At 40.2% G+C, this 543,462-nt stretch overlaps 43 protein-coding genes, 2 long non-coding RNA genes, 2 other non-coding genes and 1 pseudogene across 79 annotated transcripts; 26 read left to right on the top strand and 22 right to left on the bottom strand.

Annotated features, from left to right (window-relative positions):
- Positions 1-2,704: 2,704 nt before the first annotated feature.
- acot7 (acyl-CoA thioesterase 7) lies at positions 2,705-56,693 on the bottom strand. Of its 5 annotated transcripts, none has more exons than XM_063891842.1 (10): positions 56,398-56,693; positions 50,608-50,725; positions 49,429-49,585; positions 41,049-41,140; positions 40,773-40,887; positions 40,153-40,167; positions 39,967-40,053; positions 25,606-25,722; positions 14,456-14,640; positions 2,705-3,171 (listed from the first exon to the last, which is right to left on the bottom strand). In XM_063891842.1, exons 1-10 carry the CDS (start codon positions 56,436-56,438, stop codon positions 3,073-3,075), a joined length of 1,026 nt encoding a protein of 341 aa, XP_063747912.1. In that variant the 5' UTR covers positions 56,439-56,693; the 3' UTR covers positions 2,705-3,072. The 5 variants fall into 5 exon arrangements, with proteins under 5 accessions (XP_063747912.1, XP_063747903.1, XP_063747885.1 ...); XM_063891833.1 differs by lacking the exon at positions 56,398-56,693 and adding an exon at positions 55,326-55,536; XM_063891815.1 differs by lacking the exon at positions 56,398-56,693 and adding an exon at positions 52,418-52,676.
- A 710-nt stretch (positions 56,694-57,403) lies between these two features.
- Positions 57,404-58,799, bottom strand: LOC134869749 (transcription factor HES-2-like). Its single transcript, XM_063891635.1, has 4 exons — positions 58,672-58,799; positions 58,472-58,567; positions 58,260-58,347; positions 57,404-58,150 (listed from the first exon to the last, which is right to left on the bottom strand). The coding sequence occupies exons 1-4, from the start codon at positions 58,759-58,761 to the stop codon at positions 57,828-57,830; spliced, it is 597 nt and encodes a 198-aa protein (XP_063747705.1). The 5' UTR covers positions 58,762-58,799; the 3' UTR covers positions 57,404-57,827.
- An 8,727-nt stretch (positions 58,800-67,526) lies between these two features.
- LOC134870115 (transcription factor HES-2-like) lies at positions 67,527-68,678 on the bottom strand. Its single transcript, XM_063892146.1, has 3 exons — positions 68,552-68,678; positions 68,261-68,444; positions 67,527-68,152 (listed from the first exon to the last, which is right to left on the bottom strand). Exons 1-3 carry the CDS (start codon positions 68,639-68,641, stop codon positions 67,821-67,823), a joined length of 606 nt encoding a protein of 201 aa, XP_063748216.1. The 5' UTR covers positions 68,642-68,678; the 3' UTR covers positions 67,527-67,820.
- Positions 68,679-84,435: 15,757 nt separating this feature from the next.
- Positions 84,436-120,443, top strand: espn (espin). 2 transcript variants are annotated; one of them, XM_063892236.1, is made up of 14 exons: positions 84,436-85,208; positions 88,295-88,488; positions 94,219-94,405; positions 94,658-94,840; positions 95,544-95,675; positions 96,623-96,875; positions 97,438-97,712; positions 101,232-101,393; positions 103,767-104,013; positions 107,846-107,991; positions 108,579-108,971; positions 116,635-116,714; positions 117,303-117,323; positions 118,276-120,443. In XM_063892236.1, exons 1-14 carry the CDS (start codon positions 84,909-84,911, stop codon positions 118,421-118,423), a joined length of 2,721 nt encoding a protein of 906 aa, XP_063748306.1. In that variant the 5' UTR covers positions 84,436-84,908; the 3' UTR covers positions 118,424-120,443. The 2 variants fall into 2 exon arrangements, with proteins under 2 accessions (XP_063748306.1, XP_063748314.1); XM_063892244.1 differs by having other exon boundaries at positions 101,235-101,393; positions 118,276-118,495.
- Positions 90,082-117,970, bottom strand: LOC134870181 (uncharacterized). Its single transcript, XR_010166516.1, has 4 exons — positions 117,743-117,970; positions 115,817-115,921; positions 95,511-95,661; positions 90,082-91,753 (listed from the first exon to the last, which is right to left on the bottom strand). It is a non-coding gene; the product is annotated as an uncharacterized LOC134870181 (long non-coding RNA).
- LOC134871084 (espin-like protein) lies at positions 110,643-112,885 on the top strand. The gene is made up of 2 exons (XM_063893680.1): positions 110,643-110,660; positions 110,753-112,885. The coding sequence occupies exons 1-2, from the start codon at positions 110,643-110,645 to the stop codon at positions 112,883-112,885; spliced, it is 2,151 nt and encodes a 716-aa protein (XP_063749750.1).
- A 654-nt stretch (positions 120,444-121,097) lies between the features above and the next one.
- On the top strand, positions 121,098-122,731 carry LOC134868051 (uncharacterized). Its single transcript, XM_063888961.1, has 3 exons — positions 121,098-121,276; positions 121,914-122,567; positions 122,666-122,731. The coding sequence occupies exons 1-3, from the start codon at positions 121,181-121,183 to the stop codon at positions 122,729-122,731; spliced, it is 816 nt and encodes a 271-aa protein (XP_063745031.1). The 5' UTR covers positions 121,098-121,180.
- Positions 122,732-123,855: 1,124 nt separating this feature from the next.
- On the top strand, positions 123,856-136,568 carry arhgef16 (Rho guanine nucleotide exchange factor (GEF) 16). 2 transcript variants are annotated; one of them, XM_063896406.1, is made up of 15 exons: positions 123,856-123,998; positions 124,725-125,330; positions 125,862-125,913; positions 126,764-126,927; positions 127,151-127,207; positions 129,123-129,283; positions 130,734-130,886; positions 130,974-131,103; positions 131,410-131,484; positions 131,559-131,651; positions 131,807-131,958; positions 133,047-133,235; positions 133,692-133,762; positions 135,286-135,387; positions 135,523-136,568. In XM_063896406.1, the coding sequence occupies exons 2-15, from the start codon at positions 124,764-124,766 to the stop codon at positions 135,660-135,662; spliced, it is 2,106 nt and encodes a 701-aa protein (XP_063752476.1). In that variant the 5' UTR covers positions 123,856-123,998; positions 124,725-124,763; the 3' UTR covers positions 135,663-136,568. The 2 variants fall into 2 exon arrangements, with proteins under 2 accessions (XP_063752476.1, XP_063752410.1); XM_063896340.1 differs by having other exon boundaries at positions 124,707-125,330.
- On the bottom strand, positions 136,569-141,240 carry ybx1 (Y box binding protein 1). 4 transcript variants are annotated; one of them, XM_063896520.1, is made up of 8 exons: positions 140,968-141,240; positions 139,053-139,116; positions 138,776-138,809; positions 138,589-138,678; positions 138,114-138,458; positions 137,674-137,771; positions 137,126-137,415; positions 136,569-136,915 (listed from the first exon to the last, which is right to left on the bottom strand). In XM_063896520.1, the coding sequence occupies exons 1-7, from the start codon at positions 141,071-141,073 to the stop codon at positions 137,172-137,174; spliced, it is 981 nt and encodes a 326-aa protein (XP_063752590.1). In that variant the 5' UTR covers positions 141,074-141,240; the 3' UTR covers positions 136,569-136,915; positions 137,126-137,171. The 4 variants fall into 4 exon arrangements, with proteins under 4 accessions (XP_063752590.1, XP_063752669.1, XP_063752745.1 ...); XM_063896599.1 differs by having other exon boundaries at positions 137,686-137,771; XM_063896675.1 differs by having other exon boundaries at positions 138,177-138,458; positions 140,968-141,239.
- A 1,951-nt stretch (positions 141,241-143,191) lies between these two features.
- Positions 143,192-155,207, bottom strand: ppih (peptidylprolyl isomerase H (cyclophilin H)). The gene is made up of 9 exons (XM_063891175.1): positions 155,001-155,207; positions 148,825-148,889; positions 146,915-146,938; positions 145,916-145,960; positions 145,153-145,195; positions 144,512-144,604; positions 144,170-144,257; positions 144,043-144,083; positions 143,192-143,673 (listed from the first exon to the last, which is right to left on the bottom strand). The coding sequence occupies exons 1-9, from the start codon at positions 155,064-155,066 to the stop codon at positions 143,605-143,607; spliced, it is 534 nt and encodes a 177-aa protein (XP_063747245.1). The 5' UTR covers positions 155,067-155,207; the 3' UTR covers positions 143,192-143,604.
- On the top strand, positions 152,029-153,092 carry si:dkeyp-100a1.6 (probable G-protein coupled receptor 160). Its single transcript, XM_063893659.1, is given in 3 exon segments — positions 152,029-152,100; positions 152,102-152,415; positions 152,417-153,092. Coding segments are annotated over 3 exon segments (1,062 nt in total).
- A 492-nt stretch (positions 155,208-155,699) lies between the features above and the next one.
- Positions 155,700-159,271, bottom strand: taf10 (TAF10 RNA polymerase II, TATA box binding protein (TBP)-associated factor). The gene is made up of 5 exons (XM_063893439.1): positions 158,863-159,271; positions 158,376-158,533; positions 156,869-156,933; positions 156,160-156,274; positions 155,700-156,021 (listed from the first exon to the last, which is right to left on the bottom strand). Exons 1-5 carry the CDS (start codon positions 158,993-158,995, stop codon positions 155,932-155,934), a joined length of 561 nt encoding a protein of 186 aa, XP_063749509.1. The 5' UTR covers positions 158,996-159,271; the 3' UTR covers positions 155,700-155,931.
- A 1,104-nt stretch (positions 159,272-160,375) lies between these two features.
- Positions 160,376-165,040, top strand: zgc:154075 (uncharacterized protein LOC556929 homolog). Its single transcript, XM_063878453.1, has 14 exons — positions 160,376-160,561; positions 160,859-160,967; positions 161,308-161,392; positions 161,475-161,548; positions 161,663-161,722; positions 161,884-161,991; positions 162,173-162,229; positions 162,334-162,464; positions 162,690-162,744; positions 163,012-163,104; positions 163,216-163,350; positions 163,769-163,870; positions 164,099-164,263; positions 164,433-165,040. The coding sequence occupies exons 1-14, from the start codon at positions 160,548-160,550 to the stop codon at positions 164,583-164,585; spliced, it is 1,341 nt and encodes a 446-aa protein (XP_063734523.1). The 5' UTR covers positions 160,376-160,547; the 3' UTR covers positions 164,586-165,040.
- A 209-nt stretch (positions 165,041-165,249) lies between these two features.
- LOC134861303 (outer dynein arm-docking complex subunit 1-like) lies at positions 165,250-174,926 on the bottom strand. Of its 5 annotated transcripts, XM_063878416.1 has the most exons (15): positions 170,820-170,902; positions 170,402-170,470; positions 170,109-170,208; positions 169,514-169,703; positions 169,288-169,410; positions 169,003-169,116; positions 168,762-168,829; positions 168,195-168,367; positions 167,416-167,538; positions 167,245-167,327; positions 166,972-167,140; positions 166,226-166,407; positions 166,047-166,141; positions 165,812-165,899; positions 165,250-165,467 (listed from the first exon to the last, which is right to left on the bottom strand). In XM_063878416.1, the coding sequence occupies exons 2-15, from the start codon at positions 170,448-170,450 to the stop codon at positions 165,441-165,443; spliced, it is 1,584 nt and encodes a 527-aa protein (XP_063734486.1). In that variant the 5' UTR covers positions 170,451-170,470; positions 170,820-170,902; the 3' UTR covers positions 165,250-165,440. The 5 variants fall into 5 exon arrangements, with proteins under 5 accessions (XP_063734486.1, XP_063734501.1, XP_063734493.1 ...); XM_063878409.1 differs by lacking the exon at positions 165,250-165,467 and having other exon boundaries at positions 165,556-165,899; XM_063878423.1 differs by lacking the exons at positions 165,250-165,467; positions 170,402-170,470 and having other exon boundaries at positions 165,555-165,899; positions 170,820-170,891.
- Positions 174,927-175,056: 130 nt separating this feature from the next.
- LOC134861335 (ERBB receptor feedback inhibitor 1) lies at positions 175,057-185,314 on the top strand. 3 transcript variants are annotated; one of them, XM_063878481.1, is made up of 5 exons: positions 175,057-175,299; positions 176,426-176,476; positions 181,157-181,292; positions 181,966-182,045; positions 183,181-185,314. In XM_063878481.1, exons 3-5 carry the CDS (start codon positions 181,246-181,248, stop codon positions 184,095-184,097), a joined length of 1,044 nt encoding a protein of 347 aa, XP_063734551.1. In that variant the 5' UTR covers positions 175,057-175,299; positions 176,426-176,476; positions 181,157-181,245; the 3' UTR covers positions 184,098-185,314. The 3 variants fall into 3 exon arrangements, with proteins under 3 accessions (XP_063734551.1, XP_063734544.1, XP_063734536.1); XM_063878474.1 differs by lacking the exon at positions 175,057-175,299 and adding an exon at positions 176,224-176,322; XM_063878466.1 differs by lacking the exons at positions 175,057-175,299; positions 176,426-176,476 and adding an exon at positions 177,144-177,369.
- Positions 185,315-185,361: 47 nt separating this feature from the next.
- emc1 (ER membrane protein complex subunit 1) lies at positions 185,362-195,786 on the bottom strand. Its single transcript, XM_063878399.1, has 22 exons — positions 195,632-195,786; positions 195,041-195,168; positions 194,870-194,935; positions 194,688-194,781; positions 194,476-194,604; positions 194,170-194,296; positions 193,855-194,004; positions 193,548-193,715; positions 193,257-193,328; positions 192,976-193,074; positions 192,751-192,847; positions 192,016-192,132; positions 191,061-191,260; positions 190,793-190,942; positions 190,007-190,168; positions 189,796-189,915; positions 189,247-189,384; positions 187,876-188,049; positions 187,450-187,660; positions 187,253-187,337; positions 187,036-187,165; positions 185,362-186,724 (listed from the first exon to the last, which is right to left on the bottom strand). The coding sequence occupies exons 1-22, from the start codon at positions 195,721-195,723 to the stop codon at positions 186,545-186,547; spliced, it is 2,889 nt and encodes a 962-aa protein (XP_063734469.1). The 5' UTR covers positions 195,724-195,786; the 3' UTR covers positions 185,362-186,544.
- Positions 195,787-196,406: 620 nt separating this feature from the next.
- On the top strand, positions 196,407-237,454 carry ubr4 (ubiquitin protein ligase E3 component n-recognin 4). 11 transcript variants are annotated; one of them, XM_063880766.1, is made up of 105 exons: positions 196,407-196,535; positions 198,226-198,323; positions 198,450-198,553; positions 198,660-198,789; positions 198,968-199,113; positions 199,268-199,367; positions 199,553-199,694; positions 199,867-199,991; positions 200,172-200,296; positions 200,500-200,559; positions 200,679-200,869; positions 201,084-201,183; positions 201,504-201,641; positions 201,881-201,998; positions 205,156-205,343; positions 205,440-205,596; positions 205,732-205,817; positions 205,913-206,082; positions 206,465-206,744; positions 207,101-207,233; positions 207,568-207,647; positions 207,730-207,858; positions 208,312-208,494; positions 208,675-208,797; positions 208,900-209,129; positions 209,359-209,477; positions 209,567-209,664; positions 210,048-210,205; positions 210,311-210,517; positions 210,707-210,808; positions 210,892-210,992; positions 211,194-211,581; positions 211,806-211,869; positions 212,027-212,218; positions 212,546-212,616; positions 212,940-213,087; positions 213,728-213,961; positions 214,100-214,270; positions 214,397-214,579; positions 214,924-215,082; positions 215,302-215,454; positions 215,594-215,821; positions 216,010-216,167; positions 216,275-216,449; positions 216,715-216,916; positions 217,167-217,330; positions 217,458-217,674; positions 217,990-218,206; positions 218,753-218,785; positions 219,052-219,115; positions 219,198-219,332; positions 219,512-219,686; positions 219,863-219,994; positions 220,198-220,319; positions 220,552-220,663; positions 220,755-220,885; positions 220,967-221,144; positions 221,529-221,633; positions 222,026-222,163; positions 222,499-222,667; positions 222,901-223,105; positions 223,181-223,294; positions 223,550-223,759; positions 223,849-223,998; positions 224,080-224,307; positions 224,417-224,495; positions 224,602-224,844; positions 224,955-225,123; positions 225,324-225,468; positions 225,662-225,747; positions 225,851-225,938; positions 226,109-226,302; positions 226,437-226,676; positions 226,767-226,905; positions 227,077-227,202; positions 227,500-227,628; positions 227,717-228,066; positions 228,320-228,410; positions 228,512-228,596; positions 228,762-228,889; positions 229,102-229,231; positions 229,345-229,505; positions 229,644-229,753; positions 230,018-230,159; positions 230,397-230,478; positions 230,646-230,819; positions 231,075-231,196; positions 231,314-231,511; positions 231,646-231,726; positions 231,837-231,924; positions 232,077-232,204; positions 232,356-232,463; positions 232,566-232,682; positions 232,795-232,985; positions 233,167-233,340; positions 233,433-233,532; positions 233,668-233,886; positions 234,027-234,140; positions 234,261-234,403; positions 234,524-234,649; positions 234,834-235,028; positions 235,149-235,373; positions 235,503-235,593; positions 235,830-235,992; positions 236,442-237,454. In XM_063880766.1, the coding sequence occupies exons 1-105, from the start codon at positions 196,411-196,413 to the stop codon at positions 236,504-236,506; spliced, it is 15,510 nt and encodes a 5,169-aa protein (XP_063736836.1). In that variant the 5' UTR covers positions 196,407-196,410; the 3' UTR covers positions 236,507-237,454. The 11 variants fall into 11 exon arrangements, with proteins under 11 accessions (XP_063736836.1, XP_063736854.1, XP_063736802.1 ...); XM_063880784.1 differs by having other exon boundaries at positions 212,940-213,132; XM_063880732.1 differs by having other exon boundaries at positions 201,501-201,641; positions 212,940-213,132.
- Positions 237,455-242,056: 4,602 nt separating this feature from the next.
- LOC134868098 (transcription factor HES-5-like) lies at positions 242,057-243,333 on the top strand. Its single transcript, XM_063888990.1, has 2 exons — positions 242,057-242,134; positions 242,242-243,333. The coding sequence occupies exons 1-2, from the start codon at positions 242,072-242,074 to the stop codon at positions 242,659-242,661; spliced, it is 483 nt and encodes a 160-aa protein (XP_063745060.1). The 5' UTR covers positions 242,057-242,071; the 3' UTR covers positions 242,662-243,333.
- Positions 243,334-246,988: 3,655 nt separating this feature from the next.
- Positions 246,989-248,021, top strand: her12 (hairy-related 12). Its single transcript, XM_063892121.1, has 2 exons — positions 246,989-247,131; positions 247,246-248,021. The coding sequence occupies exons 1-2, from the start codon at positions 247,063-247,065 to the stop codon at positions 247,633-247,635; spliced, it is 459 nt and encodes a 152-aa protein (XP_063748191.1). The 5' UTR covers positions 246,989-247,062; the 3' UTR covers positions 247,636-248,021.
- A 1,247-nt stretch (positions 248,022-249,268) lies between these two features.
- On the bottom strand, positions 249,269-250,117 carry LOC134870457 (transcription factor HES-5-like). The gene is made up of 2 exons (XM_063892630.1): positions 250,015-250,117; positions 249,269-249,910 (listed from the first exon to the last, which is right to left on the bottom strand). The coding sequence occupies exons 1-2, from the start codon at positions 250,081-250,083 to the stop codon at positions 249,557-249,559; spliced, it is 423 nt and encodes a 140-aa protein (XP_063748700.1). The 5' UTR covers positions 250,084-250,117; the 3' UTR covers positions 249,269-249,556.
- A 2,022-nt stretch (positions 250,118-252,139) lies between these two features.
- Positions 252,140-258,336, bottom strand: LOC134868805 (taste receptor type 1 member 1). 2 transcript variants are annotated; one of them, XM_063890112.1, is made up of 6 exons: positions 257,012-258,336; positions 256,305-256,620; positions 255,101-255,859; positions 254,785-255,003; positions 254,371-254,491; positions 252,140-253,471 (listed from the first exon to the last, which is right to left on the bottom strand). In XM_063890112.1, the coding sequence occupies exons 1-6, from the start codon at positions 257,200-257,202 to the stop codon at positions 252,546-252,548; spliced, it is 2,532 nt and encodes an 843-aa protein (XP_063746182.1). In that variant the 5' UTR covers positions 257,203-258,336; the 3' UTR covers positions 252,140-252,545. The 2 variants fall into 2 exon arrangements, with proteins under 2 accessions (XP_063746182.1, XP_063746191.1); XM_063890121.1 differs by having other exon boundaries at positions 254,869-255,003.
- Positions 258,337-258,717: 381 nt separating this feature from the next.
- rprd1b (regulation of nuclear pre-mRNA domain containing 1B) lies at positions 258,718-264,807 on the top strand. 2 transcript variants are annotated; one of them, XM_063890140.1, is made up of 8 exons: positions 258,720-258,817; positions 259,205-259,426; positions 260,664-260,793; positions 261,134-261,267; positions 261,631-261,749; positions 261,997-262,123; positions 262,440-262,615; positions 263,198-264,807. In XM_063890140.1, the coding sequence occupies exons 2-8, from the start codon at positions 259,276-259,278 to the stop codon at positions 263,345-263,347; spliced, it is 987 nt and encodes a 328-aa protein (XP_063746210.1). In that variant the 5' UTR covers positions 258,720-258,817; positions 259,205-259,275; the 3' UTR covers positions 263,348-264,807. The 2 variants fall into 2 exon arrangements, with proteins under 2 accessions (XP_063746202.1, XP_063746210.1); XM_063890132.1 differs by having other exon boundaries at positions 258,718-259,426.
- Positions 264,808-266,087: 1,280 nt separating this feature from the next.
- LOC134867666 (kelch-like protein 10) lies at positions 266,088-270,696 on the top strand. The gene is made up of 5 exons (XM_063888439.1): positions 266,088-266,206; positions 268,531-269,017; positions 269,118-269,735; positions 270,036-270,185; positions 270,349-270,696. Exons 1-5 carry the CDS (start codon positions 266,088-266,090, stop codon positions 270,694-270,696), a joined length of 1,722 nt encoding a protein of 573 aa, XP_063744509.1.
- Positions 270,697-271,104: 408 nt separating this feature from the next.
- Positions 271,105-281,327, bottom strand: LOC134872379 (protein-glutamine gamma-glutamyltransferase 2-like). Its single transcript, XM_063895667.1, has 15 exons — positions 281,219-281,327; positions 280,416-280,601; positions 280,061-280,294; positions 279,804-279,922; positions 279,430-279,558; positions 275,684-275,852; positions 275,186-275,318; positions 274,926-275,029; positions 274,241-274,329; positions 273,997-274,150; positions 273,696-273,784; positions 273,110-273,293; positions 272,857-273,017; positions 272,055-272,191; positions 271,105-271,692 (listed from the first exon to the last, which is right to left on the bottom strand). Exons 1-15 carry the CDS (start codon positions 281,226-281,228, stop codon positions 271,518-271,520), a joined length of 2,073 nt encoding a protein of 690 aa, XP_063751737.1. The 5' UTR covers positions 281,229-281,327; the 3' UTR covers positions 271,105-271,517.
- Positions 281,328-281,595: 268 nt separating this feature from the next.
- On the bottom strand, positions 281,596-300,243 carry LOC134868744 (uncharacterized). Its single transcript, XM_063890050.1, is given in 24 exon segments — positions 281,596-283,573; positions 283,857-283,915; positions 284,156-284,397; positions 284,506-284,790; positions 285,468-285,584; positions 285,691-285,868; positions 286,044-286,214; positions 286,313-286,633; positions 286,985-287,074; positions 287,399-287,648; positions 288,267-288,716; positions 289,234-289,940; positions 294,256-294,453; positions 294,544-294,666; positions 295,040-295,178; positions 295,552-295,634; positions 295,636-295,704; positions 295,916-296,014; positions 296,111-296,227; positions 296,771-296,857; positions 297,280-297,373; positions 297,537-297,657; positions 298,056-298,253; positions 298,907-300,243. Coding segments are annotated over 23 exon segments (5,415 nt in total). The 5' UTR covers positions 300,144-300,243; the 3' UTR covers positions 281,596-283,573; positions 283,857-283,876.
- Positions 283,398-285,904, top strand: LOC134868764 (uncharacterized). Its single transcript, XR_010166311.1, has 3 exons — positions 283,398-284,412; positions 284,590-284,930; positions 285,477-285,904. It is a non-coding gene; the product is annotated as an uncharacterized LOC134868764 (long non-coding RNA).
- Positions 300,242-309,487, bottom strand: LOC134868753 (uncharacterized protein KIAA1755-like). Its single transcript, XM_063890059.1, has 3 exons — positions 309,238-309,487; positions 301,249-301,446; positions 300,242-301,084 (listed from the first exon to the last, which is right to left on the bottom strand). The coding sequence occupies exons 1-3, from the start codon at positions 309,238-309,240 to the stop codon at positions 300,242-300,244; spliced, it is 1,044 nt and encodes a 347-aa protein (XP_063746129.1). The 5' UTR covers positions 309,241-309,487.
- Positions 309,488-318,137: 8,650 nt separating this feature from the next.
- kif5aa (kinesin family member 5A, a) lies at positions 318,138-336,663 on the bottom strand. The gene is made up of 29 exons (XM_063893484.1): positions 336,053-336,663; positions 333,398-333,485; positions 333,235-333,308; positions 332,847-332,951; positions 332,702-332,750; positions 332,520-332,575; positions 331,932-332,019; positions 329,131-329,255; positions 328,921-329,025; positions 327,978-328,126; positions 327,521-327,669; positions 327,242-327,420; positions 326,767-326,835; positions 326,459-326,665; positions 325,855-326,001; positions 325,291-325,479; positions 325,054-325,171; positions 324,850-324,911; positions 324,458-324,567; positions 324,217-324,318; positions 323,641-323,701; positions 323,449-323,520; positions 322,958-323,062; positions 322,215-322,431; positions 321,942-322,116; positions 321,567-321,646; positions 321,301-321,340; positions 321,023-321,108; positions 318,138-320,848 (listed from the first exon to the last, which is right to left on the bottom strand). The coding sequence occupies exons 1-28, from the start codon at positions 336,179-336,181 to the stop codon at positions 321,030-321,032; spliced, it is 3,129 nt and encodes a 1,042-aa protein (XP_063749554.1). The 5' UTR covers positions 336,182-336,663; the 3' UTR covers positions 318,138-320,848; positions 321,023-321,029.
- A 1,034-nt stretch (positions 336,664-337,697) lies between these two features.
- On the bottom strand, positions 337,698-353,497 carry mbd6 (methyl-CpG binding domain protein 6). 3 transcript variants are annotated; one of them, XM_063889000.1, is made up of 13 exons: positions 353,289-353,497; positions 352,106-352,331; positions 351,142-351,281; positions 350,404-350,506; positions 348,286-348,457; positions 343,829-346,165; positions 342,556-343,538; positions 342,152-342,260; positions 341,836-341,981; positions 340,662-341,417; positions 340,133-340,185; positions 339,855-339,921; positions 337,698-339,428 (listed from the first exon to the last, which is right to left on the bottom strand). In XM_063889000.1, exons 3-13 carry the CDS (start codon positions 351,255-351,257, stop codon positions 339,357-339,359), a joined length of 4,914 nt encoding a protein of 1,637 aa, XP_063745070.1. In that variant the 5' UTR covers positions 351,258-351,281; positions 352,106-352,331; positions 353,289-353,497; the 3' UTR covers positions 337,698-339,356. The 3 variants fall into 3 exon arrangements, with proteins under 3 accessions (XP_063745070.1, XP_063745079.1, XP_063745088.1); XM_063889009.1 differs by lacking the exon at positions 353,289-353,497 and adding an exon at positions 352,916-353,261; XM_063889018.1 differs by lacking the exons at positions 348,286-348,457; positions 350,404-350,506; positions 351,142-351,281; positions 352,106-352,331; positions 353,289-353,497 and adding an exon at positions 347,082-347,624.
- A 1,307-nt stretch (positions 353,498-354,804) lies between these two features.
- Positions 354,805-359,655, top strand: stac3 (SH3 and cysteine rich domain 3). The gene is made up of 13 exons (XM_063902727.1): positions 354,805-355,134; positions 355,952-355,992; positions 356,495-356,573; positions 357,145-357,298; positions 357,393-357,490; positions 357,608-357,668; positions 357,803-357,900; positions 358,056-358,125; positions 358,217-358,266; positions 358,368-358,450; positions 358,599-358,650; positions 358,790-358,927; positions 359,081-359,655. Exons 2-13 carry the CDS (start codon positions 355,985-355,987, stop codon positions 359,186-359,188), a joined length of 999 nt encoding a protein of 332 aa, XP_063758797.1. The 5' UTR covers positions 354,805-355,134; positions 355,952-355,984; the 3' UTR covers positions 359,189-359,655.
- A 530-nt stretch (positions 359,656-360,185) lies between these two features.
- Positions 360,186-360,299, bottom strand: LOC134872569 (U5 spliceosomal RNA). The gene has a single exon (XR_010166820.1). It is a non-coding gene; the product is annotated as a U5 spliceosomal RNA (small nuclear RNA).
- Positions 360,300-360,812: 513 nt separating this feature from the next.
- On the bottom strand, positions 360,813-360,926 carry LOC134872600 (U5 spliceosomal RNA). The gene has a single exon (XR_010166828.1). It is a non-coding gene; the product is annotated as a U5 spliceosomal RNA (small nuclear RNA).
- A 1,518-nt stretch (positions 360,927-362,444) lies between these two features.
- LOC134869495 (neurexophilin-2-like) lies at positions 362,445-366,010 on the top strand (annotated as a pseudogene).
- A 462-nt stretch (positions 366,011-366,472) lies between these two features.
- On the top strand, positions 366,473-374,765 carry LOC134869488 (serine hydroxymethyltransferase, mitochondrial-like). The gene is made up of 12 exons (XM_063891150.1): positions 366,473-366,647; positions 367,793-367,987; positions 370,233-370,312; positions 371,377-371,577; positions 372,435-372,516; positions 372,660-372,782; positions 372,897-373,036; positions 373,196-373,358; positions 373,432-373,531; positions 373,669-373,824; positions 373,949-374,056; positions 374,371-374,765. Exons 1-12 carry the CDS (start codon positions 366,615-366,617, stop codon positions 374,496-374,498), a joined length of 1,509 nt encoding a protein of 502 aa, XP_063747220.1. The 5' UTR covers positions 366,473-366,614; the 3' UTR covers positions 374,499-374,765.
- Positions 374,766-377,234: 2,469 nt separating this feature from the next.
- On the bottom strand, positions 377,235-383,764 carry ndufa4l2a (NDUFA4 mitochondrial complex associated like 2a). The gene is made up of 4 exons (XM_063896860.1): positions 383,573-383,764; positions 379,317-379,402; positions 378,347-378,407; positions 377,235-378,218 (listed from the first exon to the last, which is right to left on the bottom strand). The coding sequence occupies exons 1-4, from the start codon at positions 383,615-383,617 to the stop codon at positions 378,162-378,164; spliced, it is 249 nt and encodes an 82-aa protein (XP_063752930.1). The 5' UTR covers positions 383,618-383,764; the 3' UTR covers positions 377,235-378,161.
- A 4,216-nt stretch (positions 383,765-387,980) lies between these two features.
- actr5 (actin related protein 5) lies at positions 387,981-397,356 on the bottom strand. Its single transcript, XM_063900449.1, has 9 exons — positions 396,962-397,356; positions 396,246-396,484; positions 395,888-396,057; positions 392,242-392,459; positions 391,980-392,144; positions 389,906-390,010; positions 389,590-389,729; positions 389,197-389,329; positions 387,981-388,890 (listed from the first exon to the last, which is right to left on the bottom strand). Exons 1-9 carry the CDS (start codon positions 397,337-397,339, stop codon positions 388,573-388,575), a joined length of 1,866 nt encoding a protein of 621 aa, XP_063756519.1. The 5' UTR covers positions 397,340-397,356; the 3' UTR covers positions 387,981-388,572.
- A 6,782-nt stretch (positions 397,357-404,138) lies between these two features.
- On the top strand, positions 404,139-407,760 carry LOC134868365 (vesicular inhibitory amino acid transporter-like). Its single transcript, XM_063889437.1, has 2 exons — positions 404,139-404,959; positions 405,707-407,760. Exons 1-2 carry the CDS (start codon positions 404,579-404,581, stop codon positions 406,892-406,894), a joined length of 1,569 nt encoding a protein of 522 aa, XP_063745507.1. The 5' UTR covers positions 404,139-404,578; the 3' UTR covers positions 406,895-407,760.
- Positions 407,761-408,425: 665 nt separating this feature from the next.
- bpifcl (BPI fold containing family C, like) lies at positions 408,426-414,409 on the top strand. Its single transcript, XM_063889450.1, has 16 exons — positions 408,426-408,708; positions 408,868-408,985; positions 409,162-409,261; positions 409,373-409,504; positions 410,354-410,509; positions 410,593-410,656; positions 410,773-410,833; positions 411,248-411,339; positions 411,468-411,644; positions 411,724-411,783; positions 412,702-412,869; positions 413,318-413,385; positions 413,469-413,511; positions 413,607-413,667; positions 413,864-413,940; positions 414,047-414,409. Exons 2-16 carry the CDS (start codon positions 408,886-408,888, stop codon positions 414,098-414,100), a joined length of 1,413 nt encoding a protein of 470 aa, XP_063745520.1. The 5' UTR covers positions 408,426-408,708; positions 408,868-408,885; the 3' UTR covers positions 414,101-414,409.
- A 451-nt stretch (positions 414,410-414,860) lies between these two features.
- Positions 414,861-420,212, bottom strand: LOC134866362 (PRELI domain containing protein 3B-like). Its single transcript, XM_063886486.1, has 6 exons — positions 419,963-420,212; positions 418,685-418,853; positions 418,029-418,118; positions 417,294-417,364; positions 417,018-417,120; positions 414,861-416,912 (listed from the first exon to the last, which is right to left on the bottom strand). Exons 1-6 carry the CDS (start codon positions 419,992-419,994, stop codon positions 416,796-416,798), a joined length of 582 nt encoding a protein of 193 aa, XP_063742556.1. The 5' UTR covers positions 419,995-420,212; the 3' UTR covers positions 414,861-416,795.
- A 2,589-nt stretch (positions 420,213-422,801) lies between these two features.
- Positions 422,802-424,794, top strand: atp5f1e (ATP synthase F1 subunit epsilon). The gene is made up of 3 exons (XM_063880600.1): positions 422,802-422,954; positions 423,310-423,434; positions 424,613-424,794. Coding segments are annotated over exons 1-3 (159 nt in total). The 5' UTR covers positions 422,802-422,922; the 3' UTR covers positions 424,615-424,794.
- Positions 424,795-425,633: 839 nt separating this feature from the next.
- On the bottom strand, positions 425,634-455,237 carry si:dkey-11f4.7 (piezo-type mechanosensitive ion channel component 2). The gene is made up of 56 exons (XM_063888050.1): positions 455,174-455,237; positions 453,371-453,466; positions 450,700-450,801; positions 450,502-450,547; positions 449,967-450,126; positions 449,664-449,877; positions 448,975-449,188; positions 448,256-448,451; positions 447,802-447,882; positions 447,559-447,600; positions 447,308-447,440; positions 447,046-447,200; positions 446,192-446,458; positions 445,169-445,277; positions 444,824-444,945; positions 444,682-444,741; positions 443,385-443,533; positions 443,108-443,272; positions 442,706-442,747; positions 442,369-442,401; positions 441,994-442,106; positions 441,552-441,727; positions 441,134-441,310; positions 440,894-441,058; positions 440,416-440,616; positions 440,133-440,337; positions 439,417-439,518; positions 439,157-439,322; positions 438,130-438,373; positions 437,927-438,023; positions 437,091-437,250; positions 436,683-436,772; positions 436,462-436,544; positions 436,292-436,357; positions 435,988-436,100; positions 435,735-435,855; positions 435,305-435,379; positions 434,991-435,157; positions 434,442-434,641; positions 434,174-434,335; positions 433,097-433,417; positions 432,716-432,974; positions 432,007-432,195; positions 431,673-431,880; positions 430,773-430,905; positions 430,506-430,653; positions 430,197-430,411; positions 429,910-430,068; positions 429,550-429,697; positions 429,077-429,265; positions 428,727-428,819; positions 428,042-428,211; positions 427,693-427,809; positions 427,438-427,517; positions 426,611-426,830; positions 425,634-425,889 (listed from the first exon to the last, which is right to left on the bottom strand). Exons 1-56 carry the CDS (start codon positions 455,235-455,237, stop codon positions 425,634-425,636), a joined length of 8,238 nt encoding a protein of 2,745 aa, XP_063744120.1.
- Positions 455,238-460,909: 5,672 nt separating this feature from the next.
- Positions 460,910-481,912, top strand: gnas (GNAS complex locus). Its single transcript, XM_063890029.1, has 12 exons — positions 460,910-462,546; positions 465,592-465,664; positions 470,003-470,057; positions 470,176-470,295; positions 473,399-473,496; positions 476,035-476,089; positions 476,496-476,569; positions 476,843-476,901; positions 476,988-477,108; positions 477,932-478,062; positions 478,615-478,682; positions 479,520-481,912. The coding sequence occupies exons 1-12, from the start codon at positions 462,408-462,410 to the stop codon at positions 479,664-479,666; spliced, it is 1,140 nt and encodes a 379-aa protein (XP_063746099.1). The 5' UTR covers positions 460,910-462,407; the 3' UTR covers positions 479,667-481,912.
- A 1,864-nt stretch (positions 481,913-483,776) lies between these two features.
- Positions 483,777-491,487, top strand: LOC134863488 (vesicle-associated membrane protein-associated protein B/C-like). Of its 2 annotated transcripts, none has more exons than XM_063882045.1 (6): positions 483,777-484,079; positions 485,347-485,499; positions 486,502-486,605; positions 487,519-487,599; positions 487,998-488,129; positions 489,501-491,487. In XM_063882045.1, exons 1-6 carry the CDS (start codon positions 484,022-484,024, stop codon positions 489,669-489,671), a joined length of 699 nt encoding a protein of 232 aa, XP_063738115.1. In that variant the 5' UTR covers positions 483,777-484,021; the 3' UTR covers positions 489,672-491,487. The 2 variants fall into 2 exon arrangements, with proteins under 2 accessions (XP_063738115.1, XP_063738108.1); XM_063882038.1 differs by having other exon boundaries at positions 483,780-484,079; positions 487,947-488,129.
- Positions 491,488-495,418: 3,931 nt separating this feature from the next.
- Positions 495,419-500,956, top strand: LOC134867406 (charged multivesicular body protein 4b). Its single transcript, XM_063887950.1, has 5 exons — positions 495,419-495,751; positions 497,483-497,660; positions 498,037-498,151; positions 498,581-498,707; positions 499,614-500,956. Exons 1-5 carry the CDS (start codon positions 495,565-495,567, stop codon positions 499,676-499,678), a joined length of 672 nt encoding a protein of 223 aa, XP_063744020.1. The 5' UTR covers positions 495,419-495,564; the 3' UTR covers positions 499,679-500,956.
- Positions 500,957-502,290: 1,334 nt separating this feature from the next.
- Positions 502,291-507,668, top strand: eif2s2 (eukaryotic translation initiation factor 2, subunit 2 beta). Its single transcript, XM_063886198.1, has 9 exons — positions 502,291-502,449; positions 504,043-504,226; positions 504,323-504,423; positions 504,551-504,677; positions 504,764-504,864; positions 505,556-505,704; positions 505,791-505,847; positions 505,992-506,077; positions 506,323-507,668. The coding sequence occupies exons 1-9, from the start codon at positions 502,435-502,437 to the stop codon at positions 506,496-506,498; spliced, it is 996 nt and encodes a 331-aa protein (XP_063742268.1). The 5' UTR covers positions 502,291-502,434; the 3' UTR covers positions 506,499-507,668.
- A 1,062-nt stretch (positions 507,669-508,730) lies between these two features.
- Positions 508,731-513,562, top strand: LOC134867366 (serine/arginine-rich splicing factor 6-like). Of its 2 annotated transcripts, none has more exons than XM_063887904.1 (6): positions 508,731-508,977; positions 509,334-509,485; positions 511,131-511,249; positions 511,380-511,582; positions 511,697-511,783; positions 511,931-513,562. In XM_063887904.1, exons 1-6 carry the CDS (start codon positions 508,763-508,765, stop codon positions 512,337-512,339), a joined length of 1,185 nt encoding a protein of 394 aa, XP_063743974.1. In that variant the 5' UTR covers positions 508,731-508,762; the 3' UTR covers positions 512,340-513,562. The 2 variants fall into 2 exon arrangements, with proteins under 2 accessions (XP_063743974.1, XP_063743965.1); XM_063887895.1 differs by having other exon boundaries at positions 509,334-509,512.
- Positions 513,563-513,860: 298 nt separating this feature from the next.
- l3mbtl1 (L3MBTL histone methyl-lysine binding protein 1) lies at positions 513,861-530,081 on the top strand. The gene is made up of 22 exons (XM_063887058.1): positions 513,861-513,909; positions 515,889-516,098; positions 516,701-516,882; positions 517,323-517,449; positions 517,964-518,126; positions 518,961-519,099; positions 519,269-519,317; positions 519,796-519,884; positions 520,352-520,456; positions 520,608-520,743; positions 521,345-521,436; positions 521,846-521,997; positions 522,093-522,169; positions 522,451-522,536; positions 523,193-523,303; positions 523,472-523,631; positions 524,121-524,226; positions 524,344-524,532; positions 527,949-527,998; positions 528,347-528,504; positions 528,602-528,664; positions 529,351-530,081. Exons 2-22 carry the CDS (start codon positions 515,918-515,920, stop codon positions 529,483-529,485), a joined length of 2,550 nt encoding a protein of 849 aa, XP_063743128.1. The 5' UTR covers positions 513,861-513,909; positions 515,889-515,917; the 3' UTR covers positions 529,486-530,081.
- Positions 530,082-531,955: 1,874 nt separating this feature from the next.
- sgk2a (serum/glucocorticoid regulated kinase 2a) lies at positions 531,956-543,073 on the top strand. 2 transcript variants are annotated; one of them, XM_063882417.1, is made up of 13 exons: positions 531,956-532,149; positions 534,680-534,744; positions 535,468-535,529; positions 535,751-535,808; positions 536,483-536,566; positions 537,661-537,792; positions 538,173-538,285; positions 538,412-538,448; positions 538,553-538,639; positions 538,803-538,898; positions 539,386-539,541; positions 539,889-539,978; positions 540,805-543,073. In XM_063882417.1, exons 2-13 carry the CDS (start codon positions 534,724-534,726, stop codon positions 540,958-540,960), a joined length of 1,092 nt encoding a protein of 363 aa, XP_063738487.1. In that variant the 5' UTR covers positions 531,956-532,149; positions 534,680-534,723; the 3' UTR covers positions 540,961-543,073. The 2 variants fall into 2 exon arrangements, with proteins under 2 accessions (XP_063738487.1, XP_063738497.1); XM_063882427.1 differs by lacking the exon at positions 537,661-537,792.
- Positions 543,074-543,462: the final 389 nt, after the last annotated feature.

Below are 543,462 nucleotides of genomic sequence, written 5' to 3'. Positions count from 1 at the left end.
GATGAAAGAACAGAAGTTGAAAGTGGGTGCAACTAATATAAGTGTGTGAGAGAGAAACAGAACAAAGGATGGAAAGGTTGTGAAGTCAAATGAGTGAAAATGGTCTTTTTATGATGGTGTATTCACATTTATAAAACAACGTTGAGAGCAAATGGCAAAATTGGATTGTCAGATGTGTCCAAACCGATGAGTTAGTGAACTGTGGCGTTACATTTTAATGTGTCTAACTGCAAGCTGGCTGTATACTGTATTATTACGTTGTAAGTGTAAAGTGAGTCAGGACTGCTTTAGCAAATCAGTCAGAGGGTGGATGAATAAGTGATACATCAGAATTATTAAACAAATCAAACATATTTCTTGGGTATAATGGTGTGTGAATAAAGAAGGTGTTGCAGATGATTCATTTTTGTACCTTTGGACTTAAATAAGTCTATCATTAGAGATACGACAAGAAAAAAAATCTCTATCCTCTCCTGTGTTATGCTAGGTGACCTGGAAGTAAAAAGTAACAGAAGGCATTCCTGCCCACTGGCTGCGCTGGCACCGGGCTGCCCCCACTCTCACCGCCAGCTCCAGCGTGCATGCATGTGTGTGTGTGTGTGTGCGCGCGTACACACGCGCACACAAAGCAGTTGTTAAAAACTTAATACTATTTTGAATGTCCTTCTCATCTGCTCTTTTAAAATCTACTTTCCCACGTCCTCTGTGCCCTTCCACCTCTCTGTGTAGAGGAATTTGTGTGCTTCACATTGCGAGGTATCCCAATTTAGCCATACTCCCAGCAAGGTCCCCCGTGGCTGACAATAAGGGAGGTTCCAGGCCAGACAAAGTACGCCCAATCACCTACTTCTCTGCAAAGGAAAGCCCTCCTGGCTCCGAGCCCAGATAACAGAGGAGGGCTGAATGTAGGATTCACATCGCTGCTCTGTGAAGGTGTTCCAGGAGCACAAACAAAACATTTCAAAATAAAAAAGAGAAAAAACATTGATCTGTTGAACCGTTTACTCTGTGAGTCTGACGTCTTTTTGAACATCTGCAACTTCTGCCAACAAACGAAACAGAAGCATTGCATTGTACGAATATTGGCAGACTTATTTCCACATGTGACCTTGAAGTATAATGTGCACACGGTTCAGGTCCCTGGGTCTCGTCTGATGTTGTGAAGTTTGGTTCCTGCTATCAGAAAATGACTGATGATGGAGACATTTCCAAGCCAAGGAGGATATGCAAAGCGGGTCACTCTGTAATGAAAGCCAGGAGTTTTCTCAACACTGCCTCGCTTTATCGTTTATTCTTCTGTAAGAGTGCTAAATGTTTATTCTCCTGCACCAGAGGATCATTCCTCTTCTAAGTAGCCTTGTCAGTCTCTCCACACTTGGATACAGCAGGGAGGGGGCTGCTAGGCCCCTAATTTAGATGCGAAGACATGAGAAAAAACCTGAGATCAAAACATGTTTTACATTATTGTCTGATAGACATTATCAGTTTGACAGGCCTGGATATATCTAAAGATTTACCTGGAAGAAAACATCTATTTCTGATAGTGTCATCTCTTTCTATTTTAAGTCTTTTCTTCAACATAAGTAACCATGGTTACCATATTGTGTCTTTGTATGAAAGCAAGCTGCTACTAGCTGCAATGGCCGAAGACGGCAACAAGCTTTAATGTGAATGTTGAAAAATAAGGTAAACCTGCGCTGATGGTGGGCATTAGGAAAATGTACTTTTTAAATAAGCTCAAAAGTCTTGCCAATCTGAGACGGCTCGCATCTCCCGTTTCCTTCTCTTACTCCCTGTGCTCTCCTTCTCCCACAAGATATGTCCACTTCATTGGGGTTAAAAATAGATGTATTCCCTTAGGTGCAGATTGAGAATAACTTTATTGTCATGGGGGGAATAAAAAGCAGACATGCTGTGCTGGAGGGAGTGAGGGAGACAACAATAACCTTCAAGATGCAATGACAAATCAGTTTCTGTCTGTGTGAGCAAAACAGTAAGAGGACGAACAAAGGTCCACTCAAAAAGGCTTTTTTTTTATGTTTGGACCGGTGTCGGTCTTTTGTTCTTTACAGAGCTCACTTACAGGGTTTAGTCTTTGTATTTCACTTTGCTTTTGATCTCAAATTAGACTCCTCTATCTGTTGTACAAGAATGAAGCCCACAGACATTAAATACCCAAATGATAAATAACAATAAAATAACGTTATGAGTTTGTATGACAGGTTAATAATCACAGCCTTTTTTTGTCACAGCTTGGCCATATGGAAAATGAGTTCTAATTTGAATAATCTTTCTGATCTTTCTCTGTGCACATATGAACAAAACCTGGTAATGTGCTAGTTCTCATTTGGAGTGAACGAGAGAATGAAGAAATAGACATTGCAAGCGAAAGGAGACACATGATGACGTGATGGTAAGCAGGCGAAGGAAATGAGAGCATGTTAAGGCAGAGCGAACGCTGGAGTCACAGTGTGACAGACAGGCAGAGGAGGAGGAGAGCAGAGCGGAGGGGAGGAGAGGAGAGGGGGAAGGGCGGGCATGGGAGAGATGCGAGTTGAGTCAAAGCCCCCCGAGCGCCCCTGATTTCTCTGTGAAAGACACAGTGCTGAAAAGATGGATAGCGTGTGCCCTCTCTGCCAAGGCATGCCCAAGACAATGACATCATCACCATCAAACTAGCAAAGACACGAGGCGAGCCCCAGACTCACGCTTCGATATTTTATTCATTATTATTCACTTACTTATTTATCATTTTACTTGCGCTCAGACTATCACTTTGCACCGACACCGATGATGAAGTCTTCATACTTACAAATCGTCTTAAAATTAAATAGTACTCTTACAGTCAGACTGTCACTCTGCACTGACAGTGACACATCAATAAAAATATCCCCAGAATAAAATATGTTCTCTTCATTTAAAACACATATACAGCCATATTTGGACACTTTGGTTAACAGGAGGCTACAATTACAGAACCAGAGAGAAGGTTTGAATTTCCTTCATACTGGATGTTTTGTGTGGGGTTGATATACTGTGTTTGTAGATGTTTAACTCCTGTGAGTAGCGGCTCTACTGCTGGCGCTCCTTCTCCGCAAGTCTCTTCGCTTTACTTTGGATGTAACGTGCATTGCCCTCCTCGAAACGTCTCTGCTCCTCCTCTCTGACAATCTGAAGAAAACACACCAAAAAAAGACAAAAGATTTGTTTTCAGACACATTCATCATTTACATATAGTGCACTGGAATGTTTCCCCTGCTGTTATCACATTAACCGTGGGCATGAAGCTCTGATCTAATTTACCGCTCTGGGCTGTTGTAATTGTCATTTATCTTCTTGCTGAAATACAGAAAGAAAGATTAAGACTTGGGGAGGGTATGCATCAGAAAATGAAGAAGTACAGCAAAAACAATAGATGATTTGCAAGAATATTTCAGGACACCGACATCTTGTAAGTTTCTTAAACTGCATGCTTTTCAAAAACATGCAGAGATATGTGTGTGTGATCTACAACAAATGCTATATTTTTGCAATGCTGGAAGCAAGGCTTGGGGCTGTAATGTCAGGCTGTCCATGAGTCCAGTCTTTCGGTGCTAAAATATCAAATTATCAGCCAGTACTACCAGATGGCATGAAACTCGATGTAACTGTAGAGTTAACTGAAGGATTCATCTTATGGTTTTTAGAGACTAATGGTTTAAATATAATACCACAAACACGAGAAATGTATATTCTGTATTTAGTTTAATGACAAGGTAACTTGATGTGGATATGTAATGTTCCATTGTATTGTACTGAAGCACTATTAACTACTTGAAGAACAAGGTGTGATACGTTTATTCTCGATCGCTTTAGTAAACCATGTATCATATATAATCGTATTACACTTTTTTTTGTTTTACCCAGCAAGTACTATAACACCAAGGAATTCTGGGAAGACCTCCTGGATTCACAGCTGCTCGCACTCTCAAGCATGTGAAGAACTAACCATCTCTTCCTCCTTCACTTAGCTCAGTTTAGCTGCTGATTCGTGGGAGGAAGCATTTGCTAGCCTGCACCATTTAATTAGACTGCCCTGCAACCTCGTGACTTAAACAACATTACCACCTCGGGTGACAGTGCCAACACTTTCTCTCTGCCCCATCTGCATCTTTTCTCTGAGATCGTGTTGTAATTGAGCATATACACATTTATGTGTGTGCATGTTTTACTATGTAAAACTGTACAAATGAATACTGTACAAGCGTCAATAACATGTTCAGATGGAAGCTCTTGCTGTGCACACATCGGGCGGTTGGCAGTTTCCAGAGCACCTGCCACTCAGCAGCAAAGCTGACAGATGGCGTCTTAACTTCGTGGAGAGAGAAGGGTGCTAACAGATATGACAAAACATCATGCCAGGGACCGGCCAGGGGTCACAACTCAAATGTGATGAGAATGTTAAAATAGTGACGGTGAGCTATAAACACAACACCGGTGGGAATATTCATCTCTGTGGAACAAGTTCAGTGGTACACAGCTTTAGTTTTGTGTGTTTGTTGTATGCTGGTTATATAACAGTCAATATACTGGACAGTCCATTTTGCTTTAGCCATTCTGATGAATGTAATGGATAATTCCAGTTAATGGACTTTGATAAAAAAAGAAAAGATAGAGGGACAGAGCAAGTTGACCACAGTTCTAATATTTTAAAACATGGGCGTAAACAGAAAGGCTGCTCAGACAATATCATCTTCAAAAAACCTCAGCTAAATGTGTAAAGGACCTCAATCAGGAAGTTTGGAGCCTTGTTTAAGTGAATGAAAGTACCTGATTGTGTACAGTCAGAGTCATTTCAGGAATATTTAATTGATTAACAAATAGTGCATCACACCACCCGGTTGCTGTGTGTTGTTGGGAGAAGCCATTTTTACATAAAAAAAACAAGTATTGCTCTCTGTGCGAACAAATAAATACTATCAAGTGGAAGGGATGTCTTGCTTCTGTGAATTGAAAGAACAAGTAAAAACAGTGAACGAGTCGGATTATGCTTTTCCTATTCCAATGCTGCACAGAAAGCAAATGGTTTTCTTTTTGAAGGGGTCAGAAACAGTTAACAGTGGCTGAGTTGGAAGGCGGACAACTACACAAACAAGGCCTGTATTATTTCTATATCTGATTTGGACCCTGACACCAAACAACAGTTTATAAATCATCTACTTGATACTGCTTCTGGACATACTTGAGGAATCCATCGCTTAACACAGGAAATTGGTATACAATGTTTTCATTACAAGCCCAAAAATAGTTCAGAAAGACTGCAGTCATGCAACCACAACTTAATAAAAAATGGTGTGACTACTTGTCCAGTAGAATCAGTAAAAATAATACAATGGAAATGATTAGTGGTCTGCTGCATCTCTTTGCAGTCACCTAAGATAAACAGATATTTGATTCAAGCTGTCATTGGCTCGTATGGTACGACTAACCATATGTAGGTAAAGAGAGCAGCATTACAATCTCAGGGTATGTGTTAATGGAAGAACATCCAGGGATGTAAATTAGTGTCTGCATTGTAGTAAAATGCAGCCCTTTGGAAATGTAAAGTATATTTGTTAACAATTACCTCAGGCCTTTTGTTTCATTCTCATTGTTTCTTTCCGTCATACCCCTGATATCCCTCCCTTTAACCCATCCCCCCTCTCTGTTACTCAGGCCCCTGAGGACCTAAACATTACCTAATTGCATTTTTAAAACTATAGTCAGCTACAGCTTGAGATGGTTTAATGAGCATGCCAATTAAACAAACTGTACACTTGACAACTGCTAATGAAGAATAACCATTTTTAACAACATAAGATATGGTTTCTGTCCAAAGCAAAGGAAACGTGGGATCCTGGCTGGAGAAAATGTGAGATGGATAAAGGAAAGGTTTGTGTAAGAAGTTACTATTAATACAATGGATTTAGTTTTTTATATCGTGAGGTGATTCAATCTGTCTTTACAAGATCCAATGCTGGTTAAAGCAATTATGAATGATTGAAATGGCTCCTTTACTCTATTGCTGGATGTTCTAAGTGTATCATACCATCAGTGCCATCACACCCACAAAGCTTCACTCGTGCACATTATTTGTGCCGCTTATACTTTGGGTGAAATCCCGCTGTGCTGCACGTGTGTATGCATCTGTTTATGGTCATGTGGATGACATTTGCATAACCCAATGTCACAATTCAATGCTAGGCTATGTCCTTTTGGTGTCCCCACGTAATTGGTATTCCCACAGAGGCTTTGTCTAATAACAATGATTATACAGGATCATCACCTACTCCTGGTGGCTCTGTTTCAGAACCTATCAACCAGGCTAGAAGCAGTCATGCTTGTTTAATGGTGTCTTCAACTGGAGTCTCTCCATTCACATTGCTTTTTCCATTTCAGGCAAAAAATACATTCAGAAGAAAATGCTGTGTGTGTTTTGTGCAAAATGTATTTGAAATCAACTTAATTGTATGTGTAACAATTATTACACAGCAAGACTGTGTAAAGCCCAAAGGCTCTTCTTTGAACAAGACAAGATAATACAGCCATGGTAGCCACTCTGTGAGACTATACAAGAACATTAGCATGCTAATTTACTCTCAGATATAAAACTTAAATGTAGAAATGTAATGTTTACCATTTTCACAAACTTAGTGTAGCACATTAGCTGGCAAACATTTGTTCATGATCAGCACTAAACACAAATTACAGTGAAGGGATGAACCCTAGAACCAAATGTCATTTATCCATTCAATAGTCTTTGAGGCATTTTATAAAACATATTTGTTACAATATTAAAAAAGTACATCAATTATCAGTTACAATAGATCACCGTGTAAACACTGGGAATCAAGTCAAGCCAGACCTCAGAGCCTTGGCTGATTGAGTCAATCGGTCAAGAGAAACAGCTGTTTCACCTGGCGGGTTGTTCGGCCATTAGGTGGACAGTTGAATGGAGTGTGACAAATTATGTAAACTTGGAATGGGGACAAAGCTTGTCCAGCGAAATGCCAGAGGGGTTCCTGTGTGTTGGCACAAGCTGTTGTTAGAGTGGCACGGGACATCAGTGGTACTGCCAAGTGTCTCTAAAGTCACACTAAGCTGTGAGCACCAAAGTAACACAAGTAAAGTAACAGCCATCTGGGCCGGCATGAGTGTGGATACAAACCTGTATTTTCATGTGAGACCGATAGGGAGAGAGGGATATTTATACTAAGGATTACATTTTAGACAATGCTGAAAAGTATTTCATTTGAAGACACAAATCAATCCTTCCAAATACTCCAAGAGGGAGAATCCTAAAGGCCTGTCCATTGATCCATCTGTTCAGTCATGATTAATATTTTATACAATCAGTTTTTTTCTGTTTGTATTTCAGCCTATAAAGCAATCATCTATAACTCCTCAATAATCTGGGCTTCATTAACGTTTCGGCAACAGCTGTGTTGCATAATATCATTCAAGATTCAAGATTCAAGAAGCTTTATTTATCCCGAGGGAAATCATGTAGTCAACCGCAATGGGAAGTTATTTTTTGCATTCTGTTTTTCTTCTTACAAGTTATTTTATTTAATAACTGAAATCCCAAAACAGAAGTAGATTACCTCAAAAGAGACAAAGCTTTAACTTGCAATACTAACGAACAAGATATTCACTATTTCAAGCAAGTTTCCACTGCCAAATAGATTTTCAGAAATGGATGGATTCGGATCACATCTTAGAAAACCTCCTTCAACAATGTTTATATTGCTTTATTTATGCCTAGAGCAATTTGGCAGTGATTTAAGGACTGCATTTTTTGCAGGGCTAAAACAAGACACAGAGATTTATAGCTTTAGCTTAAAGGTCAAATTACAAATAATATAACTCATACTTGTACTGAACTTGGGTTATTAATGTCTCTCCTGTTATTTAGTACTGCTAAGGGTCATTATAGGAAATGTAGTCGATACCGATGTTATCCATACATTTAAAAATACCCAAAAAGGGACATTTCTGTTTTGTCCAACTATGTGTGAAAGGTACAGTGTTTACCAGATAACTGTATATTATTGACTATAAAACACACAACTGATATTACAGTTTGCTATGGTGTTTCTACACAATAATGGAACAAAATTGACTGCTTATTCAGTTTGGGATTTGCATTGAACATTATAGGGTTTGATGCATATTCATGAATAAGGTTTATTAATATACGACTTGCTTTCATAATCAACTAACCGTTGTATGGAGGGGGCTGCATGAGGAAAAATGTCAGTAAGATGTGCGGATAACCAGTCAGAAATATCTCCAACTGCGGCACAAGTGCACCCGTTAACCCATTGCTGATTGTCTTGAATGGGAGGCATCTAAAAATAAATGTGCATCACTTCGTGTGGACTACAGGAGGTTGCCGTGGCAACCGGGCTTGTTTTTGTGTCACGGGAGGCCAGCTGAGCCTCTGCCAGCAAGGAGGGCGAGAGATGGGGGAGAAAGGAGGAAAAGATGAAGACAAGAGAATAAAGGAGGTATGGAAGGAGAGAAGGGGGAGGGGAAATAAATGAAAAGATGAATAGAGGCAGAAAGAGTAAGAGATTAGGAAAGAGATGGATTAGAAGATGCAGGAAGGAGGGATATGATGAGAAGGACCAAACCCTCTGTATTTTTACCCATAATGAATTCACTGACTAACTGTTAACCCTCTGCAGAAGGATTGCTGCATGTGCACACAGTTTTTACTTTTCATTCATACTGTAACACTCAAACACACTTGGGCTTTGCCACAGTACAACCACATCCTTGCACCAGCTGGTATTCAGTGTGCACCGGACAGAGGCTGTGAATTACTGACATTCTGGTAGAAGCCAGTTCTTGTAACCTTTCAGCAACTGTTACCCCATAAAAATCGGCAGATATGCCACATACCCTGGTCAAAGTGGCTTCCAGGCCTTTTTCCATTATTGCTATGCTGGCCCAGTGAGCACATTTATTATTTCAGTAATGTTCAAGGGTACTGCAGCAGAGAGGCAAGGAATCCCTCCGACATCCTCCCTTTTGCTCATGCTGTCCCCTTTCCCAACTTGAGCATCACCCACAGTGTGCTACGCTGGTGACAGCCCATCGACAACACCCCTACCCCCACCCCTGCTGAGCTAAAATGGGAAAATCTAAAAATAGTAGACACAGAGGGCTCACTGAAGAGAAAGTGAGAATGAGAAAATGGGGGAATAAGCACCTGAAGTCAAATATAGCAGAAGCTGTCTTTTTGATCAGGCTATTTTTAGAACACAACTGGAGCAAAGTCTGCCCCGGTGGGAAGAAAATTTCATTTTCACATGGTGGTTGTTTTATGATTCAGAGAAAAAATGATAAGATATTCAGTGACAATATTAATACTTTAAAGAAGAGGGGGAGGAGGAACAATTGATTAACAATCCAGATGATCAATATTAAAGTGTCATATTAATGGCACTGAGATAAATGTCGTAAACCTTCCTCACGAGACTCATACAAAAGCAAAGAATAAGAACCTGAAACAAGTACAAAAAAGGAGTTTGAGTAGTTTGTTTTTTACAAGGCACAATTATGTTTTTGTACAACCAGATCCACTAATCCAACTATCTAACTAATCCATACAAAACTAAAGTGTGAAAATACCCAATTTTGTATTTAAGGTTGCGAGTATTTACTGCTGGTGCTGGAGTCAATCAAATATTTGTATCAGAACAAACTTATAATCTAGAAAAACAAGATGGTGGTAGTGGCCCAGAGTGAAAACAGAACGGCAGGGAGGCCAAAGGTTTGTCACGCACTGTTCAACTCAGCATTATCTGGATTACCAGGCTAATTAATGTCATTGTAACATTTCCATCCCTCACAGTCCATTCTGCAGGTGTTAATTGGATTGACGTGTTAAACCTTACTTTCTGCATGTGACGCGTGCCTTTTATACACCAGGGGACCAAAATGTATTGAATAAGTTTACCGTCATCAGTTAGGTTTAATGGGCACTCCCTGTTTTTGAGTCAATCTCATCTCATGTTTAAGCCCTCTGTAAATAGTGATAAAGCCAGAAATAGCCCTGACTGAGCCTCAGCCCCTTTCTCTCACTCATATAAATAAACATGTACGCATTTGTGCTCCGTGATCAGTTCAAGCACGTGCACCTCCCTACGAAAAGCCCACTCACACACAAACCTGCATGCATCACAGCTTTCTTTGTTTTACACACATAAAGCAAATATATTGTACATCCATCCTATATTTTCATGCACAACTCTTTTTTCTTGCCCTTGTTTATTTGACATGCTACATCACAGCCTTGCCCTCATTTAGATTTCCATTTATAGTGTTGGTGATAAATTATTAAAATCATCATGATATTTTTTTTGCCCTTCTTTTTATAAAAATGAGGTGAAGAGAGAAATTACAATGACTCTAAGCTTGGCTCCACTTCCTCACCATTGAAAAGAAAACCTTGTGTGCAATAGAAAACCAGGTAATAAATTAATTCAGGTAGACAATAGCGCAAACCAAACGTGTGTTTTTGTGAAGTGGAAATAAGGACACTGACTAACATTTGTGTAAAGGCCAAACAGCTGAGACACAAATGTGATGCACATTTCTGTCTGGCAGCGGCAGGGAGACAGGGGTGTGTTTTCAAATAGACCTATCATGGTGTTGACAATGAAGCTGCCATCGTAACTGTGTGTGAATGTTTATGGCGGCATGACAACACTCTTATAACAACCATTTTCTGCCTGTCCTCCACACTTTGGCTTTCTTGCCACAAATTTCCTATTTCACACCTGTATTATTTGAAACACGTCAGGACACGCTGTTGTTCACAACTTTACTTTGAAGATCATCTGGAGAGTAATTTGTAGCAAACATACTATGTTATATATTTCTACGCAAGTAATCAGCTTTGTGCTTGACCTCTGTTACTCTTACTTTTCCTGCTTACTTAGTACTCTGCACATACTTAAAGTTTAATGATTACCCCGGATACAAACACTGAAGTGTGCACTCGAGAAAATAATGACCTGCTGAGCTGCCTACTCGGACCATGCTATACTAAACACCCAAAGTCACTTCTATTATTAGCCAATTCACAAAGAAAAAACACTACCTGGCCAAAAAGAAAGGTCACAAGCCTGTGGGGGCAGTGCTATGATCTGGGGTTGCTGCAGTTGGTCTGGTCTAGGTTCAGCTATGTTATGTGCCCAAAGAATGAGGTCAGCTGACTACCTGAATATACTGAATGACCAGGTTATTCCATCAATGGATTTTTCTTTCCAGATGGCACGGGCATGTTCCAAGATGACAATGCCAGGATCCATCGGGCTCAGATTGTGAAAGAGTGGTTCAGGGAGCATGAGACACCATTTTCACACATGGATTGGCCACCACAGAGTCCAGAACTGAACCCGATTGAGAATCTTTGGGATGTGCTGGAGAAGACTTTGCGCAGTGGTCTGTATCTCCCGTCATCAATACAAGATCTTTGCGAAAAATTAATGCAAGACAGAAATAAATGTTGTGACATTGCAGTATGGGGTCAGATCAGTCCCATAATATACAAATGCACACAAAAGGATTCACACTTGTATTTCAGGATCCGCACAAATGTTTTTCAATGCACACACAAATGTTTTCCGTTTCATATACATGTAAATAAAATCCAAATACCGGAAAAAGTTTTACATATGTATTTTTGATCCACACATATTTGTTTTCCGTTTCAAACCGCTGAACCTGCATACACAAACCGCTCTCTATGCATGGATCGCTGTGCATTCGTGTGTAGGTTTTTTGAGACTCCCCTGATGGTCACACGATGCGTAATGTTTTCTATCGATAGCTAATCAGATGTCTACTCCTTTCTAGGCCAATCACATGAGCGCGCCCCCATGAGGGTATGATTTCTTACTTTCATAACGTAGCGCTTCATATACCCATTCTGCGCTGTCCGGAGCTGACAGGTCAACTTCAACATTGTGTCTAGCACAAGTGTAAGCAGTGTTCGAACTATGCCGAGATTTTCGGGGGGTCCCATTTTTCTCTCGGGGGTGGGGGGGGGGGGCTTGCTCTTGCGCTTGACTCAGAGTGCGGATCTCGAAAACACTATTTTAGAGACCCCCCAACATTTCCCAAATCATGTTTTCGGGGGATCTCGTGTCAGTTTCAGGGGGTCTCGGATCCCCCGAGTCCCCCCGTAGTTCGGACACTGAGTGTAAGTGATAAGTGTCTCTGCGTGAATGATTAAATATGTTTTAGGTATGAATTCTTGTGACGTTAGTGATGTGTTAGTTGTTAGCATGGAAGTAATATGGGTGGCAAGTAATGCTAGTGTTTGCTGTCAAGTTAGCTATATAATGCTAATAGACTACCTAGGACCTTAACCGGTTAAACACATTTAACGTCAGCTCTAAATGTTCAATTCCACTCCATCATTAAACACAATGGAATATATTTTTGACTAATAATTTGAGCAGGAATCTTTGGATTCATTCTTGCTAAGCTGTCCCTAAAAAAGAAAAAAACAGAATGAAAGAAGTTAAAGACATTTATGGCTAATGTTAGCTATTTAAGGTAATAATCCTAGGTAGTCTATTAGCATTATATAGCTAACTGGCCAGCAAACTCTAGCATTACATGCCATCCATATTAGTTCCATGCTAACAGTAACACATCACTAACGTGCAAGAATTCAAACCTAAAACACATTTAATCATTCACGCAGAGTCACTTACACTTGTGCTAGACACAATGTTGAAGTTGACCTGTCAGCTCCGGACAGCACAAAATGCGAAGCGTTACGTCATAAACGCAAGAAATCTTACCCTCGTAGGGGCGCACTCATGTGATTGGTTTAGAATGGAGGAGACTTCTGATTAGCTATCGATAGAAAACATTACAAGTACGAATTGGGTGATCGTCAGGAGAGTCTCAAAAAACCCACACACGAATGCACAGCGATCCATGCATAGAGAGCAGTTTGTGTATGCAGGTTCAGCGGTTTGAAACCATAACCATAATACATATGTAAAACTTTTTTTCTGTATTTGGATTTTATTTACATGTATGTGAAACGGAACACATTTGTGTGTGCATTGAAAAACATTTGTGTTGATCCTGAAATATAAGTGTGAACGAGTGCATTTGTGTATTATGAGACTGATCCGACCCCATACTGCAGAAGCTTGTGGAAACAATGCCACAGCGAATGCGTGCCGTAATCAAAGCTAAAGGCGGTCCAACAAATATTAGTGTGGGACTTTTGCAAACATTTAGCCAGCAACAAATGCCCAAAAACGTCAGACAGAATATAAGTTAAAAATATCAGAATGCAAAGCAATAACCCTATATAAAGATTAAGGGTAAACAATTTAATGTTAAAATGGGATGCAATCCAATCAATCATTTATTCAGAGCTTTATAAGGGATTCTAATGGCTTCACTGTTTTTTAAATGGCCTACAATGAAAAACGGCTTTACCTTGCAGAGTAGCTGGATGACTTTAAAAGGGATGATCACAGAGACAATCAGAGTCTGCGAATGGCGCCAGGAAATCATTTTAATGTGCTATGTTAAACAGATGGCCTGTGCGTACAGTATTTGCATACAAACATGGCTTGGATCATGGTGTACTGGCGAGCCAGAACAAACAGTAGTTAATTTCTCTCTCCTGCCTGCAGGTAAGCGTGCACACTCTACATCCTGACAAATGCTGAGTCAGGCAGACGCACTTGATGTCCAGGGACGTTTAAGGGATATTAGCATTCAGCCTTTTAGGTTTTCAGGCTTATGCGCAGACACAGCAAAGATTTAGTGCACTTAAAAATCACTGACGTGTAAAATCGCCAGATAAAGGGCCATGTCTCTCATGCTGTGAGCTGTCCTTAAGTCACAGATGTCTCTCACTAAAGGAATATGACTATCATCAGGGAAAAAGCTGAGAAACAGAAGATCAAATTGCTGAAGAATACTGTGTGAACGTTAAATTGAAATGTGACGAGGAATCTGTCACTTTTTGCAGTAAGCTCTAGTGCAAAATTCTGGAGAATAACATTTAATTATGCTTGGCAGAAGTGAGTGACAGAGTTGAGTTTCAGAAAAAAAAGACATTTTTTGTTAGCCTGTGAAGTTATCTTATTTTATTTAGTAATTGTCCAAGGACACATTTCCAGATGCTTTTTTTTAGCGCACACAAAACTGAGAAGGGTACAGCACAAAAGCAGAAATCCATGGCCTGATTTGTTGATAATACAACATTGAGGGACAAACTGTTTAAATAAATTGTTTGCAAAGTAGGGTACACATTAAACATCTATGTTTGGCTCAATCTGTGTCAGGCCTGTTTAAATTAAGCCCTTTGAGGATATAAAATAATGTACCATACAGGATCAAATCAATGACTGACTTTCGATAGCAAAGACTGGGTGGTACCAACCTTAAGAGGAGGGACAAGCAGGGGCTTGTTGTCCTTGTCCAGGGAGATGAAGGTGAAGAAGGCAGAGACGGCACGATATTTCTCTTTCCCTGCCTCCATCGGCGAGGAAGCGTCTACCAACACTTCAATTTCCATCGATTTGTTACTGACGAATGTGAGCCGCCCTGTCACCGTCACCACACAACCTGGGGGAGAAAGAGGAGAAACATATGTGTGTCATTCATGTAGCATACAGGTTTTTTAGCAGTATGGTGACATTATAGGTATTTCATTTTCGAAGGGAAACTTCTTTAATCCAGATCTCTTAAAATAGCCCAAAAACAGTCAGATTTTTTTTTAATTCACGCTAATATCCCCTTAAGCCCTTTCTCAAACCAGAATTAAAGAATTTTAAATTCACCTTAAAACTTTGAGGCAAGGCAATGATTTTCAATGTTAGTAATTTACACACGTATAGTTCACTCTAAGGACGGACCCAGAAGGATTCACTGAACATGAGGGATCTTCTCTTGCAATGTACTTCACATTGTTGCATCACAAACTTCAGAGAGAGTCTGCAGAGTGAAGCCGGCCAATGATCTCTGGCTGGAAGAATTTAGTACAGCCAATCACGGCAATCCATCGGTCAACTATTTAGATCAATACAACAAATGATATACTCCTGTGTGTTGTGTTTAAAGTTATATAGAAAAGTTTGAACGTTTTTAAAAATGGATATGCTTTAAAGATAAAACATTTTAAAGATGATCATTTTTACCGACACATTGTGTTCACTGCTGCAGAACATTTGCTCCATTTCCTTTTCATTTCATCCTGAGGCTTGTCTAATCCATGTCGCACATTTGACTCATAAATAGTGGTTGCTCTTTTTCTTTTGTCACTGCAGGAAAGTGGGGAAAAAATAGTCAACTAATAGCTCTGGGTATTTCTGATGTGATTCTTCATGCTTTTTGATGCCTGTACTGTATTATTACTGCTGTTGCCATAGAGACGAGAAAGAGGTCTATGACTGAGATCCTATAAAACAGTCCAAGTGTTGGAAACTAAAAGACGAACATGGAGAATTATAAAAGGATTTATCAAAGCATGCTCTGCAAACTATCTCCTAGAGGACTTTATATTTCAGTGCAGCGTTGTTAAGTAATGAAGCCTTTTACTCATGCAGGCATATCCTTTTCATAAAATAACGAGACAGAAGACCTCATCCACGCAAATAATGGCTATACTGTGCAAGTGGCAGGGCAAGAGTCCTTTTTGCTTGAGTCTGTTCTAAATGATGTAGAAACGTTTAAATCCTCTGTGTAGAGCTGAAATAGCATCTCAAATATAACTGAAATACCTCAGTCATATAAAATGAAGTGTGGGCTGGCAATGGCTCAATATTGATAAACGTACTACTAACTGTGATTTAATTTGATTCGCTTGAAAGCTCTTCCTTCCTGGTTCTGTCTAACCCAGAGGTGTCCAAACTATGGCTCGGGGGCCAAATAGTCATTTTTAATTGGGCCGCTGCAAATTCTAAAAGTATGATTGAATATGGCCCACACATGAACCTTGGGCTTGTCTTATATCTTACTTCGTAAATATGTAAAAATATTTTACACAATATTAGTCAAAATCGTTGATTATAAAAGCCAAGTAACTAATTACACTTCCTATTTTGCCTTCTGACTTCCCAATCTGAGACTTCAGACTTAACTTCTGAGGCAATGTACCTCATCTCTCGAGAGTGGCCATGTCCTTCGTATCTTTTTCTGTATGTGGCCCTCCGTGTAAAATATTTGGACACCTCTGGTCTAACCTCAAAATGTTCCAAATAGACTCCAATTAAAGGAAACTTCAGACAAATATGGTCTTTGTGATGATATGGAGAGAATGAGATATTAACGCAGTGGGCAGCACAACAATTAAGCAAATGAAGTAGGAACATTTGGGGGAATTATGCACCGAGTGAATAACAGGTAAAATCTTGGATACTATTGTCCAATTGTTATTATACATTCTTGCCTTTGCAAACACAGTTTTCCCTACCAATAGTATTTTCCAGAATACAACCATCAATGTGTGGCAGATACAGACCACCCATAAGTTTGCATTTTAAAGCAATTTAAAGTATATTTTATTGTCCAAAGATGCCACGCAACTAAGGCAGTTCAGGGTTGAGGTTCAGCTGGAAAATATCCATCCATCCATCCATCCATCCATCTTCTCCCGCTTTTCCGTCAGGGTCGCGGAGGTAACAGCTCCAGCAGAGAGCCCCAAACTTTCCTTTCCCTGGCCACATCAACCAGCTCTGACTGGGGGATTCCAAGGCGCTCCCAGGCCAGTGAAGAGATATAATCCCTCCACCTGGTCCTAGGTCTACCCCTCGATCTCTTCCCAGCTGGACGTGCCTGGAACACCTCCCTAGGGAGGCGCCCAGGTGGCATCCTCACTAGGTGCCCGAACCACCTCAACTGGCTCCTTTCAACGCGAAGGAGCAGCGGTTCTACTCCGAGTCCCTCCCGGATGACTGAACTTCTCACCTTATCCCTAAGGGAGATGCCAGCCACCCTGCGGAGAAATCCCATTTCGGCCGCTTGTATCCGCGATCTCGTTCTTTCGGTCATGACCCATCCTTCATGACCATAGGTGAGGGTAGGAACGAAGATGGCCCGGTAGACAGAGAGCTTTGCCTTCTGGCTCAGCTCTCTTTTCGTCACAACGGTGCGGCAAAGCGACTGCAGTACCGCTCCCGCTGCTCCGATTCTCCGGCCCATCTCACGCTCCATTGTTCCCTCACTCGAGAACAAGACCCCGAGATACTTGAACTCCTTCACTTGGGGTAAGGCTTCATTCCCTACCTGGAGTGGACAATCCATCGGTTTCCTGCTGAGAACCATGGCCTCAGATTTGGAGGTGCTGATCCTCATCCCAGCCGCTTCACACTCGGCCGCGAACCGATCCAGTGAGTGCTGAAGGTCACAGACCGATGAAGCCATTAGGACCACATCATCTGCAAAAAGCAGTGGTGCAATCCTTAGCCCACCGAACTGCAAACCCCCTCCCCCACGACTACGCCTCGAAATCCTGTCCATGAATATCACAAACAGGATTGGTGACAAAGCGCAGCCCTGGCGGAGGCCAACCCTCACCGGAAAACGGTCCGACGTGCTGCCGAGGACCCGGACACAGCTCTCGCTTTGGGAGTACAGAGATTGGATGGCCCTGAGCAAAGACCCCCTCACCCCATACTCCCGCAGCACCTCCCACAGTATCTCCCTGGGAACCCGGTCATACGCCTTCTCCAAATCCACAAAGCACATGTAGACCGGATGAGCGTACTCCCAGGCCCCCTCCAGGATCCTTGCGAGAGTGAAAAGCTGGTCCGTCGTTCCACGACCAGGACGAAAACCGCATTGTTCCTCTTCAATCTGAGGTTCGACAATCGGCCGGACCCTCCTTTCCAGCACCTTAGAGTAAACTTTCCCGGGGAGGCTGAGTAATGTGATGCCTCTGTAATTGGCACACACCCTCTGATCCCCCTTTTTAAAGAGAGGAACCACCACCCCGGTCTGCCACTCCTTCGGTACTGTTTCCGACTTCCACGCAATGTTGACGAGACGTGTCAACCATGACAGTCCCTCAACACCCAGAGCCTTCAGCATTTCTGGGCGGATCTCATCCACCCCCGGGGCTTTGCCACTGTGGAGCTGTTTAACTACCTCAGTGACTTCCCCCCGTGAGATTGGAATTGATCCCTCTTCATACTCCAGCTCTGCCTCTAACATAGAGTGCGGAGTTGTCGGATTCAGGAGTTCCTCAAAGTGTTCCTTCCACCGCCCTAACACACTATCAGTTGAGGTCAACAACGCCCCATCCTTACTGTACACAGCTTGGATGGTACCCTGCTTCCCCCTCCTGAGGTGTCGGACGGTTTTCCAGAACAACTTTGGTGCCGACCGAAAGTCCTTCTCCATGGCTTCTCCGAACTTCTCCCACACCCGCTGCTTTGCGTCGGCCACGGCTGAGGCTGCTGCCCTTCGGGCCTGTCGATACCTTGCAACTGCGTCAGGAGTACCCAGGGATAACATATCCCGGAAGGCCTCCTTCTTCAGTCGGACGGCTTCCCTAACCACCGGTGTCCACCACGAGGTTCGAGGGTTACCGCCCCTTGAGGCACCTAAGACCTTGAGACCACAGCTCCCCGCCGCAGCTTCGGCAATAGAGGCTTTGAACACCGCCCACTCTGGTTCAATGTCCCCAGCCTCCACAGGGATGCCTGAAAAGCTCCGCCGGAGGTGTGAGTTGAAGGCTTCCTGGACATGGGACTCTTCCAGACGTTCCCAGTTCACCCGCACTACACGTTTGGGCTTACCAGGTCTGTCCAGAGGCTTCCCCCGCCACTCGACCCAACTCACCACCAGATGGTGATCAGTTGACAACTCCGCCCCTCTCTTCACCCGAGTGTCCAAAACATGCGGCCTCAGATCCGATGATACGATTACAAAATCGATCATGGACCTTCTGCCTAGGGTGCTCTGGTACCACGTACACTTATGAGCATCCTTATGTTCAAACATGGTGTTTGTTATGGCCAATCCATGACTAGCACAGAAGTCCAGTAACAAACCACCACTCCGGTTCAGATCAGGGGGGCCGTTCCTCCCAATCACGCCCCTCCAAGTGTCTCCATCATTGCCCACGTGTGCGTTGAAGTCTCCCAGCAAGACTAAGGAGTCCCCTTCAGGAGCCCCATACAGGACTTCTTTCAGGGTCTCCAAGAAGGCCGAATACTCTGAACTGCTGTTTGGTGCATAAGCACACACAACAGTCAGAGTTTTCCCCCCCATGACCCGCAGGCGTAGGGAGGCGACCCTCTCGTCCACTGGGGTAAACTCCAACAAAGCGGCACTCAACCGGGGGCTTGTGAGTATCCCCACACCCGCTCGGCGCCTCACACCTTGGGCAACTCCGGAGAAGAATAGAGTCCAACCCTTATCCAGAAGTAAGGTTCCAGAGCCGACGCTGTGCGTAGAAGTGAGCCCCACCAGATCCAGCTGGTAACGCTCCACCTCCCGCACAAGCTCCGGCTCCTTCCCCCCCAGAGAGGTGACATTCCACGTCCCCAAAGCCAACTTCTGTCGCCTGAGTCTGGTCCGTCGAGACCCTCTGCTTTCACTGCCACCCTTCTGGCAGCGCACCCGACCCCATCGTTGTTTCCCGTAGGTGGTGGGCCCGCGGGACGGAGAAGCGGAGGTGTTGCCCACGTTGCTTTTTCGGGCTGTGCCCGGCCGGGCTCCGTGGCAAGCCCGGCCACCAGACGCTCGCTGATGAGTCCTCCTTCTGGGCCTGGCTCCAGAAGGGGACCCCGGGCTTCCTCCGGGCCGGGTATCCTCACTTCCAATGATGTTCATTCATGAAGTCTTTTTGAACCAATCTTAGTCTGGCCCCTTACCTGAGACCAATTTGCCATGGGAGACCCTACCAGGAACACAAGGTTCCAGACAACACAGCCCCCAGGTTCATCGGGGCACACAAACCTCTCCACCACGATAAGGTGCTGGTTCTCGAAAGGCACTTTTAGCAAGTGATAACATTTATTACTAACCTTATTCTCCACCCTTCAATATGTTGGAAATAACATTATCAACAATAGAGACCTTAAACACTAAGAGATTTTAGCAATGTCATCAAAGAGTAAAGAGATGTGAAAAGGTAATTAAATGCAAAGGTTGTATAAGAAATCATGATGACATGTGACAAAAGAACCATGTATTTCCACTCAGCTGTCTAAAGCAGCACAAACACTGATGATATTTATTCTCTCCCTCACTGCTGAGAGTTGATACGTTTTACTGCCAGCAGCCAGTCCAGTGTTATTCAGGTAAACTATCTCTGTCGCAGATTTATTGGGCTCAGTGAAGCGTGCTCTGCTCACTAATGACATTACATACAAAAAAGAGCCTTAAAAAATCTTTTTTTTAAAGAACTTCACTATTAAAAATTGATTTATGCAGAGAGTAGATATTGGACTTGTGTATCACTGAAGGTCAGCCAACCTGAACATTTGGCAGAGCCTCATCTCTGAGGAGCTGTTTGATACAGCTAATCTGCTGCGAGGACAGTCCATGCCAGGGCCTCGTGTTGTGTGCACAAAGCTGCGATTGTGATGCCTTTAATCCATAAATTTGCAATTTCTGCTACAGCCAGTGTGAGTAGAAAATCTCTTTTCTACTACTCTTTCTAACACAAAGTAAAAATATTCTCAGGTTGTGAAATCTACTCAGGAAGGTATCTGGTTTATTGTTCTCTTTGCGGGGGAGTAGTGACTGACATTCACACATTACTATTACTCTTTTGCATTATTTTTTAAAGTACTAAAACTACACTTCTGGGCCATGTGAAGAGAGAAGGACTCTTTAGTTTTACCATTGCTTTTCTACACTAATTAAATCTCTTTAATTCTGCGTCATCAAGTAAAAGAAAGATTCTTTAGATTAGTGTTTAAACTGTTTATTCTGTCCATAAAGGTGCTCATTAAGGACTGTTTTAGTTGTCAAAATTGTCCAAGTCAGATGTTGGAAAATTACAGGACAGGAAATAGGCCCATGTTTTTCAGAAAAGTGCAGCCAAATGGTCTGAAAAAGAAAAGTAAATATATTGTGTTAGAGTAGTATATTACCCCTTTGTTTTTTTTTTGTCTCTTTACAGGTGTGCACATTGACAAATAATGTTTTTACGGCATCTGATTTTACGTATCGATTGTTTTAGTTTCTTATATTGCTCTTTATAGTAGTCTTAGCTCACAAATCTAGATTTCTACCCAGGCTAGCTTTGCTGCAGTTCAACTTCTTCCAATGCGAAATAATTTGGGCTTGGCTAAACTATTCTCTCTTCAGCGTTCCCATCAGTAAAGAGAGTGTTCCCATTGGTTCCACATTGTCCTCTTTTTATAGTGGGCTTCCTGTAAATTGCATTTGTGAACTAGCAGGTTGCCGGAGACACCTACAAAAGAAGGGAAAGAAGGCAACGCAGGTGATGTTAGACTAAAGGCCGACTATTGTTTCTTTTGTTGCCAGGAATCAAAGAAAGAGTCTCATATTCAGAAACACACTGTTCTGTACCTTCAGTCCACTCTAAGGAACTATTTGATTTATAAAGCCAACTGTCTACCTAAGTTAATTGAGTAAACAGTACAGAAATGTCAAGCTTGTACAAATCATGCTGGATCAATTAAAAGATATTCAATATTGATGTTTGTTGTGCTTTTACAAGCCGATAGTTTTAGGTACACACACAAAAACCCATCTTACTACAACCAAAAGGAAATCCTCCATGTTGTTTAAACTGTTTGCGACCTTAGTGTTTGAACAATTTGTCAAAAAAACAAAAAATGAGGTGAAAAGAACAATGTTAGGTATTCATTATTCAACACCTAACATTGTTCCTTTGTCTTTACTTTTTCTCTTTTACCTTTAGCCCTCCTTTTCCTCACCCTGAAATCCCCTCTAATCCAACACTCATTTTTTCAAGTTTGATCTTTCTTTGTACCTCTGTGCATTCCTGTGGCTCATCAATGGCCAGCCCCTCACTGACTTGTTTTCTTAGTTCCAAATAATACACATTATTGTTCAGTGCGGCATCAAAGTGCAAGTCTGTGAGTATGTGGTCGGGGGGGAAATGAAGCGCTTCTCTGAGTAGGTGAGGAACAAAAGAAGATACTAATAAACAAGTGACTCACATGCTGCAACATCGAGTGCAGCTTTTTCTAAAGTTTAAATTTAGTATCTCAGCTCTACTGAGACTGGAGTTAGTCACTAACTATTCATATCTTTTGGCGAAGGAAAATCCCTCTAAATAAAGATCATTTTGGCGTGACACTGATATTTGGTTAGGACACCTGAGATCTTTTGGCTATCTTTAGTCAGGCATGTCTTCTCTAAGCATGCAGATAAGATAATTAAATGCTCTAAACACAGAAGGGAAAACCTGTCTTCATTGTCAATTAGGTGATAAATGAGGTGTGAGAGGGATTATGATACAAGGATAAATAACTCAAATAAATGCAACACATTATTAAAACATAGTCACTTATTTTAATGCTAATGGCAGATTTATTTAACTATAGTCTTTAATTGCATTAATTTACTGCAAATGTAGGTACCTCCTTAATTGTTTTTAAATGTCAAATAATGAATTAATCAATGTATTAACTCATCGGAGTATACTGTTGGGATGTAGCCAAAATGTAATGCTTCATACTAAACTCAAATAATGCTGCGTTCAAAAGTTTGCTTCATGATCATTTGTTTGCATATTTGGTCCAAATGTTTCTTGATGAAAGGGAAGGTGTTTACTTGTTCTGCTCTTGCATTGATAATGCATAATGTGGTTTTAAACCTTGGTGCCATCTTTCTTTGCATTTTACTGAAGTCATGTTTATTTAAAATAGTATAGCTTAGCTTTCTCACACAGCATGACAGATAAAAAGTGATTGGTGCGGTAAGTTAACACCTGGGAAATAATATTCATTTTGGCCCCCTGCAAATGACGTTTCAAGTGGATTTTCCGTCCTATATATTTTTTATGTTGTTTAACTTGGGTGCTCACTGTAAGCCTGCCTGGCTCTACAGTGATATTTCTACTGTGAACTGTTCACTCTCAACACAGCAGGACCTCCAAAAACAAACAAATCATCGGAGAATCCTCCACATGAGCCATGTGCAGACACAGACCTTAGTCTGCTTTATGTTCTGCGACTATTTCCCACAGTGCTCCATTTAGTGCTTATTTCTCTGTATGCTGGTGTGTGGTCATCAAGTTCATGGAGGTTTGTATGGCATGTAGTGTCCTCAGAGCTTTAAACTGTATTTATATATATTTTCTTAACAATGATTGTGCCTCTTTTTGTAAATATGTTCAAAAAAAATCTCCTCAGATTTATTATTTTAAAGTGTATATCTTTCTTTGAAATAAAAGGTGTAAAAATGGTATTTTTTGATAAATCTTCATTTGTCTTTTTTGAATTCTGAAGAGAAACTTTTACTTTGTCAACATGGAAATATTTAAATGTCATGATGTTGCGCTTTATGCTTCGAGTATGGTGCCCTAGGCTGGTTCTGTCATCTTGTCAAGCAGAATTGGCAAACCTAAAACAGTCCATTTACCTTCATATTTCACATGTATAGATTAAATAAATAAATGCGGTCATTGTGGAAGTACCCTCCCTGTGAGGAAAAGAATCCCTTAAAAGGCACAGTTCAGTATCCAATAATTAATCTAATTTTATTCTTTTAAAAACATGTTTTAACTTCATTCATTTATTTTTCCATGTGTGATTTGATAAATGTTGTTGCAAAATATGACTTGAGAAACATGTATTCCTTTAAGTTTTAAGAACTAAAACACAGAAAGGATGGTTATTACATTGATTATTTAAAATGTTTGATCTCAAAATCAACTGCAGCTGTGTTGTCAAAATCTCAGAGTCGTATCATAATATCTACATTTAGGTTGGAGTAATTAATAAAGAAACGCAGAAAGATAGCATCAAATAAAATTCATTGTATCCAGAGTTACAGCCTAAAATGCCAGTAGCTGTTTTGGGGTGTTTTTTGTTTTGATCTTTGAAAGCTCCTTTTACTCAGCACACCTTTTGAGTTTTAGTCTGATCACCTTAAGCATAATGGGAAATCTACAGGTGACATAACACCTAAGTCAGTGTGGGAGCCAGGGGAAATCATGTCAGCACCACCTAAACTCAGAGGACAGTTGGAGGCAGCTGCTGAAGCGAGAGTGACTGGAAAAAGCTGAAAGACGTGGCAATGGAACTTGACCAATCTTTTCCCTTCAGCTTTCCAGGCCTGAATCCCATAAAGGTGTGTTTTGAATCTTTTAAAAGGTGCAACTCTCAAATCCTTCTCAGCCACTCACACTTTACTCAGGCCCCCTTGAAAACTGCTTTTGGTTTGAGTGAATTATCCTGCTTGAATAAAGGAGCCTGTATTTGAAAATACATGAACTGGTGGGGACTTACAGCTGACCTGGAACACTTTTGCTGAGCTGTGAAGTATATAAAATGTTCTTTCCACTTCATAATTCAACAATGGGGAGAAATGCAGCGGGTGGGTCCATTGTTAACATCATATCCTGAGATAATCATAACATCTGAATGTCAGCACTGGATGTCTGGATCATATCATCTCAGCACATGAACAGATAATAGAGACACTGAGCTGAGGAAAAGTGACACCCATAGATGTTGTAAACTGTCATTCAATACTTTGCTGCTTTCATTCACATCTGGATTCCATAAAAAGACCAATACCAAAGAGAAAGAAACAAAGTAGGCCTCCATAGTTGGTAAGCAAGTCAAATAAAAATAATCAGGAAGCAGGAAATATAGAATTCTTTATAACATTGTGAATCAGTTTGGAAACACAGTAAGTCTATGACTAACACTCCTCTTGTTCTGATGTAATTTGCTTGTGTGTGTATATACATTGGATTTTGATTTATATTTAACTGTCCTGACAAGCACTTCAGATTAACTGCGCTGTCCAAACTGTGCAGCCAATTAACCTTAAATCCAGCATTTCACTTTCAGAAAGGAAAGCAAGTATTAATGTTGTCACCATTCTGAGACTCCTCCCCCTTAGATGTCAAAAGCTAAGTGGATAATGTAGTTGACAGAAAATCCTTGATTCAACTTTACAATGAGAGGCTAAGAGTGTGTCCATATGGAAACCTCGACCTGACATACAGAAGTGTTGTAAATACAGTGTAAAGGATTTCTCACTTTAACAGCGAGGAAACCGCTCAGACACGGAGCTCGGTAATGGAAAATAGTTCAATCATAACAATGGTGTAGTTTTCCAGATGAAGCGGCAGCTCTACAAAACACAACTGGTCATGATTAGCGTCAGTGTGACAGCTGTTAACGCTGCCCAGTCCAATTTAAAACAGCACTGTCTGAGGCTGAATCTACAGGCTGCTGAGTTTTTCCACATTATCGAGCAGTTCATTAATGACAAAGAGGCCAAAGTCAAAGGAGCCTAAAACTTCCTGCAGCCTATCATCAGACATGTTTAGGAGAGGTACATATCCTTTAATCTGTTAGAATATTTATGTATTAGTGACATTAAGGGTTTTCTCTATGTCACCCTCACCTTTGATGATCTTGCGATGGAAGTTGATGGCGTCCACAGAAGCCGTGACGATGTTGGTGCTGCAGTGCCGAGCCGCCACAATGCCGGCGACTTCGTCCATCAGCTTCATGGTCACACCTGTTCCAGACACAAAAATGTATTCAACAACATATTTTTGCATTTTGTTAAACTGATTATTACAATTGTATCATTTATTATAAGTCTTGAGTATGTTGTATGTCACAGTGTTGGAGGAGCTTGGAACTTGGGAGTTTCATTGCTGACAACTACACTTCAGCAGTTGTTCAAATTTACAATAAAACCTTTGTAACTTGAGACTCTTTAAACAACCAGTAAGGGCAATTTGAGTTGAAATTTCTTTGCCAACCTCTGTTTAAAGTAAAGGATGAACTTATGCTGACCTTAAGCTATGATTGTGTACTCCTACAACTTCTGAAATTGCAAATCAACAGTAAGACCTCACACGCTCTCTCCCTTTCAATCCAGCCTTTTAGGGTCCTTAAACCAGGGAAATGTCACAGAAAGATGTTTGTGTTTCACTTGTATGTTTAGCTGTAAATTGACACAATAACAAAAGGTAGGAACTCAATAAGTATAAAGCTAAAAAAAAAGAGCAAATAAGTAGATAAAGCTGCAGCAGAAGGGGCTCAAGAGCCTCAACACATCTGTTCATCTGAATAAGCTGAGATAATTGTTCAAATGAAAGTTGCTGCATAATATTAAAAGTCTTATTAATGACCATGTGCTCGAGATATCACGTTTCTTTGATCATTTATGCTCAAAATAAAATTAATTGTGAGTGAATGTAATGTTCTTTGGTGTGAGAGAGCAAACAAAAAACTCTTACCAGCCACCTTTCAAACTTCCAATAGGGGAGTTTTTGATACTTTTTGGTTGAAGTATCACTTAAGATGTGAGAGCACATCTAATTATCGATCTTCATAACGCTCACAGAGCACATTTCAAGGGCAAGGAAACACTTTGGGCAGGAAATGAAAGTTTTAGATCACTGTAAAGATTTAAAATCCGTATTTTCTTAAAGGAGCAGAGCTTACAAAGTGGACACAGAGGAATTAACCGATCTACTTGCATGTGTTTTTGTGTGACACACATACGGCCATGTCAGCTTGTGTAAATAAAGTGGTTGTTTGTGGCGTTTTCAAAGAAAGTGGGACATCTTGTTAGGAGTGGGTGGGCTGAAAAGGAAAAAATACGAGGAGGGTGGCATCTGTTTCTCATGTCGGAGAAAGTGTGTGCATGTGAAAAATGTGTGTGTTTGTAAAAACATGCTCATTTACAGATATATGCAGAACCTCCACTTATCATTATAGTTGCCCCCACTCGTTTCCATTCGAGTTGCTTTATGCATCTCTCCAGCTACACAAAATCAATAAGTCTGCTTGCTGATGGCTGTTTTGGCTCCTAAAGTCTCCTACCATCTGTACTGTGTGGCTCTATTTATGACAGCCAAATGAGTGGGAGTACAAACAGAATGTGCTGCTTGCTCCCAAATGCAGCATTCCCAGTAAAAGTGGGCCCGCTGAGTTGATTAAGAATTAAACATGCCATTACTTTGACATCCTCTTCTCCCGCATGGCCAGAGCACCACTTCCATTTCATTTTGCTGATGATACTGATATGTAAAACGATTTAAAATGGGAATCAAACATTAGCTTCTGTCCAAGCTGAACCTTTTTCGTGGGTAAAAGAGAAATGCACTCACATTTCCAACACAAAATAGAAAATAGCCTTACAGTACACAAGGAATGATGGTCTAACTTTCAGGCCAGACAGTGTGCTCAATCACAATAAAAGCACCATCATTTCAAACTTAAACTAAAACCCTGATGGTTGGGGAAGTATCAACATTAGAAACGCTCTCTGATAAAGACAATTGACGTGGCTGTAGTTCAACAAAGGGGACAACAGAGTGTCAGTCTTAAAGAGTTTGTGGGCATGGAAAATATATCCCTCACTTCTTTAAGCTTGTTGTGAAGGATTTGCAAAAATCCATTTAGATTTTTTTCCATTTGTGCTATGTTGTGAAAATTGATGGGATCTCACCTAAGATTGAACATTTCCCCTGGGTACAGGGCAAAGCAGGCTGCTGCCAATCAAACCATGGAATAGTCGTGTCTGAGCATGTAACGCTAAACGGAGACGGATCCTGACCTGACAGGAGGATGAAATTGAATGTAAACTTTTGATTACGCTGTAAAGACAACCTACTTTACCTAACAGTTGATTTAAAACTTATCTCTCTTGAATTTGACAACATTGACAAGCTAAGTGTTACTATAATAAATGTGGTATTAAAGCAACTAGTTCATATTTTAAATTAACAAAAGGATCATATGTGAAAGGGGTTTCCTTACTTTGCAGTTCCCCTGGACTCGACAGACTTTAAATTGTTGATTTTTGGGTTTGCAATTTAAATGTTTCAGTTTAATTTCGTGGTTTTTATCAGCATTGTTTGCAAGGAAAAATCTAAGAACCCAAAACCTGCTCAGCTGTAAACTGCAATTTAAGTAAGTAATGTTTGTGAACAACTTTCCTCAGAAGTTGGTGGAGACCAAAAAAAGAGCTAAAAGAAAGTTACTTTTGGACACGACTCCAAATAAATGAAACCGCTGTGAAATTGTTAGATTGTAGATTAGATCATTTAAGAAGGCACATTTTTGCTATCCATGTCAATTAAAATCCATCCATCCATCCATCCATCTTCTCCCGCTTTTCCGTCAGGGTCGCGGAGGTAACAGCTCCAGCAGAGAGCCCCAAACTTTCCTTTCCCTGGCCACATCAACCAGCTCTGACTGGGGGATTCCAAGACGCTCCCAGGCCAGCGATGAGATATATAATCCCTCCACCTGGTCCTAGGTCTACCCCTCGGTCTCTTCCCAGCTGGACGTGCCTGGAACACCTCCCTAGGGAGGCGCCCAGGTGGCATCCTCACTAGGTGCCCGAACCACCTCAACTGGCTCCTTTCAACGCGAAGGAGCAGCGGTTCTACTCCAAGTCCCTCCCGGATGACTGAACTTATCACCTTATCTCCATCTCACGCTCTATTGTTCCCTCACTCGAGAACAAGACCCCGAGATACTTGAACTCCTTCACTTGGGGTAAGGCTTCATTCCCTACCTGGAGTAGACAGTCCATCGGTTTCCTGCTGAGAACCATGGCCTCAGATTTGGAGGTGCTGATCCTCATCCCAGCCGCTTCACACTCGGCCGCGAACCGATACAGTGAGTGCTGAAGGTCACAGACCGATGTAGCCATTAGGACCACATCATCTGCAAAAAGCAGTGGTGCAATCCTTAGCGCAACAAACTGTAGACCCCCTCCCCCACGACTACGCCTAGAAATCCTGTCCATGAATATCACAAACAGGATTGGTGACAAAGCGCAGCCCTGGTGGTGGCCAACCCTCACCGGAAATCGGTCCGACGTGCTGCCGAGGACCCGGACACAGCTCTCGCTTTGAGAGTACAGAGATTGGATGGCCCTGAGTAGAGACCCCCTCACCCCATACTCCCGCAGGACCTCCCACAGTATCTCCCTGGGAACCCGGTCATACGCCTTCTCCAAATCCACAAAGCACATGTAGACCGGATGAGCGTACTCCCAGGCCCCCTTCAGGATCCTTGCGAGAGTGAAAAGCTGTTCCGTCGTTCCACGACCAGGACGAAAACCGCATTGTTCCTCTTCAATCTGAGGTTCGACAATCGGCCGGACCCTCCTTTCCAGTACCTTAGAGTAAACTTTCCCGGGAGGCTGAGTAATGTGATGGGTCTGTAATTGGCACACACCCTCTGATCCCCCTTTTTAAAAAGAGGAACCACCACCCCGTTCTGCCACTCCATCGGTACTGTTTCTGACTTCCACGCAATGTTGATGAGACGTGTCAACCATGACAGTCCCTCAACACCCAGAGCCTTCAGCATTTCTGGGCGGATCTCATCCACCCCCGGGGCTTTGCCACTGTGGAGCTGTTTAACTACCTCAGTGACTTCCCCCCGTGAGATTGGAATTGATCCCCCTTCATACTCCAGCTCCCCCTCTAACATAGAGGGCGGAGTTGTCGGATTCAGGAGTTCCTCAAAGTGCTCCTTCCATCGCTCTAACACACTATCAGTTGAGGTCAACAGCGTCCCATCCTTACTGTACACAGCTTGGATGGTTCCCTGCTTCCCCCTCCTGAGGTGTCGGACGGTTTTCCAGAACAACTTTGGTGCCGACCGAAGGTCCTTCTCCATGGCTTTTCCGAACTTCTCCCACACCAGCTGCTTTGCCTCGGCCACGGCTGAGGCTGCTGCCCTTCGGGCCCGTCGATACCTTGCAGCTGCGTCAGGAGTACCCAGGGATAATATATCCCGGAAGTCCTCCTTCTTCAGTCGGACAGCTTCCCTGACCACCGGTGTCCACCAGGAGGTTCGAGGGTTACCGCCCCTTGAGGCACCTAAAACCTTGAGACCACAGCTCCCTGCCGCAGCTTCGGCAACGGAGGCTTTGAACACCGCCCACTCTGGTTCAATGTCCCCAGCCTCCACAGGGATGCCTGAAAAGCTCCGCCGGAGGTGTGAGTTGAAGGCTTCCTGGACTTGGGACTCCTACAGACGTTCCCAGTTCACCCACACTACACGTTTGGGCTTACCAGGTCTGTCCAGAGGCTTCCCCCGCCACTTGACCTAACTCACCACCAGATGGTGATCAGTTGACAACTCCGCCCCTCTCTTCACCCGAGTGTCCAAAACATGCAGCCTCAGGTCCGATGATACGATAACAAAATCGATCATGGGCCTTCTGCCTAGGGTGCTCTGGTACCACGTACACTTATGAGCATCCTTATGTTCGAACATGGTGTTTGTTATGGCCAATCCATGACTAGCACAGAAGTCCAGTAACAAACCACCACTCCGGTTCAGATCAGGGGGGCCGTTCCTCCCAATCACGCCCCTCCAAGTGTCTCCATCATTGCCCACGTGTGCGTTGAAGTCTCCCAGCAAGACTAAGGAGTCCCCTTCAGGAGCCCCATACAGGACTTCTTTCAGGGTCTCCAAGAAGGCCGAATACTCTGAACTGCTGTTTGGTGCATAAGCACACACAACAGTCAGAGTTTTCCCCCCCATGACCCACAGGCGTAGGGAGGCGACCCTCTCGTCCACTGGGGTAAACTCCAACAAAGCGGCACTCAACCGGGGGCTTGTGAGTATCCCCACACCCGCTCGGCGCCTCACACCTTGGGCAACTCCGGAGAAGAATAGAGTCCAACCCCTATCAAGAAGTAAGGTTCCAGAGCCGACGCTGTGCATAGAAGTGAGCCCCACCAGATCCAACTGGTAACGCTCCACCTCCCGCACAAGCTCCGGCTCCTTCCCCCCCAGAGAGGTGACATTCCACGTCCCCAAAGCCAGCTTCTGTCGCCTGAGTCTGGTCCGTCGAGACCCTCTGCTTTCACTGCCACCCTTCTGGCAGCGCACCCGACCCCATCGTTGTTTCCCGTAGGTGGTCCAAAATATGGAAATGTACTTTAATATTTTAAAGTGCTATAGCATTTCCATTTCTTTAATTAACTTTAAAAGTTAAGGTTGAATGCGGCAAGAATTCCCACTCACAATGGGGGTTCTTGCACATTATTATAATTAAACCTGGTTTCCTATTGCTACTATTAAATCAAACTGTCTGGTTCTCATGGGACAGTAACTTTGCAACTCTGGAAGCCATCCTAAATATAATATACCCAACTACTGTCCCAGTTGGGTCCATGATAGTATTGCTTTAAACAATGCAATTGTAAGAAATAACATAAAGAGAATCTAACTGAAACAGAAAAGCTGCAATACACAATAAATTGCTGTTACCTTTTCTGCACAAAAATCCCTGTGTTGGTTATTATCTTGTGTTATCCCTGGTAGCAGCAGACATGGATCAAGCTGATAAGTACTGATCATAATAATCTTTGAAACTTATTGACATCTGTCTCATTTTATCTTCAATTTGGAAATATCGAAGGGTAAGAATAAGGTAACGGTAATAGCACAAGGGCTCTTATCAGAATCTAAAGATCTCGAGGAGGTCATTTGGGGTGAATAAAGTCATCTTAAGGGACGGAGAGAAAGTCCTGCTCAGCATGCTTTGGTATGAAGTGAATGCTAATGTCCTAAATGGCTAGATTGGAAAACAGAAGAACATCGTCTCATGACATGACAGGAATAGAAATGTACTGCAGACTAGTTATTTGTAGATAGGACTGCGAATATCAGAAGGACTTTGAGACTCAGTGGAGCAGCGAGAGTGGGCTCCCGTTGCCTTTTTCCCTGGCTCCCCGATGTTAGCAGATCTCCAGATGCCTTGTGAAAATGAGACTAGTCAGTGTGGGGGGATAATTACCCCAGTTTGCTCATGTTATTCACTTTACCACACACCCTTAGAGACTTCCCACAGCCTAAAAGTAGCTTTGAGTAGTTAAAAGCTGGGAGTTTGGGTGTTTAGAAAAACTGTTGTATGGTTCTGATGGCAGAGAGGCAAATAGTCACAGTAACTGATAAAGGTCTTCATTGTCTACACTTTTGGAACTGTAGTTGTTTAATTCTCCTCACTTCACACTTTTGGGAGAAGGCTATAGCAATTCTCCAACATCTTTCATTAACATTCAATGATTTTATATAGAAATATTAACATTGAATTAAGATGTTAAAATGTGGTGCATAGAGGTCACAATTCTAGTTAAGTGTACATACCTCCCTACTCTCACTTTGGTTAAAGTCCAAAATCATTGCAAGAACTTGAAACGCCAAGGTTTATTTTTCCTAAAAATGTCTTCACTCCACTATTTTTTCCTACAAATGAGTATTGTCTGGGTAACAATGTTGTCTATATCTTGCACACACTACATCGTACTGGAAATATAAAAAAGTACGTCCATTATGAGGCAGATCAGGGACATCATCATCCACAGCAATTATCGGTACATCTGCGTTGATCATTTGTACTGGGAAAGAGAAGCAATGAGGACAGGATAGGACAGGACAGCATGATGGGAGGAGGGCGGGAAGGATAAGAGTCACACGTGTCATGGTTGCCTTTTTAATTTGGCAAGCTCGCTGAGAAATCTGTCCAATTAAAAAAACAAATGTGGAACAAGCATGCAGGTCATTTATAATACACACACACACACACACACACACACACACACACACACACACACACACACACACACACACACACACACACACACACACACACACACACACACACACACACACACACACACACACACACACACACACACACAATAATTTGTGTTAATAGTTTTGCTCAATAGAAATAAAGCTAAAATAGAATGTGAAGAAGTGACAGTATTGTTATTGTCTTGATAATAAAAGCATAAAAGCAGGTAGTTTAGAAAAAGCTCTATTGTTTCATATAAAAAATGACTATTGCTGTTGTCAGTCTGGTTCTGACCTTGACATACAAATCATAAAAGGTTGTATTGCGGCCCTGATGTTTCATGTGCTATACTGCATCATGTGGACACTGATCATTTATTTATACCAAAAGAAGTATCAATTTATCTGGTGCAAAAGAGACCTGTGACCAGGAAGTGGAGCCAAGTAAAGGACCGAGCTGTCCTTGTGTATCAAAGATCCTTGTCTTCACTAATCACTATCAGACGAACTGTTAATGCAACTCCTGCACCAAAAAAAAACCTCTCCTTCTACAGTCCATGTAAAAGGTTGAAGTAAGGCTCAATGTGAGACTGAAAATGAGGACAAGCGAGGCCAACACAGCCCTGGGCCTCGACGTTACACATTCACAGGGTGACATGGCACACTATGACTCTCCCTTTGCCGTGGGGTGGGAACACGAAAGGCAGAGTTGGGGGGCGGGGGGTGGTGTGTGTGAATAGGAAAGACAGCTCTCTCCAAATGGGGAAAAATATTGCAATTAGTAACCAAGTCCCGAGTGCAGCCCAGTTTGCCACAGGGCAGAATACCTCTGTGATCAGATTTCTTCTGACCATTTTTCCCAAATCTTTGCTCACAATGCTGTCCAACGGCAACAGACGCGAGAACAATGAACAGGGTCTTAAGGGCAGCTCTTGTTGCCCGTCTACGCTGTCGCCCAACTTCAAGCGTTTTTAATTAGAACCAGCTCAGCAACAGCACGCAACAAAGGGCACCCAGTGATGAATGTGTGAGACCGAGAGATGGACAGCGAAACCAGTGTGACCTCAGCCTCCCTCGCATATTCTCTCACCCCTTCCTAAACTTACCCCTTCTATCCTTCTATTTCATCCCTCACTTTCTTGTTATGCCCGGTGCCTTAACCCACAACTGACAATTCCCCATCGCTTTCTGTCCTTCTAATCCCATCCCCAACAAGAGCTTTAATCGTGGACAGTATCAAACGGCTCAAACTGCCTCCTAATGAGCTGTTACTATAGAAACTGCTCCGGTTAACAGGACCGCCACGCAGCAACCCGCCCACATCCTTTTAGAAAGTCCCATAAGCTGCATGTTTTTTTGTTTGCTTTGTCAGCAGCACGGGGGAACTTTTACCAAACACACCTTCGTACATTATGCAGGACTTTACGCGCTGTCAGTGTGAATGTTAAACTGTAAGCTTTATGTGCAAAACAGGTCTAGGAAGATCGCTGAGATACGATTTCTGAAATGGACATTTTGTTGGATAGTGTTCAGATGAGAATGCAACTCTGGCTGTGATGGCAAAATTAATTGGCTCCTGCAAATTACACCTCAGTGTAGACCTTTGTAGAAGTCACAGTTTCATAGCCTACGTTGCTTTGATAAATGGACTCCACTACTTATCCCTTCAACAACCATAATTCATCCATCTGTACCTGGTATACTTATATTTGATTTAATTTACTATTTAAAGTAAATAATATCCTACTTTCAAATGTTTTAAGCTGTAATTTAGTAGTGTAGTGTATAGTGTATATTTGATAGATGGATATATTTATATATATTCACTGACAATATGTATATATTTTACTTTTTAGTTCTGTTTTATTTGCTATTTTGAGATGTTTGTATTCAATGTTTATGCTTGTTTATTTTCTACTCTTTCATTTTCACATTATGTGCAATTACTTGTTTACATGCTGCTTGTTAACATGGCCAATATCTTTTTTTCATAACTGGGTATCACTTAATTTCATCTCTAAACCATCTGCTTTATTTTGTCTTTGAATAATATCCAGCTGGTTCACTCATGCGTAATACTGGGACCAGGCAAGGTACTGTGAATTGGGTTAGTACCCATTACTTTCAAAATTGTAGTCTGTCTCTCTTAAAGTGTTCTCTAACTGTCCAGCTGTGAATTTCAGATAGTAGTCATGTATTGATACACGCATATAAATACTCTTCTACTGAGTCTTCTCCACCGGAGCGACTGATTCAGTAATTTATTTCTGAATCAATATTGGTTTTGGTGGAGAGACGACCAGAGGTGGGGACAGAGGAAGCAACCCCCCAACACACACACATTCAAACACTCTCCTCACAAAGGTCAATCACACAAGCTCCAGTGGACATATCCCTGTCTCCCTGAATTCCTCTGTCTCTGGCAGTGACATGTTTATTTACCCACAGAGCATAGATCAGGGCAGAGGACAGATAATATAGAGCCACAGTGATGGATGTGTTCCTGTTTCCGGGCAGTCCCTGTCTCAACTCTGTCACACACACACACACACACACACACACACACACACACACACACACACACACACACACACACACACACACACACACACACTGCATTCAATCTTTGCACACCAACAACTTTATGGGCAGGCATTTGTATTTCATCCTCTAACTCGAACACACGCAGTTAGTATATACTGTATGTGAGCATATAACTAAAAACAGGAAGTGAAATAAAGTGTGGACATTAATAAAGACCAAGTGCAAACTGAACACCAATAGGTAATCATTTGGGCACAGATGAAAGTATCTTAAACGTCAAATCTTCGATCCATTTGTTTTGATCACACTGCAGTGGTGTCCACCTCTGGCAATCAACTGCTGTTTCCATGGAAACAGGTGGTACACACTTACTTGGAACAGGAAGTAAAAGACCGTGTAGCAAGAGAGGGAGAGAGTATGGATAATGATGGTAAAGAAAAAGCAACAAAGGGGAGAGTAAGAGAAGGAATATCTCGAGTTAATGGTTATTGTGGAGGGTTTGAGTCTATTTTCTGATCCTCTAATGTTTTCCAGCATTTAAGCATTTTCCATGCTTTTCATTACATACCCAGGTGTCTACCATTTGAGGAGCAGCTGTACAGTTGCAGGGCTTGCCCCGTTAACATCTGGCATCACAAACATCTTGGGTATTTATCAGAAATGTTTTTTTGCAGGCTATTCTCCTTTGCAACTGTGATGCCCTTGCCATGTGTGAGCATGAATGTTTAATCAATTGATAAATGTTGATTTTACAATGTCATCCATTTCCCTGTCACATCAAAACTACAAATCACAACAAATCTTCTCACTCACTCCTGGTGGTATGTAGCCCTGCACTTGGTTTTATTTTTGATCAGAAAAGTGACTTGACTCATTTGGTACAGAGATCAAGAAAGTTCAAGAGTAGTTTTTTTTCTTTGGCAAGTTAAGTCAAAGGTTATGTCAGGTCACACCAGACATGTTCAGTTACTCTGGATCTACTGACCTTACTGTAGAGTCTAGAGTAATAGTAGACATTTTTTCACAGGCTCTATTTCTTACATTGAGAAGTTGTTTCAATAAAAACTGTTCATGAATATCATTCAAATTCTTGGTAAACTAGGCTGAACTGAAATTAGGAATGTGATGCCTTCACAACACATGTGACTGTCAAATAAATCCTGAGGAAATACAGTTGAAGGTGTCACGTTCACACAATTGAATTAGCCAACCTTCAGTGGCATCATTTTTGAAATCTCTGGTTAGATGGATGTGGTGTCACATTTTCGCTCTGCTCTTACAATCAGAAATCAGTCAGCAAGGATTTTCCTCAAAAAATTAATTAGATCTAAAGAGATGGTGCTTTATAATTCTAAAAAAAGATTATTTTATAGGGTGTATAATGTCTTGTTTACAACATGAACACAAACGTATGTATCTTGAAGGTTCATGTGTCCACTTTAACACACCCCAAACAGGAAACATATGGTAAGTGAAAAGCCTGGCATTGCCAAGTAGAAGTCAGTTTACTTTTCTCCAACAAGAGTATAGAGAGAAGGGGGAGCGAAAGAGAGTCACAGAGAGTAAGAGTCAGTGAGAGCAAGCACCCTGGCTGCCTGACCTGACTCAGTTATGTAAACAAAATAAGTGTAGTGAAAGCAGCAGCAGTGAACAACAGGGAACATTGCTTAATGAGCAATGGCATGTACAGAGAGCGCGGCGGTGTGTGTGTGTGTGTGTGTGTGTGTGTGTGTGTGTGTGTGTGTGTGTGTGTGTGTGTGTGTGTGTGTGTGTGTGTGTGTGTGTGTGTGTGTGTGTGTGTGTGTGTGTGTGTGTGTGTGTGTTTGTATTATAAATGACCTGCATGCTTGTTCCATATTTGTTTTTTTTTAATTGGACAGATTTCTCAGCGAGCTTGCCAAATTAAAAAGGCAACCATGACACGTGCGACTCTTATCCGTCCCGCCCTCCTCCCATCATGCTGTCCTGTCCTGTTCTCATTGCTTCTCTTTCCCAGTCAGCGTCTCTCTTCTGTTTGTCTTCCTCACTATTTGGTGTCTCTCTGATGGCCTCTTTACATATATGACCTCAATAGAAATGGCAGAACGAGGCAGGAATACACAATACACCTCGACAGATAAAAAGCATCTGTTCTGTGCTGATAGAATGTAGGATTTGTTACAGATGCAGCCATTATGGCTTCAAGTGATTGTTGTTTTGGACATTAGATAAACATTTTCTTTAGTTAAAGGTTGCTAAACCGTCAAATCGGGATACACAATCATTACATTTGTTGTTTATCTATCTCTCAATCATAGTTTGATGAATTCTGAACTGTTCGCTTAGTGTTTGGGTTGTCATTTCTTCTAAAGTACTAAGCGAACTAGTTTTTTAGGAATCTGGATAAAAAGGGAGAAACGACAGAAAGAACGCAGGAAGGATTTTGCTTGAAAAACTTAAAAGTACTACTTATTAAAGATGTTCATGTATACAGTGGTTCGATCGAAGCCTGTTTGAATGTATGCATAGTAAATATTTAAACTTTTTGCAAACGCTTCAAAATGCCTTTTGAAAGCATAAAGAATAAACTTTTTCCATTTAAAGATGATTGAATAGGCCCAGTCAACCATTTTAACAAGGGCAAAAGACGAGTCATAGAGAGACAATTTAAGCCTCTGAGTCGTCTAGCTTGTCAGCTAAGCAGAGAATTGGAAACGGCATCAGCCTCATAACTACTCTGTTACTGAGACCTTCTATTTTCCATTTGTTGTTCTGGTTGTCTTTTCCCTGCTCATCCTGTTCTTCACAATTACCACCATGCTCATAACTGCACAGAGTGCTGTCAATGCAAGTACAATTTGAGCAGTTATTTCAAAATGCGACAGTGCACGCGCACACACACACACACACACACACACACACACACACACACACACACACACACACACACACACACACACACACACACACACACACACACACACACACACACACACACACACACACACACACACACACACACACACAAACACACACACACACACAGTCAAATGCCAAACAATCACTCGCTGCAGCCCACTAGTATTCACACTCACTGAGACATTTATGAACCAAAAAAACATTCAGTCATTCATTCACTTAGTGAGAACATTAGTACTTACAGCCACACAATTCGACTTTAAGGCCATTTCACTTTGGATTAAATTCAGCAGTATTTCATTTTCTAAACTTCCGCTTTGTTGCCAAGGGACACGCTGTACCAACGTTCATACTGGGGGTTATTGCCCAAGGCTATAAAAATTGGAGGAAACCTGTTTGCAATCATAGGAAAGACATTTAGAGTGGAAAAGATGAACAAAATGAAGATACTGTAAATGCATGACAACGAGCAGTGCATTGAGGATGTAAAATGTAAAATCTTTACTCTACTTTACCTACTCTGATATCCATCTTTCATCAACTCTAATCCTACGTATATTTCCCTTCTTTGAATCTCTCTCCTTCCGCTTAAAAATATTGCTCATAACTTTTCTTTGCTGTAGGTGTTTTATTCTCTCCCCTGCAGTTTGTCTATACTGTGCCGAGGACGTGTATTTTTGTTCCTGCCTTGAATACCAAACGTCCTTGTTCCATATGTATGTGTGTGACAAAGAAATCTGATGGATATTGGAGAATAAATGGCAGAGGGCAACTTGAAAACACTGGGCTCTGAAATGGCTTGTCAGCAGCTCATAGTACTGAATCAATCACACAGTATGGTAGTACATCTTAACCTGAATAAAAGTCAAAGCAACATTTTAATTTGCATTGATCTGCAATGGAATATCAAATAGATTTGAATCCTCCCTTTGAGCAACACACATAGCTGTAAAACATCTTCATGTTCAGGTGGTAAAAGCAGAATCAGCCACCGTGTGCTGAAGGGACACAAATATGTATGGAGCCATTGTCATCACCTATATTTCCTGCATGCTTGCTGCAGTGCGGTTTTCCTGCATAGACAATCGCAATTTACATTTAAAAGACAACAAAAGGTTGGGCAATCTGTGACCTCTACAAAGAAAGTTAAATGTAAACGTACGGGTCCAATTAATTTTGATGAGGAATTGCACTTTTCTCTGGGGGAAAAATGTATGACAACACTCTTTTCTTTTCCTTTAGAATAGGGTCAGCTTGTTTCCTGGGTTCAGATTCAAAACACAATTATATTTTAAGTTAGGACTGAGGAAGAGTTCTGCAAGACAGATAGTGTCATACATCTAAAATAATACTACTACTAAAACTACTATTATACAGTATATGCCTATAACAAGAATGAAAAATGTTTTAGGGATTATCTAAATTTGAAGACTTACATTCGGATGAAATATGGGATAATGTTGTTGGTTGTTCATATATTGTCTTATAGCATATTCAAGACGTAGCAAAGACATCAAATGGGACTGGTACCTGACCCATTTCACTCTCAAGAATTGTGTTCTTTTTAACATTTTATAAGGGAATCTCAAGGGGTTTTCAGTGTTTTTGGAAAGGTTATTAATATCCTTGAAATATTAACAGGGGAACAATTACCAATGGACACTGCTGTTTGTCTTTTAATGTTGTTTCCCACAAATCTCCATTACAGACAAAGTCTGCTCAACCTTGAATTTAAAGTAACAGTTTGACTCACCTCCATGAACGTAGTTATCTATCGTGCAGTCAGAAGGGCCCACCAAATGGATCAGACTGGACTGGCTGAAAGCAACTGTGTGTTGTTCTGCAATGAAAGGCACACAGCAAAGCAATGTGAAAAAACTGTTTTTGCATTGAGAAATATACTGTAATGACTTGCAGCCTGCAGAGAACGTTAACATACCTTTTGGTTGATCCTCTACGTTTGAGTGAACATGATAAAATTACAGAATTAGATATCAATGTTACTATCACAACGATTGGATTCATTTTTACTTTGGGTATCTGGATTGCCTACCAACCCACAAACTTTGAAACAACAAAATAGGTAAGGTTTTGTGTGCTACTTCTGTCAGAAAACATATGACTCAAAAAGTTGTTCAGATTTGGTTTCCTTTTTTATGTCACATCCATGCTCATTAAAATATACTGTCTGAGGATCTCCACCAACAGCTTGAGAACTAACTGGGTTTATTTAAGGATGGAAACTTAGAGCTCCTGTTACTACAACAACTACACCTTATTTATATAATTATATAATTCATATAATAATTCGGGCTTCAATTGATCTGAAAAGGGCCTCTATGTTAAGTAATGGTGTTTCAGAACGTGCACCTGCACCTACAGCATAACGCCACTTTCAACAACAACGTTAGCATCAATCGTAAGAGAAAATAATTTCAGCTATTATTTGCGATGTCTATCTGTCCTCATGAGAGCAAAAGCATTATCTACAGCTCAGATTTAAATTGATGGTAACTGCATTTCAGGATTTGATTTGAGGTCTTTAGTGTAGGAGGTTACCTGGGTTGGGTGGAAGTGGCACCACCTCATCAATCCTCGCCTTTGTCTCCAGTCTCTCCAGCTTCTGAACCTCATAGCGCTGCCTGCCCATCTCTTCTTGTTCTGCACTGGCGTACTACAGACAAAGTAAACACATGAATATGTGCACAGGTGGACACACCCACTCAAATACTACATTTAAGTAGAGTTTATCACATCGACATTCAAGACAACTGAAGTGGACTGTTAAAAACGGCAAGAACAAGTGTCAAAGTGAGCAACCAAGGTGCTACGTACTTTGATGGGTGGCACATCCATGATCTTTTCGACGTTCTTCAGAGAGCAGGGGACGTACCACAGCGCTGCCTTGTTGGCCAGCTTTTTGGCACCTGCAATCACAGGTTGAAATGTTTCAAAAAATGTCAATCAGGAATTGTACTAATTCTTCTCCCAAATAAAACAACACACTATTGTCAAGTGACAATAAACCAATGAGAAACCAGTTTGTTTGACATGTCTTTTAAATTAAGTAACAATGGCACAAACAATTTTCAAATGTTGTTGCTAAACACTTTTATTAACTGTCCCATTAAAGTCTATCCATTTTATAACAAATCAGCTAGCACCGCTGAAGATTAGTCTTTCTTCTACAGACAAAGAAGCAGAAAACAAATGAAGACTTTGTTCAGAGACAGTCATTCACGTCTATTCAGAACACAAGCTCACATCCACTAGATGCAGTCCCTCGGTTAGCGCAACGTTTAGCATAATCCCCCCCATCCTGAACTTTCTGCATTTTCACGTTGTCATTATGAAATGAATGAAATACAATGGCAACTGGCTATTTAAAATCTTAGTGAAGATATTTGTCTTTGGCTGTTGACACAAAGATATGTCCCAATAAAGTGTCAACTGCTAAAATATACAGACGCACAAAGTTTTGGTTTCTGAACAATTTTTGGTGATGAAGATGAAAATATTGGATTGAGTCAATTCTATAATAAGTGACTGTTATTATTTCAACCTCTATCCGTAGGTCATCCTCAAAAAATGACCATGTTCTTTACTCAAAACTCATTTGTACTGCTTAAATCCTTTTTTATAGGATTAGGATCCAAGCAAATCTATGGGGCAAACTAAAATGATTGACTATTGGTAACAAGAAAGTCCTTAAGGGCAGTAAACAATGCTTTAATATTTGAGTACTTTCCTCATTTTAATGTTTCAAAATATTGTGAATATCTTGCAAAAACACATTTAATTCCTCACATTTTCCTCTTTTGTGAATAAAAAGCCTCTTCATCATTGAGGGCTGAAGAACATGCATGCCTCTTTCCGAGAAAAGACATATGGTCAGATATTTCCATATGCCTTCATATAGTACATGAAAGGTTGTGTTGGTTGGACGTATTAGCTCTGCCTTCACCCAGAAGATCAGAGGACTAAATTCGTGGAAATCACATCTCATAGCAATCAGGGAGAGAGGTTGCCATAGCAATATCTGTTCTTTTCTGCTTACACTTTTTTCTCTTAACTCGCTAACAGAGGGGGGGAGGGGGGGGGCTATTTTGAGGTTGTGTTGTTATGGCCCACAAGGGAGGCGCACAGATTAAAGAGCGCACTGTGGCCAGCAGGTTCAAATGAAATAACTGTCTTATATTGTTAAAAGCTATTAATGTGGCTGAAACCACTGATGAGTTTGGTGGGTGGGTGTGTCTCTGTTGATGTGGATAAGGCTTATAAACAGATTCATGCATTTAAATTGATATAGAAATAGGACATCTCATAAATGAAGAGAAATGTGTGACTACTGTGTGATCAGCAGTTAAGAATGTGGGGACTTTATAGCAGGAAATGTGAAGTTAAGAGAAGAGAGTGGGAGCAGAGGCTTATAGCAGGCTACTCTTGGGTAATAACATTTGCATTTTACACCAGAGTTAAAACCGTGCAGACAACCAGGCCGCGTTTCCATGCCGACCGTGCTTCTCTCCTCCCCCCTCTCACATTGGCTCCCGCCCTTGCCAGCAACCAGGAAGCTGCCCACAGCAGAAAGGCATATTTACATATCCTTGACTTTACCAAGACAGAGTGACTCCAGTCTATTATTAGCTCCTGGTGGACCTTTTAAGTGTTTAGCATGGAGGGAGGAAGAGGAGGAGTGAGGGAGGGGGAAGCACTGGAATGAACCGGCCGACTAAGAAGCAATCCCAGTCCGACTGACAACCTTTTTGACCAGAATGTAACGAGGGACCTGGCTTTGGGTTTCAAATCCCTCTGCATCAAATGAAGACAATGTCAATGTTTGACCATGTTATTGTTTTGAATGTACGCTTTTTTCCTTCACAGTACTTAAAGCACATATTATTACTTATCTTGTGTGCAGTATCCACATTTTTTCAACAGAAAAGCTACTAAAATAGGCCAAGTCATCTCATTAATTTACTTTCTGTTGTAAATTAGCTGTAGATTCAATGGATCAACACAGAGAGATGGATATACCGTACTGTATGCGTTGATTTCTTTGTGATTATAAAAACTAAATTCAGAGGTTTCAACGAGCAGGGCGGACAGCTGGCTTGATTAGTTAGCATTAAAGAATAAGGGAATACAAAGGTTTGGATGCATCCACCCTAAACACAAGCTCCACAAATCTGCTCCTCAAAAATTCCACACTCGATTGCACAAATCCCAATAAAAACGCTTATTTGCGCAGTGACTTTGTATGTGGTTTTTCAAGATCATTTGACAGCAGCTCTAGCAGCTATGATGACAGCTGAGACAAATGGCACAAATAGTTGAATATGTTTTAAGTGAAGTTGCATTGGTACAGCAGTGCCTGGAGTGTATGCACGTGCAAGAAGACAATTTCCTGTGTCATGTAGGATTTTACAGGAGTATTATGTCAGCAAACTGACAACACTTAAGCATACGCAGTAATAAAACACACAAGCAACAGTGCAAACCACAGCCAGACCTTCAATATCCGACTCATTACGGGACAAACATAGCCAGCCAAGCAGCCTGAGACATCTGACGTACTCTGCTTTTTTATGATAGGCAGTAGGATTCTCAAACACTATGCGCTGTCATATTTAATTATAATCAGAGCATTTTTGGGTACTGATTTGAGTGTTCACATGGGCGCTTAAGTGGGAGAAACATCCCTCCAGCACTACTTATGCATCATCCAATCCTCTTTAATCTAAGTTTAGGCATCAATCACTACTTCAAACCATTCTTGAAATTTCTTAAATGCACATTATCTGTCCTTTAAACAGCCCCCAATTTCAGTCTGAACTCTGATAAGTTCTCTTGTTGTTCCGGTCCTCCTCCTTTTAACTGCTCTTTCTCCACCTGCTCCTTCTCTTTCTGTCCACTTTGCCCTCATCTAGATCTTTTACCTATCACTGTACTACACTGTTACACCCCTCCGTTCCCCCCTTGACTCTTGGCCTCTACCCTTCATTTATCTTCTGAGAAGAAAAAAATGTCCCTTGTTTTCTTTTCTCCTTCCTGAACACAATGTCCCGGAATCAGAGACAGTGCAGTGAGGACTTTTTAGTACTTGATCCTCTTGATCAAAACCACAGATTTTCTGTTGTGCTGAGCCAAGACTCGATTACTTTCAACTTCACTACAGACTCACTGTGGGATCTCACAGCCTGACATGAAGAGATTAAATCATGCCAGGAGTGGAGTTTTGGGAAGGAGCATTTATATTCTAAAAAGGAATATCCAATAGTCGTTGTATGCTTCACAGCATATTTGTGCCACAATTGAAGGATTACTGAGTGATTCTACATAAACACAATTTCCTGTTGTACTCAAATGACCTTTAATCTGTTGCGGTGTTGTCTGTCGTGTTACAGACATCAGTCATGCCCTCAGGAAATTGTTCTGTGCTCTAAAAGTCAAACCCGCCCCATTTGTAATTGTTAAAGGTCTTCCAGTATTTTATTTGAATTCATTCATTTTTATCATTCATTAAATGTTCCAATAATTTTGTTATAGATCATCATCATAAACATGACACATCCTATTTCTCCTGCTGAGGGTGTTAATAATGGGGAAAATGAGTAATGTAAGAAAGCAGGATTGTTCACACCTAAATATTAAACCAGAACAATATTACTGTGTCTGTAGCACTCCTTAGTATATACAGTTGTGTGACCCACCAGGGTCATGGAAGGAACTGTCATGCTTATTTTAAGCCTCATCCCACAATGCATTGCTCTCAGCTCTGTATATGCATGTGTGTGTGTGTGTGTGTGTGTGTGTGTGTGTGTGTGTGTGTGTGTGTGTGTGTGTGTGTGTGTGTGTGTGTGTGTGTGTGTGTGTGTGTGTGTGTGTGTGTGTGTGTGTGTGTGTATGTGTGTATGTGTGTGTATGTGTGTGTGTGTATGTGTGTGTGTAAGTGTCTAAGGGCTCCCTAACCTGGATCCATATTCATCATGCAGGATCTCAGTGTGCTTTGTGCAGTTTGCCAGGTATTAATGTGTATTTATACGCACGTTTTACATACATGGTAAAATGCAAATCTGTGAGTGCTATGTGTGTGGGTCTTTGTGTATTAAAGTGCGCATGTGCAATCCCCCAAGCGGGTACAATCATCACGGCTCGTGCCCACAGTAGGCAGCCTTCCCCTGGGGGGGCGTGACTGAGGCCTGCCTGACAAGATGCTGCCTGACTGACTGTAGAACCTGGGTGCTTGCCTCCTCCCCCAACACACACGTGAAATAAACATGAATGCATAAACACAAAGATTCATGCACACAGAGTGTAATCAACATAGTGTCGCAGTACACACAGCATGCAAGGTTTATTACGTAAAGTTGTAAACATGCATGGCTGCACAAACGCAGACGTTCAAATGTACACAAGGTGCATAATAATATCAATCACAGATGCAAGTCTGCAAACAAACAGTAACATTTCCGCTTCTGCGTTCCTGTCCAAGCCATCTATCAATGTTTTGCCTTGGAAAACATTAAGCCATGAACATATAAAACCCCTTCCTCAGTATGACAGTTGTTTTAGAAAGAAGGGACGTGTGTGTGTTAAGTGTGCGTCTGTGTGGGTGTGAGAACATGTAGGTGTGTGACTTTTCAATGCAGAATATGTGTGCATTTCAGGCTGTGCGTGCACGCTGCTCATCCCTACACAACGCATGTGTGTGTGTCTGTACATGTGTGCAGGTACATCCACTTGGCGTCCGTGTCTGACTGGGCCACAGTGTGTGAGGCCTGACGCTAACCCGACATGACAGAAGCAAATAATGTCTGCTCCCGTTATCTTCTCCTCCCCCTCAGCCCCGCAGGAACCTTTTAAAGGGCCAAACACTGATGAAATCACACTCACATACCCATGCGCACACATGCAAGTATACAGCACAGATGCACCCACTGTGCATTTACATACATGTCACAAATGTGCACCACACAAAATGGAAGAAAAACACACAGATCTAAACTAACCTGGGTAGCAGCTGTGTCAATTCAACCAAACACCGTCAAACACATGACCTACTTCCTATAGCTGTGACCTAATAGACCACCAAGTTGCACCTTCTCAGAATCTCCTTTTAATGTTGGAGCTGCCTGTATTTATTTATTAAAGAAATAAACTGTATCCGCTCCCCCTACACTAGACTGGATAATATTATTTTGTACTGGTATTTGTCAGATTGGGATAGATGTTTAATATTTGATGTAAATAATGGTGTTAAATAGCTAACAGGTCATTTGAGCAGATGTTGTGTTTGGCTCTAGCAGCCTCCAGAGTCTGCTGTCCCAGAGGAACTCACCTGCTCTCGACTTAAGCTGAAGCTACGCTCTTCTACGGGACACCCACACTGCCCTGACACTGAACTACACCAATATTTCTTAAGTATGAAAAGCACTCAAAATCAAACAGAAAGATATGATTGAATTGTGGAGCTGAGAATGAGGCTGCATCACTTTATGCTCACAGAATATATTCATTAGTTTTATTCTTGTTTATTTTTGTTTTTACCTTTTTATTTGTATGTATATTATGGTTTTTGAGCTGAGCTGTTTGACTTTTGACTTTTATTAATGTATTAATTTGCCTGTACACCACTTTTGGTCAGGGAAGTTTAAAGTGATTTACCAATAAAGCTGTATTGTATAATCTACAACCCCTAGTTTACATAAAATGCTAATATGGGGACCATGTATAACCATGACCATGAAAATTAATAAAAAGGAAGTAAAATATGCTTATTAATATGCAAATATCTGATATATATTACAAGTTAATCGGTATATCTTGGGAAATAAAGTGAGGTCTACAAGACAGAATTTTTTTTGGAACATTGTTTTTGCCCATTTCCTAAACAATATAAAACCTAGGAATAAACCCTGGATCAATGAACCATAAATCCGGTTATGTGCAACAAACCAAACACTGACAGTTTTCTGTTCAGCTCTCTCTTCCTGATCTCCCCTCCTCGGGGTCCTTCCCGAGCGGCCCTTTGCTGTAACGGGCTGTCCGGACTGATGCCTGTATGTATGTACGCTGCTCTCCACCTGTCATCTCATATCTCTGCCTCCGCCTCCGTCAACCTGCTTCCAGCCCAGCAACCAGCCAACCAACCAGTACAAGCTTGTTGCTAGGGCAACGGCTGTCTAGGGGATACTTCTTTTGTTTCTCATACCTCCTTTCCTTCATCCTTCTTTCTATCTCTTCCTAGTTTCACTCTTTCTTCCTCTTTTACCCCCTATCGACTATTGTTTTCCCTCTCAATATGTCAGTCCGCCTCACATCTGTCTCTCTTTCTCACTCCCTCATCCTGTCTTTTACTCTCTTGAAGATAGACAGGTTCTTCTGATGCCAAATGATCTCCAAACTACAAAGTCCTTAAAAAAATGAAAACAAACACACAAGCAAGTTTCCTTGTTAAGAAACTCTATTTTGGCTACTAAAACTCATTCACATCAGCATCATCGTGATATATTGTGCTTGTGTGTGTTAATCAGTAAGACATCATCTGTACTGTTGACATGAATTAAAGCAGTTACAGTACGGTCAGCACATCACATGGTTGTTACAGACAGGCTGTGCATCACTGCTGCCACTGGCATTTAAAGGTTCACAGATAGCGCTAGGTCAGCCCAATGTGATCCTCCCTACGTCTTTACACGAGGGACTCTGGTGTGTGTGTGTGTGTGTGTGTGTGTGTGTGTGTGTGTGTGTGTGTGTGTGTGTGTGTGTGTGTGTGTGTGTGTGTGTGTGTGTGTGTGTGTGTGTGTGTGTGTGTGTGCAGATGCTTTTAAGTGTACATAGTGTGCATTTAATGTGCACATACCTTAATAATAAACTAGAATTACAGAGCGCATCGCTTGGCAAACATTCTGAAACTGGAAATCTACATGGCTCTTAGTTTTCTATTCCCCTGTCACAGCAGTAGTGCAGCGCCTCATGAAGGCAGTGTTTCATCTTTCATGCTTCTCAGAGCTGTTACTTTTTGTCTGCTGCCCTCTACATGCCAAACAGCAGAACATCACATGGAGGTCACTGACATTACAGGACTCAGTGTTAAGTGAAATTCACTGCGTTTGGGCAATTTAGACTTTATACAATCATGATTGGGTTTGATTAATGATTATACACTTTTACAGCATTTTTAAAAACTACATATATATCCCACATACATGTTTATCCAAATTCTTGTCAATCACCTATGTTAATTATGTGAAAAATCATTCAAATATTTAAGTCTGGGATGGTGAATGACATTTCGCCATGTGCTGGACTCATGCTGCTGCATTGGAAGAATACATGTTGCTATTAATATATCATTTGAGTTTGTCAGATAGTTACCTGCTCGGTTCAAATTAATTGCAGCAGATGTTTTAAATGTAATTATACAAATGTACATTAGTTTGACACTTATGCTGCCTACATAAGATTGAACATATTTAAACCTTTGGTAATGATTAAAGTGATCTGAGCCTTCTAAAGCCTTAAATCACTGTGAGAACAAGTGTTGAGTTAAAAATGAATCAGCATATGGTTTAACCCCAAACATACTGATGGACATTTGGGTAATTTCTACAGCTAAAACAAGCTGGGTTTTGACTTGACCACATGTGCATTTAATATTGCAGGTTCTGAAGACACAGAAACAGTCTTTAAGAGACCACTTGATTTTGAACAACACAAAATCCTAAACTACAACTAAAAGAACACATAATAGCATCCACCATGTCTCCGGACTTTGATTTGTTTGCCTTTTTTGCCGCTCTAGTTATTATTGCAAATATGGTAGGTATGTGGAAAGTATTTGCTTATGTTTGCATGATTGTGTTTTATCTGTCTTCCTGCATGTGGAGACACGTGGACCTGAATGTCTGTCATTCGTTTTTCTCCTCTGCAGGGATGGGGGTGAAAAAGAGGCTAAAGGTGAACACTGCTGCGTAGGTGAAGTGGCAGGTACAACAAAATCATTTAGATCAAATATAAAATCTCCTTTAAATTCATTATATTCTTACCCGAAGTGCAACAGCATTCATAATAATACTTATATAACCAAAGGCACTTCTATAATTAAGCACCTTTAGGTTCATTAGTCATATAAACATATTGTCGAACAGGTAAAGGAATGCCTGATCTTTACTATGTGGTATGCGTCTGCGGTAAGAGACTCAAATGTCACCTGTGAGGATGTTCTCAGCCATGACTTTGACCTGCACCTCCAGGGAGTGCTTCGAGGTGTAAGTGATCTCAGCAGTGACGTGGGCCACCTCGCCAATGAACACAGGTAACAGGAACTCTGTCTTCTCCACCCGAACCAGAGCAGCCATACAACGGTCCTAGAAAGAAGAAAATGCAAACTTAGACTTCTAAAGAAATTGTACAAACATACAAAATAAAATACATTAGCAATCATTTGACATGTTTTGCGTTTGACTAAAAAAAAACATTCTTACTCTAACTGCCCTAGTTCTAAGTAAGAGTAAAGGTGAAGAAGCAGGAGTGGAAAAATCTAACATTATTTAACATATGTATTATTCTTTTCATTTGAATAGGAGCCAGGTCAGAGAGAAGCTTATCAGGCACCGATAATGATGAATGATAAACTTCCTTCTGGTTTACACAGGTTTGTTTTTAAGTGAAGTGTAATTTCATGGAGTAACTGTTCAAAACAGGCTGAACAGTTATTTGCACTTTATATAGGCTGTAAGAAATGTTTAATATTTCACAATCAAAGAATTGCAGACACCAGATTAAAATCCTGTTGACCCAAACTTTGAACATTTCGTATGGTGTTATTATTGTGAAGAGGGAAGATAGAATTCTGAACATCTTATCTGAACAATGTAGAGCGAGACATCAGCAAGATATAATCACATTGCTCTACGTTTAAAGACAATCGAGATGATGCAATTTAAAAGTCGGTTAAAGTTCGCCAGGTGAAAAGTCAAATCAAGACAAATCTGGGTCATCTAAAACTGAAGAAAAACAAAAGTAATGCTGCCATGCAGTTTGGAAATAAAAGATGCCAGGCAAACAATGAGTTAATTAACATTAAATGTTCCCAAAGGCATTTGTACTGTAGCTTTTAAGCTCTAAATCCCTTAAACCAAAGCAATCTATCCATCACACGCTGGAGAGAGGAACAACCAGAGATTTTTCTCCCTTTGAATGTTCATCATTTGCCTAATTTTCCATACTTATCAAAGAGGGGGTAGATGTAAATAATGATAATAATTTATTTCTTGAGTCTGTCATATTACTGTTTACTCAATTTTTAGAAACAAACTCTTAGTATTGAACATGCACAATACTGTCCACAATAAAACAGTTTAGGGTATGCTCTGCTGTTGTCTCTTACCCCGTTTTGTGTGTTGCAGTGCCGCGTGCCCACGATGCAACCTGCTTCCTCGATCATCTTGAGGATGGTGCCACCGTGGACATTGCCCACAATGTTGGCGTCATCTGGCCGCATGATCCTGCAGTGAAGAGAGGCTTAATTAGCATGACTGTGGATGGGATGGTAGGATTTCAACATTGTTGAAGGAGTTATTGGAATCTTTTCTGAAATAATTGTACTATCATTCCATAAATGTGAAGACAAAATGTGCTAACTGTCCCATATAAATGCACCTTTCACAGTAGTAGAAAAGGAAGAAGCAGTCGTAAAGTGCAACATTGTTGAACTATGGTTCTACGACTCTCATTATCATAAATATATATCCAAAGTAATAGAAGTGAAAGCACTCACTATGTAGTATGGCACATTTAGGAATCCTTTACATTATACATACTAACGTATTATAATTAATGGATCATTAACGCGGTCATCACTTGAGTGTTGCAGCTGGTATTTGTGTTTTTTTTACTATTTTATACACCACCAGGTACCTTAGCCACTAATGATATATCATAATGTATTAGCTTATTCATATTTTGTACAGTGAACTTAATCCTGCACAATAGCTAGTAACTAATTCTGTAAAACAAATGTTGTGCACTAAAAAGTAGAACATTACCCTACAAAATGAAGTGAGGTAAGAGTATAAAATTGCATAATAAGGTCTACCACTCGTTGAAACATTTTCTGAAAAGCCATAATTTAATAAACAGATTATGTTTGTTGCAAATGCCAGGAGAAATATCTAGGAACATATCTAAGGTGATGTGCCTCTGGATAGTCACGCATGGGTTGAAAGGACATCTATGGCTGAAGCATTTTCCATATATTTTGACTCCAGCCTGTACTCTGCAGGTCTATTAGAGGATAACATATTTTAATGTCATTACCAATGACAGCGCAGCATAAGGTCACGTACATCAGCTGTTTCCAATTTCGCAAGGTTTAAACTAGTTTTACCAGTTGTAACATAATCAGTTTACATTCGCAACTGTCACACACACAGAAGGTATGCACTGAGACATACTAATCCTGAGAATCAGATTTTTTACAGGATATGGCCAACAGGACAAAGCAAAAAAATCCAAATGTTGACACCATTAGAAAAGCCTTATTATACAGGAAGATGGCTGTTTGTATTGTGTATTGAGCTATCGTCTCGCTTTATGTTTTGTTTAAGGAAATAATTAACAATCAAAAAATGACTACTCCAGCCAACACGTAATGATTTAAGTTTCTTGTATATATGAGAGAGTAAGGCAGACTTCTTTGGAAAAACGTCCTCAAAAAGTAGTCTGAGTCAGAAGAAAGTTGACAGAGGGGAAATGGTACATTGCTACACAAAATAAGCATTCACTGGTATCAAGCAAAGAGCAAGAGCACGGCAATACACCGTTATATGTCACACATAATGACTGGAACCTTTATTGATAACACTAAAACAGTGTGATAAGTACTACTGTTGAAAACATAGAGAGGCAGCTGTTTATTTAACTTTTTTCAGTTTGTCATGGTATGAGTCAGTAAAATCTAAAATATTTCATTTATTCATATAAATATTATGATTATTAACATTTATGGACGTTTATTGCAATCCAATTAACGGCATCACAAGCTACAACCTCAAAACAGTTCAGGCAAAACATCTCAGACAAAAAAATTAACCAAAAGGAAGTACTAATTATTATTAGTTATTTTAAATAAACTTGTTATGACAACACATTTTCTAGATGGTGTGATTGGTGTGCGTGTGCGTGTGCGTGTGTGCTACCTGCTGAGTTCATATTTAGAGTCCTGCTGAGGACTCACATCTCCCCTGCCTTGCTGACTCTGAATGGCCTGGCGTTTCTCCACCATCGCCGCTGTCTCACTCCTATCCACCTCATCTGCTGGTTTGCTGCTTGAAGGTCTAAAGCAATGCATATTGCCTCCCTCACTGACTCTTTGTCTGTTCAACTTCTCTTTTGTATAATCTCAACATTCACAGCTTCTGACATGTTGGGCCGTGACGTGGTTATCCTGTTAACTGTGACCCCGCCTTAGGTATCGCAACTGGTTAAACAGGATCTCAACACACCCACTGATACAAAAATAGACAGTGTTTGAGCAGAAAAAGTGCCTTCATCACACCTAGGTCTCTGTGTCACATCTGACAGGTAGAATAACAAATACCTCAGGAACCTATCTGGGTAGATGCCAAGAGACACAAACTAGAAGTTGTAGTTTCCTTAAAAGGGTCCTTCATTTTCAGAAACATCCATCCATCCATCTTCTCCCGCTTTTCCGTCAGGGTCGCGGAGGTAACAGCTCCAGCAGAGAGCCCCAAATTTTCCTTTCCCTGGCCACATCAACCAGCTCTGACTGGGGGATTCCAAGGCGCTCCCAGGCCAGCGAAGAGATATAATCCCTCCACCTGGTCCTAGGTCTACCCCTCGGTCTCTTCCCAGCTGGACGTGCCTGGAACACCTCCCTCGGGAGGCGCCCAGGTGGCATCCTCACTAGGTGCCCGAACCACCTCAACTGGCTCCTTTCAACACGAAAGAGCAGCGGTTCTACTCCGAGTCCCTCATGGATGACTGAACTTCTCACCTTATCCCTAAGGCAGATGCCAGCCACCCTGCGGAGAAATCCCATTTCGGCCGCTTGTATCCGCGATCTCGTTCTTTCAGTCATGACCCATCCTTCATGACCATAGGTGAGGGTAGGAACGAAGATGGCCCGGTAGACAGAGAGCTTTGCCTTCTGGCTCTCCCTGGGAACCCGGTCATACGTCTTCTCCTAATCCACAAAGCACATGTAGACCGGATGAGCGTACTCCCAGGCCCCCTCCAGGATCCTTGCGAGAGTGAAAAGCTGTTCCGTCATTCCACGACCAGGACGAAAACTGCATTGTTCCTCTTCAATCTGAGGTTCGACAATCGGCCGGACCCTCCTTTCCAGCACCTTAGAGTAAACTTTCCCGGGGAGGCTGAGTAATGTGATGCCTCTGTAATTGGCACACAAACTCTGATCCCCCTATTAAAAAAGAGGAACCACCACCCCGGTCTGCCACGGTACTGTTTCCGACTTCCACGCAATGTTGATGAGACGTGTCAACCATGACAGTCCCTCAACACCCAGAGCCTTCAGCATTTCTGGGCGGATCTCATCCACCCCCGGGGCTTTGCCACTGTGGAGCTGTTTAACTACCTCAGTGACTTCCCCCCGTGAGATTGGAATTGATCCCCCTTCATACTCCAGCTCCGCCTCTAACATAGAGAGTGGAGTTGTCGGATTCAGGAGTTCCTCAAAGTGTTCCTTCCACCGCCCTAACACACTATCAGTTGAGGTCAACAGCGTCCCATCCTTACTGTACACAGCTTGGATGGTTCCCTGCTTCCCCCTCCTGAGGTGTCGGACAGTTTTCCAGAACAACTTTGGTGCCGACCGAAAGTCCTTCTCCATGGCTTCTCCGAACTTCTCCCACACCCGCTGCTTTGCCTCGGCCACGGCTGAGGCTGCTGCCCTTCGGGCCTGTCGATACCTTGCAACTGCGTCAGGAGTACCCAGGGATAACATATCCCGGAAGGCCTCCTTCTTCAGTCGGACGGCTTCCCTGACCACCGGTGTCCACCACGAGGTTCGAGGGTTACCGCCCCTTGAGGCACCTAAGACCTTGAGACCACAGCTCCCCGCCGCAGCTTCGGCAATAGAGGCTTTGAACACCGCCCACTCTGGTTCAATGTCCCCAGCCTCCACAGGGATGCCTGAAAAGCCCCGCCGGAGGTGTGAGTTGAAGACCTCCTGGACTTGGGACTCCTCCAGACGTTCCCAGTTCACCCGCACTACACGTTTGGGCTTACCAGGTCTGTCCAGAGGCTTCCCCCGCCACTCGACCCAATTCACCACCAGATGGTGATCAGTTGACAACTCCGCCCCTCTCTTCACCCGAGTGTCCAAAACATGCGGCCTCAGGTCCGATGATACAATAACAAAATCGATCATGGACCTTCTGCCTAGGGTGCTCTGGTACCACGTACACTTATGAGCATCCTTATGTTCGAACATTTTCAGAAACAGTGTGCCTTATTTCTCCTTTTTCATAAAACAAATGTCCATACGATTTAAGTTCTACAATAGCTAAGAAATCCAGAATTATAACAACAGTAGAGATAATAGACCAAGACCACAACCCAAACAGCTATACAATCCACAAAACACATCTGTTAAAAGAAATCCACATAAAAACTAGTAATAGGTTTTATAAATACCTAACTGGCGATAAACAAACAAGCTGACATGGACAAAGGCAAAGCCACTGATAATATTTTAAAGAAGGGCAACGGAAAGAACAACAAATACTCAAGTGGTGTTTCCAAAATTGATTTAAAAGTGAGGATTATACAACCCCTAATTTCTGTTCACAACATTCCTTTCCAAAAAGATGGATCATTTCTATTTTATACAGTGTAGCACAAAAAAGTCTTTCATAACGCCGATGTAAACCTCACAAGAGCACTGGGAAAACAATTTATCAATCATGTCACATGAATTCTCATTGTTAAGAATTAATGCCATAAGAACAACAAATGTTAAAGAAGGGCTTACAAATATCTAAAAAAAAAAAAAGAATACTACTACCATGAACAACTGCATAGTACAAACAATTGCATAGCACAGAAAACCAACACCGAATTTACCTCTGTTGCGGAAAAAAGTGCCATAAACTGTGAATTAGTTTCCGAAAAGCACGTCTTGGCATCATTACAGTCCCAGTTCCCATCAGCAAAAACACGAAAAAGCACAAAGAAAGGACACAGGTGTGGGCGATTTTGAATCACACACAGGATCAAGCTGTGTTTTACCCTGGCAATCTTACATTGCCAGGTAAGAAAGGTATTCGTCATACACTCACAACTGATTATACACAGACAGCTCCATCCCAAACCTACGTACAGTATATGCTGCTGGTTAGAGATATTTAAAGCTATTGGGTAAACTGTGGGGATATTTTTTTTATGAATCCAAACAAAATCTTTAGTTCTGACGTTTGTATACTACGACAAAACTAAAACTTTCAGTGAAGAGTAGTTTTCACTGGAATTTACATGGATTTTCTTTGGGAGAAAGCTATCTGGCTCCACCTACAGGTGAGCACAAGAACAACAAACAATGCATGCTGCTGGGAAATGAAGCCGATTCATAGCAAAGGTATTTTCATTGTTAACAGTCATTACCACAGAATTACACACAGTTGACTGCTTCCTCTTCCTTTTACCTTATTTATCTATTGATCATTAAGGCTCAAGGACACGCAATATACCGTCTCTCACCATACAGTCTATTCAGATGAACATCATAATTAAAGCCCACGCCAGTACATACAACTTTTAATAGACTTTCAGTGAAATGATGGCGACCTTAATGTGTCCTTGGGAGTTTAAGCGTGTGTTTTACCGGTGCTAACCGCGTTGAGGTCATCACATATCATACGACATGCGACATAACTGACTGCACCTCTGCTGGGACCACAGCCTAGATAGCCGGAAATCACACCACGTTATTTCAAATTAATCATCCAAAACGGGACATGGTCGAATACCAGCAGAACACAGTACTAATGTAACAGAACACGAAGAGGATTATCTGGTTATCAGCCGGGAGGAAGTACACCGGTAGCCGCGCTGTTTTCGTCATGTGTCGCTCAACACAGCACCGTATTAGCATGTGAAGGCTGCTTGCACATGTAAAGTGTCGTATCAAACGTCCTACCTGCATAATTGAAGGGAGGATGCTGCCTGCACTACCGACATGCTGGTGGAGATGATGACGATGATGATGATGAGGGTGAGCTCTCGGGCTTTGTTAGTCTCGTGTTGCAGCGGGATCCTGTGAGATGTGAAGGGGGTTCAGACTCCTCCGGTGTCTGCCGGCTGCTCTGTCTGCTTGCTTTACAAAATGACTCATCAGTGGGAGAAGTACTTAGACTTCACAGAAACGCAAAGAGCGTGTGTTTGGCTAAATTGTTTTGGAAAATGTATTCAAAGACAACCACTTAGCTAACATGTAGTGGCCAGTGCTTTCCAAAGAGCTAATGGGTAAGACATGAATTGGAAACCGAACTAGACACCATTACCATGTCGATACCTACAAGCGTCAAAAGAGGGCAGCAGAGACCGCATTCACTCCAAGATAATAAGAGCAGGGGCAGTGTCTCGTGATACCAGTTGTGGGCGCGTTTGACCGCAACATCCATCACGAGGTCACAGACTAACGGTTTTTGTTCTGTTCAATCTGCCTCACAGTTGTGTCTAACGGGCTTTTGTATATTAAACAGAGACAGTATCCATATAAGGAAAAATGTTTAGCATGGTCATTCGCTAAGGTCCAGTTTAAATTCTGGAGATGCTTTAATTTCCATGATCCTATTGTTGGAAGGAGGCTCAGTTGCTTTTTAATAAAATGCATCTTATCACACATAGGTTCGTGTGTGCGTTTTGCTGTCTGGTTTTTGTTGTGAATTAGGTCCCTGTAATATACAGAAAAAGGCACATTTTCCTTGTGTTTAAAGTGTGCCAACTATATAATGCTTTCTTGTTCAACATGGCTGTGCATTAAAGATTCCTTACATAAAGACTGATAGTGTCAAATTCAGGAAAATGTGAAGTGTGAAGAAAATACAACACAATTTATTACAACTACATTGTAGTTTTATTTTTCATTATACAACATATTTACAACATTTGCTGCAAATAGCAACAATAAAACATCCCAACAGAGATACTTACATTGACATAATATATGTCTACAGAGTTCATCTGCACAGACTCAGTACTCTTAAGTCTATCGTGCAAATAATTACAGACTGACCCTTTGGGTCTTACAGGGCTGTTTTAATGGCCCTTACTCACTTAGTCCGCGAAGTGGACTAAATATTTACCGTATACATACATGCAGATTTAAAAAAAATACGACTGTCTAAACTTGTCAACTTATACAGGACAAAAGACTCGCGCTAAACGTAAGTATATAATACTCAACCGATTCAATTTAACGATGAATTCTGACTTTTCATCAACGGAAGCGAGGCGGTGAATCACTGTGCATATTTACAAGTGATCTTGACATGCTGCCTACATATGAAAAACTTTACAGTCTTTTCACGGGCTTTAGGGAGACCCGGCCACCTTGACATCAGAAATCTACCAAGGTCTCCACATGGCAGCGCTGACTGCCTGCGAGCCGGGCTGCGCGCGGCAGGGAGCAACTACGCAGCTGGACTGACTCTCCAGTCTGGACTTGAAGCTGGATTTGAGGCTCAAGAGTTTCTGTTGGATCTGAGGGAGAGTCCTGGAGCTCTGAGCGCAGCAGTTCAGGCAGGTTGGGGTGACTGTGGCGGCGGAGGACTGCTGAACAAATTCGTTCACCCGCTGGCATGCGTCTTGATCTAAGCTTGTTTTGGGAAGCAGAGTAGAGACGCGCTGCAGGCAGGTTTTGAAGCCTTGTTTGTAACTGTCTGCGGAATCTGAAAAGACAATGAAACGTTAGTTTCTTTGTTTGAAAATGCCAAGAGTCCATTCTATATTGTTAAACAAATATCAATTAAAGCTTTAATGAGCAGAACCATGACTTACTTTTCGTGCTAACAGGGGGGATTTCGCTGAGGAATCTCACAGTCATTTCCAGGATGTCAGCTTTTTCAAGCTTGGAGTGGCGAGTGTTCTGGAGAAAATAATAATAAAAAGCAAATGTTAAACATATGAGCGTGAACGTTGCCTTCACATAAGCATGTCTGGATTGTTGTTTTTTTTTTAAAACAGGTATTGAAATAAATATAACAACTTACATCTCTGCCAGTGAGGGGAATTATGAGGTTTTTCAAATGGTTCAGACTGTCGTTGATACGAGCGCGCCTTCTTTTTTCCATTAAAGGTTTCATTGTCTGGAAAGAAAAAACAAAACAGTCAGAATCCATTCATTTAAACTGGGGTAGACATCAGAACACATTTTAAAGCTAATGGAACATATTGCAGCGACTTCGCTTACCTTTCTGAGCTCGAGAGCCTCTTTTCTTTTGGCCACAGTGTGCCTTGGAGAAAAAGATGGAAGAGCTTCGCAAGTCATGTTTGGAGACATTTTCAGTTTCGTCTTTGTGCCAGAGAAGTGTTCAAAGCAGGAGCTGGAGAAGATGTGTCTCTAACCACCAAGGGCTGCAGTATATATGCAGGACCGTGGCGTCGGTTTACGTGCATCATGGGTACGCCCCCAAGCCATTTCGACTGTCCGTGTGTTCGATGGAAACATCACAAAACCATCAAATGTATTAAGATAACCATCTGTCTGTTACTCTAATCCACGCATAACAACTGCAGTGCGTGTCTGCGTAATGATCCATAGACAAAATAAAACAAAATCTGCCTCCACAAGCTAAAGAAATGTGTGCGTAAAGATGTTCAAAGTTTGGGCCCTACGAATGCTCATTCACAAGCACCTATTCTGCAAACGTTACATTTTATATCATAGTAGTACACAATAATGTTAATAATGTCACAAATAGTAGACGGATAGGTTGTAAAATAAGCATACATATATAGCTTTTTGTATAAATATAGTGCGTAATTACGCAGTGCTAATACATGGTTGGGAGCCAAATATACGTGTTATAGCATTCATTCATTTTGAGATCCAACAATTTACCAGACGAAACTTCATAAAAATGACATTATTTTCCTCAGAACAAGAATGTCCCTGTTTGAATAATTGAGTGTGTCTGCCTGCTAAATTAGGCACGTTTCTGTTACAAGCTGAGGTTCTACTATATTTTATTGAGTGCAATTGTCCCACGTTTAATAATGTATCCTTAACATAACATATAATTACAAAGAAACAGCAAATATGCACACTTGAAACAACAGGCTGCAATACATACTATATTTGCATAGGGGTCAGGCTTGCGTTTATGAAAAAATGTCCATAGAGACAGACTCTTACTCCAATCTCATACCCAAGCCACGCTACTTTAAAACAACATCTGCTCTGGATTTTGACAACAATAGTTTTGCATATGACGTTTTTCATGCAGTTTCTGCGGGGGGGAGTCTACCTGTAGTATATTTCCCGCTGCTACCGACGCATCATGTAGGGGTGGTGGGGGCTGAAAACAGAGGGTGGGCTGCGAGGGAGCATGCACCTCAATTACAATAGCCACCGTGAAATATAAAAAGCGCTCTTGTTATGGGTTTTTACTTTTTAAGTATTACATTGTTTCTTTGTTGATGTTGTTTATTTAATAACCAACCATCGTGAACGGCGAAGTACGATTCAAAGTCTGAATTATAACTTTGAGATTTCAGATTTTAAATAAAAACTGGAGACATGACAGACCATCAAATGCCACTGCACACAGGGGAACCACGCGCGCAGCACGCGCTACGGAGACCAGATGGCTTTCTGTTACCGAGCCTTCAACTCCATCCCCAACCCCACATCCATCCATCGACCCCACCCCCCACACACTCCTCCTGCAGCACACCAGCATCATAAACAGCCTGCATCCATATCAGCCTTGCACACACACACACACACACACTTGCACACACACACACACACACACACACACACACACACACACACACACACACACACACACATTGTATACTCAAGCTTTTTTTTCAACTTTACACGCACGACACATGATCTCCACGCAGTTTTGGCGTGGGTGCGTGCCCCATCTGCATGTTTCTGATGGGTCCATGTTGTCCAACTGGAATAAAGCACTCTCGTCCCCCTGTTTGGAAACTCTGTTGTAATTGTCTCACTCGGCTTGACTCATAGATATTTTAGCGTCCAAGCTTTCTAGAAATGCTTGTTTATCAATGTGATATGTTGATGACGAGACACAAAGCTCAATCTGTTGGTGGAGATAAAAATACTGCTTTGGAAATGCAGATTGTAGGCTATGACTCCGAGGACACGGTTCTCTTTTACATTAAATATAATCTACACTGGACTGCAAACATTGCATTGAAAATCTTTAAGAACATTAAGCGTTTAATCTGACATCAAACCTCGCAAAACCGAAGCAGAATTACAAAATTAAAATGACTAAAGAGTAAAATAAATTCAAGAATGTATGTAAAGGCAAACTCCTAAGCAAAGGAGTTTCGATTTCACATAGACACTTATTACAAATCTGCAGTCAATGTATATATAATAAATAAATACAAATATTTGTCTCGTATGCTGTCCATTGTCCCCCCCCCCCCCTCCCCCCCGCACTAGATGAAGCTTGATATGTTTTCCCTTTTAATGGGGCAATGGGATATAAATGTTTGAAACCATGGAGTTTAGGGATATTCCGTAGCTTATAATTTAGAGTATGTTTACGACTTGCAAATAAAAGGTCTACACAGTCGAAATGTTAAGGTTATCATCGTGTACATGATCTTGTTTTTCTGCTACAAAAAAAGCCAAGCCCTGTCCTGAAACCGAGAGGCACACTTGCTGCACGCGCCCCTGACGGCCCCACTGGGATGGAAGGATAGTAGTAGGGAGAGAAGGGGGGGGGGATTGGGGGGAGGTACACGTCTCAGTTTTTCTCTTACGGTTAGAGTCCTCTTTTGTCTTTTCAGGCAAATTCGGCGTCGGTAACCCATCTGTGCCGGCCGGATAACAGGGAGCCTTTGTCTGAAAATGTTCCGATTCTTCATGTGAATTAAGAATCACATGTGGGTTATGGGATGGGGGAGAAACAGCGACACAGACTCCACCTGACTTTTGCTTAAGCGTGATGTAAGCTGAGAGAAAACGGGCGGCTTCGAGGTTGTTCTCATGAGTCTCAAACAATGGACGACAGCTTATCCAACTATAACAAATAAACAATCGTTTTCTTCTCGATATGTTATGAAATAACTCGAGCACAACATGAACACAACAAGGCAGTCAAACTTGTGCTAGTAGGAGTATTACATTAAGAAAGTATACTGATTTAAGAAACGTTAATGAAGCCACGTGTGTTTAAAGTGAATATCCTTTGCAATGGTTTTCCCTTTATTTGACACTTTGATTAAGTGTGTTTGCTTCTTACTGGACTTACAGTTGCTGAAACCTGTTACCACTCCTCATGGTCTTTATCTTCAGGTCAGAATGTTTGAAAATTGAAAACCTCCTCCATATTTGTACATCATGCATGCCATAAACAATTAACTATTTGATAAACTAAATAAAAAAGAAATAATTATATAAAATAATTAATTTCTCAATGTATTTACATTTTCTATATAGTTTTTGAATTGTTAATTGTTTGTGTGGTGATGAACCAAACCTATCAAAGAACTTGTTTGTTGGTGTGTAGAAATATAATTGGTTTACACTTTTCAAACATTTTGACCAGAGAAGATCCAAGTCAGGTCCAAATTGTGTTAATAACTTGTGGCATGAATTAAGTGTGCATGCGTCATCTTTTTCCATTCCACGTCTTCTGGTTACAGACCGTAAAGACACTCATAAAAACAAGAATGGTCAAAATCAAAGCAGCAGTGCCCTGTCCTTTTGTGAGCATGCTTCAAAAACTCTGATCCTACAATTTCCATATTGCACTTCAATAGCAATCCCTGCCTCCTAAATAAATGCATGGTTGAACAAACACCTCCAGTGTGTAATGCTGGATTTTCTGAATATCTGGAAGTCTCAGGCCAAGCCAAAGATAACGCTGAAATTATCAGGATGTTTTGAATTGTTTCATATTTTGGAAATGTCCCTTCTGAGCCACAGAATACATTAAACAATGGTTTTGGCAGGCTTCGTAGTATTGCGCTTAACAAGTAAAGAGAACTCGATGTGCACATTAAGCTCACTCAGTTTAACTGTGTGTATAATTTCAATCTATTACCAGATATAAACATCAATATTGGACCATTCCTGCATCACAGGGGATGTTTCCTTTGGTCCAGTGCCAACATTTTCTGTCTATAGTAACTGCAGCACGGTAAAGTCTGGAAGGACACTGTGCAGTAATAGCAGGTCTGTCTCCTGCACAAAGCTCAGACACATGCCCAACCCCCACTGTGACCTCAGTTTGGACAATGAAAACTGAACAATGTGGGTCTCATGTTAGAGTGGTTACTGTATTATAGGACCGTTCCACTTACTTTCATCTTAAGGAACAAATGTCTTTCATCTCTCTCCTTTTCTAAAAGCTACATTAAAAAAAAAAAAGTATTTATTTGAGGTTCATTAGGGTAATATTTTAGGTTTTGTAAATGTTATCTTGGTCATCTGCAACTGATGGCATTTTGCATTACTTATAACACAGCTGGTGTAAATAATAAAACAGTAAACACATAAAGTAATGGAGCAAAGAATTAGCTTTTACTTTGAAAATAAGTCATGCTTTTCTTTGAGTCAAGGAAACACTTTTCGTTCCCGTTTCTGTCTGTTCTGTATTGTGGAGATGGCTACTACAAACACACAGCCAAACGTTTGGCACACCTTCTCTTCATTTATTTTAACTATTTTCTACATTGTAGTTTAATGCTGAAGACATCAAAACTATGAAAGAACACATATGGGAGTATGTAGTATACTAAAAGTCTTAAACAAACCAGAATATGAACTATATTTTAGATTCTTCAAAGTAGCCCCCTTTTGCCTTGATGACAGTTTTGCCCACTCTTGGCATTCTCTCAAAGAGCTTCATGAAGTTGTCCCCTGTAATGGTTTTCCAACAGTGTTGAAGGACTTCCGAGGGGTGCTGAGCACTTATTGACTGCTTTTCCTTCACTCAGCAATCCAACTGATCCAAAACCATTTCAATTGGGTTGAGATCGGGTAATTGTGGGGGCCAGGTCATCTGACGCAGCTCTCCATCATTTTCCTTCCTAGTCAAATAGCCGTTAGCCTGGAGGTGTGTTTGACATTTGTCTAGTTGAAAATATGGTCCACATAAGCGCAAACCAGACGGGATGGTATGGCGTTGCAGAATGCTGTGGTATCCATGCTGGTTAAGTGTGCCTTGAATTTTGAATAAATCACAACAGTGTCACCAGAAAATGTTTCACGGTGGGAACCATACATGGTTTCAAGGTTTCAAGGTTTCAAGGTTTACAGATTTACACTGGTCTAATGTACATGCAGAAACCATCCACTCACCCTCTCTGTGTCTCACAAAGACACAGCGGTTGGAACCAAAAATCTCAAATTTGGACCAAAGTACAGATTTACACTGGTCTAATGTCCATTCCTTGTGTTTCTAGGCTCAAACAATTCGCTTCTTCTTGTTGTCCATCCTTAGTTCTTTGCAGCAATTCGACCATGAAGGTCTGATTCACGCAGTCTCCTCTGAACAGTGGATGTTGAGATTTGTCTACAACTTGAGCTCTGTGAAGAATTGATGTGGGCTCTAATCTGAGGTGCTGTTAATTGCGGTTTCTGAGGTTGGTAACTCTTATGTATTTAGCCTCTGCAGCTGAGGTAACTCTTTGTCTTCCTATCTTGGGGCGATACTCATACGATAAGATACGAGAGCCAGTTTCATCATAGCGTCTTTCAAAGTTCTTGACATTTTCCGGATCGACTTACCTCCTTTTCCCAAAGTAATGATAGACTGTCATTTCTCTTTACTGAGTTGATTGGTTCTTTCCATAATATGGATTACAACAGTATAGGGCTATTCACTGTGCACTAACCCTACTTCTGCACAACACAACTGACGGTCTCAAACACATTTAAAAGGCAAGTAATTCCACAAATTGACTCTCGACAAGGAAAACCTTTTAATTGAAAACCATTCCGAGTGACTACCTCATGAAGCTGATTGAGAGAAGCCAAAAGTGTGGAAAGCTGTCATCAAAGCAAATGGGGGCTACTTTGAAGAATCTAAAAATATAAATAATATTCTGGATTGTTTAACACTTTTTTGTGCATAATTCCGTATGTGTTCTTTCATAGTTTTGATGTCTGCAGTATTAATCTCTAAAAATATAACATAAATAAAAACCATTGAATAAGAAGGTGTGTCCAAACTTTTGACTAGTACTGTATGTTAGGGCCTCATCCACTGATACACTCTGAACTGCATTTTTCAAAGATTGGCACATCAGTGTTGCAGTCTCCGAGTTCTCCTCTAGATACTTTTGCTAGGGTTTTGGACTGTCTCGCTACTCCAGGAAGCTTCCCACTGAAGTGCTTAGGAAAGCTGTAGTGAGTTGTACTTTATCCAAGGTGCGTCAACATTTACCTTCACAATACACATAAGTCAGATTTATGCCAAACTTTGTCTCATGCAGAGAAAGAGCCAAACCTGTGTTTGAAAGCCATCTGAAACTAGGCTAAAATATCAGCAGTGCAATAACATAATATACAGGAGGCTATAGTGCAAGTAGATTTGTGATTTGAGAATATTGTGACTGTATATCCTCATTAAATTACACTTTTTAAATAAATATTATATCTTCATTTTTAACTTGACTTTATTGACCATGAAAATCTTCCCTCAAGTGTGACACTCAACAATTTGGCCTCTTTAGTCTACTCAATGGCTACCCCTTGTAGCTATGTACTTTGAACTTGAGCCAACTCATAGACTGAGTTGTTCAATTTAAGCTTGTATTGAGAGATCAAATCAGAAACCTTCTCTTTGGTTTGCTCGTCTTGAAGCATTTTTGTTTCACTAAATTCTGCAGATACAAACATTGTTGAATCATCTGCATACATAGCGTTGCACACCCTTTTTTTTAACACATGCCGGATCCTTTGTAAATGCAGAATACGGGAAGACAGCTACCCTGCAGAGCTCTGCATTGGTTTGATTTAATGTCTGAAAAATTGTCTTTTGGATAAGTTAATTTCATCCAAATAATTGCTCAAGTTTTAAATAATTAGAAAATACTTAAATGAATAGTACCTGCAGAAGTGCAGTTGTAATGAAATTAATGTCCCTTGGTATAAACCAGTTATCTGTTAATTTTGTTAAAGCATATGTTATATGCATGTTGGAAACCAGGGTTGTTACTGTTTTGAAATAAGTATTGCTTAATCTTTTCAAATACAATTCACTCCATCCGTTTGCTCAAACCAGGCAGCACTAACAGTCAGTATGAATCCCTGCTAGTTTGTGTTAGAGGAGTAAGCTTTGCTATTATATACTTTTGTGAGTACTTTTCTTGGATAAACTTGAATTTGTGCTTTAAAAAGGACTGTGCTTTGGCATGTTCTATGCATTATCAATGACCATTTCCCATAAAATATCATAAGTCTTATATACATTTCTTACCTCATATGGAGCCACTGGTTTTGTCAGCTCACCACAGTTCAGTCTGACAGTCGACCTGGAAAGACATAAAAATGTGCTTGAGAGAGTATAACATTTTCTCCTACCTGAAAAGATTTTTCCTGACACCAAACAGAATACATGTATTAAAGATAACTGAGAAAATATTTTGGATTAGTCCATATCTGACCAATCACAGTGTCATTTGAGGCGGAAAAGCAGTTTCAGCAATGCTTATTATTTGAGACAATGAAAATAAGTTGTTAGATTTAGGTCCTAAATTCAACAGATTGGTCAAATTGCTCTTGAGACTACCAGCAAAAATAAAAATGAACACACATATCTACAGCAAGTTCTTTCTATCACACAGCACTAAAAATCATTATTGCCTCTGGTTTGTATTATTAACCGTTGCCACTGAACTGCAAACTTCGTCTTTTAACCCTAATGATATACATACATCCAGTCCAGAAAAATCCAGCTCTACTTTGATATACACTGACACAAATCCCTTTTTATCTAACGCCTTCAGAGATGACCTTGCAAAACATTTGGTTCCCAAAGTTATCAAAAACATGTGGGATTCTGTTAGAGATGGGGTTCCTTAACTGCAGCACTCGCAGGTTATGCACTTTATCATTTGAAACAAGTTGGCCATCGCATTTGAAGCGTTTATTATATCTTATACAAAGTCATGAGTTTCAAAAGTATGCAATAATACTGAAACAGTTGAAGTTAAAAACGTAATTATTCTGTCCAAGTTTAACAGAATGCAAGAAGTCCTATTAATGTGATATATTCATAATGGCCTGAGAATATTTTTTAAAGCGTCCTGCACATTTTCTTTTGTAACAAAAAAGTGTTTTGTGCACAGCAAACTGCACCAAGAAACATCTACAACTTCCGGTCCAATCATGTGTGCTATACAGTGTAAACACATGAGAAACAGAAGTAGGTTTATGTAGCCTAGAAAAATATTTAGTGAAAGTGGTAAATTCAGGGTATGCCTAGATTTCAGAGAATAACCTGTAATGTGACAATAGTCATATCACGAGTCATAAACAAATAATAAAATGATAAGTCTGCCATTGACAATCACAGGGCTAAACTCACCAAGTGCTCGTATATGGTAAAAGTTCTCAGGAATAAATGTTTTTTGGTGATGTTAAATCTGTCATTGTAATTCACAACTTCAGCCATCTCAGTGTGTGCCCACTCAAACAACCAGTTAAACTTTTTCCCACCAATTTGGCGGTAACTAGAGAGGCGCCTCACATCTGCAACAATAGAGCAGCTGCTGAGCATCAATAGGCTCAGGATGACCTACGGCTTTTTGCGTTTGCGCGCCTTTTCCTTCCTTTCATATTCTGAGATTCCCCTTATTAAGATGGCAGGGTTTAATGATTCATTTCACATCCGCAGACCACCACATAATCAAAGATCCAACATCACAACCAGATTCGACAAATGTAGATTTATTGAAAAGCTTGTGTCAATGACAAAACATTTGAAATGTCGCAAAACATTTTTTTTTTCATAACGTCATAGAAATATACAGTAGGCCTATATAATCCTATTTAACACATAGTGTTTACAGATTATTCTTTTGCACAGACTAAAATACTTTTAAATCCATAGTGCAAACCTCAAACAAAATAACCCTTGGGGTTTTACAAAAGTGTTGTGTACAACCCATGTCTTTGAAACCCCAAAGAGGATTGCATTTTAAAAAGCCCATAGACTTCCGTTTCTTTAAGATCTGTGCTCTTCTGCTCTCTGGCATTGAACGCAAAATGATCCAAATGCTGAATTACATTATTGTACAGCATCTTCAACAATTCTTAATCGCTGGTGCTTATTATATTGGATTACAAATAGCATAAATAACATCACAAAATAAATAACAAGTAACAAGTGTCTATCTAATCTACCAAGGTCTCCACATGGCAGCGCTGACTGTTTGCTGGCTGGGCTGCGCGCAGCTGGGAGCTACTACGCCGCTGCTGCCGCGGGACTGGCTCTCCAGTCTGGAGCTAAAGCTGGATTTGAGGCTCAGGAGTTTCTGTTGGATCTGAGGGAGAGTCCTGGAGCTCTGAGCGCAGCAGTTCAGGCAGGTTGGGGTAACGGTGGTGGAGGAGGACTGCTGAACGAATTCGTTCACCCGCTGGCACGCGTCTTGATCCAAGCTTGTTTTGGGAAGCAGAGTGGAGACGCGCTGGAGGCAGGCTTTGAAACCTTCTCTGTAACTGTCTGCGGAATCTGGAGGGAGAAAACAGTTGCTTAGTGAGTTGAATTTCATGTGCAGACTATATTCTCAAAAACGTTAGTTTTTGCAAAGTACATTATGGTTCAAGGGAAGATGCATACCTTTGACGGGAGTGGAAGGAAGGTCTCTGAGGAAGCGTACGGTCATTTCCAAAATATCAGCTTTCTCCAACTTGGAGTAGCGTGCGTTGTCTTTGCCAACCAGAGGAAGGATGAGACTTTTCAAATGACTCAGACTGTCGTTGATACGAGCACGTCTTCTCTTTTCCAACAAGGGTTTGAGAGTCTGGAAGAAATGATGAAAAATCGTTAATTCAGCTGCACATTTACGAGTCAGATGAGAAAACATTTCCAGTAACTAAACGAGCTATACGGTTTGTGTCCTTCTCTTACCTTTCTCAGTTCGTTGGCTTGTTTTCTCTGGGCCACGGTGGACCTGGCAGGGAGAGGCTGGTCGGCCTCAGTAGTGATGCTGGGACTCATTTTGTTTGTTGAAGGTTGCTTTGCTTATTGAGGGGAGATAGTTGCTCTTGGAGCTGCTGAGCTGAAGTGTGCCTCAGAGCTGGAGAGGCTCCTATTTATGTGGCTTCGGCGCGTCAGAGGGGAGGGAACACAAGCCATCCTGCTGGGGGTCTGACATGAGGGGGGGCGATGCCTTGGGGATCTATCTGAACCATCTGGCCCCGTTGGGACCCTGCGTTCACCGATGGTATGCGAAGTTTCGTGATGATGTTGCGCTTTATTGCGTTTAAAATGTAAAACTTCAACGTTTGTCCAAGATCCAATTACGCATGCAAGCAAGACGACGATGCCGTTTTTCTTAAAGAGGAGGTATCGGATAGCTTTTGTACTTTTTTTGTTTACCGCAACGAATGTTATTTATTTGTCTGTCATTGCTATTGGATTGACAATATTTCAGTTTATTAGGATTTTTGGTTTTTGTCATCGAACATGATACACATTTAAGCGGCAAATGTGGTGAAAGAACATTTTTAGTTTAATGAGATACACAGTTGTTGTACCAAGTTGCACTGCTATAAATAAACAATTCAAAAGTAATAAGTAGTATTATAATAGAGAATAAAGACAGATTTAGTCACTTTACATGCTTTTGGACGATTGGCCAACCGACAACAACACTGAACCAGACGAGTGGTTCTGATGTGACAGGACTAATCTATTCCTACAATTAATAAACCAGATACCCAAGCCACGCTATGTATGGATTAACATCTGCTTGTGGACCCTCAGCAGCTTGTTTCCAATATCAACAACGTAGTGTATACCTGTAGCAGTGGGGGAGGAGACTGAGTGACGTAAAAACCTGCAACACACCCGAAGGGTGCGTATGTGTGCAGATTATGGATGCAGTTTATCAATACAAAGGAGTAATGCAGTAAAAGCAAAGGAGAGGAATAGGCATAGTATTATAGGACAACACTTCAAAACTATTTAAACATATTATGTATATTATTGTGGGATTAAACTTAAACTTACATTGATTGTGTTTTAACTATTTTATCATCTTCAAAGACTCTCTTATATTCTCCGTAGATGAATAACAGCAGACACGGTGCAGTGAGCTGCCAGTATGGATTCACGCGTTCGGCACGCGCCACAACCGCGCAACAGATGGGAACCCCTCCCCCCTCCTCCCTATCTTCCGTCTCTCCACACTACACACACCCTATTTCCCACTGGTGCGCAACTCTGATGCTGCTCCCTTCAGCACCTCTGCTCTGCTCTTTTACCCCCTCATCGTTTATGTGCACCAGCTACGTTTTTTGTCGAGGAGGGGGGATGTTGGGTAGCAGCGCACAGACACGATGCTCCAGTTAGGCTATAGACCAATACATTTGTACGAACAAAACTAAGTACACACTGCAAAACAACATGCTTAAAAGTAATGCTTAAAACTATGAATTCACAAAGGCATAACATAAACTATCTAGATTTAAGATATGGCAAAGCCGGACTTTATGAACAACATTTAGCCTACGCAAGGAATTGTTTACTGAAGCACTGTCAACTTAAAGGCTTTAGGAATTAAAAAGCGCGGGAACATACTTAACACACTGAAATATCAATTTAAGGTCGGTTTATTTGAGAAAGAGATAGTTATAAATGATCGTGTCGTTTTGGCTAAGATTACGCTGCTCTACGGCTGCAAGCTGTCTTTCTGTAGCTTGAGTGTTTTCGTCCCTGTTTTTTCCAACATGAAACAGGCTACGCTATTTTGCACGCGTCCTTCCCCATGGGGCCCCAAATAACTGCCATCAAGTCCAGTCTGGGAACTGCCCTTTGAGATAAAACCCAGAAGAAGTGCATAAGAGGCATCGTTAGGAAACCTTTTTGTCCTGGTTTCAGCGTGGGTATCCATCTGTGCAAGCTGAGAGAACAGTGATCTTTTGTTGTAGCACGTACAGAATATAAAGGACTTTTACAGCAACTTTGTGAGAAATGGATATGATTTGCCCTTTTGTTTTCTTTCACTCAAACCACATTACATTCAATACCTGACTATATATATCAAGTTTTACATAAATATAAGAAATTGAAGCAACCTGTCTCAATACATATGATTAATACTTTTTTATAAAAAAGTAATAAAAATATAATATTGACAATTTAGGATGTACATCTGTAAGGTATATGTTGTATTTTAATTATTCAGTAAAATAAAAACAACTCAAATCCTAAACCTTGAAATAGTGAATGAAATTCTAATAAGGGAGAATGTAATCGTATAAACGGCATGAGACTGACACGAGCCACAGCGATCAGACAGATGGAGCTAGCACGTGCTTAGTGATGCGTAAACAAAAGCAACCACGGACTCTCTGCTGGTGAAGGTGATGGTTTCCAATGCGGCTGCATGGAAGCTTCCAGACTTCTAGGTTCTCCTGACTGGCTGAAAAGATGTCTGGCATCCCAAGCTAAAAACTATGCCAACATTATCCGCATCATACCGAGGCATCGGTAGCTGTTTGTCTACAGCATCGAGACAACAAAGCAAAGTTTGATTGAGTTTCCTGTTGTTCGTAGTTTGTGAATCAATTAACGTTAAGATTAAAATAAATATATATTAATTTACTGTCTATAGATATAAACACATGTTAAAGTGTATTACACGCTGTAACAAAGGAATCATTTGAAAATCAGTTACTGGTAAAAATAAAATAAAAACTTATATACTCAGCTTATATTTCACTTGTTTCACTGAGTAGGTCTGTCTCTCTTGCTATGCATGATGTTTAATCTAATGAAATGATACAGTTATCACATCCATGCCAATAAAGTAAATGTAATTGAAATGTGTTTATTAAATTACATTTGATTAGTCTCTGTTGTTAAACTTTATGTATAATATAGTTAAATAGTTATCAATTCATTGTTCAAATGTAAGGATGAGGCATTTCAACAGCATACATTACATTAAATGCTACCACTGCCTCTATGGGTCAATGTATCAGGCATTTACATTTGTGAGTGTCTGATATGAAAGTCTTCTAAGTTCAGTTGGTAGTAGCTTACAGTCAAACTCATGAATGATTGTTACTTATACAGATTCATTGAGGAGCAGAAACTATACTGAGATCCATATTTGAAAGCCAGTTTTAGATAATATCAAATTATAAAAAACAACTTTCTCAGTCTAATAACATAACTGTATGTCCACCAAGTTGATCAAATTGGAGGTTTGAAGAAATGCAATAATCATAAAGGCTTTACATTTAAGAATTTCCAAATCATCCAGTCTCTATTCAGTAACTCTCCCGTGTCTTGGGGGTCTTAAGTCAGAGACTTGCACAAGCGTGATGGGTAAACAGAGCAGGTAGAAAAAAAAGTCAGCAATGAATAGTTGGGTCCTTGTGATAAAAAAAATAACTTGGGATTTAGACATTGGAAAAGAGTACAATTGAGCAACTCATACAACACTGACAACCAAAATATTAAAAATAATAGAATAAAATATATCTGTACAGTCATCATACAAAGTATAAGGCGTTTCTTTGGCATCTCTTACTGCAGTAATAAAGATAGACACAAATGAGCCTTTCCGAGAACCAGCACCTTATAGTGGTGGAGAGGTTTGTGTGCCCCGATGAACCTGGGGGCTGTGTTGTCTGGAACCTTGTGTTCCTGGTAGGGTCTTCCATGGCAAATTGGTCTCAGGTAAGGCGCCAGACTAAGATTGGTTCAAAAGACCTCATGACAAACAAACATGAAAGCGAGGATACCCGGCCCGGAGGAGGCCCGGAGGAAGCCCGGGGTCCCCTTCTGGAGCCAGGCCCAGAAGGAGGACTCGTCAGCGAGCGTCTGGTGGCCGGGCTTGCCACGGAGCCTGGCTGGGCACAGCCCGAAAAAGCAACATGGGCAACACCTCCGCTTCCCCGTCCCGCGGGCCCACCACCTACGGGAAACAGCGATGGGTGTGCTCTGCCAAAAGGGTGGCAGTGAAAGCAGAGGGTCTCGACGGACCAGACTCAGGCAACAGAAGCTGGCTTTGGGGACGTGGAATGTCACCTCTCTGGGGGGGAAGGAGCCGGAGCTTGTGCGGGAGGTGGAGCGTTACCAGTTGGATCTGGTGGGGCTCACCTCTACGCACAGCGTCGGCTCTGGAACCTTACTTCTGGATAGGGGTTGGACTCTATTCTTCTCCGGAGTTGCCCAAGGTGTGAGGCGCCGAGCGGGTGTGGGGATACTCACAAGCCCCCGGTTGAGTGCCTCTTTGTTGGAGTTTACCCCAGTGGATGAGAGAGTCGCCTCCCTACGCCTGCGGGTCACGGGGGGGGGGTAAAAACTCTGACTGTTGTGTGTGCTTATGCAAACAGCAGTTCAGAGTATTCAGCCTTCTTGGAGACCCTGAAAGAAGTCCTTTATGGGGCTCCTGAAGGGGAATCCTTAGTCTTGCTGGGAGACTTCAACGCACACGTGGGCAATGATGGAGCACTTGGAGGGGCGTGATTGGGAGGAACGGCCCCCCTGATCTGAACCGGAGTGGTGGTTTGTTACTGGACTTCTGTGCTAGTCATGGATTGGCCATAACAAACACCATGTTCGAACATAAGGATGCTCATAAGTGTACGTGGTACCAGAGCACCCTAGGCAGAAGGTCCATGATCGATTTTGTTATCGTATCATCGGACCTGAGGCCGCATGTTTTGGACACTCGGGTGAAGAGAGGGGCGGAGTTGTCAACTGATTGAGTGGCAGGGGAAGCCTCTGGACAGACTTGGTAAGCCCAAACGTGTAGTGCGGGTGAACTGGGAACGTCTGGAGGAGTCCCAAGTCCAGGAGGTCTTCAACTCACACCTCCGGCAGAGCTTTTCAGGCATCCCTGTGGAGGCTGGGGACATTGAACCAGAGTGGGCGGTGTTCAAAGCCTCCCTTGCTGAAGCTGCGGCGGGGAGCTGTGGTCTCAAGGTCTTAGGTGCCTCAAGGGGTGGTAACCCTCGAATCTCCTGGTGGACACCGGTGGTCAGGGAGGCCGTCCGACTGAAGAAGGAGGCCTTCCGGGATATGTTATCCCTGGGTACTCCTGACGCAGTTGCAAGGTATTGACGGGCCCGAAGGGCAGCGGGTGTGGGAGAAGTTCGGAAAAGCCATGGAGAAGGACTTTCGGTCAGCACAAAAGTTGTTCTGGAAAACCGTCCGACACCTCAGGAGGGGGAAGCAGGGAACCATCCAAGCTGTGTACAGTAAGGATGGGACGCTGTTGACCTCAACTGATAGTGTGTTAGGGCGGTGGAAGGAACACTTTGAAGAACTCCTGAATCCGACAACTCCGCCCTCTATGCTAGAGGCGGAGCTGGAGTATGAAGGGGGATCAATTCCAATCTCACGGTGGGAAGTTTCTGAGGTAGTTAAACAGCTCCACAGTGGCAAAGCCCCGGGGGTGGATGAGATCCGCCCAGAAATGCTGAAGGCTCTGGGTGTTGAGGGACTGTCATGGTTGACACGTCTCATCAACATTGCGTGGAAGTCGGAAACAGTACCGTGGCAGACCGGGGTGGTGGTTCCTCTTTTTAAAAAGGGGGATCAGAGGTTGTGTGCCAATTACAGAGGCATCACATTACTCAGCCTCCCCGGGAAAGTTTACTCTAAGGTGCTGGAAAGGAGGGTCCGGCCAATTGTCGAATCTCAGATTGAAGAGGAACAATGCAATTTTCGTCCTGGTCGTGGAACGACGGATCAGCTTTTCACCCTCGCAAGGATCCTGGAGGGGGCCTGGGAGTACGCTCATCTGGTTTACATGTGCTTTGTGGATTTGGAGAAGGCATATGACCGGGTTCCCAGGGAGATACTGTGGGAGGTGCTGCGGGAGTATGGGGTGAGGGGGTCTCTGCTCAGGGCCATCCAATCTCTGTACTCTCAAAGCGAGAGCTGTGCCCGGGTCCTCGGTAGCACGTCGGACCGATTTCCGGTAAGGGTTGGCCTTCGCCAGGGCTGCGCTTTGTCACCAATCCTGTTTGTGATATTCATGGACAGGATTTCGAGGCATAGTCATGGGGGAGGGGGTCTGCAGTTCGGTGGGCTAAGGATTGCACTTCTGCTTTTGCAGATGATGTGGTCCTAATGGCTTCATCGGTCTGTGACCTTCAGCACTCACTGGATCGGTTCGCGGCTGAGTGTGAATCGGCTGGGATGAAGATCAGCACCTCCAAATCTGAGGCCATGGTTCTCAGCAGGAAACCGATTAACTGTTTACTCCAGGTAGGGAATGAAGCCTTACCCCAAGTGAAGGAGTTCATGTGTCTCGGGTCTTGTTCTCGAGTGAGGGAACAATGGAGCGTGAGATGGGCCGGAGAATCGGAGCAGCGGGAGCGGTACTGCAGTCACTTTACCGCACCGTTGTGACGAAAAGAGAGCTGAGCCAGAAGGCAAAGCTCTCTGTCTACTGGGCCATTTTCGTTCCTACCCTCACCTATGGTCATGAAGGATGGGTCATGACCGAAAGAATGAGATTGCGGATACAAGCGGCCGAAATGGGATTTCTCCGCAGGGTGGCTGGCATCTCCCTTAGGGATAAGGTGTGAAGTTCAGTCATCCGGGAGGGACTCGGAGTAGAACCGCTGCTCCTTCGCGTTGAATGGAGCCAGTTGAGGTGGTTCGGGCACCTAGTGAGGACGCCTTGGAATCCCCCAGTCAGAGCAGGTTGATGTGGCCAGGGAAAGGAAAGTTTGGGGCTCTCTGCTGGAGCTGTTACCTCCGCGACCCTGATGGATAAGCGGGAGAAGATAGATGGATGGATGGATGGATGGACAAATAAATAAATACAAGCACTAATAAGCAGAGCAGCATTGACAATGCAATACAATACAGTTCCATGTCAAATGTGCATATTTACACATTTTATTTGTGACTATAAACTTCAAGACTTCAAAACTACACAAATGTAGTGTGTGGAACTGCATGTTCATAGGAATTTATAGTGACTAAAGATGCTAGAGAAATAGCCATAAATATTTATAAATAACTGTGGTTGCAGTATTTGAGGGGTGGATGTGTGTTTGTGTGTGTTCACATTTGTTGTAATGTGCTCTGAGGTTGGATAGGGATGGGAATGATAGACACCACAGCTCTTGGAAAGACGCTGTTCCTCAGTCTGTAAGTGTGTGATTTTATTGTCCGGGGTGTGTGGTGTCTCTGATGATGCTGCTGGCCTTCTTCCTCAGTCAAGTAGTGTAAGACTGGGAGCCTCAGCAGCAGCTACACCACCAAATAAAATGGTGTCAACATTCCAACATTTTCTCTCTGACTATGTCTTGTTTTGAGAAGCACCCGAAGAGGCACACAGGTAAAGATGTGCAGAGAACCCCTTTCCACCATGTGAAACTGGGCTGATCCCTGGACTGTTAGCAGGGATAATGCTTTTCTAAAAAGGCAGCTGCACACGTTCATTACAAATTTACTCCAAAAAAACTGCTATAAAATGCCATTACACATTATGTCTTTCTTTCTGAGAATCTGTCGACTCTCATTTTGGCAGCAGCAAATGGCTGCATTGATATTCAAGGAGTTTGAACAGGGAATTATTAATTAGATGGATTTTGTTTCTCCCAAACAAAGTTATCTTAATTGACTGTTGCAGCTCCAATATCAATAGCCCACCCATCCCCCCACTCTGGTGGATAAGGGCACCCAAACCCGAGCTTTATTCACAGAGCCTTGCCTCTCTCCAATACAGCGACATCATGCATAAGAGAGTTAGCAGTAAAGTCAGGCAGAGATAATAGAACAACAGCCAAGCATTACGGAGAGGAAAACAAGTAAAGAGAAACCTACTAAATATGTATGAATGTTGAAAAAACGAAATAAATTCGGAACAGAGAATTGTATTGTATTGTAATTGTATATGAAATATCTATAAAATGTAACCTAGCAAAAGTCAAGGGTTGTCAGTTAAAGATGGGGACCACTGCTTTATTGCCTGCTTCCCACCCAAGTTAATATAATTTATTTTCAAAATAATGCTGACAACGACAACAATACAATTGAATTGTGATGGCACTAAAAACCCATAAAGGGTGGTCAAGCTGAGCTCAGAAAAAAGCTCAAACTTCTCCTGTAGCTGTCACCCAATTCTTTATCAGAAGATACTTTTTAAATTACATCCTTGAAAGACCATGGAACACAGAACAGGTCATGATTTGAGAAAGCTGTCCGTGGTGCTGAAGTGGGGAGAGGGTGCTTCGACAGGTAAAAGCTGTCTGTGGTGTTACATTTTAGCTCTGGAGTTGAGCATTCAAACCTAACAGAACGTTATGTTGGTCCACCACTACACTACAACTAAAAGAAGCTATGCATTACAGACTTTTCCGTCTCTTCCTTTACGCCCATTACATTTTACTAACCTGGAAATCTGCATGAGATGTATCTTTAGGAGACGAAAATCGCATGTTTAAACCATCCCGAGAGGATCTATCAAACATCCTGGTTCTGATACAACACATTATCTTTATATATATTCTTATATACAAAAAAAATCCTTTAAAATCAAATATAAGAATAATCTTCATGCCCCAAATATATGTTCTTGAGTGACATGCAACAAAAGTGCTAATAACCGTTTTGGCATAAGATCAAACAAATAGGCACTCCCAGTACACCTGTACAACCTTATGCATCCAATGTAAGAGAATTGCCATGAAATTTAGGTGACAATCATTCTTTATGATCATTAGTGAGCATATGTCTGTGCTTTATGTGTTTCTAATATTTCAAGCAAATGTAGAATCTTTCAAAAAGTAGAACTCATGGGAGAGCAGTTGTATCTGATGATTTGGTGGGAGAGTGGGTTCACAAAGGAAGTAAAAAGTTACCCTTAATACAAACATGTGTTATTTCACTTTAAAATATAAAAATAGATACAGTACAGGCTTTTGCATATCCCTGTTTAGAATAGTTTGTCGTTTTGTCAAAGCACTCATGGTGATGGGACACAGTCACTTCTCTCTAGGGATGCACAGAAAGACCTATCAAAATTTACCAAAAAGCTTCCCAAGCTAAAAACAACGCTAGTTTCAAAACGCATCTGCCACACCAGTGACGAAAACCCAAACTTGTTTTTTTTCCTACACGATGACTGCGACGGCATCCCATACAGGTCACGTGCATGAGATGGTAACAAAAGATGCGGATAAATTATTCCTAAAATAAAACACGACAATGCAGCACAAATTATACAAATTCAATAAAGGATATTATACTTTTGGACTTTGACATTTTAAATATTGTATATAAGAATGTATTTAAGCCGCCACATCTCTTTTCAACAACGCTTTTATCAAATGTTTCGTTTGATTGTTTTATTAGACCAAAGGGTTGCTATATTGAATAAACCGAAACAATAAAAACCAAGAACTGAGACTGCGCTGCACGTTTTATGACTTCCTATAATAAGCGGTTCTAAAACCGGAAAAGCAAACGTGTAAATGTGTGGTAAAACATAAAGAGAAAACTAATTAAGCTTCATTTGAAAGTTCTTAATGGTGGTTCTCTTAACATACTGTATACAAGATAGACTGTTAACGTTTCAGAGATGTCATACAAACACTAAATGTGTTTTTATGACTTCATAGACGCCTTTCCTTCCATTGTCACCTTACCCTGATGAAAATGACGTATATTACAGACGGTGCAAAGCATCGAGGCTGGCGTCGTTTTCAGAGAAGCATTTTTGCGTAATTGTGCATTGCCTAAAACAGAATGATGGCTCAGACAGGATTTGAATATCACACCAAGCCTAACAAAGCCAAAAGCCAAGCTGCAGCACACATCTGGTGGCGCACATTTGTTTTGCTCTTCAAAGTTGACAAAGGTAAACTCATAGCGTCTCATGGGCTTCTCAACCAATAGCTGTCCAGCTCTGACAGGCTTCATGCACCTCAGTGTATCCCATGCGCTACAGAAAGCCAGCACTCTAGCACTCTAGTTATGAACAGACATGTATTATAGTGACACAGCGTAAAGCTTTAGGGAAAAGTGCTGTTTATATGTTCGTCTTTTAGTTATATCCTCTTATGTAGTGGATTTTAGGGATTGAAGCTGCCCCAGTACACAGGAGAGGAATTGTACAGGAAGAGCAGGCTTGTTGGCGGGGTTTTTGAATATTGGATTTCTGATTGAGGGGGATCCATTGTGCGGCCATATCAGGGGCACGAGAACAGCACGAGCCAGCAAACAAAGGCACCAGATGGCTTTCCTGCTCCGATAATTATTTTTGAAGGTACAGATACAAGGGTCATTAACAGTTGTCTGGGGGGAAATCAAAGAGTGGGAGGTTAATCACAAAAATACATTAATATGAAAATATTCTCTATTACATCAGTGTCCACTATCGAAGAAAAATATTCAGATAATTATAAAGCTTTTTTTTTTTTTTGTATTACAAAAAGTCCCACCTTTACTAAAGAGTTATACAAAAAAATCAAAAACGAGATGAGCAAATATTAAAAGTTGGTGCTATAAGATATTTATGGCCTATCTCCGCTTGTTTTTGAGCATTGCAAATATATATGGAATATCTTTTGGCCCTTTATACAAGAAAATGTAGTACCTGGTAGAAACAAATAAGAACTAAATTGTTTTGTTTTTTATCCAATATCTCTTGCAAGAACAATTCAATCTTGAAAATACAAAGGCTATGGATTTAAATCAGCTCACACAAAATAAACAAAGAGAATTTAAAAGCTTCACATTTCGTATAGTCTATATTTTCTAGCTGTGCAAGCAGCAGTCTTGCAGGTGTTGTTTGAGGAACGCATGAGAGGGCGTGGCCTGCACGAGGGGTCCGCCCACAGAGGAAACGCGTCTCTGTCATTTGGCCTCAGACCTCGTGCAGTAAAAGGGCGCTCAATACAACTTCAGTCTTCAACCGGCAAAGACCTGAACGCAACTCCGCATGGCCTTTAAACGACTAATCACACCATGGTATGTCATTTTTACATTTTATAAACGCAACATTATGTGTATACCTATTGTGTTTTGGGGATGTCGTTTATGTTTAGAATGTAGGACTTAATTGAATCTCAAGACAACGTGATTTACATGGAATTTCAGCCATTTATCTTGACCTGTATACATTTGCTTTTATTTTATGCTAAATGTTTAAAGATTGATACGTAAAATATAATTTGTGTGTATTTAAGGTAATGCTGTCTGAGCTTGAATAATACGATTTGTCAAACACGTTGAAATGACACCTATAGTTTAACTGTAACACGTGACTGTGAATGTTTACAGTACATGAGATTTTATATTATAGCACAAGGTATAGATAGGATAGTCTACTTTTATTTCTTAATTATTGGATTTTTTTCATGGGGTACAGCTTTTTATGATGTGCAGTTAGGTTACAGTAAGTGTAGGCAACAGTTAAATAACTGCACTGACATTGTCTAACAGAAAGGACATAAATAATCAACTAAAATGTAAACACATTTCCAGTCATTAGTGGTCTAAAACTTTGTGGACCTCTCACTGTGAGCTTCATTGTTAAAATGCCTGTCTTGTCAAATCTCTTGTCCTGATCTGTCAGTCTAATGACCTGAGTGTGAGAAAGTCTGACTGTAGAAATTCTCACTGCAGCTCACAGATGACTGGGTCCCTGTGGGAGACACATCACTCCTGCATGGTGAGTTCAAGGGGACAGAAGACATCTAACTAATGTTGAAAAGGGAAACAACCCCAAAAATCAATTGTTCATTCACAAACATAGCATGTTGTTATAATACTGTCAGATATTTGTGGAATGTTGCATTGTTCAAGAGATAAAAAAGAAACTGTTTCTTCAACTATAGGTTATGCAGAAAACGTGTCTTTGGCTGAATGTTATTTATATACTAATGTATCCTTGAATCTGATTAAAGTGTTTTTGTTTTGCACAACATCCATACCAATTTGCACTTGTAAAAACTGTTTCTTAATTTAAAATAACATCATTAATTTTCTGAATCTGCTCATTTTGTCTATGGCCTGAAATAGCTAACAGATTTTATATTTGTTGGATACAGTTTGTGGTGAAAAACACTCCAATTCGGCAGATTTAAAATAATTGTATACAAAAATGCTAAGTAAGCTCAGTTACAGTATAGACAAAACATAAAGAGGAGTAGGCTAAATGTCAGTATTCAGAAATTATTGACTACAATAGCTGCAGTGATTATTTATTATAAACACCATCCAAGAAGAGTTGGACTTAAACTGACCCTTATGTATGTCCACGTGTCTCAAATGTAAGTCACAAATGTATTACAAAATGTGTTATTGTTATCTAGAATATAAAATGTATTTGTTTAAAATAAAATTCAGTTTCTTATAAGATGTAATCCTTTAAAATAAACTCCTGTAACAAAACCTCAGAGGACATATAGCTAACATGATGAATTTTAAATTGGTTTATAACATAAATTGCAGCCTCAGCTAGAGTATATTTCAATCCAAGACTGTAAGAAAGACAGAAAGAAAGAAAGAAAGACAACAGTTAAGAAAAAAGACAGAAGACCAAGAAAGACAGACAGACAGAAAGACGGACAACAGTTAAAAAAAAAAAAGACAGAAAGACAAAGGAAGACAGAAAGAGGGCAACAGTTAAGAAAAAAAGAAAGAGAGAAAGAAAGATTGATGGAAAGATGAAAAGATGCAACCTTTGGGTGTAGAAGGATGAAAAACGATAATAAAGAAATGTCCTCTTTGTGTGTTGGTCATTTTCAGCCTCTTAATAAAGATTATTTGGTCTGGTCTCCTTTTTTAAACTGTACCTCTTGTAATATATAATGGGGAATGATTATTATTACTACTATTAATATTATAAGAATTGTATTTTATATATTGAGGTAAAGACTTGCTTCACTTTTGTGGTTTAACATACACTCAAGGCATCCTCCCTGCACGCGCCCAGGTTTACTATGCTAAGCAATTACTGCAGAGCACGCGCCAACCAGCTGGGCCGTTGCAGATGGGCGCGAGGAGATGCTCTATACAACTAGTCATTTATGCATATATGATTTTGACATAACCTTGTTTTATTTTAAATATTGTTTAACAACTGTGATTTACTATCAATATTATTATTATTATTATTATTATTATTATTATTATTATTATTATTATTATTATTATTATTATCGACCCAACTAAGACAATTTAAACGACAAAAATGATGAAAATATTTAAATGTGTTTTTTCAACAATATGTCTCTCTGTCAGCCATGAAAATATACTTTTATTGAATTTCTGTGGAAGACGCTTGCACTTACAAAAGCACACGTCAATTATTCACTTTAATCGGTGAACGCTGCGTGTTTCCGCTGGGATGCAACCTGCTGTTCTAATGGCTTCGGGGCATGTAAGGTTGCAAACAAGGCAGTGGGTTTGCATGCGCTATAAGCAGTATGCACTTGAGAAGAACATTTGAATGTTCCCGCGCAGCAGCAGATGTGACCACACAATGGATGAGGCCCAAGCCTGAATAATTGAGTCCAATTTGAATAACTGTCGCATGTCTGACGCGTGCACAAAATCTCCCAGCTTTCCCAGGCTTTGTAGGAAAACCGTTGGCAGCCCCTTTCCAGTTCAATAGGGATTTAGCCTCTCATTGCTTGAAGTTGTGGGAACGTCTTCAACGAAGCCTGGGAAAAGACTCCAGATCTACACATGAGTACATCCTGTGTTAAAGTCTTTATTATAAAGCTGCTGCTGTTAGGCTGCAGGTGCACCAAAAACTGCATAGATCTTATGTCTAGACCTTTATTACAAAACTGGCAAATACATGAGCCTAAATAAACACTGGATAAATAAACATACTTTTTAGACAGTATGTCCGTTAAGTAGTCAATACCCTATTTCATTTAATAATGCTTTTCATAAATGAACATTCTGTTTATGTTAACGTTGAAATAAATTGGCCTTAACATATCGGTCTGTACTTATTGCATTTATTTGGAAGTACGCATATATCTCCTGCATAAATAACTCCTGCAAAAATAAATATATTTTAGGCTATGCTGGCATTGATATAGAGCCCCCCCCCCCCCCCCCCGAATCGTGTTAAGTAGTTATTATTGTCCTTATTCTTTGGGGAATTGTACCATTAGTCAGACTCGTGGGAATTTCCCCCCTCCTCCCCAAAATCGGCGCGTGGTGTCTATGACAGTTGGACCTGTGCAACAGATGGACCAGAGAGGCACGCGCCAAGCACGAGCCCATGAGCCCCCTCCCACTCCGCAGCAAACCCATCAGGCAGGAGCCGCTTAAACGCAAAATCACTCAACCTAATCCGACAGTGAAGACGCAGAAAGTGCAAAAGATGAAGTAAGCCTAGGAGTTTACTTATTATAATAGCAAAACATGCCATGAAAATATAAAAGCATGCCATACAGATATTAACACAAACAAGAACGCATAAACTTTTCGTCTTGCATTTAATAAACTGCACACTGTATTTCAAATGAAGCCTCCAAAGCACTTGGTACTAATACTTTATAAAACGGAACATTACTTCAGTTTTGTTATATATTATTAGTCGTTATTCGGATGTCTGTATTCCTAACGTGTGTGAGATAACAACAGTGATTTGGAGAAGCCAACACAAAATGTACAATTGACACCTGACCATCTCCTCAGGTGCATGTATACCTTTGTCAACATGAAGCTTTCATGCCACCGTTTGGTGACCAAAAGTATTACAGTTCGTGCAACTCATGGTTGTTTACTAAATCCAAATACTCAGTCACAATATCCATAGAACAAGGTCAGTCTTAACCAAACTAAGATCATATTTAGTTTGTTTTATTTTAGCAGTTGACATTACTGCAAGGGAATAGTAAGAGTAAAAGCTGCACAGAAACACATTTGAACTGAATATACTTGTACGCTTTGAATGATTTTGACTGTGTGTTGTCATACAACGTAGTTAATTGTCAAAAGTAAAACATGACATTATAAAAAGATAATAACCATAAAAAACATTATAAAAAAGGTGTCCTTTTTAGTGTTAAATATTGGATTATTGTTATGGATTAATCAACATGGGAGCAAAACATTCGAGTTGGTAGTGTGGAGCTAATATAATCTAGCCTACTTTTAATCTAGCATGCCGTTTATGTACGGGACGTCTTTAATAAACCATCACATTTTAGATCATATGTGTTGTAGGTCCATATACAATCTAAATCTGCAGAGTAACTTCTAACTATTACAATTAAAAATATATAGTGGCTCTGACCACAATGATATTAAACTTAGTACATTAACACATTACACTTCCACTTATAACAAAGAATAAACATTCTACTTTGATATAGACACATTGGATACAAAAAGATAACAATATTGTTTTGTTTTTTTAATAGACCAACTAAGCAGACATATACATATACCTAAAATATCCTAAACAAAAGTTCAATCATTTTTCAGAAGCCTTTCTACTAAAGGCCACCAGATGGAACTCTACTGTGTACAAACTCTGCGTGTCTATTTATGCTGATTTCACTGCCATATGTAAAATTTATGCCGGTGAGGAAGCATGCAAAGAAGACAGGGCTTGAGTTCAAAAAGTCCATTGTTGAGTTAGTATTTATCATTAGGCCTATATTTGAGTGACACTTATCACCACACTTTTATAACTTTCTCTGTCGGACTATACTGAAGAGTTTTATGAGGTATTTTCGTACTGTCCCTTTAACTTCTGAGCGGATTTCCAGAAGGCTACAACCTGTAACAGGCTCAACGATCCTCCCCTTAATGGATTATTTAACAGGGGCTGAGTTCCATGTCGCCATCTGCTATAGGTAGAAAAACACTGTGGACTATTCTCTGAGGCACGCGATACCTACACGTTAGCAAACAGGGTAAATAAACACATTAAACAAAACATATTTTTCTGGAGCTTAACTTGTGCAACAGGTGTTCAGCATCCTGCGGATTTAAGGGCGAAAAGAAGATAACAGACACATCGACGGGCAAAATAAAGAAAGCAGGTTAGTTTATCGCTCAGATAAAGACTAATGGACTAAGTTGTATCTCAACATGTAAAAAGCAATGAACATGTTCATGAACGGAACTTGTTTTTTACCATTTGGCTCTGGGAGGATGTGGAGCGATCACTGAGTTTTCCCACTAAACAAACCGGGTGACTGAGATGATCTGAAGCTGTGTAAATATGATGCTGACCCCATTAGCACGGTGAAGTGATCGGGCTCAAAGCAGGCCACCACAAAAAGGAGTCGCGCTGTCTGCAGCAGAGATGGTGGTGGAGGGGGAGCGGACGCTGCTCGCCGCGAGGCAAGGGGACGTGCCGACCCTGAAGGTGCAGCTGGCGCAGAAAGCGCTCACCAACAACATCAAGGATGGGCTGGGGGCTTCACCCGTCCACCACGCAGCCCGGGCCGGGAAGCTTACCTGCCTGCGCTTCCTAGTGGAGGAGGCAGGGCTGCCAGGGAACTGCCTTGCTAACAACGGGGCAAGCCCGGCGCATGATGCAGCAGCCACCGGCAACCTGGCCTGCTTACAGTGGCTGCTGACCCAGGGGGGATGTGGGCCAGAGGTGAGTGACCGGAGCTTTAGTTGAACACGTTGGAAGTGTAGCAGACTGAAGCCTAATTCTTTCTTTCCTCTGAACTGGCTGTCATTTCTCAGAACTGTGCAGCCTACCTGCCTGTTAATCCTGGGTGGTCTAGTTTCATGCGTAAAACAGCCATGTTCAATGTTCTCTAAAGAATGGTTGCAAAGGAACAAAAAAGCTTCTGTAAAAAAAAATAACTTTCACTCAACCTACTTTAATAAAATGCCCCCCAAGGTAGGGGGGAAATTTGCTCATTTACTTATAGAAGAAACTCTGACATATTAAAATTGTAGGGATTTAACAAGGTGCTTTGCTTCCCTTCGGTTGAACATAATGCCAATAAATATGGTTTGAAAAGGCAACTACACACATTTTCAAAATCTATAGCCTAAGAAAGACCAAAGATATTGTTAACATGAACTCGCTCCCAAATCAATAAACAACCAAAACTCAAATTTGTGATATCATTTTTATATTTGAAACTTTCCTAAAGACCATTTGAGAAGGATGTTAGATGTCAGCCCAATGGGGAATGATCCAAGTATATGTGCCCTGTTGTCACTACTATAATAAAAAGAGCACAATACTTTGTTGGTCCACAACATCAGTTCCCATTCTTTGTGTATGGATAATCTGAATGCTATACTGATGACATCACAAGTTTAAGTCTTTCTTCTCTGGTTTCTTGATTTGAGGAAGAGCATGTTTAAAAATACTGAACTTCCATGAAAATAACATTTGAATTTTATTTATATCGTATCATGCCACCATGAATTTATAACAGAAATCAGCATATAATGGTCGATAATATCGGAACAATGTTATATTGTGGTCAGTCATTCAGTTGAGAAAAACTTCAACTTACTTTAGCATCGAGCCACTATGCGCTGATGTTTCTCTGAAAACGTATGTTGGTGTCCTGACGACAAAATGAAAAAGGCAGCACATGGTAAACATGAGGATTAGAAAACAAATACGCACATGCAAAATAATGTCAGCTGATAAAACATTTTGGGTTTGTCTTTAGCTGCTCTGACTCATGTCTCTCTGGTAATGAAGTATACAAAACTGGATTTGCAAAATGTACATTATTTTACAGCCCATACAGTAACTCACAGAGAGAACACAATGACAGTGTGGCTTGATATGATATCGGGGGAAGATGAAGAGTGTAGTTGAACCTTATGATCTCTTTCGACTCAACCTCAGTTCCATGTCGCTGCTGTTACTAAAATGCAAAGCATAATTCATGCTTGAAGTAAATGATGTACTACTGAGTTTATATATAGAGTCTATATTTAACATTATTTTCAACCATTACTGTCTGGTGTGCCTCTTATTCTATGCAAGCAAGTACATTTCCTTCTGCTTTATACTTCTATTCCACAACCATTCTGAGACGAATATTATACTGTACACTACCACACCACTACATGTATTTGATCATTTAAGTTGCTTTGAATATTCAAATATAGATTAATAACACACAAACAATGACAAAAGAAGTATCTAGCATTGCTATACTTTGTGCATTATTGATCCCTTGGTGAAGTGTGAAGTTTTGAAAGTAAAAGATAATAAGCTCCCCTGCAGCAGCAAATGTAAAGTGTTGCGCACAATAATGCATCACTTTCCATTAATATAACATATCTTATTCTGAAATGGTCCATGGTGTATAAGCGCAAGAATTTGAGTTATATTTTGATGCCGATTTTGATAAACTTTTAAATGTAGGACTTTTTATACTGTGGAGTACTTCTTCCGCAATATCCCAGGATACCTTGGGTGAAAGGGAAAACCTTCTCATCCCCAACACTGTCTTAATCTGAGGCGGCAGTGCTAATGACAAAGGCTGGCTTCATTTATTTTAATCAAAAACTAATTAAGGCTAATTTAACGCAAACACAAGTGCTGCAACCGAGTCAATCGAGCACTCAATCTAACCTTTAGTAATCTTTGTTTCTAAATTTATAACAGAGTAATAAGAGCTCTGTCATTTATTTAGTGTCTCCATTACTTTTGCTACCTGACAGAAGAATTACAGAGGTTTCCCCAAACCACCAACTAGCCGATAAGATATTTGGCTGACATTTTGTAAAACGTATCAATTACCACAAGCAATGCCATCTGCTTTATGGATTATCAATGCTGGCTTTCCCTTTTCATTATTGTGTCTTTTGCTTTGTGTTACTTCACAATGATCCTGATTTTATCTGATCTGGTAATATGCTCATTTGACGCATTCCACATGTCCCTTATCTATCCACATGGATGGATGCGTATGCAAATACATTTGTATGTGTTAGCTGGTGATGCAACTCTTGACACAAAGGATACAAGTGACAGGACGGTGGGTTGGAGGAGAGTTGCAAAAGCTATGATCTGTGTGTCTTTAAAAGCTACTTTGGTCGTGACAGGTATTTTGGATGCAATATCTGGGATCTTTTAGCTCTTTTATTTTTGTGGCTCAGCTGACTAAGTTTGACTGAAATTGACAGCTCAGAAATGCAACATGAGAAGCTCAAGTTTTCTCTCAGAAAGTTGCATGTGGGGGGGATATTTCAATAACAAGGTAAGCATTTATACGCAAGCTAAGCAAGGACTTACTCCCTTGTTCATAAATGCCTGCTACTAAATCACAGCATAAGGAGCTTTTAGGCTTGAAGGAAATGAACCAGCAGAATAATTCAAACCCCCTGTAAACATTGGTTTTCGACATACTATACTATGGTGTTTTTAACTATTTATGTGTATGATATTCATCTCATACAGGACACAGCTATGATTGATTCTCTTTTTCCTTATTTTCACAGTGAACACTAAAATATAATATCAAATAGTAATTCTCAAATTGTTTGTATTTATTCCCCAAATGAACTATGATAGACAGTCTCTCATAGAGGTTGCTAGTTCACAAACCATTGCAGGTTGTAAGGTAGTACAGTTTGCATGTTATTAAAAAGGTCTTCAAAAAGGTCTGCTTTCTCATATCATATTGATTATTAACATTTTTTATGCATTCATAGAACCCATATTTCAACTGTATTTCTTATTTGTTTGATTGACAGGACCGGGATAGTTCTGGTGCCACCATTCTCCACCTTGCGTCCCGCTTTAGTCACCATGAGATCACAGACTGGCTGCTGAAGAGCAGCGAGGTGGACCCCGGGGCGTCCACCGACACAGGCGCCGTCCCTGTTCACTACGCTGCTGCCAAGGGAGACCTGCCCTCTCTCCGACTGCTACTGGGGCACAGCCCAAAGTAAGAGCATATGGTTTTGTATTTGCAATGATTGCTGTTTTCAGAATCTGATGTTAGTGGGATTTAAAAGTTGTTGATTTAATTTGGTAATTTTTCAGATTTTCTGATCTTTTGTTCAGGGAGTGCAGATTGCCTCATTTTGAAAACACTATAAAAGAGGACTGGGTGTTGGTGATAAACAGTGCTCGAAATAAGATTTTCTCTGAACATATACTTTTTCCAGCAAAGCTTGACATTAAGAATAATAACAGGGGTATTGTCATTTCTTCATGGCATTTTGTCAGATTCCTAGTTAGTGTTTGCAACTAAAAACAGGTTGCAGTAGATCGACTGTTCCGATTCCGATTTCTGACTTCTGGCCCTTTAGCAGTCTAACATTAATAAATGATCAAGCATTAGGTCCATTTTTTTTAATAACAGATGAGGACAGACACAGCTGGAGTTTCAGTAGTTCGATCAGCTTTGGTCTCATGCTACACGTACTATTTACAGCACCAATTGGCACCGGTGGGAAACAACCTGGACTTTGCTCTTTTGATACCCATGGAGCAAACAAAATACTTAATGTTCACAATCCCAATTAGAAAAAAACCCTCTTAGTGATATAACTTCCACAAAATACTGCACTCCTATAACAATGTGCTGCTTGTGTAATATATCCAGAATAATTTCTCCTAATGTTCACGAAAGTCACAACAAATAAGTACATGTAATCAAATATTTTCTCACAAACCTTCACGGTTGATTGCAAATCAGGTGTCAGACAAGCAATTATTTTCTTGATCAATAAATCAGTTGAAAAGGGGGCACCCCGGGAGATCTCTCTTTGACTCATAATATAACTTCCTATAAAGAAAAAAACAAGCACATCAAATCTGCAAAAAAATAGCAATTTTGTTGTGTAGTTCCCCAAATGAATCTCAGAGATTTGTGTCTGACATTACCAAGTAGGTGCGTGAGATGTTTATCTGTTAATTGGTGCCACACTAACACGATTAAAGCCACTGGAGTAAACACTGAGGAAAGTTGTATATGTTGCTCGTCCTTTAAATAAACAGCTGAGTGTCTGAGATATTTTGTATACATTGCACTGCAGTACAAATGCAGTGACTAACTTAGTTGCATGGTTAATGATTAATATCGCCTTACAGTGCTCGGTAAAAGGTTTATGCTTGGTAAAGTTAATAAGCAGGTCCCCTGTAATGTAAGATAGGCAAGACTATTTGCTTTTCAGTTTAGCATTATTGATATCAGCACCTGTCTGGTGGTAAAAAAATAAAAAAGGTAAATTTGGAGATAACCCTTGAGCTAACGGATGTTGAATCTGCTAGTGCATAGTTCCATCATCAGAATCAGAAATTCCTTTATTCATTTGTATTTGTTACAGCAAAAAGAGCCAAAGACAGCTTAATGTTAGACCAAGATACAAAAATATATATACAACAATTACACAATTTTACAGAAGACACAAAAATAGAAATCAGAAACCGTTCTGAGGTATAGCAGCCAGGTAAATATTGCACAGTTATTAACTGTATATATACACACACATATATATATATATATATATATATATATATATATATTGCACATTATATTCAACACGGATTACTCACAGCTGCCATAAAGAAATATCATTAATTTACAACCTAGTCTTTATCTAAGCAGCCCAGCGTGATGACATCGATGACCTGATCAGGATGAGCAGCTTGTCAGGCCTAACCTCGTGCTCTGCACCTCCAATAATGTGTGGTTGCACCTCAGACAGGTGCATAGCTGCTGAAAATTTAATGATCCTCAGGGACATGGTAGCTCCCTGATAGCAGGGCCCCATTCACTCTCCTCCACCACCACTCGCACTGTTACTGTTTACCACCATCTCCACGGCGACACGCAGTAGCGCCAACCGGCGATAAGGTAATGAGGAAAACAAATCCTTTTGAATAGACGAGCTGCTTTCTAGTTGCTGCCTCAGGCATTGTTCAGAATTGAACTTTGCAGAGGAGAGATAGCTTTCTTGTTTCAGGGTTTATTACAAGATGCACATTTGTATCCGCTAGTGTTAAGAGGAGATTGGATGTCTCCAAGTTGCGTCTGTTTGAAAAACGACGAGTACTACATGAAACCTCTCCTCCTTATTAACGGTTAACAAACTACAACTACATTTTAAGTCCTTTGCTGCATTACACTAAACCAATGGTTTAAAGTTCTATTTCAGTATCATTCTCCATAAACCATCTATTTCAAGACTTCATACTTTCTGCTTTGACCAATATAGATTTTTAAAGCTGGTGGGGGGATTAAGGCATAGTACAGATATATTTGTGTTGTTTATCTTTATCCAGTATGACCTTTTCATGATAGAAAATGCAAGGATCTACTCAACAAATGTGTTTTCTTTAGAATGACTTGCAAAGGTCAGAAGATGTTAAGTATAAGTACGCACTCATGGGGAGAGGTCTTTCAATAAAATGGCAGCAGTATTCAGCTGTCTGCAGTGTTGGACTCATTGATCAATCGCTGTCTTTTTGTGTTACAACTGGAAATGCACAGATGCGGCTTTGTTTCCCCTGATTTCAGTGTTTGTTAGATTTGTAAGCTACATCTGAATGGGTTGCTCATTTGCCCATCCATCCCAGAGATCCAAAACCAACAGGCTCATGTGCTGCACCGCTGCTGATAGCCTCAGGAAACAAAAGAGTGAATGAATGAAGAGCGAGACAGAACGACAGAGAGCACGAGGCCACAGACAGGTTATGTAATCAATTAGTGTAGATTCAGATCTTTGGCCAAGCCATAATTCAAAGACGCAGTTGAGAAGGGTCAACCTCTGCATTAGGTTGTTCTAGAAAGTTATCCGTCTAAACCTCCAGTAAGAAACTATTATGGCCATTGTAGGTAAAATAATAATAATTAAAGAACCAAATTTGTGATTTAAATCTCTGAATATTACTCCTCTGGCTCCATTACCATTGTTTCTTACTTACCTAGGATACTGACGATGGTCCTTAAACTTTCAAATCTTGTGATTTATAAATAGACATGTTTAGTCTTCAGGGATATATACAGAATAGGAATACTGTATGTACTGTACACCTCCATTCATTCCCTCACCCTTAAAAGAAAAAATAAATGGTGGTTGAAACTGATGCTTGTTGTTGTTCATGTAACAGCATAGAAACGGCTAAAACCAGCGCTCTTTAAAGCTTTGAGTTGTTGTTGTTGTTGTTCTTCAGTCAGAAGCCGTTCAGCGTCAGGTTGAGACCTGGAAAGAAAAGGGTGAATAGATGAGTAGAGTTTTCACTTCAGCCATTCACTGAGTGGCTTTCTTTCAGCACTAATCTTCTTAATAACTACTCGGTACATGTTGGATAAAAACCCTTTCTCTTCTCTTTTACAACAAGAGGTTTATACTGACAACCACAGTGTTAAGTGCCATTTTGAGATCCTTAGGGCAAAGGGCCCTAGGTATTACAATTGTACGCCTGGTTAAGTATAGTTTTCAAGTTAAAAACAAGGGAAAAACTGTTATCAAGTTAAAAACAATTTGTGATATACAGTACATGGTTATGGAGCTGAACAGTGTTGGTTAAATAGTAAACAATTGTAGCTCCTAAAAGATAATATGAACCGTAATTAAAGGTGCATAGTGTGTAATCAGTGAATTCCCATGATGGAATATGTTAAATCTTTCATACACAATACACTTTGGTCACATTAAACCATTAGCATGTCATCAATTACTCTGCTAGTAATGAAGATAACCTTGCTCTTTGTTACCAAGTAGATTGGGGAGGGTAGGGGAGAGTGAACAGATAATTACTGGGGTAAATTACTCATCAGAGCTGAACTGGAAATATATCAGATGACTGCTACTTTAAACATGTGTTTTTTCTCCTTTGACTAACAAAGTGAGGGACGAAGTAGCAGCCCTTGCGCTACTTGTTAGCTCCGTCGTCACACAAGGCTAACCTCTTTCTTAGCTCTTTGAAATATACACCTGTTCTCCAAAAGCACTTCTTTAGTGGAGTGTTCAAGCTTCTTCTCTTTGGAGAGTTGTGACAAAGGCAGCAAATGTTTCGTTAGACGTGCATCCATCGTTCATCGTAACCACTCAACATTGTCACTCAAAGTTTATGGTTAGGAATAAGGACAAGATGAAGCTTCTCCCTAAAACAGACCCCTGTAAGCAGGTGAATGTCCACCCACTTTGGTTACACTCATCAATAATGAACCTGTTTGCCCACTTCCTGATGACAGAACCGTAGATTACTTAATTCTTATTTTGAAATATTTAAAAGTATGCTTTTAAGTTGCTCGTGAAACATTTGCCTTCTTGTCTTTAACAAAGCCAAATTGCTGAATAGATTTATTTGGCATCACACTTTCTGACTATTGTATCATTTGTATTGTTTTAATACATTTGAATAAGAATAGGACTTGATTGATCATAATGACATACAACCTAGCACGGTGCTATTTTAATGCAGGGTCTTTCATCACATTAGGGTTGGCCTCGAGCCACACCTTTTAAGGGAAAGTTTGGCAGGGTCATGTTTATGTCTACAAGATCCACCTGCCGTAAGCCCTGCCTCTCATCTCCCTCACCTCTTCTTCACATGCATGTACTAGCAGCCTTTCGTTAAGCACACAGTTGGGCAAAGCCAGTAAAGTGATAATCCTCTTAGGACACTCATTGCTTATTTGTCAGGGTCCAAATAAAGCTTGCCATTATGGGATTTAGAGGGGAATCGCTGGTTCACTCCCTGACCTCCTGCTGTGGGATGAGGTGGGAAACAGGCACTGGACAGGCTTGGGAGGCGGAGATAAGGCCCTTTGGAAAAACAGGAGCAGGATTTGTGTAAGCGTCACTGCTGTCTGCTATAAAAATAGCCGTATGTTGACACTGACTAAGGGACTACATTCACACACACAAGCTTTCAATAAATGAGTTTCTGTCATCAGATAAATCATATTTCAGGAAAAATAAATAAATAATGATAGCAGTGTTTGAATAGACAGTTTGTGCATGGGAAAGTTAGGAGAAGATTTGAATGTATTGATGTAACGTTGTAGAAGAAGGTCACTAATAAAAAATAAAACTGTTATCATGCTTAAGTTGGCACAAACTGAAGCCTGGTGATACAGAGAAATCCTTTGAATTTTTGATACAATGAAATGGATACTTTACACAGCAAGCAAGCTTATAAATGAAGTGACACAAGTTAGTGAATGTGTCCATTTCTAGGCACAACAACAGAGGCAGTATTATGTTTTCTTTTGTTTGTTTTTTTCACAGACTGCGTGTAATGGTTTTGCATTCAATTCAAATGTTGCATTGTCATTTGCAACCCACGCTCTGAGGCTACTGCACTACTTCTTAATAAATAAATATATATAATGTACAAATTACAATAATTACTGGTTTTGACCACTTAATTTGTTAAGAGCCTTTTGTCCACAACCATTCAATAATGCATGCCCCACAACATTCTGAAGCTGAATCCCCACTACTGAATTTCAAGTGAGTTTAATTTAATGTCCATAATTGTAAATATATTTTTAAGAGTGTCATTATAAAAGTGCAGACCAGATGGTGAGCGTTAGGGTTAAGTGACTTTTCTTTTTGTCTAACCATTTGATTTAAGTGATGAGAAGCTGCAATATACAACTTCATCACTGATATTATGTGTCCTGTTCACTCATTTTTGTTGTTCAATTTTCTTACAGCGTTGTCAACTCCCAAACTAAGAATGGTGCCACACCGCTCTACCTGGCCTGCCAGGAGGGTCACTTGGAAGTCGTCCAATACTTGGTCAAGGATTGTGGGGCAGATCCGAGCATCAGAGCCAATGACGGGATGACACCTCTACACGCTGCTGCCCAGATGGGCCACAACACTGTCATCGTCTGGCTAGTATGTTGGGATGTCAGTCAAAATACCAAAACTTGTAGAATATGTAATAATACATTGATTTAGTGATACAATAACACATCAATGTCTGTGATCAGGCAAATTACATTTTTTTAAATCTTTTTTGATTATCTTATATTAATTAAATATTCAAAAGAACTCCTTATTCACACTAAAATAACTTTGAAACGTGTTCCCAGTCATTCCTAATACAGTGGACGATGACTAACTTGTATCGCTATCTCGCTCCTTTAGATGAGTTTCACAGAGATCAGCCTTACGGGCAGGGATAATGACGGGGCCACAGCTATGCACTTTGCAGCAAGCCGGGGCCACGCCAAGGTGCTCAGCTGGCTGCTGCTGCACGGCGGAGAGATTGTCACCGACAACTGGGGAGGGACCCCGCTTCACGACGCTGCAGAGAACGGTGAACTGGAGGTGTGTTTTTGTGTTGTTTTTCTACTTCTATTGTACAGCCACACTGAAACTAACAACACAAGTAATAACAGATATGATGATGAGTCTCACACTAAACCATCTGTTTTGAATGAAAGGCTCATGCTTACACCCACTCTCATGCTTTGACTAACGTATTGGTGGAACCCAGTCTGGTCAGGCAGATGACCACAATATTTACGTGTTGCATGTAGAGAAAATGACATTTTTTCTCTGGTATTTCCATCACATTAAAGTGGAAAAGACATTGAACTAAAAGGAAAATGGCCCTAACCCTTACTCTAAGGATGCTGGCCTATGAATGATAAGGTCATATTTTGCAGCCTTTATGACCAATTCAAGCATAGGTATGGGTATTTTTAGATCTTGAATCATTATATAATGAATGTAAATATAATATAACAAATGAAAGCAGGTTTTTAGGTACAGTTTGTATATCATACAGTCATCAAATGATTATGACAAAAAAATACAGCACATTGTACTGTTAAGCAAAAACAAAAATGTAAACACTTAGTCCACTTTTTAGTTTCTAAAGAAGTAATCATCTGACAAAGCTTTACGTAAGTTATATTTATTCTGACTGACTGAAGCTGACTCAAGGCACGACTGTAACATTGACTGACACTATCATTTATAACTTAACTTCTACCTCTCTCTGCGTGTCTCTCATGTCCCTCTCCAGTGCTGTCAGATCCTTGTGGTCAATGGGGTGGACCTGGGCGTCAGGGACCAGGACGGCTTCACAGGAGCAGACCTGGCTGAGTACAACGGCCACTCCCAGTGTGCCAAATATCTGTGCACTGTGGAGAACATGGTAAGAGACACAGTTGTGCACAATTACTAACTCGAACCTCCCTAAACCTAGAGGGAATTACCAGTGGGGATCCAAGTCTGTTCTAACAAAAATATAGCATAAGTCAGAAAGAGTTTATCTTTTGCAAAGGCAGCCATCATAAATTACATTCATTGAAAATTGGAACATAACTAGACCCATAAAAATGTACAATATCTGTCTGACAGAAAATGTCCCATTGCTTTATTTGATTAAGTAGCAGCACAATTGCCCAACTTCCTCTTTATCCCACTCTGCATGAAATCATGAGTTGTCATTCCTGCTATAATACTTGTTCCATGACAACACTGTAGTCCAAATGTTGGGTAATATTAGCCAAACACTTCATATAAATATTCTAATTAAAATACATAATTTAAATACTTCCTTTGTTGATGCCGCAACGCCCAAGTGCAAGCATGGAGAAAGAAATCTGTCACTGAGCCAACATGTCCCTTGACTGGCTTCAGTTTTTGCCAATTACCGGAGCTATTAACTCTTGGTATACAGTGTACTCCACGGCTTCAACCACACAATATCCCCAAGTGGCCAGAAGAAAAATAAGCCCTCCCCACTGAACTCCCTCTGGTGTGTGGGAAACATATTCCCATCCCTCTGGGAATCTTTCCATTCAGCGAACTGAATCCCGTGCTGTGGGAAAAGCAGAGGGCCCCAGAGCCTTTTTGATCAGCTGTGAGATGTTTCGTTAGTGTGCAGTAATTAAACTCATGCTGTTCTCCCTGTGTAAATCATCAGGGAATGAGAGGTAGCAGGAACTGATGAATGAATGGGTATATACTTTTTGTATGCATCTCTCATACATGTAATGACACTGTATCCCTTTTATATTAAACACAATTAACCGTACATGTTTTAAAAACAAAACTGATATAATGATGGCTGCCTTCATGAACTGCATCTTTGGACAGAGTGTGGAGCACCGTGTTTTGTCCCGGGACCCCTCAATGGACCTCGAGTACAAGCAGCCGGACTCGGGCCTCTCGTCCCCAAACACCACCATGCCCCCCACCAGCCAGGCGGCACACTTTGACATTAGTTCACCATCCAGCTCTCTGTCCAACTACGACTCCGCCAACTCCAGCCAGTCCAGCACCGGGGAGAAAAGGAGCAGCTTAACCACGACACGCGGCCCAGCTCAGCTGAACACAGTCGCACACACAGGTCCGTGAGAACCTGAGTTATAAAAACATGAACAGACTAAAGTGTCTTTTTTCTTAGGTGAACCAACAAGTTGACATGAAGCTTAGGCTTGTAAATGTTTAAATATTCACCATAGTTCCCACCATTCTGCTTCTTAAATTAAATGAAAGAAATGATGAACTCAACTGTTAAATAGCTGCTAGTTGTAAAATCCACCCAAACTATTTTGATTATCAATTAATTGTTAAACTAATTTCAATTTGTAAACAAGCTTGGCTGTCTTCAGTCATTTACCTATACATTCTCAAATGCCATTTCTCGTGTTTGCAACATATAGTATCTGAGCAATACTGGAACGCCCTACATATTAACTGAAGTAGAGCCACCATGCAGCAGTTTGCACAGGTGTGTGATAAACTGGTGCTGCACCCTAGTGGTCTGCATGCAGATAGTGTGCTTGGATGCGAGGTGGACCATCATTAGAGGAAATCATGTTTCACATTTATGTTTGAATGGTGTATTGAGTAAATGTTTAAAGTTTTATGTAACGCTTTGCTGTAATAAGTGGAATTTGTCTTGACAGGTGCATCAGAGTCAGGCATTTCAGACATGCAGGCATATATGGACATGCTCAACCCAGACGTAGGATCTGAAGCGACCAAGAAGAACGAGACACCTGCTGATGCCGCCTCCAGTCCCCCGCCACCACCGACCTATCCACCCCCGCCTCCCCCACAGGCCCCCCCGTCGCCTCCTCCACCCCCCAACTATCAAGCACCAACGCCCCCCAAGGAGCCGACATCAGAGGAGTTCCTCAAGGTGAAAAGTAACCTGCGACACGTGGAGAGCAGGACGGAGGTGAGGACAGGGTTGGTGTATGACTCCTAAAGTTGTATCCGTTTTTTTGCAGCATATTATATACACTGGGTGAGGTAATTGTTGCTCAAACATGCAAAGATATTCCCAAGTTTGCAAAATCAAATGGAGAAGTATTTGCTGTGACTATTAACTGATGAGCAATATGGAACAACCCTAAAGAAGCAGAAGGTTGGTAGTGTTTGGCCATTAGCTGCCATTTTCCCTTGTGTCTAATCAGTTGGGCTGCTGCTCCAGTCGGGCTAAAGCTTTTGTGTTACAATGTTCCTTGTCTCGGTGCCTACAATGATGTCATTGTGTTCGAATGGCTAAAGGAGGCTAACAAAGATCCTCATTACCGTGGCAGGCCTGACACACACAATGGTTGTTGTGATGGGTCTGATCTTAATTCCAGTAATTAATCTGGCTACAGATCAATCAAAAGTGTGTTTAAAGAGCTGACAGGGAGCAGCAATTAAATTGGCATCAACATTACTTTCAGTGCTGCTGGTGGTTTAGTTCTGCTGTGAAGTACGTTATAATGTGTTGTTTTATTCTTATTGATATGGACAAAGAACACTAAAATTAGGAAGGAAATAACCAATCCAAGAGATCACTTTCCCGTCATGAAGAACGTATTTCGTTACCAAGACTTCCATTGTGATAACAGCACCTTTCCAAATGATTACTGTGCCTAAATCAACCTAATTAAAGGTTTTCTGTTGTTTAGTGTCATCTTAAAGCAGAAATGCAGTATAAGGTCAGGGAATGGCAGAGACAGCAGATTTCTTGGAGAAAATATTTAAGACAGAAAGACGAAGGCTGTGTGTAAAGATCTGCTACGCCAAGTGGTTGTTAGCTGTTCTAAAGTCCACAGGTAGCGACAGTGTCCCGTCTCCAGGGTGATTCGTGTGCATTTGCACGCATGCGCCATCAGCCATATAGGGGAGAGTTTTAATTAGTGCCACCCCATCTCCTACCTGTACCCAGGTGACCAGCCCGGGGCCAGCCCTCATTAACTATTTAACTAAAGCCAGTGCAGATCACATACACAAGTGACTGCACACACACACAAAATTAAGATCAGCGTCTACCATATACATTGGGAAAAACAATCTAGCACGGGCGCCATAGTAACAGGGATCAGTAACTTTATCCAGGGACACCGCTGATCAGAGGACCCAATCTTACAACATGTATTCAGCCTGGTGTGCAGCAAAGTTAATAAAAAGAAATACAGATTTGTGATTAATACAATTATTTTTAAAATATTGTATTAATTTCCGCATAATAATATTTTCTGTACATTGTTTGTCAAAAATGTACATATATATTTTGTTTGTATTGTAACTATATTGCCTTGTTTTTATGCTGCTGCAACATAAACATTTCCCAAATTGGGATCAATAAAGTAATTCTATTCTATTCTATAATACAAAACCAAATGATTGCACCAGCCGGGAAAAAGTGGTACATGGTATCATATTTAAAATCAAGCATCCATTAAAAAAACATTTGACCCTTTCTTGTAAATATAAAAAGGAGCTCTTTGCAGCTGCTCAGCACACCTCATTTGTCTGTAATGCTTTGACTGAAGTAAAATGTTGCCTGTGAAGCAGCCAAACAAATGACTGCTTTGCCTCTCGTTTTTTATACCTACGGTTGGCTCTCCAGAAAACCTGGACTTTGAGATCTCATACTGGATTTCTATATTTTTTTCTGGGAATTAAGGCTAGCATATTAATAATAATCCTGGGAGCAGTGCCTGGGTCTTTGTGTTTTGCATAAAAGTAACCGATAAGAGCCACGAGGACAGGGTTGGGGAGTGGTTGGTCTGAGGGCTGGAGGTGACATCATTGCCACTGCTGTGGCCAGCCTGATAGGTAATTGATGAGGCCTGTGGGTAAAGTGAGAGGGCAGGTAGAGTGACAGATGCAGCACTGAGCAGGGAGGAGGTGACTCTGGATTTGGTGACAGCAACTCTCTGCTCTGCTTGGCTTTGTGGATGATGCTCTGTCCAGACAGGAGGAGAGCAGCAGGAGAGGATTCTTAAAGCTAAGGTAAGGGGTCAAGAGGAGTAAAAGGGCTTTTTTACCTGTGGCCAAAGCGATCACACGTAGAGGAACTGGCTGCAGATACAGAACATATCTTTGTTTTTTGGCTTATTTTGGGGTGCTGACGTTATTGGAGCTGCTTTATTGTTGAACAATAATGCTTTGAATTTTGTCATGTTTTATTGAGTACTATTCCTTGTTTACTTTTTACACATTTCAAAAGGGCTCATACAGTCTACATGGCTACAATGCATACAAATGCACTTGGCTGTGAAAACAAATATATAAAAATGACTTTATGCCGACAGACAGATCTGTATAATGTGGAGAAAGGCGGTCTGGTTGTGTTTGTACGTCTGTGTGAAGGATGGGAGGGAGGGGGGCTAAACTGCTTTGTACATTTTGCTTTTGTTGGCCCACCTCCCTTGAGGATGACAATCAAACCATCTGTAGCGCTCCCCTGCTCACATTTCCCTCCCACCTGATGAGTGCTCAGGGACCATTTCCTGGACAGCAGACATGAGTCAACAACATTAAGCTGGTTTATAAGAACTCAGAAAAATGACACCACAAAAGGGGGAGAGGTCAGAAGCCAGCTTTCAATTGTTTCAGCTTGCCTTAGCATTGGACATCTGCCTGACGTAAATGTAAATGAACACAAGTATAATGCTGATCCTTGATTAGAAAGCAAAGGAACTGTACATTTTGCTATGATGACTCAGTCATGATTATTGACAGCTTTTAAGATTATTCGTAAAATATACAGTGAAAAGTGCATACACATTTAAACACAATGGTTAATGTAAATATTGAATTCATTTTTGAGCAACACACGATGCAAATGCAAGGCCCTTTGCATTATGTAAAGTATGCGCTGATTGACCTGTAGGCTTCTTTATGTTAGTGACTACGATGCTTGAAATACAAGGTGAGCTTACATACTGCACACATGTCGAACAGCAGCATACAGTAAAATCAGAAAAGATTAAAGGAAGTTTGATATTCTGCCTGCTAGGTCCTGTTGCCGGAGACAGATGTTACGTAAAAAGTGACAGCTAAAGCTTTGTTATGTTATTCAAATCAGGCTGCTTTGGTCACGCGAGAGAGCTAATCTGAAAACACTATGTCTTACAGTATGTCGGTTCACAAACAAAAAAGCAGGTTATAGCCATATTTAAAAATCGGCCATTGTATAATGTTGCCGACTCATTTTAGAATCATAGTTTAATCACCTTTCTTTAACCCAGATTAGCGTTCACAATTTAACTGAACTATGTTGAAAATGAAATGAATGAATGCTTTTCCAGTGAAGTATCGCAAAGTGCTATTCAAATGTTCCATTTCCTGTAACGAGAACAAATGTATTTCAGTGTATATTATTTGAACTCGGCTGAAAACAAGGAGTAGTTTTTTTTCACAGTTTAATAAGGGTAATGGCTAATGAAAACTCTGTGTTTTTTTTCTAAAGCAGCTGACTCCTGGCGAAAAACACGACAAATTGCGGCGCGTGGATTCAAACAGGAAGTCAAGGTGTTTCAGTAAGCAGCCCAGCACTGGGGACTACTACAAGAGCCTGGGCAGTGACACAGCCGAGCCCCGAGGGAGCAAAGGGATGGCGCCCAACGAGGAAGTAAGCTACATCTCTGCAGTTGATTGCATAAATATGTTAGAAATATTAGGGAGTATTCTGCCACCATTGATACTTCAAAAACATTTGTCAAAAATGTTTAATTACCTACATACCTTTGCCATGTGATACTGTAAAATGCTGTATGTGGATAGGTTACCACAACAGAGTCTGTATTATTGTTTGCTCTGTATTCACATTTATTTCCATAAGCCAACGGGCACTGGCCTGAGGACTGAAAGGAAAATGCCACCATTATAATATTATATTACCCGTGGGTGGATGGAAACACGCTTTCACACACATTAAGATAACAAAGCTAACATTTTTCCTTTAAAATGGAATTTTCTTCAATTATTTTCATCCGTATCATATTTTTTTTTTAAATCACACAGTGATGATGTGACATTGTGTTAATGCCACTCATTGGGAAATAATCTCTTAATCCAATCAAATGTCCTTTTGAAAGGGCACAGCCTCCCTATGCCAGCAGCTTAATTCAGACAACGTTCGATATGATTTGATAGATTTGATTATAATTTACAATGTTATAATGTATTTGTATGTAATGAAACATGCTTTACAACGTTTTAAAAGAATAGCTGTAACGCTGTTATGGGTAAAAGGCTGATACTTGTGCCTTGGTTGTATTGTTTAAGGTTGTTAGTGCTTCTTATAAGGTCCTGTTCAGGGCGAGGTTGAGCTGAGTGATGGTGTGTTGGCATTAGGTTACCACAATGACTGCACTATTTGCCTGTGCATTATGCTACTCAGCGTGTTACATAGTCTTATGTCCCCCTGAGCTTTTGTTTGCCTCCTGATGCAAACGTTTCCCTCATTTCCATTTTCTCCTGTCTCCACCCTGTTGTGTAAACTGTCCAAGAACCAACAATAGAAAAGAATCTGGACAATAGAGCACTTAGTACGAAGTCACAAATCACCTAGAGTCAATACCACAGAATCTGTTGTTTCAACTTGAGTTGTTTTTTATGACCAATAATAGGTTGCATGTTGTTTTATTGACCATTTGTAATACCTTTGTGGTTTTTTGTATATGAATTAATAAATGGAAGTTATTTTCTTTTCCAAAAAGCTACACAATCAAGTCTGTAAGAAAACACATAAAATATGACAGGCTTTGTAATTGTTCCATTCATTCAGGTATTACTGGTTACTCTGGGTGTTTTGGCTCAACATACAAATTGAAACAGAACAGTGGTCATAAAGCACCTGTTTGTGGCCACATACCGGCACAGGCAGCTTATGAATAGAGTCTATTGGACTCTCATCAATGTCCCTGGAGAGGTGTTCTTTTAATCCCCTGGGTATCAGTCGTGGGGCGATACAGGGCTCAATCCGCGTTGAGCCAATTAAGGTCTCAGTGGGGCCCCTCCCGGTCTCAGAGGCACCATAGCAGATGGGCGGCTAATCATCAGGAGCAATGGCACGTGCCGCCAAGACCCATCTGGACACACCCTTCCCCCAACTCTCTGGGGGGATTGAAAAGTAAAGGGGGCAACAATGATGAGCACGCGTATGAAGAACTAAGGAGGGGCGGGGTCAAATGAAATGTCACGCCCCATTAAGTTGCTTCCAGCTGAGTTATGGCATGCTTTCAGAGCGTGTCAGACGCATGCATGCTGGGGGGCGCAGGGTGGGGGGGTTAAAGTACTATCACTTGCAGTGGCAGATGGCTTCTTCCCACTGTTCATTGACTCAGTTTCCCCAAGAGATTATCTTTTATTAGCTCTGTTATTAGCAACAGGGTGTGATGTCTTTATGAGTTGATTAAAGATGGCAGGAAGCAGAGGGAGGGCACATCTAATAGAGCAGCATACATCTGTCACTGACGGCAGACTCTATGAAAGAAGGTGTTGCTCAGTCACAGCAGGAGTTTTAAACGGCATGCCAGTTCAAACAGGGAAAGCAAATTCACTGTCACAGTTTCAGTTTTAATGAATTATTTTAATGAATTCATAAATCATATTTTCAGTTTTGGTTTGTTAAGCATGGGTTCAAAACGGTGCTTGAAAGCATTGCGTGTTTTTATAGTTTGACATGTTTATTTTTTCTTATTATAGTCTCAATTATTTAATAGGTTTTAAGAATACAACAACTTCAAACGCAATGCAATAACAAATACAAGACTCACACTAATTACCGGAGGCAAAAAAAGGATTTGGGATTTGAATCATCAACATTGAAGTGGTATTTAAATTGGAGTGAAGTATCACTTTATGGGCCACTGGTCACAGTCCTGTTATCAGTGACTAAATATTGACTAACAATAATACAACATGTGGTTGCTAGGAGAAAGTTAATGTGGGTAAAACATGACTTGACTGATATCTGTGTCCCTCCCTCTTCTCCTATCAGGGCTCTGTGTTATTGGAGGAGCCGACCGACGGACCGGCCCACAGCTCAGAGAACGGCACCACAGAAGAATCAGCTGCACCCCCTCCTCCTCCTCCACCTCCGCCTCCTCCGCCTCCTCTACCTCCAAACAACCCCACGCCAACACCCCCTCCACCTCCTCCATTGCCCCCGGAGACGTCAACCACCTCTCATCACTCTTCCAGTAGCACCTCCAACAACCAACGACGCCTATCTTCCTCATCAGGAAGTGAGTGTCACTTTACTCTTTTTTGTCCCTATATCCTTTCTTTCTTTTTACATTTTCTCCATGTCAGACTTTTTCCTGCCACTACACAAATGTTAAAGTTCTTTAAAAAAAAGAAAAAGAATTGGCAATACATTTATGCAAATAATTTCACTACCCAGACCACATAGCTTCCAGTACTAATGGTCACAATGTAATCACACTGGGTTGGGATGAATTGAGTCTGACCCCAGCATCCTAAATAACAGATTATAAATTAATGATGTAGGGCTACCATTACCCTGAGAACTGGTTTAGTGTTCGTCCATTTCCTTAAGTGCCCCACACTGCCCTGTATGCAGCTGTCTGACAGTCAACAGGGACATTTTACCTGTTCCGACCATGGTTACCATGAATTTTGATGCACAAAAATGCAGGATTGGAAGGAATAAGTTCTTTGGCAATGCGTTGTCTTTCTCCAAAATACTTTATTACAAAATTGCATGTGATATCCCTGTAAAATATCAAGATAATTTAATGGACTATCATCCTTTGTCAGAGGCATGCATAAGAAAGGTTTAACTCATTAGGAATAAACCCGAAGACAATTAGTATTTATTATATAACACTACAAACTTAAGAGGAAAATGTCCTATGAATAATCATTATTAGGGATCCAAGATATCTGGTCATGCAATATTGGCTCAGTGGTGAGACAGCAGTATGAACAGTAACAAGATAAAGCATACAGGAAATACCTATTTTGGTTATAAATAAAGTACAAATGCTGTCCATTTTATTTTTCTAATTGGAAAACATCGTTCTTCTGCTAATATTGATTTTTCTCCGCATTAGCCCCTTAATGTACATGACTTTGTATCCACTCTGTGTTTGTTATTCACAGCGGGTCACCACTGAATGTTTAGGTAACTAACAGAGTAAGCAACAATAAGGCTATTTATTCTCAACTATATCATTCTCATCAACAGAGTCAAAACCATATTTTTAACATGCACTATGATTTAGAATATACTCACAAAACAGCAATTTAGTCATTTTAGGTACTAAACACTAACTAAAGAGTTAGCTACAATGTGACAAAATTAGAGCTAAACTTGTATTAAAATGAGTACAGTATACCAGGAAGCTCATTTAAAACAAAGGAGATTTTAGTTTAAGCTGGCAAGCACGTCACAGGGCAATATAACCGACAGGTTTTTTATAAACCAGTAATGTTAACAACATCAATTAAGCCGTAAACTTAATTAATTGCTCTATTTAGGCACCTTTTTACAATCTATGCATTTTATCTTTACTCTTTGTTCAACAAATATCCAATTGTCTCATCTCTTTATGCTCCACCTGCTGCCTAAACCAATAAAACACTTAAAGCTAAAGAGCAGAGTGTGCCCACTAATGGCATGATTTGTGCTTCAGCGTTAATCATGTAATAAACAGACAGTTAGGGGGTCATACAATCAAAAGCCACCACCACATCTGAGAGCTCAGGCTGATTTTACCGCTCAGATAGCTGTCGAGACGACGGCAACAAAACAGGTGGCTGATGGAAAGTGCTGCTACAACAATTGAAATGGATTGACGTTTAATTGTTGTCTATTGATCAACAGGAAGGAGAGGATGATACTTTTTACAGGACACATCTGAGGTGCTAAAGAGCAGTGTTTGCTCCCTAATGATATGATTTGTTCAACAGCGTTAATCAGGTAATAAACCGGCAGTTAGGGAGTCATAAAATGAAAAGCCACCAATGCATCTGAGAGCTTAAGATGAATTTACTGCTCGGATACTTCAGACGACGGCAACAAAACAGGTGGCTGTTTGAAAATGCTGCTGGAACATTGTACACTTTGTTTGTATATTACAGGAAACATCTCTATCTAAAGTGCTTTGCGACAGCGCTGCTATGAACAGATGCAGCTGCCTGACTGATTTCTTACCCGGAGCAGAAAAGTTTTTGTACTGTGATCATAAGAGGACATTTATCAAATGTTCTTTACCTGTCACAGCTCCACCCTCCTTACACTCACTTAGTCCACACCTTTAAGCCTAAACAGAATATAGCAAACGCACACAACTTGACTCAAACCTACTATGGCTACTTCGTTCTAGCCAAACATATACACCAAGTTAAGTCCAGTGAAATTGCTCATTCTTCAAAGCCACCTGATAATTAAGAGTTCATGGTGCTCTGCAATGAAGACTTGTCAGGGAAAATGGATAAAGGTAGGCTGCAAATATAATCTGTTGACTTTTAAATAAGAGCTGTCATGTGTGAAAGTGTGTCCGGGTTCAGTCTCTCCTCTTTACCATACGCTTTCTAAAGACCACAGTTTGACCCTTGTCTGGAATCAGTAAACAAGAGGAGAAAAAGAGGTAAATGAGAGGTGCAAATATTTGCTGCAGTAAAGATTGGTCTGGGAGGCTGGACTAACAAACTTTGTGTATGTGTGTTCGCCAAACTGCATCTGTCCATGTGTGCATGCGTGTTAATTCCTGGCCGGCTTGCCAATGGCTTGCTGTCACTTTCAGTTACTGGTGATTCCTTTAGACTTCCCCCAACTGTGATGATGGGTCTTTAATGGAGAGCTGCTCTCTACTCCCCCAGCGACAGAGAGAGAGAGAGAGACGGGAAGGGAGAGCAGGGGGAGAGTGAGGAGGGTTTCGGGCTAGCGAGGCTTTGAGTCCAGCTACACCATTGAGTTGTTGCCTCTACAGGGAACATTTAACGGGAGGACTATTCTTTTTATGAAAATGAGTGATCAATGACGAACTGAGGATTCATAATTTATTGGAGGTTTACATTCACTGAAACAGGTGAGGTAGCTGACGCCTCATGGTGTGTTTGGGACAATACTTGTTACCTAAATGTTTATAAATAATAGTTAGTATAATACTTAGCTTTACAGTATACAAGTAGTTTGTTAGTCTGATGGTCAGACATTTTCCAGCTACATTTTCAAAGTTTGTTGTATAAATATAACCTAAATAATAACACACATGTTTTTGTTTCATGTTTGGATCTCTCCCATTGGCAATAGAGTTTACTGTCAGTATATAATTGTAATTGGTTATTCATTTCAAAACATTTGCATATAAATCCGCATATGTACAACATATGGTCTATCCCAGGCTTCTTTGATGTTTCCCGCTTGAAACCAGTTTTCTTTCATTTTGTCTATACTTAAAAAGTTGTCTGTAATCGCATTTGAAGTGTATAGGAACATTTGTTCACTATAAGCAGATTAGTGGCCATTGAAGCTGGTTGTATATGTATTTTCCCCCAAACCTACTTTTTGAGAAGCTAAAGGTTCAGCAGGAGCTTAGCTGTGTATACATCAGGTGACAAGAGATTGTGTGCCTCGTCTCTTTGGGTTCACTGTAGTGAAATAATGTTCAATGGCTCCTCCCCATCTAATCCCAGCTCGCTGAAACTGTTGATTAGTGCCACAGTTGACTTATGTTTTGAATATTGTGTATTTGCAAAGTCTTTAAAATGGAGTTGGGTTGCTGGGAAGCCATTTGAATTATACAAACTGTGTTTCAGAGAGACATGTCTTTAGCACGAAATAAAGAAGCTTATTAAGCTTTTCTATGCGAGACAGTGGCACAGTACACCAAAATGACCTCCCATCACCATGCAACACGCTCCAGGTCAGCATTGTTACCTGCCTAATCAGATGAAATATTTAACACTGAAATGCCACCCAACCCTTCTCTCTCTCCCCCTCCTCTTCAGGGCATCTCTCTCACTCTCTCCATTTCTCGCTCTCTCACACTCTATTCTGTCTTTCTCTCTGACCGGTTTCACTTTTCTGCTCCATCCTTTTGTCTGTAGGCACAAAATCTTTCAACATGATGTCCCCCACTGGCGACAACTCAGAGCTGCTGGCAGAGATCAAAGCAGGGAAGAGCCTGAAGCCAACACCTCACAGTAAAGGCTATACCACCGTCTACTCCAGCAGCGGACCCACAGGCAATAATGTAGGTCTACAGCCTTCCATCATTACTGATGACACATTGGTGTAACACTAACAGATAAATACAGAATTGTTCATTTTAGAAATTCAGCCTTAGACTTATGCCTGTTACACCACTCCACAACATTGTCGACCAGTGAACCCAAGTGATTCTTCCTAATTTATCACATCAATCCAGCTTTATAAATCAAATGTAATAACATGCAAACCAATAACATTGATACACAGTACTTTGATTTGTCTTGTTTCAAATATACAATTCCACATTGCAATGCTTCTTCTAAAAGATGTCGTCATTGGTCCCTAAAGGTTAGAAGGAACTGAGAACTTCACGCATATTACAATTTCCTCTTTTATACTGATTAAAAAAGCAGATACAATAATGTATATAAGCATATTAGGTATCAGCAGGAAAGGCTTTAAACTACCGGCATTGACCAAAAATGTCAATATTCTTGGATACGATACAATTACCCTTAAGCACAAGTAATGCAAATCGAACACCATTTGGGTACTATAACAAATGTTTTTGTGGTGTGTACGCTTGAACATTGCACTGCCTTACACATTTTGGTGTCTTCTTGTCTCCAGGAGAACCCATCTCCACCAGAGACACGCACACCTAGCCCATTAGGCAAGCAGCCTTCCACTCCTGTCTCCAATGCATCCGTCACCTCCCCACCTGCCACCCCTAGCCCCAGGTCCAGCCCCAGTCCCACTGGCTCTGGATCTGCCAGGACCATGTCGACCTCTGGAAGCTTCGAGCGACTGTCCTCTAACGCTGTGGTCAATGGTAATGGTAATGGTAATGGCAGTAGCAGCACAGCAGGAGCTGAGTCGGGGCGGAAGATGAGCCTTGCAGATGTGGAGGCGCTGGTTCCCACCCATGACGAACAGGGAAAAGCAATTCCTGAATGGAAGAGGCAGGTCATGGTGCGGAAGCTTCAGGTCAAGATGCAAGATGAGGAGGAGCACAAGCGCAAGGTAGGCTTAATGCTGCAAGGCTGCAGAAAGAAGTTGTATCTTCTCTAAGCTATCCCATTTGTGATCCGATAAATTCAAAATTCTTGTGATTACAAATGTCCTCAGTTTGAAATTCATTTTATTTATTAACAACACAAAGGGAATAGCTGTTGCATGGATTGGAGTGTTGATTTTTGTGAATTTGAACAGTGAGGTTGTAGAAATGTAATTTTAATAATCATGACTTGTCTTTTTGATTTGAACAGTGAGTGAGAATCATTGAGGTGGAAATCAGACTATAAGTTCATTTAGCATCAATGCTTTCTTCACAGTTTAAGGAGAGTCTATACATCAAAAGTCTTGCAGTTGCTTTGAATGGCCCTCAGCTGCCTTGTACTTATCTTCAAAGCAAATCAAATGGCAGTGTTTATGGCAGCATGTTGGTCTTGTTTCACAGACAAGCCTTGTTTCTCATTTTGATTATTTGGCTTTAACCATATTCATGCAGTAATAGTATATGCATTTACACCAGTTATTGATTAGTTATTCATACTGTAACAATCTCTACACGTGTTAGTCCTTAGTAATACAAGAAGGCCACTATGTAGTATGTGATTGGATTGAATACATTTGACTGATTAATAATTCATTGTAATCAAGGATTGCTATCTCATATTCTTAAAGGATCTAGTAAGTAGACATTGTCTCTAATGTCCCTTAGTGATGGTGATATGTAGTTCTTTTATTGAGATGCAGTGGCATTATAATATCTACCTGGCTTTGGTGCTTTAAAAGTAGCCAACTATTCTATAGCCACAAAGTATTTAAGTTATACATTTCCCACTGTACGTAACTTACTGAAGGGTAACTTTATGTAATGCATGAAACGGCATTGGTCACATCCATGTTCTCACTTGTTTCTGGAAAAATCCTTTAACTTTGTGCATATGCATGCTTTCCTTTTTCTTATACACAGTCTTTATTAATAGTAAGAGACTCTTTGGGGTGCAGTGCATTGAATACTTGGCTGCAATGCCCATCACAACATTAACACACTGGACAGATGGAGTTTCAATGTGAGCTGGTGTTTGATGATGGAGTTTGGTGGCTCCAAGTTGTTACATGCTGATTCAGTGGTGTGATGACGAGCCCATTCACACTACAGATTTTCTTGGAGGAAGATGATGATACATTAAAAATTAACTCAATACCAAGTCCCTTAATCAGATAATCCTTTGTTGCACTGACCTCTTTGGGTTGACAGTTTCAACTTTGCTGCACCTTTAGCCACACCCAATGTGTTTTCCTGCCACTGTTGGGTGTGGACTGAAGTGTATCTGTTCCACTGGTGCCAGTCCCCAACAGTGATGCAACACTGCACTTTAGAGTCATGTTACATCATATATGAGATGCAGACAGATACAAAAACTCACCTGCTGGATGGCAGTAAAAGCAGAATATTCAGCATTTCTGTAGTTACTCTTTAAACTAACAAAAAAACATAAATAACCTAAAAACTTTAGCAAGTTACCGTTACAAAGGCTTTGAATAGTTAAGTTAAATATGTTGTAGTCCTTAACTTAAGAACTAAAGCTCTCTCTGTTCTGTCTGAAACATTAAAAAGGAAGTTGCGTGCTTGTAATGAGGCAGTGCCATTGCACCACTAAATCCATGTAAATTCTGTGTGTCAAGATGGATTTGCATCCAAGCGTGTGTTCACACCAGGAACATCAAGCTGAAGGAATGCCCCCCCCCCCTTCCCTTTTTTCTTGTCTTCTGGTCTCCTTTGACTTCTGATTTAGTTTGCGGCAAGCGGACACTACCAGCCTCAAGAATGGCACTACTCCCACGTCCACAATGCCATTTTGGGCCCATTTGGAGAATTGATGACGGAGGATGACCTTAACCGTATTGAGAAGCAAATTGAGAACCTGCAGGTTATGCACAAGGTCTCGGAAGTCGAGAAGGAGCTGGAAGAACTGGAACGGGAGCTTCATCAGCTTCTACCAGTTTCTGCGGCTCTCAATCAAGGGCACTTTTCTGTCAATCCAAAGCAGGTTCACGGCCAAGCTGAAGACCTTCCAGACTGGTGCAGCAAGATTTCTACCCTGCTCAAGAGTATGGCCATTCTTCTCGCCACACTGGGAGGACAAGAGATAGAAATCTTGGACCTAATATGTCCTGGATATTCTCAAGAAGAGGCAAGGAATGTGAATACGGGTCCGTCTGAATCAGAAGGAACCAACGGCACAGGTGTTATTGGAAGGTCTCAGTCGTTCTCAACAAGAGAAGATGTGGAGAAGGAAATAAAGCAGTGTGGGGTTTCGGTGAAGAACCTCAAGGCCAATTATGAAATTCAAAACCAGCAGTCTGCAGATAACAATGCTAATAGGGTTTACAAACGGAAGAGGTCACTCCCTGTGGTAAGTGAGTCTAGCTACCAGACTCAAGAGTCCATTTGCGAAAATCAGGTCCCTTCCTCCGCAGAGCTCCTTCAGTCCCATACCAATGGTGATTTACCTTCATTGGAGGAAGCAGTCTTACCCCTTGTTGAAGAGCCAGTTATAACTGCATCTCATGTTCCTCAGACGTATGCAGCTTCTGAGGTAATGGCTCCCAACAACATTGAACAGTTCAATCAGGTTCTTTCTGCAGACCCCATTTTAAATAATGATCAATTAACAAGAAGCTTGGAGGTGCAGACAGATATAAGCTATGTCCAGGAATGCATTGAAATGAGGAAGGAAAGAATCGTCTTCCTGTTTCTTGAACACTGGCGGAAGTACACCATCTCTGAATCTTTTCGGACTAAACTTACTGTCAGGAAAGGAAATTATTTAGACGTGGGCTGGGAGGACTACAATGATTTTAGTGCAGAGTTTACTGGGGAGATGCAGAGCGAAGATGACAAGCTCTTTCTTTTCATGAAGTCAAAGCAGGTAGTAGGGAATCTTATTGGCCACTGGAGAACAATCATGAGTCAAGTGCCCACACGCCAGATCCGCAGGCTGAGTCGTGCCCAGATGATATACTGGCCAGAGCACTTTTTGCCACACATCAACGGGTCTCCTGTGAGCTACGAAAGCCTTACTCTTGACCTCTTCATGCTTGGATACTTTCAGTTGCTGGAAATGAGCATGTCTCGCAGTGAGCGCAAATTCCGCCACCTCTTGTGCTATGAAATGTTTGACCGTCTTGGCAGTCATAAATGGGAGGCCATTAGGCAGTTTCACAAGGAGGTTATGGAGGGTATTGAGAGAGGGAAGCGAGACTGGGCAGATGGTTTTGAAGACATAAAACTCAAGTATTTTGGAGACTCAAATGATGGGGGAGGTATGATGACGGCTTCCCTACATTCTATGTCATCTGACATGTCCATTATGCAGGAGCCACTTCCTCCTCCACCTCCTCATCCTCCACCTCCTCCACCAACAGCACCACCAGCCCCCCAACAGTCAACCATATCTCCATCATCATTGCCTGCTGTATCCCAGAATGCCATATCTGACAAAGGCCAGTGTATGGAGCAGGGAACTCTGAAGAAGCCATTGGAGGAAAATGTTCAGAGGGATGTAAAAAGCAGTGAGCCTATGTCATCAAATAAGGCAGTGGCTTCTAATGGAAACATTGCCGAGCAGAACCATGTGCAGAGTTTGACAACTGAAACTGTACCACACATGGATGCAGTAGCAATAGCTGGAACGTCGCTGGACACAAATAGAAGCTCAGGACCAGTAAAAGATGTTCCGCCTGTTACTGTTAAAATCATAGAGGAACCTCAGGTTGATAAACCTCTACCCAGGGATGGTCATAATGAGGACTCAATAAAAGTAATTTATGAGCTGAAAGAATTCAGCAATGAGGAGATCATTAGATACATTGACAGAAGCTTCGCTTTTTGGAAAGAAAAGGAAGCAGAGCTATTTGATATCTAACAACAACCATGTGAACTAAGGGTGCGATAAAAACCCATTACCGCCGTACAATCCGAGAGGAAAGGTCAGGGAAACTTGGCAGAAAAGTCAACTAATCTGGTGTGTTAGATTTAAGGTCATGTATCATAAGAGACTTTACTGCAGCATGCAAGCTTTACCATATGCATTAATGCTGAAGTGGATGAAAAGAAAGCCTGTGATATCGAAGACAACTACAGACCCGCTACAACCATCTAAAGTTGAATTGTGTTGAACTTGAACCCAGAGCCTTTTTGAATGGAGTATTGATTGCCATGGCCCACTACTTATAGGACAAGTTTAATATGTTTTTAAAAAAGAAGATTTGCCATAAAGTCATGTAGTTAAGTTCAGGTCATTTTTGCAGGACAAAACAGAAATATTCTTTACATTGTATTGAATATATTGAATGCCCAGAAAATCCCTCTCTCTGAATAGTAAGGGACTCACTTCAAAACTAGAAATTAAATACAGAAAGTGTAACAAAACTTTACAAATCATTCTTTAAAGACAGAAAGACCAAGAAACAAGGTCTTCAGTGGTTTTGCAGGGGATCAAGGTTTCAAGTTCATAAATGGCCCTTGTATTTAAGCCTTTGACCTCATGGTTTTTATTTAAACAATGTGTGCCTTTCAGTATAGATTACAAAGATTAGCAAGTATGTTAAATTCAAAGCCTGGAGAAACAGCAAGCTTTTTCATACGTATCTTAATTCAGACGTAAAATTGCACATTTCTGTCAGCAAAGGAAGGCATTTACATGACAAGCTTATTATCATCTGAACAAAACATCAAATTGAGGATTTGCTATTTTTCCATAAAGCTTGTTAGGTTTTTTTGTTACTCTATTTATAACTTGAGTGTTTGAGAGATTTGTTCAAACTTTCCATTATTTCTATTTGTGTTCCCTCATTATTTGCTTTCTACATTGTTGTTAAAAATAAAGTTTGCAGACATTTTTGTGATTTTACAATATTTAAGCCATTATTTCCTAACAGATTTAACTTGAACCTAAACACACATCCAACATAATATTTTAATATCTGAATACAGATCAGACATTTTAAATAAACAAACTGCAAAACGTACCATTGAAGGAGTCTAAGACAGAGCAGTGTAAAACTACACTACTCTCATTGCATCTCTTCTTTGGCATCAAGGTTACCTTCCAGTAACCCTCTTAGTGCCACCCGCTGTCATGCTATCCGTGGCTTACAGCAGCCATAAGGAGGTTACGATGAAACTTGGTCAACTCACAGCCCAAAGGGGAGGCAGTCAGCTTGTGAACTTTACAAAATAGAGGCATATGTTTTAATGTACAGTATTAAGAGTGTGCGGTCATGTTTTTAATACCTCAATTGAAGTTTTACAGTGCAAGTCATTTACACAACTATAATTTTTTTCACTGTTAATATGCCCAGCTTGAAACTCCACAAGGTCAAACATGTTTACTGCCAGTACTGTTTCACGTGTGCAATTGACTATAAAGTCAACATTTTACACATTTTATGTGCTAAATTAAACTATTAGCACACAAAACAAACAACAAAAACTTTCATTTTCTATTTAAAGTCACTTTCACACAATGTGTCCACAGGTTTATGAATTACATGTCTACAAAATCATAAGGAGGGATTTTACTAAATATAAAAATATGCATTTCAAAACTGGTAACATGTTATGCAATTGTTTATAGTTGACATGAAACGGACTCCCCAGTCCAGCCTGTACCTACATCAAGAATCAATCCAAAACACACTGCTTACTAAATGATCCACGGCAAGCCACGAGCACAAAATACAAGATAAGCCAATAAGCTATTCCTTTAAGAAGTTAAGTTGAAGTAAATAATGATTTCTTTGATATCATAATACTGACGTTTCTGCCTTAACTGTAAGCAGATCTCAAGGTCAACCTGCCCTTTTACTAACAGTCGCCACGTATGCAAACGACTGATAAAGGTGAATTCAGAACATACAGAACAATGAACAAGTACAAAAGTAAATGAAGTTTAAATGAATCATTAGGAACTTTCTTGTTAATAATTTACAATGCATATGGTATCTTTTACTGATTGTAATGGATGTTTTTCAGTGCAATATTTTGTACTCTTTGGCTCACATGGATAAAGTATGTTGGCGCAAACAACGAGATGAACCTGCCCCAAAAGTTGTTACACAGACTAGCAAAACATTATTACAACCGGTTCGATACCTTTGCTGAGTTTGCATGTGCATCCGGACTACAGTCACTGCTAGTTAGCTCTCAAAGACAGTTTTGTGCACAAAGGATTGTGCTAAATATCTTAATGTTAATGTGATTTATTGCAAGTTAAATTATGCAATGCATAGCCATAAGTTTGTTTAGGTGTTTAAGAAATCACAGATGAACTCGAAGTTGGGATGCACCATCTCATGACCACATCCTCTTATCAATTCTGCAAGTAACTTTTCTACCGTTCATACTAAATACGTTTATCAGCCGATTATACGCTCCAAACTCTAAAATATGCAACACATTGTTAAAGCAAGTACAATTCATAAGATATTTGAATACTATTTTTTTTGTAATCAAGTCATTTTCTAAATATTTTGTCAACAATGTAAGGGGAAAATGTAGCATTTATTGGATATGACATAGCTAAAAACAAATATTCAGAAATTCACTGAATTATAGCTGGCCTACATTACTCATTGTAAAGTACCAAGCACAAATACAACTGTAATTTGTGGATGAGAAGTTGGATGTTTTATTTCAGTAAAAATGAAACACACATTTAATTCTGTGAATTAATTACCAATGCAGAGGAGCACTTCATAGCAAATCCCTCCTCTTATTTTCATTTTGATTTTTTTTTTCTTGCTCCAATATTCCCAGGGGATTCATAAAACATTCACTGTGTAGATAATCTTACCTTGAATAAGGTCTGCCAGGGCAAGTGAAATGCTTCATTCAGAGGAATTGGAAATCCAAGATGGCTGCCCTCTATCTCTTCCCCTTTTCCTACTCCGATTACAGCCTGAAGGAGAGAAAAGGATCCAGTTACCATTTGTGTGCGCGTCTGCGAGAACATCCTGTAACACAGAGTCCTGTCCATTTAAAATACTTTATTTTATTTTAAAGAAACAGGAGAAGAGTAGCTATTGTGTATGTCCAAGCTCTATTTGCTTTTGAAGTTACACAGTAGTTTACACAGCATGCTATATGCTCTATATGCTCTTCCATTAAGCCCATTGTCAAACATTTAACATCGGAGCATGTGGAACAATAGGTTGGACCAAAATATTGTTTTTCTATGCAGGTGTTTTCCCGCACTCTCCAGCAAGAGAGGCATATTATGAGACTGCAGGCATGAAACATTAATACCAGCTTACATTGATTTGATCATGGTTTTCAAAGTGTGTGACAACCACATAGACATTTCAGTTAAGTTCAGTTAGCGCAGCTTTATTAGGTGAGTAACTTTGCAGAGTAAGGTGTTGGAAATGCCAAAAAACTGCAACAATATTTGAAGTAAGTATTTAAAAGTAAAACTACTTTTTATTAACTTTGTTATAAACATTTGGAGTGTTTGATGGAAGGGACAATTTACTGTATTGAACATCAATGCAAATGTGTTTGATGTGATCTGCATACATGTTGTGACTGACGCATTAAGGACATGAATGTTTCCATGTGAAAATGTTATGGGCCCCTTTCTCTGTCTACCCTGACCCCTCTGTCCCTCCACAGGTGGAGGAGGAGGCTGCACGCCTGGCATCGATGCCGGCCTGGAGGAGAGACATGATGAAGAAGAAAATGGACGAAGAGAGGTGAATAAAAGCTGCGTTGCTATGCATGTCTTTTTGTTTTGTTTTTCCTTATATCTTGGGCTAATAGGGGGAGACTAAGTTGGCTTTGACTATGTGCCATGTGTTAGCTTTTTGTATCTTTGGGTAGGTCTTCACAATGATATCCTTTGAAAAAAGGACAGGAAGTTGTTTCTACAAATCACCAAAGTTTATACCGTATGCTGTTTTTTCAACATTAAGACACTGGGGGCATTTTATCAGGAAGACTTAGTCGAAGTACAGCATAAGTGCAAAGAAAGGAATCTGAAGGCTTTCCATGATTCTTTAGTAAACCTAAAATGCCTAAGACATTACATTGTAAGATGGCACAATATCTTTAAAAAGTAGACTTTTTCTCACTGTTTGGATTATCAATTGCACCTCTTTTCGGCAGCCTTTGCTATACAAGCGTTAAACTACAGTCATCTCCACTTAATATCAATAACATAACATTCCCTTGATTTATCATTTGTTTTCATTAATAATGTCCTACTTTCTTTGACTTATTGAATAACTGTGTTGTTGCTGTTTAAGGTATTTACACTTTTTCTTTGTGCTTATCTCCTCCTGATGTGACAGGGAACAGAAAAGGTAAGAAATCATTACACAGTTACGCTTACATGCAACTGTAACTGTGTAAAAGGATAAGAAAAGACTACAGATTATACATTTTAGATCAATGCTTCCACCTTGTGGCCATCCAAATGTGACCACTGAATATCCCATGTTGATAAGGCATTATAATGGAATGAATCAAACCTGAAGCAGTGGAAAACAACGTAAGTAACTTGGCCATATGTGTACGCAGTATTCTCAACTGCAAAACACTGGAAGGTAGCAAAAGCAGTGTAAAAATTCAACGGGGAAACTTAAAAGAGCACGGAGTTAGAGGTGTGATAGTTTTGTACTCATAATGTGCCCCCACAGATAAGCTAACACACATTAGCTCATGCTAACGCCAGAAGCTAGCTTAAGTCCACCAGACCACTCATAGGACCACCCACACTCACCTGTCGTTTTGGGTCCCTAAACTCTTCCCGTGGGCTGAATCAGGTCACACAGTGGAATAAGTACAATAGTCCTGCAAAAAGGAACCAACATATTTTCCTAACTTTGCACTGTTTTAGTAGCCTAAATAAAAGGGAGAGAGTCACTTTTTCAATAACTTTTTAGCACTGACGTTACTTCACTCAGAGTTCAGAGTTCATCAGAGAGCAGCTGCACACAGGTGTTTTGAGTTCTCCTTATTATCACCACGTGGGCTGAGCAGCCAATCCCAATCCCGTCACGCAATTGTTTTTATTTTTTCTGGTTGACCTGAGTGCTAAAATACACCAACACTTTATGTAACAGTTAAGTAGGCTACATTGATATGACTTTTTACTGCTCTGACAAAATCAACATTTCATGAATGCATACTATGTTAACATATCATTTCAATTTTCTTATACACTTACTGATATATCGTTCATTTTAACTTTTGGAATGACTAAACTATTTTGTTTCTGGGCCTTTGTCCACCTTTCCTTGTGGATGTATCTAGAAAAGAGCAGCAGCAGGCCAACCAGGTGAAGGAGATGGAGGAGAAGACGGAGCTAGAGCGACTACGGAACCTGGGCTACGATGAGACCAAGCTGGCCCCCTGGCAGCGACAGATCATTCTGAAGAAAGGGGATATAGCCAAACAGTGAACTAAGCCGTCTGCCCCTTCTCTGACCCGCAGCACTCCTCCCACCCTCAGCCACCCACCCCCAAAGCCTTCACTGAACACCTCCCCATCCCTGATCCTCGCACTGTACACGGGAGAGCTTCAATCTTCGACCTTCAGAACCACAGGACCATGCAATGGCTCATCTTGGGAGGGGTGACCCGCCTCCTCCCATTGAAAGTCTCTTGGACAAACACTATTGGTGTGTTAGTGCTAACAATAGTTGTGACATGCACTGATTCTCCTTACTGAATACATTTGCTATGAATGCATGTGTCTTCAGTAAATTATGATTATCTGTTGTATTTGCTTTCCTGCAAATCAATAGAAGCTATTTCACATAACAGATTTACTCAAAAGAGGTTAGTGTGGGAAAGCGACTTACTTACTTGTGAGCATTCATTGCATGTATATTTTCTGTCCATTAGCAGTGCACTGTTATGTAAGGAATGTTAAAGTAACTCCATAACAGTCGTGTCATGTGACAATGGCATTGACGTACTCAGCAAAGTCTTATTAAACCCTGAAGCAGCTAATCCATTCTGTATGTAGAAAATCACATCTTTATTATGCTATATTAGTCATGAGATTTTGTATCATGCTCATAGAAGCAATTTCTAAATGGCTTCAATTTACTGCCAGAGTTGTTATCCTAACACTGCTCAAACTAATCTGTTTCTTTAGATAAGCTTGTTGTAATTTCTCTGTGGATTTGAAATATTGATATATATGATATTTTAAACAAGGTAAAGATTATGTAGCTGTGCAAATTGAATTTGACTAATAATCATTTGAGAAAAAGTTGAATGTTCTAATGTTATTGTTTTATGTGGACCTAAATTTTAGACTGTTATGATCATGAATGTGAATGTTGCGTGTGTGTGTGTGTGTGTGTGTGTGTGTGTGTGTGTGTGTGTTGCATAATGTGGATCGAGCATGTAGTTATGAAAATGTATGCCCATTTGCCTCAAGGACCCTAGAATTTCTTTGAAAAAAACAAACAAAAAACAAAGACAGTACAATCTTACTAGGTTTCTAATTCAACATGACTTTACTTAAAAATAATAATAATATGCACATCTTAGGAGCAGCTTCTTACATCAGACGTCTCATTCGCACGCTGAATATTGCACAAGTAAAGAAAATACATCAGTTTATCCAGTGTCCTGATCCGGCCTTCGTCCCAGTAACCTGGAGCATACATTTTTGATGAGCAAATCTGCTTACAGATTACAAAGTGCTCTCTGTCTGCCAGCAATAATGTCAGGAATCTAATCTAATAGTACTTAGACGCTAGAGTGTAACGTCCAGTTACAATATTTTTGGCTCAAACATCGGATTATGAACATTAAGAAGAACAACAGTATACAATATATGATTACATTCAGAAAATACTTTTTATTTGACAGAAGCGACACACAAATGTCAGGTTCATACTTTCACAGCTAATTTCTGAACAGTTGACACATTTGTTTTGCATGGGTCTATACATTTGGGACTAAATATGAACATGTGAAGCTGTGTTGAATGTTTTTGGCTGAACTGAAAAGACAGATTTGAAATGGTTAGTAGAGCAATAGTCTGTGACATTTAAGAGCAACTGAACCTCCCTTATAATGTCAGATGAATTGTCCCAACACAATGGAAAAATATTCTCTATGTTTACTACATTTCTGTATGTACATTTTTTAATGTGTAGGGTATTGAAGGTACAGGTCATGAAAGACTTGCTCCTGGTTGAGGAAACATTTGGAACTTCTCTAATTCACTTTCATCGGATGCCATATGATGTTGAAATTGAGAAAATGATGTTAACGTCATTGCCATTTGAATTTCTATACATATTTAAACTCTGTATATAGTGACCCTCAGATGTTTGTTGTTTCCATATTGCATTACATTACATGTCTCAGCCTTGCTTGAATAGAATGTGGCTAATTCATGTGTAATTATATTTTCAGACTGTTAAAGATGAAGACAATAAATCTTTAATCACCAAATAACATTCGCTCTGTGCTTTTGTGGCCTCCAATAGAAACACATGTTCAATAAAATCCATTCGACTAGTGCAACAGTAAAAGATCTCTAGTAAATCTGACCTGAAGCTTATTATCTTTACTTTTGGTTGAGGTTGATTAACGTAAAGTAAGCTTGAACAAAAGGCAGGAATATTACAACAACAACAAAATATTTGGAATAATAATAAGGTTTAAAAGACACTGGTATGCCTTCAAATAACTAATAAATTAAATGAATCAAATGTTACATTTTACAGTAATTTCGATGTGGTTTAGACATTCCTGAATTTAATAATAACTTTCAAGAACCTTTCAAATAAGAAATCTCAAACTAAAAATCCATATTTTTAGCAATATTTATATTCATATTCACAGACGTGCAAACAGACAGATGGACAGACAAACAGACACACAGACAGAGGTACTGTCTACACAGCACAGAAAATGTTAAGCCTATATCCACAAACAAATATAATCGATAGATAATGGCCATTCTCCTTCTTCAGTATCTGAACTTTTACAAACAAACGCTCCCTTTGGATGCTCTTTTGTAAAAACAGCATTAATGTGTTACTTAAAGTTGTTTGGATTCGTAACAGTTTGAATCATCACATTCTGAACCCCTTGTCGTTATGGAAACATACAGGTTGTTGTGACAATCCTCCAGTGAGTAACAACCTGACAGCCAAGAGAGAAACATCTCTTCGAGGAAAACTGCAATTATGGAAAGTACAACAGAACTACAATCAAATAGCAAAACTCCAATACCACCACAGTGTTTAGCAGTCATGAAGAAATGTGACAACTTAGAACACAAGGTAAGCTTCTTTGTAAACAGGAGAAACACTTATGCATTGTTTTTTCGTGCTACATTTATTTAATCATCCTTGTTTTTGTGTTATTCCTTAATTCTTTGTCGAAAGCTTCAACACATCTGTGAATCATTTTAAGAGAGAGGAATACACTAGCTTTATACCCAGACTGAAAGCCCACTTCTTTTCCCCATTTCATTTACATTAACAGTATTCAAACAATGTGGGCAGTGAGAAAATTGTGTGAAATAGCTTTAGTTTTATTTCCACAATTGTTTATATTTTTTATGAATGAATATTGTTAACTATACAATGTTCAGATGTTTTGACTCTTACAACACAACCGTAGTAATGTGCACACTGTGGTTAGAAGACACACGGTCACATAGATTTTTTTGTGTTGATGTAGCTTACATGAAAGTAGTTTTTGTGGATGACTTTTGAGGATATTTACGTTGCTATTAAGTGATGGTATTTAGGTGAAATGTAGAAAAAAAAAATTTAAATTATAAACCATCAATCAATATTAAACGTAGAATCTGAATATGTAGGCTGAAGCAATGAATGTGGTGGCAGTTATGCAAGGCTCCTTTACAACACCTGCACATTTCATTCACTTCTCTATTGCATGTATATTTTTCAGTACTCCCAATGGATTCTCAGCAGAATTCTACATGCAGGGAGTTCTTCTGGACTACAAAGCAGTTATAAAAGAGTTGGAAGAGACAGCCTGCAGGGAGCTGCCGGAGGACCTTTTCGTGTCAACTTTGACGCTTTAGAGTTTGCAAGAGCCAGTCTTAGAATGTTTCACACTCAGCACATGAAGATAAACAGACAATCTGAAGAACAAGAAGAGGAAATCCACTTTCTGACAGAAAGTCTGCCCTCCAAGAGAATGGAATTAGAGATGGTCAAAAAATACAGGAACATGGAGCAAGACCAGTTCAATGACATGAAACGTTACTTCAACAAAACTTTGACAATGCTCAAAGCAGATGTGTGTGTTATACAGCAGGAAATAGCCAAGCTGAAAACTGTGCAGCAGGAAATAATGAGGAAGGTGAGCCAGGTCATCCAGGAAAAGGAGGATGAGATCGCCAGAGTCAGACAGGAAATGATTGCGCTGGTTGAGAGAAATCTGGAGAGCTTGGCGAACGTGAGAGAAATAAACACACAGATCCGCCAGATTGAGGCATTGAAGAAGGAGGAGAACTTGAGGAAAACACAGGAGCTGCAGAAACAGATCAGAGAGTTGGAGGAAGAGTGGCTCACCAAGGAGAGCATGATGGAGAAGAAGGTAAAGCTCCTGATCCTAGAAAAATACATACGCTGATCATTTTGTTATAACCTTTCAAAGAAAAAATACTAAATGATATGCTCCCTCTGGCTTTCCAGGAGCTGGTCTTTAAAACAGACAAGGTCAAGGAGAAGAGACGAATGATATACCTTTTCCCTATCTAACCATTAGCACCTGATTATCCCATGAACACCCTTCCACTTACCGTGTTTTTGAATTATCATAAATCATAAAAAGTTCTTGATTTGGTGTTTTTCTTTCTTCTTACAACATTGACTGACTCCTTTTACAATATGTGCATAAACTTCCTGCTGATATAGAAATACTAAAACTTTGGAACATCTGCACACACCCATGACTTATCACGAGAGGGCACAGTAATCCTGCTGTGGCCTCTGTTGGTTGATAAACCTTGTCCTCATAAAGAGTCAACATTGTAAATGTTGTGGAAAGTAACAAAGTATTTTACATTTACAATAAATTAAACTATAGATGCCAAATTGTAGCCAGTGGCGTAAAGTGGCCCCATTCAGAATTCCTCCAACCATACATCCATCCACCTTGCTTAGAGCAGGCCCACCTTCAAACTCAGCCTTCGTTTTGATTTCACTTCCACATCTTTATACTATTTTACTGGCCTTTGTTGTGACACTTTTGCAATTAAAAGTATCTTTCTACAGAAAGAAAGAATATAAACTTGTGGAAAATGATTCCAAACAGCTGTGTGGTTGTTCCCGTCACAGGAAGAGCCTCGAGAACATTTTGGCTCGATGACACACTTGTTGACTCACAAGGTGAACACTGGCATGGAAATAATTAATGCAAACATGTAATGACTCCAGTTGGACACCAGATGACGCCCTTGAGCTGTTTGCAGCCAATCAATCCAATTTCAGTTGTCAACAAACAGAAGGAACCTGTAGAAAAGTGTACAAAGATAACATTTTTTAAAAATGTTTTAAACATGAGCTTCGTGGGAATTAAATTAAAACGACATGTACGGGTCCAATTCAAACTCTACCTAACATTTTAAATGCCTTTGATGGAAATCTTGCCATTTTATGTAGCCAAACCGGATTATTAAGTGATCAAGCGACACAGAAACACCATCTTAATTTAAATATTAAAGATGCTTATCTGTGAATGGATGCTTCTGCAGATGCAAGCCCCTACATGCTTCGTATAATTGTCATTTGGGATGATTGATTGACACTTACCTGTGGTGACGTAGGCGGCGGGGCTTAATAGGCGCCTGCAAACAGAAGAGGAAGTGAGTGAGTAAGAAGAAATAGTGACAGAGTGCAGCGGAGGACTATTTCTGCTACTAAAAGCCGCACTTCTCCACGCTCCAGACAGCAGCCCTCTGAGGACGGACGGAGACGGTCAATCATTGAATAAGAAGGCTGGTGTTTGTATGGTCACCTTGCACAGGTAAGACAGCCTGTTCACAATCTCAGTGTTTGCTGAACTGCGTTTCACCTCGCTGTTATGATCCATGGGAATGTGAGGCAGACATTTTTTTCTCCCACCCTAATCCTTTTTACAGGCAGCGAAGTTATTTGACAATCGGAGTGTGACTGAACAGAAAGAGCAAGCAACCTTGTATATTTCTCTTTAGGCGCGACTGTATTTAAAAACTGCTGTTAAAGCTTTGACTTTATGTTGTGAATGTATGTAATATTGACACTGATGAAATATTAATGGTGACTGAATAATAACTTTATTACACCTGAGATATAGGCTGCTCTTTGCGCAGGTTATGGGTATTAATTAGGCAGAAAGTGTGAATAAGTTTCTGTGGCGCACAGATTTGCTGTTTTGTCTGGACAAGTGCAGTGTAGGACTGAGTGGTGAGTCACGGGTTGAGTCCCTTGATATGAGTTTTAGGACTGAGACCCAACCGTCTGACTAGGATTGTGTGACTTGGGAATTGGATTAAAGGTTCTGTTCTCTGATGGGAAGAGATCTTGGAGCCCCACTGTAGGTCACTGGTGGTATTTTAGGGTCATCAAGACAAGAGAGACTTGTATCACTCCTGCTGATTTCTCATGTTTCCATTTAAGGGGCTGGTTTGTACATGTTGGCTGCATGTAGTTTGAACTTCTCCAGCAAGTCAACTCATTTTACCCTCCTCCTCAGACTCCTTCCATGTTGTAGGTGCTGAAGAGCTCTATAGACCGGAACGTGGGAGGCACCATGTCTGACAGCCAGTCAGACAGCTGCATGGGCCACCAGGCCCCTCTAATTCTGGAGAGCGTCTTCTCCACAGAACTCCATATATCTGAGCCTGGAGATGATTGCTACCAGTCACAAAGCTCCCCGACACCCCAATCTGAAACTCCCCAACCTCAGGAAGATGTAGTAGACAGGCTGGTGGTGCCTCAGCAGGTTGTTTTGAGCACCCAGAGTCCTGCAGCACGGAAGGTTGGCAAAAACCAGCTCATCCCCAAGAATTTGGCCAGCCGGCATAAGGTCCGCCACCACACCACCGTGGTGACGTTCCCTGTGGGACTGGAAAACTCCACCAGTGTGACCCGGAGCCGCCACTCAACTCAGGGGCCAGATTTGTCCTGGGAGGATTATGACAGTGATGGAGACGGCTTTGCTTTGAGGAGGAACCGCAGGAACAAGTCATACAGAGCGGCTGTGACCAGCCTGGACATTGAAGCCATGGCGTCGGGACAGGGGACTGCATCCACGCTGAAACCTGTCAAAGAGGACAGAGCAGCCAGTCCTAGTCCAGCTCGCAGCCCTGGGCGCAAGGTACACAGGGAGAGGGGTTTGGGGTCAAAGTATTGTACTATGTCCCTTTTATCATAAACTCATTTCATGGAATTTATCTTGTAAAAAATACTGTAGAAAGTAAATTATGATTATTGTAATAGAGGACTAGCAGAAACAACATTCTAGATGAAAGTGCCAAGTTTGATGCCAGTTATGTTCTTTACTTTAAGACAGAGTATAGCTGATTCAGTTTTGTTTTTCCAATATCCTCATATGTCACAGTCAGCATACCCATTACCATTGGCAGTGACTTCTGTCCAATTCTCCTTTAGTCATAGTAATGTTTCCGTCTTCCCACAACTGTTTCCTATCTTCCACACCAGTGCATGTGGGGAAAGTCCCCAGGAGTTTAACAGGAGCATAATTTAAAAAATGTCTTCATTTTGGGATTAAAAGAAGTGCTGAAGAGAATATGAGATTTTTGAGGAAAAAAGTTCTAATAAAAACCCAGTGCTATTGAGACGCATGCATTCCACAGTGTTCAACTCTTCACTGCTGTCTCCCCTTTAGAGAACCCTGGGGAGAAAGAGGAACCAGAACAAGCGTGGGTCCTTCAAAGATGGTATGTTCACTAATGTGTCACACTGTACATTTCTCTAATTTTGCTATGAGAACAAAAATAGGTTGGAAATAGTAAAGCTGTTAGGTGTTTTTGGTGATGTACTGTATGTGTTCTCAATTCAAAATGTAAAAACAAAAACTGAGCTTGATAACTGGATGCAATACAGTCTGTGTCATAGCTTAGAAAAGATCCCTTGAGGCAACAGGAGAGGACAGAACAGGAAATCCTTCACTCTGAATGTTCCCAGCATGCTAAATGTCAGATAGCTGGGTTTTGTTGAATGTTGAAACTTAACGCTTTACCTTCAACACACTGCCACTTCTGCTGTTTTGCTTTGAGTAGTTTTTGATGAAGGATTGGTCATCTTAGAAAAACAAGTGGACCAATTTCCATCTCAAATCATCATCAGCTTCACATCCACATTATACACTGTGAGAATAAAACCTGTGACCTTTCACTAACTAACACCCACTGCTGGCATAAATCTGCATTTAAATCTAACTACCCATCAGCTTTGGTCCTCACCTCCCACGCTGTAATTCGCAAAGTTACTCTTTGTCATATTAAACACTTAACAAAATAAAGAATTTTATCTAAATTCAAAGCACCTGACAGATTTATGGCTGAATTACATCAACATCATTCATGCAATAGCCTCTTGTGGGAGAAATGTCTCAGTTAAGAAGTCATGTTCTGTATTTTCACCCTTTCAAACTATGCTTTTTTGGAATTTGCCGTGTTTTTCCTGCTTCTCTAATCATGAAAATAGCTTTTTGCATGACTTTAAATTGTGATATAATGCACACTAAGACTTAACTTGAGTGTTTGTTGATGATGGTGTGATCCTCAGCTACACCGCGCCTCTACCAGGAGATCCGAGAGCGAGGGCTGCACTCCACTAACCAGGACGAGCTGCTGGACGACTTTGTGGTGGTGGAGCCTCCCGTGGAGGACCAGGGCATCGTGGTGAAGAGCTACCGGCCAGTACAGCTCACATGGAGCCAGCTGCCACAGGTCAACACCCCCCACTGCACTGACAAACAAAATACACATTAAGGGAGTCAAAGAAGGCTGATTACAAGTCTGTTTATTTGTTTGCTCTAGATGTCAGAATACCCACTAAGCTTGTCAGACAGGATAGAAACTTGACAATTTCACCATTTTCTAAATGAGCTTAATCTCAAATATACAGCGGCATGAAAAGTTTAAGATTGTTTTTCTTGTATCTCTTACAAAGGTGAGGGACACGGATATCCTGACATTGATCTCACCTCAGGAGAGAAAGAGACAAGAGGTAAGTGTGTTTGTGTGTGGGTTCAGGTATGCATTTAAAGTATGCCTAAAGAATTGTCACAAAAAGAGAAAAGAAAGTTCATATAAGAGTACAAATACAGACAATTCTATAAACAATATGCTAGACATAGAACACATACTTTGGGTGTCAAAAGGCAGTTATATTTCATCACAAAATAGGTTTCAAGGTTTTATTGGTCATATGCACAGCATATACAACGTATATGTTGGCAATGAAAATCTTATATCCCATGCTCCTCCAACAACTCAACATACATGGTGCAAATAACATAAATAAAATTGTGCAAAAAGAGAGAAGAATATTTACAATAACAACAATAAGGATTTAAGGATGTGAAATATATACATATGTGGAATACATTGAAAGTATTTAAATACTTTACACTGTTGAATGAGGAGGTATGGACAGATGCATATATTACGTATAAACAGATGTATATGGCAGATATGTATAATATATAGATATGTGTACTATAACCAGATATGTATGGCAGATGTGTATAATATATATATATATGTATATGTGTACTATAAACAGATATGTATGGCAGATGTGTATAATATATATATATATATATATATATATATATATGTATGTGTGTGTACTATAAACAGATGTGAGTAGACATTCACAGAGCTCAGGAGTTCAGCAGTCTTATAGCCTGTGGTATAAAACTGTCCCTGAGTCTGGTGGTCTTGGTCCGGATGCTTATGGAAAGCAAACAACACAGACTGGCACCGTTTCTGCAGTGTAAAACTATCTGAGGGTGGATTTCCCCTTCAGTCTAACAACAGATGTGTCAATATCAAAGGTCCACCCTGTGTGCACTGCAGGTCCTGAATAAAGCCACACCCTGCCCGTGTGATCGCACTCAGTCCGTCTGCTGAGCAGGTGCTCGTCTCACTCTGTACCTTTAGTCCCTTAATGTCTAGCCTTAGAACTTGAGTACTTGACTTTACTGTTACTTTAACGGGCATAAAATCATTTTGTTAAAGTTCAGGGCTAACTGAAATGAACTAAACATACTGCTTTTCTAGTGGACATGTTGTTAAATCAGGAAAATGGAAGCAGGAAAACAAATCTCCCCACTATTTTTCAGACAGAGCAGAGCTTTACCAGGTCAACCCGACAGACTATCGTTTACTGCTATTTCTGGGAAACATCAACATTAATGTTGGTGTAAGAGTTTTCGAGATATGTGTTCTGGATTTAGCTTAGCTGATGCCCTTTGGTCCTGTCTGAAGGCACTTAACTTTTACAGGAGGTGATGTGTCATCAACACATCACGGCTCAACTATTAAATCCTGACCACAAACAACAGAGGTTACCTCAGCCCTCCATTTCAATGTATTCATACATACTGTCACACAGTAAAAACTACCTTGAATACTGCTACTATATTCAACCACTGCTGATGTTTTGAACTCTGCTGTTGTATGCAGCTGAAGTCCTTCGATAATCAAGTCTCAGTTCATTCTAAAACATGTACGATTTTTAGGAAACTTGAAATACAATTTTAGATTCACCATTGTGCTCCAATATTCACAAACTAGATAAACATATGTCACAGAGGAGAGCAGAGATAAGGATTTTCCACCATTGATAAAGAACCTTAAAGACCAGAAAGCATTTTGTCCACAGCATATGGATTATTTTGTGTAAGATGCATGACTGTTGCACGTTCTGATTTGATTGTAAATCTTACATTTGACTGTATTAGGATCTCGTTCAAATGAATTATGGGAAAAGTAGGAAATCTAAAAATGACCCAGAATTGCCAAAATTGAAGTAAATCAAAACAGTGGTTAACAGTTTGAGCAGAAAGAAGGTACAATTTGTATTGTTTGTAGATCCATCACATGCTTATTTCCCTACATATATGGTCTTCCTACAGGCCATTTTCGAGATCATCACATCAGAGCATTCGTATCTGCACAGCCTGGGCATCCTGGTGCGTCACTTTAAGAATAGTGAACCTCTGAAGAAAACAATGACAGCCACAGAACACCATCACCTCTTCTCCAACATCTCTGTTATTCACCAAGTCAGCAAAAGGTGGGCACAACATGGGCTTACTGTTCTGTGTGTGTGAGTGTGTGTGGTGGAAAACCAATGCTAGGGGAGGCTTACTGCCAAAAAAAAAAAGGTTCTGATGATGTTATCAGTGTGTGAAGCGGTGTAATGGACTGATTATCTGTATACAGTATCTACAGATGTTAAAAAGTGCTGCACATTGAGTTCTTTGTCACACAGTTAATGGTTTTTCCCACTGAAATGTTCTTTCAAGCAGAACATTAGATGATTTAAAGTTTCAGGTAGAGTATTTGACCTCAGTATGTTTCTGTATCCTGTAGGCCCCATCAACGTGTTGAAACACGCTAGCCAAACAGGTTCTGCTGCCTTCGCTACTCTTCCCGGCCTTTAAAGTGTTAATGTACCTGAGAGTGGCCTGTGTTGCTGTGTGCATTGTTGGCTACATTATTTTGAATGGAAATAGATCCAGTTTGAGCAGAAAGAAAATAACTATCCTTCTATCTTTAATCCTCTAGTTCTACAACTCCAAGTAAAACAACTAGACTAGTGAAACTAGAAGGCAAAAAGTGTCCCACTATGCTATGTGATCTGACTCGCAGTGTCTGTGTGTGAATGTTTGTGAATCGTTCCTTAGTTTGCTTCCTGGGTTGGGCTGCTTTCCAGGTGTCATTTTACTACTTTTTGTTAGAAAGGTCCTCGGCAAGGGTTGGGCTGTAAGTCATGTATCCTTTTCTAATAATGCCGATGATGGAAAGCCTTTACAATGCTTACAGACAGAAAGCTTCACTTGGATATTATAGTGGAGTAGTGTTTAGTATTTTAGTGCATTGACAGCATGAGACTATCAGCCTGTGTGCTTTCAGGGTTTTTCAGAAGTGCACATTTTTTAGAATCCAGTGAGTTAAATGAAGAAGGACGTCTTTTGTTTTCAGAATTTCCGGCTTGAATAACTTCTTCATGTGATACAACACAAACCTTACTAAACATTACTTTTAGACTTGATATCATCTTAGATTGTGTACATTTCAATATGGCTTGCATGTGGTCTTTTCCTGGTTGCATTGCGGTAAAATTGTTTAAACTTTAAAAACTGTGCACGTTATTGTATCATTCAAAAATCTCATATTTTTACTACTAATCGTTGTCGTATTGATATTAGGGTATTTTTTTTTTTCTATATCTCCTAGCCCTAACAAAAACTAAAGTAGTATACAGTACAACACCACCTTTTAGTTTTTACAAAGTCAGATGGAACCTTATAACCTAAAGGTGACTTTGTATTGTAACTTCCTATTAGACTGTTATACCTGTTTTAGAATGTTGCTACAACAAAATGAGACACAGTATTGATCACATTAAGTTGTGCCCTTGAGCAGCTGTGTGTAACCTGCTCAGGTAATTATTCTGTGGGAGGGAACACACAGTATTTTCACTTCTTTACTAACCTCCACCTCTCTCTCTCCATTTTCAGGTTTTTTGAGGATCTTGAACGGCGTCACTATGACAACCCAGTGATCAGGGACATTAGCGATATAGTTCAGAACCACGCTGCCCACCACTTTGAGCCCTACATCGTGTACTGCTCCAACGAGACCTTCCAGCAGAGGACGCTGCAGAAGCTGCTGTGAGGGGTGCAACAAACTGTAACCGCTGAGTTTTTGCTGTATAGTCAGAATGAGCTGAACTTCCCTTTTTATGTTTCCATCTATAGGACCACTAACACTGCGTTCAAAGACACCCTGAAGAAGATTGAAGGGAGCAGTGAATGTGGAGCCCTGCCCATGATCTCTTTCCTCATCCTTCCCATGCAGCGAGTCACCAGACTGCCACTGCTGCTGGACGTCAGTTTAACATTCGCTTACTTAATGAGTGACATATTTGAAGACAGTGTAGGAGCTTGAGAGCCACTATAGCTATTTCTTCTTTCTTTTTAAGTTTGTATTCACCACATTATCACCCTGCCACACATTTATGCATCATAGAGACATTTTTGACGGTAATATATCCACATTACTATATGGGCATCTACACTAGGGTTAATGTAACATAATGGATGGTTTTGAGTTGTATGTTAACAGGTAGTTTTGCCCACAGCAAATTAATCAGTGGTATGTTAAAGGTTTCATAACTGTGGTTTCTCCTCACAGACAATCTGCCAGAAAACTCCAGACAAGACGGCGGAGTACTTCGCTGCTGTCTGGTCGCTGCATGCCATCAGCAAGGTACAGTAGAGATGTTGTGAATTTGTTTATTTTGGTTTGTGATTATCATTGATGTTTGATTGTTATTTCAATAGTTGGTCGCTAGCTGCAATGATGGAGCTCAGCGAATGGAGAGAACAGAGCAGATGTACACCATGCAGAAACTGATGGACTTTGGTAAAATCAAAGTAAGTTGTGTTTCTGCAACAAAACATCTTCAAAGAAAAGAAACATATTGGAACTTGAACAAGCTTTGTATCATTTCCTCATCCAGTTATGATGAATGATGGAGATTCAGTTTTCTAATCTGCGCCGCTAACTATTGTGTGTCCCCCCCACGCAGCCATTTCCTCTGGTGTCGTCGTCGCGGTGGCTGAAGAAGCGTGGTGAGCTGGCCCTCTGCAGCGAGGAGCTCAGCATCTGGAGGGCATTCAGCAACCGGAGCTACTACCTGTTTCTCTTCAATGACGTATTGATTGTCACAAAAAAGAAGAGGTCAGTGGGAATCAAATACACAGAGTACTCTATGCACACGTCTGAAATAATAATTAGAGGAAAGAAACTGACAGACAGATATATCCTAACATAATTTATATAAATTCATGCAAATCTGTGCAGATGTTTTCCAGTAGGACTGTCAGGATTACTCTTGCTTCATGATAAATTGGTACAGAATTAATTTTAATGAACAATATTAATTTCATTTTATGACTATTTCATGCCACAAGACAATATAATTGCATAACAATGCATGTTCACTTTTTATTTCTTAACAAAATTCAGACATTTGAAAGGGAATTTGTAATAAATTAAAAATTAAGAAAATAAAACTACACAACAATAACTACACAGGAGTTGTGGATAATAAGTCTATAATGTTATGAAAATGAGAAACCTATTCTCCAGCGTGTTTTAATTTTAATAGGATCATTTGATATTCATTCAGCCTCCTATAATAAAACACTAGGACAGGAAGTGATGTAATCGATATGTAAAGCTTCCTTCACACTTCTAATTGCTCTCACTTTAGATTAAAAAAAAGAGACCAGTTTCTAAAATGCAGACTGAGACCATATTTTGAAGCATTTCATGAGCTTTGTGTTTCTCCTGCCGGGCCCTGTGGACACTGACTGGGTCCAGCTGCAGGCAGGCAGGGAACATAAGGAACCGAGTGGAATGAGTGGAAGGGGACAGAGAAAGGAGAGAGCATGGATGTTGTGCGTGCATACTTGAGATTCTTCAATCTTGCATTCAGCGTGTCAGCTCGACAGACTGCAGCTCACTGTTTTGAGTTAGGGAGAAACAAAACAATGTCAGCACCGAGGAAGACGCTTCCCACAACACTGCAGTCATTTTCAGCTTATTAAGTAGAGACTGTGAGCTAGTCTTCAGGTGATAATAGCTAGGAAATGCTATACGCATATAGTCAAGGAATGTAGTTTGAATGTGTTAATAGTACATGCATACTTTTTTAAATATCTGCTAGGGCTTAGCTATGTACAAACATTTAAATTCACATTATAGATGTGGATGATCCTGCAAATTTATAAGGAAATATGTGTCAAATAAATGTGTTTTTTCAGTGAGGAGAGCTTTGTGGTGATGGACTATGCCACTTTGGAGAATGTAGAGGTGGAGGTGGTAGAGGATCCAGAAGGACGAATGTCTCCACCCTCCAAAAACAGCTCTAGCCACTATCTTTCCTTCAAGCTGCTGATGAGCAAGAACAGCGACGGCAGAGCGGAGCAGATCTCCCTGGTGGCGGAGTCCAGGTACAGCCACTATCCTCTCCCATCAGCCAAGAACTGTACATAATAAGTGCTGCTGTTAACCCTATATCTTTGAAATTTGAGGTTTAAGTATTAGGAGTATTTACAGGTATTATTTAATAATTAGGTCTGGAGAGGGAATATCTGGTCACAAACTGGCTCTTACATATATGCAAATACAATTTTGCTTGCATTAAATATTGGTAGATATGATAAAGGTGGCAAACTATATTGATTATTTAGTTTTATATCACATTCTCATGCTATCATGGCTCATGAAAATCCCTAAGGCAACCATGTCTGATGTTTTGTGCTTGTCTCCCTCTACTGACTGAAGTTTTACTTGCAACTTAAAATGCTCATTTTCATAAAGAACTCATAAAGATCTGATTTTTTTGTGTTATCAGATGAACAATACGTTAAACATATTTAACAGTATGTTTTATCTCTGTTTCCAAGGGTGGATCGAGCACGTTGGATAGTTGCTCTCACAGAACACAAGCAGGCAGAAGTCTTCACTTGCAAAGATGGTCAGTCAGCACGTTTTGTTTACCAAGGGAGGATTACCTTTGGAACACAGCATTCCTTAAGCCTAGCCAGTTTCAGTGTTTGAAAAGTGGCAAATAGTAAAAATCTGTTTCTTACCTTTCATGAGTAAGTTATTAATTGATCTTGTCTCTCCAGAGATTTAAACTATTAACTAAAATGTTTGATCTATTTGAATCCTGACTCAGGGTTTACAAGGTTCTTACAATGTAGTATATTTACATAAAAAGCATAATTACTCCCATTTGACTCTCACTCTGCATATATGAAACAGATGCCGGCTTATTTAATCCTACACTATGTGCCAAATGTGACTTGGACATCCACAGAACCATTTTAACACAGAACAGATGTGAAGCAATCATTCAGAATTATCCATATTGGTCTACAGTGTCCTTTTATGTCTGAAGGCAAATGCTCAGAATTTTGGATATATAACTACAATTTTTAATTAAATAAACAGTCAGTGAGCACAGACCAATGATAACTGCACTATTAAGAAAAGTGTGTATCTACTCTATGAATCAGATCTGTTCCTAAATGTAATGGGTCCTTCCTTGGCCCATGCTAAATCTTCCAAGTTGCACAAACATCTGGTCAAACCAAACTGAAAACCTAAACTCCTTAAAGAATGAATACTTTGTTTATAGATCTACAAGCCCATTTGATATTCGGTTACTTGCATATTTTAAACAAACCTTCACAATCACCATTCACGGTGGCTGTTTGTCTGTAGTTTAACATGAGTGTTTCAGTCCTTCATATCTGATTTCACGATCAAAGGGTGTGTCATTCCAAGGTCCATTGTACATTCCAGGAAGTGATGTACTGTAGACATCTAGATACGTATCTAACATTGTTTTCAGAGTACAAACAATATGGTTTTAAGTTCGTATCCACAAAATAGTCATTTGTCTTGATTACTCAACATGTTATCTTTTAACCTTTTCTTAAACGGGAAACAAAAAATCAAACAATTGAGAAACACCTTGATGATTTGAAGATGGATTCAATAACAGCAAACTTAATCAAAACATCTTTTCACAGAATCTTGTACAAACAATGCAGTAAAATACATTTTCCTTTTGTCAGTAGTTTGCTAACTACTCCTTAAACACATGCATTTTCCCTGAGCCTTACGATTTAGAAAAACGTCAGGACTCGCAGACGTGTAGATCGCCTGTGAAAGCTTGAGGCTGTTTATGTGTTTTTTAAATGGTATGGTTTTTAGTGTAAATGCATGTTTGAGAATTAGTATACAAATGACCGATATACAATACTAGGATTTCAGTGCACAAGTTGTGATAGTGTGTAAATCAGGTTATAAGGGTTTACTGTTTTTAACATAAGAAGGTAATTTATGCTGATGAAGCATTATGTTAGGTCTCCAAGAGCCATGAACAATATGCTATAACACAAGGACTTTAAATACAGGAAAATGTGATGTACATTCAACAAAAGGCTTTGATTTTGTTAAATCACATTGCATTATGGGAATGTGTTTCAGGTCTTCCACAGTACGAGGCCAACAAATCTTACATGCCAAAGGAGCTGGATGAGTTGGGGCTGAAACAAGCGGAGCTTGTCATCTTGTTGCAGAAAGAGGAAGGTGAGTGTGTGCACATACTCGCATAGCATCATCATTTTCAGACCTCCGTGCTCATCAGTGAGCCTGATACTACAATTCATATAAAAACTTGGAAGAGTGCTCAGATGGTAACTTTGAACTGTCTGCTCTTCCTAGCATGGTGCTATGGGGAGAGAATGCGCGATGGAGTGAGAGGCTGGTTTCCTGCTACCTGTGCCACAGAGATCACGGACCCCATGGCCATTGAAAACAACATGCAACGCATGAAGCGCCTGCGCAAAGAGACCAATGTTTGAAAGATGGACAAAATAACTACATTAGAAGAAGTTCAGATATTTAAGACTGCATAGCTTCTGTTTCCTCATGAACAGTCCGTATACTACATGCTGAAAGCTGTTAACCGGGATATGAAAAGCTAAAATAATAGCGACTTATGTTGTCCTGGTTCCAAGGTGGTCTAGGTTGAATACAGTGTGACCATGAGGGTCCCAGGTTAATTCCAGCAAGTTTCATGTTACCCTTACTATCAGACTGTCCAAGCCAATTATTTTAAAATATGATCTTCAGGTTGAATTGACAGTGAAATCTCAAGCTGACTGTTTAAAGGTGTTCTTGTTCACCTTGTATGTATGCAACCATTAAAGAAAGGACTTCAGTAGGACTTACCACTTGTACAGCACAACCCTTTTATTTGATTTAAATTTAAGACCTACCTGCTTTCCTAAACAATTAACCTGAGATGCAGCCTGGAATTTTGATTGATAAATCTGAGGGCACCAACGGTTATCTCGAATGTCTACATAGACTGTAGTATGAGCTTGCATGCAAAAAACATTCCGGTATGACCTAAACTTTGCTGAGTGCCATCACCTAACATGTTGGGGAACTCGATATAGTACTAAATGTGGGTTGCATTACTTGTATCATTGTGATGGTGCAACATGTGTGTGGGTTTCTTTGTTAATGTAATATTAAATGTGACTACAGGGTTATCAGTTTATGTAAAAAAACATTTACAAATATAAGTGCAGTTTATGACACTGCGTTGTTGTATCATTCTTTTGTCTGAAGGTATCGATATTTGAAATGCTAACACACTCCTAACCTAACCCCGTAATGTGTAACATGAAGCTAAATTAAGTTGGTCGATGTTTAGAGCCCATATACTTGAAATATAAGAATAAATCAAACACTTGAGACAATTGTCCTGGTTTCTGGACTTTTATTTGAGCTTGCATTTTGTTAAAATGTTTGAATACATAAAAAGTTATTTAAAAATGTCAAACTGACCAGATATCAAATTCTATTTTTTCTTTAAAAACCATTTGGTGTAAAAACTTAGGACAGATTTAGAAAAACATTTGCTGTTTCCCCAAAACTTTTTGTAGCTGTCACATAAAAATAATGGAAAAAAAAAACAAGTCTGCATAGATTCTGCAGGCAATCGGTGGTAATCTGGTCAAATGCATGGTGCAAGCTTGTGACGATCGTCAAGTCAAATCTTTATTGCTCAGATCTTGTTTGATGTTTCTTCTTGTTGACAAAAAAACTGAAAAGAAGAAAAATAGTAGATTAGTTGATTGTTCATCAGTATGCCGTTTTTCAGATAGCAGAGAATGAATCAAAGCCTAAAGTTGCTGCTATGTAGTGAGGGCTCTATGGTGCCCAGAGGTTATCTTTTGATTCTACACTAAATCAACTTAACGTCAACTTTCCTGGTATTTAATGTTGGCTTTTATTTGAGAGACTATAAACTCACCCGGACGATGGAAAAAGATGGTAGGTGCCGGTGGGCAGGTTCTTTCCTACTCAGCCCCACCCTGCTGGGCCTCGGGAGCGGACGTTTTCTCTGCAGGTGGGTCACCTCCTGTCTTGGCCTCCTTGGTTTCCGGGCCGGGTTTGTCGCCAGCCTGTGGGCGTCTGCGGCGGTAGTTGAAGTTACGGCGGTAGCGACGCTGACGGGGCTGTTGGTTTTGACCACCTTCTTCGCCGCCCTGATTCTCCTTGTCCTCCTCGCCGTCCCGCACCGGTCTGGGACGGGGTGGACCCCTGAAGTGAAGAGGCAAATGTTACTTTGATGAATTATACATTAACTCATAACTCGAAAAATAAATGTACATAAACAAAATTTGAATGCACAGCTGCAATTTGAGGTTAGGCTTCAATAAAGGGAGAGCTTTTCCATCCAAAACAGGTGGCATTTCTTTTTTTAAGAGGTCAATTGAAATTGAAATTTTAAATTGAGACAGTTCATGGCTTTACTCTCCCGTTGTTAAAGCATTTCATCAATGAAGCCAACACGCAAACCTTGGGCTGAACCTTGGTCGGAAGCCTCTGTAGTAGCTCTGCCTCGCTGGTTTGTTGCCTTGATCAGGACCTCCCTGGCTCTCGTCGCCCTCGCCTCCCTGAAATCAAAAAAGGTCAAACCACTTACAGGCAGCTTTTATCAACGCCAACGCTGGGCTAACTGAATATTTGTTGTGTAGAGTACAGGCCTTTGTAATGAAACTGGCCAGATTTCCATTTAATGTTGAGGCTGATAGAAAAACATCAGGTAGCTCCAGCATAGCTGAGATTATTTTGGTAAATTTGCACATATTGGCCAGACCCCCGATACACCAAGATTCTTTGCTCACAACCACGTGAATGTTGAAATGAGAGGGTGTTGTGTATGACATCAACATATCAAGTGTCCCGAGTGGGACTGCTGGGTGCCTGCTTCAGGATGAAGCCCTGTGACGGCGTACCTCAAGCATTTCTCCACGTGGTGCGTTGGTGTACGGGGGCCGGCGGCCGTAGCGTCTACGTACAAAGTATGGAGGGTAGCGCCGTCTGCCAGGATAAGCGGGTCTGCGCTGCTGTGGCTGGGATTCTCCTTCAGGGGCGCTGTCTCCCCCATCTCGGTTGCCTTTTTCACGACTTCCGTTGCTCGGCTCACCCTCTCCGTCACTCTGGTAGTTGTCTGGATATTCTCCAGCGCGAGGAGGGCCCCTTCTTCGGGGATAGCGCCTGAAGCGGTTCCGGTCAGCAGCGTACTTACTTCCCTGGACTGCACTGCCTCCGGGACCGGTGACATTTGCTGCCTCTGCTCCCTTTTGGAAAAAAGAAAATGGAATAACCAAAATCACAATCTAGGAAAATAATTTATAAAGAATGTAAAAGCTGAATACTAAAATCATGCATTAGAGCATAGCCAAAATTCTTAAACAAAGCTAGGCTTACCTTTTCTCCCTCAACTACGTCAAACTCCACAGTTTCTCCATCTCCAACACTGCGAAGGTATTTTCTCGGGTTGTTCTTTTTGATGGCTGTCTAAAAATCATGAAAGGTTCAGTTGTTAGATTTTATATTAATGATAATTTAAAATTATAATTTAATGATCGTTTAAGAAACACTACCTAAAACTTACCTGGTGTACAAAAACGTCCTCTTTTGTATCATTCCTAAAAGATAAAAAAGGAAGAAACCCCTCAGTTACTTGAAGTTAGCAGTGTCTCGCTACATAAAGCAACACTGTATCTGCTTAGGGTTAAGTACTATGCAACAACAGCCTGGAGACAAGCAGACAAATGGTCTGGTCAGCTCTGTAAGCAAATCAAAGCCATAATAGGATTGAGAGTGTTCCTTCACACAAGAGATAATATCAGGGTCTTTAGGACATTGGGATAGGGGTGGAGTCTACTTACCTATTGATGAAACCATATCCATTCCTGACGTTGAACCATTTGACTGTACCCAAGACTTTAGTTGCTGCAATGAAGCACAAAAAAACCCCCACAATTATTAACAATGCTATAGTAAGATATTTTACAATGTGAACATACTCCGAGTGTAAATGCAGTGCACCAAACATGCCAATTCCTGTTTCACAGGACCTCTACCAACGAGTAACAGTAAGGAATCAAATAACGACAGATGCAAAAAAACTAATGGCCAAATAATGTAGGAGTTATATTTAACTACCAACTGTCAATCTTTTTATAGATGGTGATACTTGTGCGTGTTTTGTGCCAGCTGCACTTGGTGTGAGGTATGAACCCAGAGCATTATGACCCAGAAATGACTGTGCGATTTTTAACATGCAGAACTTCAAATGTCTCAGTCAAATGATAAGTGCTTCTGTTTTATAAATGGTGAAATATAGCATTTCAAAATATATGTGCAACATAAACTAGAAGCTAGCACGTTGAATTACTACAGACCTACTGCCCCATTTTTAATCCGCACTGCTCAGTATGTGAGCGTTCACACGTGGTAGAGTCGCACCCGGATACGTTAGCAAGAAGCAAGCCCAGCTGGCTGGTTAGCATAGTTGCTAACAGGGTCTCAACCATGTGCTTGGATTAAAGCCAGCAAGCGGAAACTACTGTAGCACACCATATACCATCTATTTAAACCAAACCATACGGTTGACTACAAATAAATATGGCGGTGTTATGGTAGTTTATGTTTTTCATTGAACAGGCTACTTAATGTCCCAAAAAAATCCGTGGAATCCTGCGGCGGACATTTTGGGTTCCTCTTCAGCCATGTAAATAGCTAATGTAGCTTCGTTAGCCGACGAGCTAACGCTGCCATCCTGATAAGTAGGTAACTCTAGGCCCCTGCATTTGAGCGAAATTCGACAAACGTTGAGTTATATTCCAATGTAGTTATTAACCATACTGGCTATGATCAGCTTGCCAGGTCACGTTGGCCAACAGTTTGCTGATGTATTATGTCATTGTATGAGAGAAATCCACCAACACGGAACCATCCCTTTCGTGTGAACAAAGGGACGGCCAGGAGCTAACGTTAGCTTGCTTTCTACGACAGTAGTCGTGGCCGGCTAAATTAGCATTACGAAATAACTTCGTGTGCCTCCATGATGCTTGATATTATCGCTGGCGTATAACGCTGTAACGTCTCGACGTCAACTGATTTTGCCTGATTTTTTTTGTTAGGAATGGCACTAACGTTGGCGTGGAGACAAGGAGTCCTTAAACAACCTCAATGGTCGTTCCTGTGGCGACCAGTCGGCAACATATATTTCTGAGGCGGCTGTATGAGGTTAGAAGGCCGGTGATCAGGAGAGATTAACCGGTTGAAATGGAGGATTACATCTAAAATCACTGTTCTGGTCTAAAATTAATGTCAGTTTTGACAACACTTCATTGTATTTAATCAGCTATTTAATGGATTACCAAGCGTTGGATATGTACACCTAGCTTTTATAACCAACGACCTATATTCCAAACTGTCATTTTTTGTTTGTCAGGACCAACATCTCTCTTCTAAACAGCAAACATATTTGGTTTCCCTTGATATAGAAAAACTGCTCATCGTCAATATCACATTTAAACACTAACGTTTCTTTAACATACATTTGACAGGTTGTACATAATCAGTATAAATAAATAAAAAATGCTATTTGCAGAAAATAACGTGTGTATCTGCAGATTTCCCGCATGACAGTTAATGGCTTTATTAGAATGTTAGCGTGGTTTTTCAACTATAAACGGAGGCAGTGATCGGTTGGTAACGTTTGCAACTGCCGCTTTTGCGCATTGCCTCTACGGTGTCCCAAACCACGTTAGCTAACTAGCTCATTTCCAGTCTTACCGATGACCTTCTTATCCCCCGCGGAAGCTTCGGCTGCCGGGCTGGATGGGCTCTCCGCATCGGCAGCGGCATCAGGCGGCTGCTGTGTCTCGGCCTCGCTGCTCATGGTTACTACTGGTTGGTAATGGCTTCTGCCGGCGGCGGCTCTCTGCTATGTTTCCCGGTGCTAGATGGTAACCTGGGCCGGCGGTGGTGGGGGCTACTGCCTTGGGGCTCTCTGCTTTCCTCTTTCCGCTCCCGTTGCCGATCGAACTGGGCAGAATGAGATGGTGTGCGGGGGAATGTTCCTGCTCAGGGACCCGCCCAACTGGTTTTGCATTGGCTACTTACAACTCAACTCGTTTCTGTTGGCCGAAGCAACTGTCAATAACGGTTGAGGAGAATGTGATTGGCTAAAGGAGAATGTACCTGTCCCTTCTCACCGCCCCACAGTGATGTCAAAGCCAGACAAGTCGGACAGATAACCGTGACACTTTTGGAACAGAGTGTCTGCAGGGCTGATGGTCTTTTTACCGGATTTTTACAAATTGTTCAAATACTGCAAACTGTAATAACTAGAAACATGTTTACACCGAAAATATGGTAGGGGTCACTGACCTAATTTAAATAAAATACAACATACATGATTTATTTGCGGATCATGATTTAAATTGTATATTTCTAATCATTTTCAATAGTGATTAGTATCAGTTGCCGTACTATTACCCCTAAGAAATACATCATACCTCGGAAGATTTACAAGAAAAGATCATTTTGGTCTGCGGCAAAGAACATAAAGTTCTCACCAGCCTTCACACAACCTGTCAATGGCGATATAGCTGTATTATACTGTAACACATAACATAATTCCCTGCTTTGTACAACAGGGATTTTTTGGGAAATAACCACTATTATAGTCGAAAGGTTTTACTATTTTGTAAAAGATTAGCCACAACTCATCAGTTGACAGTATTGAATAAAGGTCACTTCAGGACACACGAAACCCACGATGAACAATAACCAAAATATTCCTTTATAATTTATTAACCAAGCACATTTGATTGTTACTTTTATATTACTTACATGGATGACATTTAAAATGTTGTCCGGTGTGCTGATTTTTTTTTTAATTTGACGATTACATTTATTACATTTTAAAGGCAAGCTGACATCCTGGTGTTACAATATATGATTTGATAATTTCTCATTGCCCTGCTCAATAAACTGGTGAAATGCGGTCATTATACCTACTCCATTTCCAGTAGCGCAGAACAGACGGACCCAGGCTGAGTGTGAGACACCCCCACCGCAGCCCCCCCAACCCATTGTCATGTTAATGCTCCACTGGCACTGTTTATGAGCACTGGCTGATGTGTGAAGAGCTCGCTGTTAATGGCTAAACCCAGTTCTCCCACACAAAGATGGGCTTTAGCATTGACCCAAGAGAGCCTCCCCACGAAGACAACCCCCCCCCCCCAAAAAAAAAAACCTTCTTCCTGCCTCCATAAGAACAGAGTATCCATCTGAAAGGATTCTTTTGTGCCTTGGGAACGAGGTCCAAGGCAGAAGAGGGAGAGCGTGGATGGGGGAGGGGGTCTGGTGGCTTGTATTTGTATGGATAGCTGGGATGCGAAGAGGAGGTAGCCATAAGTTCAGCGGAGGATTGCTTGGCACAGTAGTGTGTGCCTTAGAGGACCCTCGTGTCTTTCACTGTATAGTGTTTCCCTTCTTTGCTTCCTGGCAATAAAGCTGAAATTGATTTTGACCTATTCAGAGTCCAAGTATTCCTCCTTGCACAATTCCCGATTGATCATTTATCTCTATTACCAAGCCCAATAATAAAGAAGAAAACATGTCAAGGGGACAGTAAGCAAATAAACCTACCAAAATCAATGCATATATCAATGGGTATAGTGTGATAACATTATTAAATGAAATGTTGAATTTCAAAACATGGAACTGCATCTAGGATTTGCAATACACATTAAATGAGGGATTTCTCATCTAAAATGAAAAGAGTCTGATAAATTAATAATACTGCTAAGCTTTAAGTTAATTGGTCTCCTCTGCTATTATATGATATACATTTTCTAAATCTTGTGCAATAAAAAAAAAGGTTACTACTAAAGAAATTACACATGCACACTTTAACTAGCATATTCAGTTTGAAGAGGGGTTAAGATAACACAAAAAAGATAATGCCTTTTACAGATGTAAACAGCTTATTTTCAAACACACAAAATGGTTTATAAAAATGTAAAACATTTTATTGATCATAAATGATACACAGTGTGATTGAGATAAGAATTGAATAATCGAGCCAGTATTCCTTTAGGATTCATAAAGTCACATCTTATCTGCCTTTTTAAAACAAGATGCAAAAATTGTCTCTGTTTGGACTGGGAAAAACAGTATTGAACATAAAGTTTTGCTGAATTCATTTCAAACCCTTATGTAAAGCAAGTCTTAACCTGGAATCATGTGTGTTAAAAAAGAAATGCTGTTATGTACTGCTGAACTTGATCCTGCTCTTCAATGTGCATTATGGGAGCAGTCACGGGCACAGAAAAGCCTATATGGTTTGATGTTAGCTGAGGACAATCAAGTGACTATGAGACCCTCCTTCATGTGTACAGACATTGTGTAGTTCACGCTGGATCACATCTCTCCACACTGTCCAATAAGGATGGGCAGCTTGGGCTTGTTGTTTGGTCCTGTAGTAACATTCTGTTGGCGGGAAGAAGCATGAATAGTCAAGTAAACACTAAAATCAACTGAGATAATGCACTTCGGTATTTTTAGAGTATATAAAGATTTAATTAGTAAAAAATTGCAATTTAAATGATGCTATCATTTTTTTTTTACTTAAGCTCTTAGTTTTCAGTTTAGTGTTCAATAAAAGATGATGTATTGTGGGTGTCTATTTTTGGGTTTCACAGGTTGGGTGCATGCTTTGAGATAGTCATGTCTGAAGTTTTAAACATTACTGTAAAGATTCCATTGTTCAGGAAAGTGAACGGGAAACAATTCAACATTTTACACAGTCTGAAACACTTAATAGAAATTATTCTAGAAATTATTAATAGGTTTTCTTACCTCAATTTTTCTCATGATCAGCAAACCATCGACCACTTTTCCTAAAACAGAAAACAAGAGTGTTACTCCGGCACATCAAGGTTGCGCTTTAACATAAATGCAAAATAAATATCATGGGCTTACTCACCGAATACAACATGCTTGCCATCTAACCAGTCGCATTTAGTGCAGGTGATGAAAAATTGACAACCATTGGTCCCTGGCCCACTGTTTGCCTGAGTAAGACACATTATTCAGAGAGAATGACAGTGTTATTTCTTTGATTATGTTGATCAGGGTTCATTTTATTCAAATTAATCATTCAGATCCTATTGTCTATAGAGGTTAAGGTCAATCCACTTTGAGTGGATTCATCAAACCTTAAACAACTTGTTACTTCAGGCAGTATAAAAGAAGATACACAAAATGTTGATATGGATGAAGTTAAAGTAAAAAGACAGTGTCCTTAAGCACTGATCTACATACATACCATGGACAGAAGACCAGGCGCGCTGTGCTTCATCCGGAAGTTTTCATCTGCAAATGGACCTCTGTAGATGCTGCAAATACCAGTTCCATCACCCTTCACAAAAAAATACAAAACACTGTACATAAGATAAAGCCCACAGAATAGAAAAAGGAAGCCGTCAAAGTTTAGATGTGCTGTAAGTCACCACATGCCCGCCAGGGGGCGGAATACTACAGTTTGACCTGCTCAATCCAAAATTCAGAGATAGAAGTTAGTTTCAATAAAAGATACTCAACTACTTCACCAGCAGTTAAAATATGTTTTCTTTATGCTTAAATCATTTAAATTCAGGTCTATTTGACATTGTTTCACAGCAATAACCCTATCAAAGATTGCTGTTAATCTCCATACAGATGTACGCTTCTTTATCAATTGAGGTCAATTTTAGCACTCAGAGTAAGCACAATTGTATTGGGTTTATTTCTGCTGAGAAAAGCTAAATGAAAAGATTGAAGAGAAGATACTGAAAACAATAATTTCACCTTAAGATAAGAACATTAATTTTGATGGTGCCAATGTTCACTGTGGCCTCAAGTCATAAATGCAAATACGATGTAATCTTAAAAGTGCAGGCACGGCAGAAGTGAACTGCATTTACTTACATTTACAAAGTCCCCTCCTTGTATCATGAAGTCTTTGATCACCCTGCCAAATGAGCAATTAAAAAATATCAGTACAGTCAGATTTGCTGGGGTAAGAGCTGTTTTACAAAAAAATTATATATAGTTCCTGTAAAAAGAGTTCAGATCATTTTCCCGTTAACGTGTCAAAAAAGACCGTACTTTGACACCTTATCAAGCAACACAAGGGGGTGAAGAGGTTTTATCCACACCAGTAGCCATAAAACACTCCACGTTAAACACGCCGAGTCATTTCATTTTACTTTATGTATTCCAAATTATGTAAATGTAAGAACAATGAGCATGGGCAGTTCGGGCTTGTTTTGGGGTTCGTAGTAACATTCTAAACAATACACTTAATACATGTGAAATAATACCCATGAGGATGTAGTTTAATATGATTCTAGACACTATGATGCTACCAATGGGATTTGCTGCTGTAGACTTTAAAAGCAAATATTACTTTCCATTCCTGGATTTAACTGCTCAGCAGAACTGGAATAATTTTCAAACCTCAAACGGCTCCTCTTAGAGTTATTATTTCATTTTGTTTCCAGGACCATTCTTTTGCATGTTGAATTAGCTCTAGAACTATAAATATAAAAGACAAACAGGAACACACTTTGCTTGCAGTGGATACCCAGCAAGCTGTTCCAGAAGAACAGCAGGTTAAATAATATTTCTAAAATAATTTAAAGTGGAAGAATAATGTGTGCTTTACAAATCAAGCAACCACGTTGTGTACCTGTGGAAGGTGCAACCTTTGAAACCAATAGGGACTCCATCCTTCCTGCAGGACAGAAGTTTGAAAACAAAATTAGGCTGTCAGTAAAGACAATCATGCTACTACAAATAATCACTTCACACCGAGCAGTCCTGTCCATGTTTGTGATTTTCACAGTAAATGGGCAATCACTAAACATTGTTGAAATTGCGCTTGCACTGGGATGCATATTAATGCTTTTTAATTGAATTATTAGTGTGTATGGAGAGCATGGGAACACCATGAAAACAATGTTGGTTGCATAAGTAGCACCTGGTCCTGTTAGTGAGTTTAATATATTCCTCCTGCACCAGATATTGCAGGTTAAAATATTCGTTTGAAAATAGAGTTGTATCATTTAGTTTTTTACCCTTTAGTCGAAATTGCTATTATGTTGTCTTAACCAAATCATGTACAATTATTAAAATGATAATAAATAAAGAATGTATTGAGAAAAAATAATAAAGACTGTACAACTCACTTCTTTTTCTTTGTACAGGTCTTTTGCTTTTTACTTCAGGTTATGACCCAAGGTGCTATTTTGTCGGAAATCTGTTCTAAGCTACACACGATATATCAGCTGAAGGAATGTGCAGAGAGAATGCATTAAGAAGACCGAGCAGAGCAGACAGCTTTTCACAATGTACATGAGATGGAAATAAGGCGTCCTTCGGAATGAAAGAACTATTCATGACATGATAGATTACTTTTATATACGCTTTGTGTCATGCACATGTAAATAGCCTTTAGAAACCGGTTTGAGCAAATACGTGACCAAATAAGGAAGTTCCTCCAGCAGAACCCTTTTGTGTTAATCAGGTTTCTCCTCAGACTGCTTTCCTTTTTTCTCTGATTGAGGGATACTGATAAAAAAGGGTTTACTGTTCAATGATTATGTTGCTGCTGAGTGCACGTGAAGACAAAGTGAGCAGGATGGTGAAGTTGTGTACCATCAAAGAACACAAACTTTTACGTTCTTACCTAAACTCTCCAGTGCAAAACTGCCTGTAAAAGAAAATGAAAGTGTAAGGAACATGTTATATAATGGTGTCATAATAGTACTTTGCCTTATATAATAGAAACTGTCCTATCGGTGTTCACATATGCAGTACACATAGGGCATAGGGATACACTTGCATGACGTGGACATTTTAAATAAGGATATCATATTAGAAATACAGAATAATTATAGTTTGGGAAGATGTTCACCTTCTGATTGCCTTTCCACTATCCATTAGTGTTGTTTTATCATGCTTTTTTACAGTTTGTTTAACAGACATGTACGCTTTAATAATTTGTGCGCACGAGATGTAATTCGAGGCCGTGATTTAATCAAAGCGTTTGCAATTTTTAATCAAAAGTGTGATGAGAATGGAAGGTGTCGAAAGTTTGTAAAGAAAAACATAATTATATAAATATAATATATTAGGAAGGTACTGACAGAGAACTTCGCAGATCATTAACTCATGAACATAAAAATACAAACACTGTGACTTTACAACCATAGCAAGGTAGACAACGAGCTACAGAGTACTGTTTTTCACAACAGTTCGATATAGGCCGTCCTTAGAGCTAAACATCAAGAATTAGTCACAATCTGCGACTGGAGGAGAGCCGAGTGCTCAGGGACCGTCTACAAGCTGCAACACATTTTTTAAAGATGTAGCGATACCAAAATCTCTTAACCTATCAATGGTTATGTCGTTGTTACAGTATAACACTTTTGAATAAATATGCTTTTGAATATACATTGTTGCTTTTTTATTTCAAACTATTTACTTACATAATAATGTAATGCAACCAAACCCTTTCACACATCGCTGTTACATTCCTGCTCATACTACAGGAATAGTTTTATAGAAATCTACTTTGAAAACATTGTGGGGATTTTTTTGTGTAAGCTTTTTTTTATTGAATAACTTTGCACCAATATCATATTGCAACCAGACTTGTTTCAAACATCAGTAGTCTCCTGCTGGTGGCACTAAACCAGTAATTTTGAAGGAATAGAACATTTGACTTTGAAGTGTAACCAGACTCATTACACACATTATTAGACTCCTCTCGTGGACTTGACCAAAAGGTTTGGTAAAATATACATTTTGGTGAATCTTTATTTGGAAATATTTTGCATAGCCTCACTGCTTTACCGTGTAGTGCAAACAAAGTCATTTCACACATTAAGGGTATCTTGCTGTATATATGTGGGGAAAAAAATGTGGCGTTGCAATTTGTTGACGGTCACTACGCACTCTTCTCATCTGGCCACATATAGAAACCAATGTAAATTAACTCGCATGGAGTACGGCCCATATCGAACTGTTCTGAGAAAAAAATACTCTGTAGCTCGTTGTCTACCTTGCTATGGTTGTAAAATCACATTGTTTGTATTTTTACAACATTATGTTCACGAGTTATTGATCCGCGAAGTTCGAAATCTGTCAACTTTCAACAACTTCCTTTCACATCACTCCCCAGCAGCTGTCTATTCTTTGATTTAATTAAACGTGTTAACCGAGGCCTCGAATTACATCTTGTGCTCACAACTTAGAAAAACGTTGCCTTGTTTTATTTATTTTTTCTCTCTATGGCCCCTCCCGGGCTCTGTAGACTTGCTCTACATCTCTATACACTCATATTTGGATTGTTGTTTATTTGCCAAAATGAGATAAAATCCACAATAAAACAAAGTTAAATATGAATTTGACTGGAGCCATTACCATCTCACCCTATTGTTTTTTATTGATTTTGCAATAATAAAAGTACCCTTAACTAATTTGGCCACGATTGTAATCGTGTAGTTGAAATCTGATACTGTGATAACCCTACCTGTGATATCTCTTTTCTAAAATCTGAGAAACCAGACCATGTGAGGCACACTTTCTCCTTACCGGAAGTTCTCAGCTGTCTTTGGAACCATATCAGCAAACAACTCAATCTTCATCCGGCCAACATCCTGACAAAAAGATTCAGAAAAAAATGGACATGAGCAGGTAAAACACAAAAAACCAAGATCTTAACAATGGAAACAGAAACCCCCTGTTTTTGCCTCAGGCCAACCAACATTGTATAGAAACAGGTTGTTTTTTGACCTGATGCTCCTCTCTATGACAAAGGTGGTCTCATCTCGACCAGTTACACCAATGGGACTTGACAACATCACCTCACACCACCACTTCCCTTCAATGATTTAAGGTTTTTACCTCTACTCACTTTAAACAACATTTCCTTTCTGAAACCATAGAGTAGATTTAGCTCATCTCAACAATACAAGCTATTCTGTCTCGGTTATCTCAATTACCAATGGTTTAAGCATACGTAATAGAAATATGTAAATGAGAAGACAATCTGAATGCATCACTTTAAATCCTCTATAAGCTTTGTGTGCATGTGTTTAGCTGCGAGGGTGTCTGTCCACCCGGGCCTCCCACAACCCTGAAGGACATGCAAGAGGCCGACTGTTACCCACAATGTCTGCGTGTCAAAATCTGCATAAGAACAAACATTGTGCTGTTGTAAATTGAGCAGAAGTCCCCATGACATCAATGCACAACTGTCCCTTCAATGCAAACAACCCACTGCCAAACAAGCTGCCATTGGACCTCCTGCCTTTGCCCTTCAGACAATACAATATGTTAATAGTCTCTAAGCAATGACATGAAATACTAAAGTATTGATGCAGAACAAACAGAAATCTGCTGCAGTTTTCTCTGTTGTGCCTCAGACAGGTGAGAGCTACTAATATATATATATATACATTTTATACTGTAAAGATAAAAAATAAACTGAAATGTTAAAAGGACATACTTTTACTTAATGAGGAATTGTTAATAGTGATGGGGATCATTTGGCTCAGCTCACCATGAAGAGCCGGCTCTTTCAGCTCCCAAATGGCTCTTCATTTTACCACATATACCTTTTATAATTAAATCAAATGTAGCCCTGTTTTGCCTAATGATTTATATGTTTACACATAAATCACTTCATTTATTCAATAATTCCTTTATACTGAAGTATTCAAAAGTTAAAATGACATTTTAATATAAATGAATTGCTGTGGCCAATTGTTTTCATTGAATGTTCTTTTTTTTTTTTACTTTCTACGGTGTCCGTGAGTGCTGAGAAAGGCGCCTTCAAATAAAAAATATTATTATTATTATTATTTACAGACCCTTGTAACTCTCCGATACCACCCAATGAATGCACTGACTTGTTTGTAGAACCACGCTACACAAAAGCAAACACCTATGTTCTGTCTTGCTGGGGTCATTGCCTTTGACATAAATTGGCTAATTGAGCTCTGTGTTTCTGTTGGTTGTTGTGTATCTGACGCATGGGGGGTAGATCCTGTAGCAGCAGCAACAACAGGTGGAGTAGAAGCACTGGCAGAAGCAGGCACGCTGGCCTGCCGTTTTTCTTCCAACTGAACTGTTGGATGCACAGTTCTCATGTGCCTGTGGAGGTTGTTTGTAGACCCTGCTTTATACGAGAGCTTAATTTAGCTAATTCTGCATTCAGCATTTGTGTTTGCACAATTGTTAAAATGCTGCTGTCACTCATGATCGTGTTAGCGTGGCGCAAACTGACACTCCTCCACGCAATCCACTCCCTCTGTTCAGTTACAGCAGCGCACCCCACTCCTTCCTGCTTTGTGGCATTGTCTCCGTTTTTCCTCACATGATGCACAGCATGCACGGGACATTGAGTCACTGCATGCATTACTTTTTTTTTTAACTCCCGCCGTTCGCGACCGACACATCACTAATTGTTACACTGCTTTACAACTTGTACCCCAAAGCACGTTTCTGTACACGTAATTAAAACTGTAGCCTGAGGCCAGGTATAGCGGGTCAAAACCTTGACCTTTTACATTTTCAACAGACTGAGGAATTCAGTAAATGTATGGTGTACATGTGTTTTAGAACTACACACAAGTTTATCTAAAAAGCAACATCAGGCCTCCAACATTGAACATTGGTTGTAATTTCCTTCTATGCAATCTATTTGACTTGTATCTGTAAGGGGAACCATCCAGTCTTGTGGTGCGGTTTCACCTGAAGTATTGTTTGTAAAAGCTGTGTTTCCAGTTTACAAAAGTAAGGGGGAGCCAGAGAGTGCTGCCTGAAAAAGGAACAGACATCTGATGGGCATGCAGGGCCGCTGACAGGATCTCTACTGAAACTCACGGGACTGCACAGAGGTACCAACATCTGAGGGTCACACTGATTGTTTCAACTTGTTTAGTTGATGCTAGGTGCTTCAAATGGCAGAAATTGCTTCTCCTGTCACGGATGTTTTAAAACGAATGGGTGGCAATTTATTATGGTTTCTGAAGCTGGAATGAATACCATGGCTGTAGGACGTTGACTACATGTGCGAAAAAGGGATTTCAGATTTGTTAGGTGAGATGATATGTTTATTTATGATATGCCTGAATACAACATGTTTGAGAAACGAACAGTGTATTCAATCTATTCAATGGAAACGAGTCAAAATGAATTCATTTTGAAAGGAGAAACCGGGAAAAAGATGTTGCAAAAGTACAATTGTCAGGGTACTGAATTGTGCTTGATTGGTTTCTTGTTTATCATCTTTGGAAGAAATGGGTCAAAGAAGTAATCAATTATTAGAAAATCTGTCGTGGAGGTTGTGATAATGATTGGGACTAATAGGTAACTGTTTACTAAAGTTGGAGACCGGATCAACGCACGCATTCACAAATCCAACGCAACTGTTGCCGTTTCTGTTGCCGAATTTCATTAAGTACTTCATTACAAGTGATAAAATGTTTTAATCTACACCAATAAATGATGGATGATTCATAACTTTAAACGGGTACACCATGAATTTTGTCTGATTTAAGTTTAGAGCAAGAGCACAGATTAAAAGGAGGAGTAAACACACCTCTACACGTCTAATAACTTTTTGTATTTCTATCCTTGTATGGAGTGTTGACTGATACGGACAATTGTATAAGTTCTTAACCAATACTATCTTTTCATCTACAGCATCGTGAAACTGAATGGCGGACTGGTGCAATAACATAGATGCTGCTGGACTAGGCAAAGTCTCTGAAAACTCACAAAACCTGCAAAATGTTGACCGTTATCACGTAACCGGGTTCAGACAACGCTGGGATGTTTCTTATGCTTTTGCTTCTAAAGATCAGGACTGGACACAGCAGTGATGTATTTATGCACCAGGAAGCTGTATACCTCCTTTCTAAGCCTGTGCAGCCTGTCCATCTTCTTGGCTGACTTTGTCATGGTGTTTTTAGTAGCAAGCCTGTTGTTTCTTGGGCCTGAAACATGTCATCGGTCCCTCCGTTTCATCTTCGCCAATGCCTCAGCGACATATGGAGCACTGCCGCTTCCCATGATGTGCCTGGGTTTATTGGACTACTGTTTAGAAGGTACCTACCTCGGCAAGCAGAGCACCGCATGTAAATTCCTAAGGAACTCGGTTTGGTTATTGCTGATTACCTTACCTCTCCTTTGGTTCAGTGGATTCTAATCTGAAGGAAATAGATTTTGAGTCAGAGACAAAGGCTCTAGTGTGTGAAGTAGAGGAGTCTGTGCTGATCACCTTTTCCGTTTTAGTTCTTTTCTCAGCTGTCTTTTTTACATTGCTGCCATTTTGGCCAAAAATTCCCCAGTGGGTGAAACAGGCACATGGGTTATCTGAAGCGAGGGGTGAATCAGACAACCAGAGCAGCGACTTGTTGTTCACCTCAACTACCTACGCGGAGACAAAAAGCAACGAGGAGTATTATCCAGAGGAACCCATCCAACCGGGCCCACCTCTGTGGCTCAGCTTCACACTGGGCTTTGCTCTATGTTGGATGCCTTATCTCATCTTGTCTGTGGTGTGTCTGATCTTGGAATTTGCATTACCGGCCTACATCGCTGTAAACCTTCTGTGGTTGGAGTGTATCAACAGTTTACTGGTTGGTTTGGTGATCTGGATAAATAGCAAGACGCAAGGACCATACAACAAACTCCCACAAAATATTTGCTTGTGGCAAGTTTATTGGCATCCAAGCAAAGGAACACAACAGCAGAAACTCCAAGTAGCTGTGTGTAACCCATCAAAATTAAAAGAGAACCGGGCAGCCCGCTCAGTGGTTAGAGCTGGCCTATATGTGTTAACTGCTGCCTAATAAGCCAGTCCGAATGCCGAGCTGGCTGAACATTCATTCCTCCCTTTTGAACTCTGTTCATTTTCTAATAAAAGGCCCCCTCTGGCCCAACAGCAACTGTAAAAACTTGACATGAACATGCGACTGGATTTACAAATATGTATGTTTTCTGAAGAGTTGGGAAAAGTTTTGATGAAAATAGTGATGATCATTTAGATAAACTTTCCCAAATTGGATTTACATAAATGTTTTCAAAGATTATTTTATACTAGATTTAAATGCTATGTTGGCTTGTTTATATTCATTCATTTTTCGCTTACTAACTGATACATAGTATAGTAGGTAGTGGGTATAAATGCTTCTCAATAAATATCCTAAAACTATTTAATTTAACATTGACTACTTCTTTCTACCTTTGGTTAAAAACATATATAAAACATGCATTTCATGTTTAGCGATCTACTTAAGGACAGTCCAAACTGTATTCTTGACCTTACAGATGCCATATGATCGAAAGCTTCTAGACTTTGTGATCAGATTGTTTTCAAGCTGCAGTTTCAAGGTAATGAACTTCAAACCTCCTCTCCTAATCTAGCATGGATTAAGAACCCTAAATGTGTACCAAATGTCAAATCTAGAAGTTACATAAACTACTGCTGATGAAGAACACATGTTTAATTGAAAGCTACAGAATAGCTACATCAACCTTGTAGGAATACTTCTTATTGTGTCGTTATTAATATAAAAGGTCTGTTATACTACAAGTAACTTGGAGTAAATACATGTAGTTTACATGATTCTTCTCACAGGTTTCAGGGGAGAGAGGCTAGGTTGGAAAAGGGGGCATTTTCTGCTAAAATCCCCTGACGTTATACATAAATGTATCCTAATGATAGCATATGTTCAGAAAAACTAAAGGAATATTAAGTTAAACATTTCTTAACAGAGGTTTGGTTATTACACCTCACCTTCCATTTGGATTGCAAGTACTACAACAAACCAGAGGAGGGCCATGACCAAACAGAAAAAGTTAAGATAGAGAAGGCAACGGAGGAAGTAAATGGTAAAAAAAATGTGTCTTTCTAGACCTGTATAAAACTGCATGAATGGAATAAAATGTAATTTCTGTGGGTTTACGAATTCTGTGGGTTTACGTTATGGAGTCACCTGCCAAAAGGCTAGTTATTCTAACTGTTTGTATTAGTCTTATATTCCGTTATTAAATAAATTTAACAAAACATTTCAGCCACGCGAGTTAAAAAGTACATTCATACTGAAGTTAGACAATTGAAATAATCTTATATCATAGCTGATAACATATCAATTAGTAAGTAAATAACTGAACGAATAAACAATTTGATAGTAAATTAACAAACGACAATTCGAAGAATTAAAAATAGATTGCTTGTTCACAGAGGGTCGTGTATAGTATTTTTCTCCAGAAAACTATTACGTAGTTTAAGCCTCATCCCACCCACTGTTTTCAAAACCTCACCAGCACCACCTGCGTCCCATGTATCATAGCACGTTTCGGGGACATACTGGGTCTGAGACCAATATTAGAATATTTATGATCAGTTCAGATCAAAGATTAAGGTTGTATTTCCACGCACTGAACGACATCTTGATATCGAACACCTTAGCAATAGCATCATATCTCAAACAGGTTCTTTTCACAGTGTTAAGCAAAGTACATTTCCTATACTCAAAGTCCGTCAACACAATAAAAACAGCAAGAGATAAATGTAGTATTTGCACAATGTTTTGTGTATCAGATAAATGTAAAGTATTGCGGTTAAACACCTCCAAATTAGCTAACAAGCTCAAAACTTTGAACCAAAACACGACAGCAAGGCGAGCTAACGTGGGTTCAACGTTGGTTAGCTGGGAAACAAAACCGATGTTAGCACATTTCTTTCTTCTACTCACCTGTCCTCCAATAGTTATGTCGAAGAAGACAATCGGGTTGTTAGGATTTGTTATTTGGACAGACATTGTGACACTTTCCTTGCTCGTTAAGACGAGAAAAAAGATTCTTTTTAGCAGGACAACACGATAATAATTTGAACAGACAGCATATGCGCTATTTCAACCTACGGTGGCTCAGGAGGGACATGTGACGGTCCGCATTTGGGGACAAAATACTGCCAACGCGAAAAGGGTTTGAAAAATCCGCCACGGTGTTGTGTGATGGTATCCTAACGTTAATCACGTAAATGTAGAAAAATAATAAAACAGCTTTATTAATTAGTTTGTTTCGTGAGTAATTGTGCTTTAAGTCCTAATTTATACAATTATTGCTTCCTGTTGAAGAGATTCATCAACTCCTCTTGGACCAATTTAATTATCAGTTAAGTTTAACAGAATACATACGTTTGTAAATAAGGCCCATTCAAATATGAGTACACTTTCATTCATTTTTACAAGATACAAAGGACATTGAGATCATACCGACTTAATGTGTTTTGGGAATTTGTCTTACTTACCAATCATTATATGTTTATGGGTTTATGTTAATAACTATTAAGTTAGCAGCTATGTTCCTAATTGTACGTTCACATATCTTTGGTTCAAATAATATAAAAAGGGGCTGTATTTGAACATATCCAAAATCTCACACACAAAGGGTTTCTGTTAAAGGTTTTATTTTCACAATAAAACATAATCATACAATTAAACATAATGCAAAGGTGGCTCCACAAAAAAATAACAAATGGCAGAGTGACTACAAAGATTTGTCAAAGCTGTACTAAAGCACCAAGATAAAAAAAACATTTAGCAATAAAGGTGTTGACAGACTGTAGTTGGTCAGCAGGGAGATAAACCTAGCAAAAGCAAAATGGCTTAAAGAAAGACAGTTCTATGTAAAGTAATATGGTTTCTTGACATTCACGCCATATTCTGTAAGGGCTGGAGTCAGGTCCTCCATAGTCAGAGTGTACTTCTTATCCTATAAGTAGAGTAGAACAAATACAAAACCTTAATACCCATCAGGAAGAACATATTATTTCAAACGTATAGCCAAATCAAATTAATGAATTTGTGTATTAGATTTAAAGCACATATTACAAATAAAAGTAGCACTGACCTTTGTCTTACTCCTCGAGCTTCCTGAGGCAGTGCCCTTCATTTTACAGTACTGCAGCGCATCATTGGCAATGTCTGAGATAAACTTCTGAGAAGCAAGGGAGATCAAACGGATTCTAAAGAAATAAAAAAGAAAATCATTGTTGTGCTTTTCACTCAGATTCAAAAGTTCCCCTGATTGCATCTTCCCTTCTCATGTCCAAAATACCATCATAAAGTTGGCAATACAGGGAACACTAAGCTTACGAGTCTGTACTTTATGTTCATACAAAAATAATTATGGAATATAGGTTGCGGTATTGACATATACTAAATACAGTTCACAGGTAAACAACAGCTTCTTGGTGTCCATTTGATAAAAGTCACTCAGTCAGTTTTTCTTAGTTTGTAAGATAGGTTTACAATAGAGTTATAATCTCAGCTTTCTTTAAAAAATACACAAGTAAATTATTTTAAAAAGCTGAATAGACTGATACATTGATTGCTTATATGTAGTGTTTTTAACTAAAGGGTTTTACAATGGTCCTCTTATTCATATGTTGTAAAGGATTCCACCTGCAGTTGCTAAGATTTATTTTTTGCCTGCCCTTCAACTCGAAAAACAGCCCTGTAATTTGTGTCTTTTTGTTCTAAGAGATATCTAGACAAACCAATCAACTCAAGCTTTGACGTAGCCTTTTTTGCATAGAGTCAGACCTCGTGCCACTTACATTCTTGGATCGGAAGCCTCAAAGCCAGCTCGGTTAAGATAGTAACCTGTAACTGCATCAGGAATCTGAGGGGAAAAAGTTAGAAGAAAAAAAGAGCAGACTTCAGCTTGTGGCCAAGATTCACATAGCCCACTTTAACTGCAGCTGACACTTATCTGTGAAGATCATTATTACTGTATGTTGATCATGCAGAGTTGTTCAGCACAATTGCCTTTAGCTAGAACACAGGTACAGTCTCTGGCCACTGAAGAAACTCACTTAGTTACTGTCTAAGGAAGGCATGGCCAGTTAAAATAAGATGTTTACTAAAGCTAGGAACATATGAATTTGTCTCAATTGTCAATTCAATATTGACAACTACTTTAATATTTCATTATGTCTGGTAGAGATAATGTGATATTGTGTGTGCTTATGTTAGTGAACGTGCATCCGTCCTCAGCTCAGATTGCATCCCACTTAACACACCGCCTAATATAGTTACTGCTTATTTACGACTTTCCGCTTAAGGACGTCTTAATGTTTCAGAAAATTACACATTTGAAATAACTTTTCTATTGACCATTTTGTACCGTTGCTGACACCTGACTCTTAATGTTTGACCAACAGATAGGGGCTGTGTTGAGATCAACAACTACTTCAGTTGGGAAAATATGTAATTAAAAAATTCAGCTAGGCTAAAAACATGCCTTAGCTTTTTGATTGCAGTTCACATTTTCATCTTTAATTTGGTATAAAATGATATAAATAAAAAACAAGGTTCTTATTTGAAACAGGAACATTTGCGGATTTATTGCATACCTGATATTTCATGATCAACTAAAGTTAGGTCAAAATCGTTCATCCCCTCTGCACTCAAGCCTTTCAATTCTTGATAAGTCTTTCAACTTGACTTTTATTTACTTATTTATTGTAATGATATGAACTATTTATCGTTTAAATTGGAATGATCCACATCCATGCTCCCGGGTGTATCTGTGTGCTTTCTTCCTGTATGTTCCTGTCTGAGTACATGACATAAGCTGCCCATAACCATTCGCCCCTTGCGGGATTTGATTGATTGATTGAGTGGTATGAGATGAATAAATCCCTATTTTAGTTAATCATTGCCACCATCTTGGCTGAAAAACTGCCTGGAGGAACAGCAGAGTGAGATGTGCTCTCTACTGAGCAACATTTTTTAAGGATACCATTTGAACAGATGCAAAATATTCAGGGCTGCTTTATGGCAATATAGGATTTACAGGGTTAATGTATCAATGTGATTGAATGTGTTGCTTTTTCAGTTATTCAACTAATTGGATAAGTCAGAAACAGACACCCATATGGATATGTTATTATCACAGAATATCTATTTAACATGGTTGATGATGATCAGTATCCGTGGCTTGCAAAAAAGACAAACTCAACATGAAAATTTGAAATAATTTAAAATTCTGGACTCATCTCAGACCTCACCCTTTTCAGTGAGTGCAGCATTCAGTAAGCTGACTGACACAATTCGACTTACTGTGGGAGTATACTCCTCCAGCTGCATTAGGAAGTCTGCCAGCGGCATGGTCGCAAGGGCAGGCTTCACATCTCCATTGGTGATGCCGCCAGGAACATACACGCCGTTGGAGACGGATGAGTCTGCTGATGGTGTCACCATGGCCGGTGCGGGTGGAGCTGCAATACAGGTGTTTGGGATGAGTTCATTCAAAACGAAGGCATCAACATGATATACATATCGTGTGCATTGTTAAAATAATTGGATGATATGGTCTTTATTTCTAGAAAAAGTTGTTTATCAGTATCACCCTAAGAAAGGTTTGGGCAAAAGTAGTGCTTCAAATAAAACAACTGGAAACATGACAACGCATAACTCGAAACACGATATTAGTTACATGGAACCATCTTTTGTAGAAATAAAGAAGTTATCCTGCCTTAAATTAACATAGGTGGTGTGCACAATCACACGGACGATAACATTGAGCTAGTAAAAGTCAAATAATTACCATTACTCGTGACCGACGGGATGCTGCTGACGTTGGTTGTTGCATTATCATTTGCGATACAGTTACTTGAAGTTGAAGAAGTCGTGGATGACACTCCAGTTGTGACAGATTGATTAACGTTGTCAATATTCATGTTGATGTTACCGTTAGCTGCAGCGCTAACCTTGGCTAGCTAGCACAGAGAAAACGTCTTAATATGGCCAACAGCACAACCCCGTACTATGTAGCTCTAAGATTAGTCTATCAGAAAATACTTTTTGGGAAGTTAATATATTAAGTTGAATCAGAGGTAATACAAATCACCGGAATAGGCGCTAGCTAGCATCCGAAATGTTTGTAGCTGCAGAAAGCTGAGCTCACCCTGGCTGCAGGGCTAATCGCGTCACGTGACCCGGATCTGACGAAGGTGGTCGAAGATTCCCGAAGACCCTCTAAAGTTAAATTTGAGTTTTGGGGGGCAAATACTCAGTCTCTCTTCTTTTGTTGCATTATGTTCTCAGGATTTAGTTGTAGCAGCACTTAACTAGGTAGGCAACTGTATAGCTAAAGCTCAACGAGTGATAGAGGTTTAGTAGTATTAGTAAAAACCACTTGAAGAAAAACTGTGATAAGTAAAGAGAATAAAGAGGTTAAAAATAAACACTCTTACAATCAATATCTCTATTTTCATTAAGTGTTTATATTAAGTGGGAAATACTTTACCCATTATACCGTTATTAGAATGTATGTCTTTGTGGAAGTGAAAAGGTAAGAAAGTGCAGGTCATATGGATTTAAAAGTTTTTTGCGGGGGTCAAGCCGGGGTGACCAATGAGTTTTGATGTATTATTAATAATAATAATAATAATAATAATAATAATAATAATAATAATACCGTTTGAATAGTTAAAAGAAATAAAGTAAAGCAAGAAGAGAAAATGTTTGAATCCAATACATTTAAAGCGTCTGGCATTTTGAAATACTAATCTCAAATATGTGTTGGCTTCGGCTGCTGTCGGAAATGTTTGATGCATCAGCCAAGGGGCGAAGTGTTGTGCTCTATATGGTGAACCATTGAGTTAGTAATTACGTGAAAGTTTCTTGTTATAACAAGAAACTTTCACGTAATTACTTGATACTGAGCCTTATTTTTTTTTTTAGTGTGATAGCAATACACCACCGTAAGTTAGCCTGCGTGTTGAACAAACAAATTAATGGCCATGAAGCAAATTATCGTATAGTAAACAACACAGTTTAAAAGACGTGGAGAACGTGACATGGCCACGCGTTTGTGGCATGACTGCTGTGACCTCAACGACCCCGACGGGTTTCCCGACTCAAATAAAACAGCCACTCCAGCTGCGTGGTTTGTTCAGATATTGTATCATATTGATGTTTGAATAATATCCACTCGTATATATTCAATATTTGGAATTTCATCATTTTAACGTTCCTAAAACATGAAATAAATGTTTACGATATACAGTCTATATTTACGAGCAGCATTGAATGCAACATAACATCATCCTCGTGCACACTGCAGGGGGCGTTACGCAACTTTGTGGGTGATATACGGTCGGATTTGTTTGTCCGAAGAAGTGAACCAGCGTCGTTGTAGTCAAATGCTGACCAGACTCCGATGTGTTTGTAGTCGTGTCTCTGTATAACATTTGGACCAACACGGAAACAGAGGGATTTGACAGTTGAATGGGACAAAACAGGTATTGCGTGAAATGTCATAAACCGAGAAATGTGTATATATTTAACCATAACTGTTTTAATGAGCTAGATGTCCACCTTTGATTGTGTTGAAGTGTTTCATCAGCGTATTTTTTAAATAATTGGTTTACATACTTAACTTTAGTCCACCTTTACATGCTGATTGGTCTATTTCTAAAGAGCTGTGTAGGGAATAATAACCCTATCAGGAAGTATGATGTTGCACACAGGGAGTGTAGACTGGGACTGGTGAGTGTGTGTTACCTTACAACCATTAAAAGCTTTGATTTGTTGTAAAGTTCACAGGCTGCCAACATGACTTCCCCCGTCCGTATCATCGTGGTGGGAGCTGGCTGTCGGGGAGAGATCTACTCCAACTTTGGAGCCATCCACCCGGAACGCCTTAAGGTCAGGAGAGGACGCACTGCTGTCTTATCTTGTTTAACGAGCTGTCATTTTCTTGGATTGTTTTCTTTATTGATTAAAAAACACAACGTTGCACCATAATATATATATGGGACATATAACGAAAGATGAGATCATGGACAATATATTCATGTAATAAACATTGTAATTAAATTACAAATAAATCCATTATATGCTGTCTGTTAGGCTACTAAAAGTACAATTTGATACAGAAGTTTTTCCTACTGTATGACTGCTTAACTTTACTAAATATCTGAATATTTGTTTTTTATATAAGTTGTAATGAACTTTATGTCCAGTTCATTAACTTAAACTCTTTCAGGTTGTTGGAGTAGCTGATCCAAGGAAATTTGCTCGCACTAAACTTCAACAGCAACACCACATTGTAGATGAAAACATATTTGAAGGTGAGCATCAAAAGAAAAAAAAAAGCATTTCATTGTTCATAATAACCTACATTATACTAAATTAGTGAATGGTATTTTTCAGATTGGCACACTATGGTTGAAAGAGAAAAGTTTGCAGATGCGGTGGCGATTTGTACTCCAGACCGCCTACATAAGGTACACTAGATAATATATATGTGCAAATCTCAGTTTTTGTTACCTCTCTGAATTATCTGGAAATGTTGTTATGGTATTTTGCTATTCTTACTAATAAACCAGTTTTTTCCCAAGGAACCTGCAGTAGCTTTTGCAAAGAAGGGCTACCATGTTCTTCTGGAGAAACCAATGGCAGTGAGTGTCCTGTAAATAAACTCGAAGCACAACTTTAACCTAAACATGGGTGTTGTGTTTGTACAGAATGATTTCTAGATGTCTAAAAACACCTTTTCAAATACGAATCTTTTTCCTGCCTCATTTCTGTGATTTCATTTGTGTTCATGTGACAACATTAGACGACTGCTGAAGACTGCACGGCGATCGTGGAGGCTTGCACTCAGAGTTGCGTGATGTTATCAGTGGGACACGTTCTCCGGTATGATCCCGTCACGCACAAGATAAAGGTGAACATATTTCTGTTTCTAAAAAATATTTGTTGGGTACATTTGGGTACCTTAAAAAACCTGTAATAGAGTTTTAATAAGCTTTTAAATAATGTGTTTCAATTAGAACACACAGAAACAGAAAGTTAAGGGGTGAAGAAAGTTCAAATTAGAATTTTAACTTCATTGTTTTTCTTTGTAGGAGCTGATCGATGCTGGAGCCATAGGTGATGTGATGCACATTCAGCACCTTGAGCCGGTCTGCCCATTCATTAAATATGAACCATTCCTGATTTCATAATAAACATGATTACCATCAAGGCATAACTCTTAACGATGAGTCTTGTCAACTTCTCGTTCCAGGTTGGGTTTTACCACTTTGCTCACTCATTTGTCCGAGGGAACTGGAGGAATGAAGCAGAGAGCTCTTTTGCTCTTTTGGCTAAATCGTGCCATGACATCGACTTAATACATCACTGGGCAGGAGCACGCAGGTAACCCATCAACTCCATGCTCATCTGATATTCACAAGTAATATGTAGTAACAGTTGTTTGTGTAATGCAATAGATGTGAAAAATCAATAAAAACATGTTTTAAAAAATAGAAGAAGATGTAATAACACTTTTATTCAACATGTGAACAAGGTTGCTTTCTGTGGGGTCATTCTTACTTTTCTTGTCATTCATGAATTATTAACTTTGTTGTTTGTACTTGGCAGGTGTGTGAAAGTTACATCATTTGGATCTGTCAGCCACTTCAGAAAAAAAGACAAGGTCTGTGGTCTCTTCCTAGAATGTGGATACAAAGAAATGATCACTATAACAATAGAAACCAGTAGCCACTGCACATTTGAACACACTTTTTATTAAAGCTCTATAAACATTATGGGAAAAAGCAAATGCCATTGCACATTTTAAATGCTTTTTAAAGTTGCTGCTATTTGTGTCATTCAGATGTATAACATCTATGACAGTTCTTTGGATTATTTCAGTATCTACACTATGCGTGAATATAAAATGTGATTTTGTTTTCTTTCGCAGCCAGCAGGAGCTGGGAATCGTTGCCTGGATTGTTCAATAGAAGCAGACTGTCCATACTCGGCAAGCAAAATCTACATGGATAGAGTGAAACAGGTTTCAACCATGTTATTCCCACAAACTCATTACATGGGCTGCTTTACCACATGTGAACATCATACTTTATTTGCTAAGCATGTTTTCATATGTTCTGTGTGTGTGTTTTAGGGTAACACTGGATGGCCTGTATCAGTCATTTGTCCGAACTCATTCCCAGACATTGAGTCAGTAACTGAGGCCCTGAAGACTGGACCGTATGGCCGCTGTGTCTACGAGTGTGACAATGATGTCTGCAGTAACCAGGTTAGAAAACACTCGACACTCACTCTTAATCTACATAGCAATCCATACTCAATCATACCCATATTAACATTAAGCTTTGATGAAGATTAAATGAAACTTGGTGGTATCAACAGGGTTAGTAATTATTCTTCATCGGGTGAAGAATTGAATTTTCATTTCATATAAAGCAAAAATCGTTAACTCTTTAAATAAATTAAGTGACACTATTTATTGATTGCTATGGGTATAAAGAAATCCTCAAAACTTTTTCTCAACTGTATTTAAAGTAACAATTAAGATGTGATGAAGGAGTCTGTACCTTTCTGGGTTAATGTAACCTGAAACTTCTGGAATGAAAATCTTTAGAATCCAAAAAATCTGGATTAAACCAGCTAACATGTTCTAATGTGGCGTCTTTTCTCATGTTCTGTCTGCCTAGGTTGTTAACATGGAGTTTGAAGGGGGTCTGACGGCAGCCTTTTCCATGGTGGCTTTCACTGAGGAAATATGCAAACGAAAAACAACTATCTATGGCAGCAAGGTGGGACTGGCAGGAATGAGAAAAGGGAATAAATGCTAATACTGAAGATAAAAGAATTGCTAAAAAATAATAGAAGTCAGCGAGAAAAAGATAAATCATCTGCTGCCTCACAGAGTCATTCTACTTAACCAAACGTATTAAACAAGGGGATTATAATGAAAACAATCACTAGTGTTGACCACAAATGAATTGGTGTATGACATTGTATAATGATCTGTGTCTTCTCAGGGGGAGCTGTCATGTGACGGCCATGAGGTACGTGTGTTTGACTTCCTGACCCAAAGATCCACAAAGCACACGCCTCACAGTGGAACCCCCAGGCGCTTCATGTCCATGAGTGGTCATGGTGGAGCAGACTACTACCTTATGGATGCCTTTGTTTCTGCTGTGGCTGTGAGTTATACTATATTTATTATATATAGTCTTGGCTTGGTATTGATTTGAATCTTGCCTGTACCTGCAGGTGTTTTGGCAGATTAAGTGTCTACTGTATTGACATTAAAATCCTGTTTAGGACTTGGAAACACTGACTGAGGTGGTTTATGTGTTTTTGTGAGAGCAGAACAATGATCCGTCCCTGATTCGCTCTGGTCCCGAAGAGACGCTTCTGAGCCACCTGCTGGTGTTTGAAGCTGAGCGCTCGCGGCTGGATGGCAGAGTGGTGTACTGTGGGGACGTGGGCCACAGCTCGACGACCAAAAACACGTTGCCATGAAACTGATGTCACCTTAAAATCAACAGCATAATGAAGCGTAGCAACAGGTGTAATTCTTTATTGCTTCTACCCAATCAGCTTACTACAGCTGTTCAGTCTTTAAAGTTAGACCAATCATCTGAACCGAGGGCCAAATTGTGGAGTGTAATGGGGCTGATTGATTACTGTATTGTTTGTGTGTGTGTGTGTGTGTGTGTGTGTGTGTGTGTGTGTGTGTGTGTGTGTGTGTGTGTGTGTGTGTGTGTGTGTGTGTGTGTGTGTGTGTGTGTGTGTGTGTGTGTGTGTGTGTGTGTGAGAAATTGAATAAACAGGTCAACCTGTTTATCTTTTAAATATGAAGTTTTATGCCAATATTATAATTTGTTCAGCATGTTTTCTTCTATGTGATTAAATTATGTTAATGTAAAGTATTCTTATACTTTCTAGTAAAAATGTGAAAATCTGTGCAATTTAAATTGCCTTTGAGTCATTGTTTCCTCTAAGTCGTACGGCTTTGTCAGAGTGTTTAAAAATCTCACGGTTTTCTACTTTGTCACCCGTTTATCTGTCACTTTAAATAATATCTTATCATGCTTTGGGCTTTAATGTCCGAAAACAAGAATTAAGAAAAGTAAAGAATACATTACTAAACTGAATTACATTTATTTAATTCACAAGACTGTTAAGAAATGCACATTGATATACATAAATGCCACTACTTCTCACTCTTCTTTCAAGTCAATAACTGATGAACAACATATTATGTCCATCTAAACATTCACTGGAAAAGCATACAATATAATAAAGCTTTTAGAAAATATAAAACCCAGCATAGACTTTTTTCCGCTGACTCAGGAGCAGCATCGACTGTCCACATCAGTCAGTCTTCTTTTTCCTCTGAGCCTGAGGGAAAAATAATGATATAATTTCCTTTTTGTCATTAACATTCAATAACCCTAATACAATCAGCTATTGGATGAGAGCTTTAATATGGAAATATCAACCTACATAGACGGGTTACACTTTGTGACAGATAATATTCTTAATGTTGGAGCAGGTAAAACAAGATTTTCTCCTCCCTGCTCCTTTCCACCATAACCTACATGTTTTTAGTTTTTAAAAAAAAATAACAGCCATGTGGGGAATAAACAAAAAAAGAAATACATGTGGGTAACAAGAGCTTCATATCAACAATTTCCTCATTTTTAAATGTTACGTTTCGAAGAAATTATTTTAGTTACTCTAACCCTGTTATTGACCAGTGTCAGTAGATCATCTCTCCTCACTGGCTCCTTTGCCTCCAACAGCACCGACTCCACCAGGTCTGGATCAGCACTGAGAATGTAAATTCATACATCAAAACGTACATAATGTGTTTATGGTGTCGCTATTGGTCTGCCTTTGATTAATAATTCTGTATCGTGAATTTTTGAGCCTGATGTCTGATACTTGCACCCTTATCTAGATTAAAACAACACCTACACAGGTGCAGGGGTCTCAGCAGCAGAGGGGAGGTTCACAGCTGTGGGGGTCTTTCCCAGGAGCTGCCCAGCAATGGTGCTCAGACTGTCCATGTCCTGGAGAGGAGAAACTATATTAATTTGCAGCATAAAACAAGTGACCGGTTAACAGAACATTTACATTTCTTCATGTTCACTTACCCACTGGCTATTAATGTTGTCCTGGAAGTAAAGAAAGGACTGCAGTGAGAGAAGCTCATTGACTCTGTTCTCCACCTTTCTCAGGTACTCTGGGATGTTTTCATCCTGGACTCCATCAGAGGAGCCCAACTGGGGGCAGATCTCAAAGCTGTCACAGCTGATCTGAAGCAATGACTCAACACCTAGTAAAAGGAGTTATGTGATTTAAAAAAGGACAATATATCTATGAGACTGTTATGTTCATTTGAACTTCCACTGGTAGATGAAAGTTTCATTGTAATACATTTTATGTAATGCTATTTACTATTTGTCTATACTTATTCACATGTGATGATGACTGGCATGACAGGTGTTTGCTGGTGCTGTTGTCAAGATTACATCTACATTTAAGACCTAACACAGAGCACATTGACATGAATAAAAAAATAAACTTAAATGTACATGAATTCTGAGTCAGGTTGTGTAATCCCAATTTTCTTTATTTCAACAATACATGTGTTTCCTAGCGAGAAAATACACACACAAATAGCTAAACTCTAGCAGCAGGGGGCAGCATTAGCTGCGCTAAACTTGTCAAAATGTTTTAGGGCAATTTACTGAACTCCAATTCATCTCCATACCCGTTTGTGAATGTTAATCTCTCCTGGAGAGTACTTTCTGTTTCTGTGTGGGTGAATGCTAACACTAGGAAAGCACTCTATACATTTCTGTTAGATATTGTTTTGCAGGGTTGCCCTATGCAGTACCTTCTTTGAGCTGATCTAGGAGCTTTTCCATGAAGTCAACACGCATTTGGAAACCTGCCAGCTGCTGCTCCATAGCCTCTTGCCTGATGGAGACTTTAACCTGAAGAGCCTGGTGCTGGTCTTGCTGCCGTTGTTTCTCAGCTACAAACATCTCTCTCTCAATGCAACGCTTTCAGTCCAAGACATAAAGGAGTGTACAACCGCAATTACTTTTATTTTCTTCTTTTCTCCCTCTTAACACAGTCCCACACAAACACACAGAGAAAAACCAACCTGAGAGATCTGCCTTCGAAGGGTCTCTGCTTCATTTTGCTGATAGTTGACACATTTCAGTAAAGTGAAGTTGTGCTCCTCCACTATTGGAAATAAATCACAACATATTTCAATTGCTGTTAATGAGGCGCAACTTCCATTGACCCTCTACTTGTTTTAATAAGGACTTACTTTGTAGGAAGTTCCTGACAAGTTTGTCCATGTCCTTTTCTTCTGTTACTTCGAGGATCTTTTTGATAGCATCCTCAAAATCTTGTGGAGCCAATTCCTTAGAATCCAATTGCTTGCGCTTCACTGTAGGGACAAATATGAAACTTAAGTGAAACGTATATTAAAATGTCCTTGCTTAACTATAATACCCAATGGATAAATAATAAATAACTACATTTACTAAAGTTACTCTATAAAAGGAATAATGTAAAGCACACAAAATAAGTATTGGGTTACAGATACATGTATTGAAATACTAAAAGCATATTTTATTTCAAATGTAAAAAAATGATTCAAAATGGTTTGATAATAAAAGAAAATCCATGAGCCAAAGAAGAAGAGAAAAAACAATAATCGGATGTGTGTGCTCAGTAATAATACTAAGTTCTGTCCGTTATTTGCGGGTCATGCAGTAACATATTCCGAACACAAGGTGTCATTGTTTCATTTTATTTGTAGATTTTTTTTAATGGTCTCATTAACAGTGATAATCAGAATGTCTGTTAGCACTGAAAAAGTATCACATTGCGATGCAATATCAGAGTCATATTGATGAGGCATTTTTGTTTGCCAAACTGTAAATGTTTATTTCATAATAATACAATCGTGATTCTAATTTTTCTCAAAAACACCAAAAAGTGGATTGTGATCCATTCAAATGCATGACACACTGTAATTCGGTCTCAGGTAAGAAAGGTGGCCTAACACATTTTTGTTCAAATAATGAGATAATGAATTACCTTTGTCTCCGGTGTCCGGGATGTTGCGTACAATGTCCTTTATGTCAAGGAAAACCTCAAATTTGCAGTTTCGAGAAATGTCTTGTTCCAGGCTGCTACTCTGTTTGATGAACTGAGCCACATCCTTAGAATTCTGCTCCATTAGAATTCTGTGTCTTTCCTGACACTTCACACTAGATGTAACAATAAATATACAACACATTGGAGAGTTATACATTGTACCTGTGCTATCTTAATGTAAGATGTTAGCTATCAAAAGAATATTAGAGTAAAATGTAAGCAGACACTTGTAAGTGTGCCTCAATAACTTTTGCAAATGAAGTCTGAGTCATGCATTTTTGGTTTCCTTCATAAACCAAGACATGGAAGAAGCTTTAAGGCTCAGCTGAATGAAAGTGGGACTGCTTCTTTGAAAGTATGATAGTCACTTTCAAAACAAATGCCTTTTCTTTCCTCTCCTCGATAAGTACAAATACGAATATGCACACCTAACACAGCAGGTCATAATAAAGGAAAAATATATTAAATATACATAAAATACATTTAGGGTGCTGCTAAATTGTTTACCTGGCATTTAAGGCTTCAGTGCATTTAGCCATCAGGTTACCAATATCCTTGCGAAGTGCATGCAGCTCCTGGAAGACATAAAACAGAGTTAGATGTCTACATTCTCAACTTTTTATTAAGACCCCATCACTGGCCCTCCCACAGTAAACCATCTCAACAATTAACAGCCACATCTTGTATGCCGCTATATAAAAATGAAAAAAAGCTCATTAAGGAACTGACAAATGTTAAGTGAATGTACCTTTCCCAGGCGAGATTGAACATGTAGGAACTGTTTCTTCTCAACCTGCATTGTCTTTAGCTCATCCCTCAACTCTCCATTCCTGGTCATCGTTGTATTGAAGCATTTGGTAGCCTAGAAAAGAAATATACCTTAGTTAAAGTTTGAGTTTTTTAGTAACAGGTGTCACGGTGGAGTACACAAAACAGAAGCTTTAATGTTTAAGGTAAACAGATCAAATGGAAATAGGACATATTGGTGAAACATTGCATTTGCAGTCAAGTGAAGTTGTTGTGTATCACTAACTCTGTGCAGTTTGCTTTCCATGAAAAAAGTGTTTTTCAGTAAGTATCTCCAAGGTTTTATACTGCACTGCGAAGTTCCTCCACCAGTCTTCTGTTCTGCCAACTTCCTCTCCCATTTTACGATCTTAAAACATTTCAAAACAATGTCAGGTGTATTGTGGTAAGAAAAAAAAGGGAAGTTCACTGTTTGGCATTGTATTAGTCTACTGAAAAAAAAACCACTTCACCTGTTCTTTCAAAGACGCCCCTTTGCCCTTTTCTGCTTGCAAGTCCTGGTCTATTTTGTCCCCAGAGACCAACATGTCAGTGAGGTCTTGAACAACACTAGCATCACTCCAACGTGTAAATCTACTCTGAGAGAACCTTAGACTGCGTACATGCTTTTCACGTTCGTCCTGGAGCCTCTGGATCTCTTGTCTGATGACACAGATACACAAACATATCATTTTACACAGTGTTTGTAAAAAACATGTGAAACAAATTACACAAAGAATTGGTGCCTCAAACATCTAAATAAGTATGTTTTTTTTTTAATTATTACAAACTTCTGTTTTTACTTCTTACTCTTACTATTTAGGATCTACAGGGCACACTAGGCTTTACTGACAAGGTTGACTTATCAAGTGGGTTGCTTTGGTTTTAATCTGCCAGAGTTGTTGAACATCCCTTCCTCTTTAATCTAGTCTGCAGACACAATATGATTAACTCTTTCTTTAATGATTAAAAGAACACCACATTTAAAGACGATTTTCATTAGCATGTGACATCATATCTTTGTTAAATATATTTGGCACAAATTGGTCAATAAAGGACACCATTTACCTGTCTCTGCATATAAGGACCTGGGTTTTCTCAGTATATGCTTTCTTTGTTCCTTCTGCTTTGCGATACTGCTGCTGCAGTTTGTTCAGATCTGTTTCAGCTGAAATTATTTTTACAATGATTTGTGTGAGATAACTGGCTTATCTAGAAACTGTTATTTATTATGTGCAACATAACCATCAGTAGCCTAACGTGCTTGTATCACAAAAAGTGCTTTATTGTTTACCACCGAAAATTGACACTTGAAAGTTACAGTTACAAGATGTAAAATCATAATGACGAGCGTAATTTACAGTAATCCACCAGTGATAGACTCCTGCCAGCAGATGATCGCCGACTCATGTTGAATTACAGCTATGAGTCTGAAGAACAAAAATAACATTAAAGATTGACCAGACTCATCACTTCTTAAACGAGTTAGCATATCACTGATCGAGTTCACCTGGGTAGTTTATTTGTAAGTGAGCCTAACAAACACTGAAGTAAATTGCCTCAAATACTTGTGTTACTAGTGTTAAAATGGTAAACATTACACAACTAGCGTTAGCTTACTAACTAGCATTAACAGAATTAGCGTTAGCATTATTTGGTCCATTTGTTTTACCCTTGATTTGGCAGTGAGCTAAATTAAATAACTAAAGATGGGTAAAGGTTCAAACGAATTCAAATTACTTGATGGGGGACAAGATATGTCAAGAAGTTGTTATTTACCGTCCATGTTGGGTAGGTAAATGAGCGACGCGTAATCATGTGAAGCCCAAATTTACAACCGTTAGTATTTTGAATGATGTCACACTGCCGTAATGTGTTTACACGTCAGCAGTAAAATCAGACATAAAATAAAATACATCTTATTAATTATGAATTAAATGAAACACCATTTTGACAGTTCAAAAAAAGAAGAAGCACTGGCTGAGTTAGTAATCTATAGTATATATTTAAATATGTACATTCGGTTAACTGAACGCATTTCAGTTTCTAAAATGATGCTCTGAATTGATTATAGTGTACAGTATATTAGAAAACTTCCTTTTGCAGGATTTAATTGTAGGCACCCATTTGGATATTTTATTGCAGGTCTGAACTGGCTGAAGAAGATGCCTGCAGGTATCTTGTAAGAAGCAACTGCCACTAATTTTTAAAAATTTCAATATGTTTTAAGTTTGTATTAAAATTGAACAGATTACGAAGTGTTTTAAATAGAGTATTACTAGCAATGCATCACACTCAGGTAAAAGACCTGTAGAATTTGATCAGAATATCACATTCCATAATGGAGGGAGGTGTCCTTCTTAATTACCCTCTGAACATAATAATGTCCACATTAGCAAGCCATTCTTGGACGTTGCAACACATCCAGGATGATGAGTAATTCTGGAGTATGTCCCAGAGTCCATACTCTCAAATGGATCACGTTGTGTTGATTGTTTGACCCACACATTGTAAGACTGCTGTGGCAAGAAGGGTGTGTAAAGAAAACTGAAGAAATGACGAAATGATTGAATCACAGAAAAACTTTGACCTGCTGCCAGGATGGGATCATTGGTGTGCATAGGCACTCCTTCATAGCTTCATATTCCATTTGATGTCATTTCCCCTGAAATTTCTTAAACAAACCACAAGTATGTAGTTTATGATAGGATGAATCCTAAATGAATAATATTAGCTTCTGTCTATATTTTTAAAATCATTTTCAGAGTTCTAACAACCAGCCTGGAGGATTTCCCTTATCCTGTCTCTAATAGGTTTGGTCCTCACAAGTACAGATCAAACACACACACACACACACACACACACACACACACACACACACACACACACACACACACACACACACACACACACACACACACACACACACACACACACACACACACACACACACACACACACACAATATGCCAGATAGACTGGCGACATGCTCTTGAAGACAAGTTTGCAAACTGAGTCAGCAGCAGCATTTTTGAATGACTCAACCAGTCCACCACAGAGCCCTTTCGTTTCTCAGAGCCCTGCCCTCAACCCTCCCTCACACACAGGCACGCACTGCCTTCATATACGTGCTGCCTTACCTCACCACAGCATCACTTCCTCAAATTTTATTAGGGTACAGCTGCAAAAAGCCAACAGAAATCCAGGAACATTTTCCAAGTAGTTGATTTCCATTGATACAGTTTTTCCTCACTTTATCTTTTACCCTTGAAGCTCTTTATTTCCTGATAAAGCTTTAGACTGATGACATGTCATGGCAAGTTTTATGGTTAGTTTTCTGCAAAGTTAATAATCCTACGATACTCAGAGTCATTTACTGCATGTACAGTATCAGTCATGTTGCCAGGGGGAGTCTCCTACGTCTGCTTTGACATTTCTCGTATTCTACTTTCTTTAAAATATGCTGGAGGGCTATGATATGTCACACTGCATTATTATCCCTTACAAGACAGGCATCTGTGAACAAGGAAGTGGAGGAGGAAAGCAAAGAGGGGAGCAGTAAAACGTAAAACATGTTGCAGTCTGGCTCTGCCTGTGACTCAACAGGAAATGATGGAGCGGGAGTAAGTAAGGTGAGAGAAGGATGGTGGGCGTGAGAGGAGAGATTGAAAGGAAAAAAGCTGATTCATTTTGTGATGCCACAGTACTCTGGGCTGTTTTCTAAGGAAAGGGCATCATTCCATAGTTTTCTAAGGAAATCTGTAAACCATGAAAACACTTATGGCCCTCCTCATTTCTCCGCTACGCTCCACAATTGAGTCACGAAACGTGGAAACACACATACTGTAAATAATCAGCAGTTGAACAGCAATTATTCCAAACATACTATCATACACTAGGTTCCATTTCTCTGCTGAAAGGTGACCCTATATCGTATGTGGTGATTCAAAAAGACTTTGACCTCTGAACAAGATGTGAACACGGTGAAGACAAGCAAATATTGACAGTGTCATCCAGTGACATCTGTTTACCAAAATTGATAAAGACACTCCCCCAATTGGTTAGTGCAAACAAATAATATTTTTTACTTAGCGAGTTGCTTCTGAGAAGCGAAGAATCCCTCCCTCTAATAATGTTTCCTTATTTTGAACTTAAAAGCCTTTTTTCTCATGTTTTCATTCACTTATTTCAATTGAAACTTTTAATGAATGGGAGATTAACATCACAGGGCTGCGGAAGGCCTCCTGCTGGGCCTGCAGGCCCTCTCTCTACACTGAAATCACAGGAAGGGAAGCTGCCTGCGCCTGCAGTGCTGCATCCTGGGTAAAGAATCGCTCTTTTCATGCCCGGGTCTCTGCCGTTTATTGTAGCTGTCACCATGAAATCTGATGTCACAGGGTTTAAATTACATTATTCCTTGCCACTTCCTCTCACTGACTCTCTTTTGTTTTTCTCAGCTGGTACCCTGGGAAAAAAAAGTATTTTGCTTTCTTGTCTGTTATAGGGGTAGCATCACAACACAACTTTGCTTGAGTATTTATTTGTGTGTTTTTAACTCTCATCCCCTAATTTGCTGTAGCTACGTTTGCTGGAAACATCAGTAATCTGTACTGTTATTTTTGTCACTAATATCAATCAATTTAGCATAAGAGAACATTTCACAGAAACTAGTTTCTTTTGGCCCTTAGTGCAGCTCCTAATCTACCAGACAATCAAAGGCAGCACAGACATCTTTCTTCAGCCCATCCTCCTCTTCTCCCCGGTGGTTCTTTGATAACTGAGCTGTCTCCTCACGGAATGAGGTCAAAGGTCATGGTACGAAGCCCACTCAGACATTTGAGGAGCCTAATTTTTCCCTGACGCCTCCAACATGTCAGACCAAACTGCAGATCCATTGAATTTGAAAAGATTAAATGAAGGGTGTGTTTTTCAAATTACACACAACCCTGCAGACAGTAGTGATAAAGTCTGAATGAATGGCAGTGATTCAGAACTTAATCATACCTTTTCTAAACCTATTTATCCCTTATTTCTTAAAATGGTTCATACAAAATATGTATAGACCATACCCTCTGTATTCCAGTCTCCTTTGAAATAAAAACATCAAACATGACCGTTCCATGTCAGGCTGCAGGAAGTGGTGGGTGGTAACAAAGAGGTGCAATTAAATATTTTTCATAAGAATTTCTCTTTGTTTCAAGGATTTTCAAAACATCCTATTATAAGGTAGCCTATACAGATTTTTCTCATCTACTTTAAAACTCTTTATTTATTGGACACAATTTCCAACGTCTTGCACAAGTAGCAGCTTTAACTGAGATTAAACTAATTGTCCTTTTTCTTTTTTTTTTTATGATACAAATACTTTTTTTGTTACAACCTCTAACATTGAATCTCAGGAAGGACGATTAAGCGGGATGTGAAACTCAAACATGAGACAGGTCGACCATGACTTTGAAAACAGCAGCAGGATTATCTGTCTGCAGTCTAACGGGGCTCTAATTACTATTACATGTTTGTACACAGCTGGTTCCTCCATAAGAGAATTCCCTGTGTCACCATGTCAGCACATCAACCTACACAAATGTAGTTACCATAGGACACGTATGTTAACACCTACTTACCTTATTTCCTTTTTCCAGCTAGAGACGTTGTTAGACGAGTGGTGGGCAGACATTTATCTTCCTTAATATTTCATATTTCAGGGTTTATCTACTTTTCACAGCATGTTGAAAGAAAACAATCTTGCTTGATATTCCAGAAGTTATCATCGCTGTTTGTCATCAGATTTTTCTCTCTATTGATTCCTGATTTAACTTTGCTGTTTCTTGTCTCCCAGGTCACATACAAATCTAACAGGAGGCCTTGATTCCGGTCAGACTTTGATCATCCATCTTTAATTTTGCCTCAGCGTGAGGGAGTTCCTTCAGAGCAATCCATCACATCTTTGAAAAAGGAGGTGGGTGGGGGCTACAGATGTGGGAGGTGGGTTTCTGACTGCACTGACAGCTGTGAGGGACGGCAGTTTCTCAGAGCAGGAAATGACTTGACCTCCCCTGTGGGAGACTGGCTCACCCTGACAACAACCCCCACGGCTTTAAGCATCCTGGGTCATCCACCAGCGCCCACAGAGGACCAGGGAGCAACAGCAGAGCAGAAAGGCTGCTGGTCCAGGTGGAAGAAACGTTGACATTTGGATAGCGCTTTCACCCCTACACAAGAAAACAGAACACATCAAAGGGATTGAGAGTATTAAGATGTGAGTTTCACTATTATTGTCTCTTTGTATTTCGCTGCTGCAACGCAAAAATTTCCCAGTTTGGGATAAATAAAGTACTTCTGATTCTGATTCTGATTCTCCAAGGAAAAGGCTAACATGTGCAGGAGTTTCACCTCTTTATGCCACACTGAAGTCCTATGTGATACCAGTCACTTTGCATGTTGCACAACAGGAAGTTGATCAAGCAGCTATTTGCTAAAAAGTATGAGTATTCCTTTAAGCAAACAAGTTACGCTGGTGGAAGAGGAACAGTGGATGATTGCAGCAATAGAGGCACATCACTGTGGTGTATTTATTTTGTGGGTTTGTGATTTACAGAAAGTATATAGGTTTAAGGCACTCCTCAATATATGGCCCTATGAGGATATAATTAGAACATTTAAACAGTGGATTTTTTTAGATCTATAGGACAGAAGGAGGGGAGGTCATAGGGTCATTGGGCATCTGTCTTATACTTTTATGAGCTGGTTATTTTATTCAGCATTTTACAATATGTAATGTGATATTTGACTGAAGATTTATTTGGATTGTTACCACGGTAAAAGATAATGTGGCAGTCTGGAGAAACACTGTAGGCTCAGTGGCCTGTGCTCTAGTAAAAAAGAAGAATGACTTGCACTCACTTCCCTGTTATTTTCTGGTAAATGGCCTCCTGTATTGTTCTTCTGCCCCTCGGCGTGGGTGAAGACAAACACAGACATTGAACTCTTCTGTGACATCCAGGCTTCAAAACAAGTCCTGATCCTCCATAACCGGGCTGCCAATCTTCTACTTGTTCTTCTCTATCAGTCAGATATTGTACTCATGCCAAGAGCCACCCACACACTGTCCGACTCCCACACAGGTCACACCAAAATTGTTTACTGCCTGATGAAGGGCAATTTCCCATACAGTCATCACACAAGGCAGATAAAAAATATTATTATTCGAATTGTGGACGTGTCGGCAATGTGGCTCTTTCACCTGAGGTTTCTTTGTGTATGCAGAACATTGTTTGTAAAAGTGAGAAACTGTTTGTCAGATTTATTATCACTAACATGCATTATCCATTACTTAAGTGCTAAAAAAAAGATTTTTGCTGATTCTTGGTTTCCACTTTTTCTAGGACAGTGAGTGAGGACACATGTTAATAGCGGCAGCTTGAGGGAGTTACTGTGTGAGTATGAATTCCACTTCTTCGTTTACACCAGTGGAAGAAGAATTCAGATCTAATGCCCTAATGTAGAAACAGCATTTTAATGATGCGCCTGATTTGATATCTGTATATCGATGTGTATCTGCTATATGAACATACAAAACATTTAATCATTATTATTGTTGTTTTGTATTTGTGTATTTTCATTTTCAGGATGTTATCAGTTTTTATTTTATTTGTACCGGCTACTTTTTAAAACTTGCTTAGTTTGTGTTTATAGTCTTTATTTATCTATTTAAAAAAATAAATAATTATATATATATATTAATCTGTAAAACGCATTGGACTGCTTTTTTGGATGTCTGGACGTAAACAATACAAATCCTATTTTTTTAAAAAAGCTGATTTTAACAATACATATAGTCCTACACAATATGACATGTTTTGTTTTTCATTTTCAATATGCAAAGAAACAAAATGTCTCTAAATATAGTGAATTAAATACAAAGTCAACTAAAAACAATATGTCCATATAAATAAAAGTGATATTAATAGTAAAGCCTAAAGTACAACAACCCCAGACAATGTGGTTATTTTGCACCACTGCAGGTTTGCACGCCATTAAATCCTTGTCCTAATGGTGTTTAGTTTTTCTTAATGGTTTTCCGGCTTCAAGGTTTTTTTCCTTTAAGAGGGAGTTGGGTGGAGTTACAGTAGGCTGAAGTGCTTGGTGCATTTATAAGGAGATGTGGAAATGCGCGTCACGCTGACAAAAACGAGTTCAGTTGTTGTGAGAGGAGGGATGTTGCACATGGTTACTTTCTGACTGGCAAAGAGACTGTACGGATTCCCTTTTCACTTCGGACAGCAACAAGGCCACCTTACGTGATGGACAAGTGATCAGCATGTTCATGGTAAGACTTCCTTTCCTTTAGCTATTAACATTACAAGTTATTGGATGTACGGGGCTTTAAATCCACTCAGCGACCAGGGTCAGTGTTTCGTGTTAGCGGAGGAGCCTGTTTATTTATAATATTTGTTCTAACAATAAATCTCTCTGTATTGTATTCCTCCGGAGGAATTTAACTCACGTTAAAGGTAAAACGAATCGGGACGGGGTAGTTAATCCAGAGATACCGTGACGTTTGTTTCTTCATAAAAAACATAATGTTGAATTCATTTCTCTCGGTTATTTGTACATGAGCAGCGGGACAGGGTGGTCACTTTACCCGCTGCTCGGTTTCTGGATGTCCGCCCGTCCGCCGAGTGAAGCACCATCGAGGCGGGATGAGTGAGTCTGCCCAGCCCGCCCCGGTCAGCCGCTAGTGGGCGCCGCAAACGGGGAACAAATAGGGGGGTTGCTGTGTGAATATCTGTCTATCTACTAAACTAGCCTACATTATGTTTAGTATACTTTAATCTGTAATATTATAATTTTAAATCAACCTAACAATGCTGTTAACTAAGTTAGGATAGCACTAATCGACTAATCTGTACTCACCCATGTTACCAATTGTTGATCATTATTGAACTTAAGTTTTTAATTGTTGCTTCACCAGATTGTCTGACTTCGTTTTACATTCATGAATGGCTCTCTTAACCTATTTAATTCCCTTTTATTTCTTTATTTAAATGTATTTTCATATGAGGTCATCACAAATCAAAGCTGGATATGTATTAGAGGAAATGCTATTTGGGTTGGATAATTAGCCTATAAAGCTTGTTGTTCCTGCACTCTTGCTCTTTTCTAACCTTCAGAAATGTTGGATTTTAGGCATTGTTATATTAACCTAATATTAATAGGATAAATATAAACGTTTCATTTATTTAATGTAAAGCATAACTAAATCAAAATGACAGCTGTCACTGACCCTTACCTCTTTCCTATGGCCTAACTTAACTTGACACCTCCAGGTGAGCAAACGAGACTCAGCTCAGCTGTCATCTTTGTCTTTTCTACCAATTACACCTATTGAATCCACTTATTAAATATGGGTCTTCATTATCAGAAATGTGTTGAAATTAGTCATATTATTTCAGATCATTACTGTGTAACCTACAATATAGTTTATAAGTTAAATGTGTCAATCCCAGAAATATAATGATTCATCAGTATTCTTTCCCTTTTCTAATTCAAGTCTAGATTAAAGGTTTTATTTTTCAGATTCAATACCTTACGTTTTTAAAACAATAATAGGTAGAGTAAGAGTAAAAGAAGAAATTAGAACAAAAAATCCAAACATATAATTATACATTTATCTCAATCAGTTGATCAATGGTACATTATGTTGGCATGTGGCATATATTAGCCAGGTGGGAGGAGCAATTTTTCCATTAGTTGACTTTCCTTTATTGAAACCAACTGCAGTTGTCTAATTTTAAACGATTTGGTAAAGTAGACTTGTATCTAGTCCGCAAATATATGTGTTGAGAAATAAAACCCACATACAGCTGCATTATTTATTATTATAAAACAGTTATTAAGGCATTTGGTAAGATTTCTGTCCAGTCTGTTAAGCTGTGAGTGTTTCTCAGCCAGTAGCAATTTCTAATCAGGTGATGTGAAGCTCATACTTTATGCCAGCTCCATAATGAAATCATCTGTAAATGTCCAGTATGTGAATGGCCTATTTCCTGAAACAAGCTAAGTGGGCACGGCCAAGGACAACACATCAAGGCTCCTGCATGAGATGAACAAATTGTTTTCCAGCCTCTGGCTTCTCTTTTTTAACAGTGCCCAGTATGCACAGTCGTCCTGCAGGGGATTTGCTGCACAGGCTCATAGTTTGGCCATGTGTGCTTGTCTCCATGGCGTATCTTCAGTCCTAACCTCATGGGAGAGTTCACTTGTATTTTCAGGCTTGCTTTACTGCGCACCAAAGTGACACAAAGCCCCATTCATGCCTTAGAGTGGCTCCATTCATGGACGCTGAGTACTTGCCGGTAGAATTCATAATTGTTCAGCGTCTTCCATCTCCGAGGATCACTGGCGGAAATGACGCCACAGTCGGTTGTTTTAAGGATGACATAAATATTCAAATAGACGCATGGGTCATTGTTTTGTTTGTGGTGGTTTTGTGTTGCATTATGCATGCTCTGCATTGTTTGCTACCCACATGGAGTGTAGGCCCGCCAGTGACATTAAACAATGCAGGACTTTGAAGAATAAGATTGCAGTGTGATAAGAAAGTCAAGACCTTGCATTTTGGAGTAGGAGGGAAGGGTTGCTAATTAATAGTTTGCAGGTGAATTCATACATGGTTCAATCAGACACGAACGTATACTTTCAACGGATTTTTCCATTTTATTTTGAAATGGTGACAGGACAGGAGTACTTTGGTTATGGAGGGGCTTCACTAAGTTTAAAACTCCCAGAGTTGTCAAATGGATTGTTTAACATTTTGACCTCCCACTTTGTTAGGCAAGCAATAACAGCAAAGCTACCTTGGACTAAGGATGCACTTCTTTATAAATTGAGATACGATCAGATAAGATATACTTTTATTGATCACAGTTTTGGGATGTTATTTTGTCACAGCAACATGTATACAAGCATTTCACATTGATTAGAAATAAAATTAAAATAAACAGCAAATATACATTATTTGTATAAACAGTAAAAGATAAATATGTGCTGCCAATATATTACTGGCTGATTAAACTTTGGTATAATGGTATTTCAGGGCCTTTTTGCATGTCCTTTTAACAATATGTCAATCCTCTATCTATAATAAAACCAAAAAAGTATTGGAATTCCAGCTGATGATTACATCTGATATGGCTGCTGACAGAGGGTCGCATTTATATCCTGGTTCAGTATGGGGATTTTTCTGTAGATAGTGACATATTTTACACGATACCTAAAATCCTTTTTCTTATTTGAGTCCCAATCCTCTAGTCTCTGCTAGAACACCTAAATACAGACTTGTATTGTCATTATTATTACACATGTTGGTGGTGAAGACTGTCGGGCAGCATCAAAGGAATGCTGCACAATTAGCCCCTGTTGTAAGGGCGGATACTGCAAGGTTTCATGGTCACCGAGAGGAAGGAGGGCGAGGAGCGCTGCTGCCCTCCCACATCTGACCCAGAGGTTTTGCAATAAGCCATCAGACAAATGGCTTTAAGCTGCAACCACAAAGACATACTAATGGCAGCTGCCCGACTAGGTTGAAGCCATTTACTGGGTTGCAAGAATGTACACTAGACAAACTCAAGAAAAAATGTCATGCCTACTTCTCTCACTAAATGCTTTGTCATGTGCTCGACTCTCTTCTTTAAATGGGAGTGATGTCAGAGAGAGTAATATAGGTGTGTTATAATTGTCATGCTGTATTAATGATATACATTATTTATCAATAGGTGACATGTGTTTGTGTTTCGAGCCTCTAAGCATTTGTTCTGTCCCGACCTTTGACCTGCCTGCTAGGGTGAATGCGTGCAGCTGGTTTGGCTCCAGATGTGCGCTGTTTATATGCCCGGGCTGTTTATGGACATTTCACACTGACGAGGTGTGACCAGAACAAATGAAGGGAGTGATGTAATGCAAAAGCCAAATGTGGAGGATTTTTTCACCTTTTTTTCCTTCTGTATAGCCTATTCTGACACGCCTGCAACAGCCAGATCTGAATTTACACGTTTTCCTGTTACACATGCACCGAAGGCCTCGTATTTCATAGTTTCTGTTTTTTTCTCCAACAGCTTTCTGCTGGCTAGAATGAAGCCGTGATGGGTTTGATGGATACGAAACAGACCTGCCTGCTTTTTAAAACTACAATACATGCCACAACATGGCCGGGAGTCAGAATAACTACTGGGGACAACATGACCTGAATAGGTACGTAAACAGCCCTCTATTACTGATAGAAACAACATGTAAACATTAGTTTTTATTACTACGTTCGACGATACTATCACTACTTTATCTTTCATCAAACAATGTCAGGAGAATAATTCTGGCACTTTGCATATTAAATACTTTAAATACTTACAACTAATAACAAGATGCTATACATATAAAACAAAACATTCACCATCATAAATGTCAAATTCTTCCTTGAGTTATCTAATTGTTTCTATGTGTCTGCTCTAGAATCCATCAGATTTTTTTATAATATACATTTTCTATAAGTAGCAAAAACTTTCTACATTAACGATCTGTAATCTTTAAAGGGATCCAGATCCCTCATCCAGGATGGACAAACATGTAATATGTGATGTACATACAGTGTAGACAGTATTAGAAAATAGTTTAAGAGAGGTAGGTAAAGGTAAGGTAAAGGTAAAAACATTCATGAAGACCATGGCTCATGAAGGATGTCAAGCAAGCTTCAATAGTGTTGCATAATGTAAATACATGAAGGAGAACAGAACATATGTTCTTTTTTGAGCATATGTCATGCTTGTTATTTACTATGTGTAATGACTTACTCATGGCAGGTTATGTGTAGGAATGATTTACACACATGCAAAGCTCTGTATGGATTTCTCAACGCACTCTTGTTTTTTAGAGAGTGCTTTGGCCTGAGTGCAGACATGGAACAAAACTTGACGCAGCTTCAACAACAGCAAATGGCCAAGGAGTTAAACGGTGAGTTTATTGTATACTTGTTTATTATCTTCCTTAATATAAGCTATTATTTAATGGTTTTACTACTAAGAAAACTATATATCAAAAACTGTAAACAACTAGTGCAGTTTCAGTAAACTTGGATACATGTGAGACTTACTGTACAGAGTATTAATCTGATCACTGCTGGAATTTTTTTGGATAAATAATTGCTACTATGACCCGTTTTAGACTAATTGAGTTGAGCTACATTAGATGTAACTGTTCAACCTTGATATAGAAAGGAAAGTCGAACATTAGTGACACATAAAGCTTGTTTAATTGTGAAATTCAATTAAAATAGGGCAACAAAACACTGTAAACAAAATACAGCCACTGCCATTTCTTAAAAGCCAGTTATATTTTGACCATATTTTATACCTTTTTTAATTGTTGTGAAACACTAGCAATGTTTGACAAGTGCTGTACAGTTTTTGCTACTTAATCCTAAATTAATAAATCAAGTTCTGCCCTATAAATCTTGTTTCGGAAGTCCGTCTTGTCTTTCTCGGATTTACAAACTTAAGTTAATTCCTGCTTGACCAATAAAAGGCGTGTAGACAGGGTTTAGATGAGCTGTGTACCAGAGAAGAGAGCGCAGTAACGGAGGAGGGGAAGATATTGCTCCCTGGTCACCAGCTGTTCCCGCAGTCTGGGGCACGTTGGATGTTTTCACAGAGAAGGTTATGGGAAGCTGCGTTAAGATTATGGCCTGCCCCACAGATAATGACGATGCCTGTGTTAATCAGGGTGTTGTGGCTGATGTTTGACGAAGAGGGTGATAGGTTAAGCGGTTGTTTTCGACATGTGTTTTACTCCTGTTTCCTGTACGATACCTTCAGCTAAACATGGGCTTTTTTTCGCCTTAGTTGAGTGGGTAGCCCACTCCCCCTGGTATTCTGTCCCTCCTACACCACCACTACACACTAGTTAAAGTTCCTCTCATTGGAAGTTGTTTTTAATGTTTCTTCCTCTGAGAATTGGTCCTGCACTAAAGGAACCAACAGTGATAGCAAAACCATGTATTACATAGCCGCAGGTTCTGGGTGGACAGTTTAATTTATTCTTTATTTAAGAAGCCAGGTGTTTAATACATGATTGTTTTTCCCTTTCCCAGGCAACATCTCCCTCTCCCAGTCTCCTTTCTACTCCTATACGCACCGCCTTGCGTCTGATAACATACTGCGTCCCCATGACGGAGACCAGGTGGTCCCTTCTTCCCAGAGACAGACAGTGTTTGAGGGCCACCAGAGAGAAGCCAAACCCCTGCCGCCTCTGCCCGACTCCGAAGAGCTCATGTCTGATGAGGCGGCCGACAGTGAGGTGGAGTTTTTCACTAGTGACCGACGGCGTCTTTTGCCCAAAAGTTGCCCCAAGGCCATGTGCAGGGGCATGAACAAAGACTTTGGGCAAGTGAATCACGCCTACCAGGAGAGCTCCCGGGCTGGGTCAGGCTCCATGGCTTTCTCCTGGCCGGGCAGAGAGAACAGACCAACAGGTAGAGGAAGTGGGTTTTGGTCGCTAGCTGTCCAGAGAGAAGACCACCAGCAGGTAGTGTATTCAGGCCCTCCTTCCATCCCTCCCCAAAGCAGCACCACTGACCGGCCACAAATCCCTCCTCGTATTCCCATCCGGCCAAAACCTCCCACTCTCTCAAAGACTGCGAGTGGCAACGAGGAAGACAAACCTCCCAAAATACCTCCAAGGGTCCCCTTAGTCCCACCCTGCCCACCGCGCACCCCGAGTCCCAAAAGCCTTCCGATCTATATTAATGGTGTTATGCCTGCCACACAGAGTTTTGCTGCTAACCCGAAATATGTGAGTAAAGCATTACAGAGACACCAAAGTGAAAGGGTGCCACCTGCAGCTCAGTTTTCTCCCTGCATTGTGCCCATTTTGAAGGATGGCAGACAGGCTAGCGCTACGCACTACATCCTCCTGCCGCCCGGCCGCCCACCGTATTCGGACAGGCGAGAAAGACTCCTGAGTGAACCGGTCCGGACAGGAAACAGCAGCATCTGGCAGAACCGATAGAAAGCTTCGCTTTCGTCACCGACTGAAACTTAATGAGAAACTGTGATTGGCTCATTAATAACCACGTGGTTAGATGTTGTAGGAACATCTACATGCTACATTCATACGTCTAATGTCGTATTGGTGTTATTTTCAATGACTACAACACTGTGAGGTTTTTGTCTGTTTTAAACTGAACATTTTACCCATCAGTATTTTAGCAAAGTGGAAATCATCATAACATTCCAGTATTTCCACTAATAGTGGAGAAATATTTATATTACCTTTTTCAATTGTGGTTTTCTGAGATGCTGCAGTTTTTTCAAAGGTGTCATTGTTAATTCTGACAACTTTTTGCTCAGATAACTAATACTAGAGAAAATAATTACTGTATGTACAAGCTGGGCTTGTACTAAACCCTTCATCCCATGTTCAACCATTTTTTATGACAATGCTGCTTGAAATCTTAGGTATGATGTATGGATGGATTAAATGTTTTGCTCAATCATTTTCACATTAAGATGTATGGTAAATTGAACAATGAAGCAAATAATGGAACAACACAATGAACCAAAAAAGGTTTGAACTACACCTGAAAAAAAAACAACTCTTAACTGCTGTGTTTAATTTAGTGCACATGCCTGTTGCACGTTATTTGTGCAAGTGCACTTCATTTTTTCCTATTTTGCTTTGCAATCAATTTACAACCTGCTAAATCCTACCTGCAAAATACTCAACATGATGATTCAAGCACCCTCTGTTGAATGATAGTCTATGCTAATGTTCACAAAGTAGAATAGAAGGTAAAATTCTATCCACCACCAGTTTGTGACTGAAACCTGCAACCACACTCATCGATTGACAGGCTCTTTAATACATGAAGAACACACTTTTGTTTTCAGTTTTCTAAAGCTGTTTTTTCAGGTTTTCCATCATTAATGTTAGGAGTAAAAAGCCTTAATTAACAGTTATGTTCATGGTTTTATTGTGTAAATGCATTTAGCTCAAACAATGTATATATGGTCTGTGTGTGAGGGCATGGAAGTCATGTTACGTTTACACTGTTGAGGTTTACAGCCTCTGTTACGTCAACAGGTTGGAAGTTCTCATGAAGATTCTGTGTCAGTTTTGGCCCAAGCTAAGGCTGTATGTATGTTAATAATGTGCTTTTGTCGATAGTAAATCATTGTAAAATTGTTTTAATCTATTTATAGAAATAAAATAACTTATTCACTCTATGATACAATGTATTTTTTTTCTGCACCACAACTATAACATATACACCTGACACCTAAATCTTTTATTTTACCATTCAAAGCTCATACATTTAGCCTTCCTTCCAAAAGCGAGGTAACATATCACCTCCTCATTTTGCCAGTGTTGCCCACTAAAATCATTGAAGAATTCCATAACTGGGAAGGAGCAGAGACTGTTGAAGAAAAAAATAATTACAAAATCTGATGAACTGCTAATGAGTCCTGCTTTTATGAGATCAACAAATAATCCAGATAACAATTTAAAAAAAGAGTAGCAATAGTTAAATCACCAATATATATGCCGAGATTTAGATGAAAATCTTACAATTTATTTCTGACCTAAATTGAACATTTTGAAAGAAACAAAAAAAAAAATGTTGCACTTGGTCTGAAAACTTGGGAAAAACACAAACCAGATTTCTGAAACAAATTTTAATGGAGCATGAAAAACTAGCCGAGATTGGATCAAAGCTTCTCACTTGCGCATAAGCTTCGGGATGTATGTAAAACAAAAGCTGCTCATGGTCATTTTCTTTTGTGAAGCATGTGATGGTGACACCAGTAGGACAGTGCCATACGGGATAGTCTTCAGAACAGGACAATTGACTATTCTGTCCTTTCTGCATTATCTGCTAACATTTCATACAGTTCACAGTTCATTTGTCAACAACAAGTAACTTTTGGGTATCACGATCATTCCGCAGGCTAAAACAAATCATGCTCACGTCTTCGTTCCCTCTTATCTTTGACCTCCACTTTCATTAATCCTCTTCTTTAGAGCAATATCATGAAGCAGAAACGTCACAAACGTAATCTTAAAAAAAAAAAAAAAACTAACATTGCTTAGGCATCTAAATTTCACAGTGTTGGAATTTCCAAACTCCACAATTTATTCAATTCAACTCTGATTCATTCAAAATAATTAGTTATTTGTTAAACATTTAATCAAAATGACATGGCACAAAAACAGTTATTCTTACTATGAAATTTCATGTGCTTGCAAAATAAGTTAAAAAATAAACAAATAAAACCTATATTAATCCCTCGTTCCACCCCTCGTTCCACCCCCCCGCCCCTTCCCTGCAGTTCTTATGGGCATCGTTGATCTCTGGCCCGTGTTTTTCTTCAGGCACAGCCTCAGCGTCTCATCTCTGCGGGCTGAGGTCCTTCGAGCAGCCTCGGGCTATAAGAGATGGGATTGTGACGAATGCTTTACCGCCAGGCCCGGTTGAGCAGTTTAACTTCTGCCAGGCGTTTGCTGATCATGGTGGCGAAGAAAAGGGCTAAGAGAACGCTGCTGATCAGCATGTAGTCGTAATCGTCTTTTAGTACGTCAAACTGCTTTGAGGGATACACACGTGTCTGGTATATGTCCAGTCCATATGCCACCACCTACAAGGGAAAACAGAACATGGCGTATTTAGGTTGAAATTACCCAAATGGAGGTTTGGTGTTAAAATAAAATTCTTCCCTTGGCTTTCAAACGCAGTAATAAAGCACTAATAAGGAAGCACTGTCAATAGAGACTAAGGTAAGATTAGAAAAGATAAACACCGCTAAATCATTTAAATTCAGGCACTCATTGGCAGTTCAGGAAAATCAATATTTTTTTAAAAGGTTAAACAATTCCAAAAACAAGGAATGCCTACCTACCGTGGTTATCACCATTCATATGTTTGTTAGCATTATAATGGCCAACTCACCAGGCAGGTGGACTCCAGTCCAGAGGGGGCGGTGTAAATTCCTCGCACTCTTGTCACCGTCTGATTGTAGTTGATGAACCACTCTGAGCGGATCAGCAGCTCTGGTGCGTACGGAATCAGGTTCTCTTCTCTGGAAAGGTCAACTCAACAAGTTAGACAGAAGAATTAAAATAAAGTAATTGAAATGTTTGAAACCATGCCTGACTGAGGGACGTACCGGCTCTGCTCCGTTACTTTTTCTGGCCTCCGAGGGTCCAGGAACATCTTGGGTAATGACAAAATCCCTCCAGATGGCAAACCAACTATAACAAAGAAACATATTTAAAAAAGGATGAAAATGTATAAAGAGGGTTTATAACTCTGAAACAGTGACACGTTGCAGCCCATAAGCCTGGGCCTCTCGCTGTAACTCACTGAGCAGGTGGCGGCTGGTGATGCCCTTCTCAGTCAGTGTGGCCTCCATGGTAGAAATGGAGGAGGGAAAAATGTAAGACTGCTGAAGCACCTGAGGAGCGTGGGGTCGGTCCAGTGAGCTGAACACGGTGCTGTTGTAGAGCTCCATGCCTTCATACAGCTCAATTACAGAGAACTCGTTCCTGCGAAACTTGGTGCTCCAGTATTCGTACTGCAGTCAAACAGACACAAAAAAAGAAGACATGACCCTAAAGATACCACCATCTCACACATTTTTCTATTTTTCCAGTGTTTGACTAAAGTGTGGCTGTTTAACCTTAAGAGTGACTTTAGCTGTCAATCTAATCCATTTCGTGTTGAATAATAGTGATGTCAATATGGAGTGAAATAATTGAGATTATACCAAAATGCACCAGCTCTACTCACCACCACCCAGTTTTCAGAGTGCACAACATGCACAGGTCCTTTGGCCTTCCTCTGAATGGCCTCATGGATGATGCGTCCGGTTACCCCGTCGATCAGGAGGATTCCCATGAAGCTTCGCTCCTGATGCGTGTCTGTGCTCTCAGTCACCACCGCCAGGAGATTGGGATTCAGGTACTGTAAGAAATGACATGAAACACAGTTCAGCATCTGAATCACGGTTGAGAAATACACATTTTATGCCTGTCTCTCATATTGTCAATCACTGTAAGGCTACCGACAAAGCTCTAAGAATGGAAAAGAGATGAGTACGATGTGTGTCACAGACATGTTGTGTATTGCGGGTTGTATTTAACTTCGTAGTAGCATGAATCTGTGACAAAGCTTTAGAGTTTTGTATTGTTCATTTTTAAAATTACGCAGGAACTACAGGAGGGAGGTTAAGCACCGTAACACAATAACAAAAGTTGTGTTATTGTTACTCAGAGTCAGTGGTGGGGAGAGGATATGATTCACCGGGGAAAGAGTGACAAGAGGTGCAGTATTTCTTGGAACGATTAGTTTTCAGTCTATGTCAAATAACAAGGAGGGGCTGTGTTCCATTTTCCAGTGTTGTAGTACTCGAGTCGACTCGTGAGATAAATTTAGAGACTCCTGACTTGAGCACTAATTAATTGAAATCGGACTTGGACTCGTGCATTCGGACTTGCGATGACTCGAAAGGACTCGACTTTGTCATTAAAACCCTGATGTCGACGAACGCCCCGGCGCGTTTTCGCAACGTTTTCGATATGTTTCTATTCATATTTGTGCCATAATACGGCGTAGAAATGTTGCCGGAATCGGTAGACTCTTCTTTCCGATGCATTCTCCTGCGAGATCCTAAGTGATTCACAGCCGGAGCTAGGGGGCCAATAATAGAGCTTGACGCATACATCTTTGTGAATGACGTGTGTGCCAAGCTCTCTTATTTGCCCTTTCAATGCATATGAAAGCTCATAGTGCCTGCCACCAGGGCACGCCTATGAGCTGCGGGACCACAGTTATGTTTTTTTTTTAAGTTTAACAACACAGGGTTTCCCACACATAGATTTTACTTGGGCGGGCCGCCCAGGTATATTAATGGCCGCCCACGTGTATTTCGCGACCCATTTAGTTAAAAAATCCGTCCACGAGCACGACGCCATCCGCAATCGATTAACTAGTGGACAATGATCTTGGACTTGGACTTGACTCGGACTTGAACACTGGAGACTTGAACCTGGACTTGGACTCAAGGCATAGTGATTTGACTACAACACTGCCAGTTTCAAACCCTCTCAACATTCCTTCCAAACCACAGTGTACGTAAGTTTTCAGGGGAAGTTATCTTACCTTATAGAGGACACTACGGTCTCCCATTACTCTGCCCTGGGAGTGTACATGCTCATTGGGCCTTTTCCCTTTGACTGACACAATCTTCTGCACCTCTGTTGGGACGACCACCTCCCAGATCAGCTCGGTCGACAAGTCCTGAGAACAAAAAAAGATCCAGTTTTATTATTTTTACCAGTTATCTGTGATTTAGTAAAATGTCATGGTATATCACCGTAACAGACGGAACGGTAGAAGGAAATCTCCAGCTATAGAGCACATTTTAGTTCAATATATCTTTCAAACAGACACAAGGTCGAATAAAAGAAGGCTCTTATTCGATTAGTTATTTCTTATGTTATTTTTTATTTGATCGTTTTCAACATTACCTAAATATAAAGTAAAGTCACTGCAATTATTAACAATATAAATATGGCAGTCAATAGCTGAAAGCTAGTGGTGGTTTGATGCTTTTTAAAAACCTGTCCAAACCGTCTGAGTTGTCATGTGAATTTCTTTTACAAATCATTTAGCAAAAGGATATTAAAAAAAAAACAAGATTCAACTTGCCGTTCTCAGCCTGTAGCCAGAAAGTCTTCCCTGGCTGGAGTCAACAAGATAAAAGAAAACGGAGGAGGCTATCTCCTGAAGCTGCTGCAGGACATTTTTTGTAGAGGGGAAAGCAGACACCTGTGGGAAGAATGAATAAAGTCACCTGTCGGCCATTGTCTGTATCTCGGTTAATCTGGCGAGTAAGGTTGTTTAGAATTTTGCCACTCACCTTGTACTGGTCATCAACAAGCAGAAGGACCTTTGCGTAATCCTGATCCATGACAGGCAGCATGAGGGACTGGAGAATCGGCTGTGGCATAGCAGGGGGGGTGACGTGACTCTTCTTCCCAAAGATGGGATTAAATACATGGAGTGTGGCCAGGCCTGTGTCCTGATGGAAGTAAATCACAAACAAATAAATACTAAAAATGGCATGAATAAATACAAAACGCAGTTTTCATCCTTTGCCTGCCTAAAAACCAACTTGGGTTATTCCTGGTAAAATGCATGCCCAATATAAATGTAAAGTGATATCTCTTGAAGTCTCTCAAGTCTTCTGATTTCACTGTGATGCAATTTGCTTTATTTATTTATCTCTCTCCCACAAGATAATACGGTACTACCTTACAATAAGACTACCCTTAGAAAGGGTTTATGAAACGTTTGTAATTAATTTATTAATTAGGTTGTGAACACTTCATTAATCATTAATAAGCTTTTATAAACATCAAGATGGACGGGGGGAAGTATCAACTCAGTGAACAACAGATACCAAGGATGTTGGCTGAGGAAGAAGACGAAGTAAGCTATGTAGCCAATATAAGGCTTAGTCATCTTGCCAAATAGTGAGCCTGTGTTGATGTATGAAAACTATGTTAGAACTGGTTTATAAATGGTTTTTAATGATTAATAAAGTGTTTACAACCTAATTATAAACCCTTTATAAAAAGGGAAGTCTTATTGTAAAGTGGTACCGATAATACAAATGACCCACAGAGCTCTTGTTATTAGATACCTTGTCTTTGATGAGCAGAGTGCACTGTGGCGGATGAGGGAAGTGTGCAGTGGTTCGTTGCACCATCAGTTTGAAAGCTGCATTAGCTGGGATGTTGTCCAGGTAGTGCCTCCATAAAATAGTGCCCGTCTTGCTGTCAATCCCGAACAGCTTAACAGAAAACAGCGAAAAGGGAAACATTAGGATTTTTATATACTTTGTATTAGTTTGAGCACAAATGTAAAACAAAGCTCAACTTTTGTGAAAAATAGTAGTTTTAGTCCTGTACCTTCCCAGATGCAGTAACCATGACCATCATCTTCTGCAGGTTGAACTCGTCTCTGGAGAGGTTCTCAATGGTCACTTCGTTTTTGACTTGACTGCGAGGTTTTCGTGCATCGTAGAAGAGCTTCCAGAGGTGGCTGATCCAGGCCTGCAGCAGGATGAGCTGAGAGGAGAGCCTCTTGAGCACCATGGAGAACAGGCCATCTAGACGAATAACACAGACAACAGAGGCTGCTTAATGACTTTCTGTGGACTGAGAATCACAGCTTGACATTGCAGGCAAAGCACAGGCGAATTGCAATTACAATAACAGTAGTATGTAGCTCAATAAAACACTAAAACACTGTAAAAGAAAAGTTCAGCAGCTTATTTCTTACATCAATAATAAACAATGTGCCTTTGTAAACCTTATATGACTCAAATAAATGATTAGTAGATATGGAGAGGTGCAACAGTACAACAAAAGCCAAAGACTCATTAATACATTGTACTTAAGAAAAGCAGTGAAGCGGGTTACCTTGAATAGCTGAATCCAAGCGAAGCGATACAAACAGGACAAAGACAAAAGAAAATGAAGCAAATAGCAACCAAATGAACACACCAAAGAGACCTGCGTTTACCAGGCCACCAAGCCTGTAGCAACAAAACTACAACATGGATTATTAAATGGCAGGAGCAGAGCAGTTGAAGTGAGGAAAAAGTAAAAGCAACAATTCAATTAAACATAACCATTTAGTTTTATATTAGTGGAATATCTCAAAATGATAAACCAACTGGCATCAAATCCCTCAGATTAGGAATTGCACAGCTGCCTTAAGCTTCTGGGACATGGAAGACACAAGAATGACTTAAACAGTGAAAACTTACAAATAATTAAAATAACAATACGCAGCACAGATTTGATCTTAAAGCAGAAAATCAGGAGTAAAATATGACAGCGGTTCTGGTTTGACATTTACCAGCCTTTTTGCCAAACTCGCCCTCCAGCTCTGCCTGCGTTCCTGTGAGAGGCAGATCCACCATTTCCATTGTTACCACATCTGACAGGGCCTCCTCTCTCGTCCACATCACACGCCCTGGAAAACAGGACTCATTATTGTTCTGTAATCATTCATTCCACCTTACACACCCTGCCGCTGTATGCCGTTTGCGTTGACGCTTTCAGTGAATGATGACACTAGACATTTTCTTTCCCCTCATGCTTGTGGAAAGGATACGTTTGGGTGTACATTATGAGGACTGACAGACAGCTGGACGTTGGCAGTATTTATGATGATTAAGAGGTATAATTTACCCAAATGTTATCATAAATCAAAGCTTGGATTTACTAGTCTCTTTTTGCTATTGGAAAAAAACAATGTATCTAAACAGTAAAAATATTGAAGGGAAGACTTGTTAAAAACGATACAACCCAGCTCCTGATGACAGCTGTATTGAAAAGCAATGCCTTGATTGTCATAAATATTAAAAAGTAAAAAAGGCTCAAGAAATGCGTATCTGTGGGATCTGGCCAAAAAACGTCCTGAAAAAAATTCTGCTTATTTCAAGTCAAAGTTGTTCAGGCTTTGGTGCCTCTTAGCGGTAGAATCTAAACACACACATTGGCCGACACCTGTGCAGGTTAACACCTCAGGTAACATTTTTCTGCAGTTTTTTTTAACACTTAGAAAGCTTCCTGGTGTTAACATCCATACCTGGCTGCTGAATGAACGTGAGTGTGTGGTCTTCTGTCTGCACCATGACCCTGTATCCAACAGAGTCGTCTTTCTTAAGGAATACTTGTACGTACAGCTGAAACAAAAGAACCACAAATGTTTGGAATTATAAAAAGAAAAGAAGCAAATATGGATCCTCAATGAATTGCTCACTCAGATATAAAAAGATACTGGAGAATCACCAAGATTAAAATGTTGACTCACCTTCTCCGGTTTCCCACCGTTGGGATCCAAAGGAAAAATCAGTGTTGTGTCTAGTAGTCTGCGCCCTGTTTCTGCACTGAACAAGTTAAGACTGCAAGCCTGTATAGAGGAAAAAAGATACTAACATGAATAATTAAATACTTTTTAGCTTTATGGCAAGCACACAGAGATAAATAAGACTTTGGTAAATCCGCTGATATATATACACACACACCATAGTTTGCTAAGCGAGCATGATGGTAAACCCAAGCTTAAGAAGTCTGTATTTCACATTAACTCACAGTTGCATTCTTGGGTGACATGACAGCAGCAACAGTCTTCTCTCCAGTGGTCGCAAACGAAACCAACAAGGCCTGTGAATCAAGACAAATTAGTAAACAACAACAACACCACTGTTTTTTAGATTAATAATTGTAATACATCCGAAGTTCCATTGAGATCAGCCCATTAATATAACAAAACAATGACATCAATGGACAGAACAGTACAACATAAGAAACTGTGACTTTGGTCAACTACGAAAAATGATACACAACGTCTTTGAAGTGCAAGGTAGAGAAACAGTTACTTACAGGATTGAAATCCCTCAGAGTAACTATCTGACCATCATTGAGCTGCAGAAGCAGGTGTTGTTCTGGGCCAACTTGAAGGAAAAACTCAGACAGTGGAGGACGAGCTGCGTTGGGCTGAGTGGACGTCAGTACTGGCTGGAATCCAGGAGTGACTTCAAGTCCCAGTGACTAGAAGAAGATAAATTTAAATAATTTACACAGAAGAAGAAAAGTTCTATGGAAAGGTAGATAAATACAGAGAAATTAGAGAGGAAAGGAAACGCATGCTAATTCTAAAAAATAGAATGCTTTTTTTTCTTGTAGTTACCTGCAAGGGGATCTGGGTCATCTCTATCTGTGACTCCAAGTCCAGCATGTACAGGGATACAGTCGCAGAGTCTGTGCACGTCAACATGCCCTCGCCGATCACTGCACAGCTGGCCTGTATGTTGGAGAGCCATGGAGCTTCCACTGAGATCTGGAGACACACAAGCAAAAGACGTCAGGCAAACACATGCAAAGAAGTCAGAAAAGGGGACTGGATTAAGCATACTGCAACAGTACAGCTTCCCTCGTATTATAAACATTATATTCTACTAATTCTGCAAAAGTGTTTATATACTGTAACTAATGTCAAGATTACCTGTTTGATTATCTCTCCGTCATCCAAACTGTAAACAACAATTGCAATGTGGGAGTGGGGAACAACTCCCAGTACATACACTTCACCATTTCCACCAGAATACACAGCCTGGTAATCTACAGTTTCACTGTTGAGATAGAAAGAAAGACGGACAGTTTAACATTGTTAATAATGCAAATACATTTTGCTTGTTTATACCAGATACTTTTACTGCTGAATTACAACCGTTTCTACTTTCTGCATCATGTGAATGCTTGAATTCATATGCTTGAACCAACCACAATATAAAGAAACAGGTCAACTTGCCTTTCTGGTAGATTTTCAATCCATTTTTGATGACCATTAGAAAGATAATGGAGAGAGATGGCAGTTTTCTTTAAAACTGCAACATGCTTCACAATGTCTTGCTGTCCAATTAAACAAGCCGACTGGAAACTAAAATGCAGAATAAAAGCAGTTATTATCTGATCAAAACAAAGACAATTTTCAGAACTACAAGTGAAAAATCAAGGAATCACCTGCCAGAATCCAGCACAATCTCCCAGTTCAAACCACCAATATTTATCTCCCAGGAGCGCAGCAGACGGCCATTACCAACAACCAGCAATGCATCTAGGAGACAAGAACAGTTAAATTAGTTAGTTGTTTTCAATAGGGTAACTAAAAGCTCTGTAAGCTTAACTGCCTAGACAAAAATCACCTTGTCCATGCTGCAAAAGAGCGTCTATGTTTCCCTCTGGCCCAATCGTATCTACATGTCGCCAGACTGTAACAGACAATACAAAAGTATTATTATAGTAACACAGGGTATTTCCACTGAGGGGCAGATCGTCTTTCTGTATTTTCTATTGCCCAAATAGATAATACTCACAGAGTTCTCCAGTTCTGATGTTAAGGGAAGCAAACACATTGTTCTCTGTGGCCACGAGAACCTTTTTGGATGACTGCACCTGTGCGTCAAACTTAGAAAAACGAACATTGCCAACATACTGCTGCCTCCTGGAAATCAAACGACAGAAAACAACCAGTCAGAAGGTCAACAATGTAAATAATAATAGTAGCAAAAGCAATGTTTGTGTCCCAACATGGATCAAATCCCATTGGATTTACAAAGGAAAGAAAGGAAAACCGAATTTTTGTTGGATTTTATAATGGTTACTATCAGATTGATTAGAAGCTTTTTAATACATATAGATCAATATCTAACACATTCACTACAAGTACTTTAGCATACTTGACCTCAGATTTACCTGTCAAAAATTGGGAATGAGCACACAGCATCTGCAGCTGGTAAATAACATTTATTGTATGATTTTTAAAAAAAGGGCCTTTCACACAAAGTCCACCCTAAACAAGCCGGGTAGCAGCTTGTGGCTGTGACAGGTGTTAGCATTAGCATTTATTCATTAAAACATGGCTCAAAATAGCACACATATTTGATCATTTTGTAGATTACTCTTACCAGTCAAATTTCCCTACTTGATCCTCAAACACAGCCTCGACAGTGCTGCATAATATGATACATTTCAGGCACAACAAAATTAGCTTTGCCATTGCAGCAGTAGCATTAGCTTGCTCTTCAAGAGGGGGAGCAAACGAGAAAGTCGGAAATGGACTTGCTTCCTTCAAGTCTCTCGAGTGAGACGTGCTGCCCCCTGTAGGGTGGATGATACACAGCTTCAATGAATGTAATGCAGTGACCATAAACATTTTTACATTTCATCTGATGTATTCATCTGTTATCAATCAACTGCCTTATGATTCAAAATAACATGTCTTATGCAGATATGCACTGGAATTGATTTGGACTTCTGTGATCAATACAATTTATAAGTAATGGAATAAATTTTCGAAACAAAAGTGCTGTCTTAAAAATGATTATGATGAAAACACATTCAATAGACATGTTTAATGATGTTCAAATATCCATATAGTCTACCTTTAATTTGCTTTAATCAAACAATAAAATAAGAAAAACTGTAGTGTAGTTCAATGGGATCACATAAATGACCTGTTTGTGATTTGGATATGGATAAAGGCAATATTTAATTATAATGTGCATATTTGGAAGCGTGTATTACGAGTATTATAATCCTTTACTAACACTGGGATTAAAACTGTTTATTGTATACACTGTGTAAATGTTGGGATGGGATGTTGGGTTGACAGTTGACAGCGCCCCCTCTGATTTACTTTCACCGTGTCTTGCACAAGCAGCTAGTTTTTACATGGGATTTCAAGATGGCGTCGAGCGGAGGAGATGGGGAACACGAATGGACAGCGGCAGTGCGGCCGCTTTTATCAGCTTCGTACACCGCTTTTGAAACGAAGGAGTTACCTCAGCTTATCGGGTCTATCATTAACAGGTAACCGGTTGCATGTCAATGAACTGCTGGTCTCTATTTGCTCAAATTCCTTCCGTGTCCATCCATGAGAGAGCTGGCTGGCTAACATGCTAACTTAGCTTGTTTGGTAGAGTTCGATAGGAAACGTTACCAGTTGAGCTAGCATTAGCAGCTAACAAGCGACTTGAGCTTAACTTGTACGGGCATCGAATATGCTAACGTTAGCTAATTTACTCAAATTGCTATTAAGCTCTCACTGGCTGGTCATCCATAAACAGTTTGAAACCAAGCTGGGCTAATGGCCGGTGTACGACAGTCTTTATTGTGACATTATACAAGTGCAGTCGTCATTTGCCGTCGCAGTGTAACGTTTGGAAAATCTGCTTCATCATTAGCTAGCTAACACAAACATTAGCCAGCAAGCTACCTAAGGGGCCTTCCAAAGGAACTGGTACGTAACGTTGAAATGGCCACAGTGATATTTATCTACGTCAGCTAACTTAAGTTGGCTTTATTTGATTCGCGTTGTTTGCTGAGCTTGCAATATCAAGTGTGCTTTGTGCATGTCAACAAGCAATTTATACATTTACTAATAAAGGTAGCAAGTGTTAAACGTTGTCTGCTGTGTGTCTTTGGCTGGGCTGGAAGTAGGCGTGGACCATGTATTACACTCACGTTTGATGAGGTGGTGGTGCGTCGCCGTGAATGTTATTTTCAATAACCTGGCGATATTGCTGCTTGGTAACAAAACGTATAGGTAAAACTAGAAGGTAGCTTGTGCAGTGTCTTTCAAGCCGGGGAACGTATAATTGACGTTAACAAGACGTTAGCTTTTGTATGTGAACATTCCGTCTGGCAAATTACCCCACATGTATCGTCACCTTGAAGTGAATAACAAATCCGTAGTACCAACACAGTAAATAGTATGGTGTCACTTGACACTCCATTAGTAGTGCCATCAGCTGATCACACTGCATTCAAATGAAGAGCTTCCTGGTATTTGTATCGGTTTCATTTTCCCAAATGCTGCCAAAAAGCATTTAAGTTTTGTTTTCTAATGAAACGCCTGGTTGGGGTTTGAAGCACGTTGATTTAACAATTCAAATGCTTACAGTGGACTATAGTAAATTAAGTTTCAAATAAAATTCCAGCTATATGTCACCATTGCAAGTATTTTCTACATTGTGAGCCTGAAATTCAGATTATGCCAAATTGTAGTGTTTACATTTTGTAACATAATTGTTGGTGTTTTTGTAAAAGTTTAGTGATTCCCTCCAATAATATTGCACTTTCTGAGAGTTTTTTGAGAAATTTGTATAGATTTAGTTCTATGGGGGGTTCACTTACTGGGTGTTAGCATATAGACCAAGAGTTTCTTTCCTCCTGATGTGCTGTTTGGAATGAGTAGAGGATTAAAGGTTCTGTGTATTTGGTTGTATATGTGATTGTGAATACTAAGAACTTAAATGTAGTGGACATATTGTGCTGTCAATTGATTACATTGATGTTCTGGACACTGTAGAATGCTATTATATATAGATAAGGAATCCTTGTGAAGGATTGAAGCTCACATGCAGCTAGCCACACAGGTGTGTCCCCAGCTGTCCATGTCCACCAACAAAGGCTGCCCCCCTCTTTTCTTGAAGTATGCTATTAGAACACAGAAACAAAATATCAGAGTTTAATGAGATATTTCACTTGTCATTTGCAGTGAATCAGACATCCTTCACCATGACAAACAGTATGAGCCATTCTACTCATCATTCGTGGCACTCTCTGCACACTACATCACCACAGTATGCGGTCAAAGTAAGTATCTTTCTTTCCTCTATGATTGATACATAACATATTGCTACTCATGTCAGGCACTATATTCAAGTGCTACCAGGTTGTGTTTTGTACAACCACCAAATCAATTTTGTTCTATCTCTCTAGTACCGAGAAATCAGCTGCTGTCGGTTGCTGCAGCGTGCAAAGTATTGATTGAATTCTCTTTGCTGCGCTTGGAGAACCCAGATGAGGCATGTGCGGTATCACAAGTAAGGGAACAAACTGCATTCTACTTACTGCTAATGTTTGCCAGTTTTCTCTTTTGAATTAACATTGTTAACTATATAAACCCACGTGTTGCATTTCGTTCTTCAGAAACACCTGATTCTTCTAATAAAAGGACTTTGCACCGGCTGCAGCAGACTGGATCGCACAGAAATCATTACTTTTACTGCTATGATGAAATCTGCCAAGTTGCCTCAAACCGTCAAGACCCTTTCAGATGGTAAGTGTCCATTAAGGGAAGGATCAAAAGGGAGCAATATTAAGATGATAACGATACATTACTAAATTATTTATTTATTGCAAAACAGAAGAAAAATCAACTGAGAAATAAAGTGACCTAAGGTACTGACTCAGGGCTTTTGATTGACAAAAACTGTCCTTCCTTATTCATTCTATAGTGGAAGATCAGAAGGAGTTGCCCAGTGCTGTGAACCCAGAGCTTCGTCAAAAAGAAGTGCAAATGAACTTCTTCAATCAACTGACTTCAGTTTTTAACCCGGACCTTACCACCATCTTGGCCTCCCCGTCAGCAGCACACATGCAGGCAAGTGTTCCAGAGATTGAGTTAACCAACCTTCTTACTGTTAATGTTATATGTTGCTTGTATGTTATATCATTTGCCTCATCAAAAATTGAAATGATCATACTGTCTTGAGTCATCATGAGTGTTTTGTTTTTCCCTCTCTCTCCAACTATAGGCTGAGAGTGATTGCGATGACCAAACCACAGAACAAGCTATTCAGGCCAAAATGAAAAATGCCTTTGTCTCTCAGAATGTGTCTAGCTTACAGGAACTTGGTGAGGATTGTTTTCTTATAGAAAGTCAATTTTAAGTGTGAAGCATCATCTTCCTGAAGTCTCTTTCTTGTAATATAACAGAATCTTTTGCCGGTTTCCCTCAACCTTTTCACATGCCAAATGACTGTCATCCCTTTTTTCTTACCAGAGTTATTAGTAGTTCTTTAAAAAATGTGTATTTCCAGGTGGGTCTGAGAAGTTGCTACGCGTGTGCCTCAACCTGCCCTACTTTCTGCGTTACATCAACCGTTTCCAGGATGCTGTATCAGCTAACTCTTTCTTTATCATGCCTGCCACGGTGGCTGATGCCACTGCTGTCCGCAATGGGTAACATTTATTTTTAAATTGATTTATAAAACAAATTCTAGTAGAATTAATATTGTTGTATTATGAGTTGTTAATAAGGGTCAATATCAGCTGTGTATGTTTCTGCCTGTGTATTTGATAACTAGTGTTCTCTACTGTTGAATAAACGTTAATGGTTTAACCCCAAACCCAGATTCCATTCGCTGGTAATTGACGTAACCATGGCTTTGGACACACTCTCCCTGCCTGTACTGGAGCCCTTGACACCGGGGAGATTACTGGATATGACCGTGCTGGCTTTGAGCTGTCTCTATGCTGGTAGGTGAAAACTTAGTTATAGATGGGACCGCAATAGCAGTTTCCTTTGTAACAAAAATGAAGCAATATAGCACTATAGCATGCTTAAATGTACTTCCCTTATTTATCCATCTTTGAGCTTGTTAAATTATTGAATTAAATTTGTACACGAAAAATAAACGTTTATTTTACCCCTTTTAGGTGTGAGTGTTGCCACCTGCATGGCCATTCTGCAGGTCGGCAGCGGCCTGCAGCTGCGCTCAGCCTCCACTGGGACTAAAGAGGAAGACTATGAAAACGACGCAGCCACAATTGTCCAGAAATGTGTGAGTGTTATGAATTCTCAATGTATTCTCACAAAAGAAATAATCTGCTGCTACGTTGAAACTTTATTCAGTTACTTCTGTTTTTCAAAAAATGTCTCTTCACATTTTTTGTTTCACGTAATTACTTCCTTGTCAGCATGCAAACCTTTTTATACACAGCACATTTAAAATGCTAACAAGTACAACATTTGTGTTGGCAACAGCTGGAGATCTACGAAATGATTGGACAAGCCATCAGCAACTCTCGCAGAGCTGGAGGAGAGGTGAGTGCTAGAACTAGATGCTAGTATTGTAATAGAAAAACAAAAGTTCCTAAATTCCTAAAGTTAGGAATTGTGCTCAAAAAATCCATTCATCTGTTTTACTTATTTCTTGACTGCAGCATTATCAGAACTTCCAGCTGCTTGGAGCCTGGTGCCTTCTAAACAGCCTGTACCTGATTCTTAACCTGAGCCCGACGGCCCTGGCAGATAAAGGGAAAGAGAAGGATCCCCTGGCCGCCCTGCGGGTCCGTGATATTGCCGCTCGCACCAAGGACGGCGCAGGATCGCCTAAACTTGGGCCTGGCAAAGGGTAATTTCCAAAGAATATGAAACAAGTCATTAAAAATATTTGTAGTGTCATGCTGGCTCCTTCTTTTGATCATCATCAGTAGATAGTGGCAAGTGCAAAGAAATCTCTGAAATCTGTAACTGTTATTTTAGTAATATATCTCCAATAAAAGATTGCTGCTCTTAAAGTGATATGTGTGCATTAATGCCTTTTTCTCTTTGATGTCTTCCCATAGACACCAAGGCTTTGGTGTTTTGTCTGTTATCCTAGCAAACCACGCCATCAAACTTCTGACTTCACTTTTCCAGGATCTCCAAGTTGAAGCTCTGCACCGAGTAAGTTAAACAAACAAAATATAATTTGTGTTATGTTTATGAGCTTTTTAGCCACATAATGCCCCATGCCATACTGTTAACTAAAGCAAACACACAGGTTTGCAATTCAGTCAAACTTGATTATTTATTACTCTTTAGATTTGTATGTAAGCAGTTCTTCAAAAAAATAGCCAAGAAAAAATATAATTATGCTAAATGGAAGTTAGTCTAGTTTAATTTTTAAAATAATAATTCAAAAAACGATCTAAGCTGGCAAGAACGTTTTTTTTTTAAAGGATACAAAAAACCGTTCTCTTTCTTGATGCCCCTGTTTGCAGCAGGGCTGGGCGAGTGACGGACCGCCAGCAGAACTCAACATCATGGCACAGAGTACTTCCATCCAGAGGGTCCAGAGGCTCATCGACTCCGTGCCCCTCACCAATCTGCTCTTCACCCTTCTCTCCACTTCGTACAAAAAGGTATTTACAAACCTGTAATTTGCACAATTTCAAGTGATTACTTACTCAATTTGACTTTCTGTGCAATGTAATATAGGATAAGCCCTTTGTAACATTCTGTAATTTAGAATATACACTGAGACAAAACAAATATTGTGTGCCAGCTGTTTTTGTCCTCTTCTTACAGTTGTGTTGAAATGTAATTGAAAGATGAGAAACTTGTCGTTATTAAGGCTGTTTGTTATTTTTGATTCCATCAGGCTTGTGTTCTCCAACGTCAGAGGAAGGGCTCGGTCAGCAGCGATGCCAGCGCTTCTACAGATTCTAACACCTACTACGAGGATGATTTCAGCAGTACAGAGGAAGACAGCAGTCAAGGTACTTGATTTTTTCTGGATTTAAGTGTTGCATCTTCACTTTGTTAAAACTGAAATTTCACACCAAATAATACCTATTGTCAGGACGTAATTTTTGCTTCTATCCTGGCATGGATGACACAACACAATGCACATTTTGTTCTGCACTTCATTATACATTTGGGGTTAGTAGTATTTGATAATACAAGGATTACAAACTTTATTGATTCAAATATGTTCTTATAATCAACATTTAAAGGATGTGCCACATAATGAAGTGAGAAAATTCAGTTGTTATTGTTCAGATGATGTCATTTCCCCTGATAATTACAGCCAATTATGTGGGGCATTAGACAGCACTCAAAGTCCCTGCTGAATGGTGACTTTAGCTCTCTGTTTTTCTATTGGTCTACACAAACTGATCATTTTGAAGTATAATTAACTGTAAAGAGTTATAATACATTCACATACCTTCTTATTGTTTTTAAACAAAGGTATGATCAGGGCATCCTGTAACTGTAGGTGTGATGGAGGCACACTGTCATCACTAAATGAGTAAAAAAGCTCTTAGCCTAGAAGCGTTATGTAGTGCTTTCAAGGTCTGCCTCAGATTTCTCTCCATGACCGTGCATAAGAAATGGGTGCTGAAAGCCGAGTCATGTTTGTGTTTAGATCTCTGAGCTAGTGTCAGTGAGGCACTGAAACAGGTGTGCTGTCAGTGTCAGGTTATGGCAGCAGTGAGGGGAAAATGCATTCACACACACACACACACACAGTAATGTCATTTAATCTTTTGTCCCTTCATCACACAATGTGAACAGTGTAGTTGACAGTGTCTACTATTTCAGCAGAGAGAAGACAGGAGAAGACAAGTGCAGCTTGTGTCTCAGGTCAGCAGTTTTCTGTCCTCAGGTCAAAGACTTGGTGTCCACTTCACTGTCCTAGATTCATTGTGTTGTTGTTTGTCTCACAATTGTAGGCTCTGAGCTGTGGCCCCACTAGCTTAGAAAATGGCAGAGCCACAGATGAAGGGTGTTGGCAAAACAGCTCCTAATCTGAAACTTGCCCTTCTCTGGGATTGAAAATAAAGATGGATAATGTTTTTTCAAAGCGATTCATCTGTGGCTCAGTGTGGTTTGAAGGATAATACCAGCAGTGTTGACATGTGGCTGCAAATGATTGTTTTCACACCCATCACAACCTTGTATGGCTGATGAATGGAAGAGTGGAACATGTACAATAACTAACTAAGTTTTGCTCTTCTGTTGAGTCAACCTTTTCCCATGTGCTTTCAAGAGCTGTGTCCTAGAAATACAACATTTACAATGGTTTTATCTGACACAGAAAACTTAAAAATAGAGCTTATTTGATCCATTTACACACACGACAAACACTGAGCAAAGAAGCGATGTACTCCTAAGTCACATATCAGAACATTTACTGGAAAGTACACACACATGAATTTCATACACAAGTCATAAAGAGTCATGGTCCATTGGATGATTGATAGTTGTTTGTCTGTGCCCTGCCTTATCCTGCCAAACTTTGATGCCAGTTGTAGTTGTCAGATAGATCAGATTGGTGTGAACCTTTTCTATATAATGTGATGTATCATTACTTAGGTAAATATTTGAAATGATTTACATTTTGTTTTTGAAAATGACATCAATCTTATTTTTGTACTTCGATCATCATGGTCACTTTACTTGTCATTGCATTTCTCGTCAGTCGCACGTTTTTGGAAATAATAATAACGTACATCCCATGTCAAAACAGTGGTATTATTCCTAAAAACGATAAGTTGTAGTTATGCTTCTAAACGTTTGACTTAAACACACTTTGCCACCACTCGCTGTCACCTGAAACATTATGAGCTTTCTATGTTGCATGCAGATGCGAATATCAACGAAAATTAAAACACCTGAAGCATTTCAATTTTTGTATTCAAATGAGTCTTAAGTTCTCTGGATGTCTGCCGTGAGGTGCTTTCAATGTCTTGCTTTGTTTAAATATATCTGATTGATTAGTAGCTGCTAAAAAAAGTCCTTGTGCGGCCATCACGCGGAAGGATAGGCGTGTAAGTTCAAAGTGTTCCCAGGCGGCTGCCAACCCCTGGCTTTAAGATCTATATATTAGGACCAGTGGAATAACTAGTTGTAATTAGGCTCCACTTTTACACACAGAATGTGTACTGGAGACATAAAGGCAATAATTGTTCCTGTCCTGGAGTTATCTAGGATGAGATGTGTTGAGTGGGCGAAGGAAAGCTCTAAACCAAGCAGCTGAGCGTAGATTTTTGAATGGGTCAGTTCTATACAGCTGCCTGTGGAGGAAGGCTCTCATAGTCTTCTGTGCCCACGCCACTGTATTTGGCTGGTCTAGGATTTCCTGGGTAGGATCCTGGATAGGGCACTGCTGATTTATAGTTTTACATGTAATTTATAGGAGGGAAACTTGAATGCACTTGTGGGAAATGGAAAACACTAAATGGGTTTACATCGAAAGATAATGTGAAGGGATCATGTTTGAACTTAAATGCATTTTTGTTGTGGCTAATGCATGTTGGTAGTGCATTAAACCTAATTCCAAATGCCTGTGACCTGTTGATTTGAACATTGTAAATGATTTCTACTATGGAATAATGCAGCAGGGTTGTGTTCTCAGTTCAGCAGTAACAACACGTGCTTTGCTTCAAGTGTCAGCCTGACACATATCGCCTGTCTGTCACTGTTGCAAGTAGCATGTATATTTACACACACAGATAGCCATGATCATTGCATGCTATTTTAATGCTAATATATTAATGTAAATACACCAACTTTAATTCACTTGTATGTCCATTGTCCAAAATGATAGAATTATGTTCTACACACACATATACAAAGCCTTTAGTTTAAATTCCAGGTTCATTTAGGAAGGATAGGAGCTATGACTGCATGGAACATTATTTAAAACATCTCAGAATAAAGATTATGTAGGTTTCTTCCTTATGTGGATAATCACCAACATGTTGTCACTATATGTTCACTACTTACTGCAGTCCATCTCCTGCACAGTGTCACAAGAACCTTTTCACATTTGTCTGACGGTCACACCACTCCACACACATCTTGAAAGTCTTGGCACATTTCTCTCCTTCACTCTCAGAAATGTATATAAATGGTTGTCTTTCTCTGCAGATGATGACAGTGAACCGATCTTGGGGCTTTGGTTTGAAGAGACAATTTCCCCTACCAAAGACAAAGTTGCTCCCCCGCCCCCTCCACCACCCCCACCTCTGGAAACCTCTCCCAGACTGAAGAGCCCCAGTAAGCAGAATCCAAGCGAGAATGGCAACATTTTAGCTGGACGAAAAGACCCAGAACTGGTGAGGAGGGAATTCTTTGTAGCGTACCAGCTGTTATAGCTCTCTCTACTAACAGCTTATACAAGCATTTAACTCTTCGTACTTTTCTTCCTATAGTTCCTCAGTTTAGCCTCCAGTATTCTGAACTTCATCACCACCTCAATGCTCAAGTCCAGAAACAACTTTATCCGCAACTACCTGAGCGTGTCTCTCACAGAGCAGCACATGGCTACACTTGCCAGCATCATCAAGGACGTGGACAAAGATGTCAAAGGTACGGTTGGAAAATGACTGCTTATCAGGAATGTTATCTCAGTTTTACCCTGACTTACTTTTGTTGGCTTGGTAGCTAATGAAGGGGTTTTGCCCAAAATAGATAAATGGTAACGATGCATTTTGTTGCCCTCAGGCTCTTCAGACGAAGCGTTTTCTTTAGCGCTGTATCACTTCAACCACACCCTGGTCACATCAGATCTTCCATCCCCGGCCCTGCAGGTAATTTCATTGTTATTCCAGTATCAACTCTGGGAGTAATTCATTACTTGTTAATTCCATGTACAAACGTAATGTTGTTTGTCTTGTATTCACAGAGCACCCTCCTTCAGCAGTTAGGTGTTGCACCCTTTTCAGAGGGGCCCTGGCCGCTCTACATTCACCCTCAATCACTGTCGGTGCTCTCTAGACTCCTCCTCATATGGCAGCACAAAGCAAGTGTGCAAGGAGAGCCAGATGTACCGGAGTGCATGAAAGTCTGGGAAAGGTATGACAACCATTTCAATTCTCATACGTTAGGACTCTTTTAGATGTTCCTTAGCTGCTATCACTTTAATGTGAGAGTGCTCACAGGAAATGCTTCGCTTCACGTTGGAAATGCTTCGCTTCACGTTGGAAATGCTTCGCTTCACGTTGGAAATGCTTGTTACGTTTCTAGAGTCAACTAACAGCCATTTTAAATTAAAGTATTTTTCAAAATACATCAATGTTCGAGAACAGAGGGGACACCCCTTTTATAAAGTGCTGTGTTTTTCAAGGCTATGAAAATAATCTAGAAAATGTCCTTGTTGAAATGCATCCTAAATTATTTTAAAATATTTAATTGAATTTTTTGAACCAACTTCTACCTTTCTTTCCTGTTCTTATAGATTTTTGGGAACTTTGAAGCAGCATACTATCCAGAGCTCTGTGCAAGGAGAAGACGACCTGAACGTGGAGCACCTCCAGCTCCTGCTGCTCCTTTTCCACAATCTGTCGGAGCGCGGCCGGCGGTCAGTCCTGACCCTCGTCACCCAGGCCATCGCTGAAGTGGCACAGAGCAAAGACTCCCAGCTGAAGGCCGTGCCCCTCAACCTGGCCCGGCTCTGCCTGGTTTTCGACTACCTGCTGCGCCACTACTCCCAAGCGCCCGTGTACCTCTTTGAACAGGTTAATTTCCTATTATCTTAGGAGTTTTATCTTAAACCCTGGGGTTAAATGCATGGTCTATTAGAAAATATTAATGAACAAATCTATAACAACCTTTAAGATCCCAAACTGAATATTGCACAAGGCTGATTCAGTAAGAATGTCTTCAGTCACTTTACCAGTGATTTCCTCTGGAGAAGCTATTGGTTTTACATCTTGAAGGTTCCACAGATCCATATAGATCTATAGTTTCAGGATTCTGCCAAGTGGTGTTTGGAGCTATTTGGATTTGTTAACCCCGCCTGTAGGAGTAACAGGACACCCAAACAAAATGCTTGTGAAATTAAGTTTCTCTCTGTCATGATTATGATTTATAGGTGCAGTATAACCTCCTGACCCCACCCTCCACCGGGCCGGGCTCTGTTCAGGACGGTGGCAAACGCAGCGGCCTGCCCCTTTACTACGGATTCAAAGAGGTGGAGGAGAACTGGGCCAAGCACTGTTCAGGAGGTAAGACGAATGAAGGAAATTCTCTTTTTTACCAACTGGGTTGAGAGGGACAATGGGTACAAGATTGCAAATCGCTGGATGTTTTAAGTATTCAGCTTGTTGTTTAGTGTAATTTGATTCTTGTATATCATCAGAAATGCATTGCACATATTGTATTTACCCATGTGATTGTTCCTGGGCTTTTGTATTGATCTAACTAACTGATCCTGCGTCTGCATCACTGGCTGAACACTGTCAGTGATGCTAGGTATAGGAAAAAACCCAAACATTTAAGAAATTAATTCATAAAGATACAGAAAGAATATTATGTTGTGTATTTTCCAACCTTTCTTAGATCCAAATGTTCAGCCGAAGTTCTACTGCGTTCTGTCCCCTGAGGCGTCTGAAGATGACATCAGCAGACTGGACAGCAAGGTGAGACTGTGACCACTAAAAGAAGAAGAATAGAACGATACATACTTAATTGTATTGAACGTAACCTCTTTTTCCCTGCTAGGTCTTTCCAAAGCTGTTCAATGGAGCGGTTAAATATGATGAGCTTTATGCGTGGCTCATCTCTCTCCTGGTTGCCGGCTCTCAGTTTGACACAGCGAGACGACAGGAGAGCAAGCCAATCACTCCCATGGTGAGTACTCATCCCATAAACTATTAACTGCGTAACAAGTCTATGATGCAGGGGGCATTTTAATTGCCATTATATTTATTATTCACCTACAATATTTGAAGGTGCAACTGCTAACCTTTATGACAACATCTTAAAATGCTTACGAACTGGAAACTTTTATAAACATCTGTCTAGATTACTGTAAACTTTGCTGAACGTAATACAAATGTTGTTTTTGAAATGTTAAATCCACCACATATAGGTTGGAACTGAGTATTTTGTTTAATAAAAATGTGGATTTGAATGTCAATATTATGAATACAGTTTATAATATTTGGTACAGCTTTTTTATGTGTAGCTCCACTAGGATGTGTTACATTTCAATCAATAATAACTCAATAGCCAAATTTCAGCCCTGACATTAACTGAGTGGGGTTTGGAAAACAGGGCATGTTCATTTATCGCCCTGCACAGGAGGCATGCTCCCTTCAGTACTACTTCCTCATACTGTGGAGGATCCTGGGAGTTTTACCACCGTCCAAGGCATACATGGAGCAGCTGAAGACGGGCTGCAGTGATCCCAGTGAGAGCGACATCCTGCACACACTGCGATGGTCCTCACGTCTCCGGGTGCCCACATACGTGAACTGGATCAAGGTCTGTTAACTATGTCCTACAGAACGCTGATTAGCACAACAGATGACACAAATGAATTGATAAAAGATATTACATTTGAGTTATAATTCATGAAAATCTACTACAATTATTGACATTTGATTGGACATGCGTTTCTGTGTCCCTAACAATGTTTAACTCTGCTTTTGTCATCACTGACAGGAACATCTGGTGAAGCAGGGGATGAAAGCAGACCAAGCAGCTGCTCTGGTCGACACTACGGCTGCTAAGTGCAGCACTGTGAAATACGATGTGGATCTAGCAGAGGAGTACATCGCCAGACAGGTGATGATTACAACATAGTCTTTGTTGACCTTTATATCGACTGTTATCCAAACTTATTTTTTGAGCACAAGTGTCCCTCTTGACGACTTGATTCTGTTACAGATTTCCACCTTCTCAAGTGTAGACCCGAACGCAATCCTTCCACTTGATCAGTTACCCTCTCTACAAGCCATCTACACGCTGGATGCAGTCATCTCTAAGGTGCAGGTGTCCTTGGACGAGCATATGTCAAAGGTTGCCATTGAAGCCGACGCCCACAAGTCATCTGAGATCACAAAGAACCTACTGCCTGCAACGCTGCAGCTCACTGATGTCTACACAGCCTTCACAAGGTGAGAGAGGAATCCTTCTCACTGCTGCTCTCTGGTTAACACTAAGCATCACACACACTTTGGTCTCGGTCATACCTGCACCATACCAAACAGTAATTATTAAAGAGATACATTCAAAGCATATAGGGTGTGTTAAGATGTTTTTTCTTCATGCAAAAATAAGGCTTTACCAGTAAATCTTTGATCTGTTTATCTGATAAGATGAATAAATAAATCTTGTTGTGACCAGGTCTTACCTGCTGATGAACATCCCAGAGGAAGGGGAGAACAAGCTCACTGATGCCAAGCTCAGAGGTTATGCTGCAGTTCTGTCTATTGGCTCTACCCGCTGCAAGGCCAACCTGTTAGGTATGTGAAAGAATTAGTGTAAATACAGCTCTCGCAGCATCTTGCACACTCATTGTTTTAACCTGAGCTTTTGAAATGAAACTTCACAGGTAACAGCATTATGCAGAACTTGCCATCAGCTGTTCAGACACTCTGTGAGACTTGGAACGGCATCAACACCAATGAATTCCCAAACATTGGCTCATGGGTACGTCATTTCATTGTGTGCCTATGGTTCAGTTCGACGTTGTCTGTCTTTGTATAAACTTGATAAATGACAGTACGCAATCTAATCTCTGTTTAGGGTTGTTTTTCCTTTATTATGTACTAAACCATTGACCGTTAAGTCTGCCTTGAAGGACAATGTGTTCAATTAATATAGGCAGTTAATTTTTTATAAGAATATTATCTCAAATATAAACCTTTTTTAAAGGATTAAAAACAAATAATCTTTTATCATTAAAAGTATAAACATATCAAGGTATATTCTTTATCTAGATGCCCAGCCTTACTCTGTATATCTATTTGAAAAATAATATTGTTCTGGCAATTGTGAAAATAATGTTTGTGTTTTTCTTTTTTTTTCCACAGCGAAATGCATTTGCCAATGATACCATCCCATCAGAAAGCTACATCAGTGCCATCCAAGCCGCTCACCTGGGCACACTCAGTTGTCAGTCCTTGCCTCTGGCCTCGTCTCTCAAACACATACTGCTCTCTTTGGTCCGCCTGACTGGCGACCTCATTGTGTAAGTTGAGTCATTTAGAATACGACAAAGTATGTGATGAGGGAAATATATTGATGTAAGAACACTAAATCCTGTGTTAATACTGCTGCATATTTGTCTCCTCAGCACAGAGGAGTTGAATCCCTCCCAGGTGGTGCGCACCCTGCTGCCCCTCCTGCTGGAGAGCAGCACGGAGAGCGTGGCTGAGATCAGCAGCACCTCACTGGAGCGCATCCTCGGCCCGGCAGAGTCAGACGCCTTCCTCGCCCGAATCTACGAGCGCTTGGTGACTGGCTGTTACAACATCATCGCCCATCACTCAGACCCCAGCAGGTATGCCTTGTGACCTGATAATTAAGTAAAGCTACATAACAAATACACTTTTTTTGTAGTGCTGAAACTCACTGTGCAGCTCTTTTAGCCTTTGTATTCATACTGGCTTGGTTTACTTGCCTGCACCTTTATTGTTTGGTTTGAGTCTCACTGCATCTTTTAATCTCTTTAATCTCTATTCCTCTTTAGTGGTTTGGATGAGTCTGTCCTTGAGGAATGCCTTCAGTACCTTGAAAAGCAGCTTGAAAGCACTCAAGTCCGCAAGGCCATGGAAGAGTTCTTTTCATTCAGGTATTTGCTCAACTGATGTCACAGGCTGAATTATTACACATGTAGAGTTACCTGGCTTATCTTGTTCTCCTTTTTTTTGCCAGTGGGGAGCTTGTCCAGATTATGATGGCGACCGCCAACGAGAGTCTGTCAGCAAAGTTCTGCAACAGGGTGCTGAAATTCTTCACCAAGCTTTTCCAGCTCAGTAAGTTTATTTCAATCAAGAAAGACATTAAAAGAGTGCTTCAAATGGGATGTTTCCAATAAAAGCCCACCTTCATAGAGGGGGGTATTCCCCCAAAATATTTTGTCATCTCTGTTCACAAGGCAAATAGTTGTGTAAGGTTTTTAGCTAAAAAGGTAAGTTTCCAATAATACTAAACATCATGTTGCTGCTCGTTCACAGCGGAGAAGAGCCCAAACCCCAGCCTGTTGACTCTGTGTGGCTCTCTGGCCCAGCTGGCCTGCGTGGAGCCCCCTCGGCTGCATTCCTGGCTGACGCGCATGACTGCGACGCCACCAAAGGACTCGGAGCAGATGGAGATAGTGCAGGAGAACAGACAGCTCCTGCAGGTGCTCACCACTCATATTGTGCGTGACAACAGCCAGGTGGGCGAAGGAGTGTGCACTGTCCTCCTCAGCACTCTCATTCCCATGGCAACAGACATGCTTGCTAATGGTGATGGGACAGGCTTCCCTGAGCTCATGGTCATCATGGCAACCCTCGCCAGCGCGGGACAGGGGGCCGGTCACCTGCAGCTGCACAGGGCAGCCATCGACTGGCTGACCAGATGGTAAGGATCAAGTCTCAGGAACATGCTGTCTCCTCATTTCTTGAACATCAGGGAACCGCACAATGATTTCAACATCAGTGCGAGGATTCTCAGATAACCATGAAATCAAAAAGTACTTTGCATTGGCTGCCCTCATCACTTTTTTTATTAGCCATTATCAATCAGTGATAACATCTAAACTATACTGATATTGATTTTAAAATGAATCCCCTTTTTCTTTACAGCAAAAAGTATTTAACCCAGAAGAATGTCGTGGAAAAAGTAAGCACGAACTTATCCCAAGGAAAGGTAAGTTTCAATGTTTCTCAGTATAATTCACCAGCCTATACAAGTCACTTATTTTGTCTCTATGTTAAACTCACACCTAACATGTTTCCAAATGGCGCTATTAGCATTTAACCATTTGCTGTCCAGTAACTGATGTGCACCTGCTCCGTGATTTCAGCACGCCAGCATGCTGGAATGCTCATGCCACATCATCTCCTACCTGGCTGATGTAATGAATGCCTTGAGGCAAAGCAGTGGCCAAGGCACCTCAGCGATGCTGATGGAGGGAGAAGAGAAGGCTATGGAAGTGGACTCAGACTGGGTGGAGGAACTTGCAGTAGAAGAGGATGATTCCCAGGCAGAGGACTCTGTAAGATCTTGATGTCTCCCTTAATGTCTTTCCTGTTGGAATAGGGCCATGTTGTAACTACAAAAATGAAAAAACATTATACTTAAGCCTGCTCACCAAGCTAGGGAACAAACAAACACAGCAACATATTGAACATCTCTCTGGTTGATGTGCTTACTATGTTCCCCAGTTAGTATCTAATCTAATGGCACTGTCCAGCAGGATATAAATAAAACAACAAAGATAACAAAATAGATATTCACATTAATGTCCTTTAACCAGATCCAAGGAATGCAGCTTGAGCTAAATCGAACATCACGTGTTAATATTTTTGTCTTTGCTTAACAGGATGAAGACTCCCTGTGCAACAAACTGTGCACCTTCACCATTACTCAGAAGGAGTTCATGAACCAGCACTGGTAAAGACAAGTTTATTGCTCCCTGTGATTTTTGTTTTATTCCTTGATGAGACCAGACTCTCTTTAATCATGATCATGGTGAGATATTTTAAGCAGCTTATAGGTGTTTTGGTACAGACTGTAAGGCCGTTGCACCTGGAAGTAGATTGGTCTTGAACCCTACATAACTTGGATTAAATAGGGCTCTAAAGCATACTTATATCAATCCGAATAGGCGTTTGTATTTGTGAAATTCCTTTATGTAGAATTATGCCGGCAAAACTGCCACAACTCAATTGTTTGTGCACTATAAACAGCCCTGTGGTGCCTTCTTTATTCTGCAGGTACCACTGTCACACCTGTAAGATGGTGGATGGGGTAGGTGTGTGCACAGTGTGCGCCAAGGTCTGTCACAAAGACCATGAGATCTCCTATGCCAAATATGGCTCTTTCTTCTGTGACTGCGGTGCCAAAGAGGATGGCAGCTGCCAGGTGAGACCGAATACATCAGGTCATCATGGGAAGAGAACAACAGCGGTAACTTGGCTTGCAAGTCATTCCCCCATTGACTTCCATCCCGTCATTTCATTCTGTCAGGGTTATAGCTAGCCCACACATGTGGCCAGAACATGAAGAGTCATGTAACACATGTCTGTCAACCTTTTGTGTACTGAAAAGGCCAGCTAGTTATTTTTAAGTAATGCATGTGATGACAAAACAAACCATCAACATCATTCTACCTTCAGTTTACTGTTAGTTTAAAGTATCCTTTCTTTGTGTTTTGGTAATCGGTCAGTCAGTGTTTACAGTACAGTGGCTCATTAGAGTTGTGTTCAGTACAATTAATAAGTAATCAAGATTCATGTCAATCTATGATTTTTGTTTACCTTTGGAGGCAATTAAGATATAGTGTGTCTTCAACAAACACAATATCTCTGCCTCCTTTTGAATAACTATATACTCCACAATGCGGAGGAGCTAGCAAAGTGAAAACAAAAGCAGGTTATTGTAATTGTAATTGTACAGAAGCTAAACAAAGATGATGTTAGCTGCCATATTAAGTTGTATAAGCATGCACATGTTAACAATGTTGCTGTTCTCACTGCTCTACTCTGTGTTGTATCATCCTCAGGCACTGGTGAAGCGCAGCCCCAGCAGCGGCATGGGCTCCACCCTCAAAGAGTCTTCTGCATTCCAGAGTGACCTGCGAATGCCTGACAGTGCGATCCGCCATCAGAACGCCTCACCCTCCGACAAAGGCAAGGTCACAATCTGTGACGGCAAACCCGGTGATGAAGACAGACCTAAGAAGAGCAGCGTGTGCAAGAGCATTGAGGGCTGCCAGGAAGAGCTGGTGACACAAGTGGTGAGAGAAAATGGGTTTCTCTTCTAAATGTATCAGTGTCTCTTTCCGTTATACGACTAAGATGAATGCACATTATTGCATTCCTAACAGCACTGACATTTTGTGGCTTAAGAATTTTGCTGTTTTTCTCCACAACAGATGGGATCTTCTACCGCGGCAGTCATACTGGAGATGCTCATGTTCCTCATGGAAGCCATCCAGACAAACTTCCAGCAGGCGTCAGCCGTGGGAAGCAGCAGCCGGGCTCAGCAGGCACTCAATGAACTGCACACTCAGGACAAAGCTGTGGAGATGACCGACCAGTTAATGGTGAGAAGCGGCACACTTTGGAGTGGTTAGAAAAACACGTAACTCCTTAAATATAGATTAATTCTGTAAATTATTTCAGAAACATCATTTATTGTAATAAATCTAAATTGCTGCACTTTTCTTCAGGTGCCCACGCTCGGCTCTCAGGAAGGGGCTTTTGAGAATGTGAGGATGAACTACAGTGGTGACCAGGGACAAACTATCCGTCAGCTCATCAGTGCACACGTCCTGCGTCGTGTGGCTATGTGTGTCCTGTCTTCCCCCCACGGCCGCCGCCAGCACCTTGCAGTCAGCCATGAAAAGGGCAAGGTAAGCTACACAACCCAAACACTTTTTTACAATAAAACTAATAATGAAAAAATGCTGGATTGGACAATTTTATTGAGATCTTGATTTGAAAACCAGAGCTTTTTGTACAACAGAACAAGATGATTCAAAGACACTTTCAAGTGAAAATAGACATTGATTTAATATTTAGCATAGCACTTCTGTTTCTGTCATCATATAAGTGTCAATGTATTTATTTTAATATATAAATACATTTATAATAGAAAATGCATCACTACCCCCTTCCAAGTGCAATTCAGTTTTTTTCATCAGCAGTCTGTTGTATTTGCTTAATCACCCATTAAAACCATTTTCTCTCGTTACAGATAACGGTTCTGCAGCTGTCCACCCTCCTGAAACAGGCCGACTCAAGCAAGAGGAAGCTCACTCTGACCCGTCTGGCCTCTGCCCCAGTCCCGTTCACTGTCCTCAGTCTCACCGGAAACCCTTGTAATGAGGATTACCTGGCTGTGTGCGGCCTCAAGGTCAGAAACAAGCTTCTTTATCATTTAAGACTCTTCTATTGTGTGCCTCTCCTGTAAAAAACGAAACGTGTATGAGAGAAGACCATTGCCAAATGATCCTAAATCATAATCATGGTACATTTCTGAGTAACTGTTGGCTATGCTAATCTTAGCCAACAAGTAAGTATTTGTAATATTAAATGCTGCTTTGTTTGACTGTTCTGCCTATTTTCCCCACAGGACTGCCATGTGCTAACGTTCAGCAGCACAGGCTCTGTGTCAGACCATCTGGTGCTGCACCCCCAACTGGCGACTGGCAACTTCATCATCAAAGCCATTTGGTTACCGGGCTCACAGACAGAACTCGCCATCATCACCGCAGACTTTGTCAAGGTATATTTTAAAGAAAATAGACAGTTTTAAAACATTTTTAATTATTCCACAATTATTGGTAGATATTGAATCAGGGTGAGACTTACAAAAAACACTTAATATTTCTTGTGTCTTTCTATTTCTCTGCCTTGCCAAACAGATTTATGACCTATCAGTGGATGCCCTGAGTCCCATGTACTACTTCCTGCTCCCGAGCTCCAAGATCCGCGATGCTACCTTCCTGTTCAATGAAGAGGGGAAGAACATCATCGTCATCATGTCTTCAGCCGGTTACATGTACACCCAGCTCATGGACGAATCCAGCAGCGCCCAGCATGGCCCTTTCTATGTCACCAATGTGTTGGAGATAAACCACGAAGACTTGAAGGTTAGCAGGATGATAACTTGAGTGTTTTGCACACAATCTTTGATTGTTTGTTTAAAGGGTTTACGCAATATTCCTTTTGGGAATGTTCCATTTACTATGTGTTTCCATAAATCTTTCAAATCAGTTTTTGAAGTTCTTTGAAAATGCATGAAGGTAATAACAAAGTACTTTTTTTTCTGTGACTCTAGGATAGCAACGGGCAAGTAGCTGGCGGTGGCGTGTCGGTCTATTACTCCCACGTGCTTCAGATGCTTTTCTTCAGCTATAGCCAGGGAAAGTCCTTCGCTGCCACAGTGAGCCGCAGCACCACCGAAGTGCAGAGGCTCTTCCCCATCAACGTCAAAGGGTAACCCTTCTTCCACATTTTACACGCGTTCTCCACCTCCCTGCCACCGCACTATGTCTGGGATATGTTATCAGTATCAGAGCTAACTGTCTCCTCGCTATCTTCAGCTCTAATGGCGGCAGCAGTAAGATCTCGCCTGCTCTGTGCCAGTGGTCTGAAGTCATGAACCACCCAGGCCTGGTGTGCTGCGTGCAGCAGACTACAGGCATACCGCTGGTCATCATGGTCAAGCCAGACACCTTTCTCATCCAAGAGATTAAAACTCTGCCAGCCAAAGCTAAGGTAGGAGCTGCTTACTGTACCATTCAGAGCTGAAGAAAACGCTAGAAAGAGCATGTATGAAATAAAAATGCTGCAAGCAAGTCCAAAGCTTGATGTCCCTGTTGAAGTTTGAAAAGACCTATTTAAAAAGCTTTTGTTCTTATAAGAAATACTTTTATATACACTACATACCATGTCATAACAGTCCTTCATTACAGTTAACAAGTACTTTGTTAAGTCGTTGCATTTCTCAGGTTTACATATACAAATGTTCTCTCTTCCCCAGATTCAAGATATGGTTGCTATCCGCCACACTGCCAGTAATGAGCAACAGCGTACAACCATGATTCTTCTCTGTGAAGACGGAAGCCTGCGGATCTACATGGCCAATGTGGACAACACCTCCTACTGGCTCCAGCCCTCACTGCAGCCCAGCTGTGGCATCAGCATCATGAAGCCGGTCCGCAAACGCAAAGCTGCTGCTACTAGTGAGTAGGAAGGTCAAATATATGATATATAAACACATCTCTGAGCATACAGGTGTGATCACCACACAGGACGATAGATGGTTATATGCTAAAATAACTGCTTTACCACAGTTGTCATTTACATTTTTAACTTACTCCAAGGCTATTATACCAGATAACATGAGCATTCCCTAAAAATCTGAACTGTGAGGGGCCATATTTGCCAAGAAATGTGTGCCTACACCATTTTAATGCACGGATTTACTTTCAGCCACCCGGACCTCCAGTCAGGTGACCTTCCCTGTGGACTTCTTTGAACACAACCAGCAGCTGACAGAGGTGGAGTTTGGTGGCAATGACTTGCTGCAGGTCTACAACGGACAGCAGATCAAACACAGGCTCAACTCCACTGGGATGTATGTGGCCAACACAAAGGTAGGCACATTTAATGCAATAATTCTGCCATGCACGTATCTGTTTTATGCTCGTTTAGATTACTTGTGGTAGTTTTGCTGTTTTAACTGTTAGACAAATTACTCTAACCAATAATGTTTCCGTCTAGCCTGGGGGGTTCTCTGTGGAAGCGGTCAACAACAACAGTTCGATGGTGATGACGGGCATGCGGGTGCAGGTGGGCACTCAAGCCATTGAGAGGGCTCCTTCCTATGTGGAGGTCTTCGGCCGCACCATGCAGATCAACCTGACGAGAGCCCGCTGGTTTGATTTCCCCTTCACCAGAGAGGAGGCCCTGCAGGCGGACAAGAAGCTGTCCATCTTCAGTGAGTGAACGCAACTGTTGACAATTATATTGATTATAACTGGTTACTTGTTCTTAGTAACCTCATCTCTGTTGATGATAAATGCTTTTAGCAGAAGTAAGATGTTTTTTCATCAGCCAAAAGGACCATCCTCTCTCTCTGAACTTGCAGAACATTAACAAAATGAATTATCCTAAAGCAATCTTGCAATAGCTTACTTCTAAGTGTGACAAAATAAAGAATATTTATTTTGCTCAGAGCTGTACCTCTATCTTGTTTTACATGATAACTGCTGCATTCTGCTAATGCACTTTCATCTTTCTGTTCTTTTCAAAGTTGGAGCATCAGTTGACCCAGCCGGAGTCACAATGCTCGATTCGATCAAGATCTACGGAAAAACCAAGGAGCAGTTCGGCTGGCCGGAGGATGCACCAGAGGATTTCTCCTCCGCCTCGGTTAACAACGTCTGCAGTCCCAACCTTAACCAGGGCAATGGCACTGTTGACGGAGACATCGCCACCCCGACCACCACCAGCGGCACAGTGCTGGAGAGGTATGAGCTTTCACTTCACGGTTTACAGTCAACACTAGATGTTGCTGTTTACAATTCTCAATCAATGCCCTAGTTTTTCTCACTTTAACCCAAAACAATGTTTTATCTACACTGTTAGATATTACGTTTAGTACTTCTTTCTGTTTAAGTCCCTCTGGGTATTATTGCTTAATGATAATATTAGGTTTTTGTGATTTAAGTTCATCGTTCTAACAATAATTATAATTTTGTTTCTGAATCTGCTATCCAGAAAATGAATAAATCATAATATTAATAAATGTTAAGATAGCAAAATACTGTTATTGATGTTGTAGATGTGACCTGTTTCTTCCACTAGCATATCTTTATCCTTCATGAGCTCTGTAGTCTTAACAAGGGGGGTTGGGTTCTCCTAGGAGTATCTAGTGCATGGCTATAGTGATGTCATCTTTTCTTGCATGCTTCTCTTTTGTTCAATGAATCATTTAATTCCACTTGTTTCTTTCTGTGATCCTCACACTTTTGTTTTTGTTCTTTTTCTTTTGCTCCCAAAAATACAATAAAAAGTTGTGAAACTGAGTCCTTATCAACCTTGGACCGGTTAGTAACTGCCCTTTCTCTGCTTGTTTGTATGGTTTGTGCATGTGTGCCAGTTTGTGTGTCCATGCCTGAGACTGTGAACATGCCATGCACCATCTTCTCACTTGTACAACAACACAAATATTTATTTTTCGTGCCAAAATTCTTGCATTCAGTGTTTTAGCCTTCAGATCAGCGCAGAATGCAACAGGCTGATATGTTATATATTGTTTATTTAAGGCCATATCACAGTAGGAGATGTGTTGATCATTGTTTTTATGTTTCAGGTTGGTGGTCAACTCCCTTGAGGCTTTAGAAAGCTGCTTTGCTGTAGGCTCCTCCAGTGAAAAGGTGAATGGTCTTTCCTCTAAAAGTAATAATTAGTTTTAAAGAAAGTCCTGGCAGTGTTGTTGACTATATGAACTCTGTGTAGGAGAAGAATAAGGTAGCAGCACTCGAGTTGGCCACTCTACTCCTGTCCATGCCAACCCCTGCCGGTGTGCAGCAGCAAACTAAGGGACTTCTTGCCAGCCTGCACACCAGTAGAACTGCCTACCACAACCACAAGGTAAACAAAGTCCCATACACCAAAACCATTTTCATTTCCCATTTGCATGATGTGGTAACCTGTCCTGCTAAATGGTTCAATACTTAATCCAATAAAAATGTGAATTATAAATGTGTTTAGTTCTAAATGTTTTGCTCATCCTCTACATCACTAATGAAACTCTGCCTCCCTCTCCTCAGGATCAGTCCTTGCTGAGTAACGCTGTGCAGTGTCTGAACAGCTGCAGCCGGGAGGGCAGGGAGCTCGACCCTGATGTCTTTCAGAGGCTCGTGATCACCGCCCGCTCCATCGCCATCATGAGACCCAACAACTTGGTGCATTTCACAGAAACAAAGTTATTACAGCATGAGACTGGTAAGATGTTATACTGTTTGTGAAATGTTCACAGGCTACTAAATGGCAAAGTATGAGTTCAATATTTCTACATGTTGCACGATTACACTATTGCACTCAAGATGACAGAGAACGCTCTGCTGGTTAGACCATTTTAAGTGAGCTAAATAATTCATTTTCCGTTCTTCTAAATCTAGAAATGACAGAAGATGGGCATAAACTCATGGATGGTGAAAGCGGTAATTTCATCACACAGCTGATAAATAACTTCTGGAAGCTCCATGCCCTAAAGCCAAAGAACGCCTTTCTTGCTCCTGCCTGCCTGCCTGGTAAGTTCCGACTTTTGGAATACCCATCATTTAGCGAGGAGTCTTAAGTAAAAGATATCGAGATCATCTTAATAAGGGATGTGATTGTGAGGATGAATTGTCAACTCGCATTTAAATGTTGTCAAGTATACATTTGATTTTGGTAAAGTATTGAAAAAAAGTTCCCCAGTATGTGAACCTTTGTTTCCCTCTCTCTTTCTAAGGCCTGACTCATGTGGAAGCAACAGTAAATGCCTTGGTGGACATCATCCATGCATACTGCACATGTGAACTGGACTACATAAACGTGGCATCGAAAATCTACATGCAAATGCTTCTGTGCCCAGTAAGTCTAGCACTTAATTTCATTACAAGAATCATAATAAATAAGAAAGGTTTGATTCCAGGTTGTTGAGCACAAACATTTCAGCTGTGGTATTTCCGACGTGATACACTGTTATTATTGCATTTGTTAATGCAAGGCAATACAATGATATCATAGACAAGATTTTGAGGAAACAGGAAATAACTTATTGCCATTTTATCAATTTACTATTTTGGCTTTGATCAAATCTCAGGACACATCTGTGAGCTTTGCATGTAAGCAGGCTCTGATCAGAGTGCTTCGACCAAGAAACAAACGGCGACATGTGACCCTTCCCTCGCCCCCACGCTCCAACACACCGATGGGTACGTTTTCACAGCCTTGTCTTATACCGTGCTTTATGCATATACCCTATCTGTTGATTCAGCTCTCTAAAACTTGATTTCCTTATTTCAGGAGACAAGGATGATGATGACGACGACGATGCGGATGACAAAATGCAGTCATCAGTGCTGACTGGAGGAGATGAGGGCAGACGGGAGAGTCAGGAGCAGAGCGAGGTGGATCATGGCGACTTTGAGATGGTGGTGAGCAAAGACCTCACTGAATTTTGTGAGCCGCAGGTCGAGCAAGTCCCTAACACACTTTGTATTTTTCTTCCTCTTCAGTCAGAGTCCATGGTCCTGGAGACATCAGATAATCTCAACAATGGAAATCCATCTCCTCTGGAGGCTCTGCTGGCTGGAGCCGAAGGTTTCCCGCCCATGCTGGACATCCCTCCTGATGCAGACGATGAAACTATGGTAGAGCTGGCCATCGCTCTCAGCCTTCAGCAGGACCAGCAAGGTAAGCTGCCACACAACCAAAAATACATTATTAACTGACACCGCCTCGGAGTCCCATATAAATCACATCTCGGTGACAGACTCAACGGTCCAGAAGCTAAAAATGAAAGCCTAATGAAAACAGGGAAACACTGAGCTGTAGATAGCAGATAAGGGAGATAAAACTACACAATGAACACTTTTTTAGGTCAAAAGTTCTAATTTTGATTTCCTATAGCTGATTCCTGCTTGGCAAAATGTCATTTATCACTCTTATATTTACACCAGATTTAGCGTAATTAACCTAGTTTTAGCCATTGTTTACCTCAAATGGTAAACCAACTATTTATCAGCTGAAGCATCACTTTTTGGTGAGTGCTTCTAACATATCTTTTCACGTTTTTAGGCAGTAGCAGTAGCGCCCTTGGCCTTCAGAGCCTTGGCTTGTCTGGCCAGGCCCCAAGCTCCTCTTCACTGGATGCTGGCACCCTTTCAGACACCACCGCATCAGGTAAAAAAAAAACAGCTATGTGATCAAAACGAAGCTTTATATTTATATCTGCAAGGTCACAGTGGCTAATAAACCCTTAACATCAGACATTAAACCAATTTCTCTTAGCTAGCATTTGAAATACAGTTGCCAAAATCTTAGTGTGCATCGTGACCACATATGATATTCCAAAATCAGGCACATAACCCAATGTTTGGCACATGGTGTTGTCTTAATTCAGTATTTAAATAGTCATTGTTAGTATGATAATGCCCAACTGGTAAGGAAGCATACATGGCAGTTTGAATGCACTGAATGCTTTATTACATTGCTGCACAGCTATAACTGATATCCTGTATCCTTGCCAGAAGACTGCACTGTATTTACTGTTACAGCCATTGCTATGATTTCAGCCCCGGCGTCTGACGATGAGGGGAGCACGGCTGCCACTGACGGATCCACGCTGCGGACCTCCCCGGCAGAGCATGGCGGCAGCGTGGGCTCAGAGAGCGGAGGCTCTGCCATCGACTCTGTGGCGGGGGAGCACAGTGGTGGGTGACACAACACAACTGCACATTTTCAATGCCAGCCTGATATTCCAAATGTTTATGCATGTCGGAAATCAGAACATAAAGTATCAATAAACCAAAAGGACATCGGTCTGTATAAGATTTTCCATTTGACAAGATTTGACCCATTTTACAGTCGTTTAAAGAGGTCTTTTATCGTGACAATCATCTGATAAAACTCCAACCTCTATCAACATTCTGAATACAGTATTTGAGATCATCACACATGGCACATTGTCCAACACTTCCTTCCCTCGCACCTCAATTTGACGTTTTGATGACTTGAAACTAAAGTGTGTATGTGTGTGTCTGTACAGTGTCAGGACGCAGTAGTGCATACGGGGACACAACAGTAGAGGGCCACCCTGCAGGTCCAGGCAGTGTGAGCTCCAGCACCGGAGCCATCAGCACCACCACAGCCCAGCAGGAGGGCGAAGGCTCTGAGGGAGAAGGAGAGACAGAGGGAGACATCCACACAAGCAACAGGTCAGACATCCTGATTGCCAAGCACAGCTCACCATTAAAAAGGACGTCTGTTGACAGCCTATCTGTCCGATCCAAAGACACTACCATGACCGCAGGAGAAAATAGATTGGGGAATATTTTGGCTTTTGGGGTAGAATAAATTGTCACAGAAAACACCACATGAAGCTGAAAGTGGTCTTCCCAGTTGTGAAGGAAACATTTTTTTCACCGTCTTATTTTATGTTTCTTGTCAGGCTTCACATGGTTCGTCTTATGCTACTGGAGCGCTTGCTTCAGCACCTTTCTCAGCTCCACAACGTAGGGGGAGTCCAAGCCATCCCTTACATGCAGGTTATCCTCATGTTGACCTCTGACCTGGATGGTGAGGATGAAAAGGATAAGGGCGCCTTGGATGACCTTCTAGCACAGCTCATTGCTGAGCTCTGCATGAACAAGAAGGTAACCAAAGTCTCCTTGGGATGAATCCTCTTTAACATGTCGTTGTTTTACTCAATCCATATTATTCCTCTGCAGGACGTTTCCAAGAAGAATGAGCGCAGTGCCATCAACGAAGTTCACCTGGTCATCATGAGGCTGCTCAGCGTCTTCATGTCTCGAACCAAGTCTGGCTCCAAATCCTCATCTGAGGTACATCCTCTTCATTTTCTTAAAGCCTTTCTGATTTCACTTAAGGCTATCAGTTACATGTCTATTGGAATATACACAGTAATGTTAACAAGAAGTCCATTTAAAATAATTAAAGGTATTTGCATGACTGGAATATCATTTTCTATGCGTCTGAATGTATTTTCCTCACAGCCTTTTGTTACTTCTTCATAATAACTGAAAACTAAATTGCTTGTTCATTGTACTTCATATTTGCGTCTTCCTTCTCTCTTCCAGTCATCCTCGCTTATTTCCAACGCCACAGCGACTGCCCTGCTCAGCCTTGGTTCCATTGATTACTGTCTCCATGTGCTCAAATCGCTCCTGGAGTTCTGGAAGAGCCAACAGGGTGAAGAAGAGCCAGCGACGACCAGCCAGCTACTCCGCCCACACACAGCCGCCTCTCCTCCCGACATGAGCCCTTTCTTCCTGCGCCAATACGTCAAGGTACCAGATTATGACAGTTAAAACCTGAAAAAGTAATTGTTTTGTACAATGAATGTTATATGAACTTGTTCTTTTGCGCTTCCCTTTAGGGACATGCAGCTGATGTGTTTGAAGCGTACTCCCAGCTATTGACTGAAATGGTGCTCCGGCTGCCGTATCAGATCAAGAAGATTGCTGACACCAACCCACGCATCCCGCCTCCTGTCTTTGACCATTCCTGGTTCTACTATCTGTCGGAAGTAAGCAATTGAGTGAAAATCATTTGTCTTCACTAAAGACACCGATACACCCTCTAATTCTGTCTCCCTTTCCCCTTTCAGTATCTAATGATTCAACAGACACCATTCGTCAGGAGGCAAGTCAGAAAGCTGCTTCTGTTTATCTGCGGCTCAAAGGAAAAGTATCGTCAGCTGCGGGATCTGCACACTCTTGACTCCCATGTGCGCAGCATCAAGAAGCTCCTGGAGGAGCAGGGCATCTTCCTCCGCGCTGGCGTGGTCACAGCCACATCTGGCTCCGCTCTGCAGTACGACACACTCATCAATCTGGTAAGTGATCTCCAAATGTAATTAAGATACCTCAAAGAGAGCTTCTTTTGTATCATGCAGATTTATTTTTGACTTTCTGTGCTTAAGTTTAACTCTTTTCTTGGTGCAGATGGAACATCTGAAAGCTTGTGCTGAAATTGCCACTCAGAGGACGATCAACTGGCAGAAGTTCTGCATGAAGGATGACTGTAAGTGTTTTCAGATCAGATTTTGTAACTACAAACAGCTTTTTCAGGGAAGTGGTTTTAAGGTTGTTTCTCCTCCCTCCTTTTGTTGGTTTCTCCTTCTGTCCAGCTGTGTTGTACTTCCTGCTCCAAGTCAGCTTCCTAGTGGACGAGGGAGTTTCCCCTGTCCTTTTGCAACTGCTCTCCTGCGCACTGTGTGGCAGTAAGGTGCTGGCCAGCTCCTCCTCCTCATCTTCATCATTCTCAGGAGGAGGCTCTGGTAGTGCTGGACAGGCAGGAGCGTCTCAGTCCTCTCAGAGCAAGTCCTCCAGTAAAAAGAGCAAAAAGGAGGACAAGGAGAAAGACAAAGAGGGTAAGAGACTTTCACAGACTCTCATATTTAATTCCAGATGCCTTATGCTCGATCACCCCCCAATGGTTCTGTCTGTTTCTTGACTGTGTTCTCTGTTGGATTAACCCCAGGTGAAGGAGTTGGCAGCCAGGAGGATCAGCTGTGCATGGCTCTGGTCAGTCAGCTTAACAAATTTGCAGACAAGGAGACACTGATCCAGTTCCTGCGCTGCTTCCTGCTGGAGTCAAACTCATCTGCTGTGCGCTGGCAAGCACACTGCTTGGCTCTTCATATCTACAGGTGATTTACATATCTAGATAAACCTGCTAGGTTTAGTCCCAAGCTTAAGCAAACCTAGTTTACACAAGACAGCCTCTTTATTTGCCTTTTAGACTATTGTGATTAAACGTTAGCACCTATGAACATACAATGGAAAGATGTAATATTCACTTTTTCTTTAAAATGGTGACATAACCTCCTTGATGTGAATCTCCCTGTAGGAACTCCAGTAAATCTCAGCAGGAGCTGCTGCTCGAACTGACCTGGGCCATCTGGCCTGAGCTGCCTGCATATGGCCGCAAAGCTGCTCAGTTTGTTGACTTGCTTGGCTACTTCTCACTAAAAACCCCACAGACCGAAAAAAAGGTTTGTCAGAAGTTCCCATTTTTCACAATAGTTGTTTTTCTACTTAGGAAATCAATTGTTTGCAGACTGTATCCATGATATATTGTTTAAGATTTATTATCCTAGCTATGTAAACGTTTTTGAAATTCAGCAAAACAGGCTATGACATTTGTGAAGCTGCACAGTCTATAAAATAGATATATTTTTTCCCCAGCTGAAAGAGTATTCCCAAAAGGCTGTGGAAATCCTGAGGGCACAGAACCATATACTGACGAATCACCCTAACTCCAACATTTACACGTAAGTCTTAATAAACATGCTATCATTTTGCAAGGAAAATCAAGTTGACGTAGTGGACATCGCATGCATACTAACGTAATGATTTGATGTTTTCCTCCTGCAGCACTCTGTCTGGTTTAGTGGAGTTTGACGGATTCTTTCTGGAGAGCGACCCCTGCTTGGTGTGCAACAATCCAGAAGTTCCCTTCTCGGTATGTGCAACACAGCTTCACTCAACGAACATATTCTCTAGCATAGAAGTTTAGTAAATATTATTCCAGTGCAAGTTTTTACACACTTAAAAGATCGCAAAGTCTTTAATTTGAACCTAAACAGTCTATTATTGTTTTAAACATTGCCTTGTTTATTCGGTTTCCTCCAGAATATAAAACTGTCATCAATCAAAGTGGACACCCGCTACACCACCACACAGCAGGTTGTCAAGCTCATTGGCAGCCACACCATCAGCAAAGTCACCGTGAAGATCGGTGACCTGAAACGCACCAAAATGGTCCGCACCATCAACCTCTACTACAACAACAGAACTGTCCAGGCTATCGTGGAGCTAAAAAACAAGTACGTTTCAAAAAAGATCTGCCAGCCTTCCTCTCTCTCATTTAAAATACAAAGAATACAGAGTGGTCACAGTTTCACTTTCATTGGATTGCCTGTATAGAGTAAGATCTCTTAACCTCCCTGTCTGTTCGTAGGCCGGCTCGTTGGCACAAAGCCAAGAAAGTTCAGCTGACCCCGGGACAGACGGAGGTGAAGATCGACCTTCCTCTACCCATCGTCGCATCTAACCTGATGATCGAGTTCTCTGATTTTTACGAGAACTACCAGGCATCCACCGAGACCCTGCAGTGTCCCCGCTGCAGTGCCTCTGTGCCGGCCAACCCTGGGGTGTGTGGCAACTGCGGAGAGAATGTGTATCAGTGCCACAAGTGCAGGTGAGCAGCAGGGGGTCCTCTGCACATCTGAAAATATTTGGGAAGTATTGTAGATGGTTTGTATTTTAATTATTTATTTTTGTCTTTTAGGTCGATCAACTACGATGAAAAAGACCCCTTCCTGTGCAACGCCTGTGGCTTCTGCAAATACGCCAGATTTGACTTCATGCTATATGCTAGACCATGCTGTGCTGTGGATCCAATTGAGAATGAGGAAGACAGGAAAAAGGTAAGCATACACTCATGTGAATTAGAAAGCACTCCACAAAAGGCCTGCCATTCTATAAAATCAGCTTGTACGGTAAAATATAAGCTCTCTCCTCTGTTTGCTGAGGAAAGCAGCTCTGCATCACCTCTGCGCTCTGCATCATTCAATCTTTAATGTATCATGTTCCTGCAGGCTGTGACCAACATCAACACCCTGCTGGACAAAGCTGACCGGGTCTACCACCAGCTGATGGGCCACCGGCCCCAGCTAGAGAGCCTCCTGTCTAAAGTCAACGAGGCGGCACCAGAAAAACCACAGGTAAGCCACAAGAGGCCTGACCAGTACAGTTAGATCTATGACCATACCTTTGACCATGCAAGGCACAGTTTCTACTAATGCATCACGGCTGGGTTATATTGAGATTAGTCTTTCCCAAAAATAATTCACCAAAAATGAATCTTTGAAAGCCTTTGATTCCAGTAGACCAACAGTATTACATCAGAAAAGCAACATGTCCTTTTTTTGAACAGTGTTTTTTTAAGACTTTTTGTTGTTGTGTTATTTTCAAAGTATTATCTGAGGATGTTCTTTTCTTTTCCCCTGCGTTGCCCTCAGGACGACTCTGGAGCAGGTGCAGGACTTGGTACGTCCTCTGCTAATGTGAACAGATACATTCAGCAGCTGGCGCAAGAGTACAGCGGAGACTGCAAGACGTCATTTGATGAACTCTCCAAGATTATACAGGTTAGAGGAAAATAACTCTCCTATTTATTTTCCAAGTAACAGTAGTTTCCCCTGCTCACCTGTAACTCTTGCTTCTCTTTGCTTACAGAAAGTGCTTGCATCTCGTAAAGAGCTCCTGGAGTATGATCTGCAGCAGAGAGAAGCGGCCACCAAGTCATCCCGCAGCAGCAGCACCCACCAGCCCACCATCACCGCCAGTCAGTACCGGGCCCTCTCGGTGCTGGGCTGCGGCCACACCTCCTCAAACAAGTGCTATGGCTGTGCCTCAGCTGTCACGGGTCACTGTATCACACTGCTTAGGGCTCTGGCCACCAACCCAGCCCTCCGGCAGATCCTGGTCCTCCAGGGTCTCATCCGTGAACTGTTTGAGTATAACCTGCGGCGAGGTACAGCTGCCATGAGGGAGGAGGTGCGGCAGTTGGTCTGTCTCCTCACCAGGTAGGTCCCTTCCTCTCCTTCAGGTTTATTACAATTTAGTAAAAGTTGATACGTTTGCATAACTTTTACTTAGTAGCTGAAGCGTGCTACTCGAGATTTACTGAAACAAAACGTTCAAAGTTGACCCCTACTCCCGCTGAACAACCGCAGATTCACATTTGGTTTGAACGAGCGTTGTCCGCATGGCGTTTGTATGTAAACAGTGTATTGCAGTGATAATTTAACATAATTCTTGTCTATTATCCTGCTTCAGAGATCATCCAGAGGCCACCCAACAGATGAATGACCTCATTATCGCCAAAGTGTCCGCTGCTCTCAAAGGCCACTGGGCCAATCCTGACCTGGTATGTCCTCTCACATTTCTTCTCGGAGTTAAATGACATTTATTGAAGTACTTTCTTTTGGTGACCCTTTTATCTATTATATCATGTTTTGTTTCTAACAGGTTAGTAATCTGCAGTATGAAATGCTGCTGCTCACAGACTCTATTTCTAAAGAGGGAGGATGCTGGGAGCTACGGTTACGTTGTGGTAAGCCTGATTTCCTTTACCATACCAGCCTATCCTCACACTGATTCTCTGATGTGTGTTTGTTTTCATTTAGCTATCATAAACCTTAATTGTTTTATCAAAGTCATTATGGCTGGTTGCATTTTGGGTCTTTGTCTGACAGCATTGTGTTTTTTCTCCTTGTAGCCCTCAGTCTGTTCTTGATGTCGGTGAACATAAAGACGCCTGTAGTCGTGGAGAACATCACTCTCATGTGCCTGAGAATCCTGCAAAAGCTAATCAAGCCCCCGGCTCCCACTAGCAAGAAGAACAAGGTAAATATGCCCTGACTCTGCCATTCAGCTGCTGCTCACTCATAGCTCCACAGTGCTTGCTCAAAGGACTTTGGACCAGTTAAATCATGGAAATAGCAGTCCATTATGAAAACATTTGTAATATTGCTTAAATTGTTGTAACTACAGCAGTGAGTGACCACTCTGTTGTTTCATGTTTCGTTACACAACACTATGTTTGCTTTTGGTTATAGGATGCTGCTATCGAGTCTCTAACCACGGTCAGGCCCTACAGCAATGAAATCCATGCCCAGGCCCAACTCTGGCTCAAGAAGGACCCCAAAGCATCTTATGAAGCCTGGAAAAAGTGTCTCCCAGCAAGATGTAAGTGCCGTGTCTGAACAAACATATCAGTGTTAAAGGATGGTTCTCTAATAGTTTTCCCCTAATAAACCAAATGTCACGATGATAACTGTGGATTTGACTTAATAACACAGGCCAGGAAAGTGTGTCGAAGCCTCAGGGGAAGACTGAGCTGCGCAGGCAGTACCTGTTGGAGAAGTATGTTTGGAAATGGAAGCAGTTCATGAGGTCCAAAAAAGGCGAAGGCCTCTTCCCTCGCCTGCTCAAACTCAGCCACAACAACTGGCTGCGACAGGTAATTAAAACAATGATTTACAGTTTTGTTTGTCCAGCCATAAATCTGTTTAAAATTGAAAAGATGTATTATATATATCTTTATATTTTACTAACATGTTAAAATACAGTAGTTTTACTCAAGTTTTGTTTGTTGCAGGTTCTTTTCACTCCTGCCACTCAGGCAGCCAGACAGGCAGCCTGCACTATTGTGGAGGCCCTAACCACCATCCCCAGCCGCAAGCAGCAAGTGCTGGACCTTCTCACCAGGTAGGAGCCTCATACAAATAACAACTAGCAAAACAAACATGTCAATATGCAGTATCCAGAAAAATCCTTAGCTGTTGCTGGATTACTTTTAAGATGTTCTTATCATTGAAAGTCTTTCTAATCAGTATGATGGTGGCTGAAAGATATTACGAAATGATTATCCAGCTGTGCTATTTTCAGTCGGATGCTTCTGAGCCTTATGAAAAGCGGTTCAAATTATAAACTAATATCAACATCCTAAATGACTCTTTGTGTTTCTGTCAGTTACCTGGACGAGTTGAGTGTAGCTGGAGAGTGTGCGGTGGAGTACCTGGGTCTGTACCAGAAGCTGATCAAGCCGACACATTGGAAAGTTTACCTGGCAGCCCGAGGGGTCCTGCCGTACATCGGTAACCTCATCACCAAGGTATTTGCCTGAGAGTTCAAAACCAAATGATTCTACAGTACGATAAAGTCAGTGTTATGTGCCACTGGGTTCCAAAAGATAATTTTTTTAGTTACAAGGAAATATATAAAAATGTGATCTTTCTTTTTAAGACCATAACATTCATCCTCTTATCAAATATGGCTTTAGAGTTACCGCTATATTCACTAAATCTAGCAAATAACACTGGAGCTCGACTCTCTTTGGTTCTGTTTGCAGGAAATCGCCAACCTGCTGGCTCTGGAGGAGGCCACACTGAGCACAGACTTGCAGCAAGGCTACGCCCTCAAGAGCTTGACTGGTATGTTGAATAAAGACATGGCAATATATTTTGTGGTTTAGATGACACTTTTAATGAAGTTTACTTTTATTTATTTTTTAGTTTGAGTCTGATTGTTTTATGAATGTTGTATTTATGACCTTTTTCTGAATAGTCAAATGATTCGTGTGTGTTTGGTGCCACTGCAGGGTTGCTCTCTTCTTTCGTGGAAGTGGAGTCCATCAAGAGGCATTTCAAGAGCAGGTTGGTCGGCACGGTGTTGAACGGCTACCTGTGTCTGAGGAAACTGGTGGTGCAGCGCACTAAGCTCATCGACGAGACTCAGGACATGCTGCTGGAGATGCTGGAAGACATGACAACAGGTCTGACTCAAGTTCAACTCACCTGATTATCTAACCATAACTGTGGTTCTACTGCTGCGTCGTGCTGCTTTTAGGGATGATTATTCCAGCATAACAGATTAAATAAATCCAATCCGAGTATTTCATTGCTGCTAAGGTAAAGCATACATTATAAATCTGGTTTTTTAACGAGGAAAACATCTAGTGAAAGGACTTTGTTTGGTATCATGTCCGTTTTAATAACATGACCATAATGCATCTTGTTGTGCTGTACAGGTACTGAGTCTGAAACCAAGGCCTTCATGGCAGTGTGCATAGAGACTGCAAAGCGGTACAACCTGGATGACTACAGGACACCTGTCTTCATTTTTGAGCGACTGTGCAGCATCATCTATCCTGTGAGTTAACTCTCCCTTGGTGCATTTCTATTGCACACTTCATGCAGAAAGGAAATGTTCTAGTTCAGTGTTGCTGTGAATGTATCTTCATCTGGAGCTTTTGTTTCGTTTGTTTAGGAGGAGAATGAGGTGACAGAGTTCTTTGTGACCCTGGAAAAAGATCCTCAGCAGGAGGACTTCCTGCAGGGCCGCATGCCAGGAAACCCCTACAGCAGCAACGAGCCCGGCATCGGCCCCCTGATGAGGGACATCAAGAACAAAATCTGCCAGGACTGCGACCTGGTGGCGCTTCTTGAAGACGACAGTGGCATGGAGGTAAAATGTGTATTTTAAGGGTGCTATTTTCTTTAAAACATTGATTGCTGGCATACATAAAATACAGCTATTCTAGTTTTAATATGAGCTTTTATCAATATTGAATTCTAAAGGCTGACCTGTTGTTTCCACAGCTTCTGGTAAACAACAAAATCATTAGCCTGGATCTGTCAGTGGCAGAAGTGTACAAGAAGGTCTGGTGCCCTACAAATGAGGTGAAATTGGTCATTTTTTAATTCTTTTGCATACTGCAGATTGTCATTAAATGCTTGCAGTATTCTGGATAGTAATGTAATAATGCGATTCCTGCTTTTTACCCCCTAAGGGTGAGCCAATGAGAATCATCTATCGAATGAGAGGGCTGCTGGGAGACGCCACTGAGGAGTTCATAGAGTCACTGGACTCAACCACAGGTTAGATTTACATTTAACTTACTGTATAATAGTCAAATATCACATATGAGTGCTGTAAACCTATGAGAGGAATATGCTCCAAACCAACTTTATAGAGTGATATAAAAGATGTATCTGAAATGTCTTAAATTGTTTACGTGGCCTTATTACAGATGAAGAGGAGGATGATGAAGAGGTGTACAAGATGGCAGGAGTGATGGCACAGTGTGGAGGACTGGAGTGTATGCTCAACCGGCTGTCTGGAATCAAAGATTTTAAACAAGGACGACATCTGCTCACTGTAAGCATACGGGAACCTGTTGGGAACTTCAAAAGAAAATGTGTACATGAAAAATAATTAGAGTTTGAGATTCAGCAATCCCTCGTGCAGTTTTCATAAATTCCAACAGTGGAGCAGCAGATTGACAACAGAGCATTTGTTTCCTTCACAGGTTCTGCTGAAGTTGTTCAGTTACTGTGTGAAGGTGAAGATCAACAGGCAGCAGCTGGTCAAACCAGAGATGAACACACTCAACGTCATGCTGGGAACTCTCAACCTGGTGAGCATCACTGACCGTAACAATGTGTTGCTTATTTAATGGAGAGCAATCTAAACCAGGAGTTTATAATACCGTTTACCAATGACTGTATTATCCTCTCAGGCTTTAGTGGCAGAACAGGAGAGTAAGGACAGCGGTGGAGCCTCCATAGCAGAGCAAGTTCTGAGCATCATGGAAATCATTCTGGACGAAGCCAACGCTGAGATTTCAGAGGACAAGGTGAGACTCTAAAGCAGATTTATCTTTGGAGTAAACATTTCAGCCACTAACATATGAAAGCCTGTACAAATGTGTGCTTGTCATTCTAACGGGAACTATTTCTTCCCTGCAGGGCAACCTCCTGCTGACGGGAGACAAAGATCAGCTGGTCATGTTGTTGGATCAGATCAACACCCTGTTCGTGCGCTCCAACCCCAGCGTGCTGCAGGGGCTGCTGCGCATCATCCCATACCTGTCCTTCGGGGAACTGGAGAAGATGAGGATCCTGGTGGAGCGCTTCAAACCGTGTTGCAGCTTTGACAAGTGGGCACCGACCTAAGTTTATCTCAATTTTAACAATGGATAATGTTTAGGTGTTGATGGATAGAAACATCAGCCGTTACAAAGATGTGTTACGTTATCAAACGAGGCTGATTCCAGACAAAGTGTCTTCGATTACTGCTTGTGATGAAGTAGTACTGACCTCTTGATTTTTCTCCCTAAGGTACGACGAGGAGCACAGTGCAGATGACAAGGTGTTTTTGGACTGCTTCTGTAAAATCGCTGCTGGGATCAAAAATAACAGCAACGGCCATCAGCTGAAAGATCTTATCCTCCAGAAAGGAATCACACAGAGTGCACTGGACTACATGAAGAAACATATCCCCAATGCCAAAAAGTAGGTCTCCTCACATCTTCAACTTAGCTTGGAGTCTGTCAATGCCTTTGATCAAATTAATCATATGTGCTGGTTTGTCTTGCTCTCTTCAGTCTGGATGCAGATGTCTGGAAGAAGTTCCTCTCCAGACCAGCTCTACCTTTCATTCTCAGATTGCTCCGAGGTTTGGCTACCCAGCATCCCCCCACACAGGTACTCACTATTGTTGATGTTTGTGTGTACGGTGGAGCTACTACACGATAAAGTGTTTATTTGACCCAGCTCTGTCACAGTGCATTCACACATTGTTTGGACTGTTTGACTAAATGTCTTCTTATCTTTTGTCAGGTGCTGATAGGCACAGATTCAATAACCAACTTGCACAAGCTGGAGCAGGTTTCCAGTGACGAAGGCATTGGCACTTTGGCAGAAAACCTTCTGGAGGCACTGAGGGAGCACAGTGATGTCAACCTGAAGATTGACGCAGCCCGCAGGGAGACCCGATCTGAAAAGAAGCGAATGGCTATGGCCATGAGACAGAAGGCCCTGGGAACCCTGGGAATGACGGTACTTGTTTCCTTTTTTTTAACACATTTCCCCCTATTTTTCTCCAATTCCTTTTTTTCCACTTTGTTTAAAGCTGTTTGTTTGTTTTTTATCTCTACTTTTGTCACTATTTTAAATGGTGTGGTTTATTTGCCTTTCAGACCAATGAGAAGGGTCAGGTGGTGACTAAGACCTCCCTGCTGAAGCAGATGGAGGAGCTGATCGAGGAGCCGGGCTTGACCTGCTGCATCTGCAGAGAGGGTTACAAGTTCCAGGTATATATATCTAGCATCATGAAAACTGATTTGAATCTTTACTCATAAGGACTTCCTGTACACTGACACTCTTTCTGGTGTTTTATATTAATGTTTCTCTCTTTGTTTTTCTTTTCCCAGCCAACCAAAGTCCTGGGCATTTACACTTTCACAAAGCGTGTGGCCTTGGAGGACTTTGAAAACAAGCCTCGGAAGCAGCAGGGCTACAGCACTGTGTCGCACTTTAACATAGTCCACTATGACTGCCATCTGGCAGCGGTCAGGTAGCAACCGACGCCATTATGAACCTGCCAAAGTGTTAAATGCCCTTATAAATGTTCTGGGGCAACCTCACTTCTTTCATTCTAATTTGATGTGTTTATTGTTCCTTTTCTCGGGGGCAGGCTGGCTCGTGGGCGAGAGGAGTGGGAGAGTGCTGCTCTCCAGAACGCCAACACCAAGTGCAATGGGCTGCTTCCTGTGTGGGGGCCACATGTGCCAGAGTCAGCATTCGCTACATGCTTAGCAAGGTAAAGACATGCATTAGCGCACACACACACACACACACACACACACACACACACACACACACACACACACACACACACACACACACACACACACACACACACACACACACACACACACACACAGAGTAACACTCTCCTTTGTGTTGCCCAGGGTAACCCATTCTGATTTTTCTCTCTGTTGCAGACACAACACATATCTGCAGGAGTGCACGGGCCAGCGGGAGCCAACCTACCAACTCAACATCCACGACACCAAATTGCTGTTCCTCCGCTTTGCTACCGAACAATCGTTCAGCGTGGACACGGGAGGAGGAGGACGAGAGAGCAACATCCACCTCATCCCCTACATCATCCACACTGTGCTCTACGTCCTCAACACGTAAGTATCTGACTCCTCTGTCCCAAGACCCAACTGCCGGACACACAGACAGTAAGTCAGCCTATATTTTTTTTATAATGTTTCGCTGATCTCCTATCTCATCTCCCTCTGTCCCTGAAGTACAAGGGCTACATCCCGGGAGGACAAGAACCTGCAGAGTTTCCAGGAGCAGCCGTGTGAGAAATGGGTGGAGAGCTCATACGAGGTTGAAGGTCCGCACTATTACACCATCCTGGCCATGCACATCATGCCGCCTGAACGCTGGAGGATTTCACGTCTGTACTTCCTACGGAGGCTCCTGGTCAACGCACATGCCCGCAAGGTCTCGGCAGTCTGCACCAACAAGTACGACTTTGTTTTATTTTTATATATTTTCCTTTCCGTCATTTTTTACAACTGACGCAGGATTGCTAGCAACGACATAACTGAGATCAGTTTTTATGTTTTTAAGATCTTTTCCTTTCTTATTGCCAGACTCACAGATAAAGCACCAAAGGAATATGCAGTGTACCGCTCGCCTCTCCTGTTCTGGGGCCTGGTGGATCTTGTCTACGACATGTTCAGGGTAATATAAATGCGTTACAGTTTCAGATCTACAAACATTATTCACATAATATTCTGCTATGTGTATGTTATGTTTTACGATCAATTGGGCCATAGCTATGATAGCTTAGAAAAGTTGCTAATAGTAACGGCAACAGCAAACTTCGATGTTGACAGTCCGCTTTGTAGACTTGGACTGCAGTGATTACTCTCCCTGGCCTTCACTTCACCTTCCTTTTCTTCTCTTTGGCTGAACAGAAAGTCCCCACCAGTAACACAGAGGGGGGCTGGTCCTTCTCACTGGCAGAATATGTCCGTCACAACGACATGCCCATCTACGAGGCCTCAGAGCGTGTGCTCAGGGCCTTCCAGGATGAACTCATGCCCGCCGAGTCCTTGTCAGAGTTCTGTGATGTCGTAGGTCAGTATACAAACATACCTGAGAACTTTATAACTGCCTCCGTCAACATTTAAAGCTTCAGGGATGATTCTGTAAGTTACACTCCTGGGACTCTATAAGTGAATACTGGAGCCTGATACATTTTTTAAGATATGAATTATGATGTTAGAAAGGGATTAGTATCACAATCTTGATATTTATTTATTTATTTTACATTTATTTACAACTGTTTTTTATTCACAAAGTTGCATGTCCTTTATTTGATGATACAAATGTGTTCCCTCAGATAATGTATGGTAAAGGTTTTAAGTGACATTTCAAAAATCGCGGGACAGTTTTAAAACGTAAGCCTTTATTTGGATAACATCTTCATTTATTTATATTTTTGCCAGACTAACGGTGACATGCACTTTCCAACCGGTCCCTTCATGGCGTAAGTTCTTGTGGTGTGACTTCATTTTCTCTTCCAGGTCTTCTCGCTGAAATCCCAGACCCGGACCTCTTCCTGCAGGATTTGTTGAACTCTTTGCCCTGAAGGCCAACCTCAACCCACACCCCTCCAAAACAACCCTGCAAATAAAGTTGGAACACCTACCAACTGAAAAAAAAAGAAAAGATTTTCTCTTTTTACACACTGACACAAATGCTGAGGACACACACAGAGTACACACCATGCCTCTTACTCATTTTCCCTCCCCCATAAGGCATCTTCAAATTAACTGTAAGCAGAAACTATGTGTAGTCTAAAAAAAATCATCCACTTGGAAACATCTCTGTAACGTTTAACACAAAACACAATGCTGTTAAAGGGAAGGGGGAACACACTTGAACAGAATTGACGTGTTCCCCTCTGATTCAGACTCGTTTGGTTGAAAATGTATTAAAAGATTGGAACAAGAGATGGGGACGCTTCTCCATTAACGTTAATGCAAATCACTTGTGAATTCTGTTTTAGGGTGGACATTATTTTGGCTTTAAAACCCCTCTCCCTCTCCCCTAATGTTTGGGTGCATTGTTAAGGTAACTAAAGACTTTGGAATTGGACCCACCACGTGTTAAGAGTGGCATTTGATTTTATCTTGTTTTACTTTTTCTTTGTTTGGTTGAAGTTTGGTTTTGGTCAGGCTTTTTAAAATGGCAAACGGTTTCAGTGTCTCATGGTTGCTAAGCTAACCTGTCCTTTTCTTCGGGGCTCTTGCTGTTTGTTCTTCATGTAGGTTCAAACTGGAATTTGAGTGATGGACAGAAAAAAAGTTGGTCTGTCTGTGTGTGTGTGTGTGTGTGTGTGTGTAAGGTTTCTTTTATCAACCTCCGAAGCAAGAAGAAAAAACGACGAGTAAAAGTGTTTTTTTTGTTTTTTTTCCATAAAGCTATGCCTTTGTGACAAAGTGAATTTTGGACTTGTGAAAGATTCCATCTGTTGCAATGATCTATGACACCTGTCTAAATGAATAATAAAACAGACCTACATTATATCCTTAAACACTTTTCTTTGAATAATTGCTTTGTCGTCCTCTTGGACTTCTTCCCCAACAGTTTCTTCTTTTTTCAGGCCAACACTCTTGTGTCAATCCCAAAAAACAGACTGTTGAGACGGCCCCTTACCTGAGAGCTGAATGCATGGTGTGGACTTCCCCCAGTTTATTGTTCATCCACCTTTTCCCGCTGCTACAATGTTCAACTGATGCTGAATGTCTGCTTTTTGAATTTAGATTATGATTAATAAAGCTGTAATAATTACAAATAAGACCCAGGGTAGCCTCTTCTGTTCACAGACTTTCTACAATAAAACTGCACATTTTTTACACTGACACTTCAGTTCAGGTGCACGCTGTCTCGCTGCCTTAGTTTACTGGGACATTTGAATAGAAAAGATAAATTGTTAATGTTGAGCAACAACTTAGCTTTTCCTATCATGTCAAAATTATGCTTTGAAAGAAAGCCAATGTAAGACAATGTCGTGTTTGGATTATAAGCCTCGATTTAAGGAACCTTGGCAGATTGAAGTTGCGATAGGCCATTTGACAGATTTGGAAAATCCAGGATTATTAGGCTACCATCCAGACATGGCTGTTTAAAATGTGCTGTCAAGGTGCACAACATGTTTGACATGCAGGTTTTATTTGGGTAGTCACTATTTTATTCTGTTCTAACTATATTTAATTAGAAATTCACTGCATTTTATTATTTTAGGCTTTATTAATAGCTTTAAAACATATTTCTTAAAAATAAATGTCATGAATTTATTTGGAACGGCCACTAGAGGGCGACACGCATTGAGACATGAACTTGTAACTCCCTATTTGCTATTTCCTACCTATAAACCAAATATAAACTCTTATGTATGCACGTAAACTGAACTCAATCATTGTTAGTTTATGTATTTTCATTATTCTTAGAAAATGATTTCCCACTGAAACAGCAAAAGTGAAAACAATATCACTTTATTTTGAATTTACGTATGAGAGCACATATTGCACAAGTCAATAATGGCTTGCTGCAACACATTTAATAAATGACTACTTTATATAACATCAGTCAACACAATGTAACAACATTTACAAAACAAAGTATGCATTGGCATACAAATTTCCCCTTTATACAAAGGATTATGGTTTTAGTTTAACAAAACCTTGTCAACTCGTCTTAAGGAGTATTAGGTCTTAAGGCAAAGAATGCACAATGTATGGCTTTTTTGTGGACCAATAACATCACAGTGTTTCTGGTATACATCTCCCATCTTTTCCACTAACTGTGGAGTGAAAACAACCCAACAAGAAAATAAATATATTTGTGGGGGTTATTTAAAGTCCTCTTCCCATCTGAAACATACTCTCCATTTGGAGCACCTTTGAAGACACACAAACACATAGTCCTACATCTCATTTCATCTTCCTGTGTGTGTCTACTTCTTTTCACTGGCAGCACAGCGGGGCCACGTCCTCGGCAGGTGAGGGAAACAGCCGTAGGGCCTCTCTGGAGGATTTGCTGTAGCCGTTTTGGAAGATCAAGGCCTTCTTCACTGTGAAGAAAGAGACCGTCTTGTCCCACACGTCAGCACTGGAGACCCCAGTGTTGAGCTGACTCTCCAGGGCTGTACGCAGCCTCACCGCTCGGTCTGTGCACTTCCTCTCCAAAACCATCATCTTGCACATGCTGATGATAAAAAGAGGAAACATCAGGTTAATGCTGGAAACATAGAGTAGGTTTACAAAATGTTAAAACATTTTCTTACTTCCCAAATGAGTCTATTAATACTTTAAATAATTGTAAAAATATTTCCAATAACAGTTCTCTATTCCATAGTCTTTTGCGTGGAGAAAAACATGGTAAATTGGGGTGAACTATTCCTTTAATTGATCATCTGCCTCAAAGCTTCTTCTTTCAATATTAATACATGTTTTTGGTCAGTGAAAAAAACAACAACTAAGAAAACATCCCCATGACCCCAGAGTGACCTTGAGTGAGACAAGGGAAACAAATGCGTCAATTAACTTCTTCTACAGATGAGTTTGGTGGATCTGAGCTTACGTTGTGTGCTGGTCCCTCATGGTGAATACCAGATAGTGTTCAGTCAGTCCGGAGCAGTTGGAGTTATGATTTTTCCCACCACGACCTCCTTCCTTTTTATACTAATACCAACTTTCCCATCGATTTAATGTGATGCTGGTTCTCACACTGTTTGGCCAATCACAAAGCAGTGTTATGACAATAGGATGTGAATGAATTAGTTGAATTCATGGGGTACAATGGCCCCGATCCAAACAAACAGGTGGGAGGGGCCCTTCGTTGTCCTGTTGTCGCTCAGCTGATGCTCCACAACGATGGAGATATCCTTGTCATTGAGTCGACTGGTAGTGATATGTGGTGGGAACACGGAGTGGAAATGTCAGCCCGAGGTCGTCCTACATGGAGGAGAAGTTTGCTCATTCATCAACATGGTGGACAGACATGTTGTGAATGACACATTGACAATCAACTTACATTTTTGGTCAACAATTGGATGAAATGTATGCCTTTCAAAAATCAGGTTCATGTATTATTATCATTTTTCCTTAGGCTCATATTTGTATCCTTACTGTGTGTCTTTTTTTCCCCACCTATTCCGCTTTTTACAACTTTTTATCTCATACAAATTGAGATTTTCAGGCCCTTACTGTAAAATAAAACTTCATCAAACTATCCACAACTTTCCCACACACACTCCCTTTTATTCTTTTTAACTTTCTGTCTCTATTTCATCCTCTCCGATTCTCACGGTGAGCGTCTCCCATGCTTGATTGGCTGACAAAAGCGTACGATCTGTCCAGATGGTGTGCCTGGAAGCCCTGTTGACAGAACTGTGTTCCTGGGTGTGTGTGTGTGTGTGTGTGTGTGTGTGTGTGTGTGTGTGTGTGTGTGTGTGTGTGTGTGTGTGTGTGTGTGTGTGTGAGTGTGGAAGGGAGGGAGGGGGTTGGTCACTCAATCTTTGTTCGATGGGGCACACTTCCTTTGTGCAGCCGGCCTCAGTGTCATTAACACTGAAGTGTGGGAAGCCTGGGACCACAGCGGCTCCCACGTTCCACACAGGCAGGAAGGGAGCGTGTGACTGAGACGTGGCCAGCGGCAGGCGGGTCAGCCAGCTGTGTGTGTGTGTGTGAGGGAGAGAAGGGGAATGAGGGGTTGTCTGTAAGAGTATGTGAGGGTCTGCCTGATGTGTGAACATGTGCTGGGAGTGTGGAGGCTGTTAGGATGTTTATGGTTGAAGCACTCTTCTTCTCCCACGGTTCAAATCATCGCACCTACCGTCAAATCAAACTGGACAGACTGAACTTCAAAAGCATGCCAGCCTCTTTTGAGTCCTTTAGTCAAGCAAAATATCCAGTGTCAGTATTGATTTTCTTGAGGGACACATCTTTAAAAGTAGAGTTTACAAAGTGCTTTGAAAGATGAAAAACAGGGTACAATGTATTACAAGAACAGCAAGCTTAACAGTAGGGCCTCCAAAGCACGACCAAATTAAGATCAAGATGCAGAGACATACAAGAGAAATGACTAATGATGGTGAAAGATGATAGATAGATAGATAGATAGATAGATAGATAGATAGATAGATAGATAGATAGATAGATAGATAGATAGATAGATAGATAGATAGAGAGAGAGAGAGATAGATAGATAGATAGATAGATAGATAGATAGAGAGAGAGAGAGAGAGAGAGAGAGAGAGAGAGAGAGAGATAGATAGATAGATAGATAGATAGATAGATAGATAGATAGATAGATAGATAGATAGATAGAATGTTCTAGATCATTGAGACTGTTCAAACATAAGTGTATACATTTAACAGTTTTAATAATTATGACCTCTAACATTCACCTTGCCCCACAGGAAACCAAAAAGAAAGAAACATAAAAAAACCTGAAACTGATCATGTGAAAGAACCAATAAATAATGAAACTGTATGTGGATTAATTTAAAAGTCCATATATTGTTATTTTCCTTATGAAGTTCATTTTATTTGAGTAACAAAACCTACATAGAGTCGCTTTTTCTTTTCATCTCTAAGACATCTCAACTGTTGCACAGCTCCACGAGAAAGTCTGCCGTGTCAAACTCGTGGAAGTGGCTGCGTGTTGGCCTTTTCTAATGCTTGGCCCTCTGTAACACCCACGTGTGCCTGGTGGCAGAGGCACTTTGTGTTCAATTACGTGGCGGTTGAGATGACATGAGCCAGCGGCGTGCTTCCCTCTGGGGTCACCACTTTCCCATATCAACACAAGTACTGGGTCAGTCTCCCAGCTACGCCCCCCCCCCCCCCCCCATCCCACCACCCCACCCCAGGCTCTTTCTCTCGCAGTCTATTCCTCCACCTGCTCCCCGGAGACACACTCATTGTCCCCACGGCTATAAACACTTCATTGAGCATGTGGCAGCCCTGCGTTCCTCAAAGCCCTTCCCAGCGCTCTCATTGGCCCAGGGACTGTGAGAAACTCCAACAAGCCCAAGACCCACACATTCATATGGAGATTTGGGAGTATAAATACAGGGCAGAGGGAGAAGGTAGTTTAGATTCAACTGGCTCTTCACAGTGAGCAGGAAAGCTCTTACTCTACAACTATGGCACCCACTGTTTTTGGACAAGCAACCTACCCTAAGGAACACCTGGCTCCTTCTCATAAGGTAAATTGATTTCTATAAAATCACATAACCTCCTTGTTGAAAAGTTTTCATACGATATAAAACAAGTTGTATTCTGTATTTTAAATGATTTCCTTTTCTTTCTTCAGCTGAGAAAGCCAATGGTGGAGAAGCTGCGCAGAGATCGCATCAACACCAGCATCGAGCAGCTAAAGTCCCTTTTGGGTCCTGAGTTTGTTCGGCAACATCCCGACTCCAAGCAGGAGAAAGCAGACATCTTGGAGATGGCTGTGTCCTATCTGAGAGTCTGGCAAAAGCAGAAGTCCAGCAAGACCTCTGGCATGATGCCAACCGGCGACGGCTACTCCCACTGTGTGCAGGAGGCAGTCAGCTTCCTGTCCCACTGCGAGGTGCAGACCCAGGCCCACCAACGGCTGCTCAACCACTTCCAGGGCCTGCAGGGATCCAGCCACAGCGCCCGCAACCTCTCCCCTCCTGGCTCCCCGCTCCATCAGGTCAACTCCAAGGGTGTGAGCCAGGCCAGCAGTGCCCTATGGAGGCCATGGTAGGATGGAGGCTGCATCCCTTCCACCCTGAGAGATCTACGTCTGTGAACGTCATGGACAGAAAGTTAAAGACTCACTGAAGTCTAATCCCTTCTGCTCTGGCAGGAGTTTTAATATTGTTGATTGTTTGAGGCAAAATGGGCACAATGTGCCGGTACTCCTTTGGAAAGACCGAACATACACCATGTGTATACACATTATGCGCTTTATTATTTAAAGCGCTTATTAATCTGAAATTGTGTTAATTGTCCCCATGGGGAAACAATACTTTTGTTTGTTTGTTTTGCAAACATCACTGAATGATCTTGTTGTAAAACCCACATTGGGTTGTAACTCTTAGTGTCTGAGACACTTTGTGATGAATATGTTTAAACTGTCTCCCTCTGATACTGAGTATCATTGACTGATCATTTTCATCAGCTTGTTTTGATGAATCAACGACATCCCATAAATGGATCCCATGGATCCACTTTTATAGTAAATCTTTTTATGATTATACTTGATTATGACTATGTGTAACCATCATTTGGCCTATGTGTGAAGGAGTGTTTTAACTGTTCTTGATAGATGTTTTTTCATCTTCAAGTGAATACCTTTTATAAAGGCATGTTATGTTGATCAATCTTTTTACTAAAAGAATCGGTTGAATTGCTTCCTTGAGAAGTATTATTGTGAAACTGAAAAATAAATTGAAAACTTCACATGAAGTTTTGCAAACATAAACAATTGTTGTGGCCTTTGTTTTCTGTTACAAAATGGAACTGGAAAGACGACAACATTCACGAAAATGTCGTTCATAAAACTGTTGTGCGCTGCTGAAGTGTTTACTAGCTGAATTAATAATTACTGAATTCCTGTTTAAAAGTCAGAGTTTGTGAGCACAGATTCACCTAACAGCAGGATTACTTAAGTGCCTTGCTCAAGGGAAAAACAGCATATAAATCAAGATTTGGTTCCTGTAGCAGTATTCTTAGATAATAATAATAATAATATAATAATGTGCAACTTTGACAGGTAATCATAGTTTATTTTAACTCTAGCATTTAGTTGCCATCAGGCCCCATACGTCAGTGTTCATATATCAACACACTTTGCTTTAAAAATATCAAGAATTAAAGAAAATGTTCAGTACACTTGTGCAAAAAAGAAGAAAATATCTATTTATTGTGGAACCAAGGCGAAAATGTACAAAATTATATCTTACAGTTCTGGACACACTGCAAATTTAAATGGAATTGAAAGTATAGTCTTACAAAACATAAAAAGGTTTGACATGATTGACTGATTTGATAGTGTTGTGGGTTATTTATTTTTGTTCAATATATTTTTATGCCCTGATTTTACTTAACATACAAGTTTTATTTATTTAAGAAGGGACAATAAGCATGACAACATTTAGCCAAAGGCTCTAAAATCAGCATTCCCTCTCAGATTGATGGTATTAAAACACCTAGGGAAAGTTTTAACCTACTGTTAATCTTACTCTTTCCCCCCATATTTCCCATGGGATCATTAAAGTTTCATCTTTTCTGACCTACTGGTGCACAGGTGTTCAAAAAATAGAAAAAACTTGGGCGTGGAGGGACACCCCCTCACATGCCCCACTTCTGTTGTGGTGGTCGTGGCATGCTGTCTAGTGCTTGAATTATGTCTGAAGTGCCACAAAAGTCTTTCACAACTATTTGTGTGTGCAGAAGTTGTGGAGAATGTGGCATGCCTGGGACTTTCTCAGGGTCTAGTTGGCCAGGCCAGATGGTCTGGCTGAAGCTGCCTCCCCTCCCCCTTCAACAGGAGATCAAACACCGTAGCTAATGTGATGTGTAACAAGACACACTTCTTTTGTTCCTGTCTCTGGGCCAGTGAATAGGCACAGAGTGTGGGAAACGGGAGATATCACACTCACAGAGAGATGGCTGACGGGAAGCCGCTCTGTGCCGCCGCAGGTCTGTGCAATGGTCGAGACTTTATGGCAGGAATTCAGGCTGCTGGTGGGAGGGGAACTCGTCTTCACACACACTTGTAGACAAAGACCCCCAGCAGCCGTGTAGTGCACACCGACTCTGAGAAGATGCACAAATTCACACAAACATGTATACAGTACAAAGAAAGCAATCGAGAGGAGAGGAAAATAACACCAAACATTGACATGACTTGAGGCCATTTTTATGATTTTAAATTTGGCTGCAAATATGACAGAGATATGTTAATTAAGTATACCTGAGCATGCAAATGGAGAACAAGAAGTATAAGCATTCAAAATAAAAGCTCCTAATGTAAAAAAAACAATACAATCAACAGTTCACCAACCTGCTCAGAAGGGTACACGAGGAAAGTTAGGATGTACAGTATGTTCATTAACTAAAGTGCTGTTGTATGATTACAAGATTATCGTTTTTCAGTTAAATTTGCAACTGTATTCTTTGTTATTCTAATTTGTGTATGTTTGTTTTCTCTCTCATTGTCTTTTAACTGTTTCAAATCACTTGAGAACTTTGAAATACCCTCTTTTTCACAACAGAGTAGTCTTTCGGTTTTTGCATTACTACTTTGACTTAATACAACTCTGAGTACTTATTTCAGCATTGCAAATAAGCTTAAATTAAAAGAATCAACACAGACTACAGGCAGACAGACCAATCTTTGCCAGGCAGTGAAGACAGTTGACTTGATTTTTCCCAGATGGACCGAGACACAGAGTTTCTGTTTTGTCCTGCAACAAAAGATCAATTAACATTCCCAGTGGAGAATTGAGGAGCGGCGCTGCTTTTGTTGCTCATTTACGCTGATGTTGGGGACTGGTGGGAAACTGCGAAGACAGGACTACTCACACTGCTCCCACAAGGCCGGCTTCACATCTGGGGCCAGCAGTGATGGAGGCCCTCAGAGGCACACTGCCAGCTCGCTCATAATGCCATTAACTTGACAGTAATTTGACACAGTTCATATATAACAGGGTCTGCAGACCCTCAGGGGATGTAAGACAAAAGCTTATGATTAAATATGGCCTATAGTTGTTCAGCAGTGACTAATATGTGACTAAAAACAACAATATCATAAATGTGATGTGTTTCAACACATATTTGAACATGCAGTACACAGTGTTTGAAACATGTTTTCTTATCAAACACATTCACAGTTTACAATCCTACTTTTAGAAATGTTTGTAGTAATTGTGAAAATATAAGTATATATACAGTATAATGTCCTTGAAATAACACTGTCACGTATGCTTAAGACCACCCTATAGTAGGCTAACCTATATTTTGGTAAAGGAGCCTAATGTAGAATCATACTCACGTTTTCGTTTCAGGCAAATGTAGGTAACCTGTCAGTTCTTCTCATCTAAGGCTTCATTTAATAGGTTTTACATGTTCTGTCTATATTCCTTTCTTTCTTTCTTTCTTTCTTTCTTTGTGTGGATTGTACTTTTTGGAGGGAAACTATTTCAACTGAACTCAGATTACAACATTGCTAAAATACACCCCGGTCAATGTGTTCGTAATGAGGAAGGGGTACTTACAAACTTAAAAAGTCATGGTGTGCACATGACACGAGCCACTAACTGCAACACGACAGCACGCGGTCTTCGACTCGCGTCGGCGATAACGTGCGACCCTCGCCTGCCTTCACACCTTGTACACGAGCCAGCGGCAGCCTTTGATCAGCGTGTCCTCACATTATGGTAGTTTCTTCACATTTTACTACTGTGGGAAACTCACGCGTGTTCAAGACAATGTGTGAACTGTGGACGTTAAGCAGCGCGTGATTGTAAAAGCAACAGGTGGGTAATGAAATGTTTCCACTGCAGACAGTTGTCCCCGCTATTTAATCACCTCTTTACCTGCTCCTTCCTTCCTCTTTCAGTTAATGTTCCTCATTTAAACAGTATTTAGACTAAATGCAGGGAGCCCATGATAAAACATGTCAAATGTTCTCCTTAATAGAAGATTTAGCTGTGTAAAAATACTCCTGTCTGTAAGAGGAAATGAAAGCGTTCAGTTTGTATTGTTTTATTGAGTGAAGCATTTGGTTCTAATTGCAGTAAGACCCCTTTGAAGATGTTCACTTTGGTGTGTATCTCGTCCCCTATTTTATCTCTAAAAATGTAATTTGGCCCTTGAATTCATGATAAATGTTTAGATGAACGCTATGATAACATGTTAATTACCTGTTGCTTATCTTGGGAAACATTCCCCACACAGATAAATGCTCTCTGAGTTATTGACATGTTCTCCATTGTTGTACTGGGAGTCCCACTGGTCAGAGTGTGGGAACCCCAGCCCTTCCTCAGCCACATGGCTTTGTTATGCTAATCCCTCAGTATAAAATGAGGAGCAGCCCCTCCAGGGACATCAGAGCTTACACTGCACTCCAGAAGAAGCAGCTACCTTTACCTACACAGACATGGCTCCCTGCTCCACCAACTACTCCTCTATTCATCACATCAGGATCTCTGAGAAAGACAACATTAAAGTAAGAACTGGATTGGATTTTAATGCTCATGAATTTTTCCCTCATGTACATTCAACATTTTGATTGTTTATTTTTGTGTATCATGAACTAACCTTTCTGTCTTCTCTTCCCCAGATGAGAAAACCTGTTGTGGAGAAAATGCGCAGAGATCGCATCAACACTTGCATTGAGCAGCTCAAAGCCATCCTGGAAAAGGAGTTCCACCAGCAGGAGCCCAACTCCAAGTTGGAGAAAGCTGACATCCTGGAGATGACTGTGAGCTTCCTGAGACAGCAGCTTCAGCCGGGCCTCTGTCAGAGCGACTACAGCCAAGGCTTCCCTCACTGCTGGAGGGACTCAGTGCACTTCTTGTCTGCAAGATCCGACTCCCCGGTCGCTCCTCTCCAGCAGCAGCAGCAGCAGCTGCACAGATCCAGCAGTTCCTCCTCAGTCTGCTCCACCCTCAGGCCCACAATGCTGCAGGACAGCAGCAGCAGTGGAGGCCCAGTGTGGAGGCCTTGGTAGAGACTCTGAAACACAGACACTCCGACACCTGAGGGGCTCTCCCTCACTATGTAGGAAATATATTTCCAGCCTGCTCACTTATGGTGGGTTTCCTTATTGTCTCATCACATTGATGGACAAGTAGTAAAAAGCAAAGGCTCTCACTTATTTGAAAGTTTTCCCTGCTTTGACTTTAATTCACCTTTGATGTTTGCTTTTCCTTTCCCTGAAAGCTGGAGGTTGATGATGGTTCTGTCAAATCTTGACAGTTTACTCCAGTGGAGTTTATCTTAGGTCTGCTTGATGTAACAGTATCTGCCATACTGTGCTAAACTGACAGCTGCTGTTGAGAATATTTCTCTTATGTTTTGATTTAACCACGCCAAATGTTAATGGTGTGTGTGTGTGTTGTGTGTGCAAATGGATGCACATATTAACATTGGTGTTGATATTGCTGGTTTGCTATCACATTTAGGCTCTTAAAACAGATGTTTAACAGTTGTATGACAATTAATAATAAAAAGATACAATCATTTAAAAAACGCTGATTCAATATTTGTTATTCCATGAAGCAAGTGTAAATATTTGTATTGTCATTTGATAATTCCAGTGATGTAAAGTTACTAAGTACATTTACTCATGTACTGTCTTTAAGTACAATTGTGAGATACTTGTACTTTATTTGAGTATTTCTATTTTATGCTACTTTGTACTTCTACTCCACTACAATTCAGAGGTAAATCGTGTACTTTCACTCCACTTCATTTATTTAATACCTTGAGTTACTTTGCAGATGATTAGTGATATATCAAAACAAAATCAACACTCAAATTAGACTTTAGTTTGGACCTGGACTAAATTCACAAATTCGCCTGCAGTATACAAAGGAATTCAAACTAGCTGCACCTTCACTGACTTTGATAACACTTTAATGGATCAATAATTATAATCTAAACATATAATATATATTATTCTGAAATGGACCAATATTCATAATTGGTATTTTAAGTATATTTTGAAACTAATACTTTTGTACTTTTACTTGAGTAACATTTTGAATGCAGGACTTTTATTTAACAGAGTATTCATACACTCTGGTACTTTTACTCAATGTACTTCTCCCACCTTTGGATAATTCAAAGGTAACTGATACTGTTTTGGGCCAGTTTTCATCATGAACACTGGCGCTGGAAAAATCATCTAGTTAATAAAATCAAGTGAAATATCTAATAGTCAAAACAATATTTAAAAACTAAACCAACACACACATACACACACACACACACACACACACACACACACACACACACACACACACACACACACACACACACACACACACACACACACACACACACACACACACACACACAAAATACAGTTGTGTATTCACAATCCAATGTGAATAAATGAATTCCAATTCCAAGTAGATCACAAAATGTTTATTAAATCCTAATGTTCAACACTTTCAAACATAACAATATGTTTCACAATAAATCAAATTTCCAATACTTAGTATTTACTTACAGTGAAATGTATTACAAAAGAATACACAGCACAAATGAGCTGCATTTAGGCAGATACATTCTTCCTTTATTAAAGGCAAATAGGTCACAACAGTATAGCACTGTATTTTCCAAGACAATGTGACATGCCTCTTAAACTTTAGAACAAGTTTAACTTCATATATTAAATACGTTACATCAAGTAACAACACACCAATAATAACCTCACTGCGATGCAGGTTGATTCGGAGAAATGTTGCACATATTGATTGATCTCCAGTGTGAATTTTGGATTAGGAGGATAGAGTCCTCCTTACGTATCTTATCATCAATATGATGAAACACTAAAAACACCATGAGTGAGCAGGCTGGAAATATATTTCCTACATAGTGAGGGAGAGCCCCTCAGGGGTCGGTGTGTCTGTGTTTCAGAGTCTCTACCAAGGCCTCCACACTGGGCTTCTGCCGCTGCTGCTGCTGCTGCTGTCCTGCAGCATGGTGGGCCTGAGGGTGGAGCAGACTGAGGAGGAACTGCTGGATCTGTGCAGCTGCTGCTGCTGCTGGAGGCCTTGCAGATGTGAAAAGGGGAAGCCTTGGCTGTAGTCGCTCTGACACAGGCCTGGCTGAAACTGCTGCTTTAGGAGACTCACAGTCATCTCCAGGATGTCGGCTTTCTCCAGCTTGGAGTTGGGCTCCTGCTGGTGGAACTCCTTTTCCAGGATGGCTTTGAGCTGTTCAATGCAAGTGTTGATGCGATCTCTGCGCATTTTCTCCACAACAGGTTTTCTCATCTGGGGAAGGGAAGACAGAAAGGTAAGTTCATGTTTCCAATAATAAACAATCAAAATGTTAAATGTACATGAAAAAAAGCATTAAAATCCAATCCAGTTCTTACTTTAATGTTGTCTTTCTCAGAGATCCTGATGTGATGAATAGAGGAGTAGTTGGTCGAGCAGGGAGCCATGTCTGTGCAGGAGAAGGTAGCTGCTTCTTCTGGAGTGCAGTGTAAGCTGTGATCTCTCTTCAGGAGCCAATCTTCATTTTATAGGGACCCATTAGCATAAAAAGGCCATGTGACTCCGGCAGGGCTGGGGTTTGTAACAATGGGACACACAACAATAACTCAGTGTTGAAGCAATCACAGGCTGACCAGTAGAGATAAAACCATTCCCAGGATATATATCAGACTGAGAATGATGCGCTGTCAGTTTCTGTTGCTTATCTCACACTCCAGTTACACATGGGACCACAAGCAGTATCTCCTGATGTGCTCCCAGGGAATAATTAAACAGGATTTAATGCATTGGTGCAACAGGGGAATAAGGTATTGAAAGTAAGCATGTTATTATTGATTTAAATCATAGTGTGCAAAAAAGGGAGTTCTTCAAGCTATATTAGAAAATTAAGCTCCATCCAACCAATACAAGTTTACGTAAACTAAACATAACGTGAGGACTTTAATAACAAATGCAATTTAATAAAATAAACAACAAATTATGCACTGCTGCGCTGCAGATTTAAATGAAACTAGATTTTCTTAAATTGGAGAAAGAAAGTATGCTGGTACAAAGCAGCAGGTATACATGGATTAACATGTTTCTGCATTAATTGTTATCTTTAGTTTTTTTTGTGAGACATCTTGGATATGCATAGTTTTAAGAGCAACATTTGGACCATTGTTACTGTCCAACAAACGGAAAAATAATGGCCTGAAAGATGATTTAGTCTTCTTATCTCCAGACAATACATCTGTTAAATATTTTGTGGTGTTGAACACTTTTTTTTTCTTAAATGCAATGTAGCCGAAAGCTTGGTAAATAAAACTAAAATCTTCCCCCCAGCACATTGCTTATGTCCTTGTCTGTTCACAATAAAACTCCTGCTTGTTCACCCATGGCACACTTCTATTGTTGGCCGAGGGTATTAAGCCGTGAGTGGACAGAGAGACTGTGGGAAAACTGAGCTCGGACTCTACTCACACATCTACCGGTCAATGGGCTGACCTCCCAGCCACAAAAGGCCTTTTCATCTCTTCTCTCAAACAACAGCCAACAGCAGCACTGTGTGTGTGTGTGTGTGTGTGTGTGTGTGTGTGTGTGTGTGTGTGTGTGTGTGTGTGTGTGTGTGTGTGTGTGTGTGTGTGTGTGTGTGTGTGTGTGTGTTGCACATACACACTGAAGCAATTTTTTGCATTTTTTGATGTGCACTGTTACGTCATGCTGCCAAGCTGAAACTTTTTTATGTGAGCAGCTGCCACTTGTTGTCAGATCCCTAGAAATGTGATCATATAACTTGTTTTGTTGACTCGAGCCAACATTTATAAACTTTAAGAGATTCAAAGGTCACTAAATCTAATGTAAATATATTTTTTAAACGGATAAATGTTTTTTCTCCAACACATAAACTTGATTTTTAGATCTAAAGAAATGTAAACTTTTTTAGAAACATAAAAGGCTCTCACATTATTGTTTCTATTCTCAGAAAAATGACATTTCAACCACAAGTGTTATTATGTTAGTCCTACAGTACCGTCGCTGGGGGGCGTTATAGATTCCCTCCAACAGCACACAGGGCTTACTGAAGGGCTTACTGACTCCTGGGTTTTAATTGGCTTATCTGGTATAGCACACAGTTTTATTCACAATATTTCAGCTAAACAACAAATGATGGGAACTTTAATGATTAATTTAAATACGATATTTGTTTTTGATTGATGTTTTTCTCTGTTTGCCTTCACTTTTTATAGGCTGAAGTCTTTGGGACATCAAAACATTTTAAACAAATAATTGTGTTCTAGCAGCCAATCATAAATGGTGTGGTTGCTACACATTTCCTTTACATAAAACAATCATTCTGATTGGTCTGAGCTAGGATTGGAGGAGCAAAAATGGAAAAAAATCACTGGTCCCAGCTCTGGCAAGGTAAGCCATGTGGCATGTGGATTTTCTCTCTTTAGTACAAACAAACAGATGTCAACACCAAAAATAGTTGTTACATGCTGCATTTTATTAATTGTTGGACTTGTAATCAAAGCACTTTCATTATACACTTACGTTTGTATAGTTAAAGGGTTTGGAGCAGCTGAGTATATTAATATGATAATGGAAAAGGTTGTCCCATTTTGACCATGTCATCCGAGGTAGACAGGGGTTATAAATGCATTTTAAAGTCCTCCCCAACATTTTGTTAACAGCTGTCATCCTTTATTGATATTAATAGCACCATAAGTTGGATTTTACAAATGTGAGCACAGCTACATAAAGCCCTTTTTAGTTATTTTCTTTTCCCCTATAGAGATTCTCGTACACATACAATTAATGTTTTACATTTAGTTCTAAAATACATTTAAAACTGACACTTAACCTGTGATGTCCCAATTTTACTACCCCATATACCTGCCACATACAACTCAAATATTTACATGCTTCATTGTTTGTTCATGGTATACATTTGAATACAGTTCTGGAAATGTGCGGGTGTGTTCATTTGGGGCTTCAGGGCAATAATATAGATTTTGGGAAAGAAGTAGCCCATGAGGAAGGCCAGGACACTGAAGAGTATGGCGAAAACATGTGCAGCAATGGTGAACGGGCCTCTGCTGACGAGGTAGAGGGTGAAGAAGCTCATCCAGGACATCATGTACACCATGAGGCTGAAGGTCACACTCTTGGCCTCGTTGTAGTTGGCTGGCAGGTCTTTGCCCATGTAGCTGAAAGAGAAGCAGAGGACGCTGAGCAGTGATACATAAGCCAGCTCACTGGCCGCACCAGGAGAGAGGGTGTTACTGCACTCCAACACAATGCTGTCCTCGTAGAAGTTCAGATCCTTTGAGGGCTTGGGGGGGTTAAGGGCCACACGGAGTACAGAAATTAGCAAGATGGTGACAGACACCACAAAAATGGTAAACTCTGGCCCATGGTTTTTAGCCCATTTGTCATAGGCCGGTGGCAGCTTGGATGCAAATTTGAAAATGCAGACAACCTGAACAGAGCGCACGGTGATGCAGGCCAGGCACACAGTGAAGCTGAAGATGAATAGAGGCTGCTTGAGGATGCAGGCCAGAGGAGAAGGCTGGCCAAAATGGCACAAAGTGCTCATGGCACTTGCAGTCAAGGCTGCCAGCATCAGGAGGCAGGTGCGGCCTCCAGCAGATTTGGCCACAGGCGTGTTCAGGTTGAGCAGGAGGATTACTGCAGAACTGGAGGTCATGAGAAGACAGGTGGCCAGAAAAACCAGTAGGGCAATGGAGAGGGGGTCGTCCCAGGGGAGCAGCAGGACAGTCCTTTCCAGACACTGCTGGCTCTTCGGGGGTGCCCACTCCTCTGGGAGACATGGCTGGCATGTAGTGGGTTCTGAGGAAAGAGAGTTGTTTCTTTTTAAAACGGACTGGGTGAAAAGGTATTATGAGCACTCAGCGCCATCTGTTGGCCAACCCAAATACACACAACAGTTTACAGATAATGCTGTGTTGGGGAGATCACTTTGTTAAACTATACCAAAATGAAAAAAATATAAAAAAGAAAATAATTTAGTTTTATTTAGACTTTAAAATAATAGGATGACTATGTGAGTCAGTGTGATCTTTGTCCTGACTGGTGGGGTGGAGCAGCTGTGTACTGCCTTCATCCAGCACTTAAATGTTGTGTTTTTCTCATTAACTAAGAAAATGTTTTCAACTTTAAATTATGGGATTTATTTGAAGGGGCTTATTAATACATGAATACTACTGTGTAAAAATATTTGTCTATATAAATTTAAGAAGTACATTTTAAAACAAGCACAAGTTTCATGTGTGGGCCATATTCTATAATACTTTTTGAATTTTCTGAGGGCCGATTCAAATGGACAACGGGCCACATTTGGCCCCCTAGGCCGTAGTATGGACACCCCTGCATTACACAATAACTCCATTTATGAGGCTAAAAGCTAGGCTTGGCTTAACTTTGGAGCAGGGCTAAGCTAGATTTTGAAAGTATCCAACCAGAAAAAAGGTTCATCCCTTCAAGCCTCCCTCTAAAGCCACTAACCCCAAAACACTTGAAAACACACTGCTTGAAAGACTTGATTAGTCCAGAGAGCACATCAAACTACCTTATGTTTCAATCAAGGGGTAAGAATACGATGATATTTTGTAAATGTTTCCAATACAGAGAGCAACGATCTTATCCCAAATCACATTTCCATCCCTATCCCCTGAATATTAGTCTTTTGAATTTGAATCTTTTGAACACTATGTGTGTGTTTATGTTACCACTAGCATTTAGAAATGTAGCAGAGGGGCAGGCCTTGCAGTCGAAGCAGCATACGTGTTGCCCTATCTGCAGCCTCTTGTGGCCAAACAGGCACGGTGGAGAGCAGATTGACAGCGGCACCTGGACAGAAAAACAAGGCATGACAAAGGTAATGTTTTTAATTTAAATGGATAGACTTCAAATGTTCAGTCCTGTTAATATTTCCCTTTAAAAATACATTGAGTTGGCAGCTAAAAAAAAAGGATACTGTTGAGGGGAACGTGTTCATATCTTGTTATGTCCATTTTATATTTTCACAAGCCCTTTTGCTGACTTTACTTATAATCGCACCATATTTGCAGTTATTTGGATCTGAGACGTGTTTAAGCCTCACACACAGACACTTGACTCATAGAGACAGCAATAGTTCGTACCGATCTTGAATCTCCTGTGTCGTGCCAGTCAATCAGATCAGCATAAATTGTGAGCGTAATGGGATGTGGGTTGAAAGAGCCCACCTCTTTGAGCGACCACTCAGTGCCCCTCCAAACCCAGAACACAATGTCATATCCTGTTGGCGGGTCACCATTACTGTCAAAGTGCACAGAGGTGTTGTCCACAGAGAATTGCACATCCTTTATCAACCAGAGTAGCTGAGGAAGAGAGGAATAAGAAAACATCAGTTCCTAGCAAGCAAAGTACAGAGAGAGATGTTCTTCTTTGCATAAAAACAAGGTAACCTCTGCTTACCTCCCATGGATCCACGTTCCTCTTTTGGCATTCTCCAGAATCACAACCAAGTGCTTTGTGCAGAGCATGAGCCACAGCGTACACCGCCTTGTACACATTGAAGGAGGAAGTGATGTCGTATTTCTCTAAATAAAACTTCTTCCTGGCGAGGCTGTACAGGTCTGTGCCCTGTAGACAGTCATTTGTATTATTAAAGACCTCCTGTGTGTCACTCAGTTGCATTGCAGCCTTCATTTCCTTTATAGTAAACTCCTCAAAACTAGGCATGGCTGTATATTTGATAGACACACCAAGAACAGTCCCAATAGTGTGGATCCGAGGAATCCCTGATATGAGAGAAGACGCTGACCAGTCCTCCGTCCCGATCCACACCTTACCTGTCACGTTCCGCTCAAGGACAAACGGGAAGAATTCTTTGAGTTTTGACTTGCTGGAGAAAACCACAATGGTGTTGACTTTAGTGTTCAGTAATTTATCCACCACAGTCCTCATGGTCTGGACGGTGTCTTTATAGTACGCAGGGATAACTCCCTGGTAGGCAATGCAGATGCCGTATTGTGATGCTTGCTCTGACAGGCTCTTCATGCCCTCCAGACCATAGTTGTTGTCACTGCCCAAGATTGCAACCCAGGTCCAGTTGAAATGGACCAGAATCTGGATCATAGCTGCCACCTGGTTCTTGTCGCTGGGAATTGTGCGGAGAAAGGATGGATAGCGGAACTTGTTGCCTAGCATTTCATTTGAGGCTTCATAGGATATCTAAAATGAGGCAAAAAGCGTGTGAAAAATGATTGATTATTGTATGGACAAGCAATATCTGGAATTAGACCAATACCAGCTCAAGAAACTGGGATCAGTAGGGCTGGGCAGTGGTACTTTGAATCAGCAAGATACTGAGAGAAATGACCCAGTGCCAAGTGGTATTGAAACTTTTTGCATTCAACTTTTTTCATACTCAAATCTCCCAGAAATACTAGTAAAATACTAGTTTTACTCGTAGCCTCACTGCATGCGTTGCTTGATGATGAAACATGTGGTTGGCGAAGTACTGCATCAGCTAAAACCTTAACAGTCAGTTGTTTGATGAAGTAAAGGAGCAGTGTTGATCAGATCAGTGCATCACTGATCTGGAGGCCTTTAAATGTAATGGGGGATATTCAATAATTCAAGAGCCATGTTTAAAGTTTTCCATGGGAGAACTTACTTGTGGTATAAGATGGGCACCCAGTAAAGCAGCGGGGCCAAACGAGTTGCTGCTGCTGTCTGGCCCAATCAAAGCCACTGCATGTTGACTATTGTTGTAGTTTATGTCCGCCTCAGTCTCAGAGGGGCTTTGATACTGCTGCTTCAGCAGGTCCAGTGTGCCCAGGATGCTGGCCTCTGTGGAGCATATGTCATACATCTGGTAGCCCAGCGTCACTCCTGGTAAAAGAGGCTGGGGTCCTGTGCTGTTGTTGATTTCTTCCACAGCAAATCTCATTGCTTGCAAAAGATAATATCCATGTTTGTTGGCTGTACCTCTAGAAAGGGTTACATGTAAGACATTAAAACCCTAAAACTCAACCTTAATGAGAATAAAGGTCCATTTAAAAAAGGTGTAACTTGTAAGTGGCTAAAGCCCAGCACTCGCTTGGTTGAAGACTACAAATACAAAGTTCAACAGATGTTAAAGATGGCTGTTTGATGATGAAGAATAATTTATTTGAAACTGAATGTTTTTTGTTGTTGATATAAAATGTGACATATCTATAATATCCATCTGTAAATGATCTTACTGCTGTTAAAACAAAACGTATAAACAAACAAAAACATAAAAACTTCAGATTCTAAAGACAAACAACAATATTGGGATTGATTTTATAACCAGACCACCATACATTTGATCAGTAGGAACTGTCCAGTAAAACTCACTCATTGCATGGTACCAAAGCAGGCAGACCATTGCTTTGTCCATCTGGGTAGTGGAGAGGAAAGAATCCAGCGAGGGTGAAGTTGCCTTGCAGCCGCATCCCCTGCCTATAAGAAATGTAATCCAGTTCTCCGCAGGCAAACCGCAACATCAGCCAACCCAAGGAGAGGAACACAGCAGCAGAAAGGTCCATGCTTCACCTCCAACTCACACACACTGCTGCTGGTGAAGCTCTGGGTGTTTGAATAAAAGGGAGGGATGAGAGGATCACGTTTGCGTCTTTCCGGGGAGATTTGGTTGAGTAAAGAGTATTTGCATGTCAGATTTGATTGTTTGACTGTAGAGTTTCCCTCCATTTAAAATGAAAATATCCAATAAAATTATAATTCAAATCATTGATATGTTGTTTGCTTTTTATCAAAGCAGATACTCGATAACAGGAGGCAGTTTTAAAGGTTTTCTGAAAAAGCACTCTTGTTTATTTGAGAATTGCAGTATCTGCATAATAACTTGATACAGCTTTAAAGCGGGTTTTTTTTGCCTGGTTTTTCTTGCCATTTACACACACACACACACACACACACACACACACACACACACACACACACACACACACACACACACACACACACACACACACACACACACACACACACACACACACACACACTTTAACTGGTTAAACATATGTGAAGGTACACAGGCAAGAGTAAAAAGCAGCGCCTTTAATAATAAAAGTTAGAAGTAACGTGTGTTTGCTGTTTTTTTAATGTACTTCAGGAAAATAAGTTTGTGCAGGTGGAACTAAATTTACATTTTGGTTGAAATTTGAGACTCATATTGGTTAACACACCTGTTGTTACTAAACATACAATTTGACTGATACTCACCTGCGTGCAGTTCCCAAACCCAATGTTTTGACAAGAATATTGTGCATTATGTAAACAGTGGTATTATGGAGGCAAATGGACATGGACATTTCGCGTGCCTGAACAGAAAGGTTTGAGTGAAACTATTTGCATTCTGTAAGCTTTCCCGATTTCAACTGAAAAAAGTACATGCCAATAGTTTTTATGAATATTTCAGTTCAAACATGTATGCTGATTTAACAGAATATTTCAGAAAGTTTTCCAAAAACAAAGGTTTGAGATTAACTACTGTACACATATTTCTTTTGGGTAAGCTACCATCATAATAGCAGGAAATAGAAACATCTAACAATGATTGGTGTAAAGTAAATTAAAATTAAAATCCATAAATATAAAAGATAGGAAAAGTTTGCACCATTAAAATGTACAGAAGAGTTAAACATTACAGCCCCGTTAATACAATATTAATATCAATTTTCCCCTTCAGTTATCATTTTGATACTTTTAACGATGTATAATATAAAATAAATATGTGTTAAATTTGTTTTTACAAAATGCTTTGAAATATCTTTGCCCACAATTGTAACAGCATACTTGAAATTGAGGTTTATCAAAATAATTTATTTTAAATTAGCTAAAGAATAGAAATATGGTCGTGGTCAAACTATTGATTATGAATGTTTATTATTTTTTGATTTAGTCATTAAAGAAAAATGGAGTGTAATGCCCTGAACAATATACCTTTTCCAATACAATCAAATAGTAGTAGATTTCTAAGTATATTATCTTATCGTTGTTATGAATCGATTACTATGATTTGAAAAAAACTGACGCCAGGCACTGCCTACGTCACTACTGTGCGACGCACATGTCGAGGTGAAAGTGCATACGGCCGTTTTTTCGAAGGAATCTTCCTAATTAGACAAGCAAAGACAAACTGTGAGTCTCACCGTCACTAGCGCTTTTGTTTTATCTTATTTCACCACTGAAGAAGTTTTCAGTGCAAGAATATTACAGAAACTGGTGTTTTTAAACCCGGGTTAAAGACTCGGCTCAGCGCTGCAGATGGCTGCTTAGCTCGGCTAGCTAACGTTAGCTTTGGCTGTAAACAAACACAACAAACTGTGAAGAAACGGTAGCTCAAAAATTCAATTTGAACTTTTATATTTGTTCAGTAGATGTGGTTCATAATACAGTCAGGTAAAGTGCTTTAAAAAAAGTATAGAAATATATCGTGAGGTTAAGCAGGGGCAGTTTGATAGTGCATGTTTGCAGGTTAGCGACTCAACTTCAGTTTTGATGACACCGCGAGTTTCTCCAAACTAGGTCGGAGCTCTGTCGCTTTAGAGCGGGTCGGGGTCGGTTGGGTCACGGGGGAATCACACACTTAGACCGGCATGTCGTCGTTTTCCGAGTCGGCTCTGGAGAAGAAGCTGACGGAGCTGAGCAGCTCGCAGCAGAGCGTGCAGACTCTGTCTCTGTGGATCATCCACCACCGAAAACACTCGGGCCTCATCGTCAAAGTGTGGCACCGAGAGCTGAAGAAAGGTGAGAGCTGGGACCAATCACTGTGCTGCAAAGTGTATTGATGCATGTTGTTGTTTCTGTGCAACTTAACGCGATATTGGCAACGTACAACTTCATAGATGAAGAAAAATGATGCAGGAAAGCGTTTAAATGTGTGAAAGTAGCAATGCCTCATAAACGTACTGCGTTACAATGTTTACTAATGTAACAGTAAAATAAAGTACTCCCCATGCATTCTGCACAATTTCTAATTTCAAAAGTACAAAGCATTTTTCCTGTCAGAGTTTTACTTATATTTAACGTTTTTGGATTAATATTTGCTGCGTTATGTTTACATTGCATGGTTTATACTGGACAGGAAAGGTATGAACAACTGTAATCCTGAAAGTAATTGAAGCTGTCAGACAAACGCAGTGGAGTAAGCACGGTACTATTTGTCTCTTAAAGGTAGTGGAGTGAAAGTAAAGTTGTTTTACTCAATGACATTAGTTGGGTCAATGTTCTTAGTTACATTTCACCAGTGATTAACCAAATTCCTGTTAGTAAAGTTATTTTTTTAACAGGTTGAAATAGTCAGAAAGTGAATTCCAACCCTTATTGTGATAACATATCCTCACATGTTAAACTTCTCTGAAACTTCTCAAATGTAAGGAGTCCAGGAGGAGGAGTATGTGTTTTAACCTTTTAAAGAAAATTACATTTAGTTTCTGAAATGGAATAATGTCTTAAAAACGTCAATAAAACACGTTAGCATAACTTTGGCTTAGGGGCCGCTCTGTAAAGCAGCTCTATAAATGCAATATAATCCCCTTTGAATGAGTTTATAATGCATTATAGACATGCCCTTCATACAAAGTTCTGACAAATATTCTTTATTATTGAAACTATTAGAGTAAAAAGGCAACATAAATCAAAACATATCGTCAAAAAATATGCAGCCTTTATAGAGAGAAATGTGAGGATTCAGAGAGGTTTAACCTAGCTAGATAAGGATGGAGTAAACCCAGAGAACCGGTTGATTGTGCTTTAACTTTAGAGACTCAACCTTATCTCAAAACCAGAACTGCCTGTTGAAACAATGACAAAATATCTAGAAAAATAGTTGCTGAAGTAAAGCATATGTTGAAGATAATTACAGTAGGTTATACCGTTATTAAGTAAACTTAATTAAAGAATGTTCAGTGCATGTCCTCCACAGATTGACCATAGTGTAAAGGTGAGTTTGAATCTCAAAAAAATGATTTTATGTGACTTCCAGCTAAAAGCTCCAGGAAGCTGACGTTCTTGTATCTAGCCAACGACGTCATCCAGAACAGTAAGAAGAAAGGACCCGAGTTCACCAAAGACTTTGAGACTGTCCTCGTGGACGCCTGCTCCCATGTTGCCAGGTAGATGTTCTTTGACCACTGTTTACTTCAGACGGCTTCAATGGTCTGTGTTATAGGTGTTTGTGTAGCTGTAATAGATGAAGTGGCCCAGTTGGGGCTCTTTGAGAAACAGTTCATTATGTTCTCCTACTTAGAAACCTGCTCCTACATTTACAGTGTGTTACAGTGTATTTCTTTGCCTTTTTCTTTTTCTATTTTCCAATAAATAATTCTACTAAATGGGTCTCGGGTGTCTTTCAAACTAAATATGGAGCTAAACACTGTCTTTATTATGTTTTATGCTGTAAAAATGATCTTTTCTATCAATAATCTCTTCTTCTTCCTTTCCCGTTCTCTGCAGAGAAGCGGATGACGGCTGTAAAAGGCCCATGGAGAGACTGCTGAACATCTGGAAAGAGAGAGCCCTCTACAGAGCAGACTTCATTCAGCAGCTCAAACTGGCCATAGAAGACTCAAACAGCCCCCGGCCTTCAGGTTAGAGGACTGCTGGACCTTTTGTTTGTGACATCAGTGCAGGAACACAAACCATATTTGTCAATAGTGGGGGCCATCCAAAAATTATCTGAGAACACGAAAAAACCCGGAGACAGGATCCCTAAAAAATGATACAGATAATTTGACTTATTGAAATCAGCTGATGTAATATGAAGAGGGGGGAAGTATATCTTGATATATGAGGACAATGCTTCATAAATAGGCTGCTAAGTTGAATGTCATTTAACATTCAAATCATCACAAGAGTTGCATTGTATTATTGAATGTCGTTCTATCCTTTTAGAGTATAATTACATAATCAAGTGATTTTATATATGTGTTCTTCTGTTCTGGACTCTGCAGAAGAGAAGAAGGCTGTGAAACGAAGCTATCAGAAGATCCAGGAAGAAGAAGATGAAGAAGATGACGACTACAGATGCCAACTTTCCCCTCACAACGCAGACATCTCTGCATCTCAACTGGTAAGAGGACAGATTTCACTTGGATGGCACAACATGCAGAGGAAAATAAAACCTAATGCACAAGTACAGTGTTGCTAGTCTCTCTGTATTTTACTCTTGCAAAATGTCCTTTGTCCTCCTCGTTTTCATTTTGTACCCTTCTTTCCTACCTCCTTATTTTTCTGTTATTTCTGTCCTGGTCTCCTCTGATCCTGTTCCCCTGCTTCCTGGCTCCTGTTAACTCCCTCTGTTCCCTTCACACTTTTAGACAGAAGAGCTTGTGAAGGCCCTACAGGATTTGGAGAACGCAGCATCAGGCGACGCAGCAGTTCGTCAGAAGATCGCCTCTCTGCCGCAGGAGGTCCAGGACGTTTCGCTGCTGGAGAAAATTGGTGGTAAGAGTGCACAATCAGACATTACATTTCATGGAATATTGTGTATATATAGTACATGAATATTAAAACTGTCTTAGTTAAATTGAGCAGGAATTGTAAGAAATATTTTTTTTTGTTTTAGCAACTGCAAACACACATACAACATAAAGACAAATAAGCTGTAAAGACCTCTAAATAAGCAATGTAACAGTATTCAAAGTACAATTGAAACAGTCCGCTGTTAGTTAGTGAGGTTTATGCAGTTTACACCCGAACGCCCTGTAAAGAAACTGAAAATACATCTAATCTTAACAACCCTTGATTGACATTAATCTAGACAAGGATGCAGCAGACAAGCTGTCGAAGACGGTGGATGAAGCGTGTTTGCTGCTGGCGGAGTACAACGGGCGACTGGCTGCAGAGCTGGAGGACCGGAGGCAGCTGGCCCGCATGTTGACTGAATACATCAACAGCCAGAGAGAGGCACTGATGGAGAGGGAAAAGAAACTAGAGGCAAGGCACCGCCTACACAAACATAACAGTATACTTTAACTAACAAACAAACATCTCGGTCAGATTCTGTTTGTGTACGTTTCTCCTTTGACAATTAATATGGGGTCATACTTTTTAATCAAATCTGAATGGACTTTCATTCCTGTAAAAAAAACATTAAGCACTTTGTCACTAAAAAGGCCAGGCAACCTGCAATTAATACAGTTTACAGTTTTCTGTTGCACCTTTTACCTATTGTAGTTGATCAACGTTTTTAAAGATCAGCAGTTATTAGATGAAATTAGGAAAAAGTTTAACAACTGAGGTGTTTGAGTTTATCTATAACGAATACAACTAATCTATATGTTTAATTAAACCAGTAACGACTTTGAGGACAGGTTAATAATAACTCATAGAAATGATGGCCAAAACTATAGAGATAATATGTAACAAGATAGAATACACTTGATATATATTTTATATCCACATTCTGGGACAATAGTGTTTGCATTTTTTCTATAAAGCTATTTTTGATGTTGCAATGACTGTAATTTGTGATCATTTTTAGCTCATAGCTGTTCTGTGTGCTCTCCTCCTCCACAGGAGTATAAGCAGAAACTGGCGAGGGTGACCCAAGTTAGGAAAGAGCTAAAGTCCCACATCCAGAGTCTCCCTGACCTGTCCCTCCTGCCTAACGTTACCGGGGGTCTGGCCCCGTTGCCCTCGGCCGGAGACCTCTTCTCTAACGACTGAGAGGCCAGACAAACTACCCCTACGCCTCTCCCCACCCAAAACCCAGCTGCCCGTATGATTCACAGAACACTTCCAGCTGTGTCGCCAGCCAAAGGAAACGTGTGGACAAATCTCACCTGCTAACTGCTAACCTGCAGGACAACAAGGAGGAAGGGACACTAGAAACAACAGTTGGTTAAATCAAAAACACTCTGCAGAGGAGAACAGAGACTCTGTCGGCCTGGACCTTTCCGGCACTTTCTCGATCAACAAGGATTCCACTCCACCAGCTTAGAATGAGTTTGCTTCCTGTTTGTTTTTATTTGTATTTAATGCTGGGAATGTCTGGGCTCTATGAGGAGGGGCTGGGGTAAGAAGAAGCATAGATGGACATGCATTTTGGACGTGTCAATCAAAGTGTCTTTCTGTGTGTTATGGGGTCAGTGAGCAAAGGTGGGCCATTTGCTCTCAAAGTCTCGGAGGTTACACTGTGAAGAGGATGTACCATTTGTTAGTTTTATTTTTGGGGTGTTAAGTTTGTCTCTTTTTATTGACCCATAGGGGGTTTTGATGCGTGTGTAAAATTAGGGAAGATATCAGATTGGGTTCTGATGCTGCTGTCTGTTTGCTTCATGAGCGGTCAACAGCACTGTCAGTTCACCAATACTTCATAGACACAGAGAATTCATGTTTTGTCCCCATAGTTCAAGTCAATAGACCTGCTCTGTTTTTCCTGTCCCTGATTGAAAGCTTTTTCTCGTTTACAGACTAAAACTTTGCAATTCAAAGTCAATATTTGTTTTTGTATATTCATTTGGACGGATACTTGAATTATGGTAATTATGAAATAAGTGTGTTCTAGACAAGGTTTAAGTTTTATAAATAAAACCTGGAAGTTTAAGGAAACGATTCAAAACAATGTTTTCTTTCCAATAACCTCCCTGGTCTTAAACTGTAGGACACCTTACCATTGGGAAAACAAAATATCTTCTTAGGAGGCCAGCAAGGTGAGAAGACTTATCCAGGTTTAGTTTGTGAGGAGTTGGCAGTATGAAAAATGATAGATGAAATGAAGATATTTTATGTACCACAATAAGTGTTTAGTTATAAAAGTCGTGAAAAATTAAAGCTGTCATTCTGCGGCTACATTCTGAACTTTTAAAATAAAATTCCTACAACACTATTAAAAGGATGAACCATAATTTATACATATTGCTCAGTCCAATCTGTGTGTATACAGAGCAAGTAGCATCACATACACTGCACTTCATTTCTCGGGTGTGTTAATGAAGAGACAAAGCATTAATATTACAAACCCCTGAAATTGAGTCAGGAAGAGCAAGTCCTTTCTGAAACGATTTTCTGAACAGTTATCCTAGATAATATGTATGAATGTTAAGCTCATATTTGATTTTAACTTGTCTGTATACAGGAAAACATTTGATAATTTTTATAAAACATAATAAAAAAGGTCAGAGATTTTTGCTTCTCATTTTGTTAACGCTGTAAGAACCTGGTCATGGCTCCTGCTGTCGGTAAGATGAGGGTTTTCTAAGGTTAAAGAACACAACATTTGCTGATGCAACAAGCCATGGGGAGAGTTGCTGGTTTAAATCCTTTTCTGTGAACTCTTTGGTGTCTCCTCGCACTCTGGAACCAGAACCTCAAACGGCAGGTTGTTTTTTCTCATATTTTTACATACTATACTATCCCTTTTTTTCCAAAATATACTATGCATTTTTTAAATATTTTCGACTTACTATACTATCTTTTTCCCCCTGATTTTTTTGATATACTCGACTACGTTGTTTTTTCTAAAGTATGACTTGTTTTCGAAATACTCAACTATGCCTTTTTTGAATATTTTCGATATACTATGTCCTATAAACAAAAAAATGGCTTGTGAAAGAACCTCCAACAAAGGAAGAATGGATAAACATTGTGAATGAATGTAGCCGGGTTGTAAATATATATACAGCTCTGAAAAACATTTTAAAGACCACTTTATCAGTTTCTCCAGTTTTACTAATTATAGGTATGTCTTTGAGTTAAAGGATTTTTTTATTGTGTTCTATAAACTAATGACAACATTTCTCTGTGTTGGAATTCAACAGACACTGGAATGGCTGCCATACATGTAGAGATAAAGACTTGGAGTGGTCTGTTAATCTTTTCCGGAGCTCTATATAATATGTAAATATCAGAAATGTCGAAAAAAAGTATTATAGTATGTTATAACACATATTAGTATTTTTTGAAATATAATATACTGAAGTAATTATACTATTACTATTACTATTATTATTATTATTATTATTATTACTATTACTATTATTATTATTATTATTATTATTATTATTATTATTATTATTATTATTATTGTGATTATTATTTAAGTTAACATGCAAACTGTTGTAGTTATTGTTTAATTTCAGCATTATATGTCTGTGGATAGGCAGCTGTACAAATCATAACCACAATTCCCACAATACATCATCAATACCATGTTTCTCATACTGAATACCACTAAGGGCGGATTCTCTCTCTTGGATAACAGAATGTTTTTCACAGAGGGAACCACATAGAATTTTGGAACTAGGATTCCGAGCCAAGACTCCGAGACATTACATATGACCCATTCTAGAATTCTGTGAGCAAGTCTACAGCCTCAGGAGTTTCAGGAGAGTCCCTTGTTGAGAGCCCAGAGCAGAACTTGCATTTGAGATTCAAAGAGTAGCAGTTCTCATACTGAGGAGCAAAGATGTCCGTGTACAATGAGCTGCGTCTGGAAAAAAAGCTTTGTGATGCGGTGATCAGAGTGGAGAACGTTGAATTTTATGTGCACAAGATCATCCTCTGCAACTGCAGCCCGTTCTTTCAGTGAGTTTGTTATTTGGTGTTACCAGAGGGATACTACTAGATTAATAGGTTACTTTAAAAACAGCAGCAGGCTTAACAAAAAAGACAACTTAACAAACGGCAACACAACCCAATATTAATTATTGTCACTGAATCATAGAGAAGATATTTTCACAAAAACTGTTGAAATAAAAATAATGGTTATGTTTATTAAGTTTGTACTAAAATATGAAGTTAATTGTCAAACTTCAGCATATAGTAGATATCAAAGCTTATTTTTCACTTATATTAGTATTTTGTGTGTGTAGGTAGCTGTCCCGTAATGATGAATATGTTATTTGATAGGACATTTATACACTGACTAACAAATCATTTAAAATATTTTCCATTTTATCATTTGAGTTGGAGTTGTGATTTCCTATATTCATGTGTAAATAAATTGAGACTGTGTTGCTGGTACAAAACATACGGTGGTGTATTGAATTAAAATATATATATATATATATATATATACAGTGGTATGCAAAAGTTTGGGCACCCCTTAGGAAAACCACTGCATCAGTTTGTCACTTGCTGAGCTTTTGAAGCAGCAACTTCATTTTAACATATGTTATACCTTATGGTAACAGAAACATCTCAGTAGTGAAATAACTTTTATTGGTCAAACAGAAACATGTTTATGTGCATTCAAACAAAAATAGGCATGTGCATAAATTTGGGCACCCCTAAGAAATAATTCCATTAATATTTAGTATTGCCTCCTTTTGCTGCAATAACGGCCTGTAGACGCCTCCTGTAGCCACAGACAAGTCCCTTAAGCCTGGCAGGTGGTATTTTGGCCCATTCTTCCACACAAAACGTCTCCAGTTCAGTCAGGTTTCTTGGCCTCCGTGCATGGACAGCCTTCTTCAAATAAATCCATACATTTTCAATGATGTTAAGGTCTGGGGACTGGGATGGCCATTCCAGAACATTGTACCTGTGCTTCTGCATGAATTCCTTGGTGGATTTTGATCGGTGCTTAGGATCATTGTCCTGCTGAAAAATCCAACCCCGGCGTAGCTTCAACTTTGTGACTGACTCTAGAACATTCTTGTCAAGAATCTCCTGGTACTGTAAGGAATTCATGTGGCCCTCAACTTTAACAAGTTTTCCAGTACCTGTGCTAGCCACACAGCCCCATAACATGATAGATCCTCCACCAAATTTTACAGTGGGCAACAAGTTCTTTTCATTGAATGCAGTGTGTTTTTTTCGCCATGCATACCTGTTCATGTTATGACCAAATAACTCAATCTTGGTCTCATCTGACCACAGTATTTTGTTCCAAAATGCTTCTGGCTTGTCCAGATGTGCTTTTGCATACCTCATGCGACTCTTCTTGTGATTAACACTCAGGAAAGGCTTTTTGCACATCACCCTTCCAATGAGCTCTTCCTGGTGCAAAGTACGCTGGATTGTGGAACGGTGAACAACTACACCATCAGCAGCCAGATGTTGTTGTAGTTCTCTGGAGGTGGTCTGTGGCTTCTCTGTGACCATTTTCACCATCCTTCGCCTGTGCCTTTCCCCTATTTTTGTCGGCCTACCACATCTTTCCTTCACACGGACTGTTCCTGTGGCCTTCCATTTCACAACTACGTTTCTGACTGTGGAGACAGACAGTTTAAACCTGTCAGATAATTTTTTGTACCCTTCTCCTAATTTATAATGTTGGATTATCTTAGCTTTCAGGTCAGTGGAGAGTTGTTTTGAGGTCCCCATCTTGCCACTCCGTAAGAAAGAACCTAGGCCAGGCACAGCCAGCTATTACCTATGTTAAATAGCCTTTTTCATGATTGGTTCCACCTGTCTTTGTAATTGAAGGTCTAATGAGCTAATCAAAGCAATTTTGTGCAGCAACCTGTCAGCTATAAATCCGTACAGGTGTTGAAATGAATGCTATTTATAAGGGTGCCCAAACTTTTGCACATCCCATTTTTTGCATTTTATTTTATTATAATAAAACTATGTAATGCTACCCTAAGAATTTTGGTCTGGAAAACACTAAAACGTCTACATCTTTGTAGGAAAACAAATGTTGTTGCTGTGATCTTCTATTATAAAGGAAAAGCAAATTGTCATGAAATCTCAGAGGGGTGCCCAAACCTTTGCATACCACTGTATATATATGGTGTATTTAAAGGCATAATTTGAGCAATAGTTACATTCAAATCCCATCCCATCTGTGCAGTGGCTACCTTTGTTTGGTTTATATTATTATTTTTTTAGTTTAAATATGAAGGGAAAACATCATTTAAAAAAACTAAAAAAACAACTTGTTTTGCCTCCTTCCTGCCTCACAGGGTCCTCTTTACTCGCTGGTCAACTCCTGACTGTCTGGTGTTTGACGTTCCCAATGTGTCCGCTGACATGATGAAGCTCTTCATTGAGTTTGCCTACACTGAATGTGTTCCAGTAACACTAGAAAATGTGCAAGAGCTTTTTATAGCAGCAGACCGGTACAATGTAACGGGCATCGTACAAGCGTGCAGTGACCTCCTGGAGAAGCAGCTGACCCCTCAAAACTGCATCGGCATCATGAAGTTCACAGACATCTATTACACCCCTGAATTGAAGAACAAGGCTTTCCTTTTCGCGCTAAACCACTTTGAGGAAGTTGCTGCCACCTCAGAAGAGTTCATGCAGCTCTCTGCACAGGAACTTAGTCAAATCATTGGGGATGACAGACTCAATGTAAAGCAGGAGAAAATGGTGTTTAGGGCCATCCTTAGTTGGATCTCCTACGCAGCTGGGGAACGCAGAGAATACATCTCTCTTCTTTTGCCCAAAGTAAGTAGGGAATTACTAAATCACCATGACATTAACTTTTTAATTGCAAAATCTTGGATTAGAGAAAATGTAAATCCAACTTCTCTCCTCATGTCTCTAGGTCAGGTTGGCTTTAATGAATCTAGAAAACTTCATAGAATGCGTTAGCAACAACCCATTGGTGAAGGAAAGTGAAGATTGTAAATCGATTCTCCTCAGGACCCTGAAGGCCATGCTTGACCTCCAAACCATGAGCTTCTTTGACTCTATTTACTATCACCCCCTGGCCCGCCCACGAATGCCCTCTGCTATCATGTTGGCTTTTGGAGGCTGGAGAGGCAGAGTACCCACCGATGCCATTCAGGCATACGATGTCCGTGCTGACCGCTGGGTCAATGTCACCAGCAACATGGAAGGTCCCCGGGCATACCATTGTACGGTTTTCCTCGAAGGATCAGTTTACTGTGTCGGTGGCTTTGACAGAGTTGAGCGGCTCAGCTCTGTGCACAGATTTGACCTGGTCTTGCGCACCTGGCAGAAGGTGGCAGAGATGCATGTGAGACGCTGCTTTGTCACTGTTACTGTGATGGACGGGTTCATATATGCCATGGGAGGTTATGATGGAGAGGATCGACACAACACTGTTGAACGTTATCAGCCCAGAGCCAACCAGTGGACCTTAATTGCGCCCATGCACGAGCAGAGAAGTGATGCCAGCAGTACATCCCTCCATGGCAAGGTGGGTGGAGCTAAAGAAAAAAATATATATTTATACTAAACAAACCTCACTAGATTATTATCCAAGTGAATATTGTTCTCAAGCCAAAAAACAAATTCAAAAGAGGTATTTATTAATACTTTATGATCCTCATATTATGCAGTGTTCCCCTTTTTTTCTCACCTATAACAGGCTAGTTTGCTTCCCAGTAGTGAGAAAATAACATTAAGTCTATAAAAAAATACTCTGTAAGAGATACTACCGTAGGTCAATTTTTTGAATTGCTATCTTCAGGTTGCTTATTACTTTAATTTCCTCCAGGTTTACATATGCGGTGGCTTCAATGGAAATGAGAGTCTGTCAACGGCTGAATGTTACGACCCAGAGAGCAACCAGTGGACCCTGATCGCATCCATGGGTAGTGGACGCAGTGGAGTTGGGGTCGTCGCCTATGCAGACCATGTCTTTGCAGTAAGCACTTTAAAAAGGGACTCAAATAAAACAGAAACATGCCAGTTTTAGGCAGAAGTGTTTTCAAATATTAAAACATATTGCCAGAAAAATCAACAATAAGAAAAAATAACAGAACCAGAAAAAGAGAGTCCTTACCTCACTTTTCACATTTTCTTTAAAGGTTGGTGGCTTTGATGGAACCAGCCGCCTGTCCACTGCTGAGGCCTACAACCCAGAAACCGATACCTGGCACGCTGTGCCCTCCATGCTGAGCTCCCGCAGCAACTTCGGCATCGCATTGATCGATGACCGTCTTTTTGTAGTTGGGGGCTTCAATGACTCCTCCACCTTCCGTGCGGTCGAGTGCTTCGATGTTGAAGCGGATGAGTGGTCTGATGCTCGAGACTTGGAGACTTCCTGCAGCGCCCTGAGCTGCTGTGTGGTGTACGGACTGCCCAACTTGGCCGAGTATGCTTCACCTCATCACTCTGTGCAAATCTCCGAAGCAGAGGAGCGCGAGGTGGAATGATGGCTTCCATCTGACTATGAGCTGTGTTGTTAAATAAATGTGTGCATCAAACTACAGCAGCGCTAATGTTACTCTAGTATTAGCAGATTTTCAGTTGGTGTGACAAGTTTTCAGCTAAAGGCTATAAGGTGTACCTCACCGTTCAAATGAGACTTGATTTTACTTAACAATAGCATGAACCTTCATGACTCCTGTGACTATTTCATGTGTGACATGCAACAAAACACTAGATGACGTCAACTCCATAGAAATATATATATATATATATATATATATATATATATATATATATATTCTATATAACAATATGATTAAAGGTATCAATTTTGAATATGAAAATAACTGAGATACAGAACTTTGGTCATCATAAAAGTAATGTTACTGTAAAATAAGTAAATGTCAGTAAAATCAGTGTGACATGGCATTTATTTTCACTCCACACAAAATAAAAAATGACACCAAGCCTCATAACATTTTATGCTGAAAAAACAATTGCAGTATTGGAATTTGTACTAACCAATAACAAAATGTTTTGTAAAAGATGAGGAGGTGTTGCTCACTTCAACAAACAACTGCTTTACTTACAGCGTTGGCAGCAGCGGCTTTATTGTCACATTGAAGTTTAAACAAATACAAATTAATACATCACTTTAGAAGTTATTTAAGTGAAGAACATTTGTTAATGTCAATATATTATAGTATTGAGGCCTACTACGGAAGCATTGTACATAATGATTAGTGGATGTGGATCATTGTCAAACCCCTAGGAACAACTAATTCTAGGACAATATATGGATAAATAAGGGGCTTAAAAAAAGATGTTACACGGTATTGACTTCTGTACTCGCTGATTGTTTCACAACAACATTGATGGAGCTCATGATATTCTTCAGTTTGTCACTATCAAAGTTAACCAGCAGGACACTGGTGCCCACACTGGTGGGAATGAAGTCAAAGCTTGCCTTGGCTTCTTGTTTTGGGCCCACAGCTTCAATCCTGCCAGAATCATACAAAATAAACATGTAATCAAACACATCAATGTTACATTGGCTTTTAAGATATTCTTTTTGTAGCTGTGATTATGGGTATAGCTCACAGGTCACATAACATCATCTTATTTTTATCTGTACAAAACGTTTTATTTACTGAAACAAGAATCATTGTGAGTTTTTAGGTTTTAGGGAGACACACACTGTGGTTTGGGGGTGTTTGAGTTTTTGTACACACTTTGCGCATTGAAATTTAAATAAACCTTAACGTGAATTACAATTAAAGCCATGAGGAGAAAAAACTGAAGAGCTAAAATAATGATTTGCAGCATTAACCTGCTAAAAACAGTTGTGACGTAGTCAACATACCTTGCTGTTATGGGTTTGCCGTCAGTGAGGCCGATCCCCTCCACGGTGAAGCTGCAGTCCTTCATCGGCTCTGGTAGAGGGTTCAGCAGGGTCAGCTCTGCCGTCACACTCTGCCTCACTGTGGCCTCTCCCAACAGCTGCAAAGAGGTGATCAGATAAACAGGTTTCATGATGTGAGAGGTGGTATGGTGTTGTAAATAATTAATATCATGTCATTAAGATCCTGGGAGTGGGCAATAATTAATGTCAGGGATTTCTAGTTAAATATGAAATCAAAGCTCCCCGAATCACATTTCAAGGTTCAATTCCTCCCTGACATCTGAAAAAAGTGTAAGCTAGGGATCATTTTTTTTTGTAATGTCATGTTATACATTGTTATGCGTTATGGTCGAGGAGTTGAAGCTGAATCAGATTGACTTAACACTAACTCTAAAAGACTTGTGGCTTCTCAACTGTACCATATTATGTATGTATACAAGGGTTCAAGGATCATATGTTTTCATTCACACACGAATGCAAAACAAAATGCATGTGTAGCCTTATCTATTTAAGCTACACAGAAAAGTACAAAACAGGATAAAAAACAAATTAAACAGCAGTGCATTCATGTAGTGTTGAAGAGAGACATTTTTTAAGTTTGACATATTTTTTTTGTATTATTATTGAATGTCTGCTGTACTTCAACTTCATGTACACTGATATATTGCTTCTCAAGCTACTCAAAATTATTGATTTGTTCACTATCATTTTTTCCAAAATTTGAATCTGGAATACATTTCTTTCCCCAGTCCATTGCCCGTACCTTGATCTGTATTTCTGGCTCGTCCAGCACAATGGTCTTCTCAGCCTTATGGTAATTTATGATCTGCTTGTCGATGGTGATGGCTGACACCTGGATCAACCTGTCGGAGGTGATTGCTGATCCATAACGCTTATACTCCAGTTTGAGGGACATACGCTTTTCTGTAAAAAACACAATATACCTTAGGTTATTAAAATGTTTTGATGCATTTTTACAAGGATTTTGTGACTTGTTGTGCTAAGTGTTCCCTAACCTCCTCCAGAGGGCACCTCCACTTTGTCTGAAGTGAATCCACAGCTGTCTCCCAGTTTTCCGTTGTAGCCGACAGCTTTGGCGAAGAACAGGAAGGTGCAGATCCTCGTGTACATGCAGTTGTTAGTGATGACAGCTTGCACTTCAAAGTCCGAGCCAACTATCATGTTATCAGCCAGTTTGATCTTAAATGAGAATTATAGGATTTAAAAATAAATAAAATAATGGAATAATAAGGACATTAAATTAATATAAATTGCTTTGTTTTAAATTTACAGGAAGTAGTTGTGAATCATGTTGAAATTATGATTATGTGATCTTCAAAAAAGAAAATGCTGATGAAACTGTACAAGTTTCAAGATTCAAAGCTAATGCAGCACAGACATCATTAATTTGGTATCAATACAACCCACCATATCTTAAAGGGGACACTAAATTAAATGTATTTTCAACTTTTGAATACCTGGCAATATATTATTTGGTGCTGCTTTGAAATTGTTCATATACATCAATTGTGGCATCTCTAAGAGAGAATGCACATCTTTAAAGTTATTTTCTATGATGTATAAATGGTTGAAAAATAACACCTTGAGATGGAGCCCCGGCTCTTTTCCTAGCTGCAGCAACTTGTTGTGATGCTGAGCCTTCTCATACACCTGCCTCTCCTCCTTTGAGCCTGAAAACCATTAGAAGTAATGAAACAGTGTTTTAGCTCCTATGTTCAAAAAAGGCCTTTTCCTTCAAATACAATGAGATTGCATCCTCAAATTGAGGTAGTTAAGTTACTGTATTCTATATGTATACAGTTTGATTTTCATTTAAAAAACACATGTAGATCCTGTGGTTTGGAGCATTGTGTGTGTCTGTGCACATGTGACAGGGCAGTACCTTCTGGATACTTGTACTGGTGTGTGATGTCGTGTCTCTCATTCGAGCCCACAGCTTTGGTGCTGATGAACTGTCCAACAGATTTAGTTGATCCACTGAACTGTACGAACTTTCCATCTGACAAGCGCATCAGGTCCACAATATCTGCATTAACCTGACCCAACACAGGACGTGAGCTGACAATCAGTGAAATGTGTCACCAGTCGTTGATTAAAACTATTACAGCCAATAGCAAAAAACTCACCTCAGCAAAAATGAAGGGAGCATCATATTTCTTTGTCAGCTCTCCTTCCCTGATGGCCTTCAGAGAGGACGGTCCGCAACAGTAAACACCTGATAGCATCACACATCCAGAGACAGACAGGAGTCAGGCACACAATGCATGGATTCAGGCCACGCGAGTAATTCAAGTCAAACTTTCAGTATATGCTCCAACACTGGTTGGGACTTCTTGTAATGTTGAGTTAATCTTCAACATTTCGACATTATTCTCAAAAATGCAAAATATAAATCATTCTCCTCCTAATTCACTAAATACAAAGAAACTCAATAAGGGCACGGCCTTTATAAGTATAAACAAAGTATTATATTTTTGGTGAGGCGAATTCTATCCCTTTTTTTTATGTTTCAAGAAGTCTCAAGATGATGCCATATGAAGGTTTGGCCACAACAACACAACTAACCTGTGACCGGTGGCTGAAACTGAAACCGCCTTGGTTAGACATGTGACTAGGCATGCCACTGGTTATGACCTATCTTTGTAGCACTTCCGATTTATGATTGGAGGTATTTCTCGTGATATCTTTTTTTGTTCAGCATGGAAACGGTCAGTCCTTATTCTTATACATGGGACTTTGCTTGGAAAACTAAACTTTTGAATGTTTATTTGGAAACACGACAAACAATTGGACATCAAAATGAAAGTTTACCATCACTTTTCTCCTGTGGGGTAGGGTCACTGGTTTGCCAGCCATCAAAATCTGTCCCCAGATCAGGACGAGTCATCCAGCTGTCCACCCACACGTGGAAATTCCTGGTAAAATAAAGGACGATAACAATATCATTTAATTTATTGTGGAAAAAACCCAAGGACACTTGATCATGGAGAAATAGTGGAAGCTTGAGAAAAGTAAATGTGTTAAGAAATAACAGTTGTGGTTTTACATATATATACGTAAGAATCTCTTACCATAGCGAATCACCATTTGATATGCTTTCACCATCTTCATCATACAGATTTTCTATTATCAGGTTGGCATCAGTGTCGTGAGCCGATCCAAAGTTAGTAACCACTCGACATGGGATGCCCAGGGCCCGGGAAACTGGAGGAGGGAGAATATTCCCCCTCATCAGAGCAGCTGACTAAAGCACATTCTAGACATAGCAAATGTCATCAAAGACTCACAATTAGACAAGAGACTGGATTCTAACTTTAGGTATTGCTTGGAAGTGTACTGGAGGACGTTACCAAGGATAAACTGATGATGTGTTTAAGAAACAAATGCAGCAGAAGTCGGGATAATGTTTCCGTGTTATCTTAAGAGTGATAGTAAGCAATCTGTTGATTCAAACCAATGATGTCAACTTGACATGTGAGTAGGATGTACCACATTGTGTCACTCATTATCCGACCAAATCCACAGGCAGTCAAACAAGGACTCCCATGAGTGTCGTAATGTGCACCAACCTGTGCACGCAAGAGCAGCAAAGACCCAACATTGGCCAAAGTGGACGGGGCCACTTTCTGTCCACTGGTGCAGGATGTCCCCGCTGCCGATCCAGTTTCCTGGATGCACCCCACCTGAAAAATCGTGCCACTCTCCCACCAGCACACCTCCGTCATTGTTACTGTTGATCTGAGGGTAGAGATAGTGGAGGTAGGCAAAAGAGGGATAGAAAGAGAGATCATGAACATTTTCCCAATGATTTACATTTTCTCAAGTGACAGCAACACAATACGGTGTAACACTAAGTTTTAGTTTTTGATCAAGTATGCCCCTTGGATCACTTAAGGACTCCTTATTTTGTCACTTGATCCACACATCCATAATGACAAGATAGAGATCTGATTATGTCAGATTACATAAACATTACAGACCACCACTGTGATGACCTTGAACTTAACCACCAAATTCTAACCAATTACTCTTTGCTACTAATTGGACATCTGTGCCAAATCTAATGGAATTCCCTCTTAATTAATAAGCAATAATTGATTAAAATAACACAAGTCCAACCAGATAATCTGCCATTATTCCCTGGGAAGTTAATGTAACAAAAGCATTTTTTCATTCCAAAAATATGTGGAACATAGGTTTCCTTGATAGATCATAGAGAAGGGTGAAAGAGCTGGATGTTTTATATCCGTGTTGTATTAAAGGATGCACATTTTTACTGACTGATCAGAGCACACACTTATCTCCTTACAAGAAGAGTTGGGAAGAGTTATTAAGCAAAAGCAAAGTGGACTTTACCAGGAAAATATGTTTTGATTGTTTGCTTTGCGTGAGTGCATCCTCACTATCTTATCGTCGCCCTCTTAAAATAATTGCCTAAGTCATTTCTTTACAAAAATGATTTTTTTTTGCCTAAATCATCTCCTCATGATGCTGGCCACCTCTGGTAAAATTGCCTACATCCTCAGTTAAACAGATCATGCCATTCTATCCCTTTAGTATAATTGCCTATGTCAAGAGTGTGACTTAGGCACAAGACAATGTGACTTAGGCAATTTTACAAGCTTTTCAAGATGGCGGCTGATACAAGAAGAAGACAATTCTACACAGATGCTGAAGTTATTTCCATGATTCAGGGCTCTTCCCATATTGGTAGGTGAAGATGTTTACTATAATATACGCTAAGCTATAAATATTGCATAATATTTCATGTGTTTATTCAGTCTTTTTAGTTAAAATCAGTTAAGCTAGGAACTAGCTAAAAAGCTAGGAATCCAAGCAGAAACATCTCAAAGGAATGTCATACAAGAGCAAAGGTGGCAAAGAAATAAGTGCAAAGGCTATGGGTCCTCCCTGCAACTCCAAGTTCTGTCAGCGAGTCTCAACTCGAGACTGCCATGTCCTTACAGAAGAGCAGCGGCAGTGGGTATTTTTACAAGATTTGGGCAATGAACACCTGGGAAGAACGTCGGTTATACGTCACCACTTTGGTCACAAAGGTTAACATAAAGCAAAAAAAAGTTGCCGAGGCATCCCGACGCAATTCCTCATTGTCCTACCAACTGAAGCTTGAAGATGGAACATGTGTTAAAGTGTGCAAGGCACTTTTTTCCTCTACATTTGGTCTCCCTGAAAGAACCATTACAAAATGGCTGAACGACTCCATCGACCCTAAAAAACAAGCAGCAGCGCCGTCTAAATCTGGACCTAAGAGTGGCAAGCAGACAAAGGTTGAACCTGATGTCAAGGATTTCATTAAGAACTGGTTGAGGGACCTGCCCAGTGTTAATTCACACTACTGCAGAAGCACAGCTGCCTACAAAGACAAGAAGTTCCTTTACCTTTTTTTTCCTGTTTTTAGGCACAACCATCTCCCAACTACATCATGAATATCAACAGGCAGCTGCAACTGCTGGAGTGAGGGCTGTTGGAGTCCAATATTTCACAGCTGTGTTCCATGAGGAGAAATATTCCGTATTTATTCCAAGAAAAGATCAGTGTGATGTTTGTGTTTCATTCAAACATGGGAATATCAGTAAGGCTGAATATGACGCACATGTCACCAAGAAGGATGAAGCGAGGCAAGAGAAATCCTGCGACAAGGATTGTGCTAATGAAGAGAAGTCCGTTTGGACAATGGACTTGCAAGCTGTGCTACTGTGTCCAAAAACCCAAGCCAGCAGCCTGTATTACAGAACAAAACTGCAGGTCCATAACTTTACCCTTTTCAACTTGAGATCAAAGGAAGGCTACTGCTATGTTTGGGACGAATCAGAAGTCGACCTGTGTAGCGGGGTATTTGAACATCTTCAGTATCATCATTTTGAAGGTGTGATCAAAGGCCATCCAGAACTCAAGGAGATCATAGTGTGGAGCGACGGTTGTGGTTATCAGAATCGCAATGCATGTGTGGCGAATGCATACTCTGAGCTTGCAAGGAAATATGGGGTACTAATAACACAGAAATACCTTGTTGCAGGTCATACACAAATGGAGTGTGACAGCATGCATAGTACTATTGAACGCAAAATAGTTGCAGATATCTTCACCCCAGGAGACTATGTCATTATATTCCAGACTGCAAGAATCAGGCCATCACCTTACCGTGTGAAAGTGCTCAAGCACGATGAGTTCCTGAAACTGAATGGATCCTACTTCTGTAGCATCAGACCAGGCAAAAAAGCTGGAGACCTGACTGTGCATGACTTGCGGGCTCTTCAGTTTAGCAGTGAAGGCAAGGTCCATTTCAAACTTTCCTTCTCAGAAGCCTCTGTGTGGGAAGAACTGCCACAAAGGGTACAGGTGCCAAATGGGCCAATGGCATGGATACGATTGTTTCCATGTGCTCTGCCAATCAAGGAGAGAAAATTCCAGGACTTCCAGTCAATGAAACCCATCATGCCTGTCGAGTGTCATCACTTCTTTGACAATTTGCCACACTAATAGGCATCAGTCAAGAACCCAGCAAAGAAGAGCTGGAAGGAGAAGTGAAGAAATGCACATGCCTCCTCAGCATTATGTTTAGTTAGTTTGTTAGTTGTGCTTTATTCCTGACAGAGTAGAAGGTTTAAAATTGCCTAAGTCACAAAGGCATGTTCAAAAATGTGCCTAAGTCATTTAATTCTGTCATGTTTCATGTTTGACTGACCTTTTTGATGGTATGTCAATAGACATCTGTTGTTATAACTGTTTTGATTAAAATTGTTGGTAAATATCATATATTCAACAAATGGTTCAGTTTTTTGTGTTTCCTGAACAATCTGAAAAAATGACTTAGGCGATTATTTTAAGAAGGTGACGTTATGGAACTTACAATTAGTGTGCCATCCGGTGACAGTTTGTCTGAAGCCTGGTACTGATTTATAATATGGTGACAACCACAGGCCAAGTAGAAATAGCTCTGGTTTCCAAATTTAGCTTTTTTGACTTGCAGCAGAAAACAACACGGCAACAGACTTTAATTTATATTTTCTACTGCTCTTTGACTTCACCTTGAAATCAAAGCTGCCCAGGAAGATTCTTTCTGTGATGCATCTTTCTATCACAAAAGTTGCCTGGGGTGACAAGAAGAGGAATGGGGGTTCCCTCTTTGTCCCCCCCTACAGGATAATAAACCACTCAGAGTATAAAGCAGCACACAGAGGTGTATGTGGTTCACCATGGTTATCTTTGTCTGCTGCACAGCTAAAATAGAGGCTATTCACAGGCTGCTTAAATGTCATCCACAGAGTCTCACAAAAGCCTGCACACACCGTACCATAGCACTTAGCACCCTGGTCACATAGATGGGATTCCTCCTGGCACAGCAGTCCTTGTCGGCATCAGAGATAAATTTGGGGTTTTCATCCAGGATTTTCAGACAGATATCCAGTATTCCTGGTTCAAACTACAGACGGACCAACAAACAGAAGAGAAGGTAACATGTTAGTATTGTTTTCTGTCAGCCATGTGTGTTCGGTTAATGCTAGTATTAAACTTTATGTGATTAAATCCTATGATTGATACATGTTAATTGATTGTCCTATGTTTACTGCTTGTTTCTGTCAATGTGAAGAAGTGTTAACAGATTATATAGCGTGTGTAAAGTTTACTGAACTATATTGAAGGGGTACCATTTGAGATTTAATGTACCTGTCCAAAGTTCCAGGGTTTCCCCTTGATTCGTTCATGTGTTCCTCTGTAGATGAGCCCATATTGAGCTAAAACATACTCTTGCCTCTTCGTCTCACTGCGCATGTAAACAGCATCTCCTGTTCGTCAGTACAGACACACCAACACATTTAGACCAGTTGAAACATTTCAAATATGACAACTTTCCTACTTCATAGCTGCAGTTTGGCAGCACAGCTGATAAACTATCAAAAATATTTTGGAAAAACTGTACTCACTGGGGCACCAAGCATTAAAAAGCAAGGTGAATTCTCCTAAACTGGTCTTCTGCCCATCCTGGTCCAGAGTCAAAGAATAGAGCCCTATAGGGGCGTTGGGCGAGGAACTGATAGACACAGACACTGTGTTTCCGGAGGGATCATAAGTGGCAGATGCGCTCCACTCATTGTCTGCTGGGGAGTCGCTTAGACCAAAAGTAACCCTAGTGTCTGATTCTTTTCTGGGTAATGGGCCTGAGGGACACAGGTGAGAAACATAAAGTATCATGCATGCATACAAAATACCTCCAAACAGATATACAGTACTTTGGAATAAGCATGTAGAGCTAAATTTAATGGTAATTAAGGCGCTTACCAGTCTCAACGATAAGTGTGAAGCTTTCTTCACCCGGCTTGAACTCTGTGCTGCCAGGCTTCAGGTGTAAAGTGATATTGAAGGGCTGCCCCCTTCTTACAATCAAACGCTCCTCTCCACACTGCTCGGTGTGATGGCTGCTGCTGTTTCTCTTAATTTCAAGATCATAGCGCTCAATATCCAAAACTGTGTGTAGAGATGGAAAAACATAGATCAATTTGTCAAATATAAATAAATAATTACAAATTAAACACATTGTTTCATTGCTTTAGTAAACTAAAACTATGAACATTACAATAATCAATAATAACAACCCCTAAAGCATCTTTTCAACAGAATCATGAGTCTCTTTCATAAAAACAATGTTCATCCATAAACACTTAATAAAAAAATATGTAGAACCAAAAGGGAATTAAATTAAAAGTATGATGGAGCTGAAGATGAAGAAAGGATCAAAGAAGCTATTAAAAAAAACAATGCCCCTTTTAAGAAGTAGTTTAAATGAACAGACACACTTTTTGACAACTTTCTTTAAATTTGATCTCATCAAAGTTTCTCCAGATGATAATTCACAATAAAAATTGTTGGCCAAACATTCTTCAACCCAGACACCCTCTGCTCTTGGTCTGTCGTATCTAATGTCCTCCATTCCTGCTAATCAAATTTCACACTTGACTTTGACTTTCAACAGAAGTCTGACTGTTTGGAGTTAAATAAAGATGAAGTGCCCTTTCAGATCATAAACTCCACTAATAATATTTGAACCTCTTTCCGATAACATGAAAGTTGTTGCTTTGTCTTACCTTGACTCATGTCTGCAGGGAAGTCCTTGTCCTTCAACTTCTGTGTGGAGACTTACACTTCAGCTCAGCCTGTGCTTAATGCTTAATGATACTGCTGTGGAACGGCCCCTATTTGTAGCATGTGAAACCTGATCTGGACACCCCCATCTGTCTACTTGTATCATAAGTAGTTCTGTTTTTAGACTTAAACAAATATTTTTATCTCTTTTCTTTAATAGCCTTAACGCTATTGTGAATGATTTTTGTCGGGAACAGAAGCTGACAAAAACATAACAGAATAGAAACACCTAATCATCAAATAATTGGTAATGTACACTAAGTTTGAATACTTATTCCTACATGTTACATAATGAACAATACAACACATTAAACACATATATTTGTGCCACATAGACCATAGTAACTTTATTTCTGTAAATAAATATAAACAATAAAACATTTTCATAAATTATTTATGTCATTCTTTGTAGCTGCAACATACTGATAATTGGTATAACGATTCAACACAAACAAAATGTTTCAACAACTGAAAAATGACATTATATAATCTAATACAGAAAATTACACATCATACAGTTAACACTTGAAAGCAACTGATTGTAGTAGGTTTTTTCTTTTCCAAGGCACACATTTTTCTCTGGTTACATGGTGAGTCTTTCACTACGAACAACACGTTCAGTTACTAAAGGATGCTATAGATAATGAAACCAAAGCCTGGATGTACTGTTTCCTGACTTGATGCACATTTAAAAAGGTAAAATATTGTTTAGTAGACTATGAGAGCTTATATGTCAACAAATGTGTCTGTAAAATGCAAGAAACATCTCTCTGAAACACAAAAGAAAGAGCTGAAAGACATATTTCAACTGCAGGAGCGTTTAGCACCAGAATAAAATCTGTGCCTAGGGAAATGAAACAGATTGCAACAAGTGTCTGCAGTCTTTCAGGAATTGTGTGTCTGTGGAATAAGGAAGTGAAGCGTTATCAGTCAGATGACCTCCTCATGTTACGGCAGACTGTCTGGCCAGAGTCCGGAGGGGAGAAACCACACAATGTGATACTTTAAAAAAATAAAGAAAACAACAACCGCACTGACCCCACATTTGAATATTCAAATAATGAAATGAAAGAAAAAGCATGGAAGAAAGCACAAAAGTAAGACATTAAAAAAAATGTCTTAAAAAGATAGTGGCTTTGAAATTAAAACAAACAGAGGACAACATTATGACCTCAGTTTTTTCAAGAACCTGTCATGATTTGTATACTGTACAATAAATATCACAGACCATCAATAAGTCATTAAGAAACAAAAATAATCTGAGAATTACTTTTCTGTAATGGTCATTTTCTTGAGGATATAGTTGGAAAATGGATCAGTATGTAAGCATAAGGGGGCCCTTTATGACAGTCAGTGGTACCTCTGCATGTAAATCAAAGCTTGTAGTTATATTTGTGTGTCTGTGAGTATTCTAAGTTATTTCTTTTCTGTATATACGTTACAGAGCAGTTCAAATCCAGATGCTAAATCACAAGAGCTAGTGGTCCGTCCCTGCAAATAACTCTACGAATACAGGACTACTATGAGAACCAGACAGATGCTTAAAAAATATGTTTAGAAACACAGCAGTAGTAAATAAATGAATAAACAGGACACCTTAAAGTGTAGGAGAAAACAAATATTCTCATTTATACATTATTTCTACATATACAATTACGATTCTGCATATTGTATCCTTCTCCATTTATGGTAATCAACTAAGTTTGTATCTTCAGCAAGTGCAGGGCCTGTTGCCAGGGGATAGCTCTGCAGTTCAACTCCATTTGGATTCCATCATGTTCTTGTAAACAAAACAATGTAGTGCAGCTGTCTTGAGAATTATGTTATACTGTACAGATGTTTCTCAAGCAATGCTCTGGCAATACAGCTGAAGGGGTCTCCCATATGTGTGGTGATGCTGATTTTCTGTTAATTTCAAAGAAGATCAAAAAGACAACATTCTTTGATCCCTGCTGTTAATAATTGTAGGCTGTACAGCACAGAAGATCCATCAACATGTGTGTGTATGCATCTCATGACCAATATTTCAATTACATCATCCATGTAGCAGCCTTTTTTTTTTTCTTGCGTGGTTATTATAGTCTATATGTGATATAAGACACATGAGACAACCATATTTACATGTCTGCCATGTGATGCCAACAAACCAAACTTCAGTTAGTTCATTAAATCATTGAAAACTAAAAAAACCTTGTGACCCAACAAAGCTGACAGCCGTGTAGCATGAAATAACTTCACTCTGCAGGCCAGCTGGAGGATCTCCAACAGGACTCGAGCAGCTTCAGTACACTGACAATCTGCAACCACATTTAAGGCACAATTTGATATTAATACAGAGGACATTGTTAAAAACAATATTAATCGTAACTTTGATGCTAAGGAAGGTTATCGGAGATGGCTGGATGGATAATACAACTGTTAAAATGTTAAATAATTCTAGCAATTACTTTGAATCATTTAATTAAATACTAAGTAAGTTTAACTTATCAAAGTAGAAAGAAAGAATTGCAAATTGTACTGTTCTATTTTCCTATAATTTCACTTTAAATGCATGTTAAATTAAGAAATGTACAGTTTTACCTTTTGCAGGAAATCCAGGGTTAGACTTCCGTCGATTTTCCAATAATAATGTCATCACCCTGAACCGCAAGATATCAAATATTACTTATTGTACTTCAACACAATAAAATGTTTTTTAAAAAAACAAACTATCACATGATGTCTTGGTTAATTAATTCAGGATAAATTCTTGACACATATTTGGACACTTTCCAAATGTGACTGCCTTCATTAGAGAATCAACATGTGATTGAGATACTCTGATATTCGACCCATTGTCTTCAGCATACATTCAGAAGGTAATTTTGTTACACCTTCACCTGTAGCTGAGCATTAGCCAGATGTGGGGGTTTGGGGTTGACACCTGGTTTCTTTCTTGTCATCGCTGGTGAGCTGTCTCCCCTCAGGCTGGGGGTCCGACAAAGTGATGGGCGGTGTATTGAGCTCTGGGATACAACTGAGGAGGAGTCGTCCACTATCTCTGCATTAATGGCAGACAGGCAGCTGCATTCTGAGCTGCTGAAGACGTTGATGTTGTCTCCAGATGATGATGTGCTGTCCACTAAAGAAGAAACAGGTAGATTATGTTTGTTTATTTAGATACTTGTTGAGCCAAGAAATCAACTTCCAACAGACCCTTCTGTTATCTAAAAAAAAAAAAAAAACGTACTCAGCAGGTGATTGCTTTTCCATTGTTCACAGTTACGATGAAGATGATGCTGACGAAGATGAAGATTGTTGATTTCATTTTCAGTCACAGCCTCAGGGGAAGGGAAGACAGAAAGACCGGTCTCCGCCCCCTGTGATTGATTCCCGGGATAACCAGCTGGGGGCAGCGAGCCACGTCCAGAGGAGGAAGATGATTGGCTGATAGTCGTGGAAGCGGTGCTGCCAGAGCCAATGGAGTGAGGTCGTGGATACTCTAAACCCCTGTGTGAATAATACGCCACAGGGACTGACGACACACATGGACGGATGCCATCAATGAGAAAACAATGGGCTGGGTCAGTTAGTTACTGTTTTGTTAAACATAACATTGAAATGTAAAAGATGTGGGAAAAAAGAAGACGAATGAAATCTCAAAACATTTTAAAGGTAAATACGACTAACAACCCACAGCATCTACAGCCATGCTAGCCGCCATGTTGGCTGTGCACAGCAGTGTTTTAAGCGAAATGCTAACATGCTCACAATGTTAACATGCTAATGTTTAGGAAGTATAATGTTTACCATGTTTATCATTTTAGTTTAGCATGTTGGCATGCTAACGTTTGCTTATTAGCACAGCTGAGGGAGATGGGAATTTCATTAGTTTTGCAGGTATTTGGCCATAAGTCAAATGTAAATGTTAACCTGATGATGGCGCTAGATGATAAGTCAGGGTATCAACAAAGATATTACAATTCATCCTGAGGGGAACATAATTGTTTTCTTTACACTTTATGACAATCAAGCTGGCATTTGAGATATTTCATAAAAAATGTATTCACACATGGGAACCCAACTGTGACACTAAAGAAAGTACTATCCGGACTACCGAATCGATAACAAAAGATGGTGAAATGTTTTCTTTCATCGTATGAAGATACTATTGTGATGCTTTCACAACCAAAGTCTTTTTGTTTTACTTACTTCTCCCAGGCAGGGCGCAGCTGACGGATCGATCACAGATGGCAGCATCGCTGGGTTGAATGTCCATAAAAGGTTTGCGGCCCATTCCCATGAACACCCTCTCCTGCAAACGCAGCTCTGGAACATATATAATCAATTTGTATTTTTAAACCTGTGCAGCACTTTGTGAACTGTGCTTAGCTCAGTACTGTTGAAATAAGATACAGTTAGTTGTAGCTACTACCTCTGCTGTGGGCGGCCTGATCCCATAGAATCCTCTCCAGGTCGGTGGTCCAGGCTTTCTTCACCTCCATGCTGGGGGCCTTCAGGGTGTAGGTTTCCCCACTTTTCCTCCTGCGGAACCAGATCTCAAAACACAAGCCGCTCACACTGGAGTTGTGAGTCATCCCAATGTCGCTAGTCTGGAAGTGAAAACACAAAAAGATATAAATAAATGACACTGGTGAAAATATTCAAATGTGTTTTGTTAATTCAGTTTTGCATCAAAACTAATAAAAAAAACAAGGAAGTAGAATATAGTGCATATCACAACATCAAAATAAGGTGGATAGAAGATAAAACAGGATGTGTGCTGACCTTGAATGACTGCTTGTAGACATAAACATCGTTGCCAATAACTGTCTTCTTAGTTTTGCTGAAGAGGATGAGATCTTCAAAGAGAAAGATGCGGCGGACACATTTCTTCTTCCGGAAGAAAACTGTGAACTCGTCCTGGCGAATCAGCTGGCCCTGCTCCTTTAAATTCACCTGATAGCGCAGAGAAATGAACAGCAGAGCAGAAAGAAAACATTTTTTCTGAACTGCTGTGTATGAAGTAGATGTCACATTTCCTTGTATTATCTTACATCACAATCCTGGATGGCGTCCATGGTGAGCAAATCATTGCCATGGCGCATCTGAAAGCGGACCAGGTCTGCGGCAGCTTGGATCTCAGCCCTCTTTCGCTCCCTCTCCCTCAGATCAGGCCCATGCGAACCGGGGCCACTCACACTTTGTGCACACATGCTGGAAGCGAGCAGTGTATCCTGGATCATGTCTTTTGGCCTGGATGAGCCAGACAGAGCCAGCATGTCCTGCAGCAGGAGGCTGTACTTACTGATCCTCTGGATGGGCCTCAGCAGATAGGATGACAGGTCCATCATGTCCCCCAGCTCCTGCTGCTTCTTCTGCGGGGGGGGGGGGGGAACAAAGTGTGAGTATAAATCTGTGAAGCATGGCAACAACACTCCCAGGGTGTGATGACCGCAGCCATGAAAGTTTTCTATATAATGTATAACCAATTAAAGAAAGAAACTGTCGGTTAAGCACGGAGTACGGAGAAATGCCTTCAATTAATGCAAACATGCATAGGTTTGGGGGAAGCAAACATGACACATAATGAATGAGACTTAAATTATTCTGATTGAGGTTTTGATGAAGTTTAGCTGTTGTTAAGCAAGACTCTTGGATTCTTCGTACAATTGGACATTTTATTAGGTAAGGTATTCCTATAACAGAAAGATGGGGCATAAACTGACCTTGAAGATGTCATGGCGGCGGTGCAGGATCAGAGCGTCTGACAGTGGTTTGTTCTTGCTGTACAGAGCGTACAGGCCAAAGCTCTCACTCTGTGAACGTGCCCCAGGTTTAACCATATTAGAAAAAGTATGAGATTAAGAAGCAGACAATTAACTCATAGTAGCCACATAGATATGCAATAATAAAACTGTATAATATCGAGACTCTATTATTATCATTTCACTAAAATCCTGTAACTGTACATGAAGTCTTCTGCTCTCATCACCTCTTGAGAGTAGGGTGGGATTATTTTGCATGTATCAGTTTCAATATATATAGCCAATATATATATGAACATTTCTAATATTATACACAACAAATTATTGATACTGTTACAGGATATATTTATCAGGGTTGTAAGAGTTACTCCTCACATGTCTGAGAAAGCAGCGGGCCACCATGGCGGGCTCCCTCTGGCAGGCCTCCAGCTCCGGTAGAAAATAGTGGCTGTGGAAGTCGTAAAGCTTCTCCAGGTTACCGAAAATGACGCCTCGCTTGCCCCGGAGGTCCTGGGGAATGTCGGGTCTGTCCAGCAGGGGGAGGTAGTGCGTCAGGATGTAGCCCAGAGAGCGGACGTACTCCCTCTCTGTGAACACCAGCTCCTCCAGGACACGCTGCAGCCTCCTGGGAACACAGACAGAAATAACTTCAGACCTTGCACACCCAAGTACATGGTCTTCATGTACATGTATTAGCTAGTAGTATTTGCAAATAACTTATTGTATCTCCTCAACCATTGAATACATATTTTATGGGTTTTTCTGCATCTGTACAAACCAAATCATTAAATCAAGTAAATGTTTTTAATTCTCATATTGCTACTTCTGTGAATACTAAAGTCGGTCAAAAATGCTTTGTACATTATTGTTTCTTTCTCTTCATTTGTTTTACAGCTAATATATGCTGAATTCCCAGATTTCCTTCCGGTATTTAGTTATATCTGAATTAAGTACTTGTTGTTTGACCAACTTTTCAGGCAAACGTTTCAGGCGATGATACATTGACATGCTGTCATTTTAATCTTTCTCCATGCTCTGTGACAGAAAAAAAGGGGGTAGAGAAGCAGAGACAACAGTACCTGTAGCACTTCATTGGAGGCTTAGAGGCAGAAAAAAGTGCATGAAATGTTGTTAGGACTTAGATGATTAGTAAAATGAAAAGGTATGTCATTCAACTCACAGAATTATATCTTGCAGAGTGAAAGTATTGCAAGCACACTTTACCCACAGGTGGTAAACTTACAGAGCATTGCTGGCACTCTCCTGTGGATTTGCCAAACCAAAGGCCCCCTCATATCTCCCGATGGGCAGGCTGGAGTGTTTGCAGCATAAAGTCCCGTCCCCCCCTGCCGCCCCCCGGTCACTCATACAGGAGTCCTGGGAGCAGAAGCTGCCGTGGCGGGAGAGCTGGAACTTCTGAGCCTCCTGGAGGATCCGACAAGACGGCTGCCCGTGGTGTGAGCAGGACGACGAGGGGCGAACCCGCTGCTCTGGAGGAGTGGATGACCCCACCGTCGCTGCTCCTGTGGCGCACGAGTCCTGGCTCACCGACCTGGCTCCAAGACCCCGTCCCCATGGAAACCATTGGCAGCCGACAGTGTGGGACTGAGACAGAGCAGCGGCGTCTCTCTCACTCCTTGCTCTGCTTGTCTGTCTCCTCCTCGTCTCTCTTTCTGTTCTTCTTACCGTCCTACTATTAAATTATAATAAAGGCATCAAAACAGAGAGCATTTTACACAGTGGCATCACAGAGCTTCAGTTCAGAGGGAACAGATGAGGAGCAACACATCTATGTCACACTGGGCCTGGCTACAAGCTAAATATATAATTCAATGGCAAAGTGGTTTAAAGTACGACTGCAAATTATTTTCTATATCAATGAATATTCCCATTATTTTAGATTAATCAATGAATTGTTTAGTCTGTAAAATATAAAAAAAATGGCCATCCCAGTTCTTTCAGTGTCCTGTTTAAGATCTTTAAATGTCTTGTTTTGTCAGTCCAATCCTCAAAAATATTATAAGGATATAAAACATTATCTGCCATTTTCCCATTAAAAATAACTTTATCCATTAATTGATTATTAAAATAGTTGATTATTTTTATGATGATCAACTAGTGTATTAGTTGACGAATCAAACCAAGAACTCTGAATCCTAATGACAAATACCAAATCCCACTCAAGTGAGATGAATGGACCAAAACATTACCTGTGAGGAGACTGTGGAGGGACCTTAGACCCCTGGCTGTGATCCTCAGGATTGACGTTACAGCAGGCTGCAGATGTCGAGTCTGTGTTGTTGCTGCCCAGGATCGGCCTTCTCTTCCCTAATTCCACCGCTCCCGACACGATGCCTTCCCACTGCGGGTGACCGGGCCCAGGCGTTGATTGTACCACCAGACTCTGGTTCCCAGGCGACGGTGTCTGAACAGTAGTGCTCCCCACATCAACATAATGACCTTCACACCAGCTGCTAGAGTGTGGTTCTTGGTGGAAAACCTCATCCACTTCCTGCATCCTCTCCTGAAGCTGCTGCCTTGCCTCCTGGCATCGCAGCCAGGCTACGTTCCAAACCTGCATCCCCCTGGAGCCCCTCAGGGCGCTGGCCTGGGCCTTCACTTCCTGAAATTTCTCTGGGCTGAACTGGAGGAACCTGTCTTGGAAGGTCTGGAGGAAGGAGGTGTCACTGCTTGAAGGTATAACACCGGTGGTGGTTGGGTGTGAGGCATGTGCTGTGTGGACATCAGACGGGTAAAGGGATGCAGTGCTCGATCTAGGGTCTTGGTTTTGGTGCTGTATTAGCTGAGTGTTGGCTTGATTGACAGGTGCTGTATCCTGGTCACGGTCTTGCATTGGGTAGATTCTGGATTGAGTCTGGTCCAGGTACTCAATGCATTCGCTGGCCAGAGCATTAGCCTATTTGGAGATTAGAGAAGTTTTTTTTGTGTTAATCATGATAACAACGATATGATTTTGAAATCATCCTTAAGAGTAAGGAGTGTTCAGGCAACATCGGATGATTCATTTTCATGATTTTTCCGTAAACAAAAAAGTATTTACTAAAAATACTACTTGTCCTAAATTTGACGACAAATTACAGTTTTTAGGGAAGTATTTGAAAGCACTTTTCGGCTAGATTGATGCATGATTGGTTATTTTTGGCCCTGCATCATTCTGCAATGAGGGTAATTGTTATAGTAAAAGGGATATAAGGTATACTGTTATTGCATGCTTGCTTGCCAAATGTTATATTTGCAATAACTATCATTACCCTATTTGCAGTATAAGCACTATACTAAGCTTGAATACTTGAATGTTTACTGATATAGTCTAGACGGATTTCAGAAAAAAGGCCTTTTATAAGAAGTAAGGAGCATTTATGGGTACAAGTCGGGAACCGGCCTACCTTACATATTTCAAGGGTGCTGAGTCCAAAAAAACCGGTACCCGGGTGAAATTTTGAGGTTTTGACCTTCTAATTTGCATATTAAAATGGCCGCCAAATTGCCCATCTTGCACAGTTATTGGACCATTTCCTCCTAGTTTTTTTTGTAAGTAGGCAATCAAGATGAGGAAATTAAGTTTCTAGATCGATAGTCAAGGGTCAAACAAGGATATAGTGGAGGCTCAGTGCCTTTTTTATGTATATATATATGCAAAATACCAACTTTTAAGGTGAAATTAAGCATTATTTGTGTCATTTTTTAAGGCCGACATAAATATTAAATAAAAGTTACTCTGAAATTTTCCCTGTTGATATGACATATGATGTACACCATATTATATGATAACAAAGAAAAAAATCCATTGCAAGTTGTCTGAGATTTCATGTTTTTTTTTGGTTTTTTTTTTGCAAATTAAGCATTTGTTCTCTAAATTCTAAGACGGGAAAAACCCAGGTGAATAGGGAAAAATATTCAAAAAGAGACCACCATGAAACGTACCAAGTTGAATATTTAGATCAGTACATAGCATGGTCAGTCCCATCGCTGAGGACCCTTTGCCTGAGGTGAATTAACAGCAAAGAGGATCGTAACAGTTTCACACGCTTTGGTAAGTTTCCTGCTTTTTGATTTTTTTAGACAAAAAATGTCAATATTCCTTAGTTATTGATTGAGCTTGTTAACCCTATTTATCCAAAATGATACTTTTTCAACCATAGTGGGTCAAAATTGTGTATTTCAATGATATTGAGATGGCTAGCAACTGGGAGAAAACTAGCTAACAGTTCATCTTCACTCCTTCAGCTGGATGTTGCCGTACTTCATGCGATATGACCACCTGAACTATGCAAGATGGGGGCCAGTGTATATTGCTGAGATGCACCAACTCCCAGAACCTGTACTATCTGAGTTCCAAAGAGGCAACTTTGTTGTGAAGCGGTCCGATCAACGATTCAACCAGGTCGATCCAGACCAAGCAATGGAGTGGATCAACGGAACAGGGAAAAAAGGAGGGGGGATCATTGGCATTACTAAGACACCTTCAGCCCTTTCCAGATGGACACTCTCCTACAACATGAGGTCCCATGTAGCAGAAGAGACACATTTGATGTTCAGCAACACACCTGAGAAAACCTACGTCCACAATGAAGCTACCAAATCCCGTGAAAAGAGAGACAACAGAGACGAAATGGCATTGGTTTTAGTCTTCAAAGGGTTCAAGGTGTTTGATTCAGTCTCCTCAGGCTCATTGCAAAATCTCGCCACGAAAGACGTTGCCACAGAGGCTATCCAAAGCTCATTACTTTCTGCCAAAGACCTAGGACAAGAAAAAGTGAATTCATTCATTGAGAAAAGGATGATTGTTCCTGAGGACAAAGATAAACCAGAGGTCCCAATCCATGCAACCCTACATAAGAGCAAAGCTAAAACATTTGCATCTCTGTATGAAGTGGCCAAAAATCCTAAAATCAAAGACAACAGAACTGTCATAAAGGCTGACCGAAACATTCTCAAACGCCTTGTTACGGCCTATGAGGCAGGTCGTCCAGTTGACTTACCAGCTGTCCTAAAACACGAGCTTCTGCCAGTTCCCATATCCCTTGCTGAAATGAATGGGACACTTCGCACTGGAAACAAGTCTGTATTAGTAAATAAGTTAACTGAAGACATAGTCTGTCCTGAGGCTATTGAACTTCCCGACATGTCATCTTGTCTCATCATAGATGGACAGGCACTTGTAGTTGCCCTTGGAAAGCCAGACAAAGCAGTAACATTTGGGGATCTGGCCGACACATTTGTCAGAGCAGTGTTGAAAGCAGGATGTTACTATAAAAGGATAGACGTTGTGTTTGACAGATACAGAGAAGAGACCATCAAGGGTGCTACCAGGACACGACGCACAAAAGCAGCTCAACCAATCAGACGACTTGTTGAGGGTCGTGATGTGCCTCTTCCAAAAAACTGGACCAATTTCCTGTCCCTCCCTGGCAACAAAGCTGATCTTGCCAATCTACTCTCTGAAGAACTATGTGCTCAGGCACCGGATGATAAAGAGATAGTAGTTGCTGGTGGGTTCAGAGACGAAGAGACGGAGGTTAGGTCATCAAAAGCAACAACCAACCTGACACATCTGAGAGCCACACACGAAGAGGCAGATACCCGATTGGTATTACATGCAGTGCACTGCCAGTCAGACACAGTAGTCGTGTCATCTAGAGACACTGATGTACTTGTGATTCTCGTTTCCCATTTCCCACACGTAGCATGTAAAAAACTCTGGCTGTTGTCTGGTACCACAAGGAAGCCACAATATATACCAATTGATGCTGTTTTTAACAAACTGCCAAAGGATTCAGCACCAAGCCTTGTAGCATTTCATGCACTAACTGGTTGTGATACCACATCATACATTGCAAGTCACACCAAAAGTACATCATGGAAAGTCTGGAAAATGCACCATCAATTGCTCAGCAACCTCGGAATTGGTGATCTCACGGAGGAGACTCAAAGATCTTCAGAGGCTTTTGTCTGCAGAATATATGATGTGCATAAAACAGACTCTGTTGATGCAGCAAGGCATATACTTTTCTCCAGGACAGGTAAACCAGAAGCAATGCCGCCTACAAGCGATGCGCTCCACTTCCATCTGCTGAGAGTACACTACCAGGCAATGGTTTGGAGAAATGCTCACTATGCCACACCTGAGCTTCCTTCACCCTTGGACATGGGATGGAAAGATGGTGATTCAGGACTACAGCCCATTCTTATGTCACAGAACCCAATACCTGAAAGTTGCCTGGAAATGATCAGGTGTGCCTGTAAAAAACAATTTACAACACGCCAGTGCAAATGCCGAAAATCGGGGCTGTTATGCACTGCAATGTGTACATGTCAGAGTGATGACCAATGTCCTTGTTTAAATGTGGAGTTGTAGTCCTCAAGCATACCAAGGCAATGGGTAACCAAAGAACTTGGAAAAGGACTGCAGAAAGAAATACTAATCAAAATGAAATTCCAAAGACAAATGGCACACAAGCAAACTAGAAAGGTATAAAAACAATTTACCAAAACAAGTGACCTATGGAACTTACAGAAGACAGATGAAAGCAAAGCAATTCAGCTAGAAACATGAAAGAAAATATACAGAAACAAGATGTGATCTGTAGAACTGTTCAAGGGAAGTTTCATGGTTTTTTTTTCCCTATTCACTTGGGTTTTTCGATGTTTGAATTAAGAGCATTATGCTTTGTTTGCATAAAAAAATGAATTCTCAGACAACTTGCAATGGTGTTTTTCTTAGTTATTATGTAATATGGAATACATCACATATCATATATACACTGGGAACATTTAAGAGTGATATTGACTGAATATTTATGTCGGCCTTAAAAAATGACACAAATAATGCTTAATTTCACCTTAAAAGTTGGTATTTTGCATATATATATACATAAAAAAGGCACTGAGCCTCCACTATATCCTTGCTCTGACCCCAGACTATAGATCTAGACACTTAATTCATCATCTTTGATTGCCTACTTACAAAAAAACTTGGGGAAAATGGTCCAACGACTGAGCAAGATAGGGAGTTTGGCGGCCATTTTGATATGCAAATTAGAAGGTCAAAAACTCAAAATTTCGCTCGGGTACCGGTTTTTTTTGGATTCAGCACCCTTGAAATATGTAAAGTAGGCCGGTTCCCAACTTGTACCCATAAATGCTCCTTACATTCACTTTTTGGGTACATCCCGTCTAGTCTAATAACTGTTGTAATGTCTTCCACCAACCTGCTCACAAAAATCACACACGTTGACCACGACCTGCAGCTCCCTACCGCAGGCCTCTGCTCTGCCCAGAAAGTCCTCCAGGCCTGACTTGAAGGTGCAGACTAGAGTCCAGAACGCCTCTGTCTCTGGGTAGCAGAGCCCACTCTGCTGGAGGAGCTCTGCCTCTGACACTAAGGTCATGGCGTGGTGTCTTCGATCCTGCAGGAGGAGGGAGAGAGAGATTTAGACAGGAGGACAGACAGAGGCACAAAAGCACATGATGATAGCCACAAGAAAACATAGACTCACATTAGCTTCAATGAGGAAACGAGTGAAGCTGTTGAGGGTCTGCTCCATTTGCTCTCCAGAGTCTTCGACTGACTCAGCCTCGGGCAGGTGTCGCTCTCCCTCTATAGTAAACCACTGTTGCATCTGCAGGGAAGGGAGATGCAAAACAATATTGTGGTTGGTAGTATGAGCATGTGTACCTTACTTTATAAAAGTCCTAATCTAATAAGTCAACTATTTAAGTTCCTATTTAAATGTATATGTGTGTATGTGTATCCTGTTTGTATACCCTTCTCTTTAAATAATGTGTATGTTATAAAAGAGTGAGAGCAGAATGTAAACTGTAAAAATGTTCTCTACTTTTCAATTTAAAATAGAAAGGCTAATGCCCATCAGTAACATGCCTCGAGTGTTAAAAACATCAAATAGTTGAGGAATGACATTTGACAATGCCCACATAATGTACTATTATAATTAATGGCTTTATTGACTTCTTTGATGAGTTTGGATAATGCACCTGCATGAAGTGTCCCTCAATCTCTCTGAGCTGCAGCAGGTACTCCAGATGTTCCACAGACATGTTGGACCTCTGCACAAGGACGTGAGCCTGCTCCTCCACGTAGTTGTACAGGCTGGACACCGAGTCCACAGCGTCACTGCACATAAGAAAAATACAGTTTATAAGCTTAAGGGAAATAAACAAAACATTAATAAAGTATTATGTTTTTTTTAATTTACTCAGACTCAAGTGTCAGTGAGTGTTATGGCAAAATGTTGATCTGAAAATAATAAGTATGATTGTGTGTTATCCATACAAGTATAAAAGGCCACTTATCTTTCTCAAATCACTTGCTATCAAATAATGAGCCCAGCACAGTTTTTTGCTCTTGGGTTTTGTGTATATTTTAGCAGCTACAGTATTCAATCACATGTAGTCGAAAGACAGCAAATGAGATTACTCCAAGAAAGACGTTACCACACCCAGGATTTAACATTCAGTACATGTAAATGCAGTCATGAGAGGTTTACCTGAGCTCCTCGCAGTGGGGGTACTTGAGGTCACTCTCCTTCCTTAGCCTTGCCAGGATGGCCCCACCCTCCCTCTGCAGGACCGACCAATCGGCTGTCCTCCAGAACGTTCCTCATCAGAGTCCTCTGGTCCACCATGCACTGCTGCACGGACTGTTGGACAGAAATACATTTGAAGATCAGTAAACCATACATAACTCCTTCACATCAACATGTATGTATCAAGTTTCTACTAATGTTTTACAGTGTATAGCTCTAGAAGCTCAAACACTTTATACACTGTATTATCAGAGTTGAATAACTGAAGATAATCACAGCTTTCAATACGTAAATAACATAAGTAAAGCAGTCAAAAGAAAGGTACCTGTACAGTGTCAGTCCTCTGGGGTTCCTCTAACCTACTGATGGCTCTCAGTAGAAGGCTGGATGCCTCATGGAGATCAGACACAAATGGGAAGAGTTTCTGGAGAATAAAAGATGTGGACTGGAGTAAATCCTGAGCCATGAAGAAAATACTCCATTAAAGAAGAGCAGCAGGTAATGAGCTGTCATGTCTCACCTGGTGCAGCTCTATCCAGTCACAGGGGCTGTGAGACATCGCGCCGTCCAGGCGGGAGCTCAGCTGATTCGCCTCCACCATTTTTAACAAGGCTTTCATAGACGTCACCATTTCAGTCTGTTTAGAGGGGAAAAAGTGTCAAAAACACATGAACATGCTTCATGCCAAAGAATGAACAACGGAGAAATGCTAGCGTCACTATTTGCTACATAACCCCCTTTGTGTTTTTTAGCATAACTGCGGTGTTGCGATTAAATCGATCAGAAAATAATGGTCAACAATCAATTAACACCAATTAAGGGCACAATCCCAGTCGAAGTCCACCATTGAAAATGTATCAAGAAACGTATACACTCATAACAATGTTCATATTAAAAAGTTGGTACAATTAGCACCACTTTTTCTGTACATTTAAACCAGGAAAAGTATTTGATTTTTGGGGATTATCCATTGGTTAATGTTGTTAACATGTCTGAAGGTAAATGCAACTGAAGTCTTGTTATGTCTCACAAATGTTGATTGTCAAATGTTCAAATATTTTTTCTGGATTAGTGAAAATGGATGAGAGGTATCAAATTTTATAGCTACTCAGATTAATATGAAACTAGTTATTTCTCCATCGTGTCTCAAATGTAATATTTGAGGTGGGAAGAAGCTGACCTGGATGCCGGGACACCTCTCTGGCAGAAGATTTCTGTCCTTATTCACCAGCAGCACGAAACTGTTTACTGCCTGCGGAGTCAGCTCCTGAAACAGTTTATCACACCATAAATCTACTAAACTACATTCATGCATCCTCAAGTTACACACTGTTATTGATCATCATCAATAAATCATAGTACACTTTGAAGGGCATAAACGTATGCAAATAATAGAAATTCACTCATTCATTTTTTCAATCTTATAAACTAAATGTAACGAAAATCTAACCTTTTAATTTGTTAGACAATATGTTATATCTTTAATATCAAACTGGTAAGTGAATAAAGAAAAAATCGCTGTCACATTAGAGAGGTATATTCAATAATCTGGACTATGTTAAATCTCAGGATGCTAAGTTATTCAGCATTGACATTTCAATAAGAAAATATTGACACTAGACAGCAGCCAGGAATGAACCACCAAAGCTAATGCTGATAGCTGCAGTCAGCTGTTTCTGTGCTCATTACCTGAAGCGTCATCAAGGCCTTGTAGAGCTGCGGCTGAGGATTTGTCTTCCTTGAATCGAAAATGAGCGTCATCCCAGCTTCTCTGATTTCTCTCCTAGATACAGAAAGAAAAAAAGGGAATAAATACACAACCACACTAAAACACACATGACCACAACAATGCTAACACTTCCTTTTAGATTGACTTTTAATATATAGTGTTTTTTGAAGTCTGGTTAATTAATGTGTTCATTGTTTAGCTGGCATATGGATGTGACCTGGTGATGGTGCGGAAGTAGAGCAGCATCTGGAAGAGCTCCTGGCTTGTTACAGCTGATCTCCATCCTTGGTGATGTCCGTACAGCTCGACTATTGCCCGGCCTGTCCTGTCTCTGCCGCCTGTAGGGGTACAGAGAGGAAAGATCAATCGACATGTTGTTCTCTGGGAGAATTAACAGTCATTTATTGACCTCTAAAAGGGAGAATAGAGAGAATAAAGCATCCAATTTGTTATTCTTTTCAATAGATGTGTTTGACCTTTAATCTCAGTTTTGCTCATGCTGATACTTGAGGATGATTACAAAGGAGGGAGGCTCCTATATTTAAATGGAAAAGGTAATCTTGAAATATCCAATATGCTAGCTATTATTGACTTAAATGATATTACATTTTATATAATTTGTACATGTGTGCTGTTAATGCACAGCTGTCACTCTGCTTTTGAAAACAAAGACAAACCATGTATATTGAGTCATTTGATGGCTCAAGGTTATTTGCTGTGTCTCAAACTGACTCACCTGTGAGAGCTGCTACTCCCAAGTAGACAGGATTGGCTTTGGGGTCTGGGGATCCCAGGGGGAGGTGGTCCGGTCTGGGACGAGAAGAGGCAGGCTGTGACAACTTCTGTGTCTCAGCTGCTGCAGCTAGTTCTGTCTGTGAAGTCTTCTCTGTCTGATGGCCATTTCTACAGAACGTACTGCCAGGCTGAGCAGCATCTGTAAAGAGTGGACACATTTTACTGATGGAAGAAGACTGATTTTAATCCGCAACACAACTATACGTGTTAGTTATGTGAAAAGGCCATTACAAGATGCTTATTACCATCATTATGTTATAATAAGACCAGATAAGTGTTACTAAGAGCATCATAAACATGTTTACTGTTAGATTATAAGACATTTATAATCACTTACACATAACTTTTAAAAAGTGTATAGACTGTTTAAGAACATTAACCAAATCCCTTTTAGATTTTAGTTTATAAAGGATTCAAAGTATAAATGACCTTAGTAGGTGCATAGCTACAAATGATGGCATAGTATGGTATGTATTTATCTTAAGAGAGCAACACAAATGGTTTGTAAAGGTTTAACAATGACTTAACAGGTGTGTTATTCAATACATTTTTCTGTATTGCTAATAGAAAATACATTCTAAAAACAGGCTATAAACTGGTAACACGTTCATTTCAAATGATTTAAATGCAACAATGAATGTAAGTGTGTGAATGAGTGTTAGTGTGTTAGTGCTAATAAACGCTTATTACAAGCATCTTTATGTTGGCTCTACCAAATTATGAAATTCCAAAACTCATGCTAAAGATCTGACTAGAGTAGAATAAGTTACAAGAACAACATTACATTAGTACCTGGAGTTGCCATATTCTTCCTGTTGATCTTGGGTGAAACGAGTCCAAAGGCTGTGCTGTTTTTACATTTTACCACATGCAGCTGGGGAATCTTTCCACAGGAGCCAGAGTTTTCTTTTCTCCGAACATTTTGACCTTCAACAATGACCAGTGCACACTTCTCAGAGGTGTCCACCACAGCGGTGGAGAGGGACGAAGATCTCCCATCAGACATGGACTCCGGTCTGTTCTGCGACGCTGAAAGAGGAAAGTTTGCACTTACACCCGTGGAATTGGTTCTGCTTTGTAGCCTTTCATGAGGTTTGAGGTTCATCGCTGAAATTTCAGAGGAAGTAATTGGTAATCCGCTGTGTGTAGGAGGGATGACATCAGACAAAACTCTATTAGTGTTCGTCCTCGTTCCTGCTGCTACATTTGTCCTGTTAACATTGTGTAAATTGCCATAGGTTTTGGCAGAGTGTGCATCCCTTGGTTCCCTAAATGGCTGAGTGGTCCTTTCAGGTGTTGGTTCTGGTAGCCTACCACTTTTTAAAGCATTGGTTCCCCTGTTATCCATACAGGGGGCATTGTTTGTATCTCCTGTTTTCCAATATGGAACAGTATTTTTTTCTCCTGACTCCTCACATACGGAGGAAGGAGGCTGCTGTTGCATAGCAGGGTTAAACCACATTCCTTGAACATTACTCCGCAGATCCCCTGTCTCTGGTAGTCTTTCATCACACTTTGAGAAACCATCCTCCTCCACCATTGCCAAGATGTTCCCCCTCTCCCTCTCCTGTTTAAAGTTGACAGGGTTTTTAATAGCAGCCTGGTAGGAGTCCCTGTATCGACACCTGAGCTCCGGAGCTCTGGAAGCCTTTCCGCCTTGTCTTCTCCTCATGCACGGGGAACAGGGTTTCTCTGAGAAGCGAACACACTGAGAAACTTCAAGGGAGTCAGGGTGAGGCTGATGGGATTGGGAATGGTACGGAGGTGGTTTTGCAGACATGTTGGGCCTAAATGATGCAGCAGCCTCAGGTCTAACATGACTTTGTGTTTGCGGTTCTGTAAGAAACTGCACCTGAGCTTGTGACTGTGCTTGAGGTGGATGACTCTGTGTTTGCCTGTGCAGCTCCATTTGTGGGCGGGGTGGCATTTGTTCTTGCCTGTGTGGAAGTCTTTGCATTTGTGGTTCAGTTTGTGTGTGCGGCTGCATTTGCCGTTCTTTAGTTGCTGACTTAGCTCTACTAAAAAGCATAGTTGCCTGAAGAATATCAATATATTCCCCTTCCTCAACAGCTGGGCCTCTCCTGCTTATATCTTGAGGTTTATGCAGCCCTATATTTTCAGGAGCAATTACAGCCTTTTCTTCACCTTTGCACGTAGTTGTATCTGCCCTTGCAGAAGTGCCGGCACCTGGAACAGTGCTTGTTTTTGGATCTGGCCCAGTAGAGCAGCTGTCCCATGTATTAGGGGACACCCAGCCAACAGGCTTAGGCTCAGCTTCAGATTCTTTAACTTTGACCAGCTGTGAGGAAGACGCAGCTTTAGTATCCACCAGGCAGAGTGACACAGCAATGCCGTGCCTCGCTGGACATATTCTGGTCTCCACAGAGTAGGCAGATGGATGAGAAGAAGATGATAAATTAGAATTAAGAATGGTAACAGGATAGTTTTTTGGTGCTGATTCTTTTGAAGGAGGAAGAGGAATAAATAATTTGAAGAAGAGCTCTTAGGAAAATGAGGAAGAGGTGGAGGAATCGGAGGTAAAGGAGGATATGAAGGAGGAGCAGAGGCCATACTACTCCCAGCACACAGCGCCACGTCCACAAAATCAGGCACAGCAATCCGTTCCCATGGTAACCTCACCACGCCCTGCTCAGTGGCAAGCAAGCATCGACTGAGAGGCGTTCCATGGCGGCCCTGGTTGATCTCTTCTAACCAGTCACAGCTGAATATACAAGGATAGGAAGTCTCAGGGATTGGATTCTCCTCTACTACTTCCACTTCAAGACCCTCCTCTTCCAGGAGGCTGCAGACTACGATGCGAGCTGATTGGTCACAGAAAGGGGCCACCTGGAGATAAAAGTCACCGGGCTGAAGTATCAGCGGGTTGATGGGAGCAAGGTGGACGACAACTTGGTCACGCAAACAAAGAGGCCAGCCCTCACACAGGAATAGAACATCAGAGTACTGAGCCTAAAAGGAGAGAAAACACTCAGATTCAGAAAGTATATCAACTTTTTGGTTTATTTTTATTAGGAAATTAGGTCCAGCTAGAAGATCTTTGGGCAGCATGTTTCATATCAACAAAGGGAATGTAGGCCTCTTTATTCGTAAGTGTAAACAAAACAGTGACTTACACATGCAGCCTGTTGCACACTGTCTAAAATGTGCTTGACTGGCACCAGAAAGTCCAGCAGGCACCGCAGGGCATCCCCCCGATAACGGCTATCTATGACTTGGAAGAGCTGGCTGAGGAGAGTGGGAGCGGTGGCCTCAAAGGGTGGGTACAGCACCGACAGAAGGTTCTGGATCGAGCTTTCCAGAGAATCAGAGTTCTGAAAACACAAGAGAGGAAACAGGGGCTCAATAAAAGCTCTGCTCGACGTCGTACGGCTCCATTAATGTTCCCCACTGCTTCATTCACAGGTAAACCAGGCTATGATCTGTGGGTGCTGTATGGATGTGCACCACTAGGAAAAGTTGTCAATAATTCAGTATATTTTTATACCTGAACTTCCCATTAGTGAAATGACCATGTGTTAGAAAATGTGACTTTATTCTAAATAGATAAATACTTTATTTATCCAAGGCAAATGTAGGCATCCAGTAAGTTCCACTAAACATTCAAACACTGATAAACACAGGATTGATGTAAACAAAACTGAAAAAACAGCACTGCGAGGTAATAGATGGCGTTCAGGGAAGGCATGCAAATAGTGATTACATGTAATTAATTAAATAACACAGAACAAAAACAATTCAATAATAATGATTACCATGGGTAACATAAAATAGATATATATATATAGTAGATGTATTATATGAACAAACATAAACTCTGCCATCCGGCCACATATTGACTAAAAAATGATTGAAACCAGCCACTTAAGTCATGCGACCCATCGTCCTGAATAAAATAAAATAAAAAGATGAATCACTCTAATAATAAGTTTGAAAATGAAATTACTTTTTAAAATTAATGTATTAATGCTGGGTTCCTGCTACACATGCAACTAGCTGATAATAAGATTATTTAATTGATTGATTTGAAATTGTCCATTACAGTTTCCTGAAAAATATTTCATTTACAATAACATGATTCAGAGCAAGGCTTCAATGCTCACATTTTAGAATTGATGATTAATTGTATTTCAATCAGTTAATCATTGATGTGAACTACAGAAGTCTAAAAATGGCATTGACTTAAACTCTCTGCAATGTAGAGTACTGCTCCACAACAGGAAACCAGCATCATCTCCCTTGCGTCTCTCACAGTAAATTACACAGATCTGTCCTCAACCTCAGGGCCTGCTGAGAGAATAGCTACACAAACACAAACACTCTGTGCTCATCATTAAACATATAGTCAGCCTGCCTGACAGGAAACATCCACGTAAACACAGTGCGTTGCTCTCAAGGCTAGCTCCCTCCTGGTTTATGGTTTCACATTCCCTTTGACCTGAACTTATGGCCCGCTACCTACTTTTAGGCCCTGCTTTATTTAGCACCCGGCAAAGGCCACAGCAGCAGACCTCGGGGGTTAATGTACATACACGCATATCTGAGGCTCTGAGGGAGATATATGGCAACAGGAAGGGTTGTGTGTGAATGTCCACGCAGGCCAGGAATGTTGCTGCCCTTTATGGGATTGCATCATGTCAGCGTAAGAGCCAGGAAACGCATCCTAGTTTAAAAACCTCCCTGTCAGAATAGAATGAACCAATTTATTGCTTTTAATGAAAATATGGAAAACGGTTTCATATATTATAGTGAAATCATCCCACTGAAAACATGGCTTCCCACTGTGGCGGTTAACAAATGTGGATATGGATGAATGAAGATGAAAAGAGAAGCAGTGGTGAAAGTAACTTTGCGGTTTGATATACAGCTCATTATCAGTTTCTCCGGTTTTACTATTTATTGGTATCTCTTTGAGTTACATGATTTTTAATTTTTTTTTATTGAATTCTATAAACTACTGACAACATTTCTCTGTGTTGGAATTAAACAAACACTGGGATGGCTGCCACACAAAATTTGGAGTGGTCTCTTAATTTTTTTCGGAGCTGAATATATATTTTAAAACCTGAAATGAATACATACAATTGAATGAATTGTCATACAGTAAATTAAGCCACCCAGCAGTACAAGAAAATGAATAAATTTGCACTTTTGTAGCAAGTGACAGCATACAATTGTGCCTTTGACTGCATCCTTGAAAATAATAATAATAATATGGTATATAACAATGTAACCACTAAAGATTTGACCTTTTTTTATTGTACATACTAATTTAAAAAAAATCAACTCAGATATTCCATTCAGGGCATTAAGTTAAGATTTATGTATTAGAGGTATGAGTACTTTTACTTAAAATGTGGTACTTTTTCCAGCACTGCAGAATTGAATTATCCGTTCAGACTAGCACTGGTCTGTTACTCTCCAGCTCTGCTATCTGTTGTGCATCTCCTTCTTTGCACCTTTAGGAGAAAACAATGCAGCACTTTGGTCCTTCGGTTTCTTATCTGCTTCTGCTTTTTTCCCTCTCAAACAACAATAGCCATCCACCCTCTCTACCTAATAACTTCACATTGTGATCTTAAATCCTGGACTCTCAGCCAGTCCTCAGCCCCTACAGCTTCAGAAATAAAGACTGTGACTCAATGCATGCTGGTCAGCCCTGCCACAACCCGCTGGGATAGAACATCGTGCTGGTCATCAAGATAACATAGGGAGGAGGAGGAGGAGGAGGAGGAGGAGGAGGAGGAGGAGGAGGAGGAGGAGGAGGAGGAGGAGAAGGAGGGTGGTGATGGAAGCAGCTGTGGTGGTTGTTCAAACAACAGCAGGATGGGATGGTGGCAGGTCCAGAAGCACTTTGTGTACTGTAAAGCACATTCAGTTCACAGCTCATTAAATTAAATAAAAAAACAAATTAATAAAATGCTTGCCTGTCCTAGATAAAATGAGCTCCTGCTTCGTCAACTTTAAATAACCTCTGTGTTATTTCTCTGTTTTTGAAGGAGGTCTGGGATTCTGCGTGGCTGGTTATTTGTAGAGTTTTAAATGAATCTGAACCCAAGAAGAAAAATAAACAGTGATGATGACGGGTTTGGTCTCCTGGCTACAGTGATAGGACATGCAAATGCTTTGAGTGCTTACAAAACAAGTGAGATTTTACTTGGAGCGTGATAACACTGCTGGTAATATGAGTCAGCTTTGAGAATTTGAATAAAGAAAACATTTAGCAGCCGTGCTGAGTGTTTTTTATTTATGTGTTTATCTGTATGTCAGTCTGCAGTATGTGGTGTATGAGTGGACTGCATGGACATGTCTTTCTGCCCGGGTCAGCATACTGTTGCTGCAGATTCACACGGCTCAATATAAACACCCAGATCTCTCAGCCACTGAAATAAATGACAACTCACATTACTGTGGATAAGATGTCCCATAGCTGGAGCAGAGGACAGTTTGAATGTCTCTGTCCAGTAACATTATGAAACATAAATAGTCTTAACACATTCCTGATGAGAAGCAGGTTCCTGCCTTGACAAGAAATAAATATTTAACAATGATAGAAGGAGAGCATGCGTGGTTCCTTTGGGACATTTCTTCCCTGATTTAACTGTGACATTATGTATTTAGTAGTTTTTTGGGGGGTATTTTCCTTATTCAACTAGATGGTATCTGTCAAAGAGGGACAGGAAATGGTTGGAGAGGGAGAGGTGGCGACATGCATTCAAAAATCATTAACTAATATCAATCATAAGAAAACTGATGAAATCATTAATATAGTATTCATAAAATATAAATTTAATATCAAATAGTTTTTTATAGTCCACACATTTAGATCAAAAGAAGATTCATTTTGTCTTTATATAACTGTTGTACCCCAACCCCCACATTTCAATAAAGTAGCATTACAAATATTCAGCCTGTGTAACGTCATGTATACAAAATGCCTGAGAAATATGCAAAGTACAATAAGCACAAGTGATGTGAATCGGCCAAACTTGAAAGCCTCCACAGACTCTGATACTGCCTCTAAATAAGCACGAAAAGAATCCATTTCCTGCGTTTATGTCTGTGGTATTTCCTCTTTTCTATACAGATTCCCCACTGGATTACACTATAAAAAATGGACAGACATGATTAACGTACAGGAAGGACTTTATCTCAATTTATTATTACAATTTATGGAAACCTTATGGAAATACGTTTCCCTTACAAACTTTAATTTTCCGGCAGGCTCTTGTTTTTAAGTTGAATCGACAATATATTCTCTTCTAATTAGTTTTAAAAAGGCAACAGACAGAATTGACAGATGACACTGTGCATGTCACCGTCCATTTAAATCACCTTACAAAACTTATGAATGTCCAGAAGACTTTCTAGTTTATTTAAATGATGCAGCTTCTACAGACAATGTCAATCAGCCGGTGTGAACCATGTCTCCAGTCAAGTCAAACCCAAACATGTTAATGTTGCACGTCTGTGGATGAATATAACAGGGATGTGTTTGTGTAAGATGACTGATGTCACACTGGCTGTGAACATAAAGCATTGTTGGCAGCATTTCTTTCACACCTTGAGTGCTGTTTCATTTCAACATGAGGATTTATCAGCTCTTAACACTTCACACAAGATTTAAATCCTGCTATGACTTTGGAGAGGACATCTGAGCTACTTAAGATTTTTCAAAAAATATCTGAGTATACAGAGGCAGACTTATGTCTGTTCCCTAAACAAGTTACCTATCCATCCTCCTGCTGTCAGGAAAGATCAGAGGAAGTATGAGTCCTAAAAGTGACGGGAACATTCTTAAATACTGCCGATGCTGAGTCAGCGAGGAGTCAAGGTCAGGGGGATTGAGGGTTTGCATTTTGGCAAAAATGAAATGCATCAGCTGTATCCGACCTTGGTTGGAAAAGACCAAATCTTCAGCAAGTTTTCCACCTCAACATTATGAATCAAATTACCATCACAAATCTTTGCTACACAGGTGTTTGATATGGCTGTATTTTACACTCGATCATAACTGTATTAATAAGAAGCCACTGAACACCAGTTTGGTGTATGGCTAACAACAAAGGATGGTTTTGAGCAAAATATAATAATGATGAGTGAAGAAAAGGTTAACTTTTATGAAGCCGTTCAAATGTACTTTTATAAATAACTATAATGCACGACTAAAAATACAACAAAACCAAAAGTCTGCACTATTTTGTCAATTAGCGGCAAATAAGCATCAATACTATTTAATCAGTCCTTTAATAATGGCTTTTTAAATGGAATAAATGATTTGGCTGTTCAATGCTATTTAATGAGTTCCCTACATCGTTGCTGCCTTTTGAAAAAACGTCAAATATAGATTTGAGAAGAAAATAAACAAAAAATATCAGACGTTTTCAAGTTGCCCAAAAACATTGGGTATTTCTTTTGAACATTTATAAATAATGTTGTACTCCTGTTCTCTTTACAACTTTAACATCTTCAGCATGAGATTTTTTTGTCAAGGGGGCTTTCTATTTTGGATTAAATTGATGTACCTGTTGGATACAATGTTGTTCCTTTTAGAATTATCGCTGCATCTTTAGACTAAAATCGTACAAAATTCACATGAGTTGCTTTTTTTATTCCACATCTGTTTTTTTTACCTGAGTGCCACGTGTGGTGGCTCACCACCTCATCACACCGGTTGACACCAGAGCACAGACCAGATTACACTGAGGTCGGACATAAACACAGACTGAGTAAATCTACTGTACATGACCACGGAGGCACCAGTCGGCCAGACGGTATATTAGTAGCTTCACAAGGATCGGCAAATCGGAGTGTGCGGAAGGCAAACACTAATCATGAAGGCCTTGATCAGCAAGACGGTTTGAAGGTGGCTGTAAAGTAGCAGTCAGGAAGCAGTGAGGCCTGTGTTTAAGTCATTAAAAACACGTCAGGGAATTATGAAAAAGCCATGACTTTAAGCGAGTATTTAAACTCATCGTGAGTGAGGTGACGTGTCTGTGCTGTATGTGTGCGAGCATGTTATTACACCAAAGTGTGGCTTAGCTTTCACTGACACACTCATCTCATCTGTAATTAGCTCACAGCTGCTTAATGTAAGTCACACCGGCAGATTTCATAACAAACAACCAGAAACGATCACTTAGATACAGGACAAACAGGTGGAAACACGGACTAACTCAGCCATGATTTTTCATACAGGGAGAGTGCAATCATTTCTATATGCTGTTAAAATGACACGAGTTTCTGTTTTTTCTTTGTAATATCAATGTAAACTAAATGTTTTTCAGTATTTATGATTTTGGTCGAACAAAACATAAATGTAAAGATGAAATGTTTGCTCTGTGAAGCTGTGATGGGCATTTTTTGACAATCTTTTGACATTATAATAGAAAAAAGATAATTGATTAGCTGAAAAAATCAGGGACAGATTTCTTGATTATGATAATCAAACCTTTTATATAGAACATAAAATATTTGAAATGTATAATGTTGGATCACATTCAGATCAAATCTTTATCACACTAATTGGGACTTTTACATCATAAAAAGATATATCTAATGTTTATGCAGCTTTGCATAAACTTTGACTTAAGACTATTTGGACATCAGTGGTAAACACTGAACAGCTGATACAGCAGATCCGTCAATTTTTGTCTTAAAGTGACGATCAGTGAAAACTTCTCTGTTTTATCAACCATGTTGCTGTGTACTCTGAAGGAGGATTCAGCCAAGTTCCTATAGCCAGTATAAATCATGTAAAAGCAAGGTGATGATTTGTAGTTTTGCAAACAGAGCCGTTACACGTAATGTAGTGTGTTTCCATTGAATCACCGGCAAGGGACAAGACGTCTTTCTGCTGAGAGAGAAAGGATGCTCTGTGTAAGCTGGTCAACACAGGAACAAATACCCAAACATTGAGGTCACTCCTAAAACAGGAATAGTCGGGTTAATGGACTCTGGTTTCAACAACATGGCAAATATGCAGGGAAACAGGGCGGGAAAGTCATGACAGTACACACACACATAGTGTCCTGCCAAATCAAACCTACAGGAGAGCTGGGCGGGCATTTTAAAATTCAGCTCCCTACATGACATCCTCCAGTCAAAGTGTGCCAAACTAAACCTACTTTATGTGGCACCGTGCACACCCTCTCTACAGCCAAGGTGTGACCATGTCTCAATTCACAATCAGCAGGATACGCAGACTCTCAACAGGTTTAAAATGAAAGAAAGTGTTGAATTTTCCAAATCTTAACATCCGACAAAAGCTCTGACTTCCAGCATCTGCTCCCTGATGCTGTATGGTTGCACCGCCTGTGTGACTCACATGCCAGTAAAAGGGGGTCCAGGAAGGAGGCAGATACAGTGGCTGGTTTGTGAAATCTGCCCTAATGCTCGGTAACCTGAGACCTTCACCTCGTGTCAAAACACTCGAGCAGAGAGCAGTAGTCAGTGTAAGCTATGAGAGCTATGCTGTACTTGTACACAGAGTACATGCATGTATCAACATAAAAGACTACTTGTCACAACGTTATAAACAAATGACAGCAGGAACAGGAGGCAGTTTTGTAACTGTACCGTCTAAAATGTTACAAGGAAATGCAGCATGACTCATTAATAAACCATTTAATCAATAAAATGACCGCTACATATTTCTTAGAGTGCAAGATTCTTATTTTGGTCAAAACCCAAAGATACTCCAATGTTCAAACAATATAAAAAGGATAAAGGTGGCACACTTTCAATCAGCTTTTCAGAATTTTGGTTTGATAAAGTCAAACAATTAATGATTTGTCTTAACAGTTGTCAAGTTGTTAGACCAATCCATTAATGAAGTTTTTGTGTCAAACTGTTTCTAAACTCGGAGTACCATAAAGCACATCAACTTGGTCTCACAGAGAGATATATTGCAGGAAAACCATGGATTATGAAGCTTAAACTCCACAGCACATTCAACTCCTTTAGACAGGTTGTCTTCTAAGCTGGGTATTTGACAACATTTTACAATACTTTATACTAGCTTAAAAAACTATATCTTTGAGGTAATTTTTAAATTGGTGAGGATGAAAGTTAGAAACAGCAAACAGTGCATATTGTCATATTACCATCTTCCTATCTGCATGCTGTCATTCCCATTCATCACAACAGCAGCGGCGTCTGAAATAATCCAAAAGGAGGGATAGTAATCTACAAAGCTGCTTCTCCTGTTCACCGGCTGCTCCACCAAAAGGAAATCCATTCTGAACAGACTCTTGCTCACCGCTGAGTGAGTGAGGACAACATTAAGACAGCGGGAAGAGCATTGGTCCGGTCCTTAGCTGAGCTGCAGTATTTCATTTGTTTTCCTCTTTTTCTGTCAGACTCTGATTTACTGAGCTCTCTATGCTTCTCTGTGTTTGCTTTCTCTAGCAGAACCTAAAGTGTCTGGCGCTATGTTTGTCTGAAAGGGGCAGCATGACCAAACATGAGGAGAGAGGAGAGGGGGAGAGGAGAGAGGGAGAGAGAGAGGCAAGGCTCACAGTAAATCCAGGAACATGCAAGTGCAAATTGTAAGGTTATTCTCTCTGGCATCTGCTTACATTACACACACAGGGCCATAACACAGTCACAATTAGCGTATAATGCCAACGGGGAACATGATATTTGTGTGTTTGTGTGTGTATGTGTGTATGTGTTACTTACAATGTGAGAATTTAAATCTGGTCAAATTGTCACATTATAAACATTCACCTGGAAATTAAACACTGGTCTCTTTCTATTGTGTGCAAACTTTAATATCAGGAGGGAATCAGTCATCTCTCCAGAGGGCTACTGTAACAAGGCAGATTTACAAATTATTTTATATGACGCCAATGTGGCAGCAAAACCACCATCCTTTTACTGTCACAAGACCATTGTAAGGACAAACCCAGGGAGATGGGATCTGATAATGAAAGAAAGACACAATTGTGAAGAGAAAATATGTATATGCCCTGGACGATGGTGCAACAGGGAGAGACATGAAGCAAGGGTTTAATGTCATTACTACCTAATCCTTAATTTTAGGTGACTTTTTATGATATTTTGGCCTTGAAAGTTGTAACCACAGAAGAGACAGCAAAGCAAAGGCTCGAGGAGATGAGGTGTAGACGTGACAAGGGAAATAAAGGTTTTCAAACTTGCCATTGAAACGTAACACTGACTGAATCTGCTGTGAAACAGTAGCAAAAATATCTGGTCTCTGGATGTTTGACCTGCTCATGTCAAAGCGGAGAAAAGCAGCAGCTAAATAAAGTGACAATGAGCGTTCATGCATTTAAGAATCTTGGCTTATGTTGTTATATTTAATATTGTATGTATCATATTTGTTCATGACTGTAAGTTACAACAATTGTTGTTTTTGGATATTCTGACACTAGATAATGTTTGGCATTTTAGTTTTACGAACTGATATACAGTAACTGCATTTCTTAAGATTAATTTTCTGTCATTCAAAAATCTATAAATTATATGACATGGTCCTATTTAAACACTACCCAGCCAAAAGTTTTAAGAAATATTAGCCATTTCTTACCCAGCAACTGAACAACTTGTTCATCAGGATGTATCTGAGGGAAGCGTGCCGAGAGCTTTGACTTCTGCAGTTGAGAACAACCCTTAGGACAAACATGTTGATGTTGTTGTTGTGTCATACTGTATACTGAAGCTACTATCATTGTCGTCCCCATGCACCCCCATCTCCCACTCGCTCGCTGTCTTGTCCTGCTCCAGGTCGTTAATGCACTGATTTTAAGGGAGGACAAAGCACATTTAAATAAAAAATAAGTCACAAAGGGAGAGAGAGAGAGAGAGAGAGAGAGAGAGAGGGAGAGAGAGGGAGAGAGAGAGAGAATAAGGGCAGGGTGTGTGTGTGTGTGTGTGTGTGTGTGTGTGTGTGTGTGTGTGTGTGTTTGACAGCATGTCTGTGGTATTATGCTTGAGCAGAGTGAGCGTGTCCTCGCCAGAGGAGAGAAGCTGTTGATTCAACTGGTCCCAGCCAAGGCCTTGTCGCCCTTGTCCTCATCTCTCTCCCTTAAAATCCCCTTCTTACTGAGTCTCCCCCCTCTCTTCACTCATGCATATTATAAACAGGACATTTTGCTTAATCCCAAATCTCTTCCCATCCTCCTTTGCTTCTTTGTCAGGTTGTCATTGTGAGTTATAATCTGCACAGAAACGGCTTTCCTGGTTAAAAATAAATGTTTAACAAAAAATAAATCCATGAAATTCTGTGTGTGTGTGTGTGTGTGTGTGTGTATGTGTGTGTGTGTGTGTGTGTGTGTGTGTGTGTGTGTGTGTGTGTGTGTGTGTGTGTGTGTGTGTGTGTGTGTGTGTGTGTGTGTGTGTGTGTGTGTGATTGTTTACTTTGAAACCAAATGTTCACCTAAGCTGATGACAACCGCTTTACTGTGACACACACTTACAGGGAGGACATTTGAGGTACTTGGAATGGTCACTGCTGAAATACAAATGAAAACACTGGTGTATGTGTATTTCCCATTTTGCACTTTAGCTGAACTGTTTGGAATAGATAGTTGGAAACAGAACAACAATAGGTTTATCCGTCAAATAAGGATCAGTTTGACAATGACAAGCTACTTAGAATTTATTTCAACCTGGCTGGAACACCGGGTTAAAGTTTAGGAAACCGACGACTTAATTGCTCAAAATGTAAGAAACCATCTGAGGTCACAAATGTCAAGCACTCACTGTACTGCAAAGCAACACAGCCGGATTTTGAATTGTATTATCTGACACCTCACATGAGATAGAACATACTATGAAAAATATTTGCAAGCACTTGGTTTGTGTTCACGGTGTACCCTGTCATCTTTCTATTTATCCATGCTGTAAATATCTGTTCACCATTAGAAGCTCCCAGGCCTATAAAAACAGCCAATAACACATGCCTGCCGCTCTGAATGTAACACCGGCTTTACTGTATTTGGAAGCAGAGCTGTCAATGATAGACGGAGTCACAGCGGATTTAAAAAGCCGTGTGTTTTCATGAGTCGGTGTTTCTTTGCTACAATAGTCTTAATGGAGCGGTGTGTTTAGAAGCTGCTAATCCCAGCCAATGATGGAAACAAACGTACCTTGAGCCTTGGCCCTTCTATTTTTGCCTCTAGCATCCTCAGCACTTCAAGCATGCATCGTCCCGAACTCAGGCTTAGGCAACTAGCACCTCATTACTATTCTGTGAAGCATTTAACATAGCAGGGGATTCATTTCCTCCAGTGAACAGGCAGGGAAGGGTTGGAGTCAAAGCTGGGGCGAACAGGAAGTTCAGATGATTGAAATTTTCATGAGCAATTGGCTGCTTCAGTGTTTTTTAAACTTATTTATGGAATCCTTAAAATGCAGGCCTGTTCCTGGTGGTAAACAAAACAGGAAACAGGAACTTAAACCGCATAAAGAGGATACAAAAACACCTTATGTCGTTTTTAGAAAGCTGTTGAATTTTAGACTAACATTTTTAACAGTAGGCATTGCTTTAAACATAAGTTAACTATTTGTTGAAGGAAATATTGTAATCATCCAGGGCTTTGCCTGTTGTTTTTCAATAGGAAGCCAAGTTAAATTGGCATTCGAGTGAGATATTTTACTTTCACCAAAGTAACAATACTGAAGCAGGGATTTAGGCAGTAAAGTGTATTTTATTGGAAACATCATTAGATAAAGCATTACTGCCTTGGTATGACGACATACAACTAAAGATGAAAGCTCAAATTAGTAACCAGGTGCAGGGATTGTCAAACCATCTGAAGAAAGGCAAGATATGAAAATAATTTGGCTCCAAAAAACCTTTTCATTCCTGACTGTTTATGTTTTTCATGGTCTGTAATCAGTGGTGAGTGGACAGTAAGAAACAGGCAAACAACCCTGTGTTTTATCTGCTGCAGAACTGAGCTACTTCCACATTGGTTTTCACCACAAAAGCTCCTTCTTCCAATGTCAATCTGTATGGTAAGATGGAATACCAGTAACAACCGCAAGATGAAGCTATGTGAAGGACACAGTTTAATTTTCTTTCTACAAGTCCATTTTAGCTGAGATCTCAACAGCATCCTTCCCTTTTCCATATTGTTTGTTGCAATTTTAAATAATTGTGTCATCAAAGCACACATCAGACATCAGGCTGTTGCATTAAAGTGGGTTTTTAGCAACAGTTCAAACGGCCAGGTGGAAAACCTTTACAGTACTGACACACTTTCCAGAGTTGCAGAAAGGCACCTAAAAAAGGACGTAATTCAATTAAGTAACCATTGGGTGCTAACATTACTCAACCAGTGAGGTACAGAAAATCTCAATCAGTCAAAGTCTTTGAACAGCCTGACCCTGCGTGGTTCGACACTTTACAAGAGACAGCGCTGGTTTGAGAGACGAATCGACCCAGTGGGGGAGGGAAGGAGAGACGTCTATTTTGGCTGTCCAACTGACTGCGTGACCCCTGGCAGCTTCCTCTGGAGCTGACCCGTAACAGCCATAAATCACCAGGAGCTGAGCGATCACTCTGAGTGAACTGTGAAGCTGGCTGGATTTTTTTTTAAGCATTGTCTTTACAGAGGTATGTGTTTGTGTCTGAAATGTGATGCCTACAGAACTGGTTAGTGATTAGACAGAACAAAATAGACAGGCATGACAGGAAGCTGAATTTTAAAGAAAGTGGACAAACAGTGTTTGAGTCAAACATTCTTACTAATATATAAATGCATGCTAAATGAATGGCCAACTACTGTAATCTCCAAGAAACATAGTCAGTCCATAGCCTTGACCCAGTTCTGGCTGGTGGCGAGGTCTTATGGACCTTTAATGTTTGACTCATTTAGTGTGTGCACCTTAGGCTTGAACTAATGTCATGACATATGATTCACATGTAACTCTGGTCCTGAATGTCAACTCACGGCAAGCCTGGAGCCTCGTTGAAAAAAAAGACCAAGAGTCTATAGCCATGCTAGCAGCTCTCAGAGACTGCACTTAAGCAGAGCGGTACCTAAAGCTAAATGTTAACATCAGCACGCTAACATCTTCACAATGTTGATGCTATAAATATACCTGGTATTAGGTTTACCATCTTAGGTTGGGTTGTTGACATCCTAACATTTTGATAATTACCTCTATATCAAAACAGCAGCTTTATGGAAATATTAATTGACATATTTGGTCATAAACCAAATTTTGAGCAAATTACAATTTCAGGTATAGGGGGAATAGTTGTTTAGACATTTTACTTCAAACCATTTGAACATGTGTTGTTGCGATGTCAAGAAAGAGGAAGTTATTATTATTATTAAACCTTTAAACCACCAAATACTTTGCAAGTTTTTGTTATATTAATATACACATATAAATGTGGCTGTGACTGTCACTGCTGGTGGTCTGCCCTGCAAATTCTCGGCCACTTTCCCATGCTCCTTTCTGTCTAGAGGAGGACACACACACGCACGCACGCACGCGCACACACACACACACACACACACACACACACACACACACACACACACACACACACACACACACACACACACACACACACACACACACACACAAAGATAAGAGACAGCAAACAATTATTTCCTAAACTTTTTAAGTTTTCTCCCTTAACTTTCCAGCAAAACTACGATTATGACTCTCAATCCACCACACATTTCTGGAGGTCATTGTTATGAATTTTCCGCCTTGGTAGCTTAGAAAATAGAACCATATGTATATAATTTATCAAAGTGGATCTATATTATATTATATGTTGCTACAATCGGACAGGGAAACACATTTTTGGAGATATATCAGGAAAAAATGTCAGGCTTTTTGGTCACACACAGCTTCACACAAGAGACAGGTGATGCTGACCCACACAAATAGACTTTAACCCTTAAATATAAAAGCAGAGTGCTGACTGGAGGGGGTGCATTAAAACAGGCCCGAGAACAGCATCTAGAGGCCAGAGAGTACACCTGCACTTGGAGGAGACAAACAAATGCCCCAGCAGCTGGTTAAACAACACACACACCCGCAAAACTCTCCAGCCTCTTATTTATAACCTGCTCACAGCAGAGGAGATGCAGTCACGCAGACAGACAGTAACAGCTGTAACACGGGACGCCGAGGAGTTCAGGTCACACACGAGGACCATTATGCTTAAAAACACACACACAGAGACCAGTTTAGGGCTGTTTCCCACTACTGACCATCTATCAATACTTTTTGACTTTTTTATTAGTCTATTATATTAAAAATAGTTCTTATGTACACCACACATTTCCAGAGCCGAAGGGGACACATTGCAAAATTGCAATTCTTTTTAAAAGATTAAATCAATTCATAGTCAGCTCTAATTAATGTGCACAAGTTAAACTTTTGTTTAGTTATTTCAACAATTTATCTTTCATTTCTATGCAATTATGGTATTTACTTTTTATTTATTTTATTGTATTTATTATCTCAATATTTTTATTTAGAAATCTATGAATATTCACCCTGAAGACATAAATTAAGCTGCAAAAGTTGACACTGGTACTGGCTTAACTTCAAGTTAAATTGTGTGGCAATTTTTACATCTCAAACCATAATCACTGTATATGTTTATTAAATGTTTAACTGTTGCGTTAACAACCTAAATAATTATAGTGTTTAAAATATTAAAAGCTTACAAATGTTTTAGCATACGAGTACAGCTTTTCCACAAATATCTCATTTAGTAACTAAAGTCTCCCAAAGAAATAACAAATGATGCAATGATTAATATCAACTAACAGCCATTTGAAGAGGAGTCAAGGTTCAAGGTTCAAGGTTCAAGGCTTTATTTGTCATATGCACAGCAGATACAGCGTATATGTTGGCAATGAAAATCTTATGTCGCGTGCTCCTCCAACAACTCAACATACATGGTGCAAATAACATAAATAAAATAGTGCAAAAAGAGAGAAGAATATTTACAGTAACAACAATAAAGATTTGAGGATGTGAAATATATACATGTGGAATACATTGAAAGTATTTAAACACTTTACCCTCATACAAATGACAGACTTAATGAATGTGGGAGTTCCCTACCTTGCGTGTCGCTCCTCATGTCCTTACTGTGACAGAGTTGGAGTTACAGCAGGACCCCGCTACAGCAGTGGCTTAAAGCTGGGTCTGTGTGTCCACCTGCAGGTGAGGAGGGTCTCCTGTCTTGTGATGGTTTCCGGGTCGGCGGTGCAGCAGTGTCCTCCCCGTGCAGCAGCGTCCTCCCGGTGCTGCAGAGGCTTCGGGGTCTGATCCACCTGGTAGCGGGAGAGCGCAGAGGGGAACGAAAATCAATGCGCGCTGAGTGAGTGCAAATCAATGCGCTGCTCCTGGAGAGGGTGGCAACTTAGAAAATTAGACTAAACAGCATTTCTGCGGTATTGAAACTTTATACCGCTAAAGGGAGGATTAATCTGTCAAATTTGACCTTTGATACACTACACAATTAAGATGTTTACATTAGGCCTAAATATTTGATATGTTTTCTACACTAAATATGTATATGTAATTTATCTGATTATTGATTATGCATTGATGACCTGATGTTTTTTTTACTTAGTTTTTACCTGCTGTGTTAAGAGAGCACTAAGATATATAAGCAAATAAACAAGGAACAAAAGTTGACATTGATAGTTGAAACATAATCAAATGCCTGATCAAAAGACAGCCCATAAAAATGTTGATTTGCTCATAATGCAGACACTTTAAACACTCTTTATTCCTCAAATAAGTTATACAAATGTCTAAGAAGAATAAATGTACTATCATAATCGAAATTCCTTTTCCAACAGTTTCCAGATAACTATACATTTTCTAATTCATCCCTGTCTGATAATACTTTATGAATTAAATTGTTTTACTGTAAGGACATGTAACATCTCTCTCTCTCTCTCTCTCTCTCCCTCTCTCTCTCTCTTCTCTCTCTCTCTCTCTCTATCACACATACACACACACATACACACACACACACACACACACACACACACACACACACACACACACACACACACACACACACACACACACACACACACACACACACACACACACACACACACTACCGTATGATGATGCTTCACATGCCACGGCTGTTTACATCACTGCTTCCTTTCTCGTGGGAACGATGAAGAGCAGCTTATCATAATACTTGAGGCTCAAAGGAAGTTCCTCTGCAGTATGAGATGTTCATTTCAACAGAGTTTAAGAAATGTGTGCAATGACAATGTTCATACAGAAAATATTTACCATTTCTAACCATAATGTAGGCCTAATGGTATTACAGCAGCACAGTGATTGTTTAGCAGTCTCAGATTTTGATTCCTGACTCCTCTTCATGCATTTAACAATACGTTTGACCTGCCTGACCTTAAAGTTGGTTGATTTTAAAAAGACAGTTTATAGTTTATTGGAATAATAGAAAAATGTGTGAGCCTACACTTTTCAACATTGCAAACGTTTATGAAGTAAATCAGTACATAGAGGAGTCTATAGTGCAGTGATAACATGACTTAAGTGTCTTTTTAATATCATTAGCTTCACATCCCTTTGGTTTTGGTGGACAAATATGAGATACCGTAATGGTAGTGCACTGATCCTTATTTAATTTGGATTTCTCCATCATTAAAAGCTAACAACTAACTAAGGGCCGCTTTCTTGACATAGTTTAAAAATTCATTTCCTGTTTGAGTCAGAGGGTGTAGTAACTGAGACCGACTTACATACATGATCATCAGGGATTGGTAGCATTTAAGTTATAGTTTTTGAGGGGTGTTGCAGTTCATAAGGTAAACCAACAGCCACCAACAACTGCATTATAAGTATTTTAAAGTGAGGTTAACCTCTCTTTCATTCTGAATTAAGCTGAAAGACTCTGTAAGGGAAGTATTATTACTTTAATTCTGTTTAGGTTGACTTACAGGCAGTTGTTTCTTAGTAAATAAACTAAAGAGAGGAGTCATAATCATTCAACAAAATCAGATCTTCATAAATTTAAATCTGTCCCCTTACAATTTCCTTTACCTCCACTAGATGGAGTCATGGCAGCCTCTTTTCATACAGCCCACACGTCTCTCTTTGACTAAATAAATCTTCCATAGCATTTAAACTCCTTTCTATAAGTTTATTGAACGTTTTACTACAACACAACGGTTCACAGACAATACAGCATATTGATGACACTATATATACAGAACTGTGATTCTTCACATAATCATGTTGACGCTACAGTATAGGCATACAGAAATAAATAAAACAAACATTTCTCTGAACAAAGTAAGCGCGTACATATCATTAGCTTTTTACTATGTCATGGCACGCTAGTTTACTTACAAGATTAACAATATATAGCACATGTATTGTAGATATGTTGAAATCAGACAGTGGGTGACAATATAGTACACATTCCCCGCTCCTTCAGATGTATTTATTATAATTAAACAGGATCGAATGGAGGTTCTGTGTGGAAACGTACAGTAGGGTCTGACCAGAGGGATCTTCTTTATTTTGGACGTCATGTGCTAGAATGGAGATGTTTTACACTATGTGTTAAATTAAGTTATTTTAATGAAGATGTATTATCTGTTAAGCCTGGAAAAAAACACAGTGACCTGATTGTTCATCAGCACTCATATGGGTTTAATAAGGGTTAGGATGATGGTTTAGGATGGTTGCCATGATTGTGAATGTGAAGCCCTGAGATGTTGTTTATGCCAGTAAGAGCATGAGATAGAGCGCCGCTGTCATGAATGAGTATCAGACGACCTTCACCCAAATTACTCAGGTCCTATTCGGGATAATTTACACATAGAACATAGAAGTCCAGTCATGCCATGTATTACAGCAAACTTTACAAAGAGAAATATCTTCAATATAAAAGATTCTCATGAGCAAAAGCTGTTTGGTTGTTATGCATGTTTCCTTTAAACACTTCTGGTTTAATCTGTTCTTTAATTCAGTGACTCAGCTCAATCCAAACACAAACATATCCTTGTCCCACACACTGCTTTCTTCTATCCTGAGTGGCTGGTCAGGATTTTTTTACAGAAGAATAACAGCATGACTTGACAACAAGCTCAGACAACAAGCTTCTGTCCAAACGGCCGTTACACCCAGACTAGTGGCTGCTCAGCTGGGGACGTGTCTGCAGAAACTCCCTTCCTTATATCTTTTCATTGTTCGGATTGAAAAGCACTGAATACTTTCCACATAGTCATATTAAAAGGGGTTTTAGATGCTACTTCACTTCTGTTTTAAAATCAAGTTGAGATAACACAGGGAATGTTAATAGTTTACAATAGCATTTCAGCCTTATAAGTACTAAATAGGAAAAGGCATCAAAATCCAAGAAGTTAAGGAACATCTTTGAGTATCAACATGACCTGCCCTGATAGTGAATAACTGCTGCACTTAAACATTTTGAAAGCAATTTTCCAGCTCAGCTTGTGTTATATGATAGAGGAGGAAGCTGTGTATGAATAAACTCAAGGAGAACATTACTACTGCCCTGACGAGAGCTTTTAGGTCTAATCAAAGCTATTGATGTACTAAACTTTCTACGGAAACTAAGATCAGCTTTTATAGAGCTTTTGAAAGGATGTTATTATGATAAGTATATAATGAGAAGCTCTAGAGGTAGTAATTACAGATCTATCCACATGGCAGCGTGTTAGTGTGATTATGAGTAGTTGGTTCTTGTTAAAGCCCGGTACGAAGACTCACATGAGGGTGCAATGCAGAAATGGATCCACAGTAAAGAAATGTGGGCAGCATTACCTGAAATGTATAACAGTGACAAACAGCTGCAACATTACAAAAGAAAAGTTATTCTCAAGTAAGACCGTAAGTCAGGACTTGGCTTCCCTGATGCATGTTGCACCTGATGTCCTCTATTTCTTAACCTTAAACTAGACATAGATGTGTATTTTGTTGATCTCCTGCATTAACACAACAGCCAAGTTATACATTAAAATTGAAAATCTAAACAGATCATGATCAGGATCTAAGGATACCAGCACTCTCTTTTTCTCTCTTTCTGTGACATCTGTCGAAGTCGATCATACACTCGCAGCATACCGGCTCCTGACTGGAATCAGGACACATGCAAAGATTTGAAAGCTAACCCGGTAAGCGACATGCATGCAGAGTGTGGGTCTTCTGTTACAAGCTGGCGTTACACACTATACTCTTATTTACGACGGAGAAAAAGGTCACGTCTGCCTACAGTATGTCATCCACATGATGCCCTTAAGGAGATGTGTGCAGGGGAAGGTGGAGGCTGTGCATTCACACAAACAGTTGCTGGTCAAAAACCTCTACTGGAGTATACAGCACTATTATTTACAACATGTGTGCATCAGGGATGGAGTCAGCCCTGTTTCAGTTCAACCACCTCAGGAGGTAATAAGTATCGCTGATATCGCCTCACAAAATGATTGGCATCGAGGTGGATGAGATGAGATTCAAAAACAAATTCTGATTTAATTTACTTCCTGCACTGACTGAACCGGAGAGGACTGAACTGCAAACCTGAGGGTGAGCGTGGTCACCATGGGAGGAGCTTCATCTAGTTTGAAGACTACAGGATAAAAGATCTTCATCAATTTTGCAGTGGAGGGACGGGGAGACAGGCTGCATGCAGATGTCAAGGGGGGGGGGGGGGGGTCCTTTATAGGTACAGTGTTTGGTCAGCTTCTGGAAAGAAAAGAGACAATAAAATCAGCACAAATTTAAATGTCATTATGAAGATTATAAATGTACCTTGTAATTGAATCGGTGATTTGTAGTTAATGTGCAACACCCTTTGTATGGTCTGTGTGTGTTTTCATGTGTGTGTGTGTGTACGTGTGCGTGTGCGTTGCTAATCACCATGGTATTAACTTGCAGCGGTCTCCTGCTGAATGATGTAGTGTCTGTTTGATTCATCCACCTCGCTGCCACAGTGAACATCACTTCTGTCAATGCAGAGATACAAACACAACACTTAGTACACAACTAACTGAAACTTAATCATAATCCTACTGGATGCTGCATTTGATCATTCGTATTTAGATTTAATTAAACACTCTCTTTATTTAATACAACTGACCAGAAACAACACACAGTGTTTTTGTTAACTGTTGAGTTACTGAAACTGACTTCCTCACCTGTTGTCATTGATGTCTCTCGTTTCACTGTGGGTGTTACCTGTTGGAATACAAACTAAAGTTGAAATGTGTTCATTCATAAATGTATCGTAGAATATAACAAAAATTTAATAAATGTTCTACTCCTGATAAAAAATATCTTGTATGCTTATTGCCGTACATAAATGTAACAAAAATGTTTACTTGAAGCCAAATCTGTGTCACTCCCGTACACATATGTTCACATTCATTTACAAACAGGTAAACGTGTATGCTCTTGTGCTTACCGTTGTCAATGTTGAGTGGGAAGGACTCCAGTGTGTCTCCATTGTATCTGCCTGCTCTGTAGCCCAGCGCTGTGGAAACTCTGTGGAAAACATCACAGAGGAAACAGAAAACAACCATGGTCAATTATGAGTGCAGCATGTGGTGTAAGAGAGGAAGACTTGTCTAATTCAGTATTTCAAAAATATGAAAAGGGTAGACAGAGTAAAAAGGAACAGATTGATAAAGCAATACTTAAAATCAAACAGATAAGCCAGCAAGCTGTAGGTTATAATAATATCATATAAATTAGCATGCCTGGATGAATGTCCTGACATCTGAGATCTGTCACTAACATGCACTCAGTAATTTGGAGAGGTCTGGAGTCTTGAACTCACGTGTTGCTCTGGACAGAGTTGGGGTTGCAGCTGACACTGGCGGTGCTCGGCTGTGTCACGTTGCCCTGGAAGAGAGCGTTGCTGTAGGTGTTGGCGTGCTCAGTGGAACGGATGTAAGTGTAGAAGGGGTTGGTGGGAGAGCAGACGGGCAGCTGCTTTGGCCTCACTGGCTTGGCTGTTGGGAGGAGGAAGTAATGTACAGTAAGATATTACTGAAATTAGTGCAGACCACGCATTACAAAAGCATTAAACAAAGAAGCTTCATTGCAGTACCAATCTGTGCTGCATGGGGGCGCCTCAGAGCACTCTTTGCCCTCATGGCGTCCTTGATGCGGTCGACTTCCTGCTGGTAGCGGCGGCGGTCCATCATTGCGCCCTCCTTGGCATCCCTCAGTGCAGTCTCCAGGGCCTTAACTCTCTCAGCAGTAGACCGAAGCCGTTTCTCCAGCTTTGGAAGCTCACAGCGCAGATCTGCATTGTCACGTACCAGCTGGAGGAAGAGAGAGGCGTGACACAGGGGGGAATATTGGATATAAATCATAAACTATCAAATGAAAAAACATAGGAAGAGCAAGTAGTGAAAGTATGTAGCCAAGTATGACATTTAAATGTTTAGCAACCTTATGGAATTCTTATTTGAAATGAATGTACAAATACACAGAAAGCCATGCAATTACAGCAATATTATGCAATTGACCGATTAATAAACCCCTGACAAACCTGTATAGCAAAACCAGTGAGTAAAGTGAGCACAAGTGGCTTACATCACACATGATTTGTTTGTTTTATATATTTAACTTATCGTTCTTAACAAATTATCTTCAAAATAGCAATACATCATGTTTGTGGGATCCTTGGTGTGCAGATTGTAGATTGTGGTGAAAGGATCCCCAGAAAGGGATGTTTCTCTTGAATTGAAAATAACAGGATTACACTCTCCCAGTCTGATATAACACACAATTCAGATTGTGTTTGCATCACTAAAACCCCACTCATCCTCTCTTTGTGTTTCTTACCTGTTTGTGAACCTTTGTAAGTTGGTCCAGGTTATTTTCAAGAAAGGAAATCTTCTGCTTCTGGGTGCAAGACCCCCCGCTATCATCAGGCTCCATTTCGGAACTCTGCAGAGAAGAAGACGAAGCGGGTGGATGAGCAAATATAAGGAAAGCAAGGCGGAGGAAGGAGGTTTCTGTTATTCAGTGGCATTATATGATTGAAACATGTGACAGTCAAATATATCAAATAACCCCATTTAAAGCCCAATGAAGAACAGCTATTCATCCAGTTTTGTGCATGTTTACATTAACTCCTTGAAGGAATGTTTTTGTTGGGTATTTAATCCACTATTCTACACAAAAAGGAAACGTTAAGGGATTAGAGTTATTAGAGTTGTTGCTCTTCCTCCTGATGTTTATCTGTCAGCATTCAAGTCACAGATTCCTTAATACCCCTTGATTTAAACAACATTTTGTGAGTAACTGCTTTCTCTTGTGAGCTTTCAGCTTACTTTTTTAACCCGCGACGTGAGGTCTTGAACGAACAGCTTGCGCAGGTTGTGGAGGGTCTGGAGCTCGCGGGCCTGGAGGACAGATGAAGAGGATGTAAGAATGGTAACTCTTGATGGTAGAATGCAAATAAGACAGAGACACAACAGGGGACAATGTCTCTGACAGATAGTGATATATATTTTTTTACTCACGACTGTCTCTTCCAGACCCTTCAAGTCCTGTTTGGTCTGCTCATGACGCTCATGCAGAAATCTGACAGAAACAGTAAAACAAACATTACAAACAGGACGACAACTTCTTCAGCATATTCCAATATCTTTTTGTTGTTTTGAGCGGCCTCTAGTGGAGTTTAAGAGAAGGGAGAGTGGACTGTTTCGGGTCTGTCCTTAATTATTTTTTATATATTCTCCATTTAAATAATAATGAACAGAAAACCTCCACCATGTGCTGACTCATCCCACAGATTAAGATATTCACACGCCACACGCTGAGATGTCAAGCGTGAGAAAGTGTTCTTTGTGTCGCCTGTATGTATGGGATGAATTTGGGTATTGGCATTTACTCTCTGTAGGAGAAACATTAACAAAACACATGATTTATTTTTAATTTCTTAATATAGTTCTTATTATAGATCATTTTTTCTCTGTTTTGTGTAAATTGATATAGTTATGTATCCTGTTTATTCTTATTGTTATATTTATTGAAGTTTCAATGATGAAAATGTGAGAAACAAAATACAAATGTGTGAGAAAGTCCACAACACTTACGAGAGCTCCTCCAAGCGCTCGCTCTTGGTGTTGTCCTGGCACTTCAGGCGTTCAAAGTCAGCGCGAACTTGAGCCAGCTCCAGCTCCAGCTTGGAGTTGCGACTGGAGGTGTGAAACAACAGCACACATGATCAGGAGGAATACAGGAAAGAGTTTAGATTCAAATACATGTACAAAAAACCTGATTATTAGTTTGTATAATTCTATGCATAGAAATATCTAGTAAAGGTGCTTCACTGACTCGGTGAGCTCGTCGATGATCCTCTGCTTCTCGTTGATCTCATCTCGCAGGCGGGCCAGCTGCTTGTGGTGGAGGCCACGGTGAGACTCGCTCTGCTGACGAGGAACCTTCTGGAAAGTAAAGAGCAAACACATTACATCTCTTCAGAAATACTGAGTCCAGCAGGAGAAACTAGAAAATAAAGACATTAAAAAAGCAACATAATCTGTTTGAATGTATTCTTTGGAGCACATGGGTTTGAAGAAGTCATTATGCAACAAAGACAATATGATCGGTCAGTTCATCATGTAGCACCGCTTACAGGGATATTCTGGTGTGACAGTTCATGTAGGAATTTTTATTTCATTTTAATTAGTTTGCTAGGTTTAAGGCTGGAAATAGACGTTTCTTACCTTCACATTTCCATCCTCAATCTCACCCTTCTCTCCTTCCTTTTCCTCAAGCATGGAGTTATCTAGTAGAACACAAGTAGAACCACAGAGCAACAACCCATAAACATTTTCAGGGAAATCACTGAGAAATTGAAAGAAGACGACATTCTGTATGTCTCTTGTATTTTCTGCAACAGTATTTCTGCGTATGTGTACACATGTTACCCTGGTCTTGCAGCTTGGCCAGCTCCTCGCTCAGGGAGTCGTGGCTCTCCTCCAGCAGTCTCTTCTTCTGCTCCACGCTCTGCATGTACTCCGTCAGAGAGCGGATCTTAGCCTCGTGCTGCACAAATATAAACACAGATACAGTTATAAAAATGTCCTAAAAACCCCGCCATGACATACAAAAATAAATGGTTCCATGCAGCTTTTCATAAACTGCATCTCTTCTCCATTGCTCACCTGAGAGATGAGGAGCTGGCAGGAGGAGAGCTCCCTCCCGGTCTCCTCCATCTTGCGGTGGCATTCCAGCTGCATGTTCTCCAGCTGGCGGCAGCGCTTCACCATGCTCTTCACCTCCGACTTGATCTTGCTGATGTAGAGGCGAGCTACGGTGAACTCCTCCTCGATCGCACCGCTAATTTCCACAGGCTGAAGATTGGAGAAAATATACAATGATTGGCCCTTTCAAGTTTTTTTCACCAATAAGGAAAAACAGGAAATAACAAAACTATAATAAGTGTTGTAATGATTGGCTTCGGTACATGAGTATTTTGTATGCTAATAATGCTTCACAGGCAGTTAGGCCTAACATTATTTGATAATATCATTACACTTCATCAGTTGAAATACATTAGGATTAGTTTTGTATTTTGTTTTTAAGTGAAAACTTCAAAATTAGGTATTGTTTTATACAGTATGAACACTTTGACATATATTCCTGGATAAGATATTTGAACACTGGATAAAGTGAGGTTCAAATTGTTGTTTCACTTCCTAAACTGTTTACACTTATGTCGAACTCACCAGCTTGATCTCCCCGTTGCCCACAATGGTGCTGAACTCGCTGAGGTCCCTCATCAGACCATTTAGGACGTCAGCGATGCGTTTCCTCTGCTGCCCGCTCACCTCCTGCATACGAGACAGCTCTGCCTCCAGCTCCATCAGACTGGCCTGTTTCCAAAAGAAAGAGGAAGAGAGGATTAGGAAGGATCAGTGAAGCACCAAAAGACCACATGTAGAAACAAGGAGATCCTCTGGCATGAGTACAATTACTCCACAAACGGACAGAGGTAATGTTGCAGTTCCAGACTTTAGTTTTTTTGTGTCAAACTTCACACTAACTAGGTGATATAATGATGAGGAGCCACATAGATGGAGAACAGATGACAATCAACCATGAGATAAATAGTATATCATCCCAAAAATCTATGTTTCTTTCTGGTCCCAATGTTAATGTACTGCAATAAACCAAGTAAATAAGCCTTGTGAAAAATCACTATCTTCTATTTCTTCAGTGTCATAAAATACTACAGTATTTTCCACTCATTGCTGCAGCAGAAGTTTGTCCCTTCAGTGCAGCAAGCAAGTGAGCATCCCCATATCCACATCATTCCTCTTAAAAACCTACCATTTTCTGGGACAGCTGGTCAGCCAGCAGCTGGTTCTGCAGGCCTTTCTCTTCCACCTCCAGGCTCTTGTGGTCGTAGTTGATGGCCAGCTCCTCCAAAGCCTGCAGCACCTCCTTAACTTCGGCCTTGGCGCAGTCGCTCTCCACCTGCAGCCTGCCGAGTTCAGCCTGGACCTTATCCCCATCGCCTTTAGATGATGCCAGGAGCTGGAAGGAGGGAGGGTTTTATTTTAGGCTTAAATGTAGAATGTGTAAGGATATCAAACATAGTCCGTGTGTACATACAGTGTGAGTTGGTGTATACTAACCTCATCCTGGTCCATCATCTGCTGCTTCAGCTTCTCCACCAACTGGCACTGCAGGTTGATGTCATCATCCTGCAAAAATATGATATTATCATAAATACCAACCAATCACTTGCATGTATTACTACCCCGAATGGTCAGTGAAAAAGCTGTTTTTCGACAGCTTAACTTTTTCTTACTAAATAGCTGTTATGTTTTTAAACACAGAAAGTAGAAAGATTAGAATCATCAGATAAGGTCGACCACAAGCAGACAAACGTGACATGCAGATTAACTCAGGGCTCTATTCTTCTTCTCTCTTAAATTTACATCCACTGGCTCAGACTATGGAAACGACAAAATTAGTGAGCCTTACTATAAAGGCTGCAAATACATATACAAAACATAATCATATCACCAGAGGTACTAGCTACTAAGTATGTTTTTGCTTGCAGAAAGTGTGTGTTGTATTTAGTCTGTTCATGTTTTATGTTTGGACCTTGTCATCCAGCTGCTTGTAGAGCTTGCGGATCTCCTCCTCGTATTTCTGCCGCTCCTCCTCAGAAATACGGACAACAATGGATGAGGTGTCATTGTCCAAAATGGGAGGCTCCTCAATGGTCTCGAAGCGGGTCACAACTTCTGCCGTGGTCTGCTCCGTCTCAGGTACTTCCTCTCCTGAGGGGTATGTTGAAGGGACAAATAGGTCAGAGAAACACATAGACCAGAAGGGGGCAGTTTTTTTGAAATAATGGAAAATACAGCTTATGTGTTTCACCATTTCTCCAGCGGTTGAGCTCAGTCTCCAGCCTCAGGACGGTTTCCTTGAGAGTCTTGTTCTTCTCCTTCTCCTTCTCAAACTTCCTCTTCCACTGCTCCGCCGTCAGCTCCAAGTTGATGGAGGCGGTGTTCCTGATGGTCTTGGCACTGTGACAGAGGAAAATAAAGACAGTTTGTTAAAAAAATTAAATAATATTGTGTTAATTTACAATTCTACTTTTGCTCAAAATTCAGCCGTATGCTGCATCTGCCTTGGATTTTAGGTAATGCCCCATATAAATCATCAGCTTCCTTCGGGGAGGTTTGAAGATACATGTTATCAGTTTGTTCCTTGCTAAAATTGTGGCACCATGTGAAAATCAGTAATCATTTTTGTTGGTTTTCCTGCTCCATGCAGAAGTAATTATCTTTTAAACGGTATAAGATGCATTGACTGTATCCACACATGTATCTACCGTTGTCCAAACATCAGAGTGGACTTGGTCTCAGCGTCGTTGTAGCTGGAGGGAGAGCAGCAGATAAACATGGTGGTGCGACAGTTCCCACCGAGGGAGTCCTGCAGGATACGGGTCATCTTGCTGTCACGGTACGGCACGTGAGTTTTCTGCAGGAGAGAGGAGAGAGAGGAGGGAGGGAGATGTTGAGAGGAGAAGAGATATTAAGAACAAAAGAAGAAGAAAAAGATCAGAAACACAAAGACAATTTGGAACTAAAATAATGAAATAATGCTGGAGGTATTTGGAGAGATTTTAGGTTTTTACACCAATTCAACAGAAGATCATAGTCATCAAAAACGTGAACTTTCCCAGTTCTATATTTTAGATTCTAATATGTATCAAAACTGCAGTCAACAGTGTCAGATTGGAAATGCCGCATTCATCTAATCTTATAATTGGGAGAGACGGTTTTCACATTTGACAGCCAAACCTGTTAGTTGGCAGAAATAAAAAAAACGTCAACAAGTCCAGAGGAGGGACTGACAGCTATTGTCCATTACTTATATAAATGAGGGATGACAGTTATTTGCTACAGCATCCGAACTTGGAACAAAACATGACCCTTACAGTTACATAAATGTAAATTAATCAGGTTTAAATGTATTTAAAATGATCAAATTCTACAGTAAAAAAGCTGTTGTTGATAAGGTAGATGTGTTTCCCAAATGAGGAGAAACTACAGCCTTTTAATTATCTCACATTTAGCACAACACTGACAAACAGTATACCAAGACAAGACATTATTTTCTTGCCACTTTACTACTATTTAGCTGATTTATTTGACTTAAATCCATATCTGTATTTCTGCTCAACTGTTTTACTGTAAATCATGAGGCACACAGTCTCAGTTGTTCCTCTACTGTCTGTACAAATAGAGGTTAGTAGGGAGAAGATAGCTTACCGTGCCCTCAGCCAAAGCAGAGATGACATTTCCCAGAGCAGAGAGAGACTTGTTGATGTTTTTAGCCTCATCCAGGACGGCTCCTGCCGCTCCAGTCTTACTGACCTGGAATAAAGAAAACGTGAAGTCAAACATGATAAAGAGATTCCCTTGAAGGAGCTCAATTGCAGGTTTGGAGTCATGATTCAAAAACAAAAAAGGGTCTTCTACCTTCTCACTGCCAGCCAGATCTACCAGGTAGAGTTTTCCACACAGTTTCTGCTCAGTCTCAACGTGCTCCTGCTTGATGTTGATCAGGAAGATGCTGTGGCTGCGAGAGCTGTGCTCGTTCATGTCTGCACAAAAACAGAAGCGACAGAAGCGTTGTGGAAACAAAAGACGAAGAGGATTCCCTGCAGGCTTTGAACTTTTGATGTTAAAACGGTTGTGTACATTGTTTTATGAAACACATTACCATCAGTTTTAAGGAAAACTATTACAATAATTATTTTAAATAGTTTATTTGTGCATTACCGCAGCAAAATGATGTCTTTTTCTCAGAATACAGACAGCAAGTAGCGCTGATCTAACCTAACTCCATCAGACAGACAGGAGGCTCAGATTCCTCTACAGATGATATCTGAGAGCATGAGCTCAGTGTGGTCCATTAGTCTGCTATCATCACAGCTCTGCAGCACAGTGAGTCAGCAGGCATCAACCAGGAAACAAGGAAGCAGCTCCTGAATGCGGCATCGAGCAAATCAAATCCACTGCTGCTTACAGTCAGTCAACCTTCAAAGCTAGATTGTAGTAGGATTTGTCTGTTAAGATATAACTTAATATATAAATAGTATTTACCATTTAAAAAAAAGAGATCAAATCGATTATTTTGGTCACATTGAATGCAATTTTACTTGGTTCTTATCAACACTCAAACATGTTAAATGCATTCAATCCTGTCTTTCCCTTTTATACAACGTCATTACCACCAACCATACCAAATAAATGATAAAAAAATGATATGATGCTGTTTATTTGAGCTGTTAACACACAGGCAGAAATTATTATTTATAGCGGTTCTGCCAAAGCACCGGCAGTAGCTCAGTCGGAAAAAGTTGGGTGGGACACATCTTTATTGGCCTCTCTGAGAAGAGACTGCTCGTAGCTCAGCTCAATGGACAGATGATTTACAACAGCCATTTTCTTTTATAGCAGTCTCATCCAGACAAGCAACCTGGGCTTTTAATCTTTTACCAACACCATGCAGAATGCTGACAGCAAATAACAGTCTGAGTTGAGCGAGTGCTTGTTTCTGTATATAAAATAAATGTACTGAAACTCTGTTGAACTCAAATATCTGATAATATTAGTTAGAAACATCTCTTTTTGTTCAGTTTACATAAGATGCTACAGCTATGTAGAGGACTTCACCCTCTATTACAAGTCTTGGTATAAATATATAATAAAAGTTCATGTTCTTCTTGGACTGTAGATATAGTCCCTATACTATATTAACAGATTTATATAGAATTTCTGCTGCTACTAGATAATTGCATTGCCCTTATATTTGTGTCATGATTGTCACGGCAATGATTCAGTTTTATGCGATTACACTGTGGAGCAGAAATGCGCAACATTTCCTACGGATACAACAAGATGAATGAGATGTATCAGATAATAGGAATCTGGTCCATAATATGCTCTGTTGATGTAGGATATTTGTAGTTATTGGCAATACAAAATTATCTATTTAATGCTCATTAAAGTGCTTTTATCCATATATCATTAGAGTTTCTCGCATTGTAACCATAGTGTCATAGTGTGATCATTACATATTGTGGGTCATTAAAAACTTGTATGTACAGTATGCACATGACTCAAATCTACAGCACAGATGTTGCAATGGCTGACAATAAAAGTTACTTTCTAGAAAAGAGTCAAATCTAATCACTGAAAGTTAGATGTGAGGACGAGCAAACGAAGAAAGCACTGAGGCACAAACTGCATTAACTGTGAACAAAGGAGAAGTGCACAGGTTGTGTTTTTTTTACAGCACAGCGAAGCAGCCCCCCCCCCCACCATTATTGTTTTGAAATGGTTTTTTGCTAGGGTAGTTCTCCAAGGATGCGCTTCATGGTAGCTAGCCCTAATGAAAAGTACACTTCACTGCAATGCAAAACATTGGCTTATTATTGCTTACTTGAAAAATCTGTGAAAGTCATGACAGTGGTATATGATTGTTTTTTTTTAATAACGGGCACAATTGTTTGACAGCAAATGAATTACAAACTGACAAAACATAGATGGACAAACGCTGACACTATTAAAGCAATTTTATGGATTTTATTTTAAGTACAATCATTGGTTTATTAGTAATCAGGTCACATGTTTTTTTAGCCGTTTTTTATACACTAAAATTAAATATGGTACATTGAAGGTTGAGCATGTATCTGACCTGTTTATATGAGCCATTATCAATATTTTTTTACTGAACAGAGCAGTGAGTCAGCAGGATGGAGAATAAAGTGCAGCAATAACAGCTCAAATAGCTTTAATTATTTTGTATTTTTATGGCTGAAATGTTTCTGTTTGTTCCTGGAGATGATTTATGTCAACAATGGATGCAGGCAGAGATGTTGTTTTGCTTTGTTATATTCTCCAAACCAACAATAACTCCCCGCTGATGCCAGTTATATTACAGTGAACTCCTTCTGACAGGATCTCTTTATTTATTTTTTTAAACGAATGAAGCTTGAAAATTAAAGCGTGCTGTAACACAGATATTACATAACAAGGCACAATAACAGGCTACATGAAAGCAGCGATTCACGCATCAGTAACTAGTTGTGAGTACTACTGCCATGAGATGTCGTCCTCTGATACAGAGGTAGATTTATTTATTATCTAAAAAATATTTGTATGAAAGCATTTGTCTTTTGGGATGTTTTTTCCCTCCTGAATTAGAATATATGTGCCCCTGCGTACTGTATATCCTGCTTTGCAACAACTAAATTAAATGAATGAAGACTCACTGGTCACAGCAACATGACGTGCAGCTTTGCCTTCATCGATCACATCCATCACCTCATCAGGGCTGGAGACGAAACGCTCAGTGCATCCCTGAGGACATGAGAGGAGAGGAAACAGGAGAAGAGGAAACAATAGGAAGAGAAGAAGAGAAGGGATGAGATAGGCAGAAACCACAAGGAATGAAAGGAGAGGAAAGGAAGCAAATGGGAATTAGAGTAAAGGAGATGATATGAGAGGAAGAGAAAAAACGATAGAGGATAAGAAAAAAAAATGAGAGGAAAGGAAAACAAAAGGAGAGTAGAATAGAGGAAACAAAAGGAAAAGAGGAGAGGAGATGAGATAAGAGGAAACCACAGGAAATTAAAGGAGAGGATAGTGAATTAGAGCAGAGGAGATGAGAAGAGAGGAAAAGAGAAAATGAGAGAGGAGAAAAAAACCAAAACAGAGGAAACAAGGCGAAACCAAAGGAAACAAGAGGAGAGGAAATTAGAAACAATATGTGAAAAACAAAGAGAGACTCCAACTTCTAAATTAACAATGTGAATTTGATGCACATCTAAAAAGGCGACATACAAAAAACATTTACAAACCTTGACAAATGGCACCCTGTTCTTATCCTCATGGACAGACAGGTTGGTCTTCGTCACTAAAATAAAAAATTGAGAACTTTGGAAATGAGTCATGGAGTAGCTACATTAGTGATTCATTAGTTAAAATTTCACAAATCAAAAGCAGTGTTGCAAGTGATTCAAGAAGTGTCATCAGTACTTACCATCCAGAAGGTCACGGATTTTGTCCATGTAGATCTCAAAGTATGAAACCTTTTTAAATAAAAGGAAAATAGAGATGAATACAAAAAAACGAGAACAGACAAGACCAAACAAGACACAAAAGTATGTAAAAGTAAAAACCAGCACCTTGATGTGGAATTCCAGGTTTTCATCCATGGCAAAGATGTGGTTGAAAATGTCCTCTGCGATGCGAGGAATGATACCCATCTGGTGAGGGTCATGCAGCTTGCCCTGAAACAGGAAGTCACAGATAGATGGTTATCCAGAGTCAGAGGCTAATGGAGGCTTCACGTGCAATAAACTGAGGACAGTAAAATAATGCTTGGCAGTAAAAAATAGACAGCAAAGCAAATAGAGTAATTATTTGTTCTACAAAATTGTCAAAAAGACCCCAAAATGTTTGATAAATGGGAGGAAACACTTAATCTCCACAGTATTCAGACACTTGCAATTCAGCCCCCTATTGAGGTTCATGTGAAGGAATATTTTTGCTCTTATGCGCTAAATACTGTACCTCCATGGTGTGAGTCTTCCCGGAGGCGGTCTGTCCGTATGCGAAAATAGTTCCATTGTATCCACCCAGAACATCTGTGAGAAGGACAGAACAATAAATGAGACCAAAACAAATACATTTCAAATATGTGACGTATTTTGATGTGGTAATCTGGTATCTGTACCCTTGACAATCTGCTTGGCGCAGGTGTTGTAGACCTGCTCCTGGGTGGTGTTGGTTGGGAACACGCGATCAAACACATAGGACTTCCCCTGTGAAGCACAACAAGGAACACTTTTAAAAAAGAACAGAAGATAGAAGATGTATTTTCAAAATTGGGATTGTTCAGTTTAGTCTTAGGTCATTTAATTAAATCAAAGATGCATCATTGAATATATGATGGTTTCAAATCTTTCTCCAGCAGTGAGTCAATACAAAATGATGTTCGCCCTGTGAATTGGCCAGTGACTGATTTATCCTCTGTGTGAACGTGAAAGAAAGAATGAGGTACACACTCATAAAACAGGTGATTCATTTTTAAACAGTTAAATGTGAACCCTCATGAAACACACAGTTGTTGTCTGAAAAATTAAAAAATGCCAATATGATGACATGTAATCAAACATTATTTACATTAAAATAATATGTATTATTCTTAATAAAAACCTTTCAAGATATTCAAATATGTTATTTTGTTATGACATGGAAAAACATTGTCATCACTCCAGTCTAAGAAAGCTTCAGTGTTCCTACAATTTTGGGGTTGGTTTGTAAAACGCTGCTTAATCTTCCTAACAGTAAGTTCACAACAAAAGGAGATGATATCAGCAGAGAGTAAGCTCTGCAGCGGACCCCTCCCCAGCCGGTCACAGTCATATTTCATCCAAGAGCTGGCAGCTTCAGACAACAGACCGAAGAAAAAGGGAAGCTATTTGTCCACTAACAGCTCTATAGCTTTGATCCCGGGTTTCTTTGATCAGGCTTTCTGAAAAACAGAACCACAGTCCTGATATTTTCTGCAAATACAAGTATCAAATATAAGTATCTACTTCTGCTCTGAATTTTAAAATAAAGAGAGCTATAACTACAGCTCCCATGGGGCCTTGACTCATGAGTCAAAGCACATTGTATGAAAAGTACCATTTGTGCATAGTACAAATGCTGTATATGAAGCTAAACCCCCCCCCATTTATTTTCTTTTGAGTTTTACATTCATGTGTTTGAAACTTTACATCCCCAAATAAATAATCTCCTTAAAAACATACAGTCCTGCATGACAGACGAGTGACTCAGCCGTGATGAGCCTCACTGCAGAAACCCAGCTAGTAAACCTTTGAAAGTCCTGACCTGAAATAGACGGCACAGTGCAACACAACATATGTGAGCTGCCAGAACATGAGCCATATTAAATGTCATTAACAAATTGACTCATCTGCTTGACTGCCCCCATTACAGGGTGATTTAGAGAGAGACTTTCCGTACCAGGAAGAGGGAGGAAGAGAGGAGGAGGGACCGAAAGAGACATAACAATGGAGATGGATGAGTCAAATAAATATAATGGTGAGAGTCAAAGAGGCAGCCGCACAATAGAGTAGAAATTAAGAGACTGACGGATGAAGCTGATGAAGAGACAAAGCAAGTCAGTTGCTGATGCATGAGCTGGATGATTATTGATCGACTCTGTGCGCAATTAGAGGATCAGTTTCTGACTGTCCATGTCATGCTGAGAGGGGAGAGGAAGGTCAGGCCGAGATGCTTCCATTATGGCTGGAGAAAGTCTCAACATGATTCCTCTCTGCAATCTACGTCTATCACAACTACATATCTTTTTGTGTCATTGTGTACTCTATTTATATGTTTCCTTATATAACTATATAACAGTACTGAAACAAAATGGAATCAGACAGATTACTCCCATTAAAATTCAGAAAAATGGCACAAAAGTCTTTAAATTATTTGATTTGTATTGGAAAGGCTGAAAAAAGGTTGAACTGGTAACTCGTTTTTTTATGGCCAACAAAAACATTTGCACAGAAACCCAATTTAAATGAATCAGTGTTCACACACACACACACACACACACACACACACACACACACAACACAGCCACATGCTCCCCGGCTATTAAAGAGAGGAACTGAATTATAGATTATTTTCTTAGAATATCCATAACTTCAGGGTAAACAAGACATGCAGCATCATCATATTTTGCTCTTCCCTGCATGCTCACTAGGCCCTTTTCCTCCCAACTTAAACATCTACAAAGATCCTTGCCAGACGTTTCCTCCACACCATATATCTGTCTGTCTGCTGATTAATGAACCATCAATACAATGGAAAAGAAAGTGTGCTGTAGGCTGACCTCCTTAATATGGCAGCATTACGGCTAATTAGGCTAACAAACAAAACACACAGTGAATATTCAGTGTTTATCTACCTTGAGTGTTGTGCAAATAGAGGATATAAATAATGATTTATTAAGATGAATGATTTATACATTTTAGTACAGATAAAATACAGCAAAATGGGTTAGCATCTCTATGTCCTTATAGGAGAGGTCTGTTTATGGTGACAAGGTGTTGGCTAGGTTTCATTGGTACAGGTTTCACAGTGCAGAGCTTATCAGCTGATGCAAAGGGCCAGTTTGCGCACGTAACACCATTTCATGTGTTTTTGCTTTGTCATGTTAAGGGAAAGACAGGTTTTAAGAGTGAACGCTTTGATATTTCCCTGCGCTGCAACGACAATGATGTCAGTCCAGCACCCAAACAGAGGAGTGGGGCTGATGATTTATTGATGATGGGCCTGCATGCACAACAAAGCGCCTCCCGTTACTCACCCCAACGGTGACACTGTCGTCTCCTTGGAATTTGGGGATAAACTGGTCCCCTCGTATAATCTCAGACTGGTTGAGAGGACGAAAGCGACACAGCACTTTTATGTTGCACTCCGCCGGGATATCGGCCATTGCGCAGATTCAGGGAGGAGGATGCTGCTGCTGAGCCGAGGAGATGCTGCTGAGGCTGCGGGTGACCCGTCGCTGCTCCGGCCTTTCTGACCGTCAAAATAACCGAGGAGAGAAGCGCAGTCACTTCGTCCTTCGGTGTCGAGAGGACTGTGATGTGTTGGAGGGGTTGGGTGGTTTTATCCGGACAAGCTGACAGAGGATGCGTTTTCTTAGTGCGCAGATGGACGAGGTTTCGGTGTCGCAGAGGCGGGCAGGCCAAATTAGATGTCAAACCGCAAAACGATCCCCTACATAATTATCATGACCGAGTAGCTTTATCTTGTTGGTTTGCTGGCCGGTGTCTGTCTCTGTCGTGTGTTTCTTGTTTTCCTCTGTGGTGCGGTGGTGGATGCGCGTCAGGCCGGTTGAAGGTGAGATGCTGCTGGAAGGGCAGTGAGGTAAAGCTGCTGAGGATCGGCCTGCTTTGGTTGCCACAGCGCACTCTATCGGGGAGAAAGGGAAGGGCGTGGTCCGCATCCGTGCCTTTAAAGCGGTAACCACACAGCTTCGTCATCCTCAGCTCAGCATCCCCACAGCCAGATGGTAAGCAGAGCCCGTGTTGCAGCGTCACATCCTCACATGCAGCGCCACGAATCCTCATTTCATTACTTTGTGCAGAGCAGCAGCTACCAGGCCCGATGATGCAGTGACTAACCCTCAGTCATACTGAGGCCCCTCCACCATACCTGACCGTAGGCCGTTTCTTGGAAGGCATCGGGAAACATTATGGGAAGGAAGTGGAGATGATTGATTAAATGATGACTTAATGCCTCACCTTGAAGAAGCATCAGTGGCTGATGAGACTGGGATGACACGGCACAATGTAAAAAGTAAAAACATATAGCCATTTGAAAATAATGCATCTTATACTAAATATTTAACAAATTGGTGATACAAATACGATAGAGAATGCAACCATTGAACACTCAAGGCTGCACAATCCTCTATATTTTTAATAATAAAATATGGGGATATGGATGTACCTGCAAACAAATTCTCCTTTAATTCAATTCTCTTTATAATTTTGTCATATTGAGCAGATCTTTTAATTAAAAAGGGCATTTTTATTATAAAGACTGATATTATTTTAAGGATACCTTGATAAAACGATTAATATAGAAAACTAACAGAACAGAAATAATCCTACATTTAAGTTTTCATTAAAAAACTACTTGCAGTTGACCCTGTATTTTACTGTAGGAAACCTTTATCTGCAAAATTAATTTGCATTAGTCTAAGTAGAGTAAACTGTTATACAGTATTGTTCTCCTTTAAATTGTGTATATTTACATTCGATTTACCAGAGTGCAAATACGACACTTTATCCGGGGGCAATGAAAACATGTCTTGATTTTTTTTTTTTTTTGCTGCAACAGCACCATGTTCAACACAATCCTTATCTAATAATGGGTGGGTTAAAATAACAACTCAGATACCTATAAGTTAACATCCTTTCATAATAGAAATCAACACAGGGTACATTTTCTGTAAATAGTTTAATATTAAATAAAAAAGACTCCCATATAAAAAAGAAAGCTACAGTCCACAATTTAATCGTCTTTTTAAACATAAGTATTGAAAGAAAAGGGTAGAATGAGAAAAATACATAATTACAATTCCCAGAAAAATTCACAATTCATTGTTTTCTCTCTTGTCTCTTTCTCTAACAATATAAAATCAAAATAAAACACATTAACTATACATATGTACAAATCTCCAAGTGTAGAAATTGCATAATCTGCTTTCTTTTTCACTTTTCTTTATTCTTCTTTTAAATACAGCAAGAGATGCCAGTACTCTTGGGGCAGGGCAGTGTGTGGAGGAAAGCTCAAACAGTGACATGAGGAGACAGAGGGAGGATTTTACTCCAAATCCACAGAAACACACAGACATGTAAGACGTCATCGCTCCCCGTGTTTACGTTTCCAGCCATTCGTTCAACCAACCAAAGGACGTACTAAACTTTGTACTAACTCATGATTCCTGCTGATATTTCATTTCAAAATGTAATATCTATTCCAGACATTTATCCCATGGCTGAGGGTGAAGCTTGGGTGAGTATTGGGTTGACAGATATAATAAATATTCTCCATCACACCACAGCTACATGGAATTCATCACAGCAACAAATGACAGCATGTGACAGTGGGTTGGCAAAATACGACAAACTATAATTTTTCTGAATTGTTCCACATATCATTTATGTGGCTGGTGTCAGAGTCACCTAATTTCCCCGACCTGCCAGACCGTGCTATGAGGTGATTTGAAGAGTTGTACGAAAGGACTTCATTTATTAAATGAATGTTTCTCAATTCCAAAAATAATCAGTGATGTACAATTAAGAAACATCTCACAGGACACATGAAATAATGCTTACATTATCTGTGTGACCGCTGGTTGATGTAAACTGATCATGAAACCTGACCCGGTGAACATTATATCCTTGGCTTGTCCCATATAAAATGTATCTTATGTCGGAAAAGATAAAAACTCAAGTGTGTTCCTTCTTATATTCTCTTCCAGCACCTTCTGAAAACCTTCAAAACTTTTCCATGAAATACAACCCCTGTGTGCCTCTGCAAATAACCCTTTATCTCACAAACAGATGGGTCTAAGACCAGAATGACATTTTTCCTAACCGTTGGACAGTGAGAGGCTCAGCAACAGCACTGTTGTCCACACACGCTCAGACACATAAAGACACACACATCCACACACGTACACACTTTCAACAGAGTTTCCTTCAAGTAGTTGGGCTTAATCCTGACTCACAGTTATACAATGATAAGAAAACAGTACTTATGTTTGTGTTTTCCTATAGATGTAATTCACCAACCATCATTGACAGATCTCTGATCACAAAGTCAAGCAACCATTATTTTGTGAACTACAACTAAGAGTAGTGAAAGTGTCCACTCACCTTTTTTTTTATAAATTAACGTTCAGACTAGATTTCTCAGTATGTTTTTTTTTATAGTGGTTGCCACAACAATGGTTGACATGACAACGGCATAATATTAGTGCAGTTGAATCAATAAAAGAAAGCTCTACACAGTGGTGAAGATGGAGGTGGATAGTGAGGCGTCTGGCCGCCTTTGATTGGTGAACAGCTCTGACTTACAGCTCCCTCCACCAATCACTGCCTCTGAGACCTGGCGCCTCGTCGCCTCCTGCCGCGGACCGACCTCTCGGGCTTCAGCAGCGCTGTCTGCAGCGAGAAACAGAGATATACAGTCACATCAGCCCCCCAGCGGTGGAAAGAATTAACAACTGCAGTCAGAAATGCACACTCATCGCTGCTCCTCAAACTGATTCAGGGTCTGGCAATTAATCCTGAAGGGGAACAAGCATGTCTATCATCAAGGCAATAAATGTCAAGACACAAGTGTGAACCTCATGGTGATGCTAGAGGAGGGAAAGTCTTTGGATCTTTCGATATAAAATCCCAAGCTCTAGTAGTAACCTCAATGTTTTTTGAGAAACAATGGGGGGTAAACAAGGTCATGCCTAAAAGTAAGGAAAGTCAGGTGGCTTGGAAATAGTCAGACTCAAAACAGTTCAATAATACTAGCTAGGGGTTATTTACAACCTGTAGATGACTAAACCACAGATCAGTCACTGAGGGGGGGCTTACCGTAGCCTTGGTTTCCTCTAGTGCTGTAGCATCCATGTCTCTGAAGTCTTCTAACACATTCTGTAGCCTGATGTAAACAAAGAGAAGAAACGCATGAATACTCTTTACAGTATAATAAAAACACATTAACCTGATGGCACGGTTATTATGAAACATCACAGAAAGCATGCCTAACACACTGATTCATTACAGTGCCAAGTCTTGACAGAAGCCACTTTTTACTGGGAATTGATTTCTCCAGGCAATTCTAAAACGTGTCTGAGAAGTAAACTGCTTACGTTTGTTTCCTTTTCCTTCCTCTCCTTGCTCCACCCGCTGCTCCAGCTTGATCCTTGGGAGGTAAAACGAGAAATCTTAATCGAAAGTCATTTAAGTCAATCATCATATTACAGTTCTTGCTCCTTCGCTTTAGAGATACAGAAATAAAACATATCAGAAGGTCTTGCAGGTATACTTCACAAATGTGCCGCATGATGGTTTTATGTGTCAGAATGGAAAAATAAGTAGAGTCATCAGTATGATGTTCTTCAGAGCGAGTGTAGGAGATATAAAGCCCATCATTTGTAACAACTGCAGGTCATAGGCCATGGAGGAACAGCCTTAAAAGCATTACGACACCAGACACTTCCAAGTGAACCCAATTCAAGAAAGAACCGTAGAGTTTCTTTCCATCAGAAAGGAAAAGAACAGTTATAGAAAGGTTTGTGAATGCTGTCATTTATATCACCTAGGAATAAAGACACTCATGATATGTAGGTCAGACTTTGCAAAATGTGCACCTCTAAGAATCTTTATGGAATCACTCACCCTTCCTTGCTCGGTGCGCAGCAATGTCCCAGCTGTCTCCTCATTGGGCCTCCCACTGCATCCATCCCTGGGACTGAGGTACCCTGTGTGGGGAAGATGCCCCTGCCTATCTACCCCTGCCTCTACATAGGGGCACACAGCTGCAGTTTGCCCCCTACAGTCTGTCTTAGCCTCCTCAAGGTATATAGATGGCAGAGGAGGCTCTGGGTGAGTGTGTCCCCCCACCATAGCCCGTCTCCTTTGTAAGTGTGATGTAGAGCCTTCCTCAGTGGGTTTGGGCGTCCCCTGGGCTGGGGAATGGGCTGCTGCTTCCAAGCTGAGTCTGGATAAGTCTGGGTTGCGCAGGGAACAGGCCCGACGCGGGCTGAGGGAGACCGGGGCACTTGCCTGGGGCAGAGTCGGGACAGAGGTGGACGGGGTTTGATGTTCCACAGGGAAAGAAACCGGTGGTAAGGCACAGAAGGGTGAAGTGAGGTCAGATGGCCCCATGTGGGCCCTGCCTTCCTGCTCTTTAGCGCTGACTTGAAGGAAGGAGGTATAAATCGTGTCCATGAAAGAGGTGTAGGGATCTATGACAGACCTGCCCTCAGATCCCCGATGTGGGGGTGGGGTGTGTTCCTGTGCAGGGGCTGAAACTGGAGCCGGAACAGGACTGGGAGCCATCTGACTGGCTGGAATGTCTTCCTGTCGGGAAGGATTTTGCGTTTCCTGCAAGGGCATTGGCTTCTCTCCTTCTGAGGGTGGTGCAAGGTTTAGCTGGAGGCACACACAAGGTAAGACCATCAATAACAAAGACCCCAAAACAGATGTCAGGGAAGAATCCAAAAGCAAATTATCAACTTTTGCTGCTGTATTTGTAAATGATGTAATAAGCTTGCAAGAAAAAATGAAAAAGAATCGTTCATGTTTTGGAATCTGATTACATACTTATTTTATGATTTGTTAAATTTATGTTTAACAAATGTATAACATGAACACTCAGCTGTAGACTAGGACCGAATGGTTTTGATAGACATTGCAACTACCAGAGGATTTGCAATATTAGAGGGTATTATACTTTTTCCATATTTTATTTCATTTTCATTGAAAAGCATATCAAAATGATGAAGGGCGGTTGAAAATAAGAAGCTGCTCCCTGAATGCTTATCCACTAAGCAGCGTGCTTGTTGCCTACCTGTATGTTGTTGAGCAAGTTGATGGCTCCATCAGGACCCTGCAGAAGAGGCATGCCCAATGCAGAGGTCTGCACCGGGGGCAGGAGGATGGAACCTGCTCCAATCCCCAACATGTTGTGGAGGCCTGTGATGGCGGAAAGATCTCCTGCAAAGACACATTTCAAAGATGAGCTCACATAATGGCTTACTGCTAAATAATGCCATTGTTTAAAGGTGATATACTGAGAGCAGTGATAGATTTTCCTGGTATGACTTCAATTATTAGTATACTGACTTCATCTTTACACAATACTTACCAGGTGGGCACCCACTCACCTAATAGAGCAGAGTTAAGCAGAGTGGGCAGTAGCTGTTGGAGGATGGGGTTGTCCTTGCCTTGAAGAGATAGAGGGATGAGGGTGTCAACACCAGTATCAGAGGGTACCTGCAGAGGACAGAAAAGGAGTTTAGTTAGAGGATCAGGGAAAAGATACAATAGACTGAATAAAAAAATAAAAGCAAAACTCAGAATAAGTCACACCATTCACACCTTAAGGACATTCAGATATTCATACTTTAACCAACCAAAAAAACAATGAGTTTTATGAGGCCTTGATTTGAAAATAATTGAGGAAAACATATTTCAGTTGTAGAGGAAAACAGAGGATTGAGCTCAAAGGTTTTGAATGGAAATTAGGAGCAGCTCAGAGGAAGCAGCTACAGGAGAAAGTGGAGCCTACCTGAGGATGGGTATGTTGGGTTTGCTGTGCAGGAGCTAATTGGGTGTGGGGGGGCGGGTGGAGCTCAGCAGAGCTCAGGGCAGCATTGAGAAGGGCAGGGCTGAGGGGCAGGAAGGCTGCGTGGGGAGGAGGAAGAGCGGCAGAGAGGAGCAGAGACTGCAGGGCCTGCATAGAGCCCTCAGCTCCTGGAGGGATGGGGAGGAGGCCCTGGGCGACCTCCAGGAGTCCCGCGGCTGAGAGGGCCGATGGATCCAGGAGGCCGGAGGTCTTATCCAAGGTGAGGCCCTCCAGAGTGTTGGGGATGTGCTGAGGCTGCTGGAGAGGAACCTCCAGGCTCACCTGGCTCAACTGACCCAGCCCAGACAGAGGTAACAAAGACGCATGCTGTTGTCCAAGCAACAGGGAGGCCATCAGCAGAGCCTGAAGGCTTGGTTTTTCTGTTAGCCCTAAATCAGAATCCTGTCCTGGGGTAGGAGTTGAGCCTGGGGGTAGGAGCGGGTTAAGCAGGCCCAAAAGGTTCAGAGGCAGCTCCCCGTGGGCACCGCTCAACAAGGGCAGCAGGGGGAACAGGGGATTGTTGATGTGCTGCTGCTTCTGCTGATGGTCCTGCTGCTGCATCAGTAGCTGCTGCTCGGAGTGCTGCTGCTCTGCAAGAGTCTGTGGTGTTTGTGGTGTGGCATTGGCAGGGGGTATCTGTGCATTTTGCCCTCCCAACCACAACCCCCCAAGGGGCAATGAAGCCAGGACTGCAGGGTCCAGGAGGGATGGCAGACCTCCTGTGGATGACAGCAGCTGGAGCAGCTGCTCTTGGTTCATGAATGGGAAGGCCTCTGCCAGAGGTAAGTGAGAGGTGGAGTCGCCCACCCCTGAAGGTGTATGAGGACTGGGATTATCCCCGAGACGGGAGGAGATAGGGGGTCCAGGGCTCATGGCTGCTGGAGGTTTGGTCACTTTCGGGTCTACACATCTAGGCTCCTCTGTTCCTGTGGCAGAGACACAAATCATTGACTTCTGATCAGGCAGCCAACTCAATCAATAACCAGATATTATAACAGGGGTCTTCAGCTGAGCAGGGTTTCATAGAAGAATCAACTGTGGGGAAGCCTGAGCGACTGATAGTCAGCAATGAAACAGTGCATTAAAAAAGGCAGCTATAACAATGTTTTGCAATATCGATACTCCAGTATTCTCTCCAAAAGTTACATTTCTTCAACATGCTGATAAAGTTAAGGTTAGCTTTCAAGACTGCAAACACAAAAAAATATATATTTACCTGCAGTGGGATTTCCTTGGGAAGACATCACAACATCAGCGGTACGGTCGGGGGAGCAGCCCTCCCCCGGGGATGCAGTGGAAGATGCTGCGAGAAGGGCCAGGACATGGTTGCTAAGATCAAGAGGTTTCGGGGAGCTGGATATCGCCATAGAAACACTGCCTTGAGAATGACTCAGGTCATCCGATGCAGATATGCTGTTACTACCCATCTCCTCTGTTTCCCGCAATGGAGTCTGGGAAAGAGAGTCTATTGTAGGAATGTGGTGCTCAGCTGGTTGATGGGAGGGAAACATATGGCGAGACGGACTGCTGCTGTTGTGTAAAGCTAAATGCGAGTTAGACAGCACTGAATAAGATGGAGAATGTCTCTGTAGAGGACTTGATTTAGTGGACTGAGGACGCGAGGGAGACTGCACCGATCTGAACTGTGAGGACGTGGGGGGAGGAGAAAGAGGCTGTAGCACCGATGGGAGAGGATTAGTGTTACCAGTTCGGCACGGTGACCGGGTTTGTGAGTGTCTAACCTTAGAATGAGGGGCGGGAGAGGATGGGGAGCGTCTGGGGCTTTGTTTGTTAGTGTGTCTGCCTCCTTCATTGGACATAGATCCTGGCTGAGCAGAAGCTGAGGCCTGTGCGTTCTGCACGCTGAGCAGGTGCAACAGCGCGGACAGAGGCTGGGTGGGAGGGTCCAAACTTAGAGGGGTAGTCGCCGAGCCTGTAGTGAAATCCAGAGCTTCCGTTTGTCTGGACAGGTGTGCCATCTGTCTGGGACCAGAGAGCCTTTGTGTCTTCCCGGGAAGGAGATTGTGATGGTTTTCTAACATGGTAGCATTCTGGTTCTGCACAGCTGAGGTAGAGGAGGAGTGCAAGGAGGAAAAGGTAGAGGAAGAGGAGGATGATAGGTTGATGACAGTAGCAGAAATGGCCTCTCCTGGTGGGGTCCTCCGCGGCCCGTTAACCAGCTGCTGGGTGTCTCGAAGCATGCTGAGCACTGTGGGAGACCGCCGCTGCCTCTTCCTGTGTGACGCATTGCGTTCTGCCACGGGAGGCAGGTGGGGCAAGGAGGACGCCAGGGACTGGGCCAGAGAGTGAGAGGGAGGGAAAAGGACTGAGGACGCTGCTGCAAGGGAGGGATGGAGAAGCCTAGTAGAAGCATGGGAGGAGGGAGGGTGGCTGTTATGTAAAGTGCTGTTTGTTACCTTTGATGACTGTTGTTGCTGTGCCTCCTGCAAGACCTCTGCCTTGGAGCTCTGGCCCTGGGTTATCTGGTTCGCCAGCTGGGCCTTAGCAGCAGCAGAGAGCAGGCTGCTCGCGGGGAAAGAGGCCGGGTGAGGCACCTTCCCCTGATGGCTGTGATGGTGGTGGTGGTTCAGATACGGCCCCAGAGGTAAACTAGAAGTCCCTGCGGAGTTCAACCCAAAAGCTGGTGGTCCTGCGCTCTGAATGGGACTTGCGGTGGTCTTGGAGGGTTTAGAGGAAAGAGCGTTAGGGTTGCTACTGCTTTGGTTGGTCAGTAATGAGGAGTTAATCGGGATAAGGAGGTGGTGGTTATTAGTGCTGCTGTTGCCTGAGTTCTTAAACTGCTCCAAGATGTCTTCCAGCTTGTACTTGGGGAAGTGGGGGCTGGGGTTTGGGGAGCCACCTGGGAGAGGAGAGTGTGGAGAGGAAGAGGAGGATTTCCTCCTCTGATGCAAGTTACTTCCCATCAGTCCTCCTGCCGCTGCTGTAAAGCCTCCTCCCTGATCAGAGATTGGGGAAGGAGAGGCTGAAGGGTGGCGGGAGCGCTGGTGAGGAGACACACAGTTCATGTTAAAGACAGAGGGGGAGAGGGAGGGAGGGGGAGAGAGGGGGGAACCTCCCACAATGACACCATGAGAGTGATGAGCGTGAGTCTGTGCTCCTCTTCCTCCTCCACCCATAGGGGAAAAGGGTGGAGGTGAAGAGAGGGGCCCTAGACGAGGAGAACCCGGCGTCTCCGGGGTTTTGGGCGTTCTTTGACCTTGAGGTGTGGGGGTGCGGGGCGACCTCTGGGCAGCGCTGTAGGCTGGGAATGAGGAGGTGGTAGAGGAGCTGGAGGAGGAGGAAGGATGGTTGAGTCTTCTCAAAGCTTCTAGCGGATGGTGAGAGTTTGTGTGGAGGACAGGGGAGGAACCGTTGTACGGGTAGATGAAGTGGTGGGAGGATTTGGGGCTGGCACAGGGGGTCATGTGGAGGTTGCTGTGGGGACGTGCTGGGGCTGGGTGGAGTTTGGGATGATGGTAAATGCCATGGTCTTCCTCTTCACGCTCCAAGAGAGCTCGCTTCGAATCCCGGATGTCCACTCCACTGCTCATCTCTGGATGTGGGCACACACACACACAAATATCTTTGTGAGTTCAATTTGGCAGGAAATATGGGTTACGGTGAAGTCCCTTTCTCTGCTTTCATAAAAGGTCTTGCATACAGTCCATAAACTAATAACTGAGAATTTAAATTCTCCCATGTCTGAGTGCTCAGGTGGAGCATTTTGATGCTTGATGTAATTGGCTTGCAATCTTGAAGCCATGCTCAGTCTCAATGACTGTACATGGGAATGCTACCAAATACGAGAAGAAGAACTGATACCTTTCATTAACCATAACTTAAGTTTCACAAAATACAATTTGTCCCAAGTGGATGTCAAATAATACAACACAAAAACATTTTGGTCTTCTAAAGAGCCCATGAAAATATCAATATACGATATATCAACCTTTGGTACATAAAGCTAGTACATTGTCATGATGGTTGTTGATGTAAAGTGTTAATTGTCAAAATGTGATTGTTATGTTCCCAATACAGTGTGTGCCCTTTAGGAGATTTGTGTTAAAAAGAAACAAATTAGTAAGAAGTGGATGTAGTCACAATAACGGCACCACTTTATTTGAAACATAAGTCGATATGAGAGGGTGAAGCAAAGTACCAAAGTCTGAAAAACAAATCTTTATGGCAACTGCATTTTTTAAGAATACTTATCATGAAGAAGAAACACTGAGAAAGTTTTAAGACGAAATCAAGGAGAGCACTTTGACAGAAAAAGTGAATATCATGCTGGGTTCACCTTACAAGAAGGTATTATTGGAGATAAACTGCTGCAAGACAAATCATCTGAGCAAACAAAGTGATCACGAACTGCAGCACATGATTTTTGCCTTATATTTTCTGTTTCCAGCACAGAAGTACATTACCGTTACGAACATATCAGTAGTTTTCGTGGCACACCGGTAGCTCACCTGGTAGAGCGAGTCCTTACTGCAGAGGCCTGGGTTTGAATTCAACATGCAGCCCGTTGCTGCCTCTTCCCTCTATCCTTTTCCTGTCTCTCTGTGGCTTTCATGCACATTAACAGTAAAATTAATTATTATCATTTGGTTTTTAAGGGTTGTCTGGTAGCCTGGTAATACCAGCCTGTTTGACTTCGATTCTCTCCGGCAGACCGTCTGGAACAGCGTCATTGGATTTGGATTACTGTAATGGGTGGAAACTTGTCTGAAGTTTAAAATCATTGGAGTTCCTATACCAATCACTAATGTTTGGTAATGACGTATGTTATGCGCCGAAGGGCAAGCTCTGACCTGACGCTTCCTACTTCCGCTTTCACGGTAGTAAACAAGTCGCTACCTGCGATCGTGGCTGTCAAAATGGCTGTCAACGTCATGTGTCGATGTTCTCAATGTAACCTAAGGATTCTGGGGACAATTCGTAACTCGAAACAATTATTTGAAAAAAAGTAAGAATTCCTTCAAGGAGGGCCCCGGCCGTGGCGCAACTGGCTGGGGCACTGCACCGTACCGTCCTTCTCTACCGTACCTCCTTCATCTACTCCTATGATGTTTCTGATCATACACACTATGAAGAAAGTCTGCCCCTTTCCTGAGGGAAATTAGAAACGTTTAGCTCTTTCTGTTTCTACTGCTTCAAGCTCAATCAATAAAGGTCTATTTAAAAATGGATATGGATCATGTTACAGTTTCTCTGATTACTGAGGTTGACTCCCATATCACAGATACAAACCAGAGAGCAAAATAAGAGAGTTCAGAGAAGGAAAAAAGGAAATGGGAGACAAGAGAGCGAGGAGCGAGAAACTAAGTAAAACATCTGATTCTGTATTTCAGGCATGTGGTTTAGGACAATGTAATCACATGGTAAAGCGTAATAATAATCGTATCATTTCAAAAATAAAACTTCATCCCCAATTCATTCCCCACACTGATGATACTGACAAAGCACTGCCACTTGGATAGTCTCATTGCAGCCCTCCAAGACGGTTGGATTAGCACTCAACCAAACACAAAAACATTGCTTCAGAAATAATGTTTTTGTTATCATCTTGTACTATAGAACCTTTAAAATATGAATGCTGATCAGCTCCTGTTGACTAAATCTTCTTTTAAATAACTTGGTTTATGGCAGGAAGGTACAGGAGCAGCATGTTACCTGGATGATGAAGGTTGGCATATGGCAGCTGTGAGGCCTGCATACTCCGACAGAGAGCAGCCATGGCGACCACTTTCCTGCGATGGTTACACAGTTTGGTCATGTCCTGCTCAGCCTTGCCTAGTGGCTGGCTTTGCTGCTCCACCTTCACTCCCACAGTGAAGTTGAAAACCTGCAGGATGCAAGATAAAACGAGGTTTAGACCGAATTCTGTGAGAAATCTTTGCATAACATTTGATTAAATGTATGAGCTTTAAGGGAACCAGTGGTGAAAACCAGGGGTCACAATGATCATTTCTTACTGCAGACAAACTGAACTCTTTCTAAGGTTGACCATGATGGACACATTTAATTCAAAAAGTTGGTCATGGATAATTAATTCAATACGTGCGGCGCGGTATGTCACATGTCTGCATCTCCTATGCAGCAAAAGCCTTCCAGTGCTTCAAATAAGTTCCATGCTACTTGAATATCACCTTCAATTTTACTTAATTGTACTATTCCTTTATGGAAACACAAGGTCTTGTATTGGAACGTTTTTTAGGTATTGATATCCTCAGTGTCCAAACTAATGAATAATATAACTAGCTGACCACACTGGTCAGGTGAGTTCGAAGAGATGTAAAGGTGTTAAAATATGTGTATATCCACAATCAATTCTCAAAAGACCAGATAATATTGGGATATAGTCAGTGGCGGATCTAGAAAATTTTACATGGGGTGTCAAAAGGGTGGCAAGAGGTTTTTGAAGGGGGGCACGGCATTTGTTTTACATTTTTAGTTTGATCATAATCACTAATATAATAAGATGCATTTGTAAATCTTTACGCAAGTAATCCTGTATAACACATAAAACACAAAGCAGGAATTGACATGTTATTTAATGTGACGTTTATGCGAGTGACATGCAATGCTATACTACTGTAATGGATGGGTAATAAAAACATACCATGGGGTCCAGCTAGAATAGCAACTGCCTCCCTGCCATCTTCCTCAGCCTCCCTCTGACTTCCTAGTTCTGTCCCTCTTTCTGAGTCTGAACCGTCTTCTTCATTTCTCACAACCACTTCTTCTCTAGCCATATCTTCATCTCCTTCTGTGGCCTTCTCCTGTTCTGACCCTCCTGGTCCCTCTGGTGTACTCTCCTCTGCTTTTTCATTTCCCTCTCTCTTGTCCTTCTTTTCAGTTCTCTGACTTTTTGTGCAAAAGAAATAAGCAATATCCCCTTTTCTTTAAATTTTTTGTTGAATTTCTCCAGCCCTGGCCTGCAAGACTCAAGATGTAAAGCAGTAGTTAAAATCTTTGTAATACATTACACTGTAGGGCCATGTAGAAATGAAATTAACTTTTAAAAAATCTGAAAAGAAAACACATTAAACCCTTTGTGTTCACACTATTTACTCAAATTGTATTTTCTCAGTTTGACGGTACACCTCTATTTACCGTCTATGCAGTAAACATATGCAATGTAAGCTGTTTTAATTTATTAATTCTTTGCTGTGACATGTAAGGTTAACCTACGTATTTTTTTAACTGCTTAGTTTACAAAATAAAAATGATCGATCTCCTAGCAAGTACTGTCACTGTGTAGTTGGAAGGAAACGGCCTGAAAAGGCGCCCGTCTGTTAAAACAAACACGCCGTTTTTAATATTGTGTATTAAAACTCTTTGTGTCCTTACTTAAATCAATACAAGGACAGAATGTTCCGCGGGGTAATGGACCTCACCTTCAGATGCTGGGGACAGCTCAGTCGCTGCTCTCTCAGCTGCTGTGTGTATGCTACAATGCGCGGCGCGCATATTATGCAGGCCGTAGCAAAATATTTTAGGGGCTTTAGGTTACTTTTAAAATTAAAATAATTAGGTCAAAGTATTGCTTTGTTTAATGCTTTGAAAAAGTTGTGCACATAGGGGCGTTTCCATTTACCAAATAAAGTTTAAAGTAAAAAAAGTTAGGAGGGGCAGCTGGAGGGGCAAAGCTCTTCAGTAGGGGGGGGCAGCTGCCCCCCCTTGCCCCCCCGTAGATTCTCCCCTGGATATAGTGCAAGTTATGTTGTCTGTAAAACCACCCTTAAACAACACACACACATGAATATAAAGCATATTGGCCTTTTTTACCTTATGGATGATGAGTGGACACTCAAGACCACACTTGCAGGTGCCATCAGTCAACAGATAGGACTTGACCTCGTCCAGAGAGCATAGGGCAGTGTCACTAGGACTACAGATAGAAGAAAAAGACAAACTGTAACAGCAAACTCAAAGTAAAGAACAACAATAGATCTCAATATTACAAATTCTTATTGAGATTGGAAAATTTCCAGCACTCATGGCCATATTTAGGGCTGGACAAACTGAAAGCTGTTGTTGTTTACATGACTGATTCAGACAGTCTGACTGCTGTATTAGAGAAGCTCTGATGTCCCACTTTATCCCAGAGTTTTAAAGAGAACAAAACTTTGAAATCAGAAATGTAGCTATTTAAAAAAATAATAATATTGAGTAGAAGTTTAGAAAAACCCTCTTCTGGATTTTGAACATTTGAATAAAGAACAGATGATGTAACGCATTTGATAAAACCATTTATGCATTTCTAGTAAAGGTTAATATGCCATCACGATATTTGTTTTTCTCCAATTATTCAGCCTATGATTTCCTTTTCTTTTTTTGGGGGGGGCTTTTTGCCTTTAATCGGATAGGACAGTGGAGAGTGACAAGAAAGTGGGAGAGAGAGTCGGGGTGGGATCCGGAAAGGACCACGGGTCGGGAATCGAACCCGGGTCGCCGGCATACGATGCAGGTGCCCCAGCCAGTTGCGCCGGGGCCATGATTTCCTTTTCAACTGAATGAACCCACCTGACATAGATCACCTGCCCGCCATCCACTCTCCTCTGCCAGCCGATGGGGACGTGTATTGCAGTGGTGCGGACCCCATCCTTGTCCCCACTGACAGTCTCACTGCCTCCCATCATTTTGTAGCTGCGGCCTGCCAGCACCTTGGAAGAGCAGCAAAATGTTAATATTAGTATCTTAGAAGACACCAGGGTTTTCTTTCTAATTATTACAAATTTCTTTCGGCAGATAATCCTTGTTTTGTATTTAAAAAGCCATTGTCACTGTCTTGACTTTTTTAAATAACAGAATAAAAAACGTCCTACAGCATGAGTAATAGCAGTAATTTCATTGTATATTCGGTATCACATTTCAATCAATGGAAGGACACTTTATCAGGGCTTAAAAATAGTCAAGTCAAGTTTATTTATAGTGCCCACAAACCCACCCCAGCTGAACTTATTTTAAAAATGAATGCATACATGCAAATATAGTTAGTGTCAGTGTAGTTTGTTGTGCCTCACATTGGCTCACTAAGTAAATAAATACATGCATGCATAAAATGCATGAACGAATGTCTCTGCATAATGTTTTGAGTGCTCCAACTTGCATGTGTGTGCGCCACATTTACCTAACAATACAGCACCAAATGATTACGCGGGAAAGGATGACTTGAGTCTTCTTTAAACAGAACCATAAAGAATAGTTTAAGAAAGGCTGACCATTTAATGTATACACATTTCAGTGTGAATTACTGAGACTGTACTTTTCAGCTGTCCCCACATCCCTAAAAAAGCCTGCCCAAATACAGAACATTTACTAATTTTGTGTGCAAGCTCATGGCAAATCAAGATTCAACATATTGTAGTATTTTCAAAACCAACAACTGTTTACCAGTGGGTGTGGCCAAGGCAAATACAAATATTTTCACTTTGATGTAAAGGTTATGCACTAAAAAAATTAAATTGCTAAAGCACATGTAGCTTACCTTGTCATCTTTGAGAAGCCAGGATCTGTTTTTGCTAGGGTGTCCACTGTCCAATGTACATGCTGGTGGATTAGAAGCACACAGACTGCCAGTGAAACCTCACTTGATGCCGAAACAGCTGGATTTTCCTCAGCTACCAAGCAGATCTTCAATTTAGAGGAGGACTCCAGCAGATTTGTTTGTTCAGTTCACATCAGAGTAGGGTCTTGGATGAAGATGGGAGAGCCTGCAAAGTAAGGTGGATTATGTAATCTGACAGGAACAGCCAGGATAAACAGCTAATGTAATTAAGCATTACTGCTGTTTATGTGATCCAAGCTTATTACAAAAATAAAATAATAATCACACCGGACGCATTACTCTCTCAAAAAGAATACAACTTCAGAGCAAGCTGGGGATACTTTGAAGTGGGAGGGTGTGTTTGGATAGGCCCGTGGTCTATTGGATGTTTAGCTACAATATAAGCAGCTGCCATCCAACAAACAAAATACAAGATCAAAAATAGGCAACATGAAAAGCGTGTAAAATTAAAATGTAATTGAAATTGTAGTTTAGCTTAAGTCGACATCTCTGTTGTATGCATAACAATAGCTTATTAACTGCACGACTGGTCCACGGCAGGCTAGCAGCTAGGCTAACAGCTAAGCTAGCAGGCTATCCTACTTTGTACTATGTTGTCGTGACAGCTGTCAGGCGCACAAAACACTCCGATGCAAAACTCTTACATGTTAGCTAAGGTTCCAGAAGCGATCCAGAAACACTAGCACTTTGCAAAAAGCACTATGAATTTGATCAACATAATGCACTTACTTATTGACAGCGTAAGCTACGGTTAATGTTAGCGGGACCTATCAGCCTGTCTCTGGTCGGGCTCTCTCTGTGGTGGCGAAGTTTTGGACTCTTCGCTTTTCTGGCTCGCGGGAGAATCAAGAGTTAGCTGGCTAGCTAACGGACTAGCCAGAGAATGTTTTGAAAACGGCCAATACTTCATTAAATAACCGTAAAATCAACAATCCCATCATTCAAATTGCGTATTAGCAGGCTCATTCAGTTCTCAGCGTTTAGGCAACGTCTGCCAGACCGATTTAAAAACAAAGGGCAATAACGCTTCATTTTACTGCGCCTGGGATCTCGGGGCTAACGCTAGCAGCTAGGATAACAGAGCTAACTGACTGAAATTTACTTGATTCTGGAGTGTCCCAACAAGACTGTAGGATGTCCCGCTCCCGGTGCACAGTTATCCAGCCGCTGCTTTGCTCTCCACTCGGCGAACCCGTCTAGCATTCAAATGTATTCCGACAACCATAACGATTCACGTAATCCCAAATTCACAGTTTCCCACTGTTTTTTTTTCTTACAGATTCCGAGCAAAAAAAATAATGGAGTTTTCTGTCGCGCATGCGCAAACAGCGCCCTGGGAGTATTGTACCCAACATGCAACGGGACCTTTGTAGTGCAGACAGACATCAGTGCGGAGCTCCTTGATAGAGGACATGATAATGACAGAATAATAGCAGGCCATGAATCATTTCTGCAGCTCACAATAATGGGCTCATGTGCAAAAATAGGCGGAGTTTTAGCCCTGATAACACAACGCTTATCAAAAATACAGACATTATTTGTAAGACCTACCCAGTTAAAAATGTATTTGAGAGTGTACATTTGAACTTTTAATGCATATCACATTCTAACAAAGGTCTACTGCTACTAAGAGCATACTCTCATCCCTGGTTTCCCAAACAATTTTGACAGGCATAGCTATACAAATGTCTGTCAAGGCATTGAAGTTATTGTCTTGTTTATAAGTGTTTAGTTTTGCCAGTGAAGACTGAATTATTAGAAATGCAGGACAGGGTCCTGGGCCCCAGAACCTCAGAAACTGTTTTGTAATTAGAATAATATCAACTTTGTTTGGTAATACTGTATTCGACACGAAAGCACACAATAAACTGAGATGATAAGGGCATTAAGTAATCATTACTCTTGTAGGAGAGCCATCTAGATTATAGTTGTTTGTGTATGTTCTTTATATTTTACCACAGTAAAGTTAGAATAGGTTAACCCAGGGACTCCAAATCCACATGAAATAATATAATTAACTAGACAAACAAGAAACAATTCAATTTTCTTGGAATTTAGTCCATCTTTTATGTATACATTAATATTTAAGTGAAAATGAAGCACTTCTTAAATTGAAAAGTATCATTCATTTCCAAAGGCTTCCATGTCATGTGATTTTATGACTCCAAATCCATGCAGCAATGCATTACTTTTAAGAATATTTTAGTGTTATTTTTTAGATATTTCTTAGGGCTCAATGAGTAGCTACCCGGATGATAATGAGTCCGCAACTGCATGGGCCAACAGCTCATGTTTAACCCAAGACCCCTGTTAATCTTTAATTCTAATTTTCACTATCAATTAAACTATTAGTTGTAAAGATACATTATTGGTGGCACATTTTCATGCTCCTATCAAACCTCATCATTGTCAATGTGACTTAATTCAATTTTCTACATCTACCCACAGCAATAGTACTTTAAAAACAAAGCGACACACAGGTTAGTGCATTGTTCTTGGTCTCCAAAGGATATAATACAGGGACAAGGAGCAGCATGAAGACAGAGGGAGAGAAGGTATCTGATTTCCCCTCGTCATCGGGGCTCACTCTGAAGTTCCCAGCTGTTGCAAACAGTCATCTTGACACACGAGTGCTCAGTTTAGCACACACACAGACACACACTCAAAACTATAGATAAGTTCACAAACACTATGAATCACAACCAAGCCTGAAAATCACTTGGGAAATCACCTAAGGACGCTGTAGAGGGAATAAAGAAAGGGCCAAGACTGTGCAAGTGTTGCCGCAGAATCCTGAGGGCCAGAAGTGAGGAGCCTGGTTTTTAGGCTCTGTGATCATATGTGCTCCAGTCTTCGTCAGCAGGTGAAGGACTGAAGGATTCACAGGGAGATTTACCTACACTGGATGTTGTCATTTTTTCTCTGAGCTTCCAGAACTTTCACAAGAGGTATGATCCAGTTTGAAGTTTAATGTTTGTGCTTTTCTATTCAAAAATATGTTTGGATGACGAAAGCGTATACGTTATTTGATGTATTTTAACTCCAAAGAGGCAGCAACATTAAGCTTCAAATACTAGCTGACAATCTACCAAATTATGTTTTCACTGTTGACAGAGTTTGATTTTTATTACTGTCATACTTTCAAGAGTTTGCACTTCCTTTCCTGACTCGTACCCAATTTTAGCTGTGATGAGATTGAATTTCACAACCTTAGAATAGTTTTGTTCAAGCTGACAAATGAACTCGTACAGTACGTGGGTCTGCGTAGACACAAGAAAAACACCCTGGATTCAAGTGTGTTTGTGAGGCTATATGTTCTGTGTTTGTGTTAATATAATGTCCACATCACAAGCACCACTTGTGATTCTGCTGTGTATATTTTTTAATAAATCATTTTCTCCTACAAATGATAACATTAAAAAAAAATACAGAGCCAAGAAGAGATTGTCCAACATTAATTTATGAAAAACATGAATGCTAGATATAATCTGTGAGTTATTTAATACAGTTAGCTCATTGAACATTTAAAGACACTGAACAAATATACTTTTCCATGCATCATGTTTAAGGATAAAGAGTTTCCATACAGAAGTTTAGTTATTCAATTAAGTATGCAATCTACTTCAGCTGTGCTGCCTAAAAAATAAAATATTTGGCCATGTAAACATCTGTGATATTATATATATATATATATATATATATATATATAATCTGCACTCTTGACTATGTGACTTGTCTATTTGGTTTATAATTTTGTCTTTCTAGGTGGGGAAGTACTGACATTATCCACCAAACATCATGGATCAGTGAGTATTTTCTAAAAATGAGTTAAATTACATCTACAATACAACGTAATGCTTGCCCTACATTTCCTGCCTGCATTCCACTTCATCCACAGGCCTCCATTTGAATTTCTGTTTACTAAATGTAATAACAGTCTTGACTTAAAAGCACAAAAGTCTTGTACTCAATGTAGTTTTCATCCATGTCAGTAAATTGAAATATAGTATTGATAAAGTAGCGTTGTGGTCATTTGAATAATTAATAGATTAAAGACTCAACTATTTTTTATCTGAAATGGAAATGTGACATCTACACAACACATATTGGTTACATCAGGTCACTCCATAACGGTGCCTACATTTTTTTAAACCCTGTTTTTTAATTTAGCATGTTAAAGAGGTTGACAAATATGACAAAGTTGACAAATACAGCAAAAGTTTTTTCACAGGAAAGTAATGATATGTAGCTGCATGATTTCATCTTGCTCATTCCTTGTATTTTGGTTTCTTTGTGTCCGTGTTTCAGGGAGGATGATAAAAACTCTGTGGATATCCATGACAACCCTCCCGCTCCTGACAACTTTGTGAGAGAGGACGGAGACACTGTGAGTGACAGAGCCACAACAACCCCCCATTACTGTTCGCAGTGCCATTCCCGACTGGTTTAAAATAGCCACCAGCTGCGAAAGGAACGCAGTGCAGCGTCAATTGGAAAAATATGAGGATTCAGTCTGAGTTATTCTGTCTTTTCCTGTGGGGATGAAAATGACACTGCTGGCTGACCTGTAAGGGGTGCCAATAGATGTGCATTGGTAATCCAAGATGGCAAAATTAGTATTTTATTTCTAACAATTGTACAATTTTTAAATAATATATTAGACATGTTGTTCATAACCAGTATCTTTTACATGTTTTATTTGATTCTATTCTTCATTTATTCCTTGATTCATGCAATACCTGTATTAACTCAATGTTGGCCATGGACATTAATTACAAAAAGTGACACAAGAGCATCACAAGTTGTCTAAAACTCTCTTATAGAAATTTGACACCTAATCACTGTCCCTTTCTGATCAAATTATTTCCCCCTTTCCATTAATACTTTGCTGGAAGTACCGAAACATTGCCCTGGTTCTTATATTTTTTAATTACTGAGATGTACTCTTGTGTGTCCAGGTCTACTTCATTTATGATGAGGAGGTGGAGGTTGAAGAGAAGGAGCCAGAACCTCCTCCTCCTGTTCTCCGGATCAACGACAAACCCCACAAGTTCAAGGACCACTACTGCAAAAAACCCAAGTTCTGCGATGTCTGTGCCCGCATGATAGTCTGTATGTATCTGAGAAAACAAACAAAATGATGTTTAATGAGCACAATTTTGATGTCTGACTGACACAAATGTATTTCCAATGTTTATTTTTTTAGTAAACAACAAGTTTGCTTTGAGGTGTAAAAACTGCAAGACTAATATCCACCACTCATGCCAGTCTTATGTCGAGTTCCAGAAGTGCTTTGGCAAAATTGTGAGTAAAGTTTCCTTCTTGTAGACTTCCCCCTGGTGTTCATGACTAATTATTTCCCCCTTTTTACACTGTGTGGGTTGGACACAGTGTAAATTATGGTGTTTGTTTGTCTTCTAGCCGCCTGGCTTCAGAAGGGCCTACAGCTCCCCACTGTACAGCAGTGACATACCAGATCCAAGTGAGTCCCGTTACAATATGTCTTAACCTTTTCCTCTGTTCATTGATTGAGTGTGAAAGAGCATGTTTGTGAACGTGTTGAATCTTACTGTATTTGAAATATCAAATTACTTAATGTTTGCTGTCTTTGACCAGACAACCCAAACAGGAACGACCCGGTCTTTGACACCCTGCGTGTTGGTGTCATCATGGCAAATAAGGAACGCAAAAAGAATGAAAATGACAAGAAAAATGTAAGTGTTCAATTCAGCCTTACTAAAACTGCAAACCTTGCAAAACTTCTTTCATTTCAGTCATAACAGCATTAAAACAAATACCTTTTGAGCAGGTATGAATGACAAAGACATATGGGTTGGCTACTGTCCTGATTGACAAGATTTTTCCTCAGATGATGATGATGATGGAGGAAGAAGAAGAGGAGAACAAACAACCCAAAGAGAATGAGGAGGGAGGAGAAGGTATATACCTTAAATAGAGAATAACATAGGTCACTAGATTCAAATCCTGCATCAAGGCTTTGTTCATGACTCTGATGGCCAATCATTGCAGGAAAGCCTGATGATAAGAAGGAGAAAGGAGAACACAAAGCGGATGACAAGGTGAGAAAAAGTGTCAACAAAAATGTTTGGATCTAATCTCAAGCAGCTAGAAGTATGTGACTGTTCCAACACCGGTATTACTTGATGTGTTTTGCCCACAGAGTAAGGGTACGTTCAGCCAGACTCACTACTACCTGGCTCTCTACCGCTTCAAGGCCATAGAGAAAGACGACCTCGACTTCCAGTATGTCTCAAAAATTCTAATTATTCCAAAAATGCAACCATTAAAGAGCAATTTTCCTTTTCTTTATTAATCATCATTTTCCACCAAACTACACTGTCTTAATAATACTTTAAATAAAATATAATTATTGTGTGTGTTTATGCATTAGCCCTGGTGATCGGATCACAGTGCTGGATGACTCCAATGAAGAGTGGTGGAGGGTGAGTTCAACTTCATAATTATTTCGGTGTATTTTAGCTGGTTCTTTAAATGTGCTCTTCCAGTTTGTGGCAATCCAGTTTCATTCATACCCTTTTTTCATTCTTGTTGGATGAACTCTTCTTCTTGCTCTATTTTCAGGGAAAGATGGGGGAGAAGTCAGGCTACTTCCCCACCAACTACCTAATAAAAGTGCGTGCGTCAGAGAGAGTTTTCAAGGTGATGCGCTCCTTCGTAGGGAACAGAGAGATGGGACAAATCACACTGAAGAAAGATCAGGTAACTGCATTCAAGTGTGTGCGTTTAGTTTAACATGCAGAATCTCTCTGATCAGATACTACAAAAACTGAATGTGGAATCCTTGGTGAGGATGCATCACGTTGAAACTGATGCTGGGATGTTTCGTTTTACTGTTGTTACTCTGTGTTTCAGATTGTGGTGAAAAAAGGAGACGAGAAAGGCGGCTACTTGAAAGTCAGCACTGGACGCAAGCTGGGCTACTTCCCTGCTAATCTGCTGGAGGAGATCACTGTGACATAAACAGCCCGACGTGCAATGAAAGGGCCTGTAACACACTTAAAACACCAGCACACCTTGGACACAACAGCATTAGGAACATGCTTCTGATCTTTTCTATAATTGATCTTTTTATGCAGCGGAAATGTGTGTGTTCCTTTGATACAAAATGAAGCATGAGAGATTAATGAATAGTACATTAATAAATTGAGAAGACACACTCAGGTGATGTATGGGCTTGTTGTGAAAACATTGGTAAGGTAGTCAGATGCTTTACGTGAGAACCTGCTGATTGTAGCTACTAGCAGCACTTGGACAGCCTAGCAAAAACAATAAATCAATAATAATCAACAATGCAGTTTTTTCAACCATGAAAGTTCCTGTTACTGGTATGGACTCACCTTTAACGTTACTGCTAATAAAGTATAATATTTGAATTAAATATTTTGCTATGTATTAATGTATCTGTCTAATAAATATTTTAATGATAATTATTATTGTCTGATAATATTTATGACTTGTTTATTAACATTTACACAGGTTCTTTTTTGCTATTTGTTTACTTATCTATTACATAACTTGACAATAATATAATCGTTTAGTTTGGGTTTGTCTTGATGGGTGCGCCCTCCAGTGGTCACAGTGACGTGAAGCAGCTGCTTCATTACCTCAATACTTCTTAAGGCTGTTACCCTTTAAAGACACTCAACAAATCCCACCATGAGGGAAAACAGAAAAACGTTTTTTTATGAGCTGTTTGTCATAAGTATTGAATGTGAATTTAGGTATTTAATGAAAGAATGGGGGTATTTAATGAAAGATAATCTGCTCTTTTGTTTTTATAATATGAATACAAATATATAAATAACCATTAATCCAAATGGAATCATTTTGAGGGTATTGCTGTCCAGAAGACACACATCACACAGGTATTCACGAACAATGAAGACAAGTAATGTTGAATTAACACAACAGTAATTATGGTAGCTTCGACAAAGATTTATTTTCCACAGAATCAGGAAGCCCCACTTGCGCAGGGCATCAAAAAATTATTTGAAACTCTTAATGTTCCTCTCCACGGAAATCTTTAGTAAAAGGCGAAAGATTTATGCGCTCTGAAGAGAAACAAGAGTGTACTACCCTCTGCTGATCGGAGCGACCTACTTGACTCTCCGCCCTATGATCCTCACTTAGGCTTTACATTTCAAAGTAAGATTTTTAAAGCTAGTTTTTAGTGAATCAATCAATATTTACAAATACAAAACTGCATTGGAAAGAAGATTTCATAGAATTGCACAAAAACACTGTGGATAAGAGATACCTGTGTAACAAGTTTTGTCTGAAACGTGCGCGATGCATTGTGGGAATATGGCACCCCGGAAGACGCCTCTGTTAAGAAAAAGGAACATTAAATAATTAAACTCAATTTTATATTTTGGTAAAAAGTGTAACGGTGAATGCAAAACATACAACCGATCCTGAAACATGTACGATTTTTCTGTGGAGTCACAAAGTGCATGCGTATATCAAGACAACCCTTTTATGCTACATTCAATGTCCTTTCAGAGAATTGTCTCCTGAGAACTTCGCAGTATGGCAGATACTGTCTGTTTGTTGGCGTGGACTTTAATATTTCACAAAGACAGGAAGCCCCACATACGCAGGGCATCAAAAAATTAGTTGAAACTCTTAATGTTCCTCTCCACGGAAATCTTTAGTAAAAGGCGAAAGATTTATGCGATCTGAAGAGAAACAAGAGTGTACTGAAGGTTTGAGCGCGAGCCCTGAATCATATTCCCCGCGTTAACACCTTAACTTACGGTTCACTGTAAAAATGTCAAATTTTTTGACTACACATTCAAGTTAAACCGTCTGGAGTTAAAACAAGAAACACTTACTCCAACATGTTAGACATGATAGATTAATGAAGATAATCATACGTTTACAAAGTATCTGTCACGCCTGCGCTAAGTATTGTGGGAATATGGCGATGCTGACCACGCCTCTGCTGTCTTGTGTTGTTTTTTCGTTCCTACACCAAACTCTTCATTTTTTCCCCACCTAACAATGATGCGACTGTTGAGAACATGACAGTGTGAGATGTTTTCACCCTTTAAAGTTTAAGTGTTACTACTATGGATGTAAAAAAAACCCGAGCCATTATGCCTACAGCCTACAGCTCATGCGCAAACCCAACAGAGATGTTATATATGTCAAGAGATCAACCCACCGGTTTCTGGCCATTCGTATTGGGAATACATTCATAATTATTTCTAGCCAGGTACAAACTTTGAGAGAGCACGGTTAAGAAAATTATTGTTTGGACAACAATTCCTATGCGTTTGTAGTTTTTATTTCTTTGTGGAAACAATCAAATTGTAACCAAAAGAATGAAGAAAGGATTACTTTAAAGGACAAACTATGGCAGCTAACAAAACACAGAGTCTGTCCAGTTTGATTATCTGATATGATTGAGAGATTAATACACTGTGCCAATTTAGCAACCAACACTCCTCATAAAAGGCAATAAAAAATAAGGTTTTATGACCAGATGTGTTTTAGTCCCTGTGTAAAAGTGACATTGTCCTACGTAAAACTGCCAACACAATAAACACTGCAGTTTGAATGAAAATATAAATCGCAGTTTAATCAATTTCATAACATATTTTAATTTAATTTAATTTAAGTTTTATTTTGGACGGCACGATTATTACATCTGAAATGTCTTCAAAATAAAATGTTAAACACACACGAGCCTCAGTTATTATAGTGTAAACATGCGAATTTGACCTTACTTAGTGTTGATAGGGGGGGGGGGGGGCGGGGGGGGCATGACATTTAATTGGTTTCTGTATTTGCCTGTGATTCTTCATTAAAGGCAACTTGTCTGCGTTGTTAGTCGCCTCTTGTAGTGATGTGTTGGCTTGAAACTCCACTGATAGGCTGAGCAGTGGCAGAGTCTCAGCAGACTTGTCAGTGATTTTTATATTTCCTGGAGAGAGCCCTTGTCATTTTGTCAGCCTCCCCGTGGCGGAAGTATGTGGGGACAGCAGGGATGGCTGTCAAACTGTGCCCGTCTGACAGCGCCTTTCCCCGGGTTGATGAGACATAATAAGGGCCGGACAGGTGGTGAAAATTAGCAGGGAGGCAATTGTGTGTGTGTGTGTGTGTGTGTGTGTGTGTGTGTGTGTGTGGGGGGGGGGGGTTGAGAGAGAGAGGGAGAGAGAGATTGTGTGTGTGTGTGGGGAGTGGGGGTTGGAGTCTCACTGCAGAGGGTCTCCTTCACTTTTGCAGTGCGTCTAAAGCTTGAACTCAGTAAATCAGCACTTGTTCTGCCGGGCACATTGTCTCAGAGACACTCTGGCTCTGCGCATGGAGACACGCTGCTGCAAAATGAGAGCGCTGTGTTTGAACTTTGCCATCATCTGTCTGTGGCTGCTCCCTTCTTCGGTGAGTAAAATCTTCCAACAGAAGTTGTGTTGCTCATTTAAAAGGCGATAAGTTGTTTTTCAGCAGATGTACTTAATGCTAATATGTTGTTGATTTCAAATTAACCATGGAGTCATGTTCTGTCACTGTCATCTTATTGCAGCACTGTTGCACTGAGTGTGTTTTAAGAGTTACAGGGGATTAGTTGACATTGTGTAAATGAACCCTTAAATAATCAATCAGCATCAATCATTTCTTATAGATTTGAAACTGTTTTGTCTAAAACGAAGTAATAAATCAAGTGTTATGATGGTAATGTATTTATAGTAATAGAGAGACAGCACATGTTAATCTTAGTTGAAAAAGTTGAGACTTGAGATTTGAAGTCTTGAAAATGTTTCAATGAAAGTTACCAGCTTGCTGTTTTTAATTCAATGAGTGAAATCTGCAGTAGTCTCCAGATATCATTTGTTTTGCTATGCAGACTCAGTATCTGAAACATTGCCTTGGGATCATATAGTTGACACTTCTATTTGACGATGAAGTTCAGCTAAAATGGGTCTTATGGTTCCTCCCTCAAAATTTTAATTTGTTCCAGTCTTATGGTCTGCAATTCTCTTTCAGGCATTATTGTAATTTATTCGTCTCCTCCGTCTTCAATTTAACTTCCTTAACTTTGCTGCATGAGCAGCAGACTGCAGCCTCTGTATACATTAACATTGAAGCTGTCATGTGAATACCTCCAAGCAGCTCATTTTGTGCTTTATTAGTTGAACTGAATGATTTTGCAGCCTTTATCAGTTTGAAAAAGTTTATTTCAGCCTAAAGGCTTAGGAAATAAAAGGTTCAGGTTTTTGTTAAGCTGAGACAAAATAAGGACCTTTTGAGCCAAAAGCAAAACATGTTCTCTATGTCCTTTAGACCCAACTACTGCTCTCGGGTTCCTCAGTTGTGTACCTCTGCAGGTGCTTTTGCACAAGAGTTGTGTGTGCATCCACTCCACCACAGTTGCTCAGTCTCAGTCGCTGTGCTGGCATCTTGACATAGAGCCAATGGCATGGCTGTCACACAGTGGGCTCCAATTAGAGTAGGTGAGAACAGCACATAGCTGGAGATTTGGTGCTGTAACAGAAAGCACTGCTGGAGCTCTCTGTGTTACAGAGAAGTCAGAGATTGGCACAGAGGCCTGGGCTGGTTAGGGGTGCTGTGACTCCAACATGAGAATATAATGATATCCTGGGAGCTGTTTATTTAGAAATGTGTGGGGAGAAAACTTTAAACCTTCATCAGCCTTTAATACATTATCATAAAATGGAATTACAGTCTTAAAAAACAAGAATGCACAGGAAGTCTTTCCCAATTATAGAGGCATAACTCTTTGACTTGTCTCACACACCAAATCCACACCTCCACTTAAAAATGGAAGTGTTTAATGAGAGACAATAAAGTCCTGACACTTGGATGCACTTGATAAGTTATTACTTTTTTACACTTAACAGTGTAATTGTATGAATATGTCTGCATGCTTTCCTGCATGTCAACTGTCTGGGGATTATAAGATATATCAACCATAAACCTAATTCATTATTTATTTGGATTTGAGCATTTTAATAAACACAGCAGAAGTTGGCTGCCTGTTTCGTCTTCTTCCCCCTGCTTGTATATTTAATATGCATGTGCCATTGTTTCACATAGAGGAAAAGCCAGTGGTAGCATGGCTCTGTGTTTGCTGAAGTATTCTGCTCTCTATGAGTTATGAAAACCATCTATTACTGATATCAAAAACAAATATTACAACTTTTAAAAATTGGGTTAGTTTAACTCTTTATGTTAGCAAAGCACTGTCTTATCTAGTGTACTAAAATAGGAGGGAAGAGGAAGAAGGAGAATGTTTATGTATAAAACATGGTGAATCCAGGTGAAAAGCTTAATCTATTATTAATTTCAAGAAATCCAATTCAATGTAAGAGGGTTAACTGGGATATTTAAGGGAATGACGTGAACGGTGAAAGGAAGGAAGAGGGATTTTCAGACGGGAGCTGAGTATAAAGAAGATGCTGCTTACAGTCTTCAGACTCTCCCTAAAAATATCACTTCCACAGTGGCCAAGTGTTGGCATTGTTGCTCCCTCTCTCAAACATATTGATTTATAAGCTGATAGATTCAGTTCATCGTCAAGGTGGCATTGAAAGGAGAGTTTTAACAAGGGGCTGAGAGAGAGAGAGCGTGAGGGAGGACATTCAAATTAAAATGTGTTATTAGCAACATAAATGTGTGACTGTGTGTGTGCATGCTCTTGTAAGTCCTTGCCTGAAGGAGCTGACCTATTGATCAGAGGCAATTTCAACTTGTTTTCATTCAGAGGACATCATAGCATAATTATTTTTAATCGATTATCTGCAACCTTGTGATCTAAATAGTGAAACTGTCCTTCATTTGCGATCATAATGGCCTTTTTCTCCTATTTATTGTTACCACCTACAGTGAATCCTACACAAAACATGCCCTGTGAAACTGTATTTACTGTATTCAGAGTAAAGGGTTGTGTTAAGCCCCCCCTTATTTCCAATTTGTTATCCAAAGGTCCAAGAAAGAGCCTCGCCCTTGGACTTCCAGAGCCAACAATGGAAAGAGGAGGAAAGAGAAGCAGGAGATGCACTGGGAGCTGCTTTGAAAGTCAAAGACTTACAGATCATCTCCACCAAACAGAAAACACCTGCTTATGGCTCTCTGGGCCCGTATGGATGGCCTTTGAACTTTTCCCAGGCCCTAGATCAGTATCTGTACCGACTTCCTCCTAAATCGAAACCTTCCGCCAAAACTTCCACAAAGGCCAAGAAAATCCTGGGCTGGGGTGATTTTTACTTCAATGTGAAAACCGTGAAATTCAGCCTCCTGGTGACGGGTAAGATCGTGGACCACATCAATGGCACGTTCAGCGTCTACTTCCGCCACAACTCGTCTCGTCTCGGGAACATATCCGTCAGCATCGTCCCGCCCTCCAAAGCTGTGGGATAGGAGGTTTTGGATCCATCAGCTGAGGGTGTTCCCACCAAAAACCAAGTCCTGGTTCCAGAACTGACGTCCCAGCTCCAGAGCCCGCCTCAATCCACCAGCTCTCCCCCTCCAGAGCAGCAAAAGCAGCAGCAGCACGATGTGATGATGTTGACCGAGCTCAACTGCAGGATCGAGTACCAGAGAACCAACCGGTCCAAGAAGACCAAGCCCTGCTTGTATGACCCCGGGCAGACCTGCTACTCAGAAAACACACAGTCCCAGGCAGCCTGGATCTGCGCCAAACCCTTTAAGGTTATATGCATCTTTATTGCCTTCACCGGCACCGATTACAGGCTGGTGCAGAAAGTCTGCCCGGACCACAACTTCCAGACGGAGCAGAACCAGCAGCATTTCGGATGATAGTTTCTCAGAAATAGCACACTGACTTTTCATCTGTCTTTGTAAAATCATTTGTTTTCAAAACAGGTTTGAGATTGACTGTTAATATACACTGTTAAAAACATTTTGAGTGAGTCATTGTGTGCAGCTTGGACCTTATTTTTGTCTTAATGGCATTTTTTGACGTAAGTGTTGTGATGTCTTAGCATCTACAGAGAGCTCCACTTTGTCTAAAAAAGCAACCACAGTATCACTCTTTTTTTTTCTTTCATGAAAATGCATTTAGAGATGGGAAGACTTAAAATCTATAACTTGATTTTCATTATTTGAAAACAATACAATTTCTTAGCTCATTAATACACAAAAGATACAACCTAAGAGATAGAATTGGGTAGTTTTTTTATGTGAGACATTTTTAATATAAAGTGCATTCATTGCTTGTTGATTGTACAGTGACTGATTATATATTTATTCATTATGGAACTGAGAGATGATTTACCACTGCTGTCACTTTTATCTGTGACACAAAGTACGCATGTCCTTGGCTTTCCTCCAGTACTGATTTGACTTTCACCCTCTGCACCTTGGAAAGTTTCTGTTTTCCCAGCCCTCAGCTGTCACAGCCATGCTTTCTCTGTCGTTTCGGCAAACCTTAAGGGTGAGTACATTTTTAATAATAAGAGCTTTTACATGCACTGATACAAAAAGGTCTCCGACACTCTCTCTGAGGAGAAGATGTGCCTAAATCCCTTATTAGTGCAAACTAGGTCATCTTGTCAGCTTGGCTCACCTCAAACATGATATAAGTTTCGGTTTTGAGTTGTTGCAAGTTGTGACCAAATTTGTGTCTTCAATGCGCACTCCAGTTTCTCAAGTGCTGCCATGATAAGTGTGATTATCTCAGGTTGTCAAAACAGGAACGAATACTACTGTTTGTCCAAGAGTATTTGGAGAAAAGTTGACTGTACACCATATCCTTTATGCAAGACTTCATTTACTCAAGTCTGAGAAAAGATAATGAACACAGAAGATGAAAGGAGTCCTACTACAACACATATATATGCCTGAACAGTAATCTTCCTATTTGGCCAAAGTAACACATGGTTACGTAACTATCATGCTGCTACAAGCTGCCTAACAAACAAGAACCTGATAAGTAAGTTACTTTGTGTGTGTGTGTGTGTGTGTGTGTGTGTGTGTGTGTGTGTGTGTGTGTGTGTGTGTGTGTGTGTGTGTGTGTGTGTGTGTGTGTGTGTGTGTGTGTGTGTTTGTGTGTGTGTGTGTGTGTGTGTGTGTGTGTGTGTGTGTGTGTGTGTGTGTGTGTGTGTGTGTGTGTGTGTGTGAGTGTGTTTGTTACATGTTTCATGTCCAAGGTTTCCCCTAACTGCTCCACTGAATAGCAGGTTTGTTTTTTTCACTGCCTTTCATTTAATGGATTGTTTAGAACATCAAAAGACGCATTATTCTAAGTCCCTTGTTTCCAAAACCCTGGTGCAAAGTATTATAATGTTGAGTGATGAAAGTGTTTGTGGCAGAAGTTTTTCAAAAGAGACCAAAGGAGCTATCTTTGAAAACAACAACTAAAAATAACTTTTACTCTGTACAGACTGCTGAATGGCACAATGGAGAGTTGCATCAAATCCTGTGACTTGGTTTTTATCAAACATACAGCGTTGTTGAAAAGCACAATATGTATGTCTCTCCAGGTTCTTCCAAAATAGAGAACCATAGCTGTTTAAAAAGTGGTTATTCGGTTGTTAACCTCAATGATATTGTTGTGTGTTTTCCCTCCGACCTGTGCAGCCCCTCTTCCTCAGGGTTTCAGGATGTTTGGGCCGAGAGGGGCCGGTCACAGCAGAGTCATGCAGGCGAGGCCTTGTGAGTGCCAGTGGCTGGACGGGACAGGAGAGCCTGGCCCAGGATGACCCAGAGATGTGGAGCCTCCTGCGGCAGGAGAAGAACCGGCAGTGTCGGGGTCTGGAGCTCATCGCATCAGAGGTACAGCAGAAGGAGACAGGAGCAGTAGAGCAGAGATTCCTATGGCCTATTGGATTTACATTTACTTTTAATTGTGAAAAGTGTTAAACTAAGCAAACTTAGTAAGCCAATAACTTGGCAAATGAAGCTTTTTCAAACTGAAAATTCAAAGAGGTCTTTTATCATACAGGCTTAAATACTCAGTAATGTCACAAGCACAATATAAATGACAATGACAACAAAGTGTTATCAAAGCTGGTAAAGGTGTAGCTAGTTCCCTTTGTATACTGCAGGGTAGCTTGTGAATTTACACTCAGCTGTTATAAAGTGTTGATTATATTTCACATCATCAATCCAAATTTGTAAAGTAACTAAAGGTATTAAATAAATGTAGTGTACACACCATTCAGACACAGGCTCATCAATAAATCACCACCCAAAGTTTTGAACCACTGCATTAATATATACATATAGCACATATTTTTGTATGAAATAAAAAGACAGACTTGGAACCAATCCTAGATCACTACGTGAAAGCAGTTTTCAAAAAAGTTTCTGGTCTCCGACATTTCCAGTGAAACGGCTACTGCACACACTGCATAAAGAAATGTCGGCATTCAAAATAAAAGTGGTCTTCAAATTAAAAGTGTGACTTTTGTCCATGATTTTTTTTTTCTCAACTTTTTTTTTCTTCACTTGCTTAAATACGACCCACTCAAAACGGGTCCGCGACCCACTTTTTGGTCACTACCCAACAGTTGAAAACCACTGGTTTAAACGTTTGTTCAGCACCTTGCGTCAGACATACCAGTCTGTGTGAATTTGGTCAAGAAATAACAGGTGTGAGGTTTTTTTTAACAAAACTGATCTTATCAGTCTATAAACATACATTAAACATTTAGATTCCACTTAATCATCAAACATGGTGGAAATGTATCTCCTGCTGTATCTAAGTTTCAGATATTTCTCTGTCAATAATTATATTTAAATGGGAAAACATCCATGTATCAATCACAATATAGGAAGTTGTATAGCCAAATAGTGAGCCTACAAGCTAGTTCACTATCTGCCTGCAGTTTGCTGAAAGGATGTTGGCTTCAAAATCCTGCTTTGTGTCTTCTGCACAATGACAGCTGCATACACTGTGAAACAAAAGGTGACAATAAGATGTTTCCTTTGTGGTTGCCTGTTGATACCACTGTAGAAGAACTACTTAAACTGCAGATGAGCCTCCTTTGGCAGTCACAAGAAAATATGTTTCTTCAGACATTTTTATTTTACATTCATCCCCTCGCAAGTCTGTGATCTAATCTAAGGGAAAGAAAGGAGATTTTATTCTTCTATTCAGCAGCAAATTTTTAATCCGCAGCACAATGAATTCTGAAAGAAATTGTTCTTGTTGTGCATATGCTAGGAGTTAGTTACTGCTTTAGACTCACTCCCAATGGAGGCTACAGTTTCCTTCTTTCTTCTTCAGGACCAAGTGATCCCATTAAATTCTCACACCGATTCCTTCCAATAATCTCCCAAATTTCAGGCAGAGATAGAAGAGGAGGGGCTATTTTGTATGTGTGTTTGTCGAGATAGTGTTTTGAAAATGTCATAGAGAGTGTTGTTGTGTCACACTGAGGTCTGTTTTTAAATCCCACTGGAATGATTGAGGGATCCTGGAGCAGTGACAGGTTTGCTATTATAACAAGGCAGAGGGGGAGGCTGCGGAGGCCAGAGAGGGAGACAGTGAGAGGAGATGAGCAGAAGTGAGAGTGGTAGAAAAAAAAGGGAGACAGAGACAGGGAGAAAAATTCATTTACATTCATTTCCTTTTCTGCAGCTCCATCTCTCCTCTGAGTCTGTGTCAGTGTCTTTGGAAAAGTTGACACATTGCTGAACCCCAAAGGGATTCAGTATTAGTTAGATTTCTCTATATACCTCTTTTTATTTGACTATAACATCTTTTAATCCTCTATCATTTTTAGATGAATTCAGTGTTGCAGCTTTCAGAAGGCTGCAATGAACCTTTTGTTAGATGATTAAAGCGAAACAATATAACAGACTTAGATGGCTTTGATTATCCTTTGAGACTTGTGTTTTTATAACTGTTATTTGCAAATATTTGAACAGTGATTGTACTGCTGCAAAAGTGCAGGGCTGTTCAGTCACCCTTATCCAGGTAAATAAGGTTATATTTGGATGGTGACAGTGTTCAGAGTACATACATAATGTACCATGTGTGGCTGTGGATCTTGACACTGTGCTTGTTTGTCAGAACTTCTGCAGCCGTGCAGCACTAGAGGCCCAGGGCTCCTGTCTCAACAACAAATACTCTGAAGGATATCCAGGACAAAGGTAACTACACGGTCAATGCACTTTTCAAAGTATTACCAATGTTAATTGTTACAATTATTACAACATTTTTCAGAAGCGAACACTTCCGTGACATTACTTTTAATCGTAATTTTACTCCCTTATATGCTTTTGTAAGAAAAAAAAAGTAAACGGGAATTATAGGTACTTATATAATACTAAACTATACAATATGTAACAGTACTTTACATAACAATACAATGTGTAAAAATACAAAACAACACGTTATGGTACCATACGTAACAACACAAAACAATACAGTATATAAAAACACAATCAGAATCAGAAATACTTTATTTATCCCAAACTTGGATTTTTTTTTTGTTGCAATACATAACGATATAATATGTGATGATACCCTTTGTAATAATAGATAACGTTTCAATACATAATGATGCCTACATGCAATACTACTATATGTAATCATACTATATGTAACAATACATCAAATAACAATAAAGGCATACATTGTCACGGATGGGGGGAAAGGACCCAGGCACAGAACCAATAGAGGAGGCAGGGGTACAAAAGTGTAACAAAAGGCGAGCTTTTATTCATAGAAAAGCTGATAACCAAAATGCAAAACTAGGAACACAGGAAAAGGTACAACACAGGAAAACTCGAATAAAAACTCGGACAAACCGGTGGAAAAGGGAGGGCTGAAAAAGTATATCCAAGACATCCCAGGGAAAAGGCAAACAACGATGACGAAGTGACAAAGAACACAAAGGGAAGACAAGACTAAATACAGAGGAAGGTAATCACAAGACAAGACACAGCTGGGAAGGGGAGGTGAAACACATGGGCAACAGGTGAGCACAATCAGACAATCAGACAGGAGGGAAATTAAAAACAGGAAATAAGGCAAAACAAGATATATTTCAAAATAAAACAGTAAACTATAAATACAAAAACTGAGATCCTAACAGAAATAAGACAAGACAGAATGATACAATACAATGTGATACGATACAAAGCAGAATTGAAAGGATACCATGAGTACATTAATGATACTCTCAAATCTTAATGTCTTGGGTCTCTCTAAGGTACTATGGTGGAGCAGAGATCGTAGACCAGATTGAGCTGCTGTGTCAGAAACGAGCACTCACTGCCTTCGGTTTGGACCCAAATCTGTGGGGCATAAACGTCCAGCCGTACTCCGGATCCCCCGCTAATTTTGCAGCCTACACATCTGTACTGCAGCCCCACGACCGCATCATGGGCCTGGATCTGCCTGACGGAGGACAGTGAGTGAACATGTACTCAAACAGAGCTTTTAGGAAGTTATATTCATAGTGATACAAACAAGACTCATAATGTTATAACTTGCATTCTTATAATTGTCATGAAATGTTACTTAAAAAAGAATAAATAATAATGTATGTGTCTTAAAGTAAGAATGGGATGTTAAGCCATCATTAGGAATTTTGAAAGTTATTCAATGCATGTTACTGGCATTATCTGACAGTTATTATGTCACATGTTGATACAGTTTTGTTAAATGTGCCTTGAAATTTTGTGAGAGTAGTTTTGATATTTTCCTGCAAGACACTGGGTGATTTTATGGGAATTAACGTCAAGAGGAATTAGCTTGAATGACAAAATGTTAGTCCCAAGGTGGGGTTATACAACATTATACACCAAAGCCTCTTTGAAATTCATATATATTATTTCAAACCAACCACATGAGTGTTGGAAATGTAAACAATACAAAGCTGCGGGCTATAGTTTGCCTAAAGACAAATGCAGACCACAATACAATGGCACAAGGTAACAACATCAAACACCATTTTTCTACTCAAGTAACAATTTAATATAAGGAGGATCCTATATGTACAAATGTAAAAGCAGTTACAACTATAGAGGATTTGTGTATCAGAGGATGGAGGAGGGGGGTGTTTGAAGCACAAAGACTACTGAAGTCAGCATCAGGGGAATTTTTCTTATCCATAGTTGATTAGCTACATGAATAATACGGATCATATTGAAGAGAAATGCAGATCTAGAGAAGTCAGAATAAGTTCATAATGTTGCAGAGGATCTCGCTGAACTTCTGAGATGCATGCTCTACTGAAAAATGTTTTTTTACTCCATCACATTTCAGCCTGACCCACGGCTATATGACCGACACCAAGAGAATCTCTGCCACCTCCATTTACTTTGAATCAATGCCTTACAAGCTGGATGTGAGTCATTTGCATAGGAATAATGGTTCGAAACAAAAATGTCAAACAGAATTTGTGACGACAACAGATGCTCTTGCTACGATTCAAGGTACTCACTTTGCCTGCCTAATTTTTGCCTCTATCCTCCTCCTGTATCCCTTCAGCCAAAAACAGGTCTGATAGATTATGACCAGCTGGAGAGGACGGCCCGACTCTTCAGACCCAGACTGATCATAGCAGGAACCAGCGCCTACGCTCGCCTTATCGACTACGCTCGTATGAAAAAGGTACCTCTTGTGTTACAAATAATGTCCACTAAAGTATAATAGAACACAAGAGAAAAAACAAGTTAAAAGACTGATGAGAAAGGAAAATATGTTTGACTTGTGTGTGTGTTTCAGCTGTGTGTGGAGCTCAACGCCTATCTGCTGGCAGACATGGCTCATATCAGCGGCCTGGTGGCAGCAGGAGCAGTTCCCTCTCCCTTCCAGCATGCTGACCTGGTAACCTCCACTACTCATAAGTCCCTGCGTGGAGCAAGGTGAGGGCCTTGATGTATAGTGTGTTGATGGTGGTCAGGTCGAGTCAACAAACAAAGAACAAAATGTCTTTTTGATACGGAAATAAGACGCAGGATTATATTATGTGTTGTTAAGAAACATATTTAAAGGGATATTTCATGTTCTCTGTTTTTCTCCAGGGCCGGTCTGATCTTCTACAGGAAAGGTGTGCGGTCTGTGGATAAGAAAGGTAGGGAGGTGACCTATGACCTCCAGGACAGGGTTAACTTTGCTGTGTTCCCATCACTTCAAGGAGGACCTCACAACCACGCCATAGCAGGGGTGGCCGTCGCCCTCAAACAGGTCCCGATAAAACCGTTGATCATTAATATTCATCAATAGCCTGCAATACACTGCATTATCATTTTCTCTGCAGGCTTCCACTCCCATGTTCAAACAGTACATCGCTCAAGTGCTGCTCAATGCCAAGAGCATGGCTAATGCTCTGCTGAAGAAAGGCTATACCTTGGTGTCAGGTACTGTAGAGGTTTTATTTCTTACCGAATATGGATATGGATTAAGCATTTAAAATAATTTTGCAAACTGAGCTGATCTGAATTTTATTTCACCTTAAACAAGAACAAGATTACATCTCCCCTCCTCCTCCTCTCAGGTGGAACAGACAATCACCTGGTCTTGGTTGACCTTCGACCTCGAGGGATGGACGGGGCTCGAGCTGAGAGGATCCTGGAGCTGGTGTACATCACTGCCAACAAGAACACCTGCCCCGGAGACAAGAGTGCTCTCACTCCTGGAGGACTCCGGCTCGGTACAAATAGATTTAAATATTGTGTTGGTGTCAGTGTATTTCCATCAGCCGTCAGTCAGCCTGTCAGCATTGTGTCTCCCTTAACCTCGATGTATTATTTAATACAAATATTGTTATTTTACAGGAACTCCAGCTCTCACCTCCAGACAGCTCAAGGAGGCAGACTTTGAAAAGGTTGTGGATTTTATCGATGAGGGGATTCAGATCGCACTGGATGTGAAGAAGAAGACTGGTGAGAAAAGAGGAAGAGTTTTTATGCAGCAGTAGACACACCATGGTGACATCTTTTGTTTGTAGAGAACGCTTTTTAATGTTTACTGACGAGAAGAACCAGTGATAATGTTTTCAAAAATGAAATGGTGATTGGTATCATTTTAACTTTAGGTAGGTTCTACAGTAGCTACTTCTTAATTATTTTAATATAAATACATTCTCAATTTCAAGTTTATTTTATGCACTCCACAACATGGCGCTTTTTACAACATTAGATTACATTTTTAAGCTGATTCATAAAATACCAACCATCAGCGTTTTGTTTTTTCTCAGGAAATCTGGCCAGCTTTAGGTCCTTCCTGCTGGAGGACCAGGAGACAGTGTCACGCATCGCGGAGCTCCGCCAGCGGGTGGAGCTGTTCTCCAGGCCCTTCCCCATGCCCGGCTTCACTGACCACTGAACACAACACCACACTAGCGAGGGTCATGGACAATTTTTCATTCCTCCTTTAATGTGACCAATCTTTGAATAATACTGGATATTATAATGATGTGCAAAATGATTGTGGCTGTATTGGAGTTTATGATTAAAACTACAAAATATGTAAATGTACAGAGTCTCCACTTCTCTAACTGTTATTTTGTTGTTTTAATGTAATGTATTAGTTTTTAACTTGCACACTTGTGTATAGTTTAAAAAGAGGCTAATAAAGTTGATTTTAAAAGTTCTAAGCGTAAGTGTATAGTGTGTTAGGTATTTGGCTTTTTGTCACTAAGCTCTTTTTATGGCCCTTATCGAGGTCAGGCTTTGTCCCGGGCTGACAGCTGTGTTAGGGAACAAACTAAAGGGGTAAAACAGGACAAACTAGCTTTCTAGTATTATTTTAAATAACATACTATAACATTCTATATCTTAAACTTGATTCGTATTGTAAATTATTTCTGAAGAATGTGCAATATATACAGTAGATCTTCCTGATTGCAGTAAAACATTTTCTTTATATCTTTTTTTTATAAGCTCTCTGTTGTCATTTTTAAATACAATCTTTCATGTCACAGATGCATTTTTTAGAGATGAAAATGATTTATTATTACAGTTTACGAAGCGCAGAGGAGACTCTGCAGAGTTTATAAACACTGATCCATGTTAAGCTACTGGCATTTCCTCTGGTCATTTCCTCTCACTGTCACCTTCAGGGAATAGTCCAGAAAAAAAACAAATACAAGATGATCTCAACACAATTAGATCTGACTTCACATGCCAAGTGGAATTCTTATCTCAGCTAGTTTTGATTTCTATCTGAATGTGCTCTTTGCATGAGCAATGATAACCAGCATTATAAACAACATTTGCACAAGTTCCTACTTCCTCTGATAACTTTTTTCATTTTGCGGTACTGTCTCTTTATGTCTCCCTGCTTTTACACAATGCTAATAAACACAGACAGTTCATTGCAGTATACATGAGAAGACATTAGCAGAGTCATCCATCTCTTTTTCCATTTGCATTTATATTTATTTAAGGCTTTCTTTTTATTGCTGCAGTCAGACCTTTATATTCAGGCTTCCTCTTTTTTTTTTCATTAAACATTTATTTTTATGCATTTATTTCTTATTCTGAAAGCATAGTTTCCTCTGAGGTTTTCATGAAGGAGCCTCACTAAGCTTTGCTACATTAAGTGCAGCTGCTGCCTTTTTTAGGTGCTTAATATTTATTTCACTGAAGATGGACTTTTGTTTGGTGTCCGACGTCTTCAAGTCCTGCTTGGCTTTTTAAAGCAGTCTTCCAATTTTTTCCAGTTGAAGGTTATTGCTTGAGTTTGTGCCAGAGGAATGTGTCTTCTCCACAGAGACCAGGCAGCTGACTCAGAGGTCAAAGGTCGGGGAAGCTCTCACAACTCTGTCGTCAGAAAACACACACGCCGCATCACAACACAAATAACGACTCATCCCCTTCATCCCTGTGCCTGCTTCTCATGACCCGACATCTCTTTTGACGCAGTTCGTGTGTGTGTGTGTGTGTGTGTGTGTGTGTGTGTGTGTGTGTGTGTGTGTGTGTGTGTGTGTGTGTGTGTGTGTGTGTGTGTGTGTCTTAATTCTAAGGCTTTATAATATCCTTTGGGGAGATCATATACTCCCACATGCTTCATCGTTCCTAGCCATCTCTTTATTGCCACTACAGTCCCTGGGGTGTTTAGGGATTGTTTTGCTTTACGTCCGTTCTTTCTTCTCTCCTCATCAGCTTTTTTGTTGTTTTACAAAGAGGAAAAAAGACACCTTTGCAGTGCAGAGAGTCTGAAGGGAGGTCTGAAGGTTTCTTGAGCGGATGAAACACAATTTCCACCTTCAATGAACAAAGGGACAAGTGATTATAATTTATCCCACATAATATGCAAAGATTCACAGTAAAAATAAGGGAGGGGTAAGTATATGTCAATATTAAACATGACAAGGAGTATAGTCTCAAAGGAGAAGAATATCATCCAGCCACATGTTTGGGATTCAATAAACCTGAGGTACATTCATTTTAAAATGACGCGCATAACAGTATGATCATGGTTTTTTGATTCACATTAAGCAAGAACAGAGTTGGGTATTTCAAAAGATATTAGAAGTCAATGAGACACATACGTAATTCATTGTACGTGTCTGCAGTATGAAGAAAGAAAGGTGTGTGTGTGTGTGTGTGTGTGTGTGTGTGTGTGTGTGTGTGTGTGTGTGTGTGTGTGTGTGTGTGTGTGTGTGTGTGTGTGTGTGTGTGTGTGTGTGTGTGTGTAAACTATGCTCTACTGTCATACATCAACGCCATGCTCTGGGACTGCTCAGCATCCTCCCACTGCTGTTGCTGATCAAAGACATTGCTGTCAAACATACTGGTGTGTGTGCGCACACACACACACACACACACACACACACACACACACACACACACACACACACACACACACACACACACACACACACACACACACACACACACACACACACACACACACACACACACACACACACCAACTAAATGTGGTCACAGAAGCACTAATCAGGCTGTTTAAGTGACAGCTGCACTGCCAACAGATGGATGTGTTCCATCAGAGTTACTGATTGTGTATTTTTATCTTGGAAAAAGATCTGTATCTGACTTTTTCCATGCAGGTAAGCAGGTGAGCAGGTTGACATCAAACAGTCTCATCCACACATAAAACTTAAATTGTATTTATTGAAAGTATCCAGCCCAGTTTATACATCTATTACTATAACTTACACAGTCATTGCTGAATTTAGTGTCTGCTAAACAACAATAACGTACCGGTTATGAAGAAACACATGCAGACAAGTCACATTCATTTGACCATCAGTGTGTTCCAGCAGGCGGATTTGACGTCATGACAAGTTTATGTATATAAAGTTTCACACTTGCAGAAACTATACAAACATAAAGCATTTTAAGCGTCAGATTTAGACCATCACATTGACATTTAAAAGAAAACTTTAAAATGTTCCTTGCTTTGAGCCACTTAATTACAAATAATGTATATTTTACTTTTCCAGTGATTGTTTTTGGATGCATGCAGTTTCAGATATCCTGTGTATTTTTCCACTCTGTTCCAGGCAGCTACTTGTCTCCATATTTTTCTTGTCATTAGCCTGACACCTGAAACTTATTTGCATAATCCACTTCAGCTCTTTTGAGTCTGTCAACTGACTTTATTGTGTTTCAAAGTTGAATTGAAACCAACAGATGGCTGAAAGATTCAAAAAATAATACAGTGACAATTCACAGCAGTAATCTGTGATGTATAGTGTGATATTTATCCCTTATTTGTATTAAATTGGCTTAACAATGCAATACCATATGTTTGGTGCAGTGTGCATGTCTGTCTTATCTCTTGTGTAATAATGTAGAAATACAACATAGTAAACATTTTCAATATTCTTATGTGCAGGTGGAATTAACCAGATCAGAGGTACAGACGCACTAAAGGGTTACAGATCCTGATCTAGGATCCATTTCAGCTTCCACCTGCAGAGAAGCTGTCGAGGAGGGCGGGGAGTGAATATGATTTTGGATCAGGATTTTCTGTTGTCTTTACACTCTAGTCTGTGAGAGGAGTCCAGCGAAAGATTCAGAACTCAGGTCCGTCCTTCTTCAGGTTTTTGTAGTCTGTGTTTATGGCCACCAACTGGGGAAGAAGATAAAGTGAAAATCAGTGGGAGGGGAAACTTGATTCTGTTGTGCAGAAATCTCACATGCAAACAGAGATGTTTAAATCAGACCACAGTCGAAAGTCCTTCCCATGTGATGTTTTACCTTGTACTGGTAAGTGGGATCAAGATTATTCCATGGCTCAGGGTTTTTGGTCTTGTTCCAGCTAAACACACAGACACACAGATAGAACTGGGATAAGTTACAGGCTCTTTGGAAACTTAGATACACGAATACAGCTCTTTCCAGACCTAAGACACACATATTCAGTCAAAAGCGATGTGATAACCCTGAGAGCTGCTTTATTTCATCTTTGCTTTAATAGATTACAAACAAGAAACAATATGACTCAATCCCAGCACACACTTTGAGGTTTAAGCACGCTGTGGCACCACCATGAGATTCTTTAAAGCACATCAACCAGGTAAAAGGTAACTGCTGGAAAGAAATAATGGAAGACAAGAAGTGCACCATCCTGGGAGCACTTGATAGAAGCAGCTTTTATTGGAGCATCATTATGGACAACTAAACAGTTTGGATAGCAGCAGGAGAAGAGGAAGTCCCAGCCAGAGGTGGTTTGAGGGGGGAATAGAAGCATGCAGGGACCACTGAAATCATTCACATCATAAAAGAAATCCCTCTGCTTAGTTAGAGTGCAAACGTTTTCATCAACACTCATTAAAATGTAAGCAAATTTGCAAATTTGCATTCAGTGATAAAAGGTCTAAGAGGAAGGAAGTCCATGAATGACTTTGTATCTATGGCCATCCTGTCACCACTCTGTATGAAGTCATTGATCTTTCTTTGGAAATTGTTGTGTAATTGTTCTCAAATAATGGGGAAAATGAGCTCAACAGATGTTCAAACCAGAGGAACATACATATTAACAAAACAAGTAGCAGATTCCTAGCATCAATGCAAGGTGATGTTTTTGTCCAAAAAATGGAAGAAACTGTTGTAGATGGCCGATCGTCAGTATATGTTATATCATATTATTTTATGATTTTTATGCAAAACATCATGTTTCTAACATTTCCAATAACTTTCTCTGTTGCATATTAGCAGAGGTTCTTACGTGACATGCGGTCCTCTGGCCAACCGTATCAGATACATAGACGCCCCGCCCATTCCCAAACAGATGAAGAAGAACTGGGGGATGAGCTGCAAACACAGAGACAAGATAAAAACATTAGCCTTCTAAATGTCACTTTATTCATCATAGTTCATTTGTGACATGGGACTGTTTATGTTGTATTGTGCTGCTTATAAATGACCACACAGTGTGAGCTGTAAGATCAACATTGTCGTTTTAGCAGGTGGTTAGCTTAACTGGCAAAAATACTGGAAGAGAATAATTAAATGCTTGCTTGCTTCTCTCTTAAAATTTCAAAATAATCCAAATGACCAAACTAACAGATTATATCTCTTCAATTAAATCAGTAAAAAAGATTTCTTAACTTTGCAGTGTAAGTTACATGCTGGAACTGTTTCCTGGACAGAACCACGTAAACCCAGACTGCAATCTTTATGCTCGCATAATGTAACGTTTGCTTTCTAGCCTTTACACCATTTAGTAACTAACGTCCTTAATGATAAATGACAATAAGTTAATGTGCTCTTGCTTTAGGGACTTAATGTTGCTCTGTCAATGGTGCTAGTATTAAAGTAGAATCAATTTGCAAGAGAATAAGCCTGTAGGAATTATTAATTAAAAACTGAAATTCCTTTTGCCCTCAGCCTCAGTCAGTTTCAGCTTCATCAATCCTGTCACTGTGTTAGCTGACTGTCTTGGTGAGTATGCAAATATAAAAGCAGAATTCTGAATTTGAAAAGGCGCAGATACAGCTTTTCACAGAGTCACTCTGCTTATTCATCTGTGAGAAACCCATCTGGATCACATTTTTCGAAGTGTCGTAGTTTAAGTGGGGAATAATGGACCAGCAAAAACGATGAGAAACATAAACTATTTCAAAGGTCAATTTATTTGGACCCTCTGCAGAAATCAAAGCGAAGATAAACTTTCCATTACATTTTTTGTAATGGAAAACAGTGGATTTCCCCATAATCCTTGAGAGTTAAAAAAAAAACACAACAACCAGTATGTTGTCTCCAGAAAGCTTGTATACCCTTTCACCTGTTGCCTGTGGCCAAATAAGAATGCAGCCCTGGATTAGTGCCATTCTGACCCAAGTGGCTTAAATCTCCTCTCATTTGGAGCTAACTGCCAGTCAATTGTATTTGACAAAAAAACAAACGTGTCCTATAAAGAGGCAAATCCAAAGCAGGGGAAAGTAGATTAAGGTCATTGTAAAGGGGAAGGGCACTCCATCAGATCATTGCATTGATGAAGTTAAAACTGATTTCTCAAAAAGAAAGGTTGAAGGTTGATTGGATGGCGAGGGGGTTGTGCAACCTGCTCTCGGCACACACATCAAAATTGACAAGAGGAAAAAGGACGACACCCACCATCAACAGTAACACCAGAGCTGACTCCAAATTAACTTTAAGTGATTTTTAAATTATACTCCACAAGATGAAGTGAAGTGGCTGAAATTTAGGCTGTCGTTGGATCCTACACATGCTTTATTTTTTCACTTCCTGTCTGCAGATTATAGTTACTGTAACAGCTCTGAGGATTAACGGCTGCCATTCTTCTGCTCAGTCACCCTGTGTCAACTGGATGAACCTACTGACTCACTGTCAGCAGTGTATGGTGTGTGTGTGTGTGTGTGTGTGTGTGTGTGTGTGTGTGTGTGTGTGTGTGTGTGTGTGTGTGTGTGTGTGTGTGTGTGTGTGTGTGTGTGTGTGTGTGTGTGTGTGTGTGTGTGTGTGTGTGTGTGTGTGTGTGTGTGTGTGTGTATGTGTGTGTGTGATGGTGATGGTGATGGAAACTAACTGAGTACATTCAGTCAAGTGCTGTGCCTGAATACACCTTTGAGTTACTTCTGCTTGGTTTTACTGTTTCTATTTTATGCAACTTGTACTCCACTACATCTCAGAGGAATATTTATAATGCTATTGATATAAAGTACTTTTAAACTCCACAGATCTTTGACAGCAGCAGGTTAAGAACAAAACGCATTTCAACATTTTGGATCACCTCAACCAAACAGTGATTTCTTCTTCAACATGGTTTTAATAACAGTTTATGGCTCCAACAGCTACAATTATGCAATGTTTTGTAAAAAAAAAAAAAGAGAATAGAAAAAGGGTCTTAGAAGAACTTCATCTCCTGACCTTCATATTGGAAACCACTAGACTGACATATCAATATACAAGTCAAATTCTGATTCAGTATTACCTATCTAATATTGGAATGTATAATATCTCTTGTTATCCCAAAGGATGTTTTTCTACAAGAGCTTACCTAATATAATTTACATTTTGCTGATTAAACTTTGTAGAACTTTTTACTTTAAAAGTATATTGACATTGTTTCAAAAGACAGCCAGAGCGAGAAAAACATCCATGGATTGGATAATGCAACAAAACACTTATTACTGTCAGTTTAAGAGTCTGTCTGTCTGTCTGTCTGTCTGTCTGTCTGTCTGTCTGTCTGTCTGTCTGTCTGTCTGTCTGTCTGTCTGTCTGTCTGTCTGTCTGTCTGTCTGTCTGTCTGTCTGTCTGTCTGTCTGTCTGTCTGTCTGTCTGTCTGTCTGTCTGTCTGTCTGTCTGTCTGTCTGTCTAAAACTTCCCGACAATCTCTATCCGTCTCACTTGATCAAGGAGTTTTGAAGGAGTCTCCCAGGGATTTATTCCCTGCTGCTTCTCTCTGCCTGTCTGTCTCTCAGCCTGTCTGTCTGTCAGGATGATAGACCACATCAAGGAGTCTCACAGGGATTTCCTCCCTGCAGCGTCTCTCTCCCTCTCCTGGGAGGCAGATGACGAGAAGTTAAAACTCTGTCACTTCGCACTCTGACAGCAGAGCTGGTTAAAAAAAATGCAGAAATAATCCAATCCCCTGTAGGGACAACTGATATTTCCACAATTTATTTTCATGCCAACCACTCTTTTCCTAAATGGTTATATTTTGTCAGTTTAGATTGAGGAAGGTTTCTAAAAGTCATGGATGTGTTTTCAAAGTCTTAAGCCTCTCTCAGTTTGGCTAGATTTTAAATGAGCCCCACTGGAGGAACTTAACCTGCTGATTTAGAGTTAAAATAAGATGTGAGACTAAATTAGACTGCTGATCGCTTCAATAATTTCCAAGCACTTTAAAAAGCAATCAATCATTTGGTGTGTCTGCTATTGCGTTTTATTGACTAAATCTGTAACATAAGCAAAAATGTAACATTTTAACATACCGAATATTTGGCTTTATTCATTGTGCATTCATTTTCTTAGAAATATACTGTACTGTAAATCAATATATGCATTTCAGGATGACGCAGAGAGGGAAGAAGTACTCAGAATTTGTACTTAAGTAAAAGTGGAAGTACCAGAGTGTAGGAATACTCTGTTAGTAACAGCCCTGCAATCAAAATGTTACTCAAGTAAAAGTACAAAAGTATAAGCATAACATATACTTTAAGTACCAAAAGTAAAAGTACTCATTGTGCAGAAAAATGGCCTTAATATGTGTATATAATTTATTGACTTACTAGATAATGTTGTTGCATCAAGTAGCATTTTACTGTTGTAGTCAAACAAGGATCCGATTTATTTTAGTAAAATATTAATTAATTTGACTCTTTTGTGACTTAAAGAGTTTCATTTTTAGAGAAGGTTACATTAAGTTAAAAGTAGCTAAAGCTGTTTGATAAATGTAGTGGTGTAAAATAACATTATTTCCTTTTTAAATGTAGTGAAGTAGAAGTATGAAGTGACATTCAATGAAAATAATCAAGTAAAGTGCAAGTACCTCAAAATTGTACTTAAGTAAAGTACTTGAGGCAATGTACTTGTAACTTCCATCCTCTAGGATGACGTGATATTATTTATATTAAAATGCTATCCTATACAAGACAGACATACTTCACATTTTGGTTTATAAGCCCTTTATGAATTTCAAACCTTAAACACTGATGGATCTGCAAATCAGCTTTAGCCTTAACTACAGCTTATATTGCGTTACATTTCCTTTGCCCTGTATACAACACTGTTTATCTCTACTGGTACAGTTAAATAAAGAAACAAATAAATAAAAGCCAAAGTACTTTTCAATGTGTTTTACAAGCAAAATTCAGGAAAACTAATCATAAAGAGTTTGTTGTTCATTGCAGCTCAAGCTCAAACTTTAGCTTACACATTTTTGGATATGAAACCAGGTGGCTGTCACTGACATTAAAATACTAAGGAGAAACTAACAGTCAAGAAAGAAACATTACTCACGCCAGGGTGCTTCTTAGCATGCTCTACTGCTGTCCGAAATATCATTGCTCCAGTTTATAGAAATTTAGGGACAAGGCTTGGATTATATTGAGTTTAAGGCCCTTGTTATCCACAAGCAACCATGCACAAACAGGATTTAGACCTGTTGCTCTCTGTGTGTGGAGGGAGGAGGGGAGGAGAATAGGAGAGGAGGAGAGGAGAGGAGGAGGAGGATGTAATTTACATCTGATTACAGCAACTTCTGCTCCCTTGTTGGGGGGGCTACACCAGACACTGTGTGACCATTTATATTCCAATGGTAAGGTTTCATCCTTGTAAATGCTTATTCAATATCCTGGTCAGAGACATTTGATGCTGATTTCAGGGTGCCTTATCAGAAGAAGTTTTGTACGCTCCTGCAAGCAGAGAGAAAGGAATCTTTTTGGCCCTCATTTCCTTCACTGTAATTTAAAGATGTGTTCCTTTGGGAGCTGACAGGAGGAAATGGAAAAGCACACAAACACTGTGTCCTTTCGACGGCCACTGGGGAACATCTATAGTCTATTAACCTCTTCAGTTGACCTCCTCATATCAGGAAAGATGCATACAGTGCACGTCCAAAAAAACAGAGTTCAGTGTACAGCTGCTGCTTTAAAGAGAAAGAGAGGATCAACGCATGAGGCTCATGGAGATTGAAATGGGGCTACAATTGAAAACTATTTTTAAAAACCATTCCAAAGAGAAAAATGATACTGTAACACAGACTTGTTTCATAATGACAGAATCTCCTGGCTGATGATTGTAAGCAACTGAATTTAGGGACACTCGAAAGGATAATTACGTAGCACAATTACCATGTTTGTACCTTTTAAGGACTCTTACAAAAAGGTCATTCAGCACAGTGAATGGCCAATATAGAGATTGAGGGTTTGGAAACATGGCAACTCAGCTTGTTGACCATTACTTGAAAAGGTCGTACAGTAAATGTTTGTGAAATTGAAGGGAAATTGACCCAGCAAGTGTTTCAAATGTGGTTCAGCCTGGAAAATATTAGCCCTTTATCATCTGTTAACACGAAAAGAAAAGAAAAACTGACCTGGTGTTGCCTTTCAAATTCAAAATGTCAGCTTCACAAAAAAATGTTAATGGGGCTCACAGGATGTGTCTTCAAAGAAAAAACTCCCAGTGTCTGATTTACTGCAGTTTAATTGGAAGATAAAATAAACGCAATATAATTAGGCATATGATCACTTCACAGACACCGCCAACGCACACCAGCCCCCCCCCCCCCCACACACACACACACCCACACACACAGGAAAAAGACATATATCCATAATAAAGTGGCTCTTTTCCATAGTCTCATCTATGTTGGTTTAATGACTCCGCTATGAGATCTGCATCTAAAATGAAAACATCAACCTTTAGTTCTAATAAGATAATGATAATTTTCAAAACTGGAAGTAGGGGGTTTTTCATAACAGCAGAGGTTCATTATAATTACTGCACCAGCCTTAGATGAGGTGTCTGCAGAAGCTAATAAATCCCAGTGTGAGACAAGGCCATGTGTAGAAACAGTATTCACATCCTTTGTAAATGAGCTCCTGGTGTTGGTCTGTCTGTGTGTAAATTAAAACAATGTAACCAGGTGCTCTAATCATGGGACAAATAATATCATTTGCACGGATTCAACCAGAGTTTTAAAGAGTCACTTCATCCAAAATCAACCCTTTCAGTATGACACACCTGCTGTAGGTTTGACAGGTTGTTTTTTAAAAGTGACTTAAAAAAAAGGATTTCAATATGACACGTTCCCAGAGTGGTTGAAAAAAAAGAAACAAGAAACTTTCCAAACAGCTCCTGTCACATTCAATTTTCCTCTCAAACCAAAATGCATATAACATTCTAAATCAATCCTTTATTTACAAAAATGATATACAGTATAAACCTTCTGATGATTCAATGGATATTTTCATACCACTGTCAAAACATCTGTCCTGTCTGCCAGACTGAGTGTTTTAACTCAATTTCAGTGGAATCACCCTTAAAGAGTAATCTCTGTAAACAGCAGTACCAAATAAATATGCATTGGTCAGTAATAACACGGAAATCGATTGAACTCTAAAGTGTATGTAAAACACTTCCTCTAAACTAGTTCAACTTTAAAGTCCTGTTTACCTCATTCAAACTATATTTTGTTACTAAAACTTTATAATAATAACAAAAATAACACAAAGGCAACCTGCTTTACCAGGAAGACATCCTGTGTTGTAGTTCCAAGCTGTAACCAAATTTCCCCTCCTCACTTCCCGACCAACTGGAAGTCGCTACTCAGGACCCAATCCCTCACAGGCTCTCTACCCTCAATGACAACCCGACCCACTGTATGTTCACTAAAGTCTGCAAAAGTTCCAGTCCCTGTGCAGAGGGAAAACCTACAGGAAACATGGCGAGCAAAAGCACGGCGGTCTGAAACAAAGGTTGATTTGGATTTCAATGTGTCTTCACCTTAGGTAACCATGCCAACAGGACAATCTGGTATCATGCTATTTTAAACTCTGTAAACATCAACACAAAAATAGTGGATCATGTTGTTCAGAATGTGTGACCGGCTCTAGTTTCATACAGGGAAAATACAATAAGATTGTCTAACCATTAAAAAAAACTCTGATTTGGCATCTGTCACATGGCCAACTCTGGCTCCTTATTTTCTGCTCAACACAGGACTGTGACATGAGCTCAGCATGCTGCTGCTGACCTGCTGCAGAGAGCTCACACAGAATCCTCCTAATTGGATACTAGCCAACACAAACAGTGCTAATTCAGGACCAAAACAGTGCAGGCGTAGCTGCAGCTTCACTTAAGCTCTGTAGAGAATTTATTTAGAAACCTAATGATGACGTTCATCGGTCCTAGCAGTGAATTTGACTCGTACATCTCTGACATCTGGCAGGGTGGTAGACGTGAGTACAGGGGGGTGATAGCAGGAAGGAACATGATTATATCTGCAGAATACCATGACCACCCATCAAATGTAGATGATGACATGAGCTGAAGGGATAAGAAGATCAAAGCTACATGAAATAATAAATATTAAATATGTCACACATTTCCATTCTTACTTGTGGTGTTTCAAAACCAAAATCAAACAATGGGTTTAAAATTAGCTTAACACAACAAGACATGAAAAGGAAGAAAATAGATTATCCATTGTCTTCTTTGAGTTCCAGCTGCAGTGGATTTTTCTTTTTCATTTTTAAGTATCATTTATAAAGCCTTGTGGAACTGTTTTCCTTAGAAATTAATCCTGTTTACTAGCTTCTACACATAAAGATTGCCTTGTTTTGTTCTTATTAATCCCTCTTGTTACATTCTAGCCAAGCAGACTGCAATCACAGGCCTGTTTCAGCTCTGATTAGCCTGTGTGTGTGTGCGTGTGTGTGTGTGTGTGTGTGTGTGTGTGTGTGTGTGTGTGTGTGTGTGTCTGAACCTCAAGCTTTGGCACAGTATAACACCACATAACGCTATTACACCACAGAGGTCTGCTGGGTCAATAATGCGGACAAATAAGAAGCTAACACACCTGCAAGACACCGGCTCCTCAGTGAGAGTCAGACAGATCAGGTGAGAGAGTGGAACTGATGTCACATGTTCTTGAGAACATTAGGCTGATTAAACAGTCTGGTTTTAGATTAGTAGGCTGAACACAAAGTACATTTTGTTCAACTGGCCTTCGTATAAAAAACATTATCAGTTTTGGTATTAGTGGAAACCACAAGTGTCTCTCAAGCTTACTGACAGAGCAAAATGTACTGCTGTACTTGCATCAAACAGCTTTTCAGAAGAGTGAAACTCTTTGTTTGAATAAAACCTACAAGACATAACTATTATAAAGGTCAATTTACTTTCGTTTTATAATATATCTGCAAGCGTGAACAGGCTCAGTTGCACCTAAGGCTGAGAATAGGACATCTTGTGGTTTACTGTGCTATCTAGTGGTTTATAACTATATTGCAACACCTAATTATACATGCTGCATTCAAAGGCTTAGAACACACTGTCACATAGATCTGGTCTCATCTTATAATGCTAATCTATTGTATACTGGTTAAGGCTTGGAGGTATTTGTCTGAACTATGAATAAATTATCAATGATTCTGCTGATGATTTATTGTTTGAGTTATTAATCGTGCGAACATATTTACGTTTCTGTGGTCACAGCTTCCTGTATTTAAGGATGTGTTTCTTGCTTTTTTTATAATTGAAAATTCTAAATGTTTGGAGTTTCAAATCTAAGTTGGAAAACTGTGAGGGGAATATTTCAAAAACGAGTTGACTCCAGCCAAAGGGTCACTTCTGTGGAAAAATCTCAGGGATTCAAATAGCATCAGAAAGCTGGCATAATTGCCTCTCCGCTCATCATTCAATCAAAAGTCAACCGATGTTTGCATTGGTGAAAATATATTTTTTCAAACATACAAAAACAAAATCTATTTACACATACAAAATATAACCATCGTCCTTTTTAAGATCATTAATTTAATGACCATTCAATATGAATATGATGTTGCCAAGCATTATGAAAACAAAACAAAGCTAACTCAGTCAGGAAGTTACACAAGTCAGAGATAACAGGCAGATAAAGGAATATTGTGAACAGACGGCTTAATAAAGAAATGGGACTTTTCTTGGTACTCAAAGTATTGAGATAATACTTGCATTTACAATAATCTTCGGGATCACATATTGGAATCCTAAATGAAAAACACAAATCTTTCACAACAAAAAAAGACCCTTGTGCTTTTTTCCTTTGTATGTATACTGTACATCAAGTTCATACCTGCTTGTTGTGGGATGTTGAAAGGCATGCTGGGAAACATTAGAGGTCACAAACGGCCAAAGAAGACAAGTCAGATGAATGAAAGTGGGTTCACATGAACACAAAACACTTCACCTCATTTAAAAATTACTTTCGGAATTCTTTGAATTTCATTGAGTTGTGATAAAGGAAAGATGTCAGTTTAGGAGGCAACCATAGAAACATCAGCAGCAACAGCAGAACAGGAGGCAGGCAGGGCAGGCGTAACTGTGGTGACAGCAGCAGTAGGTCCAGTTGATGTCGGCATGGTAACCGAAGGCTCGGCGGGGCGAGCAGGAAGTGGTTTGACGAGTTTCATGGGAATAAAGGGGTTGGAAGCACAGTGCTCGCTGAGGTACTCGCCTCCTTTCTCCTCGTAGTCCTGCCTGCTGATCCAGCCCTCGCCTCCAGCTGGATGCTCCAACGCCCAGTCTCTCGCCCCGTACCAGGAGTCCAGGGCCGGCTGCGACGCCATTGTTACCTGGAAAAGAGTCAGTCACAGTTCAGATGCATTAACAAAGAGGGTGTTTATTTTCCACCTTTTGATCCACTAACTTTGGTATTATTCCACTGAATTTATGTCCCTGATTATTACAGCAAAATAACATCCAGAGTATTTTGGCAGAACGGCCTTGGGAAATTTAAGCTAGATGATTGTTTCTCTAACTCTACTTTTAACTCTACTTTTTAATTAAGGTACTTTGTGGATAGGTTATGTTCTGTGCAAACAAACACAACAATAAAATCCCAGTCCAAAAGATGTGGGTTTTTAAAAGGGACCTTATACCTTGAAGTGCGACTGGAAGGGCCTCATAGCCAGCAGCTCTCTCTCCACCCTCTCCTTCATCCCAGGGTACAGCATGTTCCCTCCTGTCAGAAACACATTGCTCACCAGCGCATCCTGCTGCTCTGGAGTGTACCTGTAAGACAATATGACATCAGTTTCGCATGTCATTTTCTAATAAAAACATAACTTTAGTTCCTATGAGAAAAAATGTGTTTAATATTCTAAAAAGAGTGACCAAAAATACAGTGTGATCAAATCAAATATTAAAAGAAAGACTATGTTGGTTGTGTCTGTAGGATTTAATTAGCATATGGCTATGTGTTCATAAGCACCGTATTGTAATTGTACGTGTGTGTTTTGTTGTTGCATGCATCTATCATTCTGTATGATTACCTGGCCAGGACATACTGCAGTGTCTCCATAAGTCCCATCTGCTCCTCTCCTGTCGGTGAGGGCTGGAAGAGGATCTCTGGACATCGCAGGCGCTCCGTCCCTACAAACAGCTGGTGGTACTCTGCCATGTTGAACACGGGCTGGAGACGAGAGCAAAAGTTCAACTTCTGAGCTAAAGTGTGCTTCCTTACTGCCTTGACACAAAAGCCAAAGACAGGACAAATTTTCTGTCACCCAGTAAAGTGGCAGACCAGTTCCTGCACAGCATTAATGAGGACCTAAATCTCTGTCTAATGCAGTGTCTCTGTTCCACTACCTGAACCACATGAGCAGGTTTTTCTGGCAGCGTCTCCTCAGGGAAGTCAGGGTCCATCAGTGCCACGCCGTCTCCCTCATCTATCGTGGGCTCCAGCTCAGACACCTGGCAGAGAGCAAGAGAACAGCCTCAGGGTTCATATTAGCTGCAGCACATTCACAGTGATGACATGCAGACAATTCATTATTATTACCTTTGAATGTGATCTTAGCTCTGTGGCTACTAAACTGATCTGCTGCGGTGATTATTCTTTCATTATTTATTCTTTTATTTTATTCTCAAAAATGAACAACCAATATGAAACCCAATATCTTCCGAGATAATTAAAGTATTCTGATTACTTTTGTGGACAATAGAGTGTTGTTTGTCCTCTTGGAAATCATTTTATTGTTAGCTAAAGCATTTCCATATCTAACCTGTAGACAAGTACATACTGTATATTTATATAAACTGTATACAGTGGGGCAAAAAAGTATTTAGTCAGCCACCAATTGTGCAAGTTCTCCCATTTAAAAAGATGAGAGAGGCCTGTAATTTTTATCATAGGTATACCTCAACTATGAGAGACAGAATGAGAAAATAAAATCCAGAAAATCACATTGTAGGATATTTAATGAATTAATTTTCAAATTATTGTGGAAAATAAGTATTTGGTCAATAACAAAAGTTCATCTCAATACTTTGTTATATACCCTTTGTTGGCAATGACAGAGGTCAAACGTTTTCTGTAAGTCTTCACAAGGTTTTCACACACTGTTGCTGGTATTTTGGCCCATTGCTCCATGCAGATCTCCTCTAAAGCAGTGATGTTTTGGGGCTGTCGCTGGGCAACACAGACTTTCAACTCCCTCCAAAGATTTACTATGGGGTTGAGATCTGGAGACTGGCTAGGCCACTCCAGGACCTTGAAATGCTTCTTACGAAGCCACTCCTTCGTTGCCCTGGCAGTGTGTTTGGGATCACTGTCATGCTGAAAGACCCAGCCACGCTTCATCTTCAGTGCCCTTGCTGATGGAAGGAGGTTTTCACTCAAAATCTCACGATACATGGCCCCATTCATTCTTTCCTTTACACGGATCAGTCGTCCTGGTCCCTTTGCAGAAAAACAGCCCCAAAGCATGATGTTTCCACCCCCATGCTTCACAGTAGGTATGGTGTTCTTTGGATGCAACTCTGCATTCTTTCTCCTCCAAACACGACGAGTTGAGTTTTTACCAAAAAGTTCTATTTTGGTTTCATCTGACCATATGACATTCTCCCAATCCTCTTCTGGATCATCCAAATGCCCTCTAGCAAACTTCAGACGGGCCTGGACATGTACTGGCTTAAGCAGGGGGACACGTCTGGAACTGCAGGATTTAAGTCCCTGGCGGCGTAGTGTGTTACTGATGGTAGCCTCTGTTACTTTGGTCCCAGCTCTCTGCAGGTCATTCACTAGGTCCCCCCGTGTGGTTCTGGGATTTTTGCTCACCGTTCTTGTGATCATTTTGACCCCACGGGGTGAGATCTTCCGTGGAGCCCCAGATCGAGGGAGATTAGCAGTGGTCTTGTATGTCTTCCATTTTCTAATAATTGCTCCCACAGTTGATTTCTTCACACCAAGCTGCTTACCTATTGCAGATTCAGTTTTCCCAGCCTGGTGCAGGTCTACAATTGTGTCTCTGGTCTCCTTTGACAGCTCTTTGGTCTTGGCCATAGTAGAGTTTGGAGTATGACTGTTTGAGGTTGTGGACAGGTGTCTTTTATACTGATAACGAGTTCAAAAAGGTGCCATTAATACAGGTAACGAGTGGAGGACAGAGGAGCCTCTTAAAGAAGAAGTTACAGGTCTGTGAGAGCCAGAAATCTTGCTTGTTTGTAGGTGACCAAATACTTATTTTACCGAGGAATTTACCAATTAATTCATTAAAAATCCTACAATGTGATTTCCTGGATTTTCTTTTCTCATTCTGTCTCTCATAGTTGAAGTGTACCTATGATAAAAATTACAGGCATCTCTCATCTTTTTAAATGGGAGAACTTGCACAATTGGTGGCTGACTAAATACTTTTTTGCCCCACTGTATATGACCCACCTCTGTCTTTCCCTCTGCTCCATCGCTGTGCAGCAGTTTGTGTCTGCCCTGCTCCACAGCCACCTGCAGTTTGTTGATGTATGACTGCAGCTCTTCTGCAGAGTCCATGTTAAGCTCTACCAGGCTCTTATGGAAGTGATCCAACAGGCCGTCTTCCAGCAGTTCCTGAACAACCAACATTAAATCAAAAAATCTGTTAAAGCTACTAATATTTGTCCTAGTGTACAGTGAGTGTTTTATTATGTGATTCTAGGCCTCTTGCCTGTACGCCTATAAGTCTATCCAGCCTCTCCTGGTCCTGCAGGAGCTTCTCCTCCCGGCGTCGAGCGTTGATCTCCTGAAGCCGTCGAAGCTGCTGAGCTCGTCTCTCGTGCCGCTCCTCCACGCTCACACAACCTCCTGGCACCTTCCCCGAGAAGGGAAGCTGCATCCGGTGAACCTCCCGCTCATAAAACTCTGGACTGCGCCACTTTTCCAGCTCTGGGGAGAACGAAACAAAGGAGGGAATGGAATGTAAATTTAAAAAGAAAAGGAAGAAAGTGTTTGCAACCATCTGTATTCCTTCATTCTGGTAGGGATTTAGGTGGTACATACAACTATTAAATATTCAACTATTTAAAAAAGTTGTTTGTACTGTACGCATGCTTTGTACATGCATGTTTAGTGTACCATGCTGTGGTACCATCAGTGGCGGCTGGCCCATAGGGAGCGATGGGGTGCCGCCCTCCCTAAACCACACGCACAAACGTTATTATTATTAATAATAAAAATAAAAATAATTGATTATATAAATTGTCAATATGTGTGTGTTTAAAATATGTAATGCACCCAGAAATATTTGTAAAATATGATTTAGAAATAATTTGGGTAACATATATGCTTTCCCTAGTACACTGTATGACTGAAAAACTGTGCTGGGGCTAAAGAGAAATCGCCCCACGGAGGTGGGTCTCTGTAGCAGGTTAGCCAATTGCTGATTCAAGATATGAACGTCTGTCATAAAATGTAGCGAATCAGCATAATCAAAACTTCTTCCGGAGGGGCTGTTTCAGAATAGCCCCAGGCCATGAATGTATAAAGAGGGTCCTGAAGGACAGGACCAGTCACTGCAGGCACCATTTTAACTACAACAACAATGGTGAGCGTCAGCACTACCCCAAGACTCAACCCAACGCGAGAAGAAGTTTGGCGGACAAACTTCAGGTGAAAGAGCTGGGCCCAGATCAACCTGATATTTTCATCAAACAGCAGCAGGCTAGTGATAAAGGGAAGCCGTATATGCGAGGCTTCTCTCGTAGCTGATACACAAGAAAGGCTTGGCTAGCGGGATGCAGTCATGCTAATGCCTTATTTTGCTTTCCTTGCTTGATTTTTAAAACATCGAGGGGGACAGATGTAGCATGGACAACAACTGGAGTGAGGGATATGAAGCACCTGTCTGAGAAAGTGAGGAAGCATGAGAACACCAGGGCACACATGGACAATTCTAGGCACAGCGAACATTGCTATGCAGCTGGACGACGGCCACAGGATTGCGGTGAGGAAACACAATGAGGAGGTGGATAACAGCATATTTTAGGCAGAATAATCGATTGTGTCAAGTTTTGTGGTGCAAAAGTTCACAGACAGCATGCAAACAATCACGTAAATAACTATATTTTGGCTGACAAAGCTTTTAGAAAAAATCAGTTCCTCACTTCCAACAGTCTAAATGTGCCATGTCATCAAAGTGAATGAATATCATGTATCACATCACATTTATATTTGTTTTAGCATTTGAAAAGGAAAGAGACTCTCAGATTTGGATAATAATGTAGGTAAAGTAGTTAATAAACAAGGTTTGTAATAACAGGCTTATTCAGGTGTCCACCAGGTCAATTTCTAGAGGAGGCATAGTTCTTATTGATTCAAGGTTAATTTAGACCTAGTTGTTATTCATACTATACACAGGACAAGTGCACAGCAGAATGAAATTACATTGCATCTGGCTCAATGAATGTTATATAAATAAGTTCTTTTTTTTAAACTGACAAAAGTAAAAAATAAATGGTTTAAAGTTAATTATATACATAAACTTTAAACAACAATGAGTATATTGCACATTAATAAGTTTGATGGCAAGTTAGCAACCTAAACTTTCTCTTTTGGACCAGGGCCTCCATTTCCTCTCTGAGTGCTACTGACCAGCGGCAGGAGCCCATCAAGAGACGGCGGACGCTGGTAGCAGGAGAACAACAGAGGCTGGCTACAGAGGTAAACTGTGATCTGGCAGTGTTTGCCCTAGAATATTTTTCAGTGATGGTTTTGTATGTAGCCAAAATAAAACCTAAACCGACACTGCACACAGGATAGCATATTGCCACAACGGTCGAATGATGCAGCAGGCAGTCTGCAATGTATACTGTATGTTGGCATTCATATTTTTGTTTACTATTTTTGTAGATTCCAGGTTTGTCAGAGCAGTTACAAAAAGGATAAGGCATCCTCACATGTAACAGAACATATGTGGTTTATTTATTGAAATGCCACTCTAAACCTTGCTTTCTTGTGGAAACCAATAGAGAGTTAAAGATCAGGACATGGAAACATGCTGTGAAGTACACTTAGGAGTAGTGCTGTTAAAACCTTAGTAGTCATATACTTGGACTTGGAAATAGGCATTTGTTCAGCATCACTTTCACAGCTTTATTGCAATTTTAGATAATGATATATCTTTTACAGATACAGTTTGTGATACCATCCTGATGCACGCCAAGGAGCGGTTCTCCTTCACCCAGCACCTCATCAGCACAACACTGTTGCATGGAGAGATGTTCTCACAACACAGTGTGAAGTTCCCTGAAGCAGCACTTGAAACGACAGTGCAGACGTACTCCATGTTGAACAAGGCCAAGTTCAAAACGGAACTGTCCCTCATCTATGATAACAGTGAGTTCAATGCTTGCAGTGGTGCAGTGTCTCTGTACTAGTTTCTCATGGAGAACAACCTTCAGACCACTTTCACAGAGACTGTCAGTCTTCTCAGGATCCTCATCCCCACACCCATGACAACAGCTGAATCTGAGAGGTGCTTCTCTACTTTAAAGAGGATCAAGACCTTCCTGAGAAACAACATGACACAGGATCACCTCAATGCTCTGGCTATGCTCTCCATGGAGAAGAAACTTGTCAGGGACGTTCCTGAATTTAATAAGAAGGTCATTGAGAGGTTTGCCACACAGAAGGAGAGAACAGCAAAATTCCTCTACAAATAAACTGTAGAGTATTGCTAATGCCATTGTTTTTAAGTTGTTGTACATAGTCCTCAGTCTCACATGCTTAAATTGTTTATAGAGGCATTAAAATGTAAGACTGTTAAATTAACACTGAAAAGTCCTGGGTTTTTTTTGCATTAAGTCATACTGGGATGTTTGCTTGAATTGATTGCATGTGGCACAGCCCTACCAATAAAAAAATCCACCAGCCACCACTGGGTACCATTTGCCTATAATTGAAGTTTTCGCCCATATCACTGCAGTTGTATGAGAAACGTAGCTTCTCTTCCTTATAATAACATTACACTAACAACCTCCTTATTTATGATATCTAGTGACCGCACACTTTGTGTTGCTACCATATCCTGGTGTGAGCTATAAAGTGATTTTAGGGTAGTAGATTGTTGTCCTGTTACTGAACACCGCTAATTCAGATGGATGCAATTTGCTCTTATTTAGGTGAAATGTCTTATGTTTATTTTTGCTTTTGCTTTGTAATGTTATGTTTTAGGTCTGTTGTTTGTGCTTTTATGTGAAGATATTATGCTGCAATCTTGGCGAGGAATCGTAAAAAAAAAAAGAAAGAGAGACTTTAAATGTAAATAAGAATATCCTGGAAAAGTACAAACAATTAAAATATAAAGGATACCATACCTTCATGATAATCCGCAGCAATGTAACTGTGTTCATGCAGCAATTCCTCCACACGGCTCAGGGTGACGGCGGCGAGGTGACCGGGATATTTCAGCTGGAGGAGGCGCTGCAGGTAGGACGCTGACTGACTCCCAGCCACGTTCACACGCTTACAGTTCACTGCATCAAACCTTGCAACAAAACCATGTAAAAACTTTAAAAACATGGTGTAAAATGATTTGATGCATGATTAGAATCTTTTACAAGGTGTGGGACAAAGGACAGACAGGAAAATCATAAAGCTAGTAAGAATATATCAAATTAACTCTAAAAACCACAAACAGAACACAGAAGACTCTCTATAAAAAGGCTTCCTCACCTGCCATTAATGACCGGCAGGATGTGTGAACAGTGGTATCCGGAGGATAGAACGATGCCAGTGTGAGGTGGCTGGAGGCTTATTTTGGTGTTATTGTGGTAGAAGCTGTACAGACTGTCCACTCCATAGGAGACGTACGGGACTTGGTAACACTCAAACAGCAACTCTGACATCATCTGCCGGCAGTGCAGCGGGTTGCATGGCGCCTCTGTCAGCACAATGGGTTGTGTCACACTCCCCTACAAAAGCATAGAGATTGATGTGTTAACTTGATAAACCCAAAAAAGCCTGCATCCTCCTTTTTAATGTTAAAGAATTGTCTAATCATGTTAGTATGTATGAATTTTCCTAAGAATATAAATTTGAAATGGAAAAAGAATTCAAATCCAATAAAAAAGAGCTATGTCTATTTTGTTAATCAATGTTTTTTATCAATTAAACACATGTCATATATTTCCAACATAATTAATTTGAGCTAATTAGCACGAAAGTATTGTGTTTTTTTGTTTTGTGTCATTGAAACAATATTATTGATGGTCGCGGACCCTAAAATGAAAATGTCGTTAAAACTGCGGGCCCGGACGTGAAGAAACTTTCCGCCAAGTGTGTTAAACTGCGGAAGAAGACCCAGCTCGACCCAGAGTGAACGTCTTTCGAAACCCCGACCATAAACAACTCCCCGGGGTCAGTCCCACCAGTCACCGTGCAGCACTAACCTCAGAGCCAAGCCCCAGGTGAGTAAACACATGGTCGAACATGAGCTCCTGGATCTCGAAGTTGACCACCACATTTCGGTCGAACTGGCTTTTCAGCAGCCACCGCAGTGGCTCCAGGTTCGGGATGTCGTTACCGATCTGGGTCTCGCTGCGGGCCGCCCCCCTGCTGCGCGCCGTCACCGACTTGAAGAGCAGCCTCGGAGACTCAAGCTCCTCCACCGCCCAGCCGGCCCGGGTCTGGAAGGAGCCGTTATCGATCACTATGGGGGCCGGTGTGGGGGTCAGACTCTGGGCGGGGACTTCATAAATCGGGTCGGGAGAGCATTTACAGTCCTGGAAAGAGAATATTTGATACACCGGTTCATGTTTGGAAGCCATTTTGGAGGTGTGTTACTGCAAAATACATCCGGGTGGAGTCTGTCACCCACTGATGGTTCCGATTTGTATTTAAATCCACTATTTCAACGTACAGCCAGTGAATCCGCTTGAATCCCTCCACAAATGTAATATCAAAGAGGGCAATAACAATAACAAGTCATGTTTTTGATTGTTTCAAAGCGTGGCAATACGTGTGTGTGCGCGTGCGCGTGCATATTTTATAATGTAAGTTTTGAAAACAATATATATCTTCTACCACCAGATGACGTACAACACTCTTTGATCACAAGTTCCTCTGAAATCAAACACACTGTTTCATTCGTAGTAGATTTTCTAGAAATACCTATTTATTTTTTCAGTCTGCGTAGGAAATTGCAATTATAGATTTTAGATTATCTTTTAAATTACAGACTATTGTTTTCGCTGTAGGTAGGAACTCATGCTGTGCATCCACATTTTAAATATAGTGGAGGAACCCCAAAGTCTCTATTTTTAAAAGGAATTTAGAAATAAAAAGGACAATCTTCAGAGCCATGTCTGGTGAATATGCAATCAAAAAGAGATTTTTCAAGTTGCATTGCCATTCTTTTATCATCAAATGTGGGGTGAACTAAAAAAAAATGCTAGAAATGTAGGAGTACATTTTGAAGCCAGATTTAAACCATGTGAACAGACATTTCCCCTCAGGCCCTGATATCCCTGATTTCTTTCTGTCTGCTGTCCTGTTACTCTCAGCTGACTGAGTGAAGCCTCAGCTGGTGATGTGGGACACCTGCACATGTTAGCTACTGTACACACACCCAAATCTGCGAAAACTCAGACCATTCACTCAATGCTCTGCTCATGTGGGAAATCTCCCACTCTTATTTTGGTTTTCCTGAACTGCATGATTTAATGCAATTAACAATGCTCAAATGGTTCAACAACAGATGTAGTATATTAGGCTACAGCAAGCTAACACATGTACCAAATACATTTAAAAATACTGCTGCCCACAGCCCACGTGGCTTTGCATTTTATTGGATGTGCTGTTCTGTTGTTCAATAAACCATCTGCAAATGAATGCCAGAGATAAATCAGTCACCAGTTTGTGCAGACTATCTTGTGTTCTTACAGAATATTTGACATTTTGTTTATCACAGCAGTTTTAATCTTCTACCTATCTCAATGACTGCCTGCATTTGTTCTTGCTGTGTTTATTTACTTAAATATTTTTGAATATGTGCTGACTAGTGCAGATGGGAAAAATTGTTAGTTAGAGCCCTTTAATGCTACCACTTTAATCTGCAAATCCATCTTTAAAATGAAAACAAATTTCACTTAACTTATATTAAGTTGAACCTAATATTTTTTTATTTAAACTTAATATTATTGCTTTCAACTAACCTTATAACGTTATGGGAAATCTGTTGACATAAAACATTTAATTTCAGTCAGGCTTTCAGTTTTTTACAGTGTAATGAACCAGCTGTCCACCCCAAAGTACATTTTAATACTAATCATAACCACAGATATGACAAAAACATGAGGCATTTATGTATAAAATTGTGCCGAAGAGTGCATTCACATTTATTTTATTGTTGCAGCCATATTTAATAACTTCTCCAGTTTTAATATTTCACTTTGTCTACTGCTATATTGAAATGTAATAAGGGAATATGGCAACTGAATTACACATTTGATACATTTATTGCTGCTCTTGGGAATAATTACATTTTTGAATTAACGATGTCTTATATTGCCATTGTTTTACCTTGACACTATCTTGGCCTTCAAAAAAAATGCAAGTGATGAGGGAGAAAGTGTGTTTTTCCGGGTGTGTTTATTTCCTGGATAGCACATATATTTGGGAGCGGAGGATGAAAGGGATGAAGGAAGGAAAGTGTGTGGGAGGGGTGTTACTGTATGAAGCTTGATGGTGTGTCACTGAAGCACGAGCACAGTTCACTGCTCAGGCACAAAGCTCTAAGTGACTGCTGGCCCCCTCCTCCTGATGCTAATAAGCAGATCTGGGTCAGCTCACCCCCTTGCAGACACACACGGTTACATACCCACTGGTAAGACACACACACATAAACATGCACATACGGTCTCAAGCTCATACAAATACACCCCCATCAAGTCTCTCTCCTCTCCAACACACACATACATTGACATCCATTCCTCCCAGGAGGCAAGACGTGACATTGTGTTGCTGTCCGTGCACGATGCTCACAGCCCTCTGCTTGTTGTGCTTGTCATCCAGTGGTGATGAGGCGCAGGGGGAACTAATAAGCTACAAGCACTCTGGGACTGCCACGCGCAATGCCAGGCAGCCTCCATTTTGTGGGGGAATGAGCAGACTGTGATTTCCCACTGAAAGGGAGGGGAAGGAAGGGGGAAAATGTTAGATAAGGTCAAACATGTTTAGTGTTTATGAATAATAAAACGATTAAATAATGGCTCTAAATTGTTTTTATTACTTTACCATTTATTCATTTTATTTTGTATATATATTTTAAATCTTTGGTAGTCCGTTCTGAAACTGATGTGATTGAGAAGAGAAGATTGTGGAAAATAAAATGTTAACTTTAACACTTTCTTTAACCTATTTACATGATATTTATGATTTTTTTACAAGTGCATTTTTCATTGCACAATGTACCATTGGCAGTAATGCTGACTTCCAGAACATATTGAGGGTTTTCAACGCCCCCTCAAAAGCTGTTTTGTGGAGGCACGACGCTTCACAGGAGAAAAAAACATCTGTCAGTGAAGATTACGTTTGTGATTATGAATCATCTCATGAGGAAATCATTTCCATTCAGTTGTCAGGACGACACATAATGCTTTTGTAAACAAGAGTCCTTTTTGCCATTTAAAATTAATATTAGCTGCCTAGTGTACATTTATTGGAATGACCTTAATTCACCCAAAACTTCTGTGAAATAACACATTATTACGTGAATCGTGAGAGTTGGTGACTAGAGAATAGAAAGCTTTGTGTGTGTGTGTGTGTGTGTGTGTGTGTGTGTGTGTGTGTGTGTGTGTGTGTGTGTGTGTGTGTGTGTGTGTGTGTGTGTGTGTGTGTGTGTGTGTGTGTGAGAGAGAGAGAGACTGAAGGAATGACGGAAGAAGGAAGAAGGAGAGGCCAGTTTATGTAACGATCGTGACTCTGAGCACTTCTGATATATCAGAGCCACACTGCGGACAAAACCCCCCACAACCTCCATGACTGTCCTCCACACCCTGTCACGCCTGCAAACCCACACACTCACAACCACACACACGTGCACACTCACACATTCTCCCTCTTTGAGACACATACACTGTACACATATACACACTTTCTCTCTCACACACACACCCACACACACAGGGTCTGTCACTATCACTCTCTTCATTCTCTGACCCTGTAAGCCAAGCAGATCTTTTTGGGCCATAGAGTGATTAATGTGTTTGTGCACCTGCCACTATTCATGCATTCATATGTATTTTCCAAAGAATACCTGCATTTAAATGTATTAGTATTCATTTGTGTGTATGTTTGTGTGATCAGTCAGGGTAGTTAAAACACTTTGTTAGATCACTATAAATGTGAAGTATACTCACTTGGTGTTCTGTTAAATTTTAACAGGGGGCCCAGTTACTTTTAAACTGCCAATTAAATGTATCTATATTATTCAAACCCTGCCCCTATATAGTTTAGAGAATATAATATAATAAAAACACCAAGAAAACTATTTCAGGCAGGGAGAGTGAATAAATAACAACTGACACTTCAACCTGATTTATAAATTGAATAATTGAGGTTGTGTGTGTGTGTGTGTGTGTGTGTGTGTGTGTGTGTGTGTGTGTGTGTGTGTGTGTGTGTGTGTGTGTGTGTGTGTGTGTGTGTGTGTGTGTGTGTGTGTGTGTGTTTGTGTGTGTGTTGCATTATGGTGACTGTTAGGTTAATTTGTTCAGTGAGGAAATTACCGTTCATAAAAACCAGGCAATCAATATCTAACCCTCATACATTTGACACGTATACTATTCTCAAAACAGCATGATAAGCATTTTACCTATGATGCAGATGTGATTAAAAACATATATTTTTAGCATTGAAGGAATAATTTCTGGAGACATTTCAACCTTAATAGACAAAGTGCTCATTTCCTGTTTGTCCTTTTTCGTTTTGTTATAACAAAAGGTTTAGGATTGTCTTAAATGTTTTAATTCTCCTTCCACCCTGGCAGTTTTCTAAAATCTCAACATACACACACATGCACACCCTGTCCAATTACTGTGGCCATGGCAACTATCAGAGATTATTGCTTGCATTCAGCACTGCACGGCTGTTAGACGAAGCTTTAAGCCCCTCCGTATCTCAGGCCTACACACACACACACACACACACACACACACACACACACACACACACTCACACAAACACACTCAATCGGGTGTTCTTGCGAGCATACACTCCCATGTCTGAATGTGTCTCTCTCCTCCTCTCTCTCTCTCTCTCTCTCTCTCTCTCTCTCTCTCTCTCTCTCGCTCTCTATCTAACACACACACACACACACACACACACACACACACACACACACACACACACACACACACACACACACACACACACACACACACACACACACACTGAGCCTGAATTAATCCTTCTCTTTGTAGCCTGAGCAGCTAAATTGGTCGCCCCAGCACCCACAAAAAGCCATTTCAAAGAAAAAAGGAAGACTGAAAATATATTTAATCGTGAGGAAGTATATATGGAAGAGAAAATGTAATGTGGGCTGGGTTTTTTTTTTTCCAATATCGAGTATAGTATATTTGCAAAACAATGTATTGTTCTGCGTGTATTTATCTTATATTTGAAGATGCAAACGCAGTATAGTTTTTTCATAGTTAGGGTGAGGCAGCATGTATTTCGTGTGCTTGCGTTTTTGTGTGTGCGCGTGACATTTGCTGCCGATCCTCTGTCCCAGCGTCAGCCCGGGGTCTGTGCATGTGATGGGGGAGGGAGAGACGCCTCAAGGACTCTCCCTGTTTCCTCACTGTCCTACACACACACACACACGCACGCACACACGCACACAGGCACGGCCACACAAAAAATGCAAGCACGTGACACACACACACAAACACACACATGGGCGCACATACCCCCAGACATGGATGACACACACTCACTAACAAACATTGTGTTGGCCTGAGCACAAATAGCAGCTGGCAAAGCAGCCCAAGCCAAGCATGAAAATATGCGGAACTTTCTCTGTCCTCTGGCTGGTTTCTAAATTTAGAACTCTCCTCCATGTTTTTCTGTCTTGCAATGCCGCCGATAAAATATTGCATTTCTTCCGAAAGGTCTCTGTTTGATTTCCATCAACGTGGAAAAAGAATATATATTTTTTGCTTCTCGTATCCCTAATTAACTCTCTTTTGAAAAAAATACTTTTTAAAAGATAAGTAATTTTATTGTTCAGCCTTTCTGCCACAGCGGGCTACATATCTGCAAGCAGGCTGCAAAATGTGATGACACATTTGCTCAGCCGTGTCACAGCAGATTATGGAGGAAGAGACGAGGTGCTTCGTATTCCAGAGGATTAGAGCTGAGGTGGAGAGGAAATGACTTTACCCTTGAGATGTTTTTCCAATGTGAAGAAATGTAGTAAATGTATCCCACTATAGCTACGATAAAAAATACATTTGGGTTTAAGAGGAAGTGTATGATAAATGGGTGGATCCTTATTTTTTTATTCAGTTTGAAAATAAGAAAGGCTGAGGAGGAGTCTGGCCTGTTTTTTCTTTCTGTGTTTAAGGAGCTGTCCGTGGTGCTGTCAGGCTCTGCGGCATGCAGGCCAGCTGCAGGATGTTCATCATATCAGCAACGAGTTGCATCCCTTCACAGCCTGCTGAACATGTTCATCTGGCATCAAGCTGTTTAATGAGCAGGAAACTTAAAATCTGCACACGTCAGAAACATAAACATGCAGATCTGAAAATCATTTTGGCATTCATTTAAATGTTTTTAAATTAAGACGAAGCCCATTTTGTAAGGCAATACTTGCATTTTGTTTCCCCGGTTTATTTATAAGAATACATCAAATTATGATATTGGAATTTGCATTGAAATATTTTATGTTGGCAAATATTCTATCAAATTTTAAAAAGTAATTTCATAATTTCTTAAAAATATGAATCTACCCGTAAAAGAAAAGGCCTTTTGTCTTAACAGTACTACAGAAAATACCAATGCGACGTGTGTATGCTGGGCGCATATGCTCGGTTCGCGTGCTTCAATTCACAAATTCAGGATTTATTTCAAATGTCAAAATACATTTCAGCAGGTCAGACAGAACAGTCAACAATTTGTCTAACGAAAAAAGTCGAAGGCGAATTTATATGGACGGCGTTTTATTTGCTACACAATACGTAGGCCTATGGAACATTTTGACAATACAATTGTAGCCCTGTAGGAATGCAATAATATAAACAAACTAGGACTGTGTTTTAATTCAATAAATGTTAATGCAGGGGTTTGTTAGATAGATATTTAGCATGACGCTGTAGGTAGAATGCATCGCATGTTGAACTGTTGACATGAAATCAGGTGAAATGTTTGATCTCTTCATTCATGCAAATGTCACGAGCGATTCTGTAAGAATGTCTTTAAATGCCCAGGTTATCCTCGCGAGTCGTGAATACTCTACTGGTGAATTAAAGTCGTTCTTGCTCTCTCTCTCTCTCTCTCTCTCTCTCTCCCCCCCCCCCTATCCCTCTCTCCCTTTCTCTCTCGTGACAGTTCTGCTGTGCGCGAGCTGTTTCTCTGCCACTCTATGCGGACACGTGCACGCTCCTCTCTTTTCGGTGATGCAGTCAGAGATTCCAGCGCTCGTGCTGTCGCCCACAGGACGCCCAACTCACAAAAAAGTGCAAACTTATATATTTTTTTAACGGCACATTAGGACCAATTTTCCCTCCCGTGTCTTTTTTGGGGCGTTCCTCGTTGATACAGATACCAAGGAGCGCGTTATTTGAGGGAGTACTATGGATGAGCAAGCGAAGAAAAGCGGCTGAGGATTGTTACAGTTTGGATGAAACGGAGGGTAAGCTTACTTTGCGACGACATCGAAGAGGCAACAGGCATGGCTTTACTGTAGCAGCTAAAAAAGAGAGAAAAATCACCCTGCATGCATCTGCTTCTCAGCTCTTTATACTCAGTAGTATCCTTTCACCTGAAGAACGTAATTTATTGGGGTAACGATGGCTCACCTAATACGACACAAGCTCACCAACAAGCTGACCAATGCGGCCCACACGGTGTCCAACAAATCCCAGGCCAAGGTCAGCGGTGTGTTCGCCCGGCTGGGCTTCCAGGCCGCCACCGACGAGGAGGGTCTGGGATTCGCCGAGTGCGACGACTTGGATTATGACTACAGGCAAGGGATGCAAATGGATGTCCTCCAGGGAGAAGAGGAAGGGGGACACATGGAGGGCGAAGGGGAGCTGGATGGAGACAGCCACTACCAGAGAGACGGCACCGGCCACGGGCCCGCAGGCCTGAAGACAGGGAGCTCTCTGGACGAGGAGAAACCAAAGATCACGACATGGGAAGCAGGCTGGAACGTCACCAACGCCATTCAGGTACACCGCTCTCCTACTGCATGTGTGCATGTAGAAACCCCTTCTGCTGCACGGCTGAGGCCTGCAGCTGGACCAAAAGTCACCTTGAAGATTTACATTTTGTAAGATTTATTTCCAGAATTCCAGATTGTATTTAGACAAGGATGCGCACGATTTCACAATATCCAATATAAGAAAGCAATACGTTCTACACATAATGCTGAGCTTTAAATGTATTTAAATATTTTACATGTTATCATGATTTAATGCATGCTTCAATTCAACGTTTAATTCATGGTTAGAGAGTGGATTCGTTGCAGCCAATGTTAGGATTTATTTATTCAAATCTTTTTATCAGTGGGGCTGCAGCCTGCTGCCTTTGATAGTCCCGAGGCTGAATGGCACCCACGTGCTTATCAGCGTCCCCATCAAATTGAAAATGTAATCAATTTAATTTAACGTTTCGTTTTGAAATTGTCTTTTTAATTGTGTTAATTCGATTCAGCATAGCCTGCACAAACGAAAGGCCAGACTTTCAAGGGCATGGCTTGTGGTACAATAATTGTGTGAGGAAGACACAACAAATAAAATAATAAATACAAAATTTCTGCGTTGCATTATAACAAAAATTAAAATAAACATCCTTTTTTGTTACTGTTATTATGTAAGAGGTGAGCTGTTGGAGCCAGCCCTTGCATGCCGGTTGCTCGGCCTGTCACCGTGATGTGGGCCTCGTCCATAACCACTCAACCGCTTCTCTGTCCGCAGGGCATGTTCGTCCTCGGCCTTCCGTACGCCATCCTCCACGGTGGCTACCTCGGTCTATTCCTCATTATCTTCGCGGCTGTGGTGTGCTGCTACACCGGAAAAATCCTTATCGCGTGTCTGTATGAGGAGGACGAGGACGGCATGAAAGTGCGCGTGAGGGACTCCTACGTTGACATCGCTAACGCCTGCTGCGCGCCACGCTTCCCGGCCCTGGGCGGGCACATCGTAAACGTGGCTCAGATAATCGAGCTGGTCATGACGTGCATCCTTTACGTGGTGGTCAGCGGAAACCTGATGGTCAACAGCTTCCCGGGGTTCCCCGTCTCACAGAAAGCCTGGTCCGTGGTGGCAACGGTCGCGCTCCTGCCATGCGCTTTCCTGAAGAACCTGAAGGCCGTGTCCAAGTTCAGCTTGCTCTGCACTGTCGCGCACTTCATCATCAACGTCCTAGTGATCGCCTACTGCCTCTCCAGGGCGCGCGACTGGGCCTGGGACAAGGTCAAGTTTTACATCGACGTGAAGAAGTTCCCCATCTCCATCGGCATCATCGTGTTCAGCTACACCTCCCAGATTTTCCTCCCCTCCCTGGAGGGAAACATGCAAAAGCCCAGCGAGTTCCACTGCATGATGGACTGGACTCACATCTCCGCCTGCGTCCTCAAGGGCCTCTTCGCCCTGGTGGCGTACTTGACTTGGGCAGACGCCACCAAAGAGGTCATCACAGATAACCTGCCTTCCACCATCCGGGCTGTGGTGAACATCTTCCTCGTGTCCAAGGCGCTGTTGTCCTACCCGCTGCCCTTCTTTGCTGCAGTGGAGGTCCTGGAGAAATCCTTTTTTCAGGATGGCGGCAGAGCCATTTTCCCTGACTGCTACAGCCCTACTGGGCAGTTGAAATCCTGGGGTCTGGGCCTGCGAATTGCCTTGGTAGTCTTCACCCTGCTTATGGCCGTCTTTGTCCCCCATTTCGCCCTCCTTATGGGTTTAACTGGGAGCCTCACCGGTGCTGGTCTGTGCTTCCTGCTGCCAAGCCTCTTCCACCTGAAGCTCCAGTGGAGGAAACTCCTGTGGCATCACGTCTTCTTTGACGTTGCCATTTTTGTTATTGGGGGCATATGCGCCATATCTGGCTTCATTCACTCGATTGAAGGGCTCATAGAGGCGTACAAGTACGATCTCCACGACTGAGAGCTTCAGAGATGACCTTTATTGAATGGTGATGTCCTGAAATGCCGCACTCCGGCAGGTTTTCATGACGCAGACCTTATTACAACATCGCGTTAGCCACTTGACAAAGAAGCTCGTGAGAAGGATTATTTGTGTGAAATGTACATCTTTTTATTTTGCCTTCGTGAAAATGTGCAATAATGAACTCTACAATCACCGTGTAAAGTAGTCTACTCATTCCGGAAAACATGTTTTATTCACTGGACAGAGGATCACAAGCTCCGCATGAAAAAGGGGGCGGGGGGCGAGGGGGTGGGAATTAAAATGTCCAGGTATCAGTCTTCATGCAAAGTTGTCAAAGATCCAGTGAAAATGTCCGCCATGAGTCTTACTGTGAGTGTGTACGTGTTTATATCTGGGGAATGAAATAAGTGAAAAACAATGGAGTGAATATGTTATTGGTTTATGAGCTGCTAGATATTTCATTAATCCCACTTCAGAGAAAATATTACACCAAGGCACTCTCAGGTGCTAGGTGGATAATAATAATAATAATAATAAACAATGAAAACCGTATGTGTAGTTGTTTAAACAGAACTTAATTTTTTCAGTTCGTTTTTGTGTTTTATTTTCCATCTTTTGCCTATAGTAGTCTTCGTTGGCTTGTTTGTTTTCTTGGTGTTTCAAGTGTCATTCTGGATGAAGTGAATTCAAAGTGCAAGCAAGTGGGTCCTAATTGTGTTATATGAAAAAAAAACCGTCTGTCTGATAATATTCTCTTCCTATTGAACTTGTTAAATGTGATTTAATGGAACTAATCATGGTGTGAGACAAAGAGTATTTGTTGAATTAAGAGATAAATAAATCAAATATTTTATGGCTGGTGATTCTAATGTTTCCTTGAAATGTAGCCTGGGATGGAGGAGCCTTTTATTTTATTGTTGATGGTCTCTCCTAGACTTTCTTAATGGCATGCAGTTACATTGGCCAAATTAAACAGTTTCTTAATTTGAGCAGATACCTCCAAGACATCTTTGAAGAAAACGAAACAAATAAAAAAAATAAAAGCTAGTAAAATAATGAAACCAACAACAAATAAAAAATGTAAAGGAAAAACTAGTAGTAAATTGTTAAATTGACATTCCCAATATTGCACAACATAAAAATAAATAAAATCTGAGATACTACCTTTGCACATGAACCCAACCAATAGCACACTGCATGCAAATGTGACACTGCGTTCTTTAGGTTTTCATTCATCTTCCCAGGGCCAGGTGGATATTTGTTTTCACATCTTGTACACAACAGATATACACATAGCAAAACAGCAACACACGGATTACAGAACAAACAGACATCAACATATTTACAGTTGATATATCAACAGATATCAACTGTAAATATTCAAGTCAGATTGCACATGTGAATTCAGGATGTAAAGTCAGAAGGGCATTTTCACTTCCCTTTTCATGAAAGTCGACCATGACAGTATCTCGTTTTTGCAAATGGGGATGTCGTTGAACTGTTTCTGATGACTTTTGACATTTTAAAATGGCTATATAATAACACAAAGAGCAGATTTCAAAATAGTTTCCTTTGCTTTACACACACACACACACACACGCACACACACACACACACACACACACACACACACACACACACACACACACACACACACACACACACACACAGCAATCCATCAGTCTGTCAGAGAAAACACGAGTGCAGTAAGTTTCACTTCTCTGAGACACAGGAAGTTGCAGCAGGTGAATCAACGCAGAGAAACAATGAAGACGCCTTAGAACTTGGTTCATCATTCTGCATTAATTCAGGTATGATACATAATATCGCTTTAAAAGCTTCAGGGTAATATGTTTGACTTTGTTCACATTACCCAGTAACATTTAAAAGTCTCAGTTTAGTTCTTTGACTGTGAGGAGTTTTGTGATTAAATTCATGCTCACATGTTGTATTTGGTACGTTGCTTGCAGCTCAGTGGACCCAGGACAATGCTTCCACCAGTGATAGTTGTGCTGATGCTCATCTCTTTTACCTGTGGTGAAAATCCTGCCATACAAGTCACCCTGACTAACAAAGGACTTCAGTACGGTAGGGCAATATGAAACGGTGCTATTCGCTCAGATGTTCAGTTTAATCAATCCTAAAATAACGGTTTCATGGGGCGTTATTTTGCTTTGGGTATCTTTTTATTAAGAACCTAACCAAACCGTAGACATGTTTCATTCACAGTTATTAAAACTGTACAAATGTGCTGTTTATCCCAGGAAAGAATTTAGGTGCAGAACGCGTTCAGGAGAAGCTGGAGTTGATCACTCTCCCTGACATCACTGGTGAAGTCCTTGGCATACACTACATCCTAACAGGGTATGATAACATTCCTGAAGATATACCTCCACTTACTTGATACATTTTATTTGACATGTTTACATCACTAAGACCTGTGTCCTGTCTTTCCCCTCCCCATTTGCAACACAGAATCACCATAACAAAGTGTGACTTTCCAGAGCCGATTGTTGAGTTCAATCAAGACTACACAGGATTCACAACATCCATCTTAGGACTCAGTGTGGCACTGACCGGCGGGTGGATGACACACTTTGGTATAATGTGAGTTTCTGTTGCCAGTATACTGGAAGAAGTAGATTCTAAACTTCGGTAAAGGTATCCATACTACACTGCAGAAAGTTAAAGTCCTGCATTCAAAATCTTAATTGGGTTAAGTACACAAAAGTATTAGCAAAGTATATCTTAACTAAAAAAACAAAATTGAAAGTATACTCATTTTGCGGAAGGGCAAGACTCAGCTGCTTTCCAATACTAGTGATGTTTCGAAGCTGCTCAGACAACTGATATAATCTGATCTTCCTCTTTACAACTTTAGAAAAGTGAAGTCATACAAAGATAATAAATTAAATGCGTAAGTTAAACACTTCTGTTTGCAAAATACATTTACATGAAGGCTAAATGAGGAAGTGATATTCAGATTCAAAATTCCCTTTATCTTTTAGTTCATCTGGTGTCCATTAGAAAAAGAAGTGTCTCCTTAAAGTCAACATGCCAATGTCTCGCCGTGGAGCTATGGTTTTTTAAAGCTAAGAAAACCACTTGTTCCCTTGTGCTACATCGTCCTTCATTTTTAAATGTAAATGTCAGCCTTTAAGTCACAAAAATAATATAATTTTCCCTGTAATAACTCTCTAACCAAAACAATTGTCTTTTCTGTGACCTCCTGTTCTTTAACACACGATGGCCCTGTGAGTGCATAACTACAATGTCTTCCACATAGGTGTATGTTTAAGTAACAGCTAACTGGAGATATTATAATGTTAACATGCAGTTCAATCAAAGAATATATAATTTTCTTAGATAGTGACCAAGGTCTTAAGGACTACAGAGCTGAGCCCATTCTCACCAATGCCAACTTGAACTAACCTTTTTTTAATTGTGTTTTTTAAGCCATGACGGAGGATCCTTCAACATTGCTATCTTTGGTGTGGATGTGACCTCAGTGGTGGAGCTGGGGAAAACCCCTGACGGGCATCTGTCTCTCACCAGTGTCAGCTGTGATGCTCAGGTTGGAGATGTGAACATTCAATTTCAAGGTGGAGCAAGGTACAGTAAAACATTGGTAGAGAGAAAGAAAGGGGAGATATATGATGTGGAGATGTCAGTTCTGCATTTTCATTTGTCTATAGTTGGATCTTCCAGCCTTTTGTGGAACATTTCAAAGGGCGGATGCGGAGTGAAATAAGGAGCAGTGTAAGAGTCAATCAGTGGTGTCTTTGTCAATGCTGTATCGTCATCACATAATACTCACTGTAAAGATTTTGATGGTGAGCACGGCAGGACATTGGCCTTGTTTTTTTCCTGCATAGATCTGCTCTAATGTGGAGGAATCCATTGTGAATTTGGACTACCACCTGCAGACCATGGAAGGTATTGCAGACGGCCATTGTCATAAACAGATTTTCATAATCTGAGCCTTCCCTCAGACAATACTTGGACCAACAACACAACAATATATTTTATATTTCTATTTAAAAAAAGGCTGCTTTGGAAGAAATAAAATTCCTGAAAATTACTGTATATCTTTAATAAGTCTTTAACCAAACCATATACATGTGGACAATTCTGTGAAATTCTTCAATGTAATCCCTAAATCAGTTTGAAGAGAGGGCTGTCTTAAACTTTAAAAACCTCTGACCCAATATATAGATTTTTTTGTTGAATGTTGATACTAGGTGCTTAGTGCAAGAAATACCTTCATATTAAGTCAACTGTCAAATAAGAGTCAGGAATTTAAATGTATAATTAGATAATTTAGTAACAAATTATTTCTACTCTCATCAGTGTCCTTCAATGTGGGTCAAGACTTGGGTTTTGATGCCCATCTGACTGACATACCTGTCATTAATGAATCAAGTATGATTCTGGGTCTTCAGGTAAGCAACACGGCATCTGTAATCTACGGAAACCATTGTTTATATTGTGTGCCAAAACTAATGAATATAAGTTACAAAATGGTAACCAGTAGCAGTAATTGATCATTTCTCCAACCTTCCATCTAAAGGGAGAGTTCTACAATATCAGGACTCATCAAAAGCCTCCCTTTGAGGTCTTGCCTTTCACTTTGCCTGAGCAGCCGGACTACATGTTGTCAATGGGCCTGTCTGACTCCACCGTGAACTCCGCCTCATACGAACTCTACTCTGCGGGACGACTTCAGGTTCTCCTCACTGACAGCATGGTACGTGCACCTATATTCAAGCATGTACCAATTTCTGACATAAAACATGCTTGTAAAAAATGTTGTTTCATCATCTCAGATACCTCCGTACATCCATACACGCCTCAACACTAGCTCAATGGGGCCTTACATCCCTCAGGTAAGTGTCTCTGACTCAGGGTTAAAGTTTTATTAACTCAATGTATGAAAGGCTTTGTGTCAGCATGTACCATGAGCAGGACTGATGATGTCACTGTGGTTCAATCATTATTTTTGAATGGATAACAATCCTTAAGTGAAACCACAGCTTGAACACTCGGTTCCTTCTTAAAAGTAATGTGGTTTCAATGGGGAGTAATACGTAAAACCAAAGATTTCAGTGGCTGTGTGCCGCTGAATTGAGTGACTCTTCGTATACGAATGAAGTTGATGTAGGGTCGAAGCCGCTAAGAACAAAAAAACCCTCAATATTTATATCTAAAAAGCTCTTTCTTAAAACCACTCTTGCTGCAGAAGAGTTTCTTATAATAGTTCTGCCTTTCCTAATTTTTTGATAGAGGATTTTTAATTTAATACAAAACCTTTTTTTTAAAGTAAGATATGATCACTCACTGTCATGATGCAAAACCTGTCATTGTTACTTTAAAAAAAACAAGAAAGATAAGGAATATAAAATAAAATATATAACTGACCAATTATTGAGTCTCCTTAGTTGACTCCTTACATTGTGTATTTTCTTAACAATATGTAAGAATATCTTATTAGCTGTACTTCTCTCTACTCACTTTAAACTTGTGTTACCCAGTTTACAGTATCTTATTGAATATTCATACAAAGAGGTTGAAAATAATCGTACCTTAGGCAGTTGAGACACACACATGCAAACTTGACACACACACCATCAGGGAAGGGGGTCACTGTAAGTTGTCTGTAATGAAACCTTTTGCTGATAAGAGATGTGACATTAAACCATTATAGATGGTTAAAATACTTTGCAGGTCTACAGTATTTAAGCTGCAGGCTACTGCCCATAGAAACATTTTACAGAATCTCTCTCTCCCTCTCTCCCTCGCTGCAGCTTCCCAAGATGTTTCCTGGTCTTCTGATGAATTTGCAGGTGTATGCCACTGAGGTGCCGATGTTTTCCTTCCAGCCCGGGGTTGTTGTACTCGGCCTCCAGGGCGATGTGAAGGCTGTTGCCATCCAGCCCAATGACACCCAGACCCCACTGTTCAAACTCCATGTTGTGAGTAGTTGTGTTTTCAGGCCTATGGATATGAATAGCTTTAAAGTATACAGTACATTCTTTGTAGCTTCACAGTATGGTGCCTGTGCATCCCATGGGACATTTTAAACAGAAAGCACATAAGAGATATTTTGTATAGAAATTGTTTTATCTCAAATAATAACTCCATTTGACCACACAGTTACATGCAGGTGCTTAGACAAAGGGTCACTTTTTTATGTTTAATGTGGAATAATTTTACCCACTGTGGCTAAATTAAAAAGTTAAGACAGAAAATAAATGGACGACCATTTTGAGAATTTATTATATCTGAAGTTCGAGATCTTAAGTGCGAAGAAAAAAAAATGAATATGTGAATTGTGTCACTATTGATTAACAAGAAGTAAGAAACAGATTAATCGTAATTTTAAAAAAAAAGTTTTAATAACAGCTGCCACCTTTCTTTCAGGACTCAAACTTCAGTGGTAAAGTGTGGGTCGCTGCTGGAATTGTGAAGGGCTCCATGACTCTGCAGAAGTGAGCATCACCATGTCGTAAAACACACGCCTCGGTCTGCAGTTAACTATCACAAAATAATGAAATGTCTTTCTTTCAAACAGTTTAACACTGACGCTGGCAGCGAGTGAAGTGGGACCCTTTGAGGTACATAACTAGATCACATAATACGTTACAGGCAAACTTATGTGTGCACTGAGGAGAATTAAACCCAGACAGTAACATCACATTTCTCGCTGCAGACAGATAAGCTGCAAGCCTTAGTGAAATTGGGAGTGATGGCTGGCCTCGCAAAACTGAACGGTAATCATTTAAAGTTTGCTTTAGTCAAGGAAACGTAATATTTATAATAATTTAAATGTGAATAGTGCTGTATCCTCAACATGGAGGGAAACAATGCATTTGGTCCTTCAGTTGAGGGACAGCACATACCATACTGTATAGCCTCAAAATATTGAACCTAATGTATTAAATTGTAGGATATACTTATCTGTTTCAGTGGAACTGGGCAAAGGCCTTGTTTTACCCAGAACAAGGAACATAGAGCTGGTCAACACCGTTCTGGGGGTGGAAGAGGTGAGTGTTAGTAAAAGATTACTCAGGTTAAAGTTTGACTGAGAAGACATTTTGAATTAGGGGCAGAAATTGTTGATGCGCTGATCTTTGTCTTTATTTCTCACAGGGATTTATAGCCATGTGTTCCGATGCTCAGGTGTTTAAAGACAGCTTCAACTGACATCAAACTGTCTGTTCCTCATCCAACATGGATGCTCTTCATCTCAGATCACATTCTTTGCTCCTGTAAACAAAATGGATTTGTTTACATTTAACTTCATAAAGCGCCAGTGTAAATCCAAGCATTTAATTTACAACTATTAACAATTCATATACTATTAACAATGATTTAACCTGCAGTTGATTTCTACAAATGCTTCAGCCTCAAACTTGATATTTTATGTATTAAATGTAATATTTTGTGATGTGCATTCTGTTTCATATATAAAACAATAAAAAAGATGTGGAAAGAATAAAACATTTTTTATAAGATTGTTTGTAAGTCACTGTTGCATCAAAGACTTGGTCATTTTATCCGTCATTATTATTACCATTATCATTTTTTAACTCATGGCTTAAACATTTGTAGAAAGAGATGGTACCAGAGGAGACTACATTTAAAATATATATCCACAAATCTGTAGAAATGTGCAGAATGAAGGACTTACCAGATAGTTGACCTGCATGGGGACCTAACTTAAAGACATTCAAACTTAAATTGAACCAATTAAGAGGTGCATATTCTTAATTAAAGTAAATAAAACATTGAGGCAAAAACACTCAAATTAGGCATGAGGCAACAATGAAGAAATGAGTGTTATAACCTACTGAACTGAAAGCCTCTCTTGTGAACTGAACAAGTGACAGTGTGAGAAAGTCAACACATTTTTTAAGGGCTGATAGACCTCAAGAGTTCAAGGGAAAAAAACACCACCACCAAATTCATGAAACAATGACATCTCTTTATTTTGAAACATTTCTTTAGATTCCGTTACATGTTCACATTCTTGGAATGTAACACCACCAAAATATAAATAAAAGCCTATGTACAGCCTCTGTTCCTAAAATGTTCCCTGTAGAAACACATCACACTTCAGTAGACACTGTTGAGGATAAGGACTGGCTGATTCAAACAGGAGTTAGTTATGAAGAAGCTCTTAGAAAGGAGCAGGTGTGACAAAAAGACTGACCTTCTGTGGATAAAGGGAGATTTAATTAAGTAACTGGGACATCGACTGACCTTTGATGTAGAGCTCCATCAACAGATATAATAAAATAACTGTTTTTCTCAGTTGAGCTTTTGTAGAACTATCCTTGTTAAAATGTCTAGAGAAGAAAAGGGAAGAACGCACAAAGAGTTACAAAGTTATTATGGCGCCTTCATCTCAGTGTGGTCCTCAAAGGAAGCAAACAGGGAAACTGAACTCTGTAGCACCTGAGAGTCTGCTATGGGATAAATATGGGAAGGATTGTGCATAAACACGACAAGCTTTTAAAATCAATTCAACAGCCTTTGTCAATGTTCACTAATACAAATGTACTATAAATAACAGTATCTATAGATGGTATGAAATAATTGGACAGAGTATACACAGTGGGGTCGTTCGCAGTTGAAATGATTTTGGGTATTAAATGGGTGGAGTTTTTTTTTTATCTTCACATATTATGCTGGCACACTCCGTGATCCTGAACGTAACCCTGCAGAGCGCCTTCTGAACGTTCACAAACATTATAAACACTGCGGATATTTGATCAGTCCTCATATACTCATTTTGACAGCTCTGTTCTCGACGATTTTTAAGTGTATTTAATTACACATGCTGAAAATAAGTTAGACATTCAAGTTCTCAAATATTTATACTGTAACACGCACCTATACAGCACATCATCGTAAGAGAATATACTAACAGAGGCAAGAAAGACTTTAGGAAATAAGAGACCTGTACCAAGAACAAGACCAGAACATCCTAAGACCAGTCCACCATGCCGACAGCTCTAACAGACAGATCTGCATCAAAACGAAAGGAAACCTAATTTATTTAAACTGCTATGACAGTTTGACAAATAACAAACCTATACCATACAGCACCATGCAAGTATACCCACAAACTGGGCACGTAACCTTAACGCAGATCTGGTTGTCAGACAAGAGATCTGCTTCCTATGAGCTGCATAGTCTCAAATATATCTGTGAGAAAGTCCAGAGGGGGCAAAAAAAAAACAGACTCAGGCCAGTGGGAATAAAAGCCTACAGTTTTGATGTCACACGACAAGAAAGCAGTATCTGTGTTACTTTTTACTCTGTTAGTCTGTCTGCTTTGGTGGGTTTTCATTTCTGAGATATTTTGGTCTGTTCTGCTCTACAAAGTAAGCTACTCCAATCCAAATCTAGAAAAATGACTTAATTTAAGCTTTTACTATTTAAGTACTAAACTAGCAAGGGTTAGGAAACAATAATAAGAGATAGAAGAAAAAGGGGAGGAAGACAGAAAATAAATTGATGAGATGACATGGAGGCACAGTGTGATTTTTAAAGAGCTTTAACATTACAAGAATAAGTCCTATGAGCTTCAAGTGCAGTCCAACTCAACCCTGTTTCTTTTTTTTTTGTTTAACTGTCATCAGCTCAACTCTCTCCATAACTGCCCACAGCAGCGAGTATCTAACTTGCCACCACAGACTGCTGAGGAGGGAAGAGCGGGCACACGCACACACACACACACGCACACACGCACGCACGCACGCACGCACGCACACACACATAGGGCCAAAGGGTCAGGCTGTGGTTACTAGGCTGTTGGCAGGTTAGGTGAGAGTAAATGTCAGAGAGGTCCACCGGTTCATGATGGCAATGTGGAAAGCTGCAGGGGCCGGGATCATTTGTCTGTGACAGCAGCTGCCATTGGAGCACGTATAGAACCGCGAGCAGTCGCTGCCAACTCCTCGATTTCTGTGTTTAATCTTCTGATCACCCACTCCATGGCCTCCCGACCCTGAGACAGACAGACAGAGTTAGAAACATAATGTGTAGTGGCAGGAAGGCGATTTGATTCTGAAAATATATAAAACGATAAGGAGATTTAAGTGGTCAGCCTCACCTTGCCGGCGTTGATGGAGATGGTCTTGGCCATGAGACCCTCGAGGTAGCTGCTCAGACTGATACCTTTCACACTGATTAAAGCCTCCTGTGTCAGCACCGTCCTGAACACAACAGTCAACACAAAGCTGTTAAAGCTGTTGTATTTTTAGAAGAAGCCCTTTAATAACCCTTTAGAAGACAACACATTTTTCCCAACCAAATACTCAGACCTTAGCAACCACGTCGGCCAAAACTATTTATTCATTATTAAAAATATTCAATAAAAGTCACTTACTTTTCAGGATCCTCTGGATGCGGCTTGTATGTCAACTTCTCATCCACAGATACAAGGTTAGTGAAGGAGATCTGAATGGACATAATAAAGCATTAGTCTTTTTCAATCAATATTTTCTACAACTATATTAATTATTTAATTGAGAACAGATTAAAGTCCAACACACTGATCTGCTCGCTGTATAGAGACCATGTTAAGGACACAGGTGTAACTGATAACATTAATGATAGCTACAGCCGGTATGAAGCAGTTATACATGCAATTATTTAAACCTGTGTTTGACATGTAAAGTATCCACTGTTAGACCTTTAAAGACAATCACACAACTTTATTGAACACCATGTTTGATTCGAAATTACTAAATGGTACTTCCTAACATGACCTTAAACAAACTTCAACAATCGGGAAGTAATAAGTCTTAGGAATTATGGCTGGTATGTTAATACATGCTTAATGATAATCAGGTGTAAAGGCTTAAGAGGGTTCAATCAGGGAAAAGTTATCAAAAACAAATCAATGATGTTCTCCCAGATACATAAAAAAAGTAACTCTAGAAACAACATCTTAAGTCCACGTTATAAACGTTAACCAAAATAATTATTTCAACCACATGACTAAATCAATTGCACAATACAGAAAACTATAAATATATTTTCTGTCCTACTAAATATTGGCACTAATGCCATAAGTGTTTTGTATAAAGTAATAACAATGATCCATGTCAGCACTACTTACATTTGTAGATTTCAGCTCAAAGCTCTTTTCTTTGGGGTCCACCACAGAATGTTCCTGAACATAAGTGCATGTTCTTGTTACCCCGAACATCTGCAGGAAAAGGACACAGCTCAGGATTAGTTTAAATCCTGATATCATATTAGTCAAGATGAGTAAGACACCAATTTCTGCTAACACCTGGATACCTAAAATGTATTTTGTCCAACAGACTGAATATCTCAGATCAATGATAAAAAATAAAATAATCATGAATGAAATTGAAACTTTGGAGCTAGTAGTCAAACAGATGGAAAATTGACAAAGACACTTGCTGCAGTGAGGAAGTGACATCCTGCCCACCAATTCTGAAGTTCTCTCCTGCAGTCACATTTATTTAGCTGGTTCTGACAGAATAATCAACATTTTGCATGACAAGGCATAAACAAACAAAACACTATAACACCTCAGGAGTATAAGGAGTATTAATGCATGCCTCTTCCTGGGCAACTATTGCTTGAGAGGGACAGGTCTAGCAATGAAATATGGGCAGATGATTAACATACTGCAGCAAAATGAGCATGTCAGAAAATAAACAATGTAATCTAAAATAAAGTATATTATCAAGCAGAAATAAAGTGTCGCTGCAGCTCTAGCGTTGCTCTCTTGATCTAACTTACAGTCTTAGCCATGCTTGGGAGGCCCCACTCTGTGCTGAGCAGTCGGTGGCTGTGCAACCGTCCCTCTTTGTCCACACTTCTGTCAAGGACATCTACACCAAACACACCAGGGTTCATGGGGTTTGGGTATTTCTGCATCGCCGCCTTGGTCACCGTCTCCCATGGGTGGCTGTTAAAATAAAGATTTACTTTAGAAACAGAAAGTCCCTAGGGAATATTTGCATTGTAATACATTTGGTGATGTGTGGACTTATCAATACCACAAACTGCAATTATACTGCATGCAACAACAACACAGATTTATTGATGATGTCAGTCAGCCCATTTTCACCCCTTAGTATGATGGGCAAAAACAAAATAAATGACTTTGAGGATCATCTAAGCTTAAAGCAAAGCTGCTCCCATTTTTAGAGCCTCATGCTAACTCCTCCACAAAATAATTCTGAATAATTCTTATTGATATATGTACCAAAAGCAGTAACAACAAGTGCAGTGACTTATTTACAAAAACGGAAAATAATCACAATCAAAATGGAGGAAAAACCAAAGACTCGAGCAGACAGGAGGAACGCCCCCCTACGCACAGCACCATCTTTTTTATCAACACGGATTTCGCTGGAAACCTCTGGAAATGGACACAAGCTTTTCGACTATTGTTACACACTGCACGCCATCTGTCTGATGAGCAGAAATACAGACAATAGACTATGTTGTGTTTTCATCGCATGCTCGCTACAGTCGGCAGCAGCCCCTCCCGTTATGTAACGTTATGACAGCGATACATAAGATCAAACTCAGCGATCTTCCTTGTGCTGAAGACAAAACTAAAACAAAAAAACACACACGAATTATTTCACCATCATAGTCAAATGAGCCTGACACGTTTAATAACATTTATAATGACCCTCATTCCTGAGCAACTACCGTTACAGCATCTGATAGCCAGCGTTAGCTTCGAGGCTAACGGCTGGAGCTAAACTAGTTCACTCTGCTAAAGCGGTTTACCTCTAGTGCACACTAACGTACACCATCGAGTGATGTGTTGAAGGAATGTGAAACAAAATGGCGAGTGAAAGTCACATTTAATAATTAAAAACGAGAAACAGTTAGGTATTTCACGGCAGGGATTTGGTGTTAAAGTTACTCAACTTATGTATAACCTTAGCAGCTAAGAGGCTAGCAGCTGCCCGGTGAAGCCACACAAAAACGCTATCAGAGAGGAAACCAGGTACTAATAACAAGTGTACTAAACACAACTACGGAAACAAAACTACTCACTTGAAAATGTGCTCTGACGCCCAGATCTTCATTTTGTTAGGCTTTTCCGTCAAGGCTCGGGAGCCGGGTCGCTTAATGACAGCGTGACCGAGGTGAGGAAGCAAGGAGGAGCTGAAGGAGAAACCTTTAATGGACGACCCTGACGACCCTCCCCTGCAGGCTGGGACAAGAGCTGCACTCTGCAACACAAGCAGAAACACTCAGGGTTAGGATAAAAAACACAATAAGAAATCTGCCTTCTCAACTCAAAAACTCTAAGTGTATCACAGACCTGCTGTCTGCACCTTTATTTACACTAATACATTATAAACATGGCTGCTAGGGGACTGCTAAATATCATATGTGTTATACTGTGGTTATACAAACATTGTATATGTATGGTATGTTTAGGCTACAGTGCTATTTTTTTTTCAACTTTGTTCAGTATATATTCAATACTGTTGGATCCGCTTGTCAACTTATTTGAACATAATCAAAGAAAAAAATTGTATTTATAAATAAATATATTTCATGTGTAAATGTGGCTTTTATAGCTTACGCTAAAGGATCAAATTGAACATTTACATCATAAAACAAACTTGTATTTAAAAAAATGACTGGGGCGGGACAAGCCAAGGTCTAAGCTGTCAATCGTAGTCAGGGACTGTTCTAATTGGCTGGGGATAAACAACGTAAATACATGCATTAACATCCAATGTAGGTAAGCTAATGGAAAGGTTGGTCAATGGGAGGTTAATGCACTTTATGGAAGAAAAGGGATTGATGACCAGTTGTCAGAGTGGTTTTAGGAAAGGGAGAAGCACTACAGATTCAATAATATGTTTAGAAGATGAGATAAGGAAGGCTCAGGTTAACAAAGAGACTGTGGTGGCAATATTTTTGGATGTTGAGAAAGCGTATGATATGTTATGGGTTAAGGGTCTTTTAATCAAGATGCACACATTAGGGATTGAAGGAAATATGTTTAATTGGGTTCTGGATTTTTTAAACAATAGGAGTATTCAGGTTAAAATGGTCCCAGAAATTTATAAAAGGATTGTTGTAGAAAATGGTACCCCTCAAGGCAGTGTGGTAAGCCCATTGATTTTTAATATCATGATCAACGATATTTTTTCAAATGTACAGCCTGGAATTGGTAGATCTTTATTTGCAGATGATAGCAGTTTATGGAAAAGAGGGAAGAATGTTAAGCATATTGTGAAGAAACTGCAGGAATCAATAACACAAGTGGAGGTGTGGGGGAAAAAGTGGGGATTTAGGTTCTCTATGGAGAAGTCTAAAACTATGTTCTTTACGAGAAAGAAAATAGATGAAGAGATAAAGGTGAGGCTCTATGATAAGAATGTGGAGAGGGTTAAGAGTTTTAAATTTCTGGGGGTGTTTTTTGATGAAAGAATGATTTGGAGGGTCCATGTAACAAAAGTTTTAGACAAGTGCAAAAAAGTTCTGAATATTATGAGATGCCTATCTGGAATGGAATGAGGGGCAAATGCTGCTTCATTAAAGCAAATATATGTATATTTGATAAGATCTAGGATGGAGTATGGAAGTGTTGTATATGGGTCTGCGTCTAAGTCAGTTTTGTCTGAGTTGGATGTAATTCAAACAAAAGCACTTAGGATATGTTTAGGAGCTGTGAGAACATCCCCAGTATGCACATTGCAAGTTGAAGCAGGAGAGATGCCACTTTGGTTAAGGAGAAAGCAGTTACTGGCTAATTACTGGGTTAATTTGATGGGACAGAGGGAAGATCATCCAGTTAGAGTGGCGATTCAAGCAAGCTGGGAGAGGGGGTTAGCAAAGCTGTCAAGCCTCTCTGGCAATTGGATGTACCTAAGGTGGATGTAGGATTGCTTGAAGTTAAAACTAAGAACAATGAAGCGGATATGGTATTTGAGTTTCAGTGTTATGTGAGAGGACATTATGGGGATCATCTACTAATTTTTACTGATGGGTCAAAAGATCAAGAAACTGAAGCAACAGGAGCGGCTTTTATTGTTCAAAGATTAAAGGTAGAGTCATCTAAGAGGACATCAGATTTTTTGCAATAGTTTACTATTGAGCTATATGCTATTTTAATGGCAATACAGTGGACTGAGCATCTTGTAAATCAAAAGGTATTGATTTGTAGTGATTCTGTTTCAGCCATCACTAGTATTGGGGTAGGGACAGCGAAGAGCCATCAGGATCTTATATATGAGATCATGATGGAAATTAGAAATGTGGCTGTGAGAGGAGTGGTGATCTCTCTGATGTGGGTCCCAGCCCATACTGGAATCTCAGGAAATGAGAAAGCTGATAAATTAGCTAAAGCAGCTGTAAAAAAGGATAATGTGGAAGTAACATTACATCTGTCTAAGGCTGAGGGGAAATGTCTTGTGTGGAGGGGGATCATGATCCAGTGGCAACAATTATGGGAGAGAGAGAGACTAAACACAGAGACATTTGTTCTCATTGAATGGAAGAGTGAGTGAGGCAACTAAACCTTGTGGAGGGATGAGAAGGAAGGGACAGGTTACTATTGCTAGAATGAGAATTGGTCATACATTATTGAATAGTACTCTTTTTATCATAGGTAAACATCAAGATGGAATGTGTGATAAATGTCAACAACCCGAGACAGTGCCTCATGTGCTTATACATTGTAGGAGATACAGCAGGGAAAGGAAGGAGTTACTAGAGACATTGAGAGAATTGGGTCTAAAAGAGATTGCAGTTAAAGGCATTTTAAATTTGGGATCAAGTGGGAGGGGAAGGTGTTGTTTTTTAAAGTATTTATCAGACACTGGACTAATTCAAAGAATATGAAGAGATTACTTAAATTATCCTGAAAGTGGCAGCAATGCAACAATTTGGATGCCAGCTGCCATAAAAAACCCACCGAAGAAGAAGAAGAACGTAAATACATGACGTGATCACGCACTGATCCAAACTGTCCTTGAAGGTACAACACAGGCAAGATGGTCGCATATTGGAGACAGGCAGGCCTCAGGTAAAAATAATATATAAATATACATCTGCAGATGTTGCTTTGTGCTCTGTGTAACCACGCTACTGTAAATATGGATTTGTTTTGATAATGCGGCACTTTAAAAAGTCCCTGTCGCTATTCCGTCTGTTATATAACTGAGCAGCAACATAGCTAACATACGATAATAGCTTTAGCTAGCTTTAACACCCATGTGTTTAACTTAAGGCCGTAACGTTATCAAATAACTGTCTAAAATATGACTATGCATGTTATAATGCATAGGATACATTACTTGATATTTAAGAAACAGTTGTGTTTTTCGGAGGTCAGTAGTGTCCTTTAGCATGCGGCTAACAAGTGTGTCCTCTCTCTGCAGCTACATCCGCTTCTCGTCTATCTGCGCCAGCGCGGTGCGGGCTGCTATGAAGCCGCAATTCAAAGCCGAGGCACTGAAGGCCGCAGAGTCCAGCGTCAAGGTCCACAAAGCTAAAGTAGCAGCATGTAAGTTTATTAAATAATAAGTAAGAACACTAGAGATGACAGCAAATGCATGCACCATGGCCTCTAAATGTTCCAATGGAAACTGCTGTGACATTGAATTTGGACAGAGGTTACTTGTGTGGAGGAAGTATGTATGGCATTAACATAGCTTCTAGTGATCCATCACCATTCAAATTTACGAAAGTTAGAGGCTACATCATATGCAGTACAGTAGTAACTCTTATTTGCCGAATAGCCCCTTTCAGAGTGCACATACGGATGAATACGATCATCAGATAAAATGGATATATGTGAAATGGGTCCCCCTTAAAGCTATATGAGACACTAAGCAAATGGTATTTAAAATGTCTATAGATCTGATAAAAGCTCATGAACTACATAACTCAAAACACTTTTGAGAGAACTATAAACTTACTGGACTGAATTGAACTAAACATTAGTAAATAAGTGAGAAACAATAAATGTAGGGATATGGAAATGCGTTTGATTTGAATGATTTGATTGAAATAGCTATTATGGTAGTTTATTTTTCCCCAGCTTTTAGGAGTATTGAACATTTTAATAACAAACTACTGCCTAAGGGTCTTGGAAAACCGACAAGACATTTTCATACTGTAAGACATTACATAGATATTATTGAAATAATATTGCTGCACATCATTTTAATGTACTCATTCAAAGTGGACATCATTTATTTATTTATATACACCTAAATTGTCATTCCTGGATACATTGTTTTGGAAACAGGCATAACATGTTTATTTATGCAAAAATCACAACCTCTAAAGTAACTAATTATTAGACTGTTCGAGGTTTCGTTTGAATGAAACCTTAAAACAGGGTTTTTTATGTATGGTGCCTAACAAGACAAGGTCATTCATTCAGTGTACTTAGGTCAAATTATCTAAGATCAATAGTGCATAAAACTTTATAATAAAATCTTAAGTAATACCCAATACTAAACCTACCCCATGTTTTGTGTGACCTTTAATGATGTTAGACCACTGGAAGTGTCCGCACGTGCGTTACTTCTCTTTGTGTCTCTACTGTGCAAGTAGACTAAACTCTAAAGCTTCAGTCACTGATATGAATGATGCTTTTCCTCTGTTTGGGATGCTAAATCATTTTCATAAGCACATTTTCAGTAATGTTTCTATACTTTCTCTTTTTCCTTCCAGGATTTGAGAATCCAATGTTGATAAGTTTCCCCTTGAGTTGTGAGGTCCGTTCACTGTCCTGTCCTGCACGCTGCGGAGAAGAAAGAAAGATGGATGTCATCAAGATGAACCTGGATGAATTTGCTCTACTTTCCCTTTCATTTGTAATTTAAACCGTATTAAAGATGGATATCGGAAATACATTTTGTTTCATTTTAATTATTGCATTTACAGAACTGCAGAAAGAGACACTGGAACATTTGTCTGTAACAATTTTTATTTTGGTATAAATAAATCAATGCCGTAGTTTACATGGTAGTATACAGAAACATGGTATTTACAGAGGTATGTGTGTGTTGATCATGAGTTTATCAATGGTATGTTGAGCTTTTAATCCTTCAATCCATCCTGCCAGAATCTAAGTTAGGGAATACTGTTCACTCGTAAAAACCTGAATCCAAAATCATCAGGAAGGCATGCATGGCCGTGTGGGCTGGAAGTAAAAACTAACAAATGCAAAAAACTGGCAAGCACTTTAATACTAATCGTTTAACTGTCATCTAAATGAATTGGTATTATGGTTTCATTGCCTTTTCAAAGTAATCTGAAACATGTCATAATTGATTTTCTGTGTGATATAAAATAAGTCCTTTAGCTTTTTGGTAGGAATTGTAGTGTTGGTTAACTGTTTAAATAATTTGAATTAGTGAAACGATCATCAGTGTCGCTATGATTACGTGTAAAGGTATGAAAACCAAATAGAAGTGCTTTAAAAAATGATCTGCTTGCTGTTTCTGCATAGGTCAAAATAGCAGGGTCATAATTGGACTCAAAATATTGCTCAGATGCACTTAAGCAGATTGATTACAACTTGATCATTTATAACAAGTTGCCCCTACTGCTCATTTGCCACAAACAAAGGACTTTACTGCACCGAATGTTATTTGCCCTAATGCATCCATTTTGAGTGATGGGAGTGCAGTGTGGACACGTCTTCACACGGGAGGTGTTACATCCTCCACGTCCCGTATGCAGCCCAACCCTAGCTGTCTTTCTTTTCTCTGGTCATCTTTATCATGGTCTCCGGCGATCGGTAGAGGAAGATGAGTTTCTCAAACAGCGTCTCCTCCAACTCCATCTCTCCCGTCTCCCGGACCACGAAAATGTCCGTGCAGAGCTTCAGGACCCGGTCCACACATGGCAGCTCCTCAAACATGATAGACCTGGAGATCCCGTTGAAGAACTCCCTGACAAACTTTCCAATGACCAGCACCACTGACATGTACAGGCCTACAATGCTGTGAGGGGGGGCAGAGAGAGATGTTCAGCAAAGTCTGTGAAAAATGGAACTGTGAAACCACAACAACCAAAATAACCCACAAGAGTTTAACAAACAAAAAATAATTAATTCTGCTTTACACAGCGCCTTTCATGTGGTGTTCTCATAAGAAAGCAAAGAAACGAGAATACATAAAAAGCAGCAGAGGATCAAAGGGTCTGCCAAAAATTATAAATAGGCAAAGAATTAGGGATGTAGGCTGGTCACAAACCATTAGAAGCTTTTAAACAAGTAAAAATAACTTCAAAATCAATACTAAACACAATGGGAGCCAGTGCAGGTATACTGTGCTGACATGCTCCCTATTTGTTCCAGTTAAAGCCTGGCAGCAGGGTTCTGATTTAATGTAATTTATCAATACTTGTTATGGGAACAAGTGGCAAAGAGTACATAACCTTAGTCTAATCTACTTGTAATGAATGCATGTAGACATCTTGTTGGGATAGGTGCGGCCGTCCTTTTTGTAATATTTGAAATTATTCAAAGGCTTTATTTGTGACATGCAACAGCTACAGTGTAGTTGGCAAGGAATATCTAAAGAAACCAGACTTCCCCAACAAAACAACACCATTATACTTAATTCATAGTAATAAAGAAAGAAAAGAAATAATGCGGCCAAAAGAAATGCAGAAATAATTCAAGTATGTCCACATAAAATAGATCAGATACACAACACATACCCGTGTCCGGCCAGAAAGCCCAGACTGGAGGGGCTGACTTTATCACTGAACACCACGATCTCTATGCTGTGGCACTTGTGGTGGGAGAAGGCGAGAACGGGGGAGCACTCCTCCACCACCCACCACTGGTCGGCCCCTTTCTCTGAGTCCACCTGCTCGAGCTTCACTGACATGGGTCTGAAGAAGGACAGCGCCTGCACCTCCGGGCGCTCCGAGTGCTCTGAGGGAAAACACGTTGCGGTTAAATTAAACTTAAACAAGCTTTGATCAAATTAGCTTACATTTATCCAGGATGGATGCCTTTGGATAATATAAGTGCAATGCAGTTATCATTAATAAAGGACACATCTAAGATACGCTGTCACAATGAGGTGTTTAAAACCAGCGCCATCCACCATTATATCGATAAAATAATACATAATATATATATATAAATATTATGGAAATGTTGGCATTTTACCTCCCTGTAAAGTAAGAAACACAATAGTGTAAAGGATCAGACTTAAGCTGATTTGAATAAATTACTGAGAATATGATGTGATTTATATAATTCTATCTAACAGCACACACTTTGGCATTCGTTTTAAATGTCCAAGCTAAAAGCGTCCCATGTTCATATGTAAATTATTAAAGCTATGTATAAATTGAAAAAAACCCAGGCTGTAAAATAGTTCTAAAAACGTTCTGCTCATATTTTAGTTTTAATTGTGCGCAATGCTATGGGACTATGCTTTTAGTAATACAGATCGAAAATAAAATAATTAATGTTAAAGGAATAGTTTCCCCCCAGAAAACACCTGCCGGATGCTTTGTGATCAATAACTTACCCACTTTCATCCTGGTTGCCATTTTGGACTCGGCTCCTCTGTTACCCCTGATGAACTTGGGTAGCAGAGAATTTATGACCCTACGGGACAGAAACACATAGTTCAACCCTTTTTAGGACACATTCTGCCACTGCATTTCTACTTCTACTCTATTCAAAATATAAGGAGTTAATCTTGATTAGAACCATTACTAGCATGGTTTTATGATTCAATTTCTAACATCTCTAGTGTGTAAAGTGTGTGTGTGTTACTCACACAGGTTTGCTGCTGTTGCCTTGGAGCATGTGGACTATCCCTTTCCTCAAAGCTTGGTCTTCGAACTTCACAGTGTGTTCTCCCACCGTCTCTACAACCATTGAGATGGATGCGTTCCTGAAGGAAGGAGAGCAAGGTTAAGGGCCAAAGTTACATTAAAACCTACAACAAGATAGACAAGCCCACTGGATCTGCACACACACACACACACACACACACACACACACACACACACACACACACACACACACACACACACACACACACACACACACACACACACACACACACACACACACACACACACACACACACACACACACACACACACACACACACACACACTGACCTGAGCAACGACCAGCGTAAGGTCATGTATATGTGAGTGGAGTTGCTGAGCTCCTGTATCATGGCGGCTCGACTGGCCGGGCTGATGCTCCACAGCAGGCTGGCATCGCTCTTGATCTTAGCCACTATGATGTCGTCTGCCCCATAGTTCATTAGGAACTGCATAGCGGACTGGACAGAGAGAGAGAGAGAGAGAGAGAGAGAGAGAGAGAGATTATTTCATTTAATGTTCTGTAATATAATAATAAATAAACAGAAAATTAGAAAATCATCCTAAACTTAATTTTTATTTTAATTGTTTGGATGACAAAATGCATGTAAAGAAAAGGCCTGTTATTGATCTGATTGTGTTGTTGGCAAAATACCATATTCATCCTGCCTGGATACAGTAACATAATACACGGACTAGTCTAGTGTCTCAAGTAAAGCATTTGGAAAAAGGCCTTGTTGTTTAAAGGTGCTTTACAATAAAGGTGTTGCTTATGCTACTTAACCATTTATCCACCAGGGGGCGCCCAACGGTTACTTTTGTATGTCTCTACATGCAGCAGTCCCTTCTCCTGACCTTATAATACTGAATACTTATATCAAACGCACATCTGCTTCCTGTGTTAACACCACCATCATGTAGTATGATATGACAAATTTAAAATAATTAAAAACATGCGTTTAAAGTCACATCTTACTGGATGGGTAGCGTAGACTTTGGTGAGTCTGTTGAATTCAGCTTCTGTGTACGGAACCAAGTTTTGCTCCTGGGCGCTCATGGTGAACAAAGGCTGTGGAAACACAATCAGACACACAAGAGTAAAACATACACTCACACTGGAGATGGACAAAGACTAGCAAAGATGGAGCACAGGTACAAACGTGATTGCTGGTATGAAACAGGATGGTACTGCACCTTAGCCATTTAGAAAGAATCTCTTGATGAATATAAGCAGCTAGCTATATTCAGTGTTTTAGAATATAAGTACAAGAACTCAAGACGTTGACAAGTTAGCACACAGTGTAATGTCCTATTCTCCATGCTGACCTCGTATCCTGCAATGCTGAGCTGGATGGAGACCTCCACCGGCGGGTTGGTCACTCCGGCTGCTGACTGGACCAGCGACATGAAGAGGAGAGGGAACCAGATGATGCTAATGAGAGCGAAGATGATAAATCCTCCCATCCCGTATTTCACCACCTTCTTCTTTTTCTGACCCGGTGTGTGGGGGTATTTCTGGAAGAATAAGAGTTAAATTACTGTATTTCAGTCATAAAACACTTTCGTTACTTCCTGTTATATTAGACGTTTTTAACCAAAATACAGTATTTTTACTTGCTAAATGATAATAATAAAATGATCTGTTGAATGAGAATATGGATGATAGTTTCTGTATGAAAACAACAGTACTGGAGTTAAATTAGGCAACAACCCCTGCAGATACTCATTCTGTAATTTTAAAACTTTACATGGGTGAGGTTCTGTAGTAACAGTGCAGTGAGTAAGGCGCTATCAATCACTTTTTCTGACTCCCTCCAGCACTTCAGGATGAAAATGTTTGCATAGATGTCTTCAACACATATCCAGCTGGAGAGGGATAGAGTCGTGTCGGTCCAGACCCAATCCATCACCGCCCTCAGCTCTGTCAGGAAGGGAACCAAACGAAACCTGGAACAGGAAAAATGTTTTTTAGGAAAATTAAGATTTGATATTGTTTATTTTGTAAAATTGACCATAAAAACATTCTAAACATTAAACAACTAGCAGAAAACAAATCACATGCACTCTTAAGACTCTATCAAGAGTCTTAAAGTTTTAAAATTACAATAACTGCTTAAGTAACGGAGTCATTTGTATAAGGTCAGTAACCGTTTTCTTACCCCTGGAAGAGGAAGAGGTTTAGGTAGTTATAGTTTTTGGTGAGGAAGTTTCCAAGGATGCGGTTTGGGTAGCCACATTTGATCTGGTAGGCAGACAGGCCGAAGTAGATGCACTTCACAAAGTACCAGAGCTGAGCAATAGCGTTCCTGTTGAACCTCCTGTGGGGTGAAAATTACATGATGAGATAGACTCACTCTCAAATAGTTATTCTTCTAATCATTCTGTAAATCTTAATCTAAACAGCCCAACAAATTAATGAACTGAATGAACAAATGGGCAGAATGACCTCTCTGTGACGCCGGGGAGGATGAAGAACATCCAGAAGTGTATGCCGAACACCAGCACCACCTGGAAAACACACTTTCCCAGCAGGGACTTCTTCAGGTAGAGGGCCCGGTCCACTATCATGGTGCCAAACTGCATGAGCAGCATGACCAGGAAGGCCTCTGGCACCTGGTCCTCCGACAGAGACTCTGTGATGTCAGCCGCAGCAGAATATTTCTAAAGCGAGACAAAGATCAGTGTGTTAGTGTCAAACTATAACATGCTCTTGAAGTGTGTGTATTGCTGCTTTTAATGACAAGCAGACTCTTACTCCAAAAGCTGAGTATCCATATATGGTGACGATGAAGTTGACCACATCGATGAGAAACATGAGAGCGTAAACGTCACACACGGGACTGTAGTCTGGGTGGATGATGTCATAGAAGAACTGTCTTATGGGTAAGTAAATGTGAAGGGCGCTGTGGATTAAACACAATACGTAATGTTAAAACACACTTCTCTAAGCCGTAAAATGGACATGTTACACTGTCAAAGGAATATAATTGGTAATATAGCTAAAGTGTCATGAGGTGGTTACACTTCTATGATGGCAGCTTTGGCCTGCAGCATCCTCTCTTTGATGTGCTGTCGGATCCTCTGCTTCCTGGTCAGCGGAATCTTGTTTCGCTGTCCTCTCTTCTTCTTGCTATGTTGCTTCTTGGGCTTCCCCTCTCCAGTGAAAAAGAAAAGTGAAAGAAAGAAATGTAAGTCATGGAAGGTGAGGGTCATTAAATCCCTGCAACCAGATGAGTAAAACCTGCCTTCCAATTCACAACATGTGCGTACAGAATACTTAATTTACTTTATACAAGATATTAGATATAAGACATGAGTTTACTTATATAAAAGTTCAAACTGCTAATGTAGTATTATTTTAACACTTTAGTATTGCTACTTTTACATGCACAGGCTTCTTATATTATTAAATAAAACAATGCACATATGAATTATTAAGTAGGTAAATGAATGAATATATAAATATTACAGCATGGCTACTGCATGCCAAAAATATAGAGACTCCTAAATCAAAGAATATAGAAAAACTAAATGCACTATATGGAAACAATAAGGTCACTATAAAATAGAGACTCACTACACAGCACTATCGCATATAACTCCCCGTAGGAATATTAAAGTACCGTATTCAATTAATATAAATGCATAGTAGACAAGCAGAGTAGATCACTAAACACAGGCTGCTATTCAGTATCATTTGAATTTCCTTTTAGGCAATAATGATACAACAGCAGATACAATTACACAGACAGTACCTGATGTTGTATATAACATTTACAAAACCCAATTGTTATCTGTGAATCCTAGAGAAATGTTTTAACCATGGGATCATAGGGGTTCAGTATCATACAGCAACTACAGGAAATATTTTACAGTTGATTTTCTCAAACCAGTCAGATTTAAATATCTGTTTAATATTCACCATCAGATTCTGCTGAGTCGCCTTTCCTTCGTCTGCAGAACAGGGAGGTGGTGGAGGCCTGGATAGGGAGGAACTTCAGTCGGCGTTTGGATTTATCATTGCTGCCTGTTTTATCTCCTCCTGTCATCTTCTTCCTGTCAACTTTCTTCTTCATCTTCTTGAAAAAATCCGGCATCTCAACCTCTTTGTTGTCCCACAGCCCGTGGCACTGCGCAGTCATGGACACAACATTTATTTTAACCTGAAAATCTTGCTGCATGACAACAATGCTGATGGTCCCTCGACATACAGCAGCATGCAGGTGGGGTTATTTCAATGAGCAGATCTCGATTACCTTGAGAATGGAGCGGTGGAAGAACAGAGCGAGGAGCTGGATGAGGTCGAAGAGGACGTAGCCGTCTTTCTTCTCCACCCCGATGATGTTGGGCAGGGCGAAGGGCCGCTCTGCGTTGATGCCTCGGTACGCAGAGGTGGTCCAGGGGAAGAAACCAAACTGGAAGAAGTACTTCACCACTACAGTCAGCTGAGAGAAATAGAAATGTTTAGAATCACGCATTAGCTAGAACAAAATGATTCACTTTACTCAGCTCTCTCTGTAGCCATGTCTTAAGCTTTATCTCACACAATCTACCCAATTGTGTGGGAGAGAAGCTCCCTCTGGAGGGAACTTTGGGATTTTTGATTTTGCAGACCATTTACATGCACCAAAACCTATATAACACACTAAAGGAAAGGGAAAGCACTCCAAAAATGAGGCATCTTTAAGGGGTATAACATGCAACTTTACACATATTCCCGTACATTTAATCTAAGAAAGAAGTCCTGTCACTGTCTCATGTTTACTAAAACAAAACAAAAAGTACAATGCAGATAAGATGAATAATCAAGTTTAATTCAACACAACTTTAGGCTTGTAAAAATACATGAATTGGTGTCTCGTGTCTATTGATTCTCAAATGAATATCACACCACAATATAACCCCTCACATTTGAAGTTCATGTCAAACGCAGCACCAACATAGTGAAATATTAACCTACTGTACCTCTGTGTAGATGATGGCGGTCATCCAGAAGCGCTTGGTGGGCCGGGGCACGGACAGCATGGCCCAGAGGAAGATGAGGATGGGCAGGATGAGCGAGAGGAAGGACGCCGTCACGATGTGGTTGAGGATGATTACAAAGTAGCACAGCATCTCCGACTTGGACACCATGGTGTTGTAGAGGGCGAACAGAAGCTTGAGCGGCCGCGGCAACGTCACAAAAAACTTATCGGACTCTGAGATCTCGTCATTCTCAAACATACTACAGAAAGGACGGAGGAGAGGAAAGAAAAGACAGAAGTAATAATAATGCTATTAGTAATGTCGCAAAACAATTTGTTTCTTCTACCAAAGATTGAAAAATGCTTTGTCGTGTTTACTGACTTGTTGAGCAGCAGCTCGCTGGCGGTGAGGTTCCTCGTCTCACTCAGAGGTCGGGGAGATGCCAGGAGGTCGATGCTTTTCTCTCCATCACTCTCCCTTAAGCTCAGCGAGGTGCATTCTGGATAATCAGCGCGTTCATATTCTTCTCTCTCGTACGTTTTCTCGTTCAGCTCTTCTCCCTCCACCTCACGTTCCACCTCTCGTGGTCCCTCTTCATCCTCTTCCTCCATCTCTTCTTGTTCCCACTCACGTCTTGTCTCAGCCTCCACTTCCTGCTCTTCTTGTTCGCATTCTTCCTTTTGAGGGGAGCCATCTTCGCACCTTTGAGACAAGGAGAAACACAGGGACATTTTAAGGGAGAAGGTTTCAGCCGTTCTGAGTTTTTGGGAAGTCTAGATTTACTTTAAGCTACTTATTTGCATTTAAATTGCATACCTGCAACAGAATATTTTCATAACAGTTTGATAATTTGGTTTGCAAAAGGAAACAAAAAAGTTAAATTAAAGTTTGATGTCTTTAAATGTTTAGTTTTGTCAGTCAAAAATCCAAATATGTTAAGTTGAATGTGATGTAAAACAGAGGGAAAGCAGGAGGAGCCTTACACTATGTTCTAACTAATCTATAATTTTTTGAATCTGCAAGTTAATTAAAGACTGGCTACGTCAAATTATTCCAGGGGACATACGTCAGCGGACCCAAGTATATTCTTAATGCTGACCGGAGTCCCTAGCTAAATAAAAATTAATGACCTCTGCCGACTAATCGTTGCAGCTTCAGTACATGTATGTACTTACATGAATAATTTAAACCGACCACCAAATGAAGTAGTAAACAATTTTATTGATTACCTTTTTTTATTTTACATCTTTATTTATATGTTTTAAAGTCTACTTAACAGGGACAATGCACATTAATTAACCATTGCTGTAAATAAGCCAAGAGGTTTCTTTTCCTCTGTAGTCCCTGGACAGATGTTTAGAAGTCACCCTAAAGCAAACTAAAAGATTTTAAAAAAGATTTTTTTTATAAAAAAACATTAAAACCATACATATCAGTAACTACAGATTTTTCCCTGACCTTGGAGAAAGTTCAACAGTCTCGAAGGTGGTCTGGTCGATGTTGGCTGTTCTCAGGAGCCTGCGTCTCAGGTGGTCAGCAGCAGGAGACACAGCGGGGGGGTCGTCCAGCTCCTCCTGGGTCGGCTGCCGGGAGCCGAGCAGCGTCTCGTCTGTCATACAACTGAAGAAAAGGAGGAGAGAGAGCAGCGGAGTAAAATATCTTATTCAGGTATTTTTGAAGGAGGAAAGAGAACGAAAATGTGAAAGTGCAACTCTGTGTCCAGTACCTGGAGAAGCTGCTGCCCCAGGACAATTTGGAGGCTTGGTTCTTCAGCTTAGCATAGGCGTGGGGTGAAGAAGGGACATCCGGCGGGGAGGAGGGGGGAGGCAGGTAGTCATCCAGGTTGTCTTGGGATGAAAGGGTGTTCTGGCGGGATATCCAGTTTTCATAAAACAGCTTCACGCTCTCCTGGCTCACCTCTTTACCCTGCGGAGCGAGGAAGCCACATGTGAGTGAGCATTCACATTACCAGGTTAACCTAAATGGGATGAAGGCATCATAATGTAACAATAGGGTGAATAAATTAAAGGTTCAGAAAGGAAAAAATGACCAGAGAAAAATGTTTAAAGCTATTTTCTAATTGCAGCACATTTTTAAACGCGAGATATGGAAACACAGATAGTGGCAGATTTATATTTAAATAAATCAACAAAAACCGGTGACTTACTTTGTGTGTATACTGTATGTTAGTCGGGTAAAAATACCATAAAGCCATATCAAAATATTACTTAACAATCATAAATAACTATCATAGCTCTACATCCTTTCCTCTCACCTTCTTCTGCTGCTGGCAGAGTAGCGCACGCTCGAAGCGCAGCACCTTGGAGATGTCCAGGCTTTCTGTACAGAAGGAGTTCAGACCCTGCGTCAGGTCGTCCAGAAGAGACTTCACAAACACGACGCCGAACTTCAAGGTGCTGACGAAACGTTGCAGGATGTTTTCTGTGATCACAGTACAAGTGTGTTTAGATGTAAGGCTTCCCCGCTTGTTCATATCACAGTTATAGCGAACAGAAAGTAATTTAGTTTTATTCATTTTACTTCAGTATGGTAGGATCCAGTTGAATGCAGGGACTTATATCTGTTTACCTTTTTCCTCCTCTCCCTCTTCCTCCACAGCGCTTTCATCCAGGTCATCTTCACTAGAGTCTGCTCTTTCAATGCCTGGAACAAAGAACGTGTTATTGTTGAAATGTTTTAGCAGGATCTCTACAACAAATGCAGGACAGAATGCTCAAAAATTCATGATTCCCTCCTCAGGAGTCAGGTTACTTCCTGACCTCTCTTCTAGATCCAGAATCCCCTTTGAAGGTGTGGTTTACTCCAAGGTATCATACAAGAAAATCTGTCCAACCTTGCCTTCTCAGGTGCCATATTGCCGAACTTTACACAAGATTATTATGTGATGGACAGAATGAAGCAGAAAAATACTTTGGAACAGAAGATACTTTATCTTATCGTCTACTGGGTTTAAATGATGTGTAGCTTGTAACAGGAGGGTTAGATGTGGCTCTCACACCTTGCTGTCTCTGCAGCTCTCTCTTCGCTCTCTTCTTCTCCTCTTTCTTTATGTTTTTCTTCTCCTTCTTCAGGTCCTTCAGAGCCGACTTAGAGCTGTTGACCCAGGCATCGTACGCCAACTGGGAAAATCAAGGAACACAAACACACCTCTCATCTACTAATAACAAAGCTACATCCATCAGTGTTAGCGATCATGAACAAAATAATGGATTATTCGTTTTTATGTGTGAGGTGTTTTCTCTGGCTCTCACCTGGAAAGCAGATTTCTTCTTTGGTGGTGGTTTCTCTTCAGTCTTCTCTGTGAATTCATCCTCTTCCTCCTCACTGTCACTCTCAAACAGGTGGTAGCCACAGTTGTTTTCCACTGCATAAAACAGAGCAATGTCAAAACTGCAGCACTATGCAGACAATGATCCAAAGCTGCTCCAGTGCACCTCAGAGGCTTTATTCACTGTCTTACTACATAGACATGGAGGTATAAACATTTATCTGACACATTCTAGGAGATGAAATGATCAGAAAAAAATCAGAGCAGTTTAACAGGGTGCCTCTCACCTCCTGGCTGAGACACCCAAGGCTTCCACCATTTTCCAGCGTCTTTCTTAGCCTTTTCATCGTCACCTGGAAAACACAGATCAATCGGTTTAGTTATCTCAGATACATGCAGAAGTTTGCCTTTTTAATGACAAAGATTAATAGAAAAGAAATGTATTAATTTCAGTTACCTAGTGTAACCTGCTCCTGAACAGCAGGAAGAGCTGGTTTGTCTGCTGGCCCACCCTTCTGTTTAGATTTGATCTTCTCCATCCTGCAGAAAGAGGGTGGAAATATAATGAAGTGGAATATAAGAAGAGACATTTAGTTGAGAGACAGTAAAACGCGGTCCTTTTATAATTTCATTCACAGAACAGCTGAGTTGTTATATAAACGTTTTAATGACTCTTACTGTTTCTTCAGCGTCTGCACAGACTTCTTCTCCATCTCCAGTCTGGCTGCTACCTGCTTCTTCACTCTGGCCTCAAACAGCTCTGCGCCCCTTAGAGGAGGAGAAAGGTAATATTCAAAACCAGCATGCCCTAAATATCTGTTCATTCAATCACTATAGTGTTCCTGTCAGGTGCTCTGTATAAAATGTTCTGTTTTGTTTTTAAAATCATATTCTGGTGACAGCTTTAGCCGGAAATGTTACAATTATTTAACAAGCTAATCATTTCAGACAATCTGTAACATATATATAGGATAAAGTTTCTAATATGAAATGAAAAATTACTAATTTGCAAACAAAATTTCCAGTTTAAATTGTGTGTTCCCTCTGTTCACTTGCTGATGCTTTAAGTATGTTGGGGTCGCAGACCTGGAGGCCAGAATCTTGGAGGACTTGAGGTCAGACACCACGTAGAGGAAGTAGTAGCTGAGGAAGACCCTCCTCTGAGCCAGCAGGACCGTGAAACAGATCGCATCCCAGACGATGCCGGCCTCTCCCTCCGGCAGCTCGCACTCATCGTCAGGAGCAGCTGACAGGACGGGAGAAATACGTTAGACTCTGTTTACATAGATAGAGAGTGATTATTGATTATACTTCAGACTCACACCCGGAGGTCTAAACAAAGACTTTCAAACATTTTCTCTTAAATGAAACTAATGATAGACCGTGACACACAGGTTTGTAAATACGCAAAATAATTGTAGAAATACAAGAGAGGTCTCTATTTCATAACTGTGGTTAACATGTTCAACATTTCTTCTTATTTTCTCAAATTTAATTAAGAATCTGATGAAATGCTTATAAAAGGATGTATCTTTGATATTTAGAATTATGGCTTTTGGTATGAATGCTTTTTCTTTATGCAGTTTTTCAATGTGCTTTAATGAATTTTTCAAGGACAGTTTGTTTCGGGAAGTTTAATCACCCTGGACTTTGGGTGTGTTGTCCATCTTTTAGGACTTCTGACCTGACAAAGATCCAAGTAGGATAGAAACGTTAAATTAGCCCTTTGGGGCATTTAGTGTGCAGGCATTACCTCTCTATTAAAAAAAACATCTAAGAACATCAAATGGTCCTAAGTAGTTTCAGATTTAACTCTGACTTAAGTCTAACATGAACTGTTTATTTCTATTATTTATATCCATTAAATATGGTAACACCTGTATACTATACAATGACAGGAAGTGCTGAGATGTATAACTTACGGACATCGTAGCCTTTGATGGTGCAGAACATGCTGAAGGCCTGAATTAACCAGCAGCCGTTCTTCAACAGGCTGTCCAGGTAGGCACAAGACCCGAGCTGATTACACAAAGAAACACATGAAAGAAAGAATCATTGAGTGAAATAAATAAATCAAGTGCTAGGCGTTTTAACAACTGCCTATGTTTGCGGTGTGTTGACTCACAGAGAGCAGGTTCTTCATGGCGATGACGAAGCAGGTGTATCCGATGAGCCAGTCCCACAGGCGCAGGATGTATCTGACGGGCTGCAGCAACACGCTGCCTCCAAACAACATGAAGTAGAAACACGCCACCAGGTAGCCCAGGCAGAAGATGTTGATCCGCGTGGTGCCGGTGATGAAGATGAGGCACAGCACCAGCCAGAAGAAATAGCTGAACACAAACACTTTAGCCATGTCAAGGTAGCACCTGAAAACCAGACAGAGAGTGACGCTCAGAAAGAGAGGCAGTAAAATATATATAACATAACATTTAAGATGCAATACTGTGAACAATACATGAGAAACTGAGATCTTTGTATGTTCAATCTCCGGTCCGACTTAAAATCCAGCTTCATTAGCCAGTGAAACAACGTAGCTTTCTTTAAATGTTACTGAAACTGTTAAAGGCCCCCAGCAGAAAGTGGAATCAAGCCTATAAACAAAACCGGAGACGTCCATAGATGCTTATCCAGCAGTCTCAGTTTACGAGAACAGCTTTCATGAGCTGAACCTACAGAGCAGGAAGCTGTTTGAAGTAACTAAACAAGGCTTGGAATATGTTATGAGTTTCCTGGCCAACGTCGGGGTCTTTAAATGAAGACACTCAGGTTTATTTCAGGGAGAGAATAAAAATAAATCATACATCAGTAGAAAACACTGAAAGTATAGACTTCTCTGTCTTTGTATAATTGTATTTGAAGGTTTTATACATCTTACATTTTAACTTCTGCACAATTTTTCATCATACATTCTTATTTTGTTTTTACTTGAAAGTAAATATTTATTGAGCATTGCTAGAGGGAGCTTTAGATCTAGGATTTTGTAGGTTAAGCCATCACGTAAAAGAAACATAAAACTGACCAAGATAACTCTGAAATGTATTTTAAATGGAAGCAGGACGAATCCACTGCTACTATTAAAAATACTTTTTGAAAAAATGGATGGAGGATGAAAAAACGAAATGAAAAGACCCGGTTGCTGTTTTCCTGACCTGCAGTGAAGGAAGTTATCGACAGGGATGAACTGGTTGCAGGAAGAAGGATCCAGGCTACGACTGATCTCGACGTTGTCTCCCGCCAGCAGTCTCACGGCCGCTCGGTTCTCCTCTTCAAACACATGCCACTGCAGGGACGAGCAGAGCAGCAGGAGGTGGTCATCTGCAGAGAGCAGGTGACAGAGGATAGGAGCTCAAGAGATCAAATCAGGAGAGGAGAGAAGAAAGTAAGGAAAGCAAAATAAAAATAAACTCACAGAATATGAATAAAGGATTGGGTCTCATGGCGAAGTCCGGCAGGTAAAACCACTTGATAACATTTGAGGTCAAAGGTCTAAGTGCCGTTCTCCAGGGGTAATCTGGTAAGAGAATACATTGGATTAGAATAGCAGACAATGAAATCTACTGAATACGAAACACTAACAAACAGGGACCTTTTTTATTTTGAAGTTGTGTGAAAGGAGTTAAAGATTAATCGTCAGGTAAACTGACAGAAAATGGATCAGAAACTTGTCTCTAGTTCTTGCATTGTTAACTTGATACCTTTTGTTTTTTGACAATTGGATGGAAAAGAAAGGCTATTTTAACAATCACCATATAATAAGATATTATTTTACTTACTAAACCATTAATCATTTATTTTAAAAAGCAACAGATAATTTTATGACTTCTTTGATTTCATGTGTTCTTTGCTCTAATATTTAGCAGCTTTCAGTTTTAAATCTCTTTTTTTATCAATCACTGTAGATTATAACATAGCCAGTTTTCATTTTTGAGTTTCACATTTCTGTAGGTGTCACTCTTTTCTTTCATCACTGCTCAAGTTCCACATTGGTTTTCTCAAAGCAAACTGCTTGGACCCTTTATAGCTATACTATATTGTATACAGCAGGTATTTCAAAAGAGGAATTTGATAGTTAATATATCAATAATTTACTTCCAGAAAAATCTCGATTGCAAGAAATGCCCATACCAACACAGACGGCAGGAGGGATGCCGATGCAGAGCAGGTACTGCAGCACCATGAGCCCCGCAGTAAAGCAGCAGTATTTAGGCCACACTTCCCCGATGGCCTTCCTGCGTCTCCGAGACACAACAGCCAATAATGCGCAGGAATGCAGCAGGGCATAGAAATCCATCCTCTGACCAATCACGTTGACCGCCATGATTAAACTGATCTAAGAAGAAGTGAGTGTATGTTAAGAAGTCAAAATTGGTTAGACTCACAGACACACACGCCAGCTCCTGAGAAGTACCTCCAGTCCAAATTTGTAGTAGAAGAAGTTGATGAAGTACTTGATGCAGGGCAGGACGCCGTGATCAAGGTGCTGCCTCGTGATGCCCTGGAAGATGATGCTGAAGGGCGGGGCCTTCAGGTCGTTATGGAGACGGAAGTAGAGCTGGTGCCGATGGACGGTCGCTTCGAACACCAGCAGCCCAAGCACCATCAGGTGGTTCTACGACACCGAAGTGATAGGTTTAACATTCACACCACCTCATCTTGGATGTTCATCCCATTGCCACAATATTGTTTGCTTTTGTTACTTATTTACTTAAAAAGGAGAAAAAAGCTATTTATAAAAGCAATTTTCCTACAATTAATTCAAAGCAGGGTGTATTAAAGCCCACACTTGGTTTTGCATATTTGATCTTTTATAATGGATTTCAAAAGCAGCATTGTATGATGGTTGAGATTTAGGAAGATTTTTGACTTTGGCAGTTGTATCACCGTACCCTCAGACACGGGAGGATCCTGCCTTCACATTTGAGCAGCGCTCCGCACCAATACACCGGGTCGACAGGCTCGATGTAGAGAATAGACCTGGTGAGCAGCTCCACCATGTTCCCCCTCAGCTCCGCTCCATCATCTAGGCCCGAGCTGTTGGATGGCACCAGCCCCTGATACAAACAAGGTTAAAGCGCACTGATAGGGGATCAAGCTGTTAGAAACACACACGCTGTATGAATACTCACAACTGTGCAGTTAGAGGAGTAATCAAGCGGTTTGATGACTTTGAGCTGGTAAAACATCTTGCACACCACCATGATGCAGGCCCACACAGCTGAGATACTGGATGCCACAGGTCGTAACCTTGAGAACGGGAGTGCAAACACCCACAGAACCAGGAAGAGCGAGTTCATCAGAGAAACCTGTGAAAAATAAAAAAGAGGTATCACTTGTTAAGTACATGAATGCGCAAAGAAAACCCCATTTGAATTGGGCAAAAAAAATATGGTTACTGAGATTTTTTCCACAGAAAACTTTGGTAAAAATGTTCCTGTTTTTCATTGGGTGCTTTTAATTCCACCAGGAAAGGAGTGTAGAAAATCATTTTTAGAATAATGAATATGAGCTGGGTAACACACAGACCAGAAACATTAAAAACCCAACCTCTTGCAGTGAAACCCAGATGATGCCGGAGGACACAATTTTGAGGCTGTGGAGCTCCAGCAGCCTCCAGCTCTGCTCCTGGAGTCTCCAGATTCCTGACAAAGCCTGAATGAGCAGCAGGCTCGCCCGGTCCACAATCACAATCCACTTATCCTCACCACTGCTGGGGACAGCTTCTGGGAGGAGGAGAAGAACATCAGACATCATGTGACAACATCAACTCTCGTATTGCTCAAACAGCAAAGACGTCTGTTGTAATGCACTACTTTAACTTAACACTATGACTCACCAGCACTTTGACATTATTGCCATTTTATGTATAAAAAAAATCAATGAAACTAAAAACAAAGAATGTTGTAACAAAGCATTGTTCAATTGCGTCTATTACTAATTGGCCTAATGGAGGCTGAGGAGTCATATTTTGGTATAAGGCTGTAGTTACCCTCCTCTGTCATATCCTCCTGCTCCTCAGCTCCTTTCTCTGAGGAGGTTTGTAATCCAACGCTGTCCAGAGTCTCCTGACTTTTCCCGTTTCCCATTTGCTCCTTTGAAAGCCTTGAGGAATTGAGAAAATGTCTTGAATATCAACACAAGTTTTGGAAAGCTATATTAAGAAAAACTTACAAAACTGGGAAGATTCAGCACCATGGTAAGGAGAAGTTTATCAGTTATCATGTATCCACACACGAGTTGACAATAAGACTTTGATTTGTTTGGTACCTCACCCTGTGTATTTCATACAAAAAGTATATGCACTGTAGATGCTGATCTGTAAACTGTGATCTGAACAAAATAACCAAGATTCAAACAGCCTTACCTTTTCTGGATCTTTTCAATGTTTTCTTTAATGCTGTAAATGTAATGAGAAAGAGTAATATGACAATTATGATATTTCTGTTACTGTGATAAACACTCAAAGAAGTCAACAACTCTTTCAAGGTCACTTCTTCAAAGTTTGACTACCTTTTACACAACCTCAGCATAAATGAATGTTCCTAAGTAATACATTTACACCTTGTATGGTCAGCGTACTGACTAAGACTTGATTATATCGACAGGCAATAAATCAACCGTGTGAGTTATGACCATTGTAATGGGCCATCTGAAATGTGAGTGCAACAAAACATTTATGTAGGAATAAATGCTTCTCTTACGTCTCAGATATCACATTCACTGAACCTCTGAGCTCTTCTTCTCTGGGAGGAGGAAAGGAGACAATCAGAAACAAATGAGACAAGCAGATATATGTTTTGCTGTCAATTATAACTTATAAAAATGACATACAGAAACAACAGAAGTGTTTCTTTCAGCTTTCAAGAAAGAATGGTATAAATAGTTCCTGTTTATATGAAGCAGGCTCAGTATTTCATTTCTTTATTTTGTATTATTTTTTAAGTAATCAAAAATTTAAAATCAGTAGAAAATATGAGTAATCTTTTTATTTGATTTTGTGCTTTATTTTTATTATCTATTTCTACTTGCCAGATATATTCAGTTATACTTTTATTTCTGTAGGGCATTCTTTTCTCTGCCTGCGCATATTCTTGACTTCTCACCTGGAAGCCTCTCTGATGGGGACGTTGTCGAGGTCAGTGAGAATCAGGAAGTCTGAGTTGAAGTAGTGCAGCTGGAGGATACAAGCCAATAGGAACACAGCAGGAAGCAGGATACGTGCAAACAGCTCCACTGTGTCGTAACGCTCCAAACCAAGGTCACGAAGACTGAGAACAAACAGGTTTATTGACATTATAACAAACAAGAACGATCTGCTGTCTGATGAATCATGAATGTTCTAGCTTCATTCTCAAAAGATTATTTAAAAAAGGAACACACCCTTCCTCAGACATGCCCATGATCTGTCTGAACAGCCCAGACACACTTCTGAACTGGTACATGTAGATTGCGATCAACACCACCATGGAGTACCCGACCACCACCGCCCAGAACGTCTTCAGCACCCGCCGCCACACATCATAACGGATCTGAGGAGGAGAGAAGACAGAGAGAGTGATATAATACTCTATATCTATTCTTACACTCATTTTAATTTATTATTGATTGAGTTAATTAACAATGAATGCAACAGTAGAACAATTTTACATGAGTTAGTGGAAGAGGTAAAAGGCAAAATCAAAAAATACTTATATGAGAAAAGACAGACATCTTTACAGCCAATATTTCCAACACTCAACTTACACCCAAACAATCAAGATTGATATATAGCACTTAAGGTAAGAGAATAAAAATAGTAGTAGTCTTGAACTATCCCTTCAAACTCATTATTTTCACAACTTATTTTACTGCTACAGTCATTATATTTTAGTTCTCATTTTCCAATTCAACAACCAAAGTTACTCAATCAGAACTCAATAATTTTACCTCCAATAATAACACAAAAACATTGTTAAATGCAGTTTTTCCTGAATGTTTAGCATATCCTAAACATCAACATAACATAATAACCGTGTTTCCTATATCACTTTCATTCCACTCTGCAGTATTTAAAACACCAGGACGTTGCTGATGTTGTCAGACAAATGGTGTTGTCTTGTCTTACGTCGCCTCCATAGCCATTAGGCCTTCCTGTAAGTGCCGACCGTGATTTTATAAGGTCAGCAGAAATGTAAGATGGGTTGAGAAAAAAAAAACAGGAAAACAGCAGCAAAAAAGACTGTGTATGTGTTTATAAGTCATAATCAATACTTTTAACTGTAAAATAGAATCCATGAGCAGCTCAGGGTTTATATAAGGGCAAGTGTTTTTATGTACAAACAGCAGCTGAATGATTCACTGATGATAATTCAGGATCCAACACATTACAGTGTAAGCTGACCCTGAAATTATAGTGGCTTTGTGTGTTACGCAACAATGTCTCAGCTATAAAAGCAGATTTCCTCTCCATTTATTGAGGCCTGCCATCTCAATATCAAATTTACAACCCCTTTTAGTCAGAGAATAAATGCATTTACACACGAAGGTCTAACATACAGGTCATTGCTATATGAGATGTTTTATGGGTTATAGCTTTGCTGGAAAATCTTGATGACTAAAGTCACTTTACTTCATTACAAAAGACAGACAGATTAAATGTTGGCTGTGTATTAGCAGCCACATTACTGAAATCACTCACATGGTAGAGGACAACACAGAAGAGGAAGAGGACAATGTAGAGGATCTTGTAGACAACCACCTAAGCAAGGGAAAAAAGGTCATAATTTAAATAAAACAATATAATAAATCTCAGCATTCTCAGGATTAAAGTTTGTCAGTACCTTTCCGGAGAAGCTGATCACAAAGAACATGGAGCAGCAGAAGAGGATCCAGTATTTCACCAGCATCCCTTTCACTCCTGAGATCAGCATCGCTGCCAGAGGTGATGGCTGACTTTCCTCCGCTGATAAGGAGGACAACAAGAAGAGAAGGATGAGGAAACAATTAACTAACAGGAAGAGAATATGATGAGAAGAAAAGAAGTGAGACATTCTTACATTTTACTCAAATTGAATTCAGTCACATTTCAAGATGTTTTAAAAACACAATTACTCCAAATTTAAAATTATTAAAATTATTTTTCAGAAATTCAAGCCGGTAATCAAAGCAATTCAAAAATAGATTACCTGATATGACTTTGACTTCATCAAGAGATTCTGCCTTTAAGCTCTGCTCCTCCTGTCGCTCCTTTAGCTGCTGACGAAACATCAACCAGAAGCTGAAGCTGTAGAAGACCTTCGGCACAAAAAGTGTATCATGAGTACAAAACATGCAGTTTACACACAGTTTTACAATTTGCTATTATAAACAGTTATGTTCCAAATATTTTTTGTGTTACAACTATCAAGAAATGGGTTACAGATATAGAAAATAACAATGTATGAATCTAAGACTGTGGGTGGTGTTTAAAAAAATCTTGATGACAAAAACAGATTAAGGTTGAAACTACATTAATTGGAGTAAAATTTGGCAGACGTATTTAGAGCTGATCGATTTGCGTAGATGCTAAGAAGATCAAATGAAGCCTTCCTGTCATCTTCTTTAATGACATTTTTTTTAATCAGCTTCCTACAATAAGCGATGATGATCCTACATTAACACACTTTTATCTGACAAGATTAAACCATCCTGGTTAATTCCCCAAGGGAGAATTTGGTTTCTTCTGTATTCTCGGGAAGGCATGGCAGCATTCCAAGCAACAATATTATTTTACATTGTGAAAAATTAAATCAGCATCTATTGACAGTAACAAAGATGTATCAGACACCACATATACTCTTGAATTTACAAAGAGTTTGAAACAGCTATGACATCACAGATTATTTTAGCCTACTGTATTTACATAATCTGAGTAGCCTACTTCTTCTACCATACTAAAACGTACAATATCTATTTTAAAAATGTAATGAAGTACAAGTAACAGCAACAGCGGTTCTTGAGTGTTTCTACTTAAAGTAGCATGAAACAGAAACACAACACCCAAGTACTGTTACTCGAAATGGAAAAACATAACGAAACTTTTTGTTATAAATATATGATATATTTATAACAAAAAGCTTTCTCGTGCTTCTGGATCATAATGGATATATTAATGTTTGTAATTAAGGTAATGGTATTTTGTTGTCCTGGGGCCTCCCTCACGGCCTCACCTTTGCTCCCAGGTGGACACAGGGCGCAGGGTGGTAGTTGTTCAGGTCAAAGTCAGTGATGACAGCCGGCGGCAGGCCGGGGTACAGCTCGGCCCGGCTGAGCCGCAGGCCGCTGAGGAAGCCCAGCAGCAGCAGCACGGTGCCGTACACCGCCAGGAAGGGCGCGGACATCATGGCGTAGCGGCGGCGGTCCCGCATCATCCAGATTATACAGGACCACACCAGCAGGGCGAAGGTCAGCCAGCTGTTGTAGGTGATACTCCACACCTAAACATACACATGTTTGATAATGTGACATTGTTCAGTTTAAAAACAGCTTTTAAAATGTATGCCTTTTTATTGTTATTACATGTTATGTTAGCTCGTTCAGGTGGCAGTTAACTCCAGCTAACTTTAGCTAGCTAATAAGCTAATTTTAGCTAACCTAGCTAAACATACTAGTTTAACGTTAAAGACCATATCTGCGCTATTTTCAATGATTTTTGTTGTTTTTTGTCTCGAAAAAGTATTATATATTATTATGTAATCCTTTAAATGTGTAAATCATTGTTCAATATCATAATACATTTGACCCTTTTTGTATTTGGGAGAAGAAAACATTAACTTTAGGCTTTGGGAAATGTTCTTTCACTACAATAATTTAATTTAAAATAGTATTCAAATAATTGTGGAATCAATCAATAGTGTAAAGATATTAAGTTACAGGGCGCTCTTGTAATTTATATAATTGTATACTTAGTTGGTCAATCTCTTTCTACTGTAACATATGAAACCTCCTCATATTATCTTACCTCCACATTACTGAGCTAACCTATGCTAGAACAATCTTTCCTTTTTTAGACATAGTGGTTTACCATCATGATGATGAGTGCGCTGACATAGCTGTGTTTTTGCACTAGCCGCCCTAAAATGACTAGGCCGCTTGGGCCTGAGGGGGGAGGCAAGGTGTCCGTTTGAGTGTTCAAGTCCTCTTCACACTTCTCCTCCATTTCTCCCTCGCCTTCTGTCTCTGGCACAAGGGAGGGAAAAGAAAAGAAAGAAAGAGTTTAGTAAGCAGATTAAGCAGACTATTAAATATATTGATATGGTTTTATGAGATTTAAGTGTGATAATTACCATGTGATGGGGAGTCTTTGCCTTCATACTGTGGTGGAGGGTAACAGTTTGTGTACCCTGCCACGTCTAACAGAGAACACAGATCATTTCTGTGGATATCTTGCCAGGAACTCCCTGGAATTAAAATCATTGGCTGCAGAAAGAGAGCACATTATGCTGTATACTTAGACCAATATTCACATGGCTCACCTTATTATCAGTCAAAAACACGATAAATCTTGAGCTCTAAAGTTACAAATAAGTTGACTAACCTCATCAGGAAGATAGGTTTCATCGTCCGTGCTACTCAAAAGCTGAAAATACAGAAAATCTTAGGTTGTTTTGTTTTTTAATTGTAAAATACCAATTTTGAAATTCTGACTTGTGTCGTGAAGTGAAATAGTATAACACTATGACTTCTGTAGCGATGCGTAGCTGATATTATTCAAAAGATGTGGACAATAGTAGAATACTGATCACTAAAATAATAAATCACATCCATGTCAGTAAGTTACCTCCTGCTTATCTCCTGAGATGTAAATGACTCGGGAGAAGCCTGGGGGATCCCCTTGACTTCCTGCTGGACTCTCACACACCTCATCCACAGCATCCTGAGAAACACAACTCTATTTGATAAGCCTGTCACGTGAGGTGATATTGTCTCAATGCCTGCATGCGCCTGTTTGTTTAGCGCTGAACCAAACTTTTGTAAAATTTCCAGTGGCAGCAGTGGGAGTAGTAGTATTCAGTATTGCCAGCCATCCAGCATTAGCCTTTCGAAGTTGGAAGTGGGCCAAAGAGTTTCAGGGAGGCTAAATGGATGATAGAATAGCTCGAATGTGTGTGTTTTGGTTAAAGAGAAAATTTACGTTTTTTTTTTTAATAACGTTTTGACCACTTTCCCAGAGTCTGAATCAAACAAGTGCCTCAGAAACACCAACGTCACACTCACACACCATATAACAGAACATCATTCTCACAAATACCACTTGTACAAACCTCCTCTGTGATGTAGACCCATTTGTGCAGCAGAGCCACCAGAGTGTAGTAGAGCAGCAGCAGAACCAAAGGGTTGATAAAGTCGGGCCAGCTGACATGTGGGTGCAGACCAAGAACGTGTGGGTCAGAACTGTTGGTTCTGATCACTCCTGTCATACCAAACAACCTGCCACAGGTAGAATGGGACGATTGGAGGATAGAGAGGGAGAGATAGTGGGAGAAATAGTTACTGGGAAATAAAAATAAATATTTAGCCTCAAACTTTATGGAGAATATAAATCTGGAGATAAACCAACCAGGAGGAAGGTAAAGGGCAATTTAAATGAAGCCATTACATAAAGGTCTAAATCTAAATACTTTTTAACTGGCAGAAATATTTGCTTTTTTCTCATTTCCCCATGCAATAAAATGTAACGTAAACAAATAAAACAGCCAACGTAAATTTGACAATTGAGGTTATTGAAGGAAAATCCAGGATATATTAACAGGTGCAGGTGTTCTGTCAAAATTGATAAAACGATGAACTGATTCTGATGTAGATGCACCTTCCATTGAAACATTTACCTGATTAATTCCCAGAAAAACTTGCAGCATATTATATTTATTTATTAGTTTATAATTGTATTTAATAATAACACCAGTGCAGTGTAATACATCAGTTCAATCCTTCTGTTTTATCCCTACTGTACCTGGCGTAGACGTCCTCTGGGGGAATAACCTGCTGGGACAGAGGCAGCTGGTAGAGGTACAGAGCCAGCAGGTGTCCTCCGCTGAAGATGGCCATCATCACACACAGAGAGCTGAAGAGCAGCATGCTGATGGAGCGGCTGAACACCCACCACCACACCAGCCCCAGGAACACCCCGAAATACACACCTGAGGTGAGCGATGGCAGCATGATACCTGAACACACACACCGACAGAGTATGTCAAGTCAAAAAGATAAATAGACAAAACATCCTGAGACACTTCAGGCAACAATCATTTCCTGTGTCTATATTTCCTAATTAATGAAATTAATGGAAAGATATATCCAAAACACCCTCCGCATGAATCTTTCAAACTAATATGTCAACAAAATAAAAATGTACCCTGGCTTTTTCCAACATTCGTATTTATATTTGTAAATGTAGGCAAATCAGATGTAACTTAATAAAATAATGCATCATTTGAATATTTAAACAAAATATTTCAGAACATTTCATTTCAATTAAATCAAAAATAATTACATTTAAAAATGTTTTTCTCAATGCAAGTAATCAACTGAGTAAGTTTCATGGAGATGTATATTAGTTAAAACGTTAACCTGATTCAGCTGTAGTGTCTCCCCTAAATACTACAATACACCTGCATGCTCACACGAGCTGCTGTAATGTACCTGCCAGTCCGAGCAGTAAAGTCACCACCACTTTCCCTGCCGTGTTCATGATCGCTGACAGCAGCAGCCTCAGTCCGGCTGCAAACACTATCAGCTTCTGGACAAACTGGGGTGGCCCCGTCTGAACCGGCACCGTAGTCTCATCTGAGCTGTCGAAGGACGAGCCCTCCGTGTCACTTTCATCATCAGACTCTGTTTCAGAGGTTTCCACTTCCTGCCAGACCCAGGACACAATCAGATTTATATCGATATGCTATCTAACGCAATGAGGAGTTACAACAATTGATGAGTTCCCGTGATTACCTCAGGGTTTGATGGCGGTATGCCATTCTCATGCAGACTGACTTGGGGCAAAGCGCGTAGAAGTTTTCGGCACAGCCTCAATATGAAGAGGGAAGAGAAGAGGAGGCCCAGGTCCGGGGCCAAGAGACGCACAATGTTCCCAGCGTCCACAGAGCTGAATCTGGAAACACACAAGCATTATCAAAGTTTCACAACAGCCGTGCTTCCATTCAATTGTCCAACAAATTTCTAGATAACTTTTGTAGTGTCGCCAGAAATACTTATCGGACAAAATGTTCCCATTTAGCTCTTCTATGTTTTGCGCCTCTAATTTTCTATCTTACATACATACAGCTATTTCTATTTGAAATCTTCATAATGTGCTTAAGAAGACATTTAAAAAAAAGATGTGTTACTTCAATACATTGATTTTCATATTGAACTAAAATCAACTAGAACACTGTCTGAAACATGTGAACTCAATTTTAAATGCTGAGAAGAAATATAAAGTACATAAAGAAAGTTTTGTCTGAAAATATGAAGTGTAGTTCCATACCTTATGATGCCCAAATGGTAGAGGACATCTTCCCAGTGGCCACTAACTGTTGAAAAAAAAAGATCATCGGTAGTTTTCTTGCTCCTGAATGTTTACATTCTTATATGACAAAGAGGATTTGTTTAAGATTAATAATCTCTTTGTTCTTCTTTCAACCCAAGTCTATTCATGGGTCTTGTGAAAATGTTTGGTCTTTACCTTTCGGGGGGATGTAGGCGAAGGGGATCTGCATGAAGCACTGCAGGGTCAGGAGGGTCAAACTAGTGCAGATGATCAGCCACAAGAACTGACCCGTTTTACCTGAATAATTAAGCAAAGGTTAGAAACCAGTGCCAAACAAAAGCGACTTAGTTAGTTTCATCTTCAGCTTCATCTTGTGAAACTTCTTTCCTATTTACTAGAAATGATGTTTATTTTCCTGCATAAATTATTTAAGAGGGATTCTAAACTTAGATAAACCAATTATACCAGCCTGGATACTTAGAGAGAGACGGCACCACCATGTAAAAGAGCTACGGCTGAAATGTGATTATACACACACGCATACACACACACATTAATTGATGGACCCTGTACTTCTTTTCAAGACCTTTTCTAGAAGAATATTTCTCAGAAACAGTTGGCATTATTTTAAATTGAACCAGTCCTGTCTTTTTGAGAGCACTTTTACAGATCAATAAGCTGGCTAAAGGGAGACATGTGAGTCTGGGTGAGCGTTATTGAGGTGGAGTATTAAAGCAGATGTTTCTCATAAAGAATCTTTTTATAAGTCAGGAAAAACCACAGCCTGGTGTAAGTGCAGGAAAGCAAGGAAACATGGTCAGGAAAAAGACAAAGGACGTCAATTTGTGTGACCACAGCCCTGGGGTCATTTTTTTTTTTTAAAGATATTTTTTGGGGGCTTTTTGCCTTTTAATCCGATAGGACAGTGGAGACTGACAGGAAAGTGGGAGAGAGAGTCGGGGTGGGATCCGGAAAGGACCACGGGTCGGGAATCAAACCCGGGTCGCGGTGTACGGTGCAGGTGCCCCAGCCAGTCGCGCCACGGCCGAGGCCAATTTGGGTCATTTTATCATTGATCCCGTAGAGGTAAAACACTCTGGGTTTAAATTTGGCTTGGCCCCCAACAATTGTTGTTTTATTGTTGTAAGTTGGTAATGCTACAGGGATTTCTTCTGAATGAACTGCACTAAACATTTAGAAAACACGTTTAGACATTACCAGCTCTTTATCAGTTAAGAGATCCTATCGATTAAAATGCTAGATCATAGAAAGACTTAAAAGAAAAACATAGTGGGTTTACTAACAGCTAATGAAACCAAAACAAGAACTACCAATAATGTTTGAGCTTCCTCTTTCTTAAATAATATCAATATATGGGGACATGTTTTTACTGGAACACATTTAAGACATTGATTTTAATAAATATAATATACCAAGGAAATGCTGTGAATGGGTAGCTTTTGGTCTGTTTTTAAACAAATGCACCAGTTCACAATCTCTAGTATTCATAGTCTGGAGTCTGAAGCTTCTATTCAAATGTCAGACATATAGAAGCAGAAATAGCAGACATGGCTCGATATTAGCTGAGCCTGCAAATGTGCTGTTGATGTTCAGGATTTTTTTTACTAAAAGCCTCATTTCACTTAAACCTCTCTGCTTCCCAATAAGGACACACATGCACTCTCCCAAGTATAGGTGGATGTTAAAAAAAAACTCATGAACCAATGCACGCAGGATGTACGCACACACACAAACACACACTTGACCACTTAGCTCAAGGAGAGCTGATCATATCAGGGAGATGAAGATAACTGGGGGATCTATGAAGCTTTCAAAGACAATCTGAAAGGCAAACAGTTTTTCGATGGAGGGACGGAAAGTGAAAGATAGATAAAAAATGCTGTGAAAATGCTGACATCACATCTTTTAATTCCTCACTGTAATTACCAGGCTATGTATAATTGATTTGACCGTTCCGACCGCATCCCCTTTACAAAGTACTTTGAGGGAGGGGTACAGATACTTTAATTCACCCGAATGCAGGGATCAATACAGAGGAAGACCACACACATATGCTACGAGCACACACACACACACACACACACACACACACACACACACACACACACACACACACACACACACACACACACACACACACACACACACAATAATCACTAGTGCTTTATCTGCGCTCCACATCCTTTTTTGTTTTTCTCTACATCAAACTTTGACGGAACAATTACAAGTCAATTCATAATTTAAGAGTTTTCAGTTCAGCAGTTCAGCGAAGTTACCGAATCAATTTTTTTTAACTTACGTTTCTGTTATTTTTTAGTATGTTCCACAAAATCACTAGACCATAAATGAAAGAAAAACATATATACACCTAAAACAATATATTAACTACTTAATTGTTTGTTATGGACTGAGGTCCTGGTGCTTCAACACGTGCAGATGCAGAACAGACAATGCGTGACAAAATGGACACAACCTGAATTTACTGAGGCGTATCACTGGAAAGGTTGAATGTATCATTTGAAATACTTACTCTAAACTACCTTAATGATAGACAAATGACACGGTGAATTTAACTTATTTTTATGTGATCATCTCAAATTGCAAATACAGATCCCTAATATTTTAAAAGACCATAAATCGATTGGAACTCAGCTGATGTTTGCATCAAGACTTATTCACTTTTATAATGAGTTCGAGCAAAAGCTTGTACTTTTATAAGTTGTATGGAAGATACAGTAACTAGCTTACATCACTTAAATTAAACTAAACTTTCATCACATTTATTTTCCATGTATTACACGCCAAATGTCCATATAGTGATAGTAGTCTCTGCAGTCGCTCTCACCTTTCATAGTGACCAGGCTGGGGTTCGGCAGCAACGGCAAGGTGAGCAGAAACAGGAAATACACCACCGACAGACCATTGTATCGGAACAAAGAAGCTGAGGTGCAGAGGGTAGAGCACAAACACTGTTAAATAAATATGGTTTGAGTAACTGTATTTCAGATTTCTACTCTACATATCACAAACAGGTCACATTAACCAAGAAAACAAATAAAACAGAGAGGCAAATCACCTGTGTGATTATAACCTGCCTCATGCTCAATTTTGAATGTTTTAACTAACACGAATGTAGTCTTAAATGAAATAACCACAGCTCATCTAAACCGCTGAGTGCAGTGTTTTATGTTATCTCTGAAACAGCTTGGAGAAACCTATGCTCAGAGATTGTTAACAATATCTTCATTTATTTGTACATTGTACAATTTAAAAAAAAATGAATCTTAACCTGTAAAGTAACTTGTAATTTAGGTTATTAAATAAATGTAATTTAAATGAAGAGTAGAATATCTGCCTCTGAAATGTGGTGAATTATAAAGTACGTCAAAACTAACTTCTTACCAGCCAAATTGGATCAGACATTTGCATCATGGCATAGAAAAGGGATCATGAGGTTCAGTGATTTATATGTAGATGGGACCTTTTTTAATTTCAATCATTTACGTCTTAAATATGACCTCCACCAAAAGGACCCATTTCGCTACTTTCAAACGCGTCAATTTGCTAAGACCCATAGCCCACAGTTTCCAAACCTTCCTAATAAATCACTTGTAGATTTAATTTTGGATGTTCCTTTTTGGTTGAAGGGTTTCACAGCACGCTCTTACACAATGATCATGTCAATAGACAATAGTTTTGTTTTGTGTGTTTAAAAAAGATGAAAAGAGTGAGAAATCTTATGTAACCTTGCTGATACGTCATTGGCACTACTAAAAAGATTTGAAAAATAGTTGCTTTCCACCTCTGCCTTGTTTTTCTTTGACATTATGAAACTAATTGTTGTCAGTCCTCCGTGTCACTCTTTGTCTTGTAAGTAAGACATTGGGTTAAACAATTGGATATAAAATGATAATTGTTTTAATTGACCCAGATTTTATCCCTATTTTTATTGCAAATTTCACTTTGTTAAATAGCTATTTAAGTTGTGTTTTATTTCGCTCTGTATCACATATTTCCTGTAATTCACTTTGGAGAATGTTGGGATCTTAACTCACATTAAAAAACATCAGAAAAACAGACAGGATCCTTGAGTGATGAATACAAGATAGGAATCAACAATTACCTATTTGCTTATTCATTACAACCTTCACAGCAGTAGCATATAAGTTGTCTGACGGTTTAAAAACCATTCGACCCTCAGCAGATCAAATGTCAATCATAAAAAAAAATCTGATCACACATTTGGTGAGGTTAAGCATCCTTGCAGCGCATAGCGGCTTGCTTGGTTTCAAAGCATTCCATAAATAGTGCCTGGAAACAGTAATCCTTAAAACTGAACCATTTTTATATTATTCGGTGTTATTTCTCTTAGAACTGGACAGACAAAAGGTCAACCATCTGCAACACACTTACTCGCTTTATTACAATATGTCCAACTCATACAACCCAAAGGGAATGAATTATAAACAGTATATACAAATTGAGATAATGCTGATACTATAAAGAAATAAAATCCACCACAAAAAGCAGCTTGTGGGAAAACAATAAGTCTAAAATTCCCTTTTTCCCCCTAGCTAAAATCCTAATAGGGACTCACAAGAAATGTAATTTTTATGAGCATACATTCATATGAATAAAACAGACTCACCAGCCAGGAGGAGCAGTGGCAGGAATAAGTTATAGAGCATCCCCACCATGAGGTCCCCTGCCATGTCTCTTTCTTTGTGTCAGAGACACACTCACAGCTCCAAGTATGATTAGCAATGTGGAGGGAAACTCCAACCTGCTCTCACATCTCTCAGAAGAACATCTGGGAAGGTTTGGTCAAAGCATCTTGCAATATAACAGTACAAACAAGAAGTGTCCGACAAACTGCAACAAGACAGAGATGAGGGCAGTCCAGTGACGAGCTGCGCTGACAGAGCAGAGTAACGGGAGTTCAAATTGTGTGAAGATGATCTTTGCTTGTGTCTCTGTCACACCCTCCTCTCCCTCCCTCACTTCTCTCTCTCTCCTAGACATAATGGGCTGTAACCCAACATCTCTGTTACTATGCTCTTACTGGGGCTAATCTAACTCAGGAGAATATCCGCTATCACTACATGACTGTAAAGCTTCCATTAATATATAAAACCAGGCCGACAACAGCAGACCAAAGTAATGACTTCTGACAAACAATATTATGACCTTAACTGATTCTGCTTTTCCTCTTTGCGCATTCATTCACGCAATATGTTGAAAGTACAGTCTGATTTCATTATTTGTGATACAGCACTGTGTTTGTTTCCGCACAGCCTCGTCAGGCTGGCTCATCATATTTGCGCTGTGGGGTGAAGGGAAGTGTATCTAATATTCATGGCTGTGAGGCCATTAAGAGCTGGTGTGACTACAGAGGAATGATCAATACCAGGACTGGGACGAGCAAAAACATTAACTTTAATCCTAAATATATAAGAAAACACTGCACTATCCTCCAAGGAGAATCGAAAATGATGTTTTGTGTGTCAAATTACTTTTTTCTCCACAACATAAACTAACAACATAAACCTGCTGAAATAGCAGCTGAGTCTGTAAAGTTGATTAAAGTCAGTAGGGAACTGATGTTATTCTTCATTGTATTGTGTGTATTAGTGTCAAGGATATTAATACAGGGTCAGGGTGGGACAGTAGCAGACATCCCTTGCTGCTTTAGAAACAAAAGAAGAGCATAACGTTACAGTGGGTTATGTATTTAAAAAACGTTTTCCTCATAAAAACCCTTACATCTCGACAGCAACCAATAAATCCACTGCTCTGACAAGGAAACCTGCTATCTAATGCTATGAAAGGGCCGTCATACTTTACAGTAGCCTTCCTGCCTCTGTACTTACCTGTGACAGCTCTAATACTATCAAAAGCTGTGTTTGGATTTTTTATTTTCGTTACATGATCATGTTGGGCGAGTGGCGCTGGAGGGAGGCCTGAAGGGATGGCTGTCAGTGTTGCCACTCTCTCACTGTCTCGCTGTAATGTTTCCATGCCGTGATTAGACATCAAAAACTCAACTTGCTGGACCTTTCCAGGGTTTATTAACCAGTGCTGGCTCTCACACGTTGTACTTACTTCAATCCAGTGTTAACAGCAGGGGGCGCAGTGATCATGAGAGCACAATGCGTTCACATGAATATCACATTGCCCTTTTTTTATAGCTTTAAACATTTGGCTGTTATACTGCATTAAACATTAACATAACAGTTATCTGGAACTCGTGCAACTCTGCTGTAACAGTATCTTTAAGACTTTTGCATTCACATTTTCGCTTTTAACACATCATCCACAAATATTATGAATACTGAAAGTGCATTAAAACTGTTTCCTGAATAAATCTTACTTCTTGTCTTAACCTGGACTCAACAGTCTCTTGAAGTTAACAATAGTTGGAAATATATACATCTGTATATACCCAAGGTATCATTCACTTGTTTAGCAGTCCATACACTATGTATAGTCCTGTAAATAGGCAGGAGGACGCCTATTGTGTCTCGTTGGATATCTGGGTGTTGTTGTGACAGTAGAGTCATCACTGACTGGATCTGCTGGGATGTCAATTAGCTCTCGAGCGATCTTCTTGAAGAATGAACAGTTCCTGACTATGCAATGTCCATCTCTTGCTGCTGTAACCATTGATCCTTTGACTTTAATCACAGTGTAGGGTTTAGTGTTGTATGGTGTGGTGATGCTTGGGCTGGCGATGAAGCACAATGTCACCTGGAGTGAAAGTGTGAGGTGTAGCATGACGATGAGTGTCTGCATGAGATTTCATCTTGGCTTTAGCCTTCTTGTCCTTCGCTCTCACTTCTGAGTCTGAGGTCTTACGGTACACGTTGCGTTGGAATAACAGTTCAGCAAGTGAGCTGTAGATCAACATGATAGACTTGTTATGCTAGTGCTGCTAGCGTATAACATTTCAAAAGAGTTGGCAACATTACGCTGGATTTTCTTTGGTTAAATTATCAACAAATCTAAGTGCTCTAGGATCGAGACTTTTCTTTACTTATTGGTTCATTATTTCAAAAGGTGCATTGCTGCCTGTCTAGCTTTAGCATTAAGCACTTAAAGTTAAGTTTTAGAATCATAAAATGTAATCTTATATTTTAACTGTGTTTTTTTCAGACTGATTCAGAGATATTTCAGTGAAGTGTTGAGTAGGTGTTTCCTCACAATTGACAATTGAAATAAAATATATTGATTGGATTTTAGGAAATAGTGATGGACATTTTTCACAATATTCTTACATTTTAGAGTTTCAACGATTAGTTGATGATGAAAATAATCATAAGTTTGAGCCCTTTGAACCCCCTTGAAAAGAAACAGTTGAGGGTTAACACTGCTATGATAAACAAGGGAAACCATAGAAGAGGATCATCATTTATCTTATTTCTTAGTTTTACAAAATGAACTCCATCTTACTGATTTCCATTTGAGCATTGTAACTCCACAACACTAACATTGTTAACTAAGCCCAAAGTAAACTAATACATTCCTTGGGTGTGTTTGTCTGTAGATTATGATGCTTCTCAGCGGACAAATAAACCCTCCGAGTCAATGAGAGGAAATCACACACTCAATTACTCCTTAGCAGTAGGTCCAAATTGATTTTGATGAGAATGAGTGCTGAGTAGGCAGCTAACATTTCATGACAGTGCAGTTTAAAAGCAGACGTGCTGAAAAAGGGTCTTGGGTGGTGATCTAGAGAAAAGTGTTTATGAGGCTTTGAGGATAGAAAGATGAAGTTCTCTCTTGTCTCAGGATTTGGATGTAGTTCAGAGTGATTCACAGCTTATCGATAATTTGTTCTCAGCTTGTTGGGAAGAGGAAGTGCAGAAGTGCATTTCCAAAAATGTAGTCACTTTTGTTTAAGCTTAAAGTCGATAACTGGCACACTGACACATGATGGTCAAATTCGTACACATTTTATTGCAATGGTTTTAAGTGAGCGCTGAACTCATATCTATCTGTTGCCAGGAAAAGTCTCACATGGGTTAGGGTTATTATATGTAAGATGAAGGAGAACATTTTGTGAAAGCATAGGACACAGGAGGAAAGGGGGCATAGCAGCAGCCAGTATTTGATTTTTTAAATTCAAATGTATGTGTTGTCTCGTCATGATAAAGGGTGTGTTTAGCAGAACAATAGGCTAAAAAGGAAGGGGGGTTGTAATTAGCTAATTTAATTATTATGCATACTGTGTATGTAAACACAATGACATAACTAATGTTTACAAAACAAACACAGAAATCGAGTAAAGACATGTTGAATTGTGTCTCCCCATCTATTAATAATTACTTCAAACAGTTGATGAACAAAGAAATGTAGAGATTTGATGTTGTGAAAAAAACAAACTGGGGGAAAAGAGGCGTAGCAGTAATGCTTTTTTACTTTAGTTCAGCAGATGGGAGCAGGCTCCTCAGAGATTTTGAGTGATTTGGCCCTGAGCCCCAGAGAGCAGCAGGTCAGCACAACACTCGCTACCGTAGCCGACCACAAAAACCAGAGGACAGCCTGGGGGGGCGGGGTCCACTCTTAGCCCGCCACAGATGCTTTTACCTTTTAATGTTACTGAGATCATTTCTGTTCTTCTTTTTTGCTCAGTTTTTGGGTAGGCATTTAGAGTTTTTTTAAACAGTGTGTGCACCTACAGTACAATAATCCTGTGTCATAACAAAAGAACAGGAATGAAATATAAAAAAGTGTACTAATTAAATCACATGTGATTGAATTATCAATTTGAAATAGCTTTTTCACATTATCTTGCAAACCTTTCCATACTTAACTATTTAGACTGATAATTTCGTCAGCTGACTATGTACCCTTAGTAAATTATTTTAAATCATCATTTTTATATCTAAATGCATGACAATTATGCATTTGTTGGGGTTGAGTTTGCAGTAAAGACATGAAACCTTCTGCTCAGAGTTGGAAGACTGCTGCCCCCTAGCGTTCAACACACCTAACAGGAGTAGAGCTGGTGGTCTTCCCCTGTGGGTACTATTAACCTTTTAATTTAACAACATAACTCATTCAAAGAAATATGATTTCATTTGAAAACAACAGATGTCCTACATTTAGCCAACAGTGGGTCAAAAAGTAGTTGTTTGTATCGTTTAGTTTTTATATCTTGCATACAGTTTTTCATTCATTTAAATGATAAAACTACTAATAGGACATTTATTATAGCAGCATGTTTTAACATGAATATTGCTGTAAAAACATTACACAGCTGGTGAGGATGATGACTGTTTGTGCAAAGAGGGTTTTATGCACCTATTTTTAAAACTTTGTGATATCTATTGTATACAGTATACTATATATACAGTATAATACTAATAGATTAAAAACATGAAAACAATGCTTTATTATTCACTCTTCTAACTGCTTTCAAATTATTCTCACTTTAGTCTCCAATCTCTTTTATTATCATCTTCACAGAGATGAGATTTATTCTGGAGTTTTTATATTGGTACAAACTGGTGTTTTAGCCACAGTCAGTGCATTGTACATTCATACAGTGATGAATTCAAGTGCCGACAAAGTGTGAAGCTGCTGGGTTCAGATACCTACCTTGTGCAATTTTCATGTCCTCTCTCTATCAATGGGTTTCCTCCAGCTGCTGCTGTTTCCTCCCACAGTCGGAAGACATGCAGGCTGAATGAATTGCACACTTTCAGAGCACACACCTTGGTGGAAATCTCTTCCTGTGATAGCTGGATGCAGCCTCTCACCTTAAACAGACTGTGTTAAGTGAAGGAAAGCCGGATGGCTCAATGAGGCCTCATGGGGTTTTTTGTGCAATCAAGTAATGGGTTTGAGATATTTTTTTTAGGAAAAAAGGCATACTTCTCTGTTCCAAGCTTTCTAAAAATGTGAATGTTTTATGTTTTCTTTACTATGACAGTGTTTGGAAAATGTTTGATTCATGTCACCAATCAACATGTTCTGACATTTTTGACCACATAACGAAGTTATGAGCAAGAACCAGGATAATCTGCAATCAAAATAATAATTTTTTGCATCCCTGCTTCAATAATGCACATCTACATCTATTTTCAGTTTCCAAAGATTAATTTTACATCACCAATCTTTGTAAAACTTTGTATCATGATCACTTCAGCTCACTTGGTGACATACTTCACTCTTGTGCATATGTAGTCATGTATGTCTCTGGGAGCCCCTGGCTGCTGTGCTCTGACCCCCACCTTTCAAACGGTGTTGGGACTTTTCTTTGAAGAGGGCGCCTTTTCCTCCGCAGAGCCGCGCCGCTGACGCTGCTCCGCGCCCGGGCCACGTGACGAGGCGAAGCGGCCTCTCCTCTCCTCCTCTCTCGGTCCTTCCTTCCCAGGGTTCAATGAGCGCCGTGTGGCCCCACCCCGTTTCTCTTCACCGCTGTCTGTCTCCTCAATGTAAGCTACTATTCTCGGAGAGAGAGAAAGGGAGAAAATAATAACCTCCAAAAATTGGTTATTCCTGTCTTTCACCTTCCTCGACCAGCGGCAGGAGGGGAGCGGCCTTCGCGGTGGGAATGTGCTGCTACAACAACCCCGCGTCCTATTTTTTGTGAATGTAAATGCACATGCAGTCTCAAGCCTGTAGCCTATTTACCCAGCTCGGATTTAAGAGGAATATAAATGTTTGCATGAGACAGTATACATACAGGCCTTATGTAGGCTAAGAAAAACTGAGCCTGACAGCGGGGGTTGCTTTTTCACCTGCAAGAAACGTGGATACATTTCGAGGGATTTTCACATCTTGGTCACGTTTTCTTTTTCTTTTCTTAAATCTTTAAAAAAAATGTTTTTTTCTCTTGGAGGGATTCATCGGAGCCGAGCCGGGAATTAAAAAAAAAGTATCGGTGCGCAGTTTTGGAGGCTCGGTGGTGATGTGAGGGGCTGATAACACATTTCAGCAACAAAAGCGAGGGGCAGGGAGAGAGAGAAGGCCTTTTGGAGGAGAAAACACACCGAGGAACAGCCATCACAAATAAGGAGGACAAATCGGGGGGTATTGGATCGTTGTTGACTCGGAGGTGGTGGAGGATCCAGCCGAAAAGACAACCGTAGTGAGTTTGGAGATGTTTCGGGTTGATTTGATGCAGCGAGTGAAAATGAGCCGGATGACGACGGAAGCAATGAAAATATCACACATGTAGTTGGGGTGTAAATATTATTTTCCTTCCTCCTGTCCTGTGGCACCCCCGACGAAGACAGCCGCCGAGGAGACATAGCTAGAGACTGTAAGTGTTCACCTATGGAAATGTTTAACATGAAAGGAGACGTGGAAACGAGCCGCGCCGCAGCACGGGCGAGGTTTTCGGACACGCCGAGTTCGGCTCCTTGTCACGGGCAGCAGTGAGACGCAAGACCCGGGCTTTTGGAGATGCAAATTAGGCTGTTAATTCTGCCTCCGTTTGAGGTGAAACCCCGATATTTGGTGTCTTAACAGACGTTGTGGCTTACACTTGTTTGCGTTACACAGTTGACGGGGGGAGAGAGTGGGGAAAACAAAACAAAAACTATACTGCATGTGAAGGAGGAAAAGCCCGAGCAGGATTCAGCAAACTGAGAAGGCGGCCTCGGTGTCGTCAGCAACAGTATCCTGCCCTTTCTCTGACAGCAAAATACGCGTTATGGACACATAATTTCTACAGGGCTGCACCACGGACAGTTTTGGAGCAGGCCAGGGACGCTAAATGGTGTAAATGTGGGTGTCATTGCTGCCAGATCCGCATGTCAAACGAGGGATCTAGACTAGTTTAGTTTATTTATTTATTTTCAGCCTACATACCCCTCCACCTCCACTTATTCCACCTCCTCCCCTGGACACCCTTTTTTTTTTCTTGCGGGAAGATGGGTTGTTTGGGCAACAGTAGGACCGAAGACCAGAGAAATGAGGAGAAGGCACAAAGAGAAGCAAACAAGAAGATAGAGAAGCAACTCCAAAAAGACAAACAGATATACAGAGCAACTCACAGACTACTACTTTTAGGTGAGTGTGTTTGATATTCCATGTTTTCTGTGCTTGCTGCTTTACAGCTCTGCTTCCTCCCTGCATAACCTTCTGGGATGTTGTTTTGAGAAACATTGTCAACAGTGTGACTTTGCCATTGCATAAGGCTACAAATGCAGCACTCTGCTGGGTTTTCAGCATGTTGTTGTCAAAATGACTTTACAGACTACCACTAGCAACACAAACATGCTTTAGCCAGTTGGTTTGGAAGTATATGTAGAGGTGTAAGGTGGGGAAACTGCTGGCAGTAGTCATTAAGGAGAACAACCTTCATCAAATAAACTACAACAACCTGAGTTTATTGTTGTTTATAGTTGATACATGCACATTTGTAACATGCACTATCCTTTTTAGTCTGTTTTCATTTGGGTCTAAATCGTGTGCCATGCATGTAGGCCTGAAACGTTTTACCCCAACACTGGCTACATTACAGTTGCTCAGTGTGTAGCCCAAACAGTACCTTAACACAATGTGCCTGAGAGAAAAACAATGAGTCCTCCCTAAGGTAGAGGTGAACATGTGTTCATAAGACTCAACATGTGGTTGTGTGTCAGAGAGTGAACTGGAGGTGGGCTGGGTCCCTACATTACATAAGAGCCAAATAAAAGTGTCTAACTTTCGCCGGCATGCTCTATTGTGTACTCTCCTCATATGTCTAATCGCAGGTTTACCACCTCTAAATAGCCGTGGTGTTCTTTGTCAAAATCATAATATTTGATTGCAGAGATGCAAGCGAGGGTGCGTATTGTTTGACACACCTGTATTTATGTTGGGGAGGAAGTTGTGGTGACTTTAGGAAAGCAGAAGGACAGGACCAATTTGAAAACCAAAACAGAGTGTCTGTTTCATTTATACTATCTCCTTGTTTGACTTTATCACAGACCTACAGGTTGTTTTTTTGTTATTCTGAATATTTTAGATATGTTTAAACAGTTAACAAAGCCTAATGAAGTGTACAAGAGTCACTATCCATTCAAACCCTATGCAGCCTAACTACTGTCTGCAAGGCCTTGTGCTTGGATTGTATTCATGTTGGGAAAATATGTTGGAATAGTGAAATGTTTATTTTAACGTCAGGATTTAGCAGTTTAAGTGGCAATCCTGAACCAAAAAAATAATAATTGTTCATCTTTTGTGATGTCATCATTGGATTGTGTTGCTCAGTATAATTGTAATCTACAATTACAACTACACTGGCCATCGGTTTAAAAAGATCCTCTGGATGAATTAGTAAGGGTTTGTGGCTCCTGTGGTTCACAACCATATGCACGAAATGTGAGGTTGACTATCAGTGTTGCATCACTCCAGAGATCATTCACAATTTAGTTTATTAGAGTTCATGACTTGCATCTGATATTCTGAACAGTTTACACTTGTGTTTTCTTTGCAGCAAAACTTCTCAAATCCATCAGTGTCTCAACAAACATCTGTACCAAAACAATACAACTAAAGTATTTGAAATGATAAATATCTGTTCAAAAGAGCAATCAATACCAAACTTGAATGAGGTTTTTGGTACACAAAGCTACACATTTAAGCTTTACTTGTTCATCCAGGGTTTTTGCACAATTCTGACTGCTTCTTTTTGTAGTGTGGGACAAGATATTGAGATGGGAGTGAAAGAGAAGAGACTGACATTTTGACATGAGGTCATCAGTCAGATTTGAGTGTATGATGTTTGGAGTTTATGGTATGTGCTTTAGCTTACATAACCACCAAAATGTGCCATGCTCTTCCGTGACAATGTGTCGTCAGTCACAAATACGCATCAAGGTTGGGAAACACTGGCTATAACTTACTATTAATAACCTGTTGCTTACAATCTTTCAACCCACTTCATATTAGGACTGTTATTAGGTAAAGGGTATTCAGACAGGGCTCAAACCTTCAGGTGTTGGGCATTTATCTAAAAGCTCAGATGTAGTTTTATCCATCAGAGAGATCCAACTTTGCAAAGAATAAAGTCTCTTTTCTTGGAATTATTCTCCACTATAATCACCGGTTTCACAGAGTTGTTTCAGTACATAGATTTATTACCACTACACAAGTTGTCTCATTACACTCATTGTCTTCACTTGTAAGAGAAAGACACAACATTAGTTTATATTTATTTTTATAATTGATATTTAGGCGGATTATTGCATTTTTCACATCCTATATTTTTAAATTAAAATATTCAAAATATTTTATATATTTATGTTAATCTTCAGTTTAGCTCTATAGATACAATAAAGACGTCTAAATGAAAACATATTTAGATTTTGAGGCAGGAAAAGCCTTGGCCCGTGTGGAAAAAAAAGAAGCTGCCACTTGTTAACTTGAAGCGGCTGTCCCTTCATGCAGTTGAACATACAGCAGGCGTGGTATCACTACACAGCCAGAGCCAAGAGTTTCAGTCGTGCAGCAGATTCATTTCACACAGGCCATCCACAGACCTGCAGCATACAGCTACTTGCGAGCAATGTAAAGTTAGTCATTTTTTAAACTTACTATTTCTTAACAGGCAAATACCTCAGACAAGAGCAGTGATTATCTTTTCCTCACAGGACCTAAAGATGAGGATGTCTATTGTTATTGAGCACTCCAGCACCTGCTTTTAAAGGGAAACGTTTAAACGTGATTTTATGGAAAAGTCTAAAGAAAGGTCTGAAAATGTCATCTTGTGATTGTGATCCCAGTATCTAGTGAAATAATCCAGTTTATTATTTCAGCCATGACCATGCAGCTCTGTCCTTGCTTCTCCTCTCCCTTTTCCCAGATAACGTCACAGTCATGTATGAAGTGTTCTGTTTGTTCATTAAAAGTTTCCTGTAGGGCAAAGTAAGTCACAGCTGAAACAAAACAGCCCATGATCATCCAAAAGCCTTTTTAGTGAGGGATGGTGCTTGGATCAATCTACGGCATATCAAACTACTGTACACGTACTGTAAAGGGACATTTCAGACGTGTGTGTGTGTGTGTGTGTGTGTGTCACCTCCACATATTCCTAATGTATCTCTCTCTCTCTCTCTCTCTTTCTCTCAGGAGCTGGGGAGTCCGGAAAGAGCACAATAGTGAAACAGATGAGGATCCTACATGTCAATGGCTTCAATGCAGAGTAAGCACTATTTTGTAAAGCCCTACTACATTAAAGTAGCCGTTTGAAGGTCCAAACGGTAATAGTCGGACCAAAGTGATATGAATTTAGTCTACAATAGTTTAAAAGTGTTCTCTGACCAGAGACAGATCTCTGCTTTTATTTTGAAAAAAATATGCACGAAAAACATGTTAGACTTGTCAGACTGCAGTGCAGAAATGGAAGTTTGACCCTTGAGAGGTAAGAGCCATAAACTGTACGGTAAAGAACTTTAAGTTATGTATTTATTATGACGTGTCAATATGAGAGATGTTTTGACTGTAAGTGGCGAGGTAATCCATCTGATGTTAGCTGGCTAGCAACTCCTTGTACATTTAATCTAGCAGTCAGTTTGCTTAATGACCCAATGCCATCTCAACTCCGTAAAGATTCTATTTAATGCTGGATTAATTGAAATTTACTTTAGAGTCAAATACTTATCTCCATCATGACAGGATTGGTATCTTCCCATAAACTTAATTGATGCAAAGCCTTATGCGAACTGTAGTTGCTGTAGTAGAAGAATGCTATTGATATTTGTTTTTATACCTCATTTTAAAATAATATTCGGTGTCCAAAGAAACCCATCATGCGAAAACAGAAGAGTTTTCCACATTTTCTTCCATGCTTTTGTCTAAACTTTCTGGACACTGTTAGACAAGAATGAAGGGTCTTTTCTTTCAGATCCTACTTTTCATTACAAGTCTCCCTGCTTTGACCTTTATTGTGCGACCTAAATGTTTTCCAGATTATGTACATTTCATTGGTCTTTCAGTTTTTTATTTTGAGTTCCCTCATATAGTCTTTAGACACACAAGTCACAATTATTCCTTACAAGAGACTACAATTGTGTTGCTCTTTTTTTTTCCTGCTTTGGTCTCTGAACCACATCCCTGACTTGCTGCTCTTGCAATGAGCAGTGTTTTGTATGTCTGTGTATGTGGGTGTGTGCGTCATTGATTTAGCGTGTATTGGTCTGGTGGTTGTGATGGGGATGGAAGCATCTTTGCAAAGTTAGACTAGAAAATCAGCACCTAAGGCAGACAAGACCGTATGACCCAGTGTGTGACTCCGCAACGCTGAGCTGTGTGTGTGTGGGTGCAGGTGGATGGGTGTCCTTAAGAAGTTACAGCATCATAACGGTTCAATCTGTGACATTGCTTGGATTATCTGGCTGATTTTTTTGTCATCCACGCCATGTATGGCTCCTTTGTTTCCTTTATGTGTCGTAAGCTTCCATAAATGATGCTCCTTGTCTGATGGTTTTACTTAGAATACTCGGTCAGATGTCATCTTTTAAGTTCATTTTAGCAGAAAACTTCTGAAGATTTGGTTTTAGCAGAAAGTTTTTGAAGATCTGCTAAAACCAAAACAACAAGCCAGTTGCTTGTGGGTCGCCACATAACAAGCATAGTAATATGTTTTAATAAGCTCAGATCCTGGGGCAGGACATACACTTACTGATGTGGGACTGAAAGAGTTCAATAGCGTCTGTGATAAAAGATTTTGGGTGAATGGATTGAGTATTGTGGTAACCTAAAGGTCAAAGCAATTGGCTTGTGACCGGAAGACTGCTGGTTCCAATTGCTGGCCTCATTTCAAAAAATGAATGAGTGACTGACTCAGCCCTCTCCCTTTTCTTCTGTACTATGACTAAACTGCCCTTGGACAAGACATTCAACTGCCAGCCTCATCACTGCAGCTGTTAAGTGGTCAAAGGCTGAGGACTGTGAATGTGTGGGACAGTTATTTTTGTATGTATGCTAAATCTTGAAGGAAGCCATGGATGTAGAGAAGGAACTTGGTACAGAGTTAGAGGCAGGGCACTTTTTTTTTATGCGTAAGAAAGTTGCTGACTAATAGTGTAAAATCCCCAGATGTTCTGCATTTATGGGCTCATAGAGCAAATTAATAAATGAGGAATAAGGGATGTATCTTTAAAAAAGTAAATACATGAGATATGAACTATTTTTAGACCAATAGTAGTATCACGTGCCTGACCCAGAAGCTGTGATTCCACTGGTTTGTCTCAGCAAAATATTGATTATAGTTTCTTGAAATTTTAAGCAATTTTACATTTGCCCTTTTTATCAACGTTTGCTGTTTACAGCTTTCAAAGTGTTTTAAATGTTATATTATTATTATTATTATTATCATTATTATTATTATTATTATTATTATTAATTTACTTGGCTTTTTTCCCCGCTCTTCTATGCTGTTAGGGGACTCTTTTTTTTTTTAAAGGTTGTATAGACTAAATGATAGATGAACATGCCTATAGTTCTGTGGTACGACTCAATTGAAATATTTAGATTTTGCAGACATACCCGTACGTAAACCAACATATTAAATAATATTACGTTTGATTTATTGTGGTTTGGATTTCATCTCTTGTACCTGTCATCTGCATTTATCCACCTTAACATATCACAAGACATCGTCCCTGAAACACGTTGTGTGACGTCTTCTTCTCCACTCTAACCTTACACATGCGCGTGCACACACACACACACACCACCATGTGATTTTTAATGACTATCAGGTTGATAATGTAAACAAGGCCTTTTCAATTTCCCTCCTAACCCAATAAACTCTCTGACTCCTTATTTTCTCTCTCTATTTCTCATTCTGTTATCTTTGTGTTACCACTTGTCAACAAGTATAACACAAATTGATCAGTAAACAGTAATTGTATTGTAAATCTGTTTATTTAAAACATAATACTTTTATGGTTATTAAATCACTGCAGTTTAATGCCAAACTGTACACACTTCTAGAAAAACATATTCTATTTTTTCTTTTTCTGGAATTCCGTTCTTGTGAAAGTTACAGTTCCTGCTAATTATAGTAATAAGAATCTCTTGTTTTATTATCTGCCAGAGAGAAAAGTCTTTTACAGATAGCATTGCAGCGACATGGCCCCTTAAAGTGTGTGTGTCTAAGCATAAGCCTCTGCACTTTGTATGAGAGAAAGTGTGTGTATGTAGTGTTTCATCTGAAGTGTGATGTGACAAAAGTTTTTCCGTTTTGACCCCTTCTTGTTTGGCTTGGTGTAAACTTAAGATCATCTTTGATCTTTCCTCATCACCCGCATTAAAGCCAATCGAGACGTTAGCCTACATGTGAGCAGTTCTTGTTTGTTTATGTAAACTCGACAAAGAGCCTCACCTACTTAAATGTATTAGACTGCAGGTGGCGATAATGAAATGTTTTCAATTCTGAACTGCTGCTCAAATTTCTTGTGCTTTTCTTGTATTATTATTACAGCAAATGTCGGCATGTGTAACTCTATAGATACTTTTTACCACAATTAAGTACTTCACCATCTAAAAACCTGATGCAAACTTAGAGCAAAGACCCGCTCATAGATTTGTTGTCAAGTTGTGAAAAAGTTGTGCAGCCTGTTTGGTAAACGGACGAGGGAATTCACTGATATCCAGGCGGGTAAACACAAAAAATGACATTACCTTGTTGTACTGCAGACATGAAAACTAGCAAACCCAACACTTAAACCATATTTCGAAAAAGTAAAACCTGGCGTGCAACAAAGAGACCCGTCTCGCCCTCTGTCACTGACATAGATCTATTGTAAACACAATGTTGTCCTGGCAGGCTCAAGGTGAAAGATAGACTCTCTGGTTGCCTTTAATAGAAACATTCCCAAATGTCTTGTATAAACAACAGACAGACATAATTTCTCCACCACGCCTGCCAATGAAGGTCTGTTTACCCTTCTCAGATCAAAAACAAACTCAATGCGGCTCCATGTGGTGTACCATGTCACGGTAACATGCAAGCCCTCTCTGGAATTTTTTTTAGCTTCACCAAAACAACACTTTGTAAATAAACCCTTGTTTGTGTACAAATTAAGAGCATGCTACCTATGTTGTTACAGATGTCACATTTAATGTGATTCACTTGATATTTTCAGATTTATTCCATTAGATCTTTATTTTGATAATGTGTTTTACTTCCTGCATTTTAGCAACTATTTTCACAAATTACTTGATCTTGTTCAGTTATTAATGTGATTATTAAAGTTTTCTGTCCTGTGTGAACAGCCTAAACAACAAAGACACATACAATTATTCATTTAAAAGAACTCTTCACCACCTTTTAGTCATGTGAAATAATAACATGCTGTAGCACCCCTTTAATACTGCTTTCTAAAACTTAACCTCAGTGATAAATGGCTGTATGATTTGCCTTCACTTAGCACAATAGGATCACGTAACTGTAATTTGAAAACACTCTTAAGGCTGTGTGTTACTGTTGTATTCAATAACGAATTGTCAACAAATCTGTGTTGTCTCTTTTCAGAGAGAAGAAGCAGAAAATCCATGACATCAAGAATAATATTAAAGAGGCTATTGAAGTAAGTGGTGAAAAAAACAACGTAATCGCTGTATATGCTTCCTGTTTGTCTTCTGTCATTCTTTCCTCCACACTCAAATGTACTAAATGTATTTTGTTTGTTTGTTTGTTTGTGTTAGACCATAGTAACAGCTATGAGCACCCTGGCACCGCCTGTGCAGTTGGCCTGCCCGCAGAACCAGTACCGAATCGAATACGTCCTAAACCTCGTCACCCAGAAGGACTTTGAGTTTACATCTGTGAGTAGCACAATATTACACATGCACACACTATCTATTTACACCGTTTTTTAAATAATTTGGTTTTGCAATGACTTGGAATATTTGAACAAACGTTGAAAGTTTCCCTTTTCTGTTTTTATCCCAACATATGGGCTGATGGTTTAGTTCAAATAAAGCTGTGGCCAATATAAAACATTAGCAACAGCTGCAGGTCTCCTCAGCTGTGTGTGTATTTCCTTAGGTGATATGAAGTAATAGTCCCAGCATCCCAGGTGATAATCCCTTGGCACAGGTAGCAAACACTGAGGTTCACTAATGACCTGATGAGTAACCTGTGTGAGTTCAATATTCCCAACGGGACTTTACTAATTGTCGGAGCCAAGAGACCCAACTGGAAGTCTGGGACTCTGTGTTTATCCTCAGCCACCTGCGGGGCCGGGCTAAATTCACTTTTCACTTCATGAAGTCTCGGGTAGGAACAGAAGTTGTGGTTAGTTTTTTCTAATATATATTTTTATTATATGGTTTATGTCATCATGGATATATCTGTAACCATGGCTGTCTTACCAAATTACAGTATAAGATATTAAAAATTAAAGCACAGGTCATGTAATAAAATACATGATTTTATTTTGAATTAACTTGATGCAACACATTTACTTAATCATTTTAAATCAACTTGCAGACCCTTAAAACTTGCTGGAAAAATGTAATGTATTTTAAATCTATGATTTTGATTAAGGAGGGGTATTTTTTCTTTCCATTCAACCATCTGCCAACAGGGTTTTTTGCCTTCAAGCTCCTGTGGTTCTGTTTTTTTGTCAGAGCTCCTAATGGAGATTGATAGTGTCACATCTCATATCTGACGATTCAGGTTTTCCAAGTTGCTCAGTTTGAAGTTTGTAAAGCAAGTGTTCTTTAAGAGAGAAGAGAAGCAGGTAGCGATAGAGGGAGAGGAAGCTAGGAGGAAAAGGCATTACATCGAGAGGAAAAGTGAATCAATTGCATGACTGATATGAAAGAGCGCTCTGTATGTAAACTCATGATGAGTTTGCTGACATGAGTGATAACGCAGCTTGTAAGATTCCTCTCACCTACCCAACAGTGTGTTGACATGGCAATTAAGACATATTTAAGGTCAGGTGGAAGCTTGAAGCAACTGAGGAAAACAATTACATAGAAATGCAACAATGTACTGATTTGTTAATCCTCAGGAAGTAAATTGGTAAATATTTTTGTTAATCGATTAAGTATTTAAGATTTTTTGCAGCTGAAAATGCCAAACATCTCAGTTTCTGAATGTGAGAACTCAAATATTTAATAACATAAGCTAAACAAATTATTTGGAAAGAAAAATGAATTGTAAAAGGTCAAATGAATACACAGACTGCATTGTAAGTGTCTGCTGGATTTTTTTTGAATCTATGGGTCATTTCTTGCGCTTATGGAAGATATTGATCACAGCATTATATTGGCAACATTAGAAGGTGGAGGGAAGCACATGTATAATCAAGTGAATTCACAAATATTGGGGCTCCATTGCTGGAGTATTATGCAGAGTGAGCACAGAGAGAACAAATGTCCTTCTCAGCAACACTTTATTGAGACACGAGCTGTTACAGGAATCAAATCTGTGAGTTTTCCTCCGCGGGTCGCTCCCTTTACCACTAAATACTCACTCGGCAGCCTGAGGAATTCCACTCATGCCGAGCTGTTGGGAAGCAATTATTTGTTTGCGGTTGTTGTTTGGCTTTAATTGTTTGGTTGGTTGACTTGTTTATGACGAGCGCGGCATAGTTTCCAAGTAATAAAAGAGGATGGCGAAAGTGTATTCTGCATAACTGTGTGTGTGTGTGTGTGTGTGTGTGTGTGTGTGTGTGTGTGTGTGTGTGTGTGTGTGTGTGTGTGTGTGTGTGTGTGTGTGTGTGTGTGTGTGTGTGTGTGTGTGTGTGTGTGTGTGTGTGTGTGTGTGTGTGTGTGTGTGTGTGTGTGTGTGTGTGTGTGTGTGTGTGTGTGTGTGTGTGTGTGTGTGTGTGTGTGTGTGTGTTCCCACTCTGGAACATGGAAGTAGCCTGTGTTGGACCTGAATTAGGATAGTTCATGGACACATCAATCACAAGGTTCCTTTCCATTCATTTAAACTGGCCTACTCATACAACAAGAGTCACTGTAGTTAGTCTGCTGAGTCACTTTAGTCATTTATCTGTAACTTCACACCCGAAACCTGTCCTTGTTATCTCCTGATCTACAATTATAAAAAAAAACAAGAAAGCGGAAAATCCTAATATGTGAAGAACCAACACATTTATTTCCATTTGTTGCTCAATAAATGCCATACATTTTAAATTTTGAGAACAACCCCTCTTTTCCCCTCTATTAAATAATTACATTTAATACAACAACTGTATGATTAAGAATTCCCTTTTTATTTTGAAGGAGTTGTGACGTCCACTTATAACCTTTTATTGGGAATACGTATTGCAAGTTAGTATTGACATACAGCTCCGGAGAGCACTCCAAATGTTTCTTAAATCTGTATCTCTACATGTATGACAGCCATTCCAGTGTCTGTTGAATTCCAACACAGAGAGAAACTGTCTTAATTTTTCCATGGCTGTATGTCCTCGTTACCAGCTCACCTGTACTACCTAAATCACTGTGGTGGTGTTGTTGTTTTATTAGCAACTTTACAACATTATTTAGATGAAATGAATACAAATAATGCCAGAAGAAGTGGTTAAATCACGCTGTGTCCCTGCATGCAAACGAGTCTGGCTATAGTGTCCACGCATAGTAACGAGTCTCTCTTTCCCTCCGCCACTATTTACCTTTACATACATGTACACAGGCATCTCTTCAACGTCCACTGCCTGTCGTGTCAACAAAAAAAGTGCCCAGTGTTCTCATTGCAGACCAAGCACATCTCTGTTCACCTTACATTTCTTATTAGTCATTTTTGAGTGAAACGTGCACAGGAAATTTCTTCTTCTTGCATACAGCAGATGAACTGTGATGTCACCGGAAAATGTTCTCCAAATTAAGCAGCAAGAATAACTGTGTTACTTTTTCTGACTGACCGTGTCTGCATTTGGTCATTCATGTGTTTCTGTTTCCTCCGCAGGAGTTTTACGAACATGCGAAGACACTGTGGCAGGACGAGGGGGTCCGGGCGTGCTTCGAGAGATCCAACGAGTATCAGCTAATCGACTGTGCACAATAGTAAGTAACTACATGGTGTAGGCCGTGACATAAGTTTGAATTAGTGGACTAAAATGAATGATCTTTTTCTCATTATTGGATTCATTGTCTTGTCTTTACTTTGTTTTTGTTGGTTTATTTTGGTTCACTCTGCCAAACAGGGGAAGCTCACATTGGCCTTCTATGATGTTAGAGTGCTGCTGTTTGCAGCCAGCAACAGAGCAGCTGTTCATATTCTCGTACAGTGTGGAGATTAATCCAGTTTTAGCCAAATTATTTACAATGTGAGAAGTTGTTGTGATGGGAGGTTAGTCAGTAAATCATCCAAACAGAAGCCTTTGAACCATGCTTTAGAAGAAACATGTTTTATAGCATTAAAATCGAGAGGAGTCACACCATCCTGATTCCTGGAAACCAGATTTTACGGTGCTGTTGTTACTGCCTGTCATTCCCTCTTGCCTGCAATCAAAAGGAGAAGTCATTATACAGATTTAATGGAATACCACAAACATGCCTGACGTTAACTGCAGGCAGATTTACAGTAATGTGTTGTGTATCTTTCGAGATAAATTCTTAGAAGTACGCAGGTGAAGTACAATAATAAAGGTGCTGTAGGATTTTGCTGTGCAGTCTAATGGCATCTGGAAGACTAGTTTTGTGCCCATTGGGTAACCTCATGACTTCAGGTGTACCTAAGCACATTTTATTTTAATGATATTTTACAAAACTGATCTAATCAATTTTCACTGCTTTTCTTTTTCTTCCATGTATGAACTTACAGAGGGAAATGAGGTCAATGCTCAGATAGCACCAACATTAGCAACATCTTTGCTCATCAAACTAATGTTTTTTACACCATGATGTTTCTTTGCTGATGTTTTTATGAGCATGGAGATATCTAAAAATAAAATACTATAAATTCTGGCTTTTTATGAAGCTATCGAGGCAACTGTAGACTCACTGGCAGTTATCTCCAACATTTTTAAATCTCAGACGGCTGTTGAGCCTCTCGATTTTTTCTTTATTCAGGTACATCTTCAATAAAGTCACATTGGACACACTTTCAAATAAAAGCACTTTACCTTGTATGTAATTATTTACGCCAAACAATGATTTATGTTCTATGTTAACCTCTGCCTAATTTCTTCCCAGCATGAGCATCTCTCAGCCAGTATAATCTCCAAACAGAACCTTTGCCTTATCATATCTACTTGAGGCATATGGTGTTCTGTTGAGAATGCACACTGGCATCTTTATAGTGTTTGAAGCAGCGCAGAGTTGACTGTCTGGTTATCATTTCCAAAGGCATGTAAAATAGTGGGATATTTTTCATGTAACAGCAGCAGTCTGCAGTGTTTGGGAGCAAACATGGCCGAGGCTGAGTCATCCGCAGATCAGAGGAAGTTTAGAGGAGGAGAGGGGGGGATTTGTGAGGAGGATAACGTCACTGCTCAGCTGTGGACTCAAGACTGCAGCCTCAACTGATATTGCTAATACATTTGCTTGTTGAATATAAATTGCATTTAAATGAGTACTTTCAGATTTGTTTGGCTGCTTTTGAAAGTTACCTTGAGGAGAAACTCCCCCCCGTTTCTTCCTCAGGTGGTTGAGATGGTACAGTCCAGTCTTTTGTTCCCTCCCTCCTCTCGCTCACACATCCAGTTTAAAAACACACAGGCTCATCCTGCTCCTGCTTTCTTTTTCCTCCTTTTCTCCATCGCCGTCTGTCTGTCTGTCTGTCTGTCTTTTTTCAGTCCAGCCGCACTAGATTGGGAGCTGATGAACTATTAATAGCGTCTGTGGTTGGGTCTCCATGGTAACCGTGCTGGAGGCCAGGGCACTGGGGAGCTATTTTTGAAATCTGCTCTGTAATGTCAGACGGACGCCATAACGCTTTGAATCTCCGTCCTCCTCTCTCCCTCTGTCTTACCTTCATCACGTGCACTCTGACATGCACTTTCTGTAATGCACACATCAGGATGTCTCTGACCTGCCTGGGATGTTTTCACAGGTCAAATGGTCAATAGAGCTTATGTTAAACAGAGTTCATCTGTCATTGGACATAAAGACAGTTTGTCAAAAAGACCTGTCTGGGATGTCAACAGTCAAATCACACTGTAACCATCCATCATCTGTATGTGATCCACCACTCCCTGTTCCTTTCTGATCAGAGTTATTTTACGTTGACAGATCATCTAAAGTTCAGAGAAAGTTTTTTAGTGAAGAAATGGTGAAATATTCTCATCCACATTAAATATTGAAGATAGAAAAAGCCTTACAGGAATTATAGAATAGTATTCAGCATGATTCTTTTTAAGACAGACTATTTAGTCAAGCGTTTGTCGCTTTTTCTTCAGATTTGTGCGAAGGCAAGCTTATAGAACCCTTACGGACATTCAACATTTTCTGTTTGGGTTACAAAGAGGTTAAAACACGGATAAGGATTTCACTTGATACTGAATGTGGTGCTTGAGCACACCTGTGCAAAACTTAGCAATGAAACCCCAATGGGATCAGCAATATTCTCTCCTTAACGTTGTTTTTTTTTCTTCTTCTCAGCTTTCTAGACAAGATTGAGATTGTGAAACAGAATGACTACACTCCGACAGATCAGGTAAGGGAAACTTTTAAATAAGTTACATTTAAATGTGCGTGTATATTTTCATGCAGAGGTATTTCAAGAGGAAGTGGGTTGAAAGTGTGATCTATATCCTCCCTAATAACCTTTTTTAAATGTACACACCCATGTTTGAGTTGGGTCTTGATCTGATTAGACATTTTCCAAATCAACAAAGATAAATGTTATATATTTTCCATTTGCAAAGCCTATGAATTGGGGAAGAAAATAAAAACATCTTGTGTCCCAGTTTCTCTTAGGTTCTCGCCCTGTTCTGCAAAATAAGTTCAGCACATAGAAGCATTTTGCAGTGTATAACTTGCTCCAGATTTTCAGAGTAATCATTCGAAATCCTGTAGGATGTTTTTATGACCTTGGAACCTTTTTCTCACAATTTCATCAGGATTTGCTGCGGTGCAGAGTTCTGACATCGGGCATCTTTGAAACGAGATTCCAAGTGGACAAAGTTAACTTTCAGTAAGTAGAAATGTAAAGAAAAGGGAGTGACATAATAAGTGTATATCATCATTTTCTTACAAAACGGAATCATTATCAATGTGAGAATGTACAGTTCCCTACACTGCTCCCCCGGCACCGTACATATGGCAGCCCTCTGCTCCTAACACTAGGATGGGTCAAATGCAGAATTCTTGAATTTCCCCACGGGGATTAATAAAAGTAGGTCTTTCTTCTTTTCTACACATGATGGCAGTATTTCACCTATTAACACCTCTTGTTTGATTCCCACAGTATGTTTGATGTCGGCGGTCAAAGAGACGAGCGTCGGAAATGGATTCAGTGCTTTAACGGTAACTTGAGTTTATTTCTCTGTGTTCCTCTCACTTCACTTCACTTTCCTTTCACTGATTGATCCGTGCGCCTCTCCCCTCCTCAGATGTAACGGCCATCATCTTCGTGGTGGCCAGTAGCAGTTACAACATGGTGATCAGAGAGGACAATCAGACCAACCGTTTACAGGAGGCCCTCAACCTCTTCAAGAACATCTGGAACAACAGGTAAACACACTCAGGCCTGATCTGTCTGCATGTGGTAATCTGTCTCCGAGGCAAAGTGAAGTGGTGGAAGAAGTACTTGCATCCTTTACTGAAAAGTACCAATACCACGCTATGAACGTACTCCATTGAAGATTAAAATCCTGTATTTAAATCCTTAAAAATAAAAGCAACATGGACTTGTGTATCAAAAGTAAAAGTACGCATTCTGCTATCAACTGGTCTCTGTTGTTGTTACTTCTGCAGTTAAGGAATACTACATCTTTAAAGTGCTATTTGTTTATCAGTGACTCTGCATGTGTTGTCTTGAATTTTGACATGCCCACACAGTACAGAATCTGAAAACACATTAAATCGGCGATTCATTGAAGTAAATGGAGGCCGTGTTTATTAATCAGACAATGTTTAAACATCCCAGCAAGGTAATCTGAAATAGAAAATACTTTTTGAAAGTTGGATTTAATAACCAAACTTAAAAAAGATTTGCTGCATGGTGCGGGAATCCTGCAGCAGCAACTCGCATAGAGCAGGGAGGGTAGGAGACACACTGTGAACTACTCGTGAGTTAGGGTCAGATCGTCTGTCGGTGTCTTTATCCTTCAGAATGATGCATGGACTTCAGATATTGTCCGTCATAAAAAAAAAAATGACGGCTAAGGCGACATATCCCATCTAAGGAGTATCTAAATTAATCTGCTAATAATCCCACCCGTTCGTATTTAATGACCCTCTCAGAGCAGAGGTATCTGCTTGTGTCTCTCTTCACACAGTTACAGTTTGATGGTTCAGTGTTTGGTGTCGACTCATGGTGTTTTGTTCTCTTCAGGTGGCTGCGGACCATTTCCGTCATCTTGTTCCTAAATAAACAGGACCTGCTAGCAGAGAAGGTGCTGGCAGGGAAGTCCAAAATCGATGAATACTTTCCTGAATTTGCTCGCTACACCACACCTGACGATGGTGAGCGGTTGAACCTCTTTCAGACACCTGTTGACCTCAGCCTGCAGTTAACTGAGCCAGGAAATTGTTCATTATTAGTTTTCACTGATAGCTTCCTTATTATTAGCTGCACAAATAGACTTTTCCAAGTTAAAATTGTCTAAACTTGTAACAGCTTATTTATTTCCGATAAATATTATTTTGTAAAGAATCCCCAAACTTTCTCAAAGACTCACAACTGGAAACGGCCTTCTGAAAATACTAAGATGTTCCAGTTTTATACAACCAGTGCAAACAGCGACACACAGCGATAGTTGTACTTTGATTGTCAAGTCATGTTTTTTTACTTTCTCATTAAAGCAACTGTACACTCTCATCACAAACTCTTGCATGCGACTCCTTAAAAAAAAAAGTAGAACTGTGAGGGAAATGCATCTAGAGTCATTTTGAGAACACCTTGACGTGGGAAATGATTTACTTGCTTAACTTTGCTAACATCCTAATGTATACCTGCTCATCAATATATGGCTATGTGGTATGAAACGTCAGTTCATTGGCCCCTCTTTTTTTCAGCCACACCGGAGCCAGGAGAAGATCCGCGTGTTACAAGGGCAAAGTACTTCATAAGAGATGAGTTCCTGGTGAGTGCAATAAGGACAGGTTAGCTTTTGGGCTTTGTAATGTGCACACTTCAAGAGTAATTCTAGTCATAGTTTATAAACTCAACAATAAACTGAGGGCGTTATGATGATAGCTGATCTCACTCTCCCACCATTACTGTCCGATGGTGGGAGAGTGACCAACCATAGTAGTTTATTCCCCATTCACGGACCTGCTGCTGTGGATACTCACTGGAGCACCAAAGTGTATCAATCCGCACCTGCAAATAGTGCCACTCCATATGCACTTTTTACTACCTGATTTGAGAAATGTTTGTTCAAATCTACAGTCCCCAGATGTTTTGGCTACAGTGTAGTTATGGTAATGAAAATTTTAGGTCCCGACCTCCAAAAATGCAACATATTATATGTACATCTATTAAAATTAGTGCAAAATGAAACAGAGTTTATTTTAAATTAAAGTATAATAGTGCAGGTTAGGCATCTAGACCATTCCACAAGAAGTGCAGATTAAGTTAACTATATACAAGTCAGAAAAATAAATAAATACAATAAGCCAAATGATGTGACCAAGTAAATGTAGGATTCTGAATAAAATATACAACAACAGAATGTAAGGTTAAATATTGTGCAACAGACAGGGTCAAAGTCTCAGTCTGATGGGATTTGATGACGATTAACTCGTATAAAATGTTGTAATTATGGCATGACCATGAAAGTGTTTAGTGCTATAGATGTCTTTGCTTTACATGAACTATGTTAAACATTTAGATTGGAGACTGCAGCTAGAGAAAACCTTCCATCAGCAGCTGTGTGAGTTGTAATATGCAGTGACAGTTTTTCCTTCTCCACCCACAGAGGATCAGCACAGCAAGCGGGGACGGGAGGCATTACTGTTACCCGCACTTCACCTGCGCCGTTGACACAGAAAACATCCGCCGTGTCTTCAACGACTGTCGAGACATCATCCAGCGGATGCACCTGCGGCAGTACGAGCTGTTGTGATGGGAGAATCCAACACCTTGGACAATGAAAAACCCTGAGTCTCAAAACTCCCCTCTTCCACAGAAGGGTGTGAGCTCTTGTAAAGGAAAGAGGGCCAAAACACACACGTAAACTTACACACAAAAAAAACCCTGAACCCAGATCTTCCCCTGATGCAAACTCTCACATGCAGTAGAGAGCACTATTTCCATGCAAAGGTTTTAGGGGCTAACACATAAACAGACTTTGATCTCCACCTTCAGCCATACTCGCAGATCTAAACAAAATATATCCCCACACATGCTACACATAACTTTCTAAAGAAGCCCCGAGTGGCCCCTCGACGGTGTTTCCTTCAGTAAGAAGGGTTTGAGCCGGTTGTGAGATTTCCCTTATGTTGAGGTTGGGGTACAAACTGAGCGACTACTTCAGTGCAACAGATGACTGATGAATAACTGCAAATAGAGGATAAACCTGTCCCAACAGATCAGCTGAACACTGCATCTTACAAAAAAAAGCACTGTGCTCAGGGCTCAAATCCTTCCTATCATTTACACACATCCATAAGTGCAACCACAGGATCTGCTCGCACACAGAAACGTATCACACCTGCTTTTTACTGGACTGCACAACCGGGTAGGATCTGGAACCGTACTGGTCTGCGGACGAGGGGCAGGCTGATTTATCCGGCACAGTGCTTTGAGATTAAACTGAGTGACGAGGAGCAGCGTCACCACAGACTAAACAAACCAGGGGTGTGTTGTGATGGGGGGGGGTTCACAAAAAACATGACACGGACTACGATGTGAATTTTTCTGATGGAGTCACGACGACAGTTCCTCGCCTTCTCCACCGAACTGTTTTGCCACCTGACTTTGCCTTGTTGGTAGTGGAGCGACATGTAAAGAGGATACATTGAGTTTAAAACTAAAATAAATAAAAAAAGACTTTAATGGAGCTTAACTAACGGAGGGCGGAAAGCATCCTTCTACAGTACAGTACCATATAAGTTAAAGAGAACTCATCTTGTCATGGTTGACCCTGTTTTACTGTCTCCACAGCTGTTTTTGTCTGTGTAGACCTTTGTGCCATTGTGCCCTGTGCGCTCTCTTTCTTTATCTTTACTCTCTCTGTCGTTCTCTCCTTTTTTCACCTGATGATTTCACAGCCTCTCATTTTCTCCTTCACTCTCCTCCTTCATCCTTCCCATCTGCATTTCTACCTTCCTGGCAGTGCACTTTTGTTTTGAAGAGAAAATAAAATATAATACTCCTGGAATATAAAAAAGAACAACAACAAACAGGACACTAATTCTGTCTTTATTTTATTTACTTTCTTACTTTCTGTGCCATTCCTCCATCTTTCCTCTTCTCTCCTCCACCCTCCCCGACCTCTCTCTCCTTTGTATGTCGTCTATACATTACTGCTGAACTATTATTCTTGTACAGACTGTAAAATGTATTATTTTGTACAACTTTATTGAAAAAAAAAAACTTTTAGAAGATCCCTGTGCCTTGATCACGACTGTACGTGTGTAATGAGCTAAAGTGGGTGTCATACTGCGCTGTATAGCTTGGCCAATCCCCTCCTAACTCCAAGCCTCCACTTCCTCCTCTTTCTATCTCTGTCTCTCCCCCCCCCCCCCTCTCTATTCTCTGTCCCCCCCCTCTCCCCCACCCTCCCTCCCTCTCTGTCCTCTCCCTCTCTCCCCACGAGGACTGAGGACAACCATTCGTAGCTTTTGTAGTTTTATTTCTCTCCTTTACCCTCCCATTCTCTCTTTATGATTTAAATGTCTATTTTTGAATCCATATACCCCAAAAAGATAAATATATGAAATGTATATGGGTTTTAAAAAAAGTATTTTATTAGAATCAAATGAACCTTGACAAATTGTACACTTGATAGTGTGCATATTGCTATAACTTAAATCCTTTCAACTGAAGTTGTGTTCAGGTTTCTTTTGTTATTTCATTGACATCGGCAAAGGACACTTTGAAGGGTTACAGAGGAGAGGACAAAACATTGCTTGTTTCTACACATCATTTTCTTTTGCTTAAAAAAAAATGACAAAAAAAGAAATTGTCAGTTTATTTTCGGATGGGGGGGTCCTCCATCCTTGCACAGCAGAGGCAGCCTGTACAGTATTAGCATCTCTCTCCTTTCAGTGCCCTAGTCTTCATTTAATGTGTACATCAAATATGGGTCTCTACTTTCTGAACAGACGCTCCAAGAAATAAAGTTTGTTTTTTCGGTGCAGACAGAAATAGGTCTGTGATTTCACACACAGATACAGGCAACACTATGCTCTTTTACACTTCTCTTACAGTAAGTTGCATTTTCTTGCAATCTTATCCTAAATTGACATCAGGCAGAGGGGTTATAAATCCTGGAGGAAGTGAAGTTTCCTGTTCGTTTACCAGTCATTTCCTCTTAAGATAAGCAGAGTATGTATTTATTGGAGGTTGTACAGTCAGTCTCCAAGACCTCTGGTTTTGAAGATGGGATGTTATAATGGAGTCATAAAAGTTTAATTGGTGGGATTTTATTGTGAAGTGGGCCACCAATGGTAAAAATGTACTGATTGAAGTTCTGAAAAGATATCTCCTGATACCTGTTTATCATGGTCTGGCTGTGTTGCTATGACCAATCAAAAATACATCCAAAATCATTTTAAAGGGGTCATTTTTATATATATTTTGGGCAACCAGTGCTTTTATTATAGGGATAGAGTTAAAATCGGGATATAGGGGATAACAGGTGGAAAATGGTCCCGAGCCAGATCCGTGAAACCTGGTCCTCCGCTTGGGGAATTAGCCCAAGTAATAGTGTCCTTTTAACACAGCGAGTTAATTGCAGTTTCCAGTTTCCTCGAGAAAAATCAAATAAGTTACCTTGGTGCATTTCTCTATTTGATGTTCTTAGATAGCTATGCAACCACTAAATGGAGAGCAGTTGAGCTTCACTTTATTTAGAGGGCCTACCCACTTCAGTTACATCTCAGTTGATGTGGAGGTAAGTAGAAAAAATACAGAATTTAGTTTTGGAGTGACTTGTTGCTTCAAGTATACGGGAATAGATGCAATAAAAGCAGCAACCTAGCCCTGACCTTACTTGATTCATTGATTCATTGATTGATTGAAAGGCAGCAGTATTTCCCCCTAAAACTAAATTACATTTTGTTTTTAATGAAAATACATTACAAATATATATATTTGCGGGTTCTAAGTTCTACTGGGGAACTTCTGTATTTCAATGAGGAATCTTACAGTCATGTGCCTCGGGATTAGGACAAACCTAGTGTGATTCTGGGAATTGTGGAATTAATCATAAATTGTGACTGTGTTAGCGTCTTAAAATAACAAACCTTCAAAAGTGGAAATTGATTTAAAACTGCACCGTTGTAGACCCGACTCAGCTCTTTCATGATCCATGTTAGGCCATGGGATTGATAGCCTGTCTCACACTTCCTGTTTATGTTTTGTTTTTTTTAAACAAGGTAACAAGACTCAACTTCAGCCCTCAACAGGACCTGAACCCACTTTCAACATGGTGTTTTAGCCCATGTTTGAATTCCCACTTCCCTGAATCTGATTGATCCCTAAACACTCCATTGTCCCTATTTTTTAATAGTAAAATAGATTTCATAGTAGGCCTATTGTAAATGTCCCTTACAAGGCCATTTTTTTAGACCCAATAACTTAAATGTGTGGACTTAATTTTAGGGATAACATTTAGACCTCCATGTTGGAAACTGGATTTTACGAAATGCCGAACTGAAAAGGGATTCGATTGATAAAAAGGATGTAAGACAAAATAAAACAAATGTTAGGCAAACATTTTAGGAAATGGACAGCACAGAATTTAGAGAAAAATATATTTAGCCCCCCAAAAAATATAATTTAAAATGGAAAAATATCTGACAATAAAAACTGTTAACCAAAATAAAATAAAAACACAAACTCAGTCCGAATGTTACGTGGCACTGCTTAGACACGTTTTATATTTACATTTTTATATTTAAATGTTAATTTGTTTTTATTTTCAAGGTGCGAACGTTTGTTTTTGCAACGGTCAAGTAACCACGTGACATACAGCAGCAGCCCGGCCCCTCGCGTGACGTGTCCTCCTTCCTCTCTCCGCTGCTAGCTCCGTTAGCTCGTTAGCCTCCAGCAGCTGTCGGTGGCACTCAGTCAGCCAGCCAGTCAGTCCGAGTGGTGGTGCATTTGTAATCATCCTGCTCCTCCTTCCCTTCCGTAGATAGACCGTGGACTGCCGGTTTGTTTGTTAGGGAGCCAGCTGCTTCCCCTCCTCGGGCTACCTGCGGTAAAAACCTCGTTGTCGTCGCCGTCACGACAGGAAGAAAGCTCTGGGACATGGCCAGAACAGAACAAGTGCTGGTGCTGGAGCCACAACACGAACTCAAATTCAGAGGTAAAGCCGAGCTAGAGGGCAGGGCCGGGGGGCTAGGTAGCTAACAGGGAAGCCGTCAATGATAGCTACTGTGTCGATTTCACCATCTACCTGTTAACGCTGGCTAGAGGTTCGTTAATTGTTGCTGCTGTTGGTTAAATAAGACGGTTTATAGCTGGCTGTTGTGAACCTTGTGTGTTGGACAAAACAGAGGCGATGACAGGTGAAACGACAGAGTGCGACGACGCTAAATAGCTAGCTAAGTAGCATTCCGCTAACCTAGTGCTAGCTGTCATTGCAGCGTCAGTGCAGGCCCGCCGTCCCATTTCTCTAATTCACTCATTTGCTCCCTTTGCTTTGTATTATATTCTCTGACAACATATCAAACACCGTAATGTGATCTAACACTTGACATACTCCTGCATCTCGATGTGTTTGCGACTACACGTCTGCCAAGAAGTGACTATATTCTAGCAATTTCTACGATCAGGATGTCATTGCTCAGCCTTATTACCATGCTTATTACACAATGTTTTAAGCTAGCAAGCTGTGATTTGGAGATTTACAGTTTTACTTACTGTGCAACCTAAATTCCTTTGCAGCTTTTGCTATATCCAGGCATAAAGATTGTGAAAATGCAGACTGAGCTGGTATGCCTTGGGATAATAGCTGAGGAAATTGCCTTTTGGGTGGGATATAGATGTAGAAATGGGTCAAGTGAGGGCCTAAGGAAGAGTATCTGGTTGTTCACTGATTGATTATTGCAGAGCTTTGAATGCAAATATAACCCAGGAAAAGATGCATACGCCCACTCACTTACTGAAGCACTGTGTATCTGAGAAGAAAGCACAGTGAGGTTGTTTGTCCAGCAAACACTTCCAAAAAAAACAAGGTTCAGTTTTCAAAAGAGGTTGAATAATACATTAAACTTGGTCTGGTGGTGTCATGAATGATGCTGTGAGGGTGATCTAAATGCCACACAAGCAACACGAAAACATAGTAGTATGTTTTTGACAGTGTCAGGTTTTGTCTGAGGGCGGGGCATGAATAATAAAGTAAATGCTTTTGCTGCTCTTTCCACAGTTTGAATGTTTAATGTGCAAGTCCCTCACAAACACTAGTCTTACACTCATCCTGCAGAGACAACATGTGGATGTACTTTATCATACCCTCAAGTTTGATTCTTACCCAGGAAACTGAGCCATGCATACACATGCCAAACCATCACCCAAACTAATAATTTCACCAACACCTTTGAGTCACTGTTCTGTTTCTGTGTCTTCCTCAGGCCCGTTTACAGATGTCGTCACTGCCACTCTGAAGCTCACCAACCCCACAGAGAGAAATGTGTGTTTCAAAGTCAAGACAACTGCGCCTCGCAGATACTGTGTGCGCCCAAACAGTGGCATCATTGACGCTAAGAACTCCGTCAATGTTTCTGGTTCGTAAGCATTTCATATATCTTCTCAGTCAAAGTTCCAAACCCATAGTATGGTTTCCACATCTCATTTAGAGCATCAGGTATAATGTTTAATCTGTAGTTGTTTTTAGACAATATATCTGAATAAGGTCCAGGTGTTTGTTATCAGAGAACAAAATCTCTGCTTTGTAGATCGAATTGCCGAGCAGGAGGAGGCAGTTATTGATAATTTCACCCAGCAGCAACACAAACAAGTTTAGAAATGATATCATTTTTCCTGATTGCCAGCAGGAAACTTTGTTAAAGTTAAATAAAGCTACCAGTCAGCATGTCTTGTGTTTCAGCACCAACATAAATCAATACCATTTGTTGCACTGAAACATCTGTCAGCCTCTTGAGGTTAGAAATATTGTTGAGAAATCATCTGGAGGAATATCTGAATAATCTTTGCAGGTGATGGGCAAAATAAAATATCTGTACAATACCTGCACCTTTATCTCCTCTCCATCTCTATCATGATCAACATGATTTAAGAATAAATGAAAATATGGAACAATAAAAACAATGTTGCAAATTGAAGAAATATCATCACCCCAAATAATGTTGTATGAATATTATATTTTCCAAATCTCCCTACAAGGTAGAATTGTATTTCTAATTGAAGCCTAACATGTAATACCTAAAAGCTCTAAAAGATAGTTTCTGTAATTAAAATGTTGTTCTCTGCTTTGTGAAATACCTGTTTGAGTGAAAACAGTTCCCGCACCTGTATTATCTTCCACCGTCAATGAAATCTAAACGATAAACTGGATTCCTAACATTCATTACGATCACAATCATTGTACTCCACGGTGACTAAGTCAATTATTATCCAGGCAGGTCCCACTGTGACCCACGTCATAAACCTGACTGATGTCTTTTCAGGTGCAGGTTATGCAATAGTTGTTTTTAGGGCCTATACAGGAAGTAACCGTTTCCCTAATATTCCTGCTTTTTCCATTCTTCTTTCCTTTTGGTCTACAGTTATGCTGCAGCCGTTTGACTACGACCCCAATGAGAAGAGTAAACACAAATTTATGGTGCAGTCCATGCTGGCTCCATATGACATGACTGACATGGAAGGAGTTGTGAGTACCAGAGCATAACATCTTCCTTCTGTTTAGAAACCTTAACCCCCTGCAGCTGGACTCTTGAATAATGCAGTTTAGATCTGTCGGTCTCATCGCACAGAAATAGTTTTTAAATTGCCAGAACCAGCCATCCAAAGGGTTCAAGCAAGGGCACTAAGTGACTTGGCCAAGTGTGGGAATCCCAGAGTCATTCCAGTGTCAGTTATTCATTCCAATTTTTATATAGAATGCACTTCTATTCCCATTGAGCCATTGTGCTTCTTGATGTCTTAACCGTAGCAGGCCCTTAGCTGAATATGCTATTACAGATCCTATTTGCTAACATGCATGCAAAGCCACTGTTTATAAAAAAGTAAAAATGTAATTGTCCAAAAGTATAGAAATGGACGATGTGTCTGGTTTTACTTTTAAAAGGAGCAGTTAATATTTCTTGACAGAGGAAAATGAGGAGCTGGTTTGCTTCAGAGCACCTTGTGGAATTACAAGATAATATTTTGCGCCACACATCACGGCGAAAAAATATAACAAACTGAGGACAGAAAAGATGAATAACTGTCCACGGTTTGAGGAAACGGCAGGCGTGTTTAGTCGTACATCAGTGAGAAATATAAGCCTGGTCATCAGCTGTTATGAAAATTGACCGTTAATTAATTGATGAGAAAGGTAAACAAGGAGAGGTTTTGCTTTTTTTTAGGTTATTATGAAATGTTTTTGATGGTCCGGCCTGCTAAAAATTAAATTAGGCTGTTTGTGGGCCATGAACTAAAACTAGTTTGACACCTCTTTTCTAGATAGTTTCCTGTGAAGTAGAGACTTAACAGAATGAACAGAACTTATCTGATGTCAAATAACTCTTGTATGACATTTCACTGTACTAAATTCCTGTGTGTCTCAATGTTCTCGCCCACAGTGGAAGGAGGCGAAGCCTGAGGAGCTGATGGATTCAAAGTTGAGATGTGCATTTGAGATGCCTCTAGAAAATGACAAAACTGTAAGTCTAACTCTTTTGATAAAGTGTCTTTGTTGCTACTGTTAGCATTCAATCATTGCACAAAAGTCACATTTCCTCACAATGCCTCATGTATCTCACTTATTTAAATAAATGAGTAGGTGTTTAAAAACATAAATGTATTGAAACGTTCACATTGCATGTTTTCTTAGCGTTTATTGTCTTCCTCAGTCTCGTACCCATCACAGACACATCACTGTTTCACTCATAATGTGCTTACGTTTTTTGATTTGTAAGAATTTTCATCTCACTCACTTCCACGTCTCTGCATGTCTCTTCATCTCCGTCCCACCTCTCTCGCCCTCCCCGCCCTCACTCTCTCTCCACAGCATGAGAGTGAAAGCAACAAAACTGTGTCTTCCTCTACCTCCTCTGTTAAGACTGAGCTCTCCTCGCTGCCCAAGTCCACCAGTGCCTCTCTGGACGACGGAGAGGTGAAGAAGATCATGGAGGAGTGCAAGCGGCTGCAGATGGAGGTGCTGAGGCTACGGGAAGAAAACAAACAGATCAGGGTGAGACGCAAGGAAAAAAAAGAGTCCGTCTGCTGTTTCTTTCAGCATTTCTTCCAACACACACAAACACACACACACACACAACATTTATTGTGTAGGCTTTCCTTGTATGAGACTGAACTAGTTTCTCTAAAATCATTCCAATCATCAGATTATTTATTATAATTGTTTTAACTTACTTTTAAAATATCATAAATCTGTCTAGGTTTATCATATGATTAAGACCTTTACACATTCAGCTCTAGTGCCAGGAATAATGTTAAATCTTTTAAGGGTGTGGCCTCTGAATGATTTTATTACAGCGTAACGTACATAATAACCTTAACTTGCATTTATCAGAGCGTTAGTCCTCTCTGCTCTACCGACCAGTGTTGCTGCCTACTCTTTGCAGGCGGAGCAGCTATTGGCTGTTTAAAAGTTCACTAAATGACTGTAAACGTTCATATCTGTAAATTACTTTTAACGTTACAAACCAACCAATGAGACGTGTTTTGGGATTCAAAGGTCATGTGGTTTGATCATCATCATTTCTTTACACTACACAGGGGTTTTTGTAGAAAAATATAGGATGAGGGCGCTAAGGTCACTTCCGCTCAAAATGACGGCCGCGCCTACTTACCGGCAGCAATAATGCTTTAGAGCCAAGCGGAAAATAATTGTTTATTCATGTCTTAAAGCTGCTGAGTCATTGCACCTCAAACAACAAATGAATCCAGAGTTACGGTTTCTTTACTTCCTCTGCAGAAAAAAGGACAGTAAAAGAAACGATTCAGAAATCACAGTTTCAGTGAGAGCCTGCTGCCTGCCACTCGTCCAGCAGCAGAGCGACCGGACATCCATTCCCTATTTATTCGGAGCTCCGTAAAAACAAAGCTGTCTATGCCATCTGACGCTCTACGTGACATGGTTTTTGGAGTAATTATACAGTTTTTGACAAACAGAAATTTAAAACGTTAACATTTTATAGGGAACATTTTGGTATGAGGGAAGTAAGAGGGTGCAGCACTCCTGCTGACTGCAATATACCTAAATGAATAAAAACATACATAAAAAGCTTTCTTATTTCATAAATAAGCTCAGGGTCAGGGTTTTTAATACCTGCACTCAAATATGACTAGAACAACCACCCAATCAAAACAGCTGACACGCAAACTTTATACTTTACAGTGGCCTAAAACGAGGATGAACACAAGGATACTCACACATGCCCATCCTGTCACCAGAAATTATAGATCAAGGAATGCTCTTCTACTTCTTGTTCTTTTCTCTCTGAACATTTCAAAAAATCGCAGCAGAACAGTCTGTATCGGAGTGGTTGTGCTCGCTCGGCTCTTCTCACCGTATATCTGCCTCCCCTCTCTCTCCATGCAGGAGGACGATGGACTGCGGAAGAGAAAGGTGACCTCAATGGGCGCTCCCCACTCTTCCTCCTCCGCCATGGCGACCTCGACCATGAGGGAGGAAGGCCTCGGCACCCGCGTCCTGGCACTCTGCGTGCTCTTCTTTGTCATCGGAGTCATCATTGGCAAGCTGGCCCTGTAGAGACTCAGACAGACAGAGCGCAGTGACAGACGGAGGGACGGCGTGTCGGGAGGACACGTGTCAATGACGGCAACGGGGATGTCTTATGGGTTTATGTTGGTTTCTCTTTCTTTTCTTAAAACATAAAAGGCAATATAAAGGTTTGTTGTCTGGATGGAAAATAATTTAAAGTGTAAAAAAGAGAACTAGGGAAGGCGATCCCGTGGTAAAACATGAGTGCGAGCGTTATTGTCACAGGTCTTGCCTTTATTTCCTTTTTTTTTGGTCGAAATAATCACCTCTGATCTGTTCTTTCCGTCCATCCCTCCTTCCTAAATGATCTTCCGCTACGTGCACAGGTAACAGTTAGTGGTGTGTGGAAGTGGCTTCACGCTGGCTGAATGTCTAAAGTCTTTAATCGTTGATTCTTAAGTCTTCACGTTCCTCACTTTACGTTAACTCTAAGAAAGATCTAACACTCCTCTTCTGATAATCTCTCTTCCACCGATTACTGATAATCTGCAAGGAGAGGTGAACACATGATCAGTGAAAGACTTTTTTTCTAGATCCAAACTCAATGTATTGTCTTCTCAACAGTATGCGGTAAAAATGTGAGCCAGTTGGAGCCGTGTGTGCGTGTGTTTCTTCTTCTTTTCGACTGCGTGTGTATGTCCTTATGTGAGTAAATGGTCAAATCACAGGCTATTTTAGAAGGGAGGAAGAAAGGTGATTTGAAAACACATCTCTCATCTGCACAGATTTCCTGCTTACAACAGAAACATGGGGGTCTTTGTTGAAAATTCGTTTTTGTCACTGATATGACATAGAAATAGTTAAAAATCCTATAAATCAATACTTTTTTCATTTCATTATTATTACCTGGTAAATATAAGTATAATATATGCTGCATGGTGATCTAGTTAAACAAACTAACATGTACTTTAAGACCTTCTAAACGCTGGATAATTACCTCCTCAGGTTCAGAGACGGGCACTAGACAACAAAAACTCCCCCTTCTTAAAGCAGTACATTTGTCATGCGAAACCATTTTGGATATTTTCAACATATAACATACAGTATGTAACAAAAGCTTTGGCCACCTTGTTTGATTTTGCCCATGGAGTATTGTATTTGCGTCCTCTAGTGTATAACAGCAGTTGTTTGCTTTTTCTTTTCTTCTATTATCATGTAGCCACGATGCTTCTGTTTATAATATTCACATGCACTATATTAGAGTGTCCACTCTGCAGTCTGCATGAAATGACCTGGATTTATTCTTCTTATTATTATTATTATTATTTGAGTGTTGACGTTATATCGGCGAAACAAAAAAAAAAAACTGTCTTCTCAAAAGGGACCATCTTGAGTCTGGTTTATCAGTGTGTGTGTGTGTGTGTGTTTTGTTTCCTTTTCGATTTTTGTTTTGTGTCGCGTTCTGGTGGTCGTGAGATCACTGAGACAACACAGCTGTATTATCTCGGCAGTCACATGACCATCTAAGCAGGTTGTTAAAAAGAATAAATATCTGTGTTTTTCGTTGCCTGAGGGAGCTCGGGGAGCAGAGACGTGGAGATGTGGGAGACTGGGAGGAGGACTGACCTGTGAATACACACTACATTAAATAGAAAAAAGCGCTTCAGACCACACTTGCAAAGATACAGTCACACAACAATGTAATCACACAGTAATTGGATACTCTTTTGTATGTACATAAAAATAAAGACTTAAAAAGATAACTGGCAAAGTTATTAACATGCTGTAGTAAAGGAAGGAAATAATTAAACAACCACCATGGATCATGTAGCATCATAATGAATTAAAATACATGAACCCCCAACTGTCTGCTTCTGTGAAAAGTGCAGTTTTTTTCTGAAAAAGTTGTATGTGTGGGGGCAGAAATCAGTTTGACTTCAACGGCAAGACACACTTATTGATCGTCCTGAAAGCCATTATTAAGGGGTGTATGTAGTACTGGATGTCAAAATGCTTTTAATTGATTCCACTGATATTTCACATGAAGATCAGTTCACAAGGGAAATAAATTGTATAATGTATCTCTGGCTCTGGAGGGAGTTTATTAAAATCATCATAGGGCCTCCTTTTTATTGTTGGGATGAGGGGTTACAAAGATCCTACCATGTCAGGATGGTCCAAAGAGCATGATGTGGGAATTCCTTTTTGAGTTTGAGCCATACTAGTGAGTAAAAGACAGGACATTATGGCATCTGCTGCATACATTTCACTGCTCTTTATTTCATCTCTGCTACCAGGACTCAAGGGTTTTATTATCATATGCACAGCAGCTACAGTGTAGTTATTGCAATGAAAATCTTCGCTCCCGGACTCCTCCAACAATGCAACATATTACATATAGGACAAAATAAAAAACACAAAATATTGCAAAAGAAACAGAGTAGGATAAATTAGAATACAATAGTGCCGGGTATGATGCAAGACCAGTTTACAAGTAGTGCAGATAAAGTTAACTATATACAAAAATAAATAAATCCAATACGCAAAAGGTTTCAAGGTTTCAGGTTTCAAGGTTTTATTGGTCATATGCACAGCAGATACAGCGTATATGTTGGCAATGAAAATCTTATGTCCCATGCTCCTCCAACAACTCAACATGCATGGTGCAAAAGATAAATAAAGTAGTGCAAAAAGAGAGAAGAATATTTACAATATTAACAATAAAGATTTGAGGATGTGAAATATATACATATGTGGAATACATTGAAAGTATTTAAATACTTTACACTGTTGAATGAGGAGGTATGGACAGATGCATATATTATGTATAGCAGATGTATATGGCAGATATGTACAATATATAGATATGTGTACTATAAACAGATATGTATGGCAGATGTGTATAATATATATGTATGTGTGTACTATAAACAGATGTGAGTAGAAGGATGCAGAGAATGTTGAAAGTGACCACGTTTCTGTATGATAACAACACTTTGAAACTAGCTATGTCACAAATCCTGCTTGTATGTTCTGAATAGATAGCAAAACTGGAAGCAAAAATAAATTGGAATAGAAATGTACAATGCACCGTCATTTTTCACTGTGATGCCCAAATCTCTAAATGAAGTCACTTTTATTTTTAGTGGAGGGGGGTCTTGAAGGCATTAGCACCTCTACTTATATAGCTGTCGAAGTGATGAAGCACATGATCAGAACATTTCAGCACAATTGTTCACTGGTGGTAAATAATATAAAGTTGGAAAACTAATCCAAAAAATCACCGTAGAAAATATTAATAAATATGTTTGCAAAGTCTCACTCACAAGATAAAGGTTTTAAAGTTGTATGGGTTTTTTTTAAAACCAGGATCAGAGCAAAATAAGAAGATAAATAAATCCAATATACTTGAATATAAGCATTCTTTAAAGTTACACAAGTTAACACTTTTCATATACAGTGGGGCAAAAAAGTATTTAGTCAGCCACCAATTGTGCAAGTTCTCCCATTTAAAAAGATGAGAGAGGCCTGTAATTTTCATCATAGGTATACCTCAACTATGAGAGACAGAATGAGAAAAAAAAATCCAGGAAATCACATTGTAGGATTTTTAATGAATTAATTTTCAAATTATTGTGGAAAATAAGTATTTGGTCAATAACAAAAGTTCCTCTCAATACTTTGATATATACCCTTTGTTGGCAATGACAGAGGTCAAACGTTTTCTGTAAGTCTTCACCAGGTTTTCACACACTGTTGCTGGTATTTTGGCCCATTCCTCCATGCAGATCTCCTCTAAAGCAGTGATGTTTTGGGGCTGTCGCTGGGCAACACGGACTTTCAACTCCCTCCAAAGATTTTCTATGGGGTTGAGATCTGGAGACTGGCTAGGCCACTCCAGGACCTTGAAATGCTTCTTACGAAGCCACTCCTTCGTTGCCCTGGCGGTGTGTTTGGGATCATGGTCATGCTGAAAGACCCAGCCACGCTTCATCTTCAGTGCCCTTGCTGATGGAAGGAGGTTTTCACTCAAAATCTCACGATACATGGCCCCATTCATTCTTTCCTTTACACGGATCAGTCGTCCTGGTCCCTTTGCAGAAAAACAGCCCCAAAGCATGATGTTTCCACCCCCATGCTTCACAGTAGGTATGGTGTTCTTTGGATGCAACTCTGCATTCTTTCTCCTCCAAACACGACGACTTGAGTTTTTACCAAAAAGTTCTATTTTGGTTTCATCTGACCATATGACATTCTCCCAATCCTCTTCTGGATCATCCAAATGCGCTCTATCAAACTTCAGACGGGCCTGGACATGTACTGGCTTAAGCAGGGGGACACGTCTGGAACTGCAGGATTTAAGTCCCTGGCGGCGTAGTGTGTTACTGATGGTAGCCTCTGTTACTTTGGTCCCAGCTCTCTGCAGGTCATTCACTAGGTCCCCCCGTGTGGTTCTGGGATTTTTGCTCACCGTTCTTGTGATCATTTTGACCCCACGGGGAGAGATCTTGCGTGGAGCCCCAGATTGAGGGAGATTAGCAGTGGTCTTGTATGTCTTCCATTTTCTAATAATTGCTCCCACAGTTGATTTCTTCACACCAAGCTGCTTACCTATTGCAGATTCAGTTTTCCCAGCCTGGTGCAGGTCTACAATTTTGTCTCTGGTCTCCTTTGACAGCTCTTTGGTCTTGGCCATAGTGGAGTTTGGAGTATGACTGTTTGAGGTTGTGGACAGGTGTCTTTTATACTGATAACGAGTTCAAAAAGGTGCCATTAATACAGGTAACGGGTGGAGGACAGAGGAGCCTCTTAAAGAAGAAGTTACAGGTCTGTGAGAGCCAGAAATCTTGCTTGTTTGTAGGTGACCAAATACTTATTTTACCGAAGAATTTACCAATTAATTCATTAAAAATCCTACAATGTGATTTCCTGGATTTTTTTTCTCATCCTGTCTCTCATAGTTGAAGTGTACCTATGATAAAAATTACAGGCCTCTCTCATCTTTTTAAATGGGAGAACTTGCACAATTGGTGGCTGACTAAATACTTTTTTGCCCCACTGTATAAGTATGCTGTTTCAGGAACACAGCCTTCTCCTACTGTTATGCATGCCTTTGTTTGCTGGCTGTATTGCCTCTGACAGCTGATGGAAACACCAGCCATGACATCAGTGGTTTGGGTGAGGCCACAGGTTCACAGGGTCCCAGCAGCAGGGCAGTGCAGGTTATTTTAAAGGGTTCAGAAATGAGTTGATGATTAATTGATTAATTATGGGGAGTATACAGCAAAGCCATTGGCAGATTATGAGAAACTGGGACCCTGGATACAGACAGACAATAAACCCTACAGCAAGACAGACCTACTTTATACTTAAGTGTGATACTAAGCCACTTTTTGTTGTTATTTTGAGTCTGTTGTTGCTATTCGTCCCTTTGTGGTCTTTGTATGTCTCTTTGCATTTTTTCTTTTGATTATTTTAAATCTGACTGATTTAATTGTACACTTCAATGTTCTCTCTTTGAATTACATTTGTCAGGTAAGGGTTGGAAGTTGCCCTAACACTTTTCGTGCCTGTGCCCAGCAGGCATGTTATGTACTCAAAAAATGTGCACAGTACAGAGGAAATTGAAAAAATGTTAAAATAAGGGAGCATAATAATCAAATGAACAATGTTAAGTTATTATAGCCGAAATATAAAGCCACACATTGATATGTAGTGCTCCAGTTGTCCAGCAGATAGAGACAGATATCAGCAAGCCCCTCCCTCTCCTAGGCAGCATGACGTCATCGGGCCTTTTCCAGGAAGTAGAAAAACGTCAACAATCAGGCCAGGGCGAAGTGTCAGTGTAGCCTAGCAGCGAGGTAGCTAAGCTTGCTTCTCTCGGGTGTTTCACAGATTTCCTTATTTTTTTATATAATAAGTGTAAGTGTAGCACCCAGATATGTCGTTGTTTGCTAAGATATTTGGAGCAGGAGGAGGAAAAGGAGGAAAGGGACCGAGCCCACAGGAGGCGATCCAGAAACTCCGAGAGACGGAGGAGATGCTAACGAAAAAACAGGAATTTCTAGAGAAAAAGATCGAACAGGAACTGCAAATCGCGAAGAAAAATGGCACGAAAAACAAAAGAGGTGAGATACCAGGGTGTATTTTATGATCATTTATACACCCTTATTATTAAATGACCTGTTAGACAGAGCTAAGATAAATATTAGCACGTTAGCTAAGTTGGCTAACTTTGCCCAGCTGACAGAAGTGTTGGCAGCCTCGCCCACCGTCAGTATCACCGAGATACCAGGGTGTTTGTTTTCCATTGTATTTAAGATTTGGTTGTTCATCTTAACTACTTCTCATTGAGGCCATGCTAGCTAGTATGTTTCCCTGTGGTTGTCATTTATTTGCCTGATTGATCAGTGGCCATTTAAAGATCATAAAGGTGTGGCTAATGCGCTACAGCTAACTGTTAGATACACAACTGCAGCGATACTGGCAATATAGATAATGCCCCAGAGTGTCAGGAAAAGGATTGTGCATCAGAGTTCCACATGTTAAAGGACATGATCTCACTGACAGAGAGGTGGGCGTGTTTGCACCTTGGTCAGAAATCACAGACCTGCTGCGGCTCTGACATCATGTTATAGAAGCTACTAACGCCTGAAAGTAAATACAAAGTACCATAAACTTACGTTTTTCATCACCATTAATGATGGACAATGTGGGAACAAGAGTATTACTATAACTAGAAGATCCCTTTTTTTTTTAAGGTATCATTTTATTGCATATGTAGTACAGTGTCCAAAGGTAACACATATCTCCATGTTATACGGTTTCATCAAAAACAAAACAGATGGAACAACAGATTATATATGACTAACATATATGTAGAGATCATGTTTGTTTATTTCTGTCGAGCTACCTAGACATCAAAGCATAAAGAAGGAAGACAAACTGTATGTTGATGTGGTAATAAGTTTGACATTTTGACCTGAATTAACCGAAAGTGTAGGAAAAATCCTCTGGGATCATAATCAGCTCAATAGGGTATTATGTTGAAGTCTTTTGAAGCCACCTTAAAAGCCTCAAAATGTTGCTTAAGGAAGGCAATCATTTTCTGGGGGGGACACAAACCAACCAAATCTCATACAGATCTGGCCAGTGGTTCTTAAGATATGCTGCCCTTGATTAGAGTCTTGGAAAAAGATGAAAACTGTTGGACTGGCAGCCCAACAGGAAGAATAATGTCATCACATATGGGGTAAAACATATCATTTGTTATTGCAATGATTGTTTGTAAATCTATATCGCCTTGCTTCACCTTATGCTTTAGGTTATCCATTAAGTTAATTATCTCTGGAGGTTACGGTATAAGTTGTAGAACCCTTGGTGGTAGACTAAAAGAAGAAAAACCAATGCTATCTTGTACTTGTCTTGTATACTTTGTGTACATTGACCTTACCCTAAATATTTCCTCCTTCAGCTCCACAAAGCTTGGCAGAATGAGTCAGCCCTGTATGACAATGTTTGTTTCACTACCACAGGTGTGTTAGTGTTTGTGGTCATGTGACCAATTAGGCTGATTCATTTTTTTTCTCCATCTCGTCAGCCAAGTGCCTGTCACAAGCTATAACTGAGTGTCCTGCACTATCATGGTAGTTTGGTATGTAACTAAGCATTTTATTTATGAATCCACTCAATGGTGGATCACTGTAATTTCACAGAGCACAAACTATATTGACTAACACTCCAAATTAATCCCCATGATTCACACTTTCACTTCGCTGTCCTTGAATGTCTTTTCCAAGCAGTAAGTCTATTTTTTTGACAATCTTTTCATCTTTCCCTTCCTTGTTTCCTGTCCTCAGCGGCTCTGCAGGCTTTAAAAAGAAAGAAGCGATATGAGAAGCAGCTCGCCCAGATCGACGGCACACTGTCGACCATCGAGTTCCAGAGAGAGGCTCTGGAGAACGCCAACACCAACACTGAAGTGCTCAAGAACATGGGCTTTGCGGCCAAGGCTATGAAGTCTGCCCATGAAAACATGTAAGAGCCAACATCCAGTCATGTGAAGTGAAGCCTGTTTTAAAGAATATTTTATTTGTAGCCCTCTTCTTATTGATTGCCTTTGTGGGTAGGGTAGGAAAAGTATGTGTGTTTTAAATCAATAGAAAGATTAGGAGGAAAATGCCTCAATTCTAAAAAATACAGAGGATTTGACCCTTTTGCAGTTATACCTCCCTAATCCAAACACATCAGCATCTATAATGTAATCAGTGGCAAGCCCAAGAGTAACATGAAGGATATATAGTTAAGAAAAGCACTCATACTCGTTTACTAAATAATTGTGTGGGTAAATAATGCTTGTAATAGTGTGGTATGTTTCATTCAAATATGAATCATCCCTTGTTTGTTGTTTCAGGGACATTGACAAGGTGGACGACCTGATGCAGGACATTACAGAGCAACAGGAGCTCGCCCAGGAGATTTCCGACGCCATCTCTAAACCTGTCGGCTTTGGAGAGGAGTTTGACGAGGTGAGCTACCCTTTCCACATTTTATGTTTGTTTTGTGTGTTTCCTCCTTGGCGCTGTAGAGCATTGTTTTGAGAGCCACCAGGTTAAACCGTTTGTCCACATTTGCATGTCTTGAGTCATAACTCGAGCCTTAAGCACTTATTTTTGAATGGACTTATTCATAGACCAACTTCACCATAATTGATGGTATTCACTCATCCAGGGACAATATGGCAGAAAGAATGAAAGTAGTCAACTGGCTTTAAGTATGTAAAAAAAAAAAAGCTCAGAGATGTTTTACTCATCATATCCCCCCACACTGAAACTAAAGTCACTTTTTACATTTAATCTGAATTATTTTACTAAGGTCCATCTCTTTCTGGTACCGGTTCTGCGTGAATTTGTCTCATAAATATCCTCATCTGAACAGTTTCTTGCTGTGTTTTTCAGGATGAGCTGCTAGCGGAGCTGGATGAGCTGGAGCAGGAGGAGCTGGACAAAAACCTGCTGGAGATTGGGGGCCCGGAGAATGCCCCTCTCCCCAACGTGCCTTCTTCTTCATTACCTTCCAGACCTGGTAAGAGCCTTTTGGAAAACTGATTCATCAACTCTGACTGTCAGGTAGTGCGGTTGCCATTACAATTGAGAGGCTGTGGGTTTGAGCTCTGCTGTCAACATGTCCATGTATCCTTGGGCAAGATAGTTAACCACGCTGTTCCTCCAGGAAATAGCACATTGCTCTGTGTGAATGTAAATGACTTTGAGGGGTCGTAAAGACTGACTAAAGTGCTATATAAATACAGTCCTTTTACCACTTGACTGAACCTACTGCAGCATATCTGCTTGTTAGGTATAGGTAAAGACTCTGTGGCAGTGAATTAGAAGAGATGATTTGGCCATTGTGGGAGTTATGTGCAACAGCCCTGCGTAGTTACCAGGTAACAAGTGGAGAAGTTATTAGTCAAGGCCAAAATAAATCACACGGCACATAACACCACCTCTTAAATTTAAAACATGCTTAAAACATTTGCACAGATAGAAAGGATATATATATTCATGTGCTGTTATATTACTGCTGGGCAGAACCACACTAGCTGTTTCCTTATGCATATGCTGCTCCTTTAGTTTTATTAGAATTTTCATATCATCATTTTGGGAAATGACTACATCAATGTTGTCTAATTAGAAACAATCCAAGCGTGTGAATGTGCCTGCTTGTATGTGTCTCACCCCAATACATCTTCAAAGCCCCATACACAACATGGTTCTTGAATACCATTCCTTGCCATCCACATTATCGGACATGATGGTCACGTAGAGTTTTACTTTTGGAAACAATAATTTAACAACCAATTTCATGGTTATGGGTCGGTAATATATCGGCCCCAGAAGTATCCTGCATCCCTTTTCGTGATCAGCTTAAAAAAACGGTACCATTTTATTCTATATGTCTAACAACTGTTTTGTCTTTTTACCCCCGAAGCCAAGAAAGAGGAAGACGAGGACGACATGGAGGATCTGCAGCGCTGGGCGATGGAAGCCATGTAAACACAGCGTCTGCTTCATCATACCTGCATCAGAGAGGGAAATGAAAGGAGCCTGAGGGAATGAATGGACTGATAGGATGTTGTGTATGAGTATATTTTTGTGTGTCTGAGAAGAGCTGACTTTATGTAACACTAAAAAAAAAAGCAACAATGCTGTAGAATTTGTTTTCCTGTCCCCTTCACAATACAGACACCTCTGAGTATAAGGGGCTTTTATATCAAGGCTCTATCCCTGTACTTTAGCAAAGTCACATAATATTTTTACCCTCAATTTTAACATAATACTAGCTCTTAACGGTCATTGTACTGGGCAAGGCTGTTTCAGCGCCCACAGGGTTCATACTGAGGAGTAATAGAATGAGCTCTGGGGTACAAAAAAGGCGTTGTTATCAGATTAGTGTTACAGACTGTGGCGTTGCTAACATCACTTTATGACGGGAATCTTCATTGAAATGTAATCCTCAAAGAGCTGTTTCCGACTCACATATTTACCTGTGTTTGTGGCGTTAAACTGGCTGGATGTTTTTTTGTTTTATTTCTCCCTTCTTGACAAAAATAACAGTCCTTATCTCTCTGTTTTTTTGTTAATGCTGTTGAAGATTGGAGAACAGCTGAGCATGAGCTAGATGAAGAAGCTATGAGCTGTGTGTTTGCCAGAATATGAATCTCTTCTTTGGTTTCAGGCTGCGTGCTTTGTCTCTTTTATCCCCTCCTCTTTGCCTCCTGTCGCCATGTCAGCGGCTTCTCCCTCCCTCAAAGGCGTTCACACCGGAGTGGTTCTTGTTATTTGGTGTAAATATCCCAAATGTGTCTCTTTTTTATATACTGTATTTCTGCCATCACTGAGAGGTTCTGTTGAGGTTGTGTGAAGCATGCAGCAATTTGGAAATCACGATACAGATCACTGCGCACGGCTAGGAAGAAAGATGTTAAACACAACCCTTTCATCAGGCTCTGTCTGTCTCTGTCCTTTCCATAAAGGTTTCTATTTCAAGTTGTATAATGTTGAAAAAATAATAATAATAAACTATTGTCACATCTTATCAACTGCATCTTGAAGGACATGGTGCTCTGTAAAACATTAGATTATAGACATTCTACAACATTTTGGAGTTTAAAGAGTTGATTCCTTTAGTTTTTCAAAAGTCGTTATGTACATTTTTTACATAGAAAAAAATAACAACACAAGGAACAATGGACAAGCATGTTTGCATTTATATGTTTTATTTATCCAGATGAGAATATTATTTGCAAAATCATTAAAGGTTTTCAATTCTTTCATTGTAGTTTTGTTCTTCACATTATTAGGTCATGACATCTGCTATCAAAGGAAGGCAGCACATTCGGGAATAGAATAGAAACTGGAGCTCTCACATGTATGACATTTTAGCTTAAAAGCTTGGAGGTATTCAATTTGTACTTGTGAATCATAGATTTTGACCAAATATTATGATTAGGTTGATCATATACTATTAAAATAAAACGTAAAGTGATATCAAGGTAGAGCTTATCAATAATAAATACATTCATGTCAAGGTCTCCCATGGCCTCCAGTATAGGTACATTGCCAAAACTACTTTGGAAGTGTCCTGGAAGTGCAAAACACATTTAACAATTTACCAGAAGTGTAAAGTAACTACATAAGTAATTTTATTTGAGTACTGTACTTAAATACACTTTTGAGATAGTTGATTACCTGAGTATTTACATTTTATGCTACTTTGTACTTTAAGTTGTAAATTGTGTACTTCTACTCTACTTTAGCTACACCTGGAATAACATTCACAATCTACCCTACAGTATACAAAGTCAGTAAAACTAGCTACACCTTTACTAGCTTTGATAAGACTTTAAGGCATCAATAATTATAATCAAAACATATCATATATTATTCAAAACCTAATTGCATAATAGGTACTTTTACTTTTGGTACTTTAAGTATATTTTGATGCCAATACTTTTTTTTACTTTTGCTTGATTAACATTTTGAATAAAGGGACATTTAATTGTAACATGTACTTGGTATTCGTAGACTCTGGTACTTCTACTTTTACTCAAGTACAAGATCTGAGTACTTCTCCCACCTATGCAATTTACAATGATTTCCTTTCTCAACTTGACAATATAATTATAGGCAGGGTAATATCCATGTATAATTAAAGTTTAAGTCTTAAAAGAGACTTATAAGTGTAGCAGTCAAGAAATACTAATAGAGTATAAATAGATAGAAATCCTTTTTCAATGAAGGACTTTAAATATAATTTAGCGTGGTTTTTTTAAGTTTTACATTTTGTTCATTTTTGTACATTTATTACATGAAAGCATGGTAAATATATTTGCAGGGGTGGGGGGTCAAGGCACTAAAGTAGATAATAAACAGGCTTAAATATAAGTTATAAAAGGTGCAAAGCGTCAAGGTTTACTTTCTTTGTGAAGAACAAAATATATCAGAAGTACACATTAATGGCCTTATTTTATCTTAGAACCATAACAATATCATTAACCTTGTTTATTATGTATCAGATAGACTTTTCTAGCCTTTTTTGCAGTAGTTTAGTTTGTGAAATAGTGCTCTTGAACGTCTCGAACACCCCACACGGAATGGGACGTCGCAAATTGATTACGTCAGGATCAGGCGACTCCACGCTTGCGTACTGCGGATCTAACGCTGATGCAAGATTTTTTTTAGCGCAGCATTGTGGGATTGATCGAGGGACAAAAAGTAGCCAGATTTCAGTCACTTTTCAGCCCGCAAAGATGTCAGGAGACGAGGTAAATAATCGTGGGTTGTTTGCTGTGTGTTTTGTGTTGCTGTGTATGTTTATCTGGGTGAAATAATGGTAATTATCGCGTTAGATGGTTGTCGAGATGACTTTGGGCCTCGGCTCGGCTGCTCCTCCCTGTTCGCCGCACCAGACCTCACATGGCTGAAGCTAGCAGCAGCCCGGCCTGCCTGAATGAGAAGGAGGTATCCAGTACATCGCTGGATTACGATCTTTCCCAAACCTAATGATTAATAATTATCCCCGTAGTTTATGAATCCTCCCTGTCCCAGCTGTTGGTTAACTCGTGTTATACTGTCGATGTTAGCTACCTAGCGTTAGCTGGCCGGTTACCAAGCTAACGGTCGGTGTTTTCCACCAGAAACAAAAGCTACTGTTACCGTGTTTTAACGGGAGTTCTGTTTAATTACTACGGACTGTTTACACCGACACAACTTAACGGTCAGGTTTATGGTTGTCAACATTATAAAAATTAAATATCAAGAAATTGTTTTACTTGACATATTTTGAATGAACTGTAGTCCATGTATTTACCCTTGTGACTTTATTTAGGTGTTTCCAGCCTGTGTCCTATGTTCTTGATATAAAAAAACACTGTTAAAAAATATTAAAATGGATATATATATATACTTTATGTATATCCCATTTCGGGAAACTGTTTTGTCACACAAGCATTTTTGATAGTCATTGTGTAAGAATTACAACATTTCTTAAATATAGAATAAAATACTCATAAAATAAAGCTAACATTAAAAGCAAATGTAAACATTCACAGTAGAAAAGACTTGTGTTTTGAAGAGTATCTAGGATTACACACGATAAAATATACAGATAGGTACAATAGAATTATCTCTAATATACCAATCTACCCTATTATAAATATGGTAATGACCATTTTTAGGGTTACTGCAAGCAAATGAAGGGACATGCTATTTGAGTGGTTAAAAGCTACCCATGCACTGTGGAGTATTCAACATGTAAAATAAATGAAATCAGACACAAGCTCTATGTAGAGGATTTCCACATTTGACCTATAGAAAAGTACATTGCCGAATACATTAAGCGTTTGGTAATGTGTCATATAAAGAGCATGTTTAACCGAGGAACAAAGTGTAGTTTATTTTATAAAGCACATTTAAGAACAACAGAAGTTAATGCAAAGCGCTTTTCTGTGATAGGATCTGCCTCAGTACAACAGTAGTCAAAGACATAATTAAAAGGCAATAACACATAATGTATTTCAGCTGTAACAGTATTTCAGAAAACTGCACCAGTTTGCTGAGATAACAATCACTGTTAAGATGAGGAAGATCTGTCCCTCCTCTTCTGGTATTTTTGTATATCAGGATGCAATCTTTCCATTAATGATGATTGTGATTACATTGAACATATACCTGAAATTATGAGCAGTCTTCCAAATGATACAACATTGAAGACATTTATAAAAAAAATTGAAAAAGGGTTGTTGCCGAAGTGGCAGCTAGAAAAAGATGAAATATGTCATCAATTAATAATAATAATAATAATAATAATAAAAAAAATACATTTTATATGTAATATATCTTTTCTTTTCTTCTTTCAGATGATTTTTGATCCCAACATGACCAAAAAGAAGAAGAAGAAGAAGAAGCCCTTCATGCTGGACGAGGAAGGAGGAGAGGGCGTGGGAGGGGAAGAGGCTAAGGAGGTGGAGGCAAAGGAGGCAGAACCAGAGGCTGGAGAAGACAAGGAGGTGGATTTCGATGAAGATGAAATCAGGAAGAAAGGTTCGAATGAGATTGAGACTGCTCAGTGTGCAAAATACTCGCAAGTGACGTTATGTAATTCAACCACCAACACAATGTTCCTCTTGTGTTCTCCAGAGCCATCCGATGATTTGAACGACTTGAACTTCTTCAACCAGAAGAAGAAGAAAAAGAAGCCCAAAAAAGTGTTTGAAAATGAAGTTGAAGAGGGTCTTAAGGTCAGTCTCTGCTTCAAACTTTTTTTTTGCTTCTTCCATCACTTTCCTTGTCTCTTTCTTGTCTTAACCTTCAAACTGCCATTTCCCATCAACTCCCAACTAAATTTCCCCATTTGGTCCAAATCAGGAGCTGAAAATTGAGGGAGAGCAGACAGAGACGCTGGAGGAGGACAACCTGGACCTGATGCTTCCTACCAAGAAAAAGAAGCAAAAGAAAGTGGACTTTGAGGGAGAGCTAGTGGAGAAGGATGACGGTGAGAATAAATCCCCTCAGGTTTTAAAGTGGAGAAGTTAAAGAATTCACTTTGTGTGATGATGTATTAATGTGTTGTGATATCAGCATTGGAGGATGATGAGGGGAAGAACAACGATGGGATCTCCTTCAGCTCCATCACAGGACCATCCTGGGCCGGCACTGAAAGAGATTACACTTATGATGAGGTAAGATGGATAGATAATGTCATGCTTCTTTTGTGTGTGCTCAGTTACATCAAAGAGAAAAGTAAATGACAGAAAAAAAGGATGGTATATTTATTTCCTTAAAAAATAATGCAAGGCTTTTTCTGTCTTTTAGTTTAGTTTTTTTACTGCTGCCTGCTAAGTTAGGTCATCATGCACATATTTCATTATGTCGGATTTGAAATAAAAACTGGGAAAATCAATCTTTAAACTCATAATTACAAACAAACTGGTAACAATTACTACAGCACACTTTGAATAATACCAATTAGCAGAAATGCTCACAATACAGGCTTTTTAAAAAGGCACTGCATTTTTAACCCCTCGTCTAGTGCGCTACCCCTGAATGATCAAATCATGATTATGGTTATCAATCAAATGGAAATAAGGCTAAATACATCAGTGTAACGTTTTTTTTGTTCCATCTATATTGCTTTTTTCCCTGACTTAAAAACCCTGGGGAAAAAAGGCAACACGTACAACAAAGTGTTTCCTCAAGAGCTTTTTTTGACTCCATAACACAAACTGCGTTCTTGGAAGCAAAATATCTTTCTTCCTCCACACAATACAGCATTTAAATCATTTGCTGAAATAAAATTGTCTGAAAAACACAGATATGAGTCCTAAGGTGTCGGTATTCTTGACGTCACTCTTCTCGCCCTCGCTCTTTCAGCTCCTGAACCGAGTCTTCAACATCATGAGGGAGAAGAACCCAGACATGGTGGCCGGAGAGAAGAGGAAGTTTGTGATGAAGCCTCCTCAGGTGGTCCGAGTGGGAACTAAGAAAACCTCCTTTGTCAATTTCACAGATATCTGCAAACTGTGAGCCTCACACCTCGTACACCTTTCACACTGTTTACATCAGCACTGCATTTTTAAACTCACCTCTCGTGTATTCTTCATCACAGGTTGCATCGTCAGCCTAAACATCTCCTCGCTTTCCTGTTAGCTGAGCTGGGAACAAGGTGAGTTTCAGTGTTTGTAATAGAAAATTCATGAATATACAGTCATTTCATTACGTTGACAATTCTAGATGCTATTTCTCCAAAGTAAAAGAGAACGTTTCTGCGTGCATTGTTGTTAAGGTTTGTGCTTTTTTCTGTTAACAGCGGTTCCATAGACGGAAATAACCAGCTTGTGATTAAAGGCAGATTTCAACAGAAACAGATAGAAAATGTGTTGAGAAGATATATCAGTAAGTATGAATTTAACCTCGTAAATTGCAATTAATGTACCAATATCAAACTTGACTTAAATGAATGCTTTTGGAGTCTGCTTACACCACACTCTTTAAATGTTTGTATTCAACTTTCCGGACCTGGATTTGCAGGATTTTTCCTCAATTTCCATTTATTATTTGGAGTTCTACATCCCGTACTGCTGTATAAAGAACAGTGCTAATATCCGTCTCTCTCTCTCTCTGTCTCCCCCCCCCCGCAGAGGAATACGTGACGTGTCACACCTGCCGCTCCCCAGAGACCATCCTGCAGAAGGACACTCGCCTCTATTTCCTGCAGTGTGAAACATGCCACTCCCGCTGCTCCGTCGCCAGCATCAAGACAGGTTTCCAGGCTGTGACGGGCAAGAGGGCGCAGCTCCGCGCCAAAGCCAACTAAAGACCACCGAAACTGGGCTCCCGCTCCTCTCTCGGTCCCCCCAATTCCCCTCAGAAGGGCCGGGGCTGGGGTCGGGGGCCCTCATGATTTCTCTAAAAGGACTCTCTGAATCGAACTGCGGGAGGGTTTGGCTGTTGTTGAGTTGTGTCGTGGCCTGAGAGGCGGGGAGTGAGAGAGTATCTAAGGCTGACGGATGGGGTTCAGGCACCATGAGCAGATGATGTGTAGCACACACTCTGTTGGATGCATTCAATTTGTTTTCTGGCTGACGAACCCTCCAGCTCCTAGGTTGTTCTTTTTTTCCATTTGCTGTGATTCCTGCAAGAAAACCTTGATTTAATATGGCATCCTCATTCTTTCCTCTCCCACTTTACATACACCAGACATGACATTTTCTAGCTAATTTGATCTACCTTGATAGGGCATAGTTGCTCTGGTCATTGTTCATGTGGCTCATGTGGTCGGATCTTTTATTCTTGAATTTCACACTGCTCAAACTCAAGGATTTGTTGTTGTTTCTATATCACAAACCTGCCAGTCCAGCATTTTCAGCTCCTGTTTATCAAAGCTAATCAAAATCCCTGGGCTGGAGTTGCATACAGGAAGATTTGTCATTGTTACTTATAAGCAACAGGCTCCTAACAAGGGTGTTGTTTTGATCATCTTATAGCAGGAGGTGACCACAAAGTCAAACAATGATAAAGGGGAGGGCACGTTTTCACAGAAGACTTTAATAGAGAGGTGGTTTGGGGGACAGATCTAGAAATAATTCAGCGTGTTTGTGCATGCTTTTTTGGCATTGATGAGCAATTGTGTACTATCTTATTTTTTGCTTCTGTTTTTAAGATCAACTCATTTTATCAAACATTGGAGATTTGATGTGAAAATAAAAACATTTTGTTAAGAAGAAAGCTTCCCCACTTAAAAAACAAAAAAAAAAGCCTTTGAGCGGACACTTAACATCAGTTTTCTCTTACAGAGTGTTCAAGTGTTATTCCAGAAATGTACACCCAAGCTAGCCACGATATGGAGAGTTATCAACCAATGACGATAGATGCAACCTTTTATTTATACAGTTCCTGTGTGAGAAGAATGGATAAGAAGGTCTGGCTGGAATCATTTTAAAACCTGGTTTTTCACAAAAATAAAAAGTTCTACTCTCTCTCTCCATCACGGCTCTCTTTCTGTGTGCTGACACTTTTGTTCACACAATTCTTTTTGCAATAAACTTTTTTTTGTTTATTATTTAAACTAAATTAAACTAGAGAGTGACGCCAGTCTGCTCTTTCAAGTGCTAGCTTGACGTAACTGCCATGTTGCTGCTACTTCTGAATCCAAACGTTTTTGCTTCCAAAGCCTTTACATAGCTGAGACATGCCTTACACCGTCACATCTACCAAGTGAAATGTATTCACAAAATAATATTTTATTTCTTTGCATGGTGCTTACATTATTTTATGAATTAGCTGAATTTACATATTTAATCAACTAAAAACGAATTATTCTTTCTTCAGACACTGGGATTTGAGTACTTCAAAATGATATTGTATATGACCCTAAACTGGATCAGATTATACATTCAAAGAAATAAAATGATACAATTTGTATATAACCCAAGTCCAGTGCTTATTAAATTAGAAAGACTAGTTATTAGTCAACTTAAACATCACATCAATATCAATTATATGTTTTTTCTGAACTGCTTTTGCAGACATTTTTTTAATACAGTACTGGTATAGGTTACATCTCCTGTTTGTGCCTATATGATTGATAGGAACTTTTTAATGCAGTACACATTTCCAAGAGTTTATTATTTAATGTGTATGTGTGTAGGGACACTTAACTATACCATCTCAAAAATAAGAAATCGAGATAATAGAAAACGATTTAACATACATATTAAATAATACAATAAAGCACAATAACAACGAGAAGCTCCAGGTCATTCATTAATGATCCCTTTTCAAACATTCTTCAGTTTGTGTTAAAAAATATTTGCCAGTATAACATCATTACTTTATGACTCTTGATAACAGAGAGCACACAATGTAAATGATATCAGAATACTTATTTAAGGTGTAGTTATGACATAAGAGAATACTTTCATGGATGTTAAAAATCGCTGAAACAAACTAGTATGCAACATATATTCAGCTTTCTTATATATTCACTATATTGCAAATAACAGCTGTAGATGAATGGGGCTTTTAATTTGAAATTAAATACCAGAAGTCTGCCACAGTCAGCTCTGCGTTGATTGGCTGATGTGTCTTGCTGGAAGAGAAGCTATAACGGCAGCAGCGCGAGCAGCGGAGCAGCTTGGTTACGAGCCCTCGCTGAGAATAGTCGAGAACGACGTTAGCAGTGACACCATGCCTCGTGTTTATATCGGGAGACTGAGCTACCATGTACGCGAAAAAGACATCCAGAGATTTTTCAGTGGATATGGAAAGCTCATGGAAATTGATTTAAAAAATGGGTGAGTTTTTAAACAAAGTGTGTTAGCTAACATTTCCAAGCTAGCAATAGAGCTAACCGTTCATGTTAACGAGGCCAGTGCGGGGCAGTGCTGCTAAAGAAACACAATTAATTATCGGATGCAGGGATATGTTCGCATTAACGGTAACGTTGTTAAGTTAAATCCCATTTGTTTTTCTTATAATATATTGAAGAGGTGTTGTTGTTGTTTTGTTTTCTTAACTTGCTCGTTTGACAGGTGGCGCATGGCCAACATGGCGTGTTTGTGTTTGCTACAGCTCAGAGCTAGCTAGCGCAGCTTGGTGACTTTTTGCATTGTTTTGACAATTTCAAATTTAAACTCTCATTGCATTGCAGCTATGGATTCGTGGAGTTTGAGGATAACAGGGACGCTGACGACGCTGTGTACGAGCTGAACGGGAAGGAGCTGTGCGGGGAGCGCGTGGTCGTGGAACACGCCCGGGGACCGCGGCGAGACCGAGACCGAGACCGAGATCGAGACGGCCACGGTGGGGGTTACTGGGGTGGTGGGCGCAGTAAGTGCAGTCTATTACAAGATACCCTCTCTTTCCCTTGGGGTGAGGTGTCGATATGGACTGCACAGAGAGCTATTATGTTATTAATAACTTTGAAAATGTATGTACTTGCAACATAAGCTCACACACGTTTGACTATTTCAGGAGACTCTTGATTTTCAGGTACACTGGCACGATCAGTGCCATGATACATGGCTAAACATTATTATGGCTCAGATTGCATGCAAACTTGAACAGTAGCTACAACATTTTATATAGTGATACTTACTCTATTCATGTTTATAACTTATAAAGCAGTTTGCCCTCATGGAAAAGTTCCTGATCTACATTCCAATTGCTTAGAACATTTCTCTTTTCGTGTTCGTGATCCTGTTGAACAATGCTCATTTTCTACCATCATGGGTTTGTGACCTGCCGGTTTTTGCTCCTCCCCAGTGATCCTTGACCACCATTGATGGTCTGTGTTTCATTATTGGGCGGAACAACAATATGCAAGTCAGTGCCCTTAAAACACAGGCTTTGAAGTTGGCATTACCTATAATAGCTTAAACGCAAGGCTTTCCTGCCATGTGTTTTCTTTATTATAATAAATTGGTTGAGCTATATTTTTGTTGAAGGTGTGGAATTTTCAAATTTGTTTGCACCACAAAAACAAAACAAATCACAAACCTAACTAGTGTATTTTTAACTAAATGATAAGGACTTGACTAATATTTTCCTGTGAAATGTGTATTTTTATCTTTGGTCTATATTTTTATATTCAACATTAACAAAAGTCCTTGATGTTTCAATTTGAAAGAGTCCAGTTGCGGGCTGAGGCTGAGAGTCCATTGAGGCTAAAGATGACTGGCTAAGATGACTGCCTGTCCCGTTTGGCCTTGGCTTTCACCTTACAATGTGTGTGTGACCTTTGCCCCCCCTTGATCCTTGGCTGACCTAACCGGAAGCCATGACGACATCAGCCTTTTGCCAATAGACCAGGGGTGATGGTGAGGATTGCCATTGGTTTTTATGTTGACAGCAAACATAAGTGGAGCGGCTCAAGTAAAGAACTTACAATCAAAAGAAATATTGTAAGTGAGCAAACCCAAAAGCAAAATTTCAGACTGACATCCGGTCAAATAACTAAAGATTGGTGTATGTGTTTCTCTACACCGCTCTTTCTCAATTTGATTGAACAGTGTCCTTGACCACAGCCTATGTGGATCCCTCCATTCTGTTTGTGTTACAGGGTCGGGGGTCGGAGGCCTTGAAAAGATATCACTGTTCATTTGTTAAAGCAGCTATAGCATCACAGTGTGAAATCCCGCAGTAAGACAGACTTTGTATTGCCGGAAACAGATGCAGTGGTGTTCTTTGCAGCAGCGAAAAACATCAAAATGCTGAACAATACAAAGAGCCCGTGCTGTGGTGCCGTAGACCACTTATCTGAAGCTTTGTGTTAGTAAATGGGATCAGAGGGACAGAGGGTTCCTTATTAAGATCAAATTTAGACTTCCTTGGACTTTTATCTAGCAATCACTGCCTTTCGTTCATTTGATAACCCAGGCAAATAGTTCTGTGCGTCTTGCTCATTTTTCTTGGTTCTCACTTCTTTCATGTGCTGTTGTTTTTAAAGGTAGCGGTTATAGCAGCCGGAGCCGCACTGGAAGGGATAAGTATGGACCTCCTGTCCGTACTGAGTACCGTCTCATTGTGGAGAATTTGTCCAGCCGCTGCAGTTGGCAAGACCTCAAGGTACATCTTTTATGAATACCAATATAAAACTATTATTGCTTTTCCTCTGTTCCGTAAACTGGACTGGAGTTGTTGGACCAAGAAGATTTCAGGATAATAAATCCTTACTTTTATATTTTGTGTCATACAGGACTTCATGCGTCAGGCAGGAGAGGTGACGTATGCAGATGCCCATAAGGAACGCACGAATGAGGGTGTAATCGAGTTTCGGTCCCACTCGGACATGAAAAGGGCCATTGACAAGCTGGACGGTACAGACATTAATGGCCGCAAGATTCGTCTGGTGGAGGACCGGCAGCGCAAACGCAGGTCGTACTCCGGAAGCCGCTCCAGGTGGGAACACTGAATAAGCTCTGTGATGCTAAACTTTGTTATATTATATTTTTATATTTTGCAGAAGAAATTGGCTGTATTTTTTTCAATTTGACTTTGCGATCTCTCCCTCAGGTCTCGTAGTCGCCATCGTTCCCGCAGCAGGAGCCGCAGGAGCAACAGAAGCAGGAGCTCCAGGAGTCGCTCTAGATCCCGCTCCAGGTAAGAATGGGCCGCATCCACTACAATAATAAAACAAGCATTCTACAAAGTATGATAGTAGTTGTGTTTACATAAATGAGTTAGGTGTCCATTGCTTCATGGTGTGTTTTGGGTGCCGGAATAATTGAAAACAAATTGTTTTTTAAGGTCTCGTTCCCGTAGCAAGAAGAGACGTGGCCATTCCCGCTCCAGGTCTGGAAGGAAGTCTGGCTCCAATTCAGGAGAAAGCAAATCCCGATCTCGTAACCGCAGGTCCCATTCTCGCTCCCGCAAATCCCGGTCCGGTTCTGCTGAGCGAAAATCTAAATCTCGCTCAAAAAGTCGTTCAAAGGTAAAGTCGGAGAGAGGTTCTCGCAGCCCGTCCAAGGCGATGTCTGTCGACAAGAAGTCCCGCAGTCGTTCAGCCTCCCCGCTGGAGAACGGGAAGGATGACCATGTTGCCAAATCTCCCTCCCGCTCCCCAACCCCACACGAGGACGACCGCAGATCCAAGTCCAAGGAGAAGCGCTCTCCGTCAAGGTCTCGTTCCCGGTCTGGATCAGCTTCTCAGGATTAGTGGAAAAGGAAAAGGGAGATGATTCTCTCACCCTCAAGCTTGATCGCTATGTTGTACATAATGAGCAGCGTCGTCATACTGGCTTATGCTTCCTGGCTTGTCTACTTTTCTCCTTCAAGTTGGCACTTGTCTTTAACCTGTTTGAGATGCAGTTTTATTAGAGCATGCACACAGTGGAGGGTTTTTTTTGTTTGTTTTTGGAGTCATGCGTCGTTAGCCTCCCAAAACACTTGTTTTTTTTCAAAGGCTGAAGTGCTAGTCTTCATTTATTTAGATCAGTGACTTAATATGGTGCAAGTCCCGAACATTTCAACTTGGTTGCTTTTTTTGTTTTAAAGACGCAGTATTAAAAGTTCAGCGAAAATGGCATCTTTATTTTATTTAAAATGTCAATCCTGCATCTTGGTTTGCAACAAACCTTTTCCGTTTGTTGGACCGGTTAATTTAATAGCCTTGTTTGCGTCTGGCGCAGCCATCGGGCATTGTTTGTTGCAACAGTTTTGTTTCATAATTATTCAATCTGCATGCTTTTGGGAGAAAAGTAGTGTTTGGCTACAGCATTGATGGCGGTTATTTTTTTCTGAACTACATTCTCAATAATTGCTTTCTCAAGGAATCGCTGATCTTTGTATTGTCTTGCGGCACTCTTAAGAGGCACAACTGGGATGCAACTTGAATTGCAAATTTACATGACATCATAAGGGTTTGTACATCATGTGGAAACGACTTGTAGGTGGCCCATTACGATCCTATCTTAATCTCTGGTTCATAGACTGTTGAATCTGCTTCAAAACCGTATTGCTTCCTTTTCGTTGCTACCAATGTTTGGGTTTTGTAACCCTGAGCTGGTAAACCGTGGAATAACCTTTTACCTTTTAATTTGCCTATAGTTCAAGGCCTCAAATGCAATGTTCGATTTAATACGCATCTCCTGCTTTCCTCATTTGCAAGCCTGAAAAAAGTAATTTTCTAGACTGGAGTGGTGATTCTTCTTAAATATTAGTTTTAAGCCTCCAACAATTTATAGTGCACAACTACAAGATGAGTTTTAGTACTGATTAGGTACATCATTCAGATGTCTGGACGATCTGTTTGTGGGTTTATACTAACATCATCAGACTTACTAAATGCATCCCCTCTTTTTTTCTCTCTCTATGCGTATGAGATCTTATGGGAAAATGTCCTTTTTATTGTATGTTCAAATAAAGTTCTTAATGAGAAAACTTGCCGTGTTTTGTGGCTATGTGTCAGTATTACAGAAACCTTGACTGCAGTATCGACATGACCTATATCCTGCTAATTATATAATGAATGGTCTTTCATTTAGGGGCGGACTTTCTGGGGAAATAAAAAAGATCAATGTGGTGCAGATGTTTATATAGGAAGTAAAACATTTTTTTTTTTTAAAGAATCGAATTAAAAGAGACGGCTCTCCAGGCTAGTCAATAGTCCACTACATTATTTGCACATCGAAGTGTTTTGGCGTTACATTATATCCAGCGAGCGGTGACTGTACTGGGGGCCCACGCATGCGCAGTCGTAGCCCCGGAGCCGCAGGAGATCATAGCTGGTAAGCCAAATTTCAGTTCCGAAATGATCTTCAAACACCAATTTAAATCGCATTTACAGTGTTTCTCCAATAGTGCCAGGTAGCAGCGTATTTACACCACATACGTTTGAAAGGGACTAGTCTAAATGTGTTTTTTGTTGAGGTAAAGCGTTTTGGCGTCAACCACAAAGCTTCCCATCTTAAAATATATATATACGTGATAACGCCGCGCGTTTAATTAACCTATCGTGTTAAATACTTTTAAATGATTAAAGCAGTCTAAACGATGTTAAATGATATATGTAACATGCTTTACGTTGTTGTGAGGGGAAATGTTGCTCATTCATTGGAGATGCAGCCAGAATGGGAGACAAGGTTCATCTCTCACTAAATGGGATTTTCACAGGATTTTAGACACTGCTGCTTTTATACATTTTTTTTTACTCACGGTTTTTCTTTTGCCTCCGCCATTTTAACTGAAATGTGCATTTTCTGAATGTGTGTGCACTTATAAGCTTTTGTGTAAACATTTATGAGTCACCATTAATGCTTTTTTTTTTTTTTTTAATTGGTGGTAGTCTAATGGATGGCTGCTAAAGTCACACCGGGTCATTGCTATTCCTGGAGGAAGGCTTTGCTCAGCCATTATTTGAAAAAGCCACCCTTAAAAGTTACTTACTTATTTCAAGTTAGAAAGAATTCGAATAAAAAGTGTGTTTTTACCTTATGTACATGTGATTCCATCGATCTCAGGGCCAATAGGAAATATATTTTAAAGGCAGAAATTGGAGAGAAAAAGTTTATTCAAATGATGGTCGTATAATTTATTATGTTGAGAAATATACCAAACTGGACTATTTGTTCTTTCTTATCTTGTGTCTGTTATTAGCCCCCCTTATGGGTGTAATTTGTAGAAATACCCTTTTTGCTCAGTTCTGACTGCATTTTGCACATTCTTGCACACGACTGCACAGCCATCCACTTTAAAATACAATTTACTGTAGTTTGCCATATTTTCATTGTCCAAAGGTTCTTTGTATATTCAAATTGAAATTAGGTGTAAATAGTTGTCTTCAGTATTTTATTTTTAAATTCTAAATATTTTCTTAAAAATACTTGTTTTTACTATCTTTATATTTTTGACCTACTTTTACAACTTGTTTTCTTATGTTTGTTATGTTCCCACCACCAGACACCAAATCAAATACCCTGTATGTGTAAACGTACCTGGCAATAAACTTGATTCTGATTCTGACTCTGAATAAATTGTGAAAAAGGACGAATAAAAAAGGGTTACTTATATAGCTTAACTAAAATTGCTAATACCACACCATATAAATACTGTTACAAGGAAAAGTCTTGGATTGAAAATGTTACTAAAGTAAATGTATATCATTATATGTAGGAACATGTAATTAGTATGTAAAGATAGCCAAAAAAAGGCCAATATAACTGTATTCATGTCTTATATCATTAGATATTTGTGTGTTTTGTAGAAGCAGTGCAAATGAAAATGAAATTATTTAAAATAAAACATTCAACAAAATCCACACTTTGTTTCAGAAGTTGAAACGTTGAATACGTTTGTATGAAAAATGATAAACAACAACAAAACAGTTACTTTCATCGTCAAACTTGTAGAGTAAATGAATCTCACTGGTAATTGTAGTGGATCTTAAAAGAAACAATATTTGCCCATTGAATTTAAGTAGATAAGAAGTGCAAAGTTGTATAAAAATAATCAGCTTTATTAAAACGTACCCGTACAGTACTTTAGTACAGTATTGGAGTATGCATAAAATTTCACCTCTGTAGGGTGAGAGGACAGAGAATCTATTGTAAAGTTAATTTTATTTATATAGACCAAATTGTCACTTTACCTGAGACAACCTGTTAGACATACAACAATTTTAATTCAGATAAGGAAAACATGTTGTTATGCACTACACCTGTTATCTTGTCAATCCTTTGAACTGATGACAACACCCTCTGCCCTCAAGCGCTCCGGAGTAAGAGACAGTGCAGCATTATGAGTGCCAAAGTGAACATGGAGGCTCAACCCAAAGAACCGGATCGCACACCTTTGGACCCGTCCTCCTCCACCTCCTTGTCCTCCAGCGAGGCCGTCCTGGTCTGTGGGAATGACAGTGTGGCCAAGAAGGCTCGGCCCCAAACCCAAACCCACACCACCACAGCTTTCCTCCTGCCAGGTAAGCATGACCTGTGACCTCTTTAAACTCATGATCACACTCAAAAGAGAGCATACTCTTTGGGGTTCATTGGTAGCTGAACTGTAACTCTTTTTCAACATTAAAACTTCATGTTTTAAAAATGTGAAAAAATACATACCATCTTTGAAATGGGATGTTTGCACGGACTGTTCTCTTTGTTCTGAGTCAGTATTCAGATATAAGATAAGAAAAGCCTTTATTGATCCAGCGGTGAGATTCAGGGGGAGACACAAAGAGTGTCATGTCTTTCCGCTTAATATAAACAGAAAGACTATTTGCCAGATTATCATGGCAAGTGTTGAACTGGAAACTTGTTTTAAAGGGGAACTCCACTGATTGTCCGTCTTATGGAAGCTGCGGCACATGTAAAACGTTAATCTGTCGATGATTGTTAAATGATTCTGTGTGGAGTGGCTGAAAAAAACCTAGTCTCTGGTAACACAGGCTAACATGTCAACACAACTCCGTTTTGAACCAAACCGAATGATGCAACAAAATGAAAACATGACGTGGTAAATGAATTGTGCTCTCTTTGGTGAGATCAGATACATTATTAAGTGTGAATGCAACTCTTTATTTAGCTCCTGCTGCTGGCCATCAGAAGCTGGAAGTGACTCCAGCCATATCCGTTGGAGACCCAGGCAAAGGAAGTCGGGCCAATGAGATGACCACCCTGACAGCACAGGTGGGCGGGGCTTGTAGCATCGTCCACGTCCTGGAGTGGAAGGAGGGGATGGCCATCCTGCCAAGTAGCAACCTCAAGGTGAACGCTTGTGCCTTTTTTCTTTATAGAATATTTCAAGATGTTCTTGTTACTTGCTTGCCTAAATTACATTATTGAAAAGCATCCTATCACAACATCAACTTCAGCAATGCCAGGAAAAAGAAAAAGAAATCAGTGATAATTGATCTATGACTAAATCATTCATCAGCTAAAATAAAATAAAAAAATTATGTCCAATTTGAAGATTTTTTTTCTGGTTTGTATTATCCTTAATTGAATTCATTTAGACTTTTTGACTAGTGATACAAACATAAATAACAAATGAATTGTTATTTTAACCCTTTGCCATTGGTATAAAGAGGCAACAATCTTTTTAAAATGTTGTTTGATGAATTGCTTTGAGGAGAAATACAAAGAAGAATCATCAAGACTTATTTAAACAGAGGGATCAATTGACGCTGTGTCTCTGTATGTTGTAGTTCTGTGTGAGTGACGTAGGTACCCTGAGCACGCTGATCAGCCCGGGAACGACCAGCAGCACCGAACCAGCAGCCGGGACTTCTGGGAGATCTTGTGACGCAGAAACTGCTCCAGCTGAAAAGCCAGGTAGAGTCATGGTTTCATACTGCCAATTTAATCATCCCACAGAAAAATATAGCTACCTTGAAATACAATTTTTATTTGGTTTTAGGTTTCAGATCGTTTTTGTAATCACATATTCTATCCATAAAGCTTTTGTATGATAGTGATGAAACATGTTAGTGTATTTGCTGGTGTTGCAGGTGTCACGCTAGTTAAGGAGAGTTACTTTTCTATACATGGCTGCACTTGTATTTGAAGGGTTTCACATCATGCCCTTTTCAATGATCACTTGAGCAATAATTACATCAGCTGCAGCAGAAATTATTTTGCCAAGTGAAGACTGCAGCTGTAGGTTCATGATAAAAATATCACAGGCATCACTTACATGTTTGGTTAAATCAATAAGCGGTTGAAATAGACAGAAAATAAATACTGTTAAAGTGAAACAACCCTCCATGTGAGTTCAATAAAACAAATTAAAAGACACAGAATCATTTTTATTTAGAAGTTCATCACCAATCTTTCTCTCATCTGTCAGATGTGGCGGCTCCTGTGGGCTCTGTGAGAGGAACTGCAGAGCTGGAGAGGCTGGTGCCGCTGGTCAAACATGAAGTCCAGTTTGGACCGGGACAACAGAACCATGATCCCCGAGCTCAGAGGACCTACAACGAGGAGCTGCGCAGAGATCCCATCACTGACAAGTATGGGGGCAACAGCTGCTTCTGCTATATGCTCACTCATGCACCTCTGCATACACGTGTGTGAACAGGCACAGCCACTCATGTATAAATTGCTGCGGGACAACAGGTTATTGTAGCATTGCACTGGTTACCTTGACAAAACCCAATGGGACTTTTAGTTTGGATTTTGGATTACAGCAAATAACAAACTTTGTGGGACACAAAAGTTTATGATAATTACAGTTCCTCTAATAAAACAATATTCACAAATCAACAACAGTATTTGTTGGCCAGAAGTCAAAAGCTAACGCTGGTAATACCCAAACAATGCCCTGGTCGCATGTCGTAACATTACCAATTAGTAGAAAAGTTTCCTATGTGTTCGTCGTCATGACGTTAAATGCCCCAGCAACCTCTGTAGTCTCATTAAGCCTCTTGTAATGAGACTACAACTTCACCACTGTCCTGAGTATTTACTGACAGATATTAAATTGTAAACAATAGATGAAAATCTCTGAAGCTTGTGCTGGCCAAAAAGCCACAGACTTCAAGACAAGGGAACAATAAGTGCAAAAATATCTGCGTTTCAAGACCCATTCATAAAGCACTACATTCATTTTCACCCTTATATTTATCCTTGTAGAGATAGTATTTACAAAGCCAATCCGTTTTTTGGTTGATGGTGTATCTTCCTTCACTGAAGTAGACATGCTGTGACAAATAGGGAACACTAAAACCATAAAGCACACCAACATCAGTCCTGCAACGGAGAGTACAAGGCAGACACAAATACCATGGTGACAGAAAAACAGCTACAGTCAGGTGATGTGTTTTTTATTTCTCTCTGCACCTCAGGAGGAGTGTCGGGGTGGAGAAGGTGCCAGCAGGCGGGAGGGTCTCCTCTCTTAACCCCGACCACCTGAAACCCATGAGGAAGAGGAAGAGGAAGGAGTACCTAAGTCCCTCTGAGGAAGACTCTGACATCGAAGGCACGGTGGGACTGCCTTGTTATTAACGTTTAACACAGAGAGATCACTCAGATTTTAAGTGATGTGGTTAAAAATAATCATGTTTATTAATAATAATAATGTATGTTTCATTTAATTCAGTGACAGTATTTTCTGTCTACTTTTTGACTTTTGTTTAACTTTTGTTTCTCTTAGGATGAGAAAACGGATGATTCTAAAGCAGACAGCAGGCTCATCAGAGGAGGTTGAACTCATCTCTGTCTTTTTTGTCTGTTTTATAATCTTTCATAATTCCTTGTGATTCTTTAGTTATGTTGTTAGTAACATCTTTTGTTGTTTTCACTTCCTCCTTTCCCTCTTAAAAACAGACGTGCTAAGATGTAGAATATAGAGATATAAGAGATCCTATGACTTTCGATTTTTCCTTCAAGTTAAATGAATCAATCTCTCGGACATATTGTATATTTTAAACAAGATGCTGCATTTAGTTTTGCAACTGTGACAAATGATCCTGTTATTCAGACCCTTTATGTCTTTAGTTTTTATCTTGTCCTTCCCTAACCTTTAATTGGTTTCTTTCTTTTCTTCAATCTGAAAAATAACAGATCTTCCAACATTAGCTGCTCAGGGAGTCTGTTTCCCTCCTCCTTAACAACTTCCTTTATGTGTTCGGTTCACTCTTCACACTTTCTCAAATAATTACTTTATTTTGTGTTTTGAAGCTGGAGACAGTAAGACAGAACTGTGGACGTGGGCTCAGTATCTTGAGGAGACCAAATCTGTTGCCGCGCCCAACAACCTTTTCCAGGAGGTTGGTTCAAGTTTAATATTCAGACTGCAGTTTTCGGCCATGTACTCACAGGTTTACCCACTGTGCCCATGATTTTTACTGCATTTCTTTACTACCACTGCAGCTCTATTTATAGCACAGGGACAGATCTATCGCCCAGAGTGGAAAAATAGTGCAGCATTGTCAAGGAAGGAAATGAGAAATGTAAATGTACCTGGGACAGAGATGTATGTAGCCGAAGGACTTACATTGATATTCTTATTCTGATACACAGAGTGGGGTTGAGTTTTATTTATTTTGAAGTCCCTTTATCATTCTAAACATGTTTGAAAAACTATGTTCCAGTATTAAAATAAAACTCTGTAATCTAATTTTTTCTTTGTTTGTTGCTCTGATCCAATTTACCACTCTCCTCTATGTTCAGCTTATTTTACCTGAATCCCTTTGGTGTGAACTAAAATACTCTGTGTATTTCTTCTTGTAACCAGACACAGAGAGTGCCAACAGTGAAGAACGGTTTTAAGCAGGGGATGAAGCTGGAGGGAATCGACCCACAGCATCCGTCCATGTACTTTGTTCTCACAGTGGCCGAGGTGAGCCAGACGGCCGTTAACACGGTCGATGCGTCTTAATGGCCTGGCTGATTATTGAGGATCGTAAACAGTCATTCACTCTCAGGCTGCTCTGCATGCTGGACGAAATCATCTGCTTTTGTTTCGTCTCATGCGTCATGTCCTCCTGCAGGTCTGTGGTTACCGGCTGCGGCTTCACTTTGATGGCTACTCTGACTGCCATGACTTCTGGGTCAACGCCAACTCCCCCGACATCCACCCGACAGGCTGGTGTGAGAGCACGGGACACAAACTGCACACTCCCAAAGGTCCGAATTCACGATACTCTGGCAAATTGAAGGACCAAAGGGAAAATAGAACCTAAAAATAATTAACAGCATGCTTAACTTATGCGTTTTCAACCTATTGTACGATATTTTGAGATGACCTCGATCCTTTTTTGCTGACCTGTTGAGTTTAAATGTATTCATTTAAGATATTTTCACATCTTTTCACAATCCACTCCAAATGTCATTGCTTTTTGAAACAGTGTACAGCATTATTTTGCTATCATGTTATCGTGGCACAAAATATTCTTAAAATGACAAAATATTGTTTATTGCAATTAGTCATGGGACAATTTATCGTCAATCAAAAACAGTTACTTTGAAAGGGTGAATAAGTGAATTTTGTTCACCTTTTAGAGCCAAGCTAGCTTTCCCCCTCTGTTTTCAATCTATATGCTAAGCTATGTTAATCATCTTCTGGCTGTAGTATCATATTTAACATATAGAGATAAGAGAATTATCCCTAACTTCTCTGCAAGAGAAAATGTCAGTAGGTGCAGCTGTTGCTACCAAGTATTCCTCTCATTGATTTAATGCTTTACCAAACCTCTTTAATCTTCTCAGTATCTCTGTTTTCCTGCAGGCTGTAAAGAGGAGGAGTTTACCTGGGCCAACTACCTGAGAATGACTAAAGCACAAGTGGCGCCCAAAGAGCTGTTTGCCAGTCCTGGGAGGGTAACTGCCACTATATAATATACGGTAGTAGTATTATCTACAAGCATGAGTGGATGAGGTGAGAATGATTTAGGGCCGCGAAAACTCCAACTCCAATGAAAAGCAGATATAATAAAAACAGATTTTTTCAGAAAACATTTCCACTAGAGATAGTTAATATAGCTTATATAGAAAGCGAAAGTTGTGTTCATGTTGACTTCCTCCTGCTAGCTAATGTGTGATTCTTCCAACATTCAATCCCAATTCAAACTGTATCTTTCTGGCACTCTAACTATTGGTGAATTCAACACATTTAGATACAGATATATAGATCATTTTTTCAAAAACGTATGCCTTATTTATAATTAAGTCCCAGCTCTGTCCGTGTCTACTCAATATGTCATTTCTAATATCTACACGTTCTGTTTAGGTTGATGTAAAGAGCAGTTTTGAGATAGGAATGAAGCTTGAGGCCGTCGACCGCATGAACCCCTCCCTCATCTGCGTAGCCACCGTCACTGACTTGGTGGACGACCGCTTCCTGGTGCATTTTGATAACTGGGATGACACGTACGACTACTGGTAAGCTTCAGAACCATCAAGATGTGCCGGCTAAAGATATATCTCATTTTTATATTGTTACACAAAACTTTGCTAAAGCACAACAAACTACGCAGGTGTGATTCCAGCAGTCCATACATTCACCCGATTGGTTGGTGCCAAGAGAGGGACCTCCCACTAACACCACCCCAAGGTGACCAGTGTGTTTACTGTTTTCATTTAGTCCTGTTCATATTCAATCCTTTTTGTATTGTGCCATGATGCGATGTTTTTGAGTTAAAATATCTTAATTTAGGGGATTTTCCAAGGAGATAGTCAGATATTGAATAATGGTGATCGAACAATCAAAGGATAGCCCTATTAGGCATTGCCTTCAACATAATAACAAGCATTTGCACAGATAGAAGACTCTAGAAGATGAATGTTTAAGTTTGTATTAAGGTACAGATGTGAATACATTTTTTGATGCACCAGATTACCCTGACCAAGCCCGGTTTATCTGGTCTCAATACCTGGAGGAGACTGGTTCCAGGGCGGTGGCTGCAGACGCTTTCAAAGTGGTGAGGACAGAGGATACTGTATATATATATACTCTTTTTGATCCAATTAAAAAATAATATGAAATGGTTACACATCTCTGTAGTACACTAACTCTGGAATGACTACGTCAGACCAACCCACTTCAAAACATCCGGCCCATCCCGTACCACTTGGAGTGTGGATCTCTGGTATGGCCTGGCAGATAACAGCAGCGTAGCCAAACTAACCAAAATCATATAAAACCACAAACCCAACTAACCACAGGCTGCGGTAGACCAGGAACTTCTGCAACGTGAAGTTACTGATTTGCAATGGAGTCTTTGCAAAGTTAACACCTTTAGTTATTTATCAAATCTGCTGTTTCTGCCCACTGGGGGTAGTGACAATCTAAATCGACTGGAGGCTATACACCAAATATAGAATTACCTCATAAGGCTCCCTTTCAAAATAACTAAACTAACCCTAACTGCAACACCTTGGGTTTGAGTCCGTCGAGGACCTTGGCTAAATGTAGCTTCCCATCTCACTCCACTCATTTCCTGTCTTAACTAAAGATGTAAAAAGACATAAGGCATACAAAGCTGCAAATAAAATAATAGAAATGATGTTTCCAATGCTTTATAGAAAATATGTTTGACATGTTTGGTTCCCATCATCCTCTGCACGTCCTCTCCAGCTTGCGGCCCACAACTTCCAGCCTCAGATGAAACTGGAGGCCGTGGACAAGAGAAGCCCCGGTCTGATCAGAGTGGCTTCAGTGGTGGACGTGGAGACTCATCGCATTAGGGTAACACTCGAATAATTCTATTAGGTGGTCAAAGGTTGTGAAATGCAACCATATAGTGATTCTGAACATCTTTAACGAATCCAAAAATTAACACTGGAATTTTAACTGTGTGCATATTAAACGTGTATTCATGCACAGTATATTATATTGGGATTGATGCTCCTTCAGGTCCATTACGACGGCTGGAGTCATGTCTATGATGAGTGGATGGACTCGGATCACCCCGACATCCACCCAGCAGGCTGGTGTGAAGCGACCAATCACCCGCTCAAAGTTCCCCCGCGGGATTCCAAAACACAGCAGCCGCATGGGAGCAACCTGCACTTCAGTCAGAACTGGAAGTTGATTTTCTTCAAAATTCAAATCAAAGCTAGCATTAAATTAAAGAATAAATACATTTGTTGTGCTCAGAAGTTGTCTGTGATGACAATTAAACTGACAATTGGAAAGTTAAAAGGGGGAAGAGATTGTACATTTAAATGTTAATTCAATTAAGAAAACCTTTGGTTTTAAACTATAGAGCTTTTAAACACACCAATACACCAATATGTTTCCCTTTTAAAACTAACCTGCCAGTATTTTTACATTCCACTATTTACTCTGTTGCTTTTTAATTTGTTTGCTTCATTACATATATGTTGCCGATATATACATGATGGTTTTTATCAGTAAGTATTAGTATGACAGCTCAAAATGTTGGCTGAGAAATAGTTCCCCTTCAACTTTCCACCACTTGGTTGCTGTTTGCATAATCTCCAATCCTGCAGCATTGGGGGTTTGTGCACACGTTTTTGAATGTGTATTTTTGAATGTACAGGTATGAGGGACCTTCCTGCCATTACAGGCCAGTCCACCTACCCCTCCACTGTTCCCTGTAAACCCATCAGCCACCCAAGAGCAAACAAGTACAGCTTCCACAACAGGTCAGCTGATCTCAACTCTATCATCAGGTCATTTAAAACTTTACTCAACAGGCCAATCATTCAAAATGCGAGTCACAGTTTGGAAATCTTACCTCTTCTTAAAATGCAATGGAACAGGAAGTGTCCTACTCCTGGTTGTGATGGCTCGGGCCATGTGACGGGGCGTTTCACGGCCCATCACTGCATATCCGGCTGCCCATTGGCTGAGCGAAACCAGGGCAGGCTAAAGGCCGAGCTTTCAGACTCAGAGTGCAAGAGGACCCTCTTCCTCAGCCAGAGACCCAAGAAGACCCATTATCGTGGCAGGTAAGTGTGTGTGTGTGTGTGTGTGTGTGTGTGTGTGTGTGTGTGTGTGTGTGTGTGTAACCCTATCCATTTCTATCATAGCTCACTGCACTCTGTTTTCTTTAGCCTCTCTTATGTCTTCTCTTGTGCTTTTGCCAGTGTGTATTTTTGTGTATGTGTTTTTGAAGTGGTGTATACATGTTCACAGTTTTGTGGAAAAGAAAGCCAAAAAAGACCCCTGTTTCTATCCAGGATGGTTTCACAGTCAGTGAGAATATTCAGAAATCCAACGACAAAATGTCCATAGATTTCCTTGAAGGAAGCACAGGCATCTATCGACCCATCATGGTGTTGTTTGACACACCCATATATGAGCGGGCTCTGCAGATCTGCTGGTATATCAGCTCTTACAAGACCAAGATCGCACTGGTGATTGAAGTTTTGCGGCTTCAGCAGAAAGACATGATCCCATCTGAGGTGACTGTCGATGACATGACAGACCTGCTGCAAGAAGAAAGCAAAAGCTCACTGAGAGTGCAGCTCTGGGACTTTGAACTAGAGGACCGTGATGAAGATGTTGCAAAGCCTCTTCTCAACCTGTTGTGGGAGGTGATCAACAACATGAAAAAGCGAGACATCATGTTTGAAGCCAGAAGGCTGCACATGTCTCCAGATGACATCCCTCCTGGTTTTCGTCACCCAAAGCTGATGAACTTGGCTCTTGAGTACGGCAGGAGACAAGGTTTCAAGGTTTTATTGGTCATATGCACAGCATATACAACGTATATGTTGGCAATGAAAATCTTATATCCCATGCTCCTCCAACAACTCAACATACATGGTGCAAATAAGATAAATAAAATAGTGCAAAAAGAGAGAAGAATATTTACAATAACAACAATAAAGATTTGAGGATGTGAAATATATGCATATGTGGAATACATTGAAAGTATTTAAATACTTTACACTGTTGAATGAGGAGGTATGGACAGATACATTTATTACGTATAACTGATGTATATGGCAGATATGTATAATATAGATATGTGTACTATAAACAGATATGTATGGCAGATGTGTATAATATATATATATATGTGTGTGTACTATAAACAGATGTGAGTAGACATTCACAGAGCTCAGGAGTTCAGCAGTCTTATAGCCTGTGGTATAAAACTGTCTCTGAGTCTGGTGGTCTTGGTCCGGATGCTGCGGTACCGTCTGCTAGATGGCAGCAGACAGAACAGATTGTTGCTGGGGTAATGGGGGTCCTTTAATATCCTACCGGCCTTCTTCCTACACCACTGGGTGTAGAGGTCCTCAATGGATGGCAGCTCCGTCCTGGTGATGTGCTGAGCAGTTTTCACCACCCTCTGTAGAGTCTTACGGTTGAGGGCGGTGCAACTGCCATACCAGGCGGTGATGCAGCCAGTCAGGATACTCTCGATGGTGCACCTATAGAAGTTGCAGAGTATCCTGGAGTCCATGTTGAACTTCCGCAGCCTGCGGAGGAAGAAGAGCCACTGTCGAGCCGTCTTGGATATGACCCTGGTGTGATGTGTCCATGTCAGGTCCTCACTGATGTTTACCCCGAGGAACCTGAAGCTGCTGACTCTCTCCACAGGAGTCCTGTCGATGGTGATGGGTGTGTGTGCCTCTCTCTGCCTCTTCCTGTAGTCCACAATCAGCTCCTTTGTTTTGCTGACGTTGAGATGGAGGTTGTTGTCCTGGCACCAAGATGTCAGGGCTCTGACCTCCTCTCTGTACGCCGTCTCGTCTGTGATCAGGCCGATGACGGTCGTGTCGTCAGCAAACTTGATGATGGTGTTGGAGCTGTGGGTGGCCACGCAGTCGTGCGTGAACAGGAAGTAGAGGAGAGGGCTGAGCACACAACCCTGAGGGGCTCCGGTGTTGAGGGTCAAGGTGGAGGATGTGATGTTCCCCATCCGCACTGCCTGGGATCTGCCCGTTAGGAAGCTCAGGATCCAGTCACAGAGGGCGCTGTTGAGCCCAAGGTCCCTGAGCTTAATGATGAGCTTGGAGGGCACAATGGTGTTGAATGCTGAACTGTAGTCAATGAACAGCATTCTCACATTAGTGTTCCTCTGGTCCAGTTTGGAGAGGGCAGTGTGTGTGGGGTGAGGGAGATGGCATCATCCGTGGACCGGTTTGCTCTGTAGGCAAACTGCAGGGGGTCCAGTGAGTCAGGGAGGGAGGAGGTGATACAAGTTTTGACTAACCGCTCAAAGCACTGGAGGTGAGTGCAACTGGGCGGTAGTCATTGAGACAGATGGGTTTTGTCTAACAGAGCAACTGCAGTCTGCACCCAGCTCCAAACTGCTCAGCCCACGAGATGTGGTGTTGCAGGTGGTACCAAAAGTCCTACAAGGCTTCTGGTCACCTCTTCGAAGCACCTTTCTCAAAATGAGAAAGAAGCTTAGTCAAATGGCTGTTAGGGTTACTAAGTGTGTTTTGGACAGAGTCTCCACTGCTTTTTCCACTGTGCACCATCCGGTCACCTTCCCTTGTTCAATCAGAGATGCCATGGTCCTGTCTGTCTATCCAGGAAATGGTTGGACAGATGTACCCTGCTCAAGACATCCGGAGGAGGGAACTTAACTCCTTTGCAGCACAAATACTGAACACCATTGCGGATGCTGCAGTGAGCGAGATATGTGTGCTGTTTGCGCCTCAGAACAACACGCATGTGCTTGAAAACTCAAGTAATAAAAGCAACGGCAGCCAGCTTGCAGATGTAATGGATAGTGCGGAGACCATTCATACTCTGGCTGGAGATTTGGTCTGGAGGAAGACAGAGAACCAATTCAGGAACCAACCTCTTCTCCTTCATCTACTCTGGCTCTTCCAACCCCCCATGATGGACCTGTTGTCATAACAGTTTAAGGGCTTTAAAGGCTGAATATTTCTTATCATAGTGTCAGACGGGTATAAAGAGAATACGAATAATAAAATGAACGTATCTGAACAATCACACTGAAAAAATTGTGAAACTTTCTGCAATATTTTTTTACGATTATGGAAACTGTTTTTAAGGTACCTTTGTAATGGGGCCACGGCTCTTATTAAATGTGTACGTTAACCATAGCTGTTTTCCATACCTGAATTTCAAGGTGATGGGAAAAATATATTTTAGTGTCAATTATTTTCTTTCTTTACTTAATTTTCTTTTTTATTAAACAACTTTAAAATACATACAGTTCGTGTTACAGGAGTGTGCAGGTGGTCAATTTTTTTACACTCGTTCCCTCCCCCCTGTACAGAACAAGACAACAGTAAAAGTACAACAACTTTTAAAATAAGAAAGTTGAAATATCACAAAAACAAAACAATAACAACAAAGACAAATAAATAATATGGACATTTGTTTGCTTGCATGTTTGGTTTTGCCTCACATTAATGTTTTCTTCTGTTTTCAGGATTGGCCGTCCTCCCAAATACAGGAAGAACCAGCAGAGAGACTATCACAGTGAGTTTTCTAAATGCCCTTTACATGTCCTGCATTGATGAGAGAATTTTAGTTTACTTCAGCTTCAGGGGGTTTGCCTGTCAAACCTGTAGCCTTATCCTGCTTTAAGGAGCTTGCCAAATTCACATCCCATTTATTTTCATTATATCCAAGCCAAGGGGCAAATAAAACATTCAGGTTCTTTAGTGAACTTGGACGTCTGTAGCTTTACAGCAGTACAATTATTAGAAACACTTTTACTCTTCCTGCTATAATATGTCAAAACGTCTGCTGGAAAACAACCTGTTGGAAGGTTAGATTTTAAATAAAGGTTAAATGCTAATGTTTTATGTGAATGTTTCTCTTCAGACCTGTCCTCAGAGGGTGTGTACCCGTCCCTGTTCATGTCTGCTCTGAGCGGTCAGTCCGACAGGACTCTGTCTCTGTGTTGGGAGCAGCACTGTAAGCTGCTGCCTGGCGTTCAGGGCATTCACGCCAGCCAGGTGGCAGCATGGAGCGTGGAAGAGGTGAGAAAACCTCATCACTTTCCCACATATTTATATATTTATACATCCTCTCTACGGCTCGTTTGATTATTTGAAATCTGATGTGTTTGTGCCACAGGTCTTCATGTTTGTGCAGAATCTAATCGGCTGTGAAGAACAGGCTCTTCTCTTCAAAGAAGAGGTGAGACCATCTATTATGCTCTACACATATTCAAATCTAGATGAGCCTATACAGTATTTACTGTCAGGTTCCAACTGTCTTTTACCTTTTTGTGCTATGGATTTAAAAACCTAATGATGATGTATTTGCAACCGTTTCTAACCAAGTACAGTTAATTACGTTTTGCAAAAATCCTCAGCAGCCACAACCTTACAAGTTCAATTCCAGCAGGGGATCTTTATTCAATTTCACTCCCCTCCCTTTTCACCATTTCCTGTCTGCCTCCTCACATTTACTACCTATAATGCCTAACATAAATGGAAAATAAAACCCAATGATTCATAAGAAATATAAAATCAGTACCCTCATTTGCAGCAATAACTACTGCGGAAGCATCAAAACATTTGTATTCTCTTTGTCGATATCTGTTCTACATCAGTGGTAGAGATTTAAATTTTTAAGACAAAAACTCAAAAAGCATTCTCAACCAATCAGTGCCCGGGTCACTGAGGCTTTAAATAAATACAACACAACCTTTTTTTCTGATTGACACAGACTGACAACTGATCCTGATAACATTAAAATAACGTTATTCAGCCTCCTCAAAACGTCGCCTATCAATCTGAGACCCCAAATGGCAGAGGAAAAATGTTTCCTAACGTGTAAACCTTCAGTTGCATCATGACAGTTGTGTGTGCCTCCCCCAGATGATTGATGGCGAGGCCTTCCTGCTGCTGACTCAGACGGACATTGTGAAGATCATGAGCATCAAGCTAGGCCCCGCCCTCAAGATCTCCAATGCCATCCTCATGTTCAAGAGCACAGACGAGGTACTCAAGTGATCCCGCCCTCACCTGACCTGGGGATCATCATGTGCCAAATTCATTCTGTTACAGGGAAAAAAAGACCCTGACCCCTTTTTTCATGTGTTTGGTGTCCTGTACCCATCAGAGAGAGGGGGGGGGGGGGGGGGGGGGGGGGGGGGGTGAGGTGCGATCAGGGTTAAAGAGGAAATAAAGGAGAGGTTAGAAGAAGAAAAATAAGGAACAACATTGCAGTTATATTTGTACTTCCTGGATGAGAATCACTCATATTGATGCAGGCCTTAACACAGGCAGTGTTGGGAAGATGACTTTTTAAATCTAATAGGTTACAGATTACGTACCCTAAAAAAGTAAATTAGTGGCTCTATTTTAAAGACTTCATCAAGTAATGTAACTTATTAAATTTGATTACTTTTCTAACAGATTAGTTGATAGTAAATTACAACTATATTTATTGTAATATAATAACATAATGCTAAACATGGAATTAGTAACTCCCCAACATTGTCAGATACGTTATGGAAATAAAAAAGTACACACAGATTTGGATTCAACTGGATTTACAACATTGGTTAACTAAAAGGGAAAAGATATAGAGGACTGTGGATGTCGGGTGGGGGGGGGGGGGGGGGGGGGGGGGTGTAGACAAAATGCAGTAGACAAGGCTGGTCAGTGAGGCTCCTACAAGCCTCACGTTATGTGCAATAAAAAAAGTAAAGAAAGAAAGAACTGTTCTCGGTAACACTAAATATTCCAGCTCTTTATGCTATCAAATTATTCTGTAACAGAATAAAATGAAAAATAAATAAGCTGCTTCGTTGACACTGTTGGGAGAAGACTAATGTTTGTGGCGGATAAGCACTTAAAGTTTCCCGCTCATCCTCAAGTATTTGTCATTTGAGTTTAAATATCCAACACTGTACTTTCTAACTGCACTGCTAGTGTGAAAACTCAAGTGATACAGGAGCTGTAATTTTAAAATATTTTAAAGTATCTGAGTCAAAGAACAGAAAAACTGTGTTTTGAGTTTTTATATATATATGCAAGAGATCTTAAAGTATTTTGTTTGCTAGTCTTAATAGATGAAAAGGACATTTCGCATTGGCCTTTTAGCACAACTGTGAAACCCAAATGGATTTTACATAATAGTGTTCCCACACTTGGTCACTAGAGAGTGCAAAAATACACATTTTAGCACTAGCAACATGGATTTTTTATCTTGTCCATGAAGCTCTCTGCAGTTTACATGTGATGGAATCAACAACACTAAAATGTTTACATTATACGTCAGAATTGGTTTAAAAAACATAATGTATGAATACAACATTGTGAGATAAAATAATTTTACTAGAGTGTTTTAAGGGCTCTTGGAATCTTACTTCTTTGTGTGTCTCTCTGGTGGGATTTGTATATGTGTGTGTGTGTGTGTGTGTGTGTGTGTGTGTGTGTGTGTGTGTGTGTGTGTGTGTGTGTGTGTGTGTGTGTGTGTGTGTGTGTGTGTGAGAGAGAGAGAGAGAGAGAGAGAGTGTGAGTGTGAGAGAGTGTGCAAGTTTGTGTGTTTGTGTTTGTGAGTGCGAGTGGTATCAAGATAATCTTGGGTCACAAATGTCATTCAGTCCATATGAATTAATAAACATCCAAAGCTGTCTTGTCTGATTAAAGCCACTGCCTCTTGTCTTTTTTTGACAAACTGCATTTCCTGTTCTTGTGTGTGTGTGTGTGTGTGTGTGTGTGTGTGTGTGTGTGTGTGTGTGTGTGTGTGTGTGTGTGTGTGTGTGTGTGTGTGTGTGTGTGTGTGTGTGTGTGTGTGTGTGTGTGTGTTGGTCTATTGACTATAAACTTACTTTGTTCACATCACATCCCCCTATTCACCATATTGTCGTCAACAGTTGGCTGTGGTGGTGACAACTCCTTTCGCTCCCTTCCTGCTCGCACCGCTTATGGTATTCTCCCACCACAGAGGACAGAAAACAAAATGATGACCTGCTAAACCTTATGACAATAAAACAATATTGTTAGGTGTTTCAAACATGAGAGGATGCTCAGGAGGCCAGAGACTCCTGCTGTGGTGCCTTCAAAATAAAAGTAGGCTGGAGTGGAAAATGCTACGAAGTCCACCTTCATTCAAAAATGTAAAGCTGCTTCTTACTTTTTGATGTTATAACATCAAAATACTGGTAAGAGGGTTGGCTTTTAATCCCAATCTTACCCAACATTTTATTAAATAAACGTATAGACATGTCTATATCTACACAGAACCCATTCTTATTTTGGGCACAACGATTGAATATTAGCAGTCTTCCTAACAGTATTCATCACCCTCTGAACATAACATTTATTTATTTATTTGCAAAAAAATAATCTAAAAAATATAAAGGTCCTAAACAGTGTTGGCTAATTGTCTTATTTTGAAAGTGCAGAGCAGAATCCGGAAGTACATTTTTTTTTAAGTCAGGACAGCCAATACTTTCCTTTACCAACACACCCACACAAACACGCGCGCGGGAACACACGTGCACACCTCTCTCCGCCTCGTTTTGAAGCTGTTTCATTAATGATTCACTGTTGAAGTCGACCTTCCTTCATGACCATAAACAATAAATCCCTGACTTCAGATCAGCGGTTCAGTGTCCTCTGAGTCTTGAACAGAGCAGCACTGCCCTCCTCTTCCTCTGCACACAGGTGAGGAAATTCCACTGATTTCACACGTAACCTGGAATATCTACACAGACATATTATAGTTTATTTCTATTTCTGGAGTTATAATAGGAAACTTTAACTTAGATTTGCACGTCTCTGTTTATCTAAATTTATTGTTTAGCTACTCAACGTGATAGTTGCTAATATTAAAATGCTATTTTTTCAAAATGTTACTCAAGTAAAAGTATAAAAATAAAAGCAGCAAAATATACTGAAACTACCAAAAGTAAAAGTACTCATGCAGATTGGTCCATTTCAGAATACTATGTATCATATGTTTTGATTATAATGATTGATGCATTAATGTGTTTATCAAAGCTGGTGAAGGTCCAGCAAATTTGTATTCCTTTGTTGGCTAAGTGTCTTGTGATTTTACTCCAGGTGTAACTAAAGGTCTTATTTAAGTGATGATTATATGTATTAATCCAAGTCTGTAAAGTAATTTAAGGAACAAATTAAATGTTGTGGATTAGAAGTTCAAAGTAGCATAAAATGAAAATACTCAAGTAAAGTAAAAATATCTCAACATTGTACTTAAGTACAGTACTTGAGTAAATCTACTTAGTTACATTTCACCTTTGCTGTTTGTCTATGCAAATATCAGGCTGTATAGTCACATTTAGTTGGTCTTTAAATCTCAGTTTATTATCAATTTATCTCTATAAGAAGTTGTTTTCTCCACTAAAGACTACGTTTTCAATAGTGCACTAAATGGTGAGTTTATATGTTACCTGTGGTATTGTCTCCTGTAAAGATGTATTTCCTTTAGAATATTCTTGAGAAAGTCTTATTGAATATTTTTATTTTGTCAATGTTGCAAGTTAGTGCTGGAAAGATAGTGTTGTCTGATTCAGTGTGTCATATTTTGGAGTTGATTTAAGCTCCTGTCTGTTCTGAGTAATAACCCATGGGATGTTTTTGAACCTTTAATGTTGTTGACAAAGATTCACCACAAGTGTAAGAATTCTAAATAGTTTTTACAGCTCGAAAATCAATTTAAATAGTTAAATCCCTCCTAAAATACCAGGCGATGACATCAGATTATTGAGGGAAAATCAATGCGGTTTGGTATCAAAATGTTTTGACATTTGGAGATTACGGCAAGAATTTCATTTTTTCTGCAGTTAGATGGGTAGCATTTATGTTGGAAAACTGTTCTGAAATATCTAGGATATCACTTACCTTACTTTGTAGAGATCATAACAGGTAAATGTATACATCATCTCAAGTTTCAAAATCTGATCTCATTACAATTAAATAGCTTCGATTGGGACTAACATCACCACATGTGATTATTATTGGTCATGTCCAGATTCACAACAGTCTCAGCTTTCATATATTTCCAAATCCATGCAGTTCAAAGACTCTAATATGCAAATACCATTTTTAGAAAGGCTTAAAATTACATAAACTTTAATATTTGATCTGCAATAAAAAACTCTTTATGAGATGTTGAAATGTTTTCCCCAAAACTGCATGGGGGTAAAGTTGGCAGTGTCTGTAAAGCGGCGACTCATGGGTATTTGGAGGCACTAATGAAATCCCTTAGGCTTATTAGTTTGAACTTAAATTCATTCATCCTAACTTCAGTCTACTCAGACTTGGATTTATATGTTTTGTATTGCAGGAGGTCAATCCAAACTATAAGAAATTGAAAAGAAAAGTTGATTAAATTACACTTTAATTGAGTCCATCTTCGCTCCCAGCTTTGTTTCCTATGTGTGAATCACAGTTTTGTTTATGTAGATATAAATATGGGTAAACTGCCATAAACATTAGTAGAACTTGGTAAAATTGAGTCATTATTTTCTTAGGAACAGACAGAGAAATAACACAGAGATTCTTTTATGGATAACATTTTTTATTGAAGCTCAGTTTCGGTTCAAGGAAATTAAGTGTTCAGTTAGTCTTTCTGAGCTAATGCTTTTTGTTCCATAATTTAATTGTTAATTACATTTAATTATCTGCCTTATGTTATACGTATAGTGATCGTTCTTTGCTTTGAGTTTTTTCTCTCCTAGAGTATGGCAAAGTTTATGTTAATATGTGTGTCCTCAAAATGTCTGTGTATCACGACTTTATAAATCACCAAGAAAATACAATCTGAATAGATGAACAGGTTTGGAGCTCTTTAAGGAAGAAAACTGGGATAATTGAGACTTTGTTTCATTTTTGTGTGTGTGGGTTTAGGCTGTGTGTCTGTGTCCTTTATGTTTTAACAGAAAATGACACAACAATATTTAGTGTGTAAACATGTTCATGGATACAGTCCTCCCCCCAACACACACACATACACACTCACATACAGAACACTTGTACAATGTCCTTCATTGTGATTGTGTTCTTCCCGCATTTTGTTCCTTAAAAACCAGAAGTACCAGCTTCTCTGGATCCTCAGGTTATCATAGTGAGGTCAGCAGTTGGTTAGGAGACACACAGGACGAAATCTGTGAAATTAGAAAAGAAAAGGCTCCTCTGCTCACCTCATGACCTTTAATATCTCTGCTCACAGGTGTGTCAGACACTGATGCTGGATCAGTGGGAGTGGAATGGATAATGGCCACGGCAAACTGTAATGTGAGTCTGGTTTTTACGTTTGCATGATGATTTTACTTCCTTACATTTTGGGCCATCTGCCTGCAGCCTCGTCTGTCTGTGCAAATTATTATTAGCGATACACCCAGGACATCTGGGATGAATGTGGGTGTTTGTGTTGTAGCTTATCCAAACCCGATTTCAAGTCTTTAGAATATATCTCCACTGCCCAAGGCATATCCCTCAATGCATTCATATATCAAATGGATGATCTTTAACAGGGGGATCTTTTGATCTAAAGTTCTGTAATTACAAAGTGATCATGCAGTGTAAGGCAGTGTGACTCAGATCCTCGTGTTTTCATAATCAGGCTTAATATTGCTTAACCTTTCGGCACAACTGTTCCCATGATACCAGTGTATGGAGATTCATTTGTCTTAAAAACACTCACCCAGGTATATGGCTAAATGTTGGGGTTTTTTGCATTTTGAGAATAAAGTCAGAAATTACGTGAATAAATGTTCAACTTCGGATTAATAGTTAACCTACAAGCGTTAGTGCATATTAGAAGTTCTACTTTATCCTTGACATTAACATTCTTTTTGAAATGCTTAACAAATGAAAAAATGTTCTCCTCATTTTCTAAATTTAGAAAACGCATCTTTGTTCAGGTTACTCTGCAGGAAGGAAAGAGATTTTGACACCTAAACATTGTGTTTGGGTGAAGTTCTTTTAAAACTTTTTTCGTGTTTACCTTTCCTCCAGCTGCGGTCACCATCCTCCTCTTCTCATGATGAAGTCAACCTGGGACCTTCCGCAAACCCACAGTCAGTAGCTCTGCTCTCACTGAAGCATGGATTTCTTTTGTATTCATGCACAAGACCCTTTGCAACAAATCTAGCCAAAATACACTAGTGCTGTCTCTGCTCTAAGTACATTTTTAGCTGTCTGGCCTGAGACATTTTCATAAGATGTTGAGACTAAATTCAGTAACTCAGTTCTGTTCTCTTGTCCACAATTTAAAAGTATTCTCTCTATCTTGTCTCAGTGCCAGGCCCACTGACTTTGACTTCATGGCTGTCATTGGCAAAGGGACCTTTGGAAAGGTAACAGTGGAACAATTAATTATTTATCTATTTATCAATTTATTGTTGTTTTTCCTTCCAGCACTTTCTTTATTGCGACAGGTCACATATTCACCTGCAGTGAGAGCAGTTTAAACTAGACCAAGTCTGCTGTCGTGTCAAATGATAGTCTCTGTTGCAGAAATTAATTAGTGGGGGGGGGGTCATTTTACATGAAGAGTTACCTGAGGGGGATCTTATTAATGGCAGCCATTTTATAAAGTGACCTTCTTAGACAATGTGAGATAGTGAGCTGTTGCTGACTTTGCAGACAGGACTCTACCTGCTGACTCCTGTCTGATCAAAAGGTTCTGGCTGCTTCATGAATCATTAACTTTACAGCCCACTGAGGCCTTTTGAAGTTAGAATATCATGATCAAAATACTAGGAAAATAAAAAGCACTAGAGATATGTTTATGTTAAGGGAAACAATAAAAACCTTTGCAGTTATTCTTTCAGAATCATGACATTTGTATTTTTCTGAGTTGTCAGACCTTGTTTCATTGCTCTTCTCAGATTTCTCAGTATCATCTGTTTCCATAGATCACATAGTATATCTGGGTTGTGTTCTCAGTGGAGTTAAATGAGATATCATGACGAGATGGTGGTGTAGGCTGTTTACTAAACAAACCTCTCACCAACACACCTTTATGCAGGTCCTGCTCGCCAAGCTCAAATCTGACAGCAAATTCTACGCCGTCAAAGTGCTGCAGAAGAAAGTCATCCTCAAGAAGAAAGAGGTGCGCTCTGCTCTCCCACTCAAGTTTCTATTTTGAATTATAGTTGATACTCACTTGCTTTCCAACCTCTTTGTACCTAACAGAAACTAAATCTTACCTGAAGTCATTTTGTGATAAACTTTTCTTAAATATGGAGAATTTTCATTTTTAGAGGCCCACAGTTTTTACTTGGAAAGCTTCAGAGCAAAAATATTTGAAAAAATAGGAAATATGTTCTGAAAGAAACATAAACAATCTGCTATATGTAAAGTTTGTCTTTAGTGCATAACACTTTTAGAAATAATGATGTATTAAGAAATAGATGGTGGAAAGTAGCTCTATCTACCCAGATGAAAATGTGTGTGTGTTTGGGTTTGACTGTTATTAGTAAACAGTGTTTTGACGCAGCAACACGATGGGAATCTCATCTAATCTACAGCTTGTTCTGTACAAAGGACAAGTTTTACAACTCCCAGAATATAAAATGAGCAACTCTGACAACACAACGAGGGAATCTGAGCACACACACTTGTCCTCATTTCATTAGTTTGCTTCAGCTAAAGGGGAAGTGTTCACTTCTTTTCAAACTTAAACACCTGAGATGTCTAAGTTACAGAAAGTTGACTATGTTGACCTTTGCCTCCCTAGGAAGATAATCTGAAACAGCATTTAGACAATTATTATCCAGTTAAAAACACTGGTTGATTAATAAAATAAAGTGTGCTAAAAACTTTCATGTAGTTTTGGACAACATGATTTCCCTAATGTGATCATGTTCTTTATCAAATAATTACCTTTTTAATTTATATTTTCAGTTGTATAATAAAAGCAACTTAGCAAAACTATCACATTGCTGATCATCAAATAAAATGTATAAACTCTAGACGCTGGAATCAGTCCAGATCTGATGATATTCACAGCTTATTTGGACTGCACTACTAAAATACTTCACAGCATTTTAACATCAAAGCAGCTTTATAGAATACAGTATTTAAATTATTCACATGGGTGCTTTCTGTGCCTAGTTAAAATGTTTCCTGCAAAAAAAATGTGCCCCGCAGGCATTAAAAATCACACTTTAGTACACAGGGTAAACAGATGTCTCCTCTCTTTAGCAAAAGAACATTATGGCAGAGAGAAATGTGTTGCTGAAGAGTCTGAAACATCCCTTTCTGGTTCGGCTCCACTACTCCTTCCAGACCCCCGAGAAGCTCTACTTTGTCCTAGACTATGTGAATGGGGGAGAGGTATGTGTCTAAAACTAAATATCTACAATATATGCACATACAAAACAAGTTTGTTTATATGGTAAACGTCCCCACTGTGATCAAACCGGACTAAGACCTGGTTTAACATCATATCATTTTGTTTTTGGACATTTTGTTTCCTTATTGTTCCGCTGGCTGTGTAACAATGTCCTAATAGGTAACCCTTTATTTACGCTTATCAAATAAAATCGCAGCTTTTAGGCGAGCAGCCAGCAGACCTTTCTTCAAACACAGACACTTTGCTGTTTAACCAGAAAGCTGGTTAAAAGTATTTTATTCTTTGTTGATGTCATTTTTACTTCTCCCTCCATCCTCTCCATAATCTGTCTTTCAATCAGCCCCTTTTTCTCTTTCTGTAGCTCTTCTTCCACCTGCAAAGAGAGAGGTGTTTCTCCGAGCCCAGAGCGAGATTCTACGCGGCCGAGGTAGCGAGCGCCATCGGCTATCTTCATTCCCTTAACATCGTTTACAGGTCAGATTGGACACACATTTATTGACTTGTCCTGGATCATGTCGTAATCGTAGGGGCTTGGGATTTTATTGTGAAACTCAGATCTTTTTTACTATAATGATAGTCTGCTTGTTATTGTCTCTGCAGAGATCTGAAGCCGGAGAATATTCTCTTTGACTCTCAGGTGAGTCCAATACAGAACATTTGTTACTGTAATCTTCAACTCCTCCATGTTTTTATTATAATTATATGTGTGTAACTGAAATATATGTGGTTTGCTGTGTGCAGGGCCATGTGGTGCTGACAGATTTTGGGCTGTGCAAAGAAGGTATAGAGCCGGAGGGAACCACCTCGACTTTCTGTGGGACTCCAGAAGTGCGTAAAAACAAATATGCTTGTAAACAGGAAAAGGACATCAAATTAATTATCTGTCAAACACAACTGTGTGCATCAAACATGGTTAGGTATTTAAAGTGGATTGAAAGTGATAGCTGTTGTAAAAAGAGAATATGCCAACTTCCTCTTTTTCTGTCTGCAGTACCTGGCACCAGAGGTTCTTCGTAAGGAAGCGTACGACCGGACCGTGGACTGGTGGTGTCTGGGAGCAGTGATCTATGAGATGATCTATAGCCTGGTGAGTGGGGTAGAATGTTTTAATATATTTTATTTATATTTAGTGGTGTTGGTACTAAAAAAAGGTCAGAGCATCTCTTAAATATTAGGAGCTATCCTCCCGGAACCATAAATATTAAGCAGACTAAGCAGCTCACGGGCTATTCATAGTCCCATGTCACTGTAGACTAAAATGTCTCAAATGTTGGATAAATTGCCATTACATTTCAACTCAACAAAATGATTAATATTACTATATATTATAAATAAATTATCATGTTAACTTACTGATTAAAGTACCGCCGCTTTGCCTAATTAACGTATTGTATAGCTGCTTGCTTGGCTGTAGGCTGAAGTTACCCTGAGTCATGGGCCTATGAATAATGCCCATTAATTAATTTGCTTCATTACAAGTGGACACATCTAGGGAAAGTTTTACTATATAATATATATAATGCTAAATTGCATTTCATCATTTAATGATACTTGTATCAATCCCTCCCTTTCAGCCTCCTTTCTACAGCCGTGATGTGGGTGAAATGTATGATGCGATCCTCCACAAGGCGCTGCCGCTGCCTCCAGGGAAGTCTGAGGCCGCCTGCTCTCTACTGGTGGGTCTCCTGCAGAAAGACCAGCACAGACGCCTTGGGGCCATCGCCGACTTTGTGAGTGTATTATGTTGTTAAAAATGTTAATGTTAAAAAAGGTCACTACACATTAAAGCAGATGGTTTCCCGGAAAATAAATACGCCTACTTTTATACAAATTGTTAATCAAAGGAGTACTCCAAGAAATGTTGCTGGAGTGATTTTAAACGTGCTTTGACCTTTTCTGAGAACAGATCTAAACCCAGTCCCTCTGAGAAAATGTACAAAGATCACCTTCATACTTATTAATAACTATACAAATCTCAATTAAGTGTGTGGATTCCTAATAAGATGAATAAAACATGTCAGTAAAATTATATAAAGTACAAATGTATAACGTATCTTTCTTTTTATTACATTTACAGTTAGAAATAAAGAACCACATCTTTTTTTCTCCAATCAACTGGGACGACCTTTACCACAAGAGGATCACTCCTCCTTACAACCCGAATGTGGTGAGTGGTTTCCGGCTGTTAACTGTTAGCGCTCATGTCTTTACATATTAAGTTTGTCTGTCTGCCCATCCAGACATCTGTGTAACTTCTCTAAAACAATCATTAATGTCCCCCTGAACTTTTCTCCTACACAATACATTTTCCAGAGGCAACAGCCAACAAAATCTCCTCTTGAATTCCTTTTGACATATGAGCCATTTATGTATGTTATTAAATACTCTTTGAGCTGAACAGTTTTAAAGTCATCTTTGTAAGGGTTAATATTGTTTAAGTACAATTTCATTTAAACCAATTCCTTTTTTTCCTATTATGATGTTTGTAGTAAAGGCCCGGTAGAGGCGTATTCACAGTTTGAACATCCTCTGCATTACATTTTTCTGTAATTGGGCTTTTTTTTCTTTCTGTTGAATAGCTAGAAACATTTCCTTTTTTTGTTTAGCTAGAATTTGTTCATATTCATCCCTGCATATGTGAACTTAAAAACAAATATTTTTAGGTTATATCAGGTTTTTGCATTGAGAATATTTTTCATGACCTTCACTTCTGCTTTGTGTCTGAAAAGCAATCAGCTCTAAGTTTAGTCTGTTATTCATATTACCATGACAACAGATCATATTTGCTTCTAATTAAATAAGTGCACAGTATGTGAAAGTGCATGCAACCATAGCAACAGTTCAGCTAAGTTATCATGAAAAAGCAGTGATGGTGCATCCGGATGTGTGTGTTCTGTTATGGAAAATAATGAAAAAAACCTGCCTGAGGGAACTTCACCTCCAACTCCAAAATGATAATTATTATCAGTTACATAGATTGTTTCATCTTTCAGAAAGGCCCAGCTGACACTCAGCACATTGATCCAGAGTTCACCAGAGAAATGGTCCCTAACTCAGTGAGTCGGACCCCAGAGTTGAACGGTAGCAACAGCTCCAACAACGCCTTCAACGGGTTCTCCTTCGTCGCCACAGAGGACAGCTTTCTGTGAGGCGGGAGTCACCTTTTCAAGCATCTGATTATTTTTAAAGGACTGATAACACCTCTTTTGGGTCTGATGTAAATAAAAGCTCCTCCTTTATAATAGCAGAACACTAACATGGCATATATGCATCTGCATGGTTCTCATAAATTGTTCTTCTTGAGGATGTAGCAGAGGGGAAGCATGCCAGCAATAGACATTTCAGATTAATATATGTACAACTTTTTACATGTAGGTCCCAGTTGTGTTCTAAGAGAGATAGCAATATTAATGTGTTATATCAGGTTTGCAGGAAGTAGGATCATTTTAAAGATGCATTGCAAATCGTTTTTATCCTCATAATTTGAAATGTAACTAAGAGTATGTTTTATAAATCCTGTGTACAGCCAGACTTCGCATTCCATTTTTCAGAAAAGGGTACAGACGCACACACAGGCTGAATTTCCCAGGCATAAACATAAATGGGAGTGCTCTGCAAATCTTTTGCAATTTCAGTAACCCCAGGTTTTGGTGGAAACAGCTACAAGAGTTGTGAGTGTGATCCTCTGAAGGATTATAGTATAATAATATTAATAAGGAAAATATAAATAATAAATGTGTAGGTGATTCGATTTCACTGGGAAAATGCTGCATAGCTTGCACAAACTGCAATTTTTCATTGTTGTTATAAAGGACATAAGTTTCCTTTCCACTTATAACAAGAAGGAAGGGATCGCTTTAAAGTGAGCTAAATCTTTAAAAAGTAAAGAAGCCCCCTTTTTAAAATGCAAGTCACTCCGTAGTGTGCAAAATGTTTATACTGTTGACAAAGGGTTCTCTGTATTGTAACTGGGGAACTGGGAAAACAATATTGTAGGAATAGCAGACAGTGATTTGTTTTGTTTCATGATCTAGCTAATGTTCTGGTTAAATGATGTACTATAGTAATGTGATTATTATTGATGGAGACCTCTCTGCCTTGGAAATGAAGTTGGTGATTTAAGGTGCTTGAAATTGGCAGTAATGGCTATTGCACTTGTACATTACTATGTCATTTATATACATATCGTTAAAGTCTTGTTTGTTCATCCAACGTTAAGGAAGCTATTCCCTTCAAATTCCTGATGATAGTATGTTCCTCTGTTTGGTATTTGCATAATACTGTATGAAAGGCTTTTCAATGAAAGTACACACTGGAAAAGAAGGTTTAATTTCTTCTTCTAAATGGTCTTTTCTGAGTTAACAGTAAATTAACTCAGAAAAATGCTGCTCCGACCCTCTTTGTCCACCATGTGCCTTCTCAAACTGTAACCTTGCATGCCAAGCTGTTGTTCCCTGACTGATCCTATAAACAGAGAGGAGGCGGGTCATGTGTGTGTGAATGTGTGTGTGCAAGTTTTTATGCAAGTACATGATGTGTTCATAAATCAAACTTCAGTCAAAACATTTATGTTTTCTTTTTAATGAGCCATTCGACTTGTGTTCAAAACAGAAACAATGTTTTCGGTATTCAACCAATCCAAGTCCTGTTTTCTTAAAAACCCCTTCACCTAAGTGATGTCCTGAGTGAACTTTGAATCTAGTGAATTCAGATTGCTGATTTCACATAAAGGGAATGTTGCATCATTTATAGTTCACTAAATGACTAGTGGAAAGTACTTTCCATGAACAATTCTTTATTCATCTTATCTACTCCATCTTAACCTTGTTTTGTTTGTTATTTGTAGATAACTTTTCATCAAAAACAAGATTTGCTTCTAAATCAGAATGTATTGTTCACTGAGTGTGAAAAAACACCTTCCTATGTTGTATAATCATGTCATGATGGACATTGTCTCGTTACAGACAGAAATGTTTTTAAAGGTTGATGTTTCTTGATGAATATAAAGCCCCAGAGCACTACAATATACACAATTACAATAAAAATGCTCCTCCCACATAAATGTAAAAGTGATTACATGTAGCACTAATAAGCAATTTAACTTGTGTAGCTTTAATTCAGCTGATAATACTTTAATACATTGTTGTGGTGCTACTTGTACAAAAGTAAAAGAAGTTCTTCCACCCTTTTATTGAAACAACTTTCATATAATGGTTTATTCTGTAGTTGATTAAATTATTGCAACCTTATTGTCAACCATCACATCCGCTCCTCTTACTTTACTTGCTCTTCAAACCAGGACTTACTCATAGTTCATTTCTGTGCGCGCGTGCGTGTGTGTGTTCTCAACGATGTTACTCAACTGCATTCAGTCGAGTATGACAGATGAATAATGATCCAACAGAGCTGGGTCACTGAACACATGAACACAAAACAAACAAATATACACAGAGCCTGTTTATGTAAAGGGGGCACAAGTTTAATGCACGGTTTTATGTTTTAGTTGTATCATATTTTGGCACGAGTAATGTAGGCTTTATATGCGCACACATGTTCGATATACTATCAATTAATGGTTTATGTCATAGACGTGTTTCTATTATTAATCAATTCTGCATCATTTTTGGTATAGGCTACTTCATGGTACCACA

This window comes from Eleginops maclovinus, chromosome 1, assembly GCF_036324505.1.
Source record: "Eleginops maclovinus isolate JMC-PN-2008 ecotype Puerto Natales chromosome 1, JC_Emac_rtc_rv5, whole genome shotgun sequence".
NCBI classification, from domain to species: domain Eukaryota; kingdom Metazoa; phylum Chordata; class Actinopteri; order Perciformes; family Eleginopidae; genus Eleginops; species Eleginops maclovinus.
Note: the sequence above shows the minus strand (reverse complement) of the source record. Positions and strands in the feature narration are given on the sequence as shown.

What these genes read in the sequence shown, in the direction of transcription:
- acot7 (XM_063891815.1), bottom strand. Translation starts at nt 52,569, where the DNA reads ATGCATTGCTTTAGACCTTCAAGCAGCAAACCAGCAGATGAGGTGGAT. An exon ending in TCTAAATATGAACTCAGCAG is followed by an intron (nt 50,726 to 52,417) that starts GTAGCACACACG and finishes TCTTCACTGCAG; the next exon opens with GATCATGCGGCCAGATGACG. An exon ending in TGCTTGTCCCTCCTCTTAAG is followed by an intron (nt 3,172 to 14,455) that starts GTTGGTACCACC and finishes TGTTTTCTTCAG; the next exon opens with ATTGTCAGAGAGGAGGAGCA.
- LOC134869749 (XM_063891635.1), bottom strand. Translation starts at nt 58,761, where the DNA reads ATGTCTCCAAACATGACTTGCGAAGCTCTTCCATCTTTTTCTCCAAGG. An exon ending in TTCCCCTCACTGGCAGAGAT is followed by an intron (nt 58,348 to 58,471) that starts GTAAGTTGTTAT and finishes TATTTTCTCCAG; the next exon opens with AACACTCGCCACTCCAAGCT. An exon ending in CCCCCCTGTTAGCACGAAAA is followed by an intron (nt 58,151 to 58,259) that starts GTAAGTCATGGT and finishes TTGTCTTTTCAG; the next exon opens with ATTCCGCAGACAGTTACAAA.
- LOC134870115 (XM_063892146.1), bottom strand. Translation starts at nt 68,641, where the DNA reads ATGAGTCCCAGCATCACTACTGAGGCCGACCAGCCTCTCCCTGCCAGG. An exon ending in AAGCCAACGAACTGAGAAAG is followed by an intron (nt 68,445 to 68,551) that starts GTAAGAGAAGGA and finishes CATTTCTTCCAG; the next exon opens with ACTCTCAAACCCTTGTTGGA. An exon ending in TCCTTCCACTCCCGTCAAAG is followed by an intron (nt 68,153 to 68,260) that starts GTATGCATCTTC and finishes TTCTCCCTCCAG; the next exon opens with ATTCCGCAGACAGTTACAGA.
- espn (XM_063892236.1), top strand. Translation starts at nt 84,909, where the DNA reads ATGGTGGTGGAGGGGGAGCGGACGCTGCTCGCCGCGAGGCAAGGGGAC. An exon ending in CCTATCTTCCTCATCAGGAA is followed by an intron (nt 104,014 to 107,845) that starts GTGAGTGTCACT and finishes TTTTGTCTGTAG; the next exon opens with GCACAAAATCTTTCAACATG. An exon ending in AGGAGGAGCACAAGCGCAAG is followed by an intron (nt 108,972 to 116,634) that starts GTAGGCTTAATG and finishes GTCCCTCCACAG; the next exon opens with GTGGAGGAGGAGGCTGCACG.
- LOC134868051 (XM_063888961.1), top strand. Translation starts at nt 121,181, where the DNA reads ATGGAAAGTACAACAGAACTACAATCAAATAGCAAAACTCCAATACCA. An exon ending in GTGACAACTTAGAACACAAG is followed by an intron (nt 121,277 to 121,913) that starts GTAAGCTTCTTT and finishes TATATTTTTCAG; the next exon opens with TACTCCCAATGGATTCTCAG. An exon ending in AGAGCATGATGGAGAAGAAG is followed by an intron (nt 122,568 to 122,665) that starts GTAAAGCTCCTG and finishes CTGGCTTTCCAG; the next exon opens with GAGCTGGTCTTTAAAACAGA.
- arhgef16 (XM_063896406.1), top strand. Translation starts at nt 124,764, where the DNA reads ATGTCTGACAGCCAGTCAGACAGCTGCATGGGCCACCAGGCCCCTCTA. An exon ending in GACTGCCACTGCTGCTGGAC is followed by an intron (nt 131,104 to 131,409) that starts GTCAGTTTAACA and finishes TTCTCCTCACAG; the next exon opens with ACAATCTGCCAGAAAACTCC. An exon ending in ATTGTCACAAAAAAGAAGAG is followed by an intron (nt 131,959 to 133,046) that starts GTCAGTGGGAAT and finishes GTGTTTTTTCAG; the next exon opens with TGAGGAGAGCTTTGTGGTGA.
- ybx1 (XM_063896520.1), bottom strand. Translation starts at nt 141,073, where the DNA reads ATGAGCAGCGAGGCCGAGACACAGCAGCCGCCTGATGCCGCTGCCGAT. An exon ending in ACGTAGTTGAGGGAGAAAAG is followed by an intron (nt 138,459 to 138,588) that starts GTAAGCCTAGCT and finishes TTTTTCCAAAAG; the next exon opens with GGAGCAGAGGCAGCAAATGT. An exon ending in CACGTGGAGAAATGCTTGAG is followed by an intron (nt 137,772 to 138,113) that starts GTACGCCGTCAC and finishes TTTTGATTTCAG; the next exon opens with GGAGGCGAGGGCGACGAGAG.
- ppih (XM_063891175.1), bottom strand. Translation starts at nt 155,066, where the DNA reads ATGTCTGTCCAAATAACAAATCCTAACAACCCGATTGTCTTCTTCGAC. An exon ending in AAGGAGGGGACTTTGTAAAT is followed by an intron (nt 144,605 to 145,152) that starts GTAAGTAAATGC and finishes TTTTTTGTGAAG; the next exon opens with GGTGATGGAACTGGTATTTG. An exon ending in TGGCAAGCATGTTGTATTCG is followed by an intron (nt 144,084 to 144,169) that starts GTGAGTAAGCCC and finishes TTTCTGTTTTAG; the next exon opens with GAAAAGTGGTCGATGGTTTG.
- taf10 (XM_063893439.1), bottom strand. Translation starts at nt 158,995, where the DNA reads ATGAATATTGACAACGTTAATCAATCTGTCACAACTGGAGTGTCATCC. An exon ending in CCCGTCGGTCACGAGTAATG is followed by an intron (nt 158,534 to 158,862) that starts GTAATTATTTGA and finishes CCTGTATTGCAG; the next exon opens with CTCCACCCGCACCGGCCATG. An exon ending in GCTCGAGGAGTAAGACAAAG is followed by an intron (nt 156,022 to 156,159) that starts GTCAGTGCTACT and finishes CTCTACTTATAG; the next exon opens with GATAAGAAGTACACTCTGAC.
- zgc:154075 (XM_063878453.1), top strand. An exon ending in TCCACCCGGAACGCCTTAAG is followed by an intron (nt 160,968 to 161,307) that starts GTCAGGAGAGGA and finishes AAACTCTTTCAG; the next exon opens with GTTGTTGGAGTAGCTGATCC. An exon ending in CCGTCACGCACAAGATAAAG is followed by an intron (nt 161,992 to 162,172) that starts GTGAACATATTT and finishes TTTTCTTTGTAG; the next exon opens with GAGCTGATCGATGCTGGAGC.
- LOC134861303 (XM_063878409.1), bottom strand. Translation starts at nt 170,450, where the DNA reads ATGAGTCGGCGATCATCTGCTGGCAGGAGTCTATCACTGGTGGATTAC. An exon ending in GTCCTTATATGCAGAGACAG is followed by an intron (nt 169,704 to 170,108) that starts GTAAATGGTGTC and finishes CTGTGTCATCAG; the next exon opens with ACAAGAGATCCAGAGGCTCC. An exon ending in CCCGGACACCGGAGACAAAG is followed by an intron (nt 167,539 to 168,194) that starts GTAATTCATTAT and finishes TTGTCCCTACAG; the next exon opens with TGAAGCGCAAGCAATTGGAT.
- LOC134861335 (XM_063878481.1), top strand. Translation starts at nt 181,246, where the DNA reads ATGGCCGGGAGTCAGAATAACTACTGGGGACAACATGACCTGAATAG. An exon ending in GGACAACATGACCTGAATAG is followed by an intron (nt 181,293 to 181,965) that starts GTACGTAAACAG and finishes CTTGTTTTTTAG; the next exon opens with AGAGTGCTTTGGCCTGAGTG. An exon ending in AATGGCCAAGGAGTTAAACG is followed by an intron (nt 182,046 to 183,180) that starts GTGAGTTTATTG and finishes TCCCTTTCCCAG; the next exon opens with GCAACATCTCCCTCTCCCAG.
- emc1 (XM_063878399.1), bottom strand. Translation starts at nt 195,723, where the DNA reads ATGGCAAAGCTAATTTTGTTGTGCCTGAAATGTATCATATTATGCAGC. An exon ending in ATTGAAAATCTACCAGAAAG is followed by an intron (nt 194,297 to 194,475) that starts GCAAGTTGACCT and finishes CTATCTCAACAG; the next exon opens with TGAAACTGTAGATTACCAGG. An exon ending in GACTGGAGTCCACCTGCCTG is followed by an intron (nt 186,725 to 187,035) that starts GTGAGTTGGCCA and finishes TTTCCCTTGTAG; the next exon opens with GTGGTGGCATATGGACTGGA.
- ubr4 (XM_063880708.1), top strand. Translation starts at nt 196,411, where the DNA reads ATGGCGTCGAGCGGAGGAGATGGGGAACACGAATGGACAGCGGCAGTG. An exon ending in TTTGAGCTGTCTCTATGCTG is followed by an intron (nt 199,992 to 200,171) that starts GTAGGTGAAAAC and finishes TACCCCTTTTAG; the next exon opens with GTGTGAGTGTTGCCACCTGC. An exon ending in GTCTACACAGCCTTCACAAG is followed by an intron (nt 209,130 to 209,358) that starts GTGAGAGAGGAA and finishes TGTTGTGACCAG; the next exon opens with GTCTTACCTGCTGATGAACA.
- LOC134868098 (XM_063888990.1), top strand. Translation starts at nt 242,072, where the DNA reads ATGGCACCCACTGTTTTTGGACAAGCAACCTACCCTAAGGAACACCTG. An exon ending in ACCTGGCTCCTTCTCATAAG is followed by an intron (nt 242,135 to 242,241) that starts GTAAATTGATTT and finishes TTCTTTCTTCAG; the next exon opens with CTGAGAAAGCCAATGGTGGA.
- her12 (XM_063892121.1), top strand. Translation starts at nt 247,063, where the DNA reads ATGGCTCCCTGCTCCACCAACTACTCCTCTATTCATCACATCAGGATC. An exon ending in CTGAGAAAGACAACATTAAA is followed by an intron (nt 247,132 to 247,245) that starts GTAAGAACTGGA and finishes TCTCTTCCCCAG; the next exon opens with ATGAGAAAACCTGTTGTGGA.
- LOC134870457 (XM_063892630.1), bottom strand. Translation starts at nt 250,083, where the DNA reads ATGGCTCCCTGCTCGACCAACTACTCCTCTATTCATCACATCAGGATC. An exon ending in CTGAGAAAGACAACATTAAA is followed by an intron (nt 249,911 to 250,014) that starts GTAAGAACTGGA and finishes TCCCTTCCCCAG; the next exon opens with ATGAGAAAACCTGTTGTGGA.
- LOC134868805 (XM_063890112.1), bottom strand. Translation starts at nt 257,202, where the DNA reads ATGGACCTTTCTGCTGCTGTGTTCCTCTCCTTGGGTTGGCTGATGTTG. An exon ending in GTGCCCATCTTATACCACAA is followed by an intron (nt 255,860 to 256,304) that starts GTAAGTTCTCCC and finishes GCCTCATTTTAG; the next exon opens with ATATCCTATGAAGCCTCAAA. An exon ending in TACATTTCTAAATGCTAGTG is followed by an intron (nt 253,472 to 254,370) that starts GTAACATAAACA and finishes CTCTTTCCTCAG; the next exon opens with AACCCACTACATGCCAGCCA.
- rprd1b (XM_063890132.1), top strand. Translation starts at nt 259,276, where the DNA reads ATGTCGTCGTTTTCCGAGTCGGCTCTGGAGAAGAAGCTGACGGAGCTG. An exon ending in GCACCGAGAGCTGAAGAAAG is followed by an intron (nt 259,427 to 260,663) that starts GTGAGAGCTGGG and finishes TGTGACTTCCAG; the next exon opens with CTAAAAGCTCCAGGAAGCTG. An exon ending in GCCTGCTCCCATGTTGCCAG is followed by an intron (nt 260,794 to 261,133) that starts GTAGATGTTCTT and finishes CGTTCTCTGCAG; the next exon opens with AGAAGCGGATGACGGCTGTA.
- LOC134867666 (XM_063888439.1), top strand. Translation starts at nt 266,088, where the DNA reads ATGTCCGTGTACAATGAGCTGCGTCTGGAAAAAAAGCTTTGTGATGCG. An exon ending in AACTGCAGCCCGTTCTTTCA is followed by an intron (nt 266,207 to 268,530) that starts GTGAGTTTGTTA and finishes CCTGCCTCACAG; the next exon opens with GGTCCTCTTTACTCGCTGGT. An exon ending in TCTCTCTTCTTTTGCCCAAA is followed by an intron (nt 269,018 to 269,117) that starts GTAAGTAGGGAA and finishes TCATGTCTCTAG; the next exon opens with GTCAGGTTGGCTTTAATGAA.
- LOC134872379 (XM_063895667.1), bottom strand. An exon ending in TTTTAATGCTTGGTGCCCCA is followed by an intron (nt 279,923 to 280,060) that starts GTGAGTACAGTT and finishes ACTGACGAACAG; the next exon opens with GAGATGCTGTTTACATGCGC. An exon ending in GGCAAACCCATAACAGCAAG is followed by an intron (nt 271,693 to 272,054) that starts GTATGTTGACTA and finishes TGATTCTGGCAG; the next exon opens with GATTGAAGCTGTGGGCCCAA.
- LOC134868753 (XM_063890059.1), bottom strand. An exon ending in GTGTGCAACAGGCTGCATGT is followed by an intron (nt 301,085 to 301,248) that starts GTAAGTCACTGT and finishes CTCTCCTTTTAG; the next exon opens with GCTCAGTACTCTGATGTTCT.
- kif5aa (XM_063893484.1), bottom strand. Translation starts at nt 336,181, where the DNA reads ATGGCCGATATCCCGGCGGAGTGCAACATAAAAGTGCTGTGTCGCTTT. An exon ending in ATCATCGACGAGCTCACCGA is followed by an intron (nt 324,319 to 324,457) that starts GTCAGTGAAGCA and finishes TCACACCTCCAG; the next exon opens with TCGCAACTCCAAGCTGGAGC. An exon ending in GAGCGCTTGGAGGAGCTCTC is followed by an intron (nt 323,702 to 324,216) that starts GTAAGTGTTGTG and finishes TGTTTCTGTCAG; the next exon opens with ATTTCTGCATGAGCGTCATG.
- mbd6 (XM_063889000.1), bottom strand. Translation starts at nt 351,257, where the DNA reads ATGATGGGAGGCAGTGAGACTGTCAGTGGGGACAAGGATGGGGTCCGC. An exon ending in GCTTAACTCTGCTCTATTAG is followed by an intron (nt 341,982 to 342,151) that starts GTGAGTGGGTGC and finishes GTGTCTTTGCAG; the next exon opens with GAGATCTTTCCGCCATCACA. An exon ending in TGCGCACCGAGCAAGGAAGG is followed by an intron (nt 340,186 to 340,661) that starts GTGAGTGATTCC and finishes TTACCTCCCAAG; the next exon opens with GATCAAGCTGGAGCAGCGGG.
- stac3 (XM_063902727.1), top strand. An exon ending in CTGTGCCCGCATGATAGTCT is followed by an intron (nt 357,299 to 357,392) that starts GTATGTATCTGA and finishes TTATTTTTTTAG; the next exon opens with TAAACAACAAGTTTGCTTTG. An exon ending in CCAATGAAGAGTGGTGGAGG is followed by an intron (nt 358,651 to 358,789) that starts GTGAGTTCAACT and finishes CTCTATTTTCAG; the next exon opens with GGAAAGATGGGGGAGAAGTC.
- LOC134869488 (XM_063891150.1), top strand. Translation starts at nt 366,615, where the DNA reads ATGCTTTCTCTGTCGTTTCGGCAAACCTTAAGG. An exon ending in TGGAGCTCATCGCATCAGAG is followed by an intron (nt 367,988 to 370,232) that starts GTACAGCAGAAG and finishes CTTGTTTGTCAG; the next exon opens with AACTTCTGCAGCCGTGCAGC. An exon ending in TGGCCGTCGCCCTCAAACAG is followed by an intron (nt 373,359 to 373,431) that starts GTCCCGATAAAA and finishes TTTTCTCTGCAG; the next exon opens with GCTTCCACTCCCATGTTCAA.
- ndufa4l2a (XM_063896860.1), bottom strand. Translation starts at nt 383,617, where the DNA reads ATGATATTTCGGACAGCAGTAGAGCATGCTAAGAAGCACCCTGGC. An exon ending in GCCAGAGGACCGCATGTCAC is followed by an intron (nt 378,408 to 379,316) that starts GTAAGAACCTCT and finishes CTGTGTGTTTAG; the next exon opens with CTGGAACAAGACCAAAAACC. An exon ending in ATCCCACTTACCAGTACAAG is followed by an intron (nt 378,219 to 378,346) that starts GTAAAACATCAC and finishes CTTCTTCCCCAG; the next exon opens with TTGGTGGCCATAAACACAGA.
- actr5 (XM_063900449.1), bottom strand. Translation starts at nt 397,339, where the DNA reads ATGGCTTCCAAACATGAACCGGTGTATCAAATATTCTCTTTCCAGGAC. An exon ending in ATAGACTTATAGGCGTACAG is followed by an intron (nt 392,145 to 392,241) that starts GCAAGAGGCCTA and finishes TTGGTTGTTCAG; the next exon opens with GAACTGCTGGAAGACGGCCT. An exon ending in CTGCAGTATGTCCTGGCCAG is followed by an intron (nt 389,330 to 389,589) that starts GTAATCATACAG and finishes ATTGTCTTACAG; the next exon opens with GTACACTCCAGAGCAGCAGG.
- LOC134868365 (XM_063889437.1), top strand. Translation starts at nt 404,579, where the DNA reads ATGGCTCACCTAATACGACACAAGCTCACCAACAAGCTGACCAATGCG. An exon ending in ACGTCACCAACGCCATTCAG is followed by an intron (nt 404,960 to 405,706) that starts GTACACCGCTCT and finishes CTCTGTCCGCAG; the next exon opens with GGCATGTTCGTCCTCGGCCT.
- bpifcl (XM_063889450.1), top strand. Translation starts at nt 408,886, where the DNA reads ATGCTTCCACCAGTGATAGTTGTGCTGATGCTCATCTCTTTTACCTGT. An exon ending in ATACACTACATCCTAACAGG is followed by an intron (nt 409,262 to 409,372) that starts GTATGATAACAT and finishes TTTGCAACACAG; the next exon opens with AATCACCATAACAAAGTGTG. An exon ending in CCACCTGCAGACCATGGAAG is followed by an intron (nt 410,834 to 411,247) that starts GTATTGCAGACG and finishes TACTCTCATCAG; the next exon opens with TGTCCTTCAATGTGGGTCAA.
- LOC134866362 (XM_063886486.1), bottom strand. Translation starts at nt 419,994, where the DNA reads ATGAAGATCTGGGCGTCAGAGCACATTTTCAA. An exon ending in TCCCAAGCATGGCTAAGACT is followed by an intron (nt 418,119 to 418,684) that starts GTAAGTTAGATC and finishes CTTTTCCTGCAG; the next exon opens with ATGTTCGGGGTAACAAGAAC. An exon ending in TCTCCATCAACGCCGGCAAG is followed by an intron (nt 416,913 to 417,017) that starts GTGAGGCTGACC and finishes TGTCTGTCTCAG; the next exon opens with GGTCGGGAGGCCATGGAGTG.
- atp5f1e (XM_063880600.1), top strand. Translation starts at nt 422,923, where the DNA reads ATGGTCGCATATTGGAGACAGGCAGGCCTCAG. An exon ending in TGGAGACAGGCAGGCCTCAG is followed by an intron (nt 422,955 to 423,309) that starts GTAAAAATAATA and finishes CTCTCTCTGCAG; the next exon opens with CTACATCCGCTTCTCGTCTA.
- si:dkey-11f4.7 (XM_063888050.1), bottom strand. Translation starts at nt 455,237, where the DNA reads ATGGCAGGGGACCTCATGGTGGGGATGCTCTATAACTTATTCCTGCCA. An exon ending in GCCACTGCTCCTCCTGGCTG is followed by an intron (nt 453,467 to 455,173) that starts GTGAGTCTGTTT and finishes TCTGCACCTCAG; the next exon opens with CTTCTTTGTTCCGATACAAT. An exon ending in CAATCCTTTATTCATATTCT is followed by an intron (nt 439,323 to 439,416) that starts GTGAGTTTATTT and finishes TGCTCTCTGCAG; the next exon opens with ATGACCACCTCCTGCTGCTC.
- gnas (XM_063890029.1), top strand. Translation starts at nt 462,408, where the DNA reads ATGGGTTGTTTGGGCAACAGTAGGACCGAAGACCAGAGAAATGAGGAG. An exon ending in ATGGATTCAGTGCTTTAACG is followed by an intron (nt 476,902 to 476,987) that starts GTAACTTGAGTT and finishes TCCCCTCCTCAG; the next exon opens with ATGTAACGGCCATCATCTTC. An exon ending in TCATAAGAGATGAGTTCCTG is followed by an intron (nt 478,683 to 479,519) that starts GTGAGTGCAATA and finishes CTCCACCCACAG; the next exon opens with AGGATCAGCACAGCAAGCGG.
- LOC134863488 (XM_063882038.1), top strand. Translation starts at nt 484,022, where the DNA reads ATGGCCAGAACAGAACAAGTGCTGGTGCTGGAGCCACAACACGAACTC. An exon ending in GAACTCCGTCAATGTTTCTG is followed by an intron (nt 485,500 to 486,501) that starts GTTCGTAAGCAT and finishes TTTGGTCTACAG; the next exon opens with TTATGCTGCAGCCGTTTGAC. An exon ending in CTCTAGAAAATGACAAAACT is followed by an intron (nt 487,600 to 487,946) that starts GTAAGTCTAACT and finishes CTCTCTCCACAG; the next exon opens with CATGAGAGTGAAAGCAACAA.
- LOC134867406 (XM_063887950.1), top strand. Translation starts at nt 495,565, where the DNA reads ATGTCGTTGTTTGCTAAGATATTTGGAGCAGGAGGAGGAAAAGGAGGA. An exon ending in TGGCACGAAAAACAAAAGAG is followed by an intron (nt 495,752 to 497,482) that starts GTGAGATACCAG and finishes TCCTGTCCTCAG; the next exon opens with CGGCTCTGCAGGCTTTAAAA. An exon ending in TTGGAGAGGAGTTTGACGAG is followed by an intron (nt 498,152 to 498,580) that starts GTGAGCTACCCT and finishes TGTGTTTTTCAG; the next exon opens with GATGAGCTGCTAGCGGAGCT.
- eif2s2 (XM_063886198.1), top strand. An exon ending in AGATGAAATCAGGAAGAAAG is followed by an intron (nt 504,227 to 504,322) that starts GTTCGAATGAGA and finishes TGTGTTCTCCAG; the next exon opens with AGCCATCCGATGATTTGAAC. An exon ending in TTCACAGATATCTGCAAACT is followed by an intron (nt 505,705 to 505,790) that starts GTGAGCCTCACA and finishes TCTTCATCACAG; the next exon opens with GTTGCATCGTCAGCCTAAAC.
- LOC134867366 (XM_063887895.1), top strand. Translation starts at nt 508,763, where the DNA reads ATGTGTCTTGCTGGAAGAGAAGCTATAACGGCAGCAGCGCGAGCAGCG. An exon ending in TTACTGGGGTGGTGGGCGCA is followed by an intron (nt 509,513 to 511,130) that starts GTAAGTGCAGTC and finishes TTGTTTTTAAAG; the next exon opens with GTAGCGGTTATAGCAGCCGG. An exon ending in TACTCCGGAAGCCGCTCCAG is followed by an intron (nt 511,583 to 511,696) that starts GTGGGAACACTG and finishes TCTCTCCCTCAG; the next exon opens with GTCTCGTAGTCGCCATCGTT.
- l3mbtl1 (XM_063887058.1), top strand. Translation starts at nt 515,918, where the DNA reads ATGAGTGCCAAAGTGAACATGGAGGCTCAACCCAAAGAACCGGATCGC. An exon ending in ACTCTGACATCGAAGGCACG is followed by an intron (nt 519,100 to 519,268) that starts GTGGGACTGCCT and finishes TGTTTCTCTTAG; the next exon opens with GATGAGAAAACGGATGATTC. An exon ending in AAGACCCATTATCGTGGCAG is followed by an intron (nt 524,533 to 527,948) that starts GTAAGTGTGTGT and finishes TTCTGTTTTCAG; the next exon opens with GATTGGCCGTCCTCCCAAAT.
- sgk2a (XM_063882417.1), top strand. Translation starts at nt 534,724, where the DNA reads ATGGCCACGGCAAACTGTAAT. An exon ending in TCCCTTAACATCGTTTACAG is followed by an intron (nt 538,286 to 538,411) that starts GTCAGATTGGAC and finishes TTGTCTCTGCAG; the next exon opens with AGATCTGAAGCCGGAGAATA. An exon ending in ATATTCTCTTTGACTCTCAG is followed by an intron (nt 538,449 to 538,552) that starts GTGAGTCCAATA and finishes TGCTGTGTGCAG; the next exon opens with GGCCATGTGGTGCTGACAGA.